The sequence below is a fragment of the Xenopus tropicalis genome, chromosome 5 (genome assembly GCF_000004195.4).
Source record: "Xenopus tropicalis strain Nigerian chromosome 5, UCB_Xtro_10.0, whole genome shotgun sequence".
Classification (NCBI taxonomy): Eukaryota; Metazoa; Chordata; class Amphibia; order Anura; family Pipidae; genus Xenopus; species Xenopus tropicalis.
The window spans coordinates 98,716,940-99,229,953 of record NC_030681.2 but is presented as its reverse complement, the minus strand read 5'-3'; the positions used below and the strand labels follow the sequence as shown (position 1 = coordinate 99,229,953).

General features: G+C 37.9%; 3 protein-coding genes across 8 annotated transcripts in view; 1 reads left to right on the top strand and 2 right to left on the bottom strand.

The window, feature by feature from the left end:
- The window catches only part of tdrp (testis development related protein), a 66,261-nt gene extending 30,720 nt beyond the window's left edge, over positions 1-35,541 (bottom strand). For 2 of the 3 annotated variants that reach the window (XM_012962978.3, XM_031901700.1), the window contains exons 1-3: positions 35,215-35,541; positions 23,406-23,509; positions 869-928 (exon numbers count right to left, since the gene is read on the bottom strand). In XM_012962978.3, the coding sequence (XP_012818432.1) occupies positions 869-928; positions 23,406-23,483 (138 nt within the window). In that variant the 5' untranslated portion in view covers positions 23,484-23,509; positions 35,215-35,541. Of the gene's footprint in view, positions 1-868; positions 929-23,405; positions 23,660-35,214 lie in introns of those variants that run through there. The other variant, NM_001016270.2, reaches the window with a different exon arrangement.
- A 13,484-nt stretch (positions 35,542-49,025) lies between these two features.
- Positions 49,026-301,393, bottom strand: dlgap2 (discs, large homolog-associated protein 2). Of its 3 annotated transcripts, XM_031902504.1 has the most exons (14): positions 300,937-301,393; positions 205,091-205,123; positions 184,135-184,290; positions 123,879-124,948; positions 117,366-117,574; positions 98,815-98,962; positions 93,405-93,464; positions 90,481-90,700; positions 79,323-79,675; positions 71,084-71,166; positions 70,238-70,650; positions 67,049-67,140; positions 54,626-54,778; positions 49,026-52,033 (listed from the first exon to the last, which is right to left on the bottom strand). In XM_031902504.1, exons 3-14 carry the CDS (start codon positions 184,169-184,171, stop codon positions 51,815-51,817), a joined length of 3,057 nt encoding a protein of 1,018 aa, XP_031758364.1. In that variant the 5' UTR covers positions 184,172-184,290; positions 205,091-205,123; positions 300,937-301,393; the 3' UTR covers positions 49,026-51,814. The 3 variants fall into 3 exon arrangements, with proteins under 3 accessions (XP_031758364.1, XP_031758365.1, XP_031758366.1); XM_031902505.1 differs by lacking the exon at positions 93,405-93,464; XM_031902506.1 differs by lacking the exon at positions 184,135-184,290.
- A 204,057-nt stretch (positions 301,394-505,450) lies between these two features.
- On the top strand, positions 505,451-509,523 carry cln8 (CLN8, transmembrane ER and ERGIC protein). Of its 2 annotated transcripts, none has more exons than XM_002935150.5 (3): positions 505,451-505,555; positions 507,152-507,789; positions 508,211-509,523. In XM_002935150.5, exons 2-3 carry the CDS (start codon positions 507,217-507,219, stop codon positions 508,532-508,534), a joined length of 897 nt encoding a protein of 298 aa, XP_002935196.1. In that variant the 5' UTR covers positions 505,451-505,555; positions 507,152-507,216; the 3' UTR covers positions 508,535-509,523. The 2 variants fall into 2 exon arrangements, with proteins under 2 accessions (XP_002935196.1, XP_004914543.1); XM_004914486.4 differs by lacking the exon at positions 505,451-505,555 and adding an exon at positions 505,566-505,780.
- The last annotated feature ends 3,491 nt before the right edge of the window (positions 509,524-513,014 follow it).

Here is a 513,014-nt window from a genome sequence, read left to right as displayed (position 1 = left end):
TGTATTCTGTATTTTGCACACGTCTTCGTACACTAGCAATGAGTGTGCACACCCATCGGAATGGGAACTGACAGAGAGCTAGTAACAGTGTGTGCCACAGCCCTAAGCTTAGCATATGGATGGAAAATTAAAAACCACTGTAATTTTAATGTTGAATTTTAGAGGATTATACTTCAAATTCAAGATAAATGATGGCACAAACATTCATGCCAAAACAGAATGACAGCTGCAATAGTTAAAGGGATGTGAAAGTTTAAAGGAGAAATATACTACAGGCTTGATAACACTACAGGGTTAAAAAGGTTCAGAGCGATTTAATTACTCTCAGGTAACCAATCCTGCTGGGACAAGGCCTCCTTGTGTATATTGAGATGGCTTTACCTCACAGTACCTTTCAAACTAAATAATAGATAGTAACCAGAGATCTGATCTCACAAAGATGGTGGTAATGCTCTTCTACTTTGTCTACTCACTATACCGAAGGCTTCAGAAGGTATTAAACACATTTTATTTATTAAAGAGTGAGACTCTACCTGGAATTCTGGGAAAAATGGTACACATGTACCAGCTAATGTTTGGACCTAGTGTGTGAAAGTAACAGGCACTACAGATTAGAAGCTCCAATACGGTTGGGACTCATGTGGTGAATATGTAGGTGCTATATAAAGGCTAACCAACAAAAAAAACTAAAAATAAAGCTACACACGATAATATAATCTGGATTCCATACAGCATTATCTACTAAATCTGTTAAGTAAACAGCTGGTCTTTTTGTAACTGCAATTTAATTTGAGATCTGTTGCTTAGGAATGAGTTACCACGCAGGAAGTATAACTATGTCACAGAACAAAAGTGGCAACAATCATACCTTTGTAGCAAGCTGAGACACAGGGGACTGCACTTCTTCTTGAAGCAGTTGGTCTTTGATCTGGGAGTGGAGATAACAAATGACTGAATTAGGTAAAACACTGTTTTGACAAAAAAAAAAAGAAAGTATGTTCTTTTTCCAGATATTTGAAGGACATTGCATGCATAATGTTGGCCACCAACTGCCATGTTCTATATACACAAACACCCAACCTGCACAACGCTGGAATGGCCCACGGGCTGAGTGCTTAGATCACTAGGCTGATGTTCCTTTGAAGTTCAGAACTAAACCTTAATAAAGCTATGAAACCTGTTCCCTGTTGTGTTCAGTGGTAGGTACAGGTATCGGACCCCTTATCCAGAAACCCATTAGCCAGAAAGTTCCTGAATTGCGGAAAGGCCATCTCCCATAGACTCCATTATTAGCAAATAATTAAAATGTTTTAAAATGATTTCCTTTTTCTCTGCAATAATAAAACAGTACCTTGTACTTGATCCCAACTAAGATATAATTAATTCTTAGTGGAGCCAAAACAATCCTATTGGGTTTAATTACAGTTAAACTAATTTTTTAGCAGACTTAAGGTAGGAGATCTGAATTACAGAAAGACCCCTTCTCCAGAAAACCCCAGGTCCCGAGCGTTCTGGATACCAGGTCCCATACCTGTACCTGGAACAAGACATGGCCAGAAACCCAGTGTTCCAGTTAATGAACTAAAGGTTACAATTCATTTTTTTTTTCCAATTCAGCTCGCATTAGAGAATTACAAACAAACAACAGATACATCACTGAACATTATTTTTCATTACAGAAACATTTTGTGTATGCAGAGAAACCTACAGCAGCTCACTGCAATAGTGCATAGCTGATCAGCCATGGTTAACACCAAAGGAATGTTAAATGTTTTAAAAATGTTGCTGGCTTACTGGGCATGAAGAAAGATTAATAAGACTTCCAAGAACACAAGCTGAAGAGGAAAACACAATGGCCCTCTTTAAAAATTATAGTTTTAGAATAAAATGGCATGAATTATTTTACACTGCACAGGAAGACAAAAAACAAAAATATGTTCTTTTGTACAGTGTAGAGGTATGAGATCCATTTTATGGAACGGGCAGAAAGGTCATCTTCCATAGACTCCATTTTAATCAAACAATTCAACGTTTTAAAACATATTCCCCTTTTCTCTTTATTAATGACATAGCACCTTGTACTAACTAAGCCTAACTAAAATAGAATTAATTCTAATAGATGGCAAACCATCCTACTTAATGTTTAAACATTTTGGATAACAGGCCCAATAGCTCTAGTTTGTTTCCCTAAAGCTGACCATACATGTACCAATAAAACTGTATGAAACAAGGTTACTTTTTAATAATAACAACATGTACCTGTTAGGTGTAGTGTAAGTAATGTTTTGCTGCACATTAATATTTGTTTAGTGTCATCCATTGCTTGCCCTTGCAAGTCTGTTTAGTTGTGTTACAAAAATGCCAACCTTCTGGGAAACCAAACTTATGCCCTTTCTCTGCTGCCACGGATCAGTATAATTACATGTGTGTAAAAGTCTCACTTGGCAGAAGTGTTGCAAAATGAAACATGTGAGAGCCACCTGAGCACCAAGCAGCTTAGCAGCCTGCACTGTGTAAGAGTGAGGCAGCTTACACTTGCTGTGTGGTTACAGAAACAAAGGCATACTCCTATGTTCATTGATTTTCTAATGGCTTTTACAAGAAGTTTGAGTCACTGCAGTAGATGCTTAAAATATAAATAGTTTAGGTATCACCATTGCCAGAGTCCCGTTTTGCGATTTCGTACTGACCCTTCAGCTAGCCTACACCAGCTACTGAATCGCTGCAATACTCTGCTTGCTCCGCAGGTTGCCCATGTGGCCTTTGTAGCTAGAACTAAGTTAACTCTGAAGAATGGACATAATTTGGAGGTACATAACAGATAAGCCAAAAAGAAAGCTAAATTCTTTAACAGGTCTAAACAGGACTGTACCATTGTATCTAAAGTTATATTAGAACTATATCTACTGCAAACTAATTAACACACTTTCTTGAGGATCAAAAGAAGAAAGAAATGGAAATCTGTCCCTGTGGGGAAAACACTGCTCAAGACAGTAGCTAAATACTATATACACACTGATTAAAAGGAAGTTTAAATGGACCCTGCCTGACACTGCAGGATACTGACATGTCTCGGCTGCTTCCAATACATCTTCAGCAAGTCGCAGCATTTCCTCCCTGCAAGTGCAGTCTGTAGGAAGGGTAGATCAAAGCCACGGAGCTTAAGATGTGTTTTACCGGATAAATAGGGAACTGCTTCACTTCTCTCTAACAGCAATGAACGATTTATCCAGGTGCAAAGGTTTTGCTGCCAAATGACACTCAAAATTATGTGTTGAAATCTGAACATTCACAGATGTTATGGATCTATTTGTGATCACAATAATATAGATTTCTGCAATATAATTATAAAAATTTGAGTTTGGCATTAGTGCAGAACTGTCGCAACAGAGGACTGCACCCAAGATATGCCACTTGAATAGCAAAGTATACAATCAGTAAATATAAAAATACTGACTTAAGAAATATGCCCAGCATACTGCTATACAAGCAGAGAATACTAAGGGATAGATATATACTGCTTTCAACAACAATTAAATAGAACTTATTTAATTATTTCAAAATTTAACGTAGCACACGTAGCTGGAGACCTGACAGTGTCACTCAAATACAAAGCAGAATTCACCCATAGGTTCTATGTTTGCAGTTTACACTTTACTCTGTGCTGTAAGGCCAGATCAGAGGACCCTGCCATGTCAAGAGTTACATCAATAACCCTGAAGGTGTCATTAGGTTTTATCAGCTGTTCAGACCAAAAAACAGGTAACAACTCAATGTTTTGTCTTTGCTACTTTTCTGCTACATAGACAAATCTCCTGGCAGGGCATTAGCCCAAGGGAAGATATTTAGTTATTATTCATGCTTCTAGATCATGTGTACATAGCCTTTGCATTGGAGATGCTTTTCCTATTTTTCTACACGCTATAGCACTTTGATGGAAGTATTATTTATACTGAGAAACACCCTAGAGGTTGGAGCTTTGTTTTGCTTCCTCAGTTCAGCTGATGTCAGATCTTCCAGTAACCCTTTAAGTAAAAAGGGACCAAAGGTTCATTAGAATGCCAAAATGTAGTACCTATGGCACATTTTATTTACAATGGCAAGGAAAATGTAAATCACTGCCAGTGCTGCACTGCCATGTTTTGTAAGCTCCCAGCAGTCCCTTGAGTCTGTCGGAAGATAACACATTCCCAGTACAGTAAAATATTTAATTTCTGTTATACTGCATGGCACTGGCAGAACTATACCCTGGGAGGGCATTGAGCAAACAGAGGCTTAAGGTTTTAAAGCCTAATGATTTACACTTTCCTTGTCGTTCAAAAGGGCTATGTGTTAAAATGTACAAATTTGCCTAGGCTTAGTAACTCAGAGCAACCAATCAGATGTTTCTGTTTTTTTAAACAGGTAACTGGGAATTTTTATCTGCCGATTTCTGTGTGTTATATACCAGTTGCAACACAATATTGGGGCTAATTTATAAACAGTGGGCAAATCAGCACCTGTGTAGTAACCCATGGCAACCAATCAAATGTTTGCTTTCATTGTTCAACTCGCAGATTTCTAAAAAGAAGTGAGGCAGTAACTGGTTGCTATGGGTTACTGCCCATGTGCAGATTTGCACACTGTTTGTAAATGACCAACATCTGTACATTCAGAACCCATGAATAAATATTTATTTGAGGTATAATTCTATTTTTTATAAGTAGCGGTTTTATGCTGTGTTTAGAAACCTATGAATCACATCTGACCCATTTATCGCCACATAAGTTTTCATACCATTGTTTTCTTAACAGCTTATCTGTTCTGCAAATATGGGCCCTGCAGCCCTAATGGAACTTAAATGGCTGTCTCTGTGGCTACACAGGAACTTATTTATACATATTACAGTGCTAATAAAACACCTACTGTACTGCAGAATAAATAACCCTACTATTATGGGTGCAACTGACCTGAAACCTGCAGGGGCCTGGGTGGCCCAGAGCTTGAAATTGCCTGAATAGGCTGATGTGTGGGGTCCATGTGCTTCCAGTTTAGACACTGATACGTAGTGTGAATAGCTCATTAATTAAAGCAGAACTTACTACAGACAGCTATTTATGGAATGTCATTATTTATGGTAATCCTGCAGTCTTCAAAACCTAGAGCAATGTATTTTCACAGAGAAAATACATAATCACAGTGAAAACTCTTTTCACAGAAAAGCTTATTTTTACCATTTTACTTATGATTTAGAGGGGGAGTATAGACTCGATTTCATGAGTTCAAGAATACCTTTTGCCTATTGTTAAACAGGGATACTGATGCTGCTCCATTGTTTGGATCTTGTAAAGTAGATAATTATCTTACCAGTGCACAGATAAACCAGTATGCATTGGGATTATCTGTGTACTGGTAATCTAGTCTATCTTGCAAGGACAAGAATGGAGTAGCTTCAATTTTACTGTCCAGCGCAAGAAATATCAAAAACCAAGGTTTGTTGAAACTAAAATAATTGTCAAAAACTATGTTTGGTACAAGTCCTATTCATTGCACTCATGCTGAATATACAGCCTCTTTAAGTTTGCCCTAATGTATTTCAACTTTATTTTCCATATCTACAGAAATCTATATTAATATTATATACCTGTAACTGTGCTCTGTAATCTGGCTAATTTGGCTCATTTACTTACAGTGGGAAAATTAGCTCTGAACACAGAAGGCAACCAATCATATTTTAACTTTCATCATTCTTCCTGCAGGTAGCTAAATAACTAAGTGTTATGGGTTACTGCCCATTTGCAAATTTACTAATATTTACCATCAGCAAGTGAGTTGTTATGTCAAACATAACCTCTCTCAATGCCAGGTTCACTGTGTTTACTGGCTGATGGAATGGGGTCATCAAAAACAAAAAGAACCTTCTGTCACATGCTGAGCAAGGTACTGTGGGTCTAAACCCAAAAAATGAATTGAGGTTAACACAATCAGGGAGCATCTCTGAGCACTTTTGCAATTTAAATTTACTTTCTCGTTTTAACAGTTTCTGAGATTTTAGCATTTCCAGACTGCAAATACCAGGCTTTTGGCTCAATTGGAAGACAGCAACACTAGGGTTAACTGAATACTGTAGTAGGCCTTCAAAACCTGTTGAGTTGCATAGCAGTTAAAAACTGTAAATATCTCAGACACCCAATGGTAAATATAGAGAAAGTAGACACCACATCCCTGTAGGTTAGGGCAGGTCTGCTTTCTCTATAAGGGGTGGGAGTTACAGGTGACCAACCTGTGATTTTAGGTAACTTGGGGTGCCCAGAAAAAAAAGAGATGACAATAACTACAAATAGTTAATAATAATTACTTTACCCAACGCTGTATTAAGGTAATGCTCTACTGCGCTTGCGCCAATTATGGATGTTACAGGTATCTGGGCTCCGCCAGCAGACTTAGCTGGGAAGTATATGGTGGTGGTTAGGGAGGATTTTTGAGTGCAAATTCTATTTACTATATAGACACCCTTGAGCTGCCCCCCTAAAGCTGGCACCTTTGGCACCAATATGGTAACAGATCAGTAAGAAATGAAAATTTTTATGACCAATTATCTTTCTTTTCACTTTAGAACCTTACCCTTAAAGAAACAGTAACACCAAAAAATGAAAGAGCTTTCAAGTAATAAAAATATAATGCACTGTTGCCCTGCACTGGTAAAACTGGTGTGTTTGCTACAGTAACACTACTATAATTTATATAATAAGCTGCTGTGTAGCCACGGGGGCAGCCATTAAAGCTGGAAAAAAAGGAGAAAAGGCACAGGTTATATAGCAGATAACAGATAAGTTCTGTAGAATACTATAGTGTTTTATCTGTTATCTACTATGTGCCTGTGCCTTTTCTCCTTTGAATGGCTGCCTCCATGGCTACATAGCAGCTTATTTATATAAATTATAGTAGACTTTCTGAAGTAAACACACAACTTTTACCAGTGCAGGGCAGCAGCACATTATATTTTAGTTACTTTTATACACTTTCATTTTTTAGTGTTACTGTTCCTTTAACCTTAATGCCCTTAAGTTCCTGCAGGCATTACTACCTTTGAAATTAAGCAAAATCCCCTTTGGTTACAGAAAAGCAAGCATGACCACAACAACACAGCCCAGTAAATAAATATTAGCACATACAGCTCCTTGCAGGCAACATTTCCCTACTAGATACAGCTCACAGTCTGAAAAGAAATATAATCGGTCATGGAAATATCCTTTTTTTTCTGACTTACCGTAAGTAGTGAAAGCTATTCACATAAATTTAACAGTTTGCTATGTGCCATCTGTAACCCCATAGTGTGTCCCCAAAATTGGTGTTAGATTCCCTTAGGTTAAGAAAAAAAAAAAAACAACATGACCAGAACAACCCAGCACAGTAAATAAATATTAGCACATACACAATCTTAAAGCGATGGAAAACACACATAACACGTTACATAATAAATAGTAAGTCAAAAACAGAGGGATTAGATTTCTGCCTCCTAACCATATTTATGGACGCCAAAAAGCATGTGCATTGCCTGCCTTACAGCTAATTTGTTTTTGTCCTGCAAATATAATTAAACTTTCTGTTGTTTCATAACAGCAGGGTCCCATTTTATGGAATATTTTACATGGGCAGAAACACGGTAGCCCACCTCTTATATTAATGAATAAATATCTAAAGATGAATTAGTCTCTAATTCAGAATAACAGTTATGATTTACTAAAACAATGACCAATGTGAAAGTAAGTCCAACTTACAAACTATTTTCCATTAACATGGTTTTCACGTTCAAGAGAGAAAGAATATAATGTATAAACCAACATGACATGCCAGCATCTATAAGAGACTGCCTCATACTAGGTGCTCCAATTGTGAGGCCTTTACCCCACCATTTGGTGTAGCAGTCATTTGATCCAATCACATAGCATGTTTTTGCCCAGAGCACCCAACTGCAGTTTGGAGAAAATTGGTTAATATGATCCAAAAGGGGCACCTCCTCCCATCCCCCCTCCTGGACTATCCAATCACATCACTAAAATCAACAAACTGGATCAGATCAGTTTAGAGGTCCACATGCATGAATCACACATAAATATACTGTGTTAAATTAGGGTTTATAAAAAGCAATTAAATGGGACACATTTAATCAGTATGACAGCCCTAAATATCTGGCTCTAAGGGGAAATTGGCTAACAATTCTCCTAATATGACATGGCACCAGAGAGACAGTATATTATAAAATAGGAAAACCTATATTAAAATTTTTAAATAAGAACAATAGGCAGAATTTCAACACAAGTCCTATTGAATGTGCTTATTTTTAGCAAAGGCGTTTTTAGGTGTATACTGCCCCTTAAAGTTGTCAGACCCCCTGGAACCTTCTATCAGACAACCAAAGTTCTTCCATCAGTAGTGATGAATTTTACCTGTAGCTCTGCCTTGACAATAGACAATACAATAATAAACACCCCCAACCATGTCCTACTTTATGCTTCCATAGTAAATTATTCAGCTATACCCTCTAGGTAAATAATGTATTAAGGGAGTAGGTGTAACATTTAAGGGATTCTGTCATGATCTTTATGGTGTACCTTGTACTTCTAAATAACATTGTTTACATAGCAAATAATTCACTCTACCATTTAAACTGTTATTCTTGAACCAACAAATGTATTTTTTTAGTTATAATATTGGTGTGTAGGCTCCATCTCAGTGCATTGTGCCTCAGTCTGAGCTTTCAGAAGGGGCCAGATCTACACCACAAAAACTGCATTTAGGTAACCTATTGTTTCTTCTGCTCAGTGTAACTGGAGGAGTCCCAAGTTGGACTTGCTATTCTGATGTCTAGCACTTTTAACAATACAGGTGTCAGGGAGCTGCTGTCTTGTTACCTTTCCATTGCTCTGCTTATTGGCTGCTGGGGGGAAAGGGAGGGGGTGATATCACTCCAACTTGCAGCTCAGCAGTAAAGTGTGACTGAAGTTCATCAGAGCACAGGTCACATGGCTGTGGCATTCTGGGAAATGAAGAATATGGCTAGCCCCATGTGAAATTTTGAAATTAAAATACAAAAAAAATCTGTTTGCACTTTTAAAAACCATATTTAAATGCAGGATTCCACTGGAGAAGCTCTATTAACTAATTTGAAAAAAATATGCTTTCCTATGACAGTATTCCTTTAAGGGTGATGTCAGCTCATGAGACATTGGTAACATAACACCCAAAGTAAACATAAACAATAAATCTGCCTTAAACCTTTAACTGCCAATGACATACGGTACGTCGTTGCAGTAAAAGGCTTTATCTGCCAACGACGTGTGGTGTACGTTGTTTGGCAGATAAGGTTACTCTCTGCAGAAGCGGCATGTGCCACTTGGTAGTTTGGAGTAGACAGACAGTTGTGCCTATTCTGGATTCCCCAGAATCTGTTCTTTCCAGAAATGTTTAATTTTCTGGGATAAACTTTCTGTTAGAGGAATTTTTGGCCTTGAAATCTAAAGTTTGCAAGCTTTCTGGAGAAGTGCTTTGGAAATTTGGTAGTGTACTGCCTATACCTATACAAGTGAGAAATCTCCATAAAACTATATATATTTGGTATTGGCACGTTCAGGAGACATGGGACTTTCCAAATCAGTTGTATATTCGTGCATAAAATAATCTTTGTTTCTGGTATGTGTGTTTATATTATGGAAAATATAATTTTTTTTAATTTTGTAGACATTTAGAAGCCTATATCTTGCTACAGAATTGGAATTACACCAAAATTCGATTATATTTTGAAAGCTTAGGTTGTCCTGAAAAAAAACCGATATATAGTTTTCCTGGGTAAACTAAAAGTCCCCCCTAGGAAAGGCCCCTAAAGTGAAACAGTGCAAAATGTTCAAAAACTGTCTGGCAGTAGAAGTTCCACTTTGACCAAAACAGCTGGCAGTGAAAGGGTTAAAGACATTATTTCATTGATTTTTATTATCTGACCTCCACTGGAGTAACTGAAGGTGTACAATAGTTGTAGTCAATTTAATTAAAAGAAAATGAATGCCCAAAACACAAGCAGGATCAAATCTAATAATCCTACACAGAAATAAAGGTGATAATCTTTAAACAAGCCAGAGTAATTTAAATTTACATTTGTAAATAAAGGTCAGAATAAATAACTGGAGGAACATATGAGATTATACACATTGTAAATTAGATTCAGACAACCCTGCATATAAATGCATGCTCTGTTAGGCAATGTCATGTGATACCGTCCTTCTTAAATGAAATATCCTGTTTATTTTAATTTTGTATACAAATCCAGTAAAATATTAGGACATAGATAATTTAGATTTGATCAGTATTGCCATTTAACCTTTGTACAATCAGACTCTTTAGATTCAGATCAAGATTCTTTCACAAAAAACGGCCAAACTTAAAATGTGTAACCAATACCCTGTTACTGGCAATAAGCAGAAAAAGAAAAGCACTTGGGAGGTCAGGCTGCAGGTGGTTTCCCCAAGCACACATTCCTTAGATGACCCACGGTCAACACAGACTTCAAACACAGTACGACACAATGAGGTATAGCGAGTGTAAGCCTATTTATGATATCAGTGATGATGTCAGGGTGATACACATTTTCCACCCTCCTAAGGACAACGGTAGTGTGAATATCACATAATGTACATAGTATAAGACAGTCTATACTGGGTGACATGGGTTATGGAAACATTTCTGGTCCATTAAAATAGAAAAAAGGGTATTTAGAATAATAGGTTCTAAAAAAACTGCTTCTCATGTCAATTTAAATTTGTGTGTTTTCCATATGACTATGTAAGGATGCCGAGGCTGTACTGGATATGTATGTTACAAAGAATATTAGGGTAAGGGCACACGGTGCGTATATGTGCTTCACTCTGCCCTACATTTTTCAGTCAGGCTAAGAGAAGTGGATCTGCTTGCTTACACTGCACTGCGTGCCTGCACCATAGACTGCCGTAATCGCCCAAATGCGGGCTGAAAGGGTGTAGCGGATCAGATGTTGGCCCGAAAAACTCAACAGCAGATGTTTTTCAGGCCAACCTCTGATCTGCTCTGTGTGCCCAGACTCAGGCAGTTACGGTAGTTTTTAGTGCACCGTAGGCAAACAGATCCACTTTTCTTAGCCTGATGGAACAATGTTGGGCAGATAGAAGCCGTTAGAGATAACTTTGGGGATAAGTGACTGGTAAATAATCAAAATATTGACATTAACCGCTAATAACATGGTAATTTTAATATGGAATTTTATTGTTCTATATCTTGATTCCACAGTACCCTGGGGATGCATAGTTATAAAAAGAAAATGGAACCAGCCATTAAGCCCTAACTCATCTCTGTAGAGCCTGCACTGACCCACTGTAAAAAAACTTTTCCTGACTTGAACCTACAATGACATTAAAGGAGGACATCAGAGGTCAGGGGTGCAAAATTATCTTTCGGGTCAACTTTCTCTCTAGTAGCTGCTCCTGAAAGGATTAATAGAGCAATGTATGGAGTCTTTTTAAGGCACAGGTAATAGTTAAAAGTAGTCATTGTACAGTAGAATATAGACCACATATGCTTATGAGAGATTTTCCTTGTTAAATATTGTGCACTTTGTGTGTGGGCATAATTTAAATTATATATAATGCTGATTCAGTACATATGTACATAGTACATATGAATTTCAAGTTCTGTTATTGAGAAACATAGCATCTATAAATGGTTCAGATTGGCAAATTAAATGTGAAAACAAATAAACTGGGTTCATAAATTGTAATCAGCAACAACAGCTCAGAAAGGTGTACCATAATAGCTACTTCTAAGTCTTCAATGTTTCAATATCAATTTACACACATACCGCTTGAGATGATTGTATAGAATATTGTTTCCTCTCAGAAAAAAATAGCAGTGTCTTAAACACCTGCTTCCCAGCTATATTTACCTTATAATTTGCAACTATCATTTACAATCACCCAGTAAATAAATAGAGAACATTATGAACACCATTAACCTTTAGATAATGACGTTTTTTGGATGCTTTATGTTCAACATTACGGACATCACATTCTGAATATTTCACTAAATTATTGTCCTAAAATGCTGTATGTAACTAAGATACTCTCTTGTAAAAAGCAAGGACGTTTATGTGAACTACGTGATCTCTTGAACTGTGAAATTTTGAAACTATGAATACAGTATACATACACTTTTCTTAGCTTCCCAGAGCAGCATATAAACCAAATAAATTGAGTAGATTGGGTATAATAATCTTCTTGCTTATACATTACAGGCACATAAGGGTTATTTGACAGACTATAATCGGAATGCAGTTAAAAGGCCTTTGTTTGTGTAGTCACCTCTTTTTTTAAATGGTGTGTAAAAAGAGGTGCTGTTGACAGGCTGACCACTACGCAGAGACAGCAGGTTTCCCATACCTCCCAACGGGAAGCCAATAGGATGTTGCGACCATTAGCGATAAGCAGGTCACACATTATTCCATCCAAATACGACTCTAATCCACCAATACCCAAACCACAGCCAACCCAGCCTGAAGTCTCATCTACTTTATGACCCACACAAGACCCAAATCCTGCGTATTTTCTGCAGGCAGAGAGAAGCTGATGCACTCCCCTTTACTCCGTCATGTCTCTGCACTGTCAAGTACAGCACTGGTCTGTGCGCAGACACACTGGGGGGAATTCACAAAAGTGGAGATAGCCCTTTTTTGGAGTAAAAGTGGTGGAAAACACTTTCTCCAGATTCACAAACAGAAACCGCCACTTTTCTGTTTTTGGTGAAAGAAAGACCGTTTACAGACACTTTTGTGAATTTGGTGTTTAAACGACATTTATACGACGTTTTAACGTCATTTTTTCCCGACATTTTCAAAATGGAGTAGAGCTCAGTGTAAATCTGTCAGACCAATTCTAAGCTCTGCTGTTTTTTTTGTTTTTGTTTCACCCAGTCTCCACTTTACACTAAGGTAGGGGCCCCATTAGGGGATCATTAATATATTAATGGGGATTAGCAGCCTATTGTTAAGGGACAAGTTTCTGTCTAACCCTAGAACAATAGGTGCAAAAAGCCTCATTACCATTTTATAAACAAGTAAAACACTGATTAAAAAAATTTATATATAAAAAGTTTTCACCTCACATTTGCATTGTTATGCTAGTTTTAGCTTAATCAATGAGGCAATAATAACATTTTGTGTGAATATATTGTAAACATTTTAATTAAAAGGAAAAGTAAAGTCTCCCAGGCAAATTTTTAGTTTTAGCAGCAGTGCTCCCTCTTTAATTACTTCACTGACATTTGCCCCAACTTATCTGTGCCCCCATAGCATTTCTAGAACTACAGAGCTGCATGACAGCATTCGCCCCCACCTGTTCCCAGCAGCCATCTTGGGGATCAGCAAACAGCACATACACACTGGCACCCAAACTGGGATATTGGTGTACAGGGTTGGACTGGCCCAACAGGGCACTGGATAAAAACCCAGGGGGCCCTAGTCCTGTTGGACCTCTATTCACCGGGCATGTTGGTGTGTGGGTCGGATTGCTGCTAACCAGTAATGAGTAGGGGCTAGAGAATAAGGTATTTAGACCCTTAAATCTTGTTACAGAAGTGGAATTACACAGAAATATAGAAAACATTAGAAAGCCCAGCTTGTCCTGAAAAAAATGATGTATAGTTTCCCTGGGCAAAATTACCCCTCAGGAAATGTCCCCAAAGTGAAATGACAAATGGCATATGAAATGCAAAACCCTGCTGGTAAAATCCTTACCCCAAGGCTCATGTAGATGTGGGACTGGGTTTGATGGCACCGACAGATTTACTAAGAGCTAAAGGCAAATTCATAAAAAAAATGTCAGGAAAATGACAAAATCTGAAAACTGTCTGTTTAAAAGACAAATTCACAAAAGTGGAGATAGAGGTTTGTGAATTAGGTGGAAAATCCGACGAATCTATCTCCACTTTTATTTTTTCTCAATATCATCACTTTTGTGAATTCCCCCCATTGAGTAGATATCGGCAAGCAGATATGCAGTTTTGTGCCTGTGCTCAGGCCAACTGTTCTTATCAGTGCAGCATACCTCCCAACATCTTGAAAATGGAAAGAGGGACAAAAAGGGATGCACCAAAATTTTTGGACCACGCCCATTTTTTTTGCAACCACACCCCCTAAATACCACTTCCATCCATTTGCCTAAATTTGTCAGGTTATTTAAAGTTTGAACACATTTCTGGGGGTTTGGGGTCCTGTTTTATGTGTTGTTACAGTTTTGTTAAAAAAGCTGAAATTGCCCTTTAAGCTGCAAGTCTCAGTTCCCCCAAGAGACCTGTTTAGCTTATTAGTTACAATTGTATCTCAGTGCAGGGGGGGCTTATTAACTTTCTGGGCTCTCTGCAAAAAGATATTTAAATTTGTCTCTTTTTTTTAGCATTCAGTGCAGGAGATCAAAGGGAAAAAAGGGACTTTTCAGTAAGAATCCAGGACTGCGAGGGTTGAGCCGTCAAAAGAGGGACTGTCCCGCGAAAATCGGGACAGTTGGGAGCTATGAGTGCAGAGACACGGCGGAGTGGAGAATACTGCATCAGCTTCTCTCCACCAGTGGAGAAAATGCAAGCAGAGATAAGCAGTAGCTACGTCTCGTGTCCTACTGTGTAGCCTCGTCTCAGAATAAGACAACAACGCAAGCAGGCAGATTTGCCATTTTATAATAGCTGTGATAATCCGACTTATTCCTATATTATCCTGCTTATCATCTGCATCATCCTTATTAGAGGACTTGCTGTCTTATACATGGCAGGTTTACAAAGCAACAAGTATATGAATTTTCATGTTAAAAGATGCCTCCTTTGAGAGTTGCTCAATAAACTGCTCAATAAATCCAAGCAAGCATTCTACCATTTTCATGATAAATTGACTATTGGATGGCATGGTTTCCCTGGACCTTGGATCTTAGTGGATTTGATTTTAAATAGAATTCTTGAAACAACATGTATGGCAGTTCCAACTAAAAATATATAAAAATATTTAGATAAGATTTCCTATGCAGAAACATGTAGACCTATATGACCTATATTAATGACCTATATTAATAGGGGTTTGTTAATTTACAAAGGAGAGCAGATTATGTGGGTGCTGGTGGAATAACAAAAATAAGCAGCAGCCTAGAACAAGATTGATCCAAATTAATTTTTAAGTGGCACTAGAAAATTGAAATTAAATTCATTGCACACTATATACAAATATGAAATAATAAATAAACATTAATAATAAACATTATTTGCTCTGTGAGACTACAATTTTATTGGTACTGTTACTATTTATAAATTATCTTTCTGTCCAGGCTCTTTCCTATTAATCTTCAAGCCATCCAAACCACTGTATGGTTTCTAGGGTACAATAGATCCTAGCAACCAGATAAGAACAATACTACTTTGCTTGCAGCTGTTCTCCTGACAGCACCATGCTATTCAAATTTTGTTCAATCGTTTTAAAAAAATATTCAAAGATGCTTTGACCCCCTGATATCAGAGGAGGACTGCATTTACAACTCAACACTAGAGTACAGACTGACACACTAGTTGGCAGATAGATGCAGGTCATGTTAGCACTACAGAAAAGATAACAGCAATTGCTTCTTTAAAATAAATAGCTCCGAGTGCCCTTGAGATCTGTAAACTGATATGAATAGACGGAACATATAACAATCTGATACGTATGCATTCCCCTGCACTAGACACATTTTGGAAAATAATTTATGGTGAACCCTGTTGTTTCTCACGATAATATCGTATTGGCGATCCGAAAGTCACAAAATTTTGTACTGACCATTGGAAACAGCGGCATAGCCTTTCCGAATTTTTCGCGCGGGCACACGAAAAAGTTGCGCGAGCGTGAAAAAAACGGCGAGTATACACTCGGAGAGTTCGGGTCTTAGTGAATCTCCCCCTTAGTTTGCATAAACTATTTTTTTTTCTACTTTGCAAACACTACATTGCTATTAATTGAACATGTTTTGAGGGATACTGAACTATCAATATAGGACCTTTATTATCACTTATCAGCAAAAGACTTCCTGTTTAACAATGACCCAAGGAAGATATGTATAGATCAAAGCTCTGTTGTCAGCTTGAAAAGAGTCCTCATGTTAACAGGTATGCAGAACAGTGACAGCGACACAACTTGTTCTGTCATCACGTCCCAACAAGGGCACTGAAGATAGGTTATCATCACTTTAGTTGAAAATTAAAGAAACAAGACAGGTGGCTTCGGTTACACCCCTGTGTAACTCCACTGACTTCCAAAATGGTAGGTCTGTCCCTGGTTTTGTCTTTTTGGCATATTAGGGCTCTGGCACATGGGGAGATTAGTCGCCCGCGGCAAAACTCCCTGTTCGCGGGCGACTAATCTCCCCGAGTTGCCTTCCCCTGCCATCCCACCGGCGAAAATGTAAGTCGCCGGTGGGATGGCACACGCGGCGGCACGATTTCACGCAAATCGCCGAAAAAGCCTCGCGAGGCAACTTCGGCGATATGCGCCTGATTGCGCCGCCGCGTGTGCCATCCCACCGGCGACTTACATTTTCGCCAGTGGGATGGCAGGGGAAGGCAACTCGGGGAGATTAGTCGCCCGTGAACAGGGAGTTTTGTCACAGGCGACTAATCTCCCCGTGTGCCAGAGCCCTTAACCTTTTAGATACAGAAAAACTGATACTGCCTTGTGTCGTGTGACACTCTCACTCTGATTTTACAGACCATAACACTATCTAAAAAGATATGGTCAACACATCTTAACACATGCTCTCTCGTCTTAAACCTTTCTATCTTGCTGCTCCTTACCTCTGGAACTCTATCCCTGAATCCCTCCTTTTTTAATAAAAAGCTCAGCTGTTACCTTCTGGAGCACTAAAACATTATTTTGCCTAGTCCTGCACTTAAGGGCAAATGCCCATACCTGGCGCATTCTTACCTTCCAATTTTTGTCTGTATGTTACCCAACCACTTAGATTGTAAGCTCTACGGGGCAGGGACCTCCTTCCTACTGTGTCTCATACCACGTGGAACTTATTCCCTGTGCATTTATATATATTTATTGTATTTATTTATTATAAAACTTGTCCTCCCTGTGTGTAATTTTGTATTTTGTAAGGTTGTACAGCGCTGCGTACCCTTGTGGCACTTTATAAATAAAATTATACATACATACATTCATACATACTGTACATACATGTGCGCCCCTCAGGTGACCGGATCAACTCATTATTCGATTAAATCAGACAAATTTGGCAGCTTAACTGCCCATGTATGGGGTCCTACCAGACCGATATCTGGCCTAAAATTGGCAGGTTTAATTTTCTTGTCCCATCTGGGACTGCATTGGCTCACTAATGAGTCCTCACTTTGATGGCTCCTATTCCCATCATTGTAATACAATATCATCCACCTTGCCGGTCAAGGCCTGGGACAACCCATCTCTTCAGCACATCTTTTATTAACATTTATTAACATTTATTTATAAAGCGCCAACATATTCCGCAGCGCTGTACAATAAGTGGGTTTCATACATTGGACATACAGAGTAACATATAAAGCAATCAATAACCGATACACGAGGTGAAGAGGGCCCTGCCCAAAAGAGCTTACAATCTATGTAATGGTTGTTGTATGTCAAACTCACTATGTGCAAGGAGTTTGTATGTTTTTCCTGTGCTTGTGTGGGTTTTCTGTAGGTTGCTCATGAGCCACTGGTTGGGGATCTCTGGTCTAGAATATAGACACCAGATAGGTGCTCCTTTTGCATGGGGTACTTTTTTTCACACTGCTAACAGCAGTGTAATAAATGTGGTATTGTGTAGCTGCTTCTGTGACAGATTTCAGAGCATTCCTGTATGTAGGAGAGGTACTATATTTCTTAATGTTAAGGCTTTTACATACATTTATCTTTACCAATAAAAGAAAAATGTTCTGGCTTGACACCAACAGGGAACCAACACAGACTTTGCCAACATAGGTAGGATGTTAATAAGTCTACTCTAAAGACTGCACAAAAACCAGGCTACTGTCACGTTTGCATCAAAAAATTGTATGTAAATTAAGTGCTGCTGTGTATATTTCCCATATGCTATTTTTTGTTCATATTTATAAACTGTTTGTAAAGTATGCCGGCATACCTTACGGTGGACACATAGAACATTCCCTCCCTGCATGCTGGCATTAATATATAACTGGGTGCTGCTTTATTGCTTCACTGTCAGAAAAGCCACCAATTAATAGGATACCAGTAAGGAAACATAATAAAAAGTAGCAGATCCTTATTTTAATACAAAATGTGTGTGCTTTGCCAACTCCTAGGGACATCCTGTAGAGGTTTATTTTATCCGGTTATAATACCAATTTTCTCCTAGACAGCAAAACAGCAGAACTTAATAGCAATCTATTCTTAGATACTATTTGCATTTGTACATGAAAAGATAAGCTTTATGCTTGCCTAAACTGTGGTAATCTTTAACATGCAGACCATATGCCATATGAAGATTTTCTTTACAATTTTGCTCAGTTTAAAAGTATTAGCCATATTGCCAGCCAATATGGGAATATGCTAATAAAGCGCCAGGACATACACAATACTAACAGATCACACTGCCCTTTAAAAGGAAAGGTCAAATCACTGGGGAATGTCAGACACACTTGGCACCCCCCAGTGATTTGTGCTAACAGGAGCACCAGCCTGTGGTACATTAGGCACCCCCAATGGTTTTAACTTTCCTTCTTCTTTAAAAAGTAGGATATTTCTGAAAAACCTCCAAACTACAACAGAAAATTTTTTTGAGGTCCAGTATTTATTCAGGCCCCCTTTGTTCATTAAAAATACAGGTACAGGATCCCTTATAGAGAAACCAGATATTCACAAACCTCTGAATTACAGGAGTGCCATCTCCCATAGATTACATTTTAAGCAAATAGTTCAAAAATATTTTGTAATTTCCTTTTTCTCTGTAATAATAAAACAGTACCTTGCACTTGATCCCAACTAAGCTGCATGAATCTATATTGGTGGCAAAACAACCCTTTTGGGTTTATTTAATGTTTAAAAGTTTCTTTTAGTAGAATGAAGGTATGGTGATCCAAATTACAGAAAAATGTCCTTGTTCATGTTCTAGAGGACACTGAAAAGCAGCACAATCAACGCAGCTAGTTCATTGATAGTTCTGTCCATGTGCGGGCTTCGACTCGCAGAAATTACAAATCTTGTTAGGAGACTCCTAAAGGCATTGTTTTTGGTCATCTGAATAAAGAAGTTGGACATTGGAATTTAACCTTGAAGGCATAATATTTATTAGCATCTTTAGCGGTGTAGCTATATATTAACTTTCTGTACTGTGATTGGGGGCATACAGATTACTATGGTAGGCTTTAGCCTAAAGGGTACTTAATTACACTTCATTTCTCAGATAGATTTAAAATAAACTGAAAACATGAATTTAGAAAATTAATAAACAAATAGCAATGATCATTACAGCATAAACAGCCTGGCCATAATGTGTGTGCGTATATATAATCAATACATTTCCCTTACTGAGTGTCAATATAATGGCACTTTAATTTCCATGCTATTTACCTATGGTGTATAAATTTAGAGAACACGTAAGTTACAAGTGTTATACACTGAACTAAAAACAATAACCTTTTTTTCATTTGAGTGCCAAAAATGTCATAATGAAGCCAAGGGTGCAGATTATATATTTCATTAAACTAAAAGCCTTTTGAAAAGAAAGCAGGCCGGGATGCAACAGCTGTTGTAACCAGGAAAGCCGATACCAGCTGGTAACCTGCGTTTGCTTTCAGAGATCACCTTCATCCTTAGGTAGGGAAAATGTAAGAACTATATCAAACTGATCTTAGCATGCATTAATAATATTATATTAATTATGACAAATGATGTTTTAATATGGCATAATAAGCACTCTTACATAAAAGCACAAAGTTAAATATCATGTGCTTTATATAGGTCACAGAACAACAAGGTATCTATTTATCCCTAGATTTATTCATGAATAATATTATTTTAATACATTAGAAGTATGACAGGAATCTTTGAATTCACCAGTGTTTTAATGCTGTACTGTTTATTTTATAATCATATTTATTTTTGTTTTAGTTTTTTATGCAACATGGCTAGCAGTTAGCATTATAACACCTTGTTGGACATGAGTTCAATGAATAGGGCTTATGTCGAATATACTTTTTGTGTCAAATCTACTTCATGTTTGGTCCTTGCAAGGTAGACAATTACATTATCAGTGCACAGATAATCCCTTGCACAATGGACTTCTGCTAACAGAACAGTTTCAACAAAGGGTAAAGGGAGGGGGGTGTATACACCAGTAAACAATGTATCTGCCTCGCAAGGAGGCACAAACATGGAGTATCTTTATTCCCCAATGCTTGCCATGTTTAGCTCACAACAAAGACCATAGACTTTTTCATTATTGTACAATACACAAAAAGTATGTCAGAACAAGTTTTATTCTTTTAACTCATATTAAAGAAGAGGGTATACTGTAGTGACACACAGGTCAAGGGGGTTCAAGCTGACCAACTGCCCCTAAAGGCAGGTTGTGGGGGAGGGGGCTGAATTTTTCACTACAACAACAACAACATGTCAGAAAATAAATTTTTAGCACTATCTTTTATATCTTTAACTATGACTCCAGTCAACTGAGTGAAGTGACTGTAAAGTGGAATAGCTTAGTTGTGAACTAGTTGACAACACACAAACTTACAGAAAGGGACCACTCATTGCCGAGGCATATAAAAGGCTTATGTAATAAAAGACACTAAGTTTGCCCAAGTGCAATAACCCATAGCAACCAATCAGCAGGTAGAATTGAGTGGTCATTTGTTTAAAAGAAAACATTTTATTGGTTGCTATGGGTTACTACTCCTGGGCAAACTTAATGCATGATATTACATATGGGGGCTAGTCCAGCAAAATTGCATGCCCTTAGCCTGGATCTTTTCAGTAAGTGTTCCAGCTATATTTGGAAACAGCATCACCAAAAAAAACTAACAACATGGGGCTTATACATGGACAAGCAGCTACATGCAAGCTCTACTTCATCATGTGCCATGCCAAGTGGTGTAAAAGATACCATCACTGGAGTGCGGACAAGTGGGAACATTTCTCTGAATTAATAAATCCTGCTTTACCATCTGGTTGTTTGGCCAGTGTGTTTTGTAGGTGTCAGGGGCAAATGACCTGCCTGAATACATAATATCAATGGTTGTGTTAAGCTGGGGAGGAATAATGGACAATGGAGGCTTTTAAAAGACAAGGAAAGCCACTTGGGGGTGCCAAAATTTTAGGCACCCCCAAGTGACTTTAATCGCTTACCTTGTACCCCGGGCTGGTGCCCCTGTTAGGAGAAAACAGCACCAGCCCGGGGTACCTGTAGCGATGCGCTTCCTCCTTCCTGCTTCGTTTAGCTGCGACTATACGATAGGTGCATGCGCAGTAGAGTGAAAAGCCGACTTCTCTGTTAAAGTTCGGCTTTTCACTCTACTGCGCATGCGCGTGCACGGAGGCAGGAATCGCTGCAGCTACTCCGGGCTGGTGCTGTTCTCTCTGAACCGGGGCACCAGGTAGGCGATTTAAGTCACTTGGGGGTGCCTAACATTTTGGCACCCCCAAGTGACTTTGCCTTTCCATGTCCTTTAATGGCTATATCTATGTAGATACCTTAATGGAACACAGTCAAACATCACTGACAGTTCTGTGCTACCTACTTTAAACTATCACAAAGCAAAAAGTAATAGTCATACAGATTAGGTTGGACTGGAGCGGAAGATGTTGATTGACCTACATGAGAGCCCTGACCATCCCAAATGAACTGGAACACCAACTGTAAGGGCTCTGGCACACAGGGAGATTAGTCGCCCGCGACAAATCTCCCTTGTCACAGGCGACTAATCTCCCCGAACTACCATCCCACTGGCGAAAATGTAAGTCGCCTGTGGGATGGCACACGCTGCACAGGCGATTTCGGCAAATCGCCGAAGTTGCCTCGCCAACTTCACAATTGCTTTTGTGGCTCAATGGAAGCAAATCACCCCAACAATTCATTAGGGGGAAAGACTTTCCAGAAGAGGAGCAGCACTTTATATCTGTACCCATGGATTCAGGATAAGATTAGACAGGCAGGCATTCAGACACCACTGGCCACATAGTATTTTATGCTGTTCCTGCAATATGCGCAGAAGTCTAAAACTTTTCAGTATGATACATTTAACAGCTATTAATTATGTGTACTTGCTCAGTTGTCCTTTGCTAAATTTATTGCAGTACCCGTCATTCTTGGAAACACAAAGTGTCACTGTTCCCAAACACTGGTCTCAGAACAGACAGTTTAGGAACAGAGGACAGGATCTAGTGTACAATGTCGGATCCATTAATAATAGAACTTGCCTATGATAATAGTCTGCAGCATTGCAGAGTGGGGGAGATCACTAGATTTCTAACCTGTCACCTAGTTTTTTTAACATCCAGACAGGATAATCCTAAGGATGAAGCTTGTGATCTTATTACACACAAAGTGCCTTTTATCAGGATTTAAAGGGATTTTACAACAGGAATTAAAGGAGAGAAAAACAAAACAAAGAAAAGAAAAAGAAGGTTTATTTACTCTGCAAAGTAAACTGTAGCAAAACAACGGAGCCAAGTGGAATAGTTCCCATGTGTGCGTTGAGACTACATAAAAGATAACACTTTAGCTTCCAGAAACAGATAAGTGACACATGAAAACCAGAAATCTTATCGCTGCACCCCAGGCATCAAAGTTACATACATGTGGTGGTTATAGCGCTCACACTACGTGAAATATTTACATAATACACAGTGACATAACATTTAATAAAATAAAAAGAGGGCTTATTTGCAAACTCTTTACCTGCCATATAAATCTAATCAACTAGTGACCTTCAATAGGCACTGCATTAACAACTTCAATAGCGAGTTGCAGTTCAGCACTCAGTAGAAGGCTGCAGGCTTATATAGTTGCTAATTTTTTTTTTTTTGTATTTATCTCTTTATGCTGCCCCTGCAACCTGTCACTAATGTTATTATATGGTTGCTAAGGACACTAACTCAAGCCTTTACAAAAATGTTAAAATCCCATTTCAATAAACCTTTTCGGTTATGCCTTATTTTGTCATTCCTTCTATAATATAAACTAAATTCAAACATATTTAACATAATAAAGTAGAAAATAACAACAGCACATACTTTACCCTGTTATACTTATTAAGACTAGTTGCACCATGAACCCTGTTGCTACCTGACCATGGCAAGGTGTACAGTAAATAGTGCAGTATATAGAGAGCTGACTTACCTGGGGATCTGGCTGAGCCTGCATTTCTTCATCAGGTGAATCCTCTATAAGAACTTTGCTCTTGTTGAGTTTCCACATTGCAGCAGAGGCACAGTTCCCACTGTCTGTGTGCAGATGAGAGGGTAATTAATGGATGTGGAGGTGCAGGGACACGATTGACTGTTTGCTGCTTAGAGTTAAAGTTTATCACACAGGCACAACAGGCTGCTCAATGACTCCATCCTGGAAACAGATCTCCCAGCTCCTACTCCACTCCTGCTACAACTAATCATTGTGGGGAGGAGGGGAGGGAGCAAGGAGAGGAGGAGGAGGGGAAGCTCCAGGCAGAGGAGGGAGATGGGGGCAATCTGAGGGGAGGTGAACATACAGGGGAGGGACGTAGTTATTTAAAAAAGAGGAGAACCAGGTAATAGAATGTCAAAAAGTGATGGAAGTGATAGAGAAGTCTGTAATAGGTGTAGATTGAAAACGGAGTCCCTAGCCCGTGATCTTTAGCCTAAGGTTCTCAGTCTGTCCTGGACTACAACTCCCATCATCCCTGCGGGGAAAGATTCGGTGGGCAGCACGGTGAACACTAACACAGGGTACAGAATATAAGCGATACATTGAGCGTGCAAGCGGACAGCAGCGATTGGCTATTTACAGAATGACGTCACGCGTGCATCAATTGGGAAAGAGGCGCGGAAAAGGGCAGGGGGCGGGGCTGAAGATGAATGAGAGAAAGAGAGAGAGAGAAAAGTTTGGGAGTTGCTAGAGCTGTTCATTGCAAATGTTCTGGGATAATGGCGACTGCAGGAAGCAGCAGAATGGCACAAGATAGATCGTGACAATATGGGTGTTATGTGAACAAAAGTAGCTATACTGTACATAGAGTAGACTGGCGGAGAGCACCCTGTTCTGCAGTCAAGGCAACAGCTTTCTGACAGTGTCGGGATATGGAATAACAGCTGAGAGAGTGATTAGTTGGGACTGATGTGGGACTTTCCTGTGTATCCAAACTAATTTCACAGGGAATACCGCTTAATTGGCTTTAGGACAAGCTTAAGGTGCCAATGTATTTCCATGTATGTATGTATATCTTTATTTATAAAGCGCTACTTATGTACGCAGTGCTGTACAGTAGAATACATTAATACAAACGGGGTTAATAAGATAATAATAGATAAATACAAAGTATTACAATAAATACAAGATAAATACAGTTGCAATAAGTTAAGAGTCAAAGACACAAGGAGGATGGAGGTCCCTGCCCCGTAGAGCTTACAATCTATATGGGAGGGTATTAAATCTATTGTCAACTACCCTCTATAGCATATACAGTATATCAGTGCCTGCAGTTTAAATGTATTTTTCTGTGGACAGTTTTGGGGGTAATGCTGCAATCATACATTTAAATTGCAGGCGCAGATAAAATGCTCAAGTGCCGAAGGTCCTTTGATGCAAAGCCAACCTCTGGTTTATGGCACACAGAAATTCAAGCACCCCTCGCCTTTTTGCCCTACTGCTATGGAGCAGTTTGTAACTAAAATTCTACTTGAAGCATTCAAAAAATACAAGGGGAAAAAAGCTAGGCCTATTAGAGATGTTTTGGGGTAAATAAGGTATTGAAATAATTTTGTGTTACTGTTCTTTTAAGGATTCTGATCTGAATCTTGTCTGAATTCCAAACTGAATTCTGGATTTGGTGTATCCCTAGTCAAAACCCTTTTAGAACCACCACAGTTTTATAACAATGAACCCCGGAACACATCAAGCTAATTTACACAAATTGCATGTGTGCTGTTGCTAATATCAATTACTGTCTATTACAAATTAAATAAATGAAAGAAAAAATCTGATTGGTTGCTTTTGGCAATAGCCCTTGTGCAATTTACAATCTTATGTTCATAAATTAACCCTCTTGTTTGGAAAAGATCATCACCTCTGCAGAGTTCCTTTGAAATGTAGCAGTCATAATAATTTGGCTTCTGAGCAATAAATTCTGTTTACTACAAAGATAAAAGGGTTAAAGGAGACATTCTTCGTCAAATGAGCTTTTATGGGGAAATCTATTAAAAATCATTAAAGGGGGTAGTTCACCTTAAGGCTGCCTTTTAAATGGTGTTATTTTTGTATTTTGTATTAAAGTTTTTTTATTATTTGCCTTCCTCTTCTGCCTCTTCCCATTTTTCAACTCAAAATTCAGCCTGGATGATGTGGGTCACTGACCAAAAATCCTTGACAATATCTAAAATTGCAAACTAAAAGTTAATTTTAAGGTAAACTGCCCCTTTAACAGGAAAAATATGCACATTTCGAACAATTATTCCTTTGTCCAAGGAATTTTCCTTTGAACGTATTTAGTTCAAGTTCTAAGAACCTGTAGTGCCTCATCTGTCAGCAGAAAGAAGATTGCTAGTTTCTTTAGTTTGTTCCAGCGCAGTGTATGTGCCACCAGCAAGCAGGTCCTAAAAAAATTGTGCAATGAAATAATCTAATGAAGAATTACTTTTTTTTATAAGTTTGCAACTTTTTTGTGTACATTGCATTCCCTGGTTAGTGTGCTGTAGACAGCAGTTTTGTCCCTGATTAACTGGATGGCAGTTGTTCAGATGTCAGTTGGGCACTTGATACTAATTTATTAACTGTTTTCTTTTTTTAATTATTTAACATTTTGGGCAGGTGACCTATCAGGGAGCTAGGGTTACTGAACCTTGCAAACAGGCAGTTGCTTGAATGATGGACGACAGGATGAAAAGTAAAACATCTCAATTTGAATCTGCTTTATGGTTCCTTGGGTTACTCACCTTAAAAACTGTCTAAATAAAAGCTTAGATTGCTTAGGGGCCTATTTATTATGCTGTGTAAAATAAAATTTGCTGAAAAAATTGTATAATAAGATGTATAAAATAAATGGAGAAGTTTGCCTTCCAAACACCAGATTTTACTCTGATTGTTATTTTACAAAAGTTCCAGCAAAAAAAAAATCCCTTAAAAAAATGATGTGGATTTTATGCCATTTTTTACACAGCGAAACCTGGTGATGTGTGGCAAATTTTGTTGCCATTTTTAACAGCATAATAAATCTGCCCCCTTGTGTACAAGACTGTGAATGTTAATATCTTGGTGAATTTCTCAATTTAAAAGCTTTCGAACATAGAAGTATAAACTACACCTGATACAATATATAACTGTCTGCTATAACACTTCACACAAGTGTCTAAGGGTAATGACCACGGAGAGATTAGTCACCTGTGATAGATTTTTGCTACCGCAGGCGACTTATCTCTCCGAAATGCCTTCCACCAGTGAACCGCAAGAGCATAATGAATAATGCAATATGTAAAGAAAAAAAACAGCTGCAGCACATTTATTCATTTGTCTCAAACTTTATCCCCCTTTGGTGAATATACCCCAAAATATCCACTCTGTTGTTAGATTATCATCCATTTAGGCTGATGGCAGACAAGGCGTAGGGCAGAAATTTTCGACAAGCGGAAAAGCGCTTGCTGAAAAAGCGCTTTTCCGCTTGCCGAAAATATCCACCCTACATCTCATCTGCCATGAGCCTTATTCCTATTTTTTACTAAGATCAGAGAATGTCTGTCTTTCTAATGGACACTGGATTCTCCTTTAAAATAAAATCAATCCCTAAGGTGAATAAATATGTAATGATTATTACCGTAACTAATCCTGCATCTGTGCAGCAAAGGTAGCATGATTCAGCTGGGGATACAACTTATTGTATTCAAATTTGGGTGCAGGCAAGGGTCACAAAGAATGTATATTTCTCATATGGAAGTTACTACTAAAATCAAGTTTCCTGCAAGTTATTTATTTATGCATTACTTAGCTGTAACACTGGTATTGGTAATGACGCCTTGGGGCCTCCAGATGATACCCAACCAGTGTAGTGCAACTGAATATTCTGCAAATACCAAAGATTTATGATGTTTAAGCTTTCAGACAAAACATAACATAAGTTTTCATATACAGTACATTTAACTAATTTAGAAACATTTCTGCAAACTAACTTCACTTATATGTGTGAAGGATTAAAACATTTCCTACCAATAATTGGTTTATAGCTGCTTTTTTCAATAAAGGTGGGGTAGCATAACACAATTCCTACAAGTACAAGTACAAGTTTATTAGTAATGTAACACTGTTCAGTCGAATAACTGGCAGAGGAGTAGTGTAAATCAGCTTCTACAACTAATTGGTTTATAAATAGAGTGATGCAGTCCATTTAGATAAATAATGGAACAGTGCAAAACAAATCATACATGTAGCTGATTTAGAAGCAGGAATCTAAAGCAGTTCATACAAATACATTATGACTAGAATAGAACAGTTTATACAGAGAGTATAATAGAAGTAACAGTTCAATATAAAGGCATGGCGCCTATTTGAAGGAAACAGTTAAACAGTGCCAGACATTTTGAGAGGAAAAAGAAAACATTCCCACATTGATAGGTAGTGGACTTATAACACAATTTCATGGGTTGGAATTGAGCCCTTGAATACTTTGTGGCAACAGTTGGGGGAGGGCCTTTTTTGTTTAAGCATGGTAATGCCACCGTCAACCCAGCAAGGTCCATACAGATGTGGTTTGGTGAGGTATAAATGAATGAACTTTCCTGACAATCAATCTTGTTGAACACCTGTGATATAAGTACATCAGGCCTATTCACACACTATGCTGTTAGGCTGAATATTTCAACATACTGGAAATGCTTCCCAGTACATCAGTGATCCCCAACTAGTGGCTTGTGAGCAACATGTTGCTCACCAACCCAGTGGATGTTGCTCCCAGTGGCCTCAAAGCAGGTGCTTATTTTTGAATTTCTGGCGTGAAGGCAAGCTTTAGTTGCATAAAAACCATGTGTACTGCCAAACAGTGCCTCCTGTTGTCTGCCAATCCACATAGAGGCTACTAGTAGCTAAACACAACCCATATTTGGTACCCCCAGGAACCTTTTGCATCTTTGAGTTGCTCTCCAACTCTTTTCACATTTGAATGCAGCTCACAGGTTAAAAAGGTTAGGGACCCCTGCAGTACATGTTCCCAGTAAATTGAACATTGGGTGGATGATTAATTCAGTGAATTTCAGTAAATTCAGTTGGTTGGCCTAATAAGTAGAACACCTTCCACTTGCACAATTAAATATTAAAAAATGGAATTAGGCAAAATACTATGCCTAATATGTTTAATATTATTTATAATAATGTATTTAAACAGGGCATTCTTACTCTGCACTAGTGATGAGCGAATCTGTTCCGTTTCGCTTTGCTGAAAAATTTGCGAATCTTTTAAAAGATCCGTGAAACGGTAAAAAATTTGCGAAACGGCGAAAATGTTGTTCGGCAAAAAACATTGTCGCCCGCAACTATTCTTTTGTCGCCCGTGGCTATTATTTTATTGCATGGCTATTATTTTGTCAGGCGGCCATTATTTTGTCGCCCGCGGCTATTACTTTGTTGCACAGCTATTCTTTTTTTGCCCGCGGCTATTATTTCGTCGCACGGCTATTCTTTTGACGCTTGCGACAATTTTTGGACATGCGGCAAATTTTTTCATCTGTTTCGTGAAACAATCCGCCAATGGCGAAACGCAGAAATTCACCGCAAATCCATGCCTGGGGAAACATTTTGCCCATCACTGCTCTGCACTTCTAAAAACTTTTTTGCTTTTGCTTTAGAAGCTGTAATAGGTTTTATACATGTATATATCAGCTGATTCTTTTTTTAAAATAAACTGCCATGCAGGATTGTATGGCACACTGCTTTGCATAGCAGATAAGCGATCATTTATGTAGACTATAGTGGTTCTCATTCTTAAACTAAGATAAGATAACCCCTAACATTTTTAGATTTTAAACTCTAGTAAACAGTGCCCTATGACCTTATTTTTATTCTCTAACCTATTTTTTAATTAAATTAGTGTAAGATCCCTGTTTGTTATAAATTAATGTAAAGAGCGGTGTGACTTGCTGGCACTATATGAATGAATGACAATGGTGATGATGAAGCAGAGGTCAAAAGTCATTCATAGCTTGTTTTTTTTCACACACAAATTGAATGATAACAAAATAGAACTGCCCATGCCATTAAATATTTTTTTAGGCAATTGCTGGTCAGCCAGATACAATCTATAAATGTACATTACAGTATTTGTCATATGTTGATAACGCTCTGTGTCTTGTAGCTATAGTAACCCCATGTGTAATGTAATAATTGTACCACTCTAGATAATTGTACCACTCTGTGAGTAAAATACGGCACCTTTGAATTATTATGAGGCCCCGAGCTGTGAGTTAGGGGTCTAGACATACACAAATAAACAAATTCAGTTAAAAAAATGTATCGTGGCCTGAAACCAAAAGTCTGCCCTGCTGTCTTTGTTGAAATTGTACCTCCTTTCATGCGTAAAGTATACAGTACCATCAGACAAAAGAATCAATTCCCAATTTCCTTCCTGGCTTTTATCTCCCAGCCTCATCTGTTTTATCTAAAGCACAGGATAACACCCCTTCCCTTCTATGGGAGGAGAGAGGCACAGTGAGCTGAATAAATCTTCACGCTTATTGCCTATGGCTCTCAGGAAACAGTGTGTGTTTAAAACTTGTAGCCTAAAATAACCAATTGGCAATTTGCTTAAGAAAACTTGTCATGAACAGGATTGCAGGACAATGGAAGCCTTGAGACTCAATTGATCCACAGTCTGCCTCCACTTCCTACTAAAAGAGAATAATGTGGTCACAAAGTGTTTGACTATTGTAAATAGGCAGTTTTAAAGGATGTGGATAAGGAAGAGGTCGGTAAGCACACTCATATTGATATTTTAGCTGTTAGAAGCTAGAGAATATATGATTTTATTTCTTTAATATCTTATGTCTCATATTAACCAGTTTTGTAGGGTTAACACAATAAACCGTTTTCTCTGGGATGATAGTTTAACTGTTTCTGGATCCATCAAACACATACACACATCCAACCTGTTCCGTCTGATACACTTTGGGTTCTAATTTCATGTAATTGGAATAAATGATCAGAGACATTGCAATAACCCTGTGTAAGCTATAAGGGAATTTAAGTGTAAGTATACACTGAGATATAAATAAGGGAAAGAACCAAGACAGAGGATGTTTGTGGGCCAGTAAAACTATGTGCTGTGTACTGTCTCTTCCATATCCTGTGCTGCTTGGCTCTTTAGTGTAAAGGTACAACTTCTAACAGTTGTCTCCATAAAATGTGTGAATTTAGACAAATCCTGGAGAAAGCACGCAGACCCCCCAGGTCATAGACTTTGGTAATATCTGGGAAGTCTAGCCCACTTAAAGAGTCAGAAGAAAATATATGCTTTTAAAGGAAATAAATATATATATATATATATATATATATATATATATACACAGTTAAAAAATGTATAGCTCTCAATATATCATATACTCAAATATAAAGAGCAATTTAGCAGTAACCCAAGTTTCATTTAGTAACTGAAATGTTGGGTTACCACTGCATAAATTGATGCTTATATTTTACCACGCCCTTGTTGCTAGCTATACTTTTGAATATTTTGATTATTTAAAGGGGCGGTTCACCTTCATGTTAACTTTTAGTATATCATATAATGGCCTATTATTAACAACTTGGTCTTCATTTTTTATAGTTTTTGAATTATTTGCCTTCCTCTTTTGACTCCCTAAAAAATCTTCCTCTGTGAGGCTATAATTTTATTGGTATTGTTACATTGTATAACGTCTTTTATATAATGTAACAATCTGTGTAATGTCTGTATTTCTGTTTAGACCCTCTTCTATTCACTTCCCCCGTCTCTCTCTCTTTCAAACCACTGCTTGTTTGCTAGGTTAAATTGGACCCTAGCAACCAGACAGCTGTCTAAATTCCAATCTGGAGAGCTGCTGAACAAAAAACTAAATAATTAAAAAAACAAATAATAATAAATGAAGGCCACTTGCAAATTGTCTCAGAATAGCACTCTCTACATCATACTTACAATTAATTTAAAGGTGAACAATCCCTTTCAGCACCCAGACATTTATTTTTAAAGTGTAGAATACACCATTTGGATTTCCGGGGAATCTCACAGAATTGTGAGTGCAAATGGCACTGTATTTTCTGTTTGACCTTAGTTTGCTAAAACATTGGTTGGTGCCATCTCAGGGGTAATGTGCCTGGTTTGTGAAGATTGCAAGTTTACTTTAAGGTTAAATGTACAGACTTGTATTTGCTTTGCTTCTTTAAAAGGACATTTATTTCTGTTTGACTGAATGTAAATAAAGCACAGACCAGTTTGAAGATTACCTTGTGCCCCTGTTTCTTATTTGTGAAAAGTGTGCTGCTTAATTTATCCTAAGGCCAAGAGCACACAATGTGGATGATGCTGGATTTTGTACACAGGTGGAGAAAAGTGGATCCGCCCCCATTTGCTCCTTTGTGTGGCTTCACTGACAGGCACAGCATCAAAAAATGTATTTCATAGTTAGCATGCTGGCACAATAGTGGACCATTAAGACCAAAAGCAGTGTACTTACAAAGTGTGTTTATTTGAAGAAAAGGCGTCTTAACAAGGGCTGTCTGTGTTGAGATGTTTTTTCTTTGAACTTTTGTGTCTCTGCAAGTTGTCCAGAAGGAACACTGAAATGGTCCTGCACTGGCAGGTAATTTACATTAAGCCATTTTCTTTTAGAATGTAGGCATCACTCAGAATTGTTTAATACACAATACTAACTTTGGCACAGAAAAATAAATTTCTGAGAAATAGTTTTGTGGTTGCAAAATTCATTGGCAAAATTCAAATGGCATTTCGTTAGTACAAAATGTTTTTTTGACTTGTTCATGAGTAACCTCTTATCATTCTGATCAATATCCATGCATGAGCCCAAAATAAATCAGCCTGAAGTCAGAGACCAGTTTTTGATCCGACAATTCACCAACTAAAACCTGTGATGATTGTGTGGAAGTTAATGTCAGATGTTCCTTCCCTGGAGGATCCTTCTTTTGCTTAGAAACCTTAGAGCTTTCTGACTTTTGATGCTGTTTTTTGTGTGAGTTTTCTCACTCTGATCTTTTCAGTTCAGAGTTTTTAGTAAATGTAAAACATTCATGGAAACAAGTTAATTCAAATTTTCAAATTTGAAAAAATGAGAAATGTTAGAGTCTTAGTAAATCTGCCCCTCAGTGGGTGTATATATATGTACACCGGGGTTCAGTGGGAGGGGTTGAGCTTGGTCATAACCCCTGACTTGCCTATCACCACAAAAACCTCCTACTGTTAAGCTGGCCATACATGTTCACATTTTAGTCTTCTTCTGCCAAACATTTGAATATCGGTCGTACGTTTAAATGCAACGATCTGGAACTAACATTCAGAAGGAAATGTCATACGAAAGTGCCTTCCATTGTAGGCCCCCCAAGGATATCGAACAATACCCAATACATACGCAGATTTTATCGTTATCTGACCAAAATTTTTCAACCTGGCTAAAATTATTTGGATGATAATTCGAAGTCCACACACTGTTTGAAAATCGTACAAAAGTAGGTTTTGTACGATTTTATTAGTACATGTAGGGCCGGCTTTAGCCTCACTCACAGAGTGGCTATTTTAAAGAATAAATATTACCGCAATATTAAGACCCACCTTTCCAAGGAAGTGTCAATTCTGATAGCAACTAAGTTCAAATTTGACATCAAGCAGTCTTCATGACATCATCAGTCAAGGCCTGATGGGGCCCAATGTACTCCTGAGCTGCCAAGCAGGTATTGAGTTTGCTTTTCAAATAGATACATTGTCTATCACAGGTATAGGACCCATTATCCAGAATGCTTGGGACCAAGGGTATTCTGGATAAGGGGTCTTTCCGTACCTCTCCATACCTTAAGTCTACTAAAAAAATCAATAAAACATGAATTAAACCCAATAGGATTGTTTTGCCTCCAATCAGGATTATTTATATCTTAGTTTGGATCACTTACAGGTACTGTTTTATTATTACAGAGAATAAGGAAATCAGTTTTAAAATTCTGAATTATTTGATTAAAATGGAGTCTATGGGAGAAGGGCTTTCCGTAATTCGGAGCTTTCTCGATAATGGGTTTCTGGATAAGGGATCCCATACCTGTATTTAGAAAAAGTCTATGCTATGCCGAGCAAATATTACTTTTAGACACTTGAAGAAAAAAAATCCTTGTTCATAAGTTTAACATTGGTATTTTAAATATTATAATATCACTACCTTAATATCAGTTAGCTCCTCTCATGGATAACACAACAAACCATCATGCTCACTGTTATTTTTGAGTTTACATTTTGAATGCTTTTATGCTCTGATTGGCTTCAGGCTGGCTCTATCCACTAGTCATACAATGCAAAAAAACAATTACAAAAGGTATCTACACCCAAGTAAGATGCACCAGACATTCTTTTAACATTACAGACACATTAATTGACTATAGCTCTAGATTAGCTGAAGCAAAAATTCCAGTATGTAGCACGATAAAGTATGAATGTAACCTAATTACCTAATGACTCTAACTCAATAAACTGTATATATGTCTCTGAACTTTACAAACTCTCATCCCCTCCTCAGGAAAGATACCAGTGCAAACATATATTATATAACGTAGATCAGTATTGTGAGCTGCTGTACTATACTGTACCTATGAAACTAAACCTGGGAAACTCTTAAGCTGGCCATACACGTTTTTAAAATATCTTTTTTTTATCGTAGGACCAAGCTTATCCTGAAACGATCATTAGAAAGTAGAATTTGCTGAAAGTGACTATTTTGAGTGATATGGTCTAGTTAAATCAAGGAAAACTACCTGCTTGGTCCTGCAGAGTTTCATTGTTAATGACGAAAATTTTCAAACCTGCCCAATCAATTTTCTGACCAATGTCAGACAAAAGACTGCTAGATGTATGATCGTTTGGTGCTCACTAACCATATGATAATTTGACTGTTTTATTTCAAATTGGTCTGAAATTGTTCATTAAGTAGAGGAAAAATTGTTATGTGTATGACCAACTTTATTGTACCATTTATGTAGAATACTGCATGGAGTGCTGTTTACTCAGTGTCTCTATAAAAATAAACATTGCCTGCACAAGGCCCATATCCTTAAGAAGTGTCTGAATTCCAGGTGTGCACAGGTTTATTGTTTTAACAGCCCACGGGCTATACGTGTATACTGTCTGGTTGACTGATAGGTTGTCTGTCTGGTGACTGATAGAAATTTACAACAGGGAATTTGCAAAATATCAACAAGTGGCAGAAAAGCTGGTTCTCTGCAAGATTCTCAAAAACATCATTTTTAGAGTCTAACCTTATCACACTTTGAAAAATATGCCCCTATTTTCGAATACCTTGGTAGAAAACAGTTGTTTGTTGCAGTTTCACTCACTTCATCTCCACAGTACATCAGTGCTGCAGTTTCTCTAGCAGTCAGAAGGGGAACAGTACCTTGTGTGATGGAACCTGTTTAATGACCTGGAGAGGTCATGTCTGCTACAGACTGATGTTCACCTACTCACCATTATAGATAATGGGACTTCATTAAGAACTATAAAGAAGTTGATTTCTTGCCTATAAAATAAGTACCATTATGACTGTTGTGACTTTTCCCTTGTGTTGAATTTCAGTCATTAAAAAGGTCATTCAAGAATATTAAAATAATAACACAAGAAGGGGATGTCTTGAATTTATCTTTTGAAGTTAAATGGCAGTGATTTTCAGCATTCATAGTAGAAACATAAACCTTGTGAAATGTGTTTGTTGTAGCAAAATGAGAAATAAGGACTTACTTTAATTCAGATGCAGCCTTTTTTCTTCTTAGCAAATGCTGCACCTTTATCCTGGGATGTGAAATCCGCGGTGCAGCCCTTCCAGTCTCAGGCATGTACAGTACAAGGAAGGAAATACATGCTGATTCCCATAGTATTCCTCCCCCTTCCCCAGATTCAGGAGGGAGGCATGTTTCAGAGATAGACCGCAGTAGTGATAATAATTAATTCATACCATGAAAAGCACTGTACTGTATGTATGGAGACAATCGGTTGTGTGGCTGTATCAGCTCAGCTCCTCCTTCGGCTACAGTCCAGACTGCAATATCATGCTTTACAGGTCTGTGCAAGTGTGGATCTGCAGAGGCCTGTTCCACGGAGCAGCTCCTAGAAAGGAGGTTAGATACAATCTGATAACCGCTTCCTCTCAGCCCAAGTACAAAGACAAACAGAACACTGAACTGTAGTCTGCTCTGCCCTGAAAAGCTGCACAGATGTTTGAATGATTTTGTTACACTATAGAAAGCATGGCCTGCGGCCTTTCAGTTGCAAGATACAACTCCCAGAATCCTCGGCCAGGCAATTGAAATTGCTGTTCTAGAGAGAGAATGCAATGCCAGCTGTCATTTTGTCATAACTTAATAACATTTGGAAAAAAAAATTATTGTTTCAAAAGTGCAAACCGAAACCAAGACTATAATAACATTATTTTCAGTTTATAATCATTATACATTTTTTATACAGAAAGCTCTTAGATGAACTAATTTCCATTTTGTCAAATTTAAATATATAATTCTTTATTTGTGGTTGGTTTGCTTTTTCTCTGTAATAATTGGACAAAAGGAATCATTAAGGTTAAAGGGATTCTGTCATGGGAAAATATTTTTTTTTCTTCAAAACACATCATTTAATAGAGCTCCTCCGAAAGAATCCTGCATTGAAATCCATTTTTCAAAAGAGAAAACAGATTTATGTTTGAAATTTGAGGTGGGGATAAACATATTCTTACTTTCCCAGGTGCCCACAACCATGTGCTCTGATAAACTTCAGTCACTCTTTATTGCTGCGCTGCAAGTTGAAGTGATATCACTCCCTCCCTTCTCCCCAGCAGCTGATCAGCAAGGTAGGAAGATAGCAGCTACCCGACACCTGTATTGCTAAAGAGACTCCCATGCCACTAGTTGTAGATATCAGAATAGCACTCAATTGTAAAGATGTAAGTCTGAAAGCATTTCTATTGCGTAGTGCTGGCTCCTTCTGAAAGCTCAGAATTGGGCACTATTAGTTGTGAACATTAAACCCAGGCTGGTTGGTGCAAAGTGTAGGGCACAGGCAGGCATCAAGTACAGGGCTCCCTAGAGCAGTGATCCCCAACTAGTGATTCATGAGCAACATGTTGCTTCCCAACCCCTTGGATGTTGCTCCCAGTGGCCTCAAAGAAGGTGCTTATTTTTGAATTCCTGACTTGGAGGCAAGTTTTGGTTGCATAAAAAACAGTTGTACTGCCAAACTGAGCCTCATTTAGGCTGCCAGTCCACATAGGAGCTACCAAATAGCCAATCAGAGCCTTTATTTGGCACCCTCATGAACATTTCTCATGCTCGTGTGGCTCCCCAACTCATTTTACATTTGAGTGTGGTAAAAAAGGTCATACTTACATATACCTTACTATTTTTCATTCATGCATGCTGAAATGGTCCTTTCAGATATTGGGCAATACATTTCTAGTTGCAAAGCAAAAAAGGGCTTTTACCAGAATGTAGGGCAGTACATGAGTACAAGGGAACAAGCAAAAATAGTGACTTTGACGGTGTTCATGTTATACAGTTTAGTGTAATATTGTTTAAAGGTGTCCACTATTTTGCTGGTGTGTAATACTTTTCTTGATTATTGTAGTTCTCGTAGCACACTTCTGGAAAGGAACTCTTTATGTATTAGTTTTGTCAGTTGACTAAACGTAACTTTGACAGATACTGGGATGCTGTACTACGCTGCATTGAAGAATTTCCCTACTAGCTGATGTTCGGATGATATTAAGAGGGCTCATGTGTATGCGTACGTTAAGCCTTTTATGAAACTTGTTCCATCTAGTATGAGGGGTGCTTGTTTTGTAAAATTAGAGAGGCCACATAGAAGATTGTAATCAGCTGCTGTAAAAGAAAACAAAACAAGCAAACCAATTGTCCAGTTTCCTGGTCAGAGCATGTAAATGGTAAACAGGATGCAGAATTACAGTTTCAATTCTTGAAATTTGAACAAAAGCTGCTTTAGATGTAAAGTGGCTTATTTATCATGGTCCAAACTGGAGCCCTCCATATCTTTCTTTTTCAGCCTACTCGATGATTGGCACTAAAAGGGGGTTGGAATATGCCAAGAAGTGTCTGTCTCCCTCTGTCCCCTTTAAAAATACCCAAGAACTCTGTGGCACCCTGGACATTTTCTTGCCCATGGGAAATTGTGCTTCCCATGTATGGCAACGTGCTTGTAATGGCTCATTTGGCAGAATGGGAATTGCTATGGGTAAAAAATTGTAATTACATTACATTACATTAACATTTATTTATAAAGCGCCAACATATTCCGCAGCGCTGTACAATAAGTGGGTTACATACATTGGACATACAGAGTAACATATAAAGCAATCAGTAACCGATACAAGAGGTGAAGAGGGCCCTGCCCAAAAGAGCTTACAATCTACAAGGAGAAAGGGCATGACCAGAGTTGTGAGAGGTGTGGCACAGGGTATTGCTAAACTAGATTAGGGTAAGCTTCTCTGAATAAATGTGTTTTTAGAGATCTCTTGAAGGCAGAGAGATTGGGAGAAAGTCTGACAGTTTGTGGGAGCGAATTCCAGAGAAGGGGGGCAGCCCTTGCAAAGTCTTGAATGCGAGCATGTGAGGAGGGAATAAGAGAGGAGTTGAGGAGCAGGTCAGTAGAGGAGCGTAACAAGCGGGTTGGATGGTACCTAGAGATGAGTTCAGAGATGTAGGGTGGGCAGAGTTATGGACTGCTTTAAATGTGAGGGTCATTAGTTTGAATTTTATCCTGGATGGTAGGGGACGCCAGTGCAGGGATTGGCAGAGTGGCATGGCAGAGGAGGAGCGGTTGGAGAGGTGTATGACAGTCTTTGGAGGGGAAGGCCAATTAATAGGGAGTTACAGTAGTCCAGGCGAGATATTATAAGAGAGTGAATAAGAATTTTGGCAGCATCTTGGGTGATAAATGATCGGATTTTGGAGATATTTCTTAGGTGAAAGTGACATGATTTGATAAGTGATTGGATATGAGGAGTGAAGGACAGGGCAGAATCAAGGATAAACCCGAGGCACCGGGCCTGGGAAGATGGGGTGATGGTAGAATTGTTAACCGTTATAGATACCTCGGGAACAATGTGGGCGTTGGATGGGGGAAAGAGAACCAGTTCAGTTTTAGAGAGGTTTAATTTAAGGTAACGTTGGGACATCCAAGTGGAGATAGCAGACAGGCAGGAAGAGACGCGAGTTAGAAGCTCTGGGTTGAGATCAGGAGAGGAAAGATGGATCTGAGTATCGTCAGCATAGAGGTGGTACTGAAAGCCAAAAGAACTGATTAGTTTGCCAAGTGAGGAGGTATAGAGAGAAAATAGTAAGGGGCCCAGGACAGAGCCTTGGGGAACCCCGACAGAAAGAGGCAGGGGAGAAGATGATTCCCCATTGTAAGAGACACTGAAGGATCGACCTGAGAGATAAGATGAAAACCAGGATAAGGCAGTGTCACGAAGGCCAAGAGAGCGGAGAGTCTGGAGGAGAAGAGGGTGATCCACAGTGTCAAAAGCAGCAGAGAGATCGAGAAGTATTAGTAGCGAGTAGTGTTTTTTGGCTTTAGCCGAAAGGAGGTAATTTGTTAGGCGTAAGTTTGTTAGTTGTAATTGCATATTCATGTGGAAATGTAGATCAAGGCATTTTTGCAGGATTACGTAATTCATGTTTTAACTTTAGCGATTCCTATTTAGTTAAGTTGTTGTTTTTTGGATTCTTTGTCACACACAAGATGCACACAAGATGGAGGACAAAGTGTCCTGTGTGCCATGATCAGCTTGTATACATAGGTTTCAAGACCGGGCAAAATGCTTGCATTCTGCATTATTTATTTTCTGCAGCGATAACCTGCCTCAGGGGTCCTAGCTGCCTGAGGTGGCCAAGTTGATGGCGCTCTGCTTGCTCCCCCCACGCTTACCTGTTTCGCGTCAGAGGGGGCGAGGGCGGTGCGCATCGCTAGTGCAGAGACTGCTCTGTAATGATGACGCGAATCTATCCCGTTTCACTTTGCCGAAAAAATTAGCGAAACGACAGGAAAACCTATTTTGAAGTGACCGTGACTTTTTTGACATGCAACAAAATTTTCCGCTGTGTGAAACAATTTGACAATTGCGAAATGCGGAAATTCACTGTGAGAAAATTCACTCATCACTATATATATATATATTGTAAGCGATGCAACGGAAAAGGTCATTATTTGGTGTATTTCCACTAGTGATTAAGGTGGGATACAAATGGCCCAAGGTAAAATACCTGGTTTTACAGCAGGTAATGCTGTGTTGGAGTAAATCTCCCGTTAAGGTTTTGATTTGGCCAGCTGTAGAGAGCTGCCTGATTAGGCTGCAGGTGAGCAGCCAATTTACACAGGGAGTTGGAATTGAACCTTGACTGAGTGAAGGTCACTCTCAGAGCAGGGCACAGAGCAGGAGGGCTGCCTGTGTTAGGAACTCCCAGAGGAGCTGGGGGTGCCACCTGCCGCTGCATGGAGCAGAGGGAGTTCTGACCAAACGGATGAGTGCTGAGAGGGCTCAGCAAGGCTTACTGTGAAGCCTGAGTGTTCCAGAGTGTGGAACCAACCCTGGAAGGTGAGAACCCTGAAGGAGGGACATATCATAACTCTGAACTGTTTATGAACTTATGTCTTTATGTTTCTGTTGGGAAGAACTGGCCCTAAATAAACCTGAGTTTTGCCTGAAGACTTGGTGTCCCTGTCTCTATGCTCCAGATCCTCTGCATGCCTGCCTGCCTACCATTGCTAATTCCCCCAAAATTGCGTGTACAGATATAACAGGAGCAGAAATATAATAGTCAGCTGCCCGGGTGCAGGTCAAAAAAATGTGTATAGAGAGAGAGTACTGCACTCGCTAGGACTTTGTGTAAAAAACAAAAGTTTTATTGAAAGAATTAAAACTAATAGTGGTGAATGCTTTGCTTTATGACATAATTTTGGCGCCTTTCTGAACATATGAGCCTATATACAGTAAATGCTTTGTATTCGCTGTGTGTTATCCTTCATAAGGTCCCCCAGTGGGACTGAAAAAAAAATCCAATGATTAGTAAATGGCCCATAGTATATTAATAATATTAAGTCCAAGAAGACCTTATATTATTACTTACTTATTATTAAGGTTTTATTGAAACTATTTTATGAAAATGATACAGATTAGAACAAAAAAATGGCCTGATAATTTATTGCTCAAAAAAAATTCTCAGCTTGCCTCATGGCAGAAGCAGGACTGGGTACAGGATACAGAGGCAGAAGAAAAACTCATTCAATATTACCTCCAATTTTCCTTAGAGTGAAAACAATCCTTCCTGCCTTGAGAAAGGCAGCCGAAGCATTGTCTTTCACTTTTAGGTCTTATTCTTCTATTCAAGAAGTTATTTTTATCAATGTTCTAATCTCAGGAAGCTTCTAAATTCTCATTGTTCTTATCATACACCCCTCCTTCCCTCCCTCATCATCTAATGATCTAAAGAGCTAATGATCTAATGGTCCAACTCTTTCTTCTCATTGCATAATTCCTCCTCATTTAAAGCCTATTTCCCATATCTTCTCACCCGATAACATTTATTCTTAATCTTGTTGAATCTTTTTATCTGATTTGATTGGCTCTTCCGTTTTCTTATTATTATGAGATGACAGTTCAAAGGAATCATAGGACTGTGAAAGTCTTTCTTCAGATTAGAAGTTAATTGTTTTACTTACTGGGTTTTCTTCTTTTCTCCAGTGAAGCTTCTAAATTCTCTTAGTAAGTAGTTAAACTACTTACTGATATGTATCACCATTTTTCTCCACCAAAAAAATAAAAATAAATATTACTTACAATACAAGGACTCCTATCACCAAGATTACAGTAAGGAAAGCACCAATAACCACAAAAGTGTTCCCTTTCCCACCGCTATTTGTCACCTGAATTAAGAAGCACCAGTGGGCATAAAGTGAAGCAGAGCCCTGCAATAGGCAGGCAGTAAGGACAGGGGGCCTTGTGCACTGCACCCTGTACCTCGCACCAGATTTCTAATACACCACAAGCTGCAGAACAGCTATACCCCAAACACAAGTGCACTTTCATTAGGGGCATAAGTAAATAAGCCCTTTTATCTCTTACATAAGATTTTTTAACTAAGGGAAGTGTGTGAAGGAACATGCAGTAGGCTGCAGAGAATTAGAAGTATATGGAGTAGGAGGGCTATCTAATGTAACTAATAATAGACCAGCAATGGCTAAAGTCTATTTAATATGGATTTCTGTATTTCAAGTTTGTTTAGCTATTCTTATGTCTTTGTTCTATTGCGTTTAACCTTTTACTGTTAATATGTTGTTGCCAATGTGTTGTTACAGGCTTGATAAGATTTTATGATGACAGTAAATGTTCAGACACTAGGGATCCACTAATTGATGCACAGGTAAGAAAGCTGCAGGAACCAAATGGATTTATTGAATGTTCCAGGATATTCTTTCCTAGTAAGCCTTTACATTCCAGAGTAACATTCAGAAGGAATCCACCCTTTAGAGATTCTGTATTTCATCTAAATGAAGCAAAAGTATAACCCTCATTATGTGGGACTTTGTGGTAAGCATTTGACACACAAATGATCATTGGATATTCTTTGGCAGGTGTATAGGATCCACAGACAAACATTATCAGGCGATGCAACCACATGCAAAAACAGCTGTATTTCCCAGTCTGTCATATGTTAACACCCAGCTCAATGTAACTCAACGTATTGTAAGACAAATCTTACAATTTAATGTAATAATAACACCAGGAAACATGTTAGCAAAGGCATATGGGAATAAAAGTAGTTGCCTTATCTCAGTGCAAGATCCAATTTGTTAGGCATGCCCCAAGGCATCATGGCTGGTAGATGGTCTTTGACCTGACATCTTATACATTTAAGGGGATGGCACACGTGGCCATTTGTCACCCCCAGGAAATTTGTGCTACCCTTGGGTGACAAATCATCCAATATACCTTAATACCTAGAACAATGAATATCACTGCAGGTAAAAAACATCAGTCAGGTAATCACGTAAAACTTCCTGAAAGGTCTTTTTTAATGTCTAAAAGATTTAGTCATTGATGGTGATGGGTCATGCTTTACTGATTGGCTTCTGGTATACATCACCTACAGCCTCTGAGCTACTGCACCTGTGTAACTGAGTTTGTTGATGCCCCACCATTAAGTCATGTTTACTGTGCCAAATATAAGTCTTGAGAAACTTTACTTAGTTTGAAGCACTGGATCCAGGGCTTCAGTGGGGAAACATTTTCATCAGTATTGGTACCCACAGTAGAGAAATGGTGGATGCATAATTGGATTAGTGGCACTTAGGGGCCGATTCACTAAAGGTCAATAAAACGAGCGCTATTTATAGCATGCATTAAAAATGTTATCGCTTCTTATTTTTTGCGACTTAATGCTCGATTCACTAAAAGGACAGGCTTCATAATTAAGACGCGATGTTCTTTGCTTTATTTAACTCGCAATGAGCGTTTTATATTAGCGCACGATTTTATGCACAATTTTTACGCACGTAATCATTACTCCATTCGGAAAACAACTGTTCTGAAAATGACCATTTCCCTGCAAACTGGAGGATGCATCACTCTAGGGCAATCACATACTTGAATAAATCCCACTGCAAAGTCCTTATTGTGTTGCCAAAAGCTCACAAACCATAATTTTCTTTAAGTACCGCCTGCCCCAAGTAGATGTTAATCTTCGCACAGACAAATGCGATATTTAGCACGTTTAATGCTTCATATGTGTTTGTGAATCATGCGTTAGTACAAAGTGTATTATTTCTATGCAATGCGAGGTAAATATTGCATGTGACTTAATTATCGCCTGCTATTTAATGCAAAAAAGCATGCGATAAGCATTATCGACCTTTAGTATATCGGCCCCTTAATATTTATCAGAACAATTTGTATGGTTATTGGAGCTTTACATATATTTGGACTTACCGTTGTTGTGTAAGAGCACAATTGCATCCATGGTGATGCATATTGCATACACGCAAGGGCAATGCTGCTAAGGGTTCATAGTATAGGTCGTGGGTCCCCAACTTTTTTTTACATGTGAGCCACATTCAAATGTAAAAAGATCTGAGGAGCAACACAAGCAGGAAAAAAGTTCCTGGGGTGCCAAATAAGGACTGTGATTGACTATTTGGAAGCTCAGTGTAGACTGGCAATATACAGGAGGCCCTGTTTGTAAGTAAATCTGTTTTTTTATGCAATTAAAACTTGCCTTTATCCAGGAATTCAAAAAAGAAGCACCTCCATTAATACCACTGGCAGCAACATCCAAGGGGTTGGTGAGCAACATGCTGCTCACGCGCCACTGGTTGGGGATCACTGGTATAGGTACTAGATTTGGAACACGGTAGGGATCCTGAAACTATAGGCCTGTAATTAGTAGAAAAGTTGTAAGGGGTAATAAGGGATAAGAAATAAATTACACATCATAATACTGTGAGTGTATGCCAGCCTGGTAAGGCCTCAGCTTGAATATACAGTGCAGCTTTGGGCTCAAGTCATTAGGAAGGATATCAATGAGCTGGATATAATGCAGATATGTGCAACTATATTGGTATGGTTGGGTTGTTTTCTCAGGACAAAAGGCATTTGCGAGGGGACATACTCTTTACAAATACATTAGAGGGCATTATTGAGAGTAGGGGATCTTGCAAGGGCAAGATTCATATTTGAGGAGATAACACTTCTAATAGAGATGAATAGAGTTCATCTGATAAACAATGAGATACGTTTTTCTCATTGACTTGCATATGACTCTTAGGCAAAATTTGGAATTGAATGAAAAGATAAGCTTTTTTCATCAAATTGAATCTGACCCATAACATGAAAGAAAACCAGGTGTTTATCTGACCAGATGCTATTTAAAGAAAATGACGGAGACTAAAATTTACAGTCCACCAGTAGCCCAAAAACATATGAGAATGTTAGGGGCTTCTATATTTATACCACTAACACCATTGGTGGTAAAATATTCTAATAGCACAACATAAAGACACAATTATTAATATGTCAAGATTGTGAACTAAAAGGATGTGTTTTTACAGTGACATGGTAAGGAAAACCCCTGTCCTCCTAGAAGGCCCGACAACAAAAGAGGTTTTGACAATGTCAGTGATGGGCTTCCCAAGAGGGGAACTATTTTTTAATTTTTTATTATCATAAACATTCCACAGAGAATTACAGGGCATTTTTCAGAGACATTAATGGCAACTGAACTGTGTTAGTTTAAAGGGGATTTTATTTGTGTTGAATGTGTGAAACCATTTCACCCCAGCCCACATGTCTATATCTAATGAAATGTAAAGTATTTTAATAAAAACAGTTCAAAAACTCTAATGTTCGATATTTATTTAGTTAAAAAAATCCAAAAACTCGTATGTATTTTCCATTTTTTCAATTAGGGTTAAGCTTGTAAACTCACAAGGTATAGTATATGAGTTCGTTTCCACGATATTATTCAATCGAGTTTATTCATATTGGAATTTTTTTAACAAATAAGCAAACATTCGAGTTTTTTGAGTTTTTCGAGTTGATTCGTGTTACGAGAAAACTCTTAAATTCACAAACTCAAAAACTGACAACTAAGCCCAATGGTATCTGTGTACATTTATTTTATGCATGTCTTTTACCTTAGAAAAATAATTACCTCTTAATATTGGTGTGAATTGAAAAATATCGGGAAGACTTGTATTTCTTTGTAGTTGTGGTTCAACCAGAATCTTTTTATGGACCCAAAGCTTGGGGAACATGATCTGTTTGCACATATCTAAGGGCCATGACAGACGGGGAGATCTCCCCAAAATGCCATCCCACCGGCTAGAATGTAAATCGTCAGTGGGATGGCATACGCAGCGCCAAAATCGCCTAAGTTTCCTCTCATGGTAACTTCGGAACTTTGGCAATTTCTCCAAATTTGCCTTGAGAGGAAACTTCGGTGATTATAATCTCGCCGTCTGCCACGGCCCTAAAATGGCATATAGGTTGGGACCCCTGGATACACCTGGGCCAGGCAGACAGCTACTGCTGGGTCTGCTCTCTCTCTCTTGCTGCATCCATTTGCTTTTCTTATTGGTTTTTCCAAAGCAGTCTCAGAAGGGAGCTATTCCATAGCTGGATAGAATGAACACACATGTCTTAGAAACATCATTTTATTGTTTTTTACCTATTAATATATACAATACATAGATAAACATGGCTTTTTTCTGCTCTTATTGATAGAATGTTAGCGGTTTAAATAGTTGTATATATTGCACTTAAAAATGTAATTCTTTACCGAAAACATTTTACCACTAGCAGTAGACATTTGTATACATTACTGTATATATAGTCTTCCATTGGAGCAAAGGAAAAACAAACCATGAATTATATAGGTCCAAATAAATATGATATTTTTCATACTATATTAAATACAATATTATTGATTCAGTAGTATTTGCTTTTGTTACAGGCCCTGTTTCAGATAGAAGTGGCTGGTTTCTTCATGATGCAGTAAAAAAAAAAAAGATCATACCAAAATTTTAAGGTAAAGTTAAATTATTTATGGGTATTGATGTTTTAAAAATAATGTTTTCTTATTTCGTTTTGGGTAACCAGCGTGGTTCCAAACCCATCCCTTTAGCAACTTCTTATATATTGTCACTGTTATCCATTGCCCTGTATAAAGTAGAACAGTTTGGCTATAGAACCTCCAGTTATGCTACATTTGAGGCTTCTGTAAGCATTTTGATTTTGAGAATTTATGAAGCAGCTCTTTATGGTCCAATCAAAACACATTATCAAGCCCTAAGCCATGAAGATGCTTTGCTATAAAAATGAGAAAGCAGCTTGTGGTATATATAAACCCAACAATCCATCATTAAACGCTATTAATTCTTATTAGCACTTGAATAAGTAGCCAGCAGAAATGACTCTGCAAGTCCTGTATCGCCTCAGTTGTCAATGAGAAGTGTGCTGACATAAATGGAAAACCTGTTGAGCTCATTTTTAAATTCTATTACCATTCACTGAAAATTCTGAATAAACAAAAGAAAAGTTGTCATGGGATATCAAATAAATTTTACAGCATATAAATGTGTACAAATATACCTCAGTTTTTTTTTTAATTGCATCTTGCCCCAGGATTTTACATATACATGCAACTGGCATATGATTTGGCACTATTATTTGACAAAAAGCAGATATAAAAATAAGAAAAAGGTTGATACATTCCTGCTTCCAATCTTCTCCTTCTTTAAACTGCATGATAGACAGTTCATTCCTCCTAGAGAAGGTTTGTCCAGTCTAGAGAGCTCCAGTACAATGCTTCATAGCCTTCCTTTAACAGGGCCACAGACTGGGCATCCCTTTTATACTATACTTTATAATGAAGCAGTTCTATTGCCACCAAGAAAGGCCAGTATATATATATATATATATATATATTTACTGGTAAGATTGTGGTGAAAAGGTAATTGCAAATAAGCTAACAATGTAATCTATATATATATACTTGTATCTTCTTTCTCTTTACATACTGTATGTAGAATATACTAGGGATATATTTTTTCATCTTAGACCTATACATTCATCCTGTTGAGGTTTAGCTTTCCATTACATGTTAAGGCGGCATTGGCAAAACATATTTTGATATGATTTTTTTTTTTTTTTTACAGTTTGCAATGTCTTCAGTCTATATAGCAAACTTACAGCTATTCAGCTTGAGAAGAAAAGAAATTGGAGGTTTAACATGCTTTTATCTCTGGTTACGTAATACAAATCTCATGCGTACTTGTATATTTGATTTCCGCAGGAACTTTTTAGCATAAGAAACATGGTGGCTAATATAGCAACCCTCATTAATAGTTTCATTTAACTGTTTCTGTGGTTTGCTGATAAACACATGTAGTGCTCACTGACACAAAAACTAAAAGTGCTAGTGAAAAAAAGTAAATATATTGTTGTTCATGACAAAAAAAGGCAGATGTTTGTTTGGACCAGTCTACCTCTCAGTGTCTCAGCACTCAGTATATTTAATCTGTACATTCCTTATACTGAGAACCATAGACAGATAGTGGTAGGTTGAGTTTAAACAAACAGGTACACTAAAAGTGATATGTAAATAAATAGCAGCTACTTTATAAAAGCTCTTGGGATCAGTAATCTCTGTTTTCTCTCACTCTGGGATGCACCTTCATTGTCACAAGGTACATTTTTTCATCATACTTTTTTTTAGGTTGCCATCTATGGAGAGTTTTCCTGCTAATCACAAAGCAGCCCTTATTGCCATAATGCTCCAGTCAGCAATATACAGGAATATACACCAGTACTTAAAGGAACAGTAACACCAAAAAATGAAAGTGTATAAAAGTAATAACAATATAATATACTGTTGCCCTGCATTGCTGCAACTGGTGTGTTTGCCTCAGAAAGACTACTATAGTTTGTATAAGTTAGCTGCTGTGTAGCCATGGGGGCAGCCATTCAAAGGAGAAAAGGCACAGGTTACTTAGCAGATAACAGATAAATCCCCATTATATGGGGCTTATATACTAGTTATCTGCTATGTAACCTGTGCCTTTTCTCCTTTTTTCCAGCTTGAATGGCTGCCCCCATGGCTACACAGCAGCTTATTTATATAGTAGCTTTTCTGTAGCAAAAACACCAGTTTCTTTGCAGAGCAACAGCACATTATATTTTAATTACTTTAAAACACTTTAATTTTTTGATTTTACTGTTCCTTTAAATGTCTTTAGTCGTCTCACTGCAGAAAGCTGGTACAAGTATGGGATTTCTTATTTGGAAACCTGTTATTCAGAAAAGACAAATAATTCTAATTTTAAAAAAATATTTCCTTTTTCAGTACCTTGTACTTGATCTCAACTAATCTGTATGGATCCATATTGGTGGCAAAACAATCCTATTGGGTGTATTTAATGGCGATCCAAATTATGGAAAGATTTCTTATCTGTGGGCCCCAGGTCCCAAGCATTTTCAGAAAATAGATCCTATACTTGTAGTTTGACTGAACCATCAGACCAACATTCTGTCAAAATTACCCTTGGTGGTGCCCACAAAATGAACATAGCTTGGCATTACAAGGTTAAATGATGGGTGAAAAAAATGCATGACTCCCTCGCTTTACTAATGAGCCTAAAGAAGAACAAATAATTTAGTAATAAATATTACTATTACCTCTTCTTTTGACCAACATGATTCTTTCACGGTTAACTTTAAAAGATTGCCACATTCCTTAAGTTAGTAACACAGTTGTATTCTTTGCTATAGTCTCTGACATTATTGGATCTGACCAAAACTATACAGCATTTAAGGTATACCCAGGCACACAAGTATAATGAATATACAGGTATGGGACCAGTTATCCAGAATGTTCAGGACCTGGGGTTTTCAGCATAAGGGATCTTTAAATCTACTAAAAAATAATTTAAACATTAATTAAACCCAACAGGATTGTTTGCCTATAAGGATGCATTATATCTTAGTTGGGATCAAGTATAAGGTTCTGTTTTATTATAACAGAGAAAAAGGAAACGTTTTTTTTAAAATTTGAATTATTTTATTAAATTGAAGTCTATATGAGCTGCCCTTACTGTAATTTACAGCTTTCTAGATAATGGGTTTTCAGATAACAGATCCCATACCAGTATAATGAAGGAAAGCAAGTCAAGCCACAAAGTGGCTTGATATATCTTGATAGATTTGAACAGATCCAAAGACCTGATAGACTGCAGCAGTAAGTTCAGACCTTTTTGGTTTAAGCACCTCTTTCAGGCCCAACATTTTGTCAGGGCTCCCTTAGCTTATAACAAGCTTACAGATAAATGAAAACATATAATTTGGCCATAAGTGTACCTCCTAAATATCACTCATAAGGAGCCTACTGATTGCCCCCAGCCACTGCTCTGGGCCCCTCGGGGGTGGGGGAGTTTGGTTTAGATACACAGGGTGAAAACGACTGGCTTACAGGGTAGAGTAATGCAGTAGTTGTGTAAAAGTAAATAGATTATTTTGCATTTGATTAATTTGGTTGTGTACACTTTTCTGTTCATGGAATTACCTTCCTTTGTAATTCACCTGCATATTTAGTAATAGCATGGAAGCACTTGATCAAACTACACTGTTTAGATATGATTTCTCATGACAAATACCATCAGATACTCAAGTGTCCAGAAAATAACATTATTTTTTTAAGGCTAGTGCTGCCTAGGTGACTACATTTCCTGACATGGCCTGATGTAGCATGTGAGGATGTATGCAGTGTATGCAGCAGCGGAGTTACGCAGCGTTTGGGTAGTTAGGACCAAGCTGGGCATGTGGCATGAAGCAAGCCCCAGTACTTTTTACTGCTAAAAAAACCCCCAGATAGGTCCAGTTGTGGAATACCCTGCAAATTCCTTTGCTGCATTCTCATATTATCAAATTAACATAGCATATGCCTTGTCTTGGCCACCTATAGTGAAAGCTTATACTTCATTTTTTTCTGGCAAAATGTGCGATTGGGAAAATGCTGCCTGATTCCCCGGCAAGTGTCTACTTGGTTTTATAAAAGCCGAAATAAAGCTGCCAGTTTGATCACAGCTGTTAGATATGTTAGATATGTATTTGACACCAGAAACAAGTAGCTTAATGCCTTAGTAACCAGGCTGGGCTATACCATAAGCTAAAGTTGCTTCAAGGCATTGACATAACAAAGAGTTTGGTGCTTAAACGGGGTAGGCATGCTCATATTGTATAAGGTCCCAAATCTGTTGGATGGTTCCTAAAACTTTACAGGAAAGCATGGCCTAAATTCTGAGGGATTCTGAGGGTCAGTAACCCTTTATAGAAATTCCAGTTTTTTAAGAAATAGATAGAAATTCCTATGTCTATTTTCCCTGATACCAGAACTAGGTTACAGCTTGGATATATGAGCCCTTTCTGTTAATTAGTTATAAAGACAGTGGGAAGTTCTATGACAAAGAAATAAAAGGAAAAAAAAAAAAGCTCTAGAAATTCTGAAGTAAAACTGAAATGTCTATAATAATAATAATGCTGAGGTTCAGTGGTTCCTCTTTATATTTTGCATACAGTTCATGAAAAACACCATAAAATATGCTACGTTTCATAGATTTCATGAGTGCATGTTTTGCTCTCTTGTCACATTAAATGAGAATGGGAGAAACAAGCTTTAGCTGACACTTCCAGGAAAAATGAAGTGAGGAAAATAAATACAGATGTAAAGCACATTTCACCATTACTGTACCTTAAAAGAACCATATATTACCCACTGATAGTTAAGATTTTTTTTAAAATGGTTACTACGTCACAACTGGTATAACAGCAAACATTTTTTTTCCAAGGATGCCCTAGCAACATAATAAATATAGCTTTGTGGGTTAAATAGCATACACTGCACATATTTAAGTTGTATATCTATTAAAAGAATTCATCAAACAAAATGTAAACCAAAAGGAATGAGCCATATGTCTAAGAAAAAAGATCATTTAAGGCATTCACTTTCTTTTCTTGTCCCCACCCTTCCCCTCGAGTGCTCTTGCACTGATAATGAGCAGCTAATTTGAGACACTGTTGATTGCAGAGGTGCATCTAGCCAGGTTCCATACACAATGCCACCACATGGAATTGGAATGAAATCTTCTGTGGAACCAAAAGCTTTGGGAGTTTAGTAATATGGCAGATGTTTGTTCAGACCCAGGGTCTTGAGATGAAATTGTGATTAGGATTTAGCAGTGCTAGGGAGCAGCAGCATAGGTATATATCTCCATTGATGCAACTTAAAGGAACCGGAGGTCAACAAGTAAAATATCCTTTCTTTCCTGCACGTCACATTAGTAGCACCTTCTACTTGGAATAACTAATGCCTCTGGTGAGGGGCTGAGATGTACCCATTAGTCTTTTGTTTGTTTAATCATCGTTCCTAATTATCAAGTGATTTATAAAAATAGAAATAAGCAAGAATTTTAAGCTTGGTTCCATCTTGAGAGGTTTTTCTTGTTGTCCTTGAGAACATGTTGGAGAAACTAGGTCAGATCAAGCCCTATGCATGTAGTTGGTTGTATGTCTGGCATGAGATACAAAATAAGTTTTGCAATGAGTTTTGCAAATTCTGAAGAAATTAAAAAAAAAAAAACTTAAAAGCATTCCACTGCGCTTATGGCACAAAGAACACAACAACGAGGGCATATTTAGTAGAGAGATAGGGGCTCAAATTATAAGGTGTGTTACAAACTGTACAAGCATGTCTTTATCTATTAAAAAAAAATGAAAATGTTGCAGTACTTAAAGCCTTGTTTGGGCTTCGGGTATATAGATTTCAATGCTGTCTGCTCGCTCACTTGTTGAATTTTGCCGGAATGACGCTGCTCTTTTGGCAGCCATTAACCTTCTTCTTGCTTCTTGTCTTTGTCGGTCAGGTAGATCAAGAGATTTTTCTCTAGTGATGGGGAATTTTCCTCTGGTGGGTTTCTTTGGTATAGGAAGTGGGAGCTTTTTGTCATCCTGAATAACAAAATGTAACAACATAAATTAAATGGAGAACCTTAGAAAATAGCTTCTTGTCATATAATTGGCCACTTAAAAATTTGGTTTGTCAGATAATATGTGACCATGTAAAGAAAGGGTTAATGTACATTAATATTAAAGTTCCTTATAGGGATCTTTATTTAGGCAAGTGACATGTGTTTAATATAATTAAAAAATTCTAATTAAAAAATCTGGGGATAGCTTCTATAAAAAGCTAAGAACTTAGGGTTCCCTTAAAAGCATGTAACTCCAAAGGCAGTATTATCTTTATATTTCACAGTACTATACATAAGGATACATAACAACTGGCACAAAAACAAAATGAGTAACTCTGTATGTGAGGGATAAGAGGTATAAAACTATTTAGCTGTATGGGGAAATTGATCTTAGAGAAATATGAAAGGAAATGTAAAGCTTCTAGACAAACTGGCCAGGGTGCTCTGTTATGCATTTTTGCAATTTACATTAGTTATAGAGCAACATCAGAAGAGTTTCCTCTTCACCTTCTGACATTTTCTCAAAACAGTCACACAGTTAGTAGAACTGACAGCAAGTAATGCTGCAATTTCAATTTCACTATATCAGCAGTGTAATCATTTCTAATATTGTGTAGAAAAAAAACCAATGTAAGTTACAAAAGTGTTAGAAGACCAATGTTACATTCATTTGTTTACAGGGGTTAGATTTACTTTAAGTTCATGAGGAGATAAGGGAATTTTAAAGGGACAGTAACACCAAAAAAATGAAAGTGTATAAAAGTAATTACTATATAATGTAATGCTGCCCTGCACTGGTACAACTGGTGTGTTTTCCTTAGAAAGACAACTATAGTTTATATAAGTAAAGCTTCTGTGTAGCCACGGGGGCAGCCATTTACAGGAGAAAAGGCACAGGTTACTTAGCAGATAACAGATAAAACCCCATTATATTCTACAAAGCTTATCTGTTATCTGCGATGTGCCTGTGCCTTTTCTCCTTTTTCCCAGTTTCAATGGCTGCCCCCGTGTTGACATAGCAGCTTATTTATATAAACTATAGTAGCGTTTCTGTTGCAAACTTACCAGTTTTACCAGCGCAGGGCAACAGTAAATTATATTTTAATTACTTGAAAACACTTTCATTTTTTGGTGTTACTGTTCCTTTAAGATGTGAAGTGTGAATCTTGATATGTTTATTAGGAAATGATGGCTTTTGTGCAGGGGCAATGTCAGTTGTAGCACTTTGTTGCCTGCAGAAGATCATGTCCCCCACAGGTGAGAAAGCACTGAGATTGTCTTTTAATTCAGATGAATGGGGTTCGGTGCATTTAAAATCCTTCACATGTTGTAATGTAGGCCAGTTTGATTAGTGGGCAAACTGGGAGAGAGAGGTTAATGGTAAGGGAGAATTTGATCTATGCAAGGTAAAACAATGTCTAATGTTATTAGGGCAGGGACTGATGGAATATGTTACACTGCAAATAAAGGATAATAATGCTGTATGGTTGTGAATTCCACAGGTAGTGGTAGTGCTCTGGCCAAGTCCTGTATGTTGAGCATGGAAGTAGGTACTAGTAAAGAGTAAAGTTCTAAAGGTGGCTATACATAGGGTGACAGGGCACTGTATTTGGAGAACACCATGAGGCTGAGATTCAGATAACCAGAATTGTTACAGGTATGGGATCCGTTATCCAGAAACCAATTATACAGAAAGCTCCGAATTACGGAAAGCCCCTCTCCCATAGACTCCATTATAATCAAATAATTCAAAATGTTTAAATTGATTTCCTTTTTCTCTGTAATAATAAAACAGTACCTTGTATTTGATCCCAACTTAGATATAATTAATCCTTATTGGATGCAAAACAATCCTATTAGGTTTATTAAGTTTTACTGATTTTTTTAGTAGATTTAAGATATGGAGATCCAAAATACAGAAAGACCCCTTATCCGGGAATACCCTTGGTCCCGAGCATTCTGGATAAAGGGTCCTATACCTGTATCTATAAATAGAAAGGCTTTTTTGTTGTGCATCATTCAGAGTTCTTATTTCTACTGCTGACACACTCCATTGACTTCTCTAGCAGCAGTGTAGTAAATGTCGATGAGTCTTTAAAAAAATGGGTAATTGTTGCTACATCATTTCTGCAATAATGAATAGCTTGTCTGACATAAACACTCGAGACTTTCTATAGGAAAAAAAAAAATATATATATACAGTTATATAGTTATGGGACCTGTTATCTTGCATGTTCCAGACCTGGGGATTTCCAGATAATGGATGTTTCCATAATTTGAATGTCCACAGTTTAATTCTACTAAAAAATAATTTAAACAGTAAATTAACTCGACAGGATTGTTTTGTCTCCAATCAGAATTATTATATCTTAGTTGGGATCACATCCTTGTAACAAAAATTAATTATTTGATTAAAATGGAGCTTGTGGGAGATGGCCTTTGCATAATTTGGAGCTTTCTAGATAACGGTTTCCAGATAAGCGACCCCATACCTGTACATAGAAGCGGTCATAAGTTGAAAGGGCAAGTTTTGAACTTGTCAGTTGAGGGCAGGCATTTAGTCAGTACCTACCTTCTTTTCAGGAGAATCAACTGCTTTCCATTCATTGGCTTTTAACTGATGCAGTTTATCAAACTTCATGCTTACATCTTCTATGGAGAGCTGCAACAGGTCCCAGAATCCTGCTAGATCTTGGGAGGTTGGTCTGGGCATGGCACTTGGGTCCTAAATTAGTCCCAAAAAACAGACAGGATATTTCAGTTTAGAAAGTACAATGCACATGTGTTTCTGTTACATTTACATTTCTTTTAAATTTCATTTTAAATTACAGTTTCAAGGATTAAAATAGCAAAAATCTTACATATGATTTTCTTTTTGGTGAATTAGCAGTTAACATTAAGTAAATATATTGGGGGACTTAGACAGCGTAATGGTTATGTATTTTATGTAATTCTAAAAAACCACTAGGTGGCAACATTTCCTTTATTTTCCAAAGCAGATGAATCTTAGACTATTATTCTCTGCAAATTACAGAATTCATGTCATCATTTTCAATAATATTTAATGCCAAATCTACTCTACAAAACACTATACCACTATATACATTACACTATAAAGCTGCACACTATAACATTCATGAAAAATAAAGTGTTAAGAAGAGAGTGTCTCCTATAGGGATTACAGCCAGGCCCCAATGCCTGTAACATGTTATGCAGAGACATCACAGAATGATTTGTCAGCTTGAATGAGCCACTGATTGATTTAACAGTGTTCAAACAATAATAAAACTAAGTTGTGACATACAGTATTACTTGCCCTAGAGGGGTGAGTGGGTTAACCTTGCACTATAAACAGTGATAAAAATCTGTCAGTTCTTAGTGAGTGTGTTAATGGCATATGCAGTTCCCGGCAGACTCCAGCCCAAGCGTACGTTTGCACTGCTATTTTCAAGAGTGTATAATGCTATAATAAACTACCATTTCTGCTTCTAAACCTTGGAAGTGACATGCAGTAAGCAGCTCACCAGTTCTGTAGGAATCAATCAAAATGGCATTTGTTTATGAGTTCCTGAGTTTAAGAATGACAATCGTTTAGGCAGTGCAGTATGTTACTATTCCTAATTGCATGTGCATAGTTATTGGTACTTGCACTTGCTCCTACCCAACAGTTACAGGAGGTGCAATGAGCTCACTAAGCCTTATAATTCTGTCATTTAATTTCCATTTGAATTACAGCTTTGTTCCATGGAGTGGCACTTTTTTACTTATGGTGCCAAACTTGGCTGTATCTTAACATCATGCATTTTAATTTTAGTGTCTGTATATCTATACTTGCTCAGTATGCAGTCTCCCATCTGGCTTGTAGTTCTCTAATGCTGCAAATCCCTGCATTGGCTTCCTAACCAGGTAGTTCTGATGTTATGTTCCTATCCATGACAAGACCACAATAAACCACGCATCTTGAGAATTATGGACCCTGAACAGTGAAGACTCTGTGTTCAAAAGGTCCTACTTATCATGCTATGTAAAATGACTTACACTGAGAAAAATAACATAAAAGCGGTGTAAAAGTGTCTATATAAAAGCGTGTATTTGATTTCTGCCATTGATTTATACCACTTCATATCTTGCCTAAGCCATTAAATTCAATGGGAAATATCTAAATGGCAAGTAAGTTTCAGTGGAAGTTGCTGTGTGTGTTGATGGACAAACACCATTTTTTACATATACAAATAAGGTAACTAAAGGTTACTAAAGGTAACTAAAAAGGTACAAAGCAATTATTTACAAGCCTTTATAAGCCTTTATAAAGCCTTTGTATAAGTCAGAGTGAGTATAGCCCCCTTCCAAGGGTTGGGCACTCACACAGATGTAATAATTCTAAAAAAAATTAGGGGAGATTCATAAACATTTGAGTTTGATTTTTTTGCACAAAAAAAAAATGAAATCCGAATTATGGTTCAAATATTCAAATGTCTGGTATTTATAATGTGCAAAAGACCCCAAAAACGTGAATGTAAAAATCTGCCATCTAAAAGCTTGTGAGTTTCTATAGAATCAATGGGAGTTGTCCTAGGCAAAGTCAAGCTATATTTTCAATCTGAGCTAATTTGAGTTTTTGAGTTTTATTTAAGTTTGTAAATTTGAAAAACTGAGGGATTCGAGTTTACCACATTAATACATAAGGGAGCATTTGATATGCAAACAAACTCGAATTCACAAACTCAAAAACTGATAAATAAGCCCTTTAGTATCTATAATGATAGTGTTGTACACTGAAACATAATTTTGTCTATCAATAGATAAATTGTGTTGCTGCTTAGTATATGCTATTATTGAAGTGCATTTTATTGTTACACAATTTTTATACATCTTTCACAAAAAATGGGGTGACTCCTTTTTCTACCTTCTATTGAGTGAACTCAATGGCACTGCTAAGCTAAGGTACAGTCTTTCCAGTTCAGATGAAACTACAATTAATCCTCAGAGGATGATGAAGATCAGGCTTGCTTTCCTTATGGGTCAACCACAGCTCCTTATTACACATGCACAAAAGAAGCCATTTCTCAGATAGAGCCAAATGTAAAGATGACAAAAGCCTTAAGAATTAGGGGCAGATTTACTAATCCACAAATCCTAATCCCAAAAGGGAAAAAATCGTATTGTAAAAGAAAATTTTGCGATGGCAATGAAAAAGTCGATGGCAATGAAAAAGTCGCGGAAAATATACGAAAAAGTCGCGGCGGCGACGAAAAAATCGTGGGACATACGAAAAAGTCGCAAAAATACCGATCATTACAAAAAAACACATTTAGGCGCCTTCGGACCATTTGTGGATTAGTAAATCTCCCCCTTAGTGTGGTATTAGCCTAAAATGTCCCGACTGCACTGTGGGAAAAAGGTTTTTGGGTCAGTTGGAATCAAGATATATGTTTTTGACCAAAGCTCAAAGCAATGTAAAGTATAGTTGCTTTTCAAAGAGGGGACTGGCAATCTTGTTTAATAGAATCTGAACTTCCAATAGTAAATATCAATGTTTTTTTTTACACAGACATATTTAAATCCACACATTAAAAGTAAAACATTATCTAGTGGAACTTAAAGTCCTTCTGCTTCTCAGAGAACCTGTTCACCACCCACTATGAAAAGCGCAGGGACTTCAACAATGCAGTCCATAACTGCACAATGGAACAAGGTTGGGGGGGGGGGTAGTTGATTGACTCTCTGGGCTTAAGGAGGTGGTGGGAAATGGTTCCTGAGCCAGATTCATAGACACATATTTGAGCATTTGAAGGTAACTCTTCTGCAGACTAATAAAAGTGCCTTACCATGGACAAATTATCAGAAAAGTGGTTGAATGTTTTGATTTAGGGCTTGTTCTGAATATACTTTTTGCTTATTGCTTTACTCACAAAAAATCTTGAACTAAACAAGTTAAACAGCGAAATTTCAGATATTCCATATTTGATCCTTTCAGGGTAGATAATTAGACTACCAGAGCTCAGATAATCCCCCCCTGCAAAATGGACTTCTGTCTACTGGTAACTTAATCATCTACCTCCCAAGGAGTAGGTTCACTTACCTGTTTAGCTTTTTGTAAAAATAGGTCCTTCACATGTATAGCCGTACTTAGCAGCAACGCTTTTATGCTCTTGGTACAAAAAGCTAAATCACTTTTGCTATTGCTATTTGATTTGTAAACGTGTTAGTTAATAGGCCATTGAAGTTTTTGGTCCCAGACCATTCAGACTGTTTCTGGTTCCCATCCCAGATGGGGTTTTTGTGATGTTCATATAAATATTATACAAATACCACAAATTACCCCAATTAAAAGTAGCAAGAGTCAATGTGTCCAGCGTGTCATTATAGGGATATAAATCTTTGGCCACATGAATGGCATTCTATCCCTTCCTGACTAGTATTCAAATACAGACACCTACCATCATGGTTAAATATAACTATCCTTGAATGTATTGCTAGCCATTTCTAACACATGTACACCACCCACATTACGTGCCAAAGCCAAAATTAAGTTGGTCAGTTCAAACTCATTGACTTACTACATCTAAAATAGTACTATCCCACGAGATGCCTGACATGTGTTTCACTCTTCAATCACAGCTTTGTCCAATAATGAGCCTACCCCAGAAATGTAACCTCTCTGTAACCTAAAGAAATGAAATATAAGGGTTTGTCTGTTCCCTGACCTGTAACAGTCAGCTAACAAAATCTAACAGTGAAAGACCAACCCACACAACTTTACTAACCAAGATCTCCTCACTAGTACAATAACAGCAATGTACAAACCTGTATCCTACCGGTAGCTACAAAGGGTTTTCACTAATGTTATTGCTTCTTTTCTTTATAGTCTAAATCAAAACTGTCCAACTGGAGGCCCACATTTTTATAGTCCCCAGTTTGCTCAAAGACTCTGTATGAAATCATCATTTTAATTTAATCTGGCCCTCGACTATGATATATAAGAAGTAACCAACCCACCACATAAATTAGATACCACTGTTCTAAATGAACCCTTTATTCTCCCACTGACCATATAGATGGATAGAAAGAATGACTATTGTGTGTTGCCTGTCATTTCAAACAATGTACCGTGGCAATCCCACAAGTGTCTGTCTTTCAACTTAATTTCCACTTTCCTGCTCAGCTAGAGAGGAAATATTATTGAATAATAATATTTCATTTGGTGTTATATAACAATTATTCCTGTGGGAAACACATACTTTTTTATCAGGATACTCATGCTGTAAAGCTAATAAAGGTAGAAGACACTGTTTTTGTAAATCCACAGCAGCTTGAGAAAAGTGTGAAGTTTCCAAGCAACGACAAATTATAAGAACAACTCCGCAGCATACTTTGTAAGGATTACGCAATTTAACCATCTGCTGATAATGTCAATAAAATACATGCAGGAGACAAGGAAATGAATTTCAATAGATTTAAAATGTTTAGTGCCAGTATAAATCTGCTAAGGAAGCTTAGCGGTTCCAATTAACATAGATGGACCTATAATAATGAAATATAAAAGACAGAATGGTTCATCTTGCAGTAGCCATTAAGGGAATGCTGCTAAAATAGAGGGATTTGAATAAAATGGAAATTTTAGGTATTTTTAACAGATCGAAATCTCCATCCGCACCATATGGAGGTAGAAATGGAATACAAATAAAGGCTACTAATTACATAAAACATTTGTTCTAAGAAGTAATTAAAGTAACCACAAACTGGTCAGGGGCCTTTTTATTTAAGAAACAGAATGTTTCCCCATGTTTAATAAATTCCTTTTTGCAAGAGACGTCTTTACCAAGGCTGACTTCTTACATGCTTTGAAGCATGAGTTTTGTTGCTTTGCATTCAAACTGTAAAATGCCTCAGAGAATGCCACATTTACTTAAATTCACTGCCACAGTTAAAGGAGAAAGAAAGGTAAAAACGAAGTAAGCTTTATCAGAAAGGTCTATGTAAATACAGCCATAAGCACTCACAGAAACGCTGCACTGACTTCTCTGTCAAAAGGTTTCTTGTGTCTGTAATTCATGTGCCACAGACACGCAGCTCTCTGCTCTCTCCTCTCTCCTGCTCCCCCCTCCCTCAAGAATGCTAAGAACTCCCCCCCTTAGGAATGTGGATCTGAGCCAATCAGCAGGAAGCTGACTCATAGGGGCACATTTACTAACCCACGAACGGGTCGAAATGAGTCCGATTGCGTTTTTTTTCGTAATGATCGGTATTTTGCGATTTTTTCGGCGTCTTTACGAATTTTTCGTTACCAATACGATTTTTGCGTAAAAACGCGAGTTTTTCGTAGCCATTACGAAAGTTGCGTAAAATCTGGCGATTTTTCGTAGCGTTAAAACTTGCGCAAAAAGTTGCGCTTTTTTCGTAGCGTTAAAACTTACGCGAAACTTCGCACCTTTTAAGTTTTAACGCTACGAAAAAGGCGCAACTTTTCGCGTAAGTTGTAACGCTACGGAAAAATCGGGCGATTTTACGCAACTTTCGTAATGGCTACGAAAAACTCGCGTTTTTACGCAAAAATCGTATTGGTAACGAAAAATTCGTAAAGACGCCGAAAAAATCGCGAAAAAGTCGCAAAATGTTCGTTTTCAAGTCGGAACTTTTCCAATTCGGGTCGGATTCGTGGGTTAGTAAATCAGCCCCATAGTCTTACTAACTGAGCATGTTCACTTGGTCTCGGTGCAGGAGTGAGGCATTATGGGAACTTTCTTTAGACAGCTCAGCGTTTTTTTTCCTGTTTGGCTTCTGATCATCTGAACAGGTGATATATGGGGAGACTTATAGGCACTATTGAGACAACTGAAGGTATGCCTGCAGCTTGAGATTAACTCTTTATTAGCCTTTCCTTCTCCTTTAAACATATATGTCTCTGTGTTTCAATCTCCCTATAGTGGTTATTTAAATATGTTGGCAGCAAATGATGTAGATCAGTGCTGTCCAACTTCTACGGTGCCGAGGGCCGGAATTTCTCTAGCATACATGGTGGAGGGCCGCTAATGGAAGCCAGTTTTGACCACTCCCCCTTTTGAAACCACACCCACTTCAAACCACACCTATTTTATCACAATGGTGGTAGCACAGCAAAATCCCAAATGCTTGGTCCTTACTGTGGGGATATCAACCATCATTCATATGTGAAAGAATTATGTCATATTAAGATATACCCTTAAATTCCATATGCCTCCTCCTCCCCTGTGGATAGCAGAGCAACCCCCAGTACATAATTACACACCTTAGGGACCATTTAATGGCTATTTCCAACTGCTAACAAACCCCTGCCAGGTTCACCTCCCACAGGCAGCATAGGGCAAGCAGAGTATGGCACACACAGTACTAAAACACATTATTCAGTGAGAAAACACAACCATTTATTGGCTAAGAATTTAAATACAAATTACAAAATTCAAAAAATAAACCATACTATACCAAATGGTAATGTACATCCCATGCTATATGGCACCCTCTCTCCTTCCTAACACGTTAATTCTGAGCCAATAAATGGTTGTGTTTTCTCACTGAATAATGTGTTTTAGTATTGTATGGCATTTCAGGACCTTTCAGTGAGATACATCTTAGGTTTTCTTTCTCAATCTTACTAATTGATATTGATTATGGCACACACAGGCAGCACTCTGCCTGTCCTATGCTGTCTGTGTGTGCCATACTCTGCCTGTCCTACCCTGCCTGTGTGTGCCATACTCTGCCTTCCCTATGCTGCCTCTGTGTGCCCTACCCTGCCTGTGGGTGCCATACTCTGCCTGCCCTACCCTGTCTGTGTGTGCCATACTCTGCCTGTCCTACCCTGCCTGTGTGTGCCATACTCTGCCTTCCCTATGCTGCCTCTGTGTGCCATACTCTGCCTGCCCTACCCTGCCTGTGGGTGCCATACTCTGCCTGCCCTACCCTGACTGTGTGTGCCATACTCTGCCTGCCTTACCCTTCCTGTGTGTGTTATACCCTCCCTGACCTATGCTGCCTGTGTGTGCCATACTCTACCTGCCCTATGCTGGCTGTATGTGCCATACTCTGCCTCAGTACCTATGTCTGAGGTGTGAAGAAGTGAACAATGTGAGTGATTACAGTCTGAGCCTGAGGTGTGAACACTGCAGGGGGTGAACAATGCAGGTATTAAAAGGTGTGAACAACACAGGGGATTACATATTTAAACAATACAGAGGGATTACAGCCTGAATCTGAGGTGAGAACCATGCAGGGGGCCAGTTAATCTCAGTACTGATACCATTTAAAGCTTACACAAAGGTAAGCCATCAAAGCAGCCAGACAGGTGGGGGGCCACACAGAGGGGGGTCGCGGGCCGCCAGTTGGACAGCATTGATGTAGATGATCTAGGGGTTCATGTATACAAATGCTGTGCAAGTGGTTATGTCTGACTTGCTTTACTTTTTCTTTCAACTCAGCAAAATATAGTTTTCTGTTTGCTGGGATGATAACTACTAAAGCCACTTTTGCACATCTATTCAGTTGTGTTGCACTGTGTTTGGGCCAGATTTGCCTTTGTGTATTGGAGTGTCACATCATAGGATCACATGTTGATGGAATAATAATACTGTGTTATGATTATCTACAGTACAAAAATTGATGTTATTATAGACTTTTGTAGATATGCTGTTCCGCCTTAGTCACCTCATGAAATACAATATCACAAAAAGAAACCACTTTGACAACTATGGTACAACTATGCTATTTTCATTATTTAGCTACAAAATGATCAGTGTTTTCTATTTTTGTGTAATAACATTTTACTCCTCTGAGATGTGAACATTTGAGATATTTTGTAGATAAACAATTTGGTTTTATAGAAAAACTATCTTCAAGGTATTGACACAGTAAGAGTAAGACAAATGACTCAGAAAAAGGTGTGAGAACAGATATAAATTCTAAAGATACATTGGTGTCCACAGGAGAGCAATATGTTCCAAGGATAGTGAGGCAAAAAGAACAAGTACAGTAAAGAAAATGAAACCAAGACTGAGTGATAAAGACAATATTGTGATCTTAGAAATATAAAAAAATAAAGAAATATATAAACCACCTCAGACTGGGTAAGAACAGAAATCACAAGTGGCGGTACAAATATGGCAAATAATAGGGGAATGATCAAAATACAAGACTGAAATTAAAGGAAAGACAAGCTTGTCATCACTGCTAGGGCCGTTTTCTTATTTCCAAACCTACACCTTACTCTTCACTGTTGTGTGCAGCACAATTGAGAACAGATCATATAAAGAGGCTTTAACAATACACAGTGATGCAGAAGGAGAAGGGTGTGTGTAGGAGCTTTCAGTCACAAAGACAATCTCAGAGAAACCCATTAACCTGTTAATGATCATTCACAGAATCCAGGAGCAGCAGATGTTCCATTAATCTGTGGGGAGTTTTACAAAGAAATGATGTGCTGCCTGGAACACAATAGCTGGAATACAGAACTGTGAGAAAGGGCGATATTTCCAAAGATCTGAACATTGTAAACATGGGAAATTTTCAAGCAGCCCGTAGATAGGGGGACCACTGAATTTGTACTTTCAAATAGTCACTGGGTATCAACTGCACTATTTTCATAGTTCAGACCTAATTCATAGTTGATACTTCTTTACTTGCCATTCCTATCAAATCATAGATGATGAGGAAACAATAGCTTAGGTACAGGAAAAGGTACCATGCCTCTCTGGTATTGTATGTGTATACACATATAAACACATAACTTGAATGAGCATCAGGGCTGTTATGTAGTCATAGAACTTCTGTCTATGGTGTACAACCAGCCGCCATATCGTTTTAATTTATATTGTTGCTACAACATAAATTACATTTTCAGCAGTGCAACCCCAGAAGTGTTTGCAGATATGCCAGGGTACATGAAATAAACATTAAATTAGTATATCTATAAGTATATCTGCATTCAGTAAAGGTTCCCTTTGGTGGCCTCTGGTACACAGACTACCAAGTACTACAGTCCTGGGACCCAATATAACAGTACCATCTGCATCTCCGTCGTGACAGCCACCCAAATATAAGAATGGGGTTCATTAGTTGCAGTTATTTTAACAGTGCTTAGATTCACGGAAGGAGAGGGTTATTCTTCCCCTTTACAGAGCGCTGGTAAGGCCCCATCTAGAATATGCTGTTCAGTTTTGGTCTCCAGTGCCCAAACGGGACATTATTACACTGGAGAAGAGGCGCTTAAGAGGTGACATGATAACTATGTATAAATATATAAGGGGATCATATAATAACCTCTCTAATGCTTTATTTACCAATAGGTCCTTCCAACGGACACGAGGGCACCCGCTTCGTTTAGAAGAAATGAGGTTCCATTTAAATATTCAGAAAGGATTTTATACTGTGCGAGCTGTGAAGTTGTGGAATTCCCTCCCCGAATCAGTTGTACTGGCTGATACATTATATAGCTTTAAGAAGGGGTTGGATGGATTCTTAGCAAGTGAGGGAATACAGGGTTATGGGAGATAGCTCTTAGTACAAGTGAGGGAATACAGGGTTATGGGAGATAGCTCTCAGTACAAGTGAGGGAATACAGGGTTATGGGAGATAGCTCTTAGTACAAGTGAGGGAATACAGGGTTATGGGAGATAGCTCTCAGTACAAGTGAGGGAATACAGGGTTATGGGAGATAGCTCTCAGTACAAGTGAGGGAATACAGGGTTATGGGAGATAGCTCTTAGTACAAGTGAGGGAATACAGGGTTATGGGAGATAGCTCTCAGTACAAGTGAGGGAATACAGGGTTATGGGAGATAGCTCTCAGTACAAGTGAGGGAATACAGGGTTATGGGAGATAGCTCTCAGTACAAGTGAGGGAATACAGGGTTATGGGAGATAGCTCTCAGTACAAGTGAGGGAATACAGGATTATGGGAGATAGCTCTCAGTACAAGTTGATCCAGGGACTGGTCCGATTGCCATCTTGGAGTCAGGAAGGAATTTTTTCCCCTCTGTGGCAAATAAGAGAGGCTTCAGATGGGGTTTTTTGCCTTCCTCTGGATCAACTAGTAGTTAGGCAGGTTATATATAGGCATTATTGTTGAACGTGATGGAAGTATGTCTTTTTTCAACCTAACTTACTATGTTACTATGTTACATAAAAAGGGCCAGGACATTTCCAAAGCATATCCAGCTCATGTAAAATGTATTAATAATGTGGTAATTGCATTGTACATATTCTCCATCTAACCACATACTTTTATATGCTTTCTTAATAATTAGCTCATAGTCAAATCTACTGGGTTTAATATAACTCTACCATAGGGGATGGACAAACAACATTAATCTAATTGATGGGATGTCCATATGAGATGCGGCCTTGTGACTTTCAGGTTGGGTCAGATAGGATGTGGGAGGAAAATGTGGTCCTGGTAATTCCAGTTGAGCCAATGACTTTGATACAATGAAATTAAATAATGCCCTAATGCTCTAATGTTTCCCCTTTGGTCCCTCACAATGAGATATATTAGGGAGCTTCCGTCTAAAAATCAGCCATCCTTAATGGGCATTACACCTGGAGAGAGAACCTAGGAGATCATGTTCTACAGAGAGTTCATACGTGTCTATTTGTTGACTACATATTACAGTAAGGCTAATACTGGTCACACATAGTTTGGATTCTCTGATTTATCAGGACAACCTGTAAGTAGTGGCAACGGCGAACTGAGTCACTGGTGGGCTGGTTTCTCGTTTTGCCTTTATCAGTCAGTCAAGCACTGTTTTTTGGACCTGTATATGCACAGGTTATTGTAAATTTGCTAAATTATCCATATTATACTTAAATCATGCATTTGTGTAAGTGGGAGACCTTAGGCCAAACTACGATGACCTTTTTCCTTTAACCATAAACCATAAAAATCATGAATTCATTAATGAGATAAAAGTTCAATAACAAACATTAAAAACATTAAAAAATTATTATATATAGATAAGGTGTATGTTGGCATAACCTTTGGCAATGCAGCTTACTTATCAGTTTCTCAATTTGTACAAGTGTCATAAACATATATATATATATATATATACAGTGCCATTCTCTGTAGGTGGAATAAGGAATAAAGTAATCAATCCACTTAAAGCTACCCAATCTTTTGCTTTTTTGTACCCCCTCTAAATTTGTACAGTCTCTAGGGCAGCGGTCCCCAACCTTTTATACTTGTGAGCAACATTCAAATGGAAAAAGTGTTGGGGAGCAACATGCTGGTTGGGGATCACTGCTCTAGGGTATAACTTCTATATCTATAGAGTGTGCTTTCCCAGTATTCCTTTTTCTTTTTATTGACATGCGCCAAACCTCTGGTCTCTGCATTCTCCCCTTAGAAGAAAATCACTTTAGATATACTTGCATCGGGTAATCTGTCACTTGCACTAGTCCAGCCAGATCCTTTAATTTCCCGAGCATGCCATCCTGCCACACTCAATATACCAATTTTACATTGACTCAAACTGATTTTCTACGCATTTCAGGACTTCCAGTACCATCATCAGGAGTATTTAGTTAAAACATACATCAAACTAAATTTGATTTTGATAATCCCTATATTTGACCTTATCTGTATTGGTCAATCCGTGCTTATCTATAAATCACTAAAATGTGTACATTTATATGACTGTCCAAATATCTATACATTCAAGTCCCTAAGTCCCCCTACTATAACACTGATACATTCAAAATGCCTCTATTCTACTGATATGTGATTGACCATATTTAGCTCTAAGATGCTCACCAAACCTTGCTCTCACAGTTCTACCTATATAAACCAGGTTTCATAAGTATAAAAACAGACATATACTTGTAACCCCCGATTTTATGTTTCTAGACGTTATGTTTTCCCAGGTTTTACCTTTTTTTGGTTCCCTGGAAAATGTATAAATGGATTTAAATTTAGAGGGATCTCCAGAATAATATTATTTGCATTAGGGAAAATAATGGAGACTTACCATATTCTGCTGACAAAGCCAGTAAAATTGTTGAAACTTCTGAGACATCAGAAGCTGTGCACTTCCAACTGCACTCCTGATTTTACCTAGATCTGAGAAGAACCATTCAAGATTAGGATCAAGCTCAGGAAAATGTTTGCATCAAAGAAAATGTTTAATGGCAATATGAATTAGTCTATATGGAACTGGAAACAAAGTGACTAATTTACAAATGCAAATGAGAATGCAAAAAAAGCTTGCAAGGTACTTGTATTTTTACACTTTCCTCGGTAGCTGGTTGTTTGCTTCTACTTTTCTGATTAATATGTCCAGGGTGCACTGATGCAAGGGTTTCCTTTGGGTGTTTCACCTTCACAAACAAATGACTTGTCCCTAATGAATTACACCCTACCATACTTTAAGGTGCAGGTAGCATCAGCTACCCTGAAATGCTGCAATTTGCACCCTTATGGACACATAAACGTTAACTAAAACGCTAATTTGCACCTGTGTTCTAGAATCCTGAATGAAATGCTACATCTGCACTTGTACACTGGTAAATGAACCCTAATATGTACAGATAAGGGATCCGTATTTTGAAACCGTTTGCCAGAAAGCTCAATTCCCATAGAGTTCATTTTATGATTTTTTTTAATTATTACCTTTTTCTCTGTAATAATAAATCAGTGCCATGTATTTGATGGTAACTACACTGCATGAATCCATATTGGTGGCAAAACAATCCTGCTGGGTTTACTGATTTTTAGCAGGTATGGTGATCAAAATTGCAGAAAAATCTGGAAAATTCCCTAGTCCCAGCACTTGGATAATACTGTATATCCAAATACCTGTATTATGTGTAATATTTAACCATTTATATTTGGTCCTATATATTGGGCTTCATGTATCTATTTTAAGGTATCTATTTTAAATGACAACCATAATGTAAGGTTACCAGAATAGGTAAAGGAATTGGGGCACATTGATTGATTGCATATATTTAAATAGAATTAGTTTGCACCAGTGCAGCCCATCAACTTGCTTTTTGAAATTGTCTGGAAACCTTGCCTGACTGGTAATCATGTTACCACCACCATGGTACCTTTGCTCAATCATATCTATCATCTGCTTTATTATCTTTGTATGTTGTTATACCCCTAAGGCAATGGCCCATGAGACATTTTGTCGCCAGCATTAAATCCACGCTATGAAACCCCCCTAGTTTTCTTCCCACTAGCAGTAATAAGAGTGGATGGTGGGAAAACATACATGTCCATTCTGCTTTTCAAAGTAGCCTTACCACTTCACAATCTGTATGTTTTCCCACTGGCAATTCCAGTGGGAAAGAAAATAGGGACATTTTATTGCTCACAGTTGCACAGATTTACCGCAGGCAACAAAGCAACCCATGTGCCATTGCCCTTATAGTTTTATAAGAGATATATAGAGAGTACACTACACATTTTAATAAAACATTTTGACAACCTCCTGTTATCTAGAACATTAGGCTTCCTCTGAGACATTTGGCAGCTGTAATGCTTTATGAAATGCTTATATCTTTGTGATGGAAGTGCTTTAATTGTTAATGTTCCCATGCAAGCCATGGAGGAGTTGAGCCACAGACAACTTTAATAACATTGTACACAAATATCTAACAACAAAGCATTTTTAATATGCTTTTCTCATTTTCTTTCATTTATAATATGTATTATAATGGGCACAGTTTGCCATGATCCACTTCACACAGGATTTATCTCTATGTACAATACGACTTAATTAAAACCTGCATTGTGTCATCAAGTTAGAAATCTAAATCTTTTACTCAAATGTTGAGATATGAATCCTTTAAGTGTCAATTCTCTCATTGGATTAATCAGCAGGAGCCTATCATAAATTCTCCATGCAATTACAAACCTAAGCTGTTCTCTGTGCTTTTTGTATAAGATGTTATTAAGCTAGTGTAGTTTGTGTACATTTACAAGCGTGCCAGATGTAAGCTATCAGCAGGGTGTGCTTATCGAGAGAAAACACAATAAGATCCATGATATTGACTCAATACAGTGCAATATATGCAACTTCATATTAATCCAATATTCTCCACAAAACTAATCCGTTAATCTTATGCAGTCTGTTTTTGAAATTTTAACTTCCAGTTTGAGCTTTAGTATTTTGAGTAGCAAGAAACAGAAGAGTATAATTCACAAATAAATTTGGAGTCAATATATAACAGGTAGTTTCAGTAACTTTTACCAATGTTTGTTCTTGCTAATGAGATAAAGTTCTTACTGATGCCAAAAATAGAGGAAAAACAAACAATAAAATATGTAATTTATAAAGTAGTTTTCTTCTATGGGAGTGGGTCCAATTTGACAGTATTGTTTGTGCAAACAGGTGCTCGCACATTAACTTAACCTTATTTCTAAATATGACTCACTGAGAAATACATGAATTTACAATAGATTTTTGCCCTTTCATGATCTTGACCTTAAGAATATACTGTAGGTCTATACAATCTATAATTGACACTGTTTTATGTTATGGGCCCCAGGAATGAAACTTGATTGAAGATGGATTACTAATTAACTTCTTTTGACTTATCTACATAGCTGATTAGTGTGCTATATTGTCAGATATGATCAGTTACATGTATAGCCATGTGATTAGTGTCCCAAAAGAGCAGTAAGATGGAATTTCTACTATTGGTGTAGACACGCAAGAAAATGCACTGGTCAATCAGATAATTTGTCCAAATAGACAAACTGCAAGCTGATCTCATTTTAGGATGGTCCATTAAAACTGCAACCCAAGGTGGCCGTAGGTTAGGCAGTAATGTCAAGACTGGTCAGACAGCATAACCATATTTCTGTTTGTATGACCTCTTAATTAAAATGCTTGCATTACCCATATGTCTGGTCCCATTGTTCTTCATGAAGCCAACATAAAATGATTACTTAAAAATAACCCTCAGATGTTAAGGACTACTGGAATTGGAGGGGTTGGTTATAGGCTTTTTGACAGGGAAAAAGTAGGTAAGCTCCAAAGCACGTAATGGTGAGATCAAGTAAGTGCTCCTACACCTAAATTAATAAACAGTGTATAACAAAAGAATACTTAGTAGAAAGAACTTAGAAATAAAAAAAAAAAAAGACAAAATTGCATGGATTGCACTAGGAGAAGAAACATAACAATGTTATTCTAATGCTTTCTTACTTTCCTCTGTGAGGTCATTCTCCTCTGCTTCTCTCTCCATATCCTTACACCATTCTTCCATTCTTTTAGTTTCTGCATGAAGCAGCTTCATGAACCATGTACCATCTTGTCTACTAGGGGATATTCTACCAGAATCCACTGCCTCATGAGAAGGCTCAAGCCATGGGTCTGGTGGTGGTAGATTTGATGTGTCTGGCATCCTATAATCTTCTCTATAGCTAAACAATCCCTGAGTCCGTACTGTTCTTACTGCACCATACTGGGTTGGAGTACTAGGTTCAGAATGTCTCTGAAATGAAGATCCAAACTGTAAGCCTTTGTCCTCCATTGTGACATGTCCTGGGAATCCCTCTAACTCAAGGTCGGCTTGCACAGCTGCAGTCACACTGTTTGACCGTTTAAAACGTCCTTGCCTAAACAAAATAAAGCAAAAACTGTGAAGCCATCTTACATAACTTGCAAAGAATCCATTCACATGAACAGAAATTGGGAATTCCAGAATGGTCTTAGATACAGCTGCAGCAAATATTTTTCAATGATTTATTCTCTTTAATGTACAGTAATCTGTACAAGAGCCAGTATGAGAATTGTATTGAAGAGGCTTTTATTTATACATCTATTAGACCAGCAGCATGTAAATACAGCATAAAGGAAAGGCATTGATGCCTCCACATTTAGAAAAAATAATTATTTTAATAAAATCAGATGCAATACTTCTTTTAAAGCAGAGACAAGAGTTCTTCTTACAACAAATCCATTAAAATTTACCGCTAAACATATTCATGCAATGGGATTGTGTTCTCCTAAAATGAAATGCTCCAAGTTTTCATGAGACAGAGACTTTACCTTTTCTCATCTTCCACCTGCACTCCCACAGAATGATATTCCCGATGTCCTTTGCTCTCAGAGTCAGAGTCTGCTGCTTCCACCTGATGAAAAGATAAACCAATATACTTTTTTAAAGAATTACCTTTTATGAATCAGTGAGTTTGTTTCAGCACTATATATAGAATCTTTAGGAGTCTGCCACTACCTACCCAATATAATAGCTGATTTACTAACTTAGGTGCTAAATTGCACCAGTGCAGTTACCCATAGTAAATGCAGCAGGTCAAATACACCATGTTAGTAAGGGGCCAGAATGTGAACAAGGGAGCTGCTTGTTAGAAAGCAGTTTACTGAGACTTTGCTTCTGGGACTACATTATTAACTTAGTTCTAATTAAAGTAAAGATGTCCAGTAAACTTTTTTGTTATTGGATAAAGAAAATTAACATAAAATTGGCAGTGCACTCTCTTATTTAAAATGAGTTCAATTAACAGGGCTTGTGCTGAACATGCATTTTTGCTATTGTTCTTATCATGAAAAATATATATTCTTATTGTTTCTTGAGCCAAATAGGGAAATTGAAACTACTCAATTTTTGGTCCTTGTAATTTAGATTGCCAGAAAGCAACCCCCTCCAATTACTCTATGGTAGTGAGTGGAGGGGGTTGGAGTGTTTTGGTTTACAGATAAGCAGAAGTCTATTATGGAGGGCGATTTACCCATGCTCTGAACCTCAAGAATCAAACATGTAACTGAAGAAGTGGGATTTTTAAAGCAATGATAAAATTGTTTGACAAAAACAAAAAAGCTGTTTAATCACAGATGCAATGAATGATGTGTGCCAGTAGGTTATGATTCAAAGCTGAGAACAAGTCCCATAACCCCAAAGAAGTTGTCTAAAATCAGCATTTTTATAAGTTTTCAGATACAATACATTCAAACAACAAAGTCAAACTTTGTAAACACTGTTTAAATGTATTGGGCATTTTAATATCCTGGGGTTAAGTGTCCTACAATTTCAACTTTTTTTCTGAGAAATTACAACTTTTTGCACAAGTTCAATATGTGTTTTAATCCAGCTCATTTGCAGTAAGCAATTTGTTGCTGTATTTATCATAGACTTTTATCTCCAGCTGGAATGTGGTATTAAGCTTTATTCAGCATTTCCTAAAGTAGATTTAATTAAAAATGATCAATTTTCTGTTTTTTTTTTTTTTGTAACTTGAATTTTTTATTGAAAAGGCATTTCATAATTTCTTATGCTGATATCATGCAAACAACAATTCTTTGAATACCTACAATTAAGGCACTTTGTGAGACCCTATAGCGACAGTGCGAAAGAACTTTCATATACCACCTTCGAACGACTTGCAAAAGCTGGCCTACCACAAAAAGGCTTAATATCTAAAATATACCAACTACTATCTGGCAAAAGGACAAATCAGAAATCCTCTACATGTAAAACACTGGCATATTGTTATTTTCATGCAACATGGAGCTTCTCTACTAAGTTAAATAGAAGAAAAGGTATTATATTGCTATAATGACATATGATAGCCCTCATGGTGCACACCGTCACCTCAACACCGTCAACTGTAATATTCTCTGCTCTTGATATTTAGATGGCACCATTTTGCATTTCAGTTTTCCTAGAAGCTGTAAATATATCTAATGTGCATACACAGGCGCTGGGCTGGAACTGTGACATGTAAACAAAAGTCTTGTGATGTCGGCCAAACTAAAGTTTATTAGTGGCAGTGGGGAAGGAAAAACTAACTATGATGATAGCACCAAATTTCCAATCAAGCATTAGGTGCAAGAATTTTGTATGTTCTCCCTATGTCTGCATGGGTTTCCTCTGGGCATTCCAGTTTCCTCCCAAACTCCAAAAACATACAGGAAGGTTAACTGGCTTCTGACTAAATCGATCATAGTGTGTGAATGTGATAAGGTCATTAGACTGTAAGCTCCTCTGGAGGCAGGGACTGATGTGAATGATGTATAATCTATGTAAAATGCTGTAGAAATGTGTCAGTGCTATATAAACAACAGAATATAAATTAAAAAACCCTAAAAGCAAAACAATACTGGGAGTTGTATATGAGCAATAGGTGAAATGTTGACCATGAGCCTTACTTTATGTTCACACTACAATGTTTAATTTTTCCTCTGGGTATGATATGTTGTCTTTGTCTTACTGTAGAAAATGCAGTTTTTAGGTCAAGAAACTAAATATTTTAGAAATGAGCAATTTCACTTTTCAAAAATACATCAAGCAAATGGTTATTAATGAAGTATCAAAATGATGCATTTGGAATTCTAAGAAAGCTACTGACCTAATAAAAGCATTATTTATGTTGCAGCTACTCCAGTTCATTTAACCTCAAGGAGTTTAATTATAAAGATTAATTACTCATGGTTCACAGAGTATTCCGAGGATGGATTCGATCTACTGAAGCAGCAAATTACTTAACTTTTTCCTTTGATAAATCATACTTTTTATTTAAAGCTATCACACATGCAGAAAATTAACAAGGATTTAATATTCAAGCAATTTTTAATACAATACTGGGAAAAATCTGTTATAGAATTATGGATTTTTTGTAATTTACATAGATAGTAACAGCCAAGACCGCTATATCTTGGGGAGTCAGCTGCCTATTTAATATGCTTTTTATAGACTTTGCCATAAGGAGTTTAGTTTCTGCAACTTGAAAAGTGAAAACAAATCACTATGTTATTTTTACTTTGTGTAGTCATGCACAAGTCCTTGCCAAGGGTAGATTACAATCTAATGGATCATACACCATTGACACTAGGGTCAATTTTGTCTGAAGCCAGTAACCTAGGAGTATGTACATATGTAAGTACAGAGTTCACAATACTTTAAATATCTAAAGAATCATAAATGCCTAGAAGATAACATCTATAAAATGCTTATATTAAAGGAGAAAGAAAGGTAAAAACTAAGTAAGCTTTATCAGAAAGGTCCATGTAAATACAGCCATAAGCACTCACAGAAACGCTGCACTGAGTCCTCTATCAGAAGAAACACAGGATTTCTTGTCTCCTTTTTTGTAAACATGTTCTTAGGGTATCTGGCTTCCTCTCTCAGAAAGATCCACAGTCTGCACAGCTCTCTCCTCCCTCTCTCCTCCTGTTCCCCCTCCCATAAGAATTCGTAAAACTCACTCCCCCCTCCCTTAGGAATGTGCCATCTAAGCTAGAGCTATACAGAAGGAAGCTACGGAGACCAAGCTAAAATGTAAGCTGCAATCTTAAACAAATGAAGGGAGGTTCTACGGCTGTTTAGTCAAGTGTGGTAAAGCTTTCTGCCGAATAAATATAGAGTTCTACGTGGCACTAATGTGGCAAATCTATTGGCAGTAAAATCTCAAAATGACTCTCCTTTAAAAACTGCTATTTAGGAAAACAGAACATTTATGATATGGGATTTCTTTCTAGAAACTGATATCTAGAAAACTTTGAATTACAGCAAGGCTATCGCCCAATTTAAGCAAAAAAAATGAAACTTTTGAAATTATTGAATTTTTTTAATAATAATATAGTACAATGTACTGTTTATAACCAAGCTGCATAAATCTACAAATTTAATAAATGGTCTCATGTTTTATACTTATCTAGTAACTGTTAGGAACCAATCATAAGTTATCATTTACTGGTCAGCTATTTGGAAAAAAAACATTTAATTGGTTGCTGTTGGCCAATGACTAAACATATAGTAATCCAAAATTATATAAAAGCCTTAACCAGAAATTTCTCGGTCCCAAGCCATCTGCATAATAGATGTACACCAGTATTTTGTAATCGAGAAAATATTTTGATGAATATACATCCATTATACAACATTCTGTTCTCTTTATTTACTTCCTTTTGTATTTTTTCTTATTTAGCTACTTAACTCCTCTTTATTCTCTAACACCCATACATCTTAATTCCCCTCCCTTTATTTTCTCTACTTCCCAGTTATCATTCATTATTTTATATATTGTTTGTTCTTTCCCTTCCCATATGATCCCTATGTCCTATTACCTGCCAAACCACAACTCACTTGTTCAACATTTTCTCTGTGCCCTTGCTTCTTAAAGAAGCCCAAAAAGTAACCTGTAGCCCAAATGTTGGGGCAGTATTGCACACTGAGCAAAGCTTCAACCCTGAAATTGCCACCTACCTAATTTATACTCCGGGCCCTGTCCCTTTATATGGATGCACAGCTGCAAAGTAGTTTGGCTCTCCCAATATTCTGTCTGACATTGACCCTTATTCTGGCCAGAGCAACTAAATAAATCAAATAACATACATTTCTTAAAAACAGATTATTTTGTTATTTAGCCTGATGCTTACATTTTCTGAAGATTTTGTTAATATTTTGTACATTGCATAAAACATTTTTATTTTTTCAGATGGACATGTTCCTAACCTTCCTCTCCACAGAACTGTAACAAGGGAAATGTGAAGGAAGTGGAATATTTTTTATGCAAATACAAACACTTAATAGTTATAGTTGTACCCAATGGGCATAAAACATGCATAGAATTTTTTTGGGGGAAATAAATTATAATTACCCATTTTGATATGTCACTGATTTTAAAGGAAGGCTATTATTATGAAAATGTAAAGCAGGCCTGTCACTCTCATACTATTTCTCACCAGAGCTATCTTGCGTTACTGTAACCTTTTATTTTTTAATACTGTATTTCTTCAGACGTGCTGAACAGTTATAATTTGCTTACTGACATTACAGATGATATTATTAACATAACTTAATGAGAACAGGTAGCACTGCATACAAATGGATTTCTAAGCTTATTTATTCTTTTCCTACCTACAATGGGTCTATCAGGGCCTGTGCACACTGGAAGATTACTGGTACTCTAGCAGGCCAGTCTGACCCTAGAGTTTGTTTATAGTGCTGTGTGGAAAAAATGTATTTTGAATTGCACTTAAGAACTTTTTTCTTATAAACTTTCACTGAAATAGTTGGCAATCTATGAACATGTAAAAGAAGAAATGAGTAGAGCACATGACTGTATACTAGAACACAATGTAGGAACACTTTGCTCTACCTTACACGCTGGCAGCCCTAATGTAGAAGAAATGTGCTCATCACTATCAGAGATGGATTTAAAAAGTGGATTAATACATTAATGATGCAGTTCTGTGATTATATCTCATTTTTAATGTAATAATACTGCAAAAGAAAAAAAAAGATCTTGCAGATGAAATCTGGGAATGTGCGATAAGCAATGTTCCCTCTAGGTTGTGCGCTTGTGGGCAACAAATTGTGGTGTGCAAACCACCTAACCTGGGCGCAAAAAAATGTGCACACATAGCCAAGAAGGAACATTGTCCGTAAGGTTTAGAAATGCCTCTGTATAATAATAAGTACTAGCATCTTCTTTATTAATGTTATTTAATTAATTAATGTAATGTTTTCCTTTTAACTTTTCTATATAACTTGAGTTATGCAAGCCAGAGCTGCAGCTATATATATATATATATATATATATATTTGTCTCTAATTAATTAATTCACTGCTGTAAAAAATCTATGTCAGCCAAAGGAACCAACGCAATAAAAGGTGTTATTGTAAAATAAGTCATTCAAAGCAAATGTAGCAGTCTAGAAAGATAGAGATACAATAGATCAGGGATCCCTAACCTTTTTTTTTTAACCTGTGAGCCACACTCAAATGTAAAAAGAGTTGAGGGTGCCAAATAAGGGCTGTGATTGGCTATTTGGTAGCTCCTATGTGGACTGGCAGCCTACATGAGACTCTGTTTAGCAGTACAACTGGTTTTTATGCTTTCAAAACTTGCCCAAAAGCCAGGAATTTAAAAATAAGCACCTGCTTTGAGGCCACTGGGAGCAACATCTAAGGGGTTGGGGAGCAACAAGTTGCTCCAGAGCTACTGGTTGGGGATCACTGCAATAGATGTGTCCTCACAGATGTAGAAGAAACGATTGAAAAATTAGTCCACTAACAGTTATATTAGGACATGTTTATTATATTTTCTGATGTCCAGAGACCATAATTATGATATAAATAGTGGTAGAAGTCAGTCTTGTAAGTTGAACCCCCTATTATTTACTAAAACATATTTGCTGGTTGTGGAATTGTTCAGTCTAGTGCCATTAAGCAAACAGCTTTCTCCCTCTATGTACCTTTTTACTGTAATTTTGTATATTCTTATTGCTCATTATATTTTCTCAATTTAAAGACATAATGAGGTTCTAGTAAGAATGCTGCTTATGAGAGTAGTTATAAGGCAATAATTTAGGAGTAGCCATGTTAAAAATATTTCAGATAATATGTTTTTTAATTTTAAATTAAAATCAATGCTATGGTAAACAGCATTTTTTTATGAGGGCTGTCTGGGTCAAAACTCCCTGCCCATTTTTCCAAATTAGGGAAACTGTGCAGGACTCTCTTAGATTGAGATCCCCATGTCATAACCCCGCTCCCGACATTATTGACCACGCCTCCGACATCACTCTCCCTGCCCTTATGATGGTCGCTATCCCACCCCCACCTATGTTTCCCCTAGTCAGAAGGTGGCAACCCTAGCTAAATTTGGTTTAGATTCATTACATTAGCAATTCAAAAACATTTCCAAACAAAAAAAATCAAACTTTGTAAACACTATTTAAATGTATTGGGCTTTTTAATATCCTGGGGTTAAGTGTCCTACAATTTCAACTTTTTTTCTGAGAAATGACAACATTTTCCACAAGTTCAATATGTGTTTTAATCCAGCTCATTTGCAGTAAGCAATTTGTGGCTGTATTTATCATAGACTTTTATCTCCAGCTGGAATGTGGTATTAAGCTTTATTCAGCATTTCCTAAAGTAGATTTAATTAAAAATGATCAATTTTCTAACTGCAGATGTAGCATACCTACTGCAGCTAGCCATCTAGCATGCAATACAGAACAATGCTAAAGCAGCAGCTATCAAAATGTAGTTAAAGCTGTAAAAAATGTAATAAAATAAACTGAACTGAAATTATGTTTAAGTTAATTGATAATGTAACCACCTAATCATGTTGTAACTGAGTTCCAGTTTCTTCAGTTCAAGAGTCCTACATTGTCACTGCTCTTCCTAAATGAGACATTGTATTACATTACCCTCCTTATCACCTTCCAAAGCTCTACCGGCAGTCTGCTAATCCTCACAAAACCAAAAGGCTCATTGGGAAAGGCAAAAATCCATAATTGCACTTACAGCCAGAACAGACAGAAAACAAAGTACAATATCAATTGCATGGATTCACATGTGAAAATAACTTTGTTTTTAATAAAGTTATATTAACAAGTAGACTCTATTTGAAATTATTTATATAGAAATTGGTGTTCTCACCAGAATAAGTGAGAGGCCCAGCTAACCTTATGTCTAATGTTATAAGATCGGTATAGCAAAAGGGTCCCTGTAGGTGGCAAAGCTTGAACATCATATAATAAATTATTTGTATAGCTGGGAAATAAGAAACATTTACAGATAAACCCCATATGTGCATAATGCCAATCTAATTTTCAAATGGTTCCTGTTTTGTTTTTAGGTCCTCCATACATGTTTCCTGCACTCCCTGGGTCTTGGACTGATAAAATGTAATTGCTGCAATGTGTCTTTGGTATTCTACTGCAGAAGAACCCACCCTCACCAAAATGTCTTCAAGGTGTGTCCAATACTATGAGTTGCCCATAGACAAAACATGCTTCTAATAGAGACCCTACCATGTGGGGAGGTTCAGCTAACTGGCAGCTAACTGACACTTGTAAAAGAGTATGTGGTTATGGTATGTACGTGCTTGCATCAATAGATTCCTACCTCCTTCATGTGAAAATGTTGATTAGATTTATATAGAAATTAGTATGTATTCTTTTGTATCCACCTAGTAGCACCAACTAGATCTACTCTTAAAAAATGAGGAAACCTTATAGGTTGTGGAGCACTAATAATATTTCTCACCTCCGCTGGAACTGTACCCATAAAGTACAGAAATATGAGCTCTGTATTGCACATCATATCAAGTAGCCCTCTGTTTAGTTTATAGCCTTGGGTGAGTTACCCTCATTGATGATGGCAGCACAATGCTTTTTTCTATATTGCTTTTGGCAATATAGAACTAGAACAATGCCTACTTGAAAGCTCAAATTACCCATAAAGTATATCAAAGAAGTAAACTAGTCCAATCTTTTAATCAGATATTCATGGAGAACATGTAAAGAACATTACCTGAATTCCTATTGAGGATCGCCTCTTCTTAAGGAAGTCATCTGATTTTGTTACTAGAACAGCTTTATCGCTGGTGCTTTTTACAGAGCTGCTCTTAATCTCTGAGACATGGCGATGTGCTGCAGCAGATTCCAGGGCAAGATTCATGGCCTTGTTGCTGTCAAGGCTGTCTGTGGAATTGTAAAGTCCCCTCCCATCATGAGGCCATGGTGATATCCTTTGAGTCCGGCTGTCATGATAGGCATCTTGGGTAGACTCTGTGCTGCTTTGTGCTGTCACTGAGATAAGTGGTTTTGAGGTGGTGCGTGGTGGGACTGGTGGAGGTGTTTTTTTGTAATTCGCATATGTAGCAGCTGTAAGATAAGAAAGATGTGCAGTATTTAATAAAAAATAGTTTCTGGAATGCAATATTTGCATAGTTGGCAACACGGATGACCAGTCACAAGGGGAGGAAAGTTCTCACATATCTTCTCAAAGCACCGCCCTCCAGGTGCAGCTAAAATTTGAAAGTAGAGAAATTTGAAAGCAGGAACTCTGAAGAAATAATAAAGTATCTTCTTTAAATTTTGGGTATTCACATTGTTTGCATTGTGAGAAATCCCAGAAGATTCAGATTCTCTGAATCCTCTTGTTAAAAGACTTCATTCTGTAATGTCTGGGTTTTCTCACTTGTCTAACATGTCTGCTTTGCGTTTTTGTATCTTTTGTTGCACCGAAGAAAACTGTGGTTTTGTGATATATCAATATTGTACATATTGTTTTTACTGCTCATTGTAATTTTTGACAATATAAAGATAGTTGTGCAATATAATATAGGTTGGAGGAGACTGGCCTTATCTTTTGCACCCTTGACAAATAATATATATTGTATATTGTAATAAAATGCAGTCCCATTGTAATTCGACCATGGCCAATCCATATGTGTCCTCATTTTGCACTTTATTACTATGTGGACTGGTCTCTTGCCTACACCACTATTGTCGCAGTTCTCTTTTCTGTAATCATCACCATTTTTTTCTTGTTTGTTTTCAGTCATTTTTATAGCATTTTTACTTTACGGTTATACGCTTGGCCATCACTTGCCATTTACAAGTTATATTTATTGCAGTCATACGCTAGTCAAAAGTATATAAGACTGGTTCAACAATGTAACCAACACACTGTTCCTTACTGTAGTGGTGATTCAACAATAAAAGTATCATAAGAAGTGAAAAAGTGGATAGAAAATATCACCAAATATCACAATATACAATCACCAATAACAATAACTTATAGGAATGAAATAATAATAGTGCTGAATGGAAAGACTCTTAAACCTAAGTTGTGGCTCTGGTAAAAGAAGGATTCATTTTTTTTTGAGTCATATCAAGCTTTAACCTCTAAAAACATGCTTTAGCTATCATTTCTTTTGGCACTGTCAGAATCAGTAAGTGGGATGCTGTAGGGCAGGGGTGGGCAAACTACGGCCCGCGGGCCACATCCGGCCCCTTTGCCTTTTTAATCCGGCCCGCCGACGACGCCAAGTCTCATCACGCGAGACTTGGGGGCTGATTTACTAACCCACGAATCCGACCCGAATTGGAAAAGTTCCGACTTGAAAACGAACATTTTGCGACTTTTTCGTATTTGTTGCGATTTTTTCGGCTTCTTTACGAATTTTTCGTTACCAATACGATTTTTGCGTAAAAACGCGAGTTTTTCGCAGCCATTACGAAAGTTGCGTAAAAAGTTGCGCTTTTTTCGTAGCGTTAAAACTTACGCGAAAAGTTGCGCCTTTTTCGTAGCGTTAAAACTTAAAAGGTGCAAAGTTTAGCGTAAGTTTTAACGCTACGAAAAAAGCGCAACTTTTTGCGCAAGTTTTAACGCTACGAAAAATAGCAAGATTTTACGCAACTTTCGTAATGGCTACGAAAAACTCGCGTTTTTACGCAAAAATCGTATTGGTAACGAAAAATTCGTAAAGAAGCCGAAAAAATCGCAGAAAATACGAAAAAAAACGCAAAATACCGATCATTACGAAAAAAACGCAATCGGACTCATTTCGACCCGTTCGTGGGTTAGTAAATGTGCCCCCTAGTGTCATTGGCGTGCCGGAATTAAAGAGAGAAGGGGGCCCGCCCTGGCCCGGTCCGGCCCGGGGGTGAGTAAATGTGGCCCGTGAGCCAAAAAGTTTGCCCACCCCTGCTGTAGGGACATCTTTAATAAATGAAGTAGGGCTTCCTCAATGATAATGTTTATTACAGAATTTATTAAACAGTACACCCTAATCCACAGGCAATGTACACTGACATATTGTCATCAAATGTGGTCCATTGTTCCAGGGAGCCCAAACACCCTAAATTGGTTGGATTAGTTCTAGAAGCCCCTTTTGCCTTTCAGCTAGATACTAAGTACCATTTAACCAGTAACATATAAGAGGTGATTTAACCAAATATGTTAATGGAGCAACAGACAAGTTTTCATTCCTCTTAGTCAGTTCTCTACTAGATGGATGTTAAATTATGTTCCCCTCGTTTCTTTTGTAATTAAACAAGTGATTGGAAGAGAATAGGCTCTGAAACATTAGCTCTTGCAGACAGCAGGCCTCAAAAGAGGGCGTGCCTGATAAATTTGTTAATCCCCATTTTAATGAATTTCTATAGAGATTAATTTAATCAAACCTAAAGATTTTACTGTCCAGAATCTGATATTGATCATTATGGCCCAGCTAATTGTATTATTATGAAACAACTAATGATGCATGTGCCACCAAGTAGAGCGTTCATGTTCCATACCGTGAGGACAATTTGTTTTTTCTATGTACAGGTGCCACCAAATCAAGTTTTTAATATTAGAAGTCTTTTCTGTTTTTTTTTTTTGAGAAGTCAAAATTCTTCCCTATAAATTAGACAATTTTAGATGCAGCAATAAATGTACAGTTTACACTGCTTTATTTAGAAATATTTAGACATATTTCCCCTGTGCTCTGTCTCAGGTCAATTCTGATGTTACATAATTGTCTTTGACCAATTCTCATGTTGCATAATAATCCTGAAGGTTTGGAACAGGCCGAGCCACAGTTGCCTTTGCTAGTGTAAGTAGTAATATTCACAGTATTTTTAAGGGAATTCAAATAGTGCTTATAAAAATGTGTGCAGAACACTGAAAATAATACAATGTTCAGGCAACATGTAATGTTTCATTCTTTAGTAATGCCTTGTATGAATTTGTACATAAATTCTCGGAGGTTCAGTAAGCAGCCCTGTACATATAAGGGTGTATAGGCTCCGGCACAGCAAGCAGCCATGGTTGTGAAAACATTCATTTCAAGATTACACATATACTACAGTGTGAGATTAACATGAATCATCAATGGCATTATCCATTTGTAGAAACACAGTTACTATAATCTAAATAATGTTCATTAGTTGGTTATGACATGCTAGAATTTCAAGTAAGCTTTAAAATATATCTGTCAGCAATTTGTTTAAGTGATCAATTACTGCAGGAAAAGAGGCTAAATGTAAAATATGGAGAGTGGGTGTCTTAAAAGGTAATAAGATTTTGATAATCGTGGAAATGCTGAAAGATTTAGCATAATACGGTAAATAAAGTTGCAAACTTGTTCTAAATGAATTACAGTAATGATGTATCCTTGTGTATTTGCCAGGATCAGTCTGACTAAAATGACATATTAACCATGTAAATTAGTAATTGCTATACAGATGGTGCAATCTTTATTAGTAGAGCCATTACAGTGAGTTATGATTTTGATGTGGCACATCCATGGACAATACTCCTAATGGGTGCACACTGCTGCTGTTGCATAAATGCATAAATGCAATCAGCATAAAACCTAAGGCAGGGATGACCAACAAACTAAAATTGTTCTAAGTGTAAACAGTTATATAGTACAATTATTCACTGAAACAGGTCTATATTTATCCACATTTAGGAATATTTTTACTAAATATATGTATGAGTCTACTCTTCAAGGTTACCTCAGACCCAGAAATAATGAACCGGATGATTCTCCAACCTCAGGAACGAAGGCTATGAATCCATAAAGACCTTGCTAAAGTCAAAGCACAATATATATATATATATATATAAAGAATGGCTACTCTATAAGGTCTGGAAATGGGTATCCGAAATCCAGTGGCATTAAATGTACTGGTGTGGTGGAATTCACTTAAATGGCAGACAAGGTAATACCTTTTTCAAAGGAGTAGACAGTAACAACCAAAGTACCCAGTATTTTTTATTCACATCAGGGTTTTCTTGACAAAGCTAAACTTATTAAAGATCATTTACCCTGCGCTGGAACAGACTGGTTCAGGATCAATTGAACTAAGCTGTCCTTCACTCTTAACTACATGAACATGCTCTCCACACTGCCTTCCTACTTTCCGCTTCCTTGGCCCCAGCCACTCCCCTTTTCCCAGGTGGTGGCTCATTAAACCCATCAACTGCTCTGGCTCCCTGATTGGCCACAGCCTCTGTTACTCTCCTCATGTGATTGAGTTTTCCATCTGTTAATGGTGTAACTCTACTTTGGAGACAGCCTTCTTGTTCTCAGGACACTTACCACTATCCCCATCACACATGCTTGTTAACCATTACTTTGACAAGGCCTGCAGAGTCACTATTTTCAGTCGATCATGACGCAGGTGGCCACAGTGGTTAGGGAAGGGATGGACTGCGCCTGCTGACTCTGCACCTTCCTTCAGATTTTTATGCAGTAATTTTTATACAGTGTCTGGATCCCAGATAAAGCGCTGCCTGCATGAGCACTAGAAGTTTGTTTCTTTTATTAAATGACCAAACTCAGGTAAAGTATGTCATTATGAACTTTCTTGGATTCTTATTTTTTTTTTGTTTTTCTTGTACCTTTTAAGTAGAAAAGTGCAATTTATTCAAAAGGTATTTGTTTGCAAGTTCAAAAATAAATGAAGAATGTCCTCGGTTGTTTTATTCTCACTGAATTGGGAATCTGATATGTATTTTATTAGAAGCAGTATTCATGCTAAAATAGCTTGTGTTTGTATGTTGTAGTTTTTATACCAATATCCCTGTCTGTCTCTTTTTATCTATCTGGCATTCTTTTCCTCCAGAGCTTCTCTTACTCAAGCCTCTGGTCAGGGTTACCCCAGTGCCTCTTTGCTCTCCTGAACAGGACTTTTCCCTGCTGGTAGAATTTGCCCGGGAATTTGCTGCCTGTCTCTCTTTAGCTATCTGGCATTATTTTCCCTGCTGGTGGAATTTGCCCGAAGCCAACAAAACCCCTAACTGGTCCTAGTCTATCTCTATTGCTTTGCCCCTAACGGATGAAGTATCTTTAGGGAACTAATCCCACTTTCTCCTAGATGGAGTGACCACTGCCTATACTCCCTATTCCTGACTGCCTCATACATCAAATGTATGTTATTAAAGTTGCTAACCATGCCTGTCTCTCTGACTAGGTACAACTCACCCTCCTGCAGGTAATGTTGCTTCCTGCAATGCCTTTTGAGTCTGGACCCTGTGTCTGCTGTGCAGTAGTCTTTTATACCTTCTGCACTATGCTTTCTCCTGGTGGTTGTTGTCCTACATTACATTTCTATCCTCATTATATAGTTGACCTTACTGCCATTTAGTAGCTAGCTTCCCACATTATAAAAAATCAAAAATATTCCCTTCAGCTGTTAATTAAAACAAGTGCAGAAATATATGCTCATTAGTTATTTAGCACATCCTACCCAGTAACAAGGATCATTCGTAACTGTATTGAGGCAGTAACTGTCCCTTCCATTCCTACTTGTTTCCTGCTATTTGGAGAAAACATTTTTCATTGATTTTGGTGTGACCAATGATTCCTTTCTTCAAACCTTTAGTAAGGCAGTAAATGGCACCACTTCCCTGTGGCTGTGAGATGAAGAACCCCTTCCTCCTGTTTAGCATTTCCATGAGAAACCTGAAATGTTTACTTTAACAAAAACCACTAAAATAAAAGATAACAGGGTTTTTGGAGTTTTGTTTACTGCATGGGGTAGCTTATATTTTGTGAATTGTCAGTGTGCCTGCTGTAATTGGCTACAAAATGTAATGCATGCCACAAATACGTGCCCTCAATTGTGCAAACACGTTGACCAAAGTAACAAACCAGACTTTAGGCTCATTTCCTACTTGGAAGCAGACAAAAAAAAAGTACTAGTACTAATGCAATAGAAGTTAGAATTTAGATGTACATAGATAAAAATAGTTTTTCATGTGGCTTTTATCACATAAAACTGTGGGCACATTCTTTTGTGTTTAGTACTCCACAAGTAGTTTATATTTCTAAAAATAAAAATAAATGGAAAAAACAAGCAGAAAGAAGGGTCCAGATATTGTCAGCTGGGTGGTACGCCAGTAGTCAGTCTGTAGTTAGCATTTTGACCAATCGTTTGTTGTAGATTGAAATCTCATATTTTAAAAACAAGTTTTCAGTGCAAATAAACAGACTTATATATGAAGTGGTGCCAAAGCAGCGTTAATACAAACGCAGTCAGTATAACTAGTATCACATCAGTCCCTGTTTCGTTCCTGCTTGAGCCTGCCCAGTCTAGTTACTGACTGAAGGAATGAAGTCAGCATTTAGGACAGGCATAACACAAGCATTTTAGGGTGTTTTGCAGACTTGAGTTGGCTGGACTATTGAGAGCTGCAAGGCACATATATAAATGAGGCTATACGGGGAGTGAATTCAGAGCTGGTAGATGTGATTACTCTACTGCTCTATCAAAATGCTTTTAAAACTTCTATAACTGCCATAAATCCAAAAGTATCTAATCATGCTGTAGTGTACAGTATAATTTTGTATTGTCAGACTTATCAGGCTTAGCCTGATAATATAGTTTACAATCTGGGAATGGGAATGAATGGCCATGAGAAGGTTTATGAACTAACTTTTGTTTCTGCAGAAAAGAATCCCTTGTCAGTTTTGTGATGCTATATATGTAGAGTTGCCCTAGTCCATGTCTAAGGCCTCCTCCATAATTATGTGTTCTAGTCTCAGTGCACTGTGCCCTTTACAATCTTGGCACATATGGGCCAATGTATACTTCATTATTATATTTGTACCCGTACATTAACCAACTTCGATTGTAAGCTCTACAGGATGGGGCCTCTTTTCTCCAGTGCCCCTTAAAACTAACTTTTAGTATAGCGTAGAGAGTGAGATAATTTGCAATTAGCTTCTCGTTGAAAGAGTCAGAAGAAGAAGGGAATTAATTAAAAAAATATACAAAATAAAATAATGAAGACCAATTGAAGTGGCTAAGAAGAAGCAATTCTATAACATACTAAAAGTTAACTTATGGGTGAAGACACATGGAGCTACTAGTAGCAGTTAATTGTCGTGGCTATTAAAAAAGACAATGCTGATCATTTACAGATAATTGTCTCTACATGTGTTTTAGCAGAAGCAATTCTCAGTATTGTCTATGGCAGGGTATTTTCTGGTGTTTAGTAGCTGTAACAAGCTGCTACTATGTAGCTCCGTGTGTTTTCACCCTAAAGGTGAAATACCCCTTTAACACATCATACATAGCATTTGTAATTGTATGTTTAAATTTAATATTTCTTCCCCATCTACACTGTGATGCATTTAAAGCTTTGCAGATTGTGTGTCTTTAATAAGCAACCTCATTATGGAATCTGTTATCTGGAAACCTGTTAACCATAAATTTCCGAATTACGGGAAGGCCATCTCCCATAGACTCCATTATAAGCAAATAATTCTAATTTTTAAAAATGATGTCCTTTTTCTTTGTAATAATAAAACTATACCATGTACTTGATCCTAACTAAGATATAATTAATCCTTATTGGAAGCAAAACAATCCTATTGGGTTTATTTCATGTTTAAATAATCTTTTAGTAGACTTAAGGTATGGAGATCCAAATTATGGAAAGATCCCTTATCCAGAAAACCACAGGTCCCGAGCATTCTGGATAATAGGTCCCATACCTGTAACAGAAATAAGCATTGGCAAAAGGATTATGCAACCTTGGTACTGAGCTTCTCAGGGTGGGTCTAGGTACATACATTGACTGAAAGATGCATGTATTATTCTTATCCAGAAATGCATATGAAAATGCGTTATCATTTATGGATGTGTCAGTGAGGTTATTTATGTTATGCTTGTTAGTTACACAGAGCTCTTTAAGTATACGTCATATAGCTAGAATTTATAGAAAACCCACTTGCCCTTTCAATTTGTGGTCAAATTATAATTCATCTTTATACAATTGTATTTTATCTCCTAGTGGGACTATACAATAGGAGTCATTTAAAACTGCAAGGACATTTCCTTCAGTTATTTGTGAGAAATTCCATTAGTTAAAGGTATTTACATCAAAATGCACTCCTTGAACTTGCATAGAGTTGTACTTGGCGCTTCTGCCTTCCTTCTGCTTCCTGTTACAAATTTTGCACAGTTTTGCACAGTTTGCTACCATACTTCCAGTGTTCCTACAGTTGCCCTGTGTCGATCTCCATAGCACAATTGTGACAAAGAAATAGGATGCACACACCACTTAATGCCGAATAAATCCATTCAAAAATATACAAGTATTTTATACAATAGATACTAATAGATACAACTATTTACTATACACTGTATGTACATTCAGTATATGGGCAATAGTATTCACACACACTCAAGTTGTTTTTTATTTATGTAAAAATATTCCATTAATTGTCTGCTTGTATACGCATTCTCTGAGTCATTTCCTTGGAAGATTGCAAGCATTGTCATTTCTTTTAATAGACCAGAAGCAGCGTGAGTCACTATTCTCTGCAGAATAGAGCCAATGTTCTTAGTGTACTTGTATAAACTAAGAGGTTTATGTATCGTTTTTTTAAAAGAGGTTCCCTACAGAATGGCAGGTTTATAGGTCAGTTCTCTTGTTGCTTGCCAGCTGTGGGTACCAGCTCTTATTGTGAAGTTATTGGTTCTGGTGTTTATTTGAGCTTTGTCAGTGAGTGCCTTACATTATTGTACTCTGTATACTTCTGCCAGCTTACAAACCATTTGGTATGCACTGTTTATGGATATGTAGCATTCTGCATGTTTTTATTTCCTATTAGTGTACTGTTCCTTTTAAGATGTTATTGATGATTTCCATAGGATTATCTGGGTGACCAGATCATCCAATGGAATCCAGTCTTGAATCCATATTGGTGGCAAAACAATTCTATTGGGTTTATGGAATGTAGCACTATTTGCGAACTTAAGGTTGGGTGATTACCCCAGGTACCCAGCATTCCGGATACTAAATACTATACCTCTACTTTAATACTGTCTAGCATATGCATTGCATGCATATTGTACTATTCTTGGAAGTAAACATTATGGTTGTTCACCTTTAAATTAAAAAGGTGGAATTTCAGCAGCTTTATGGTTCAATTTAACCTAGCAACTGGGCGGTGGTTTGAAAGAGAGACAGAAATATGAACAGAGGTGGGCCTAATTAGAAATATAAGTAATAAAACATAACAATGACAATAAAGTGCAGCCTCACAGAATGCAAACAATTTGAAAGCTGGAAAGAGTCAAAAGAGGAAGGCTAATAATTAAAAAAAAAAATTAAAAATGACAACCAACTGAAAAGTTGCTAAGAATAGGCTATTCTATAACATAACAAGTGTTAACCAGAAGCGAAACACTTTTTATTTTTATGAACACTTGATCATTTTTTATTGATGTAGAGGTGCCTCAAAATAGTTAGCTGAGATGCTATGTAAATTATTAATTTCGTTGAGACTTCTTCAATGTATAAAAATTCAAAGTTTGCACCAAGACATGAAAACCATAGCAACCAATCAGATGTTTGCTGTTCTGTGATCAGTAAATGTTACCAGGTGATTGGTTATTATAGGTTACCAGACCTGGTGCAAAATTTGTGACTTTTAATACATTAAAGATCACATATGTATTTAGTCCTGCTAAGCATAGGTTTAGCCCTAACTTGTGAGGGCTTAGATTTAGGATAAGTAAGTCAAACAAAACCTGCAAAAGAGTAATTTAATCTAACAAAAGAGTTAAATGGTCAGCCCACTTTGGTCTGTAAAGGTCAACACAGCTTTGTGTAAAACGTCAATAATGGTGAAGGTTTGTTAAATAAAATGAGGCAGTATTACAAGAAGTAAATGCTCAAGAGGGTCTAATGAAGCTGAGATACAAATGTCAAAGTTGTAGTGATCTTGAAAAATATCTATGGAAGGTAAGAGGATGCTCTGATGAACATAATGACCCAGTAAGTATGTAGACTTTAATCAAGACAGTGCCAAATACATTACTTGTTAGAAGTTATATTCAATGCACACTTTAATTGGAGAAGTTAAATGATGTTAAAAGAACAGTAACACCAAAAAATGAAAGTAATTAAAATATAATGTACTGTACTGGAAAAGGTTGTGTGTTCACTTGAGAAACACTACTATAGTTTATATGTTTAAGCTGCTGTGTAGATATGGGGGCAGCCATCCAAGCCAGAAAAAATGAGAAAATGCAGTTACATAGCAGATAACAAATAAATTCTGTAAAACACCATTGTATTCTACAAAGCATATCTGATATGTAACCTGTGCCTTTTCCCATTTTTCCATCTTATGACAGCAATATATATCTAGCTTATAAGTATCCAATAGTTGCCCCCAGTTAACTTCCTACAGCCACGTGTACATGCAGTTCCTGTTCTTATACAGCTAGGGAGCCACCTGCTCATATGGAGTAACATTTTTATTTTATTCAGTAGCACATATCAAAAGATGTCCCTCTAGATTAATTTAAACCATTTTTTCTGGGGTACTATGCATTTAAAGAAGGGGGAATATAATACTAGGAGATGAGGCTGACACAATATGTCTACTTTAAGGATTCCAACCTGTAAGATAGGCCAAAGTAGGCCCCACTGACACTTGAGATGTGAGGTAGCTGTTCAATAGAGCCTCTGAGCCAACTACATATACATTATATGCTCCTTTTCAAAGAATATGATTCCACTTTACCATAATAGTAACTCATATTTATATATGGTACTATTATGATAAATATTATAATTACAGTTTGGTAACTTTACAGAGTAATTTGTAGCTGGCTATATGGCATAATTTGAAATGGATAACAACATAAACAGTATCTTTTTTTTTTACCTGTTGTTGACCTAGTAGATGAGGTGACATTGGAAGTAGTGATAGCAGGGATACAGTCATCATCCTGGGAATAACCAGCCTGTATAGCTCTTAAGTAACTGTGGCTCCTTGTTCGAAAGCATCCTGGGAGGTCCAAAGCATCTACTGCATGTGAATCCATTTCACTGAAAACTGACTCATTTACCGACTCGTATTGCCCATTTATTTCTGTCTCAGCCATCTGAAAAGAGAGGAAACTCTGCATTGGTATTATATACCTGGGCAAAATGATTCAGGATTACTACCACAACAGCAAGAACAGCTCAAAGGAACAGAGTGAAAAAATGTTGTAGAATGAAGTACAAGAGGATGATGGGAAAAGGTGATGATTGCAGCATCATGAGACTCTTGTTTCAAACATTTGTAGATTTGCTGTTAAAACAATGGTAGATGACTGTTAGTAAAAGAGCAATGAGAAATGGCAAAAAAGGACTTTGGTTTGGTAAGTCATCAGTTATAAATGCAATTTTTGCTATTTCCCTGAATCCAAATGGTCAATATAATGCAAGAATATTTATTTGAATTATTTTCCCCTAATTTTGATAACATTTAAGGTTTTAAAATGTCATTTGATAATCTTTCAGGGTCAATATACACCCTTTTTCAACAAGAGGTAAATGAATAGGGCTTGTGCTGAACATACTTTTGCCTTTTGTTTTGATTAAAAAATATTTATAGTTTTCGTTTTTCCTGGCACTACACAAGAATTGGAAGCCAATTTTACTTTAGTACTACCTGTCACTTAGAAAACTAATTACCGGCCCATTGAGAAGCCCTTGATAATGAGCTGGTCAAAGGCCGCTGCATAGATTAAAGTGAGGCTTGTTCGTTAAAGTTACATTGGGAGCTCTGAACCAATTCTCCTGCTTATAAAAGAAGGGGACAGTATGTTTACTGAAAATTAGGCCAAATCCAAGAGCCTGGCAGAACAAAATCCGAAACCTATATTAAGCAAATAATTTGCTGAATGTGAGAAGCATGCGTGTCAGTCTGTGTGTGCCTTCAATTTTTGGCAGCGCAGAGGGTTTGGTATATGGCCTAATCTGTTAAGGAGGATTTGGGGATTCAGCCATATACAAAATTTGTGGCTTTGGTGCATCCCTAGTGAAAATAACCCAACTTATGAACTAGTGCTTTATAATGAAAAAAATAGGAAAATGTGGATTCTTTTAATTTAAAAACAATAGGCAGGCTGTAATTTCAACACAAGTCCTGCTCATTTTGTATACTTTCCCTTTAAATCTGCCTCATGTATGCTGCAGCAAGCACATACAGTTTAGTTTGCTACTCAGATACTCTATGGTGCCATTATAATAATATGAATAAACAATTCCTTCTTAAAAAGTCATTTTTTCAGTCATTATCTCCTTCTGTAATCCCTCTTTCTGCTTTCTGCATGACACCAAAGGTGAAAATTTTTTTAAGTTGTCAGTCTTAGGGCTACAAAAATTGCAGACTCACAGCATGTGTTATTTATTAATATTAATTGAGTTAGGTTGTGTCTCATGGGGGCAGAGTTATCAAAATGTGAGTTTAGAGCTTAATACATAAAAACTCACCCATGTTCTATTCATTCCTATGGGATTTTTAGAAGTGTGTTTATTAATGGGCGAAAGTTAGAGTTCACCATTTGATAAATATGCTTTTAAAATTTCCCTTGGGAATAAATAGAAAGTGGGTGAATTCTTATGTTTTGATCTCTAAACACACATTTTAATAAATCTGCCCCTGAAATTGATTAAATAAGCTGTGTGCTAAGGTTTTTTTTGACTACTGGCTATTACTAAAGAGATGTGACTGATCTTTATTTGGGAATGTTAACTGGGCTGACAATGCAGAGACGAGGCTTTATAACTAAGTGCACATACGCTTCAGTACAGAAAACCAATAGCAGTATCCTGACAGGGCCCTCAAGCAATATGAATGCTAGTTTAAAATCATTTTCTATATGAAAGTGTAATGTGCAACCAAGAGCATCACATTTAACAAATAATGAAAACACATGTATCTCATATGACTTTTAGATTCTATGGAAGAAGAAGGGAATTTAGACAAAGATTAACAGATCATATATATATTTTCAATGTTGATATCAAAGTTGAATGCATTTTTCCCTAAACAAGGCATTCCACTTCTTCATTCCATTAACAAGATGGCAGTTGTTATGTCATATCACTCCCAGAGAAGGAGAATTCTTATGTTGTGCATGTTCTTATGTTCTAGAACAAAACAAATTAAATATAGTGTAGGAAGTTCAGCTTTTGCACTTCATCTAGGAAGTATTTGGCTTGATTAATTGCACAGTCCAATCATTAATATCATTAGATGTTGCAACCTGAAGTTGACTATTCAAGTTTGTTTATACATATCAAAATAATTTTTGAAATACATTTGTGTGAGAAAATACTAGGCATTCATATGCCATAGTAACTATGCACTCAATGTAAATGACAGGAAAATGTAAAATGACATGAGAGTTTTCCTCACTACTGGATAGCCCATACACAGAATTCTGCCGGTGCAAATAACTTGCTCTGTAATTATTTTAGGTTTAAAAATTATTTCCACCTGGAGTCTATAAATTCCAGCTGTTTCGAATTTCCTTCATAAGCTGAATAATAAGAATTCCAAAATAATTGCTTATCACTCGTAAGGATAAAAATCAGCAAGAGGTGTTACTTGCACAACTTTAGAACTCCGGATCTGCAGTGTGTTTCTGTATGATGTGTATAATCATTGCAGTGCGGAACCTGCAATGAACCACACTGGTATCATACAGCTGTCACAAAGTGGAGTTTAGCAGTAAAAGTAAGGAAGTATGATGTTGTGTATCTGAAAACAGGTAAAGACTTCTCCTAGCCTGGGAATATACAGGGTACTGCCACCTTGATCTCAGGATATTCCTTTGAGGTAAAGCATTCTTGCAGACTTTCAATGAGGAAATCCTGCAAAAAAAAAAAGAAAAGAACAATCTCTTGTTAGATTTCACTGAGATCGCAATGGAATTACCATGTACAAACCCAATATGGAAATTCCAGGGTATCAGCAGATTAGCGTCACCTCTTCTGGAAATTTCACAAAAGGCAGAAACAATTTCACTTCATAGGAACATGGGTGTATGATTCACCCCAAATAATGAGGACATAGAAACAATGGGAATGATTCTGTTTTGTAAATACATGTACAGTTTAACATATTGTGCTTTTATGTACAGTCTAATAGATGATTAAATATACTGACTACTGACTATTTTTAATGGAAAAAATGGTTAATAAAGTAAACAATATGGCAGTCACATCAGTATGTCACTGTCCCTAAGTATTGATATGTATACAGGTATGGAACCTATTATCCAGAATGCTCAGTTCCTGGGTGTTTCCGAATAAAGGGTCTTTCTGCAATCCATACTTTATTGGATTGCAAAACAAAAATGATAAAAAAAAATGAATTATACATGAAATAAACCCAATAGGATTTTTTGTCACTAATAAGAATTAATTATATCTTAGTTGGGATCAAGTACAAGGTACTTTTTATTATTACAGAGAAAAAGGAAATATTTTGAATTATTTGATTAAAATGGAATCTGTTGGAGATAGCTTTCTTGTAATTTAGAGCTTCCTGGATAATGGTATTCCATATCTGTATTAGTATTCCTATTTCATAATCATTATGGATATTTGCAAATTCTTTTTTCTATTGCTTTAACAACCTAAAGTATTCAATATTGTAATAGCATACAGTTTTGAAACAATTTTTACAATGTTGTGTTATTTTATGTCATGTTAGTGGATTAGATTTTCTATAGTAAAATTCAGGTTACCTGTTTACTTTGAGCAAGCTAGGCTTTCTTATGCCTTTCATTCCCATGGTTTAATTGCCCCCCAGGTATCTCTAAGCAGCAGTATCAGCGTTGTAAATGCTAATGGGGCTATGGCTCAGATATTACAGTATATATATATATATATATATATATATATCCTTGCCATAAAGGAAAAGGCGACTTATTTTTTTTGCTCAATAGAGAACAGAAATACTTACAAGTATAAAAGGAAAAGGATTCTTCCATGCCAAATGACAGAAATGTTTTTCTCAGGTAAAATATATTCTGACTGACTAGACTAATGCTTTAACTTTAGTTTAGGGATCTTCAGATCCATAGGGATATTGCACTTGGACAATATAACTGTGACTGCCCTCCAGTCGTGAATAGTAGTGTATCCCATTGCTTTATAGCCAGCAACTGGGGATAAGTGATAACAACTGGAGTATACATTAGGACAACCTTAGTGCATTAGGAGTACCTCAGACCAGGTGTTAAAGAGGACCTATCACCATAAAAAAATAATTCCTTTCCCATTATACTAGTTAAAAGGGAGGGGGAATGTGAGGAGTGCAGTGACATCTAGGAAGTGCTGAATGAATACTGAAAGTAACTGGCTGCCTCACCTCTATGCCTGAGGCATTAAGGCAGGGCTTGCAATATATACATTTGAATACATTTATAACAGGTATGGGTATTTTAATAAAAAGCAATTTAGGCTTCATGTTTAATTTAAAAAGGAAATTATTTTATGTCTGGGTGAAGGGTCCCCTTTAAGACCAGAAACCTGGATAAGCTAATTGTTCACTGTGCTTAAAAAACAAAGATGGCTAAGTAAAGGTTTGAATTTACTATAGTTCCAGGATATTCCACCTGTTGTTACTGGCCTCTACAGAACCACAATTACCAATATCTCTCAACAGCCAAGAGCTGTAAGGCATTGGTGAAAAATGGTTAGAAGAAGTAGATAACAGATTGCTTTAGATTTTAAATATATATATATTGAATGGAATTCATTTCATGGTATTCATTTAGAGAGAAAAAAATCTAATAGAATTTTGTATATGCTCCAGAAAATCTAAATTCAATTTTCCAGTCTTGTGACTAAACCCTTTGAACTATAGCATGAGACTCAGAAGTATCAATTATGGTTATTATACTTTTAAAAAGAAGATCATGCAGTCTTCCCGATGGTACCACACAAAAGGAGTAAACCAACCAATGGAAGGAAAATATATATTCCCTGAGCTAAGAACTGGATACATTTGAATGGTGGCATTGCTGAGTAGCTTCTGTTTTAAACTTTACTGAATCGTTTTCATGACTTTGGAGGGAATCTCTGCAGAGAAATGGATAAAAGGAAATTGATGTATAGCTCGTTTGAACCAACGATTACTGTATATAAAGGCGCTGCTCCTGTAGCCTCAGAGACTAGAGAAACTGTGAGAGGGTAATCAATCATAACAGTCTTATAAAACTTCAGTACAATGTGCTTAAGAGTTACAGTGGAAGAAAGCCAACGGAGTGGAAAACATACTGAAATTAAGAAAGCAAAATCAGTAGAACAACTGTCATGTGTTAAATTATGTGTGCAAGAATATCTAAAGATGGCTTAGGGGACAATGGCATCTAAACTAAAGGTGACTTGAGATCTGATGGCAGGGAAAATTCAGTATTTGTACTGAAAACAATAGGTAGTATTCAATAAAATAATGCAAAATGTATTTCCATTTGTCAAAAATGTGATTTTCCTGTTTCATTTGTGTCTGTATTTTCTTTCTCTAAAATATATTTTCACGCCTAAAGCTTGGGCTTTAAGGTATTTTTACAACAGATACATAATAATAATATGGAATACAGAGTGTTTGACAACCCCTGTTATCCAACATAGGCTTTGAAGATGACTTTGCCAACCATTTACCATTCTAAATGTTATTTAATGAAAATCACTCTGGCTCTCTCTTGTGTGTTTGCCAGAGGTCTGTCTGTTACCACTCCTTTCTGGGCTTTTTTTATGCAGGTCATGGCACTCCAAGGTTTCTTCTAATTTCCTCATATTTACAATAGGAGGTACATAATTTATTAAAATACACAAGTTTTTGTAAGTCATCTGACACTAAGGGGCAGATTTACTAAGACTATTTTCGCCGAATTTTTCGTCACCCATGTGACTTTTTCGTACACTTGCGCGAAAAAATCTGAAAGGTTTTCCCACTGTTTACAATTGTTGGGTATGAAAATTTTGTGACTTTCAGATCGCCAATACGATATTATCGTGACTAATATGATTTTTTTCGTAGGCATTTTAATGATATTTGCGATCTTCAGAAATTTTCGTATCCAATCCGAATTTATCCCAATCGGGATTCGAAGTTGTGATTTCATGAATCTGCCCCTAAGTAACTGATGACATCACTACACACTGTCTGTTTATAAAAATATTATTTACAGGATACACATGGCTCTGTTTGTGTATTTTATTGGAAATAAGCACCCCCTGTTCTAAGGTATAAGGATATTATAAGTCGCAGAGTTCCATGACCATATAAAGACACAAGGATGAAAGCTTGATGAAAGGAGTGCTTTAATGCAGGTTATGGAACATGTATTTTTACACAAGTTTAATGCATCATGTGACAAATAACATCACTGTGCAACAATATATACACACAACATATTTATTTCATCAGAACAAATAACATTTTAGATGAGAAAACCAATTTTCCTTATCTGCTCCCCTTCCACTTACTCCTCCCTCCAAAAATCAACTTCTGATTGAGCTCCAGACTATGTTCATAATGGAAGGCCATTTAAAAAACTAAACCATAAAAATGGCTAGAAACGCCTTTTTATATTTTATATACTGAACGTGTACCACAAAGGTTCAGCATCTCTATAACCGTAATGATCCAGGCCTTTAAAAGTTGTCACAGGGGCTCCCCAGCTTGGATTTTTTTAGAAGTGTCAGTGACTAGCACATGCTCAGTGTGCTCTGAGCAGCTGTTGAGTATCTAAGATTAGGGGTCATCGCAAAGTATCAATAGCCCGGGATATACTCCTAGGCCAGCCACCTTAATTCAACCCCCCACCTCCCTCGCTTTTGATTCATGCAGCTTACTTACCATCAAGTACAAGCTATTGTTTTATTAGAAAAAGGAAATGATTTTTTTTTTTTTAAATTAGAATTATTTGCTTAAAATGGAGTCTATGGGAGATGGTCTCCCCGAAATTCAGAACTTTCTGGATAACGGGTTTCCGGATAAGAGATCCCATACCTGTATTAATGAAACTGTAAGGAAATGTTTCTAGGAACAAAGCTGTACAACTGTACAAAACTGTAATCAGCATATTGTATGTACAGAATACAAGAATATATTGCAAAAGGATTTTTGAAATAACTGTAAAATGAAATTAATTAGGTATAGGTATTGAACATTTTACAGCCAATACATTGTCATGAATATAGTTATACAGTTTTAGATTTAAAAATCATTTTCTGTATAGTAGTAACACCTAAACCTATTTTTACTAATTTGGCTAACCCCACAAAGTCCTGAACGGAATTAAAACTAATGAAATGCCAGTCTTTTTGGGGACTTACCAAACTAATCAGGTGTTATAGTTATAGATGCTACTGCTTCACTCTTACCTCCAGTTGTAAAGAATTGGACTGACTACGCAACGCTGACAAAATAATCTAAAGAAAATGGAAAGTCTGCCCAGCGACCACCCAAAGTGGGGGGTGGTGGGCCATGGCTGGCGGCCAGTGAGCTGGGAGCTTTCCTGGTTACTAGGCAACCCCCTGAACCTATCACCATCCCTCCTCTAGTACCTCATGTCAGAAGAAAGTGATTCCTGTCAGGGAAAAAGCTCTACAACTTAGAAAAGTCTCATACCCACCCACCCCTTTTTTCATGTGTTGATTCTGTTATTATTGTGATATGTTCTGTTTTATGTATCTCATGCCCAGGTTCTCTATTGTCACAGCTTTTATTTGGCGGATGGCAACATCTGACAGCGTAGTTTGGAGATACTTTTGGTGAGTTAAGCGGCTGGTCAGCAGCTTACGGCTGGGGCCAGCTGCAGGAGACTCCTGGTACAGCGGGGTTTAATTCGTGCCTGCCGGGCCCGCCGGCAGTTGGCATATTTTGTTAATGTTGTTTTTCATATATATTTTAGTAAAAGCTGTGGCCGCTAATTTATCCACACAAATGTTGTTGTGTCGTTATTACATACAGTATGTTTGAGTGGCCACAGTGGTGCTCCCAGCTCATCTTGCCTTTTGGCAGCCAAGTGCTTTACAGACATAAAAACTTCATAGCAAAAAGACAACAAATGCCTTGTTCTGCTCGCATAGATTATTTCTTGGTAATAATACTTGCATCTACTGTACTTAAAATAAAAATGGCATTAGGTGAATATCTGTACAACATAACATGGTGTAAATTTTAAGCAAAAGTAAGTGTTCTAACCTGACTGACACAGCTGGCCTGACTGAGTGTGCTGACAGCTCTCATATAACTCTGGTTTCGAGAACGAAATTTAGGAGAATTGTAATTCCCTGATGGGTCCAGGATATGGCCAGGAGGCATTTCACTTGCAGCTTGTAGGTAGCTCTGGCTACAAAAGAAATAAAAAGAGAGAAGCAACACGGTTGATGGATGCAGAGCAACAAATATAGATCACCCCTGATTTTTTACATTATCTATAAACCTTAGCAAGCAGTCATTTACACTACAAAAACCATTGCACATCAGATTTGCAAAGCAAGCATGCTAGCCATTATGTCCTGAGACTTGCAGGTAAATTGTATGTAATGTGCTTTGTGTAAGGCAAGGTGATTGCAGCATGAAGAACAAAAACCGGGCAGCTACATTTTAAATGCAAAAAATGCTTTTAATTCCAGTGCAAAAGAACAGCTCATTTTGTACTTTATACTGAGCTCATGCAAAATCCATTTACTAGTTTGCCTTTCAAGGATCATCAGTCATATTCATTCACAGGTTAATATAATGGTGCTCACAGTAGTTCTATATAGGGGTCATTTTTGTTGCACTTTGCACACTGCTCTTCTTGTATTAACGCAGGTCTCTGCACTCTGTTTTGAAGCACAGAGACACACTGCTTGCCCCCAGGAAGACAGGGAGATACATAGGGGGTCCCCTCATCTGCCCCCTGCCTTATGCATAATTTAAACACACAGGTTCACAGGGTGCAACAGGGCCCAATCTATGCCCCCCAATGCTGCTCTCAGCACCAAGCGCCAGATATTTAATCCTTAATAACTATGAGGGCTCATAGGAACTATGTTACTATGTTACAGGAACCAAAATTTGTATTTGTAATACAGCAGTTATCAGCCAGTATCAAGGTCGAGCAAAAATGCGAGCAAATTTTGCATCTTTTATTTAAGAAGAAACTTAAACTGAACAGTCGCAAAGTGTGAAAAAAAGGCAGCTCTATTTTTGATAAACAGAGACTAGGGAGTGATAGGCTGCTGTCTGAGAAAGCATAGCAATGGATTCACGAAAAGCCGCTGTAATTCCTATATTTAAAAAGGAATTGTGGTCTCAACCTGGCAATTATAGACCTGTGAAGATAAGATCTACTATTGGAAGTTATTTAAATGTTTCTTAAAGGATTACTAAAATATCCTTAAGAAAATCCTAAAATATCCCAAAGAATTGCTTTGTAAGTAGTATTCAATAGTGATGAGCTAATCTGTCCCATTTCACTTTGCCGAAAGTTTTGTGAAACAGCGAAAAATTTGCAATTTTTTGGTTGCGTGCCAAATTTTTTTGTGGCGAATTGTGTCGCCTCTTTCGGCTTCCATTAGCGTCCCTCCACTATGTATGCTATAGAAATTCTGACCCTCGGCACCACAGAAGTTGGACAGCACTGCAATAGATGAATCTTAGATGGAGAAGGATCTGTAAGTACTGGTGCATAGTAAGCATAATTGTAGCAACCCATGGCAATCAGCAACAGAAAAGGCAATCAAGAACAACTATATTTTTGCCCACAGGCAATATCCACCTATAAAATGCAGCTACATTTTGCCCACAGGCATGTCACAAAGAAGTGAAATGTTACATGCAGTATTTATACACAGGAGTACCGAAAACGCTTTTGTGAAGTCAGAGGTTTAGTGCATATAGCCTATGGAAGGTGTAATTTTAAACCAGATTATGAAGTCAATGATACAAGTAGTGAGTCTGATTAACATTGGCTTAGGAAAGTTCACTGTGACCATGGAGTTTAATTTTTTTTTTTTTGAAGAACAGAGAGCAGTTTAGAAACACTAAATTTGATTTGATTTTGTTTGGACTTGCACAACCTAATGTATAAACCCACCTGACTTCTACCACTGGATAACAAATGTTCAGCCCTGCACTATTCTTATAGTTCTTTAAAGCGACTGTCTTGAGCCACAGTTAATATTTGGTGTGGTACATGTGGTGAGATACAGTGTGAGCTAGCCTCGAGATCTGTTCCTAGTCTTTTTGATGTGCTTTGAGAATAAAGAACTATAGCTGAATAAAAGACTATTAAAAGATTCTCGTAAACCTGTGGAGCACTGAATCTGATCTTCAGTCTTCAAGAGAACAGCAATATTTCTGCCCAAAAATCCTTTTTATCTTATTCCAGAACAGCATAATCACAGTTTAGATTGCAGCATAAATAAGAGTAAAACAAAGTGAGCCATGTCAAGAGCAACAGTCTGTACAAGCTGAAAACATACATTATTCAGAAATCTATGTAAGACTTAGCTTCTTAATCCGATATATAAAACAAAAAGACACCCATAAAAATGTTTTAGATAAATTTTGCATGTGACTTATATTTATTGATAGGTATGAAGCCATACTCCATAGGATTTTACAGAGAAGCTTTTATAATTCATACTAGTCAGTAAAACTACAATCCATACCACAATCCTTACTTAACTTCCCTACCACAGACTTTTGGGTAAAATGTCCAAGATCTTAGTAAGATCTTAGTATTGTAACGAGTTGGACAATGTGCAGGTTCAGCCAGAAGGTGGCGCCAAGCCCCTTGCCATAGGCTATATAAGGTGGTTCTTTAGGCAGGCACTTTCTCTTTTGGCCCAAAAACACATTGATACCAACATGGCCAGACCAACTGGAAGACTGACTCTTTAAGGGCTAGCAAGTGGATAGTAGTGGGGTGTAAGTAAAAGGTAGGTAGGCTAGGGTTTATTTTACTTAAACCCAGTAAGATTTTTTGCTATCAGTAAGGAATAATTAAATCTTATTTGGGATCAAGTACAATATACTGTTATATTATTAAAGAAGAAAAAAAATGGTTTTTTAAATGTTATGGTAATTATTTTATTAAAATGAATTCTATGGGAGTCGGCCTTTCCATAATTTGGAGCTCTCTGGATAATGGGTTTCCATACCTGTATTATGACATGAGATGATCCTTGTCGTTTTTAGATTGCTGTTTACTGGAATTGCATAAGAAAAACATGGGAGGGAGAGAATGTGAATGAGGGGAAGTTGAAATGCAGCCTATATTGTGTAACTTCTACTTGTGTAAATGACTGTCAATCCTGCAGAATGTGACATTTTTTCGGTATGTGTATAGTTGTGAAATATGATATGAGAGATATAACTGATTGGGAGAGGTTTAGGGCTGGGACCCACTGGGTGTTCCGCCTGTCCAGTATGGTCCTGGTACCGCAATATAACTAACTTACTTTTGTAATAATATCTTACCAAATAAAATACTCCCAAGTAAGAAACCCTGCATTCCAACTGTATTTGACCACTTTTACAGCATATAATTAAATATTTTATTGTGAAAACACATAGCAGCTGTAAGGTCACAAAGACCCACTACTTGGACACACTGGTTTCTTTCACAGTCCCAAAATACTTTGTAGGATAATTGCCATTGTACAGGTGCCAGATTATAGAGATCTAATATTACAAGCTCCACTGGGACGAGACCTCTTGGGAATGACTAAACATTCTCTGAAAGTACCAAGTAAATTGTCCAGTTCTATAAACTAAAGGAAATCAGTAATAAATAGAACCTTTAAATCACGTGCTTTGCCACCTGTTATCCAAAAAGCTCAAACTTATTGGAAGGCCATAGCCCGTTGAATTATAAGCAAATAATTCTCATTTTTAAAAACATTTTTCTTTTCCTCTGTAATACTAAAACAGTACATTGTATTTGGGAATTAAGCTGCATAAATCCATATTGGTGGCAAAACAATCCTATTGGGTTTATTTCATATTTCTATGTTTTCTTGCTGTAACCAGCTGTAGGGATCCATAGGGTTAACTAGTCCCTATGGCTTTAAACCCTGCAGCTTCCTTGTTTTGTCCTGTAACTGGGCGAAGACCCATGTATTAGTTTTGAGTTGCATATGTGGGTTCATTGGTTAATAGGGAGACCACTCCCTGGGCACTCAGATATAGGGGCCCATTTACTTACTCACGAAGGGGCCGAATGCGTCCGATTGCGTTTTTTTCGTAATGATCGGTATTTTGCGATTTTTTCGGAAAATTATCGCGACTTTTTCGTTACCAATACGATTTTTGCGGAAAAACGCGAGTTTTTCGTAGCCATTCCGAAAGTTGCGATTTTTTCGTAGCGTTAAAACTTGCGCAAAAAGTTGCGATTTTTTCGTAGTGTTAAAACTTGCGCAAAACGTCGCGTCTTTTAAGTTTTAACGCTCCGAAAATAGTGCAACTTTTCGCGCAAGTTTTAACGCTACGAAAAAATCGCAACTTTCGGAATGGCTACGAAAAACTCGCGTTTTTTCGCGCAAATCGTATTGGTAACGAAAAAGTCGCCTGGAGCCTGGAGGCAAGAACTAGGCCCCAGTAAGCCATGTGCCCCAGAGTGTTGTCATCCACTCTGGTGAAGTCGGGGACAGCGACCCCGTGTCAGGACTGGCCTCTGGCGAGAGACTATATGTAAATAACCCCCAGAACTCCCTTTAAGGGCCAGACAGCCAAGTATGATAACCAAGGAAGTTTAATAAAGACCAAACAGAACAAAAGTAAAAGTAATGTACAAGCCTGAGATGAAGAAAACAGAGTCCGGCAATAGGCAAATCCGTAAGCAGGCAGAGGTCAGTCCAGGCAGAGTTCAAGCACATCCGTTTATCAGGCAGAGGTCAGTCCAGGCAGAGTTCAAGCAAATCAGGAGTCAGGCAGAAGCCAAACCAGGGAAACCAAACAGGGACCAGGCAGGGCACAGGCAGGGAACACGGAATCAGAAGTGGCAAGACCAGGCTCAGCAGGAACGCTGATCGAGCAACTGGGTGTTGCCCGGAGAGGGTTTATATAGGCGGGTAATTAGAAAAGCAGCCACACATGTGATTAACAATATATGTTGCGACATAAGGAAAACTGGTGGAAATGCAGAAGGCACATAAAGGCAACTGATCCCATGGAGCTCAAGGAGCCTCCTGTGGCTCACTAAGCAAGTCCAATGTTCGAATCCCCATAGTTCCTGACACCCCGTGAATAAGGACCAGTTAGATAGCAGGTTTTGTGGAGCACTTTCTAGGAAAGTGAGATAGTGAGGGAAGAGAGCACGAGCAGTTTGGCTCAGAGGAAAGTAGCTTTGGGAGTACCCTTCCAGACAGGCATTGTTGCCTTAGCGTAGGGCCACGGTTTAGACATAGGAGGCTGGTAGTGTGTGAACCCTGATCCAGAGTTGCCGTGGGGCCTGAGGGCTAGAGGTGTTCAACCTGAGGAGTGTGGTATCCACGCTGACTGTTCCAGAGAGTGAGCAACTGAACCGGTGGCACTGATCCTGCCCAGGCTCAAGAGGAGTTGGGAGGAGCGGGTGTACACCCTCTCTGTGCTGTCCTCAGAGAAATGCTATGCTAACTGATGTGTGTGAGTATATTGCATAACCTTGCAAATTGATTGTCTCTGACAATAAACCAGTGCTACTGTTCAACTGCAAGAACCATCTGGCACCCATTTGTTATTCTGCACTGCACACAGCTACAGTGGGTTGTAGTTGCACTACACCATAGCTCTGTTTGGTTACTTCCACATAGCGAAGGCCCATCCTGAAGGATTGAGTCGCGTGTACCCCATGCTCTAGACCTATCTAGTCGTGCTGTTGACTTGGTTACAGCCAAGAAAGGGTTACACAACCTTCAATATATCTGCACTCACCTTAGTCAGCTTAGTTGGGCTGAAGTGCAAACCAGTATTATCTGGAGAAAACCAAATCCCCACATAACAGGCTGGCAGTAATAATGGATTTGGAAGAAAAGCCATGCCAACAGGATACTGCTTTACTGGGGACTTTAGTTTCATATATTCCCTAATGTGTTCCTTCATCCTTTTCCATGATGCAGCCAAAATATTCTTATGCTGTCAAGGACTCACAGTTGCTACTACAAGAAAAGGCATTTTGATTTTCTTAGTGCTAAAAGTCACAAAAAAAAAAGTTGAGACTTTTTTGAGATTTACTATGCAACAATGCTGAATCTGAAAATGCCCCATCTAAAACTCAAAGTCAATGGCAGATGTCCCTTCCCTACCCTGAAAGATCCTTCTTTGCTTCAAATTGTTAAAGGTTTTCAGATTTTTGACGCTGATTTTTGTGCGATAATTTGAAAAAAGTCGAGGTTAACTTGTGACAAGTCAAAAAAGTTGCAGTTGTCACAACTTTTCTGCAATTTTTTTCCGTTCAGACTAAAAGAGTTTTAGTAAATCTGCCTCTAAATATATGAAAACTGCAAATAAAAATAAGGAAAATCATGAAATGCCTTTATAGTGATGACATGGTGGAACCTTCCTTTAGCTGCTTACCTTGATATTTCCACATAATGAGCATATTAAGCACCAAAAAAAAAATTCTACAAAGGCAACAAAATAAACAAATTAACTAGAAAAAAAATCAACAGTTTTCTATGGTATCTTCCATGTTGAGAAGTGACTACTTTTTGCCATAGTTTCACAGCTGTCACTTTGAATCAATAAAAATAACGTGGGCAGATCCTGTTAAATATGGAACTTCTGTAAATGAAAGGTCACATCTTTCAGTGATTACAGCAACACATGTACTCTTAATTAAAATTATTTTATGTTTTCTTTCATACAGATTAACATTTGTCAGCCATGTAAAATGTGTTAGTGGAGTTGCAGATTGTTGATAAGTGATTGTCAGTGGTACTAAATATAAATAAATAAGTGTTACAAATGTCATTGCTCCACTTGAAGCAATTTATATAAATGCCTACTTTATCCATGACTGCAGTGATAATGAACCATAATCAGTTTCTTATTCAGTAATAATTGATTGAGGAAAGGGAAGTACCAGCTCTTAGGCAGCTGCAAGATAAAGAACGAGAAATTGCTCTCTCTCCATAGTAGTTAAAAACCCATTTTTCATCAAATTCTAGAGCACAACGAAAAGACTTGTCAGAAGAGCAGAAATGCTTCATTAGACAATGCAGTTTCAGGGCATTTATCAACAAGCTAGAAATTCCAGAGATTCAAAAGTTTATTGTATTTTTGAGTTTTCAGTCAGTTCTAAATCAGAAATATGCATCAACAGCACTCTGGCTATTGCAGACCTTCCCCATCTCACATCTCCCTGCCTCATTTAATGGCTGTTGAGAGTTCCTGTTCTCTGCCATCTAGAATTCCAGTAATTCCTTCCTGCACTAAAGTGATCACAAAAACAGAATTTTAGCATTCTAAAATCATCAAAAGGCATGATTTGATTGTCTCTGAACTGATAGGTATAAAATGTTAGAATTAATATATTTAAACACTGCCTATACATTTCTTTCTAAAATTAAATACATTTTCTGTAAGTACCATCAATCTGCTTTAAATATATGTTTTTTTTTGTGTTCTAAAACCTTCATATTTCAATATATTTTCCAGCAATATGATCATTATATATATATATATTTTTTTTTTTGTCAATATAGTCTCTAATTAAAACTTGCCACAAGCTAATTCAGTACCACTAATACATTCACATAATAAAACCTCTCCCCCAGCTTCACAGTATTGGGCTCTTGTAAGGTACAACATTTTGTATTCTTGACTGATAAGCTAAGCTAACCTTGAATACAAAATGTCAATGTGTTATCCAGTATGGTTACTGAGCAGCATTTGCATTGAAATTGCAGTTTTATATCCAAAACACAGACGTGCTTTCTGTCTAAGCTTCAAGTACTAAAAATGGGAAGTGACAAACCCATCCTCACCTCTAGCCAATCATTTAGACGTGACTTTCCTATCATGCAGTGTTGTGGAATTCATAAAAAGTAATTTGGTTTATGTTTATTGTTTAAAATAACTCAAACCTAAAAAAAAATATAGCTGGAAATATTGTATTTTATATATTAAAGTAAAATATATATTAGTAAATATATCAGCCCAGAGGAACAGGAGCCCTATAACAGCATTGAAAAATGGCTTTAAAGATGTTCCAACTAGCCTCCCATCTTGGATCTGGTTGGAAATCATAAAATAGTAGCAGAAAGTGAAGTTACGTCTGTCTTAGAAACTAATTCTATAGGGCTGCAAATGAATTCTGATGCATAATGCATTGGAGCCTGTGCTACCATGTATCATGAATCTGAATTAATTACTAATCAGTCTCCCGTCATTAATTTTATTTTTATACATGCTGTGAATAGGCTTTATACTCAGGTAACTGACAGCAGCCATAAGTATGTGCTGTGAATGAGTAGAAGATGGGAGACTCTGGGGGTATATTTGAAGGTATGGGTCTTTATTGCTAAAAGGTGGCTTTGGATTTACAGAAGCCATAATTCAAGGTTTAGCTTTTATAGCCTAAGTCTTTGCAAAAGTTTTGTTTTCCCTTAAAAATAAAAAAAAATAAAAAATATATATATATTACACCGCTAGGTCCGCATTCCCATACGAAGTTTACTTTCACAGTTCATAAACTTGTGCTGCACATAGTTGAAGCTTGTATCCATTCCCAATGATTATGTGCACTCATGTCTCCTGCAACTTTCTTGCTTTCCCCTTGAAAGCAAGAAAGTTGCAGGAGACAGGAGTGCGCATAATCATTGGGAATGTATATATATATATATAAAATAGCACAATGTGTTATCATATCAGTGGTGCCCAAGGCCACAAGTAGCCTATCTTTGCTCATAAATGAAAATAATTCCCATTTTCCCTTATTGGTGCTTTATCAGTACAGTGATGCTTCATCCATTTATTACTTGGGCAATGCACATTACACACTGAATCTTAAATAATGAATAATTATTGCTGCTGAACAACAGTTTATATATCTGATTTGATGGAATAGATGGGAATTCTTATGGTGCTTATAATCCCATTAAAAACCGTACACGCATAAAACAGACATAATGCATGTTATTATACTACTGTAGTCTTTCCTGCCATTCAGAAGAAACAGAAGAAAATAGATTTTTAATAAGAACTTAATTATAAAGCGTTATAGTAAAAATGAAGATGCCTCTCTTTCATGAAAAGATGTGTTGATTTGACAACCATTGGTTAATTTGGGAAAGCCCCATTTATTTAGACAACTTGACTGCCCAGAATCTAATTTCCCAGAAGAGCACTAACAGAATGTACCCACCAGTCTTCCAACTGGAATTCAGGTTGTTTGCAGCCATGCACAGGGCTGGTGCCAGCAAGTTTGGTAAATCCTCGCCAAATAACTGATATTGCCTGCATGTACTCAGCTTTATTAGCTTACCATCTGTGACAGCCTAAAAGGTCCTGTCAACCGAGTGTCAGGGAAACTGGCCAGGAAAGGGAAGGACATCTACCATTGACTTCTACATGATCTCGGCAAGTTTTCGCTGGTAAATTGTCGGATTCAGATTTTTAGCCATTTTGACGCATAGTAAATCTCCAAAAGGTCGCAACTTTTTTTTTCCAGCGACTTTTAGCACTAAAAATTCCGATTTAGACAGGACAGTTAATAAAAACCTTCTTTTATTTTAATATTTAAACTCATGTAGAATTTATGACACCATAAGCCTTATTTTTACTTATTTGTTTCTATATACTATGCATGTCCCAAAACTCAAAGTTTGGCATTAAAAATATATCACACTAATCCTGCTTTTGTTTGTTCTTTCACCTACATGCAAAAGAAACATTTTTATTTTCTTCAGACTTAATTGCCACTGTAAAAAATTGTAGAACAACAAGGAGAAAATGGATTGCAAGAATTGAGTATGTGAACCTTGTGCAGATCTGCACAGCATTTTGAACTAGAGGATACAATTGAATTTGGAAGGAGAAAGTAATATAAACATAACCTTACAGAAAATGTGGCAGATACCATACATGCATCAACATCTGGTGCACTTCTGTAGTACCACAAAACCATACTCTAAATCTGGGAACACTGGTTTCACCCTATGTAGCATGGGTGATCATTTTTTCCTGGATGATCAACTTCCATATACATTTCTAATAGAGCATTTCGTTGCATACAACCTAGCTGCCAGGGTAGGTATAGGTAGAACTATGTCTCCTCCCTGGGAAAACTCTATGAGGTCCTCCTTGGACCCGGACTCCCAGCAATTCCAGGTACCTTGCCCCTCCTTTGGGGTAGCTGCTTACCAGGCAGTTGAGGATCCTCAGTATATGAACACCCAAGACACAGGTTAAAATGGTGAACTAGATGAACTTGTTTATTGTTGATACAGGCAGAACACTTCAGAGGATGTCACACAGATGGCTCAAGTCACACACTCTCTCTTTGGGCTACCCCCGGTACTCCCGCCGGATGCTTCCACCTAGGAACTCACCCCGGTCCACGCGTAGGGCCCCTTCACTGGGAACACTCCCAGGTGCTGACTTGGCTCCTCTTACTACACACTACAGGTCCTGAACTCCAGCCATGAATGCTGGGGGGTCTTAACCCCTCTCTGCCCGTTCTCTCTAGCCTGCCTGTCACTCCTAGAGTGACCTATTACAGTACCTCCTGTACTAGAACACTAGCCTGTTGTTCACCTCCTTACAGAGGGGGTCCCAGGCAGAAAGCCCTTCACAAAATTGGTGTCATCTCTTTTTATATTACAGCACACTGCCACCTAGTGGTTGCTGCTGAATAACAGGGAAACTCCCTTTTTACACATAAACATCTAGGACATCTTTTAGGCGTCCATATCCATAAGGCCACCCTCATGGTGCCTGTCTAAAGGGGAACTCATCCTGAAGGGGCCTAATTCTTTGGGGTCCCTACAGAAATTTAGCCATCATAGTTACATAGTTAAGTTGGGTTGAAAAGTGAACCTTAGCACACACATGAACCTATACTTACCTATCTATGCACTTATATACTGTGCATAAACTATATATCCCAATATCAATATTAATTGTAGATTGTAGTATCCCAGTAGCCTTGGATATTATGCCTGTTCAAGAAATCATCCAAGCCCCTCATTAACAGAATCACAACATCACTTTTAACCCCATCCTCATTGCCCTCAACGTAAAAACCCACCTGCTTTAAATGAAAGTTCTTCTAATATAAAGGGAGGCCTCTGGTGCGCTGATCGTTTTTTTTGGGGGGAAAAAAACACCCCCTATCTGCCTATAATCCCCTCTAACGTACTTGTACAGAGTAATCATATCCTCTCGCAAGCGCCTTTTTTTCCAGAGAGAACAACCCAACCTTGACAGTCTCACCTCATAGTTTAAATCTTCCATCCCCTTAAGGGCTCTGGCACACGGGGAGATTAGTCGCCCGCGGCAAAACTCACTGTTCGCGGGCGACTAATCTCCCCGAGTTGTCTACCCCTGCCATCCCACCGGCGAACATGTAAGTCGCCGGCGGGATGGCAGACGCGGCGGGGCGATTTCAGGAAATCGCCGAAAAAGACTTGCGAGTCTTTTTCGCCGATTTGCGCGAAATCGCGCCGCCGCGTCTGCCATCCCGCCGGCGACTTACATGTTCGCCGGTGGGATGGCAGGGGTAGGCAACTCGGGGAGATTAGTCGCCCGCGAACCGGGAGTTTTGCCGCGGGCGACTAATCTCCCCGTGTGCCAGAGCCCTAACCAGTTTAGTTGCACGTCTCTGCAGCTCATTAATATCCTTCTTAAGGACTGGAGCCCAAAACTGCACTGTAAACTTAAGTATACATAATCAGTTTCTTTTAGCTCAGGAACAGTGACAACAATACCTAAAATAAACCCCATTGCTTGCTGTGGCAATAACCCTATACTGCATGTTTAAGTGTTCGTAAGCTGGAAAATGCAACTGCCATGTTTCCAAGAGACAATCCCCTGCATTAGAACATGAACTAGCAATTTCCATAGAAGTCAATATGGGTAATTTTAGACAATTTGCCTTGCGCATTTGGGCTGCTAAAAAATCAAAGGTGCTTGAAATCATACCCATTGCCAATGCTCTTAAAGGAACAGTAACACCAAAAAATAAAAGAGCTTTAAAGTAATAAAAATATAATGCACTGTTGCCCTGCACTGGTAAAACTGGTGTGTTTGCTACAGTAACACTATAATTTATATAATAAGCTGCTGTGTAGCCACGGGGGCAGCCATTCAAGCTGGAGAAAAGGCACAGGTTACATAGCAGATAACAGATAAGTTCTGTAGAATACAATAGTGTTTTATCTGTTATCTGCTATGTGCCTGTGCCTTTTCTCCTTTGAATGGCTGCCCCCATGGCTACATAGCAGCTTATTTATATAAATTATAGTAGACTTTCAGAAGTAAACACACAACTTTTACCAGTGCAGGGCAGCAGCACATTATATTTTAGTTACTTTTATACACTTTCATTTTTAGGTGTTACTGTTTCTTTAATAAAACTAGTTGCTGCAAATGATTGCTAAAATAAGAAAATACTGTGATTCTCTCTGTGTCTGTGTTTTTTTTTAAAAGTATAAGAACGATGAAAACTAGTAAACAGGAACGAATAAAATACACCAACTGACATTAACTAAATTTGACCAGCAAACTTGCTTGTATAAACAAGAGCTAATAACCCTTAACCATGTCTTCCTGTCTGGAATTGCTCCTTCTTTACTGTCAGCTGTCATTTAAATAATTGGCGGGTGATAGGGATTTAGGATCTGGTATTTGCAGTCAGTTTTGTTGTTTAAAACAGGCCCAGGGCTACCAGGTCACTGCCACAACTCCTCCTTACATCTTTCTATTAGAGATCTAATTGAATTACACTTCTTCTCGGTCCTGTGCTTTTTTTTTTTACCTCAATGAAGTTACTAAGTTAATTCATTTAGTGCAATGTTACTAGATGTATTTACTGATGAACAGCAGCATTTGGCTACAATTACCTTCCAGTCACATGATTTTAATGCCTTTTAGTGCCTTTTCCCCATATTTTAGAGAGACTAATGTAATAAGATATCCCATTCCCTGTACTTTGCCATTCTCTGTTCAACTCTGCTGTAGTTTTCTTCATTGAATCCATCAGTATTTAATTAACTGCTTCCTTATCTGAACATCTAATATGAATACAAAACATTTAGGGATAATCAAGGATAATCACAGTAATGTATAATAATCAAGAATCCTACTTGAATCATTCAAAGTCTGCACCCAGCTGCACTTGGCTAAACTGAATAGCCTTGGGTATAGGGAAGGCTGTGCAGTGGGCGTGTGATGAATGAAAATCACATTATTTACTGGGAACCTTATTACACAAAATGCATCTTCTCTTCCTGGTGAGCAAGACATAAATGTTGTAAATGACAGGATCGGAACTAGGAATAGGGGTTCTGTAGCTTATCATCTGCCAGCTTGGCTCATAACTGCTTCATTCTGCTCCTTCCCCAACCCACTTGTCACTGCTCCTTCCCCGACCGGCTTGTCACTGCTTCTTCCCACAAACCACCATAGGAAGGAAGAGTGGGAGGGGTGATGAGCGGCCCAAGGCCCACCACTGGTAGATGATGACTTGTTACTGTGGGTGGGTTATCCTTTGCCTTTTAGTTCTGAGAAGAACCCCAAATAAGCCTATCCAATTTTAGCATTGAAATTAACATTAATTCACTGGAAGTTTTCTTTAAATCCTCATACTGTTTTGTCTTTTATTTTCTTATTTTATCATATATATTATTATCATATCTCTTATTTCTTATATTTAATTGAAAGAAACTGTATAGTATTAATAAACAGTTCTACTAGCAACAATTATGTGGGGATGGGAACGCCTGCTTTATTTTTGTATAAAAATCACACAGATCCTTTTCTGCCAGTGAACCACACAAACTCAACATTTATCTTTTGGATGTAGTAAAAACACCAATTTTATCTACAGTTCTAGAGTGGGTAAGCATTTAGGGAACAGTAATAATAACAACGTGGTCTCCTTTAAGGTTATGGTGGTTATATTTGGCATGGTAGTATGTTTGCTTGTCATAGCAACCAATCACCATGTAGAATGTAGGCAAACTTAAGACTTTTTATTATATTACACTAGGTTATAGAGACAAATGTATACGGCAGTAACTAAGACACTACGGACATAAGGTAGTAGTGGTCTTAAGTTTGCTAATTGCCTATTAACACATAGCGAACAATCAGCAGGTTTCATTTACTGGTCAACTGTTTGAAAACATCTCATTGGTTGGTAGATGTGAGATTTTTTTATTACATTACCCCATACACTTTGAATGTGCAAACCTTTGCAGTATAAGGGCATCTCTGCAAAATATTAACTGGGAAAGGATTTTCACAGGAAAAGGAGAAGGAAAACAGAATGTATTTGAAATGCTGCTTAACACAAATACCTTCAGTATATTCCCCTTGTGAGCAAGGAAAGTCATAGCAAAGCAAAGGTTAATGTTGAGGTTGGGAAGAAATCGTTGCATTTAAGGCATTCAAGTTAGCTGGGACAGCTGCTAATTTTATTAGGCATAAAAGGTCAATAAAACATGTAAAAAAAAGCTTTTTGACAAAAGAATGAAAAGGGCATTACAGCAAAGAATAAAATAGATAAGATCTGAAGTTATTGTTGAAATATGTAAATAGTGAAAAAATTAAGCAAGAACTTTAGGACCCTTAGAATCAGAGGGAGGTAAATTGTTTGATGAAAGCAGGGAAAACAGAAATACTGAACTGTTGTTTTTGTCAGTTTTCTTAATAGGGGAACCAACTAACAAAGGTTTAATTTTTAAGTAGAACCATTTCTATTAACTTATGATAGCTTGTTGACCCAGGAACAAGTTTAAAAGAAACTAGGACATGTGAAAGTAAACAAAGGTGCATTGGCACTGCTTAAACTCTCTTGGCTGAATCTTGCTAGCCAATGGAATCAAAGGCAAACAAAGCAGAACAGTATGTGCAGTTTTTGGCTCCAGTCCTTAATAAGGATATTAATGAGCTGGAGTGAGTGCTGAGAACTGCAACTAGACTGGTAAAAAAAAAATTAAACAAACCAAAAAGAAACACTTGCAGGGGGACATTATTACTCTTTACAAGTGCATTCCAATTAGTCTGCACCTCATACAGCCATGCACAAATCATTTATTGCTTTTGGTTTTGCATCCGACTGTCACAGAAATCTTGCACGGCTTAACCCTTACCATTAACGCAGTAAATATTGTATTCAAGTATATGTATATATGTTTTCAGTACATGAAGAGAGTTGCTTTAACACATTTCCTTTATTTTTTCCTTGTCCCCTGAAAAAATGTAAAATGGGGGTTCTATTGTATATATTGTCTTTCATACCTTACTCTCTTCCCCAAAGCCTTGGGTGCTGGTATTTATACAGTGCCCACCAAATATGCAGCCTTGAAAAAGCAATTCAAATGCTATTTAATGCATTAATACATAATATACAAGTTAAATGATTAATGCAATTGTGACTTGTCAGCTTGCTGTTTTAGATACACAAATATTTATTCTCTAAGCAAAGAGAAACAGCACTCTAGGTACCAATTAAATGAAAACGCTGTGTAAAGCATTGATTGATAATCAACAACAAATCCCCCATCCAACACTGCTAGTTTTATAAGCAGATGGGGCATTTGATTCAATGACCTAAAGATCAATAAATACTTCATACAATTTCTCATCTAATTGGTAACTGGAGTGCTGTTTACGCTCTACTTTTTTAGTCATTTTACTCACTTATCAGCTCATTTTTTCATTTCTCCATTATTTTCTGATATCTAAAGGAACGGCACAATAGAAAAGTAAATACTGTATAAATCAGTATTTCATTCTGTTAAAGTTCTGACAGCTTAGAGAAAAATGTAAACAGCTGAAAGGTCTCTGCTGTGCAGCTATGGTACGGCTAAGGCGCTTAATTGTAGCAGGAAGATCAATGTGACAAGACCTATATTCCCACCACAATGAAGACACATTCTTGATTTCAGCAGTCTACTAAATATATTGCTATTTTATTTAAAGGGGTGGGCACTTCTTATTGGCTTAATGCACAGAATGTCTTACCCCCATATGTAATAAAAGGAACTAAGTTTGCCCAGGAACAGTAACCCATAGCAACCAATATGATGGTCGCCTTTAAACAGGTGACCAGTAAATGCTTCCTGCTAATTGGTTGCTATGGGTTACTGCTCCTGGGCAAACTCTTTTATTACATATCCCCATTAATGTTATATATATTTTCATAATGGGGGAGTGCAGAGGACCCTGTGTCTTCTCTGTATAAATGTTGTGGTCACACCCTCATTGCAACTAAAAGTTTAATGTTAAGTGGTGAGCACATGCTTTATGGTCATTTCCATTAAATTTCAGCTGCTTCATTTACTTTGTAAGGGGCATGGTGGTGGTGACTGACTTTTTGGACATATATTCATATTGTTTGACTTGAGACCTGATTCATACAAAACAGTTAGCCTGCATTCTCCTAGAGACAAACAGCTGCTACTGGGAATTGCTGGTAGCCAGGTCTTTTACTAAGTTTTCAAATGTGTCTGTGTGTCTGGCCCCTAGTGGGCTACTGGAGAGTCAGTCGTCTGAAACTAACCCCATGGGTGCATTATAGTGTTTATAGGTATATGTCTAGTAAAAAAATCAATAACAAGGTAATGCAAAAATATATATTTTATTATATTTTTACAAAAAATCTGTGCTGCAGAACTTAATATCTTCTGTAAACCATTCAGAAATATAGTCGATTTTATAGTCAAACTATTTTTAATCTGAGCTTTTTTCTTGTCATGAAACACATCATTTACTATGACCTCAGAAGCAAGCATTGTGCCATAGGGAAGATGGTAAGTATGCTGGCTCGTTGCTGCCTATGCCTCCCTGGTTCTCCCTAACTAGAACGTCTGAATGACATAAAGGGGTGGGACTGTAATGTGCCACCCCACTCACAGCCTGAATACAGTAAAGGCACTAAAGCAGCACTGTATTCATGGGGCACACTTAGGAGTGGAGCACAGAGACCAGCAGCATTTCAGAAAAGTATAGAGCAGGGTGCAGATGTGCAAAATCATGGCAGCTTGTGGCGGTGCAGGAGCACTTAGACTGCTAAAATATGATGTTAATCTGTGCAAATAATTGTTCTTTGCTGGTACTCTTTACTTTTCAGATTACCAACAAAGATTTTTCTAGAGCACAGTGACATCATGGGAGTTCTGGATTCCAGAATTACTGATAGCATATCCAACCTCTTTACAGACCATAACAATATATTAATATCCCCTTCGTGTTCTATTAAATATCTGAGGAAGTAATCCTAGTAAGTTTACTGTTGTCATGAACGCCACCACAGACTTACGTGATGAGGCGGGCAACTGTAAGGGTTAACACATGAACTACACAGTTTCTCGCTAACTCATGCAATCAACCCCAAACAGCCCCAACCCACCTAAACTTAATAACTGCCACCACTGCGCACCCAAGTCTAGATGTTCTATTGCACACTGACGTTTCACAGAGGCAAATCACCCTAGACCTTCTAGCTAAGCACTCTAGCAGACACTCCAGCAGACAATGCAAGTTAGTCTACAGACAACACACAACTTCCCCGCAAGCAAACAAAGGGTTAAGCAGACACACTTTTAACTAGCAAGGGGTTAAAACACATTTAACATACACACTCTGCATAAGGCATAAAGGTTCATTTAGAGCACAAAGACAAACTTTTATTTTATATTTAATAATCCAAAGTGGACAGTGCATATATTATATAAAAACAGTTAAGGTTACAAAATGGCATACAAGAAATAGCAGCATATACCTCCCGAGCAGCTCGGTCCCCAAATGCATATATCTTCCCAGTTGTCTGGGCCATTGATATACAGGCTACAAGGTAGGTCATGCCCCCATCCAATGAGAAAGGTGAGGGCGGGTCACCATTAGGTAACTGGCTGTTCAGGTGACATTTTATTTTCCAGCTAGCTTACTAGCTTACATACTTATGGGTATTCACCAGAATTATGGAACCATGTGCATTATGTGGGAAATGGAATTCTCTTTTCACAGACACCAAACACACCAGGCTTAACACATATTATTCTGGTTTTATCAGAATATTGGATAATCCCAAAATGGATCATCATAACATGGGAGTGTTTGGAGTCTGTGGGGAGCTCTAGCTACAAGCTAATGACTGGGCACCATGATTTTTATCTTTAGTAAAATATATTTATTTTATGGGCCTAAAGAAATATTAGCTAAGAGAGATAGACCACTCCACTGTAACACAGGTATGATAATTTAGTTACCTCGTTGATTCATTTGGCCCTGTCACACCTCACAGTCCCCTAGCCAGACAGTCTGTCTTCAGTGTCTTTTAGGGGGTATTTGTGAATTACCCCCTACTGTGAAGAGTTTCCCTCAAATGTGGGCTCTAAACAGACTTTTTAAATTGACAACTTAACCCATTTTATGCAGGACCTTACTGCCCCAACATGACAACTGTGCTGGGAGATTATGTTACTTATCTTTGCATGATAAAACACTCAGCAGGGAAATTATGCATACATACAGTGGTTAAAGTGGGTAAGTATTAATAGTCTACATTTTAGGAATAATGAAGAATTTAACTAAATGGTGAGCAGAACACTTACTTCTGAACCTCCACATGGGATCTCTGTCCGACTGATTTTAACAAAGGCTCTGGCCTTGGTGAGATTTTAGGAGATGTTTTAGGGCTTGTATCAGAGTCTCCACTATCTTCCTCCATGGCTTTTATGTAACTTCCACTTCGCATTCTCCGACAGGGAATCTCTTCATCTTTGCTACCTGATGGGTACCCTCCCCATTCATCTTGAGGCACCTGGCAATAAAAGTGCAAAAGAAACACTGACAATATGCATCCAGTGAACAGGTTTCTATTCACTCCTTTAGAAAATTTGTGTAAAACATTTTAAAGATATTTTGCCACCACATTATTATAATAATGCTATTTGATTATTTACACAAGCCTTAATAGTGTTATTTTAATTTTCTGTCACAATAGAGGTTGTGATTTCATGTATTGAAATGGTTTCTAAGTTCAGTTTATTTTGCCTCCGTTAGAGAGAAACTCTGTGTGGGGGTCTGACTGCAGAACGCAGATCCAGTGCAGAAGTGCAGAATGCTCCCTTAACTGCACGTTGCGGGGTGGCTGTCTATATGCCTACCCCACAGTCCCATCATGAATACAGCAGTGACAAACACAGGCTGCTGCAGAGTTTTCGCCAAATTTTCTTGTCGTTTCCCAATTTTACAGTGAAGTGAAATGGGCCAGATTCGCTCATCATTATTGTTGGGGCGCACGCATATTGGAGGACATTGCAGACTTGTGAGACTTGCAGAAATTCAGGGGACTGCAGAAGAACCCTACACCCTAAATCCCACAAGGTTTAATCTTTCTAGCTGATTTTTTGGTAAAGTATTAGTTTCTCTTTATATATGAAAGCTTGTGATTAATATGGACAAAGTAAAAAAACATATTTTTTACTATTAACACTGAAATGAGTTTTCGCTCTACTGCATGTCAAAATGCACTTTGGTTAAAAAAGAGTGAAATTATAGCAATTTTATTTTTGTTGCTACTCTTGTTTTGCTTATCATTACCACACCTAGAGTTTAATGTTGTTGCTCTTACTGGCTCTTGCTAAGTCCCCGAGAACAGAGAGACACAGCTTGATTTACTTCCGTTAATGGTTATGTATTTTAGAACTAAACCTATTACCTGACTTGAATGTGGAAGGATGCACTTAAGAAATGTAAGTAATGTTGCAGTTGTAGCTCCTTACATAAACACTACAGTCCAAATCTTTGTAAAAAGTACAATAAATGAATGAACATTTTGGTAAAATAAATTTGCCTAGACTATTTATAATATTTATATTTTATATAAGCCTGCTGTGATGATAAGGAAAAAATGACTTTGGTATACCTATGTTTATGTCCAGGAGGGCAACAGCAGAAACCCATAATCAAATATTTCTGCACTTACCAATGTCTCTCTATCCAGGTATTACTGAGGTTAAGTCTGTTTTTAAACGTTATGTTTTAAAGCTATGTTTTGGTTTTCCCATCCCCCCCCTGGTTTTTTATTTAGTTTTCTCACATGGTTTGCATCCCTGTGATTTCTTTCACTTTTTATTTGCATTAAACTTTTCTGTAGCATTATTCCTTGCTTGCTTCTTGGGCTCATCCCCTCTTATTTTTTCCATATGTCGGTATATACTTTATTTTACCTTCCCCTCCACCGTTTCAACCTGAGTTTCATTTAAAGGGTAAATTAAAGGTACTTCCCTCCATTTATTTTTTCTGTAAATATTTAGAGATGAATGTAATATAGGCTGAAAAGAGACACATTTATAAGTTCAACTTTTTAATCTAAATGAAACCTGCCTAACTGCTCATTGGTCTAGAGCAGGGATCCCCAACCTTTTATACCCGTGAGCCACATTCAAATGTAAAAAGACTTGGGGAGCAACACAAGCATAAAACATGTTCCTGGGGTGCCAAATAAGGGCTGTTATTGGCTATTTGATAGACCCTGGTCGCTGCAGGAAGGTAACTTGGAGGGTATCTGTGCACCCAGTGGGCAACGCCTGAGGTTGGTAGCCTATGCGGATGATGTGACAGTGGTTATCTCAAAGCCTGAGGAGGTGGAGAGGGTATCCTGTTGCATCAGAAGTTACTCGGAGGCCTCAGGGTCTCTGGTCAATAGTGAAAAATCGGAAGCTTTGTGGAGACTGGAGGATGACCCCAGTTTTTCGTTAAGAGCCTTCCCCATTGCCCCCTCTCAAATTAAGATACTAGGGGTTAAATTTGGGAGGGAAGATAATGCCAGGCTAAATTGGGAAGAGAAATTGGATACTGGTTTGGCAAAAGTTCAGCGTTGGAAAGGGTGGAAGCTGACCTATAGGGAAAGAGTTAACCTTATTAAGACTTTTCAGATTCAATTGTTTCTGTATGTGGCCTGTGTGTTCCCTTTGCCAGAATCTTTCTATGCTCGAGTCTATAGCCTGTTCTTCCAGATATATGTCAGGGTATTAACGTCCTACTTTACTGTACCTTTGTCTATTAGGGACTGTACCAGTAAGGCCCTGGGGGAGGTACTGAAGTATCTGTGTAAGACTCCCTGCAAAGCTTTACGATAACGCCTGGCTGTCTCTGCAGGGCAAACTGTATGTAAGGGGAAATATGAAATATCTAAGCCATGTAATTAGGAAGTGTCAGGAGCACTTCTTGGTGGGTTGTGGTGTTTCCAATAGTTTGTATGAGGGGGTGCTTAGGGTGATGGGTATTTATAATGTATGCACTAACGATTATGCTGGCATTATCCATAAGAAACATCACTTTAACCGGGTGTTTATTATTTTTTCTGTTATGTGGTATCATCTGTGGTCTATGAGGTATATGAAATCTTTTGGGAAGGAGAACAATTCAATAGATCAGACAATATGGAAAATTTTAAGAGAGTTTATATTTATTAAAACAAATGATGCACGAAAGCAGAGTGAGAGTGAAAAGTAAATTTTGATTTTCCTTGGTCTTCAACCTTTTCTTTGTGAATAATGTATATATTGTAATATAGTTTTACTTTGATATGTTATGTTTTTGTTTTGCTTTGTAAATGTTTTTAATTTTAAATAAATAATAGACTGGCAGTCTACATAAAGTTCTGTTTGGCAGTACATCTGGTTTTTATGCAACCAAAACTTGCCTCAAAGTCATGAATTCAAAAATAAACACCTGCTTTGGGGGCACTGGGAGCAACATCCAAGGGGTTGGGGAGCAACATGTTGCTCACGAGCCACTGGTTGGGGATCACTGGTCTAGAGGAAGCTGAAAAACCCCATCCTTCCTGACTCCAAGGATTTGCCTAACACAATCCAATTTAGGGTGTAAGTAGCTTACATATTTCTACATCCAAAGGTGCATGACCTTACATTTATTGACATTGAATCTCATCTGCCACTTACCCAGAGTGCCAGTTTGTACAGATCCTGCTGCAAGAATGGAATTAATTGGGCTTGTAGTTTTGTGTCATCTGAAAACACTGATACATTACTTACAATACCAGCCCCTAAGTTCAATCACCACATAAATAAGGGGGGATTCCTGTATTTGGAAACCTGGGCAGGCAGTTTTGACCCAGACAGCCCCAGGCCGGGCCAGGGCAAAAACTGGACAGGTGGGAAACCAAGAACCCACTAAGAATCCTACTCCAAGGAGAGAATATGCCACTGACAACCACATTCGGTACACAATCCTTTAGCCAGTTTCCTATCCATTTACAAACCAACAGCTGTTTGTTTAGAAAGCAGTTGTTTACCTGGCACTGTATTAAAAGGTTCCTCCGATCCATAAGTACCATAACAGATGAAAGTGGACGTATTTCATCTGGCCCTGGTGCCTTGTTCAAATTAAGTAAAGAATTAAACAATATTTCTGTTGCAAGGCCGCTATGGCTCTTGGCTGCAAATATCTTATTATAAGATTTTGCCTTGCCTACAGATAACCATTATTTATTTTTGTGTACTGCTATACTATTTTATATAAATTGTAAAAGGATATAACCACTTTTTTCTATTTGGACAAGGGAATATATTTGACTGCATTTAATTTAACCTTAGCTGTCTACACAGGTATGATGAGTGATCCTCTAAATCACAAACCTGTGTTTTACTGGTTGGGGAGAAAAGAAAAGATACTGTAATCATGTGCTTTCATGGGTTTTTTAAATCATCCTTTCATCATATTCAAACAAATCATTAGGATGCAGAGCTATGATTTTAAACCAATCACACCTTTTCAAATCACAGCTTTAGAAGAAAGCAGAAAGGCCCACATGTACCAGAAAATATGCAAGCAGCAAGTAGCTGTAATTTTATCAGAATTAAATATTGAATTTATTTTCCAAATCTTCTCTCATTCGCTAAGCCTTATGCATGTTTTTCAGATAAAAACACCTTTCTTGATGTTTGTGTCCATTTAAAAAGATTCTGTCATGATTTTTATACTTTGTTTCTAAATTATGCCTGAGGTTGTGCTTTCAGAAGGAGCCAGCACAACACATTAGAACTGCTTTCAGCAGCTATTGTTTCTCCTACTCAATGGGGGGAATTCACAAAAGTGGAGCGAGCCCTTTTTTGGAGTAAAAGTGGTGGAAAAACTGGTGGAAAACACTTTATCCAGATTCACAAAGAGAAATCCGCTTAAATTCCGACTCAGCTGCCATTTTTCCGTTTTTGGTGAAAGAAAGACAGTTTACAGACACTTTTGTGAATTTGTCGTTTAAACAACATTTATACAACGTTTTAACAAAATTTTTTCCCAAAATTTTCAAAATGGAGTAAAGCTCAGTGTAACTCTGTCAGATCAATTCTAAGCTCTTCTGTTTTGTTTTGTTTCACCCAGTCTCCATTTCACACCTCTGGTAAGGGCCCAATTGGGGGATCATTAACATATTAATGGGGATTAGCAGACTATTGTTAGGGGATAAGTCTCTGTCTATAACAATAGGTGCAAAAAGCCTCATTAGCATTTTATAAACAAGTAAAACACTGATTAAAAAAAAGTTCAATATCTTATTTATAAAAAGTTTTTACCTCACATTTGCATGATTATGCTAGTTTTAGCTTAATGAATGAGGCAATAATAACATTTTGTGTGAATATATTGTAAACATGCTTATTTAAAGGAAAAGTAAAGCCTCCCAGGCAAATTTTTAGTTTAAGCAGCAGTGCCCCCTCTTTAATCACTTCACTGACATTAGCCCCAACTTATCTGTGCCCCCATAGCATGTCCAGAACTACAGAGCTGCTTGACAGCATTGGTCCCCACCTGTTCCTGGCAGCCATCTTGGTGATCAGCAAACAGCACATACACACTGGCACCCAAACTGGGATATTGGGGTACAGGGTTGCACTGGCCCCAACAGGGCACTAGATAAAGACCCAGTGGGCCCCAGTCCTGTTGGACCTCTTTTTACTGGGCCTGTTGGTGTGTGGGCCGGATTGCTGCTGACCAGTAATGAGTAGGAGCTGGAGAAGATGGTATTTAGATCCTTAAATCTTGTTACAGAAGTGGAATTACACAAAAATATAGAAAACATAAGAAAGCCCAGCTTGTCCTGAAAAAAATTTCCCTCAGGAAATGCCCTTAAAGTGAAATGGCAAATGAAATGCAAAATCCTGCTGGTAAAATCATTATTCCAAGGCTCGTGGGTTTGATGGCACTGACAGATTTACTAAGAGCTAAAGGCAAATTCATAAAAAAAATGCTGGGAAAACGACAAAATCTGAAAACTGTCTGTTTAAAAGACAAATTTTTCCTTCTTGGGTGCTATTTGTATGTCTACCACTGAATTTCTTTTGATCTCTGCTGTGATAAAATCTTCATTCCATTTAATGTATTTGGGACTAAAGTTCCCTCTGCTTCTCACTGTATTTAATGTATTTGTTGTACCACCACCCTTCATACCTTGCACATCATGCCTCCTCCTGCCTGCCTCTCAAACGCAGTGTGCAAAGAGAAAAAAAAAATGGCCGACTGCAGGGTTTTTTTTTGCACTTTGCAAGCTGCATTTGGGTTCACAAATGAGCCCTATAGTGTATATATGAAAAGTCCAGCTGTAAACAGTGCATAACAAAAGAACCATGGAGAGAAGGTGCAATCATAAGACACCCGCGTCTTCAGTGGCATTTGGCGATGCCCTTAGAGTTAATTAATGGTGTCTTATTCGAGGCTGAAACACCTTTAAATGTAAAAACAGGAATAACAAAGAAGGAGAGCAAAATAACTGCATATTTGCTACTTAATATATCTATTAGACAAAACTCAACATAGGAAAAATAAAAGAGGCGGTACAGTGGCCCTGTAAACAGAAAGGCAAGGGTATCTAGAAAAATCTATTTATTTGGAGAAATATTATTAAGGACAACAGGCACTGAATCTGTACCTACAGAACAATACACAATTAAAAAAATGCATTAGATATTCTGACTTGCCATTTATACATTTTCTAACCCTCTGTAACCCCATTTCTTAGTTTGTAAGCAATATAACCATAATCCCCTTTTTTAGTTTAGAAGCAAATAAATTTGGTTTGAAAATAGTTTGAGCCAGAACCTTACCTGAAGGTAATGACATGGTCGCAAGGAAGATTTGATTTCTTGATGAACTAGAGGCTTATCCAGGTTCAGTGATGATTTGCGATAAGCTTCTTTAGCTTGGCTTACAGTAAGTGTAGACCAGGAACTCCTTTTCATAAATTTACCTTCAGGTGTCATGGACAGCCCTTCACATGCGGAACATTTCATATCATTGTTACTTTTAGATGTTTTTAGGGAAAGATCTCCAAAGTGGCCCTGAAGATTTTCAGGATAACAATGAGATATGTGATCAGCATGATGCCTATTCATTACACTAGATGTTCGATAAGTACTATCACTGTCCAAATTATCATCAGAGCTCCACCAACCTGTCATCCCAGATTTATGCTTGCTATCAGGTTTTCGTTCCTTACTTTTACTCCTCTTGCTATGCTTTGAGTAGTGACTATGATGGTGATCATCTCGGCTGTCTCCTTTTGTACCATTGACATTTCCTTTTGATGAACCTTCCAAAGAGTGAGATTTTGTAAAAAGTTTCTGAACTGAATGAACAAGATGTCTTATCCTCCCTGGGCTTTCTGTTCGTTGTTCAGTAGCGGTGGATGTCTTTTGATATTGTAAGGTGTGAAATCCATCCCTATGTAGAGGAAGCTGCTTTTCAAATTGATCCAATAGATTAGCTGGAATTCTATTTATTTTACTGCTACTAGTATGTGTCACAGCACAGTCATCTCGGGTATCGAAGTGTGAACTATAGTGCATCCTGGGAAAAGTGCTACTTGACATATGATCACTCATCATCACAGGCATCATCATGCATTCTGAATGAATGGAGCTCCGTGGTGAGCAACGGTGATGGTCCATTTGACAGCTCTCTGTCGGGCTAAGGAGATATGATTGCCTAGGCTCTTGCCCATGATGGACATGGTCATGCACATGTTCACAATCCTCAGAAGCTAGACCACATGTATGTCCAGAGCATAGCTGGGATTGGTTACGACTACCAGATAATCCTTTCATGCTCCTAAGGGCGGGCGAATATTTTTCTTCATTGAACTGCTGGGAAGGTGACCATGAGTATTGCTGTTGATCTAAGGAACAAAATAATAATATTATATATATTTTAATATATGTTTGCAATAAATTATTGACAACATATTGAGGCGTGAAGCTATGTAACATTTATTTTCTGATTCATTAAGGGGCAGAAGTGGGAAATTAGAGCTCACTGCAGTAAAATTCACTCACTCTCTATTCATTCCTATGGGAATTTTAGAAGCATATTTATAAAATAGTAAAATCTAATTTTCATTAATTGATAAATACGCTTCTAAAACTCCCATAAGAATGGATAGAAACTGGGTGAATTTTACTGCGGTGAGATTCAATTTCACACTTTGATAAATGTGCCCTAATTTTAGTCTATACAATATCATACTTGCTTTCTGGAGCCTTGGTGTTTTTGAACCCATTTTGAAATTCTCTTTCTCTAGCCTTTTCTGTTTTATTTTTACAGTACAGTAGAATCCTCATTTTAAGTTTTTCAGGGGACCAGAAAAAAATGATGCAAAATCCAGGAAAATGTAAAATCAGGGAAGTTTATTGTGTGTTATATAGTAGTGGGACCACAAAACAATGGTGTCAACTGCAGGAAAACTTAAAAGCAGAGGATGTAAAATTGAGGTTTCACTGTATCTGTAAAATAGGAGATGTTTTTTTTTTATTTATTATTTTTATTATTCAAAAGTTTTTTTAAAGTCAAATTTGTAAAAATAACTGTGATTTTCAATGCAATCAAGTGTTTCCCATAAATTAACATGATGGAGAGTTTTTTGTTAATATGCTAAAGATTGAGTTTAATAACAATTTTGTGTTAAGCAAGTCACTGGGGCCTAGAAGCCGTTGGCACTCTTGGCCCATGGGTGGAACAGGTGTATGTTTACCTCAACATTCTCCAATATAAAACAATTTTACTTGAATTACTATTCAGTTATTATAATAATACACATCCATTTGCTATGTTTTCTCTGGCAGGAGGAAATGTTGCGCGACCCGCATGCCTACCCACCAGCAATTCACTTTTTTGCTGGTGGGAGGGCATTACAGAGAGCCATCTCGGGTAGCCGCGATTAACTGCAAGCCACTAATCTCCCTAAGGGCCATGGCCCTTAATCTACAGAATGTGATAAATCTCCTACGGATGACTAATCTCCTCCAAATGCTCACTTACTGGTAATAATGTAAAACACGAGAGGGAAAACATGTGCATCACTTCAGCTTCTTGAAGTTGCCTAAAGTTTTCTCGCAAGGAAACTTTGGGTGACTTTGGAAGTCGAAGTGACTCTTATGTTTCCCACTGCGATTTATATAATCACCAGTCGAAAGCCATTTGCAGGAGATTAGTTGCTTGCAGTAGAGGAGATTTATTATGGGCAACTTATTTCCTGGTCTGTCATAGCCCTGAGTGATGAGCAGCATTTGGGTTTTCAGACGCTGCTGAATATAAAAGTCACAATTTTTTTAAGCCATAGCTGGGAATAGTAGTTCAGTAACAGATGGAGAGCCTCATGCTGCTTATCTCAAATACAGAATAAAAAAATAAAGTGTACTGCAAATGTGTAATAATATACTGAAAATGAAAGATACTTAGGGGCACATTTACTAATCCACGAATCCGAATGGGAAAAATTCGGATTGGAAACGAACATTTTGCGACTTTTTCGTATTTTTTGTGATTTTTTCGTCGCCGTTATGACTTTTTCGTAAATTGTTGCGACTTTTTCGTAGCCGTTACGACTTGTGCGAATTGTTGCGACTTTTTCGTAGCCATTACGATTTGCTCGTATATTGTCGCGACTTTTCCGTATTGAGCGCTCGTAAACGGCGGGCAAACCTTTCAGACTTTGCATGATTTTGGAAGCCTCCCATAGGACTCAATGGCACTCTGCAGCTCCAACCTGGCCCAAGGAAAGTCTCCCATAGGGCTCAATGGCACTCTGCAGCTCCAACCTGGCCCAAGGAAAGTCTCCCATAGGGCTCAATGGCACTCTGCAGCTCCAACCCGGCCCAAGGAAAGTCTCCCATAGGGCTCAATGGCACTCTGCAGCTCCAACCCGGCCCAAGGAAAGTCTCCCATAGGGCTCAATGGCACTCTGCAGCTCCAACCTGGCCCAAGAAAAGTCACAATACTGAAGCTTGAATGAATCCGAAACTTTTGTACTCGGCACGAAGGCTACAAAAAAGTCACGACAATTTGCGCAAGTCATAACGCTACGAAAAAGTCGCAAAAATTTACGAAAAAATCGCAAAATACCGATCATTACGAAAAAAACGCATTCGACCGATTTTCGGATGTTCATGCATTAGTAAATGTGCCCCTTAGTATTTATATATTCACAATATTATAACCTTTTCAAAAAAATCTAATGCTATACCAGTAATCTTTTAAATAATTTGTTCTACATAATGTTCAAACCATATGACAAGAAAAATACATTTTTTTCATTTTATATTTCTTGAGTTAACCCGCAGGTTGATTTAAATATCCTGTGTCACAGAGTTCATGAGCAGTGCTGCTGAGGTATTTCATTGCTTAACATGACATTTTTACATGCTCTGCTGAAAACTCCAAAGTCGTGTTGTGATTATCTTTATTTCACATTCATCTTTTCTTTAGTCACAACCTTTTGACTGCAATAAAATGATACTGTTATTAAATATTAATGAAAGATAAGCATTTTCCTTCAACATATTTGTCACAGGCTATTACTTTATAAGCGACATTTGGACAGTGGTGAAATGTTACATGAGTTGCAGGGGGAAAATGACAAAACATGAAAGAGAGAGGGAAGGATGGGGCTAGAGAGGGAAAGTTGGAGAGAAAAATGGATTCAAAAGATGCAACTGGAAGAGAGAAAAAAAGATAACATGGGGATCAAAAGAATAAAGTAGAAAGAAGAAAATCCCTTCTGTAAATCTTTAAGCAAATTTGCTTCAGTTTGTTTGAATCTTTCAGAAAGATAATCTGATCATATGCATTTTTCATTTTCTTAATGATACCTAGTTTTTATTAAATTACATATATTTTAGGGGTTAATAAAGATATATTATAGGGGCCATGTCACTCTTTCAGCCATAACATTGTATCATATGGAATTATACACTTAGCCCCTTCCTATGCTAAATTTCAGTTTATGGATTCCAATAAATTCGAATTTTTGTCGCACTTATTAAGATTCCGCACTGTCAGGAAGAAATTCCTGGCATTCAGTTAAGGGTTTTAATGAATTTACATATTTATCAAAACCTTTAGGCATTTTTTTAAATGTGCTGATTTATTAGAGACCAACTCTGATAAAATCCTGAGTGATTGGTTAAGCCGTTTAAAAACAGCATGGCTATCATTTTAATGCAGTGTAGGTCTATGTACAGGGCATGTCACGGGGAAACCTCAGACAAGCCTTTCTATTTACTTCACAGAATTCCTATACAGGTATGGGACCTATTATCCAGAATACTTGGGACCTAGGACTTTCTAAATAAGGGCTTTTTCCGTCATTTGGATCTCTGTGCCTTAAGCCTGCTAAAAATAATGTTAACATTAATAAAACCTAATTGGGTTGTCTTACCTCTAATAAGAATTAATGATATCTTAGTTTGGATTAAGTACAGGATAATGTTTTATTATTAGAGAGAAAAAGGAAAACATTTTTAAAAATTAGAATTATTTGCTTATAATTGAGTCTATGGGAGATGGCCTTTCTGTAATTCGAAGCTTTCGGGATAATGGGTTTCCGGATAACAGATACCATATCTGTACTGGCACAAACTGGCATAAACAGTAGGTTAAAAACTTGGTATGTGTTTTGATGTCACCTGCCATTGGGCTCTCTAAAAGATGGCAACCAACTAACTGCACTGCATGATTAAACCCATTTAATGAAATATTTCAATTCATTTGGGGCCTAGAGCCCCTTTAAGTGCAAGAGTTAGCTTTTTTTTATACATACATAATAAATTGTCATGTTAAAAATGCCATTTTTTTCTGTCTCAGGTTCACTTCGGCTACATCTGTTGTTGCTGGAGCATTTCTTTAGTTACAGTAAAATTGACTAAGATTCATACTATAGGGAAGGGTGAGCCACAGAAGAACCAGACCCTGTGGTTGCAGGGGGGCCCATGAGTGTAAGGGGCCCAATAAGGCCCTAATTAATGGGCAATTCTGGTATATCTTGGAAGAATAGATCAACTTACCAATGTTTTGGGGCCCTAAATTGCATTTGCTGTGGGGCCCAGTAACATCTAGTTATACCACTAACTATAGAGTATCACCAGCGGATGCAGTTTCTCTTGACACTGACACACCCTTCCTATCATTTTCTTTTGTCTTATTTAACCTTTTAAAATAATAATTTAACATCTACTATATATAATTGATTGTGCCCTTTATGGTTATGATTTTTTTATGATTCACTTAGGCTTTCAATTACAGGATTCATTTATGTAGACTGTAAAATCTCAAACTCACAGAAAAAAAATCATAATTAAAACATAATAGAAGGCCCATTATATATTTTGCTTATTCTTGTTATGTTTTCTCATTAAAATATCCTCAAAGTAAACCATTTATACAATCTATAAACAGAATGTAATTGCAGCTACATTCATGTTCTGTATCCCTGGAAACCAAGTTGTGGTGTGAATGTGTGTAGCAATTCCCTTTACATTGACAGTATTACAGAACACTTAGAAAAAAAAACCCCTTGGAAATGAAGTGGGATTCTATATACAGTATACTCTGTAATAGGTTTGAATCCTACACATACAGAAGGGCTCATTACGTCCACAAGTGCTATGAGCAAAGTGCAATTTTGTGCGCAATCACCATCTTCATCTATTTTCCCCACAATGCAGTGTTCCCAGAATTTCAGCATCATTGCGGCACCAAGGGGGCGATGTGCCTGATGCTTTAAAATGAATGCATCTTTCCTTGGAAATCAAACTCATTTGCACAGAATTCAGTCTGGCATTATTTCTGGTATTCACTATGTGAGTGACGTCTATGCCCGATTCCTTGGCACAAGTGTGCTGCACCTATTGACCCTGGGCATGAAACGGTACTGGAGCTACTGCCTGGTCAGGAGGTGGCAGTAGCTCCAGGGTTCCCCTGAATCAATAGGCATAGCAGCGCCTGATTAATTAGGAAGGGCAGGAAGGACTGAGTGGCACCAAGTGCAACTATACAGAAGTGCAAAGAGCACATTTTGATGCAAGTAATAAAAGGTTTCAATGTGCAACTCACTATGGGAAAAACTGCAGAACACTAATGCATGGCAGATATATATTGATAATCTTAAAGCTTACTTTTATTTATAGCTTAATAAGCCAGCAAATGATAACACTTAAAGAGACAAGATATAGTCCCACAGAAACCAAATAAATTGTGCATATATTGAAAATGTGCATCTACTTTCCACTCTGTGTTCTGTTTCCTGAATGACCCCTCTTGCTTTACATCCCAGCACTGCTACTATTTTAATAGGTTAGACAGCTTTCCTTATACCACTTTTGGAATTCAAAATTCTAGCACTTCAAGAAGCCCAAATAGCACCTCACCAGCCCAGTAAATAGTGACTGTCCATGGCATCTTACAGCAGCGCCTCTGGCATTTGCCAGAACCCACAGTTTGCCAGTCCGAGCTTGGTCCCCTTTATCCCATTCCTTTACATCCATATGCCACTGACTTCAACACCAGATTCCAGGGAACCAGGAACTAAACCTCCTTCATCAGTCAAACTTTTAAAATAAATTTCAATTGTACATTTTTTCAGATACACCAGCACCACAAACAATGTAGTGAAATGGCTAAATCTGTACTGAACCTTATAAACAGCTAACAGCCATATTACATAACATTCTATATACAGTGAATAAAAACAAGACATTACTGACATTGCACTTCATGTGCCATCATTTCAGTCTTCTTAGATTTATACTGGATTACTCTAGAGCTATATTAATAACCTTAAATAAGAAACTGACTTTGTTCAACACCAGCTTTTTATAAAGGATTTTTGTTTCCCTGGTAACTGTTTTGTATGAATGATATCCTTTTATTCCACAATGGATCATTCTTACCAAGTATTAGAATTATTATTATATCTAATGCATGTTGTTAAAGCAACACTTTTATAACAAAACTGTTTTTATCATATCTAATTGGCTACCACTGAGTAAGCTGCTTTAATATTTCAAGTTTTTTTTTTAAGTTAAGGCCTTGCACTTAATAGTGGTAGAATTTTAACATGCCCCTTGCAATTACAAGTTAGGTCATTAGCAGCCAGGGGGTTTCAGGTTGGCTTTCCCCCTATATTAGCTTAACATGGCACAGAATACAGTAGATACATGCAAGTTCAGTTCAGTTCAATGGGTATGCATTATTTGTGTCCTATTAAAATAGTTTTATTAGTTGTGGACCCAACTCCCTTTAATTCACAAGCAATTGTTGTCTCCCAGTTTGTACTAAAGAAAGATGCAAGTACAGTGCATTTACCATCTGCTAATGTTCCACTTGCTAGCCACTTGCAGAACTGCAAACATCTCATTTATTTTTTTGACTAATTTGATTATTATTTAGGCTCTGGGGAATGTGCCTCTGGACTTTCCAGAACTGCATTAAATGGGTTTTGATGGCAATTTTATTTTTCAGGATAACTGAAGTTATTTTGAACAGCTGGGGGGACACAACTGCATACTCGTTCCAAACACTTAACAGCATATAAAAACAATATAACCTGCATGTCTGCATTTGTATTAAAATGAACCCGTACAATTCAGGTATTAGTATTCTTTCAGTCGGTAGCTCATAAAAATGAATTGCACCGGGTCATTTCAAATGCATGTAGTTTTCATAAATATTAGTGCACATTAAAACTACTTAAAGGAACAGTAACACTAAAAAACAAAAATGTTTTAAAATAATTAAAATATAATGTACTGTTGCCCTGCACTGGTAAAAGTTGTGTGTTTTCTTCAGAAAGACTACTGTAGTTAATAGAAATACACTGCTGTGTAGCCATGGGGGCAGCCATTTAAATTGAAAAAAGGAGAAAAGGCACAGGTTACATAAGAAGATAACAGATAACTGTGTAGAATACAATGAGAATCTATGCTACTTATCTGTTATCTGCTTAGTAACCTGTGCCTTTTCTCCTTTTTTCAATTTAAATGGCTGCCCCCATGGCTACACAGCAGTGTATTTATATAAACTGTAGTAGTGTTTATGAAGCAAACACACAACTTTTACCAGTGCAGGGCAATAGTACATAATATATTAATTATTTTTATACACTTTCATTTTTTGGTGTTACTGTTCCTTTAAATCAAGAATATATTGCACTCTTACAGACCTGAAGAAATGACTTCTCTACATAAAGAGAATATAACTTGCACATAGTAAATTTAGTTGATCAGAAACAAAAAACAAACTCTGATGATAACTGTGGCCTCGGACGCCCAAGCTGTCATAGAAAAATACAGTAAAAGAACAACCGGAAGACGTACTTGGAGTAGACTTAGAAAGTAGAGAATTTTTTGTTCACTCTTTGGTTAAATTCCTAGCTTGAGACATGATAGGCTGCCCAGCATGGTACCAGTAGCGCCAAGTTTTCTTTATGGGAGTTATAAAATTAAATAGTACTTTTATCCTGCCCTGAAGCTGTGCTGAACCAACTACCCAGCAAATGCCTCCTGGAGAGCACTGCTTATCTCTTGGGTTTCTAGAATGCTTGCTTGCTTGCTTTACCAAGTAATTCTTGTGAAATGCAGCATCACAAGAGCAAACTTATCTTACTAAGCATTGGAAGTGATATAACAGTGCCTTTTTATTAGAAATATCCCAGAAAAAATGGTCTGCACAAGCATGCAGTAATCAATACCTACCGTTACTGAAAAAATGAAAACGCATGGAAACAATCCACAGACACCAGCTATTTATAAATGTTTTTTTCCTTGGGAGAATAATGAGCGCTCAAGACTTCTAGCCATCAGCCTTCTAGCCAAGCTTAACTTAATGGAGATAGGTACAAGACTGACTAATGACTGTAGTAACACTATGAATGCTAGACCTAATGGCAAGAAGTGATGCTGTGCTAAACTAATCTCTGCTGAACCACAGTACCTATATGTTAGCAAGACCACAAATCCCTAGCCTGCAACCAAGCGGTTTTTTAAGGGTTTTTAAAGTCTGTTTTTAGGGCCATGATTAATTATGGAGTTTTTAATTAGTGCTACTTGCATGTGCGGCACTGCACGTTTTTACAGCCTGTTGGGCTAAAGTATGCACCCTGTACATTTCCTTTTATAGGGGTTGTAACTAATGAATACACATGATACATCCAGAAATCAAGCTCATGCTAAAAAAACAAGAGACAGGATAAACTGGAAAACCACCTCAAACTGTGTGCTTAGAAGTGGGTTACATTCAGTCGCTATTTGAAACAAATATCTGACAATGTTAAAGCAATAAAGAGTTTAAACATAAAATAGAGGACATAAACTATATTAAGGAATATATAGGACAAACACTGTATACATATTAAAAAGCCCAAAGTTAACGTTCAAAGAAGTGGCAGGTTACCAGAGGTAGCTAAACTGTGCCCCCGGCAACTTAAAGGGGGCTCTTTTACTGCTGAGAGCATAATTGCACTCTTTGCGATATCAAATGTTCCTTTTTCTTTCTGCCTTGTTAGAGCTCAGAAAAGCCAAGTGTGGGGTAAAGAGGCAATGGCATTTGGAAAAATGTCTATGGGAGGCACAGGGTACAAAATTATATTTTCGATAAATGAATGGCCAGAAAGAATGTAAAGATCATTTTTAAAGAATGAAGTGGACAAACTTGATTGTTTATTTGCTATGAGCATCCATGTGTCTGTGCTCTATATCCCAGGCAGAGGAAAAGAAGCAAAACAATTTAGTGCTCTGCCATTAATATCAAGCAATGACCTTAAGAAACCTGACAAAAGAATCCCTCTTAATTGTGCACTCTTGTGGTATAGCTTGGTGTGATATAAAATGCCATTTTAACAAGGATCTATGAAAACGATGCGGATAGCGCACAGTATCCTGACATAAGACACGTCTTAGAAGCCAGACCTTTCTGTAAAAGGTCATTTATGTTGCACATTGTATCCCAGAATTTGAACGATAGCAGATTGCTTTCACAGTAACACATGAATTGACAGTAGAGATCATTTGATCTACCTTGTCTGCCAATTTCTACTGCTCGGTATAGATTTCTAATCTGTAGAAATTCTTTTAGATAAACCTCCCAGTCCAGCTATACTTCTTATACAAATGGGTTTGCTAAGCATCTAATGTCAGGCCATTTTTGAAATTGGCAGATAGGTTAAAGTAAATATATTTTTCAGAAGGGCAAAAGCCGTTTTAGTTTTGAAAATGAATCCGTTTACTGTACATTTAACGTATGTTGGGACAGCCAATCTATTTGTTTTATTGAAATACATTTGTGATGCAATAGGCAACATGTAACATGATAACACCGTGTTATTACTAAAAGTAACTTAACGAGGCATTTGCATTCTTTATCATTTGCATATGATACAAAGTTATGATACTTATACTTATCTATGAACAAATGATCATTTAAAGTGGATGTAACCCCCCAAAAATGTAACATTAGAAAAGGTATTTTTTACCATTTTCAAGAAATGTATGTAAATCTTTGTTTATATAGTGCTACTTATGTACGCAGCGCTGTGCAGCAGAACAATGCATTGATACAACAAACAGGTGGTTATTACAATAAGACATAAGTATGAAATGAAATACAAATAAATACAAGGTATGGTTGTAATAAGTTAAGAATCAAAGAGAAAAGAGGTTGGAGGTTATGGAGGTTGCCCAGCTATAGCAACCAGTTAGTGATTAGCTTTTTTTTTAACCAGCTGAGCACTGAAAGCAATCATGTGATTGGTTTTCTTGTCAGGCCTACAAATTATCTTTCACCCTCCACCACACAGCCTTTGCTAAAAATTAATATAATAAATAGAACTTTACATTTAGTTAGAAATTACATTTAGCCTATTGTTAATATTTTAAAAAAATCTACTTTTTTTCCCTTTTGTTTGTCATTATAAAGCACTAATTTATAAGTTGGGTTATTTTAACTGCCCTTATCCCCTTCCTTCCTTTTTAAACAGAACAATTTGTTTAGCGCTCCCTATCTAACTTTAAACAAACAAACCCGCTCCCTCTTCTCTAAGGGCTCTGGCACACGGGGGGATTAGTCGCCTGCGACAAATCCCCCTGTTCGTGGGCGATTAATCTCCCCGAAATGCAATCCCACCAGTAAAAATGTAAATTGCCTTGAGAAATGCCATCCCACCGGCGATTTACATTTTTGCCAGTGGGATGGCATTTCGGGAAGATTAGTCGCCCACGAACAGGGAGATTTGTCGCAGCGACTAATCTCCCCGTGTGCCAGAGCCCTATGCAGCAACTTTGAGTAGCTTATTATCAGGGCCTTTTCAATTGACTGATAATTAGTTTTATCTCCTTTAAAGCTCGTAGGAAGTGACAGTACTAAAGTAAAGCTGGCTTCATATTCTTGTTTAGCGCCAGAAATAACAGAAACCATAGATATTTCCTAATTAAAAGCTTAGCCAAAAATATGCTTAGCACAAGCCCTATTCCTTGAACTTATGTTGAAAAGGGGTGTATACTGTTAGTGTTAACAATGCACATATTTCCAGCTTTGTCTTCCTTATAACTTTTGTTCTACCCCGGTTTGCCCTCTGTGTGCCAAGGCCCTTCCTCCCTGTGCCTTCCTTCCTCTGCTGTTCATCTCCTTCCTCCATCCTATCACCCTACCTTCATCATTTACTGTAACACTAACTCTAATTTGACATTTTAAGGTTAGGGTTTAAGACTGAGGGAATGAATGCAGGAGGGCTGACTGTGTATGAAAGAGGAAGGATGGAGTAGGTCTGAGCACGAAGGTGAGACTCCTGAGCAAATAACTCCGAGGTAGCACAACTGATCATAGTTTTTACATAAATTCACATACATTTGTTCTGACAAGTGACATAGTTAAAGATTGTCTAACATTAGCATGGTTACGCTACTTATTTCAAATTTGCATTATCAGGATAATTTTACCCTGCAGCCTAAATGATTTACTAAACAATATGATCTCAGTTGCTTGTTAGTTACAGTATATAGAATCTGACTGTTAGTTATGTGGAAGACACAGTGTCCATAACAATATTTCACTAATCCTGCTTTTCCATCCCAATGATTCTGTATAGTTCAGCAACATTTTGGGAGGCTCCTTATATTTGCATCCATCCATACAGGATTCCCTGCAGTTTCCCTATACCCACTACTATTGGGGAACCACTGATGAGTGAAATTTTTAGCCAGCATGGTTTTGCAGTGAAATTCCACATTTCAACATTTTCAGTATAGATATGTTCTGAAATCTCATATGTATTATTTCAGGATTCCCTGCAGCTGTCTTCATAAGTAAGCATGACAGGTACATGCTGCATTTAATTATAATCGTATTCCTGCTAATATTGTATTCATTCAGTCATACTTGGGCTTGTTAATGCACAGGGCATCTCCTGTATTACCCCTTGATTGTGAATAGAAATTGTGGGAGTAGGGGAGAACAAAACCACATGACTCTTAATAGCTGATTACGGTTTTGAGAAGTTTTCAGCACAGCGATACAGTGCTAGTTCCCTCATTACTAATAATTACTTAAGCTGGCCATACACGCACCGATAATATCGTACGAAACCTCGTGCGTGTATGGCATGTCGGCAAGTCGACCGATATCGCAGGAGGCTGCTGAAATCAGTCGACTCGCCGATCGGCCAGGTTAGAAAATTTTGATCGGGCGCCATAGAAGGCGCCTGACCAAAATCTGCCGTCAGGGCTGAATCGGCAGAAGGAGGTAGAAATCCTATTGTTTCTACCTCCTTATCTGCTGTTTCAGCCCTGAACGGTGTGTGGCGGATCTGACGATGTTTCGTGCGACCGATGGTCGCACGAAACATCGTCAGATCGCCACGTGTGGCCACCTTTAGTTTAGGACTGAACCAACCGATAATACTAGTAGGTAGGTCATACACAGTTCACAGAAAGACCAGCTCCATGTTATTTTTGCCTGTTATGGCACATTTTCTTCCCTTCAGATTTAGGACCTAGGTGTTTGCAAAGGAAAACTACATTTACTATAGTGCTGTACACCCTGAAGTTCTGCCTGTGGCATCTTGGCTTACATGACGCAGGTGGGAGCGAGGGAATTGTTTTCATATTCCATGCACACCATGTTCCCTTTTTGAATTAATAAAAATGACAGAAGCATAAATCTGATTTAGTGGCATTATGCTAACTATAGGCGATTAATGAAATTCATAACCCATGCTGAATTCTGCCAAGTCTGGCTCACAGTTAAATGCACAACCTGAAGCCTCAATGCAGAGTATAGACACTCCGGAGAAAGGGCCACGTGTGCCAAGTACCATAATGCACCAAGCACTAGGGGAATTTATAGATCAGCAAAGTTTTTACCTATGTTTTGGGCTCCAGTCCTTAAAAGGATATTAATGAGCTGGAGAGAGTGCAGAGACGTGCAACTAAGCTGGCAAAGGGGATGGAAGATTTAAGCTATGAGGTTAGACTGTCGAGGTTGGGGTTGTTTTCTCTGGAAATAAGGCGCTTGCGAGGGGACATGATTACTCTGTACAAGTACATTAGAGGGGACAATAGACAGGTGTGGGTTGTTGTTTTTTCCCATAAAAATGATCAGCGCACCAGAGGTCACCCCTTTAGATTAGTGGAGCAGGACTTTCACCTGAAGCAGGGTAAGTGGTTTTTCAAGGTGAGGTTGGGGAATGCCCTTCCTAGTGATGTGGTAATGGCAGATTCTGTTAATGCCTATAAGAGGCGCCTGGATGAGTTCTTGAACAATCATAGTATCCAAGGCTATTGTGATACTAATATCTACAGTTAGTATTGATGTTGGTATATAGGGTTTATGTATGTGAGTGTATAGATTGGTAAGTATAGGTTTGTGTGTGCTGGGTTTACTTGGAAGGGTTGAACTTGATGGACTCTGGACTTTTTTCAACCCTATGTAACTATATTTTCAATTTTACATAAAGAAATATGGAAATCATGGAAAAGCATGGAATAAAGATCAAAACCTAGTGAAGTGTATTATTAAATGAGGATCAAAGCTTAGTGATTTGTAGCAGCTTCATCATAGCACCCTATAATTCATATTAAAAAAAATACAGTCATATTGATTGTCTAGCATAGTCACTGAATTGACTTCAATCGAAGGTGAGTAAGAAAATCAAAGTAAAATAGGATTTCATCTCCCCCAGCTTAGATAAACTGCTTTATGCAAATGGGGGTTCCTGATTTCTGGGGGATGTATAACTAAACAATGTACTGCTATTTTGTTATTGTAAAATGTATTTTTTATGCCTTTGCAGGATGAGCTATGTAGCAGAATTTTCAGCTGTCTGGGTGTTAGAATGTTTCTGTAGGGACTTTATCTCTAGGAATAGTCTCTGCTGGGTTACACTGTAGAATGCAAAGAGAGGTCAGGGACAGCAGAACATTGGGTGACAAGTGTACACAAGGGATTTTTCTTCATTCCTTTAATGGGATATTTACCTTAAAATGACCTTTTATTACAGGGACAGCGACACTGCAATGACTGACGATTGTAATCTGTCTTCACTATTTCTGGTAGCTTTTATTTGAATTGACATTTTGTGCAGCACTTCTCCACTTTAGAATTTAAATGGTACCCTAGTTGCTAGGCACCCACTTACTTTAGAATCAGAGACCAACAGGAGAGGGCCCACATAAGGATGCAAATGATAAAATAACAATCCAGCCACAAAATAAATCTGATTTTGTGGTGACATTGTCAGACTCAGGATGGAAAGGCAAATATTAAAAAAAACACAGAAAAAGGCAGCCAGTTTCCACTGAGGATATTAACATAATAAGTTAAAAAATAATAAAAAAGGGATTATGTGTATGTGAATTGTAAAGCTAATGCCACACAGGAAGATTAGTAGCTGTAACTTACAGCTAACTGTTTTGTAGCTTTCCAGGAGCCTTTGGTTGCCAGCTTTGTTTAGCAATAATGTAATAAAGTAAGGAGGTTTTAGCCCAGTCTTAGCAAATTTTAACTTTGTCTTCATCTTTTTATCATATATTGGGCCAGATTCAATCTGATGAGAAAATCTCCTAATTATATTACATTTTCCCATAGAGCCAGGCGCAATTCAATTAGAAAAACTTATCTCACTGTTCATCACATGAACTTTCTATTAAAGTCTATGGGAGTTTTTACATGACCATAAAATAACCTTTTCACAATTATTTGAATCTGGTTTATAGTGGCCTTTCATGGTAAAAGCTTCAAGACAAATGTGAGAACGCTTCTTAGTTTTACTAAGCTGCTCTCAAGAATACTGTATAATTGTTTTAGTCAGCACTAAAGAAGAAGATTTATATAAAGTGACATTTTGGGGCTGGTTTATCAACGTTCAAATTCAAATTTTTGCTGCAATTTAAATTTTTTTGCCCTAAAACTCATGAATTCAAAAAAGGGCTTCCAAAACTTGATTTGATATTTATTAAGTGCCAATTATTGAAAAAACTCAAATATTCACGTAGAAGTCAATGGGACGTGTCATAAGTAAAATGTAAGCATTTAAGTTTGTAGACCCATTGAAAAATGATGAGTAGAACACAAATTTGGTGCATTCCAATGTTCTTTTCACAGTTTTATTTGATCTTGTTTTTCAGAGTTGCAGCTCACCTTGAGCCCTAAAACACACAAACACACTTGTTTCATCCTCTGGTGGTCTAAGCTTCATTACTACAAGCTTCAAAGCTTCAAAATAAGGGATTCTCAAAAATGTTTAAATATTACTATAAAGATAGGCTTTCCCCCAAGTTACATTATTCACTTTGTAATTAAGATTTTGTTCTTTAAGAAATGTCCAGCTGTCCACTGTGGCTATTAAGTGTACAGCTGAATATTGTATAATTAGGCCAGTGAACTGATATCATCTGTGGTGTGTTCAGTCATCTGTACAGTGTAGGGATGCATTGTATCCACAATAATTTGACTGCATACCAAACTGAATCAGAACTCTAATTTGCTAGTTAAAATTAAAAAAAGACATTCCATCATCTATGAACACAAAAACCTCATTCTATTGTCCAGAGAATAACAGCCATTAAAACAACCCAATCTTATGCTAGAAAAATGACACTGAGTGAAACAAAACTAATTTGTTTGACAAGCCTGCGCTCCCAGTCAGACTTTTCAGTTTGGACGGTGCAGTTCAAAGAAAAGAGTAATGTGTTTAATAAAGGAATAAAGAAATGACAGCAAACTAATTGCTACATCAAATACATTTCATTCAAGCCCTGTTGTAATCTATAAATGCATGTCTCTGGATCAGACATAATGTTTGCAACTTTACCTTACTAAAAAAAAAAGTATACATATGAACTGAAAATGAGCCCCACTCAACCCTTACTGTACATAGAAGACTGGAGAACAGTTTATCTGTATGTGTAGGCGATGGTTGTATTAAATAAACACTTACACATTGCCTGTAGTGGTCCAAATGTTGGACAGGTCTTTCTGGCCACTAGGTTGACCTTGACAAAACAAAACCAATTTCCAGAGGGCCACACATGAATGGAACATGAAATATATTCACACTCATATGCTTTAATCATTGGAGATGCTTCACGCAAATTATCTTTGTGTTTTCAAACCTTTTAAAATTAGTAAATCAGCTTCCAAAGCTGCATATTTGGTGTGTGTGTGTGTGTGTGTGTGTGTGTGTGTGTGTGGGGGGGGGGGGGGGGGGGGGTGGGGAAGGGGTTACAATTGATGAACTAGTTGTATTAATCATCTGAAAAAGTTAATGATCATCAACAAATCTGGATTTGTTTCCTTTATATATTAGTAATAAAAGATTGCTTTCTAATTATTCTAAATGTGGCATTAGAAAGCACTCTATAACAACAATGTTTTCAGAAACCTGTAAACCTTTTTTAATGTTAACATACAGTGGTGTGAAAAACTATTTGCCCCCTTCCTGATTTCTTATTCTTTTGCATGTTTGTCACACTTAAATGTTTCTGCTCATCAAAAACCGTTAACTATTAGTGAAAGATAACATAATTGAACACAAAATGCAGTTTTTAAATGAAGGTTTACGTTATTAAGGGAGAAAAAAAACTCCAAATCTACATGGCCCTGTGTGAAAAAGTGATTGCCCCCCTTGTTAAAAAATAACTTAACTGTGGTTTATCAATTTCAATTTTCAATTTCAATATCAATTTCTGTAGTCACCCCCAGGCCTGATTACTGCCACACCTGTTTCAATCAAGAAATCACTTAAATAGGAGCTACCTGACACAGAGAAGTAGACCAAAAGCACCTCAAAAGCTAGACATCATGCCAAGATCCAAAGAAATTCAGGAACAAATGAGAACAAAAGTAATTGAGATCTATCAGTCTGGTAAAGGCTATAAAGCCATTTCTAAAGCTTTGGGACTCCAGCGAACCACAGTGAGAGCCATTATCCACAAATGGCAAAAACATGGAACAGTGGTGAACCTTCCCAGGAGTGGCCGGCCGACCAAAATTACCCCAAGAGCGCAGAGACAACTCATCCGAGAGGCCACAAAAGACCCCAGGACAACATCTAAAGAACTGCAGGCCTCACTTGACTCAATTAAGGTCAGTGTTCACGACTCCACCATAAGAAAGAGACTGGGCAAAAACGGCCTGCATGGCAGATTTCCAAGGCGCAAACCCCTTTTAAGCAAAAAGAACATTATGGCTCGTCTCAATTTTGCTAAAAAACGTCTCAATGATTGCCAAGCCTTTTGAGAAAATACCTTGTGGACCGACGAGACAAAAGTTGAACTTTTTGGAAGGTGCGTGTCCTGTTACATCTGGCATAAAAGTAACACAGCATTTCAGAAAAAGAACATCATACCAACAGTAAAATATGGTGGTGGTAGTGTGATGGTCTGGGGTTGTTTTGCTGCTTCAGGACCTGGAAGGCTTGCTGTGATAGATGGAACCATGAATTCTACTGTCTACCAAAAAATCCTGAAGGAGAATGTCCGGCCATCTGTTCGTCAACTCAAGCTGAAGCGATCTTGGGTGCTGCAGCAGGACAATGACCCAAAACACACCAGCAAATCCACCTCTGAATGGCTGAAGAAAAACAAAATGAAGACTTTGGAGTGGCCTAGTCAAAGTCCTGACCTGAATCCTATTGAGATGTTGTGGCATGACCTTAAAAAGGCGGTTCATGCTAGAAAACCCTCAAATAAAGCTGAATTACAACAATTCTGCAAAGATGAGTGGGCCAAAATTCCTCCAGAGCGCTGTAAAGGACTCGTTGCAAGTTATCGCAAACGCTTGATTGCAGTTATTGCTGCTAAGGGTGGCCCAACCAGTTATTAGGTTCAGGGGGCAATTACTTTTTCACACAGGGCCATGTAGGTTTGGATTTTTTTTCTCCCTAAATAATAAAAACCCTCATTTAAAAACTGCATTTTGTGTTTACTTGTGTTATCTTTGACTAATAGTTAAATGTGTTTGATGATCAGAAACATTTTGTGTGACAAACATGCAAAAGAATAAGAAATCAGGAAGGGGGCAAATAGTTTTTCACACCACTGTAGATCAGCAAATAAGTTTGCACACTCTTTTTATATAGGATGATGCAGGAGAACACTAAGCAGATAAGTCACAGGCTTATATATGTTTCTGGAGCCAAGTCATCTGATCTTTGCCATTATCACTTTGAGCAGCAAATTAGACATCCCACTGTATATTGGTTCATTAAAAGCTATCATGAGCATCTAGAGAAGGACAAATAGTTTAGAAGATAATGACTATATATACTATTTTTCTAAAAATGTATAGATAGATATAGATTTCAGAGCATTGGCTACTTTGTCATGCTTACAATACAGCAAACACCCATTTTCCTGTGCATTTCAAAATAGTAATGTGCTAGTTTGTCAGGCCAAGAACTATGATAAATCGCTTAATGTAAAATCTATTGTTGTTGACAACAAAGGCCAAGCACATAAAAGATCATAAATAGACCCCAGTGCAAGGGCAAAGGCATGCATTGTGGATGAAATATGATGGCATTATAACAACTTATATTTGTCATGCTTAGTTGCAAAGGGTAAAGTTGCATCAAAGACTTACACATATACACATAAGCTCTTAACCATATATGTGTGATTTTGTCTTTTCTTTTCATTGCTCAAAACATGAATCCTGCAAATAACATTTCTTGGTGAAAGATTTTTTAATACATCCCTTTATCCCCAGTGCAATCGAGACTGCAAAAAGGAATTAAGAATTATTTCTGAAAAAAGAGCAATACTGTAAATACCACTGTATTTTTCTTGCAGTGGGATAGTTACATAGTTAAATTGGGATGAAAAATACTAGTCCATCAATTTCAACCACTCCAAATGAGTACACATAATTATACAGTCCCATCTATACACATTTACATATATAAACTATATATACCGACATCAATACTAACTGTAGATATTAGTATTACATTAGCCATGGATACTATGCTTGTTCAAGAACTCATCCAAGCCCATCTTAAAGGTATTAATTACACCATCACCTGCAAGGGAATTCCACAACCTGACTGCCAATCTACACTGTTCTAATCTGTACCTCTAATCTAAAGGGGTCGCCTCTTGTGTGCTAAATCATTTTTATGGATAAAAGAAAAGGACAGACAGACACTGCTTCTAGTAGCAATTATATATACAAATAAGTAAAAAAAACATTTTTGTAATGAATGTATATTGCAGGTTGCTTATAATTATGTTATGCAAAAGATTCTCAAAATGGCGAAAAATGTTGCGTGTCAAAAACTTTTTCGCATTTTTATTATTTCTACCAAAACGCATAACCTTGCATTTATTAACATTGAACCCTATTTTCCATTTTGCTGCCTAGTTTTCCAGTTTAGTCACAGCACTCTGCAAAGTGGCAGCATCCTGCATGGAGAAGTTTTGTTTCTCTTCCTCATGTCTTTTTTCTTCAGAATTCCGGGGCCGATGCATGCGCAGTTGAGCGAAAAGCTCAATTTTTGTTAAAGTTGGCTTTTCTCTCTACTGCGCATGAATGAAGGCTGAAGTAGGGAGAAGGCTCGCTTTGTCACATAAACCCAGGCTGGGCAGTTTTTCCCTACCAGGAGCATCGGCCAGGGGGTTTCAGGTAAGAGATTACAATCACTGGGGGGTGCCTAACATTTAGGTACTCCCCAGTGATTATAAATTCAAATAACCCTTTAAGGGTTACTTGACAATAAATAAAAGAATGATATAAGAGGGAACTGAATATCCAGTGGCTTATGCTGATGATAGTTGTAGCTTGGCAAAAACCAACTGAGTATATTTCTCGCCACTTGTACAGAGAAACACTCCTTTTTGGGTGAAAATTACAACTGGGCAGTAACCTATAGTAACCAGTCAGTAATGAGGTTTGCTCACCATCTGCTACTTTAGGTTTACACTATGGCCCTAGCACGATCAGTATAAAATTGGAGAGTGTGTATTAAAAATACGACCAGTGAAATACTCAAACTCTTTGGACTATTTAGTTACAGCTGGATTCATTTATATTAGGCTCTATATTTAAAGAGAATAACATTTAAGTGCACTGCCAGTAACAGGGTGAATTAAACTGCCTAGTTTAATTAGGGTTATCTAGGACTGGGAATTGTTTTTTCCTACCTAAGACTGATAGGGAGAAGTTGTATAGAGGAGGAAAATGCTTGTTGTTTGAAGCCTTTGGATTATAGTACAGAGCAGCTGTGGCACTGAGGATAGTGCAGAATTGCTGCCAAACTAATACACATGGACTGTTGTACAGCTAAGAAATACATATTTGTGTGAGCCAATACAAAAAGGTAGTTGTGGGAGTTGTTTAGGTCTACTGGCTGCTAATAAAGAAGGGTATTTGGGGGAAAGGCAGGATATATAATATCAGGAGACACTATTATAGGGGCTGTAGGTTTAATCTTGTTGCTAGTCTGGTAGGGGGCTGAGGGTTTAAATAATGGCATGTGCCCAACAGAGGAACCTCTATGGGGCAGAAGGAGATGGAGGAGAGCAATAGCATAGTCCAGTCCACATTTTAAATTATTTACCTAAGCCTTAATAACCCAGAGCATAACTGATGTGGCGTATGAAAGCAGGTGCCATTGATTTTGTGCCTGGCAGAACTGCTTTAGGTCAGAAGAGAGAATTAGCTATACAAACAATCCACAGTTTATTAAACTGCCAGTTTATAATAGCAATATATTTGATTTATGGCGCTAGCTAATCAAACACAATTTTGCTTGATACCCATAATTGCACAGTCCCCCAACAGCTATACTTCCAAGCAAAGATGCTCATCAACCCCAAAGCAATAATTTACATTCTAATGCTAGTGTAATCAGATGGAAATAACAGCCAGTAAAGACGGATACATCTTAGAAGAAACTGGCGTAGTGTCCTTTTATTAAGTAATTACGCACTGATAAGGTCACTCGTTGTAAAATGAAATGCAACATTATATTTTCCATGTTGCTTTGAAAAGCACATTATGCCATAAAGTGTTTTTAGTATAGTTTTGTGGTGCTACTTGGCATATGGCATGCACCAAGGGCTTAATATTTTATTAGGACATGCAAAACACTTGTAATAGGTTTTTTGTAAATCAGTATTCTTAACAGCTGCCAATATTAAATGAATGCTAAGGAATGCTAAAAGTTCTAAATGGGATAAAATAAGGTAATTTAACACTTACAGAAATAATTGGTGACATTTATACCTATTTTAACATTATATAAACTGAGCAAGAGGAGTAAGTGAAGGTAATTGCAGACAAGATCATATTTTCATGCTGGATTGTTGCTGCCGTATGTGATGTGACCTTTTCAACATTTTATAGAAAGTAAAAGGACATATTAAGTCTTCTCGGCTTTCATTCATTGAATGGCTTATTCTATTCAGTAGATCTTCATACTCCTAAATGACTTTCTGTAACAGTCTGAATCCCAGAGGCAGCTCTCTGTGCTTAGCTGTGGGCCCCATGCTAGGGGACCCAGTAGGACGTCTATATGTGATGTTGGCATAGACACAAAGAATGCTCAGTAATTTAATATGTGCAACATAAATTATGTTGCCACATTCCATAAAGCTGATAGTCCTCGCTTCTTCAACTACTAGTACATCCATCCATCCATAAGAAAGCGCATCAGATGGCAAAATGTACAACTTGGACAGACAACCTACAACACAACTGGACTGAAAAGTAGTCATAACTGCCTACATCCAGAGGTGAAATACATCCCCAGTCATTAGATAGTACAGTGAAAATAGTAAAAACTGCCTAACCAAAAGTATGGGAAGATTTTGACCAGGAGTGTTATTTACTGGCTGTAGGTGTAGGTGTCTAGTTTCCCTAGTTTTTTTAAAAAAAAAAAATAGAGGTGACCTTGTGCTAAGTCTCTTTAAACCCAGTTTTGCTGGAGGGTGAGGTTCATTCTGAAAGAGCCTGAGGTGGAGGCAGGCCTCAGTAGGAGAAGTCTGTGCACAAGAAAATCTGTAATAGCTCATTCTAGCAAAGGGATATAGGATCAGGGTAGTTAACTGAGCAGCCAGAAGCTCCAATGAAGAGACCAGAAGGGTTAGTGCCCTGGGTGTCACCTGCCAATATAAGGAATATAAGGACCCAATCGGTTAAGCTCTGAGCACTATCACCACAGAGGTTGAGTTAAATTCCAGTAAATAGCGTATTAACTATTTGTTGCAAAATTCAATGTCACCCAAGTCAACATAAGATCAGTTTTATGAAGTCAGTGTGAAGTATGTATGAAGTATCTGTGTATGAAGTCAGTGTGGTTAACCCTTCCTCCCCCAATACAGCAAAGCCCCACATAAAAAGAAGAGTTTCAATGAGTTGTATCTTCCAAGTCTACTGCCAAGTCTAGGTAACCCATCTGAAGGTAATATTCAATGGGGGGTACCCCATAGCTATGCTTGTGTAGCAGATGACAGAAGCAATGGGAGTGAGAAGAACAGAAAAGTTTGAAAACACTTACTAAAAGCAAAGCATAAAAAAAATTGGATAAATATGTACCAAGAAAAAGCATTAAACAGTCCCTTTTTACCATATTTTCCCAAACAGCATGCCATGATTACCACTATAAAGTACGATTTTTTTATGACAGTGTCCCTTAACAAAGCCCAGAACAACCTACCGGCCAATAGCGTCTCCCTGTTGATATTTGGTATAACATAATGATAAACAGGAGAAATCTTTCCAAAATGTCAGTTTCTTTTTGAACGCATTTATATGCATGTTATATAGACTTAATTATAGTTTGGGAATTCAGCATCCATGGTAACTTGGTTTGTGTGGGTTGATAAACCTGACTACCGTTAACAGACTGCTTTCTAAATTTAACTGCTCTTTACATCTTTTTAACTAAGAATAATAAAGTTCATGCGTAAAATTTGATGCAAATTTTTATTGTTGTTTATTAGGAATTCTAAAAACAATAAACTACAGAATTATTATTACGGTCTCGAATATCCTTAAACCACATTTACATGTTTAAGAACATTAAGAATTCTGGTTTTAAATCTGGAGATGTTTGTTTTCAATTCATAACATGCACAAAAAATGTGGGGATTTAGAGACGTAAATGAGGAGGAAAGTGTTCACAAACAGGTCTGTTTTGTATATTTCACCAGTGAATGTACTGTATATGGCACAGTTCCACTTCATTTCCAGAGGGACTGTATAAACTCTTGCAAGGATTGCACAGTTGTGCTTGGTGGTGCTTTTTATGGCCACTTACAAATGATGATGAGGACAGAGGACTCTAACTCCACTGCAGCATTAGGAAAACTCTCAGAGGTACATGGCAGCCAGTGCAGCCTCACACTATTTGTTGATTATTATTATTACTGTAAGGAAATACGTAAAGCACCTTGAAATGCTCCATATAGTTTTTATTTAGTATTTTTCTAGTACCAGGTATGATATGTTATCTGGGAACTCGTTTGTACTTGATCACAACTTAAATATAGTTAATCCTTATTGGAGGCAAAACAATTATATTGGGTTTATTTATTGTTTCAGTTTCTTTTATTAGATCCAAATTATTAGGACCCCTTATTCAAAAAAACCCAGGTCCTGAGCATTCTGGATAACAGGTCCCATACCTGCACTTGTATTTGGATTTACTTTATTTGTATTACATAGTATGTACACTATGTTAGTATAAATAATGATGGAAAGACACAATTTTCCATGATAAACTAATTTATGTTCACCAAATATAGTGCTGAAATAATGTAAAGCATGTTTAGTACAGAACATACACTTGAAACACAGATGCTCTTATGTTAAAAGCTGTTTTTTAACATACAAACTTTTTCCATGATGATGATGATGTTCATGTACAGTCTGTTGTTGAATACAGTTTTAGGTGCTTCATCGGTGAAGGGTGCTTACAGGGGTTTTCTTGGCATTTTGCTTCTGCAGATGGAAGCCTTTACCTGATTCCTATTCTTACCACTTCTGCACTTGCACTGGGGCACTATCACTAGTGTAGAGGACACAATTGCACTCTCCTATACTAACAGAGCATTATTTCTCCTTAGAAAAAAGTAGCCTGCTCTTAAAGTTACAGGTCCAACTAGTAAAATGCAGTCTGAGCCTAGGTTTTTACAATGCCTCATAGCATAAATACCCCTTGAACTGGGTGTTGCACTTCAACAACTAAAGTGCTGCAGGATGATGCATATTTTTCTCACATTTGAAAATGGAAATGAAAGCTCGCATTTGACTTGGTTCTCAGAAAAATCTTCTGTGCAGGATTCAGTTGAATAAAAAAAATGATGGGTTTAGTGCTACCTTAGTGGACCAATAGCCTCATTTTTTACCCTCTATAATATATAATGCAGGGATCACAGAAAGTTTCCTATAGTTGTGAGCTGATATTGAACATAAATTGCAAACCTTCTTTAAAACTGCTGCTTGCAACGTTTATTCATTATAACAATCTACTCCATCAATGACAGCTTGGGAAGAAATGTTTGCAGGAACAAAACTGTTCCCTCAGCATCCTGAAAAGAACAAACCATGTCAGTATATCTTAAATTCTATGCTATAGTGGATATGATACAGGTATGGGACCCAATATCCAGAATGCTCGGGACCTGTGGTTTTCCGGATAAGGGGTCTTTCCGTAATTCGGATCTCCTACCTAAAGTCTGCTAAAAACATTATTTAAACAGTAATTAAACCCAATAGGATTGTTTTGCCTCCTATAAGGATTAATTATATCTTAGTTGGGATCAAGTACAAGTTACTGTTTTAATCATTTTTAAAAATGTGAATTATTTGATTAAAATGGAGTCTATGGGAGATGGCCTTTCCGTAATTCGGAACTTTCTGGATAATGGGTTTCCGGATAAGGGGTCCGATACCTGTACTGTACAAGCAAATCCAATGTTACAGCAGCTTAATTTTCTATCCTACTGTTATGGGGGAATGTAATAAAATTTGTAAATGGAAAAAACTGAGTACAAATAAAAACAAAAAATTCGCATTTCACAATTTTATATTTTTCATTAGACTGTTACTGCATTATGAATTTCAATTGAGCATAGCGAGCGCTTAAGATCGCTTTCTTTACATCAATAAAAGGCGTCATGACCGGGCTTGGGTTTTACCAATCCTATGTGTGCCATAAGTTTAAAGGGTTCTCTCTCCTATTGCAGTGCACTGTATTCCTACAACATCCTATTCCCTGTATTTCTCTGGAATCCCTCTGGTGACTTTGCTAAGAAACCATACATCAGTTAAGTATTAGGGTTCATTTACCATTACAGCCACAGTTACAGTACACAACAATGGAAGCAGTCATTCCTTTTACTGACACCATTCATTACTGTACTGGGTCTAAAGACCTTTCTTGTACTTTCCTAGAGTTGTGCCTGCTGAATAGGAGAAGCCTGACGCTCCAAATACCTTCAAGATAAATCCATTGTTCCCACTGCACAGCGCAATGGCATCATCCTCAAAGCTGGAATAGTGGGGAAATGCTCACTATGGATAAAACACCTAGCACATTGCTTTCCAAATTACACTTAAGGTCTACCAGCAAATGGCAAAGAGGGGTTTCTGGGGGCCCTACAAACCCACATTGCAGAACCTAACAAATGGCAATATTTTTACTTTTATTTGTATTTTAACTCTTCTAACATTCTACCGGATTAGAATGGAGCTTAGAGTGTTCTTTTTGTTTTTTTTGGTGGAGGGATCACAGAATTTCCTGGCATTATTGGTGGTTCCTGGCATAATAGTGTTCTGATACCACCTGTGGCTAAACACAAGGCCAGCTCATAGACGGGCAAGTGGAGCCTACTTTCATGCAGTCATTATCTACAAGGCTAACACTGACAAAGGGTATACATGATATATAATATACTGGTTTGATTCTAGCAAGGGTACTATTTGCAAACAATTTGTATGTTCTCCTCGCTGCCTGGGCTTCCTCTGACTACTCTGGTTTTCTCCCACACTCCAAAATCCAAATGACCGTCCATAAAGCTGACCATAATATGTAAACGTAATTGAGACCTTAGATTGTAAACTGAACTTGAGTGGGCAGAGTATTTAGTAACTTGCATACAAAAAAGCTTAATGTTATGCAGCTGTATAAGATTGTATGTCTCAGGCCCTTGTAATTTCTTCCACCACTCATGCATATGTAACATACTACTGGGACCCAGGGCATTATTTTTTCCTTCTGCTGAAGAAATTCGAGGCCAGTCTAGCATCAATGGAATAGTGTTATATACACTTGATCCTAATGTGCTGTTATGCCAAATGTGTGCCTGGTCTAGGGAATAAGGCTTTGCTTACTTTGGAAGAAAGCCTGTGTGTGGTTGGCATGATAAGAAGTGCTCTAAGGAGTTGTGCATTGCTTTTCCTTAAAAAAAACTCCTCATTCTTGCTTTTCTCATCTGCAGGAGTTATTCAGGGACCAGAGACATCCAGTTTTATCAAGATATATATGATGGCAGATACCTCTGCTAATTTATGAAACTCCTTCAGGAGATGACCCTATGTTGAGGAGAATCACTGGATATTCCAGGAACCAACATCAATGGGAAATAAGCCAAATGAACAAATTTATATATATAACATTTTGTAATTACAGCCAAATAATAATACCCTAATGAAATATGACTGAGCCAACAAATCACAGGACTCATTAAAGCTGTCTGTGAGTTTTGTTGGCGCTGTAGAAAAATAAAACGTAGTTTTAATAGATACCCTTTGCCACAACCCAAAGTTCCAACTTTCAGTGTAACCGTAATCTCTGCTCATATCCTTCCTCAATATAAAATGAATTACCACCCAATTTCTTTGGGTGACCAAAAGGTAGAGAATTACTTGAAAACATGAAAAGCAGAAAAATCCTGTAACGCTGATGAGGTCAAAGTATATCCACAGGGGTTGAGATAAGTAAAGGAGTACAGCCTGGTATCATGGGTTTCTGAGTGTCCAAGAAGGGGTCCCAGTTCCACAGTGGTCCTTGCACCCCAGGGTTCTAGTTACTTTATTGCACACTGTTTGGAGTAGCAGGAATGGGAAAACACCAAGATTTAAAGCAAATAAAACCAGTGACTGAGCTGGCAGCAAGGGTCATGAAACACGCAGCAATGGTTGAGCTGGCAATGAACAAGGCAGAGGTCTGCTAAACAGGAAAAAAGGTCTACAGTATTTACCTAATCTGCACCAGTTTAATCTAAGGTGTTTTCTGCATTAGTTCAAGGGGCAATAGAGTAATCTCTCTTCCTTACTTGACTCCTCAGGTATCTTGCTGGCAATTATATTCTCAAAAGAAGATAGAGAAACAGGATACTATTCAAACGTATCCAGATTTTCTACAATGTCTTTACATATCTCCAACCAAGTTATGTCTTTAAAAGCTTCAATATTAAATTAATTATAAACAATTTTACTGATCATTTCATTTACATATTGCTATGTTACTGCTTTCCTGGAGAACAGTGCAGACTCTGGAGCTGCCGTCTGAGGCAGCCCTGATTCCGCCCCCCCCCCCCATTGCTCTATGCACTAGAAGAGCCACATTTCCTCTTGCTGTCTTAGTTCTCACCTTGCCTCGTGGTAGGGGTGGCCCTGTTGAAGAAGCCACAAGAATTAGGGAACCAAAGAATTATGGCCTGAAGCAAGGTTTTAAGGATTTTTCTTGATACAAAAATACAAAGAATGTCTAGATCAAGGCTGTGTAATGAAGAATTCCTTCAACTTAAATCAAATCTTAATCTGACCTGTTTATAAAACCAAAAAGTTTGCAGACACATTAATAACTAGGCACCAAATAATTATATAGCAGGGCTGTCACTTGTAAGGATTGTACCTTGACAGAGAAGTCTAGTTGCCTTAAATTCTATAATTTACCTAAGTGAGGTGAATTTACCCAAGTGAGATGAAAATACTAGGTTATACAAGGCTGAAAAATACAGTTAATGAAAACCAAGTTTGTTTGAAATATTGCAATAACAAACAAAACAGACATGCTTTCTTGAACAGAGTATATTCATTCCTGTACACAATTGCAGCTCAATGGCATATGTTGCAAATATTAATAAATAGTCGTCATTGACATGGTTACAAATGCTGGAATGCTAAAAGTCACAAAAACCCTTAGGATCCATGCAGGGAGCACTTGCACCTGTGTTTTTGGTCCACACAAGTGATAGTATAATTCACATGAACATGTCATTATCAATAGTAATACAGGACTGCACTATAACACAGGCTTCCCTTATTTTGTGAGGAGGTCCCTTTCCAAGTCAGTGTATTAAACAACAGGCCGTCTGCAAAACAACTATTGCCAGGAATTATTTTTATTAAAACCCCCTCACAAATGAACCCCTTAAGCCAACTGTACTAAATGGTTAAACCAAATACTATGGGTACATTTTAAGAAAAAACTAAAATCCACAGTTGGAACAGCCATCAAATCTCAGCTCTGGCCATTGTATTCTTCCCAGCAGATAGTTCTTCAGTTCTAACCCCCAAATGATATGCAACCATGCATATTAAACCTGTGTATGGCTATGTGTTGTTGGCTTGGTGCCGGGGTCATTTTCAGTCTATGTGCAGAAGTTTAGTTAAAGATTATTAAAATTGTTTCTTCTTAAAATTGTTTTGTCTTTTGTTTCTTTTATTTTAGTTGTATTAATTCATATACTTCTTTGTCCTTATCACTTATTTTCAGCAACCATGTTTTCCAAAGGCATTGCCCAATATTGCCCATCTGCAGCTTTCCCCCAGAGCACCAATTCAATGATAACAACTAACCTTTGATTCACAACAGTGCACATAAGTTTAATGACTGAAAGCTGCTTTAATTTCAGTCCCTCTCATCTCACCTCCCCGTGGGGCCTATAGTGAGAAAGAGAGGGTTTTGCATAGAATATCTAATTCAGATATACCGCAAACAGCTTGGATTATGATTCTCATCAGGTACAGCATTGCCAGAAATAGAACAGCAGTATCTTGAGCTACTGAAGAATAATTCTCTCACACTTTTTCAAGACTAAAACACATGACTTAAACAATCTTATACGCTTTAGGGCCTTTAGCACTTTTTTTCTGAGCTGAGAGGTTTTTAAACATGAATTATTCAGATACTCTGTATTACATAAATCCAAAATAATTTAAATCTGTTTGTAGCTCCTTCTCTCTGTGATCAGTGTTCCCCATATGGTTTCCCTGCTTGCCTAACTAGTCCTCTGCAAAGCATTACACTAACTTTCATCCCTGGGGAGGCCACTACATACAATATGAGAGTGAATGAAAACCTATATATTTGTGTATGCTGTGTGGCACAAATACCCTAGGCAACCAGTTATTTAGCAACCTGAGCTGGGAAGCAAACAGAAGTGCTATCATCTGGGGAATAAATATAAACCATAGAAAGTACGAGAATCTTCAGCCATACTATAGAGTATTTTAGTTACACAGACTTAGCTGGTCAACCTTTAGCTTCTCACTCTGCTACAGTGAGATTTGGGTTAAGGGCTTTTTTGTTGCCTTAAATATTCCTGAATGTCAGTTTGGATCTGTTTTTTTTTGGAATTTATATGTCATCCTAAATATTGTTATAGATATAAAGCAGGATGACTGGAACAGCATTTTCTTTCATTTATAGGAACCTCACTAAGATGTAAGAGGGGCTGTGAGCCTCGAGGAGCTCAAATCCCCCCGAGGCCTAATTATTAGCAAACAATATTACTCAAAGAGGTCTGGCAGGAGCTTTTACATAAAATATTACAGTACCATCCAGATAATACAGTATTATAGAACACTAACAAGACACTCTAATACAAGAACATAGGTTGTTTGTTGGTGGTCACTAGGGTGATCTTCACCTGAGGAAGGGAGACAGGAGCCCCCAATACATAGTGCATGACACACACTGTTTGAACTGTATAATTTACATCACATTACATTATGTATAGCCTGGTATTTATATGTAGTAAGCCAGCCCATGGATTTCATGTTTCATGCATTCAGTTTGCTCTTTCCAGGGCCTTTCTCTGCTGCTGATTTATGACCATCAATAAAAAGAAAATGAAGACTAATATGTCATATCAGTCTACTGGCAGAAACAGAAATCCTATACTATAGGTTCTGTATTTAACAGGCATGCATTTCTGAAATGACAGTTATTGAAAGGCTGGTTTAAGCATTATTATAATTAAATTACTAATTTGTTTCTTGAGGGGGGGAAAGCTGTTATTAAACCCATTTAACCTTTATTTTGACAGTTCCTGTACCAGACCTTGTTTAAGAAATCAGTCAAATTAATTTGATCCAAAGGAATGTCTCTTGTTTTTTGATTGATTTTATGTGAAAAAAAGATATATTATCTGTCTATTATCCCCTCAAATTAACTTGTAAATAGTAATCATGTCCCCTTGCAGTCGCCTTTTCTCCAGAGAAAACAACCCCAACCTTGACAGTCTCCCCTCATAGTTGAAATCTTCCATCCCCTTTACCAGTTTAGTAGCACGCCTTTGCACTCTCTCCAGCTCATTAATATCCTTCTTAAAGACTGGAGCCCAAAACTGCACTGCATACTCAAGGTGAGGCCTTACCAGGGATCTATAAAGTTGCAGATTTTTTCCCATGCCAAAATTATTTCCATCTCTCAAATGAACACCCTTTTTAATGCAAGACAGCGCTTTATTTGTTTTGGTAGCTACTGAATGACACTGTCTAGAGTTACACAGCTTGTTATCCACAAAGCTCCTCAAAACCTTCTCAGTCAAGGAGGCCCCCTAACACACTACCATTTGGGGTAATCTTCTTCTCAGCCATTGTCTTCCAGTGCCACAACATCCTCTGCTTTACCGCATTACAAAAATTGTCAAATAATTTTGTACCACACATATGCTCACTGAGATGATGTCATGGAGACGGTGCATTTTTGGAAGAAGAGGATTGGAGTGTAAAGCAAACAACTACTTGGCAGTCTTTCTTGTCCTTTCAATTCACAAAGGTTATGTCTAAGTGCCTTAAGTTATAGCACTTTCAAAAGGAATTTGTACTAGAAGTAGTGCTTGAAAAAAATGTTTTGCCTGTTGCCATTTATCATGTTATTTTGAAAGCAGTTTTCCTTCTGACATTTTGCGCATTCAGTTCTTGGTGATTCAGCTGAACAGCAGTATCTTATGAGACTGTCATACCTGAGTTCTTGAGATAATTTACTCATACAAAACACCATTTAAAATATTGGCATTCTGGCTTTCTGCTTGAAACTGGAATTCTAAGAAATCCTAAAAATGTAGTTTTAAGGACATTACTCACTGATGGATGATAAACATAGGTAATATGAAAAGATTTGCATAATTTGATGGCCATAGAGGTCATATTTATTAACTGTTACATTTCCCACTTCACAGGTTTGTTGTTTATAATTTGTTTTTGTGAAAATGTATACATTTTGGGGAGGGGGTTAGGGTTATAGTTATGCAGTCTGTCCTTGTTTCAGCCTAGTTATAAAGAAATTTGCAAAACATTTGAACCACTCTAAAAAGTGTTATTAACCATTGTATTTTGCATGAAACTGTCAAAGTCCATCAAGATAGAACTGAATTGATGCCTGAACTGATAATCAGATAATAAATTAATCTTTCACTGCTAATTTTATCTAGTATTCATATATAAAAAAGATTATAACAATAAATTCCTCACCATCCCACAACTAGGGAATTTAAGACCTAAATAGGGCATATTCATAAATGTCAATCAGATGCAAAACATCAACACTATTCACAAAAGTACTTTTGTCCCTACATGGGAGAGTGCTAATGTGGACAAGCAAAGGGAACCCAGGAATTATCAGCAGTCTGATCCTTGAATGATGAACCTCCCAGACAAGCAAGGTATTTCATGCAAAGAAAAAGAAACCATAAAGGGTAATAATGTCACACTATTAGGGGCCGATTTACTAATCCACGAACGGATCGAAAGCATCCAAATGCGTTTTTTTCGTAATGATCGATATTTTGCAGTTTTTTTCGTCACCGTCGCGACTTTTTCGTAGCCGTTACGACTTGCGCGAATTGTCGCGTCTTTTTCGTAGCTGTCGTGAAAAAATCAGAAAAGTTTGCCCGCCGTTTACTAGCTCTCAATACGAAAAAGTCGCGACAATTTGCGCAAGTCGTAACGGCTACGAAAAAGTCACAACAATTAGCGCAAGTCGTAACGGCTACAAAAACCGCAAAAATACGAAAAAGTCTCAAAATGTTCGTTTCCAATCCGATTTTTTTCCCATTCGGATTCGTGGATTAGCCCCTTAGTGTTGAGTGAATCTGTACTGCAACATTTTTTGTCACCTGCGTCTTTTTTTTGCTACGACTGCGCCCAATTTGATGCAATCGCAGCTTTTTTGGACGTGCAACAAATTTTTTGCCTACAATTTTTTGTGGCAGTTTCATGAAACAATTCGCCATTGGTGCAATGACGGAAAATCACTGCAAATTCGTGCCTGGCAAAAACGTTCACTCATCACTACACACTATGAAACAAAGATTCCATAAAATTAAAACTGCACAGTTTATCATCATTAAATAGTAGCTGGGAACAGAAAATAAGAAGCAGCACAATATTCTAAAATAAAACATGTTTGCAAAGAGTGTTTGATAAAATAAAAAAGTGCACATCTATTTTTTGAGTAATCTTGTTCCTTTCAGAATACAAACAAATGATAATTTTACATCCCTATAACACCAGACATGAGTTTTTTTGAGATTTACTATGTGACAAAATGGCTAAAAATCCGAATCTGAGCTAAAACTTTCTGAGATTATGTAGAAGTCAATGTCAGATGCCCATTTGCTCTCCCTGGAGGATCCTTCTTTGCTACAAAACTTTAGAGGTTTTTGGATTTTGGACACTGTTTTTTTGTGCAACAATTAAAAAAAGTAGAGGTTTCGAAACAACAGGTAAAAAAATTTGGAGTTTCGCGACATTTCTGGAAATTTTTCAGTTCAGACTTTTTAGTAAGGGGCAGATTTATCAAAATGTGAGATTAAAACTCCCTACAGAAAAACTCACTGATGTTTTATTCGTTCCTATGGGATTTTTTTAAGTGTATTTATCAAATGGTGAGTTCTAACTTTCACTTTGATAAATACACTTCTTAAAATCTCATAGCAATGAATAGAACATGGGTGAGTTTTCATGTATTAAGCGCTAAATTCACATTTTGATAAATCAGCCCCTAAATGTCATACATTTGTGGAAATAAGTTTATTCACATTTTTAAAAAGAAAATGTTAGTTTTAGTAAATCTGCCCCATAATTAACAGCAGTTTGAAATACCAAAACACTGTATTAGAGAGCAGAACTTTTCTGCCCCCAATGTTATACTTACCCCTGTATACACTGTCAGTATTGGAAGTAGCTCTTCATCCCCAGCACAAGCAAACTGCTAACAGTAGTCAGTCTGTCAAGCAGGGTACTGGTCTTTACTAGTGATGACCAAAACTGCCCCATTTTGCTTTGCTACAAAATTTTGCAAAACTTAAGCAGACATTTTGCCAAATGCACTGGAGTCAGTGGACATTTTTTCTGAAGGTTCTTCTCAAGACAAATGCTTTAGAGTCAATGAGCATTTTTCATACACGAAAAAAATGCTATATTTTTGTTGACAAAACAAAAGGTACAGTGAAATTCTATTGCAGATTCACAGCCATGTTGCCAATCACATAAATGCCAATTTCACTGCAAATCTGTAACAGGTGAAAAACTTTGCTCATCCCTAGTCTTCACTTGCTTTTTGTGGCAATGGAACTTTCTGCTGTAATAAAAAAATACAAACAGGGAACCTACTCACTACAGAAATGTGATTAGAGGCGCAGACAGGGAAGAGACAAAAAAGGTTGCCAGACAGGCAATAGGTCAGGGCAAGCCGCAAATTAAAAGGTCAAACAGAGATCAAAACCAGGAACTACTGCTACAGTAAGTAATAGGTATGGGCAGGAACTGAGACAGAAACCAGCTTAGGAAAGTGCAGTAACAGACCTTATATAACAAAAAGGCAGCAAAAACCAAGATGAACATCTAGAAATGACTCTAAGCACAAGGAAGGCAGAACATTCACATCCCTGGGTCCTAATGTAAGTGCACATACACTTAGATGGGTACTTAGGAATCAGAAAATAGCAGGTTATACCAGCACACATTACATGGACATAGATATCATAGACATTCATAAACATATAGTAGCAGTGAACCCCCGGCAAATGTAATGGCAGTCACCCTCCAGGAAGCACTCCTACTGATGCACATACAGTATACTGAAACAAGAATGAAAATGGCACACAGCACATATACTGATGGAACAGTAGTAGCAGTACCCCTCAATAGATATACTGAAACAGCGGTTGCAAAGATCTCCACCCCAACTAATGATTTGCGCTTCAAGTATTTAATTTTCTTTAATTACTGTACAGTATTTAGCTTTTGTATTGTAATACTAATGTAATCTTTAAGGTACTGGTGGCAAAGATCTAATTGGTGGGACCCTCAGCACATTTTGCCAGTATTGTGTCCACCCTTCTACACACACATAAGCAATAGTACAAGGTATTGTCTGAAATTTAATGAAACTGTAGCATTATCTTTCCAGACCTCTCCACCATCACCATGTTCTTATGTTTGTAGTGGTGAAAACAGCACATTAATCTTGATACTGTTTTATAAAAATAAATAAATAAAATAATGTGTGGCATGCATGAGAAGTCAACAAGTTTCTTGGGTGATAATGTTCCACTCTGGAGATTTTTGAAACCTTGGTTCATGTTCATATTAATAAACAGTAAAAAAATTATTGCAGTAAAAATGAATGAACAAGCAGTGTGTACTTTTCGATGAAAGTCTATTTCTTTACTGATTTTTCTTCAAGTGATTAACCACTGCTTTGCTATCAAACAACCATGCATTTTTCTTTTTTTTGGCCTGCCGGCCCACTCCGACATTATTCAAGTTCACCTGAAATGTATGATTTTTACCTAAAACTTGCACAATGTTTCCAGAGCTGTTGGTTATAAAAGCTGCTTTATACTTACATTTCCTGTTGCATTGTGCTTAGTACAGGGGCACCTAAAATAGTATTATTTCAACTCTGTGCATGTTACATAGCAGACTCTGAAGTTGTTCTTCTTTTGGGAACAACAGGTTGCCTATGGGAAAACCATAAGTGTTTATCTTTGTCCATCAATGCATAAAAACCTCCCTCTACAACACATAATTTTTAGGAAAAAGAAAGAAAGAGTACATGACCCAATCCATCATAGATCCTCTAGTCTCTCTGAGAATCTTCTGCATTTCTAATACATTAGGTTTAAGGTTATTCTTAGCTACTATAAGCCTTCTATTCATTTTCAGCTCGCAGCCTGTCAGCCAGAACCAGTGTTCTCGCATTAGCTTGATGTTAAAGATGACCTTCACTTCTACTTGTCTATATTTAGTCATTGCTCCATTTATTTCATTCTGCATAGGTGACAGTTTTATACCTGCAAACATAGCTTTGGATTATTGCATGATGATGATATTTTTAGTCAAAGAGGTGTAACATTATACAGGAGCTCTTGTAAATTGCACAAGATGCTTAAATGCAATTCCTGCTGAGCACTCATTCAACTGAGAATATATGGGGGGATTCATCAGAAAAAAAAATATTTTTTTTTATAGATATATGCACAAAGAAGAATATAAACTTCCATATCACAATGTTATATTATTCATTAAACAATTATTACATTGTGAATTTTAATTGCATGTAGTATATCCTGCTTAAAAGTGGGGTGTATTTAATAAAACATTTTATTACATACATTGTGCCCTGGTGAAAAATATTGCAATTTTTTTGCCACTGGTGGGTTCATATATTTTTGTGGGTTTGACCCAAGTATAGCTTAATGCACAGAGTGCAGAGGACCTCTTGTATTTGTCAGTATGAATTTTATGATCACAGCACCCCTGCCTAATGGTTTAACATTTTAATGGTGAGTGCAACTTTTCCTTTTTGCTATACTGTATATGTGTATACTGTATGTGTATGCCAAGTCATTTGAAAGGGAAAATGAGTAAAGTACATATTGATTAATCTGAATATTTATCTATCTGCAACATATACTGGTCAGTTGAATTACAACATTTTTTGTTGCATGTCTATGAGTTACTGGTGCATTTGTGCAGCCTCCAAAGTGTAAATCATGGGATCTACTCATTATGTATTATTAGCATCAATCCAATCATGTGCTTAAAATGCATCTTCGTTATTATTTATTCAAGGGGTGAAGATTCTTTGTAAAATCGCCTAAAAATGATGTTTTGTTATTGTCCATTTATCCTGTGGTAAATATGCTGTATCCCTTTATGTGACTTCTGCTGCAACTTTTCACTTCTGTCTAAATTCATCCTTTATATTTTAGATAATATTCTCTCATAATTGGGCAGATTATTAAAATTGTAAAATTAGAAAATTCCACCACTCTCTATTCATTTCTACGGGATTTTTAGTGAAATGAGTGAAAGTTCACCATTTTATAAATACACATCTAAAAGTCACATAGGAATGAACAGGGATTGGTCGCATTTTATTGCGGTGAGCTCTAACTTCACTGCCCCATGGTATCTGTGCTATCATGCTATATGATCATTTCTATAAATCTCTTTCCAAGACCATTTTCTTGCCTGTAAATTATAGATTTATTGTGGTGACTGTCCACCTCTAGAAAGGCTAGAGAAAGCTGAAATCCTAACAGCTGTTAAACCATTATGCACAGGCATTTCAGTCACAGTTTCCTAGACAAGAAAACCACTTAGATCAACCAAGCAATATAATAGCACAGAAGGATAATTAAAGACAAGCATTTTTTTTTAAAATAGTGAGAGATATACCATTGAGAAAAAAAAATAAAACTCATCTATATTGCTTTTCATGCTTCCAAATAGTCTCCTATATGTCAGAAAGATATTTTTTACAGTACATTGATCTTAGAAGTGGCTTCAGGTTCCCCCAGGGTACTTATATCTTTGTGAACCTACAGCCAACTGTAGTGGTTGATATAGTGCAAAGGACATCAGATCTAGGGGCCCATTCATGAAACCACAATTTTTTTTCATTAAAAAATCATATTTTTTCTAATTTTTAGAACTTTTCGTAATGACCACCCTAATATCATTAAAATAGTACGGCTTTTTCAGAGTTTTCGTTAACTTCTATGAAAAAGTCGTATTTTTCTCAAAGACTATGACCATTTTGGAATTCATTGAAGCTTTGGTATCATGTCTTTTGGCCAGGTTTGAGCTGCAGAGTGCCATTGAGTCCTATGGAAGGCTTCCAAAATCATGCACTGATGTTTCAAAGCCAGAAAGGTTTTCACATCGTTTATGATCATTCGGATCTGAAAATTTTGTGACTTTCGGATCTCAACCACAATATTTTCGTATGACCAATAAATTAATTTTTGTGCAATTTTCGAACATCAGAAATTATTGTGCTTTTAACAGCGAAAATTTGTGGTTTAAAGAATGGGCTCCCTAGTGTCCATGCAGCTTATGTTTGCTCTCAGCAATCATCTATGGTTTCCATATTCCCTGCTGAACACAAACACATGGAATGAGTCATGTTGGACATGACATTCTTCCTCACTATTCAAAAAGTATAAGAAATGGTAAAAACCCTGCATAACTATTGTATGCAGGTGTATGTATTCAGAATTGCTTTCCGATTGACTCCTGTGAGTTGTAAAGTCTTGCATTTGATAAGTAAAAAGGCTCCTATGTAATGTATGGTAAAGTGAATCCCCATGACTGCTCTGGTCAGTTTGTCAACCATATGCATGCGTGTCAGGAAAATAATTGCAGTGTCTACTGAATTAGCCCGGTAGACCCCAAAGAATAACACTTTTGTTGCCCTTTAATATGAATATTGTTAATATTAAGTTAAATGGGACATTTTAACAGCTTCTACCATATCTTCCAGTTGGTGTTTTAGGTTTATATTATAATGTAGAAGAATGATTCTAACTACTTATCTCAACATATACTACAAGGTAAATCTTGGAACGTAAAGCAACATAGTCCTGCTCTCAATTTTGGCTTGGTTTGGCCCTAAGTTTGGGCACAAAACATGCACACAACATCAAGGCTGCATCCTATACCAGAAATGAATAGTTAACCACATTACCTTTACTCAAGAGACCGGCATTAAGGGGCAGATTTATAAAAATGTGAGTTTAGAGCTTAATACATAAAAACTCACCCACGTTCTATTTATTCCTATGGCATTTTAATAAGTGTATTTACCATACAAACCCCTTTAAAACCTCAGTGTGAGCAAAATTTATGTAACTGACAGAGCAACTGGTCATTTCAAAGATCCAGAAATATTGTACTCAGATAAGCCTTTCAGCATTAGACCTGTGCTTGATACTATTACAGGGCTGGGTGCATTTTGATATCCATCTGTTTTCAGGATTTTTGAAAGCAATATGAATCTACTGATTTCAACAGCTTTTAATATCCTGCCTCCCTAGAGTTTTCTAATATCAAATATGTAATGTTTTGCCTTTATGCTTCCCATATGCAGACACCAAGCTTGTGATGAATTGAACTTTTTCTCAGCAAGCCAATTTACTTCTGAGTTTCTGCAGTCTTTTGGCTTGCTAAACTCACCCTCTTAGAATGAAAATGCTCGCGAGCAAGCCCACCCTCTAGGGTCTCCTGACAATATCCAATTGTCACTGGGAATTATTTTGAAAGAAATGTTTGTCTGTAAATGTTAATTGTTCGGTCATTCATTTTTTTCTCTGTGGTGATTATTATTATTATTGTTAATAATAATAATAATAATAATAATAAGACCGATTAGCGGAAAATATTAATTGGTAAAAGGCATAATATAAAGCTGTGTGGAAAAATGATCTTGTAAAACACCCACCATCACATTGAAAAACACCTAGCACCACCACATTAATATCATGTAAAATGCCCTGTAAACTAATAGTTTTATGTGTGGATGAGTGCTTGAATTATCTGTGCATTTGGCTTATTGAATTTGTAATAGAATCCCACAGACAGGAAGCCATAGGGGCCTCTTGGTGTAAGTCCTGTTCCTATTGTACAATGCTGCATTGCATGTTAGCGGCAGGCAGGCATATGTCGCAGGATGGACCATTAAAGGTCTGAGTTTTATCAGACAGTTTTGTGAATGACCAAAAGAGTTGGTAATTACAAAAATAAATAAGTAAACAAAGTCAGAAGTAAGCACCAAATGAGCAGTGTTGTAAATATTCTACCCTGCTGCAGGACCGCAAATGATCTTCTGGCATTTGCAGTGATGTCCTTAGCATTATCTATCAGCTTTCACAAATGGCTTTGCTAAATGTCAGAAAAACAGGGCTCGGTATACTTCAGCCTGTAAACAGCTTGAACTGCATTCTGACAAAGAAACAAGAATGAAAGGATCCGGCTGCCATTCTTTAACATATGAATGGCACAGCTGTAGCTGTAAAAATAGTAAGCATGGGTAGGCACTTCATTCACAGTGACAAATAGGAAAAGATTTATAAGAGTTTTATTTTCAAATGAGCAGAAAAAAAGGTTCCTGCATAAATATATTAATATTGCCGGGTATGTTGCAATACCTTGGATACATATGTACATATGTAATTATTCTTTTATTACAAATACAGTTGAGTACATAGATCTTTTTAAAGAACTAAGTAAAAGCTTCTGTCTGCTAGAGGTATAAATGCCATTTGGGAAGATTGGCTTATACTGTGTATAAAGGTGGCCACACACGTGACGATTTGCGATCTTTAAAGATCGTTAAATCTTTAAAGATTGTTAAAGATCGTTAAATCCGCCACTAACGTTCAGGGCTGAAACGGCAGATAAGGAGGTAGAAACAATAGGATTTCTACCTCCTTCTGCCGATTCACCGCTGAAGACAGATTTTGCTCAGGTGCCTTCTATGGCGCCCGATCAAAATCTTTTAACCTGGCCGATCGGCGAGTCGACCGATATCAGCAGCCTCCTGCGATATCGGTCGACTCACCGACTTGCCATACACATAACGAATAACGTACCAAACGAGGTTTTGTACGATATTATCGGTGCGTGTATGGCCAGCTTTATAGAAAACAAACTGTATATGAGTACTGAAACAATTAACCTATGTAACTTACATTAAGGTTATTAGGAAAAGGGAGTTTTGGATTTGCAAAGGTCTTCCTTTTGGAAAAAAGGGGAGATTTAACAAAAGGAGTGATTAAGGTCACTTATATTACTACCAATGGCAAAAAATCAGCTTAAAGGAAAGTCTAAATCACTGGGGGTGAGCATCCCCTAGTGATTGTAATAGCTTACTGTGCCTGATACCCCAGGCCAGTGCTCCTGTTAGCAGAAGTTCTTCTGTGCTATCTTTCTTGCTTTTCTTTTCACTGAGGCGCGGGTGTGCATATGTGCACTAGAGTGAAAGAGCCGGCCTTTCATTTCTAAGTTTGGCTTTCACTCTACCGCGCATGCCCCTGCCCAAACCAGAAGGAAAAGAGGGTTGACGACTCAGAAGAAGGATCTTCCACAGAAATACCCTGGGCTGTTTTTAGGGAAAAGGAGCCTGAGCCTAGGGTATCAGTTTAAGGAAAACTATACCCCCAGAATGAATACTTAACCAACAGACAGTTTCTATTATGTGAAGTGCCCTATTAAAGAATCTGACCAAACTGGAATATATATATCAGTAAATATTGCCCTTTTACATCCTTTTCCTTGACCATTTAGTGATGGGCTGCGTGCTCCCTCATCACATGACCAGAAATAATGCAGCTCTAACTGTAACAAGAAGTAGTGCGGAAGCAAAAGGCAGAACTCTGCCCATTAATTGGCTGATGGGGCCTAGCATGTATGTGTGCCTTGGCTTGTTTGTGTGCACTGTGAATCCTATAATCCCAGGAGGCGGCCCTTAATTCTTAAAATGGCAATTTTTTTATGTAGGAGTACCCAAAAGCACATAGTACTAAAAAGTATATTTTTATGAAAATGTTTATTTGGATGAAGCGGGGTTTTACATATGAGCTTGTTTATGCAATATATTTTATAAACTATACCCCAATACATTGTTTGGGGTATAGTTTTCCTTTTAGTGATTCTAATCACTGGGTGGTGCCTCACAATGATTTTAATTTTTCTTCTCATTTAAGGCCAATGATACATTATACATTTTAACACCAGCACAGGAGGATAGGTGTGGACAACAACACATCTGTAAATACCTTTGCATTAATTTCAGTGGCATCCCCAGTGGTATAACATTTAAATCACTTAAGGTGGTGCAAAGGTACTTACAAATGTTTTGGTTCCCGATGCCGGAAGAGAATAAACATGGGTTACGTACCATGTGCCATTGCCCTAAGGTCTGCAGGAGAGTAGCAAGTGAAATCTTCCTTCTTTGGAATCAATAAGGGCAAAACTAATATATATGTTTATAACTTACATTAAAGATATTGCACTATATTTTTTATAGATGTTCTAAATGTATGACCTCTAAGCTTCATGAGTTACAGATCTCTAGGGAGTTTTCATAAATAAAACTAAAGCAAATACACTCCCATGTCTGGGAAAGGTTGTTGAGGAGGCTACTTCATCAGGATTACTGTAACTATTCCCACTGATAGCAGTACATTTAGGGGCATATTAAGTATAATGTATAATCCACAATCAGATTTGAACAGTCACCTACAAGTTGGAAAACAAAAGCGAAGATCAGATTGGATGCTATGGGCAGTATCACCGGTGATGTTGGCTTACACACAAGTCACTTACACACAAGTTTAGTTCTAAAGGGACTGAGGGGAGGTTAGCAGTGATGAGCGAATCTGTCCCATTTCACATCATCAAAAAATGTGCGAAACTTCAGAAAAATTTGTGAAATGATAAAAAGTTCACAAACCACAACAGTTTTTGATGCGCAACTTTTTTTGATGCAACCACATATTTTGAGAGGCAAAATTTTGTGCCCATTTCACAAAAACACTGCACTGCAAATCCATGCCTGGTGAAAAAATTCTATCTATGGAGGAATTTAGGGATGGCATGCCGAATGTTTTTTTTTTAATATATTTTAAAAAATAACTTTGAATCCAGTTGGTGTTTGTTACTAAGGATAACTGCACTGTGTTTATTTCTTTATCAAAAAACATTTTTCCTGTAATCTAAGGGTGCTTTTTAGATGTATAAATCCAGTGGTTTTATCTACGGCCTATACAATATACAATATATACAATATGACGTCATCCTCTGAAGACACTTGAGCTGTTTTGTTCAGGTTACCCTGGATATGAATAAGGTTGGTTTTCAGTAATTGAGTTTGAGTGCAGTCAGTCAGTAAATCAGATATGATTTAATTGGTCAATGTTTGTTTGTTTGTTTTTTGAATTGAAATGCTTCCATCAAGCCCATGGCAAACTGCCTAATAAAGGAAAGAAACCCACAAGGCTTTATGTTGTAAGTGCCCTTACAATAGGATATAAACAGCTGAGGTTATGTTATTTGCTTGCTTGGAATTGCACACAGAGGGGGCTGAATTACATACATCTGTTTCTATTAATTGCAACATGCAACTAAGTACTTTACAGCCCAATGCTATGATTGTTCTTTAGTGATTGTGTCAAAATATCTTAGGTGTAAAACTATATTATTTTAAAAAATTGTCCTTTTCCTTTCCTATAAATTATATATTTGCAATGAGTAAATAAACTATTTAATAGTTCCTATGTGTATTTCATTTATATGAGATGGGGTTGACCCCTAGATCCCAGTATAAAAGGCTACCTACCTACAGACATTGTCTGTCCCCAGCAGCAGTGAGCGTGCAGAAAGCTACAGTCCCCAGGGTTGTAAATAACCCTTATAGTGTAAGCCTAAAATCATTTTGTGTTTCAAGCTGATTTGGGACATTTTTTTGCTTGTTTCAGGGAGTCTGTTTCTAAGAACTTCTTGGCAAAAAGCATCCTGGCTTTATTGCTGGGTTTATAGATACAGTATGCATTGAAATTAGCTGATAAGATCATCTAATTAATTAAAAATGCCAGAACTGCTGGCTACAGGAGATGTAAGAGTTAATTAACAACAGGAGTGCAAACTGCAGATAAACTGCCTAATTTGCTATTGTGGAGTTTTTACTCACAATGCCCCTCTCTTTCCCAGCATTGCATTAATGATGCTGCATTTGTCACTAAAATGGCACAGCAGCATCTCAAAAGACTTTAAAATGATACATTTTAAAAACCTGGCATTTAACTGGCATGATGAGGTTGGAATAAAAGAATAAGATCATCTCACTTCACCTTATTACTTTTGGCACGTTGTAGACAATGACATTCTGAGACATTTTATAGCTGATCTTCATTTTTATGGCTTTTTAATTATTTAATGCTTTTTCCCTTTTCTAGAGTTCTTGAGTATGAGATTAAAAGAAATACTATTACTTTTTATAAAGTGCTGTAAGTTGCATCCTTCACTGGACATATACAGTCCAAAAACCATATACAGGTATAGGACCCGTTGTCCAGAATGCTTGGGACCCAGAGTATTCTGGATAAAGGGTCTTTCCATAATTTGAATCTCCATACCTTAAGTCTACCCCAATAGCATTGTTTTGCATCCAATAAGGATTATTTATATCTTGTGATCAATTACAAGGTACTGTTTTATTACTACAAAGAAAAACGAAATCAGTTTTAAAATTCTGAATAATTTGATTTAAATGGAGTATTTTCCGTAATTCGGAGCTTTCTGGATAATGGGTTTCCGGATAAGGGGTCCAATACCGGTACATATTAAAAAAAACTCTTATTCTGATTACAAAACTGTGTTGTTAACAGCATGTGTTAAACAGTAAAGTGTTACACAGCTATTTGCTAGATGCATATGTTTTAACATTAGAAAAAATGATGAATAGGAGCTGGCTTGAAAAGAAAGATAAGTAATAATAGCAGGAGAAATATCTAACCTCGCGGCTGGCAGCCCATGGACCCTAGAGACCATTTTGAGTCTCACTGCAGAGGGAAGTAGAACAGCAAATAATATTGTAAGACCTTGAAAAATAAACATTAAACATTAAATAACAAATGAAAAAGTTTGCTTTTATCCAGCACATCAACTAAAGATTTTTATTGAACTTAAAGTAGAAGTAGAAAGTAAAAGACATAGGGGAACATTTACTACAATTTGTTTTTTTTTCTGGGCTTGAAAGTCGTATAAACTCAACATGATATAAATTTGAATTAAGCTCGATCATTGCTGTATTTATAAAATGTCTTAATAATGCTTGAAATTTCGAGTATACATTTGAAACTCCAAATTATTTGAGTTGAAAGTATTGTTAAAACTCAAAAAATTCGAGTTTAAATGGACCTTCGTTTCCATGAATCCTCTTTATTTTTCCCAAACAGGAATTGCTCCAGCAGCCATTTAAGGAGCATTGGTGCTCATTCTTGAAAAACAATAATGTGTCTGAATTTCACTTGAAACTGGGTGAAATAGAACACAATGATGGGGGATTAACTTCCCCTTGAAGCTGGGTGAAACGAAAACAATGAGGGAATTAACTCCTCACTGAAAGTTTAAGGACAGGCACTCACTGACTATTCTATGCTTCTACTATTCTAAGGGGCACATTTACTAATCCACGAACGGTCCGAATGCGTTTTTTCGTAATGATCAGTATTTTTTCTACTTTTTTGCTGCAACAACTTTTTCGTATTTTCTGCGACTTTTTCGTCGCCGTCGCGACTTTTTCGTATATTTTCAGCGACTTTTTCGTTGCCGTCACGAAAGAAGCGGATTGGCTTGTCCGCCGTTTACAATCGTTCAATACGAAAAAATCGCGACGACAAAATAGTCGCGAAAAATACAAAAAAGTCACAAAATTTTAGTTTCCAATCCGAATTTTTGTCATTCAGGATTCGAATACGTGCTTTGGTAAATCTGCCCCTACGCCTCCATGGTACTATTCCATTCTTAATGGTACTCGACAGATCAAACCTGTCAAATTTTTTTTGACAAAAAAAATTAACTAAACATAATCACGATTTATGGGAAAAACTCAAATTTTTCAGGGAACAATAATGAAAAAATCAACTTCTGGCGAAAACCCATTCGTACATCCCGAAATTATTTACGTAAGTAAGAAAAACTCCAACTTTGGGCCTGATTCACTAAAGGGCGATAAAAATTATCGCACGCTTTTTAGCGTTAAAAAACGCAAAATAATTTGCGCACGATTCACCATAGTATTATCGCGTGCGAAAAATCGCCATTTTCGCATGGGTTATTTCTCGCACTAGTTTTACCGTTTTGCGTTAATTTCCGCGCTGAAAAGAATACGATCGCATGATTCACTATAAGTTTTGCGCGCTAAATATCGCATTCGGCTATGCGAAAATTAACACCCACTACAGGCAGGCGAAAAATTATACAAAAGTACAGTAAATGATTTTTTGCAATAAAATATGGACTTACAGTGTTATTTATTCAAGTATGTGTTTCCCCTAGAGTGACGCAGCCGCCAGTTTGCAGCGAAATGTTCATTTTTAATACAGTAATTTTCTGCAAGTATTGGCGTGTATGGCTAACATGGCGTGCGTTCATTTGCGCGACTATTTCTATTTGGCTACAAGTGATGAAATGTTTTGCCAGGCATGGATTTGCAGCGAATTTTTGGACGTGCGTTGAATTTTTTTCGCGGCGGATTTTTTCATGCGTTTCTCAAAACAATCCGCCTATGGCAAAACGCATGAAAAAATTTGCCACGCAAAAATTCACCGAACATCCAAAAATTGACACAAGTGTCAAAAAATAATAGTCACGGGCAACAATTTTTTTGCCCGCACAACATTTTTGCCGTTTTGTGGATCTTTCGAAAGATTTGCTAATTTTTCACTAAAGATAACCAGAACACATTTGCTCATCACTAGTGGCTACTATTTATAAGCATCTACTATTTATATGATACCATTTATATGCTACCATTTATATGCTACCATTTATATGTGGCTAATATTTATATACACCATTTATATGCGGCGACAATTTTTATACACTATTTCTATGCTACCATTCATATGCGGCGATTATTCGCGTAATTTAGCGCATGTACCGGCAAATACCGCATTGAAATAGTCTTTCGCGAGTTAAATAACGCATGCAATATCTCGCGTAAAAAAGCGCAAGTATGCTTATAGTGAATCGTGCGAAAAATCGCCAAAATTAAGCCGCGGTAAAAAATTTAGCGCACAATAAAAATAGCGCACATTTTATCGCCCTTTAGTGAATCAGGCCCTTTATCTCAAAATTGCTGAGTAAATGTGTCCAATAAAGTAGGACTGTATCAAATTCATTATTCAGTTTGGTATTTCACTGAATCTTGGCACTCCTAACCAAATCTACACTCTTACAGTCATGTGACCAGCGAATAATTCAAACCAACCATATTTTTCCATATGATAAAGTGTTTATTTGATAAAAGCAGGAATTTTACCATGAATTATGTGATACACACGGCTTGCTGAGGTCTTGTTACTTTGTTGAATTTCTTGAAATAGCTTACTATCTGTGCCCAATGCTTATGGAGTGCTGAGAAGGCAAGCAGTTTAGTAAGTCTTTTACATATTTTATTACTTTTGTGTGCAGACTGATTGATCTAGACACCCACTCACGGAGCACAGCTTAAAGGAACAGTAACTCCAAAAAATGAAAGAGCTTTAAAGTAATAAAAATATAATGCACTATTGCCCTGCACTGGTAAAACTGGTGTGTTTGCTACAGTAACACTACTATAATTTATATAATAAGCTGCTGTGTAGCCACGGGGGCAGCCATTCAAGCTGGAAAAAAGGAGAAAAGGCACAGGTTACGTAGCAGATAACAGATAAGTTCTGTAGAATACAATAGTGTTTTATCTGTTATCTGCTATGTGCCTGTGCCTTTTCTCCTTTGAATGGCTGCCCCCATGGCTACACAGCAGCTTATTTATATAAATTATAGTAGACTATCTGAAGTAAACACACAACTTTTACCAGTGCAGGGCAGCAGCACATTATATTTTAGTTACTTTGATACACTTTCATTTTTTGGTGTTACTGTTCCTTAATTTTATGCAGAAGAATTCAGGCTTTTAAATTAAAAACCTGCTCAGGCACACATAAAAGCTAAACAATATTTGTCTGTGCAAGAGCATTTGGTTGGTATAGAATTCTATATTTAAATATCAGATGAAACATCCTGGAATGCAAAGGGCCTCAATTACCAATTACAGGGCATGGTGCAAACATACAAAAACCATGGCTATTTGCATCTGTTTCGTGCATGTTTGCTCCCTGTCCTGCTACTCTACATGAATACAGCTCTGCTGAACACTACCAACACTGTTTGTTCTAATAAATACTGGCAACATTTAATAGTCTAATGTAGTCTACTTTGCACTTATGGGCTGTCTCATCTTGAGCCACTAACTCTACCAGTATGGATATGCACTTTGAAAGGAAAGCAGAGCACCCTTAGAAAGCCTATACAAATGCGGAAGAATGTACAAACTACATGCAGATAGTGCCTTGTGAAAAGTGAAGTTCATGCCCCTGTGCCACATATCTAGTTGGTATGGGAGCAAATCCAGTAGCTGTTACCTCATTCTACCTTTGCCTCTTTCCTTTTACACTCTTCTCTTGTCCAATTAAGACTAATATACGCCAAGCAAAAATTCACTGAAATGCTCTGTCCCCAGACATTTTTAATGGTGGTGCAGGTACAGGCAGTTTTTGCCCTGTATGCATTTGTTTTTGTGAGACTATAGTCTGATGTGCAAAAGGAAAGTCCTTCAAAGTTGTATTAAACAAACATATCTAGTATAAATAAATTTAAAGCAACTGGACTTGTTTAGTAATCATTGAAGACATTTCACTACTCATCCGAGCAGCTTCTTCAGTTCAACTGACTGGTATGGGAAGTCCTCAGCATATATACTCTTCCACTAATCCAATCACAATGGCACTATGTTACTCTTCAGAAAGGTGACATCTGAAACTCACAGAGGTGTGAATGCTGTGGGGTTACTTTGAAAGGATTACCAAAGATTATTGTCCCTTGTCTTTTAGGTGTATTTCTACACCTAAAAGACAAGGGACACTCCTTTAAAATTAGCAACGTCCAAATTTTGGACAAAGAAGACCGCTGGTTTGAAAGAGGTGTAAAAGAGGCCATTCATGTCAAAGTGGAGAAACCATCCCTTAACAGAGGCGGGGGACTTCAACACCATCTGTCTGCTACATACAATGCTGTTCTAACATCTGTACCCCGGCAGTTTCAGAACTCTTCACACATCCATTCATGCAACTCTAACAAGTAACACCTGTTTGAAGAGTTGCATGATACTTTGGTAATCCTTTCAAAGTAACTCCACAGCATTCACACCTCTGTGAGTTTCAGATGTCACCTTTCTGAAGAGTTACAAAGTGCCATTGTGATTGGATTAGTGGAAGAGTATATATGCTGAGGACTTCCCATACCAGTCAGTTGAACTGAAGAAGCTGCTCGGATGAGTAGTGAAACGTCTTCAATGATTACTTAGCAAGTCCAGTTGCTTTAAATTTATTTATACTAGATATACCATGACCTGGATGAATGAAAATCTTTATAGACATATTAAAAAAAAATTTATGTTCTGATATTAAAGGACATTTAGGCCAATGTCGCACCAGGTAAAGGCGTATTGAGTTCCATTGTTAGTGATATCTGTTTGTAAAGGGAAGTTCTAGTCAATTATTCTAGGCACATTCCTGCCCCAGGCTATCTAGATTCAAGTTTGCACTGACAAAATCAGCCTAAATATTTCAGTGTTATATTAACATTAGGGTCACGGCACATGAGATATTTTTCACACAATTTTATATGTTTGAATAGCAATTTCTGACCAAGTGCACCTACAATTTCGTAGGCTGGATATCTCTGATTTATATAATTTGTCACCCTCTTAGAAGAGGGCACATCTGTAACATATACTCTGTAAATACCGCTGTACTTCTCTGCATATTTTACCCTCAGGCCCTTATATTGATAGAGCTAGAGTAAATTCCATATCTGCTCTTCTGGCCCTGAATATATCTACAGAAAAATAAAAAAAACAGAACAAACCAAGCAACCAAGCTTGTTATTTATTGTCAAATTCACCTAAATCTTGAATAAAAAATACTGAAGTTGCCATTTAAGAGGCACTGAGGGCTGGAAAGGAAAGATGCAAAATCAATATAATTATGAAATCAATATTTAAATACCATCTCATACAGGTTTTCAGTGAGCCAACTTTAAATTATGAACAGCGCATACAATTTAAATATCAAGCTTTCAGTGCCCTTTGAGGCACTTAAGAACCCCTGCCATATTTATTCATTTTATTAAGGAGCTAGCCAGGTATTACTTTACCAAGGGAAATGAGAATAAAGTAAAAAGCCAAATAGGAGCTTAAGCTGCAACGTTAATACTTGCAAAAAATCACAAATTTCGTTATTGTTAATATTAACAGGAAATCTATATCAGACACATTTTTAAAATATTATTATTATTATTATTATTATTTCTATTCCCCTATGTCTCTATTTCCCCCTCCCCCATCAGATCATCAAATTAAATTAAACAATTAGAGCTTGAGGAACTTTATTAGTAGTTTTGGTTACATTTAGACCCAAGCTGGCATTGATAATGGGCAATCAGCCCTGGCTCACAGTTGATGTCCATTTCAGCTTACAGCTCTTCAGTTGGCCTGAGGACAGGGCTCTGTGCAGTACACTCAGGTTCTTTTACTTCCATCTTAAAGAACTCACTAGCACATGACAGAGCCTTCACCATACTTTTGCCACCCAGGAGGAACTACAGTCAAGAATGTCATTATACACTGTAAAGTTATGGTTTGCTTTGCTTTGAACAAGAGGCCCCAGAACAAACCATGAAAATAGAAATAGTCCATTCCTCCTTTTTTCATGAATTGGGCAGATAGTGCTCTCCATTACACCAATTAAGACAATGCTTGGTATTTCACAAGGGTATTGTGGACTTGAGTGGGTGGCTGCTCACCCATGGAAATTCCAAATTTTAGGCTCTTGTGCTATTGTTCTTTCCAGAAAATCATTAAGCACTACTAACAATAGCACTTAGCTTTCATTTTCTGAGAAGCTGTGTGGCTACCTACTTGGATGCCCAAGACATTTCGACATCACAATCACTTCTCTTACTGTTGACTAGAAATCCTGAACAGGACAGGGCAGATAATGGAGCTGGCTTGTTGGAAAGCTAGCAGGCTATAATGGTGTCATTTGAAACATTGGTCTTTTTAGGACAAAGGATTCTGTTGCCAGTAATTGTTACTGGCAATTACATGGCTTTATTATATATATATATATATATATATATATATATATTATATATATACACCTGTTTCTGCTATGGGTGTGATTAATAGCTTTTCACCACATAGTGTATTTTTAGAATGCTACTTGTGTCCATTGTGATTTACATATCCTAAAATACATTAATAACACAGGCAGAGCAATAACTCTTCAAACAAACACATATACAAATACAATATGTTTCAAAAGTTCAGATACATAGAAGGAACCTTCCCCACAGAGCTTGCACTCATACATACATAGTATGATAATTTTTTGACTTATTTATTTAGGGAAATGTAGTGTATAATTGACACAAATATTAATTGGGCAGTTAAAAGCAAAATTGGTAGTAAGTCATCTTTATTCAAGCAGGCAGCTTCAGTCATACATAAGCAGTCAATGCAGAACAGTAAAGGACTGGCATCTAGTGGGAATCATTTTTGATCAGCAACACTCAGTTGTCAGTATAGTTCAATACTCTACTGCAGGACCCACAGTTACCACCTTGACTGATTTAAACCATAAACTATAGAGACTGACAACACCAAACAATGCTTTAAAAAGTCTTTAATTAATGACTTACATGTAAGCTACATTGAAGGAGACATGTAACATATTTCATTATAAGTTTCTTGTACTGGCAGTGTCCTAACCATTTGGGCAAGTTCAGGGTTTTTATGGCATTTCCCATTCATTTTAGTATCCAAAAATGAGATAATAAAAAAGTTAAACTTGCCATAATTGACTATTTAGTTAAAGCAAAGCGTCCTTGTTAAAAACAAAAAAAAAGATCTGCTAGTAAATCCTTATGGCCGTTGGCACAATTTAGTTATTGTGAGAAATTGTTAAAATAGGACCATCAAGCTTCCGATACCTGTTACATAGGCTTAAAATAAGAAATTATAATATGCATGTGAAAATAATGGGCAGCACATACAAAGCAATCTTAAAACTTGATCTCCAGCACCCAGCATTTGCACAGTAACACCACTAGGTTACATAGCGCTAATATTTGGCAGAAGATTTTTAGATCTAATTCAAATCATATGTCTAGATATGCTTCCTTCAGCAGTGAAAGTAGAGTAATTTGTATGTATGTATGTATGTATGTATGGGCCATTTCTTTGTATTCATAAAAAGGGAACTTTATATACATAGGGCCTTTTCTTGAATATTTTGCCTGTGACAAAGTTTCTAGATTATAAATAAAGAAACCTAAGGCATTTCACCATATACTGTATATGGCTGTAGAATGACTTAATAGAGCACTAGAAGTATTGACACTGATAGTGATTCATTTATCTTCATGAGTTTATAGAAAGCATCTTGTGCTTAATGGTCAGTTAAATTAGAGGTTATCAGTAAATCTATTATATCATAAAATCAATACATAATTGTTTATCATATGGTCACACAGACCCAGCCATGCGACTACTAGGATAACTCAATATTTTCAAGTCAATATATATTTTCAAGTATATATATATGTGTATATGTACATGTGTTTGTGCATTTTAAATTAATATAAATATATATATAATTGCTTCAAAAAGAAGAAATAATGCATGCCATGTTATTAAATATGAGGATATTAGAAGTCACTTAAGAGTACCAAGTCCTTTATAGGCTAAAGTTACCACATTACTTGAAGAATCAGGATCATTTCTAAAGGAGAAAAAAAGGTACAATCAATGGGGGGGGGGGAGAGTTGTCAAAATGATTGTCCAGAATCAGCAGTTAGAACACTCACGGCCTGTTAAAGGAACAGTAACACCAAAAAATGAAAGTGTATAAAAGTAATTACAATATAATGCACTGCTGACCTGCATTGCTACAACAGGTGTGTTTGCCTCAGAAAGACTACTATAGTTTATATAAGTAAGCTGCCGTGTAGCCATGGGGGCAGCCATTCAAAGGAGAAAAGGCACAGGTTACTTAGCATATAACAGATAAATCCCCATTATATGGGGCTTATCTACTAGTTATCTGCTATGTAACCTGTGCATTTTCTCCTTTTTTCCAGCTTGAATGGCTGCCCCCATGGCTATACAGCAGCTTATTTATATAGTAGCTTTTCTGTAGCAAAAACACCAGTTTTTTGCAGAGCAACAGCACATTATATTTTAATTACTTTAAAACACTTTAAATTTTTTAATGTTACTGTTCCTTTAAGGATGAGATGTTTATTTAATTGCACCATGAAACTACGCTGATTGCATCCCTTATTTTATATCTAAAAATGCAAAATACACAAGTACACCTGTTTAGGCCTGTCAGGGTTGATTGATGTGTATGGAAAGTGGAAAAACATATATATAAATATATATATAGAGAGGTTATTTGTCATGATTTAATCACATACCTGTAAATAGTATGGACGCACCTGGGGGAGTACTACAATTAAGATATTTCCTATCATTAAAAACATCCCAACATTTCAATTGACATCAGCTTCAATTCACTAGCCTATTCTTTGCTTTGAATTTGCAAATATGTGAGAAAAGTGACTAATGCTGTAAAAGGAAAATGGTCTTAAAGGAACTTACAAAACATTTAGTGCTCATTCAAAAAAAACCCTTAGTGCTCATTCAAAAAACCCTTGCATCCTGGGCATGTCTGCGCTCTGCACTTTTAGAGTGAAGAGTGCAGTCTTGGAAAGCACCAGACAGCCCTGTCCCTAGTGTCTGCCTTAGTGCACAATTACACACAGCTTACCCATTTTTTCACAATTTACACCCTGCCCAGGCGTGATAAATGACCCCTCTGGAGCTAGACCTGACAGTACTAAATCTTGCCCTTTTATGTTTGTAATACAAATGCTGTATATTATAATTATAGCATAACTGCTGGTGAAAGATGTAAAATGGAATGGGCTGACAGGTATCAGTTGAAACAGTTGAAAGTAAAGAGAGTTTAGCTCTCTTCTACTTTATATTTAAGGTTAGTGTCATGTTAGTAAATACACATATATGTTTAGATCCTATAAGAAAAAATATGCTTTTACCAGGGTGCAGTGCTAAATAACATTAATGGCAACAACACAGTTGGGAAAATAATAAGATTACCATCACTATATTATACTGTATGTTTGTATGTTGCATAGATCATTATTTATATGCCACTAACTTCTGTACAAACAAAATTATAGAAGTAAAGAAGAACATAAAAAGGAATATAAAAGCGCAATAATTGCTCAAAATGCAGCAGGTATAGAAAGGTCCTTGCACTTACAATCAATATAAATAGATGAATGTGCTTGTATAAAGCAATATGCATAAACAGGAGACCAACAAATTCTATCTCACTATAGGTAACTAGACCTTTGCACCTAACCAAAGGGTTAGTGCATTAAGTGCAGCTGGTAACATACAGGAAATAATGGGAAATTTATAAAGGGTTTGCAGAATCATAGCAAGCCAAGATAATACTTTTAGCTAATGAAATGTTTACAGAAGGGAGGCAATAGAGGGGTAATAAATAGATTTCTTTCTGCAATTGACAAATTATAGTTGAGCCAGTTCCTGAACTAAGCAGAACAGTTAGTTAATTAAAACTAGTAACCATGTACATTGTAAATTGATAACAAGTCATCCACTCCTCTTTTTAAATATATGTTATGTTTACTAAAGCGAACTCCCCTGATAGCTAATTCAAAAATCACTGCTTTTTTATGAATTGGTTGTTCAATGTGTATGTGACGTACAGACACATACAAAAACATTGTGGTTATTCCCAGTGATTAACCACCAACTGCATTTGCAGAAGCACAGAGTGTACCTACAGCAATTCCAAACCTGTCAAGTGTTATTGATCTTGGATGAGTTTCCTAAACTCATAATTAACCCTGTGAATGCCATGAATATGGCCCCAAATATACCAATATTGTAATAACCATGGGCAGTCTTTGATGTTCACTCCCTAATTCGTAGGGTGTGTTCATAAATCAGTGGGGCAAACTTCTTGCTAAAACACGCAGGGAACTGGTGTAGTCATTAATGAATTAGCTTTTTACCAGCATCAGCAGAACCTAAGGTCTAAACAACACTGGAGATTTCCATACGATTTTGTGGGTCAGACTTTGGGGCCGATTCAGTAAAGGTTGTTAACACTTAACACATAGTTTTATGCATTAAAAAGTGTTTGTTAATTAAGTAACGATTCATCAAAGTAATTTTGCATGCGTTACTACTCATATCACATGCGCAAAAATCTCAATTGTAACAAAGCATTATGTCCATCGCATTGCGATAAATATCTAATAGAAATAATACTAACGCATAATTCACAAATATATGAAATATTGCAATAATTTGTGCTAATATTAACACCTACTAGGAGTGGGCGTTACACAAAAAAAATTGTGGTTCGTGAGTTCAAGCAGTTTGCAGTCCGATTTTTGTTGGATTGTGTCTATATCCAACAGTCAATGTATTTCAATGAAAAGAAAACGTCTTTTAGACACCATCAGATTTTATCGCAGCATGCAGTGTTCCCTTCCGACAGGCATGTTGTGTTGGACAACAAAGCTTCCATGTAGTTTGCACATCAGATTTTTCTATCAGTCCCATTATGTGTTGACCCCTGCAACTACATTCAACTAGTAGGATGTATTCTGTTGATCCAACACCATCTGACAAAATCTCCCATGTCGTTTAGCTCTAATAGTGACAATACATAGATCCCTTTGGGTTCAGCTCTCACATAACGTTTAAGTGGGCACAAAGAAAAATACTATCAAATTAAAGGTCTACACATAACACTTGTTAATGATATCCACAGCCATCTGTTCAGATAACATATGCGCTACAACATTGCACCTGAAATAGAATGTAGTATTTCATTTTAAAATGCATGGTGGTACAAAAGATTATTATTATGTCCTACCATGGGGTGTAGCTATATTATTTCTGTGCCATCAAGGTATGTGGCCCCTTGAGCAATGTTATAGGGGGTTAGAACTTGACCACCCTGCAATTAAGTTGGTGAAACTTAGGACTGAATTATACTGAAATCTATATTTATTATTTTGTACATATACTGGTCTCTGTTTGTTTAGGTCCTTCTTTTCTAAGGTTTCCAAATTAGTCTATATGAATTCATGATTATGGGTGATGGATTTGGCAAAAATATGTTAAATGCTGATTAAATGAAAAGCAATGTTGCACTCTGCTACTCTATATTTAATACATGTCAGTACATGTATAACCCTAGCAACTTAAAGGAATACTGTCATGGGGAGCATGTTTTTTCAAAACACATCAGTTAAAAGAGTTTCATTTTTTAAAAGAGCAAACAAATTTTCTTATATTTAATTTTATAATTTCACATGGGCTAGCCATATTCTTCATTTCCTAGAGTGCCACAGCCATGTGACTTGTGCTCTGCTAAACTTTAGTCATTGTTTACTGCTGAGCTGCAAGTTGGAGTGATATCACCCCCCTCCCTTTCCCCTCCACCAGCCTCCACCCCCACCAGCAAAAAAACAGCTCCCAGTAGATATCAAAATAGCACTCAATAGTAAGAGATCCAAGTCTGGCTCATGACTCCTTTAGTTACATGGGAGTAGAAGAAACAATAGGTTATCTGCAAGCAGTTCTTATGTGTAGCACTGGCTCCTTCTAAAAGCTCAGAATCAGGCACAATGCACTGAGATGGCTGCCTATACACCAATATTACAACTAAAAACAAATTTGTTGGTTTAAGAACAAAATTTTAAATGGTAGAGTGAATTATTTGCTATGTTAACAGTGTAATTTAGAAATAAAAAGCATGAAAATCATGACAGAATTTCTTTAATAATAATAATAATCTAAAGAGAAGCTGAATACAGCACTAAACATCAGAAAAATAACAAATGATAAAGACCAAGTTCCTTTATATGTTGGTGTATTTAATCATAATCACAGAATGCTATACATTAACTTTGATATCACTCCCATATGATAATAAATACTGCACCCTATGGTTTACTGTAAATTATACAAAACATTTTATGTGCGTCTGTTCTCTTTTTAATGACAGTTCAAGCAGTTCAAACATACACTGTTCCTATAATGAGCATTTGAAATATACACAATTATATACTTGTTTTGTGCTGTAAACATACGTTGTTTTCGTAGTTAAAAAGAATGCTTGCATTTTATAGGATCTGCTGAGGCATAACAACTCAAGTAAATATTTAAGTATTAATAAATGAACAGAAAGTTTTGCACAGAAAAATCTATCACTTTAGCAACAGCTTTCCTAAGGATTTTTCATTTTCCAATTCTGGCAAGTAGTGGGTTAGAATTAAGTTAAGCAGATTTAAGAAGCTTAGTACTGCAGGATAAGTCACTTCTTGAGGAAATGTAAAGCTTAAGTGGTAAATTATAAATACAGTATGGGTAGTAAATAAACTACAAATATTTGTAAATAATTATAGGTACAGTATTTTGTTTTTTGTGTTTGTCCAAAACAAGGATTATTGATTTAAGTATTTAAGTATTTGCTTTAAAGGAAAAGGAAAGTCATTTTGGCATTTTACTGCCAATAGATTTGCCACATTAGTGCCACCTAGAACAATATATTTATTCTGCAGAAAGCTTTACTATACCGGAGTAAAACAGCCCTAGAAGCTTGTTTATTCTGCAGAAAGCATTACTATACCTGAGTAAACAGTAGGGATGCACCGAATCCCGGATTCGGTTCGGGATTCGGGCCGAATCCAGCCTTTTTTTGATGGATTCGGTTTCGGCCGAATCCACGGTCCTGGCGAACCGAATCTGAATCCTAATTAGCATAAATAGCATATGCTAATTAGCATTCAGAAAGGGTTTGGGATTCGGCAGAATCCATCAGGGTGGGTTCGGCAGCACCCAAAAAAGTGAGTTGGGTGCATCCCTAGTAAACAGCCCTAGAAGCTTTCTCTGTTTGTTTAAGATTGCAGCTGCCATTTTAGCTTGGTCTTTGTAGCTTCTGATAAAGCTTACTTAGTTTTTACCTTTTCTTCTCCTTTAGAGCTGTGACAGACAGGGAGATTAGTCGCCATGTGGCAAATCTCCCTTGTCGCGGGTGACTAATCTCCACGAAATGCCATCCCACCGGCTAGAATATAAATCGCCGGTGGGATGGCATATGCGGCGCTGAAATCACTGATGTTTCGCCGCGTATGCCATCCCACCGGCAGTGTAAAACTTATGTGAATATAGGGTTGTCACCTGTTCGGTTTTGAACTGGACAGCCAGTTTCGCTAGGGCTGTCCGGGTAAAAACTACCTGCCCGGCTTTCCCAGTTGGGAAAACTGGGCAGGGTCCTCTATTTCATAGCCCCGTTGCCATTACTTCACAATTCGCCTCCCTGCCTGGAGCTCCCGGGCAGGCGAGATGCCAACCCTATGTGTATACTTGTTTTAAATGATTGCTTACACCCTGTCCTGTATACTCTTTCTCCAGTGGGGTCATTTTGCTTCCTTTGTGGCAGGAGATGCAGGCCGCATGGGGCACTGCCTTTGGTAAGGACAGGGACGGCCTGAACATCCTGACAATTCACTCTGCTCCTCGCACTGGATTTTTAATCTGGCACTAGGAGCAGAATGCAGCACTCCTTGGGAGAAGATGCTTGTTCGATGAGCACTAAGGGTCACACTCTTGTAAATGACCCTTATATATGGCCCAAAAATGATGTTAGGTCCCTGGGGGGCTCCGACTGATGCACAGGTACTATATGCACTTTTGGGATGTAGGAAGCACTAGATTTTGTAGATTTTGGTTCTAACACTGTATGTATTAAATCTCTCTAAATAATTAATAAAAGTTTGCCCAGGAGCTGTTACCCATAGCAAACAATAAGATTTGATTCTATTATTACATATCTCCATTACTGTTTGAATGAATATAAAACTAAATATTTACTGCATTATAGAACAAGTAGGGGCAGATTAGATCAAAATTTGAGTTTGTGAAAAAAAAGTGCATAAAAAAAAATAAATGCAACAAAACTCATTCAACTTTTTGAATGCTAGCTTATTTAAGAAAAAAATGCAACAAAATATCCCTGCGCATGTTTTGTCTCAGGAAAAAAGTCACATGATGGCAAAAATCACATTTTTCCAAATGTTTTAATAACTGGGAAAATAAATAAATACATAAAGTTGTTAGAGACAATTCTTATTGACTTCTGTTGATCCCTGCTAGCTTTTTCTTGGCAAGTTTTTTATGGTGTCTTTTCAAGGATTTTTTCTTTAATAATTACTGACTATTCGTAGTTAAGAATATTCTTGAGCATAGTCGCATTCACCGTTTAAACAGATAGTGTTTTTTCTTGAATCCTGTAAACATCACATATAACATTATAATAAACATGTTTAAAGAAAATCCATGTGGTTTGTATTCTGAGGCAAAATGCAGAAACTGGAAAGAAGCTAATGGTTGAATTTTTTTAAAATAAAAATTTAAATTGCCCAATAATTGGAGATATTGTATTTTTCATGCTTTCAAGTTTCCTGTTGGCTCATGGTATCTCAGCCACGATGAGTTATTCCGAAATGTTTGCATTATTTCTCCCAAGTCTCAGGGATTTTATGCCATTTTATCTTAGTAGAGCAAATGTATAGTAGTCTCCACTCACTTGAAGAAATACTAATTTGCAAATAGATAAGGCTACCTATGCAGAATCATTTCTATAGAAAATAAAGGAAACTTTATCTTTTTTTTTTGTTTTTACTTTTTCCAGTGTAAAACCAGGAACAATATCTGTTCATTGGAGTTCCACACATAATAGTTGACAACTTCCCACTATAACATGTCAGGAGATTTAATAACCCTCAGAATATAGTACAGTACAGATTCTAGACCATTCCTTACAAAGAGACCAGCGGTATGTCTCTGTGTAAATGTTCATTATTAAAACACACATTACAACACATTACAAATAATATTTGCACGTGTTAATTCTGCTTTTACTTCGTAGAGGACCCTTTACTTCTAAGATATTGTATTCCCTGAAAGTGTTATCTTGCTTCAGATTTAGCTTATGTTCATTTAGTAAAATCATTTATGATCATGTGACCTACAGTTGCAATGATTGTACTGACCTTCGGTCTTCTTCCGCCAAGACAGTTTTCTATCCATTTCAGTTTATTTCCCTCAATGCCATATTTGTTAATATTCCTGTGTTGTACAATGGCAATTGCCTTTTGGAAGTCCAGATAAAGTCCACTGCCTCCCTCCCATCTGATCTCTATGATGCGCTGTCGAAGAATTAAATTATATTTGTTAGAGGATGTTTTTCTAAACAATTTGCTACAAAATTTACTCACTATAGAGTAATCCTTGGCTCCTAAAGAACATTTATTTTCTGTGAATTTTTAAGATGACTTTACCCCTACTTCTTAAAAGAGATGCTCTGCATTTTTAGTTCAGGGAGTCAAGTTTAAAATGCAGCCAGTGCAGAAGGAGCACTCCTGCATTTATACATTTAACACACATTATCACCATTGGCTGAACACAGCCAACCAAAACCCAAAATGATTGGGCTCATTTCCTCTCATCTTTCGTTCAGTCAGAGTAAGAAGAGTCCTTGTACTTGGGTCAAGTTCATGTACATTGAACAGTGTATGAAATGTATGCAGTGGATATATATAAAAATATAAAAGTGCCAGGATGATGGTACAAACTGTTTAAGAACCTTACAGTTAAAATCTACAGACACAAGTCACCATGTTTCTTACCCACAGTGACACGATTTTCCCAGAATTTCAGAGTAATGGTAGGTTCCTGCTAATTTGCCTGCACTGCAACTTATGCTTGATTTACCAGTAAAAATAAAAAATTCACAAACCATCATAAAAGTGGCAGAGCAAGGTTTTCAATGAGTATAGGGAGCACGTATGGGTGTATCTTTGTTAATATGTACATTTTTAAAGAACAGCCCCTGGTTTTGTGCTTTGCACTTTGATTGCATTTGTAAATGAGCCTTAAAGAGTGCTGTAACTTTATCCCAGACTAAACAGTAATATATGAACAGAGTTGGGCTTTGGTGGTCCCAGCACTCCTTGCTCTATTCCTATGTGCGGGTGTGTTGAGCCCTTGCCATTGCCATTGTACAGATGCATTAGCCCATTCCTATTAAAGCTTGTTGATACCCATCTAAACAACTGGCGATAGTGTATGCAGACCAACGGAAAACCAAGTCCAAGAGCAAAAAGCTGTGCTATAGTCATAAGAATTAATCTTAAGGCTAAGTGTAAAGCCTAGTTCACTTTAAAGAATATATTTAAAGGGATGAATAATAATACTGTATATATTCTGTATAAATTTAAACAATATCTGCTCTAAGTCACACTGAGGAGCTATGTGAAATTTTGAAACCTGCAATATTAGTATAACCTAGCCCTTTCCACTAGAATAGATAAAGGTCTAATCCACATATCCCTCTCTGAAGTCCCCAGTATACATTGTCTTGCAAATTAACCTGCTCACTCTTAAATCCACAATAAATATATCTCATAGGTTTATGTATTATAAATTATTATTATATTATGTGGAAACATAAGCAATTTGCAGGTTAGGGATGTTATGTATGTAGATCTGAATGGTTATATTTTTTATAATGGTTTTGCAATTGTAAATTTAACCTTGTTCTATTACCTTATTAGCTTGTTTGCCCAAGGGACCAACCTTAACCCTCCACAAATGCTGTGCTTTCCTCAGCTCCTGTCTCTAGCTATTTCTATAATTGTTATCCCCTTTCCATTGCCTTGATTAATGCTTGTTTCCATCATTACTAAAATAAATCCAATGTGCTTACATTAATATCTCACTTTAATGAGGGACATATTTTGTCACACTTGAAAAAAGAAAGTGTATTATTTGCTGCCCACAAAATGGGTAGAAATTTAAAATGGCCATTTTCTACCAAAGAGCAAAATATATGCTAAAAATAAGCAGTGCATTGCTGTAACCATTAATGAATTTACACAAACCCGGAAGCAAGTAACTCAAAACCTTGACTATTTTGATTGGCCAACTTATAATAAGAAAGATATTCTGCCTTGTATTACTACACATATTTACAATTTGGGCATTTGCCAGCAACAGAGCCTAATAATGACAGTACATACTGTATATCCCTTTAGTTCAGCTCTCACTCAACAGAACATTTGTTAAGTAGTCCCAAAGGAAAATACGCTAAGATGGAAAGTCTACACACAACACTTAATAAACTTGTTAATGATATCCACAGCCATCTGTTCACCTTACTGTTGCCCAGATAACATATGCGCTACAAGATTGCACCTGAAGCAGAATGTAATATTTCATAGTGAAATGCATAGTGGTACAATAGATGACAAGGTATACATGCAGAAGATGAAGATGAGCAGTATTTTGACAAATCAACAAGGATAACAAAACAAGGCCCGTGAATTGTGGAAAGTTTCCTTTCTAAATATTGTAGAAGGTAATGTGAAAGGGAAAGTGGACAATTAGATAGATAGACAGTATGTTGGCTGTAACAGGTCCTGGGGGTACAATGGATAATGTTTAATTTAATCCTGCCAATATCATATTACCTTTCTCATCCTCCAAAAGTATATTTATAATGATTTAATTATGATTTCCATAATTCCTTACTGTTTTCACTTGGGTTTGCCCCCATTATGTAGAGTTTGTAGTAAGCCAATAAATCATTTTTAAAAATAAATCTAATCCCCATATGTAATAAAAGGCACTAAGTTTGCCCAGTAGCAGTAGCCTATAGTAACCAATAAGATGTTTGCTTTTAAAGAGGTAATCAGAAAATTCTACCTAATGATTGGTTGCTATGGATTACTGCTCCTCTGCAAAGTGTCTAAAAAAAATAACTGACTTGAATAAACTTGTACAGAACTTACTGTATGGACCTTTCTTTCTAATGATTTGTAGAGAGTTTAACCCTGTAGATAATCCAGTAGAAATCTGCAAACATCTTTTTACTATATTTTTTGCGTATTTTGTTTAATCCCATTTAGAGGAGACATCTATCTGCTTCTACTAACCTTAGAAAATTGATTATGTTGGTGCAAAACTATAAAGCAGGAGGTGTGGAAGGCACATGTGGCCCTACAAGAGATGTCTGTGGGCCCCAAGCATCTTAAGGATTATTATTATTTATTGCTACTGACAAAAAGTATCGATTTATGCAGATCCTATATCTCAACAAGTTCTGATTCATAAAATGCCCAATCACCTTACCACATGATCTAGTGACGTACACTGCAGTGTCTCTGAAAACTATTACAAACTAGAACAGTAGCTTTAGTACCACATGCTTCTACATGCTTATACAGTTATAGGGGACTCACAGCTGGAGACTGGAGGGTCTAAAAGAGTTTGGTGGCTAGCTTGACATCTTCCTGTAACTTTTCCAGCACTCAGAGGCCTAAAGTTGGCTTAAAACAGAGAGATAAGATTGTTGGAAAGCTAAAACATTTGGGAGCTTTTTCTCTATATAGGGAAATTAGAGGGATTAGAGATCTCCAAGGATTTTACAGCACACCCTTTTATTACACGTGAGGGCATCCGTGATGACTTTCTTGGAGTTACACTATCGACTGGATAATAACCGCAGCCAAAAGCGCCTAACATAAATGCAGCGTATCCCATTTGCTTAATGATGGAATGAGGACACAGGAGTAGGCTTTAATGAAGCATCTAACACAGCAGAAAAGGCTCTTCTGCAATTAAAGTGTTCATCTGCAAATGCAGAACTGCATTGCCAATCTCTGAGCTGTCTGAATGAATCAGGAGATAAAATGCTACAGGTTGGTACACAGACTAAGAACAATTTTACCTAACATGGGTGGATAAATGTTTTTTAATAAGTGAGTGAAAAAACATATTTAGCCACAAGGTGACAGATACACCAACCATTCCTCTTTAACTGATGTAGGTTTGGTGGTGAAAGTTGCATGTTCACAGCCTCACTGTAATTACAGAAATTAGGATTCCAAGGAAGGGAGAGCGAAAATATACTTAACAGATGTATTATTTTCTTTTAGAAATGTTTCATCAATATTGAAAAACTAGAAGAGTATTTAGTAGTGCATTTAGCAGCTAGGCTGGAAGAAATGCTAATTTGAAAAAACGTTACATACATTACACAGTGGTACCATTAGAAATTCATACAACTTGCAGTCCCATGAAGATACATCCCTTTCATATGACACCAGTAGCTGCTTCCTGTGGAGAATTACTTCCTTTCATAAATCACAAATGTAATCTTTTAGCTACACACAGTTATTTCTCCAATTTGTACAAACTCCTGGGGTGCCAACAATCACTGGAAGTCCCAAAGTGATTTGTTGTCTAAGAATAACGAAAGCAGTAGAGTTTCACTAATTGATGCTCAAATTAAAAATACTTTATACCAAGGCACTGAACAAAGCCAAACTTTGCAGAGAATAAACAGATAATGCTAACTGGCAAAACAACAGAACACAGCTAATCATAATGCACTGGGCTTGCAACATACCTTTCATACCATGTGACACTATATATATATATGAATTCCTGCAGCTATTACTATTTGGATTGTTATATTCCAGGGGCTCATTTTCAGCACAGTGCAATGGCTAGCACTGCTGCCTTGAAAAGCTAGGGCCATATATTTACTAGGTCTAGGTCTGCAAGGGGTTGGTATGGAACCTACAAGAATATGTAAGGGCTGTTTACTAAGATAATACAAGCTTGCGATCATTTTCATTGGTTTTATAACACATGTAACACATGCTCTACAGGGAGTAGAAGGAAGTTGCTACTGTCTGAAGCCAGTCTGGGTAAGAACTTTTCCAATACATGGTAAGTTAGCACCCAGTTTCCTAAAATCAGTAATATAGTAGATGCTAATATATATATATATATATATATATATATATATATATTCAGATTTATGGTATGCGAAATATCTTTGTCATTACTAGAAAATTAATGTGCATAATGTTTCATAATATGCTGACCTAAAATCTGCAACACAAATCCTCTATTTTATTTTATTTTTATATGTTTAGCATCTAACTAAATGTACTTTTTTTAATAAGAATTTCTAATGCAAGTCACCATCTGTGATCTTATTGCAGCAGTAAAAATATGCTTAGCTTTAAGCCCGGGAACCTTAAAGCTTTATAGCAGATGAACTTTTCATTTTCCCCTAGATCTTTACTAAGGTTGTCAGAGTTGATCAAGCAACTGCCAGCATATTGCAGGTCTCCTGAGATATGGGTAATTCTTATTCATCATTACAGGGCCAAATAACTAAAGCAATGTGAGTGCTCCCAGGTACCTCTGTCAAATGTCTTACTTGCTTAGATAAGATTTGTATCTGTTAGCATAACCAAGGTTGTACAGTCTAAGGCTATGACACATACAGAAGAGAAATTTGTTTCATTAATACTCCTAGTTTTGCAAAATACCCACATGACTTCTTCCAACTGTGGGCAAAGTAATGCATTCATATTCTGTGCACATACAGATTAATATTTAAAAAAATAATCGAACAGGTCATCTACCCTTTTCATCTTAAAAGCCACGTACTTTGAACTTCAAAGTGGAGAGACCAAACTGAAAACTTTTTACTCATGCAATATAATTTACAGCTACTAACCATGGAGCTTCAAGGGAAATAAGAATTTAAATAATATATTCATTGAAAAATGTAGATTTTACTTTTCTTGTAAATCGTACGAATAATAACTGAAATATTATGGTTTGAGTTCTACTCTTCATCACTGCTACTCCTGAGGGGGATTACCTAGCTTAGAAAAACAAAAGAAAATTAAATAGACAAAATATAAGGCAAATCATCTTATCTTGCTATGAGGTTTTGTGTATGGAAAGCTAAACACAAGACCATTGTGATTCTTTGTACTTTTAGAACTTTAAAGCTCATACACGTTGGCACAAAGCTTAATGCACAGTGATTAGAATGTAACAGACTAGAGTACCCTAGAGTATGAAGGGTTATTTTCTTTCCAGATTGCTTTGTGTTGAACCAGTGGCCCGGGTCTCTGAGGAGACAGCTGTGAAGAAAAGTTCTAACTGAGCCATATTGAGTTTTCTGAGTAGGACAGAACAACTGTTTGATGCTAGTAGCTCCGGTAGAATACATGAATATAATTTAATGATATCACTGAATGGCAACACATGTAGAAGAACACACAGAACCTGGGTGCAGTCAATCAGTATATGTATTCCAATTCTGCAAAGGAGATCAGTGCTCACAGGGCTTTGGATTTCAAATGTGTATTTTGGACACAAACAATTTGGCTGGATTTACAGCCTTTGTCAAAGTGAAATACAAATACATACAATGCCCTAAAAACACTTATGGGTGAGAAAAGAGTTACATCATAATAACATCACTCAGACCCAAATGTAAACAAACAATGTGACATAAAATAAAAACATAATAAATGTAATACAAACATAAAATTATATCAATAGTCAATACTGTGCTGTGAAAAAAAAGCAAACCATAATATTTAAAACACATATTATTGCTGCTGCTTTCAGAGTTATAGTAATTGCTAAATCATATATTTTCACATTTGTACAACAGTTCTTATAAAGTCAAAAAGGAATACCACAGTATGCAGAAATATATGATTTAGTAATGTTGCTGTTTATACTATAGCTATGACATGCCCTGATTGAAAGCTTGGATCTAGTTGATGACCAGATTTTTTCACCAGGCATGGATTCGCAGCAAATTTCCGCATTTCCCCATTGGTGAATAATTTTGCAAAACTTCTGCGAAATTTGACACGAAAATATTGTTGTGCGTCAAAATAGGTGCAGCCAAAATAGGCACAGTTGGGTAAAAATGGGTGCGGGCGTGCCAAAAATAGGAGTTGTTGTGTCAAAAAAGTCACATAACAAACGCATTTCGTGTCATTTCGCGAATTTTCCTGCGAGTATCCAAGGCTATTGTGATACTAATATCTACAGTCAGTATTAATGTTTGTACATATAGTTTATGTATGTGAGTGTATAGATTGGTAAGTATAGGTTGTGTGTGCTGGGTTTACTTGGAAGGGTTGAACTTGATGGACTCTGGTCATTTTTCAACCCTATGTAACTATTACTACTTGGATCCAGTTTTGTGATTGTTTTACATTTATTTCATTATGTTCTCATTCCTCAAGTTAATTCCCTTTTTTAGCCACTTTTTGGGGGTTATTTCATAAAACTCACTTATTTTTGTACCAAATGAAACACAGAGAAATTACACCACTCTAGACTAGTCTAAATTCTGTATCTTCAGTTGGAGATATAGTGCTCAAGTGCAGGAAAGTCTCAGGCCACTATACTGTGAAATCTATAAGGAACTAAAATAAAGACCAGGATAATTATAATGTAGAAAACTTTTCCCAAGGCAAATACACCAAGATAAGATGCTAGAAAATTCTGATGAACATGTAAACTAACTTAGGTAAAACAAAACTATGACACAACTAAAAGTCTGTGGTTGTGGTACTCACAGGATACTTTCTCTCCTGGAGACTTTTCCTTAGGACACAAACTTCAGATTAAATAGAGGATCGCTTATTGTGAAACCAATAAACCAGAAAGCTCCGAATTATAAGAAAGCCATCTCCCATAAACTCCAGTATAATCAAATAATTAAAAATGTTAAAAAAATGATTTCCTTTTTCTTTGTAGTAATAAACCTTGTACTTGATCATCATTACTAAGATGTAATAAGTTATATAATAAGTCCTTATTGGAGGCAAAACAATCCTACTGGGTTTATTTAATGTTTAAACAATATTTTAGTGAACTTAAAGTATGGTGATTCAAATTATGGAAAGACCTCTTATCCAAAAAGTCCCAAAGAGTTTTTTTTTATAAATGTATGCTTTCTATACATGTGAAAATATAAACAATGTAATGTAAATTAGGCTACTTTGTTTATATTCATAAATCAACACCACATATAACTAAATTTTGAATGTAAAAGGCTGGATCTTATTAAAAAAAACAAAAAAAAACAATTATTCTCATCATTTTCAGTGGGTCTACAAATTCAATTCCCATTGATTTCTACATGAGCTTGCAAGCTTCTAGGTGCTTTTAGTTTTACATTCGAGTAAAACTATTTTTACATTTTTGGACAATATTGAACATTTGAGCTTTGGAAACAATAATTCAGATTTGAAAAGTGAAATATCAGTGGGATGTTTTGAACGAAAGCAACAATATTGGTACAGGTATCGGAACCCTTATTTGGAAACCCGTTATCCAGAAAGCTCAGAATTATGGAAAGCTCATCTCCCATAGACTCCACTTTAATCAAATAATTCATTTTAAAACTGATTTCCTTTTTCTCTGTAGTAATAAAACAGTAACTTGTAATTGATCCCAACTAAGAAAAATTAATCCTTATTGGATGCAAAACAATCCTATTGGGGTTAATTAATGTTATATTGATTCTCTAGTAGACTTAAGGTATGGAGATCCAAATTACAGAAAGACCCCTTATCCGGAATACCCTTGGTCCCGAGAATTCTGGATAACGGGTCCTATACCTGTACATTGCTATGTTTAGAAATAGTTTCCTTTAGCAGAACTAATGACCTGTTCATGGACAACAGTTTTATTGTAAAACAGCACATTAGACACAATTTCCTCCTGTAGCAATATGACAGTAAACATGATTGAAAATGTAGGGTTGCAGGTCTATTGGCTTGACATGTTTCAGTTTTTCTTCAAAATGTGGCTAGAATAAGTGTGCATTTAATGAGCTCAGACAGGAGCCAGATTCAGGGTGACATCCAATTCTCATTCAGACAGGCAAGGCAATCAGTGTCATACCAACTCTGCTAATTTACATATAAAAGTTTAGTGTCAAAATAACCCAACAAGCCTCATGGCAAAGCTTTTTAAAAACCACTGGGTAATGAGATTTTTCCCTTGCATTCTTGCTACACTGCTTCCTGGTAGACAACAACTTGTTAATAATTACCCACTGCATTTATCTTCCAGTCACTCAGTAAATTCTAAGAACACTGTTTCCTTTCTGTTTCATGGTTAATTTGGATTCAGATATTTAAATGTGTGTTAATACAATGCTAACAAATTCATGATTGATGATTAAAATCGTACAGTTTATAATGGATTTAATGACTCCAGGATGTATGATCTGTTGTTGTTGTTTTTTCGGCTTTTGGATTATCTTAATATGCTATAAAAATGAAAGTACAGAAATGGTGATGGAAATAACAGAGCCCAACCTTGGACTTTCAGGAAAAGGTTGCAGTGTCAGGGAGGGCAGCACTTAATTATGCAGTTTTTTACTGCATCATTATTATTTTTTCTATTAAAATCTGTTGTTCCCAGCTAGAATAAATATGCTTGTCCATGACCTGGGTTTTTTGAAAAGAATACTCTCGAAATAAAAGTGACCTTTTTCCTTATAATGCCATTTAATGTTCCAGCCAAGTTTTAATATTGCTGTGCAGTATCATAAATTGTAAATAAGCTTGATCCTATATTGTTTTGTAAATCATTGCTCTGTTCTGTATATTAAAATCCCTGCCACATCCTAATACATTACAGTATGTTCTTGACAAAATATAAATACAGAGTAACCCATCGGTTATTTTGTCATCTTTGTCAATTAATAATTTTGCATTTATTTGTGCTTTAACGTGGAGGAAAAGTGTAGTAAATTGTTTTGATGCTAAATAGGAAAACATTTAACTGGTTGAGCAATACCTTAGAGCAAATTAAAATGTGTCTATCTAATACTGAGGTTCCTATACTTTGGGGCTAGTTTTTTAAGAAGCAGTTGATAGAAAGGCCCCACCTGAAAAGTCTCTGTTTTAGTCCATGGATACTTGGACTAAGGTCGGAAGGTGGGATCTATTGAAAGACTAGTAATGGCCAGATTTGGGTTTTTAAATATGTTGTTTTGGGAGCTGGAGGCTCCTGGGTGTCCAAACAGCAATGCACTTGTTGGGTATGTACAATAAGTACTTATTAACAAATCCTAATTTCCACCACCATTATTACATAGTAAAATACTAATAAATCAGAAAGTATGCTTGGGTATTATGAATGTCCAGTGCATTCAAGAACTTCTTTGTAAGCTCTCCAATGTTAGTGTTGCACTTGGTATCATTGATAAGTTCCCTTTTGTCTTCTTATCGAGATGTGCATTCAAAATATAATACATAGAGGGATCATGACATGACATTTACGTCACTTTTTAATTAATGTTGCTATATCAATTTAAGGATAGATTAGGGTGATACATCAATATACTGGGGACCTTTGCAATATCTCTATTATTCTAAAAATGAGATGTGTGTTTTTTTTTTTTTTTTTAAATAACCCTTCTGATATAGAATATCTAGTGCAAAATGTCCTTTGGTCATTGATGTGAAAATCACTACTTTTCTTACAGCTTTGATAAATTCCATTGTACCTACATACATCTGATAAAAGCGCCAATCTGTCCATTTTACAGCTATATTAAAAGCTCTATCAATCTTCCAAATAGAATAAGATCTCTTAGACAATATGTCAGCAGAGCTTGCCAGACTGTGCAAGAAACACCTCATCAGAAAACAATTCCTGCACAATCTGATGAACTGGCCAACTGGAATGGTTTTAAAAGTCTGAAAATGATGACAGCTTTTAGCTGTATGAAAATAATTACTTAAAAAAATAATAGTGTTTAAGTTGGATTCTGACACACAAATAACAAATCTTCAGTGAAATAAAAGGAAATGATAATATTAGAAATGAAGTTATATTCCAAGGACAGAAACTTAGGACCACTCAACCAGGTTTTCATCTGACAGGTCAAGCTTGGCACCACTCACATTACTATCACTCACATTACTATTAAAAAAGTTGCTTCGGTGTTTAAAGACACTTCCACATTGACATTTAAAGAAACGTTGCTACTTTCAGTTGCCCAAATGTATGATTTTTTGACACAATATTCTGGAACTGAGGGGAAAAAAACAGAAATTTAAATACTGATAAATCTGCCCCAAAGTTTCTCAACTCAGCTAAGTAAAGATTATTTTGATTCATACAGGTATTTTTTTTTCCTATAAGGGATATTTTTGTAATTTGAATCACAAAAATAATTTATTAAAAAATGTAAACATTAAATAAGCCCAATAGGATTGTTTCAATAAGGACTAATTATATCTTAGTAGGAATCAAGTACAAGGTACTGTTTTTACAGAAAAAGAGATAATTGAATTAGTTGATTAAAATGGAGTCTGTGGGGGATGGCCTTATCCTAATTCAGAGCTTTCTGGATAATGGGTTTCTGGATTACTGATCCCATACTTGTGCTAAGTTAGAAGCAAACAACTATTACAGTTATAATCCTCCTGAACTGAACTACTGAACTGATGCAAACTGATGACTGCATAAATCTTAATGTAGCCTTACAATACACATACATTTATATAAAAGTATTTTAGGAACACAAATAGGGCCCGATTCACTAAAGTCCGAAATAAGGAGTGCTATTTATAGCATGCGTTAAAAATCTTATCACTTCTTACTTTTCACTCGATTCACTAAAAGGACACTTGTCATAATTAAGAAGCGATGTTCTTGGCGTTATTTATCTTGCGACGACATATTTTCAAGCAATATATTACGCAGCGCAAAACATATTACGCAGCATGCAATATTTTACGCAGAGCGCAATATATTACCCACGTAACCATTACTTTCTGAAGACTACCGTTCTGAAAATTTTGCGCTCTGCGTAAAATATCGCGTGCTGCGTAATATGTTGTGCGCTGCATAATATATTGCTTGAAAATATGTTGACGCAAGATAAATAACGCCAAGAACATCGCTTCTTAATTATGACAAGTGTCCTTTTAGTGAATCGAGCGAAAAATAAGAAGTGATAAGATTTTTAACGCATGCTATAAATAGCACTCCTTATTTCGGACTTTAGTGAATCGGGCCCATACTGTTCCTAAATGTTATCAAGTATGTTATAATTTAAATCTTTTCATTTATTAAATGCTTGATTAAATATGATAAGTATGGTAATAATTTAGACCTTCAAGCGAATCCTACAAAATGCTTTTTCATGTGACATGTTTTATGCCATGACATAAAATTAGAAACAAAAATGGCTGTGATGATAAGTATTAAAGTATTCAAGCTACCATTTGCAGCAATAGTCTTTTGTACCAACTTTACACAGTGTTTTTGACCAAATTTGCTCCATATAGTTCAGGTTAGTTGGATGACATTTGTGCACTTGTGTTTTTATACAGTACCTGTTCCATGGATTTTAGTTGGATCCAACTCAATGCAGCAAATTCTGAGCCACTCAACTGTTGTGTTGACCTTGTATTTGAGGTCATTGTCCTACTGAAATATCTTTTCTCAAAGACTGAGTTTTTAGCAGCCTGAAACAGGTTCTCTCATGATACTTCCCTATATTTTGCAGTACGCATTCCTTCTATTTCAACAAGACGCTTAATCCTTAATCATGAACAGCAATCCCTGCATCAAATCTTCCAGAAAGAATGGACCTAAACCACCCTTGAGCACTGTGCAAAGTTGGAGCATGGAGGCTGAACAACATATTTCACTTGTATCTAACACCAAGCAATTCAGTTTTAGTGCTTTAAAAAAAAATAATTTCCCTGCATGATTTGTTATTCAGAAAAACAAGAGAACTGGGTAAATCAATATATGGTTTTGCTAGGCACTGTATATTTGAGAGAACCCAGTCAAAACTCCAGGTTCCATTAACTTTGGCATTAGTATAAAACGTATGTTGATTTAATAACTTGCTGTTGCTTTAGCAAATTAAATCCTGTATTTATTTTATTTATTGTTTAATGAAATAAGATGCCAAAGGGGTATTGGTTTAACTCAGTGATCCCTTGGATGTTGCTCCCAGTGGTCCCAAAGCAGGCGCTTATTTTTGAAATCTTGGCTTGGAGACAAGTTTTTGTTGGAAAAAAACCATGTGTACTGACAAACCGAGCCTCCTACAGGCTGCCAGTCAATGTAGAGCCAATAACAGCCCTTATTTGCCACACCCAGGAACATTTTTATGCATGTATTGCTCGCCAATTCTTTTTACATTTAAATTTGGCTCGCAGGTAGAAAGGGTTGTGGACTGGTTTTACTTATAAAGCTATTGCAAAGGAAAATGTATTAACTGCATTTTTTTATAATTTTTCTATGTTATGATTAAATGAATTAATGCAAAATAATACACGTTTTCCCAAAATTCTTACTATTTACTCAGTCAGTGATAGTCACTTTGATACACAGTAAACTGTGTGACTTTGTACACACCAGTAAATGTAAGGGATAATAAATATAACTGTGTTAGCCAATGTGTGTGTGTGATTGGCATAAACAGGGTGCATAGCGGCTTAGTTGTTTGTGAATCATTTGCAAGTAGACAGTTGCGACAAGTTTGCTTGGATGTCAGTAATGATATCTCTGAAGCTCTTCCTCTGGCCCACACATTGCCTGTCTCATCAGAGAGTGATGGGCTATAATGTCCTAACTTCTTTAGTTGTTAGAAATAGGTTGCCCTGTACAATTATGATGAGCTATTTAAAGGCAGGAAGGGATGATTGTTTCATTTATGTGCCTGTGGCTTGGATCACAAAATATATTGTTGGTATAAACACATATCATTTATTAGTAATCTGTACAGTGGAATTACTTTATTTAGAAGACGTATTAATTCGGAACTAATGATTTCTCTTTCATACCAAAGTCAGGTTCAAGCATAATGACGCATTTTACATTTGTTGTCTGCACTTAGGGGCATACTTATTAAAATGTGAGCTTAATGAATAATAACCCACGTTCTATTCATTCCTATGGGATTTCTAGATGTGTATTGGGTAAAAGTTAAAACTCACCATTTGATAAATACACTTCTTAAATGAACAGAATACAGGTGAGTTTTTATTTATTAAGATCTAAACTCACATTTTTTACAAATCTGCCCCTAAATCTCTTTCGGCATTGGCAACAAAACATTCACAATCAAAATACTTTTTTTCACTGGTTTCAGTGTGAATCGGCAGTGGTAAAACATTTAAATTGTATGTAGGGACCCATAGGGTTAAGCTCCCTATGGCTTTAAAACCCTACCTCTTCACATCTTTACTGTTATTGGGCAAAGCATTTGTACTCAGGTTTCAGTTATGTAATTATCCCTTATTGGTTAGTCAGGTTGTTTACACCCCTTGCAGACTCATATAGTGTCTGGCAAGGAGGTGTGACTTCCTCTTTGGCTGCCTCTGTCTCTCAGTGCAAAGGTCCACTGAGCCTGGGAGCAGACCTTAGGCCCCAGAAGCCATTATACCCCAGAGGACATCATCCCCTCTGGAGAAGTCGGGGACAGGGCCCCGTGAATGAGGTTTAGCAAGCACAGAAGGTCTGTCATAGCACTTTCTAGGAAAGTGACATAGTGAGCTCTAGTAAGCAATGGCAGTCTTAATAGCCCCAAGAAAGGAGAGTTTAGTTCTAGGAGTATTTCTCCTATCTGGCAAGTTGCCTCAGTGTAGGGCCACAGAGTAGGGATAGTGACAGGCATAGAATCAACCCTGATCCCTACTCACCCAGAGGACTAGAGGTTATCAACCTGAAGAAGCAGTTACACGCCTGAAACTTTACTGGAAACAATTCACACTGACACCAATGGAAGGATAATTTTGCCCCTTTGGTTTCCTGCGCTGGAGGAGATTACGGGAAGAGGTGCGGCCACTATACCATTACCTTAATACTTCATAAAATCAAGCTTTTTCCCCTGCTCACTGAAACATATCAATCAAATTCTTGACATCTCCTTTCTATTTATACTTTTTCATCAAAGCACATGCATCAGAAGCTATCCTACCACAAGACAAGTTTCTGCATTCATACTTTCATAGTCCTTGCTGGGAACAATTGATAAAGTCACATTATATACTGCAACATCAGCCGATGTGTCACAAATCTCATATCCTTCTCTGTCTCTGACTTGCATATCGAAAGATGTACAAGTTAAGCAACGAGTAGGAGGTGGGTGCCTATGAACCTCCCTCCCACCTTTCTAAATAGAGCATTGCTAAATGCAGGCAGCACAGTATTCATGGTGGCTGCCACAGGTGTTTGTGTTCCAAAGCATAGGCCTATATAAATTCGAAGAATGTACCATATATATATATATATATATTGGGCCCATTTTTTGCACACCAGAACACATAATTGTCAGAAATGACCTTTTCGATGTAGAGTAGCAAGTTCCATACATATAATAACCTGCAGTATTGTGAATTAACTTGGCTGTAGTTAAGTGAAAGATCCACTGTATGCACAATAAATCACATCTGTAAGGGAAATCATCTGCTGGTTCTAATGTAATACAGATCTTTCTGCACAGTAAGGACAATCCACAGCACAGTTGGAACTACTCTGTACATTACGCTCTGCAGGGCACTTACATAATCCCAGGAACTGTAACAAGACAGCTTTCATGCTAATATACTGAGTACATCATTAATGACAGATTTCTTTTGTAATCCTGCTGTGGATTGCATCTTCACTTATCTTTTGTATTTTTTATACTAAAATTTTAGTTCCCATCCCTTTTTTAAACGATGTGTAATAAAACATTATTTTGATAACTGGGTACAACAATGCTGAAAAGGAATATGAAATCCAAATACCTTGACATTCAGAGTTATCTGAACTAGAAAGTAAAGAGATATTTTCAAATCAAGAAAGCATTTTTGTATCATTTAGAGCCTTTTAAATATCCAATAAACTGACTGGCTTTAGACAGACATCAAGATACCTTCCATTTAATCTTTAAATACATGTTTATGCATTCAGTATCACACAAACCATCTTGAAAAGAATGTAAATAACTGCACACGGCCATGTAAAATCTTGTATGGAAAGTGTACCCTTGTACATATCTCCTATAAGGAGTAATTGAGTTAGAATAGCCATAGACAGAATACTAACAAAGCATCTATATTTAGTTGACAGGCTATGCTGCTGCTATGGGGTATGAAGGTTAAGTACAGTAGTTGGAAATGCACAATAAATCTTAAGCAATGAAAAGAATCCATGCAACATTAAGGCCAACCACACAGCTTTAGCTCCCAACATCCGTAAGGTACAGCTTGTGGGTTTTTATGATTTATCACTTGAATTTATTGTGCGTTAGGAAATGCCTTCAAGAATAGCTTGGGGTTACACACTGAATTTGATGGGAAGAAAATGAGAATTCTTCAGTAAGTCAAGTGATAGAAAGATTTGTATTCAAACAATGTTTTGTTGATTTGTGCAAAAAAAAAAAATGTCAAAAACACATGACATGAGTAACGTTGGAACTTGACCCGCCCTTCTCCCAACCAACAACCCCCTTTTACCTCTTTACTTACCATCCCCAATAAACACACAGACACCAATTCTTGGGATAAAAATGGCCGCAGAAAATTTATTAACAACAAGTGAAGTTTTAATTTAAAACATAACATAAATAACAAATGTGAAACAACATCTCAAACATAACACAAATGTTTGTATAACAAACAAATCAACTTTTAAATAGCCAAACACTGTAACAATCCAATAACTGCGCAGCGCAACTGGCGCTGCCAGCTGCCCTTCTGGCCCGGAACCAACTACCCAACAAAACTCACCTCCTAATCCACTTTCTTACCCCTGAGGTTCCAAGCATGCCAGCCCCACTTAACTATAAAACTCCCCTCCTAACCCAACCATTGCTTTTCCCCAACTTAATCACCCCGCCAACGACACTCTGCTACCTCCACCTCTATAGGTAGGGAGGGTGGGCGTTTTACTCTGCTGACTAAAATGAAGTGAGAAGCGGGAACAGTTACCAGCATTTTATACCCCTTACGAACTAACCAATCACCTGCAACTGGGAGTGGCTAAGTCTGTCCAACGTGTCTGTCATGCCCCTGCTTCCCTACGTTTTACTACGGGTCATTGGGCTACTGGAGCAAAATAGCTAAATAGAAATGTAGTAAATGCAAAACTTCCGTCGGAAATTCGCAGAAGAAAAATTTGTCGCACATCAACAAAAAGTCGTGATTGCATAAAAATAGGCGCGGTCACGTCAAAAAAGTTGCGCAACAAATGTGTTTCGCAGATTTTTTGCCATTTCGAGAATTTTCCTGTTGTTCGCAAATTTTTGCTCATCACTATAAATTGGCCCTTCGGTGTCAGTCCTGAGAAACTGAACTTTTTGCATTCAGAAAAATTCATATTCTGCCGCAAAAAAAGTTTGCCAAAAAACAAGGCAAATAAAACCCTATTTAGCATTTTGGCTAATGGCACATGTTGTGCTTTCTTTGTTGGAAAAAGACCAATATTCACCTATCATTGTGCAGATGAGGGTGGCTTCAGGCAGAAAACACAGCGAAATGTGGATCCTGTCAATGCTCACAAATACGGGGCATAAGGGGCTAAATTTGCACCATTTTTCCAGTGACAGAGAAAAATCAACATATGCCATTAGCCTTAAACATTTCATCAAGTTACTAAATTACCAAAGTGTATCTGCAGTCATGATAATGTCAGCATCTCTTAACAAAAATGTGGTGCTTTGGTTGTCTAGTGCAGTAAAATCAAATAAAACAAGGTATGTCATTTGATAAAGATTTGAAACGCTATTGCAAAAAAAAAAAAAAAAAAAAAGATGAAATTATATAATTACAGAACTAAATCCTTTACTGAATGCAAGCAATGTGTGCCATTCATAGAACATGGCTTACCTCTGAGAGAGAGTGCAGTCTTATAAAATGCACCTTCAGAAGAAAAGGGTACCTCATAAAGCTTGTTAAAAGCTATTGCTGAATTGGTTAAAGGTATATATCAGTTATGCCACTGTCTTGTGTGGTACTGTGATTCTGAAAAAGCAATTGCAAAGTAAACTGGAAATACAATAGGGATGTCAAGCCTGCAACCTCCCAGCTATTAATGAAGTTCAACAGCCTATGATAGTTAAAAGATCTATACTAAGAACTGCTGCTTTCTAAATGCTGGAGAGCCACAAAGCACACAACCTTGTGATTCATAGCAAAACACATTGCTAATATTCACTTTCAAAAATGTATTTTGACAATGTTATGTATTTTGTGTATATATATATATATACAAATGTTGGCTACAACTGATGAAATGGCCAACCATGTGGGAGTGTTATGGTGATGTGACCAGTAAGTGTTGTGTAGTGCAGTGCTTAGTGCTAAACATCATCTACACACAGATAGATAGATAGATAGATAGATAGATAGATAGATAGATAGATAGATAGACAGATACTCCCTGAAGATTATTTTACTGTTATTATGTGCAAAGTATATTATTAATACCTTCAGTCTCAAAAACTTAAATTTCCACTGTGTTTAGAACATTTTAACAGACCATCTGGAGAGTCAGATGCTAGTTGCATAATTTGCAACTGCCTTTATTTATAAAAATATAGTAATGAAGGCTCTGCCAATTAGTAAAACACAGTAGAAAGAAAAAAAGAGGTCAATCATTGCAACTTTAAGTGTGAGGGGATGAAAACAGCATTGTTATGTTTGCATAATATTATAGGACTTCTAATACACATTCCCTAAAAAGAACATTGGCTACACATTAATTACTGTGCCACACTACTACATTTACACTCAAGTAGATTGTATTATTTTGATGATAGTGACCCTTATCTTATTTCAGAACTAGCTATGGTTACAAATATTTATTGACTTGAAAGCAGAGATGCGACTGTGCTCAGCTTTTATACCTTATTGCTAACTGGCTTCGGCTTACTAAATTTGTAGTAAGCAACGTATATTCTTCACAATGGCTGTAAAGCAATGCAAGTACAACTGTAAGACTAATATAAGATCATAGCAACAAATAAACAGAACTACCACTTTGTCTTTCATAAGCCTCTTTCTCTGTTACTAGCCCACTCAGAGGCTGGAAGTATTGTTGCTTTTGTGAAGTCGCAGGAACAATTTCTCAGAGAGAGAGAGAGAGAGAGATTTATTATTTTGTATCATTAAATGAAAATGATACCTTCAGATTAGAAAATATTGCCCTTTTACATCTTTCATCTTGAACAACCATTTTGTGATGGTCTGTGTGCTTCCCCCAGAGATCACCTGACAGGAAATAATGCAGCTCTAATTAACAGGAAGTAGTATGGGAGTAAAAGAGAGAACTTTGTCCAATTGGCTGAAGTAACCTAACATATATTTGTGCCCTTGGCAGCCCTTAGTACTTAAAATGGCAATTTTCTATTTAGAATAACCTGATGGCACATACTACTAAATTAAGTATATTTTTATGAACACAGTTTGTTTAGATGAAGCAAGGTTTTCATGGGCTGTTTTATGCAATTTATTTTTATAGAGACCTAAATTGTTCAAGGGTATTGTTTTCCTTTAAGGATTAATGGTTGACATAATAAAATTGCTACTGCTATTCTCTGAAAATGGCTACTGTATGTGGAAATTTGCCTGTACAGGTATGGAACCTTTTATCCAGAATGTTTGGGGCATTTGGATAAGGCGTCTTTCCATCGATAAATCTAGTAAAAAATCAGTTAAATTAACAAATAATAAAAAAAACAGAATTGTTTTGAACCAATCAGGAATAATTATATCTTAGTTGGGAACAAGTACAAGGTGCTACTTTATTACTACAGAGAAATAGGTAATGTGTTCAAAACTTTTGAATTAATAAAAAGTGCAATCTTTGGGAGATGACCTTTCAGTAATTTGGAGCTTTCTGGGTAACAGGTTTCTGGATAACAGATCCCATGCCTGTACAGTATCTTCAAAAATCAGTTAGGATTAAATCACAAATGTGGCTTTGGATCAAATATTTTCTCAATGTTATCTCAAATATCATCCCAAATATAATCTCAAATATCATCTCAAATATTATCTCAATATTATCTCAAATATGATCTTTGTCTCCAAATGTTAGCAGCATACCCCTGCTGCCATAGTGGACTGGAATATAGCTTTGTTAACTATAGAAGGAGCAAACGCTGTCACAACATTCATTTCAATACAAAAAGGAGCGATAATGTTCTATTTAAATGGGATGTGGTGAGACATTTTTGAGCCATTAAAGCCAAATGGTTTGATACTTAGATTGTAAGCTCTACGGGGCAGGGACATCTTCCTACTGTGTCTCATAACACAAGGCACATATACATATATATTTATTGTACTTATTTATTATATCACTTGTCCTCCCTGTGTGTAATTTTGTATTTTGTAAGATTGTACAGCGCTGCGTACCCTTGTGGCGCTTTATAAATAAAGTTATACATACATACATACATACTGCATTATGCAACAGCAGTTGTTCAGTTAATGGTGGGCAAACTGCAAGCCCATTTTATTCTTTGCCTATATTTGCAGGTCACACCAGCAAGCATTTGATTACAGTAAACATGCTGACTAACCTCATACAATGCTTATAGTAGGAAGAAGCGTACTAGAATAAATGGTTACATTTTGCCAGAAAACACAATTTATCAGTATAGATTTCTATAAAAGCTTTACATTTCTTTTTTACCTTGTCCAAATGATGAAGATTTTAACACAACACTTCAAAACCAATGTTAGGGCTACTTTAAACTTATGTTAAAGTAACAACACCTTGTTATTTTATGTGCACTTTAACAGAACACTTAGGTCAGTAAAGAAAACACAATAAACAAACTCGCCACACCTCAGGCTACCATAAAGCAAATGAGATTCAGTTTGTTTATTCAGTAGTATTGGTTTAAAGACATACTGCAGCCTAAAGCTTGTACTGTGCCCACTCGATTTAATTCAATTGAAATTTCAAGAACTGCAACATTAAATAAGTCTGGCATTTTGTTGTTGGCTTCAATTAAATCAGCAGGTTCAATCTACTTTAAAAACAAACAAAATCTACCCACAACGCATTTACAAACATATTTGTGTTTGAATTCTACGGTATATCTAAGTCACGAAATAATATCACACTCACCTTCTGGTTCACCACACAACGTGCATTGAGACTCTAAAAAGACAAAAAAAGAAGTCAATATATTACCAAAATCCATTTAGAAATAAGGTTTATGTTTTGTTTATGTTTAAATGTATAGCAGTTTTTTCCACTCTCTCCAACAGGTCAATAAGATGTAATGTAAGCAATGCTTTTGTGTACAAAACCAGCTAAGAATATCAGAAATGAAACCAGTTTGGTTATGAAAAGAATACCCTATCTGCCCTATATTATTCTATCTGCCAATGTGTGATGCAATGTTCTACAAGGTATAATACCAGATTAATAGTAAAAATCCCCATGCTCAGTAGGTTGGGTTAAAAGTGGACAAGAGTAAGGTGTACCCACAAAACTGCACTATTAAAATTCAAACCTCTACATAGTTAAGATCTGCATTTATTTGCACCAGGAACCTTATTCCCCTCTATGACACAATCCTTACTTATTAAGTAATATTAGCCAGTCCTTCACACACTCCTTTACTCACAATACTTTTTCTTATACTGTATGTGTCAGCTCCAGCATCCCCTTCTACACTTTCCAAGCTCCTTGCCCACCAGCTCCCTCATCTCCTCCTTCCCATTCTTCATTCTACTTCATAAATATCTGCCAGCCTCTTTGTACATTCTGTTACAACCTCCATGTGCCATAGCAAATGTCCTCTGTCCTCCACACTTACACTAGAGCAAACTGCACACCTAGGAAAGTATAATAAATCTACATGTGTGATTTCAGCTTCAATCCTCAGATTCTGTATTAAGAAATGTTGGAGATTTATAGAGTTCTAGAATAGAATTAGAATATGAATCACTAATTCATAACTCATTTCCATTCTGAAATAATTTCTGGTGCACAAAGGGGCAGATTTACCAAAATGTGAGTTTAGAGCTTAATACATAAAATCTCATCCACGTTCTATTCATTCCTATGGGATTTTTAGAAATGTATTTGTCAAATGGTGAGTTCTAATTTTCACCCATTGATAAATACACTTATTAAAATCCTATAGGAATTAATAGAATGTGGGTGAGTTTTTATGTATTAAGCTCTAAACTTACATTTTGATAAATGTGCTTCAGAATGTCATTATATCTCCAGACACCAATAATGGTAACTAGCAGATGAAAGACTGTTAAAATAAGATGCAATAATAAAAAACAAAAAAGAAAATGAAAGCAATGGCAGTTGAAGCCAAGGCTAATCCGAGGTAATCATGTTGTTATCAATCAGCCAAATGATATTTAGGTAGGAATATAATTACAGATGCAAAATTTGCAGATGTGAGTTTTTACAGGTTCTCATGTCAATCAAATCACATTTTTCTTACAACACCCACACACAACATTATATTAGAGAAACACAAGTCTTAGATATGTTCATTTGGCATGGTATATATGAATCTGTTGGCTTTCTGTTTTTCATTAACATTCTATATCAAGAACAGCTAAGAATAACTTGCAAAACTGCTAAAAAATTCACGAAACGGTGAAACATAGCTACTGCACATTTTCTTTTGATGTGTGCAGCTTATTGCAGGCGCAACTTTTTTGACATGACCATGACTTTTTTTTATGCAACTGCAATTTATTTGATGTGACCGCAACTTTCTGGAAGCAACTGCAATTTATTTGATGCAACCACAACTTTTTTCATCACCCGCCAATTTTTGTTGCACCAAATTTTTATAGCCCATTTTGCAAATAAAATTTGTCAGTGGCGAAAAAGCAGAGTTTTGCAGCAAATCCATGCCTGACGAAAAATGTTGCTCATCACTAGTATCTAAAAGGTGTTCATAAGCCGGTCAGAGTGATTTGTTCATCACACTTCCAATCGAAGTCAACATAAAATAATAGGGTTTATTTAATCCCTATAATAGGATACACATAGGGGCACACTCATCAAAGTACGAGTTCAAATCCCAAAATGGGAAAAATTCGGATTAGATACAATAATTTCTGATGATCGCAAATATCACGAAAATGCTTACGGAAAAATCGGAATAGTCAGGATTATATCGTATTGGCAATCCGAAAGTCACTAAATTTTCGTCTCAAATGATCGTAAACGTCGGGAAAACCTTTCTGACTTTAATCCTTCTGTGCATGATTTTGGAAGCCTCCCATAGGACTCAATGGCACTCTGCAGTTCCAACCTGGCCCAAGGAAAGTCACAATACTGAAGCTTGAATGAATCCGAAACTTTCATACTCGGCACGGCAATGCGATTTTGCGGCATAATTTTTGACGTACAGTACAGTTGCCCAAATTAGCGGTGAAAATATGCAAGGTACGAAAAAGTCAGATTTGGACCGATCGTACTTAAATAAATCTGCCCATAGGGTGCAGGTGTGTGATAAAAATAAAAGATTTGAAAACATTCAAGGTAAGATTTTTTTTTTGGCTCAAATTGTGTAAAAACATTATGATGTGATCTTGAATTATAATGAAACAGACCACAACTGTAGTTTCTAGCAGGTATTTGCCTGTTTTCCACAAAAAAATATATGCTTTAATTGAATTTAACATAGGTGAACATACAAGGTCAAATTTCTGAAACCAGAACAGGCTGGTTCACTGGCAGCCTGAATATATATATATCTTGCTATCTCTTGGTATTTCAGCCTAAGGGCTCTGGCACACGGGGGAGATTAGTCGCCCGCGATTAACTCCCTGTTCGCGGGTGACTAATCTCCCCGAGTTGCCTACCCCTGCCATCCCACCGGCGAACATGTAAGTCGCCGGCGGGATGGCAGACGCGGCGGGGCGATTTGCGGAAATCGCCGAAAAAGCCTTGCGAGTCTTTTTCGGCGATTTGTGCGAAATCGCGCCGCCGCGTCTGCCATCCCGACGGCGACTTACATGTTCGCCGGTGGGATGGCAGGGGTAGGTAACTCGGGGAGATTAGTCGCCCGCGAACAGGGAGTTAATCGCGGGCGACTAATCTCCCCCGTGTGCCAGAGCCCTAAGTGAACACAGCCCCTGTTAATCTGCACATTAGCTCTGTCTCATACAGCATTGTGAGAGAGACATAACTTCCCTCTAGGGTTTATATATAGAAAAGTTTTAAGTAGTCCATCTCCAATAGAATAGAGGCCATTTCTAGTGATGGGTGAATTTTTTTGGCAGGCATGGATTTGCAGCGAATTTCTGCATTTCGGCATTAGCTTCCGTGAAAATTTGTGTAAATATTCGCTGTGTGTCCAAAAAAGTTGCAGTTGCATCAAATTGGGCGCAGTCACATCAAATTGATGGCAACGAACCTGCATAAATTCTAGTGGTAAAACAATCCTATTGTTTTTGGGAGGGTTGTCTGGGAGAAAACTGCCTTCCTGGTTTCCCCAATTTGGAAAAAAAGGGCAGGACTCTCTGCAATTTAAGTGCCAATCAGCCAATCCCCATAGACTTGTCTTTAGTTTTCAATGGTACATATTCTTGCTTGACTCTTCCTCCTAATTGAACCAGTTGCAAATGATGAAGGAAATGGTTACTCAGCATCAGTTTACTAATTGGTTAAATGATTCCAAAATGATACTGCAGGCAGTAGCCCAAATGGATATGCTCCATTGACTGATGATCATATTATTTAAAAAAAATATGAGAAGAAAAATGTCCTATTCATATAATAAATAAGCAAAAAAACAAACAGTTTCCCCAATGGCTTTTGTGAAAATACAAATATTAAGAAAAATGCTGAGAACTGACTGACTGCTTTAAGCTGAAGATTCTTCCAGCTGCCAAAGCAACAATTTTAATCAGATTAAAGGGAAATGATGGTTAAAGCAAATTTCCATAACTGGAAATATGAAATGCGTGATGTGTGTCTGTCAAGAGACCAGGAGTAACTTACTTTTTTGCACAACAAGGCTAAGTTCAAAGAAAATCGGTTTCCCTAAGAAAATCTGCTACTGAGGGTAACAGCAAATGCATATGTGGAATGCAAGGGGTGGCAAATATATTAAACTTAAGAACAAAATTAACATTCAGAAATATAAAAAGAAGAATTTTGACAAAAAGAAGAATATTTGTAAATTTGCTAATTTGAATTCCACATAGGGCATGCTAAGACCTACTAGGAGGTGGTCTATTAGAAATTGCAATTATTTTGTTTCTGTTAACTTTTTTCTACAGGAATGGGATCTCTTATCTGTTAGTGAATTAGAAAAGTCACCAGCACAGCTACACTTCAAAATATATTCGCTTGGTGCCCAGTATGGAGGGTTGGTACCCTCCTGCAAATCCAATATGGAAAAATTACTGGCACGGCTGAGCTTTTGCAAGCGGCAGAACCCTGCTAGTTATTGTGTAAACTGCAACATTCCAGGGGCATGCCACTTCATCAGGTCCCTTTGTTTTTTATCTGGTAAACTACAAACTAAGAAATGGTAGTAACCTAAACTTAGAAATGGCTCAATTAATTTAACCTAAATGTCTCAAATGTCAGGAAATCAAGTAAATAAAACGTACCAAATACAAAAGAGAGATCCGGGTGTATAAACCCCGGATCTGTCTCACAGTTGATCTAGGTCAAATTCCCAACACCATCATATCAGCTCTCACAATGTGAAATCCTAAATACCAAAGAACTCACCGTTGTTCAGAAGTGGTTCAGGTGCTCAGAGCCCCGAACCTGTAGCTGGGGAAGGCGAAATCACGCATATGCAAAAGGGCTCCAAATGCACCGGACACCGCGGCTTGCTTAAAACTCGATTTTTATTACTCCATTTAAAAACAATACGCCTGACGCGTTTCATGTAAATATACACTTTATCATAGGCAAGATCATAGGCCTATGATTAAGTGTATATTTACACGAAATGCGTCAGGCATATTGTTTTTGAATGGAGTAATAAAAATCGAGTTTTAAGCAAGCCGCTGTGTCCGGTGCATTTGGAGCCCTTTTGCATATGTGCAATTTTTTATCTGGTAGCCCAATATCCAAAAAGCTCAGAATTACAGGAAGGTAGTCAAAGCACCCAATATCCAAAAAGATTCAAATCATGGGAAGGCCATCTCTTATAGTCTCCATTTTCAGCTAATATTTACATTTTTAAATTATTTCCTTTTTTTATTAATAATACTTAATGGATAACTAAACCCTACAACTGAATGTGTTTAGAAAAAACATATTTTACATACTAAACTTATTGCGCCAGCCTAACGGCTCAACATTTCCATAGTAGTAATGATTCAGGCCTTCAAAGTCATCACAGGAGCTCCCCAACTTGGATTTTGTTTGAAGCATCAGTGTCCCATTGCGCCATTATGATTGAAATATTGGAAGATTTTATTTTCTGAGGACTTTCTGTACCAGTTAGTTGAACTGAGGAAACTGCTCAGATAAGTAGTGAAACACCTTCAATGATTCCAGTTGCTTTAGATTTACTTCTACTAGATATCTGCCAATTTATATTCATGTTTTAAATGTATAACACAATCTGTGAAAGTTGTTGAACGACAGCTTACAGAATTCACAGCTAGCATTGGTACAGTTGCCTGTAGATATACAGAGCTGTTTAAAGCATCAGTATGACTGACTGGATACAATCCCAGGGGGCCTCTCAACTCAGAAATGTGAATACTTACAATGTGGACATTAATTCATCATAATAAATGATTATTGAGTGGTGTTGCTGATTTTCTTTTCATAAATAAAAGATGAAGTAAAGTCAGCATATTGATTTTGGCATGGCAGTTTGACGTTAATAATAGATACAATGGCTGATGTCCAAAACTCTAGAGGGTTACCAAAATGCCCCTTAATTTTCAAGTGAAAATCAATATATATATGATATAAAAGATTTCTTTACAGGTAAAATTCCAACCCGTGTGCCATTAGCTTAAAGCTAATGGCGCAGGGATTGGTCACTTTGCAGGTGTATATGCACTGCCTTCTGTTTCCTGAATGTGTGTGAGCTGACAGGCACAGGGTAAATGCATATTATAGCATTTCCAAATTATTTTTACTTTATTTGCATTAAACCACTGTAAAAAAGTGATGAAACTGTGTATGTGCCAGTTTTCCTGTACATGTAGGGGACTGAAGGATTAGTTGCCCATTATTCAGGTAATCCCCTAAATTTTAAAAATCTAAGTGGCCCTACTTTACAGTTGGGGGGCTTATTCCTTATCCTGGGTTAGAATATTTTTCTGGCAGCTCAGCATCTAGCGAGTAGATGTCATTCTTTTTTTGTTCTTTAAAAGGGGAAGGCTACATGTGCTTGGCCTCCTTGGATCCCAATTGTTAGAGGAGGTGGATGGTACTTAGAGCCTGGGCGAGGGAGGTGAAGATAGTGTGAGGATACTTTTATAATAGCTCACTCCAAGAGTGAAATATAGGATCAGATGAGCTAACAAACAGCCTTAAAATCTTCTGAGGAGAATTAGAAGGATTAGCAGTCCTAGGTGTATCACTTGTAGAGCAGGGGCACAAGGGTACTGGGGACAACTGTAGCTTACCTTGGTTCCACTTAGAGGGCCTTTACTTGGGACTGTGAAAAATTGTCGCCCATGTCAAAAAAATTGTTGTGTGCATCAAAACAATGATGCACGTCAAAAAAAATTGTCACATAGATCATTTTTTTTCATTTTTTGACAAGCAACATTTTCACCGCTTCACGAGTTTTTTGCCGTTTCGTAAATCTGGGACAGATCTCATCCCTCCTGGACACTTCTCAATTGACTCAATCCTCACATTAATTGACTCCTGGTGGGTAAATGCTTCTGGGAAGCATTGTATGTGAATAAATGCAGAATAACTGTACTGTATCTATCTGTGACAGCAAGTGATTATTCCTCATTCCTGTAAATAGTTTTGCTGATTTCAAGCAACAGCATTCTGTACTGTATCCTGTTCCCTTATTAGCTTTTAGAGGTTTTTTGTTTGTGCTCACAATAGCTTTGAAACAGACTCTCCTGAATGGTGCATGCAGGAAACTATGTTTTTCCTCCCTAGAGACCCATTTTATATTAATGTTCTGTAAAGGAATGCAAATCAGAGTATAGTTTAGCTTAGATTGCTTGAAGGTTACAGACCTCTTTTACCCTTTACAGAACAAAAACAAAAGTTTGTTACTATCAAGATGCCAAATGCACCACTGTATGTATGGCTATGAGTAAAACGGTTGTTTTTTGCAGAGTAAATCAGTGATTGTGCCAAATTTGTTTTGTGCCAATGTGTCATGTATGCCTATCAGTTTGAATTGGGAGTGCAAGGAAGCCATACTTACAGCTGACACTTTACCAGGCATAAAGTACATCTATTTCTGCATCCACAACAAATTTTTGCCCCACTGAAATAATACACAATCAAGGGCCTTAAAGGAGAAAGAAAGGTAAAAACTAAGTAGGCTTTATCAGAAAGGGCTATGTAAATACAGCCATTAGCACTCGCAGAAACGCTGCACTGACTTCTCTGAAAAAAGATTAGTTGTGTCCATAATTCCTGTGCCAGAGACACGCAGCTTTCTGTTCTCTGCTCTCTTCTTCTCCCCCCCCCCTCAAGAATGCTAAGAACTCACTCCCCCCCCTTAGGAATGTGGATCTGAGCCAATCAGCAGGAAGCTGACTCATAGTCTAACTAACTGGGCATGTTCACTTGGTCTGCATGTCTGTGCAGGAGTGAGGCATTATGGGAACTTTCTTTACACAGCTCAGCGTTTTTTCTTCCTGTTTGGCTTCTGATCATCTGAACAGGTGAAATATGGGGAGACTTAAGGGCACTATTGAGACTACTGAAGGTATGCCTGCAGCTTGAGATTAACTCTTTACTAGCCTTTCCTTCTCCTTTTAAATATATTGCAATATTCCTCCTATAACATGCCTATTCTGATGCAGGTGCAATTGACAACTAGAAAATTGTGTTAGCAAACCAAACAGGCTGGTACTGTTGAGCCAGGTCAATAAGTCTATAGCATCTGCCTACATTTGGCTTCTCTTCCTCCAAGTACTTCCACATTACAAAAGATCACAGTTATCTTTTTCTTCTTTAGCTGTGTTTTTATTATTTAAAAAGACAAGCATGTAAATCCCTATAGATAAAAAAGCAACCCAATAGGGTGATGGATAGCAAACTGGTAGCAAATAAAGTATGGAATTCTCCAGCAGATCTAGTCATTTCCACGCAGGCTGGAAAAGCTTATTGTTTATTAAAGTGTCGTGGGCAGTACGCACTTGTTATATCCCCCATTTTATTATCCCCTTCCAACTTTCAGGAATTAGCAGCCTATACACTTATTTATTATCCAATAAATCTACCCTTTTAATAGAATGAAATAGGCCCCATTAAAAAGTTACAATTTACCAAAATGATGAAGTACAGACAGACAGGCTCTGTAAGTCACGTGGCGAAGGATATAATGCCAATAAGGTTTTTAATGGGACAGGGTACATGTAGCAGCACAAGTGGAATTATTTGCAGAAATGCTGAGGCACAGTCTATTGAAAAATACCCAAGGAACATGGAAAGCAAAATTATATAATGTAATTAAAAAAAAAAGATGCAAAGTTCATCTAATAACCACAGAGCATGTGGAAAGCAAATCAAACCAAAGTAACATAATGAGGGAAAAACAGCACACTGAATGACCCCAGCGCACACAGCAAACTAGATGAAAGCCAGTAAAGTAATGAAGCTGAAGTACAGCACATCTAATAACCAAAAACACAAGTCTCTTTCACTCTGCAAAGAAATAAAAAGCTTGCTAGAAGCAGGTTGCAGGTTATATACGCTTTAATTTGAGGAGATTTTACATTTAAAAGTGATAATGTAAAAGGACCACAGTCTAAGTCAGAGGGCCAAGCACACTGAACGATATTCACAATCAGCAGCTTATACAATGCTCATTTACACAATATTACACAATAGCTTTCCCGGAGATCCCAGTAAGCACTCATCCTTACCAGCAATGTGCAGAAAACACATACAGTAAAAGGCCACATGGTGTACATAAATTAGCAGGCAGTCATCAGTAAGAAGGTTGCACATACATCAGTGTTCCCATGGTGAGAGAGCACACCAACAAGATGGTGAGTGCATGTTACGCTTAAGCAGAGCCCAGCCAAGGCATACAGTAACTACATAACATGAATATTCTTCCTCTGTGTTGCAATCAGCTATACATTATTCTGTGGATAACTGAATATGAAGTGGTGGGGCCAATTGGGCAGCAAATTCTTCTACCAAATGTACCCATGCTCCGATTGTGACACATTGCCACTCATGTGTAGGGATGTCAGGGTGTTAGTCAGACATAAGCTTTTGCAAACACCCCAGCATGTCCAGTGACACTGATCACACATATATACACACAAATAGCATAGAAAATGTTTATATTCTTTGGCCAGACATTGCTATACTAAGGAGCAGGTTAAAAGATAAATGCAATAAAATAGGTTCATTCCCTTAAAAGTAAAATAAAATATTGGCTTTATAATTATTAACAGTTCCATATTTACTCAGCCTTATACAGTGAGCTACACATTCTATGTTAATATATGATAAGAACAAACAGGAATATATGTTAACATATTAATGAAACAATAATGTTCTGCACACTATTAAAGCCACAGAACATTTGTGTGTTACCTTTTCCCCTGACCAGTATTGGAGTATTGCTGACGGCTGAATTTTCATGGAATTGGGATGACTTGTGAATTTCCTGCTGCTATCCAAGGCACTGACTACATAAGGCTGATACTCAGATGTTCAACAGAGTAGCTACATTATTAAGTCACAGGGAAAAAAAGGGCTGGGGGAGAGCTGTTTAGCTCTATAAATCACTTAATGGCTGTCAGCCAATAGGAATCTATTATTGACATATGTTAAATGACATCTGAAAATGAAGGGTTTGCTAGAGTGCTTTGTTTTGTTATCCAGTTAGTAGAAAAAATGGTGCTTTTGCAAATAGCTGGCTACAAAAAAGGGTATATTTTACTTCTTAAGACATTTTTATTTGCCTGGAATGAGATAGATGAGAATAAACTTCTGGTACTTGATTATACACAAACTACTTGACATGACAGGTTAACGTATGCAGTGACCTCCTATATACGCTTCAAATACTTGATATTAAAATACACACACACACACACTCCCAGGAATTTTTAGAAGAAGATATCAAATAATATGAAAACAATTTATTGGTTTATTTAATCCAGTGTTTCAGTTCCTAACTAGAACTTTTCCCAGGGACATTTTTTCATATTATTTGATATCTTCTTGTGAAACTTCCTGCGAGTACTGACATCCAGGGTCAGACTGGGGCTGTGCTGGGCCCACTGACTCTGCTGCCTCAGAGGCCCCCGCATTCATACCTCCCCCTCGGGGGCCTCCACAACCCATCTGACCCCCCCCCCAAGCGTGTGTACCTTCAGTGTGTCGGGGGAGGGAGACCACCGGCTCAGGTCAGCACCTTGGGGGGATCGAGTCTGTGCCGACCTTGCTGTCATCTGACTATTCTTACTATGAAATCACACAAGCAGATGTTTTCCAACATTCTCCATGCACCTTTGTATATATGTTTGCAAGTGCATGTGTTAATGCAGTAGTTAATGCAGGGTGAGGTTGGATGGCCGGATTGCCTATGGTGCAGGGCAGGCTTGGCTCTACATTGCCTAGAGCTACTGCCACCTTGCTTAAAGTAAGCAGTAGCTCCAGGATTTTTCCAGCCAGTGTCCATACATATAACAGACAATTTTTTTTTTTGACAGCAAGTACAGGCTTAGAACATTTTCAGCTCAAATGTGTCCCAGTTGTGCGCACTTTGATACAGTGGACGCAATTAGGGATATGCCACATGAGGCTGATTCTCAGTAAGTGGAAAATAACTTGTTGAGAATCAGCCCCTCTGCTGTACAAATCTTTAAGTTGTGCCTGCACTTGGAAGCATTAATATGGGCTAAAAAACATGAGACTGCACTGCATCTAATTTTTTAAAACAGAGGGCTCGGCTTGGCGAGAATCAGCCCTCTGTGGCATAGCCCTTACCCCTTGCAACTGCAATTATGCCGGAATTGTCAGAAAGGATTCTGTATTGTTGTTAAAAAACAAGGCAACCTGCAATGGCATGTTGCACACAGCACTTGCATAAGTAAATGACCCTTACTGAATCTATATCTCCCTTTTCCCCTTCAGGCAAGAATCCAATTTCCTCAATCCCAATGCATTACTGTAGTAAACAGAGCAAAGATTGTTTCTGTAGTCAAGTAAGCAGAGAAGAGAATAGCAAAGCATAGAAAGATACTTCTTAATAGCAATTGAAAGGGTGGAGATCTCCACCAAAAATTGTTTTTGACATGGTGAAATGTAATTTACAGCAAATTTCTAATACATACACATTCAATATTTTTAATGGTCTTACTTTTGGTAAATGCAATTAAAAACTGCATTTCTATATCCCTTTATTTTTTTCTGTAGCTCATTAAGTTTGTTTATCAGCTGGCTTCTGCTATACTTTTCCAGCAGTCGGCAGCACAGAAAATAAAAACAAAATATGGAGCATAGAAAATAAAAAAAATGCTTTTACTACAACATATTCTCATGACAGTTCACTTGTTTATTAATTTGTGAATCACATTGTCATCTATGATTGAAAAGCTGGCCATACACAGTAATGGCCAAACAGTCAGGGCCCAATTTTGCCACCAATTTGAAGGCCATATTGGGCTGATCCAAAGATGCAAAGATTATTTTTTTCCTTATTTAAATATGAAAGAGAATTTGATACTCCAATTAGTTTCTTTAAAAGATTGGGTGCTGGAATTTTGGAGGAGAGGGGGATAATAAATCCAAAAAAAAAGGAAAAAAATTGCAGAAATTATAATTTTGAATTTCCCAATGTAATATTCTTGGCATGTATTACATTTTGATCTTTTTTTCAACGTAGTGCATAAGTACTGCATAAGTGACCCAAAATTACCCAGAAGTTGATAAATACTTTTTGGATACACAAAACGTATATTGAATTGTTCGCAATACTTGTTTCCCACTGCATATATTTGTTTCTTTTAGCAACTTTTATTACATTGCCCCATAATTGTAAAGTAGTGGGTGATTAGTATATGCCTATTTTGATGCACTATAATAATGTATAGAATAGGGCATTATGTCTGATAGACTGTGTGTTCAGACATATGCATCAGTAATAATAAATGAGTAAAATAATCATATTCCAAGACTAGATTCCATTAGATGATATTACACTTCGAAGATATCAGATCAGTAAAGTCATTCATTCTCTTACATGGCAGACACTAACTGTATATTACTGTATGTGAAAGAAGATGTAGAACATTTGCTACTGCCAAATTGCAATCTACAATATTGCAGATCCTTGGCCTTTGGATAAACGCAGGCCAAAATCCACCTCTACACTCCAAAAAGCTTATTGATGTGCCTGCATCCAGAGCTATTGCGATCGCCCACTGGGTCCCCCCCCAAAAAATCTTCAAAAGGGGCCTGGCATTAGAGATGTAGTGAACTGTTCACCGGCGAACTAATTCGCACGAAAATATGGTGTTCGCAAGTTCGCGAACTTTTAGCGATGTTCGCAATTTTGGGTTCGCCTTAGCTGGAGCCAAATTTTGACCTCTCACCCCAGAGCCAGCAGATACATGACAGCCAATCAGGCAGCTCTCCCTCCTGGACCACCCCCGGACCACTCCCTTCCATATATAAACCGAAGCCCAGCAGCCATTTTACATTCTGCCTGTGTGTGCTTGATGAGTTAGCATAGGGAGAGAGCTGTGCAGGGGTTTGAGGGACAGTTTAGGTAGCTTTGCTGACTAGTAATCTACTTTATACTGCTCTGTATGTAGCTGCTGTGGGCAGCTGTCCTGCTGATCTCATCTGCTGTAACCCAATAGTCCTTGTAAGGACTGCTTTTATTTTCTGATTACTGTTACTCTTCTTTTCATTGTGTACTGCAGCTCCGTCTGTGTTTGTTGGAGACAGGTGTGCTGCTCATAGTAGTGCACTAAGCACCAACCTCACATTCACATCATTTTTTTTTTATTTGTGTTTTTTTACTTTGCTACTGTAATTTACAGTGCTATTAGTCTAGCTGTGTTGGGGACTGGTGTGCTGCTCCTAATTGTTCACCCCCAGCACCAACCAGAGATCACTTTTTTTTTATTATTAATTTTTTTTTTTTTGCTGTTATTCATAGTAGTGCACCAAACACGTTACACATAGTAGTGACATTGCATTGCAATAAAATCACCTGAGCGATGTTTCCGTACCCAGTACTGCGGCGTTTTGTCTTTGCGTGTGAACCGGCTGTAACCTTTACACGACTTGATTGGCATGTAGACGCCGGACGTTTTAAAGCAGTTTATTACACAAGTTTAGAAATTTAGTGTGATTTCTGCCCTTTACAGCACAAAACGCAACGCTGTGTCAACAACGTATTTTTCAGAGAAATTTTTGCCCTTGATCCCCCTCCTGCATGCTACTGTCCAGGTCGTGGCACCCTTTAAAAAACTTTAAAATCAGTTTTCTGGCCAGAAATGGCTTTTCTAGGTTTTAAAGTTCGCCTTCTCATTGAAGTCTATGGGGTTCGCAAAGTTTGCAAAAGTTCGCACTTTTTGGCGGAAGTTCGTGAACGGGTTCGCGAACTTTTTTTGTGAGGTTCGCTACATCTCTACCTGGCATACACAGCATGCCCTACCCCGGCTATCTACTTGTGTCCTTTGCTCCCTGCCTCCCCGTGCCGCAGTAGGTAGGAGTGCAGCTAGGGATAGGGAATTTCTAGCAGCTGAGGAAGACCCCACGGGGTCTTGGTGGTGCCCAGGGAACAGAGGGGTCTGACCAAGGGGGTCTGCTTCCTCTACAGTTATGCCAATAGAGCCAGAGAAAATGCCTGCAATAGTAGAAATAGTAGGAAGTAGGAATATCTGTTATATTCTTAACAGGCTGCAATTTTTGGTACTGGTGGCAGATGAAGTTTTATAATCCCCACTCTGAAATTAGCTTTGAACAATGTTATTTGGTGCATATGTAAATTGTAGTCATAATGTACATTTCTCATGCTCCAGAATGCTTGGGATCTGGGGTTTTCCAGATAAGGGATGTTTTCATTATTTGGATTACTTCAACTTTCAACATCAAATAAACCCACTAAGGTTGTTTTGCCACCATGGGGGTTTATGTAGCGTACTTACCATCAAGTACAAGGTACTGTTTTATTATTACAGAGATAAAGGAAATCATTAGAATTATTTGTTTATAATGAAGTCTATGGGAGATGGCCTTCCCGTAATTCAGAGTTTTCTGAATAACGGGTTTCCACATCAGGTATCCCATACCTATACTACTTCATTTCACAGTTTTTCACATGTTCACATATGAAATAATATTTTGAAAAAAAACAAAAACAAATGCAACCTCTAAACCATTACAGTAACAGAATATATGAGACATTGGCATGGTATTTTAGCAGCCTTGGGAACGTACGTTTTAGCTTTATTTGCTGCCTACTTATTTTTGACAAATGATTCTTTCAAATGCCACTATATATCATTTCATAAAAGAGCAGCTTCATTTAAAAGATAACTCTAGCTATTGCTGATGTACCAGCATGCTCCTCATTTCTCGGTATTTTCTTCCAAGGGGTTTGCTTGAGGAATGTTTATTCAACAAATGATCATTAGGGAATACGATTTGACCTGCAGCAAAGGAAGGCATCTGCACTTGTAATGATCCGTATACCTCCAGCATCTGACGCACACTGGAATATGGCAAAGAGCAATGCACAACAGTATCACTGTAACTACAGTTGCCAAAGTGATTTAAATGTACAAGCTGAAATACAAAACATATTTTTACATAATTTCTTCTTAAAGGAGAAGGAAAGGCATTTTGGCATTTTAATGCCAATAGATTCACCACATTAGTGCCACCTAGAACTCTATATTTAATCTGTAGAAAGCTTTACCATACCTGAATGAACAGCCCTAAAAGCCCCAGGAATGAAGGATTTTTCTGAGAGAGGAAGTCAGATACCCTAAGAACAAAGGAAGACAAGAAATCCTGTGTTTCTTTTGATAGAGGACTCAGTGCAGCTTTTCTGTGAGTGCTTATGGCTGTATTTACATAGATCTTTCTGATCAAGCTTACTTAATTTTTACCTTTCCTTCTCCTTAAAAACAGCAGCTAAATGCAAGCTACATTCATAAGGTAATGCATGTCATAGCATTAAAAACCTTACTGTAATTGTACTGTAAAAAATACTGTAAGCTTTTTTGACATTTACATTTGCATAGTGCTTTAAAGCCTACTAAATCATGTAAACATAGAAAGCACTTGTCCCAAAGGTTTTAAGACTTCATCTCCTCATATTCTCAACCATTGAAAGCAACATGGACCTCTTCCACATGCAGCGGTGGCCATGACAAATGTGACAAATGTGATTTCTAATACACACAGGGCCAATTCGGTGAGAAAAAGGCTTAATTTGAATTTGCGATGCAATTCAATTCAGAAAAATGTATCTCAAAGTTTATCACGTGAAAACTCAGAATTGAAATTGAATTAGAGAGAAGTGTTTTCTCTTTGAATTGAATCACATCCATCACGTGATAAACCATGAGATTACTTCTTCTAACTGAACTGAATCTGGCCCATAGTATCATAAGACCTCTTAATTAAGCTTCCATGATAGGAAGTGCTCATGGCTACAGATTCTGATAACAATAAAGGAGCCCTGATAGGCATCTTGATTTATGCTGCTCAAGTTGTATTCTTTAGATGAGGTTTAAATTGCATAGTCAGTGGTTTCTTATTAATGAATATTCAGTCATCACTTTTGCTGCCTCATTAAAAGCTCCAGTTTATAGATTACATTGCTTGCCTGTTTTTACCCACACAGAAGCAGATAATTTCTAGCACAAAGATCTAGAGTGCGATACTAAATTACCTGAATTAGCAATAACAATCAGTTGTAAGGGTTTTAAATTCTCTAATCTTTGTTTAATCGGCCCTAATAACCTGAAATTAGCAAAAGCAGAAAGGAATTATTTCTGGCCTAAGGTAAACAGCACAATCACCAATTACGTGGGAATGCATTGGAAAGGTGAGCTATTTAAGGTAAGTAAATTTCAGATTTTTTAGGGTAACCTTGCATTAGCATTAAAACATTACTTACATCAAATTGTTTTGAATTTAATTATGTGCAGTCAAATAGAAGCAAAAAATTGGGTCACTTTCAGCATTACTCTATATACATTTAATCATGCTTAGGGATGCTACTTATGTCGCACGACCCACTGAAATATAAATATTATAAGAAATAATGTACCTCCTACTAAAATCTGATAATATGAGGCCCTCTCAGCATTCCCTGACCTGTAAACACGCACAAGGGCTAAGGCCTAATGCCTTTATATGGTCATGGAATTCCCCAATAATGTATAGTATATATATAATAATAATAATATATAACATAGTATATTTATATTTTAAAATCTGCAATATATTTAGCTGGTTTTCTTAACTCATAAAACACTGGATTGTTGAGCGGTAATTACTCTTAAACACGTATCTAATTTATTTCAACAATCACCACAATGTGGGACATTTTTCCTTCACCCAACATTTTCTCCAGAGAAAAATAAAAGACCAAATCCAAGACTTTTAATATGTTAGAATCTGACCAGATATAGTGATGCTAAGCACAATGATACTGAGAATAGTGAGAATGGAATCCACCTTGTAAGGAATTCATTTTATATTTAATAAATTAAACACCCCTTGTAGCTAATTCGAGAATGAACAAACCCCTGTGATTGGTTGCTGTGGGGCATACAGGGAATAATGAACTTCTCTGAGGTTAATTCATTCTTACATTTTAAACTACCTTAATCTTTGTAGGACTCATAGGACTTTTACGAAGTCTTGATTTTGCCTTGCTTTATAAAATAAAAAGGAAAAACCAAATGGTTTTTCAAAGTTACTCAGCGCTTCCTGGTGGTTGAACGTGTAAGAGAGATCTTCAATGTTGTGTAGATAAACGGTGATCTGCTGCTCCATCTTAGAACAAACCCCCCTTAGGATGGGCCTCAAAAGCGTGCACAATGGTAATCGTGGAAGCGCATGTAAAATAAAACAAATAGAACGCAATCTAGTGAAGTACATTAAAATACCAACAGCGCCAAACGTGCAAAGTGGCAAAATATTTTATTGTATATCAGTGTATACACAATCTGTCAATTCAAATGCTCACCAGATGTATGTATTATAAAGCCCATAGAAACCCAGATCAAATATTGATTGCAGTCATTGCCCAATATTCAATGGGTTAAATAGAAGAGAACATGGATAGTGTAATACAGTTTATTAAGACAAAAAACCCTACACAATGCAGGCTACTCAGGAGTAATGGAGGCAGTAACAATAGCTTAACACGTTTTGTGTACTACTATTTTATAAAATAGTATTTTTGAAAATAATTTTATGCATTTTATGAACATTCCTTAGGTAGCTGTAAGGCTACCTACCCGCAGCGAGTCCCGGGACCTAAGGCGCGGCAGGGATCCGTGGAACGCACGCGGCATCGTGCGTTCCAACACGCAACAGCGCCGCGTCTGACGCATTCACGTAGGCGCCGCGCGCTTTGACGCACGCAATGAGCGTGCGACTTGACGCCTGCGTGTCGCGGGACACTTTAAATAGGCCTAGAAACAAGCAATCAGTGCTTGGTTATCGCTTTCAGTGTGCCTAGCGTATTCCTACTTCTGAATTTCTGTGATTTGACCCTACGCCTGTTATCTCGTCTGTGAACCCTGCTGCCTGCCCTCGACCCGGACCCGTTTGACTACTCTGCTGCCTAATCCTTGGTACTTCATTGTTCGGCCTTCCAGCCTCTCTCCACTGCTGCGCTTCCTGTCTCATCTTCAGGTTAAGCCTCCAGCCTAGTGCGAGGTGCTTGTGGGTGACATTGCTCATCGGACCAGATTGGCTTGACAGTATAACCAAGCCATGGATCCAGAGGAAGATGTATCTCCTCTTACCGCCCTCACGCAACAGATTGCAGCCCTTGCTCATGCTGTGAGAGAACTCCGAGCGGACTACAATGAAGTACAAGAACAGCTACAGGCTATTCAGTATCCTGCTCCGCCTCCTGCTCCCGTGTCCGCACCTCCACCTCTGATGGGTGCCACAGCCAGTCCACTTGCTCCTGAGCCCAAGATCCCGCTCCCAGACAAGTTTTCTGGAGATCGCAGCACTTTTAGAACTTTTGTAAATGCCTGTAAACTTTTGTTTATGCTCCAACCGCAGACCTACTCTACTGAACAAGTTAAAGTGGGTGTGGTCATGTCTCTGTTGCGGGGACAACCTCAATCGTGGGCTTTTCGGTTGATGGAGCAACAAAGTCCATGCCTCATAACAGTGGACGCTTTCTTTCAAGCCATGGCCGTGCTGTATGACGACCCCCATCGTGTAACTACAGCTGAAGCTGCCTTAAGGAACCTCCGACAAGGTGTCCGTCCTGTGGAAGATTTTACAATGAACTTTCGAAAATTTGCTGCAGATACTGACTGGAACCAAGCGGCTCTCAAACATCAATTCCGCCTTGGTCTCTCCGCTACCCTAAAGGACGAACTGGCAAGGGTAGGAGTGCCTGACTCCTTGGAAGAACTCATCCAGTTATCCATCCAGATCGACCAACGCCTTAGAGAAAGAAGGCTGGAGAAAGCTACCCCTTTCCCATCATCCTGGGTATTGCCTAAGGCTTCTCCTCCGATTCGGGTTGATTCCGAGGTCACCTCGTCTCCAGACCCGGAACCCATGCAGTTAGGTTCACTACGACCTTCTCTGTCCCCCGAGGAGCGTATCCGGCGTAGGAGGCTAAACCTTTGCCTTTACTGTGGGCTATCTGGTCATCTAATCAGCACCTGTACAACTCGTCCATCTCCTCCTCGTAAGGTCCCTTCCCTGAGTACCGCTGCACCTCAGCTACATTTTTCTCCGTTGCTCACTTTCTCTCTCTCTCTACAGTGGGAAGACAAGGTCCTGGTACTTCCGGCCATCCTTGACTCCGGAGCTAGCGGTTGTTTTTTGGACTCTAAGGTTGCGGACTGCCACAAGATCCCCTTACTGACCAAGTCACTTCCTCTCCTCATCAGAGTTGCTGATGGTTCCCCAATTAGTTCCGGTCCCATCCTAAAGGAGTCCATTCCTTTACGTGTGTGTATGAATAAAATCCACTTTGAGATGTTAAAATTTGATGTGGTGGCTTCTCCTCTGTCGCCTATTATTATCGGCTTACCTTGGCTGCGCAAACACAACCCTGTAGTGGAGTGGGAAAAAGGCAAGATTACATTCTCTTCTCAGTTTTGTCATGACAATTGCCTTCTTTCAGGTCACCAAGAATTGTGTTGCATCTCCTCTGAGAAACTATCTGAAAAATTTCCCGGTTTACCCTCCGAGTACTACGAATTCCTTGACGTTTTCGACAAAAGAAAGGCTGATTCTTTGCCTCCGCATCGGAAATATGACTGCCCTATTGACCTTCTGCCAGGATCCCAAATACCGTTTGGGCGTATCTACCCACTAGCAGAGCCGGAGTTAAAGGTGCTTCGCGATTATTTGGAAGAGAACCTAACCAAAGGTTTTATTCGTCCCTCAACTTCCCCAGCTGGAGCAGGGATCTTCTTTGTGGAAAAAAAAGATCACACTCTAAGACCCTGCATTGACTACCGGAATCTTAATGCCATAACAATCAAGAACAGGTACCCTTTACCATTAATTCCAGAACTTTTTCAAAGACTCCGGGAGGCGACAATTTTCTCAAAGCTTGACCTTAGAGGGGCCTACAACTTGGTCAGAATAAGAGAGGGAGATGAATGGAAAACTGCGTTCCGTACCAGATATGGACATTTTGAATACTTGGTCATGCCTTTCGGCCTCTGTAACGCACCTGCGACTTTCCAACACTTCGTCAATGACGTTTTCAGAGATTATTTGGACATTTTCGTTATTATTTACTTAGACGACATCTTAATTTTTTACAAATCCTTGGCTGAACATCGACTCCATATGAAGAAAATATTTTCACGACTTCGTTCACACCAGCTATTTGTTAAATTTGAAAAATGTGATTTCGATAAAACTTCTGTTGAATTTCTGGGTTTTATTATTTCTGCCAATGGAGTTCAAATGGACCAAAGTAAGGTCTCAGCCATCTTGAACTGGCCAGTTCCTGCCTCTAGAAAAGAGGTCCAACGCTTCATTGGTTTCGCAAATTTTTACAGGAAATTTATTAAAGGTTTTTCACAGATCATTCTTCCCATTACTCAGCTAACCAGTTTGAATTCCAAATTTGTTTGGACTTCCCAAGCTCAAACAGCTTTTGAGACTTTAAAAACTATTTTTACCACCGCACCTATCCTTCAGCATCCTGACCCCACGAAACCTTTTATTTTGGAAGTGGATGCCTCTGAATCCGCAGTTGGAGCTGTACTTTCCCAAAGGATTCCCCCTTCTGGTGCTCTCCATCCGGTGGCCTATTTTTCTCGGAAAATGAATAAATCTGAACAAAATTATGACGTGGCAGATAGGGAACTCCTAGCCATCAAACTCGCTTTAGAAGAATGGCGGTACCTTTTGGAAGGAGGTCTTAACCCTATCCTGATTTATACAGACCACAAAAACCTGGAATACCTACGTGTTGCCAAGAGACTTAGGCCTCGTCAGGCTCGCTGGGCGCTTTTCTTTATGCGATTTAACTTCCACCTAACCTATCGCCCTGGCTCTAAGAATGTCAAGGCGGACGCCCTATCCAGGATTCACTCTTCTCAGGAAACCACTCCGACTCGACCTGAGACTGTCCTTTTACCACAAAATTTTTTGTCCATCCAATGCTCCTTGATGGACCAAATTAAACAAGCCTCAGTTTCCATTTCTCCTGGTTGGAACTTAACTCCCAAGGATGGACTTTTCTTTTTCAAAGATAAGATCTTTGTGCCTGAAAGCTTACGCCTGGAGGTCCTTCGTACCATTCATGACTCTAAGTTGGCTGGTCACCCTGGTATCAAAAAGACTATCATATTGGCCAAAAGACTTTTTTGGTGGCCAAAACTGACTACTGACTGTATTGACTATACCAGGTCCTGTGATGTCTGTGCGAGGTCCAAAGACTCCCGTACCAAACCTTTAGGCTCGCTTCTTCCACTTCCAGTCCCCGCTAGACCATGGGGTTCCATCTCTATGGATTTCATTTCGGACCTGCCACCGTCCTCTGGACAAACTACCATTTTTGTTGTGGTGGATCGACTAACCAAGATGGCTCATTTCATACCTCTTCCCAAGCTTCCTTCTGCCGCTTATAAAAGAGATTGTTAGATTACATGGGGTGCCTGATGACGTTGTTTCAGATAGAGGAACCCAATTTACGTCCCAGTTCTGGAGATCGTTATGCCGAGCGTTACAAATTAAGGTGTCTCTCTCCTCTGCCTTTCATCCTCAATCTAACGGGCAGACTGAGAGGACCAATCAGACTCTAGAACAATATCTAAGATGCTTTACCTCTTACCGCCAAGATGATTGGGCTTCCTTATTACCCCTCGCAGAATTTGCCTATAATAACAATTTTCATCACTCCATTCAACAATCTCCTTTTTTTGCCAACTACGGACTGCACCCTGCTATTTTTCCTTCCTCTCTCGGTGAGATTACTGTTCCTGCTGTGAAGGATCGTCTGTTGTTTTTAAAGGAGAATTATAAGTTCCTTCAAGGGTCTATTAAGAAAGCTCAGCAAAACTTCAAGACGTATGCTGATAGAAAGAGACGCAAGGACCCCGAATTCAAGGTGGGTGACAAGGTATGGCTTTCCTCGGCGAACCTTAAACTGTCTTGCCCTACACGAAAGCTGGGGCATCGTTTCCTTGGTCCTTTCGAGATTATCAAGCAGGTGAACCCTGTGGCATTCCAGTTAAGACTCCCTGACTCTTGGCGTGTTCATTCAGTTTTCCATTCCGCCTTATTAAAACCTGTGACTGTTAACTCTTTTGTTGGGCGAGTTCCCATTCCACCTTCACCCATCCAGGTGGATGGTCAAGAGGAATTTGAAGTCGAGAACATCCTTGACTATAGGCTAAGAGGGAAGCAACACCAGTATTTAGTTAAATGGAAGGGTTACGGTCCAGAAGAAAATTCTTGGGAACCTGCTTGTAACATTCATGCGCCTAAACTATTGCAGGAGTTTCACCGGAAAAATGTTCCTAAGACTAGGGTTCGCGTCCGGAGGCCGCTCCTAGGAGGGGGGCCATGTAAGGCTACCTACCCGCAGCGAGTCCCGGGACCTAAGGCGCGGCGGGGATCCGTGGAACGCACGCGGCATCGTGCGTTCCAACACGCAACAGCGCCGCGTCTGACGCATTCACGTAGGCGCCGCGCGCTTTGACGCACGCAATGAGCATGCGTAATGACGCCATGACGTCGCGCTATCTCGCGGGACACTTTAAATAGGCCTAGAAACAAGCAATCAGTGCTTGGTTATCGCTTTCAGTGTGCCTAGCGTATTCCTACTTCTGAATTTCTGTGATTTGACCCTACGCCTGTTATCTCGTCTGTGAACCCTGCTGCCTGCCCTCGACCCGGACCCGTTTGACTACTCTGCTGCCTAATCCTTGGTACTTCATTGTTCGGCCTTCCAGCCTCTCTCCACTGCTGCGCTTCCTGTCTCATCTTCAGGTTAAGCCTCCAGCCTAGTGCGAGGTGCTTGTGGGTGACATTGCTCATCGGACCAGATTGGCTTGACAGTAGCTCTCTATGGGTCACTAGATGTGGAAAACAATTTATTACATTATGGGTTATTACTGGGTGCTCTGTTTTTTTTCCAATCTCATCCCACATTCTAAACTAATAGACTACCAGCTATAATAACTGGCTCTAGCTGGGTATGAGTGGATTGAAAATTCTATACATAAGAAATTGAAAAGAATCCAGTCTTTATCACCTAGGCTCTCCTGTCTTGCTCGCTCACACATCCTTAAAAAAAATAGTGGGCTCTTTAATATATGCAGTTGCCTTTTAAGGATACATTAGGTAGGGGACAACATAACCCATGAGGGCCCGTGCATATATTCTGAAAGCTTGGGGAGGTTTGTGTCCCCCACCTTAGGGCAGTGGTACACAGGGAGATTAGTCGACCATGATGAATCTTCTCTATTGCGGGCGACTAATCTCCCCGAAATGCCATGCCACCTGCAAGAATGTAAATCGCCAGTGGGATGGCATAGGTGTCACTTCGGTTTCCAGAAGTAGCCTGAAGTTGCCTCTCAGGAAAACTTTGGGCGACTTTGGAAAAAATACAAACTGTTGAAGGAACTTCAAGCACATTTAAAACCAAGGTGCCTGATGCGTTTTCTGCGCGTGCGCACTTAATCATAGGCACAGAACAGTCACAAAAAGGTTTAAATAGTGAAATAACAATGATGGGCAGAACAAAACCACACCCCCACCAATCTAAAAATGGGAAAGATAAACCGCATAAAAGTTTCCTAAGCAAACTCCTTTAAAAAAATAATAAATATGCTTTATTGTTTTTACTTATTATTTTATAAATCAAAAAGAGAATACCAAAAGAAAAGTAAATAAATAAAGTAAATAAACCAAAACTAGAAGCTGCAGGACTAAACATAACAGCTAATATCAAATATAGAGTTAAGGCCAGCAGGTTAACATGTGTCAAAAATAAATATCCATTTTACTTCCAGACGTAAGAGTCTGGCAAGCCTGTCTGGGCCCCTGTCATCGGGCAAACCCTATCTATTACCTGAATCTGTAGGAAAGATACATTGGTCAAAGTGTCTGGCTACCGGACTGTTACTATTACTTGAAACAATATGTCGGATGTGTTGATGCATCCTATTTTTCAGGGAACGAGTCGTGCAGCTAACATACTGGACGTTACAGTTTAAACAAGTTAGAAGGTATACAACATACTGTATATTACAATTAGCATAAAAGTGCATATCATATAAAAGTGCATATCAAACGACCTCCCGGTCACTGAACTCCGAAAACTAGTGGACCGTTTCACATAAGCACAGATCACACAGTTACAGTACGTGCTCCACAGCTATAGGTCCCTTTAGTAGTTAACCAAGTACTCTTCACTGGTTGCGATCTCCATAAAGTGGGGGAGAGAGTTTTGCCCAAATTGGGGGCTTTCCATGCCACAAATCTTTGGATAAAAATATGCCATTACATTTTTGCTGGTGGGATGGCATTTCAGGAGATTAGTCGTCCGCGGAAGTGAAGATTTATCACAGGCGACTAATCGCCCTGTGTGCCACTGTCCTTTCTCATATTATGCACAAAAATGCACATGAAACTCACACACTCCCAAAAATTATATATATACAGACTATGCATCAATTATACTGGTTATCTTCTATATATTGTCCTTGACATGTTTGTTTTGCATATCATTATTCTACCCCAGGAGTCCCCAACCTTTCTTACTTGTGAGCCACAGTCAAATGTAAAAAGACTTGGAGAGCAACACAAGCATCATAAAAGTTAATTGAGGTGCCAAATAAGGGCTAAGATTGGCTATTAGGCAGCCTCTATGCACACTGTCAGCTTACAGGAGGCTTTATTTGGTAGTAAATCTTGTTTTTATTCAACCAAATCTTGTCACCAAGTCAGAAATTCAAAAATAACTACCTGGTTTAGGGGCACTGAGAGTAACATCCAAGGGTTTGGTGAGCAACATGTTGCACCTGAGCCACTGGTTGCAGAACACTATAAAGATACCTTAAACGATCACCTTGAGACAATTCAGATTAACAGTGGCATGGACTGTGGGACATGTACTGATGTGAATGGTGAACAGTTTCTTTAAAGTTCAGCCTAACATCAGTACTGTAGAAACACACAAAGCAACTTAGCAGCAGCTACTGTACTTGTCACGGCTACTAAACCCCAGAAAATACCCTACCCTAGACAATACTGAGAATTGTCTCCGCTAAAACACACAGAGACAATTATTAGTAAATGATCAGCATTGTCTAATTTAGTATCCGTGACAAGTAGCTGCTACTAGTAGCTCTGTGTGTCTTCATCCTAACAATACTGCAGTTGACAGAAGTCTAATTAAGAAACATGTTATATAGTTGTTGATTATGTGGAGTTGGTAAAAGGATTGAAGGCTAGTTCCATATTCCTTTAAATAAATTATGAACTAAATTTCCACTAAACTGCAATCTACCTTTATGAGTGCTATGGCGGCTCTGTGAGCCAAACATACTAATTAGAAAATTTAGTTGAATAACTTCAAAAGTATAGGTCTTTATAGTGATAAATAGGGTAAAATACAAGTGCAGCATGTTTCAGTTTATGTAGACAACATACAGCAAAGTTAGCTGATGATGCTCCTAATACTGTTTGGTTAGGGGAACACGGTGGCTCAGAAGTTACAGCTTCTGCTTCAGGAAGTTGGATAAAGATGCATTTCTGTGTATTTTTCACAATCCAAAAATATCTTGTGTGGTAAGTGCCATTTGATATAATTAAACCCTGTGTGTGTTTGTGTATGAGTGCCCCTGTTAGGGAAATCAGACAGTAAGCTCCACAGGTTCTTATCTTGATATATTCTCAGCAATTTGCTAAGAAATACGTCAGTGCTAAAAAAAGAACTGTAATTAATTGTTTAATGCCCATGCCAAATATTTGTACTTAGATAGAAAATGGCTTATACTACAGAAAAAAGAGAGGTGAGAAGTGGGAGCTTTGCCAGCTTGGCCAGTAATACAAGAGGAACACCACAGAGTTCTGCCCTTTACTTTCCTCTATTTAATTGATTCATTGATTACTTTAAAGCTGGCAGTGAAAATAGTCTCTCTATGTTTGCTGACAAAACAAAAAATAATATTTCTGTTTCACCGAGGACCTGAGTAAAATGGAGAACTTGGCAACTAATGGTGGAGAAAGTTCAACAGTGATAAATGCAAAGTGGTAGATGTATTATAAAATTGTCTGCTTTCCTTATTATCACATTTGTGAATAAGGTACCATAAATAGGATTATTATCCGAATCATTGATGAGGAAGATAACTTTGCTTCTTTAAAATAATTGGTAATGTGTATATAGCCTTGAGTGTATTGTTTCATTTCCATGCAATACAATAATTAATATGACTCTATTGGCAGATGCTGTGATAGGACATCCATTACTTTGGCGCTAATAGTTCTTCTGTGCCTCCATATACAGCACAATAATCTATAGCAGTTCGAGCTCCTGCTCATGCACAGCATGGTTACTATATATATTGCATAAATGTAGGTGAAGTTACCAGAAGAAGTGTGCGACTCAGTGTAAAATAAAACATGAACTATACAAGTAACATTATAGGGAAGACCTATACCTTGATAATGGGTAGGTGGTAAGCCTGAAACGTTGCATAATTGTGGCACAAAATCATGGTGTGCTACTAGATTACTGGATCAGATTTACTATATTATATATGAGACCTACACCTGATACAGGTATGGGACCTGTTACCATGAATGTTTGGGACCTGGGTTTTTTGGATAAGTGATCTTTCCGTACTTTGGATTTCCGTAGTTCCAAATCAATAAATAAACCCAATAGGACTGTTTTGCCTCCAATAAGGGTTAATTATATCATAGTTGGGATCAAGTACAAGGTACAGTTTTATTATTACAAAGAAAAATTAAAACATTTTAAAAATGTTTAATATTATTGATCAAATTTGGGTTTATGGAGATGACCTTCCCATAATTCAGATGGATAATGGGTTTCCAAATAACTGATCCCATACCTGTACTCTTGCAAAACTAACTAAAATGAGGTAACAACGACTATGAAAATTTTCATTCATCCAGGTCATGGTATATCTAGTATAAATAAATCTAAAGCAACTGGACTTGTTAAGTATTTATTGAAGACGTTTCACTACTCATCCAAGCTGCTTCTTCAGTTCAACTGACTGGTATGGGAAGTCCTCAGCAAATGAACACTTCCACTAATCCAATTTCAATGGCACATTGTAAAGCTGGCCATACATGGGCAGATCCGCTCGCTTGGCGATGTCGTTAAGCGAGCGGATCTTCACCCGATATCCCCACCTACGGGTGGGCGATATCAGGGAGGCATGTAGTCGAATTTGATCGTTTGGCCCTGGGGCCAAACGATCGAATTCTACACACAGCAATGGGGCAGTTGGTTCGGGGACCGCATCAACGAGCCGATGCGGTCCCCGATCCGACTGGATTTTCTAACCTGGCCAATCGATATCTGCCCTTTACTCTTTCTGACCTTTACTCTTCAGAGAGGTGACACCTGAAACTCACAGAGGCGAGAATGCTGTGGAGTTACTTTGACAGAATTACCAAAAGTATCATGCAACTCATAGAGACAGGTGTTACTTCTTAGAGTTGCATGAATGGATGTGTGAAGAGTTCTGAACCTGCCAGGGTACAGATGTTAAATCAGTATTGTATGAAGCAGACATATGGTGCTGAAGACCCCCGCCTCTGTTTAGGGATGGTTTCTCCACTTTAACATGAATAGCCTCTAGTTATAATGTGCCATTGTGAGTGAATTAGTGGAAGAATTCATTTGCTGAGGACTTCCCATACCAGTCAGTTGAACTGAAGAAGCTGCTCGGATGAGTAGTGAAAAGTCTTCAACGATTACTTTACAAGTCCAGTTGCTTAAGATTTATTTATACTAGATATACAAGGTAACAATAAAGACAGATGAAACTGATAGTCAACCATTAATGATTTGCTGCATCTCTTTTTCATCTTGGTATCGTACAGTAATTTTATAGTAGAAAATGCATGAAGTATCGCTGATGAGGAGGATGTAAAAAAAATTGCAGAGATGGGACCCAGACATAACTACCTTTTTTCACAGTATTGGAGTTCACAACTGCTATTTCTCCATAGCTGCATTTTATACTGAAACCAGTCTTGAAATAAACAAGCACTAAAATTACTATTTGCTTGTCTGTGTTTAGACCACAGAAATAAACTCAGCCCAAGAAAAAAAGCAAAAATAAAAACACATCATTATGCAATATGGATTTAAACTATATCAATAAAGGGACATAAGTACTGCTATTCCCTCAGAGATGCATAATGATTTATTTTTTAAGGGATGATTTTCCCCTGTGGCTGAACAATAAAATTTTACCTTAAGGGGATATTGGTTAGGCTTGGACGATAAAACCCATCTTTATACGTTATACCTTGATAATCTTGTTAGATTTATGATCTCTTTAAGTACTACGTTCTATTAGCTGATCATGAACTCTGGACACAGAGAATACGTTCAGGGTTTTCAGATGATATTCACGTTTTCTCAACTGTTGGAAATGGAGACAAGGCACTATTTTATTTATTCACCCTTCATGGATGGCTTGCTTTCTCACTTAAAAGAACATTTATCAGTACGCTATCTCTTAGGGCCATTCCTATCAATAGCTTCCGCACTTGGTATCTGCTGTCTTTGCTTTTGTACTGTCTTGGTTCGTTTATAGATCATTTTTCCCTCCTGAAAGCGCTGTAGCATTTTGGCTAAGTGCTGTGATGTGAAACCTGTAGCTTTATATCTTTAAACACATTATAATCGCTATCACCTCTAAAATATTAAACAGCACCTATGAATGCACATTAAAGGAAGATAAGGGCTAATAATATAAACCTAAAATTGTATTCATAAGGAAAGGAATACAGTAAATGGGAAGCACGGGGATGACCGTGTGACTTGTGTTCTGATAAACTTCAGCAGAACAATGGGAAGGGAGCAAGATAGCAGCTCCCAGTAGGTATCAGAATAGCACTCAATAGTAAGAAATCCAAGTCCAGCTTGGGACTCCTTGGGACATGGGAGTAGGAGAAACAATAGGTTACCTGAAAGCAGATCTAATGTGTAGCGCTGGCTCTTTCTGAAAAGCTCAGACTCAGGCACAATTTAAAAAAATACATTTGTTGGTTCAAGAATACATATTTAAATGGTAAACTGAATTATTTGCTATATAAACAGTATAATTTAGAAATATAAAGTACACCATAAAAATCACGACAGAATCTTTTTAAGTCACTAACAGTGCATTTATCACAGCTATGACAAACTAAACCTAGTATTATATTTACATTAAGAAACATACAAAAGTTGCCCTGCTATATTTGTACTTTTTGTGATATATCTATCTGCACACAAATTCCTGCCACCATTTAGTACCAAAGAAATGGCATGTAATAAAGCTGTAGGAATCCCACCAGAAGATTAGTATAGGTTTCATTCTATAGCATATAACCATAGCTATAACGCATATATTCAACTAAAACTGCAATTAACTTTTTGATAAATCATTAAAAAATAGAATTTATATCATATGGTACCTAGATCCTTATTATGGATAACAGGAATTCACCTCAGTCCGAACACACAACAGCCCCCCCTTTTTATTGGAGATGAAATATTATTGATCCTTAAAAACAAATCAGGTCCTCAGCATTGAAGTTGCCTTCACTGGAAGCAAGTTTAAGTTTGAATTTTTGACTCAAGCTGAATCCAGTCCCAGAGGGTTTGGATTCTGGACTTTTCCAGCTCATTAGCACAGAAAAAGTTTATATTTATGGATCTGATTTATAGTGTAGAAAATCTCAGGAAGAGTAATGTTTTTATATTCATAAGATACTGTACAGCTTATTTACTTTCTCATTCATACCCCCAGAATGAATAAGTAGTCAACATATTTTGTTTATGTCATAGTAAGTGGTTTCTTGCAAAACTAAAATATATTTATATAAGTAAATATTGCCCTTTTACATCCTTTCCCTTGAGCCACCATTTAGTGATGGGCTGTGTGCTCCCTCAGAGATCACCTGACAGGAAATAATGCAGCTCTGACTGTAACAGGAAGAAGTGTAGCAGTAAAACACAGAACATTGCTCATTCATTTTTTTAAATTTAGGATTACCCAATGGCACAAATTACAAAATATTTTTTATTAAAATGGTTTATTTGGATGAAGCAGGGTTTACATATGATCTGTTTTATGTGATATATTTTTATAAAAACCTACATTGTTCAAGGGTTTTCCTTTAAAGTGCATTCCTCTTTTTAAAGGTAGAGGGAATTTGTATGCAATACTGTATATGCCAGATGAATATTTTGGTCATACTCTATATATGTCTAATGTTCACAACAAATGTGACTGCTTCCGAGACAGATTCCAGGTCATTGATTGGACTTTGAGCCATGAGAAACCCCTTTAGGCATTTTATAACAAAAATAGCATCAATTATAATATTAGTGTCATTGGAGTCACAATACTTCTACTATCCCTGAGGGATTTTTTGCAAAAGATTATTTCATATTTTGAATGATCAGATCCTCTGTGACTATGGCACTAGTATATAGGGATTTTCCTATATAGGACATTTCAAACATACAATGACTTCACGTAACACAAAAATAATTTATACAATGTTAAAATGTTCACAGCATAAGTTACTGAGCAGGATCTACTAAATGACATATTGTAGATATAGCAAATCCCAGTCAAAGAGCAGAAAGTGGATGATAACTAAAGCAATGAATTCTGGTTGTGTGGGTCACATGGGAATAATTACTGAGCTGAGGGTTTCAGAGCTGAAATATCTAACAAAATGACATAACGAGGGTAATGACAAAATAGTAAGTGAAGTAGTAAAGAGTTGGGTCAGGACTCTGCATAAGTAACAATAAATAAAAGGGAGCCTGATTTATTGATTTATCATCGTTTATTTTTTCGAGAAGCTCCATTTCACAAATCATTATCTATGTTAATGCCAATTTGTAATAACTTGGAAAATGATTTCTGTTGATTTAGTAATTCCCACATAGACACTGTGTTTATTTTAACATAATGCTTATTCTTTTTCAGGAACTTACCAAATTGATAAGGTGTTTTAGTTCAGTACTACTTCTGAGCACTGATGACCAAAATCAATCTAAATTGATTTTGGTTGTTCACAGCTTCCACATCAATTCTGATTCAAAAAGACAAACATTTTAATAACTATAAGCTTTAAACTACTGGGAAACCATAAAGATTCCCCCTGTTAGCATCTGCCCCCTGCATCCTGCTAGCCTCCATAGAGTTAAGTGACTGATGCAAGAAGCATCTTCAGACCCTCCTCTGCTCAGTTCTCACACTGCTTGTTAAATTACTAGATTAAACAAGATGATAAAGAGTAACAAAACTGAGCAGAAAAGTATCTGGAGATTCTTCCTGCATCATGAGTCCCTTAACCCTCTCTTTGCTGGGAGCAATACTGTTGCAAACCACAATATTAAGTTTAAAATGGCTAATGTACTGAAAATATACAGAACTAAAAAAAATTAAATATGCAAATTGCAAAAGTCTTAAGGAGTTAATTTACCCTTCAATTGAGTTTAATCAGTTCTCCAATTAAATATTGCACAAATGGCTTTGACCTCTAAACTCCATGCAATGTAAAAAGTTAGTACTGTGTTCAGGCAAAACATCATTTTCACTGTTCAATTATTATACTGTATATGAGTTGACCCTTACAAAATAATCACATAAAAATGGGTCAAGGTCCTGAGATTTAAATTAAATATGCCCAAATTTATTTTAGCAGTGAACTAAGGTGCATTCTCCCTATAAGCACAGTAAGTCTCTAAAACTAAGGGGCAATTTAGATAATTCAAAGCCAAGCTGTTTTGTTGTAGCTGCAGGGAAACTTGCATACAAGGCATGATTATTGTAAAGCTCTGCACATTTTGCTGGCCCCATGTCAAGAAAGAATGATTATCATGTTTATTCCTTTGAGATATGGCCTAATAAGGAGGTATAGCTAGAACCAAGAAACATGTATGTGAAATATATATAAAGATCATTTATAACTGCAACCACTGTTGCAATTGTGCAAAGATGGGCACAGTCATTGTGTTTTGACACCATTCATTAAATGTACTTGCACCAAAGATACTCCTTGGATTTCCCTGTAGTTGCTCTTAGTGCCAGTGTTTCTGTCCTGTCTCCTGTTCTCATTTTGTGCAAGTGCAGGGGGTACAATGGAGTGCAGGGGTACAATGGAGCTACTGCCAACTTCAATCTGTCAGTAATTCCAAGATTCCCACTGTGGGCTGTGGCAGCAGACTTTCACCCAAAGAATCAGACACAGGCATGAAATTTTGGAAAAAAAAAGCTGCATTATGGATAAAACACACAAATTGTTTGAAATTGCTCTTTGCACACTGAATTTTTATTTGTAAGTGAACCTTCATGGCTTTTTCATAAGCATAAAACATAAATATGCTGATCCTTATTCTTTCCCATCTCAGCCTTAGCGTACAGTAAATTTTGCAGTTAGTAGTTAAGTCATTTAGATGAGGGATTTATTTGGAGGGGTTAATATCAAATTAGATGAAAAGAAATAGGTTCTGGCGCCATCATTTATCAAGATACATTGGTTTCTGTCTCATCAGCCCTGAGTGCCATTGCTTCATTTCATCTACACAACAGATCAGCTTCCTGTCATTTGCCAGACACACACATTGTATCTGCAAGAGCCTCTGGCTGATTAAGTGCAGAATCATTGAATTGTTACCACATATGAACCCTTGTTAATTTAATTCTAAATATTACATTTGTTTTCTATGTTAATTATGTGAGTGTTGTTAGGCAAAATCAATATTTGTTAAAGCTTTACATAGCCGAATAGGAAATGTTTTTATTATTGTAAAGATGTTAGCAAGCAAATCATGAAGAAGAGTGCAGATTCCATGTTTTCCTTTCAAGAGCAGCTTAAAACACACAAATGCTTAAGCTAATACCTTATACACAGGGCTGCTGTACCTGTCTGGGGGTAGATAAAACCCCAGCAGTCAGAAATCCATGCCTCCACTGAAGGCTATTTATCCTTCCTGTAAATGTATGTTTTTTGTAAAAGTTATATTAAAAAAATGTAATGCTGTTAGAAAACTGTAACCCTAACTGTAGTTTATTATTATTGCTATTTGCTTTTAAATGGGCGACATCTAAAAGTTCAATATATTTAAGAGTCACTGTTATGGCAGCAGAGAGTACATATTTGACCTTTGGTGCATGTCTTTTATTAATACCTTTCACTGCAATAAGTTGGTTCTTCTAAGGATCACCTTAAATGACAGACCACAGACTGAAGAGGGGCTCTTAAATCTAACTGAATCATTGTTTGATAAAGGACACATGCTTAGTTAGTGACTGGCTTTTAAGATCTTTAATGAAATTGAACAAGCAATTTGGGCATAAGGGCAGAAAGCACAGCAAAGCAAGAGAACAGCTACTGTCATAAGAAGATCTTTTTAGAGAGCACTGATGTCAGGGCCGGCTCGGCTCCTGTCGGGTTTGTAGTCAGGACCAAGGAAAAAGGATTAACGAGTCTCAAAGTAAATTTCCAGGCACAGGTCAGTTTAGGCAGCAAGCAGCCACTGGAGTAACAAGAAAGTAATTTAAAGCGCACCCAGGAAGTTGGCAACAAAATACTTGATTTGGGAAATGAACCCGGGCCCTATGCATCTATATAGGTTGAATTTTTGCACAATGGCGATGACATCACACAACAGCATTACTATCACTATGTGGCGTGCCAAAGCAGTGACATTGTGGCCATGGGCAATGCCATCTTTAATTTTAACATGAAGTGAAGAGCTCAGCAGTTTCTCTTGTTAAGAGATGTGCACCCTTCCACTCTGCATAGGTTTCTCGGAGGAAGTGGAACAGGATGAGGAGCAGGGCTCTGTTTTTGAAGTCACAGTTCCAGGATAGGATTGAGTCTCTTGCCACACTCTTTTTAAGCTTTTTCACTCCAATGCTGAGAGCAATCACATCAGCTTTTAAGGAAGATCTCTAGAGACAAGGGGATCGTTTAACTTGTGAGACAATTACTGCCAATAGGCAGCCACATACTGTATGCCTCATAGTTCCAGGTAGTCTCTACAGTTCTGAATTCAATGGTGTACTGGCTAGCACTGCAGTTTCCTTGATGGATCTGCATGAGATGTGAAGAGGTAGCACTACCAACCAGGGGCATCAAAGACAGTTCGGACGGTCTGGAGCAAGGCTTTGTCATTGTTGATGAAGGGAGATTTTTTTTCCCAGAGAGGAGATACTCATTCCAGCATTTTGCCCTCCAGCATGGAGATGACATATCCCACCTTAGCACATTCGGAAGCATAATGAGATGGCTGCTAATCCCTGTTTCCTGTAGTGTGGAGGTAGCGGAATGCAGGGTTCCTTGTCTGTTAGTGTGAGGGGTGGAGGAACTGCTGCAGCCAGGAGACTTCCAGACACCAGAGAAGCAGAGGTGGGAGAGAGTAAGGCCTCCAGGACTTGCCCTATGCGAGCCAACTGAGCTTCATTAGCCTCCATACGCGTTGCCATGTTGCGTAAGGCTTTTTCAAGATTAGAGGGTGCTTCCTCAGTAGGGTCCATGGTCCGAATACAGTCATGGTCTGTTGGACTTGTCAGGACCAAGGAGGAAGCTAAAGTTCAGTAAAACAAATAGTCCAAAAATTAGTATCAGAAGGGTTAGTGAGTCTCCATGTCGATTTCCAGGCACAGGTCGGTTCAGGCAGCAAACAGTGAAGTCAGGATCAGGCAAAACGGTCAGAAACTGGAATAACAGTGCAAGAAAGTAATTTAGAGAACACCCGGGAAGCTGCAAGCAAAGTCCTATATTTAGAAATGAATCAGGGTCCTCAGTGTCTATTTATTTTGAATTTTCGCACCAAGCCCAATGACATTAGGCGCCTTACTACACAGCGGGCTGACGCAGTGACACTGTGACCATGGCCCCACCATCCTTAGAGCGCTAACTGGAGTGCTCCTGACAAGAGCTGGAGGATAGTTTATATACCTAATTATATCAGTATATCACCACTACAGAGTTCTATCATAAAACTGTTTTGGAACGCTGTGTTTATTCTTTTCTCAAATAAAAGTCCAGTAGTTCTATATACAGTGCTTCTAATATACAACATAAATATTTGCAGAAAGCTCAGAGATCTGGCATTGTGAGTATCTCACTGTGAGCAGAGCTGACTCTCACCTGGGATGCCAGTCCATAAAAATACAGTATAAAATGAATCTTAAGTAGGAAAATAAAACTATAAGCCATATCCCATATCTTTTTCTCTTTTGTATTCTCAAAACTAATGTAACAACAAATTTGCTTCCCTTCTATTCAGCAAATATAAAAATAATAGCTCTGTTGTCAGTCCATACATAAAATGCTACTAATAAAAGAGCGTATTGATAATACAATCTTTTTACATCTGGTTTCAAAGGAACAGGCAGTTTTTTTCACCTTAATATCTACCAACCACATACTAATGTTGGAATGTGGTTACTATGGTTGTTATGGTAACAGTTCTGCTATTTTTTATATAATATGCAGAGTTGAATACTATTGTGTGTGCTTAGGGGGAAACAGCGAGGACTTGATATAGTAAATATCTAAGCTAGGAACAAGGTTAGAAAATATACTCAGCTATCGTTATGCAAAAAGAGATTGGGGTGCATGTGAATATTATTCATCCTGTTTTTATATAAATGGCTTCGTACTATATTACTCTATTTTCCAGCAGTGCTGATATAATCCATTTCATTAGTGACATACATACCTCTGTGTCAGTAGTAGATCTTTTCCCTAATGGATACCTTATCTAGGGCAACTTGCTGTACCCCCTAGAAACTATTACTGGTGTATCTGAGTACTTAGCCTTATACTACACACTGTGCATATCTATCCAAAGCTCAGTCCCATCATGTAGATATGTGTGTATGGAAATCCATATCATCTTAGCTGCTTAACTATATTTACCACTTGACAACAATGCACAAGTTATGCACTGACTCACACAGGTCCATATTTTCCTGGTATTCCTGCTTTTCATGTCACCTTTCCTGATATCCATATTTAATCATTTGTTTCTGCTTTTAAAGCTTCATAATTATTTTTCATCTGATTTCTTTTCATGGAATACATTGTCTGTTGGCTGCTATGGATACCAAACAGCTTCCAGCACTTTGCTCCTCACCAATACCTCTCTCTATGTGAGTAATAAGATACCCACTGAGTATTTTCTATTATAGTCATAAAAAATATGTACATGAATTATGTATTTCTTTCATATTTTTCATTAATACAGTGTTTGGATTACGTTGCTCTGGTTGTGACACTGTTTTAGGTAAAAAAGGACAGAAATATTAAATACCTAACTGAAATATTCTGTTTGCAGATATATTAAGTCCCCTCCTTTAGCTACCTTTTGCAAAAATACCAGCTTAAAACTATTCTGGACTATGTACTGCAGTAAGGTCACTATCGGCATACCTGGGAAACTCCTTAATGGAGTTTACATTTCTCCCAGGTTCCTAACAGAATAGTTTGGGAACTGCTAGTTTAGTACTGGTGTTTTATGAGACACCTCATGGTGAATATCTTTAAGGTAGTTCAAGACACAGTGGGGTGAGCACCAAATTAGGGAAATGACACAGGAGAGCTGTCTGTGTGAGTTGAGTAGGAGACCTTGAAATATTACAAGGTTGGGATTTTGTTTTAATACACTCTTTTTGAGAGATAATTAGTAAGCTTAAGGTGACCCTACACAAAGCCACCAGCATATAGTTGTCAATGGACAAAATCGGCAACTTATTGGCCCGTGTATGATGCCCTCCGATGCTGCTACCTGACTATATTTGTCTAAAATCATATTGGGGCAAGGACTGCATAGGCTCATTAATGCAGGCCTTGTCCCCATGGCCTGTATCCCATCACTGTGATTCAGTTTCTTGGCCAGAAAGCCAAAAGATTGGGTCAAGCCCTTATTGCCCTCCTCAACCACCTTTACTCCTTGTTAGTCACTGGGTTAGTTATCTTGTGTTGTTTTTCTTTTACATTAAATAAACTGCCTGAAAGTCATTTCATTTTCTGTGTTGTGACTGTGCCATGGGTTTGTAGGTTTGTAGTGTGACTGTGCCATTAGTATTGACTTGCTGCTTGCATTTATGCAGTACAGGTATTTTTTTTTTATCAGACAACACATTTCTAGGGTAATGGTCAGTGATGATACATATTTCATCACATCCTCTGGGTGAGTTAAAACATCATGTAATACTGCAAGATAATTAAAAATCATCTATTATTATCAACAGAAATGTCAAATAAATGAATATTTTTGATGCTAAACAGTGAGTATATGGCCAATGATAGTTGTGCCTTTACAGATGTAAATTGAGGCACAGGTATAATCTCAGTAGGGTGTGTGTGCCAATATTACCTGACCTAAGTGCTTAAGAGCCAGTAAGGCAGAGGGACTCAATACCTCTAAATAAGGCCTTTTCATAATGCTAATATGTTTATTAGTCTTTTCTGAGTTATATTTTCTTTGTTTGGTTTTACACATTGGTGAGTGGAACAATAAATATAATATTTCTTGTAGTACAATTGTTTGTTCCTTTAATTTAAAGTGAGATCAGGTATAAAAAATGCATTTCCTTGACCATGAAACAGTAAGGCATTCTGTTACATCTGTTCATGGTTAAAGTAATTTTAGCTAATTTAATACATCCTCTGAATATGTTAATTCCCATAATTACTTTATTAATAAGATTGTTCAGATGTCCAAGCTTGTACAGGCTGTACACTGATTACATAAGAACTTTGATCCTCTACCTAGTGGCATGAAATTGTAATTTTTAGTAATCAATTCAGTGCGGTCCTAAATGTTTAATTAGAAATGTTTCTGTGAGATGCCATAGATAATAGCATTAATGGAACACTGCAGAGCTATGTTAGGCACACTAGAAAGGTCAACAGAACAACAGTTTGTGTACTCAGTTTCTTTGCTATTTAGGCATCCCAAGTTACATAGTTACACAGTTAATTTTACTTAAAAAAGGTAAAAGTCTATCATGTTCAACCCTTCCAAATGACCCCAAGTTATGTATTTGCATAAGCTGTTTTGTGTTTTATAAAGTCAAATGCTTTTGAAGAATGTTAGAATATTGCTCCCTTGGGAAATAGTGGGAGGAGACTGGGAAGCTTGTCTATGCCATAGGTCAAAAAAGAAACCATAAACACAAATTCTACAGTGAGGAAACTTTGTTTCTTTAGAGCCAGCATTGTAGAGTTTACAATGTATGACACTTAAGATGCACACTCACAGCTCTCATGGAATGGTGCATAAAGTCTGTCTTATTAGAAAGGTGGTACAGGTGTGGGATCCATTATCCGGAAACCCGTTATCCAGAAAGCTCCGAATTACAGAAAGCCCATCTCCCATAGACTCCGTTTTAATCAAATAATTTAGAATTTTAAAATTGATTTCCTTTTTATCTGTAGTAATAACAGTACCTTGTAACTGATCCCAACTAAGATATAATTAATCCTTATTGGATGCAAAACAATCCTATTGGGTTTAATTAATGTTTTATTGATTTTTTTTAGTAGGCTTAAGGTATGCAGATCCAAATTATGGAAAGAACCCTTATTCAGAATACCCTTGGTCCTGATCATTCTGGATAACGGGTCCCATACCTGTATATAGATAGAGTGGTATATAAATTTGCTGAAATTTAAAGATTCTTTGGTATTACCAAAGTATTTTGTTTACAGCCGTGCCAAAAAAATTGGCAGTACAAGCTAATAATATATGGTCTACCTTATCCTGCCACTTTATTGACAGACTGCTAGGAAAAATTTCATAATGACATGGCTGCCTTCTAGTTGCTAATAACACCCACAGTGTGCCGTTTCTGCAGCCATTGTTTTCAGATTTGCTGTTGTCATTGTAACTAGCATCGTTAAATTTTTTGAAAGAAATGACAATAGTACACTTATTACTCTGACTACAAGAACCCTTAAAGGGCCTTTCCTGACCTCTTTATGAGCTTTTAGCATAAACATCCCAGTAATAATAATGAATAGCCATTTCACAATTGCCTGCTGTGTGCACTTACAGTGGGTGTTCCTGTCTTTTAACTTTATTCTGTCAGCAGCAATAATAGCACACAAAGCAGGTAGTGATTGAGACTAATGTTGAAATGCTTTGTTTAGCATATTTTTCAGGGGTAATAAGTGAGATAGCTCCGACAGTAATTGTGCATTGGAGGATGAAAGAAAGAACCATATTGTTTAATTGTGTTTTGTGTTCAAGAAAATATCACCTTTGGGACTTCTTCAAAACCTTTAATCACAACTTTTGGGAGATCAATAGTGATGATTCTAAATAAAATGCACATCTATATTCAAGCAGAGATCAGCATATTCTCTGGTCTTTTTAAAATAACTTTACTATGACAAATATATATTGTGTGTCAGTGTTTCTTATCTCCTCATCATTTTTTTCAGCACATGGAAGTGAAAAAATAAACTAAGATTTATCTATTTTGGGGGCTTCTACAGAACCTTGGCCTAAATTTTTAACATAATCTGCTTAAATTTAAAACTGACTAATTTGTCAGGATATAAAACCCAATACAATTTGTATGCAACTTCATACAAACAAGCTGTGATGTGATGTTCTGGGTGACTAGATCAGACTAATGTTGCAGAATTTTGATGACAAATACAGTACTATTCATCAAAATACTGTAACATTGGTGTGATCATTGTATCAATATGTCTGCCACAGGATTACATGCTAGTAAAATTATACAAATAATCAAACCAACTTTGAAAGTTGGCAGTATTATTACCACACATCCACAGTTCAGCATCAACTTTTTTATTATACCACCTCCTCAAGGAAAGTAAAGTGTGTAAATCACTCTAAGTTGGTGTTTGGTGCAAACTTTTTAAAGGCTGGAGAACATTTACTGACAGTACTGCAGAGTTACTCTACTAATATAAGCTAAAATTGGCCTTATACAGAACCACTTTCATATTGTCTCTGAGCTCCGTGACTGGGATGGGTGGGGTATTTCTATGTAATTTTCAGACTTAGTAAATCCAGTTTGCTCAAGGTGCATTGAAGCAACAATACTGGTTCCTTAAATTAAACAAAGGAGGAGTAAACAAACTGGGACATTTATTGGCAAACATAGTCAAATCACAAAATCAAATACCTATAAACAACAATTAAAATTAACAAACGGATGGGCCACAGACACCATTAACATAAACAAAACAATGACTGAACATTTTAGAACTTTTAGAACAAAGAGTCAGATGACCCAGCAGATGGGTTACACTTCCTTCAGGAAGCAAAACTCCAAAAACGAACAATTCAAGACAGAGAAATCCTTGACTCCCCCATAATAGAGAAGGAAATTAAAGACAAAACTTAAAATCAGGGAAAACCCCGGGACTCGACGGTTTCAATGCAGAATTTTTCAAACTGTTTTCAATAGACAAAACACTACTAGGTCACCCTCTTTGGCACACATCGAATGACCCAAGAATCATTTTTTCTATTGAAACCCGATAGAAACCCCACAGAACCATCATCATACAGACCCATATCCTTACTGAATCAGGACTTGAAAATCCTCCTAACAAAGACAATGGCAGATAGACTTCAAAAAATCCTCCCGAGAATACTCACTGAAAACCAGGTAGGATTCCTCAAAACTAGACACCCTGTCAAAGCTCTCCGAAAAATTATAGCATCATTATACCAATGCAATCTAGAAAAAAGACAACACGGCATGCTTTTAAGCCTTGACGCAGATAAAGCATTTGACAGAATCTCACATATACACCTCCGCAGACTCCAACATTTCAGCATCCGCATGCTCAACCTCTTGAAAGCATTATACACCTCTCCGATGGCACAACTTACAGTTAATGGGCTTAACTCTAAACATTTTCAAATTCAAAGAGGAAGAAGGCAGGGCTGCCCCCTTTCCCCCCTCCTCTTTAACATGGCCATAGATCCCCATAGATCATCCTACTACACCCACAATATGCAGGTATTCAAATGGGACAGACATCCCAAAAACTTGTAGCATTTGCAGACGACATCATGCTATTCATCAACAATCCCGCTCAAGATTATTTTATTGCAAATAATAGACAGATTCGGAACCATTGCAGGTTTCTGAATCAATTTAGAAAAATCTGAAGCATTACTTCTGAAACATACCCTTAAAACAGATTGGTCTAAAAAACTTTCCCTTTTCAAAAAGCAAAACAACACATAAAATTTTTAGGTATTACCATTCCGAAACAACACACAGAAATATACAAACTAAACCTGAGACATAAAATAGACTAATTGCAACAAGAACTCTTAAAGGACATGTAAACCCCACACACAAAAATTTAATCAGTGAACAGCCTCTTTGAAATCTTTCAATACCTGCCACACTGGTTGTCCAGAGGTTAATAGTGAGGCTGCAGTGTCCCCTTTATCACTTAAATTTCCTTCTCCTCTAACCCACTCAGCCCCCTCCCTCGGGAATTTGCTTTGGCTGTTGGCTTGTGGGCATGCTCAGTTGTTCTAAGCTCAGATTACCAAACACGCCCCCCAGTCTAGCAGCCAGTGAAGAGATAGCATTGCTGGTTCCCATAGAAACTCAGCTCCAGCTGTCTGCTTCAATTTTTTTCTCCTGAGCTCAGCTTTATCATTACAGTGCTCAAACAATGCAGAACTTTTATCAGAGACAGTTCTGCCTGTGTGAACCTGTATTCTTGATAAAATGTATGCTGAATAAGGGTCTATGTGTGTGTGTGTGTGTGTATGCTGTTTGCAGATTTAAATGTATCCAATTATGTATCAGAGGAAAAATGGCACCGGGTGAAAGCTGCTATTTGCTATTTGCTGGCAAGCAGAGGGGATATATGTAGTACAAATGATGCCATTTGGGTGGGGGAGATGCGCCCAACTGATATACATTGTAGGTAAATGTGGGCTTTACATGTCCTTTAATTTGGGAAAAATTAAATCTCACCTCTTTGGCCTTATACGCTTACTAAAATGATATTTTTCCCCAAACTATTACATGTTATCCAGATACTACCATATCAGATAAGACATAAAGATCTCATAGGAATAAACCATATATTCCGATCCTTTATCTGGAATAAAAAACGTTTTAGAATAAGTTTTATAAAATTACAAATCTAAACAGGAAGGTGGGCTTAACCTTTCCAATATTAAAGAATATAATGAAGCGGCCCTCACCAGATATATAAGGAATGGGCTATGGCACAGAGACCTATACACCACAAACAAACTGGACCACCTCCCAGCCACTGGACTGTCTTTAAATCACCTCCCACATACGCCTTTCACTGATATCCCACATACAATGCGAGAAAATCCCTTATTCATACATTCATATAAAGTATGGAAGACACTCCAAATAGAATTCAAACTACCCACTCAATATATCAAACATAGAATGGCAACACATCCAATAGGCATAAATTACCCCACATTACATCAATGGGAAAAACAAGGCCTCTATAACATTAAAAACCCATTAGGGCCGAATCTATCAATCTTCCCAGAAGAAACACTGACATCCAAATACCCTTTCACACCACAAAATCTCTTACAAATCTTACACTTTACGTCAAGCACACTAAAGCGCCTCTCGGAAACAGACAAGACTAACCTTCTCAACCTCCTGTGGAAAGATAATACATCATTAAAATCCACGTCTCAGCCTGGATGAGTTTTTGAACAAGAAGAATATCCAAGGCTATTGTGATACTAATATCTACAGTTAGTATTACTGGTTGTATATATATAGTTTATGTATGTGAGTGTATAGATTGGTTAGTATAGGTTGTGTGCTGGGTTTACTCGGATGGGTTGAACTTGATGGACAATGGTCTTTTTTCAACCCTATGTAACTATGTAACTATGTAACTATGTAACTATGTAACTATACCACATGTTACGAATCTCGATTTATAAGGGGAGCGAGGATAAAACTTTATCAAAATGGACAAATATGCCTCCACAAACACAGGATATATGCAAACTCCACAACCATTCAATGCAACTCCTCACTTCAAGCAAATATCAAGAAATGGCACTTCTACACAGATCTTACCTGACCCCACTTAAACACCATAAAATGGGTAACCTCGCCACTAGTAACTGTCTACACTGTAATAGCCCTGATGCAGACTTAGAACATTGTCTTTGGACATGTCCTTTGGACAAGAGTCCTCGCAGAGTAGCTTGCTGCAGCTGCACATAAAACAATCTTACACCTTTGGCTGACCCTGGAACAACCAACAATAGAACTGACTAAGCGAAATTTGCACCACATTTTCTATATGGATTGGCTAGAGACAATGACACATAGAGAACAAAACACTACCAAATCCTTCACACACTGGACAAACTATATAACATCCCTCCCTGATCACACAAAATATCTAACAATACACTCCCTACAGAATACTACATGGTACAACACGGAAATCATAAGAAACAATCGACCACTAATAGAAATACAGAATTACATACAAACACTACCATGTGATAAGGGATCACAACAAACGGAGCCTCCCACGAGTCACAGAACAGCTAGGATGCTATCAACAAGAGTGAACGTCTCCTAAATGCAAAAACAGACTGGGCTTGAAGGTTTTATTGGTTTATTATTCATTATTTTGTCAATTAATTTATATACAGATGATAAAACTGAAAAGTCCACATTTAAATTGTATATAATTTTAAACAAATTTTCATGATGACTATACATATACCTCTGTTAACTATACAGGGAAAAAAACTCAATATGTGAACTAACTCTATATGTAAAAGCTAAATAAAAACATTTTTGAAAAAAAACAAAGGAGGAGTACAGAATTAGACTGGATGACATGGTGTAACTAGAGGGCCTTGGTAACCATATATGCCAGTCAGAATAAACAGGCTAAGTCTAGGAGGGAGAAGCAGAGTAGACTGCAATTAGATGAGTTATGCTGAGCCCAGCCAGGAGGTACTATAGCTGTGACTGACACCCATGTGCTGTGTGTGGATAGCTTAGATGCAAAGAGTTTCATGGCAGGCAATTCAAACTTGTGCATTTGACTACATGTTAATGCAATGCAGTAAAGTTAGGAAAATACATAGATGTTGGGATATGATTTTCATGACCCTGGAAAATAGCAGGGCAAATACGTTGGTATTGTCAGTGGTCAAACAATCACACACAAGGGATGTCTCTCTTCACCTGGTATTCCTAATTTCTTATGCAGACTCTGTCATTGGCTGTCTGAGAATTATGGGAACTGCTTTTCAGAAGAAGGTTTGAGGTAAGCTGTGTGTGAGCTAGGCTCAGGAGATGCGATAAGTGCAGCAAGGCTAATGGAACATACATTGCTGAACTTGCTAGGAACCATTAACAATTTGCTACATGCATCTATGCACGGCCTCATGAAAGCACCATTTAAGGGAATGACAGGAGTGCCCTTTATATCCCCTGCTGCTGTGTGTATGCATAAGGACAACATGCTATATCTATAAATGATTTAATATCTGCAAGCGGAGCATGAGTTTTCATTCAGTGCTCAATTGAATGAAAAATTATATTTTACAGTACAGTGCATACATTTTGAATACATGTGCATATCCCTGTTTGGTGTGTTAGAACATTTCTACCTCATATTTAGAAGGTGCATATTTATAGAAATAAGAGACATATTTTTATACCATTTTAAGTATTGGTCAGCTTATAAGTAAATAGAACCTTGTGATCAGCACAAAGAATGAGATGTACAGTTGCACTGTGCCTGGAAAGTATTCAGTAACCCTAAACCAAGAAACAAAATGTAAATAAAAAAATGTAAATATACATGGTACACATTTATATGGACCATCAGTCATGCTGTGGGATCTATGCTGTAAGTTTCATGGAGCCAGTATCTTCAGAAAAGGAGCACCTGTAACTATGCTTGATACAGATCATACCATTACTGTACCTTTAGGCTCACATAAGATGCATTATTGCAATGGTCAGTTTGGTCATTGGATGTAGTATGGAGCAGACAGTATTTTGGAAAGGGAATTGCACTAAGGCTTTAGTTTAGGGGATGATTTGTCATCCACTAAACCCTTTAAAGCAGTATTCATTGCAATATCTAGCTTTCTAGATATTAAACTGGCATTCATCTCTCTGGGAATTGTGATCCAGAACTGCAGGATGGTAGGGATGTAAATGTACTTGAGGGCCACACAGAACCTACCAATACAACAATCCCATGACCACTGGAATAAGAGGGTAACAAATATTTTATGTGCCACAAATCAACTCTTAATTTAAAATTTTTGTCATGATAAAGGGGAATCCAGTCCAGTTTTGGTAAACTGGTGCCTTATTACCAACAAACATACTGTATATATATTTTACTTTCCAACAACCTTGCCTTGTAAGGTTGTGCTATATCTTTCCATTCTGATATGCTTCAATGTTGTAACCAATAACTTCTTTGACCTCACCTGAATGCTTGGGCAAAGGCCCTTAAATCACTTAGGGGCCCATACATTAAACCACGTTTTTTTGGTGGTTAAAATCACGATTGGAAAAAATTCGGAGTAACCACAATAATTTCTAATGTTCAAAAATGAAAATTCTTTTGTCAGTCGTACAAAAATATTGTGGTTGCGTTCCGAAATTCACAAAATTTTTGGATCTGAACATTCGTAAACGGTGTGAAAACCTTTCTGGCAATGTATGATTTTGTAAGCCTTCCATAGGACTCAATGGCACTCTACAGATCCAACCTGGCCAAAAGATAGTCACAATACCAAAGCTTGAATGAATTTCGAAATGGTCATAGTCTTTTTGCGAAAAATACAACTTTTTCGTGGAACGAAAACCACGAAAAATTTGTGGAGTTTTAACAAAATTATCGTGCACATTACGAATAGTTCTATAAATTATAATAAATATGAGTTTTTCTCAAAAAAAAAAATCGTGGTTTAATGAATGGGCCCCTTAGTCCTTTATCATCTCTATATTTTTTCCTTTTTGGGTTCATGCATTCTTCTATAATAAGGGCTCATACAGGCATGTCACCCTGTGTTCCCCTGTGGTGGAGTTCTCCTGTGCTCCACCCTTTAAAAAAGGATAGGTTGCTTCTTGTCCTGTGCATCCTGCGGTGGACTGTAGGAAAACTTCACCACAGGGAAACGCATGCCGAAACACCCATGTGTACAAGCTCTAAAGCAGAGCGTCCATAACAGTATCTGAAAATACAGCTTATACCAATCCGTCTGCTCTATTTCAGCAGCTAACAATGCACTTCTTAATGCTTTTCTGCATGTAGTTATACAGTGTATTTACTTGCCAAATGATCCTCTCTAGTCTAAACTATTATTGGAAATTCTTTTTTTTAAATAAAAAACAATCTTTTGAAAAAACATGAAAGCATGTACCTGTGACACATTTCCCTGATGCCTGCGCTTTCTTGCCTGTGCTTTTATACTTAAACAGTTTAATGAAAATGGGTAAATATGGCATTAAGCATTCATTTCTGTGAAGGTGAAAGCACATTAATATGAATGATTACAATACAATCCTTAAAGTAATTTTATTTCAATGCTTAAGTTAATATCTCTCTCCATTAGAAATCTATCCAGCTTTATTTTCTTTTAAAAGCATTTGAGGTAATATTTTGCCTAAAGGTGAAAAAATCTATGAAATTGTTTAATGTTTATGTAATACTTTTTATTGTGTTGTTTTCTTATGATTCACACAGCTTCCTAACTCTCTTTAAGATATGCTGTATCAGAACATGAAAGAAACAGAGCATGAATTTTCATGTATTTTTGCGCATCATGTACTTTAGATACAAGTTTAGATACAAGCTTGATAGCATAACATTAGGAGACCTTTCTCCTCTCAGTAAGCTAATGTAGGGACCCATAGGGTTAAATTGCCCCTATGGCTTTGCTACTTCCTTATTTCTTCTGTTACTGGGCAAAGACTCATGCATCTAGTTCACCCTTTACCTATTGCCTTATTGGTTATTTGTGTTGACCACACCTCTTGCACTCTCATATATTGTTTAGCAGGAGGGTGTGTCTTCCTCTTTGGCTGCCTCTGTGTCTCAGGTGAAGGTCCACTGAGCCTGGGATCAACAAGGCCCCAGTAAAGCCATACTTTGAGTCTGTCTTTGAGTAGAGTCGTCATCTTATACTCTAGTGAAGTCGGGGACAGGGACCCCGTGAACGAGGACCAGTTACTCTTGTAGAGCATTTTCTAGGAAAGTGCGATAGAGAGGGAAGGAAGCAAGAGCAGTTTCGGCTCCACCAAGGAAAGTAGCTGGAAGTACCCTTCCATACAGGCACTGTTGCCTCAGAATATGGCCACGGTTAAGACATAGGAGACAGGCAGTACCTAAACCCTGATCCACAGTCGGCTGTAGGACTCTTAAAGCTAGGGGTATTCAACCTGAGGATTGAGGTATCTATCCTGACTGCTTCCAAAGGGGTACCAAGCTGACCAGGTGCATTAACCCTGCCATGACTCTAAAAGGAGGTGGGATAAACCTGTGTGCATCCTCTCTTTGCTGTCCTCAGAGTGTACTATCATATACCATCTGCATTGTGAGTATTTGAGCTAACCCTGCATTGCTACATGTCTCTTGTTCTATTGTTTAACTACAAGAACCTTCTGGCATCCATGTTTGCTAAACTGCACTGCACAGAGCTACAGTGAGTTGTAGCTATACTACACCCCAGCTCCGCAGGTCACTTACACCTAGCGAAGGCCCATCCTGTCTAAGAGAGTCGCATGTACCCTATGCTCTTACCCTATACTAGCCTGGGTTTTGACTATTTTATAGCCAAATAGGGGTTACACTAACTTGACATCTTAGATACACACTGCTGTGTACAGGTGTGCAATTTTTTATCCACAAACCCATTATCCAGGAAGCTCTGAATTACAGGAGAGCCTTCTCCCATAGACTCCTATTTTATTAAAGGAACAGTAACACCAAAAAATAAAAGAGCTTTAAAGTAATAGAAATATAATGCACTGTTGCCCTGCACTGGTAAAATTGGTGTGTTTGCTACAGTAACCCTACTATAATTTATATAATAAGCTGCTGTGTTGCCACGGGGGCAGCCATTCAAGCTGGAAAAAAGGAGAAAAGGCACAGGTTACATAGCAGATAACAGATAAGTTCTGTAGAATACAATAGTGTTTAATCTGTTATCTGCTATGTGCCTGTGCCTTTTCCCCATTGAATGACTGCCCCCATGGCTACACAGTAGCTTATTTATATAAATTATAGCAGACTTTCTGAAGTAAACACACAACTTTTACCAGTGCAGGGCAGCAGCACATTATATTTTAATTAGTTTTATACACTTTCATTTTTTGGTGTTACTGTTCCTTTAAATAATTGAAATGTTAAAAAATGATTTCCTCTTTCTCTGTAATAATAAAACAGTTCCTTACACTTGATCCTAATTAAGATAGTATTAATACTTACTGTAGGCAAAACAATCTTATTGGGTTTAAATAACGTTAAAATTATATTAAGTATAGTGATCCGAATTACCGAAATACCCCAGAAAAACCCTGGGTCCCAAGCATTCTGTGTAACAGGTTTCATACCTGTATTTTTTGCTTTCTAAACATAAATATGTGTATTAGGCATTGTCAAAAACATCCTACCACCAGGTATTTCCAGTTTACAAGTTAATATTAGGCTAATGCCACACCATCCGTATGGCGTTTATTTCCGGCAAGCCGAAAAACGCTTGCCGAAAATATGGGCCATACGCGCCTATCTGTGCCTGCACCCAAATGAATATAATACCCTCAGGTGCAGGCACATGTAGCCGACATCCACCGAAAATATGATGTCTCAGGTTTTTTGGCGGATATCGGCTACATGTGCCTGCACCCAAGCGTATTCCATTCATTTGGGTGGAGGCACAAGGTAGGTTAAATTTACAGTAGCGGGTGTATTCTTGCCAAGCGTTTTTTGGCTTGCCGAGAATACACCGTGTGGCATGAGCCTTAGCCATGCTCCTAATCAGTCCAGCCACACCTTTGATTCTCCTTAACCCTTTCCCTCTCTCTGAAGGCCACATTGTTTCCTTTCAACTTACATTAGATGATAAAAAACATATTTCAAAAAGTATTTGTCAAAGTTACTGATTCTAAATACCAGCACCAGGATGAATTACCCTTATCCCGCGGAGGAGAGTATGAATGTCATTTACCATCATTAAGCTTGCAGACCAGACATGGCCTGACTGTACCCTAATTGGGATATATAATATTTGCTTCCCACAGACACACACTGGAATCAAATCATGACACTCTATGATTTTTTTTTTGTTAATCATAGTTAATGTGAAGACAGATCAATTCAACTTCAAGAGGAATTAGAAGAGGTCTGTCTTAATTAAAGGAAATTCACCAGTGCTCATTTACAAATGACAATTAGAAATGATCACATATTAATAACTGGCCAAACAGGGAACCAACTTTATGACTATACACTTGATGAATGATATCCTTTATGGAGCTAAAATGTTACCTATCAGGAGCATCTTTAAAGCTACAGTTTGCATCCATATTATTTCCAGCATGACCAAATCCTATGTTAAGGTTAACGCAATCAGTCATCATCATACTAAAATCAGTTGTGCTTTGCCTTTTCTGCCTATCATATTTTTCTGGCAGCAAATCAGAATTAATGATAAAAAGCAATGTATATCTGGGTTCCCTGTAATTTTCACTCCAAAACACATCTGTGAACCCTTTAACCGACTGAGTTTGAATGCATTAGACATTTTCACACTTTTCTGTGGCAAGAGTGCCACATGACACCTTCCATGCATAACAAATGAATATGATTAACACAATTGTTTTGTTCTTTTGTGTTGAAAGCACCTTTTTTTAACATCCAATCCTTGCAGGATACCTGCAGAATGTAACTAGACATGGGAAATTGCACAGCTCAGTAAAATACAACTGTATGAAATACATACAAATAAAATATACAATTTCCCTATCTACTGAGAGGAGCAGTAATTTTTCAATTTCAACCATTTGTGATTGAAATATTAAAAACTACAATTTTGATGCAGTATATATACACACACATATATATATATATATATTGATGCATTGTCTTTTAGAAATAAGGATATTTAACTGAAAGAGAAACAAATTAATATTCATAATTAATGATTCTGTGCAGAAATGTGAAGTGATGAAGCCAAATACATGCTTGAAACAAACAAATGATGGTTTCCACGGTAACATCAATCACCTGCACTAGATGAAAGCCTGAAAATGTTTGTGTCTCATTTTATATTGCATATTAATAGACTCACTATGATGTGCCAGAGAATTAGAGTCTGTGAAGCAAATCATTAAAACATTCCTAAAAGTAGTAGGTCAAATCATTTAGAGGCAACTGTGAATAGCATAGGACAAAATTAAAGTGTCACTAGAGTAATATAGGTACATTACTTAAGGCTATAACATTTAGTGGTTGGTAACAAGACTGCTTGCTTGTTGTACATTGGGGTATTGAATCCACAGTGAAATGTAAATGATTTAGTCCTTTACACATTGCATGAAAGTCATTACACTTTAGTAATATAATTTATTTTCCAGAACGGCAGATATAGTGCTTCTGTATTAGAGCACAGTGTGATATAGATGATAGGACACAGGTAAATTTCTTACATCACAATCTACACAAATATACAACATCAGTTTCTTCCATGTTCTCCTTCCAGCACCCACATCTCTCTCCATGCACCCTTTCTTTTCTCCTTACCATTGTTTATTCTGTTATTATTGTTTATAATGCCCTTTCTCTTCTTCTCAACCCTTCATTCTATATCTGCTCCTCTAGTTCACTTACCCCATCATTCTTTCTCAATTCATTACAGGATCTCTCTACATCTTCTTTCTCTCATTCCCCATCCCCTTTCCCTGTCCAGTATTATTACCTTCTTATATTTCCAATACAAATATCTATATTACTTGTTATCTTGTCCTCCCTCTATATTATTTCCTCCTTCACTCTCACACCTTCTCCCACACAGAGGGGGATGCACAATATTCATGGCTATTACGCATTTTCTATGCCTTTGTTACTGCTTTGCCTTCCCATTTCTAGTTGGAACGTACAATACAGCTGCAGAACCAATGTGGCAGAAAGCAGCTCTCCTCCAAGCCTCCAGTTGCCACAGTGCTTTACATTCTTCCATGATCCCTGGTCTTAGATCTCTTTGTAGAACCTGGAGGCTTGGCTAGATGGAAAACTGAATACCCACACAATATTTTAACTTGGAAAGAGCAGTCAGGGAAAGCAGAAGAGGGAATAAAAACTTACAGTTAGAATCTGTTTTCTGTACCAATTACATTTACAAACAACTTTAAAGTCATTTAACATTTTTAATTAACGTATAATGGAAAGTTACTTGCCATTAACATTATTCCATTCTCTTGGTGGACATCTAATTTTTATGGCAAGCAGCTCCAACTTCTTTCTTTTCAGTTTTTTTGTGTCTTTACAGATATTGAGTACCACCTCCTGCTTAAGGTGGGTTGAAATATGTTTCAGTAGATTCCTATAATTGCCTAGTGCAACCCTGCAAATCCCATACATAAAGATTCTAGTGTGTTTGCAATCTTTTTTAGAAACCATGGAAAACATTTTAGTGCTTCCAACAATAACTATTTCCACACTGCATTATTATAGTTGTACGTTTTTCCTAGATATTTTCTTGCCATAAGGAAACACTGATGAAATATGAACCCATGGGGAGTATTTACAATTAATTATCCACTAAAACAAACAAGGGAAAACATACAGAAGTCAAATGTTACTTTGCGCTGCTATAGCAGAAATTATTGATTTGCAGTATTGAACCAGAAGAATAGCAGTAGGCTGAAGTTGGTGATATATTTACAAAAAAGAGCATAGCAGATGTATGATTGATTTAAAGCTAGTTTCCAAATATGCTGTGTATGAAATGCCCTTATTTAGATACTATAAAAGGCATCACCAGTTGGAATCCGTGTGTTATAATGCATCATGCCTATTATTATCATTAACCAGTTCCTGCTATAAAACTACGTGCATTTCATAAATCCAACAATTACCTTTATATGTATGGTCATTTAACAATTATAGTTGCTTTATAAGAAGCTTCAGGAAACAATCAGAACATGGGGTGCCAGTATTCAAGGCTCAGAAAAGCTGTGGTTTGTACTTGAATCTTTGGGAAATTAATAAACTAATTTACCTTATTTATTGACCAACTTCAAACTGAGCATTTGCCACCAATTTTCTTTTGTCTCTTCAGGGTCAAAAGAAGAAAAGTTGACCTCAACTCCATGTAAAGGATACTCCTCCATTCCATCTCTAGCCATGCTACAAGAACAGTATTTAGCAGGCAAGTCACTGTAATTTAACATAATTGCCTCTTAGGATTTCCAGTTATTGGATTAAACAGGCTAGAAAATAACATTTTCTGACTGATATATTTGGATGCAAGTCTACGTAATGCTTTATAATGGCTGACTGACATACTGCTGGAGTTGATGCAAGGATCTATAAAATTTCTATGACAGAGTGTCAAAAAAATATAAATTGAAAGGAATTTGCTGAATCTGTGCCTAGTGAAAAACCACTGTAGCCCTGAAAGAAGTGTGTATCAGCATTACAACACAGGGGAGATTGTGCAATTACCATACTTTGCCACAGGTTATTCACTTTTGTAGTAATAAGAATGATTGTACCTCCCCCTAAAGTGGTTAATATTTGTAATTTACACAGTAACTAGTTATTTGGGGGATTTTTTTAAAAATGACATTTGTGAGTATTTTACAAAGTTGCATCAGGCTAAGAAAGAAAAAAGGATTTTACAGATTTCCAGTTTGGTTGATGCTACAGCAATTGTTGGGGTGAACAATGGAGCATAATTAAATACCATGCAATGTTACCAACATTAAGAAGAGAAGGTTAAATATATTAGGTTGATTATAACATAAATCCATCAGCCTAAGACTGCATTATTAAGGGTAAAAATGTGCCAGATTTTTCAAGGTCACCATATAAATATCAATTAAACGAAGCACCATTAAACACAGGTCCAGCAACATTTCATCTAACAATACCTATGCAAGAACCGTGTAGAATGAAATTGATTTCTACACCACACGATACTTAAGTTATTATGATCTATATTACTTAAAAGAAATTCAGGATGTACCCACTTCCTGAGAATGAGAAGAGTTGGCCTAAAGCATACAAAGTTTAAAGGGAAGCTGTACCCTTGATCACAGTAGGTCTCTATAAAAAAAGAAGGGGGAAAAAAATATATATATAAATATAAACTATTTTTCATAAAAATATATTTTTCTAGTAGTATATGCCATTGGATAATTCTAAATCTAACAGAATTGCCATTTTAAGTACTAAGGGAACACATACATGTTAGGTCACATCAGCCATTTAATAGACACAGTTCTGCCTTTTACTCCCACACTTCTCCTGTTACAGTTGCATTATTTCCGACCACCCGGTCGGCTTGGCCCACCCCTGATCTCTGGGGGAGCACAGTGGCAATTACAAAATGGTGGCTCAAGGTAAAATATCTAAAAGGCCAATATTAACAGATATTTGCCAATAATAAAAAGAATTCTTAATGGGTAATTTATTATGATATCAATTATCTGTTGGTTAAGTATTCATTCTGAAGGTATAGTTTTTTTGAGACACAATCTCTAAGTATAATATCCAAGATCAGTAGTTAAAGATAATTTAGGAAGGATCTAGGCACCCTTTCTCACTGTTCAGACTTCTGTGAATTCTCTCAGTGGTACATATCTACTTTACTTACTATCTGTTGTCCCTTTCTAAGCCCGATTAGACCCAACCTTTCATTTATATCTACTCAATCTCAAAATCTTCCAAACTTGTGTCTCTCCTGACTGCCACTTCTACAACAACTATTTCCTGTGTCCTCTTAATATTTATGTATCAGTTAACATTTTACCGTCATCTTGGTAGCCCATCAAGGCGTGATTTCCATTATTTGTAGACTAATCATTTTTTGGTTACCATTAAACCCCTAAATTTCCCTACCCCGCAGTCTTAGAATTATAATATACATGCTTTGTCCAGTCTTAGAAATGTTGTTCTTTACTTTTTCAGTAGCCTTGAATAACATTGTGGGCACAACAATACTCCTCTCAAATGACTGCAAATTCAAGCCTTTTATTCCATCATTGTGCCTTGTATTTATTTATGAATAATACTGCCGTGCCTATTCAATACCACAATCTCCATTCTCTATTCTCTTTCACATTTCTCAGCAAATATATAAATGCTAATAAGAAAGAATAAGTATTTTAACTTACAAATCACCCCCCACTTCAATCCATAGTATGCCACTATGGCCAGAAGTGGATAAACAAAGACTTATCATTCTACTTATACATAAAGCAAAATGTAATTTTAATGAGTACTATATATATTATTTTACTGAAGCTAGACTAAGAAATTTGTTGTGTGGATACACAAGTTAGATACCTCCTTTGTGGCTAGTGGATTGCCAGGCTGAGCTGAAGGAGAATCCAGAGGAGACTGCAGTGATATTTAGGCATATAAAAGTGAATTACAGTTTAATCTTGCATTAGAGCTTTATGAAGTCTATTACCACTGTGTCTTTCAGAAAACAGGGAGATCACAGCCTGAAGTAGTAATTGTCTACTAAGAGGACAATGAACAAAAAGTCTGCAAATATCAAACACCCCAAAACACAAGTGTCTGAATATTTGTCAGTGATGTAAAAAAATGCTCTGAAAATCTCTAAAATACATTTTGATTTCATAAATTTCATTAAGAGTTCTTATATCAACCCCTATCTTAATTCAGAGGGATTGTATATGGTTTCCTTGCATTTTAATAAAAGTAAAAGGTGACATTATTAAAAAGGTAAGAGAACAGCAGTTTATCAGAATTTCTTCACTTAACAGAGGTGAATGTGAGCCCCTTACCTTTGCTGTGTAAAGGATATTTAAGGGTATATACTAAGAGGATTGATATTTGAAAGTAATATGAGGCAGCTTTTTCTAAAATCCAAATGAAATAAAATCTCTTATCAATTGTGAAATTTTGATCATTTGCTTCAGAGAGGAAAGCTTATCACTATTAGAGGGTGATGTTGGCTCAGGCAGTACTTTCTTGCAAAAAATGGCATTAACTTGTAGAATAATAGTCTTATTCTGCATCTTTTGATCCCTGGTAAGACCTCATTCTGAGTATGTAGTGCAATATTGTGCCCCAGCCTTAAGAAGGCTATTAATGAAATGGAAAAAGTGAAGCAACCTGCGACTAAACTGGTAAAAGGGATGTAACAACTAAATGGTAATGTGGTGGGGCAGCCCCTTTAAATGAGAAGGATTTGGGTGAAGTTGTGGCTAACAAACTGTGTAACTCTAGACAATGTCAGTCAATGGCGAATGAAGCAAATAAAATGCATAAAAATAATTTAAGTATGCAGTACAATTTTGGGCTCCAGTCCTTAAGAAGGATATTAATGAGCTGGAGAGAGTGCAGAGACGTGCAACTAAACTGGTAAAAGAAATGTAACTAATGAGGGTAAACTATCAAGACTAGTGTTTTCTCTAGAGAAAATGCACTTGGCAGGGGACATGATTACTCTTTAAAGGATATTATAGAATTATAGACAGACAACAGGAAACTTTTTTCACAGAAAAGATAAAAGAACCAGAGGTCACTCCATTAGAATTGAGGAGCTGAACTTTCATTTGACACAGCAAATATTGTTCCTTATGGTGAACCTGCATCTTGGCAAGTTTTAGGTGTCAACATTTCTAATATTTAAGATTTTGTTTTAATAATTTAAGAAACTGAAGGATCAAGGAATATCATATATAGAATAAATCAGCCTCTACTATCTCAGTAAATGAACCAATTCAGAAATTATCAAATCAGCATAGAAAAGTCAAGACATTCACCTTGCAGTTCTTGAGTACAAATAATTCTATTTGACTTGTGACTATGGCTTCTAATGCCAGATGTCACAGGGATGATAGTATGCAATGTAGTTTCCTAGCAGTCAATCACTATGAGCTTAGTGAATTGTATGTTAACTGCACTATACAAGTAAGATGTACAAACAACTTGTACTATACTACTACTTGTACTATAAACTATTACCATATAAGTAAAGAAAGGGTCAGCTGTTTTCTTTGGTTTTCGTGAACCAATAGTTTCTGTATAAAAAATGACTCATCCACCAAACAATTGATTTATTAATTAATAAAAGTAGCACTGAGTACCGGTGGAATTTTCAGTGAGCAAAATATAATATCTGCTGAAAGACATTAATGAGTAAATTCAATTTCGTTGTTAAAGAATAAGACACCTGTCCCTTTCTTACAAAACTGAATTAAATGAGAACAATAGGGGACCCTTAGGATGTCAAGGAGTTTTACTGTCATCTTCTGCTAAATGCTAAAATGAGAGTTCATGTTTCTTTATGTAATTGCCATTAAATGAATCAATATTCTTTTTCTGAAGCTGTCATACCTTGTTCTGGTAAAAGACCATATCATTTTACTTTGTTGTAACGGGTACTGTGTACAAGTCTACTGAGAACAGTAGCAGCGTTCATGTTCAGGTTTAACAATTACTTTTATTTGACTAATCTGTAATTCATTGAAAATGTTTTCTGGATTATTTTTTTGCTTGATTGCATACAGCCAAACCTATTCAAAGCAGGATAAGTTTTTAAACATCGACATAAATAAAAAATTCTTCTTGCAAATGTGCTGTGGTACAGCTGGTTGTTCCATAATCCTGTGTGGCACTACAGTGACTGGTTAATATAAGCAGTGTAAATATTACATGCCAAAACATGGTCTAAAATTTGGTCTACAATATGTGACTTCTTTATAAAATACTGCTGTGGTCTTTATGCAGGAATCACCACCTTATTTTGCAATCCAAGAAAGGATTTAATACAAAGAGCTAAGACTAATGCCGCACGTAGCGCATGTAGCGTATTTTCAGCAAGCCGAAAACCACTAAGGGGCATATTTATTATGCTGTGTAAAACTAATTCATCAAAAAAATGGCATAAAAGGCTGTGTAAAATAAATGGAAAAGATCGCTGTCCGAACGCCGGATTTTACACTGTTATTTTCCGTAAGTTCCGATGGGGAAAGGTTGTGTCTGCTTAAATAATGACACAATCATAAAAGCTAGCAGCTATACAGTTACAGACCACTTTTGCTCTTGCCTCCAAAAAAATCCATACTACCTAGTATAAATATTGGTGTCTTCCCTGGCAAAAAAGGTGTAAGGGACAAAAATAACATAAAACTGTATCTGACTGATTAAACCTCAGTTTTGAAAATGGCTCCTGAACTGTGTCACCAAATATTTACAGTAAATGTGGTTGCACTTGCCTCTGATAAGTAATGAAGATTTTAAAATAACCGAATAAATGTTTTCTTCAGTCACTTGCAAAACTAGAATTTTGCTTTGAAATATCAGGAATGAAGATCTTGAAATATATAAAACCTCTTTTAGGAATCCCCTGTCAAAGTGCCAAGAGAATAATAATAGGAGACTTAATAAGAGACTTAAACAGAACTTTTATTTTCCAAGCAGATTTGCCAATGAATCGCAGATGCCTAATTGCTTTAGCCAATTTACACCAACAAAAACATTTCTAAGATATATAGAACAGACAACTCCTGCTGCTGAAGGGGAAGCATCACCACTAGCAGCATGGCCAGTTTATATATATGTTTTTTATCTCATTATATGAACTGAAGTTTATTAGAGTGCTGCACTGAATTCGACTGAATGGCCAACAGTACAGCAGATATAAGTCATAGTAGGGATGTACGATATGGTCAGTTTTTTGTCAGGCAGAATATGATTCTCATTCTTTGAAGCCATGCACAGCAGTACAAAAAGGAGCTTGACTCTACCTAATGATTAGACCCTGATACAAGCATCAGGTAGCTTTGTTCTCCATCTTTTTTCATCAATGCCTTTATTGCTTTTACATAGGTTACATCTGGGCTCAAGTATCAACTATGGTTACAGGTAGAAACATGGTTGTATCCTCAATTTATATTTCCTCCCCAGAAAAGGTCATAAATAAAACTAATGTAATGCTATATCTTGTCTTTAGATAGACTTAATGTGAAAAGGGAGGTAAGGAGTCAAACCTCAACCAACATTTTTGTTGGTCTCTTTGCCAAAGCCAAGGGGATTGCCAACACCCTGGCTATATGAGGTCCTGTCCATGTCAAAATTAAGTTGCAAGCAGTGGAGGAAGTGCAGGCACTCTCCATCTTCATCTGCTTATCTGTGATCTGATTGGCTGATGCGTTTCAGCCAAATAGATCAATGGCTGAATATATCAATGAATAGCAGAAATGGCAAGAGAAGGGGTGCGCAGGGTAGGAAGCATAAAGAGAAATTATACAGAACTACCTTTGCAGGTAGCTATTTTGAAAAAGATATATTTTCTTTATGAAAGCAAATTGCAAATATGATATGACTGTATCTAACCCCTTGAAAGCCCAGATTACAACAACACTCTCCTGTTTAACAATTTATTTTTCTATGCTGGAACAATGCCTTTCAGGAAAAATAATTGTCCAAATCGTTTCTCTCTACATACTTTTTTTGTATCAGCAAAACAACAAATTAGCTGAACAAATTCTTATAAACCGACACGGGTATTTGGTTTTCATTCACACTTTCCTGACTGTCGGAAAAATATGCCCAACATTCCGGTAAGCATTGCTTAATAGAAAAACAGATAAAATTTGCTGAGAATCCTTCTGCATTCCCCAGCTGCTTTCTTATTAAATCTCCTATATCTTTCCACCTGTATATACAGTAAGTTACAGGCCCTATTCAGGGAATCTCTGATCAACCATACAACTTTGAAATAATAAATAATAATTTAAAAATGACACAAGCATTTTGCATAATAAATGCCACACCTGTAACATAGAGGGATCTCTACTATCACCTTTTGATAAATATGCTAAAATAATTAAAGAAGAAACAAACAATAACAAAGACAATCTTGTGCAATGGCAAGCTCCATTTTCACTCTTTGATACATATTACACTTAAGGGCCGTGGCAGACGGGCAACTAATGTCCCCGAAATGCCATCCCACCGGCGAGAATGTAAATCGGCGGTGGGATGGCATACGCGGCACTAAAATCGCTGGTTTCCTCTCAAGACAACTTCGGCGATTTCGGCAAATCACCGCGCCTCGTATGCCATCCCACCTGCGGTTTACATTCTAGCAGGTGGGAAGGCATTTCGGGGAGATACATTATGCGTGTCGGCAAAAAAATTTGGAACGAGAAAAAAAAAATGATGCATGGCAAAAAATTGTCACGTGTGGCACAATTTTTATGCATTTTTTCACTATTTCACAAATTCTGTCGCCGTTCTGCAGCAACAGATTTACTCATCAATACTGTTCAGCAATACATTTTCCATTAAAAATAAGCTAAGTCAGGGGCCAGGAACCTTTTTGGCTGAGAGAGCCATAAACACCACATATTTTAAAATGTAATTCTATGAGAGCCATACAATATGTTTGGCCGCGGATGCTGTGGGGCAAGGTAGGGTGGGTCCCAAGGATGCTGAATTCGATGCAGAGGACGGTGTGGCCTGTGCTCGGCGGATAGAAGACGTGTTCTAAGGCTTAGAACACGTCTTCTATCCACCAAGCGCAGGGGCAAGGTAGGGTGGGTCCCAAGGATGCTGGATATGGATGCGATGAAGAGGAGGGCGTGGCCTGTGCTCGGCGGATAGAAGACGTGTTTTAAGGCTTAGAACACCTCTTCTATCCGCCGAGCACAGGGGCAAGGTAGGGCAGGGCCGGAACTAGGGGTAGGCAGAAGAGGCAGCTGCCTAGGGCGCAACGATTGGGGGGCGTCAGGCAGGAGCCTTTCTTGCCTACCCCTAGTAGCAACCCTCTGTTTTCATTGTCCCGCTGCTTGTCATTATGCTCTGGGGACAATGAACTATTGCTTCGCATCGCACCCCCTCCCCTGAACTGTGCATGCACTCCAAAACACACGGGGGGGGTGTTGCGATGTGATGCACAAATATGCTTCATTTCCATTTCAGAAAATAGGGGTTTTTTTGTACTATAAAAGAAATCGGGTGCAAAAACTCTAAAAAATCTTAAAAAAGGTCTAAATGTACAGTTCTGGTAAATGTGTTTTTTTGTGATTATACCAGGCCTAGGGACAAATTATGACAAAAACACATTGAAAACGGAAGCTAGAAAAATTGGATTTTGAATATTTTTTCCTATAGTGAATACAATCTCATAATCAAACTTGACAAGGGAATTTCTGCTGCAGAGATGCAACTCTCCTGTTCATTACAAAATAGATTACATGTAACGCTTAGAAAAATCTCTATTGACATTTTAGTAACCTTGTAAAAATTGCCTATCATGTCGAGGGCGGCTTTGAAATGCTGCAGCAAGTGAAAAGGCTACATTTTAGTTAAAAAAACTGTGCATAAAGAAGGTCTTTTAAATTCTGTTTAATAAAAATTTACTAACCCAACAAACATGTAGACTTTATATCTATATTTAACACCTCCTTGTATTTCTATTGTCCAGAGTTTTATATCTTTCTGTCTATATCTTTCTGTCTATACTATAAGATAAATCTTCACTACTGCGGGCAACTAATCTCCCCGACATGCCATCTCACCAGAAAGAATGTAAATCGCCGGTAGGATGCGTCGAAATCAAGGGAATTTATATAAATGCATTCTTCCCTTTGTATCTATAACTGGCTGGTACTCTTTTTAAACCCTGAAGTTGACCATAGTAAGGTTGGCCCTGATGCTGGGTAATCAGGTGTTCATCCAACAAGTGTTCTGTTGGGTTGAGATCATGGCTTTGAGAAGCACAGTCAAGCTTCCCATTCCACTGTCAGCAAACTAATCCCAAAACACCTCATTTGTGCATGGGGCATTATGGTGAAACAGCTTTCCCTAAACGGTTGCCACAAAGAAATTAGTACAATTGTCAGAAATGTCAGTGTATAATGTAGCACCGACGTTTGTTTTTACTGGAACGAGAGTTCTAGCCAAAAATATACAAAAAACAGAATAATTTCTCGTCCACCAAACTTTACAGCCTGCATTATATATTCAGGCATCCGCCAAACTCAGTTTTGTCCCTCAGACTGACAGATGGTTTAGTGCGAGAACACATTTCCTTTGCTCCAGAGTCACTGAGCTCTACAATACAAGACATTTATCTGCCAATATATGTTGCTGGAGATTGCTTGGCTGTGTTCTTAATTATGCACCTGTTTCAGCAATGGCTTTAGCTTACATTATTATATTAATTAAAAGGAATGTCTGGATAGTTTGTCCATATAATATATGTGACTGTTTTTTTCAGAAAAACAGTTTACCTGTTTTTGGTTTAAACACTTGTTGGCCAGTGGAAGAAAAAACGCTTAAAAATGATGCCGATTTTATGCTGTTTTTTACAGCCTGGCGATTGTGGCAAATAAAAAAATACACTTTAGCAGTGTACACTTAACAGTAAGGGGGGCATTTACTAACATTCATTTTTTTCACGATTCTTATATTTTTGTGCTCACAACTTTTCTGAGATTTTTTATATGACAAACAATTTTGAATCCAAAAATACAGAAAAAGCATGTCAAAATCATGTAGAGATCAATGGCAATACATATTCATATTAAATATCAAATTGGTCCTTGATATTAAAGAGCTATAATTATATGATAAAACATTGATCATCAATAAGAGAATTAAAGTTACAAGTATGTGAGTGTTAAATCTGAATGTAATTATATTTGGTGCCATTTTACTCCCCCCCCCCCAAAAAAAAGAAAGCCAAACCCCTAAAATGAATCCTTAAAACTTTCAATGTGCTTTAATAAATGCTGCCAATAGCTCTTACACTTGTATAACTAATACCAGTGATTTTGTGCTTAAACATTTATAACGTTGGACAATTATTTCTATATTATTTTAACTCACTTTAGTAAACAGATGCCTGAATCTGTTAGCAACAGGACATACATTTGACTCAGCGCCAAGTCCAGGCTTTCACTGACTGCCTCACATATTCTGCTGATGGACAGAAACTGTTCAGCATGTTATAGCATTCCGTGAACACTAATGCTAAGTACCATTCTGCCTTTTTCAGATTATCTGAACAGCAGCATACCTATATAAATGTGTTTAGTATCAGTAATAAAGCAAAGTACAGGTTTGCAGAATTCCAGCAGTTCCCGGTACTGTTGACTCCTTGACTCCCTTCTTTTGCATGAGAATGAACAGCATCTTGTGGTTCAAAAAAAAAAAAGAGCAACATTTGGAATAGGGTTGCAACGCTAAGCTGGTGAGCATAACAAGTATACTTGCAGCATTTTATTTTGAATGGATTGTATTATCAAAACAATTCCCTTTATAAAATATTTTTAAAAATGTTTAAATTTCAAGCAGCATTAATTAGTAGAATACATATTTTATTGAATTCAATTTTTAAGACCTGCTGCAATGGCTTATTCTTTGCTAAGCTTTCTTACTGTATCTCAATCACAATTAATCATGTTACGGGCCTGAAATCCTGCAGCTATGTCAACAATAGGTTTCAGATGGGAACCATGACTAATATGACAAAATGTTCTCCTATGAAGTGACAGCAGCAGCCATAAATCATGTTAAACCTGCTACAGGTATGGGATCTGATGCCTGGGACCTGGGGTTTTCTGGATAAGGGATCTTTCTGTAATTTGGATCTCCATACCTTAAGTCTACTACAAAATAATTTAAACATTAATTAAACTCCAAAAAGGATTTATTACTTATGTTAGCTGGGATCAAGTACTGTTTTACTATTACATAGAAAAGGAAATCAAAGTTAGTATCATTTGTTTACAATGGAGTCTATGGGAGATGGCCATCCTGTAATTCAGAGCCATCTGGGTAAAGGGTTTCCAGATAACAGATCCCATACCTGTATTTTGTGACAAAAAGGAGAGAATACTTTAGGCTACAAACCCCTTAGCAAACACAAAAATAACCTTGACAACATTAAATTAAACATTTATAGTAAAATGAAGTAAACACAGATGTTATCTTTCCAGTTAGTAAGTAGTTTGTAATATGGCAATTAACAAAACAAATAAGACATTTCTTTGCACAGGATGAAAGTTTGAAGAAGATGTTAGCAAGAGCAATATCACACTATTATCCGTCTGGTATACAGTAGATTCAGGGGCATATTTATTAAGCTGTGTAAAATGAATTTGCTGAACAAACGGCGTAAAAAAACTGTGTAAAATAAACAGAGAAGATCGCAGTCCAAACGCCAGATTTTACACCGTTATTTTATGTTATTTTTAAGTTCCAGCGGAAAAAAATACGCTAAAAAAATTATGCCGATTTTATGCTGTTTTTTACACATCGAAGCCTGGCGATTGTGGCAAATAAAAAAATACACTTTAGCAGTGTACACTTAACAGTAAGGGGGGCATTTACTAACATTCATTTTTTTTCACGATTCTTATATTTTTGTGCTCACAACTTTTCTGAGATTTTTTATATGACAACAATTTTAAATCCAAAAATACAGCAAAAGCATGTCGAAATCATGTAGAGATCAATGGCAGATGTCCCTTTTACAATTGCAAGATCTTTCTTTGCTTTGAATATTAGAGAGTGTTGTGATTTCTGGCACTGGCTTTTGTGCGACAATACAAAAAAGTTGAAAAAAAAGTCAAAATGTTTTCAAGACTTTTTACCTCCACACATGCTTTTTCATTTTTTTCATATTTTCTGACATTTGTGGAGTTTATTCATAGTTTCAAAAAAAATAAGAGTGAGAAAATTTTGAGTTTTAGGAAATCTGCCTATGAGAGCTGAGAACTAAAGTGAAATGGAAAGATCTAACAATGGAACAAGCAGAAACTGAAATAAATGACCTTGCCAATGAGATGGTGACAGGCTACTTACTGAGAACACTATAGTGCAGTGTTTTTCAACCTTTTTTGGGCAAAGGCACACTTGTTTCATGAAAAAAATCACGAGGCACACCACCATTAGAAAATGTTAAAAAATTTAACTCTGTGCCCAGCAGCAGTGCCCCCCTAGTACATTGGTGCCAAGAGCAGTGCCCCCCTAGTACATTGGTGCCAAGAGCAGTGCCCCCCTAGTACATTGGTGCCAAGAGCAGTGCCCCCCTAGTACATTGGTGCCAAGAGCAGTGCCCCCCTAGTACATTGGTGCCCTGCCTACGGCACACCAGGCAACATCTCGCGGCACACTAGTGTGCCGCGGAACAGTGGTTGAAAAACGCTGCTATAGTGTATATATTGTAATTTGTGAGGAAGAATGTAAAGATTAAAAGCAGCAGTGGAGCTACTACTGCAATTTAATAAAGCACTGAAATATAATTTATAAGCAGAAAAAGGATTAGAGTGTCAGGTTGATCAAGGACACCTTAAAGCAGGAATAACAAAGAACTTTAACTCTCATTTTACAAAAGATAGATGCCAAGGATGAGGCGATGGCACAGCTATCTTTAATAAGGCTGATGGAGCATGTGAGACTAATATCTCATACCAAAAGAAATGCCTACAAATATGACAAACATGTAGTTGCTTAGGATATGTTTATAGGCACCTAGGGTTTTTTTTGTAAGTCTTTACAGCACTGTTACTGAATAAAGGCTGCGAGGCAAATGAATAATGAAAAAGGCACATTTATACTAAAGTTTTGTACAGGTATTCTTCATCTTATTTTTGGTTTGATTGATGCACAAGCCTTTTTTGGCTCACATAACATGTAATAAGCATCTTTAAATATAAAAAAGGATATATTTTTTTTATTTTTGTATATTGAAAAAAAAATTCTTGCTCTTTCCAACGTTCCGATATTAATAAAAAATGTTAAGTGATTTTGGAGGTATGCTCCATGCTATTTACCTATTATTGTTATTATCAATAGCATATGCTAATTAGGATTTGAAGGGTTAAATGTTGAAAATTTTAAAGTGGAAATTTTTTTTTAACCCTTCCATATCCTAATTAGCATATGCTGATTAGAATTTGGTTTGGTATTTGGCTGAACCCCTTACAATGGATTCGGGTGTTCGGACGAACCTGAAAAACTGGGTTTGGTGCATCCCTAATACATATTCAGTTGTTTATTTAATCAAATAGATAAAAACCCTGATAACTTCTTTTGAAAATTAATTATAAAGAATAGGGTATAGTACTGGGCTTCCTAAAAATAAATTGTCCTTAGTTTTGTCATGTGCTTCATATTAAAGACAAATCTTGAGGCACGTCCATACTGCAGGAATGTCATTTTGATATGCCTACCCCTACAGTGCTGTATACATCTGTATCCCACATTGCCATAGAGATAGCTGATTATAGCCATAATTATAAAGCTTTCCAACCAGTGAAATTAAGATAGAGGTCAGAGTTTTAAAAGATTGCAAATAAAAGGCATTGCTGGACAGACTCTCAAGTACAAGGCGTATTTGCTATATTACATTTACAATCTGAGTTTTGATGCCTTTGATGCCCTAATAAGAGTCTCTTGATTTACTTATTGGGAATAATTTCTGCATGCACTTGAAGGGTGAGGGTGGTGGAACCCCAGAGGCAAGTTAGAATAGAAGAGGCAAATTGAGAGGTATAGCTTTTCTGTCTGTGAGAAGCACCACAGTATCTCCATGACTTTATATTATAAGTCTGATTTTATGAGGGGGTTATTACTTTCCCTTTAAAATAATTATAACTGCAAAATAATACTAAGTATTATAATAACAAGCACTGTTCATAATGAATCTTAATGAGACTATTGTGCCAAAGTCAAAACAATATACAAGAGATAATGACACAGCAGTCCTCATTAAAGTGAATTATAAATAAACTGAAAAGGGCTCAGGATGGTTTTATATCATTAAACAAGCAGTCCTGACTAAATCTGTGATAAACACCATACGTAGATGATCTGCTTTTTTTTTTACAGGCAAATTTCTTTAGAGCAAAAGAATACCTGTGATATCATCTTTTATTTACTGTCTATTTCTTTGGTAGCCTGAAGGTTTATTTCCCTCAGATCAAAATATGTTCACCTGATGTATACACAAGATTTCCCTAGAAATTGCTATTACAATAAATATATTCTTAGCTCCTCAGAGCTCCTCCAAGCCTTATAATTTTCCACAAAAATTTATAAAAGTGTGAATATATCCACTACTGCAATTGATGGTCATTTTTACAAAAGCAAAATGAAGCCTTTTACACAGTTGGAATAGCTTAAGGATATGGAATACATAGGTGTAGTTTGATGGGAAAATAATTAAACAGAAAGCCAACTTATAACTTGCTAGATGCAAGGATGATTATTGCTATAAGGTTGGCTTCTGGCAATGGCTGACCCTTGATGAAACACACTATCCACTTAGACTGAAATGCAGATCAATGCTCTAGATCAGTGCCAGACTTTTTCAGTTCAAGCCCTGCTTAAAATGGGGCCCTGGCCAAAGGTTGGACCTTTAGGTTCAGCCCTTAGTCAGGGAGCCCCATAAGCTCATGAATCAACAAAGATACATTGGTGTTCCAGTCATTCAGGTATAGTATTAAGAATTTTTATGAGAGCAAATACTCAAAACCGCAACCAGGGACAAATTTCACCCTACTTTACTTCAGCCCCAGATTTGTGGAGAGGCCACAAATGCCTGGGCCTAGGGCAGCACAAATTTAGGGGGCGGCATGCCGCCCAGTCGCAACTAAACCTTGCTCACATACGGATCAATGGGGACAGGACGCACAGAAAACTGTGGAAATTCGCTGCAAATCCATGCCTGCCGATAAAATTTGCTCATCACTAGGCGCCATCATTAGAAATCCGGTAACTTTCAGGCTGAGCCCAGCTGCAACTGCTTCAAGCCCCACGGGTGAGATGCACAGTTAAGGAACTACTGTTATAGGAAAAAACTTATCTGTGAAATCACATGACACACACACTATGCCACAGCACACCATGGCACAAGAGTAACAGCATTTATTATAAAAAAAAGGTGTAATAATGTTGTAGTGAACCATATAGTGGCATGATGACATATAATTAGCCATCTGAGTCCAATTTGTAGATTAAGCTTGTTCCATATGTAAATCCTTAACACTACGAGGCCGATTTACCAGCAAAGGTGCTTAAATGCACAAGTACATTTATCAGTGGCAACCAATCAGCAAGTAGTTTTCAGCAGTCTGCTACAAGTTAGAAAATGAAAGCAAAGACTTGCAAAGACTTATTTGGTTAGTACAGAAGTTATCACCTAAATTACCCCTTACAAATTGTTACACTGTGACAAATTATCGCTGGGGTTAGAAAAACTCATATTGCAGCTTTACACAATTACCCTCTGGAAAAGCATCAGAATAACAGTTGCTCTTTGCCTCCATCAATATAATCAAGCCATTAACTATATAAGATTAGCCTTTACTTGCAGTGGAGGGCAGCTGTGAGAAATAATTTCTCTATGGAGTATTCTATAGATATGTTATGAAACACTGCAGCTTTTACTCCGACACACACAAACTGGGGATCATGTAGTTGTGATGTGGTTTGGTATTAAAGTCAAATGAAATAAATACATATGTATGGGGTGATGAGGTGGGACAAAAAAAATTGACTCATAGAAGGGGCACATGTTTGGCAATAGTGGGGCATTGTAGTCAGATTCTGGTAGCAAAAGGCTGGTTTGAATGGCCAATGAATAAACATTTTAACAATAAATAGATCTAAATCTTTACTATCATATAAAAGCACACACATGGATTTTTTAAAAAATTGACCTAGGGCCCTTCCCTGATTATTAATTAACAAAGTGAAAAATGTGAAAAAAATCAAATGCAGCAAATTTCGTCATTTTCAATGGGTCTCAAACAATCCCTTAAACTTAGCTGAGATAATTCCCATTGACTTCTACATGAACTCGCAAGCTTTTAGATACCAGTTTTTTAGTATCAATTGAAAATTCAACTCTAAATGGAATTTTCAAATCAATAGAAAATTCAAATCATGATAAAAATTTTAATTCAAACATTGATAAATCATCCCCTTAATGTAAGATAAGGAAAACAGAAAGGTAAACCTACTTTTTGCAAATAATTTACTAGATATGTTTTCCATTCCAAACCACTTATATTATTTAATAGTTTTAATAATCTGATGTCCCTAATTCTCAGATCATAATTAATGATGAGCGAATCTGTCCCGTTTTGCTTTGCCAAACAATTTGTGAAACTATGGAAAAATTTGTGAAATGCAGGTGTTGCACATCTTTTTTTGATGCATGCAACTTTGACGTGCGTGGCTTTTTTGACAAGAAATTTTGAGAAATTTTGCAGATGTTTGCCAATGGTAAAATTCACAGTGAACCCATGTCTAGCGAAAAAATTTGCTCATCGCTAATCGTAATACTAAAAGGAAGAACAAGAATTAATACCTGCCAAATGTGCAATTGAAACAGCAATTCTGCTCAGAGTGGCAGGTCTCCCAGAAAGGGGAGGGGTTATGTTAGATCAGGGAATAGGCTGAAAGAACTGAGGGTATACTATATTCTTATGTACAATAAAACTCTTTTTTATCCTCCTCCCAACTGAGCTCTGAGGTGTCTTCTTCTGTCCTCTTAATGCTAAGTTATCGGTACAGTATATTTTTTTTATTTTTGTCAGGTTTACAATATGCCATATTCATCTATCTGCAGTGGTATTAGCCCAGTGTGGCCTGAATATATGAGTGCTGGCAGGAATACACGTGTAATATTTCTGACAACTGGAAGCATATACTCTAATTCACTCGCTATTTCCATTACCTTGTGTACAGCTATACATTGTATTAATATATTAGCATAGAAAATAAGCCATACGGCTCTCAGAAAGTGGCACAGTATCAAGTACAGACTTAAATTACCGCAATAGGTTGCTTGATCTTTATTCAAGCCATTTCACGAGATTTGTAGCTTCAAAGTTCACCTTTAACTGTTAAATTAATAAATAGGACTATTCTAAGCAACTTCTCATCTAGTCTTCAATTTTATGGTTTTTATTAGACTCTTTCCATCCTGCAGTCGAAAATGCTGATCCCAGGGAACATTAAATAGATTGCTTATGAGACTTCTACTATTCCTGTTCCATTGTGACTACCAAACTACTACTTGCTTTCTAGCATTATTAAAGGACAAGGAAAGGTTATTCACTGGGGGAGATGCCAGTTTGTTAGACACCCCCCAGTGATTATGATCACTAACCTCTTCACTTAAACATACTGGACCGGGCTACTATTCTGCCCTGCCACTGCCTCTTTTCCAGGGATCCCTTATGGCCACCCTGGGTTGTGAAAAAGGCAAGATATTAAGCTCTCTTGGGCAGGGCCCCTTCACCTCTTGTATCGGTAACTGATTGCTTTATATGTTACTCTGTATGTCCAATGTATGTAACCCACTTATTGTACAGCGCTGCGGAATATATTGGCGCTTTATAAATAAATGTTAATGTAATGTAATATTACACTGAGAATTCTTAAATAATTCTCTGCTACACATGTGCACAACCTAGGGCAGTCTCAAGTGATCACCACTACAAGATATAATAACACCCCCCCCCAGTGATTAACCCTTTCCTTGTCCTTAAGGCCCAAGTTATGCTTGTCCTTTAAATTAGTATAAACATGCACCACCCCATGCCCATACAAGAGTATGCAATAAAAATATATTTAGTCAGAAAGGGTCATTTATTGTACTATTTATTCACTCAGCACTTGCATCCAAGGCATATCTAACTGGATTAAAAATGGTGTGCAAGAGAACAGCAGCTCAGGTCTTCATTGTGGAGCCAATAGAACTGCATCCACTTCTGCACATATATACATTTATGTAGTAAAAATGATTATTAATTGAAAACACAGCATTTAGCAAGTTTTACAAAAATATGTGAGAAAGTCAAGATTCCATAATCAAGTAGTTGTGTGCTTTAACTATTTAACAAAAATATCTAAATAAAGGTAATGAGACATAACACAAAAATATCACATCTGACAGCAGAGGAGTGTAATAATTAACCACAAACTCACAACAACGCCTAAGGGATCACTGGAGTAACCTCTTTCTGTGATATGTTGGAGAAGGCTAGAAATGCAAGTGAAGATCATTGGGGTAGCCATGGAAACAAGATATATTGGAGGATGTAATACATTGTCAGTGGGCTTTAAAGTTCAAAATCAGCAGAAAACAGGAAAAGTACCAGAGGGAATTTTAACCAGGAAAACAGAATTAATTATTCATCTTTAAGTACATCTGAATCATTCAGTTTTAGTGTAGAGAGCTGCAACTTTTTATACACCAGGGATTTATTTACAACAATCAACACTATCATCTTAAGCCTATCACTCTTAAGGTGTAAGAGTTTAAATTATACATTAATTAGCTGTTGCAAATAGTTGCATTAAACTAAAGGCTACTAAAACTGAGCATGTCCTAAGTAAGGGAACACATTCATGAGCTTATCACATAAAGCTGTAAAATAAAGGGAGAGACAAAACAAAAATCTGGGGAAGCATATTTCCGAAGAGAAGGATGGCCTGAACAATAGAGTCCAATCAGAGGGCATTTCTTTTCAGAAAGAAGAATTGGTATTTTGGGAAATCCTTTCTGCAGATGTCTGGGGACTATAAAATATAAAAACATATAGCTAAAAGCTGTAGGGACCCCGAGATTTGGGCCCCTTTACCTGGGTTCCCCCTTAGACAGGCATACCAGTGGGTGGCCTTGTGGGATATGAATACCTAAGAGTGGTCCTAATTGTGGTGTACTATAATTATTCTTTCCAGGTTAAAAGAGAGTTTCCTCTGCAATTCAGCAGTATATAATAACAAGTTGTCTAATTCCAGGCAGTGTCATTCTGTGGCTACTAAAGCAAATAAAGTGCTGTCTTGTATAAAAAAGGGCATTGACTCAAGGGATGAAAACATAATTTTGCCTCTTTATAGGTCCCTGGTAAGACCCCACCTTGAGTATGTGGTGCAGTTTTGGGCTCCAGTCCTTATGAAGGATATTAATGAGCTGGAGAGAGTGCAGACGGGAAGATTTAAGCTATGAGGTTAGACTGTCGAGGTTGGGGTTGTTTTCTCTGGAAAAGAGGCGCTTGCGAGGGGACATGATTACTCTGTACAAGTACATTAGAGGGCATTATAGGCAGATGGGGGATGTTCTTTTTTCCAATAAAAACGATCAGCGCACCAGAGGCCACCCCTTTAGATTAGAGGAACGAAGCTTCCATTTGAAGAAGTGTAAGTGGTTTTTCACAGTGAGGGCAGTGAGGTTGGGGAATGCCCTTCCTAGAGATGTGGTAATGGCGGATTCTGTTAGTGCCTTTAAGAGGGGCCTGGATAAGTTTTTGAACAAGCAGAATATCCAAAGCTATTGTGATACTAATATCTACTAATATCTCCCCCATGATTGGTAAGAGTGGGTAAGAATGGGGCTGACAGCCTCTGCCACGTTAGGTGATTCAGCTAGAATAATACTCTAGGGTCATATTCTGGCTACAGTAGAAAAACTACCTTGCATGTGCACCTGAATCGGATGCAATTGCGCTGAAAATGTTCACAGTTGAGATGGACTTCCACACATGATTCTTTAGGTCCACTGCGAGTACTGATGCAAGCCGCAAAGGGAACAAAGGAATTACCACCAGCATAAAGGTGTTTGTAGCTCCAGGGTTCTCCTGCGTCAGTAGGTGTACTGCAATATGGTTCTGAACTGGAGACACCAGTGCAAAGTGCTACTATACCGATTTATACTATAAATCATCCTTGACATTTCAGATTTCTATATGATGTTGAAAATCTGTTTTGAGTAATAACAAGGGATAATGTACTGAACACATTTTTGTTTCGTGCATCCCTTGCCATTTATCTTAGCACATTCTGATAGAATATGTATTCATGATTTGCAATATAGTATACATAGTTTCACTAAATACAAATATACTACAAAATAAGTTGACTAAAGATTTGGATGAATGCATCTTATGGGAAACTTTAAGAACTTGTACTTGGACAGACAATATTATAAACAATAAGCTTTGAGAGATATGAAGGATGAGAGAATTTACCAGTGCCTCAAGGAAGACCACAAAGAGCAATTTGTTAAAGAAATATTGAGTAAGACAATAATAAGGAATATTACAAATGAACATTATAATGTTTTGATGAATCAGCTAAAGTACCAATATTTTATTGTTCGCCTAAGGTATCCAAAAGTACTTAGAATTATCAGTCTTCTATCTCAGTAGATTATTTTCTTCAGTCACTAGATGAAATATTACCTTCTTATTTATACACTATACTTAGAAAATAGTGTCATATAGCAAAAACAAGACAACATGGTTTGCCAGATAAAAAAACTATACATTTTTAAGAACAGCAATAAAAGTCCTTGCCAAATGACACATTTATCAAAGCTGGCTGATGTGGCAATAGGTCCAAATATGTTAAATGTTGTGGAACACATTTTCTTTGGAGCATTAGTGCTCAGAGCAGGTTAGCAGCAACCTTGACCACTAATCGCCATCTTAATCATTAAGCACCATTGCAAACAATATGCAAGGAATAACATTTTGGACAGTTATTTTCTGATCTGAAACCAAAAGTTTCAGCACTGAAGATACATTTTCATGAACTGGTACCTTTCAGAAACAAAATAACAACTAATGATAAATCAAGCCCTAGATTATAATTCACATAATCCATGGAGATTTTAAAAACCAAGCGTGCTGCTATGTGAATGAAATGTGTTCAGAGCCAGTTTTCCTTCATCAATGAATTTCAGTTGTGTACAAGGAATACTGAATTTATTTATAAAGCATCCCAAAATGTAGCTGTTTTAGCAATGAGTTATAGTGCTGTTTAGAAGCGGATTTATAGAAAAATGAATCTAATGCAAGAACTTCATATTGTGCTTCATAAAAATGATTTGCCACGTTGAAATATTTCTGATACTATAGCAACTCTTAAAAGATAAATCCCTCATTTTAAAGCCACCTTAACTGGGTTTATTGATTATCGCTGATTGTATCCTCTACAGAGCAATTCTCAGGGGGAAACCTAGTGCATAGCTGTACTGTTACCTACCAATCCTGCTGCCCTGATCAGCAATACTTAGCAGTACAGGTATGGAACTTGTTATCCAGAATGCTCGGGACCCTGAAGTTTCCAGATAAGGGGTCTTTATCCCTTATCCCTCTGCAAAGTGGCAACATCCTGCATGAAACTTATATTTTTGCACAATTTAGTGTCATTAGCAAAAATACAAACAGTACTCTCTATGCCCACCTCCAGGTCGTTAATAAACAAGTTAAAAAGCAATGGACCAAGGACTGACCCCTGCCGTACTCCACTAACCACACTGGTCCAATTAGAAAATGTTCCATTTACCACCACTCTTTGTAATCTATCCTTCAGCCAGTTCTCTATCTAATTACAAATATTATATTTCAAGCCAATATAACTTAATATTATCATTAACTTTCTGTGAGGTACTGTATCAAACACTTTAGCAAAGTCCAAGTAGATGACATCAACTGCCATTCCAGCATCAAGGTTCCTGCTCACCTCCTCATAAAAGGCGACTAAATTAGTCTGGCAAGATCTGTTACGCATAAAACCATGCTGGCACAAACTTATAGTATTGTGAACTGCAATGTATTCAAGTACCCTATCCCTTATTACCCCTTCCAAAAGCTTTCTTACCACAGACTGACAGGTCTATAGTTTTCAAGCTGAGAACGGGAACCCTTTTGAATAGCTGCACCACATTAGCAATTCGCCAGTCTCTCAGCACCATGCCAGGCCTCAATGAATCCTGAAAAATTAGATGAAGAGGTTCGGCAATCACTCGCTCAGCTCATTTAATACCCTGGGAAGAATACCATCCTTTGTTTACCTTTACAAGTCTCTTTTGAATTTCCTCCCGAGTGACCCATGTGTCAGTAGTTAAATTACTAGAACTGGGTATATTTAAAAGGGAAGCCTCCATTATCTGGCTCCTCAGATATATAGACAGATGAAAAATAAGAGTTAAGAATTTCTGCTTTTTCCCTGTTTTCATCAACCATTTGACCCCCCTGAGATAATAAGGGTCCCACCCCTTCTTGCTTCATTATCTTACTATTTACATATTTAAAAAAAAAAATTGGATTCCTATTACTCCGATCTGCAATATCCCTTTCCATCTCTATTTTATCTTGTCTGATAGCTTTTTGTCGCAGGCTTCCTTGTACCTGATGAAAGTTTCAGCTAATTTGAAAGTTTTAAAAGAACGTTTTTTTATTACCAACCTCAACACAAACTCTATTACCAAACCATAACGGTTTTGCTTTGTGATGTCTTTACTTGCTTACAAGGGGAATTTAGCTGTCTCTGCAACATTATTTCAAAAGAGACCATGTTGTGATCACTATTCCCTAAATGCTCACCCACACAAATGTTAGAGATGAGTTCAGTATTATTAGTTATTGCCAGGTCCAAAAGAGAATCATGTGTAGTAGGTAGTGATGAGCAAATCAGAAAACTGAGAAAAAATTAGCGAAATGTAAAAAAATTAAAATGCAGGGTACCACTCAATGGTGAAATGCAGAATTTTGCTGCAAATCCATGCCTTCCAGAAAAATTCCTCACTACTAGTAGATTCTTGAACTGCCTGAAATAAAAAGTTATTTAGCATATTTACAAACCTACTAGCTTTTCTGACTTTGCCATCCCATTACTCCAGTCAATGTCCGGATAACTAAAGTCACCCATGATAATAACTTTGAAGTCTCCTTCATTTGTATAGTAGCTGGGCCTCATCCTCCTCAGGGTAATTTATAGCACTATTAACACTAATGATAATTTTCTTTGTAACCATTTAAATTCACAGCTCAGTCGCATGTTTCATCCCACCAAGTCTCAGTGATACCAATTATATCATAATTTTCAGTACATGAAATAGACTTCCTCCATGGCCCATAATTCCTGGTGTAAATGATCAAGAAAAAGGTGGAGGTAGTATATGGCTTGATGTACTCCACCCAGTTACTCAGGATGAATTGAATGATATCAATACATATAAAATTCTAGGTAAGGAATTACTTAAAGGAAAAGTAACACAAAAAATTTTTAAGTAAAAAATCTATTCTACCCTGCCCCAATAATTGCCCTATCCTGCAAACCATTTAGTATTTTGAATGCTTTATTAGAAAATACCTGTTAAAGCTTGGTTCCGGTCATTTGAAAAAATGTGATTCGGCGATGCAGGGGAAGCATCAGGGGAAGCATTCACTATGCGACGATCGATTGATCGATCCTAGCCTTCCCTCTGTATAAGAAGGAGTCAGGCTAGGATCGATCAATCGATCGCCGCATAGTGGATGCTTCCCCTGCATTGCCGTATCACCCTATTTCAAATGACCGGAAGCCAAGTTTTAACAGGTATTTTCTAATAAAGCATTCAAAATAATAAATGGTGTGCAGGATAGGGAAATTATTGGGGCAGGGTAGAATAGATTTTTTACTTAGAATTTTTTAGTGTTACTTTTCCTTTAAACCCTTTCTCAAGAATTTCCAACGATGTATCAAACAGTCTGGTGGCAGTGTTCTAAAGTTTGACAATTACAAGAAAATAAAATAATGTAATACATAAATGCATGGAATATAATTTCAAGATCACCTTTTTGAGTAACCATATTCATGCAGCAGAGAAAAGGTTTAAATAAAAAATGAATTTATCTATTGAAATTCATTAATTTGAATCACAGATGTATGAACTGTATATACATCTTTAACTAAACAAATCCTGCACTGAGTTACAGAGTATCTCTACAGTATCTCCTATAAAACATCACATAGTTTCTCCATACTGGCAGTGCACTGTAATGGCTTTTACAGCTTCTTATGCCTCATCTTTAGTAAAACAGGCCCCGCAGCTTCTTTCTCTAGAAATACCTCCATATTCATGGGAGTGGTAGATCCAGGGTTTCATTGTGTCAGCAGGCACACTTTTGCACAATTTTTTATTTGAAACCAATGGTGCTCAGCACAAAGATACTAAAGTGTAAGGATAAGCAACAATCGTGTTCTTTATCCCAGCCACACGTGTATTTGTGAAATTAGCTCTTTTATCTTTATTTGGTGCTTGAACTGAAAGTTACTGGTCCTAGAAACTAGAATTTGTAGAATGCAACAGGAGTAGAAATATGTACATAATGACAGGCATGACTATAGCACAAACTCAAGCAAAGGATGTTTGAGAATATTCAGTTCCACATGAAATACACACAAAAACATTTTAGTCTCAAAGAGAATTAACATTTATGCAGAGATTTGATTTTTATGATGCATACAGCACCATGGCAACAGGAGACAGGAAAAAGAAGTGAAGTTATAACGCAGTTGCTTGACATTATTACATTATTTCTATACCATAAAGAGTGCTTTCATTTTTCTACCTAGATGATTTGCCAGTCTTAAGACTTGAAAAATAAGTAAGTTATAAATATATACAAATCACATTGGTTCATACATGCTCATCTGTGTGTGTAAGATGAGTCAGTTTCTTACAAGTCGGAAGAGGTAGAAACGAAGTCCTCTTGTTTCCTGGCAACAAGTGTATCTGTTATTTTATAGTTCTATGCAAATAGATCCTTGAGGAAAAAATAAAGGCCCCTATTTTGATACATGGTAATTTATGTGCTCTTACTCAGATAATTACTTTTTCAATGATTAGTACATCAATGTTACTCATGTTTACATTTATGCATTTCTCTATAGTTAGGAAACATCAGCTTGCAAAAAAGTCACAAAGGTCAGTATGTACAATATTGTCCCTCGAGAGCAGACCTGTGTAATGACAAAACTGATTTTTACTTGGTTAGACTTATTATATATTTATTGATATAGATTGATATAGACTTATTATATATATATATTGATGCTGCCTAATAGATAAAATGGCTTATTATTGCATCAATCATACAGTATCAGTGTAATTCTTCTTTTACTGTGCAGGGATGACAACAATGTGCAACAATTTATAAATACTCTTTCCTGTCTCATAATGCATTGGGTTTCTCCTGACATCCACCAGCTGGCATAACATTTGGAGAGGAATACTGAGTGTTAATGTAATATCAATACAGTGCACAGAGAATGGTCTTTAGACATCATGCAGCAAAGAAGATTGAACATGCATAATTTTCCAAATAATCTGTGCATAATTACACATAATCAGTATACTTTCAACATCATCTGTAACGACCCAGATAGTATATAGTGCAGGCGTTGGGGACTGTATTTTCAGAGAAAGCATACAGTACAGGCCATGAATCTTTCAACAGTACTTGTATTCTCTCAACCAACTGCTGGAATATAGTATAGGTAGGTGATCTGTTATCCAGAATGCTTGGGACCTGGGGTTTTCCAAATAAGGGATCTTTCCATAATTCGGATCTCTCGAAGTCTACTTAAAAATAATTTAAACATAAATTAAACCCAATAGGATTGTTTTGACTCCAATAAGGATTCGTTATATCTTAGTTGGCATCAAGTACAGGGAAATTGCAGAGAAAAAGGGAATGCTTTTTAAAAATGTGAATTATTTTTTTTTAAATTGAGCCTATGGGAGATGGCCTTTCCGAACTTTCTAGATAACAGGCTTCAAGATGATGGAATAATGGAACATTTCTTATCCCAACTAGCCACCATATATTACATCAGATGATTTGTTACGGGCAGATACTACTTTTTTATACAAACCCTCAAATATGCATACAAGGAAAGGTGCTAGTACAGGTATGGGATCCAGTATCTGAAAAACCATTGTAGGGACCCATAGGGTTAAGCTCCCTATGGTGTTATCCCCTATCTTTTCCTTATCTGTGCTGTTATAGAGAGCCCTCTACACTCAGATTACAGTTATTAGGCTACCCCCTATAGGTTTAGCCAGGTTGACCACTCCCCTTGGCAGACTATATAGTGTCTTGCACAAGGAAGTGTCTTCCTCTTTGGCTGCTGTTGTCCTAAGGCTGCATGTCATCGAGCCTGAGGCAATTAGGCCCCAGTAAGGAGAACCTGCCATTTGTAAGTCGGGGACAGGGCCCCGTGAATGAGATAAAGCCAGCACAGTCAGACATATGTAATAGCACCCTCTAGGAGTGGTGAGCATAGTCAGCTTATTTAGTAAGGGCAGTACTGGCCCCATCAAAGGAGACTGTAAGGGTTTAGTCTAACCCAGGCTTTGTATGCCTTGCTGTAGGGACCACAGTTAAGACGCAGGATTCAGGCAGTTCCTTACCCTGAACCATAGTTGGCTGGAAGGGATCCGTTCCAGTAAAGGGCATCCATTCCTAGCATACAGCTAATACTCTGCATATCCTCCAAGTGGGCTATACTGTTTCCTTAAGTGTCACATCTGCTGCTGTTCTCTGTGACCAAGTTCTATACTGCTGTGACTGTGAGTATATACCCTGCTGCACTATTCCATATGTGCCTTTGTCCAATGAATAAAGTATTATCCAGTTAACTGCAAGAGCTCCTGGCGTCCTATCACTTATTATATTGCACAACACCAGTGTGGGTTGTAGTTCAGCAACACCATCTAGCCCCTGACATAGCTCCCATATAGCGGAGGCCCATTCCTGGGAAAGGGGGTTGCTGTAACACGTGCTCTAATTGTCCAACTAGCCTGGTATAATACCCCTATTAAGCCAAACAAGTGTTACACCATTATCCAGATAGCTCTGTATTATGAGAAGGCCATCTCCCATATGCTCCATTATATTTATATAATTCAATCTATTTATACCCTTCCCCCTTTATTTATTTATTTTTTTAAAACTTTATGAAAACATACATAATAATTTCACTCAGTGGGGATTGGTTAAAATCAGCAAGATAATGAAATAAGGCATACATATAAATATAAGAGGACAATAAGTGCCTATCTTTACCCACCATCAGCAAGATATAATAAAATAAAGCATACACATAGATATAAGAGGACAATAAGTATCAATATGCCTATCTTTACAGAATATGTATATATCAAGATTTGTTAGTCAAATATTTATAATGATAACCTATGGTGCCGGTGACCTTAGACCATCTCAGCAATGTAAAAAGTATATCACTTAGTATAAAAATACAAAAAGAGAGAATATCATGCCATAAACATATGTAACTCGATTTATCCTCATATCAATTAAAATAGTCAATATAAAACTAATCGAAATCTATCTACCTTAAAAACCAACAGTGAAACTAAGTCCTTAACTAGACTGATAAGGGAAACCTGCATGCAATCAGAAAGCAGCCAAATCTATTTCTACATTGAGACCCAATGGATGCAAAGTGTTAAGTTTAAAAATCCAGAAGGTTTCCCTTTGTCTAAGTTTAATAAAACGGTCGCCCCCTCTAATACTCGATGTTATTTGTTCAAGGCCAACGAAGATCAGACCTTTTGGGTCACTATTATGTGCATGCTTAAAATGTCTAGGGACCCGATGATTAGTTTTTCCAGCCCTGATGTTCCGTACATGTTCAGAAATTCTAGTCCCTACCGATCTAATAGTCCTACCAACATAAAACTTGTTACAGGGACAGACTAATAAGTATACAACATATATAGAGCGGCAATTAATAAAGTCTTTAGTTTTTGGTATGCCCTCTATATTAAGTTTTTTTGGTGCAACAAATGAGCATGTTCCACAACGTTTTTTGCCGCATCTGTATGTACCACTGAGACCGAATGGATTAAGATGTTTTTTATGCTCATGTCGGCCCCGGACCCTTGAGGGTGCTAGTATATTATTCAGAATTTGAGACTTTTTAAAGTTGGGTTTTATGTACAATCCAATCATGCAATAGAAATAGTCAAGCATTGGTTCAGTAATAGTAGGAGAAGGCATAATGAACATCGCAGAAGATGGGTTGGCAATGCTATCTATTATGAATAACGCTTAAAACATAAAAATATATAAGAGAAAAAACTGTCCGTTGTCGTGATTGCTTATAGCTATTGGATTGAATTAAGGTAACCGGGAAAGGTAAGGGGGGGAGAAGGGTACCAGACAGGAGAAGCGTCAGGTGTAGAGTAGGAGAGTATTAGTCATGGGTCCACATCTTGTATTGGCTTCCATTATAAGGGCCTATAGAATCTATATATTGCCATTTATTATTCTTATTGCCTTTGAGTCGGCCAGCAGAGCAAACACTCCATTAATTATTGGTTTTGATGATTTGTTGAGTTTGATATTTTCGTTTCCAGGAAAGCTCACCAGGGTATCCAAGTAGCCCAATGGGATTGTTCGGCTTTATATGAGTCCGTATGTGTTTCCTCAAATTTGCAGATGTCCTCCATTTCTTGGATCCATTCCGCAATGGTAGGCAAAGTTGTGGATTTCCATTTGCGGGGGATTAACAGTTTGGATTTTGCATATTGAGTGAGAGTTTTTTTGTATGATGAGATGGATTGGGCATTGAAATGCAGGAGAACTGTAGCCGGGTTTTTATCTATTTCCAGTTGGAGTTTATCGTTGCATATTTGGAGTATTGCAGTCCAGAATTCTTGTATTGCAGGGCAGGTCCAGAATATATGTAGTAAGCTGCCTGACGTCAGTCCGCACCGCCAGCAGATGTCCAATGTTCCTGGGAACATTTTGCTCAGTTTCGTTGGTGTGTTGTACCATCTTGTGATAATTTTGTAGTTGTTTTCCATTATTCTGCAACTCCTTTGTCCAGTAAATGATTTTAGTATGATTCCTTCTAGTTCTGAAAATTGTTTATTTAGGTCTTTTTCCCATTTTGTGAAGTGTGGCAACTTTGGAGCAAAGGAGGTCGTTTGAGGAAGTCGTTAGAGGAAATGCTGCGGGAGGGAGGTAGTTTTTGGCGGTATATATTTTCAAAGCTTGTATAAATTTGATCATCCGTGATGCCTTTGAAGATAGATGATATAAAACTTAAAATTTGTTGGTATTTGAAATGTTCCGAGCTTGGCAAAGCGAGTGTCCTCTGCATTTGTTCCCATCTGGGTAAAGAGGCTTTAGGGCATAGGTGGAAGACTTGTAATATTGTGTCCTGGTTCCAATTGGTAAAATAGTCTTTTTGTAGCCCGGGTCGGAAAGCGGGGTTATTTGTCAGCGGGAAGATTTTTTATTGTGCATAAGTTGATTCCTATCAGTATTGGTTGCTGAAACTCTGGCCTCCTCTAGCCAAGACCTCTTGTAGCCTTTCTCTATAAACCTATTCTCTAAGGTGGTGCATTCACGTGTAAAATCAACTAAGCTAGAACAGTGTCTTTTGGCCCTTAAAAATTGACCTTTTGGAATATTTTTAATGACTTGGACATGGTGACTACTGGATGCATGCAAAAGCCCATTACGGTCTGTTGATTTACGATATAACATTGTTTGAATTGTGGTACCGTTTCTAAAGAGAGTAAGATCTAAAAAATTTATAAACATGGGATTAATCTCCACAGTAAAACGGAGGTTAAATACATTTGTATTGATGTGTGTAATGAAGGTATCTATAAGGTCCAGGGGGCCATTCCAAATAAAAAGGAGATCATCTATGAATCTGGTGTATAGTATAATATGATCCCTAAAGATGGGCGAGCCCCAAATAAAATAATCCTCCCACGCAATTCCATGCGCTTCCATCAACACGATTACACACATCTGAGACCCATCTAAAAAGGGAGGGTTGTTCTTATGAGGAGGCAGCACATGATCACACAGTTTCTACTATATTGAAGATTTGGTTTCAAAGAACTCCACCAAGAAGCGCTGAGTATTTGGGGGACCACCCCATTAACTGTCACCCCGTATCTGTATTGCTAACTACATATATATTGGCAACAAGATCACTGACTCCTCACTCCAATCAGCATACTGATAAACATTATCTATAGTCTTAGGCAAATATCAGACGTGGCGTATGGAGTATATTTTTGGCAAAGTCTTGAGTTTTTTGGCAAATAATGGCTACATGTGCCTGCACCCGAGCGTATCTCATTCATTCGGGTGCAGGCACAGGTAGGAGGCGTATGGTGGTATTTCCGGCAATCGTTTTCCTGCTTGCCGAAAATATATGCCATACGCCATGTCTGACATCAGCCTTAAGTATAATTTATTTGATTCACCACCCTCTTTGGAATAGACAATCAGTTTGAGGGATTCCAAAGAATGCCTAATACTACAGATTGTGATTTATTGGACATTATATTTAAGTTAATGTTCCATCTTATGTACAAGTATTTTCTTTGGTACTGTACCATCACCCGAGATTTACTGCATATCTATAGCAACTGAGAGAATTACCAGTATCCTGGTTTGATGGCCAAGGCATTAGCTTCTGAACTATATGACCTGCTATGAATTAATGAGTGTTTCTTGGGGTGAATCTTTCTCAAACCCCTTTTAGAGAGCTGCATCCAAAATAAATACACACTTTGTATGCTCTTTCTCCCAGGAATATAATTTAAGCAGTTTTAAATCCATCCACTAATTTACATGTTACCACCCTCATCATTATGTTGACTGACATATCACTAATAATGCTCAGGGTACCCTATACTCTAAATTCAGCAGAGGGAATCAAAGTAATCATACATATTTTAGGGGTCATTTAAGACCCCAGGAGGCACAAGTACAAGAGCTGTATTAGGCAGTATATGTGCTATTAAACCAGCAGTTCTGGATGCATAGTTGGCCACAGCAACATTAAAAAGTGATTTGCATGTCTTGGCCCATGTTTCTTAAGTGAGAGTTAAAACCTCTCATGGTTGTGGTTTATGGACAGCGTATAGCATGAAGCATGTGAATATCCTTAGTTTTCAGAAGGCTTTACGCAGTATATGCTAGGTGAGCAACAGTACTTATTTCTTAATAGTGTTGCTTAATAGTAAATGCTGCCTATACAAAAACGTACAGTATGCTATTTATTCTAGGGAGTGTGCTATATCGGCCAGCAAGATGTTCTACTTTAAGAAGCCTGAGATATCTTTTATATACAGCGATAGATTATTGCAATGCTGTGCGACTTGCAGGCCTATTAATTACTATACAGTAGAAGTCATTTACAACCTAAAAATCGCATTTATTAAAAGTACATGAAAGTACCAGCACCTCCGAAAGAGGCAGAACCACCAGGTTTTCCACAGCGACCTGCATCAATCACTGCTGCACAGTTTCACCCAAATGATTCGGCACACATGTTACTCTTATGCCAAAAATTATGAAATTATAATTTTGAAATCAAGCTAAACAGAATATTTCAGCACAATTTTGTCTGATTCACATCTAAGGGAAAGTGCTTCAGTTTTAAAACACTAGCTGCAATTGCATCAGTTGCATCTCCCACTGCTAACCACAATTATACTGGGATCATGGAAGAAAATGCAGCATTGCTGGTTTGGAAATTTCTACTTTCATACTATGGTGCAGAGGCAAATAACCCTTAAGGGCGAAGACACATAGGGCGATTAGTCGGCGCGTCTTTTAGCTAAGCAAGTCGCTGCGACTAATCGTGGCGACTTTTCGCCATAAAGGATTATGAGCATTGCTGCGACAATTTGCGCAACTTTTCGGAAAAGTCACAGAAGTCACGGCAACTAATCGCCCCGTGTGTCTTCGCTCCAAGGCTAATAAACCTTCCTAGCATGACCTAGGGCTACTCTACTGCCTTTATTAGTGATATATTAGTGATTAGTGATTTTTGGTTAATTAACCTACAAATCAACATTAATAAGTGTACACTGAAGCCTGCATTCCTAACATCCAATCATAAGCGCCACAGGAATTAAACAGAATACTTTCCTTTTCTTTCATTTTACTTAATTTGACCTATTTGTATTCATCTAAATATATTTTCCCAGAACATTCGAATTGCATTTTCTTAAGAGTCCAAAAGTGAAGTGATGAGTGCCAGGACAAGGTGTCTGCAAAGCTATAAATCCAGTCTGCAATAGTCTGCATCTACTGTTAGAGCTTAAACTAAGCCAGAAGCATTAAGTCAAGGTTGTATGAAACCTCCCATAGTTCCTAGGTGCAGATTACATTTCTGAATTTTCTAACACGTGAGAAAACATTACAGGGGTCATTTAAGACCCTGGAGAGCACAAGTGTAAGAGCATTAAGGTGCACCACATGAATATTGCTCAGTAAAGGAGGCTTTTACCTTGCATCTATGAATGACACGTAAGTTAGGGGCAGAAAAGGAGGATGCCAATGTGAGGCCATTTGCACAGTGCCCCATGCATTTGTCAAAGTAAAAAAAAAAATGGCTAATTGCACCCTTTTTTGCACTTTGCACACTGAATGGGGCATTGTAAATGGGCCCTTACATGTCTTATGAACCAACATAATAGGAACCATTTAAAGGGGATGTTCACCTTGAAATGAACTTTTAGTACAATGGCAACATTGATATTCTGAGACAATTTGCGATTGGTCTTCATTTTTTATTATTTGTAGTTTTCAGTTTATTTTTGTAGTTTATTTAGCGTTTAGTTTGGAATTTCAGCAGCTATTGGGTCGCTAGGGTCTTGTTTACCTTAGCAACTAGGCAGTGGTGTGAATGAGAGACTGGAATATGAATAGAAGTGGGATTTAATAAAAAGATGAGGAATAAAAAGTAAAAATAAAAAGAGAAAAAGTATTTTGGCTGCGGGGGGTCAGTGACCCCCATGTGACAGCTGAAAAGATGTAGACATATAATTCAAAAATTATAAAAAATAAATAATGAAGACCAATTGCAAAGTTGCTAGGATCAGCACATTCTATAACATACTAAACGTTATCTTAAAGGTGAACCGTCCCTTTAAAGGCAAACACAAAGCATAAAAATACCCTCAGAAATGCGTGCATTTAAGCTATTTTAAGCTTATCACATCCATATACAGTATGTTAGTATGTTAGTGCATTGCAGCAAAACACTGGTTGCTTCTGCTTGTCTCAGTAACATACAACATGCAAAGCAAAGGGTGCATGGACACAATGGAGAAGTGGAATTAACCTGCCTTTAGAAGGGAAGGGTTTTTTCATGGCTCCTTATACATGTTGCAGCTACACACACAGCCGACTTAATGAAGCCAAGATTATATTAAGTTAAAATTTTGGGGGAAATATTGCATTGTGGGTAAAAAAACATTGTAGACAGGGTGCAAAGTGCAAAAAATTGGTGCAGTCCTCCATATTTTTGTACTTTTTGCCCTGCTTTAGCCTACATGAACTGCTGAAGGACTTTGCTTTTAATTTATAAGGGGCTCTCTGCATGAGTGGCATGCTCTTTCACATCTATTGGAATTTGCCTCCTTTTGGCCTTAGTAAATAAGACCTCATTTGCACGAGTAACTCTTTTAACCTCTGGGTACAGTAGGTACTATGTTGTTAGCAGGGGAAGCAAGATGCTCCCAATAATGTATGTTTCAAGGTCCAAAGTTACTTTACAGGAAAAAAAGTGTTGTCCTGAATTTAGCTTTCATCATATCACAGCTGAACTAACCATACCTCTGGCAGTAAAACAGTTAAAAGACAAGTTTCAGTATTAACAGTGTCCTAAGTGCATTTTGGCAAATGCACCATAGATATTACTGGATTAGGGTATTCATTTTAATCACGTGTTATCTATTGTTTAAGTAGTGTACACCTATTGAAAAGTAATTTCATTACACCATACTGTGTAAGATTTTACTGCCCCCATGTGAGATTTTACTAACTGTAACAATAAATCAGTTCAGTATCCCTGTCTATGCTAATTGTTATTATTATTGATATTATTATTATTATTTATATAGGGCCATCATTTCACGCAGTGCTACAGAGTGAAGAATAACATATACAAGACCAAATGATTAAAGGAGAACTATACCCCAAACAATGTAGGTCTCTATAAAAATATATTGTATAAACAAGCTCATATGTAAAACCCTACTACATCTAAATAAATCATTTTCATAAAAATATACTTTTTACTAGTATGGGTACTCCTAAATAGAAAATTACCATTTTAAGGATTAAGGACCTCCTCCTGGAATCATAGAATTCCAGGATCAGACTGGGCCGCCAGGACACCGGGAAAAATCCCTGTGGGCACCGGCCCTAGTGGGCCCCGGCGGCCCAGTCCGACCTTTGCCGGCACTCCCCCTACTGACTGTTCCTCCCCTGACGTGTTCAATTTATACGCCCTATAAATACCTTGTTAGGTTTTTATTTGCTTTTTCCTTTACAGTATGTCCCATTGCTCTGTCAAGCACAGATATAATTTTGTTTGACCCCAAATCATTCTATGTAAGTTAAGATCCAGCGGCATGAAAAAAAAAGAATGTAATTGTATGGAAATCTGAATGGAAACAATCCTGACATTCAATATAATGCCTTATCCAACCTAAAGGTAGGCAAATAAATATAAAAAGGTGGAAAAATCCTGAAGTTGCATTAGATCACAGCAGGAAAATGCTGAAAATTATGTCTTTTGCTATGCAGAAAATTTCCTCTAAAGCGTCACTAGTGCCAAGCTGTCAATCCACTTCCGGCTGGCTGATTTCCCAGGCTGTGCAGGAGAGCCAACCAATCCCCATCTGTTGAGCGGGCATCCAGCATCCTGCGACCCTTACAAGGAACTGCAATTTTTATTCCATAGTCTGAAGACAGAGCTGTTACTGGCTACCTGTAGCTAATCTGCTTCTGGGCAAGAAAAATTAGCACATCCCCACTAGTCATTTGTAGCATAGACAAGGTGTAACTGTTAAAGGTAACAATTGCTTTTAAGCTCAAAAGTAAATCTGGTGTCATATATTATTTATAATTGCCTACAAGATAAGAGTGATTTATAAAAACACTACAGGGTTCATTGCAGGATTCAGTCATTGCTAGTATTGACACTATTCATTAAAGCTACTTCCACCTAAACATGCTCCCAGCATTTGTGAACTAAGGATGAATTATGTACAAGTATACCTACTGACACAAGGAAACCCTGAAACCCTCGCCATCACAAACGGGTTCCCACTGATTGCTGCATCAACAAGAGCAGTAGACATAAATCCAAGTAAAATCCATCATGTATCAACTGCATTTAGATATTTCTTTCCAAAGCCCCAGTAAAATACAAATATAAGCTCAATGTAATAACAGTTGCAAAGTCATGTAGGGTCATGTATCCCAGATCATCCAATAGAAGTAGCATAAACTCATCACTGGTTTGAGTGCAAACACCTGATTGGCTGTTAGGTGTTACTAGACACTTTTATCAAATTACCCTCTGGTATAACCAATAACTGTTTAAACAATAGCTCTCTGTCACAGTCTATTTGACAAAACCACTTTTCTGCGAGCCAAATGTGACAGCTGCGACTACCATGATAGATGCTAATACTAACCATGGCCTGATGTTCGAACAGTTTCTGCAAATGCCAAAATACATGACTCTGTTCTTCTTATGTATAATCTGTATCTGCATTTGCAATTTCTAAAGCAAGCAGCACAAATATACTTTAGCAGGATCCAGGTTACATTAATGACTGTTCAGGCATCTGACTTTTTAAACACCTCTGGCTTTTAATTAACAGCATATTCTAATTTGGTGTTTCCCTTGCAGACGTTCAGCTAGGGGTTCCTGTTACAACAAAGTGTACATTGGTAGCTTTTCACAAGGGATGATTGGTCCCTATTGCTATTGCTCTGCAGACATGCATGTCAGATTCCCTTGTAAACAGAGAGAACATCTGCAAGGTGCAAGATGAATAATGTAGGACAGTGCTGTCCAACTTCTGTTGTACCGAGGGCCGGAATTTTTCCGACCTACGTGGTGGAAGGCCGATAATGGAAGCCAGTTTTGACCACTCCCCTTTTTGAAACCGCACCCACTTGAAACCACACCCATGTTATCACATGACCGTACCCATATTAATGGTTGTAGTACAGCAAAAACCTGCCATACTCTGCCTGCCCTACCCTGCCTGTGTGTGCCATACTCTGCCTTCCCTACCCTGCCTTTGTGTGCCATACTCTGCCTTCCCTACCCTGCCTGTATGTGCCATACTCTGCCTTCCCTACCCTGTCTGTCTGTGCCATACTTGGCTGGTTTGTGCCATACTTGGCCTGTGTGTGCCATACTCTGCCTGTGTGTGCCATACTCTGCCTTCCCTACCCTGCCTGTGTGTGCCATACTCTGCTTGCCCTATGATGCCTGTGTGTATGGCACACACAGACAGCCTACAGTGACACAGTGCTGGCACGGCTCCTACAGTCTGCACAATAACTATATATTAAAAAACTTTTTAATTGAAGTACCACCTCAGTATATGTTCTTTTTGTAGTGTGCAGGGATTATTTGTGGGTTTCTACTGCTCCTGAGGTGTGAACAGGGGAACAATATGGGGGATTACAGCCTGAGCCTGAGGTGTGAACACTGCAGGGGGTGAACAATGCAGAGATTAAAAGGTGTGAACAACACAGGGAATTACATATTTAAACAATACAGCCTGATTACAGCCTGAATCTGAGGTGAGAACCATGCAGGGGGGGCCATTTAATCTCAGTACTGATACCATTTAAAGCTTACACAAGAGTAAGCCATCAAAGCAGCCAGACAGGTGGGGGCCACACAGAGGGGGGTCGCGGGCCGCCAGTTGGACAGCACTGATGTAGGAAAACAGTCTATGTGCTAACCACATAAATCTCAGTGGAAGACATTATCCACCTTCTACATATGGGAGTCCCATTCACAAGTACTAGGCGTTTTTTCTCTTTTATTGCCAGATCATCAGTCTATAAACCATGAATCTAAAGTAGGTTTTAAAGCTGGAGGCTACAGCAAACCTAGTATAATGGATTTAATCTTGGCGGGAAGAGTACTTGCCTCTTCCAGACAAACTGCTGTGCTATTCCCTTCTAGCATCCAATAACCACAGGAAGAGAGGTAAATAAATTGGAGAACTGATGTGTCAGTTGATGTTGCTATGGCTATAATTGCAAATACATTTTTGGAAGGATTTTCGGTTCTTATAATGTTGCCACTTGACAACTCCAAAATGACTCTTCTGTATCAGCTACTAGTGGAAATGTTTGTTTTGGCTTTGATACAACCATGCAGTTTGGCTGAAGAGCTAATTTTACATGGGTTCATTATGTGCAAAAACAGTATCATAGTTAATCTCTGCAACAGAACCACAAAGAAAATCAGCGGAAGTACAGAGTAAAATTCACTGCATTACACAGCTGCTTACATTATAGTATTTGCTTGCCTTCTCAATTTTCAGACAAAACATGGCCTAATTATTTTCATTTTTAACACAAGATATCGAGGCACCAGGCCAAGTTAGTGGGTACATTGTTTGCAAATCCACAGATAAATATATGGACTCCCTATTGGTTGTTACACATAGCTCACAATATTGCTGTCTATACAGAATAACTTATGTGTTATAATTTCCAAATGTCCTAATATTGAGTTCAATTAGGAAAATGCCTCTTTCCCATAAAATCTCTCTTTATAAGTGTATAAGACTTTCAAGCTTTTTTAAGCACTCTTATTCACTATTGTACAATGACCTCTCACCTGGCAGTACAAAGTGATCTCAACCATACATGACTGAATGGAAGACTAATTTACAGACACCTACATTGGGGCATACAATAAGGGACATGGCCTAAGTATGTATACCCAAAGCTAAAAACATATACAAGCTGATTTTAGATGGTACTATACCCCAGACATAGTAACATAGTAAGGTTGAAAAAGACACAGGTCCATCAAGTTCAACCTTAATGCCTATATATAACCTGCCTAACTGCTAGTTGATCTTGAGGAAGGCAAAAAAAACCCATCTGAAGCCTCTCTAATTTGCCACAGAGGATTGGCTGATTGGATTCCTTATCCTTTGGCACCCGCTCCCTTATGGAGAGAGTGCCAACATTCTCCAGTCTTGGCGGGCCCAATGAATGGTCAGGAGATTCATCGAAATTGTTGCAAACACATTATTAGCGTTATTTAAATGCAGAATTAGGGCTGATACCATAACCTTCATCTTAGTGCTGCCAATTTATGCAACCAAAAACTATGGTTCCAGCATCCAAGCCACCCACATTCTAACAGCTGTAAAGTCCCTTAGAACTGTAAATTGAAAGAAGGCCTCCAGAGGGTTCCCTTGCAGCAACAGCCATACTTGCTCAAAATTTGTAACAGGAGGCAGGACAAAGGCAGCAGCATCAAATGCAACAAGGAACTCTGGATTTTTTTCACACAACAATGCAGCAAACTTTGTAGAAATGGACTTGTTGGTTGTAAGACTTGCACATTTGCAAGAGAAGATGTGACTGGGCAAAATTGATTTTGGTATTACTGGACATAGTTTAAGAGGAAAATGAGGTCCATCATACATAACTAACTGGGACAGGGATCTATACACTTGTGAGTTACTTCCTGTCCTCCTTTTTACTATCCTTCATATATATTCATTGTAACTGTTTCTCTATCACTTTAGCACTCACATATTGAAATTTTGGAATGACTAGGTTATGGCCAGCAATCTGCTGGAAGACTACATCTGAGTGAAGTGGCCACACTCGTGTGAATAGATCCAGTAATAATATTGCATTGTTTTTCTTGTTAATAACAACTGAAATATTCAGCTTCATTTCTTGTATAATTAACTAACATAAGATGCAAGAATGTATCATTTTAATGTTTACATGACCAATGGCATTCTCTGTGTTTTTATTTTTGTGAAATTACACAATGAAAACATAAATCTGACTCCCAGACTTTTGGGTCCTTTGAGAAAAACATGATATTAGCTAATCTACGTCAACTTTTTCATAGTTCTTGCAAATAATACAACATTTATAAGGTCTTTTTAGTGGCTTTCCTTTTATAAAAATCAGTTGGTCCATCTTTCCTGCATTTCAAATTGGACTGTTCCTAAGAGACTAAGAGGTGCTTACACTAGGTAAATATTTCCAGCCTGTCCCAAAAAATATCTATTTATAACTACAATGGGTTTTGCAAATCAGCACTTCACAAAAGTAGTTATTCTCACTTCAGGGAGCAGCTGTGACCTGTATAAATAAAGCAGGTCTACAAACAGGGTTACAGTATGTCACATAAGGAGACCAAAAGTGCAAGTGCTACTTGTAACAGTGTAGGAACAGGATTCATTGTTTGCTAAGGGGGCAGACTACTTGCTCAACAGAAAACAACCTATTGCTATTTAGCTGCTATTAGCAGAGATGCTGAGGGAACCAGCTTTGGTAATAGACATTTAATTTGCATCCCTCTGTTTCACAACTGTATTCACTTTCACATACCTGTATTTATTCTAGCAAACAGGTAGTGGTTTAAACAAGAGATGGGAATATGAATAGTTATATATGAATAGTTAATAAATAAGTAATAAAAAATTACAATAATAATAAAATTGTAGCCTCACAGAGCAATACTTTTTGGCTGCCGGGGTCGGTGACCCCCATTTGAAAGCTGGAAAGAGGCAGAAGAGAAAGGCAAATTTCTCAAGAACTATAAAAAATTTAATCAGGAAGACCAATTGCAAAGTTGTTAGGAATAGGCCATTCTATAACATACTAAACATTAACTTAAAAATGAACCTCCCCTTTATATGTGTTTAAGTTAGTTTTCTAGAGAGAGAGGCAGTGGGTACTGACATCCCAGGCACATTATATACAGTGAGATGCAGTCTGTATTTACAAAACCAGCATATTATATGCCATGAGAAGCAGTGGGTACGGACAGCAGATATTCTGGCCCTGGCACTATAACACTGGCACCACTACACAACATTGGCCCCACTGTAACTAGAAATGAACAAAACAATGACAAAAATAAAAAAACAAAATAGTAAGTGCAAAAAACAACAAATATATAAAAGCACAATGAGCTTTTTCAGGGGGAAAGAGTTAACTTACCATTCATATGTTAGGGTAGGGGATAGGGATATTATAAGTGTCAGATCAGGCAAAACAACTATTTAATTTCAACTAGTGATTTAGCCTTTAGAACTGTATAGTACCTGTGTATAGCACCTGTGTACAGTACCTGGGTATAGCACTTGTGTATAGCACCTGTGGGAGTGGGATGAAATCTGCAGCAAAAGTTGAGAGTTGATTCTCAGGTAAAGTTTACAGTCTGCAGATTCTTCTTTTCAGTCTTCATTTCTGCACTGCCTTTAGTTTGCAAAATCCCCCGATCCCTGTGCGCATCTGTGCTTTGATTGGTCAATTTTATGCTCTGATTGGAGAATCCACAAGAAGAAAGATCCAGTCGGAGCACAGCATAATCAGCTTGCAGGTACAGAAGGTTTCCAGGGCAGTGCAGAAACGGAGTGAGGTTTTTTTTTTTTGTTTTTTTTTTTTAAGGTGCCAAGCAGGTTTGGGGAGGCTTAGCCTCCCCTAGCCTTATTGAAAATCCACCTATGACAGAGCCATGGGTTTGATATCCCTTGTATTGTATTAAGACTTTGCAGAAATAAGAAATAGATGAACAGAAAAACACAAATTACATTTTAAAACCCTATTAACATTTTAAGACAGCCTGCAATGGAGAGGAATGATTTTGCATACATGACACATCTTAATAAAACTGTGAATCAACAGTGAATCCTTGCCTCGTCTGTTTTGCTTACCAATTTTATTTATGTCACTGAATATCACCAGTATACTCCTACTACATCCTTGTTCGTAACAGAATGCCAAGGTCTTCTCCAGTTCCCACAAAGATTAAGTGACAACAACTGACAATGAAACTGTAGAGGAAAGGCTATATACAACATACTTCAACATACAATAAGCTCCATCTTTCTACCAGAGGAAGAAGGCATCTAACTTGTTCACATCAATTTGCCATTTAAAATGTGTATGTTTAACCATGCCCTGTTATATAGCTGAATTATTACGGCAGTGTAGACTAAATGAGGAATATGGGGCATAGTCCATCTAAACAACTTCATTGTATTTAATGTTTATGTTTGTTTATTTTTTTTCTGTTCAATGCAACTCAAGATTTACAGCTAAAAATAAAGGCATCTCTTTGTCATAACTGTTTCCCTTATATCAAAAACTGTGAAAGGTAGTAGTAATTGCTATACCCTGAAGCATTCATTTTATTTTCAATAGAGTTAAAGCCCTAGATCAGTCAGCAGTGAATCATTGTGACACCTCTTACTGTGTTAATATTACAGCCCTCTGAGCTCCTGTAAGGATACTCTTAAATAAAATGAGCATTGCTATTGGCCTTGAGTAGTGAGTTCTTTGGCTATAGAGCACTGAATTGTATATTCGTGCTTATAGAAGTTTGCCATCTGTCATATAGACCAAAAGAAACGGCCTGGAGTTGTGAATACCAAATTATACTGAATGAGTAGAGATTTTGCTGACATGGAAAGCCAGTTGCTAAACATGAATTGACTCTCTGTATGTGCACAGCATTTGCGTTTTTTCTGCTTTGTCAGACAACTTGCTTCACACGTCCTGTGGTGACAGGGCCTACTAAAAAAAATCATTATTATTCAGAGTGCTCCATGGTAAAGGGATTGCACAGTAAAGCGAAAGAAATAGCTAATTGCGATCAATTATATCAATCGAAAGCTTTTGAAGGAAAAAAAAAGGAAAGAAGCTCACAGATCTCAGATCATTAATAAAAAAAACCTCACACAGTCCATTAGCTATGCATAACTACCAAGCAAGGTCAGTAAGAGAGCAGTCTGCAGGTGGCAAAGCAATTGCTTTATGCATATGTTATTTTTACTGTTTTTCCAGCTTTTTTTTTATAGCATATACATGGTATATTCATTGAGTATTTACTGATTCTTATAAATAAAACATAGCTATGTCAAGATTTTACTAGATTGAAACTTATACATAATTGATAGCTGCAAAACAGCTGCAGGTCCATAAACTGTAAGACTTGAGACTGCTTCGACCACAATTCCCAGCATCCTCTGACAGCCACTGTCTGGCTAAGGATACTTGCAACTGTCATAAACAAATAAACAATCCATTGTGTCTCTCTCTTCTTTTTGTAAAGAATTAACAGATTGAAGATATAAACATACCTTGAAGTATGTTTAACATAAGCCCCAAAATATTAACTATTCTGATTTGATCTTAAAATATTGAAATGTGAAAATATTCTGTGAAATGAAAGCTTTATATTTTACAATAGGATTAAAGGTTACAGAATTAAGTATGTTGCTGTAGAACTTGTTGCTTGATACTGTAAAAGTAAGTATAGGTATGGGACCTGTTATTCAGAATATTCGAGACCTGGGGTTTTACTGGATAAGGGGCTTTTCCATAATCTGGATCTCCATATACAAAGTCTACTAAAAAATCATTTAAACAATAGATAAACCCAATAAAATTGTTTTGCCTCCAATAAGGATTAATTATATCTTAGATGGGATCAAGTACAAAGTGCTGTTTTATTATTACAGAGAAAAAGGAAATATGTTTTTAAATTTTGAATTATTTGATTAAAATAGAGTCTATGGGCGATTGAGTTCCTGTAATTCAGAGCTTTCTGGGTAACGGGTTTCTGGATAACTGATTCCATACATGTACCCTTATAGACAACTTAACTTGACACTTGGAATGGTTGGGAACCTTGTGTATAGTGGAAGTGTGAAAAAGTTGGTTCTTAAAATCAAGGCATATGGCAGATTTGACTTCAGGTTCAAGTTTCAGGCTTATGTAGGAAACTTCAGTATTTCTTTTTCTTAATATTGTGGTTTTTTTTAATTCAAAAACAACATTTATTTTAAAATATCCAATGCTAAGTGTCCCCTTTTTTAAGCGTTTTCTTTTGCACAGTTAAATCCACCCTACTGCTGTTTTTTCCTGCAGAAATAACCAACCATGACTTGATTTCAGAGTTTCCCAAAGGCTGGGCTAAGCTCCAGTGAGATTCTGTCACACAGGCACCTTCTCCGACCCCAGTAAGGACTGTGATATTATGAAATCCTGTCTGGCAGAAAGGCACTCAGAACTACAAGATGTTGCCTTTACTCCTTGCTGGATTCTGGACAGCAATCATGTTGTTAGTGACAGATCTACAGATGTTTGATTTGCATAACAATCTTTTTTCGCCGTGTCTCCACACAAGACATGAAAGTTGCTCCCTCTATTCAGAGCTTCATTTAGTAGGGGTTAATGGATGGCACAGCGCACTTCACCGGTCTCCGAGAAGCATGTAGCCAGCCTATTGCTGTTCTTTCTGCATGTAATAAAGCCCTCTTTCTGCTGCTGTAAATCCCTAAATAAGCTGATTCTCAGGCACAAGCTGCAGGCAGGCACATTTTTGTTGTTCCGGTAGAATATATGAGAAAGCTTTAAGAGCACGCTTAACATGAATTGCAAATGCCAATATGAAAAGGCTCAGCACTGATCCCACTGCATGTGTTCTGCCTTTAATTTCCCATCCAGCCCAATACAGCAGCACGATACAGCCTGAATTATAGCAATGCTATCCTACTTGCAAGGTGCCACTGTACTATGCCTAAGAGCCGTAGTTACCATATGCTGTCAAGGTAGTTGACTTACAGAGAAGGGAGGCAAACGGAACAAAGTGCAGAGAATTAAAATGTACAATAGGCAAACTAACAGAAGCCAAATGAACACATTCGCAGGACTAAGAAATGATCACAAACACAAGCTTTGAAAGTAAGAAATGAGTCATCTTTGTCTTACCTTAAAAGGCTAACGTATTGCTAGCGGCATCCAAAAACATGATTTGGCCACTCAGTGAGCAGGAATATGCACATTCTCACACCAAAATCACAAGGATCGTATAACAGCATGAAGGCCAGAGATTTCAAATTATGTATCCAAGGTGCTGGTAATTCCCAGCTGTGCTTAGCCTGCTATGGAGCACTGCAAAACAAGTATACTGCAGCAGTGTGGCAAGCATAGCATTGCAATACATGTCCTATATATTCAAGCAGAACAGAAAACATGGACGTGGAGCTTTACTTCTTGTGGATGTGGGGCTTGTGTTATAACAGCAGAAGCACTGTCTTCCCTTGCAACAGACTTGCAAAATAGGATTTATGCATTCATTATAGGATGATGTTATTCCCCAGGATAGCAGTTACACAGAACAGGTGCCTTTGCCTCCTGTTTTCCAGATAAACGCTTGTAATTTCATTTTAGAAATGATCCACATTGAGACAGGAGAACCTATTGTGATGATATCATTTGCCTGAGTAGCCATAAATGGGCAATTTCCTTTAGAACGTCACTGCCACTGACGACACAGATCTTTATAATAGAGTGGGCTGGGTGCCTGATGGGGTCCCATCAATCTGAAGCAGCTTCTGCTGCTGCTGCGATATCCCTAATCCTGAATGAATGCTTCCAAGACTACAAAAGCAATAGAGAAACTGCAGGGTCTCATACCTAATGCCACCCCCCTCACCATTTCCTTTTCTGTGGTCATGTTCCCAGTTTAAACTGTGATACAGCACTGTATTTATAATTTTATAACAACATTTTACTATGAAAGACAGAAGCACATCTAACAGAAAATTTTCCTTTTTCCTTGGGAACAAAAAAACTTAGATATCAACTATAAACTTTATAGGAGGAAACAATGTCACATTTGCATCCTGAAATGGCACCAAAGCAAATATGTGAAGTTTAATAGTATATTGATCTGTCATTTGCTTATTTGATGCAAAAACTATGTCAAAATTAATACATTTTCTGAATGACCAACTCGGTTTACTTTGTAAGAGAACATCTTTAAATCCTGTACTGATATAATTGCTGAGCTGGGCAGATATTGCAAAACAAGATATATTACTGCAACTTTCTTTTGGACCGACAAGAATTAAAAATATTGATGTTTGTAATTTCACAGGGGACAATGTCAGAGACCTTTGCCCTTCAGGCTGACAGAGCAGGCAGTCATTTCAGCACATTTCCAGTGACACTGAAAGAGACCAGTTTTATTGGTGTTTGAAAATGTGCAATGGGGGAGGCTTCATTTTAAAGAGGAATGCTTCTATATTAAAATGTTTCATTATTATGTTATCCGAAACAGCAGTCAGTTTTAAAGCTCAAGAAATGCTTGTTAGGAGTCTGCAGCCATGTAGAAAACCCATGATAAAAACAGACCTCTTTTCAGAAATGTAATTAATATAGGAATTAAAGGTTAGAAAATGATAACAAATAGCAAACAGGTCAGTGCATTTGCCAACTTGTTTGTTTAGCTCACCACATATATTCCTACAGCTACCCAAATAAGCATACATACCATAGTGATATCACCATATGATCAGTAATTGTTTAATAACATCTGATTACAAGGCAATACTACTTACTACTATTCTTTATATTTATAATGCTGGCATATTCAACAGAATACAAAAACTAAAAATGTATGGGAAAGGGGACCCAGCCAATTACTTGCTCTTGGTTTTAGGCAAAGTACCTCTTCTGTGGGCTGGTACAAATGGCAGTGACAAAAAAAGTACCCCTCCTGTGCCACGCTATCCTGTATGTGATTTAAGGTTGCACAAATAAATTAAGTTAAAGGATTTGTTATAGCGTTTTGATAGATGAAAACAGAACACTACATGCACACATCATGTCAAATAATGAAATGATAACAGAACTCCAACTAGTCAACCCCCAGACATGGCTTGTATCATACAAAGTAGTTTATTATAGAACATACAGCACCAGCTCAGTCTTACACATTAGTGATGTGTGGGCCGGCATTATACCCACTGGTCAGGCAGGTTTGGGCCAACCTCAGCCCTCTCTCCCCGCCCATGACCTTACACTGCCAGCTTATGGCTTCTGGTTTTATATAAGTGTGCGCCCACCCCTCTCCCTTCCTCTTTTCTGACGTCATCAGCAGGGCAGGAGAAGCTGGGTTGGGTAGAGTTCAGATTGGGAGCGGGCAGGTTAGGGTTGGATGTGGGTCAAGGGTGCGGGCAAGCCTGGTCGGGGGGGGGGGTTACTGTTCAGAATTCCTGTCTAATGATTTTCTGGTTTTTCCATTTTCTAAAGTGAAGCTTTAGGACAGTTCACCCATACACCCCTTGCACTGTTCCTTCCTAAATCCTCAAGACTTGTGTTATAGTAGTACAATGTGAGAGAAATTGATAACCATTACATGCAGATACATATGTAGACTCCCTATAATATTACTGTATGATGTATACTTCATTATAGACATGGCTGGTTTGAGTGATGACTATTTGGAATGCCTTCCTGATGATTTTCTGGTTTGTCCACTCACTTTATTTAAGGATCAGGGTGGTGCACCTGTACTCCTCTTGTAATATGGAGAGTCTGTTTTACTATGATATATGTCCTTTAGTTATGCTTATTGTACATCCCCAAATCCTTAAATCTTGTCTTATGGCAGGACAATGTCAGAGGACTGGACAGCCAGATACATAGGCAGTATTAATGGATAACAATTATACAAATAAATACTGCAGTTAAAAACAGTTGAGAGCAGGGTCAGACACTGGAAATAAAATGGTGGGCCCTGGTCCAGAACTGCTTCCCACCAGCCCAAGCCTGTTTCCCTTCAGGATCTGCAGGTGCTCCCCAGATTACTGCTGCTTGCAGTGAGGAGGGAGGATATATTAGGTGCCAGGAGGGGGGCAAGCTGGCTAACATGGGCAGGAGTGGTGGTAGTGGGCCCTTGAGGTGGTTGCCTGGTGGGCTCAGGACACACCAGTCCTACACTGGTTGAGAGCCATGTTTGATAGTTCATGTCTGATGAAAATATATTGAATTATGGTATATATTGCCACATTTTAATGCTACCTATCTGTTAGATGGGACATATAAAATAATTACTTTACAGACAAACAGAAATTAATATAAAATAAAATTGCATTTTTAAAAAGTCAGGTAGCAAATGAGAAGAACTGTTATGACACATTTTCAAGAGAAGCAACCAGTTTAGCATTTATATGCCTCCCCTATATTAGAGAAGAATGCAGGGAAGTGGTGTGACTGTCACAGTCAATTACTACAGCTGCAAATTCTATGACTGCTGAAACTGAAGCAAGCTGTCCTTTTTCTGCTAAACATACTGAAAAGGCTGGATCTCAATTGCAATCAAAGCTTACATTGTCTGTGCCCTTCATAACAGAACAAGAAAGGTTAAACATATAATAACTGCATGGTTTAGTACTAAACACTAGACGGAGAATATTTCCATCCACATATTGTACTTAAACTTGAAGGGTACTAAAGTCCCACACTATAAGCTAGCACATATGTTAAAGGGCGCCTATCACCCTTATAATGTTTCCCCACCAGAGGTGCAGACTAATAAAGACTGCACTCCAGTTTGGGGAAAAAATAGTTTGCAGCCATCTTGGTTCGTGATCATGTGGATAATAAGCGATCTCGCCACTCAGTTACTATGTGCATGCGCCTTACGTAGGAGTGGCAAATGTAAATCACTCACTAATTATGTGTGTGCCCCAACATGGCTGCCTGCACCAGGGGCTCCCTCCCAGTGTGGGTAGCCCGGCTCTGGCAGTGTCAGTTTTTTTGTTTTTTTTTAAATATTGTTTTCCCTGGATTGTGGACTCAATTAGCCCGCACCTCTGGTGGGGGAAACAATATAGGGGTGCTAGGTGCCCTTTAAGCTCAGTACGAGAACAGAGGACCAGCAGCCCTTTGGCATATAATCACCATCTGTAGCCAGTCACTGTATTTTATATGAAATTATTTTTTCTTGGCCAAACCCTCTTCTCTAAAATAGTGTAGATAGTGGATCATGATACTAAACTACACAAGTGCAGCTGTCAAATATTAAGTTATTTGTGCAGTCTATTACAAGTTATAAAATTAAAACAAAGACTTATTTGGTTGCTATTGGCAAGTTCACTTTTGCAATTTAACACCTATGTTTGGAGGTCATCCCCCCTGAGTTCATATATGGGGAACATTGTGGCTGCCATGACCTGGTATAAATATGTGTCAGCCTAAGGGTCAGATTTAATCATTTTTGATGTTGAGGTTCACCCAAATCACGGCAATAAGAATGACAATGACAACTTTTTGCCAAGCTGTTTTTTTTTTTTTTAAATTAAATCTCGCCAAGTTTAAGCAATTTAGCTTTTATTGCAGAATTACCTTATCTGACCTCAAGTGAAAGCTACATTAGGGCCAATACACTGGGCATCTCGCCCAGCATTCCCCTGCTGTGGCATTCTCCTGCATTTCACCGCTGGAGAGCACAGGACAAAATGCAGCCCAAGTGCATATAAGTGCTGATCGGAGACGGAATGCAATACTCCTTGCTACAGGGATCTCATTGTGTTCCTTACACCAGGGCTGGGTGCATTTGCCCCCCTCCCCCTACAGTAGTAATGCCAGTAGTTTCAGGGTTCCACTACTGACTTGAACCAAACAAATCAGTTACTATAAACATTGTGTGCTGGTAGTAATGCCATCCCAACACAAGTAGAGAGGAAATTGTGCATATGAACACAAAAGCAAAATGTTCCTACTATACTGAGCTAACAGTAGGGGCAATTCCTTATTCCCCCTAATGCAGACAGTGCTCTATCCAAGGGGGTCTGTGTATTGGCAGTAACTTGAGGACTAAGGTGTTGCAAGTAGTTAGAAAGTGTAAAAGAATATGTAAGGAAGGAAGATATGTGAATAGACTAACAGACAATAGGAGGGGTAAAGAAAAAGTCTACACTAAGGGGCCCATTTACTTACTCACGAACGGGCCGAATGCGTCCGAGTTGCGTTTTTTTCGTAATGATCGGTATTTTGCGATTTTTTCGGAAAATTATCGCGACTTTTTCGTTACCAATACGATTTTTGCGGAAAAACGCGAGTTTTTCGTAGCCATTCCAAAAGTTGCGATTTTTTCGTAGTGTTAAAACTTGCGCAAAATGTTGCGCCTTTTAAGTTTTAACGCTACGAAAAAAGCGCAACTTTTCGCGCAAGTTTTAACGCTACGAAAAAATCGCAACTTTCGGAATGGCTACGAAAAACTCGCGTTTTTTCGCGCAAATCGTATTGGTAACTAAAAAGTTGCGATAATTTCCGAAAAGTCGTAAAGGCGCCGAAAAAATCGCAAAAAATACGAAAAAGTCGCAAAATGTTCGTTTTCCAATCGGAATTTTTCCAATTCGGTCGGAATTCGTGTCTTAGTAAATCAGCCCCTCAGTGTGCATGCAAGCAATACAAATGTAATAAGCTTTGCCATTAGCATATACATTCTAATGCTATATTTTAGGGGTATATTTATCATGCTGTATAAAAAGGGAAGGGAAGCATTACCGGTGATGTGACCCAGGGCAACCAACCAGCAATTAGATTTCAACAGTTAGAAAACCAAAGCAAAGCATCTGATTGGCTGCTATGAGCAACATCACCAGTGATGTTTTACTCCAATTTTTACACAGCATGATAAATATACCCCTTCAAGAGTATGGTTGCGGCAGTAGGTTTACACCACACAACTCATACATAAATAAATTTTAGAGAATCAAGAAAATTTTATTCTTCTTCTTTTTCCATATACACACTGGGGGCCCTATTTATGAGCCTTTAGGCTTGAGCAATCATTATTGAAACTTGTGTGAGTTTCAGGTCCGATTATCTTATCATTTTTGCTTTTTTCTCCCTGAGCCTCCTTTTGTATAAAATAACAAGTTTAGCAGCTTTTACCAAAAACTGACACATATTAAAGGCATAGTGAAACTTTTATCAGAAAAAGTAGTTTTCCCTCACTGGAAACCTTTTTCATTGCTACCTGAGTCAAGTTTCTCATCTTGTCTTAGCCTGTCAGAAATTTGGCCATCCTTCCCCCCAAAAGAATGCTAACTGGGGTCTGCGGGGAAGCAGAGGGTCAATATCCAGAAGTAAGATTCTTATTAGAGAGCATAAATAAAGTGACATTTAACTACCCATTTAAATTTTATTATGGGCTGATCCATTTAGGTTTAGCCATAGAAAATGTATAGTTTTCTGTATTTAACTTGCAGATTAGAAGGTTTTATAATGCAGACAGTAGTCATCGGGGGCCATGTGTCAGCCAAGAAAGTTGTATGCGCTATTTATATTTTGGGGTCTCTACATGAAACATTTCCAGGTATTCCTATGCCCATTTGATATTGAATATAATACAGAAATATAAAGACCCGCAACATCCACATTTTTGATATTTTGCGTTTGTACCCAAGCATAACTGGAATATAAGATGCTCAAAATGAAAGGTTTAAATTAACCTTTATTAACATAACAAATAGTAACTATAGTACATTTGGAATTCAAGTAGAAAGATATATTTACCTATTTTAAATTCATGAAAATGTATTCTTTACAATAATATGTTTTTTTTTATCAGGGTCTTTTATGATACATAAAATCCATGCATTTGTTTGCGGGGGCAAAGTGTCAGCCATAAAAATGAAAGTGTGCACTATTTTGAGGTCTCTATGTGAATATGTAATTTTATGCATCTTGTTCATTACATTTTTAAGAAGACACACAACATTAATATTTGTGATTTTTTTGTCTTTGTAAACTAGAACATATAGCACCAGACATACTGTAAAATGAATATTTTGAGTTTATTGTAAAAACAGGGATAAATGTTTACAGAACTTAAGCAAAAATTCAAATTCTTATTTTATAAATAAATGGTCTAGTGTTAAACTCTTTTTTTATCTATAAAGGAGATCTATAATATAGAGTCTGTAGAAAATTATATTTTTCAGAATACTATAGGAACCCCACCTAGACCCCAAGACCTAGATCATCCATACGATAGAACAATCTTGGTTTATTGTAATACTCCCATCACCTGTTACGTCTAGTCAAACACATTTTCAGTATTCTATATTTTCAGCTGCCGTTTGATCTAGTTTAACTTAACTTATTAAGAACTATGCTGAGATACTTGGGACCTTCCAGAATATGATCTTTAGTCAGTGTGGTTGGTAAAGATATTAGAGAGTTTCCTCTTGTAGAAGAGTTTGGATTCATATGATGGGAGGTGGAGGCACTGAAGTATTGGGTGCTTTTTGAGGAGATGTCTGTTGACTGTAATTTACCTTGGAAATGTATTTATATCTATAAATATTTAAATGTATTATGCCCAATGTGCAATAATAAGATACACCGAATAAATCTTACTTTAAATCTTATGTTAATATCATTCTGTGTTAGGCACAAGGCTAATATAGAAACGGAGGGGGGTTTGAATCTCTATTAGTGCAACCACTGTTGTTGACATATAAATACTAGGCTTGGTTCTTCTCAATGTCATAAGCCCTAATTCTTAGGACTGGGTGGGCCTAAAAATCCAACTTATTTTGATGGGGCATAAGGAAAGGGGGTCATACTACATCAAGACATAAACCCAAGGCAGATTATAATGATAGATTCCCCTAACATCATCTTCTTTTCTATTTCTTGTGTTTACCACTTTTTCTTACACAGGAAGGGTTTTGTGGTTGATACTGAAGTTTAGTTTAGGTCTGCCTCATTCCATATTTATATATTGCACAATGTTGTTAATTACTGTGTGCTCTCTTTTTTTATCATATTTTACATCTACCCATGGTGTGCCATTTCACTAAAGTATGTCTATACAACCATGATATAATAAACGTGTCACTGTACACTAAGGGGAGATTTATTAAGACACAAACGCTCGGAGCGTTTGTCTGATAGCAAAACTGACAATTTAATCACAGTTAGAGGGGTTTTAACTTTATCATGCATTTTGTAAAAGTTAAATGAAAGTGGGCTGTCCTATTTGAAACATTATATTTATAAGTGATTAATCAAGTTCTTGGCAAAACAACATTCCTAGAACTAAATATCTAAACAAACCCACACAACTTCCTTTTGTGTAACATTTCGGTCTTGTTCTCTTTTAGCCCATATTTCTTTTATTATTTTTTTTTTTCCCTTTACTGCGTGCCCTTAAGCCATTTTATTCTGAGTCCACCATTCTCAATGGCCATTGATAAAGCATGTACTCGTTACAGTTTCTTTTAGTTAGAATGCTGACTGCATCTAACATTGTTATCACAAACAAGTAGCAATCTTTCACAAGGGATTTCAAAACCATCCACATGAACTCATTCTAAATCCCTTGCTGGCAAAAGTGTTATTGCAACATCATTCTGCCGCACAAAAATTATATATAACAAAAATTATTTTCCAGTTATACAAAAATCCAGCCAGAAAGCTTTAGCTGCAGATAATGTTTATTTCACTGGAATTTTGTGTATTCAATTAATGTTTCCAGATTTGCTTAACTTTATTATTTTCATTGCTTCCATTTTGCTGAATCGTTCTACCTCATGTGTTTCTGAAAAAAACATTACATGCAATAGTAGTAACAAAAGACAATCGACAAATGCAGGAAGCTTTTGTCAGGCAGAATGTAGAACATGGAATTGTACTTCTGGGAAAATATAAAATGTGAATTGGAAGTATGAGAGCATAGCTAGGCTATTCATTTAGCTTGGTAGCTGGAAAGGGAAAATCAAGTAACTCTATACACAAAACAGTTTAAAGCAAATTTACTCAGAATATATTTAAGGACATGTAAATCCTACATCTTCGCAAACTGAATAATTTGTACTGCATATATCTCCTCTAGGGATGTAGCGAACCTCAAAAAAAAAGTTCGCGAACCTGTTCGCGAACTTCCGCCGAAAATTGTGAATATTCACGAACTTTGCGAACCCCATAGACTTCAATGGGAAGGCGAACTTTAAAACCTAGAAAACCCATTTCTGCCCAGAAAACTGATTTTAAAGTTGTTTAAAGGGTGCCACGACCTGGACAGTGGCATGCAGGAGGGGGATCAAGGGCAAAAACCTCTGAAAAATTGACACACGCCGTTTTTCGAAATGATCGGTAATTTTGCGACTTTTTCGTATTTTCCGGTGCTTTCGTAAAGTTATCGTAAGTTTTGCGACTTTTTCGGAGCTTTCGTAACGTTATCGTAAGTTTTGCGACTTTTTCGGATCATTCGTAACGTTATCGTAAGTTTTGCGACTTTTTGGGAGCATTCGTACCGTTATCGTAAGTTTTGTGACTTTTTCGGAGCATTCGTACCGTTATCGTAAGTTTTGCGACTTTTTCGGAGCATTCGTACCGTTATCGTAAGTTTCGCGACTTTTTCGGAGCATTCGTACCGTTATCGTAAGTTTTGCGACTTTTTCGGAGCATTCATACCGTTATCGTAAGTTTTGCGATTTTTTCGGTGCCGGCGAACCCAAATTGCGAACATCACGAAAAGTTCGCGAATTTGCGGACTTGCGAACACCCGATGTTCGCGCGAATTAGTTCGCCGGCGAACAGTTCGCTACATCTCTAATCTCCTCCAGTCGCAAGCACCATCATATTTTCCTAAAATAAATATTAGCTTTCACCTAGCGCCCATTTACCTCTGGCATAATCAATGAGCTTTACATCTGCAAACAGCATATATGTGCTGTTAAGTTCATGCAATCAAGAATGCAGGCTTACACAGGCAGAACTTACTGTGAACTTACTGTGATAAAAAGTCCTGCTTGGACTGAGCCAAAATGGACTTTACTCTTTTAGGAGATACTTTGTTCATGTATATTCTGTGACCATTAAATATCATTTCAGTGTTTTTGCAAAAGCATACCTGTACGGCTTAATTTTCTGTGACATCAGTACGCACGGGCGCAACCTTATAAAAGCGAGGATGTAGCAGAGAGCCGCGGCACATAGAGGAAGACGCAGTTTGCCGTATAAGACGCACCAACTTTCCCCCCCCAGTTGTGGGGAAGAAAAAGTGCGTCTTATACGGTGAAAAATACGGTAGTTTATAAAAGTTTTTATTTCTAAAAACTGATTTAGAAAATAGAATAAAACTAGGTTTTTGTAGGTTTTGTAGTCCTGTATGAAATTGTAAAAAAATCACAATTTACAGCTGAAAGCAAAAGGTTCATTTGCCAACAGGGGTTGGGTGAGCAGCATGGTGCAGATCATTTTTGATATAACTTTCTATTACAATCTTGCCAGATAAACAGAGGAACACACATAACAAGCATGTTTCAATTTTCATGGTTCATAAATATTACAGTAGGCAATTTATGCTTTTTTCACCTCTAACTCCGCTATAACTCATTTCTGCATTGGCTAATAATACTGTTCCTTTTGAAAATAAGAAAAGAAAATAGACATGATTTTATAGAATCACAGCTTAAAACCTGGAAATACTCCAAGGCAACTGAATAATGAGAATGAAAATTAGAATATCTCTTTGTTTAAATTATCTAGTTCCAGAGACAGGCTAAATAATTGGCATAAGTCCATCACATTCACCTTTTTACACAACATTGTGCACAGTGATGGGGAGTTCTGTATGACTATCTAACATTGTGACCAATGCATAAATGCTGCAGTCCTGACAAAGTCCCCTTATGTCTAAAGGGAAAATGAAGAATATGGCTAGCCCCATGTGAAAGTTCAAAATTAAATATAAAAAATTTGTTTGCGTTTTTGAAAAACAGACTTCAGTGCTGGAGAAGCTCTTTTTACTGATGCATTCTGAAAAAACATGTTTTCCATGACAGCAAAAAGAGGCATCCATATTTGGAAAGGTTCCATACACCTGTATGGTAACATAGAGGGTATATGATATATAAAGTGAGATAGAATCAGTCTGAATTCTGTCTTATATTGAAAAATGTTGCGGAATAAATATGATCTTTGTGTGTGCCAGCTTTTTATGGGAAAGTGCTTAAATTATGCAGGACGTGAGTTGTCTTTTTAGGAATTTGATTTCTGATGGGGGATGAAAAAAATGATTTATTGGACCTTGGAATGCACAGAATACAGAGATCTGGGAGAAGAGCTTGATCGGTTTTACTCCTTCAGTATTCGCACGTTTTGGTGTGAACTAGGGACAATTATATTGCAAAATAATATGTTTATGTTTGAGCAGTGTTGAGAATAAGGTTGCTAACCTTGTTATGATGAAACGCTGTGTCCCACAGAGTGTAACAATTGAAAGAAAAATTGAAGTAATGGAATCTAAATGTCAAAAATAAATGAACCTAAACAAATGCAGGTAAAACACAATTATAAAAATAATTATCAGAATGTTCCTTCATAGACAAAAGACAATTGCCAATTGGTGTACCTAAAGAACAGCAATAGTAAGATACATAATGATTACAATGGTGTCAAAAGTCCATGATCATTTCATAAGTATTTTCACAGTCTTTTCTTAAATTCCTCACTCTCTTTTGTTATCAGGTCGTAATCAGTAATCAGAGTATTGGTCAGTACTCGTTTCCTTTGACACTTCTTTTAAAACCCCTTATTTTCCAGCTGACTCAAATGTGCGCTTATTTGTTTAAACACTCGAATTTCAGAAACTGGATTGCATAAAAATGTGAAAAACTCAAATGCAGCACATTTCCAATTAGTCTACAAACATTCAGAAAAATATTTAGAAAAACTTGAATTGAAAAACACGCTTCAATTCTGCTAGGACAGCTGTTAGTTGTGGACTAAACGCTGAAGCAGCTTCTTCAGGTACAGCACTGCTAAAGGTTTATTTTGATTTAATGACAAGCTTGGTTTTTAAGGTAAGAGGCAATTCTGAGGGAAAATAAGCTGAAAGATTTGGTATGTCGTTGCTTTTCTTTGCTGAATAAATGGAGTCCCTTGGGTAAGGCAGTAAGCAATACATTTCAGGGATTATATTATAAGTTGCTGTCCTAAGGCAGGCTCTGTTTTCCCTTACTGTGGTTATCCAGCAATGGAATCAAATCAGAAAGAGATGAGTAGGTAAAACCTGTCTCTCAAAGTTGCCTATTGAAAGTAAAGGCATTAAACATGGTTTCTTCCAATGAAGGCACAAACTAAATATATGAGAGATGTTTAATTTGTTATTGAGTCTTGATTTTTTCCCTCTGTAACATCATACATTATGATAATGATATAGTAGGGTTATTTGCTTTTGTATTAAAAACCTAATGAATTTCACAGTGAAATGCAATTTTATAGAATAAGTCAAATTTTTCTCACTGTCCTTCATCATTTTCTTTCAAAGGCATTCCTCTTCAAAATACATATTATTTATATGAGCATATCAGTTCTAAGATGAAATACAGGCATATTTTGCATTTATTTTTATATCCACATTTTCATCACATGGCTCTATAAAATTATCTGCAGGGTTGGGTTGCCAAGGGCTGAAGGATATATATTGGTTCAGGGCATGGAAGAAGGGCCATAGGGTAAGTGGTAGTGGTCTTTGTTGACACATGATCATCATAATAAAGGAACACCAAGGGGGCATTTGCTAATGCTCAATTTTTTCGGTTTGGTTTTTTTGTCGAAAACTTTTGTGAAAAAATTAGATTTTTTTTTTTTTGTGATTTGTTAGGCAGCAAAACTGCGACAATTCTGAATGCAAAAATACACCAGCTAAAACTTGTCCAGATTGTGTAGAAGTCAATCATTTGCCTATTTTCAAGCTATAGGAGAATTTAACCCTATAGGTCCATGCATTTACAAAGCCTGGTGTCATCATAGTGGTATGGTGTGATTTCTGCTGCCATTAGTCTTTTATCTGGTACAGGTATGGGATCCCTTATCCTGAAACCCATTATCCAGAAAGTTCCGAATTATGGAAGTGCCATCTCCCATAGACTGAATTTTAAACAAATGATTCTAATTTTTAGAAATAATTTCCTTTTTCTCCATAATAATAAAACAGTAACTTGTACTTGATCCCAACTAACATATAATTAATCCTTATTGGAGGCTAAACAATGCTATTGGGTTTATTTAATGTTTAAATTATTTTTTAGTAAACTTAGATGGAAAGGAAATGGAAAGATCCCTTATCCGGAAGACCCCAGGTCCTGAGCATTCTGAATAACAGATCCCATACCTGTATACCAATATAATAAATGTAGTATTATAAAGTATTTGTCTTGCTTTACTTGCTATATATTAGTAATTATTGCAGAATTATGCATGACATTGGCTTTACTGATGCACATTAGTCACAGCAAATTTTCCTATGGTGTGCCATGTCCACTGTGAGCTATAAATTAAGTTATTCTTGATTTACTATAAGTCAAATGCCTCCCCAAAAACATTCACATTAAGGGGCTGACCCACGAACGGGTCGAAATGAGTCCGATTGCGTTTTTTTCGTAATGATCGGTATTTTTTCGCATGTTTTGCGATTTTTTCGGATTCTTTACGAATTTTTCGTTACCAATACGATTTTTGCGTAAAAACGCGAGTTTTTCGTATCCATTACGAAAGTTGCGCATTTTTTGTAGCGTTAAAACTTACGCGAAAAGTTGCGCATTTTTTTTCGCGTAAGTTTTAACGCTACGAAAAATGCGCAACTTTTTACGCAACTTTCGTAATGGATACGAAAAACTCGCGTTTTTACGCAAAAATCGTATTGGTAACGAAAAATTCGTAAAGAATCCGAAAAAATCGCAAAACATACGAAAAAATCGCAAAATGTTCGTTTTCAAGTCGGAACTTTTCCAATTCGGGTCGGATTCGTGGGTTAGTAAATCAGCCCCTTAGAGTCCCTTTCTACATGACATAGCTGTATGCTTGCAGGATGTTTTTTTAAGAACACAGTCTGAAATAACAGAGAAAAATAGAAACCCTAGAAGAATATGAGGTGTGATAAAGCCATAAGCATACATGCAAGGAAGATTAAGGATTGGTAGACTGAATTTTATTCTTTGCATACTAATATGTTCAAGAAATGGGAAATAGTAAATGAGGCATGCAGCTCTTAGCTTGGTCAGTCTGTTTTAAATTGTACCCAGGGAGCATTGCAGCATGCTGCAGGCTGACGGTGAAGTCAATGTAAACACTGCCCAGAAAGTAAGTGATACCTCAGATACGGTGTATAAGACCTGATCCATAGACCTTGGGTTTTTAGTCAATTAATGCCTTTGAGTTAAAATGATCTAATCTAAGAGTTTCCAGGGCAGCTAACAAGCATTCATATTTCAGTGTTTTCCTTATATATGTTTTATTCATTTGCTGCATCTAGCGTTAAGAGTCTCTCTGGAGTGTACGGTGTCAATTTAGCAATCTATGTTCTATGGGCAGCATAATACGTGGTTACGCCATTATGTAGACACAGGGTAAGGACATCCCTCATGAAGAAGTGTAAATGACTAGTGATGAGCGAATCTGTCCCGTTTCACTTCGCCAATAAATTCGCAAATCTTTCAAAAGAACGGCGAAAATGTTGCGTTGGTAAAAAATTTCTATTCTATTGACGCCTGCGACTATTCTTGCGACTATTCTTGCGACAATTTGGACATGCGACTATTTTTTCTTACGCCTGCGACTAATCTTGTGACTATTCTTGCGACAATTTGGACAGGCGACAATTCTTTTGACGCCCACGACTATTCTTGCGACAATTTTCGGACGCGCGACAAATTTTTTTTAACCGTTTCGCAAAAACAATCCGCCAATGGCGAAATGCGGAAATTCGCTGTGAATCCATGTCTGGCAAAACATTTCGCCCATCACTATAAATGACCAAATATCATTGCCCATATTATTGCTGGATAATTGCAAAACTGTCATTCTGTCTACCTAAATGTTATCAGTCTACTAGAAGAGGTCACCTATGATAAGTGCAATAGATGTAATGTTCTTCAATAAACAATGTACACTAAGTGGAATCAATCAGATATTACAGCTATATGACACTACCATTGCTTTTGTACACCCTTAGGTCATTTTGATAAGAGGTATCATGTTGCAATATGAAACAAGAGCCAATTCACAGCTACTAAGTGAAAGTTAATAATCCTGTTGTGTTCTTAAAGCTCTGCACTTGGGTTGTGATTCAAACATTTCTTAAAGGACAAGAAAAGCCAAAATGTTAGGCACCCCCAAGTGACTTAGATCGCTTACCTTGTACCCTGGGCTGGTGCCCCTGTTAGGAGAAAACAGCACCAGCCTGGGGTACCTGTAGTGAGCGCTTCCTCCTTCCTATTTCTTCTCCCGGCGAAATCCGTCGGCTGGCGCATGCGCAGTAGAGTAAAGAGCCGACTTTCTTGTTTAAGTTCGGCTTTTCACTCTACTGCGCATGTGCGTGCAAGCGAATAGGAAGTAGGAAGCGCTCGCTGCTACCCCAGGCTGTGCTGTTCTCTCCGTACAGGGGCACCAGCCCGGGGTAAAAGGTAAGCGATCTAAGTCACTTGGGGTGCCTAACATTTTGGCACCCCCATGTGACTTAGCCTTTCCTTCTCCTTTAAAGGAAAGGTCATAAATACTTTGGTTTGGTGAATTTCTTATAGATAAACTATACGCACATAGGCAAAAGGACAATATGACCTTTACTAATCAAAATATTTTCTCTATTGAATATTTGATAGAGACAGTATAAACAAATAAGCTGTTTCCACAAAACTGGAATTCATTTCTGTGTTTACAGAGTAAAGTATGAGGATGCCTTTTGCTTCTTTCCGATCAGGTCTGATGCCATATGAGCATTGACAGATATTTTTCAAAATTTTTGCTGCTCCTTCTACAGACTAAACTCCCATAATATAATATATTGACCACTTTTCATGGTCAAAGACACCATGCATACCTACTAGTGGTAAATCTAAAGCAAATGTACTTACTGAGTAATCCTGAAAACATTTCGCCACTCAGCTCACGAGGCAACTTTGGGTGACACATATGTTTTTCTACTAACGATTTCCATTTTTACCAGTAGCAAAGTATTCATAGAAAAAAGTTAAGGCTGGTCTGTAGGGGGCAGGGTGGTACATTACATAGACACACACGAGGCACCCTGGAGGATTAACCAATGGGGTTTCATTTTCCATATAAATGGGTGTGCAATATATTTGTGTATGTATAATATGTGTGTCAATATACACATATAACACAAACTCCACAAATAACAGAAGTAATGGCTGTTACTGCATTCAGGCCTAGTGTTTGAAAAAAAAATGATTTGAAGAGCCCTCTGGGAACCTACATATACAGGAAACAGAAAATATTTCTTTTGTTTAACCACAAATAGCAAAAGCTTTACAGAAGCTGCTCTAATCTCACTTAAAGAAGCTCACAGAAAAGAAGCTAGAAATGATGGAAAATAAACATTTGAACAGGATTTGTTTAAAACCTTTTTGCTGTCACTTGCCCCATCTTTTATTACTTTGAAGCAGAGTAGAAATGAAACAAAATGTATCTTAGCAAGAAGGAATTTAATTCCTATGGCTTATGCCGGTGGTTCCCTGCAATTTGCAGTCAGATCTCAAGGGTACAGGGGTGGTGCATGTCTATAACATAGACATTGTATGCTATTATATGTTTTGCATGTGCTTAATGGTTTTTATTTATTTAGAAATATTTTTCATATATCTACGCAAACAATACTAATAAAAAGATAACGAATGCTATACAATAATCATGTCTATGTGTGCATCTCTAATCCCTAAGGCTAATGTTTCTTTCACCTGGCTCTTCAGCTAATTTTGTTTTCTTATATTACCTATACATTCAGCATTAATTAGCGATTCCCAAATATACTCTCCTCCTGTCTGTGGGGGTGAGGCGGGTGAAGATAAAATTAGGAGTTTTGCACATCCTGCTCACTGCTACCATCGTTATTCCCCTGCCGCTGACTCAGCCACTATTTTCTCTCTCTTCTGTTTCACTTATTATCCTGACACAAATTGCTGATTTTGGAAACAGCCAAATGCAAACTTTTCAGTTCTACCAGGACTGTAAACCCAATTGTCTCACTAGAAGGCAGCTTTCAAATCATAGCTCTGCAGAACCTTACCCATACAGCTTTCTGCACCTTGCCATTTGCCATTTAGTCTCCCATCTGCCCACCATCTACAGTTCAGTGCAACTTCCAACCTGAGAAAAATTATTCTTGTCAATAATTGGTAAGCATTCTGCACTCAGCATAGGACAGGAAGAAGGCCAGTGGGTAGAAGCACGCTCTAACTTGTAAATGGTACTAGAAGCAGGTAATATATTTGCTTGTGGAAGTTGGATAAGGTGGGATTCTACTGGAGAAGGTTACAGACATGGTAGCTATGGGACTAGTAAGGTGTTTTGCATGAGGAAAAGCTGAGTGAGTTTGAGGATTATAGGCTGTACCTACCTCTGTTAAAGTGTGTTGAGCATTGCTGCCTTCTATCTACTGCTGATCTAAAATATCACACAGTAACCAGGTTCGTACATTATTTAAAAACTGACATGCAGCCTGAAGCCCTCTAGATTTTACTGTGCTAAAATTTGCCATTATCGACAGTTTGGCTGTGAGCCAGTCCCAGAATGAAATGGCACACTAAATGGTACACAATCTTAAGGCCCTCAAGCTGTTGTTGAATTACTGTACAGTTTTCGATATTGACAGACATCACCAGCTTTATTACAATTTACACAGTCTTAGGGGAGAAACCAACTGTAAGGCCTAACCCAGGACATTGTGTTGTATTCAAGGAAAAGAGAAGCTGCCAGATTTACAATCATAATGTAAATATAATTATGGCCAATGGTCCAAACCTAGGTAGGAAAACATATTGTTTATTGCAGAATCCAAATGTGGGTGTTCAAACACCCAGCCTTACTGCTCACAAACACGATGCATCAATCCCCAATGGTTCACTGCCTGACCAATGGTACAGTATATTACAAGTAAGAGGAGAGCACCTTCACACAGATTCACTGCTTTAGCATATATTTATTTAAACCTAGCATTGAATCTTCGTGAAGGTGCTCTCCTCTTACTTTGTAGTATTATTTATTGCATGTGTGTATATGTATCTATGCACATGTTCAAGCTTATTAAAGGAATCCTAAAATAATTTGAATTCCACGGACACATACTGTATGTTTGTGTGTCACAGCCACTTCAACATCCAGATACACTTCCCTTTCATGGTAAAAGACAGCCTGCTGGCCAAATGTATATCAGGGAAAGTGAAAAGCAGCCCAACTTTCAATACTAGTTTAGGTGGCTTTACCTACAAAAGCCACCCCAGGATATTTGCTCCAGGGAGAGGTAAGTCTGCATGTGTACATGTATCCCTTTAAAGCAAAGGTTTTTTATATTTTGTCAGTTTAAACTCCCCTTTGTAAACCAACAAATGGTTAGGGTCCCTTACCTCATGCTGAATCAGTAATCCAGGCATAAAAAAACATTTACCCCAGCTCACACCTTGTCTGCCGCACAGGCTGAGCTTCAAGCAGTATCCAGGAGAGCAAATTTCTATAGAAACCTTAGCTTTTTCCAACCTTGAATTCCTTATTCATTAAAGCGCATAAATCTAATTAATTGCTAAATGTCAGGTACCAAGAGCAGAAAATGGTGCAAAAGAGACAATGTACATGTCATACTAATCTTAAAGTCAGACTTAATAGGTGATTAGGGGATATACTTACATAGTTACATAGGGCTGAAAAAAGACCATCAAGTTCAACCCTTCCAAGTAAACCCAGCACACAACCTATACTTACCTATCTATACACTCACATACATAACTATATATACAAACATTAATACTAACTGTAAATATTATTATCACAATAGCCTTGGATATTATGCTTGTTCAAGAACTCATCCAGGCCCCTCTTATAGGCATTAACAGAATCTGCCTTTACCACATCTCTAGGAGGGGCATTCCCCAACCTCACTGCCCTCACCGTGAAAAACCACCTACGCTGCTTCAAATGAACGTTCTGTTCCTCTAATCTATAGGGGAGGCCTCTGGTGAGCTGATTATTTTTATGAGAAAAAGAACACCCCTATCTGCCTATAATCCCCTCTAATATATTTTTACAGAATAATCATGTCCCCTCGCAAGCGCCTTTTTTCTAGATACTAATTGTATCTAGAATTTTATTTACGGTCAGTTTTTAATAAAAGGATGAAAATAAACAAATATAACAATGTATATGTATGTGTGTAATTATACAACTCTGCGGACGCGTTGATGCAAAATAAATTGCTTTTATAGGTTTATGCATTTTATTACATGTACTTTGCGCTTGCAGAAATGGTAAACTGTTAAGTCATTAAATGTGCTGAAAACATATACTAACCATGTGTAAAGGGAGTTTTGTCATGCACAAGAAAACTGCTTACTTTTTTCAGTAACTATGTTTATTACTTTCCGCTATAACATTATTGACTTGGGCTAATATTCATGAATGCTTATTGATATAACACGTGGCCAGCTCCATCTAGAGGAGAAACATTAGAAAATAATGCAGTACAAAGTGCCTAAGCTGAAAACATCCTAGTTCGTGTCTGCTTCAGTACTTTAATTATCTAACAAAAATCATGGAGGAAAGTAATAAAATAATAAACAAGATAAATAACTAAGAACATAATGTTTCTTTAGAACCTGATTCAATCCCTAAATACTGAACTGTATAATTTTTTCAGTAAGAGGATTTTTTTCACATACATTCTACAAAAAGCATTTTAAAATGTCCAATCTTTTTTACACCGTTGTATTATTATTATTATTAACATTTATTTATAAAGCGCCAACATATTCCACAGAGCTGTACAATAAGTTCATTTTGCAATAATTACCTGAATTGCTCAAATATTATTTATATTAAGAGTTATATTACATTAAGAAAATACAACATGTCTATCATAGCATTCTTGTTCAGTCAAGAAAAAAAATGCAATTAGAACTAGACCCAGAAACACAAAATGATTATGTTTTATGCAATTAGGTGCGTATTACATAACTATACATGTAAGTGTGTGTGTGTGTATATGTGTTATTATAAACACACACATACTCATACAGGTATGGGACCTGTTATCCAGAATGCTCAGGACCTAGGGCAGGGGTCTCTGACCTTTTTTCTCTGAGCCACATTCAAATGTAAAAAGAGTTGTGGAGCAACACAAGCATGAAAAAGTTCCTGGGGTGGCTAATAGGGGGCATGATTAGCTGTTTAGTAGCCCCTATATTGATTGGCAGGCTACAGTAGGCTCTGTTTGCCAGTACAACTGGTTTTTATGCAACCAAAACTTGCCCCCAAGCCAGAAATTCAAAAATAAGCACCTGCTTTGAGGCCCCTGGAAGCAACATCTAAGGGGTTGGTAAGCAACTTGTTGCTCTGGAGCCACTAATTGGGGATCACTAGGGTTTCCCAGATGAGGCATATTGCCATAATTTAGAGCACCATTCTTTAAGTCGACTACAAAATCATTTAAACATTAATTAAATCCAATAATATTGTTTTGCCTCCAATAAGGGATCACATAAGTGAATTATTAGAATGGAGTCTATGAGAGAATGCTGTAATTTGGAGCTTTCTGGATAACGGGTTTCCACATAATGGATAATGGAAGATAATGAATTTCTTTCCAAATACAGTAGGTAGGGTTGACACCTCTCCTGCCCAGGAACTCTGGGCAGGCAGGCGGGGCGTGACATCACAAGAGAAGGGCATGATGTCACTGGGGTGGGCCGCATCATCAAGGCGGTGGGGCTATGACACGGCGATCGGTCAATTTTAGAGAACCCTGCCAAATTGGAAAAACTGGAAAGTAAGCATACTAACAGGAAATTTTATACATTTATTTCACTGATTTGAGTGTGACTTGGGCCACACAGGCCACTACCAGGATTTGTGTTTGTGTGATTGTTGTGCACAACTTCTTTTGCCAACCTCCTTACCTTTTATATTAAGACACTTTACAAAACTTCATTATTATGCCTCCATATCTTTGCACCACCAAGTAAATAATAAAAATGTAAAAAGGTCTTGAGTAAAGTACTTAAGTAAGTAATGTTTCTTTTCACAGTTTTAATATATGCCCCTACAGATGGAGATGGCCTAAAGGGAAATTGTAAACATTAAAAAAAGATCCATCCATCTGTAGTGAATAATTAATAAATCTGTTTATTTTGTATTTTTTTTTAATAACAAGCAATTTATGTGTGTTTTTTTTTTTTTTGCAGCTTCAGCCAACATACTCATTCTACATGACACTGACAGATTTGACCTTTTGGCTAATTTCAGCCTAAACCAGCAAATTGCAAAGCACTACTGACAAACATCATGGTTGAGTCGTTTGTAGGTGTAAAAAGCATTAGACTGAGGAAGAACAACAAGAAACCATTTATATATCAAAAAATGTAATAAAATCTAAAATCTATTTGTCAAAAAGATTTAAGCATCTAAATGTTAGTGTTTTTTTTTATAATAGAGAAAGTTTCTCTTCAACTGAAGAATCTGTTGCACATGGTTCATATTCAAATGAAGGGTGTGTGCACAATATGCACCAATAAATTTTGCACCGTCACTTTATTGCCGCTGTTATGCAATAGGCCAAGTGATTGGTGCTGCAAGATTGACATCTATATGCAGTCTTTATTTATGTAGCTCTAAAAACCTTATAAACCTTGGGTGCTGCTCAGAAGCATAAAAATAAAATAAAAAAATATCTTCTGCCTGACTAGAAACAGTGGTGTAACCAGAGCAGATTTTAAAACTATTCACCCCTAGACTGGTGCAGGTAGTGTGCCCCATCACTCCCACCTCCCTCACTGCTGCGGTTACTGCCCTCCCATTGCCCACCGCTTCATGACTGTGATCCAACCGCACTAACTCCCTGCCTGCCATGCATATCAATACTGCTGAGAGCATCATCAACACACCCACTGCTCAGCCCGGTGCTCAGTATGGAGTAAAACAATTCCAGGCACTGAAAAGAATAACGTTGTATAGAAGTGTAATTTACTATTGCAACAACAATAATTGCCTTGAATGCAAAATGCATTAGGCATCTTCAGTTTACAGAAGGCTGATTGAGAATTATATTATTAACTCATTAATGCCTTAATTAGCCATTACAGATATACATAGAGGTTGAATCACATAATATAAATGAACATGTAATATGAATATTTTCTGTGACATCAATGCAGGGTACAATTTATCTAAATGGGAGATAACGTATAAATCCTTTGCTATTCTAAGAAAAGTGGGAGGCAAAGACAGTTGTAGCGCAGCATCGGATGCAAACGTATATTTTAGAGCCTTGCAAACCTGTCACTTTTAGTGATGGTTCCTTTATAATGAAGTGCTTCAGGAGGAAATATAGAATCATTACATTTAATACATGAGTATGATGTTAATATTTCTTTCCACCAGTAAGACATTTATAATGGGACTGATAGAAATGAATACATTTCATTTCAAAGAAATCAGTGTTCACATAATTATAGCTGTAATATAATAGTTCAGGTCAATGGGAGATTTCTGATCATACAGTAGTTTTGTAGAGCCAACAGTGTTTACAAGTAGATTAAGTACGATATCCAAGGATTCACAAATTTGCAGTGGGCTGGGTACAAACAATAATTTACCTGCATGAACTCCACAGTTAAATACTCAATTTTAAAATGAAATTTCAAGGTGCTGTAGTAATACCGTATATACCAGTGTTCAGCTTGAAAATAAGCATTCTGCTTATTTTAATGAAAAATAGTAAGTGGAAGTACCTGCAAAGCGCTGCTTGCATGAATAGGGGTGCCAACTGCATTATTTCCTGTGTAGTGGTACACACCAGTGTCGTACTGGGGTGCCGGGGGCCCACCAGAAAACCATAGACTGTGGGTCCAGTCCCCGAACAATGTTGCAATTTCACTTGCATTATTTATTCTCTTAATCACTTCCCCATACATATAATTATTTATTGTTCCCTCTATTTATTTTCTTTGTTCTCATGTAGAAATGAGGAATGACGTGGTATAGGCATACAAAGAAAACAGCTGGGTGAGCATGAGGGACCACTTACACCTGGGCCCACTGGGAGTTTTCCTGGTATCCTGGTGAGCCAGTCCAATACTAATAGACACAGTGCAGGAAACAACAAAGATGTGTAATATTTTAGGTGTATATGTAGGTGCAACATGCAAAGCGAGTCCTGGAAGTAACACCTCTATAAGGTCAGTGAAAATTTCAGGAAACCCTTTCATCTGTGCCACTTGTACTTAGTTTGTTGCACCTTATACATCAAGGCAGGTAAACCTTGACATGGGAAGGTTGCAATCACGGTCCTCCTTTCTCCTAACCCACACCCCTATTTACCCCCCCACAAAACCAAACACAGACCTGCAATTTTCTGGGTGGAAAGGACACAGCTTATTATTTTATTGATAACATAACAAATTTTAAATTGTCCTCTCCTTCAAGCTGCCACGAGGTAATGGATGCCTTCTTCCGGTTTCACTTATTTATATGGCCTCATTCTCTCCTCCGACCTGCTCCTTTGTTACTACAACTCCCATCGTCCTATACATCAGCTTCCTTTTGGGTCCCTATTCACCCCCCTTGTCATGGCCTCTCTCCGCTCCACCTGTTCCAGGCTCGCTATTCCGGGCTACTGGAAATTTGGTGCAAGCTGCAAGTATAAATGCAAGTACCTTAGTTAACGGCATTTGAATGGATGTCATTTTAAACCCAAGTTTATACTTAGTATTGCACCTTGTATAGTCTCAGTAGTTATAATAATTTATAACACAAACTGCAGTAATATACAACACACACTGCATTTTCCTAGTTCCCAACTGTAGTAGTAATAAATACTTACATTAATTTATTCATATGATATATCCAATGGGCACAATGCACGAAACGCAGACAATTGAATCTGAACCATACACCCATGACCCCAGTGCTTCAAAATAGGTATCTATTACATAATTCACTCTATACCCAAGTCCAGCGTAAATGTATTACACACTGCACATTACCCAAACAACCCTCCCTGTTCCTAATAGTGCAGTACATACAAGCCAAATGTGCTCAAAAGCATATTATATAAGTCCATCTTTGACCCACCTGATTATTATAGTATTATACAGAAAAACTTCCCATTTAATATTTTTCAGGGGACCAGAAAATGGTGCAAAATTCAGGGAAAATGGGAGATGCATTACACATTATATATTGGTGGGACCAAAAAAAAAAAAACTGGATAAAATGAAGGAAAAACTTAAAATCAAGGTATGTAAAATTGAGGTGTCACTGTATCTCTAACTAATTTTCCAAATAGGCAGTACATAGTAACTGAATATAAAATGAAATCAAATTTAAACCAAGAAACATCAATTTCTATTTAGAAGAATGGGAAATATTGTTTTACATTAATATTTGTATGTATGTCTATTTTTATGTATGAAATGCTACTTATGTATACTCTGTTTGGCTATAGTATTAGCCCTTGTTAACATAAGTTATTGTTATATTTTATGATACCATATATTCATGAGTGACTTTAGGGAGGGGGGGGTATAGTGTCAAATAATTTGACAGCTTCACATGCATTTGTTTACTTTGCAAATTACTTTTGTGTATTAGTTCATCAGAATCAAAATCAAATTCATTGCATGCATTCATAATATAAATACTACATAGATAAAATTCTTTAGTTGCATTCAGATTTTGCAGATTGTGTACTGTGTTTGCTGAGTTTACTTTTATTTTCTGCTACTGTAGGCACTTAGGGTACACAGAACACTCATTTATCTCAGTATTGGCTGTTTTGTCAATTTAGTACAAACTATATGTTAAATTCACCAAGTCAATCAAGTTCTACATAATAATGTTGGTTTCTGCACAGCGCATCATTTTTTTATTATCAAATAGAAGTTAAATGTTCTTATTTAATATCATAAAAAGTAGGGACACACCGAATCCACTATTTTGGTACTTGTCCAAGCCCCGAATTCTTTGTGAAAGATTTGGCTGAATACAGAACCGAATCCTAAATTGAATGTGCAAATCAAATCAACAGAGAGTTAAAAAGGACCACGCGTGCAGCACAAAAATGTTCAACTTCCGTGTTTATGTAACAAAAAGTCACATGATTTTTTAAGGATTTGAATTCAGTTCCGCTGAATCCAAATTCTGTTGAAAAAGAACCGAATTCTGGATTCGGTCGGTGCATCCCTATAAAAAAGTAAACCATTTGACATTCATATGCATCCATATTTTCTATGCCGTGTTAGATACTATTGCTGGGCCAGACCACATAGTGCCATGTTAAGCTTTCCCCAATGAAATGATGTCTTATGAGTAGTGATGAGCGAATCTGTCCCGTTTTACTATGTGCAGGCAACATTTTTTTGACACGGGCGACTATTTGTCGCGCTGCTAATTTTTCTATAGTGAATGTTGTCGCTCCTTTCACAAAAAAATCCACAAATGGCAAAACACAGAAATTTGCAGTGAATCCGTGGCTGGTGAATTATTTCTCCCATCACTACTTATGAGTAATGATGACCCTGATGACCATGTGGTCAGGGAAGAACAGAAAAAGTGTGGTATCTTTCAAGAGCCAGCAACTCAACTGACACACATTTCATTTCTTTCTTTGAAGCAACTCAAACACCGTAAAATCACATTCTACTCGTTACATTCAGTGATACTGCAAAATTTTGTAAGTCTGTTAAAACGCACATTTTCATATACAGTAGCTTAAATATTGAAAATAGATCTCTCACTGACATATAAAGAAACTCACCAGTTTTTTTGCTGCTGATACATTTGGAATATTTGACTGGAAAACTTGACTTTGGAAAAAGTTGAGATTGCATCATGAATGTTGATGAATCTGCCCAATAAAGTACAAATATATTTTTACAAATGTTTTTAGGTTTTTATGTTATTGGCCATTTTTTTTAAATATAAGCAATATGTGGTTTTATGGTCCATCGTTCAATTGACTATGCACTTTCTACAGTGTCTGTAAGAACATAAGGATAAAAGAAAGCTAAACAGGCTAGGTGCTGAAATGTAACAGTGTACTTTTAAGTTAATGGATAGAATGGAGGATATGAAATAATGAAATTGAATGACGTTGGTGTGTGTATAGCGTTAAGTTAAAAAAGCATAAAGGATGCATATAACAAAAAAATTGTAAAGTGAGAAATTAATTGCAAGGATATTGGAAAGGGGACATTTTCTGTGATAATAATAAGAGTAAGGTTAAAAAAATAAAGCTGGTAGTAGGGTTACAAAACAAAAATGGAGGAGGGAAAAATATAAATGAAAGCAGGCTGAGGAGAAAGATAAGCAAAAGCAAGTTTACGAAACTGCATAATCATTACACACAAAAATCTTGTATTTCCAGGCACTGCCGAATAAACGTTGCAGTAAAAAGTTGTACTTCTGGAGCATTAGTCGTTGTGTCGTTATTCTGCTATTCTGCTACTGAAGGAAATTCTGCACTGATTTCCTTCTTTTTGAAGCTATAGGAGTCCTGTGCCTCTGCTATATGGGAGAGCAGGTACACTATAATTTGGCGTCCCTCCACCGAGGGTCGGGACAGACTAGACTGTAATATGTCTACATGAGTACTTCTCTGTTCCGCAGTCTTACACAGAGGAAATAGAGATGTAGCGAACCTCACAAAAAAAGTTCGCAAACCCGTTTGCGAACTTCTGCCATAAAGTGCGAACTTTTGCGAACTTTGCGAACCCCATAGACTTCAATGAGAAGGCGAATTTTAAAAGGTCAAAATTTGGCTCCAGCTAAGGCGAACCCAAAATTGCAAACATCGCTAAAAGTTCGCGAACTTGCGAACTTGCGAACTTGCGAACACCCGATTTTCGTGCGAATTAGTTCGCTGGCGAACAGTTCGCTACATCTCTAAGAGGAAAGTCTGTACACAATCCCACATAGGGATTTCAACCCTTACTAAAACTCCTCGGTGGAGCTCAGGCTGCTCAGTACTAGCTAACCTACTCCTATCTATCAGACTTGATATGTGTGATCTGTAACAAGGGACATCCTATTTCTGTCTCTCCTCTCCTAGTATCTTATCTTGTCCCACCTGTCTGTCCAAATGGGTTTTACAAATATAAGAGCCCTGAGCACGTGTGCTTCAGCTTATATACTTTAAAAACAGTGACACCCTCTGGCCAGTATCTGTACTACCAGGAGCATACTTTAATACAGGAACAAGGATTTATATCCCTTTTATACTAAGGACCCTCATAGCAGTCTAAAATTTAGGGGATTGCCTGAGCTAAAGGGTAAGTATTTTATTACCCCTACATAAGCAAAAAACACCCAAAAGTCTAGAATTTTCACAGTACATAGTAGTCCTTTTCATGTCAATCATATGATTCATTTGACTGCTGCAGACAGTTAAAGATAACATAAATCAGTTTGTTCAGTAAGGGAGAACTGAACTTAAAGAGATACTATTACAAAAAATAAAAATGTAATATAATATTCATCTCACTAAAATAAAACATTTTCTAAATATAATGAATTAAAAAATCTGCTGTTTCTGAAATGATGAATTTACTCTTTACCATACCCTCTCAGCAATCTGTCTCTCTTCATTCTATCTTTTTGCAGGAGTTGGAGTCAGATTTTGATTGACAGTTAGGTCTAATGCATCTTTTGGGGGGCTTTCTTTGCCTTGCAGATGAAGTAGAACTCACTCTTTAAAAATAACCAGAAATATTCTCTCTACATACAGTATTTGTACCAGTCAGTTATTTCGTTAGATTTCGCTTGTGCTGGAGTTGGCTATTTGAGTTAGCGCTAACATATTGGCTAGAAAAGAGAGCCCCTTCTATGAGATGCGTTAGAATTACCTGCCAACCCAAATCTAACCACAACTTCTGCATAAAAAGAGAATGAAGAGAAAAAGGTTGCTGAAAAGAAGATAGTGAATAATAAATCAAATATATAACAAAAGGGACATTTCTAATTGATTATATATAGAAAGTTTATTCCAATGACATGACGCTATATTACGTTTTCATTTTTGCAATAGTTTCCGTTTAATTGACAGATTACACAGTTTGTATATAATGTTAAATTACATTCTATGGGTTAACTTTAAAAAAAATCACCATGTTTTTGGAAGAAGAAACACAAAAAGCACACAGTCAATATAGAAATGCTTCCTGAGAACATGAGCACTAAATTATGTAAATTCATTCTGAAAAAGATTTCAATTGTGAAACCCATAAAATAACAGCAATGGTAAAATAAGATGTAGGAGTCTTCCATAGGAATGCTTTTTGTAACAAGGTACAAGTCTGAAATGAAATGAAGACACATCAGTAAATCATATTAAATATATAAGGCAGACACCATTTACTGCAGATGGATAGATAGAAGTCAGACAAAATCTGAACATTTTAATCTTCCATCTTCAAGTCAAGCTTCCCACAGGCAAATTTCACTATACAGTAGATATAAAAATATTACTGGCACGCATCAAGCAGCAGTTACATTTTGACAACTTAAAAGAAACAGAGATGATGCCTTGTACATCTGTCTGCCCCCTGTATTCCTGTATTATAGTTGTGACTGTGCATTTTTTTATTTTTCCAGGTGTAACAGTATCGCTCCTCAGTTATGAAAATGTGGAAGTTAGAAATGAGAAATTCCAAAGACCAGGTCTCCCTGTTTGTTGCTCAATCTGCCCTATTTGCAATTGTTTGGAATAACTAAAGATAAAACTTAAATCATGGCTAAGATAATGCTTGATGGAAGAATAGGGAAAGAGGAAGAGCATATGGGTGAAGACACACTGAGCTACTAGTAGCAGCTATTTTTCTTTGCTACTAAACTCCAGACAATACCCTGACAAGGGGACTCCTCAATTGCCCTTCGCCTTCAGCCATCCCTCTGAACCCCATTGTTACATACATTAATAAAACACCAGGAGCCGGAAATGGGTAAAAAGAGGCCACAGCATTTATTTACATTTTATCAAATAAATAGGACCTTGCCAGCCTCACCCCAAGGCAATATTCAAAGCCAGAATTCCATAAGAGATCGCTAATATGCTCTGCTGTTCCTTACTGAAGACTTGAGATCAGCACTATGTCATTATATCCACCACTGAGTATTAGGCTGCCTCTACCTACAGAGAGGATGGCCCCAAACTCTGCTACCAGCAGGAGCTGCATCTCCCACCATGAGAGAGGTTCAGCAGCCCTGCTGCCGGTCCTGAATCTGCAGTGCCTCGATGATAGGAAATCCAAGCAAGCTGTCACCTAGCACAAGCAGTAGTAGCGTCTGTATAATCAACTCCCCGTGCAGTCAAAGGAGAGAAGCTCCTTTCTCCTCCCTCTTCTAAAATTTCCTGTGCAGTACTCTGGCAAGGTCCTACCGCTGCTGTGACAGATACAACTTAAAATACATTAACATATATCAACTGTTTTGATCCAGAGGAAGGCAAAAAACCCAGCCTGTGCCAATTATGCCTCAAGAGGGAAAAAATTCCTTCCTGACCCCACCTGGAAATCGGAAAATTCCCTGGATCAAGGATTTGACTTTCATTTAACATAAATAATACCATGCAGACTCTCACATTCATACTGTATAGTGTTACCGAAACCACAATATAACAGTGCATATAGGAAAACATTCACATTCTGTTATTAACAGATAATATGAGAGCATAAATACGAAAATATCCTGGCATTTTACAAAATATGCAAAAATGAGGTGAGGGTGGGTGGGATGTTTCTACCTGTTCAGAAGATAGGAAGTGAACTCCTTCTCTTGTGACATCACATCCCTATCCTTCTCCACCCCCAGCCCAGCTTTCCCCCTCCTTAACTTATTGCTTCTCACCCAATCACAGCTGCATCTGATTTTTCCAATCTTTAAACATAAACCAGTGTAATCTGGCTGCTGGTCATTCGGATACCTTGTCATGCAGCCCCTGCGTTTATAGCTTCAGGGCTTTCCTTTCCATAGACAACACTAAGAACTGCCTCTGCTAAAACATATGTAAAGATAATTATCAGTAAATAGTCAGCATCTTCTATTTAAGTAACCACGACAAGTAGCTGCTACTAGTAGCTCTGTGTGTCTTCACCCTAAAAGCATACAAATAGTTATTGCTCAGTTCTTCTCTAGCTCTAACAATGCTAACAAAAAAAATAATTAAGAAACATGGGGTGAAAACAAAACTGCTATTGTAAAGAAACTGGGATTAAAAAAAAATAGCCCCTTCCATATATCATAGAACTGTATTTTCAAAAACAAAATGTACAATATTTAATTAACTAAATAAATATATAACATGATTTAAAAAAAAATAAATGTAACATACAAGTCTGCATTTGGCAGCTGAATTATCTAAACAGGTAAAAGCACTTCAGTAAATCGGAATGTTGGAGAGAAGTGAAAAAAAAACTATAGTCACCTTAGCAACCATGAGTGGGTACTGTGATATTTTTGAGATATTAAGTACATCTTAGAGATATTCAGATGTGGTTAAAAAAAAAGAGCTCAGTAATTTGAATTTTATTTTTGACACATTGCAGGCTGGTTGCCAGTGAAATTTTGCAAGTATATTTCTTTGAATTATAAGAAATATTTACAGAGCATTTACTAGGTTCTAATTCACTTAGGGGGAGATTTACTAATCCACGAATCCGAATCCCGAAAGGGAAAAATTCGGATTGGAAACAAAAATTTTGCCGTCTTTTCGTCGCGACTTTTTCATATTTGTCGCAACTATTTTGTCGCCGTCGTGATTTTTTCATATTGAGCGACTGTAAACGGTGGAAAAACCAATCCAATTTTTTCGCTACAGTGACGAAAAAGTCACGGAAAATATACGAAAAAGTCGCGACAACGACGAAAAAGTCGAAAAAATACAGATCATTATGAAAAAAACGCATTCAGACGCCTTCGGACTAGTGGATTAGTAAATCTCCCCCTAAGTGTCTGATCTTTAATAATTGTGGCTTTTAAAATGGCAAATAATTAACCCAAATCAAATAAATTCGAACCTATAAATAATGATTGATCATCCTGGAAATCTTTCATTGGAAACTATATTGATAAATATCTATATTAACTGAATCAACAGGAAACCATTTTCAGAAAAATAAAATAAAATATTGGCCATATCCTTTTATGAGATTTGTCATTTCAGACTAGTCCCTGAAGGCTTTGCCAATGATAAGTATCAGTTTTGATACTAAATTAAATTGGCCCACCCAATGGAAACAAACCAATATTCAGCTGGACCAGTTTTGGTTTTTTTTTAATTATTTCTGAACATCTCTTTTCTATCACTCACACCATACAGTTACAGCAACTGACCAGCAGTCAGTAATTATTTATACTGTCTAAATAAAATAGAAAAATAACTGTAAATTGCAAAAAGGCTTAAAAAAATCACCCTGCACAATTTTACATTTTTTAAGGTTTACTTATCCTTTAAGATAATAACACGATTTGGAAAGTGACTATATAAGAAACACAAACTATTTGCCACCAGTGATTACATTTTAAGAAAAATTAGAATTCTTTTTGGTTTCCTGGAGAAGAAATAGTAGATGAGCTATTCCTGTACATATGAAGGGTAAATATGCTGCTTGCGTTTCTTTTATGAAACCTGTGTCTATGGTAACATTGTGAAAACCATGTGCTGTTTCATTCATCTGACAGCAGAACCAACAGGAGCAAAACTGAACCCCTTAGCAACCATGAACAGAGTACTTGTGAGCAGAGTAATGGTTGTGCTCTGCACCTTGGACCAGATCAGAAATCCAGTGCAAAGTAAATAATACAGCCCTGTTAGACACATGGCATCCTTGTACTTAAATACTAAAATACACGTATGGGATCTGGTATCCAGAGACCGGTTATCCATAAAGCTTCAAATATCCGCAAGGCCATCTCCCACAGACTCCATATTAATCAAATATTTGACAATTACCTCCTTTTTCTCTGTTACAAAAAAACAAAATTAATCCTTACTGGAAACAAAACAATCCTATTGAGTTTAAGTGCAAATCTGTCCCATTTCACTTCGCTATAAAATTTGCGAAACGGCAAGAAAATTTGCCGTGTCGCCCACGGTTTTTTTTTTGCCGCCTGCATCTTTTTTGGTCGTCCGCGTCTTTTTTTCTGGTCGCCCGCACTTTTTTGACTCGGCCCGCTCAAATTTTGCCACGCCCGCGACCAATTTGATGCGTGACAGAAAAAATTTACGTGCCGCAAATTTTTCCGCGGCAAATTTTCACAGAAGTTTCACAAAACAATTCGCTAATCGCGAAATGCGGAAATTCGCTGCGAATCATACATGCCGAAAAATTTGCTCATCACTAAGTTTTTGCTATGATCTAAATGACAGAAAGACCGCTTATATAGAAAACCACAGGCCCCAAGCATTTTGGATGACAGGTCAAATGCCTGTATTTAATTCCTAAACTGAGTAACATATTTTACAGTTAAATTGGGTTGAAAAAACAGAAGGCCAAGCCATTCAAATGAACCCCAGTGCACATTATGTGGCAGTGCAGCCTAGAATTTTTTAAAAGTATGTAGCTTTAAAGTACATTTTATGGGATGCAAAGATCTGGCTGGCTGCAATAGGATTAATCTTCCCCTTCAGCCAAGTAAGTAAGTGCCAGGTAGGTGTTTTACCCTGTAAAAAGCCTTTCCCAGTTAATATATTGCAGAGATGCCCTTATACTGGCAAAGTTTGTATGTCTAAAATGTACCCTCATATGTAATAAAAGGCTCTAAGTTTTCCCAGGTGCAGTAAGCCATAGCAACTAATAAAATGTTTGCTTCTAAATGGCTGACCCATAAATGCTGCCCGCTGATTGGTTGGTATGGGTTACTGATCTTGGGAAAATGTTGTGCCTTTTATTACATAACCCCTCTAGTGTTTTAATCCAAATGCAAATTGGTAATGTTCACCTATAACAACTGCTTGTTGTAGCGTCGGGTGCTGGCAGCTGAGCCCACTGCTCGCGTTCGTATGCGGATATCGGCTACATGTGCCTGCACCCAAGCGTATTCCATTCATTCGGGTGCAGGCACAGGTAGGAGGCGTATGGCGGTATTTTCAGCAAGCGTTTTTCAGCTTGCTGAAAATAAATGCCATACGCCTGGTCTGACATCAGCCTAACTGCAAATAAAAGGGCTTCTTTACAAATGCAAGCCCTATATGCAAAGAGAACAATTGCATGCAAACTTAAATGTGCATTGACAGTAAGAGAAAAGTAATTGCATCCTTACATCTTAACAGCTTCCGCTGAGTGCCAATGCACCCACTCAGCCTGCATGCAATTGCCTGCATGAATGAAAGGAAACCCTGGAAATACTGCCAGCCTTGACCTGCCAGTAACTGAAGGGTTCTCATTGCTGCTTGTGTTTATAGATGGAACAGAATAGCACATTCATTAATGGTTCTATCGATGGTGTGTGCACTGAAATGACTCAAGTCATGCCATGTCCACTACCAAAGCTGTGTGTGACAACATGCCTGCAATTTACTGCAAATGGATGATAAATTGCATCCTTACTGGTACAACATGCTTCAGTTAGCAGGCACCCACAATGATGCTGGAATTGTAGGGAAAAACACTACAATGTGAGTAAAACATGATGCTTTGCATCTGAACAGTAATTTGGACTTTGCACACTGCAATGTGTTAATAAATAATTGTTGTTTATTTGACATGGTAAGAATGAAAAATACATGATTAAACTGATGCCTAGCCTATTTTTACTGAAATCATTATATGCCAAAATATATTAGTTATAGCCTTAGCAATTGCAGTGCTTTATGCTTAAACCACGTTGCCACGTTGCAAAGTTCTATAACCTAGTGGAGTGCTTTAAAGCATATGACTGAAAGGCATGATTAAGTAAAATGCTATCATTATTATGATTAGTATTTACTATAAAAGCCTACAATCACTAGCCAGAACCTGTTCTACAATGTGTAGCACTATGATGTAGGCATTCATAAGAAACTGAGGCTTATCTGGCTAAATTACAACGTACCAACTCATGCTATTTTAAATGTTTCAAAGCTGGTAAAAATTTAAAAACAGTGCCAAAGGGAAACAACATGACTGCTGTGTGAAAACTGGTAAAATATATAAACTTTTTTGTAAGAATCCCTTACTATGGTTAAGTAATCATTCTGGGGGTATAGTTTTCCTTTAATAAATAACAGATATTTGAGTTTTTGAACCATAAATAGAATTTAGCAAGTTTTAGCGCTAAAAAAAATTTGAATCGAGAAAAAAATTCAAATGTGTTAAGTAAACATTATACTTCATGTTTATTGAAGGTGGAGGAATATTTTAATGATAGTGGATAATATATATATATATATATACAGTATATATATATATATATATATATATATATATAAAGCAAGAGAATGAGCTGCACACACCAGGACTTGGCAAAAATATAATAAGTTTATTTAAGAAAAGAGATCCAAAAGAGGATCTCTTTTCTTAAATAAACTTATTATATTTTTGCCAAGTCCTGGTGTGTGCAGCTCATTCTCTCGCTTTATATTTTTTTGCTAGCACCCTGGGCATTTGAATCTCAATAGGGTGTGCTCCGTTTGTTCTTGTTATATATATATATATATATATATATATATATACATATATATATATATAAAATATGTGTTTTTTACATGGATGTTTTAAATGGATAAAAAGTGTTTTTGGGCCATTTATGTCAAATAAAATTGATATAAAACCAAATCCCATTTACAAAAAATGTAAAAAAAAAATGCAGATTCTATTTCCAGTGTCTATTTCCAGTATTATGCAGGTGCTTGATATATTAATAACTGAAGTGGAAAGCCATGCTTCTTTGTAAGTTCCAAAGTGAACGATACATAATCGGATATAGTATTCACACATTTGTTGGCAAAGACTGTAAAATAGACTCTGTATTTTTCTCAAACTTTTTCAGCCATCTGCTGCTACGTTCTCTTATATACTTTGTGTTGTGGTAACTCAGACTGATGGCCTAATTTTATCATCTGCTGTACAGTTAGAGAGCACGGTGTTTATCAAACTGAACCCCAGAGAAATGCCTTAGGGTTTTTTTGCTGTGAATGATGTGTTGAAAAAAAAGTAAAAAAAACAGACAAAAGCAATATTTGTTTCCAAAAAACAAAAAAGCACAAAGCTTGGATGCGTAATCATTATGCATTCACTTAATGAGAATCTACCACAAATCAGTAATGATTTAATGAATTATCCTTGTTATTTGCCAAGTGCATAGAGTGTATTTCTCAAAACTCCAAGACTGACAAGGTTATTCAATGGGTAGGATGTATTCCCAAATCTCAAATTAATTGGCCAGGTGCTTGTCAATATATAGGACAGCAAGCAAGCCTACAATTATATTGAAGGAGACCTGTCATTAAACATTACACAATTTCTTTTTTATGAAAACATTCATACTGGTAATGTATTTAAAAATCTGAGTTGTCAATTATATATTACCTGAACCTTTATACCTCAGGCATAGAGGTGGGGCAATCAATTACTTTCACTTTCCATTCAGAACTTCCTAGATCCTCACATCCCCCTCCATCCTAATGGTCTGTAATTGTGTAGCCTGTGCATAGGCATTAGGTCCCCAATTCTGGCTCATATTCAAGATTTTGGGGGTTATACAAAACTTCCTTTAATACCAGTGCCCACAAAATGGCACCTGCTTGCTTGCTGTAATTGTGAATTCCAAGACTGCCGCAAACAAAATTTAAGTAATTTATATTGTGTAAGTAAGTAAGTTTATTTTGCTCAACTACCATCATAGAAAAGGATTTGGGATTATTTCTTAGGGTGACAGTTCCCTTTTAAAGGGATTCTGTCATGGGAAAAACATGTTTGTTTTTTTTTTAATTCATCAATTAATATTGCTGCTTCAGCAGAACTCTGCACCAAAATCTGTTTTTGTAAAAGAGTAAACAGATTTTTTTTATATTTAATTTTGAAATTTGCCATGGGGCTAGATATATTCTTAATTTCCCAGGTGCCCTCAGCCATGTGACTTGTGCTGTGATACTTTAGTCACTTTTTACTGCTGAGCTGCAACCCCCCTCCCTTTCCCCCCCAGCAAAACATTCCCATTCTGTTATTAATAGATGATATGAGAGCATAAAAAAGAGAATATCCTGGCATTTTACAAAATATGCAAAAAAGAGGGGAGGGTGAGTGGGATGTTTCTACCTGTTCAGAAGATAGGAAGTGGACTGCTTCTCTTGTGACATCACATCCTCATCCTTCCCCACCCCCAGCCCAGCTTTCCCCCTCCTTAACTTATTGCTTCTCACCTAATCACAGCTGCATCTGATTTTGCCAATCTCTAAACATAAACCAGTGTAATCTGTGCTGGTCATTCGGATCCCTTGTCATGCAGCCCCTGCGCTTATAGCTTCAGGGCTTCCTTTCCCACTGCTTTGTGCCACTATAATTTTTTAAATTGCTAATATTAAAAGGGTTGACGATTTTATTAAATGTAAAGTTTCCAGCGAGGTAGAATAAATATTCTGTGTCCCATATTGCAATATTTAGGTCTAACTGTTTTAGACTAGAAAGGAAGCTTTAAAGCATACAAGGAGAAAAATTAAGTGAATTAATCCTGTTTTGTGATCAGGAAATAGAAAATATTACATAAAAGCTAAATTCACATTGCCAAGAGGAATCACTAGCCTTAATTTAAGGGGCCATTATACAATTAAATGCACAGTATTTTTTTCAGTGTGATATGTAAAGTTTGTATCTATTTAAATTTTAGCATAAGGCATAATTTATATTATTGTTTACTATAAAAGATGTTACATGTTGTGACTAGGTAGAACATGCAGTAAAAACTCTGCTCCTTAGGCTCCAGATATCACTGAAACCAACCCCCCCCCCCCCCCCCGCTTAGAATTTAATTACTCCAAAAATAAAATGAAAATACCTAGGAATTCACAAGATTTTGCCATGACATTACTTTTAACATGTTCTCTAGTAACTACAGTGCCATGAAAATTGGAAATGATTCAGCCTGCTTTAATAAACTGTGCGCAATGTGAAAGTACAATGTAGGGTACACAGAATCAAGGAAGCCCTGGTAAAAGCATGTTGTACCTCTACACACAACTGTCTTTGACACTGGTTAATTGCATGCTATTGGTACAGTGTGCACACTACTTGCACTTAATTTACTAACAGGCATGCTAATTAATCAATAATTGTGGATGCATTGATAAACTGCATGCATCTTATGGGAAAAAAATTCTGTAGGGGATGCATTGTGGGTAAAAGATTGTAGTTTGTATACCATGCATTATTTAAATACAGAGATCCTGTAATGTTTATGAAATTATGTGTAACATCAAGTAATTTGCTTTGATTGGTAATGTTTTTGTGGCTGATCATTTACACATTTCTAATAAGGCTGCATGTATAAAACACTCTTTAGTGCTGCATAATGTCAGAAGTGCTATATAAGCATAAAGGTATATGTAATCAAAACGAAATATATATAATTCTACCTTAAATAATATGTAGGCAATAACTATTCTGTAATTTAGCCTTTTAGACACTGGAGGGAGATGCACACTCAGTTTGAATTTCAAATTTCTACTATTGATATATGGCCACAGAAGGCTAATGAGAGTGCTATGATTATAAATCAGAATGATTTTGGTAATTCTTCCTGAAAAGAATAGTGTGTAAAATATATTATCTGATATTCTGTTTTCTGTTTAACAAAACATATTTGTTTTAGCACAATGGAACTCAACCTTTCTTCAAACTACTGTAGGGCACAGCACTCACAGCAGCTATTACTGTATGATAACAAGCACATATGCACCAGTGTACAAAGATCAGCTTCCCACTGAGTAATAATGCTTCTATTGAAAAAAAATACATGAACTGTTAATTTACCAGGTTTAAACATGAGAAGTGTTTAGATGTCAGGCAGCCACTAAAATGGATTACGTAAAACTTTGAATGTTGAAGCGTTTACATGAAACTGAAAATTTTGAATGGTAGATAATAACTACAGATAATAAATAAATAGTAAATAACTAAAGCTAAATGTCTTTATCATGCCTGGTATGACTGTGTATAACCCAAGTTGTTTGCCTCTGGGGTAATTATTTAGCATAGGAGGGACCATAATAACCCAATGCTCACAAACAGCTCTTAGGCTGATGCCACACGAGGCGTAGGGCTGAAATTCTCGGCAAGCGGAAAAACGCTTGGTGAAAATTCAGCCCTACGCCCGCTACTTGTGCCTGCACCCGAATGGCGAGACTTTGCATTCTCTCACGTTTTCATGCGTATTTCGGCTACATGTGCCTGCACCCGAGCGTATTCCATTCATTCGGGTGCAGGCACAAGTAGCAGGCGTAGGGCTGAATTTTCACCAAGCGTTTTTCCGCTTGCCGAGAATTTCAGCCCTACGCCTCATGTGGCATCAGCCTTATAATACCAACAGACAAAAGTGATGCATAGGTATTGGTTGTTTGATGGCTATTAAAATTTCCCATTGTCAAATGCAACCAATCACCATGCAGCTCACATGACTGAGAATGGCTGGGGAATAGAAGGGGTTCTTGTTAACTAACCATTTCAACCCCAAAATCTTAACCATTTGTGGCAATAAAAAAGACAACACCAAAGATTTTGTTGGATAATAATGGCCATAGCATCTTTATTTTTGCCAATACATTAGACCACCATGAATCTTGTGTTTTTCACCTTCCTTTAATACTTATCTATGACTTATTTTTGCCTGTCAGCCACAGTACAGCAACTTAGTGGTAATCACCCTTTGGACACCAGGGGACCCCATGTTCCATCTGGCACAGTGCACATCAATCCACCCATCCAGGACCCATAATAGTTCACTTCACTGTTTCCCAGAACCACCAGTTGCTGCGACTTTTGAACTACCATAATATGGTCATTTCCCCACAGCCCCTGTTAACCTTAGTGTTTTTTCCTCCCCAATGATCCCCAAACTGGTAGAAAAACGAGGTACCCCCCTACCACTTCTACTGCTAATATGTAGACCCCGCCAGTGACATCACTCCCTCATTAGCTGACCCAACTTGCCCAGCTAATGTTCTAGCCTGGCCTCCAGTCATGCTGGCCTGCCACTTATACAAGAGGTTCCGGAGTTCTTTTCCTTCTGATAGTACGTGCTGTCATTTATAAATTCAGCCTGAAATAAGAAGTGATTTTGGGAGAACTGTAAGGCTGATTAAATTAACTGTAAAGTGGTAAAACAAAGAACTTGTTTTATAATAAAAAATGTTAGTGTTTAAGGTTGAAGCATAACTAGTCTGACAAATAGGTAGCAGTGGAGTTTGGGTTAAAAGAGAATAAAAGTTGTTAAAAAAATGTAAGGCTGAATAAAGGAGTCAGGAACAGGAAGCCAGGTGGTCATTTTGGAAATGTGAGTGGTAGGAAAAGAAGTCTGGCTGAGTGGGAAAGATTAGGTAACGTGACCTGAGATTACTGTGCAAATAAAGCCGTCACTTGTTTAGTTATTGGATCACTTGAAAAAAGGCTGTATGTAGTAACACAGGCAAAGTGTAGCCCCACTGAGTAATTCATAACAACAGATCCAATAACTAAGAAGTTAATAGGGGAAAAAAAGCAAAGCTTTTAAGAATTATGTCAGAGGGGACAGTAGCTGCGTTTAATGAATATAAACACTACAACAAGTGTTGTAAAACAGCAATCCGGAAGGCCAAGATAGAAAATGAGGAGCGTATTGCGGCAGAGGCCAAAAATAACCCCAAAATGTTTTTTAAGTATATTAATAGTAGAAGGATGCAGGTTAAGGGGGTGTGGCCCCATTGAGTTATAGTAACAATATGGTTACAGCGGATACAGAAAAGGCAGATGTGCTAAACCAGTTCTTTTCTTCTGTGTATACAGTAGAAGAGCCAGAGGGCCAAGTCCCACCCAATAGCTGCACTGTTGCCTCATCTCCAACTTGCAGTGGTTGACACAGGATATGGTGCTTAAAGGGTTACACAAGATAAATGTGAACAAGGCACCTGGGCCAGATGGAATACACCCCCCCGGTGAGAGAGCTAGGGTCAGATTTACAGTGGCCTTTGTTTCTGATATTCTCAGACTCCCTTTCTTCAGGTATGGTACCTATGGATTGGAAGAAGGCTAATGTAATTCCTTTATTTGAAAAGGGAGTAATGTATCAGTGTTTGCAGATGACACAAAACTCCGCAGACTAGCAGCAGGATTTTTACCAACTGGCAATCTGGCCGGCTAAGTGGCAGATGAGATTTAATGTGGATAAATGTAAGGTCATGCACCTGGGATGTAAAAATATGCAAGCCCCGTATACCCTTAATGGGACTGCACTAGGCAAATCCCTAATGGAGAAGGACCTTGGAGTCCTTGTAGATAATAAACTTGGCTGTAGCAAGCAATGCCAGGCAGCAGCTGCAAGGGCAAACAAGGTTTTGAGCTGTATTAAAAGGGGTATAGATTCACGGGAGGAGGGGGTTATTCTTCCCCTTTACAGAGCACTGGTAAGGCCCCATCTAGAATATGCTGTTCAGTTTTGGTCTCCAGTGCTCAAACGGGACATTATTGAGTTAGAGAGGGTCCAGAGAAGGGCAACTAAGCTGGTAAAGGGTATGGAAAGTCTCAGTTATGAAGAAAGACTGGCCAAGTTGGGTTTGTTTACACTGGTGAAGAGGCGCTTAAGAGGTGACATAATAACTTTGTATAAATATATACACCTCTCTAATAACCTCTCTAATGTTTTATTTACCAGTAGGTCCTTCCAACAGACACGAGGGCACCCACTCCATTTAGAAGAAAGGAGGTTCTGTTTAAATATTTGGAAAGGATTTTTTACTGTGACAGCTGTGAAATTGTGGAATTCCCTCCCCAAATCAGTCGTACTGGCTGATACATTACATATAGTTACATAGTTACATAGGGTTGGAAAAAGACCAGAGTCCATCAAGTTCAACCCATCCAAGTAAACCCAGCACACAACCTATACTTACCAATCTATACACTCACATACATAAACTATAAATACAACCACTAATACTAACTGTAGATATTAGTATCACAATAGCCTTGGATATTCTGATTGATCAAGAACTCATCCAGGCCCCTCTTAAAGTCATTAACAGAATCTGCCATTACCACATCACTAGGAAGGGCATTCCACAACCTCACTGCCCTCACGGTGAAAAACCACCTACGCTGCTTCAAATGGAAGCTCCGTTCCTCTAATCTAAAGGGGGGGGCCACTGGTGCGTTGATCGTTTTTATGGGAAAAAAGAACACCCGCTATCTGCCTATAATCCCCTCTAATGTACTTGTACAGAGTAATCATGTCCCCTCGCAAGCGCCTTTTTTCCAGAGAAAACAACCCCAACCTCGACAGTCAAACCTCATAGTTTAACCCTTCCATCCCCTTAACCAGTTTAGTTGCACGTCTCTGCACTCTCTCCAGCTCATTAATATTCTTCTTAAGGACTGGAGCCCAAAACTACACTGCATACTCAAGGTGAGGCCTTACCAGAGACCTATAAAGAGGCAAAATTATGTTTTCATCCCTTGAGTCAATGCCCGTTTTTATACAAGACAGCACTTTATTTGCTTTAGTAGCCACAGAATGACACTGCCTGGCATTAGACAACTTGTTATCTACAAAAACCCCTAGATCCTTCTCCATTAAGGAAACCCCCAACACACTACCATTCAGTAGATAGTTTGCGTTTATATTATTTCTACCAAAGTGCATAACTTTGCACTTATCAACATTGAACCTCATTTTCCAGTTTGCTGCCCAGTTTTCCAATTTTGTCAAATCACTCTGCAAAGCGGCAGCATCCTGCATGGAACTTATAGTTTTGCACAATTTTGTGTTGTCAGCAAAAATAGAAACAGTACTCTCTATGCCCACCTCCAGGTCATTAATAAACGTTAAAAGTTAAAAAGCAAAAAAAGTTTAAAAGTTAAAAAGCAAACGACCAAGGACTGACCCCTGCGGTACTCCACTAACAACACTGGTCCAATTAGAAAATGTTCCATTTACCACCACTCCCTGTAATCTATCCTTCAGCCAGTTCTCTATCCAATTACAAATATTATGTTCTAGGCTAATATCCCTCAATTATTAACTTCAATTTTAGAGCAGGATAGAGCTCTGGATACACCTCAAGGTTATTTCATCGTTAGCTAAGTTTCATAGTTACTGTTGAAGTGAAAAACTTTAGTTTTGTTGGCTGCATCTCTGTGTTCAGTGTTGTGCGTAGACACTTCTTATCTTGTTTTTGTATTGTGCCATATTGGGGTAAAGTAATTTTGCTAATGATCTAATTAACCATAGTTAGACTATAATGATCTAAATAACCAATCAGCAGGTAGCATTTTATAGTCATCCGTTTAAATGGAAATATCCTACTGGTAGCTATTGGTTACTGTGCCCGGGCAAATTTAGTGCCTCTTATTACATATGGTGGGTTTTTTAATAAAACAATGTTAGTATTCTCAGTGCTGAGGTATGCTATCAAAATTATTTGGTGCTAGTTAATAGTGAAAAGTAAATTAACATTATTCCACAGACAGTCTTTCAGCTTATTCAGTAAATCAGACCTCAAGCTGATCAAACAAATATTTATTCAATATGGTCACACACCTGAATGGGCAAATTATACTGCACAATAGGGATGTAGCGAACCTCAAAAAAAAAGTTCGCGAACCTGTTCGCGAACTTCCGCCGAAAATTGCGAATATTCGCGAACTTTGCGAACCCCATAGACTTCAATGGGAAGGCGAACTTTAAAACCTAGAAAAGCCATTTCTGGCCAGAAAACTGATTTTAAAGTTGTTTAAAGGGTGCCACGACCTGGACAGTGGCATGCAGGAGGGGGATCAAGCAAAAATTTCTCTGAAAAATTGACCCACGCTGTTTTTCGAAATGATCGGTAATTTTGCGACTTTTTCGTAATTTCCGGCACTTTCGTAAAGTTATCGTAAGTTTTGCGACTTTTTCGGAGCATTCGTAACGTTATCGTAAGTTTTGCGACTTTTTTGGAGCATTCGTAACGTTATCGTAAGTTTTGCGACTTTTTCGGAGCATTCATAACGTTATCGTAAGTTTTGCGACTTTTTCGGAGCATTCGTAACGTTATCGTAAGTTTTGCGACTTTTTCGGAGCAGTCGTACCGTTATCGTAAGTTTTGCGACTTTTTCGGAGCATTCGTAACGTTATCGTAAGTTTTGCGACTTTTTCGGAGCATTCGTAACGTTATCGTAAGTTTTGCGACTTTTTCAGAGCATTCGTAACGTTATCGTAAGTTTTGCGATTTTTTCGGTGCCGGCGAACCCAAATTGCGAACATCACGAAAAGTTCGCGAATTTGCGGACTTGCGAACACCCGATGTTCGAGCGAATTAGTTCGCCGGCGAACAGTTCGCTACATCTCTACTGCACAAACAACAGCAACAAACATATATAACTGACTAAAACCAAGGGGACAGTTAATGGAAACCTTCATTTACATGTTGCTGCATATATGTACAAATCTGCCCTTGAATCATTTTTTTTAAATTATGTTGTAAAAAGCCTTAGCCACAGCAGTACCAATCCAGCTGAGAATGTATAGACACCATTTTTTGAGTGTTAAATCCTGCTACAAGATGGCAAAGGCACTTGGCTGCTGTATAATAATGTGTATGTAATATGTATACTATGTTTTATGAGTATAGGAACAGGTTATCAAATTCTCTAATTTTCAGCGTAAAAATGTATGCTCTTTTCACAGTCCCTTATATCTTGAAAATTCAAAGTCAAAAAGTAACGTGGAATTATACTATAGATAGAGCAAAAATAATTAAAGAAAATACGTACATTGGGCCAGATAAAATTAGATGAATTAGAATAGTGTATCACCTAATTCCTTTCCAAAGTTTCCCATAGAGCCAGATGTAATTCAATTCAGAAAAACTTATCTCACTATTAATCACATGAAAACTCTATTAAAGTCTATGGGAAGAACTGGAACTGAATTAGGAGAAAGGTTTTTTCTCCCCTAATTGAATCCCATCATGGGATTAGATATGGCCCATTATGTTAACTTCTTTCAACACTAACTTAGCTAGCTGCTAATAGACAAACTACTTATCCAAGTAGCCAACCCCCCCATCCACTTTATATAATCACCGGTAGGCAGTAATAAAAAAGAAAAAATAGAGGTAATGAAGAGAAGAAGGTGGCAATGTAAGAACAGAAGCTTGCTCCGAGGACAGGGTAGCCGTTACAGTAGCAGCATTGAGACACCAGGTGCCTTTTAGCACCTCACTTTTCCCACCTCATCTCCCTACCAGTACCCCATTTTTTTAACCATTAAGCTTACAAGACAATATTTACAATGTTTACCACTACTACATTTGCCCTCCCACGGCAGAAAACCATTCAGCACACCTTTATTCAGCTTTTCAACAACCTTTCTCCTTATCCATTAGCACTACCCTTCTTTTTCATCAACTTTTTGTTTTCACCCCCTAGCATTTTGGTCTATCCCTTTTCCTTTCTAAGTCACTAAACTTTCAAGTCACTATTTTCCCTCATTACCCCTAGCATACCTTGTTTGTCAATTTATGATAGCATAAAAGTGTCATGTCATGCACAACCTTCTACAGGTATCACTTTTTATCCCTTGGCAGGAGCTGAACCCGGGAACTCATAGAATGTAAGCAATTTAACCATGCCCCTTAGGACTAAGTTATGGTTTAGGCATCCTGGAAAAGAGACGCTTCATGTTTGGTACATGTGGCATAACAGTTAAGTGCCTTGCTTTGCTAATATTTGGGGCTGAGTTTCAATTTTACATTTACATACTTTTTTGACTGGTACTATAGTGCATTATTACATTTCTTTACAGTTCAAATTTCAACTCCAACATCCATCTTAGGAAAGGTCTGACCTACGGACTTACTGTTAAAGGGACTTTTTGACTGGCAACATTGCAGATTCTTACATTTGTTTAAATGTCAAATCCAACCTTCATGTCAATTCCAACCTGTGTTTCATATGCATGATCCTCACATCAGTGGAGGTTGCTTAACAAAGATCAGTTGCTGAGTTCAAATCCTGCATTTTCTCTCAAGAATAAAATGATAATGCTAGCCTTTTTTGGCTGATTGCAAATCCTTAAATTTCTGACTCTGTGCTGCATTTAGTCTGGGGTCCACACTGTTATTCACCTGACTCGTATAACAATATGCTTTCACTCAAACAGGGAACTTTGATATTCCCTTAGATACCTTATGAATTCTAGGGGTAGAAGCGCCATAGCATTACAAGGTCATTGGGCCTCACACTTCATGGGAGCTGATTGCTCTTTGCTGTGGCGCAGCGGATAAGTCCCCTGCCTTTCCTGACTGTTAAGACTTAACTGTTGTTTAGCCCAGCATACTCTAATGTTGTCCTGGCAAAAGCATCATAATATTTTCTTCTCAGATTCTAATCAACAATATTTTTTTCTAATTTCCCAACTGAAAAAAACTGCAGTGCTTTTTAATATTTACCATGGATGATTTAGTAAACTTCTTCCGATATTAAATCTTCTTCACACCAAACAACATTACTTATTTAAAAAGGCTTTAGACTGTTTGGCCTGATTTGTTAGTAACACTATGTCATCCATGGCAGGAAAATGAGAAACATATTAGACTCTAATACCACAAATTAAATGACTGTACTTCTATTCAAAAGCGTTCATGTGTGAAATTTACTTTTCCAGTTGCAAACCCACAATGCTTGGGTCAGTTTTTGTGTAATGTGTTTAAACTTCATTCATTATTTCTCAATGAAAGGACAAGAGTAATCTTTCAAGAAAGGAAAAGCTTATTTAAAGGCCTGTATCTAGCTGTAATGTTATACTTATTTAAAAATTGCTTAGGATCTCTTCTTTAGCACAGCAGTTTTTATTGAGAAAATAGTTCTAACTTATTATTGTTAGATCTGGTTGCAAAATCAGAGGCAAAACAGAGATCAGCAGGTTCTAAAGAGATTCTGCAATAATTAATCATCTGGACAGCACATTTGTTACATTTACATTAAAATTAGATACCTGTGTATTCTAGAATAAAGAGAGCATGCACCATAAGCGGGTAACACGTTATGAAAGTACCGTATATCTAAGATCCTCGTTGCAATTGGGTTCCATGCGGGTTCCTTATAGACCAAATTAAATACTTTCACATTTAACTGACTCTGTTCTGATTGTATGAACAGAATTAATAGTCTAGTACCTAAACAGACTCTATATCTAATTTAAAATCAGAGTATGGCACACAGGCAGCATAGGGCAGGCAGAGTATGGCACACAGCAGCATAGGGCAGGCAGAGTATGACACACACAGACAGGTTAGGGCAGAGCAAGGCACACACAGGCATCATAGGGGAGGCAGGAGTACTGCCTATGTGTGCCATACTCTGCCTGCCCTACCTTGCCTGTATGTGCCATACTCTGCTTGCCCTATACTGCCTGTGTGTGCCATACTCTGCCTGCCCTATGTCCCCTGTGTGTGCCATACTCTGCCTGCCCTATGCTGCCTGTATGTGCCATACTCTGCCTGCCCTATGCTGCCTGTGTGTGCCATACTCTGCCTGCCTATTCTGCCTGCGTGTATGGCACACACAGGCAGTACATACAATGACACAAGTTGGACAGCCTTGGTCTAGTGCTTTAAAATCACAGCTTTAAATGTTGTTCCTGGATTTGGTGCATCCCTAATTAACAGTAATTAAGTAAAGTAAATAATTAGCATGTTAATGGCAGACACAATGTTTAGACTGCAATATAATTTACATAAAGTGCGCAAACACGCAGATAAATTAGTGAACTTCTTTATATTATATTTATATGATGACATTAGAGACACTGAGTAGTTCTATGGACATATAATGGTACAAAGCTACAGGTTTATTGCTGTTATAAAGGTCATAAATCTGCATATTTAAAATAAGAACTATTGGTACCGCACCCTTTTTGCCATAAAATTTGTGATGAGAGATACAGGTTTGTACATACTGGGTTTATGTAATAAAAAGCACTAAGTTTTGCCAGGAGCAGTAACTCATAGCAACCAATCAGCAGGGAGCATTTACTGGTCACCAGTTTAAAAGCAAACATCTTATTGGTTGCTATGGGTTACTGCTCCTGGGCAGTTTTAGTGCCTTTTATTACATATGGGATTAAGTGTTTTAAGTTAGTTTTGATTTGAGTTATTTATAACTAATGATTGGCAACTGGCCCAAGGCAGAAAAAAGTTGCTCCTGGTAAATTTAAGCAATGTGGCCCCCACAGGCATCGCATGAGCCACCCCAAGGGCTGTTCAGGGGCCAGAAAAGCCCCTGCCTTAAGCTCCTCTTTTCTCTGTCTGTACAGCTGTTTCTGACCTCAATTCAACTCTTCTGTTACAGCTCAGGGTTAGCGAGCTACATGTTATGGAACCCATATTCCAAAATCCCTCAGGTGGTGAGAATATGCTGGGAAATATGCTGTAATTCTGCCAAAGCTGAATCTTCAGATGCTGCATATTCCAGATCTTGTAATAGCCCTCCCTGAGATACTTACAGTGTACATTCAAATTTGCCCCCAGCACAGAAATTCTCTATTTCCTCCCACATACGTATTTATTAACCATTTCCCTGCTGGTAAAAGGAGAAGGCAAGCTGTTTGCTTGGCATGGTAATGAGAAGCCTAGTTTTCCCAGCTGTCACACAGCCCATCTTGCTAAATCTGATGAGAGCTGTCCATCTAACAGTATTTTTTGGCACTATCTTGGAAATGCCATTCACTTTAAACATTACAGTTTGTAAGCTACAGAATGTGGAATCTTTTTTTCACTACTGCAGATAAAGGAGTGAGCAATGAGAGACAGAGAAACTCTGGTTGCCATGGGGATTGTAAAAAATATCACCACTCTTCACCCACTCCATAACGAATATTCATATCATTCACTTACTTAACCCACTGATATTCCACAGCATATAAAAATACCAGAGAAGCACAATGAACTACAATGTGGATGACACATTAACATACTACTGGAACAGCATGAAGTCAAAAAGAGTATTCAGGGACAAATTAGATGCCATTAAAACAGGTATAATCATAGGAACTGAATATTCTGGACCTTTTAATCTTTCTTTGGGGTTCAGTGAGCTTAAGGTATACCAGATATGACTAGCTGCCAAGTGATCTAGACATGTTTAACAAGGAATTCAACAAGGAAAGCCACACAGAGAGCCACTACAGACTGCCTTGATATCTGAAATTAACTTAACAACTTAGAAGATATAATGATATACTGCATATGAACACAGCCATCTGTTCCAGCAACATTCCTAGAGAGATTTAATACCAGAAATATTTAACAGATTTAAAACAGCTATTACTGCTTGCATGTGCAGTCCTCCCAAAGGTAGTCTCTTCCTTTAACCCTCCCACTGACTGTCGTAATTCTATTCATGTATCTTCATTCCTGCCCCGTTCTACATACTCCAGCCTTTTCATTCAACTCTTTGGCTGTCATTTACAGACAACCTTCAGCCACCTCCTCTGCTACTCTCCTGTCTGACCCTGCCTTTCTTTCTTCCTCTGTATCGATGACGCTGCAATCAACCTAGGTGATTTTACCTGGCATATTGATGCTTCACAACTTTGACACTCTCGTTTTCTGTCTAACCTTCTCCTCTGAACTCCAGAAGTGGAGAGACACACCAGCTCATAAGGATGGGCACTTCTTGATTTAGAAAAAAAAAAAAAAAAAATTCTGCTGGACTTTTTCACAAACAATAGAATTGGTGGGGCGGGGTTTCATTACTGCTTTGTCTTTTCACTGTGTGGTTATCCTGCTGAAGGGAGGGAGTGCCCCCCGAAACATTGATTTTTTTTGTGGTACATTGGCATAATAAATGGAGTAAGCTCCCCAGCTGAATTTTGTTTGAGTGCAGTCTCTATTTTTGCTTTGTTCTATACACTTCTTGATTTAGTCTTTAGCAAAAATCTGTCTCTCTCTGATTTAAACAGTGACCCCTTTCCCCCTTCTGATCATCATTTAGTTACATTTATTGTCTCACATTCACTTTCCCCACCTCCTCCTTCCGTCACTGTCCTAAATTGGAATACACGTGACATAGATCTCCCAGCCTTAGCTCACTTTTTCAGGTCCAGTCTCTCCTCCTTTAGGGTTATGTCTGATCCTGATACCCTGGTTAGTGAGTATTACATTTTCTTTCCTCCTCCACTGGCTCACTTGTACCCTTACAGGTTAAGACTGCAAAACATATGTGGAGGCAGGTTAACTATTGTATCAAAATGTAACAGTGTAAAGAGATTTGTAAGGAAGGAACTGGGCTATTTTATCGCACATGCCACCAGACATATGTTTTGGATTTGAGTAAAACATATTTAATAAATTGCTAATTATAATATTGTTTGTCTAATGCTTATGTTGGTTAATATAAAAATCATTTTGCAGTAAATAGTGAAAAGTTTTAATTAAGTCTTGTGAATTTCATTTATAGCATCACATGCAGAGTATAGAATTGACTTATTTTAATCTGTAAACCTTACTGGTGAACTAAAGTGCTTAATAGTTTAATTAATATTAAAATATATAACATAAATATTGAAAATGGATGTGTGGGTTAGTTGTGGAAAAGCACTAACCCAAATTTATTTTAAATGTTGAAAATGGCAAAACTTATGCTTTAAAGAAAATGTTTTCTTATCTGTATTTCCTGCAAATCCATTCAAACTTGTTTCCCCCATGATGTTCTTTCTATCCCCTTAAAGGAACAGTAACACCAAAAAATGAAAGAGCTTTAAAGTAATAAAAATGTAATGCACTGTTGCCCTGCACTGGTAAAACTGGTGTGTTTGCTACAGTAACACTACTATAACTTATATAATAAGCTGCTGTGTAGCCACGGGGGCAGCCATTCAAGCTGGAAAAAAGGAGAAAAGGCACAGGTTACATAGCAGATAACAGATAAGCTCTGTAGAATACAATAGTGTTTTATCTGTTATCTGCTATGTGCCTGTGCCTTTTCTCCTTTGAATGGCTGCCTCCATGGCTACACAGCAGCTTATTTATATAAATTATAGTAGACTTTCTGAAGTAACCACACAACTTTTACTAGTGCAGGGCAGCAGCACATTATATTTTAGTTACTTTTATACACTTTAATTTTTTGGTGTTACTGTTCCTTTAAGCCTATACTTTAGTAACAAGTCGTTAATACTGATGAGCGAATCTGTGCAAAACGCATTTGTCGCTAGAGATGTAGCGAACTGTTCGCCGGAGAACTAATTCGCACGAAAATCGGGTGTTCGCAAGTTCGCAAGTTCGCGAACTTTTAGCGATGTTCGCAATTTTGGGTTTGCCTTAGCTGGAGCCAAATTTTGACCTCTCACCCCAGAGCCAGCAGATACATGGCAGCCAATCAGGCAGCTCTCCCTCCTGGACCACCCCCAGACCACTCCCTTCCATATATAAACCGAAGCCCAGCAGCCATTACATTCTGCCTGTGTGTGCTTGATGAGTTAGCATAGGGAGAGAGCTGTGCAGGGGTTTGAGGGACAGTTTAGGTAGCTTTGCTGACTAGTAATCTACTTTCTACTGCTCTGTATGTAGCTGCTGTGGGCAGCTGTCCTGCTGATCTCATCTGCTGTAACCCAATAGTCCTTGTAAGGACTGCTTTTATTTTCTGATTACTGTTACTCTTCTTTTCATTGTGTACTGCAGCTCTGTCTGTGTGTGTTGGAGACAGACATAGTAGTGCACCAGCACCAACCACACATTCAAATAATTTTTTTTTATTGGCATGTAGATGCCGGACGTTTTAAAGCAGTTTATTACACAAGTTTAGAAATGTAGAATGATTTGTGCCCTTTACAGCACAAAACGCAACGCTGTGTCAACAACGTATTTTTCAGAGAAATTTTTGCCCTTGATCCCCCTCCTGCATGCCACTGTCCAGGTTGTGGCACCCTTTAAACAACTTTAAAATCAGTTTTCTGGCCAGAAATGGCTTTTCTAGGTTTTAAAGTTCTCCTTCCCATTGAAGTCTATGGGGTTCGCAAAGTTCGCAAAAGTTCGCACTTTTTGGCGGAAGTTCGCGAACGGGTTCGCGAACTTTTTTTGTGAGGTTCGCTACATCTCTATTTGTCGCGTGATTTTTTTTGTCGTCACATCTATTTTTTGTCTCCTGCAATTTTTTAACTCGACCGCACCTTTTTTTACGTGACCCAATTTGAAGCGCGACAAAAAAAATTCTGTGTGACAAATTTTTCCAATGCTAATTTTCACAGAAGTTTCGTAAAACAATTCTCCAATGGCGAAATGGGGAATCCATGTCTGCCGGAAAAATTTGCTCATCACTAGTTGTTAATCTCTTTAGGTCAATATATGTATGAAGGCTTATGAGTACGAGTGAGTTCTGTTTTTCTTTACGATATATGTTAACAAGATGGGAATTTTTTAGTACATTGCTTGCGATATATGATATTTGTCTAGGTGTTTGATGGTATATACTCTTTCATTCACTAGGCATGACAGAAAGGGTAAACAGTGTTTGCCTCTGTGCTACTGTTTATGTTAAACAGCAGTCCCGGCAGTAGAAGCTGTCATGTCATTTTTTCAATTATTTTTATTAACCCCAGTATCAGGGAGAAGGGCTGTCTGACTGACAACGTGGATTAAGAATTTGAGATTAAAGTTACAGAAAAAGTCTAGAAATAAAAAATACAACTGAACACATTTGTTAAAAGTGGTAATTGCTTTATTCCTGAAACGAATTTAACATGTATGCATCCAAGATTTCAATTCTAGTTAAGATGCCTGAGTAAGTGAAATGTCATTATCAGTCGTCTTCCCCTTCATTTTAGATTTGATGCTTCTGAAGGTTCCTATTCTTCATTGTTTCACATTTTCAATAGATATGCAAATGCATCACTGTCTGCACTCAGAAGCACTGGGAAAAATAAATGATATCTACTGATTAGTTTATCAATGTGCAAAAAAATAGAACAATGCAGAAAACTATTGTGTGCAATATATTTTATCTAATGTCACACAGCTGAAGAATTTAGTACCCTGCACTCTATCTAATATTTGCTAAAATAACTGTTTCAACTACCTAACATATACAGGTATGGGACCTGTTATCCAGAATGCTTGAGACCCGGTGTATTCCAGATAAGGGATCTTTCTGTAAGTTGGGTCTCCATAACTTAAGGCTGCTAAAAATCATTTAAATATTCAATAAACCCAATAGGCTTGTTTTGCCTCCAATAAGGATTAATTATATCTTAGTTGGGATCAAGTAAAAGGTACTGTTTAATAATTACAGAGAAAAAGGAAATCATTTTAAAAAATTAGAATTATTTGCTTATAATGGAGTCTATGGGAGATGGCCTTTCTGGAATTCGGAACTTTCTGGATAACGGGTTTCCCTACCTGTATATAGTTAGTAGCATATAAAGTGCTGCTAAACTTTGTCTTCCAAACAGTGGCACCATTATTCATTTTATACTTTCACAAAACCTAATGTATCTCCACTAGAATGAGGAAGAATTATTCGAGATTTAGAATACTAAACATACTTACATTAATAAACATACTAAAATTAATGCTACAGGAGGAATTAATGCTAAAGGGGGAATTTTTGAACACAGTAATAACATGCATAGTAACCTATTCTAGGCTGATTGATTAGCACCAAATGTGCAATAAGGACCACCTGTAAATTACAAAAATAAATCTTAAATAAGTTTTGGACTATGGTGTCTTGGTCTCACCACAAAATAAAAATAAGACGCCAAGGGCGCATCACTCTTTAGCAAAACTAATGTATATGTATGTTTTTATTTATATAGCACTACATACACAGCACTGTACAGCAAAATAATAAATTAACAGAATAAACAGGGGTCAATACAATAATAAATACTAATAAATACAAAGTACAGTTACATCTAGTGCTAAGTGTAAATAAGACAAAAAGGAGGTTGCATCATAGAGCTTACATTCTAAGTGGATAAGTAACTTACAGATACAAACAAAAGAATATTAAGCGTTGCAGAATATAGTGGTTGTTACTGCATTATAAGTGCCAGAACTGGAGTAAATGTTATCAAAGTGCTCTAAGAGGTGGTCTTTGAAGAGGGAAAGATTGTATTCAAAGGATATCAGGGATGGCATTTCAAATGTAAGGAGCAGGAAGACAGAAAGATTCAAGGTGGAAAACAGCAGTAGTAATAATAGGGGGTGCAACCAAGTGCCTGCTCTGAGAGGAATGGTGGAGTCAGCAAGGAACACATTGAGAGAAAACAAAAGAAATGAGGTGAAGAGGAATAAAGGGCTTTGAAGGTTATAAGTAGGAGCTTATTTAAGCCAAGATAAGGCTTTTAGCAGGGGAGGGGTTTGTACTCTTTTGGGTGAGAGGAGAATTCTAGCAGCAGAATTTAATACAGACCATAGTGGGAGAACACAAGAGTATGGGAGGTGAGAGAGTAATAGGTTACAGTAGTCTATAAAATGATGTTGACTTTAGGCCCTAATTTGTGAGCAATTCCAATATATCTTGGTAGAAAAGGTCAACTTGCCTATGGTTTGGGGCTGTAAATTGAATTTGCTGTGGGACTCTAGTTATGCTACTATAGCCTTCACTAAGTACATATTTTCACACTTGTTTCTAGAAAAATCTGTTTTGTTCCAAGACTTCCAAATTCAAGAAATCCAAGATTTTATCTGAACAGTTTTATTGCACGTCTCTTAACACTTTCCCCATATTTTTTAGGAAAACACTTCCAGATTTAACTTAATAACAGTTTATATGTGTGCTTATATGTTACCCAGTGTTTTCCCATAACTTTTACTTTAAAATAATCCAAATTCCTAGTTTTTAAAAAGAGTTTTGGCATCATGACGACACTCGTGCCATTAGGCTATTTGCATGTGTATATTATTGCCCCAAGTCATTTTTGTGTGCATTTCATTTATGAGGCAGATTTTCTGTCAAAAAATTGTGGGATATATACAGTATATATAATTTTTTTTTATAAATACTACAATAGAAAGAGTAGGCAAGTGGCAAAACACACAGCAGAAAACCAGCCAGTTTAAAACTACAAGCCTCACTTCCTAGTTTCGCTTCACTTCACGTGATCACCACTTCATGTCCATCTTCTCCAGCAGAGAAATCCTGATTTAAGATTACAAAAGAGGGAGTGCTCCAAGGGCAGTAATAACAAAAAACTATTTATTTAGTTTTAAAAACACAATGTTACAAAAGAGCACACTCTTAAATTCACATCCACTGTTGCCAAAATTTGCCACATTAGTGCCACCTAGAACAATATATTTATTCTGCAGAAAGTATTACCATACCTGGGTAAACAGCTCTAGAAGCTTTCTCCATTTGCCTAAGATAGCGGCTGTCATTTTAAGTATCTTCCTGCTGCAGCTCTAGCTGTTATAGCTCAGATTACACATTCCAAGGGAGGGGGGAGGGAGTTCTTAGCATTCTTGTGGGGGTGGGGGGCAGGAGAGGGGAGAGAGGAGAGAACTGTGCAGACTCTGGCACAGGGAATAAAGGATTTTTCTAAGAGAGGAAGTCACCCGAACAACATGTTTCCAAAAAAGTGACAAGAAATCCTGCATTTCTTTTGATAGAGGACTCTTAGTGCAGCACAGCTTTTCTGTGAGTGCTTATGACTGTATTTACATAGACCTTTCTGATAAAGCTTACTTAGTTTTTACCTTTCCTTCTCCTTTAATAGTGGCACAGTCCCCTGATTTTTAGTACTAGATATCGAATAAAAGGTTTCTAGGCCCACAAACATATCATTGTATCCTTCTCCACATTGACTTGTCAGGAGATTTAAAAGAATAGAACACTGTGGCACTGTTGCAAGAAACATCACATGAGTGTATGTGGCACACCCGTAGGTGTTGTCTTTGGTAACATTAAGAGTGTATGGGCTGCATGCAATACACATAAAATACTGAAGGACAACTCCAGCAACAATACAGTACCTTTGGTTCTTTTCACTCAATAAGGTACCTATTGGACCACTGGGGAAACACCATCACCTGGACTGTCTGCCAAGTAACGCTTCAGCAAAGGAATGCGGCAACAGCAATTTCTTCATTCAAATAAACGGCTTTCTTTATCCCAGGCATATATCTTCTGGTGATAAAGTTGACTGAGAACACATCAACAAAATCAAGGCTCAATTAAGACACTTCACAGCCTTAACTCACATTCATGATCACTCCCCTCTAGGAATAGTATAGTCTGCCTGGTCTATTCAGTCTCCCAGTTTAGCTGGACTCCCGGTGGTATCTTGCTCCATGGCAAATCTCTGCCCCTGAGCTCACCCACTGATGTCCCTAAACCGGTGGCTTAACTACCAAGGGGTACTAACTTGATTATCCTTCATGTAGGAGCCTTTAGCTGCTTGACTAACTTCTCCTAACTTGCCTTTCAGTCATAGCGATTACTGCCCTAACTCTATCTTTTCCTAACTGGGCTTGGCACCTGCCAGGCCAGATTCTGTACCCACCTCCCTGCAAGGTGGGATCCAGGAATAAGGGCCAGAGAACATACCACACCATCTGATGGACAATTTGAAAACATTTGTAAACTTCACAAATGCAGTTGATTCTAGCAACCAAGTCAGTAACTCCCAATTCATTTTGAGATCTTTCAATGACACTTTTCTTTATCATTTTTAAATTGATTTATTCCAAAATAACAAATTCAAGAACATTCACCAATCATTCACAAATATTTTCCATACTGAAATATTAAAAAGGTATATAGAGATGCTGTAAGATAGCAGTTGCCTGTTTAACAACTAAATATTAACTTTAGATATAGAGTTATATAAAAAAAAAGGATAGATTATCATTTATATCCTGCAGGTATTAACAGCCAGATGGATACAAGACTGACCTAGCATAAAAATAAGCACTTAACTATACTGGCTGATCATTGAGTGTTTATTAAACAGATCAGAATAAAGGCAACCTAACTGATGTACATGATATTGCAATTGCCAAGTAAGAGTTTCCACTACCAGGTAAAGCAATACTAAACCGTGTTGAGACACCAGATTATTGAATTCATTCCTAATTATATACCTTTAGCTATAATGCAGGTAGAAGACTAAAATGTATAGTCAAAGGGATAGAAATTATTTTATACTGAAAAAATCAATATAATAGGTATATGCACTCATTCAGGAACTCTTTGAAAGGCCTGTCAGTATTCGTGAAATAAAGCAAATGGGAGAATAATAAAGTCAATTATGGATGCAACACAGAAGTACAGCTACTGTAAATATTTCATTCAGCGTCTTGCAATAGTTGGCTTAATAAGGAAGCTCATGCAACCAGGCACATCCACTGTGGCTTTCACTCTGCAATCCTAGCAAACAGGGTGTTTCTCAAAGGCTTTGGTGATTTAAAGCACACATGTTTCAGATTTAGAATCATTTTGTTTTCTTTAAAATAAATTTTAAACAAAAAATGAAGGGGAGAATACAACAGTTATCACTGGATGCTCTTGGAGATAAATGATTGCATAATACGAACACTATGCATTGGAATGCAAGCTATTCCACATGCCAAAAGTAAAGTGTGGCAGGATACTTACTTGCAGCTGTCTTGAAATTAATTTTATAATTTCTTGCAGGGGCATGATTGACTGCAAATAATTTCTCTGTCTAGCCAGCAACCCTTACACAAGATATGATATCATGATAAAATCATTAGTTAATAGGTTTAAGTCAGATGAATACTCCTCTCTTACACTCCTTGTAACAAAAGTCACATCATATGTTGTTTATTAACAGGTGACCGGTAAATTCTACTTACTGATTGGTTGCCAATCCCAAAACTAGATATGACTTTTATTACATTGCCCCATTACTGCCTTCAGGCTAAAAAAAAGACAAGAAATATGGTTTGTGTCATATTTAATGCTGGTGAAAATGTTAAACATTTATGAAATGCAGTACCTTTGTGGCAGGGGTCTTGGATATGAGCTCAAATTAAACTCAGAGTGAAACTCTCACAAGGCTTACGCCAATAACAGTGGTTCTCTAAATAACTCAATAATATTATGTAGTGATGGTTCACTGTGAAAAAACACCCACAGACACCAATGTAAAAAAAAATGACGTAATAAAAAAAAATGTCACACAGTAAAAAAAAAATTATCAACCATTGACTTCAATGCCTTTGGCAAAGTGAAATGGGACAGTGCTGCTGGATAGGGAACACAGTCCCTGACATAGAGGGAATTACTAAACTGCCAAAATAAATAAAATACTGAAATGCCAACATGTTTGGTAAATGCAAATAACACAATAATATTTGCCCTTTGTGAAAAGCAAAAGTTGGGTTGTTTTAAGTTAACACCATTATCAATTACATCCTTAGATTTTATTATAATTTGTAATACATCTTTCATACACCATTTACAAAATCGAAACCAAGAATGTGCACGGGTAAGAGCGAATAAAACAGATGGGGACACATAATCGAGAGTCTCAAGCAATTTGTCTCTTGAGTTTCTAGAGCAGAAATATTATATAATAGGAAAATCATCTCTATGGAAAGGATGCAAGAACATTACAAGTTAAGGGAATAATTTTCGAATATGATAGCTTTTACCAGCTGATATCATGATATCATTGTATGGCTGTAGTTGCCGTTTCATTGAACTGGAAGAAAAACAAAATTTAACATCAGAAATGTACTAATTTTTCATCCAGTTTCCCTTTTCAGTGTTTTATTCTGTTTATGCATTACATCCTCAAAACCCCTTTTTATCTGGCCTGTGCCTTTTTGAAATCCTTTATTTTTCTGAGTAAGCAGTCCGGATGAAGAAAGAAGCTGAGTTCCAAGAGTTTTATACTCAGTGTCCAAAGAAGAAAGCTCAAGGTTGTATTCAGCCAAAAGTCGGGACAGGCAGCAATCAATCATAGTCAGAATCAAAGCAGGAAGTCACAAAACCAGAATAACAAGTCAGAACAGCATATTAGCCACACCAAGGAACTTCATGAAGATGACCTATATGTGGGCATTGAACCTGGGTCTTTAGTGTCTATTTATTATCATTTTTTGAGCCAGGCATGATGTTATGATGTTGCACACCTGCGCACTGGCATCACTGCACCGGCACAGATGGCACACATGGGCGCAGGAATATTAGTTGCCAATCTACTGGACTTTTATTCAAAACCATCTTCAAATTGGAAGTAATTGCAAGTAAAATGGGAAGTGTTTGTGGTCATTGTACAATTACATTATTTTTTTATTTCATTCACAGTTAACTTTAAATATTTCTTTTAAAAGGAACTGCTAAAAAGAATTAACACAATTGTTCAGGTGTATCTGTAAGGCATACAGTAGATGTACTGTACAGACAAAGGTGTTAGAAGTCATTTTTATTTCAATCACAATTCACTACCTGGTGGGCACAATCTATGCAGTGTAGCTATAAGGAGTAGTGCACTAACAAATGTGACAGCACTCAAGTAGTAATACAATACATTACTACGTGACACTGGCCAGGGCCATACTATCAACCTGTAGACTGTGGCAAATGCATGGTGTAAGATGCCATAGACAGTCACTATTTATTCAGTCTATAGGGAGGCTGTTTGAAACTTCAGGGCCTATTTTAATTCTCTATCCAGACCTGTCACAAGGGGATAATAGGAAGTATAACAGCCAAAAAGCTTTTTTTTGCTTGAATCTGAGTTTTTTTTAATTTTGAAAAATGTATATGTAGCATTGGACTGGGTACCTAGTGACCCACCGGGATTATTGCTGCCTACCCCTAAATTAAACCAAGCAAACTCACCCTTTCCAAAGCCACCCAGAGTGGACAGGGTTATATAAGAGATTGTGGTTAGAGGTTTTGGGCTGGACTGTCCCGCAAAGACTGTGGTTTTCCCAGTAACCTTGTGGGCCAATCCAATGCTGTCAAGACACAAAAAATGCAAAGTTCAAACCAAGGACAAGCAGTTTTTTCTTATACATTATTGTGCCTTTACAGCCATGAACGTAGCTACAGCTCCATATTTTTAAAAGCTTGTAAGACCAATTCAGTCTAACTGAAGAAAGGGTCTTGAATCTATAACCATTGCCAAAGATCTGTGGCTGCCATAAAATTTAAACTAAGCATGCTCACATGCATAAAATCATGCATCAGAAAAGACAAAGTAAAGAGCTGGTCAAAGACCTCGACTACGTAGTAATTTCCATAACATTTATTGGTAAAAGGTAGACTTGATATTCCTCTCTCTCTCTTACACACAAATATTCAAAGCCTTTATAACACATGAGCAAATGTAGCTGGATAGAGACAGATTTTAGAGTTTGCTTTGGGAACCCTGTCTGTTGAATATAAATAGCGCAGTTTATCCCCAAGGAATAAAATGCCACCTCTTTAAGTCAGTTATGGATAGCAAACACACACATGTTCACGTTACAAATTAGGCACTATTTCTAAATAAATATTCATACCATGGAGTATGACCTACATTGTTTAACACAGAGTAGAGTTATATCTCTGCACAATAAATATATAAGATTTATTTGAAAAAACACACACAAGCAGGGGGTGTGACAATGTTGCTGCCGATGGCATGTATAGTGTATCACTGTGCACATACACCGGGGGGGGGGGGGGGGGGGGGGGGCCAGCTGTGGTTGCCTAGGGTGCCCGGCCGGCTTGGCCCACCTCTGGCCTTCACAAGGCAAATAAAGAAAATGAATCCAGAACCAGAACTGCTTTTTGCAAATAGCACCCAAACATTGTTGAAAGTTGCTAGTCAGAAAAGGCAGATCTAGAGAATGGTGAAGCATCACTAAGGGATCATTTATCAGCTTTCATATTTTCTTCCGCCATGCATGTATATAAATCTGTGATCAGATATTGATCTTTCTCATGAAATAGTTTTTGATTGCCACACACAATAATTAAAAGAAAGGGCAAATCCTCAATAACTTCGTATATTATATATGTACACTAGTTAAATAACACCCTTTTTATGTAGCAACATTGTCTCTGCAGTCATTCGGCCATTATTTAAAAAAAAAATAAAAAAATGAAAATGTTATTAATGCTCTAATGGGTTTGCTCTAACCTGAGCTCTAACCCATCTCTTTAAGAATGTAGGCTCGTGTTTATCTGGAGTTTTTACTCTATGTTCTTTTTCCCCCCTTTGACACTTACAGCCTTATATTCTATGTGTGTTGTATGTGATATGTGTTGTAGTGATAACCTGCAGGACATTGGGCTTGTACATGGTGTAGGGTTGGTGTCTAAAGTAGACTCTACCAAGACAATATACTTGAACAGCTTGAAAAACATTACCCTTTTGTAGTCTCCTCATCCCCACTTCTTCTTCCATCATATCACAGGGGGTGGGGGTTTGGGGCAGATAAATGGCTACATATTGTAAATTTTCCAAGGGTAGATTGTAAAAAGAGATAAACATCAGGTTGGGGGCTGGGGCTCAATTTTATTAATGAGCTCTTCTCTGTTATGAAATAACTGTAAAAATGTGATTTAGTCTAGTAACTAATAGCAACAACTCCCATTTGCTATGTAACTATAAAATACAATGGAAAATAATAACTTCTTGCAAATATATAAATATATCTAAAACTTATATTTTCTCAGTATATAATTGAAAATTTGCAGTAAGGTTTTCTATCTATTTTGGAAAAAGCCAGCATGAATATGCAACATCTTATCTGACTCGACTGTAAAAAAAAATGCAGACTGAAGCCATTGAAAAAAAGTGCTAGGGAGTAAATCATTATTTTTAATTGAAAGCAAAGAAAAGCAAAGTAAAGCAGAAGATAGTGGATGAAACTGGAAATATGCCATTGAAGCCACCTGTAACAAGAAATCTAAACATGTCAATCTTTTTAATGAGGCGGTTGAAGTCTCAAGTTCATGTTTTTGGCAAAACATCTTTTAAGACTTTTCATGATCATGATGTCTATAAAAAACAGAATAATAGTAATAATATATTTTAGAATTCACTATTATGGTACATTTACATATAGTCTTTATACATGGCAGGAAATCCTTTAGCAAATGCATTATGGTTTATTTTACCTGCTGCTAAAACAGGTGCATGAATTGCCAGAAAAAGCAGATGGTGTCGTGCTGCTGTTTCACTGGGCTCTTTCAGTAAGTTGCTTCTTTGTAACAGGCAGGAAAATAAAAATGTTTCTTTAGGGAGATCAAATCCTCTATTTGTTGCTGAAAACCCCTGATAAAGGCAGCAATGTTGTGAAACATGTTCACTACATAAAGTATATTTACTTGCTTAGTTGCAAGATTATTATTTTGTTTTTATCCTTACTATCTCCCCCTCTTTGCCTGTCTGTATAGATTACCCTCTTTACTCCCCTAATAACCATCTGTGTTTCAGGTTTACAGAAAAGGTGAGCTTATAATACCAGGTGTACAGATACTTGTAGCCTGTTAGCAGTGCAACATACCTGTCATTGTGCAGGGTTTGACACGCTATACACGTCATGATGCATGCACAACTCACATCTTGATGCCCTTATTAGTTATTTTCCACTTCCCTTGGGACTCAATGAACTGGAGAATAGCGAAGGGAAGCAGGGCATGGAGACATTAGGAAGGCAGACCCACCCCCCGGCGTTAGTGTAAGATGGGTGGGGGCACAATTGGAAAAAGGGGTCAGGACCAGAATACAAGAGGAGGACCCAAAAGCACACTCACTTCCTTTCAGCTGTGTAGGACACAGCAGCATCCTTCCCACCCTCCCTATTTATATATAAATAAGAAAAGAGAGAGGTTTGGAAGTCGCAGTGCTGGGGTGGCTCGAGTCTGAGCCTTTGGGGTAAGCAAAATGTTCAGCTGGTAAGGAAAAAGGGTAGAGGGGTAGGCCTGGGCTTCTTGGTGGAGGTGCTTAACCTTGGATAGGGACTTGGACGGTAGGCTGGACAGGCTCCAGGCCTGGGCTAAGAATTGGTCAGTAAGGAGCATTGGTACCATTGGTTAATGCTGTTTAATGTTCATAATGCAAAACAGTGATGTTACAATAAGTTACGATGTTATGTACATGTGTTATGTTAAATTCAATGTTAATGAACACTCCAGCCTTTTCTTCCCAATCTGTGTACGGTATTGTTGTTGGTAGGATGGGGAAAAAAGGGGGGTACTGCTAGCTTTACTGCAGTCATCATGCCCCCTTTACCAACTTTAGGTGAGTTTAAGGGCCTGGGCACACAGAGGGTTTGGTCCACTTCTCTCAGCCTGCATTTTTTCTTCAGGCAGATCCGCTACTGTTTGCAGCTGTGTACCTGCACTGAAAAGCACAGCTTCTGCTTGAGTGCAGGTACATGGAGTGAAGCTTGAAAATGCCTTTTGCATCTTTTGGGCTGATCTCAACTCCATGCACCTACAGTCAGGCAGAAGCTGTACATTTCAGTGCAGGTACACAGAACTGCATAATGAAGTGGATCCTGTGGGTCTCTCCTTCTACGCTTGGTCCCTCCTGGTAAGTCGTGACACAGGGAGTTTAACTGGAAACGGTAATTTGGTCAACTACTTTCTTCTCACCCCACATTTCTTTCTAGGAAAAGAGGAGGCAGGGTCAAGTGTTCAATTTCCCTATTCTGCATTTAGTGTAAGAAATGATAAATTATAGATATTTTTAATAAAAACATAAAAACAAGTAGCATGCATTTGCAACACAAGCCCTATTTGAGGCCTTATTTTAAATACAGGCATTACTAAAAATAAAAGACATTTTTGTTATTTAGCAAAACCAAAATCTTTTTGTAAAAGAAGGAGAAGAGGTTCAGCCAGCCTGACTAGGAGGTGCCTGCTGGATTCACTGGCTGCTTTATTTGGGGGTTTTTGTTTGTTTCTTTTAAATTGTTCATTATGCAAGGTTTTTAATAAAAGCAGCAGGGGACATTAAAAAATGACCTTTCTCAGTATGCATATACACTTTACAAGAAACAGTGTAATGCTCGTTTTCATCTTTCAAATACTGCCCGTATTGCCTTCATATACAGTATACTGTAAAAATGTCAAATATTAGGCCTAATTCTTACCCTCCGAACACTGTATTCCTTTTTTTCTAATTAGTCCAGAAATAATTACTTTAGTGTGCACTTTGCATAGTTCTTGCCATTTTTCTTCCACATCTATATAGGAAATCTATATGGTTACGAGGGAACTTATGTTAAACATTATGTGAAAAATATACAATGGAACACATAGATATTAAGGACAAATGTAATTTTGCTGCTAAGAAGCACAAGGGTTCCAATAAATACTGAATTAATCCCTCAAAATGTAGAATCACTTTCCAGCAAAGAAACAAGTGGGCTTATGTTGACTTCATTCCATTTTGCAAATTCTCGCCATCTTGCAAATATTTGGGGGAGTGGACACAAGCAGCAGCTTTCTTCCCTGTACAAAATTTGATATCACATTATTTTAGTAATATGTGCCATTGGGTAATCCTAAATAGGAGCCTTTTACTCCAACACATCTTCCTGTTACAGTTAGAGCTATATTATTATTATTATATGTAAAGACAGAGTCAAAACCTGGGTCATTTACATTCAGGTACTTGGTATTGATTAAATCAACATAAAGAGAAAAATAACATTAAACAGTTTAACCTAATGCATTTCCTGAGGTAATAATGCCCAAATTACCAGGTCTGGATAGGTAGCACATAACCACCCTGGCCTCAGTGAAAAAAACACAAGTAAGAGCGCAAGTAACTTGTCTGTGATCACATGGTAGCAATATGGCATTATTCTCCAAACCGCCAGTTAAATGAAAAATATACAAGATTATTCACTTTTTTCCTTGTGCCTAAGGCATGAAATCTCTATTGAAGGCTCTTAGGCAGGTGATGGCTGTGTATGCATAAAAGTGAATGTGTTTCTCACTTGTCAGCACAATGTAAGAGATATATTATACAAATGTATCTTTAGCACCTTATGAGTAAGTGGAAAAAAACTATTCAGGAAGATTGTATTAAGTTCTGTATAAAAATTGTATACATGTTCGAGTGTGCTAAAATATTTTCAGTGTTTAACATCTAGAGCATTTCTCAAAAACCTCTGTGCCTTCAACTCCCAGTATTCCCTAAAATTTTCAGTAGGTCGTAGCACTGGGAGGAACATAAGTATTACATCTCTTCAGGCTTCAGGTATCCATGGTTACCTTTAGGCCATTTACCACTGATAAGAATAACTATAGTACATTTTGATAAAGCTCCCTGTTAGCATTCTGGAGGATCCCTGAAGTGTTTCTCATTCTGTGTAGTACATAAGTGTGATAATATAAGGGCTGTTGCCACACTAAAGGCCATTAGCTATTTCTAGTCATTAAAGTACTCTGTGAATATTCTTCCCTTTGGATCTTTCTATCAATGAAGAGATAAATCAACACTTATGGCTAAGCTAGCCATACACAAACCAAAGCTGTCTGCTACTCCTAAGTCAGCAGCTCAATATGATAGTCTGCCTCACTAATATCTGGTTGGGGATCACTAAGATATTTATAAGGACTCTAAACATCTTGTTGGGGAGAAGACAACAAGCCAAACAGCCAAATCGGGCAAAGATCTAGTTATCAGGTGATCTTTTTGTGTATGGTCACCTTTGGCTGCAAACCTTTGAGCATATACATAAGGCTCATTGTGCAAACACAGAGGTACAGCAGCCTTATGACACTGAAGATCACTGAAGCTGTCCCAAGCGCTTCCTATATATTTTTTTTTTTTGTTTGCTTTATGGTCTATCCCTGTAGAGGAATGGTATGCATAGTCAGGGTAGTATAAATTCACTCGGTTTTTCAGTAACACAGGACTGGGATAAAAAATAGACCTTGGTATTCCAAGTACACAGAGGCCCAACAGCATCTTCCATCACAATAAATAGTGCCTGTCTATGGTATCTTACAGCAAACCACAGATTGCTAGTCAGGGCCTGCATTAACAGGAACCATTGCAAAACATGTCACAGCAGATTCAGTATTTGACATTCAAGAGTCAATAGCAGCAACATATACAACAGCTGTTACATTCTATGGTTTCCAGCAACAGATTTTAAGGTGGGGTCTCTGAAGTGGACATCTATAAAACTTACATGCTGCATGGCAGGTTAGTATTTCAGCTTATAATTACATAGGAGCAAACAGCTGGAATGATCTCTACTGAGCAGCCCAACATGTACATTTATAGAAAGTTGACCATAAAAATTTTAACTTGGGTCATTTAGAAACACTAAAGGCCCCTTTATAAATAAGGGGCAAATATGTCCATGGGCAGTAACCCATAGCAACCAATCAGTGACTGGCTTTTTCAGATACCTGCAGGTTGAACAATAAAACTACACATTTGATTGGTTGCCATGGGTTACTGCCCAGGTGCAAAATTGCCCAGTGTTTATAAATAAGCCCCTGCATCTTTTAGAGCAAAAATGACATGAATTTAGCTCCTTTTATAAACTGTAGTCATGGTCAAAGTGGTTATCTAGTCATGTTTTAATAAAAGTGAACATTTATTCATCCTGTGGCTTAGGAATTGATGAAAATGTGAACTGGTAAATCCTAAAGGATTTCCAGCAGTTTGTATTTTATTATATTTATTAACACTTTACTGACAGTCAGGAACATTTATCTTAGCAGATTAATGTGTCAATGAGGATGTGTTGGCTGCTTTGTGTAGTCAAATGCCATGCTGTTCTATGGTGTGTTACACCGCACTAAAAATTAACACGCACTGCATTAAAATGAATGCTATTCAAGTTAATAGGGGAATTAACAAAGCAGAAAAACTCTCTCCCATTCTGAAATGAATCATTCTGACAGGTCTGTATTCTTTTTTTTAGCAAGCAGTAAATGTTGTTAGGCTCAGTAAGAAATACCAGTCTTTAATAAATCATCACCTTAGTGTTCCCTTTATCCTTTTAAAACTGAACGGCAATAAAATAAGATGACTAAGTTATTACTTTAAAGAATAAACTTCTGTTACCAACCAGCACTCACAATGGCTGCACAGAGATTATTTTCCCTTTAACCAGGCAAGCTTGTTCTGAAATCACTGCTACCATGCAGAATGCATTTTAGGCTGTATCGCTATGTGAGTTAGCCACATGATGCCGTTTTAGCAGTGTTAACTGACTGAATCCCACATTCTGGGTCTGTACTGGGTGCCAAAGCTTATCACACAAAACCAGTACAGGTATAAGATCTGTTTTTGCTGTGTTTAGCACTGATGCCCAGACTTCACATAGAAAGATATGCTTTTTCAAATTGAAATCTGACCAGATCATGTCTTTGACTAAAAACACTTTAAAAATGCAACAAGTAATAAAAACCCTCTGCCAATGACGGAGAATATCTGGCAAATTAATGTGATTGATGCCAGGAGCAATACAAATTGTATAGCTGGGCACTGATTTCCCTCTGTGTGAAACAGAGAATGAATCTAAGCACTGGGCAAATTATTTTCCTCTTATATATAACAAGTAATTTTCTTTTGTTCCCCAGTCTCATCAGAGAGTGTCTTGATGGATTTTATGATTTTAAGTACATTTCATTATCTTTATGGCTTAATTTTTTACTTTCATGAGACTTTTTGAGTAAGAGCAACTGGCTGAAGGCAATATAATGGGAGCACAAAGGATTATATCTGTGTATACATTTACATATATTTCCTCTTGCAAGGTTATGGTGCCCTAGCTCAGCTCTCCAGCACGTATCACACAAGCATCCTAATAAAATGCAGAGTCAGCAGGAATGAAGTACAGTAGATGCAGTGGATTCACTTGCTGTTAAACAAGGAAATGTAACAAGAGCATTCAGACAATACAGAGGCAATTGAAGAGCAGCTTAAACCTGGACACCGCTCACCTTCTCTTCTAGGTGGTCTCTGTATTTGACTAGTATTTTTACAGGGATGGTAGCTGTCTGCCCACCGCTCGCTACCATACAGAAGACCTCACAGCCTTGGGGCCCTATTTCCCCTGGAAAACGAACATAATGTTCACTTAATTCTGGTAAGACACTTGTGCTAATGAGAAAAACTGAATGTGACTTGTCATAGGCGAATCTGTCCTGTATAGCTTCGCCAAAAAGTTTGTGAATATTTACGAAATGCATTGAAGTCAATGGAAGACAATTTTTTTACCACGTTACTTTTTCTTTACAGTGCATTTTTTTTTACAGCCATTGAAGTCTATGGGTGTTTTTTGTATTGAAACCTGGCAGAAAATTGTGCTTATCTTAAATGTAACACAAAATTACCACTTTTTCTGGTTCATGTCCACAACCATTGAAAGATGTCACAAGGAGTTTCCATCCCTGTTCTGCATGTTTATTAACATTTTGTTTGTTTTATTATCTGTCTTTTTTTATCTGTCTTTTTTTTAAAAAAACATTTTGGAATTTCAGTACAGTGTTTCTACATTCTTGTTAGTGCCTTTAGAAAATCAGTAGACTGTGAGAAAATAATTCCATAATCAATGACCCAAATAAAGACTTATGTCCAGGAACTACGTGTATATGCTACCCATTCTGATATACCTGTAATTTATGACATAGAAAAAGCACAATGAACTGGAAAGGGAAGTTTGAGAACAAACTTCATGTTGGGTTGAAAAACGTGAACCCAACTTTTTCTAACCTTGGACCACAGTTATATTGTAAAAACCACTGTGCAAAGTTTGGGGCCCCTGGTTTTAATAGTGTCTGAATGAATTTAAATTTCCCCACTGAAAGTCAACAAGTGACATCTGATTGGTGGTTTGTGGCTCCACCCCCTTTTTCTAACCTGGAACTGCAGTTACCCAGTGACTAAACAAATTTTAGGCACCCTAGGATTAATAGTTAAAGAAAGGCAGCGGTTTGAATTTAAATCAGCAAAAGTCAATAGGCAAATTGTGATTGGTGGTTGGTGGGTGTGCCCACTTTTTCTAACCTTGAGTTGAAGTCACCCAGTGACAAACAGTGGCCACCCTGGCATAAATAGTGTGAGAATCACAGCATTTTAAATTTAAACCAATAAAATTCAAAGGATGAAATCTGATTGGCTGTTAGTGGCCAAAACCACTTTCCCTATTTTTGAACTGCAGTCCCCCAGTGACCAACTTTGCAAAAAAAAAAAAAACTTTGCATGAAAATTGTGAGACTGACAGCATTTTACACATCACCATTGAAAGTAAATGTGAATTGGCTGATGGTGGCTCTGCCCACTTTTTTTTTCTAACTTTGAATGGCAAATACCCAGTGATTAACTCTGGAACGTTTATCAACCCTGCAATTAATACTTAAATAATGGCATCAGTTTAAATATAAACCAATTAAATTTAATGGGTGGAAATGGATTGGCTGTTGTTTCAACCCTGAATATGTAGTCAGCCAGTGACTGACTGTGCAAAGTTTGGGAACCCTGACATTAATAGTGTGAGAAACGTAGCATTTTAAATTTAAACCAAAAAAAGTCAATAGGTGAAGACTGATTGACTGTTGGTGGCTCCGCCCACTTTTCAAAACTAAAACTGCAGTCACCTATTGACCAACTCTGAAAAGTTTGGGGACCCTGGTGTTAATTCTGTGAGAATGGCAGCAGGTTGAATTTTCCCATTGAAAGTCAATAAAGACTGGCTGTTGGTGGCTCTGCCCACTTTTTCTAACCTTGAACCACAGTTACATAGTGCCTAACTCTGCAAAGTTTGGGGACCCTGGTGTTATTACTGTGAGAATGGCAGCAGGTTGGATTTCTGCCAAGTCAATAGGTAAAATCTGATTGGCTGTTCACAGCTCCGCCCACTTTTGGGCATCCAACAATCATCATATTTTCATTCAGGCTGACCCCATGACTATGTGATTCAAGTTTGGGGAGCCTCAAAGCTGTAAGAGTGGCAGCAGTTTCAATTTCCCCATAAAAGTCAATGGGTGAAATTTGATTGGCTGTTGTTGGCCCCTCCCACTTTGGGGGCCATCCAACAAATGTCGCTGTTTCATTCAGGGTGACCTCATAATGTTATTGAAGTTTGGGGGGTGTAGCTTTAAAGCTGTAAGTGTGGCAGCAGTTTGAAATTCTTCCCTGTCAAAGTCAATTGGAAAATTGATGCAGAGGAACCCTGGAGCTACTGCCACCTCCAGACCAGACAGTAGCTCCAGAATTCCTCCAGCACCATGCATCAATAGGCACAGCACACTTGCATATAAAGAATCGGGCAACACTTCAACTGAGCATCAAAAAAAGGCATCCAGACTTCCAGCCTGCTGTTTATCTCTAGTCACTGGCCTGTATACAGTATATGAAGTTCCTTCAATGGCACAATGACAGGCCACAATTATATCAGACACAACACCCCCTTGCGACCACAATAAAGCTGAAATTTGGGGGAAAACACTGCATTATGTTGAACAAATTTTGCTCACTGCACTTGGGGACATAAATGAGTATGTCTGGAGTCAGTAACAGCCTTCTACAGCTTTACAACTAAACAACAATATGCTGTGAGTCTGCAGGAAAATGACCCCACCACCTCTAAAGCAACTTCCTCATAGGTCTATTCTGTGTAGCACCAAGAACCAGAACAGTGTGCTTTGCTTGGGGCTTCCTTGGTTATAATCCAACCTGCAGTATTTGTTGCTGTAACTCCCCGGGATGCTGAAGTTTGCATATTGAGCTGTTCACATACACACGTTTAATTGTTGCACCTTCTTTCAGCAACCTACTAAGAGTTTGCCTTATTTTTGAATTTGGTCTCATTTATACCCTCCACAGATAACAGCAAGGTTTCCATAATATATTTTAACAGGCAATAAATACTTTTCCAAGCATAAGAAGGCTATAAATGTAAGAAACACGATTGAGTTTTTCCTTATCCCTGCAGCAGTCAAACTGGCAGCCACTTCTCATTGCAGTCTGAGGCACACCACATAGGCAATGAGGGAGTATGATAGGAAATTTCCGGTGCCTATGTACTCTTTATGGTTTGCTTTATGGAGCTTGTGTCACACTAAAGCAGTCAAAATCTGACAAAATGTCAAGGCATTTCAATTAATGATTTCTAGTGATGAGTGAATCTGTCCCATTTTGCTTTGCCTAAAACTGCAGAAAAATTCCTAAAACTGCAATAGGCGACAAATTTTATGCACGCACAACTTTTTTTTTACTCCAAATTAAAGTCGATGGGGTTTTTTTTTTCTCACTCCAAATGCGTTAAAGCCAATGGGCATTTTTTGTATCAGCGACTGTTTGGCAACTTTTTTTTTTAGCCTAATTTTTGTTGCAGTTTCACAAAAAAATTAGCTGATGGCGAAATGCGGAATTTTGCTGCGAATTCATGCCTGACGAAAAATTTCCTGATTTCCACTGGTATTCCAAAGGTAAAAATGGGGAGGGATTCTCATTACAGTAGCATGACAGCAAGTCTGAATACCAAACTACACTGTAAGTGCAATTTTACATCTATCTTTTAAAACAAATAGGTAGCACACTATGAGAAGGCCATCTTTTCATTACGTTTTCTGTGCCCGATGTGGAGGGATTTGCTCAGTGAGAATTTGTATGGTGCTACATGTACCCATGTATCCACCCTTAATTATGATTAAAGGCTGATATGCTCAAAATACACAAGGCTTATATGTAAAAACCCTGTATGTTTAATTAAGAATTAATGAACTTTTTTCTGAGTTACCGCTCACCTTTCTTTTTTGTGGCATATGCCTATTATAGGCACCACTACCTTTAGTTTACCCATATACACTCACCTTTAAGAAAAAATAACAGACAATATTTAAAATAGATTTAACAACCGCTACAGCCGCTATTATTTTATAATAGCAATGGTTCCCCTATTAATACCTTCTGCTGCCTGGTGTATTTTTATAGCTATGACAACTCCTCCCATGCTCCCATGGCCCTAGATGAATCATTCTTATATTTTGTGCAAAATGACACCCAAAAGTAATTGATTAAAAGAATATATTCATGATTAAACATTTATCACTTATAGCTTGATAAGAAAAAAATGCTGAATATGACATACTGTAAGAGCATTAATGGCATATTAATAGATTTTCTGAAATGAGCCTGGAAATGCAGAAATTATGGAAATTGCCATTTGTCATGCCCTGTCAGTATGTATATGTTCAGTACAGCATTTCAGCATTAAAAGATGGCACTGCTCTTGCTTCCAAGGCTCTAAACACTTGGTATTAGCTGCTTAGCCAGCAGAACTTCCAGTTGCAGAAGGATTTCTCTGTTCCAAGGCACAAGGTGTCTAAGCTCACAGAACAGCTGGCGCTGATTCTCTTTTATTGTAAAACATTATTAATGCATTACTTTTTAATGCAAATCGTAACGTTTAAAATGTAAGCACTGGCCCTTGTACATTTCGAGACAGAATGATCAATGGGGTAGAGAACAGGTGAACGTATCACTGCACGGCAATGCACACATTCATACGTTAATGCAATTCACTTGATTATTTCCAGCCTGCTCTTTTTAGTTGTTACTGAACTGTTGCATGTGTTGGAGATGCTCATGCTAACATAGGTGCTAAATTGCCCCAGTTCCCCATTGGAACCAATAATATAGTTGCTTTTGTTTTGTAAATGGCAGTAAATCAAAATAATTGCTGATTATTATTATTAATAATATTAACAACAACACATATTTATAAAAGTCAATGGGGCTCATTTATCAACACTAGGCAATTTTGCCCGTGGGTAGTAACCCATAGCAACCAATCAGGGATTGTCTTTTTTCAGCCCGCTGCAGGTAGAACAATGAAAGCAACAATTTGATTGGTTGCCATGGGTTACTGCCCAGAGGCAAATTTGCCCAGTGTTGATAAATGAGCCCTAATATGTTCTGCAGTGTTGTATAATAAATGATATATACATTAAGCATATTGATACTGTATGTATTGTATATCAGTGTATGCTGATAGGTTGTTATGAGTTACTACTGCAGTTTAGCAACTGTGTTATTGTCAAATCACTTGCAACTCCTAACCTTGGCTGTAGTTTACCAGTGCCACGTAATAGTGAGATTGGGCTGGGTCTGTGAGTAAGTAATGAAGCTGATACTCACTCATAAATCTTAAAGGAGAAGGAAAGGATAAGTCACTTGGGGGTGCCAAAATGTTTGGCACCCCCAAGTGACTTTAATCGCTTACCTTGTACCCCGGGCTGGTGCCCCTGTTAGGAGAAAACCGCACCAGTCCGGGGTACCTGTAGCGAGTACTTCCTTCTTCCGCATCTTTTCTGCAGTGAAATCCCTGGGCCGGCGCATGCACATTAGAGTGAAAAGCCGACTTTGTTGTTAAAGTTAGGCTTTTCACTCTAATGCGCATGGGCAGCGCGCCAACGCGGAAGAAGGAAGCGTTGCATCTATCCCGGGCTGGTGCTGTTCTCTTTTAACAGGGGCACCAGCCCGGGATATAAGGTAAGTGATTTAAGTCACTTGTAGGTGCATAACATTTTGGCACCCCCAAGTGACTTAAGATTTCCTTCTCCTTTAATGAAGGAGTTTTATGGTAACTGGAAGAGGAGAACTCCTTAAAAAGACTTTCTAAAGCCCTTTTAATGGCTCACCATTAATGAATGTGAGCCCAGGTGTATTAAAGGTGTTGAAAAATAACGTAATGGTAGGCTCACCCACTGACTTAATATATGGTCCGGGCCCTCCACCTCCAACACACAACTTCAAAAGACTCCTGGCTCACTCACTCACTCATGTCTCAGCTCACAGACATTTAGGGGCACATTTACTAACCCACGAACTGGTCGAAATGAGTCCGATTGCGTTTTTTTCGTATTGATCGGTATTTTGCGATTTTTTCGTATTTTTTGCGATTTTTTCAGCTTCTTTACGAATTTTTCGTTACCAATACGATTTTTGCGTAAAAATGCGAGTTTTTCGTAGCCATTACGAAAGTTGCGTAAAATCTGGCGATTTTTCGTAGCGTTAAAACTTGCGCAAAAAGTTGCGCTTTTTTCGTAGCGTTAAAACTTACGCGAAACTTTGCACCATTTAAGTTTTAACGCTACGAAAAAGGCGCAACTTTTCGCGTAAGTTTTAACGCTACGCAAAAAGCGCAACTTTTTATGCAACTTTCGTAATGGCTACGAAAAACTCGCGTTTTTACGCAAAAATCGTATTGGTAACGAAAAATTCGTAAAGAAGCCGAAAAAATCGCAACAAATACGAAAAAGTCGCAAAATGTTCGTTTTCAAGTCGGAACTTTTCCAATTCGGGTCGGATTCGTGGGTTTGTAAATCAGCCCCTTATAGTCTTTTTTAATGCAACTTTCCATTTAGCTGACTAGATGGCAAAGATGTATGTGGTTTGTCATAGTTTCAGCCTGTACATGCCTTCAGCCCTGTAGCACAGGCCAATTTTCACATTTTTCCCTTTACGTAAATGAGCCTTACATTTCTTACTTTGATCTGATTTTTTTTTAACTTACTTTTCATTAGTTTTTACAATACATGTAAACCATAATAATTACACAGTTTACTTTATCAATATCTTCAAAGAGAAAAGTAAAACATCGTAACTTAAAAATAAAAATTTCAAACGGTAGCTCCCAAACCAAAAAAAAAACCTCAGATACATCACACATAACTATAGAGCAGTGCTCTCCAACTTCTGTGGTACCGAGGGACGGAATTTTTCCGACCTATGAGGTGGAGGGCCGATAATGGATGCCAGTTTTGACTACTCCCATTTTTTAAACCGCACCCACTTGAAACCACACCTGTGTTATCACATGACCATACCCATATTAATGGTTGTAGTACAGTAAAAACCTGCTATACTCTGCCTTCCCTACCCTGCCTGTGTGTGCCATACTCTGCCTTCCCTATCCTGCCTGTGTGTGCCATACTCTGCCTTCCCTATCCTGCCTGTGTGCCATACTTTGACTGTGTGTGCCATTCTTGGCTGGTTTATGCCATACTTGGCCTGTGTGTGCCATACTCTGCCTGCCCTACCCTGCCTGTGTGTGCCATACTCTGCCTGCCCTACCCGGCCTGTGTGTACCATACTCTGCCTGTCCTACCCTGCCTGTGTGTACCATAATCTGCCTGCCCTATGCTGCCTGTGTGTACCATACTCTGCCTGCCCTACCCTGCCTGTGTGTACCATACTCTGCCTGCCCTACCCTGACTGTGTGTGCCATACTCTGCCTGCCCTACCCGGCCTGTGTGTACCATACTCTGCCTGTCCTACCCTGCCTGTGTGTACCATACTCTGCCTGTTCTACCCTGCCTGTGTGTACCATACTCTGCCTGCCCTACCCTGACTGTGTGTGCCATACTCTGCCTGCCCTACCCTGCCTGTGTGTACCATACTCTGCCTGTCCTACCCTGCCTGTGTGTACCATACTCTGCCTGCCCTATGCTGCTTGTGTCTACCATACTCTGCCTGCCCTACCCTGCCTGTGTGTATGGCACACACAGGCAGCCTACAGTGACACAATGCTGGCACTGCTCCTACAGTCTGCACAATAACTATACATTAAAAAACTTTTTAATTGCAGTACCACCTCACTATATGTTCTTTTTGTAGTGTACAGGGATTATTTGTGGGTTTCTACTGCTCCTGTGAACAGGGGAACAATATGGGTGATTACAGCCTGAGCCTGAGGTGTGAACACTGCAGGGGGTGAACAATGCAGAGATTAAAAGGTGTGAACAACACAGGGGATTACATGTTTAAACAATACAGGGGGATTACAGCCTGAATCTGAGGTGAGAACCATGCAGGGGGGGGCAGTTAATCACAGTACTGATACCATTTAAAGCTTACACTAGAGTAAGCCATCAAAGCAGCCAGACAGGTGGGGGGCCACACAGAGGGGGGTCGTGGGCCGCATGTGGCCCGCTGGCCGCCAGTTGGACAGCACTGCTATAGAGTATCGACACCAGAAATGTTCTTCCATATTTTTTGAGCTGTTTTGGAATTGCCATTTCATATTCTATATTACTGCTAATTTCTCTCAGTTGGGAAATGTTTGGAACCTCCTGTTTTTTCCAATTTCTAGAAATTTAAAGTCTGACTGTATTTGATAATTGAAAAATGACTATTTCCATTACTATTTTGTTAGGATTTTTTTTATCTGATTTTTGAACGTTAACAAATAGACTAGAGCAGAGTATTTTAAACTGTGTACAAACCAGATTAGTCATTCAGGTCATGTTTAGTGCCCTGCACATTCTGCATATCTTGAAGCAGATGATTTATACAGTATCCCATTATCATGCTGTGCACCTTTACATTTGCATTTTGGCCAACAGAACTGATGTCCAGCACAACTAACCCACAGAATGCACCAAGTAAATGTCTTTGAATCTTCACTGCATTTGTGTTTGCTTCTTGGATATTACTTCTTCCCCACTATGAAAAATTGCAGACACAAATACTTGTGACCTATCTATAGATAAGGGATCTTTCCATAATTTGAATTACAGAAAGTAGTCTGGCAAACATCATTTAAATATAAAATAAACCCAACAGGATTGTTTTGCCACCAATACGGATTCATGCAGCTTAGTAAGGATCAAGTACATGTTACTGATCTATTGTTTTATTATTACAGAGAAAAGAAAAATAAATTGTAAAAATTAGAATGAATTTGCTTAAAATGGGCTCTATGGCAGATGGTCTTTCTGTGATTAGCTTTCTGGATAATGGGTTTCCATACAAAGAATCCTATCCTTGTATTAAAAAAAAGTGTGCATATTTTGGGAGAAAATAATTTACATTTTATTATTTGCATGGGGAGGTATAATTGTTAAATGTTTAAGATTTTAAAAAAGAAAAACAATTCCATGGTAATATTAAAATATCAGGTAACTTTTCCTGTCCAACAATTATTAAAAGCTCAACCAAGTAAAATAAGGGTATGTAATGTAGAAGACATTTATGCCTTATATGAGTCTGTAAAATGACTATTAGTATCATCACTAAATAAAGAAAGAGAATGCACTGAGCTCTCCTTTTTGTCTCATCTCATGGAAATAATTTACCAAGCTGGCACTAAGGCAAACATGCACAGAAATAGCAATGCCCTCCTATATATTGGCATTTGAAATAAGGTTACAGTAAAACAATGTATTTTAGCAATACATTATAGCTTGGGCAGCTTTGCTATATGCTGCGCATGTTCCTGCGTGAACGTCCTCACGCAGTGTATAGCAAGAAACACTGAAGACTTCCTCGGACTGTAGCTACTCTTTTAGATATGCTCAGTTTTTAAGGATGTTTGTAAGTGCAATACAATTTATTTATTAAAGGTTTTTAATGCTTACTGCACATGGCACATTTTTGTTACCCCTAGAAGGGAAAGAAGAATGTGAAACAATCTGCAGATGGGAAAAAAAATTATATGACAAGCCTTAAACTTTAAGACATCTGTGAGTATATTGGGACACCACAAGTCCAGCATGTAGAACAGAATGGGTCCATTTGCCTTATAGACTTGATTTCTATCTTTATTTATACACCTAAAATACATTAATGTGATAAGTGTGTGGCACTTAAGTGTGATATTGGGTTCTTAACCTGGATTTAGGATCTGTGTTTCTGACACAGTGTGTGAATGTGTGGCACAGGGGGAAACCAATTTATAAGAATTGCTGCACTATATTTTATTATTTTTGATTTTTCATCTTGGTTTTCCCACATGTTCTCTCTTTGGGCTTGACAGTGACACTGATTTTGAAAAATGTGCCACATCTGCCAGAGGTCATTACAGCTGGTTTGGGTTGCAGCACATTTCAGTTGTAGTCTCCGCCTCACCTGACAGCTAAAGGAAGAAGGGTCTTTATATCATGTACTGTGTGTTTATAAATGAGGGTGTATAAATTGTAAGTACTTACAAACTATCAATCAGTGATTTAAATAACCAGACAAGATTAAAGGGATAATTACATATTAACAGTAATATTCTAAGACAAATTGGTTTTATTTTTTGTGGTTTAAAAATTATATCACTATTTGCGCTGTATCTCTGTTTTTAAATTTCTACATCTATCTGATTACCATGATTCCACTTACCCTAGCAACCAGGTAGCGGTTGGTAAGTCTGAATGGAAGACAAATAGGAGAGCGTGCCTACAGAAAGTTAAGCTGTAAAAAAAACAATAAATAACATAATAACAATAAATGAAATAATAAAATGTCAGAACAGGAAGGCAAATCATTTAAAAAAAATATAAATTATAAATTAAAAAAATAGTGATTGAGTGAAAATATGTTAAGAATATTCCAATTTGAAACATAATAAAAGTTAATGTAAAGGTGAATAGAAGGTTAATAGGAGGCTAAGATGTACTGTTTTTTTGCTGGGTGTAATAAGAACTACAATGAGCATGAGTTTTAACATGGCAACATAGCCCACCATGGATCCAGTAAGCATTAATGTGGAGTGATAGAAACAACATCAGCTCTGTGGAGCTAACTGTAACCTTATGTACTAAAAGGCACAAATTTGCCCAGGTGCAGTAACCCATTGCAACCAATAAGATGTTTAAGATGAACCAATAAGAACCAGTAAGATGTTGACTAATAAATGCTTCTTGTTGGTTGTTTTTTATAGACGATTACCAAACATCGCTCCTTTCTGTTTCTTTCATGTTACACTGGAACATAAGCACTCACACATATTAGGCAGGAAGCTAAGAAATAGCTACAACTGTTTTCCATTAAGCAACAAAAGACTGCTGTGGATCTGCAATAGTTATGAACTGCACTAATGTCCTACTACTACTTCTCATATAGAACTGGGTGAGCATCAATGAACTCAAGAGAAAAGACCAGAGCATAACAGAATGCAAACAATGGGGGTGCAGAAGGTGCATGGCCACCAATGGAAAAGAAAAGGGGATAGATGGAGAGAGAAGAATGAAGAATATATAAGCAAAGAGGGTAAAAGCAGGAGAAAAAAAAGAGCAATAAGACAAGAACATTGGTGAACATTAAATGGGATGTCTGTCTTGCTAAGTGGTAGGACTAGGCAGAATACTCAGTGGGTTAGGGTTACAGACAGAGGGGCCTGGTAGAAAGCAGAACAGGGTCCAGAAATGGAGCGGTGTCCATTAGTCCAGTTCATGCCTCCTGATCACCAAAGTCCCGAGCACTGTTCTAGAACTGTTGTGGTAGGAATGGGGCCAAAGGTTGTGTGTGTGGGGAGGGCACAGGTCTGATATATGCCATTGTATATATGTATATGTAGGACCTTGATAAATATTGGAAGTTCTGCCAATGGGGTATCTTGAAGGGGGATCTTGATAAATGGCAGAAATTCCCCTGTTCTGGTCAGCCCTCAAATATACTTTTCAAATGACATAGGCAGATTTTAATGAAGGCTTGGGGATATTTTCCTGAGCTTTCCCGCTATACTATGTTATACACTGTACAAGATTCTAATCAATAATTTGTATGTTTACATCAGCATAGCCATGCTTTGTGTTGTGAGGGAGGGGGTTCAAGAGTAAAACAGTAATACTCTATGAAAATATTTCAACTTTAAGGGCAATGACACGCTATGCTAATTGTCATGGCTAAACAGTGTATCTGAAGTTTCTACTTATTTGGACCTTGTGTGGTTCAAAATTAGCATAATTAGATTACCAGTGCACAGAAAACCCCCCTTGCACAATGAACATCCATTATAGATCATCTAATTATCTGATTTGCAAGGACCAAACATGGAGTAGCTTTAATTTCAACAGTCTACCGTATTTAACTCAAACAACAGGCAAAAAGTATGTTCAGCACAAGCCTTATTCATTGAATGGTCTGGTCTTGGAACCAGAGGCATGGGTAGAAGTAGTGTACAGAGCAGGAAGATGCGGGTACAGGTTGGGTGCGGGTCCTACAATGGCAACATTTTAGGGTTGGGTGTGGGTAAAGGTTTTGCTTGACCTGCACATCACTAGCAACAATGTCAGGCGGCGGCACTGAATGCTGTCATATAATGACAATATGCACAACTGAACTGTGAGTCTCATGACAATAAGTAGTATGTACGAAAAGGTCTTGATATTCTGGTAATACAGTTTACTGAAAATTTACCATGCTTTTGTGCAAAGGCACTATTTGCATACTAAGCAATAATTCTAGCCACTTACTCATAAAGAAAGTGTAAAGTCAGCTGAGTGTGTTTATTCATTCAGTGCTTACAGGAAACCCTCCTGTAAGTTCATTGTGATTTTATTATAAGTACATTTAATTTAATGGCTGCTCTTCAGCAGCATCTATACTGTTACTTGGCAACCTGAGTGATCTAAGTGGAAAGGGGCTGTGCATGGATAAAGAGAGAGAGAATACAAGATTGTGTGTAGAAATTCCTTTTGCCTTTCTCAGTTTTAATATTTTTTTTATTATAAGACAGGTAAAATGAATTAATCTATCTATATATATATATATATATATATATATATATATATGTAGCCCACTTTAGAGAATGTGCTGCTACCTGCTGAGATCTTGTGGCGCTTACAGGGATCCTGAGCCCCGCTTACTATGGGGAACAGATGTTGCTGTACTATTTGGCGTGCCTCCACCCAGGATAGGGATAGCTTGAACTATAACTCCCCTCCTGAGAACTTGATATTGTACTTCTGCTTTGGGGACTCCCAACACTCCTGGCACCTTGCCCCCTCCCTGGGGTAGTTGCTTACCCGGCAGTGTGGATCCTCCAGATAGTAAGACAATGCACTCTGGTATTATGCCGAACCAAGTGATTTCTTTATTTGCAGAATGACTGACAGATAGGCTTTGCAGGAGTTACAGAACACGTCAGGGAACACTCTTTTCCTTAGGGGACCCTCTCTCCTGGGATACCGTCAATACTCCAGCCAGATGACCCTCTTTTGGGATTCCCTCCGGTACTTCACGCCAGAAGCCCCTCTCTAGGGCACTTCCCGGTACTCCCGCCAAGCGGACACCCCCTTGAGACCTCACCCCGGAATATCACCCGGCTATCCCCCGGATTAGGCAAATCACCTATTACTACCACTTGGTTCCCTGACTCCAGCAATCAGTGCTGGGAGATCTTAATCTCATTAAATCTCCTGTAGGGGCCAAGCTGCCCAGCTAAATAGCCTATCTACCACTCCTAGAGCGGTCTATAACCTTTAGCTCACTAACTACTCCTGGCCTGTAGCTGGCCTCTTGCCAGAGGGGTCCCAGGCAGGAAGACCTGGCTGCACAAGGCTGCACAGCCTTATATACTGTGTGCACCACCCTGTGGCCATAACCCTGAACTGCAGGGATACTCCCTTTCTTAACACAAAAACAACTAGGACCACCCTTAGGTGTCCAATTCCCTAAGGCCACCCTCTAGTGCCTGTCAAAGGAGAACCCATCCTAGGGGCCCAATCTTGGAGATCCCTACATTCTCCCCCTTGACGAAAAATGTCACCTCCTGGCTGACATACCATATACCAACATTATACCTTTAACATCCACTTCAACAGCCCCTCCCAGGGTCTGCACAGGTACATTGGGTGACCTAGGAGAAAAAGTTAAGCACAATAAACATTTCCCACAGTCTTTGTGTAAGTCCCCAAAAAGAGTCGCTGTCCCTTTAAGAAACTTCACACATACTCAAAAAACTGAAAAGATCAAAGTCTCCACCTCTCCTTGAGGGAGTCCATGTCCCAAGGCAATCAGTGCCCTGGGATACCTCCAACCAACAGGTTGGGCACTTGAATCAGTCCTCAGCTTGACTGACGGACCCTCCTGGGTCAACTTTGGGCCTGGCATCCTCCATGGCCAACACAAAAGAATTCCCCTCTGGGAATTTAAACAGGAGCAGTCCTTGCCTCCCAACCAGCCGGTTGGCTGTGGTGCAGGTAACCCTCACCCACCCCCACAGTCCCTTCTTGGGAAAGCACAAGTCCCTCCTGAGGGGTACACCAAAACGGTAGGTGCTACTTCCCCTTTAAACTCAGTCCCCTCCAGGGATTAAGCATGCCCCTTGGGCCCTCACACCATGTAGGTGAATCTCACCTTGACATCCTCATATGATGCATAGTACTTGGGGTGAGGCTTTTCCACTCTGTCTCCATTTGGCAGGGTGACTTCTGTGCTGCAGTACCTGGGCTCAGGATTCTTTCTGTCGCAGCTGTGCATAGTGTGGCGCAAGATAGTGCACCCCCACAACCACTCTTTCTCCAGGGCCCTAACAAACCGCCAGGCTGCCATCCTTTTTGCTTGGGCAGGCTCCAAAATCTGCGTACACTCTTTTACACAATACTTCTCTGTGGCTGACTCACGCTGCTCTAAGATGGCCACTGTGATGTCACACTCTCACTCGTGGCTCACAACGCTCTGCGCTGTTCCCAAGATGGCCGCGGTGATGTCACCGGCCGTAGTCACGCCCACTCACTTGGCGCACTTTCTTTGCTGCTTGGTTGGTCGCACGCTCAAATGGGCGGCAACGACACTTAGTATGGCACACCTCTCTCCTCCAGGCGCGTGATCTAGCGCCTCTTCCTGGCTCTGTTTTGGCGCCACCACCCTGCAATCCAGTTGGCCCAGAGCCTCTCCTGCTCTATTTGGCACCAAATATCCCTTGTGGACACGGATCAGGGGGGCCCAAAATTTAACCCAGATGGAGGGCAGGCTTCCACACTCACACTAGGCCTCACCACAGTTATTGGCCCTTCCTTCTTTACTGTTTCAGATCTCAGCAGTGCCTCCAAATGTAGCCCACTTTAGAGAATGTGCTGCTACCTGCTGAGATCTTGTGGCGCTTACAGGGATCCTGAGCCCCGCTTACTATGGGGAACAGATGTTGCTGTACTATTTGGCGTGCCTCCACCCAGGATAGGGATAGCTTGAACTATAACTCCCCTCCTGAGAACTTGATATTGTACTTCTGCTTTGGGGACTCCCAACACTCCTGGCACCTTGCCCCCTCCCTGGGGTAGTTGCTTACCCGGCAGTGTGGATCCTCCAGATATTAAGACAATGCACTCTGGTATTATGCCGAACCAAGTGATTTCTTTATTTGCAGAATGACTGACAGATAGGCTTTGCAGGAGTTACAGAACACGTCAGGGAACACTCTTTTCCTTAGGGGACCCTCTCTCCTGGGATACCGTCAATACTCCAGCCAGATGACCCTCTTTTGGGATTCCCTCCGGTACTTCACGCCAGAAGCCCCTCTCTAGGGCACTTCCCGGTACTCCCGCCAAGCGGACACCCCCTTGAGACCTCACCCCGGAATATCACCCGGCTATCCCCCGGATTAGGCAAATCACCTATTACTACCACTTGGTTCCCTGACTCCAGCAATCAGTGCTGGGAGATCTTAATCTCATTAAATCTCCTGTAGGGGCCAAGCTGCCCAGCTAAATAGCCTATCTACCACTCCTAGAGCGGTCTATAACCTTTAGCTCACTAACTACTCCTGGCCTGTAGCTGGCCTCTTGCCAGAGGGGTCCCAGGCAGGAAGACCTGGCTGCACAAGGCTGCACAGCCTTATATACTGTGTGCACCACCCTGTGGCCATAACCCTGAACTGCAGGGATACTCCCTTTCTTAACACAAAAACAACTAGGACCACCCTTAGGTGTCCAATTCCCTAAGGCCACCCTCTAGTGCCTGTCAAAGGAGAACCCATCCTAGGGGCCCAATCTTGGAGATCCCTACATATATATATATATAAAATCACATTCAGAAAAGACAGATAAAGAAATGCCATCTCTCATGCACACTGATTAAAGAGCACAGAAACCCTACTTACTGAGGATAGCTGAAATGTTAGGATATACAAAAAAAGTGAAATTATGTGTTATGCCATATAATGAAAAATCATTGCTGTAGAGGAGGATCTGTTCTTCCTTTTTATTGATGACCGTGGATTTGTATTATTAAATTCTTTACAAATACAGTTATGGGACCTGTAATCCAGAATGCTCGGGACCTGGGGTTTTCTGAATAAGGGATCTTTCTGTAATTTTGATCTCCATACTTTAAAGGACATGTAAACCCAAATTTTTCTATGTATGTAAGTTGGGCACAACTTCCCTACCCACACTGCATTATTTGTACTGCATATTACTAATATTATTATTATTATTATTAACATTTATTTATAAAGTGCCAATATATTCCGCAGTGCTGTATACATCCCCTCCATTCGTCAACACCATCACATTTTCTTAGAATAAGTAGCAGCTTTCACCCAGCGGCCGTTTTTCCTCTGACCTCATCAGACATTTACATCTGCAAATGGCACATGTGTGCTGTAAATTTCATGCAATGAAGAATACAGGCTCAAACAGGCAGAACTTACTTTGATAAAAAAAAGTCCTGCTTGGACTGAGCATAGTAATGGTTAAGCTGAGCTCAGCTCAGGAGAGGAGGTTAAGAAAAAAACATTTGTCTCCAGCAGTGTACAGCTAGAGCAGAGTTTCTATGGAAACTAGCAATGCCTTTATTGGCTACTAAACTAGAGGGCATCAAAGTTCCCTTCTAAGCTGTGCGCTTGTGCGCGCACACACATTTTGAGGCTAGTAACTTGGGGTACCCACAAATAATTTGGAGTGAAAATATCAATTTGGGTACTCTGACACTGTGCGCACAAGAGTAGAATGTGTGCACAAAATAATTTTTTTGCACACATAGCTGAAGGATTTAGGGGGAACGTTGGAGGACATGTTTAATAACCCGAGTTGAGAAGAACTGAGCATGCCCAGTAGTCAAAAGCCAAAGTAAATTCCTACGGAAGGGGGCCAAGTGAGTTAGAGTTGGAGAAGGAATCCTAATTGATTAAGGGGATGCTGCAGCCTTATGGAATGGCAGGTGTTTAAAGGTTTCAAAGAGGCTTTTTTGTGGGGGGGTTTACATGTCCTTTAAGTCTAGTAAAAAAATAATTTAAATGTTTAGGAAACCCAATAGAATTGTTTTGCCACCAATATGAAATCATGCAGCTTAGTTGGTATCAAGTACAAGGTGTTGTTTTATTATTACAGAGAAAACGAAAATAATTAGAATTATTGCTTAAAATTGAGTCTATGGAACTTCCCATATTTCAGAGCTCTCTGGATAATGGGTTACCAGATAACAGATTCCATACCTGTACAGCAGTGATCCCCAACCAGTGGCTTGTGAGCAACATGTTGCTCACTAGCCCCTTGGATGTTGCTCTCAGTGCCCCGAAACCAGGTAGTTATTTTTGAATTCCTGACTTGGGGGCAAGTTTTGGTTGAATAAAAACAAGATTTACTACCAAATAAAGCTTCCTGTAAGCTGATAGGGTGCATAGAGGCTGACTAATAGCCAATCTTAGCCCTTATTCGGCACCTCCATGAACTTTTATGGTGCTTGTGTTGCTCCCCAAGTCTTTTTACATTTGACTGTGGCTCACAAGTAAGAAAGGTTGGGGATCCCTGCTGTACAGGATAAGGGTCATGAAATTAGTTGGGGTTAAATTCATATTAAATAAAGAAGCCTATGGTTGGATAAAAATAAAAAGCTGTCTTGTTGGTGAACTGTTTGAATTAGGGATGCACTGAATCGAGGAATTGGTTCGGGAATCTACGCTCCAGGCCGAACCGAATCCAAATCCTCAAAGTCACATGACTTTTTGTTAAATAAACATGGAAGTTGGACATTTTTTGCAGAGCAGTGAGCGTTGTTCTCTTTAACCCTTCCTTATCCTGATTTACATATGCAAAGTAAGACTCAGTTTGGTATTTGGAGAGTCTTTCATGAAGGATTCGGGGTTTGGCCGAATCCAAAAATAGTGGATTCAGTGCATCCCTAGTTTGAATTATATGTAATTAAAAAAACAAGCCAATGCTAATTTATACCAAACAGAAGCTTTTGAGAGAAGATTTCTTCTTCAAATTACACTGAGAGCATACAGCAGCCTAACCCCAGCAGGTAATTACTGAAGAAACTAGGTCATAGCATGCCAGAGAAATTCTACAGCTCTCCAGATTCTCTAAATCCACAAGCAAGTTAGCAGTGATGTATCATAATCGCGCAGTAAGTACTTCAAACATGTCTGCAGATAACGGGAATTCAGAATATAAATTCTGCTCTTATGCATGATGTTACCTCTGACCTATCTTTATCCCTTCATGCAGATGGATACATGCCTTATTCACAGTATAATCATTCAAAGCACAATGCATTATCTAGCAGAGCTGCTTTATTCTTGGCAATGACCAAACAAAAACAGGTCCAGACAATAAGTGCAATACCGAACGCAGACAAAAAGAGGGAAATTCATTTATATTCTGTATATGTAACCCTCTGCGGAGTTATAAATGGTTATTTATAGCATCATTATTAATAATAGTACTGAGATGGAATCCAAGTTAAATAACCCAGATCTGCCTCAAACTGTTATGTATATACACACAGTGTAAGCAAAGCAGTTCTGGGACACCATTTATTTCAGATTTACTTTCTCTAAAGATACAGGGCTCATGTTAAAGTGGTGGGGCTCACATACACAAATACTTACTAGGGTTTTTCAGCCTGCGGCCTTTCAGATGCTGTTCAACTAAAAATAGTTATTATTGCACAATGTAATTATATGGCATTTGCATGTGACCTAAAACCAGCAGAGATGGGGCTTTTGTGCTCCGAAATGTTGCATGTTCGCAAATAAACTTGCAAGGGCTTGCCCTGCTTACAATTGCTTTTGAGTGCCAGTGCCTACCTAGACTATTTGGGAGGGTGCCAATCCCTCCAGCATTTATGCACCAAGCTTGGCAATATTGGGGTGACAGGGTGTGCTGGTAAGATTTTTCCTTTTTTGCTAAAACCAGCAGAGCAAACCAACCACTAATAAGACATACTCTCTCTACATGAAAATATATTGTAAAAAGTCAGGATTATATAGAATTACCACATATTGGTATTGGTTATGCTACGCAGGGAATCTTACTAATCCATATACTTGTTTTTCATGTAAACCAGACTTGTCAAACTGGACCTCATTGAAGCCTCAAATTAAATGTCGCCAAATAAATAGTGTCTTCATATTGTCTTAAAAAGTATAGAATACTTTTAAAAAAAATATAATTATTTTTTAAAACATCCTTAAAGGGGTTGTTCACCTTTAAGTTAGCTTTTAGTATGTTATAAAATAGGCAATTCTAAGCAGCTTTTCAATTGCTCTCCATTATTTGAATTATGTGCCTTTTTCTTCTGATTCGTTGCAATTTTCAAATGGGGGCCACTGACCCCAGAAGCCAAAAAACTATTGCTATTACTTTGAATTACTTGTTTTTCTATTGTTTTTCTTTCAATACATTCTCCCATTCAAACCATTACCTGGTTGCTTAGTAAATTTAAACAATAGCAACCAGATATCTGCTAAAATGCCAACTGGACAGATGCTGAACAAAAAGCATTTTCAAGTTGCCTCAGAATAGCACTCTATAAAAGCACTCTAAAACTACATAAACTTGTAATATAAAGATATATTTTGTGATCTGCTATATCCAGTATACAGATGCTCCTGTTAGGAAAAAACCGTACCAGCCTGGGTAACTGCAGTGAGTGTTTACTCTTCCTTCTTTCTTCTGTCTACTGAATCCTGGGGCCTACGCAGTAGAGTGCAAAAGCGTCTTTTTAGTTAAAGTTCGGATTTTACTCTACTGCGCATGCACAAGTGGTGCGAAGACAGAAGAAGAAGGAAGAGGAAACGCTCGCTCGCTGGTACCGTGGGGGCTGGTGCAGTTTTCTTCTAACAGGAGCACCAGGATGGGGTAAAAGGTAAGCGATTAAAGTCACTGGGAGGGTACCCCCTAGTAAATGTCTCCTTTATGGTAGAAGGAAAGTTACAATCCCTAACAACTGTTACCCCCAGTGGTTGTTATCACTTACTTGATACCCCCAGGCTGGTGCTCATGTTAGCCTAAACTGCACTGGGTTCATGCAACCAAGCAATCTTCCTTCTTTCGTCTTATCTTTGGAATCCCAGGGGCGGGGTATGCGCAGTAGAATGAAAAAGCAAACTTTCTTACATTCAACTTTTCACTCTGCTACACATGCAGAAGCTGTGCAAAGTCAGAAGAAAAAAGAGGATCACTTAATAGCAGGTACCCTGGGCCAGTGAGGTTTTTCTGGTAACAGGAGCACCAGCCCTGGGGCATTAAGTAAATGAGTGCAATCACTGGGGGGTGCCTAACATTTTTGCACCCCTAGCGATCAAGACTTTTCTTCTCCTTTAATAGTTTTGTCCTGTCTTCCATCTAGGTATGTAAATGTGAATTTAGGTACCTGTAAGCGTTCTGAAATGCTGAAATAACATTTTCAGTATTCACAATCTATATCTGACTGAGCCCTGGTTGTATATCAGTCAGAGACTTTGTATTTTTGGCCCCATGCATGCGTCAGTAACCAACATGGTCAGGGCTGCTAATTTACAGCCATCCCACTGACATTTTTAGCCTTATTTTGTATTGATTTTCTCTATTTTAATAAGATGTGCTCCTAGTTCCATGGGACACATACAGCCATAAAAGAGACAACAAAAATCAATAACAATGATAGATAGATAAATAGATAGATAGGTATAATACAGAATTTTTTTTTTAAATTAAAGATACATTAATGTTTTCAATGCCCATGTATTTTAGCTTGATTACTTATATGTGGCTATAAAGGAAAATATGGAGCATATATAGACCTATTAGCTCTATATAAACATGACAAATTGAACATCCATCCAGTTGACACATAGAAGTTATTTTAATGCAGAGAAACATGTCCCAACCACCATTAAAAGCCATGTTCCCCCTTTATTCCCACTTGTTCACCATTCATAATTTAACATAGAGCCCACTGATTTTACATGGCTACAACTATATTTCCAGCCTACTCACAACTAGTGAAATTCACTGCAAATTTCTGGGTTTGACATTGGTGAACACATCATATCCTGCTGCCAAACATAAGGTACAAGAGCTCATTACTCCCTTATGGATGGCTCTCCCCCATATGCCTGGAGAGATGTGACAACAGGATCAAGAATTTACAACAGAAACATGTTAATGGTTTTTACTTTGTAAAACTGTTTATAAATACTGTTTTATAGCCAGCTTTAATGCATTTCTTTTTAAAAATAAATGCAAAATAGTGTAGCGCCACATTTGGCATTTCACTGGGCACTCATAACATGTTATAGGTATCTCTAGCCCCAAAAAATGATCTGTGTCATAATTCTAAATATTTCTATACTCCTATGATCCTCCACTAGGTATATATGATTCTCGCCCACAGTGCGTAAGTCACTCTTGGAATTAAATAAATACTTACTCAAATCGAGCCTGCCCCCGAAGTTCCCCCTGGGCCTGAGCCTGTGAATCATTCAGATTCACAAAATATATTAACCAGACAGCTTTATTAGAGGTATGCATTAATGCAGAATATTACAATACAGAGTATTAAATAATAGCTCATACATCCTGAAAGCTCGTGAGGACATGAGGGAAACAAATTCAAATACAAAAATGATGCCATTTAACCATTTCTTCCTACTTGGCGCTGATCCCATGGCAGCCAATCATTAGCCTTGTTTTAGCATAACTGTGTCTCTCTGTCCATCTTTAGGGAAGGCTTAAGTGTTTCAGCACAATACCCCAAAAAGGTATCTCTTTGGTAAAAGAAATCTACATGAGCGCAGATTCCTAAATGGTACTTGTGCAGTTGGTGTTTCTGAGACTATTTTGAATATTCTAAACTTTGCACTAGGGATACTTGTGACAGGAGACAACAGATGCATTCCTTGTTCTATGTAAATAAGTAAATAGAATGACCTTTGGTCTTCATGTCTAAAATCATCCTACTATTGCAGTTGTTCTGTACTTGTATCCTGTTCTAAATCTTTGTTCTTTGATAATAACTAAAATATAAGTGTTTATAGCATAAACCTAAAACACCAATGTCTACAGCCTGTGGCTTGGCTGGTTACATAAAGGGATGCTATCACCAAAATATAAAGTAGTAACTTGAAATACATTTTAGTAGCAGTCCAGTTTTATGGCACAAGTTCTAGACATACTTTGAGAATTTAGAGCAACTGCCTGACAATATAAGGCAGGATCAATTATTCTTTACTTGAGAGATTAGTTTGCATTATAGTGTCACTGCTTAGAGATACCAATCTGCAATACATAAATATAATACATTGATACGTCTAATGTCACAGAAACACAAAGGTGGGGTAATGACTGTATTCCTGAAGGAAGGCCCTCTGCATCTGCACATAGCGACATTGTGATGTACAGATATATACATATATCACGTAGCAGCGCTGGGCCAAGCTGGCCAGGTACCCTAGGCAATCAGGCCAGCCAGCCCACACCCCATTCCACCATTCCAAACCCCCTGGCACGCTAAAGAATGGGGGAGGGAAGTGATGTGGGGTGTGATGGAGACTGTGATGGTGTCTGGCACCCTCCTGACTGTTGTGCCCAAGGCATGTGCCTTTTCTGCCTACCCTTAGTTCCAGCCCCGTCACGTGGTGATGTTTGACATCAATTGCCAATAACACTCCAGATTAGAAAAAGTTTTAAGAATGCTGAAAGTATCCACACCATTACAATGTAAGTAAACTAACATAGGAGTAACACAAACCTTCCTGAAATTTTAGCTATCTTTTCTGTCCTCGCGGATGTAAATTCCATAATTGTATAAAAAAACATTTTTAGATAAGACATTAAAAGGTGACTATAAACACTGGTTTCAAACATAAATCTCCTTGGGCTGCTATTAAACTGACTATTGATTTCTGGCAGAGTCAGTTGTTCGAAACAACCGACTTCATTTTTCTTCACAACCATTTTAAGATATGTGCAATAATGTGCAATGCTCCAATAAAGCAGATATTATAAGGTAATAAATAAGAAGTGAGGCTCACAAACTCCTAGCCTAAATCATCAGGGGAAATTTAAAAAATGCTATTGTAATACAGTTTTGCCAGATACACTTGTATTTTATAAATGTAATTTTCAGTAAAATCTCTCAGAAAGTAATATTACATGATTCAAGCTGACCTGTTAATAGAAAAAAAAACTTTTCACTGAAAATAAAATTCAGTGTAAGCTCTCATAAAGACCAATTAATATCTGTACTTTACATGCCAGTGAGTTAATCTAAATGTGTACAGATACAAAGTGCACTCACTAGTCCAGTTATAAGTATTATTTTGTATTGTCAACTTATTATGACTATAATACTTCAAATAATTATGTTTAATTACTTTTTAGATTGTGCAAAATTGTGCAAAGTTCCATGAAGGATGCTGCCACTTTGCAGAGCGATTTGATTAAATTGGAAAACTGGCCTCCTGCCTGGCAAATTAACTTTAATACTGATAAATGCAAGGTTATAAACATTGGTAAGAACAACATAAATGCAAGTTATACACTATATGGTAGTGTGTTGAGGGCCTCCTTAATTGAGATGGATCTAGGGATTTTTGTGGATGGCAAAAACTCTAGGCATAGTCATTCTGTGGCTACTAAACCAAAAAAGTCTTGTATAAAAAAGCATAATTTTAACTCTTTATAGGTTCTTGGCAAGGCTTCACCTTGATGTGCAGTGCAGTTTGGGCTCCAGTCCGTAAGAAGGATATTAACGAGCTGGAGAGAGTGCAGAAGCATGCCAAGGTTGGGTTGTTTCCTCTAAAGAAAAGGCACTTGCGAGGGGACGTGATTACTCTTTACAAAGGACCTTATAGACAGAAAACATCAAAGTACAAGTGGCTGAACTTAGGAAGGAGATCAGAAAAACAAGTAAGTAAGCAAGGTTAAAGGAACAGTAACACCAAAAAATGAAAGCATATAAAAGTAATTGCAATATAATGTACTGTTGCCCTGCATTGCTGCAACTGATGTGTTTGCCTCAGAAAGACTACTATAGTTTATATAAGTAAGCTGCTGTGTAGCCATGGGGGCAGCCATTCAAGCTGGAAAAAAGGAGAAAAGGTACAGGTTACATAGCAGATAACAGATAAACCCTCATTATATGGGGCTTATCTACTAGTTATCTGCTGTGTAACCTGTGCCTTTTCTCCTTTTTTCCAGCTTGAATGGCTGCCCCCATGGCTACACAGCAGCTTATTTATATAGTAGCTTTTCTGTAGCAAAAACACCAGTTTTTTTGCAGAGCAAGAGCACATTACATTTTAATTACTTTAAAACACTTTAATTTTTTGATGTTACTGTTCCTTTAATAAAAAACAGGAAAGCAAGTGAACAGTGATGGGGGAAATGTTTCGCAAGGCATAGATCTGTGGTGAATTTCCGCGTTTCGCCATTGGTGGATTTTTTTGTGAAACAGATGAAAAAATGTGCCCAAAAATGGACGCCCATGTCAAAAGAATTGTCGAACATGACAAGAATTGTCGCATATGACAAGAATTGTCGCGGGTGGCAAAATAATTGTTTCACATCACAAGAATTGTTCCAGGCAGCAAAAGAATTACCGCACATCACAAGAATTGTCGCGGGTGTCAAAAGAATTGTCGTGGGCGACAATTGAAAAATTTGCGAATTTTTCAGCAAAGCAAAATGTGACAAATTCGCTCATCACTACAAGTAAACAATTTGCAAATCAATGCTTGCATTTGGATTATTTTTAAAATTACTTTTCCCTTTTCCCCAAACAAATAGCCAATCACAGCCCATTTTTGGAATGCCAGGAACTATTTTTTATGCTTGTGTTGGTTTCCAGATCTTTTTACATTTGAATGTGGCTCAGGGGTAAAAAAAAGATTGGGGACCTCTGCTGTAACCCAAAATAACATTTTTATACAGATGCTCTAAGAGGTGAGTGAGGCCTGTACTTTGCCATTATAGCACGAGATGAATCGGTGCAAAAAGGATCTCAGTATTTATCTATTTATTTATCTATAAATGTATAAATGGTTCCATTTTATCTTGGCTACCTACTTAACTGACATAGCAATTCAAGTCACCTACAGAAGTTCAACTGCTGCCAAGCTCACTGACATTGTGTTGTACTGGGATTGCTGATGGCTGAAAAGGAGTGGGGCCCTGCCATGCCCACCCCTGCACTGCAACTCTCAGACCACTCCCCCTGCGTTGATCACCAATTTTTGCCTCTCTTCCACTGTCACTCACCCGTCCCCTTCATCATCCACAACTAAGAGCAGGGCCTGTGTTAGAAGCAGAAGAGGCACCCAGGACCCCAACCAATCAACCAAGAACCAACATCATACTGTATGAAGACAATAGCAGAGAAGATCTGTTGCCTTAAAAGAGCCTCTGTTTTGAATACTGCCTGAAAACCACAGGTGTTAATCCAACACTACTGGGTATAATTTCACACTACCACTAATATGCTGCACTGTAGTCTATTTTTTCTGAAGGTAACTACACAAAGAATGAAAGAACTGGTTTATCTCTTAAGGTGTTCTGAAATTTGATCAGTATAATTATGTTTCTTTTGCTTTAAATGCTTTTACAGGACAAATAACCACCAATCATCATTTAAAATGAGTAATTAACCAGATTAAACTACATCATTGCTTAGAAGCTATATTGAACTCTTGGATAACTACTACATATGTAATTGTATATTAATAACACCTTATACTAGGTTTGAGTTTTGGCATACATCTACATAACATTTTTTACAGTTTAATGAGCTGTAAATAAAACACAGCATATTTAGCAGTATTAACCTGTATTATTCAAAAGAATTCTTTAACACAGCAAAAACGCATGAATGCTACAGCCATATTCATAGCTAAAAATAGCAGAACAACTCAGAAACAGCTAACATCAGTGGTGGCTTTGGGCATAAACAAATGATGTGATTCCTCAGGCCCCGAGGCACTTCCAGAACTTTCTCGCATTCTTGTTTTTATGCAATAACCTGAGTTACTCAAAGGAGAAATTGACACCAATGCTTAACATAAGCCAAAGCAATAGTTCTTGTATTGGAAATCAATTCTATCTGTACTTTTAACCAGACGAAAACAAAAACCTCTACATAATCCATTAGGGATTTCGGTAAATACAGATGTACATACTGTAAAATGCTAAGTAGGCTAATAGGATTAAACATTGACCCTTATACCTTATTTTTCTTTCTGTGCACAACATTTATAGGCTGTGGTTTAATGGGGCCCCTTAGTCTTTGTAAATGTTTTTGCCAACCAAAAACTAAAAGCCACCCCTGGACAAATAGTAGAAAAGAGTAGTAACTCTGTACATACTCGGGGCATACTAATGTAATTTGTCTGGCAATGGCTATGGGTTAGCTGGGCAGACAATATTAATCAACACTTTAGTACAAACACATATTAATACATCAAAAGCATGGTTCATACAGTTTCACAGTCAATAAGGGTTTGCATTTTTTAGTAAGATTATTGAATATAACATTAAATAGGCATATATATATTTTATTTTTAATAACAAAAAGCAATTACTTACCTGTGTTTCTGTCTGGTAAAATGCAGCAGTGTTTCTGAAGAATCCCAGGCAAAACCTGTGTTAAAAAAGCAGAATACAGAATAAACTTTCATATTACATGTGTTCATTTATAGTCATTTTATTACAAATATTTATGAAATAAATATATAAAATATCAGTTTAGCTCACTGCTATTTAGCTCAAGAGTGTCTTGAGGCTTGTCAGTCAGAAGTTGAATGCTTGACTCACAAGAAGAATCTGGAAGCACGGTTTCGGCTTATACCAGATGACGAATCAGGATCAGAGTTTACAGCTTGCTTATCACAGTGCTGCCACTTCCTTAATGGTGCTTTTAATTCTTTCCCTATGTATTATTTATGTATGGCCCTTGCCACCTTGCCTTCCATGCACAAACCTATAACTGGTTGCAAGACTACCTTTTTAATCCTGTTCATGCTGGAAAAGCAATCAGGCCAGAAAGGGTAAAACCACCATAGTAGCACTCGCCCCCTACAGGAAGTAGTATCCTTCTCCATATGAGAAAGTGTAGTGGTATTTTACAGCAATAGATTTTACTAACCTGTTGAGTTTATGTTAGTGATTTATAATTATTATTGTTGTTATAAAAACAAAAATCAATTTACAAAACCAAAGGTGTCACTATTACTTTATGACAAAACAAGGGGCAGATCAGTTTTAAAAGAGGCAGAGAAAGTGAAGCAGGAAATAAAAACAGAAGATATGAATGACTGAAAACTATAGGCCTGTTAGTCTGACATCAGTAGTAGGAAAGCTTCTGGAAGGGGTAATAAGGGATAGGATAGTTGAATACATTGCAGTTCACAATACTATTAGTTTGTGCCAGCATGGTTTTATGCGTAACAGATCTTGCCAGACTAATTTAGTTGCCTTTTATGAGGAGGTGAGCAGGAACCTTGATGCTGGAATGGCAGTTGATGTCATCTACTTAGATTTTGCTAAAGCGTTTGATACAGTACCTCACAGAAGGTTAATGATCAAATTGAGGAATATTGGCCTAGAACATAATATTTGTAATTGGATAGAAAACTGGCTGAAGGATAGAGTACAAAGAGTGGTGGTAAATGGAACATTTTCTAATTGGGCCAGTGTGGTTAGTGGAGTACCGCAGGGGTCAGTCCTTGGTCCTTTGCTTTTTAACTTGTTTATTAATGACCTGGAGGTGGGCATAGAGAGTACTGTTTCTATTTTTGCTGATGACACTAAATTGTGCAAAACTATAAGTTCCATGCAGGATGCTGCCGCTTTGCAGAGCGATTTGACAAAATTGGAAAACTGGGCAGCAAACTGGAAAATGAGGTTCAATGTTGACAAGTGCAAAGTTATGCACTTTGGTAGGAATAATATAAACGCAAACTATCTACTGAATGGTAGTGTGTTGGGGGCATCCTTAATGGAGAAGGATCTAGGGGTTTTTGTAGATCACAAGTTGTCTAATTCCAGGCAGTGTCATTCTGTGGCTACTACAGCAAATAAAGTGCTGTCTTGTATAAAAAAGGGCATTGACTCAAGGGATGAGAACATATTTTTGCCGCTTTATAGGTCCCTGGTAAGGCCTCACCTTGAGTATGCAGTGCAGTTTTGGGCTCCAGTCCTTAAGAAGGATATTAATGAGCTGGAGAGAGTGCAGAGACGTGCAACTAAACTGGTAAAGGGGATGGAAGATTTAAGCTATGAGGTTAGACTGTCGAGGTTGGGGTTGTTTTCTCTGGAAAAGAGGCGCTTGCGAGGGGACATGATTACTCTGTACAAGTACATTAGAGGGGATTATAGGCAGTTGGGGGATGTTCTTTTTTCCCATAAAAACAATCAGCGCACCAGAGGTCACCCCTATAGATTAGAGGAACAGAGCTTCCATTTGAAGCAGCGTAGGTGGTTTTTCACGGTGAGGGCAGTGAGGCTGTGGAATGCCCTTCCTAGTGATGTGGTAATGGCAGACTCTGTTAATGCCTTTAAGAGGGGCCTGGATGAGTTTTTGAACAAGCAGAATATCCAAGGCTATTGTGATACTAATATCTACAGTTAGTATTACTGGTTGTATATATATAGTTTATGTATGTGAGTGTATAGATTGGTTAGTATAGGTTGTGTGCTGGGTTTACTCGGATGGGTTGAACTTGATGGACAATGGTCTTTTTTCAACCCTATGTAACTATGTAACTATGTAATATGTAACAAAACAGTCCCTCTACTCAAGAGGAAATCAAAAGTCAAAGAAATCTTAAAAAAGCAATGCCAAGAAAAGGCATAATTACAGCAAGAATGATATGAAAGATATTGAATTTATCAGCTAACTTTACATATTCATTGTGAACATCTGGGAAGCAAAGGAAATGACAGATCATTTTTCTTTGCCCAATTCATAAAATTCATGATCAAGCAAAACTTACTGTGACATAAACCAACTCAGTATATAAAAGATTTCAACAAATTGTGCTCATGAGGGTTACACCATACATGAAATATACCTTAGGGGATTATTACTGTAGTCAGGACTAATCTAGCATAGTTTTCTTGGTGAGGCAGATCTTAGAAAAGTGTTAATAAAATAACATTATATTATTCATATAATAATAATAAACATCAACATGTTATTGATGTTAAACAATTATGACAGCATTAAAGGGAAAGAGGAAAGGAAAACAGAAAGATTGGGTTGGAATTGTTCAAGAGGCCAAAACCCTTTATGGTTTGTATAATCAAGTAATGCAATATAGAAGAGAACAAACTCTAAAGAAACAGGAACAACCATGGTCTCCAAAGATAATATCTGACAAGGCCTGAATATTGAAAAAAACGCAGAAAATGTTAATTGGGGCAAAGGATTTCATAAATGATTAACAATTTTGTAGGGAAGAGCAGAAAACAAACCACTGGTGCAGTACCTTCAATAAAGTAAATTCAAGTGGAAATGTGACAATATTATTGCTTCATGCTCAAATCTTTCCCATGCAAACTCGTGTATGTGTAGGTAAAATATCACACTCTGGCTGAATCACCTACTCACCAGATGCATATATAGCCAGACCAACTGCAGAGCCATGAGCATGCAGAGTATACAGTAGCACCAGAGATTTAGAAGTGGGTATCTACATAGGATACACAGAAGGTCCCTGATGAAATATTGAAGTTTGGCCTGGCTATATGTGCATCCAGTGGCACTTTAATCTACTTTATTGAAGGTACTGCAATAGTGGTTTGTTTTCTGCACTTCTCTACAAAATTGTTGGCTTTACTTGGAGGATCTGGCTGAGTGGATCAACTTTGATAGCTGCAATCAAGTTACTATACCACAACATAGCACTGAATGAACTTTCTTTTGACCTTTCATGAATGACTGCCTATTTAACAGATTAGGGGTCAAAACCAACATGTATACTGTATTGCCATGTGAATGCATCAAATGCTTTAAACAATCATTCAATTCTAAACATAATTTGAAAAAGCTGGCATGTGTTAATATTTGTTAGTAACCTAAAATAACCTTTTGGCCAGGACCTAGAGACTTAGACATAATAAACGCTCCCCTCAAGTAATTGAGCAGTTGTCATTTGGCAGCCCCCATTAGGAAACTGAGGCAGCAAAACTTTAATAGTGAACCACACAGTCTTCCAACACAATTGGCAAAGTGCACATAAATTAGTGTGGCATTGTTACAGCTCATTATATCACCAAAAAGAATGCAGTTAAGAGAGAAGCAGGCATACATTGAAATTAAACTGCTATCACTGATTACTCAAGCAGCAAGTTGTGGGCTTTAAAATTGATGAAGGGCACTTGTAGCCCAAGACATATTGCTTGAATGAAGTTTAAAAGAGAACTACAGCTTAACAAAGAAGTAGGATAGAAATTCTGAACATGTTTTGGCCTTCTGTACCAGCCCATGACAAACACAGCCCTTTAGCAGGAAAGATCTGTCCCTACAAATATGCCCCTGTAGCTCCCCATCTTCTTTTCTGCGGCTTCCCTACACATGTTCTGTGCTGCTGTCAGCTTAGGGACCCACTTTATGCTGTATATATAGAAATCACATACAAAGCTGTCTAGTAACTTATTCAAAGTCACATTACAAGGCAGCTTTAAAACCAGTGAAATTAGAAATAGAATTTAATAATCAGGTCTGTAGCATCAGCTTATATGACAGATAAAGAAATAATCTTATTTTCTGCTTGATAATTAGCAACAACCCCTAAGCTCAGCTTCCCAACAGCTTCTCAAAACATACTGAGCATGGGAGTGTCACAGACATTTCTAACAAAATGTCTGTGAATGTCTGGATCATTACCTTTATTGAGTTGCTGAACTTTTATGCCATTGCAGTACATTCAGTAAATAAAATATAGCATTTTGTTTTTAGGGTTTAGCTCTCCTTTATTTCTGTGTTTATATATGTTGCTCTCTTACCCCTTTTTATTTAGTCAAATAAGAAATCTAACCCTAAGATAATGAAACCTTAAGTGTTCACCTATTTGAATCACCTGCTACTGTGTATCTGTAAGTACTGTTTCCTTATTCTGGCAGTCACCTGTAATACATATCTGTTTTAACACAACCAATAATTACACTAATGCATAAATGTGCTGTATTTTCTTTCCATCTTTTCACAGAGGATGCAGTTTCTTATTTGCAAAGCTACAAGTGAACAGTACTGAATTAATGTATGGGAGTTTGAACTCCATGGTAACCAAGAATAGCCCCGCTGTGCAATACAACGCAGTTCAGCATACAACATACAATCTCCTAACTTCTTTTCACCAAAGTGCTTATAGGAAACTGCTAACCTTATTTTCAGATTAATGTACTGTGTATTTATTTTATATATTTGTATTTTTATTGTCTTCTTCATCATTGTGATTTAAAAAAACACCAACTGTAATCTTATAGAGATGATGCATTTAATTTTGCTGTTCAAGGAGAAATAGCTAGGTATTGAAAAATGAATGCTCTGTTATGGATAATGTATGTGCTGTATGAACAAAATAAGCTGCAATGAAAACAATATATTCTCTGTTACTGCAAATTACCATGTATAAGAAATAAGATTTGGAGCCATTTTCCTGCCATGAAGCAAGGTGAAAACTGTGCCTCAGGCGGCAGTGAGTGGTCAGTTAGCAAGCATGGCAAAAAGGCGCCTCTGGTAACTTTTAGAGCCCAATTTTTGTTTTTTAAAATGTAAATTCAGCTGTTCTCTGCACTAGCAATTAAGCCCCCCTGATATACGGCGAAAGGGTAAGAATGAAGGGGGTGGGGGCCGTGGAATCAGGCCTGCTTTTTCAGCCCCAGAAATGCCCCTGTACACATGAGAAGTAATTTATCAAATCCCCTTAGGGCCGGGCCTAGGGGACAACAGTAGGGGGCACACTAGGCTGGTACCTCTGTCTGCCCACACCGACACAGTCCTGCTCATGATCCTCTTTTAGCATACCCTCACCAGATGCTTGAGAATTCGGCCCCTGTTCCAATGCCACTGTGTGCCGATGCGCCAGCGGCGCCTGCCCAAACGAGGTCAGCTGGGATGCCTAGGGCTTCTGACCGGCTTGGCCCAGGACTGAATCCCCTGCTGTAAAGGTTACAGCCCTAAGGGCTCACAATTGTGGCCATAAGTGCCCATTTATAAAACTCTTGCTGCAAGAATTTTCTTTTTCTGAATCCAGCTCAAGGTGCAAGGCACTACTTTCAGCAGGAGCTCAATAGAGCACTATAGAACTACGTGCCTACTGGACCTCCCTAGCCTGGAAGTCTGAATGGCATGCACATTAGGGGAAGGGATAGGTGAGGCCTACTTGCTTTCCCCAGCTGCCTCTCATGAACACAGTAAACACAGGCAATGCTGTATTCATTAGATAGGTGCATCTCTTTGCACTTTATTTTTTGTGCCTGTTTTTTGCACTTTATTTCCTGCCCTGCTCATTTTAAATGAGCCTTACAGTATTTTCTATCTACATTTTATCATTTGTAAAAGCAGTTTTATCCAATAATGCCTCTTATATATTTCCTATAGCCTGGTGAAATGATATAACTCTGTTAAGTAACACACGTATAATAAAGAGAAAGGAAATAACTCCTTAATTAGCAACAAAAGTGGCTAGTTCTACCTTCCTGTCTGATCCAAAAGGGCAAACTGTATATCAAAAATATGGGATACACTGAATCCCAAGTGTTCAGGTAAACCAAATCAGAATTGTGTTGTGGTAAAACATCAGTGTGCATGCTTAAATAAAGCAAACATAGGGACAAATAACTCTAGGATGCTTTTTGTGCAAGGAAAAACTTGTCATGTACTGGAATATGTCAGTGAAGCTTTAAAGTGAGGTTGGTGAAAGGCTGACAAGACATAATTATACAGGAAGAGTTACAGTGTGTGTTTCTAAGGGAAACAGTATGTGTGAATGTGTCCTTACCTCTCCTGCTAAATATACATTACTAAGGGATGTACCATGATACTGGGTGCTAATGCTCTATAAGTTGCTTATTTACAAACACATTGATATGATACATTGCATGAGGGTATGGTTGGAGGACACTTGCGATCACAGTATTCTGATTTCACAACCAAAAAAAAAATGTGCAACATTACCCCGAAAGCTGTCTGAAGGAAAAGAAACATAAATTGAAATTGATGACTCTGATGAAAAGCTTCAATTTTTGAGTAAATGTTTGGAAATTTTGTTTCTTGAATCAACAAATTTTGATACCCTTTATGAACCCTATTAGTTTCCTTAGCTTTTCCATTCTGAATATTTGTTCTTTTATAGTAACATAGTAACATAGTAAGTTGGGTTGAAAAAAGACGTTCAGCCATAATGCCTATATATAACCTGCCTATCTACTAGTTGATCCAGAGGAAGGCAAAAACCCCATCTGAAGCCTCTCTAATTTGCCGCAGAGGGGAAAAAATTCCTTCCTGACTCCAAGATGGCAATCGGACCAGTCCCTGGATCAACTTGTACTAAGAGCTATCTCCCATAACCCTGTATTCCCTCACTTGTACTGAGAGCTATCTCCCATAACCCTGTATTCCCTCACTTGTACTGAGAGCTATCTCCCATACCCCTGTATTCCCTCACTTGCTAAGAATCCATCCAGCCCCTTCTTAAAGTTATATAATGTATCAGCCAGTACAACTGATTCGGGGAGGGAATTCTACAACTTCACAGCTCTCACTGTAAAAAATCCTTTCCGAATATTTAAACGGAACCTCCCTTCTTCTAAACGGAGTGGGTGCCCTCGTGTCCGTTGGAAGGACCTATTGGTAAATAAAACATTAGAAAGGTTATTATATGATCCCCTTATATATTTAAACATAGTTATCATGTCTCCTCTTAAGCGCCTCTTCTCCAGTGTAAACAGACCCAACTTGGCCAGTCTTTCTTCATAACTGAGACTTTCCATACCCTTTACCAGCTTAGTTGCCCTTCTCTGGACCCTCTCTAACTCAATAATGTCCCGTTTGAGCACTGGAGACCAAAACTGAACAGCATATTCTAGATGGGGCCTTACCAGCGCTCTGTAAAGGGGAAGAATAACCCCCTCCTCCCGTGAATCTATACCCCTTTTAATACAGCTCAAAACCTTGTTTGCCCTTGCAGCTGCTGCCTGGCATTGCTTGCTACAGCCAAGTTTATTATCAACAAGGACTCCAAGGTCCTTCTCCATTATGGATTTGCCTAGTGCAGTCCCATTAAGGGTATAAGTGGCTGAATATTCTTACATCCCAGGTGCATGACCTTACATTTATCCACATTAAATCTCATCTGCCACTTAGCCACCCAGATTGCCAGTTGGTCAAGATCCTGCTGCCACATTATATAAGAGTAGGGTTCATTTTCAAAGCAATGTGCAAATATTGCACAGTCTATCACGTTTTTACTCATTAATGTGTGTGTTCGAACTGTAATTTTCGGCCTGTGTAGGTGCAGCACACCCTGGGAGCCAAAGAAGTAACCTTCCTTAAAGGATAACTAAAGCCTAAATAAAGAAGTAGGGCAGAAATGTTATACATTATATTTTGGTCTTCTGTACCAGTCCAAGGCAACCACAGCCCTTTAGCAGGGAAGATCTGTGCCTTCAGAGATGCCCCCAGTAGCTCCCCATATTCTTTTCTGCTGATTTACTGCACAAGATCTGTGCTGCTGTCAGTTACTGAACTTAGGGATGGACTCACAATATACTGTATGTATGGAATATAAAATGACAGGCCAGCCTAATTTTCTGCTTGATAATTTGCCATGACCCCTAAGTTTAGCTTCTCAACAGCTGTTTAGAGCACACAGAGCATGGGCAGTGCCACCGACACTCCTAACAGTATGCAAGATAGTGACCTCCTGTGACAACTTTAAAGTACAGGATCATTACTATTATAGAGATGCTGGACCTCTAGGCTGATGCAATATATTTAGTATATAAAAACTGGCATTTCTATCCTTATTCATTTTTAGGGTTTATTTCTCCTTTAATAGATGTAAGTTCCAGGTCTTCCTCTCATCTATTAACCCTGTACTTTGTAGTTTTCAGATAAGTAGCAGTAATTACATTTAGATACAGGAAGAAGAATACAGGCACATGTACTAATGCAAGTACCTCTGTGAATAGTATTTTAATGGATGCAATTTTGATCTTTTTGCTGTACCTTTTTTTAAAAAGGTGCTGACCCGGGGCATATTAATAAAAGTGTATAATTACACTGTCACTTTAACACCCTGGTACTCTGTAAGAAAACAATCTATTTTAACAAACTGTGTAATTAAATTGTGTAGTTCTGTGGAAAATGGAAAATCCAGCATAATAAAAGGAGTTAAAATGTTAAATGTTGCATAAAAACCATCAATGCTGGAAAAACCTACTCTGTTCTCCCAGCTTCTCATACTCATGAGTTTGCTATAAAACTAGACCCATTTATTTTAATGGATTATGCCAGGTCTAAATTGGCCTAAAGTAATGCTGTTACTGTCAGTCAGCTGTACACCTATATATACAGTATAATCAAGCCTTAGAAAGCACTCACAGCAATACATGCACAAGGCTTTATTCACTATGTTTGTATTTATGCATTGCAATCCACTGGGGATTATCAAATGGATGCATATGTTTATATGTGCAAATTAACACTGAAGTATAGGGCCTGAAGATTTCTGTAACTGGGAAGTATGGGGTTAATTCTAAATTTTTAAGATAGCTAATACCAAAATTTTGGATTAACACACACAATACACACATCAAATTACAAAATGGGCACTGTTTGTAATACGAAACAAAAATATAATTGGCTGATGGATAATATCCCATGCATAGGCCAACTACAGCATAGGTCCAATGGAGATCCTCTGTTACCCTGGTACTCTAGTCAATCTAGTAGAACTCTTTTAATAATGAAAATGCACAGCATGTACCACCGAAAGAGCTTGTGGAACAATCTGAGTGCAAGTTACCAATGTAGATAGTTATTATCCGAGTTTAGTAATTTGTACAAAAGTTGCCATTTTTTCTTTGTCAATATATGACTGAATCACATCAGTCCTGTCACATCGATACAAGCAGCATCTAAAACATCCTTAGCAGTACCAGGCAGTGATGTGTGTAGATGCTACATGGTAAGGGGTGACCACACCCCTAAATACCACTGCCATTTTACAAATCATGGCAGGTTATGTAAAGTTTTAACATATTTATGGAGGTTTTGGGGTCTTGCTTTATTTGTTATTACAGTTTTGATAATGAAGGTGAAATTGCCTTTTAAAGAAATACTGTCATGGTAAAACATGTTTTTTTTTTTTTTTTAAAACACATCAGTTAATAGAACTTCTCCAGCAGAATCCTACATTGAAATTTGTTTTTCAAAAATGCAAACAGATTTTTTATATTTCATTTTGAAATTTAACATGGGGCTAGTCATATTCTTCATTTACCAGGGTGCCACAGCCATGTGACCTGTGCTCTGATAAACTTCAGTCACACTTTACTGCTGCGATGCAAGTTTGAGTGATATCAACCCCAGAACAGTGAGAAGGTAGCAAGAAAGTCCAGCTTGTGACTCCTCCAGTTACATGGGAATAGGAGAGACAATAGGTTACCTGAAAGCAGTTCTACTGAGCAGCGCTGGTTTCTTCTGAAAGCTCAGATTCAGGCACAATGTACTGAGATGGCTGCCTACACCAATATTACAACTGAAAAAAAAATTTTGTTGGTTCAAGAATAAAATGTTAAATGGTAGAGTGAATTATTTGCTATGTAAACAGTGTAATTTAGAAATAAAAAATATACCATAAAAATCATGACAGTATCCCTTTAAAGGAAAAGGAAAGGCAAAGTCACTTGGGGGTGCAAAAATGTTAGGCACCCCCAAGTAACTAATAAGATAAACAGGTCTCTTGGGGGAACTGAGACTCGCATCTTAAAGGCCAAGGAAAGGCTAAGTCACTTGGGGGTGCCAAAATGTTAGGCACCCCCAAGTGACTTTAATCGCTTACCTTTTCCCCCAGGTGGCCCTGTTGGGAGAGAACAGCACCAGCCTGGGGCAGCTGCAGCGCTTCCTCCTTCCTGCTTCACTCGCGTGCGCAGTAGAGTGAAAAAGTCGAACTTTAACAGAGAAGTCGGCTTTTCTTTCTACTTCGCATGCGCCGGTCCTGGGAATTTGCCGGCAAAACGAAGCCTGAAGGAGGAAGCGCTCGCTACAGGTACCCCAGGCTGGGGCACCAGCCCGGGGTACAAGGTAAGCAATTAAAGTCACTTGGGGGTGCCTAACATTTTGGCACCCCCAAGTGACCTAGCCTTTCCTTGGCCTTTAACATGCGAGTCTCAGTTCCCCCAAGAGACCTGTTTATCTTATTAGTTACAATTGTATCAGGTGCAGGTGTTGAGTATTCTAGGCTACTTATCTACTTAAGTTTGAGAAACTTTGTATCAGTTTTGGTGTTCAGTGCAGGAGATCAAAGAGAAATGAGGAACTTTTCAATAAGAACCTGGGACTGTGGGCTGAATTGTTAAAACTGGGACCGTCCTGTGAAAATTAGGACAGTTGGGAGGTATAGTATATGTGTGTCTGAACACCCTATACTTGTGTGTGCTCCACCTTACACCAATGCACCAAATAAAGAGCAATCATCAAACTGGTGCAGTGATAGTATGAAAGACTGATACAGGCAAAGGCATATTTGTGTATTGCCTTTAGATAAACACAATTCTGCCCCCATTTTAAGGCCTGTTTCTGTGTCTATTGATTGTAAATGAGCCCTAATATCTGATATAATTTGCAAGATGGAGCACTGAAAATTGCCCATCCTGTAATTTATAATGATACCAGGGCCGGATCTAGGGGTAGGCAGCACCGGATTTCTTATCCAGGAGCCCCGAAGTCACCCCAATCATCGACCCCACTATTATTTGTGCCTGGAAGTAATGCACCCACTTAGATTGTAATGATTATGAGGCAGGGACATGTTCCCTCTTGTGTCTCTAGGGCACAAATTGCATTCCTTAGGACTCATATAACCGGCACAAGCTGCTTCTAAGCTGCCCATCTTGTAGATGCCACACTGTCAGCCAAGCTGGTTTCTGAAAGACAATGCCAATGTGACTTTAGTGTGCACAATATGCCGATGTTCTCAACCAAATATTCACATTCTGCAGGTGTCTAACACTTTGGCTAGAATAGTAGATTACACATCATCTGGTACATTATATAGTTTACCCAGTCTAGTGGTTCAAAAAAAGGCAAATTTGTTATCTGACATTTTACTAAGCTAAGACACATTTCTTTAAACTAAAGACAACATTGCATTCTTTATTTTGGGTTTTGTACACTGACTGTATGAAATGTCAACTCTGATGAATTTCAGACAAAAATGAAAATTAACTGTTGTATTGTAAATTTATTTAGATGCAAGTATGATACATTTTGTTGTAATAACTTTGCATTTACAAACATTCACTTCTTTTTTCACCAAGCATAATTATGCCATTGCTAAACTTCCAAAATACACCACTTTATCAAAAGTGAAACCATAATTTTCAGTCATTTCTCTTTATCCATATGGCAAAACACCATTATAAAGATACAGCAGCCACTTTCACATCTCATTATCTTTGTCATATCTTTCATGCCAATATCTCGCATACAGTGCAATTTTGGATTCTTATTTATAAACTATCTTAGCTATTTTTAAATAGTTTCCCACTGGCTGATACAGCAGTGTCTGTCTCTGTAACATTTTAGACATTTTAACAATATGCTGGCATAATTACATGTAACATTTTTGCCAGTGATATACTGGCTCAGTGTGCTTACAATGGCAATTATGATATTTAGTAAATACAGTACACAATGGTGCCTCAAAAATGCAACTTGTGTACGGGCACAAGCTTTGGTGGATCTTGGTAAATATGTCCCTGGAAGTCATGGGATAATAGATTTTTTGAATTACAGTAACAGAAGCTTATACACCATTTTATGCAGAGACGCAACTTACTTCTAGGTTTAGTCTAAGTGTGAATCTGGGATTTCACAGATAGATCCAAACTGACTTCTTCAAGAATTATTGGCCAACCTCATTGATCGACTGTATCTGCTTTGCAGATTTAGTGCCGATTTAATTTGCAAAGTGCAGTTCATAAAGGTGGGCGAGATGGGGGCACAAGAGGGCTGTATACTTTTTTGTACATTCAGTATGCTGAAGATTGAGTTGTATAATGGGTTAAAAGTTGGTGGAGAACTGAAGACAGAAAGATTACATAACCTTTCATAGTTATTAAGGGAAAGACATCTTAGTCATGTGTGACAAGTGACAAATTAAATATAATATGACAGAAAATGTGGAGTGTGGTCAATTTAGCTTGCTAAATTCAAACTTAACTTTTCCCTCTAATTAAAAAATGAGAAAGTCTAATCCGAAAGCCTGATAGCACATAAGCTCTTGTCTGTCAGGTTTAAGCACTCTATCAACTGCATTTCGGAACTCTGGAACAAATGAACCTGTACATAGTTTGTCATTCCCTTTGACATGTTGTGACTAGTTATTCATAAAGGAAAATGTAGCATGATAACAAGCAAAAAGAACACAAGCAGCAAGTGGAAGGCAAGAAGTAGAGCGGGTGGCTGTGGCTGCTGATAATCAGGATTTCAGACAAGAGATTGCCTTATTGCTGCCTGCCTTGTAGGTGAACAAATTTGGGAACCTGGTGGTTGGACAATATGAAAGACTAGATTCCTAATAAAATAAGGTTTGCGTATAACAAGAAGTTTTCAACCTATTCTGCTAGCAAGGGGGTTGTTGGCCTCATTGTGCAACTCAAAAATCAAGGCTATAACAAGCAATCCCTGAAGGTTTGGACAATTCAAAATAATGATTTTGAATGATCGATCAAAGTGGCTTTTCAAATTAATAGAGAAGTTAGATCAATTTGTTTTTTTTTTTTTAATTCAAAGTGAATGTCAGGGAAACCTGCAGGATTCCCAGATCTTTGATAAATCCATCATTTATTTCTTCTATTCTTGTCCTGCTGAAGGAGGACTGTGTTTGTGTGCAAATAAGTGCTGAAAGAAATACATCCTGTTAAAAAGGGGCCAACAGGAATATGCTTCTAATTCACTTAAGTGCACCATGCCCTTTATTGATGAGATGGGTTTAGATATGTATGGCATAGTGTCCATTCTGCTAGTAAGGATGATAAAGACAGAAGTGAAATTGGACATGTGCCATGCCACAAACTTTGCTGCTTTATGATACTGTTAGCATATAATGCTACGTATATATGTATATATGATATAATAATGATATAATGATATATTGCTGCCACCATTTTTTGCGTCAAGCTCAAGATGATCATCAGGGGAGTTGGGGGACAGGTTGCAGCTTCCCACCTTATGGGAACGACTTGAGCCAAGTATTAGTTATAGAGGAGCAATACTCTAAAACTTTTAACTATTCATGGACTGAACTATGTTTTTGTTACACATGATCCTTGAGATTTTTTCACTCTGAAAGCAAGTTTTTGTCAAGTTTTTGAATAAATGTTGTTATGCCTGAAATCTATCTGAGCATACATTAAAGGAAACCCCCTTGTATCTATCCTACAGTGTAGGCACCGCACAAGTGTTGCTCTGTTTTTCTTTAATAACAAACTCTAAATTTTCCTACCATGTGCTGTATATAAATTGGGCACATCTCCCCCATCCACACCGCATCATTTGTACTGCATATATCCCTCTGTTTGCCAGCACCATCACATTTCCCAAAACAAATAGAGCTTTCACCTGGCGGCCATTTTCCCTCTGACATCACCAGTGATATTTACATCTGCAAACAGCACATGTGCGCTGTAAAGTTCATGTAATAAGGAATGCAGGCTTACACAGGCAGAACTTTGATAAAATGTCCTGCTTGGATTCAGCACTGTAATGGTTAAGCTGAGCTCAGGAGAGGCGATAAGGAGACAAAAACATGTTTCTCCAGCAGAGTGAACAGCTAGAGCAGAGTTTCTATGGAGAGTTTCTACCAGTATAGCAATCTCTTCATTGGCTGCTGGACTGGAGTTGAGAAGAGCTGTGCATGCCCAGCAGCCAACATCCAAACCAAATTGCCGAGGGAGGGGGCTCAGTAAGTTAGAGGAGGAGAAGGAATCTTAAATGATTAAGTGGATGCTGCAGTCTAGATTAGACATAGAAGGTTAAGAAAAATGTAACAAGTGTAGACGTTTCCAAATAAAAGTAGAGACATACGTTTCTTAATAGCAGTATTATTTGGTAGCAGAAGTCTACAAATAGCTTCATTGAACACAATATAATTAAGCTAATTCCTACGTCTGAAGCATATGCAAAAAAAATAGCCACTTGCTATAAGCCACAGCTTAAGGAGCTGTATGGGCAACAAAGCAGAAAAATTCACTGCTTACTTACTGGCCATTTTATTAATACTTAAGTGCAACCATAACATACTGCACTATAGATTTTGAGACAGAAAAAAAAAAAACATGTAAAGATTTGCTGACTTTGATTTTTCTACTTCCAGTTCTCTGGTTTTTCTGATTAAGTAATCATTGATGCATAGTAATGTGGTGCAACAAGGTAGAGCAAGGCTCAAGGTACAGCAGCAGCTTCAAATGCTCAGTTTGTAAATCTGAGAGAGTCAGAACCCCACACCAATTCATTGGCAGAAGTGATAGTTTCCCCCAAGTTGCTACATTTAAAAGCATGTAAAGGGCACTGCAATAAATGATTAATAAAGAGATACCTACAAAGGAATAAAACAGTTACTCCTCACCGGGTTGGCACTTTTTTAAAATGTTCTTACCAACCCGATGGGGTGGTGGCAAAAGGGTGCAATCTGTGATGTAAAGGGGGCAGGGCAAGTGTGGGCTGCTAGCAAAAGGGGCGGAGCTATGACCCAACAGATAGTGAAAAGCAGATTAAGGAGGGATAAAGAAAGAGAAAATATTAGGGTGGATTGGCAGTTTACATGGATGGACCAGGGGTATTTAAGGGTATTACTAGTTTGCCAGCAACTACATTGCAGGAAAATTCTATTTTGCAGTACAGAGAATGTTTAAAAACTTGGGTAATATCTTTACTATTAGTGTGGAATACATATGTAAATGTAACAAGGCTTATTTAAAAGGGCAAGTGCAATGTGAAAAGGGCAAAAACCTAGATGCCAATCAGCACGTTGATTAAACCACAGTGCAGTATCCAAGCACTACTGTAGATGCACCCTAAATGGTGAGTGCCACAACCTGATTTATCAGTGGTGATGATTTGATAAACTGTGTGCAGTTGCAGTGTGTGTTTTGCTTATAGAACAATGGCGTCAGTTCTGATGGTATTTGTTTTGGATCCTGGAAATAACACCAACTCATTATGTCTTAAACTTTACATCTAAATGGCAGGACTGACTATATTGAAGAGGTACCTCTTTAGTATTTCTGCCAACAATTAAAACCCACCACTAGGCCTCCCATTTACATGAATGTGAAATGAGAAAAAATTATTTTTAGCCAGAAAAACTTAGCAAGTTTGTTCAACTAAAAAACACTGTTGCTATGGCTATGGCTGTTGTAGGCTAACCTACAATGCCAGAGTACATAGCAGGTGTGCCTTACAGCCTTACAGACCTATGACAATTTTTCAGAGTTAGGTTGGCCAGTATAACTTTCTACATACAGTTTAGTCATTTTCCATTGAGTTAAAGTTGGAAACATTTTTCGGAAGTTGATTTTATTAATGTAATGTAGTAACGCCTTAAATGAAACACCTAAAATATTGCAGCCAAAAGTTCAAAACAACTGCTGGAATAAGGACCACAAAAATCCTTAGCTGGCACTCTCTCACTTTACCAAGTTTGGCTAGATAAAATCAATTTCTTCTTCTAACTATTGGAGTAAGTTACCAGCAGAAATAAAATCAGTAATTTATAAAAAGGTTAAAAACCTTAATAAAAAACAGTTCTCCTTCAATGGTTCAGGTTCGGTTATTTAACAAGCATTTCATTAAGGACCTCTAGTTTTTACGTATCAGCCATCCAATGTGATATTTCATGAATAAAGCAGTAAATACAAGAAAGATTTTTTAAATAAATGTTACTAAATTATACCAGTTCTCTTACCAGTCTTTAAGAGGATCCCTTAGGCTAATATCACATATGGGGTTTTCTCTGCTGGCCTTAATGGTAGCTACTTTGCACTACACGTGGGAAAGTTTTCAGCCTAAATAAACATTTAAGTGTACATTTTATGCTAAAATCTGATGTGCATTGTATCAAGTAGTTGTAGTCTGCACTGAAAGATTCTGAATAGGCACAAAATAGGCATGTGCCCTTTACTGATAGCAATTCCCTACAATCTAAAGCCATACACAGAGCACCAAAGAGTCTGTTTTGCCCATTCATCTCATGGAAACAAGTTAGGTGTTAAGGGTATGCACTTTGTCCACCATGTATCTGTACTGATTTCTGCTGTTTTTAACTTGGAAGAATAAATGTGAATCTTTTAAAAGAATATGGATTTGGACTGAATTAGTCACTTTCGCTTTAAAATTGCAATGCTTGCTGGGATTGATACAGAGGAAATCCCTTGTGACTAGCATCTGATTATCTGTACTTGCCACTGGTTGATGATGTGAGCCCTTTAATTTTTTCTACTCCATACTTTTTGTTTGTGCTCCAGATTTTCAAATGTCCAAGTTATGGGACCCTTAGTATCAAAGAGAGGTAAACTGGTTGGTAAAGTGAAAGCAGAGAAAAAAACAGATATCTTGTACTGTTATTTTTCTTTTTACAGACTTGGAGTTTGGTGGTACCGAGGGCCAGAATTTTTCCGACCTACATGGTGGAGGGCCGATAATGAAAGCCAGTTTTGACCACTCCCCTTTTTGAAACTTTACCCACTTGAAACCACACCCGTGTTATCACATGACCATACCCATATTAATGGTTGTAGTACAGCAAAAACCTACCATACTCTGCCTTCCCTACCCTGCCTGTGTGTGCCATACTCTGCCTTCCCTACCCTGCCTGTGTGTGCCATACTCTGCCTTCCCTACCCTGCCTGTGTGTGCCATACTCTGCCTTCCCTACCCTGCCTGTGTGTGCCATACTCTGCCTTCCCTACCCTGCCTGTGTGTGCCATACTCTGCCTTCCCTACCCTGCCTGTGTGTGCCATACTCTGCCTTCCCTACCCTGCCTGTGTGTGCCATACTCTGCCTTCCCTACCCTGCCTGTGTGTACCATACTCTGCCTTCCCTACCCTGCCTGTGTGTACCATACTCTGCCTTCCCTACCCTGCCTGTGTGTGCCATACTCTGCCTTCCCTACCCTGCCTGTGTGTACCATACTCTGCCTTCCCTACCCTGTCTGTGTGTGCCATACTCTGCCTTCCCTACCCTGCCTGTGTGTACCATACTCTGCCTTCCCTACCCTGCCTGTGTGTGCCATACTCTGCCTTCCCTACCCTGCCTGTGTGTGCCATACTCTGCCTGCCCTACCCTGCCTGTGTGTACCATACTCTGCCTGCCCTACCCTGCCTGTGTATACCATACTCTGCCTGCCCTACCGTGCCTGTGTGTACCATACTCTGCCTGCCCTACCCTGCCTGTGTGTGTCATACTCTGCCTGCCCTACCCTGCCTGTGTGTGCCATACTCTGCCTGCCCTACCCTGCCTGTGTGTGCCATACTCTGCCTGCCCTACCCTGCCTGTGTGTGCCATACTCTGCCTGCCCTACCCTGCCTATGTATGCCATACTCTGCCTGCCCTATCCTGCCTGTGTGTGCCATACTCTGCCTGCCCTACCCTGCCTGTGTGTGCCATACTCTGCCTGTCCTATGCTGCCTGTGTGTATGGCACACACAGGCAGCCTACAATGACACACTGCTGGCACTGCTCCTACAGTCTGCACAATAACTATGTATTAAAAAACTTTTTAATTGCAGTGCCACCTCAGTATATGTTCTTTTTGGAGTGTGCAAGGATTATTTGTGGGTTTCTACTGCTCCTACAGTCTGTCTGAGGTGTGAACAGGTGAACAATGTGAGTGATTACAATCTGAGCCTGAGGTGTGAACACAGCAGGGGGTGAACAATGCAGAGATTAAAAGGTGTGAACAACACAGGGGATTACATTTTTAAACAATACAGAGGGTTTACAGCCTGAATCTGAGGTGTGAACCATGCAGTTAATCACAGTACTGATACCATTTAAAGCTTACACAAGAGTAAGCCATCAAAGCAGCCAGACAGGTGGGGGGCCACACAGAGGGGGGTCACGGGCCGCCAGTTGGACAGCACTGATCTAACTATTGATGGCTGGCTAACTTGACTGGAACATAATACTTGGATCCAATGTACCTGGATAGAAAGCTAGCTAAAGGATAAATTAGAAAGAGCGGTGGGACTAATTGGACCAATGTTAATAGTGAAGAACTGCAGGGGTCTGTCCTTGGACCTTTGCTTTTTCATTTGTTTATTAATGACCATGAGGTAGACATTGTATGTTCTGTCGCTAATTTGCTTATGATAAGAAATTGTGAACAACATACACTTTTCATGCAGGATGTTGCCACTTTGACTAAATTACAGGACTCAGCAGCAAACTGGCAAATGGGGTTCAATGTTAATAAATACAAATTTATGCACTTTAGAAATAACAGTTAAACTGTACACTAAATGGTAGTGTGCTGATATGGATCTGGATATGTTTGTGGATAACACCTGTGTAACACTAGGCAATGTCACAAAAGCAGATAAAGTGCTGCCTTGCATAAAAAAGTGCAATAACTTGAGGGATAAAAACATCACACAATTTTAAGAGCCAGTCAAAAGGATATTAATGAACTGGAAACCGTGCAGAAACATGCATCCAGACTGGTAAAACAAATGGAAGAATTGAACTATAAGGAAAGATTATCAAGGCTGGCGTTGGAGCAACTAAACTGTTTGAAGCAGCAAAAATGGTTCTGCACAGTGAGGGAAGTGAGGTTGTGGAACACTCTACAGGGTGATGTGAGAGCAGATTCTATTAATGTCTTAATGAGTGGCTTGGATGACTTCAAAACTACAGTGATCTGAACATCCACAGTTACTTGTAGTAAAGGTATGTGTATATATGTTTGCATATATGAAAATGTATTATTAGGCATGTATAGGTTTGTGTGCACACACACATATATATAACACTGTAGATTGGTCATTTGGAGGAGCTGACCTTGATAGACTATTGTCTTTTTTAGCCTAAATTAACTGTGTTACTAAGTAACTATGCTAGAATTCTAGGTGAAAAGCTGCACTGTGGCAAAAAAATTAGAGAACTGTAATGATTGTTTGCACTTTGCACTGCTTAGTAGATGTCCCCAGTGACTTCAAACTCTTTAAATGATTCTGACATGAATCAGTTTGTTTTCTTGCCTTATTTCAAGACAGTAAAGAGACTGTAACAAACATATTTAGAAAGCAGATTGCAATGGAAATGCTTGAAAACTGAATGTTCAATGACCTACATTATTTGCTATATTAAAGCAAAACATTGCCAGTGTATTATGGAAGTCAGTGCATTTTTTTTTATACTCTTTCAGTTTATATTTGTCAGAGAGGTGAGAAATGTGTCTGCAGTGTTCTACTATTTAGTATCACCTTTATTTTCTACAGAACTTTCTAAGCAAAACCTGCAAGTATTTATATCTATTCATCTCAGAAATACAGCAGAAGGGGAATTTTTCAGATGTGTGAGTATACTGCAGGCCAAGAGCAGGCAAAAGCCATGTGGGCAATCTGTTGGTGTAATGATGATATGGGCCTAGTTATAACCGATTCAGAACCCCACTATGCATGTGTTAATGTGTTAGTGCTATTATATTGATAGTCAATGGAAGAAAACAGGAATTTGTCCATCAAGAGAAAATCCCTGGATCCATAATAGAAATAAAAAATGCTACCCAACTTATTTAGGGATGCTGTAAAATGCTGTAATACACATTACCCCTGTAAATTGTTTTCAGTATGTTGGCTGCTGTACACTTTTCTACAACAGCAGCATTAGCCCTTTCTTTTGGCTCAGCTCATTCCTTGTGGCAACCAGAGAATTGGTGCTAGATGTAAGGCTGTTTCAGCACAATCTTTTTGTGTATGGCTAGAAATCAGGCCATAAATGAATATAAAATAACAACCTGCTATGCCTAGAATTACATAATTTTCCTGCTCTTACATTGAAGAATTATTTCCAGAATAATTTATATTATCCTCTCAAATTGTAGACCTATTTTATTATCATTTTTCCAGGTACAAGTGTACTTTTAGTTTTAATGCCTGTAATACTAAATACAAATATCTACTGTATCTGCCAGTAGGGCCAGTAGAACTCCCTAATAGTGGGAAATACACAACCATTCCCACCTAGACAGTTTAGGATTACCTGGATATCCTCATTTGCTCTGGGAATATTAGTGGGAAAGACATTCAAAGGTGTTATATTACTAGCCACATATATTTATACAAATATTCATTGCCACAACTAGGATCCATCATCTCCTCGTAAATGAGACATCCTTTTCTGGATTCTCTCTAGTTCCATTATGATTACTATGTGTATTGGATACCAGAACTACACTGCATATCTTTATAAGGGTTCACATTTTGAAGAGGCAGAATTATGCTCTTTTCCCATGAACCGTTTAAGCCTTTCAGAACAATGGCCTTTATCTTCTTTCTCTGTGCAGCAATAGGTGCAAAATGGCAATGCCATTCATGGAGGTCTTGTGCCTAGCACCTACAAAAGATGAAAGTCTTGCATAGTTTGAGCCTAGCAGCACACACAATTTTGCTGACATTCTGCAGAAAAAAAATCACTGGGTGCAAAACACAGGGCAAACAGTCTCACTCTGTCAGATATTACTTAGTTCGCAAGCCTGTATTTAAACCTGTAAAGCATAACCTTCACATTTATCTAAATGGAACCTCATTTTACACATGAATTCCTTGTTTGTCCACCAGGTCAAATCCAAGACTGTCTGTGAAAGCAGAGCCTCTGTTAGCTTATGATAACTGTTTAACACCCTCAAAAAGTCAGAAAATGAAGAATGTAACTTCAGGACTTGGCTAAGGGATAAGCCACCCCCTTATTTTGTGTATGTTTCCATTTGGGGTAAAATAATTGGGGACACTTTTTTATTAATACTCTATGCTCCTTCTCCATAGAGTAGCGTAAAATAAGTTCTGCTGTAAATTGAAGTCTGGTCTGGTCAACAGCACATGGTTAAGGCTGACAGCTCAAACCAACAAATTTATTTTAATCCTTAACATATTCCTAACATTTATTGACTAAAGAAAATATGAGCTTACTGCATTTGTTTTTCTCTTAATGCTTGCACTTGACTATATTATGTCTTGCTGAGAGAGATTAGTAAAATGATTGTGTAACTGTTCAATTGGGATACGGCCTTTTTCACAGCAATAAAACATTATACTAATTACTTTACAATGGAAACCACAGTTGCTTAGTCATTGTGAATCTGTAAAGCATATTAGCATTCATTTGATTTATATTATAGTCATTGCAGGGAGATTTTATCATTTAATTCTTAAATATGTTAATGGTTTATATACAGAGAACTAATTATACATTCTTGAAAAAAAGTCCATTGCTGTTACACTTGCAATATAAAGTATAAGTGGTAAGTTTCTATCATACACAGCCTAAAGCCTAAGATGCCTTGATTTCCTTTTTTAACCTGTATGGCATTCCTCCACTGCAAAACCAGAAAGACTGAGTGCTCTTTGCCTTTAGTTGATAACAGCATTTATGTGAGAATATTGTATTTACAGAGTCCTACAAGTGTCATCGTCTGTTGAAGATAGTTGCAGGAACACCACCCTCCCCTGCCATGTTTGGTATTGATAGGCAACCACATGGAAACATAGCTTGATTAAGATGGATTCGGTGCATCCCTACTTGAAGGTAATGGCCAGAGTACAAACCTGCAAAGGCTGTGCCTAAGCAACTTCAGATATAGTATATAGTATAGTCTTCCCAAATAACATTTTGATATTTTGTGAAGTAGATCTGATATTTGGTGAAGCAGATCAGTATAAAGTGAATATTTAACTTACAATGTTACAAAGTTTTGATCCAGCTTTTATTCCATATTATAAGGCTCATTTATATACACAAAATAGTGTGTTCTTAGATGCTATTCACAAGCTGTTCCCAACAATAAGGGGCACCTTTATCAAAATGCATGTTTGGAACTTACTACATATAAACTCTCCCCTCTCTGTTTATTCCTATGGAATTTTTAGAAGTGTGTTTATCAATGGGTGAAAGTTAGAGCTCTTCATTTGATAAATACACTTCTAAAAATCCCATAGGAATGACTAGAAAGTGGTTGAAGTTTTTATGTATTAAGTGATAAGCTCACATTTTGATAAATCAGTCCCTTAGTGTAAGTGCCAAAGCACTAGTTCAGGATTCAATGATGAATTTGCACACAAGTGCAAAGTAAAGGATGCACATTCATCATGTTTTTTCCCCAGGGTAAAAAAAAATTGCATCAATTTGAATGTTACACTGCCATAAAAAATGGAACTTTATTGCATTAATGTGAAAGCAGAGAGCGCTGCATATAAAAGATCTATTTCTTAATTTATCTAAAAACAATAGAAGTAGATTCTGGTCTAGCTTTTGTGTACCCTGTGTTAACCAAATGTACCAGTGTAGTAATACCAACCAAACAAACATATGTCTGGCTTACATTCTAATCACACATAAAGGATCCAGCTGGATATTAGGGGGTGAGCTCACCAAATCAAGTAGGGGAACCACAGAACAAGCCTTTCACATTTTGTACCTAAAAGGGCCTATAATATAAATGAAATCCCTCTATGGATGAAATGTGTAAGGCTTGTCCTTTTTTGAGTATGTTTTACTTTAAATAAACATTTTTAACTGCATCACTTTGGTTCTGATGGCCCAGTTTTTTGCCAGCCTATCTAATTAAGAAGACAAATAAGCTTTTGTTTATCAAAGATAAGGGCTGATTGGTTGCTATGGGATCCATCAAATTTAATTTGAAAGAAAAAGAAACAACCTTTGTCAGCTGTGGCAGGGCTTCGCTGATTACTTGTGTATTATAATCATCCAAAAAAATCTAATAAAAATAAAACATTTTAAGCTGTTAAAAATAGATTTTTTATGCCTTTCTCCAAAAGATCTTCACAGACAATGTGATGGCAGAGCATGGAAAGCAAAGCAAGCTGCTTAGCAAAATCGATGAAACAGTACCTGAGTAGTCCCCATTACGCCTGAGCCTGATACTGGATGCTGACATTCGCAGGCACCAATGAAGGGAGACGTGTGACTACAATCCAGCTTCAGGTGATGACAGTCCCTAAGATGAGTAGTGGACAGAAATGGCAAAATAAAATACAAATGTACAGTTTCTGCTGTCAAAAACTATGGTCTATAAACACATCTAACAATGCATACATGAAGCAAAGAAGCAAAACACATAACAAAGACCTACATACAGTGGTACAATATTTTACATTTAAACATTCTCTGTTAAAAAGCAGTTTAAATTCCACATTTAGGGGCTAATGTACAAAGAAAAAGTCTTATGCATTCTTAAACCCAATAACCCATGGCAACCAATTAGATGTTTACTTTTAAATTGCCCCTTTGGACAAGAAATGCTGCAGCTTATACACAGGACTGCACTCTATATATATTTTGGTGGCGCATATTCTCTCAAGACAATGACAAAGTGATCCTTTGTATCAGGATGCCTTTCCTTTGCATGTATTCTATGGGATCCAAGAAGCTATGAAACATGAGAAGGCCTCCATTCTAAGCAAATAATTCTAATTTGTAAAAACGATTTCCTACTTCTCTCAGTACCTTGTGCTTGATGGTAACTAAGCTGCATGTATCAATGTTGCTGGCAAAAAATCCAATTGGGTTTATTTAATGTTTCAATAAAGAAACCTAAGAGCTTTGGCTTATAGGTTTATCAATAGTTACCAAATAATTTTACATTTTATCAAAAAAAACATCCAGATTTTTGTTTCCAAATTGAATTCATGTGAGAGATTCCAGTACAGACATATCATAGAGATGGTTTGTGTGATGAAGTGACCCTACACTATCACACCCTGCCTTCAAGTCTATGATTTTATACCTCAACAGCTAGCCTTTCAGAAGATTCTAGGTACCTACACTGTGCAGCCTTATTCTGTATACAGCAGATCTTAAAACCTTTTTGGTATAATAAGAAATTAACATTAGTAGAATCAATCACCCAATAAAATTATTATTATAATAAGTAATTAACTTGTGCTAAGCAAGACATAGTTGAAAGTACAAAAAATTAATCATTACCCCGTTCAGGTTAGCTGGAAAAAAGCACTAATGACATTTAGTTACATAGTTAAGTTACGGTAGGTAGAAAAAAGTTCAACCCCGCCCAAACAAACCCCAGTGCTCATATACAGGGCTGCCATCAGAAATCACGGGGTCCATCACAAGAAAATTTTCTGGGCCCCCCTCCACCCACGTCCTGCCCCTCAATGGCCCCTCCCATTAGTAAAAAGGACACACAGACATTGGTAGCCAGGGCCCCCTAAAACAGTGGTAGCCAGCATCTCCCCAGCATCCTCCAGTTAACCCCCCTCCCTTGTCCTCCAGTTCCTCCCCCTCAGCATCCTCCAGCTCCCACCTGCCCAAGCATCCTCCGGCTCCCCCCCTGCTCCCACCAACATCCTTCAGCTCCCCCCCAGTGGCTTCCTGCGGTTCCCGCCTCTTGATATGTGCCCAAGCGACTTCCTTCAGCTCCCTCCCCACCAGCGACTGCCTCCAGCCCCCCCCAGAAACTTCCTCCAGCTCCCCCCAACAGCTACTTCCTCCATCTCCCCCCCTACAGCTACTTCCTCCAGCTCCCCCCCAACAGCGACTTCCTCCAGCTCCCCCCCCAACAGCGGCTTCCTCCAGCCCCCCCCACAACATCAGCTTCCTACAGCCCCCCCAGCTACTTCCTCTAGCTCCCCCCCCAACAGGTACTTCCTCCAGCTCACCCCCACACCCAGCGACTCTCTCCAGCTCCCTCCCAGCGGCTTCCTCCAGCTCCCCCACAGCGACTTCGTCCAGCCCCCGCCCCACACCCAGCGACTCCCTCCAGCTCCCATTCGGCTTCCTCCAGCTCACCTTCCTCTTCTGCGTCCTCGCGATCTGTGCCCGGCCCTCCGCTGATCTGCACCTTTCATATGGTTGCGCCCCGTGCGTATGGACGCACGGGGCGCAACCAATCAAATTTCCCACTGGCCACCAATGACAGCCAGGGCCCGGAGTTCTTTAAAGGGGGCCCGAGCTAAAAAAAAAAATGTCACGGCCGGGCCCCCTTTAAAGCGAGGATATCGTCCGGGCCCGGCACAACAGTACCCTCTGTGCCCCCCTGATGGCGGCCCTGCTCATATATACACCCACTCTTACCAACCTATCTATATACTCACATATATAGCTATATATACTAATATCAATAATAATTGTAGATTTTAGTTTTACAATAGCCTTGGATATTATGCTTGTCTAAGAAATCATCCAAGCCCCTCTTAAAGGCATTAATAGAATCTGCCATCACAACGTTTTCAACTTTTGAGTTAATGCCCTTTTTATGCAAGACAGTATTTATTTATTTATTTTGCTGTAGTAGTTTAACATACTAGTTAGCTGGAACCAGAAAGTAGGGCTGCTGGCAATAGCCTGCTCTTCCATAAAGCAAGAAACCCCAACTAGTCCCATTCTTCATGTGCAAACACGCGGCAATGTTTAAGTGCGCACAGGCATGGCTGTGGCTAAAGGACCCGAGCTTCACCCGCCGGCCAGCTTGAACAGAGGTAGCAGAATAGCCACACTAGCAGTGCGCTTTACAAATAGCCATAGAATGACTCTGCCTTTTTTACAAAAATTCCCAAATCCTTATGGATTAAGGGTCCACCAAAACACTACCATTTAGTGTATAACTTGCATTAATATAATTTCTCCATAACCTTGCATTTATCAACACTGAATCTCATTTTCCAGTTTGCTTCCCAGTTCTACATTTTAGTCAAATCGCTCTGCAAAGTGGCAGCATCCTGCATGGAACTTACAAAATTACAGTTTTGCACAATTTAGTATCATCAGCAAAAACAGTACTCCAGGTCATTAATAATTGAATGAAGAAGCAAAGGACCAAGGACAGACCCCTGCGGTACTCCACTAACAACACTGGCCCAATTAGAAAATACTCCAGTTACCACCACTCATTGTAATATCTCGTTTTGCCAGTTCTCTAGTACAAATGTGATGTTCCTGTACAATATTCCTTAACTTAACCATCAACCTTCTGTGCGGTACCTTATTAAATGCTTTAGCAAAGTGTAAGTAGATCACATCCACTGCCATCCCAGACAGGAACGCTGCTACCATGAGGCGAGTTGAGAAAGCTGCTTCTGATAATATGAAGACTTACAATTCTGATTAAAATCAGAACTTGGCTCTTTTAGTGCAGAGAGCGCTATTGTCCCCCCTCTTGCCCAATGTGAAATAGCTAAGCGTGGGGGAATGGGGGGCGGTGTCGACTTGGCCTCCTTAGGCTGGCCCTGAGCACTGGAACACTGCTAATCCCAGAGACAAGGTTCCTGCTTTCCATCTCATAAAAGGCAATTAAATTGGTCTTGCCCCTTTTTTAAAATTGATTCTGTTTCAGTTGAAGCGTCAGAAAAGACAGCTAAGATAGAGTTTTGCTCATCCATTTAATGGGAAGATGTTGTGTCATGCACACCTCTAAAAATAGAAGGAATCTGCCTTAAAGCTACTTTTTGTATTAATTTACCTTGCTATCACCAGACAGCTGTTTTGCTTCATGTTGGCTTCTTTCCTAGACTGTGTAGGAGAGCAGGAAGTTCTCCACTCTTTGTACTGCGTCATGGCAGCCAATAAGCAGCATCTAGGTGGACCTGCAGTTATCTTTTTCCTGTGTGAAGAGAGACCTCCAATTGGCTACCAAAGTTTTACAGTTAGGATAAGCCAACCAATAATTAGTAATACAGACACGGACCAGAAAAGATCTATGAGAAGCTCCATTTAAGGTGTAATTAAAGTTAATAATCCATTTTAGCCAAAATTAAGTGCTACATTTATATGCCTGACACTTCATTTCTGCGGTACAAATATAAGCATCCTAAGGGAAGAAATCATATACAATTCATAATATAGATATTACATTTACAGAATGAGTGAACTGCTGAATTGTCTTTTTAGACAGTTAAGTTCTACATCTTTTTGAACCTCAAGTGCCCTGCAATCTTGTTTAATATCAATTTTACCCACTACCAGGCACAGAATGGGGAATGTGGGGTTCAAGTGTATGAAGCATCGGTTAGTAAGGTTCATGGTTTCCAGGACCATGGCTAACAGTCCTTGCAGTCACCAGATTCAAATAGTATAGGACTAATCAAACTAATGTGTTTTCTGTAGTGACGTTAACTTGTAGTTACAGAGCTGCACCAAAATAAATTTAATGTGCCTATTGTTTGTTTTTTTTCGATAATATGGTGCTTTTATCTCTGAAATAATGCAGCTCAGTTTAACCTTTAGCAGCTGTTTTTATTTCATTTAATTAAAGAAAATTAAAAAAAACAAAAGTGTCCTTGAAATAAGTTGCTGTTGTTCAGAGGGTGATTAATATTGCTCAGCTACTAAATAGCTAGTAATTCCATAGGTAATTAAAATCTTGCTTTCCTCTTCTAGGAGCAGTGAATAAGTGAAGTTAATTTAATGTATAATACTTTTATCTGTAATGAAATTCATGTTATTAGGCAGCATAAAATGAAGCCAAAATAAACATAAATATGGTCATGAAAAAAGGCTGAATTAAGAACTGTGCTGTTTGTAGAATGTGAGTTTGTGGGATTTGTAAAAGATGCAGCGGTTACGGCAAATGAGAGAACTAATAGTCAACCTGATTCCAGTTTCCCATGTTTGTATCCTAGTTCTACTGCTTATTGCAATAAAAAAAAGTGCCTTTTGACATGTATTGGCCTAGGAGTTTAGCATAAATTTTGGATTTATCTAAATAAGGGATCCCACACAAAAGATTACATTAAATGCAAAACCCAATTTTTAAATATCTTAAAAATCTTAATGTAATGATTTGTAAAAAATAATCGTTGCCTTCCATTATCCAGAGAAGGTATATGATCATTACAGGTAGGTTTATTAAAATTAGAGATAATTTAAGATTGTTTTTTTCTAGCAAAGCAGCAAAAGACACAAATATACTTGAATGTGACCCCAATACAATTTATTTAAAAAAAAATCAACAAGGAAAAGCTGCTGAATTTCTGTAGAAGTCAATGTATATCTGAAGATATTAAGCAGTTGCTTAATATATTCAGACACACATTGACTTCTACAGTTTATTAACACTGTTGAGATTTTCAGAATGATTGAAAATGAATGGAAGAATTTGATTTTTGTTTGTGACTTTTTTTCCCTACAACAAAACATCATTCTATATGATTTTTTTCTTAAAGTGATACTGACACCAAAAAATTTCTTTTAAAAATATGAACCTACTTCCAAACCTAGCTATAGGTCATGCGTTTTTCCTAAAAGTCCTGTTTCTCTACATAAGTCTTACTAAAGATCCTGAACCCGACTGTCTGGCAGCCCGACTGTAGCTTCTCAGTCATAAACTGGGAGGATTCAGCTTGCCGTTTGCTTAAAAAGTGCTCCCCCTCCCTCCCTCGCATTGTGGACTAAATAGCAGGCAGACTTGCTCTTTCCATTACCTGCCTGCTTCAAAGGGCTGCCCCCCCCCCCTTTCTGCTCTTCGCACAAAGAATTTAAAGGAACAGTAACACCAAAAAATGAAAGAGCTTTAAAGTAATCAAAATACAACGCACTGTTGCCCTGCACTGGTAAAACTGGTGTGTTTGCTACAGTAACACTACTATAATTTATATAATAAGCTGCTGTGTAGCCATGGGGGCAGCCATTCAAGCTGGAAAAAAGGAGAAAAGGCACAGGTTACATAGCAGATAAAAGATAAGTTCTGTAGAATACAATAGTGTTTTATGTGTTATCTGCTATGTGCCTGTGCCTTTTCTCCTTTGAATGGCTGCCTCCATGGCTACATAGCAGCTTATTTATATAAATTATAGTAGACTTTCTGAAGTAAACACACAACTTTTACCAGTGCAGGGGAGCAGCACATTATATTTTAGTTACTTTTATACACTTTCATTTTTGGTGTTACTGTTCCTTTAAATAGCTTTCCTGTGCCTGCCTGCTTCTAAGGGCTCTCCCTCCCCCCTCCCCATTACACATAGACAACGGAGCTGAGCTTGTCACACACTGGCTGAAAGCAGAAGGGGCATTGCACGTTTGTGATTGGGCATATTTTTTCACTTGGGAGGCATTGAAATTAAAACCTGGAAGAGGGGTCTGTAATTCGTGCTACCATAATTATGAAGCGAAAAAACTTTGCAGATTTAGTTTATAAGGAATTTTAAGCTGATACAAATTAAAACACAACAGCAGGTATAAAAATATTTTTAATTGGCTGTCAGTATCACTTTAAATATGTAGGGGGGTGCACAGTTAGGGTGCTCAAGTTATCGTAGTTCCCCAGTATAGGGTTAAAAAAGTGTTAGTAATAATTATAGGTAATTTGTTATTCTGTAATTAGGCCACTAGCTGGCAGTAAGGGTTGGATTATGGTTTAATGGGTGCAGTATAGTTTCAGCCACTAGGAGCATTAGAGTTCCAAAGGTATAAAAGAAGGAATCCTGCCCAAGGTCAGGGTCTGGGGGATTTTGCAGCCTTCAGGAGGAACATCAAGCTGGAGTGGGGACATGGTTCAGGAGTTCTTTGTAGAGGTAGGATTAGATAAAGAGGATAGCTGAAGTAAAGCGTACGCTAGGTGAACGGGTCAGGCAGGCCAGTAAGTACAGGTAGCTCAAGCCCCATCAAGGAGTTAGCTTGGCTTACAGCTGCGACTGTACCGCAATGAGGGTTACAGTGATAGGACCAGGGCTTCTGATAAGAGGCTTCTAGACAGAGAGGTGCCACAGGAAAATTCTTGTCTAGCAGAAGGGCAGCAGGGTGTCTGGGGTACATCAGACTGCCGGTAGACAGGTAGGGAAGACAGTTACCATTGGGTGACATGCTGCAGGAGAAGACTAGCCTTTAGAAGAGATTGTGACAGCTGGGGAAACCTGGGTGTCTGTATGTATGCATAATTCTGACTTCTGCCTGACTGCACGGGAGAACATAAAAAACCCCTTGTTGTGTGAATGTTGGTGTTTTCAAAACTTACTGCACGTTTTAAGCAAATACATCTAAACTCTTAAAAAGGTTTCCTTTTCCTCAGTAATAATAAATCAGCTTGTTCATGATCTTAACTAAGCTGCATGAATCCATACTGGTGACAAAAACAATGCTGCTGACTTTATTTAATGTTTAAATTTTTTTTAGCAATCTTCATGTAAGGAAATCCATATTACAAAAAAAATCCTTATCTTAAAAACCTCAGGTCCCAAGCATTTCAGATACTAGATCCATACTTGTATTACTATATAGGCTCTATGTTTTCATTGCTAAAGCAATGGACTGTTGCAATGGAAATCCAAATGCATTTAACCACTTTAAAGCAGTATGAATTTTCCTGAGATGTTTTCATGTATCTAATTTTGCAAGACACCATACCAACAATACACAGTCAGATCCTACCAAAACAAATGTTCTTCTTCCACCTAAATTTCTCTTGCACGGTAGGCAGCTCTTTATAAGCCAACAACAATGAAAAAATAGATTGTAAAAGAACTAAAATAAAATTCTAACAGACTTGTTGTTTGTTAACTCAAAATATTGTTCTAATATAAAGTCAAATGAAAGAATGTAAATGTGTTTGCACTGCTGGTATTCTATAGACAGACAGGTATCTTTTCTGTTGTAAACTATAATCCTTTAGCAGAGTAAATAATTCCCCAGTATGTAACAAGCTATCTTTGTGTGAAAACAGAAACGGAATTTGTACATTGAAAACAGCTCAGTACACCTTGTGAATAACAAAAGGAAAAATAAAACATACATTCATTCCTTACCCAGATAAGAATAACAGATTTTTCTACATATATATTTCCCTTACGTCCCAAACAGCAGCACAAAGAGATATTTGTCGTTCCTGACATGTAAGAAAAGTGAGAAGAAAGAGTTACCCCACCCATAAATAGAAGTTACCCAGGCCTGAATGCAGTGTTTTTTGTGTTATGTGGTATCATATTAATACTTTCTTTCTTTCTTTTTTCCCTTAGGTATTTGAGCAGGTCCCTAGGGGGTTTGAAGACTGCAGGCTGTGTACCCATGGAGTATATCAGTTTGAGACTGTAGATAGTCTTTTAGGTAAAAACACTGCCATGATCTCAGTGCAGCCAAGGGTTGCCCAGTTTCAAGATGGCGGCGATGATCTCTGACACGCAACTAAGAGTTGACGCGATTGGTCTGAAACAGATTCCTGTGTTGGATATGCACTGATACAAGGAGAAAGGAAAGGGTAACCTCGCACTAGAGTACTGGGTGCGCAGTATGTGTGTAATATAATTACAAAATAAGTATGAAGACACAAAATTGATGGCACACCAAACACTAAATATAAAAACAGCCTTTATTTAATCGCATTAAAAATCCATTGATTAAAAAATAGAAAAAAGAAATGAAAAATTTAAGAATTAAAATAAATAGAAAGCAATCTAGATACCTATCAATTTGAACACAGTCAGAAACAGACCAAATTAATGTTCTATCTGTGGCTGATGTATCTTATAATGGTGACTAAGTTAGCGAAAAGTAACAGACTCTTACAAGTAGCAACTTGAGCAGACTGCAATCACATCGCTATCTCTAAAAATGAGTCAAAATGTATCACTCGCTTAGACTTGAGTTCAATGCTAACGGCCGTGTAGTAATGTTACACCATCGTTCGCCACATTTCTAGGTATCTTGATTGCTTTCTATTTATTTTATTATTTATTTTATTATTTATTTATTTTATTATTTATTTTTCATTTCTTTTTTCTATTTTTTAATACGATTAAATAAAGGATATGGACAGATGACATCAGTGATAGAGGCAGTCCTGTGGGCAAGGTTCCACATGAGACCATTACAGTTGGAGATTCTTCTGAGATGGGATCGGAAGGTTTCGTCATTGGATATGAAAGTTTGTCTCAGCCAGGAGACAAGATTCAAATTAAGTTGGTGGCTTCAAGAGAACAACCTTTCGCAGGGGTTATCCTTCCAACAAGAGAGCTGGCTAGTTCTGACCACAGATGCCTCCCAGTGGGACTGGGGAGCCCATTTGAACTAATTGGTGTCACAAGGTTCTTGGGATCCAGTAGAGAGTTCCATGTCATCAAACTTCAGAGAGTTGAGAGCAGTTTACAAGGCCATTCTAGATTTCCAATATTTGTTCAAGGGAAGGAACCTGAAAGTTCTTTCAGACAACTCAACAACAGTAACCTGCTTGAAAAAACAGGGAGGAACCGGAGTTCCCATATTGAATCAAGAGGTCTTCAGAATTTTGAGCTGGGCAAAAGTCATAACCCTTGACTGAGGGCAGTCCACATAAAAGGAGAAGACAATGTTCTGGCGGATCAGTTGAGCAGGAATATGTTTATTACTGGGGAGTGGTACCTGGATCAAAGCATTTTTCTGAAGATAACAGAACACTGGGGGATTCCAGAGATAGATCTTATGGCCACCAGGAGGAATTGCAAAGTGAGGAAATTCTGTTCCCTAAACAGATGCAATGTTGATTAGGTGGCAGTTTCAACTTTTTTCCCCAGATACCAATGATTCCCAGGGTATTGCAGAAGATCCGTGTGGAGCAGGTGCAGACTGTCACAATAGCTCTCTTCTGGCCTTGGAGGAGTTGTTTTTCCCTATTAATGACAATGTCCAGAGGACAGTATTGGATTCTCCCTCACTTTCCAGCTCTATTGACCAAAGTTTGCCAAATCTTTCCAGACTACAAATGATAGCTTGGAGACTGACAGGCCCGTTCTAGAGTTACAAGGACTTTCTCCTGAGGTGGTTACTGACTGGTGCAAGAAACATCAGGTCCCTCATATCCAGCCTTGGTCTCTGTGTTGTTAAAATTCCTTCAGGAAAGATTTGACAATGGATTAGCAGCTAATACTATCAAGGCACAGATATCAGCTCTGTCAGTCCTTCTGAACAAGTCTCTCTACTCTTCTACTCTCGTTAAAAGATTTATCTAAATCTTTGTCCTTCAAGACCCTCTATTTAGTAGCCCCCTCCTAACCGTAAACAGGACCAAAAAGAACTGCAAAACCTTTACTCTCCTACAATCAGATGAGTAATTGGTGCATACTGATTCTGTCACTTTTTACGTTACTGGAATTATGTTACTCAGTGTCAAACTAAAGGAAGTGTCTCTCGAGGCCACAAAGGCCCGGGCGGCAGAAATTTAGGGGCGGCATGCCGCCCCTAAAGCAACAAAGTGTTGACATTTTGCTCCCCTACAGAGCAATGGGGACTTCTTGCATTGGCGCGGCACGGGGGGAGGTGGGGTGCGAATGGGGGGTGGCCTAGGGGCACCCGGATTTGAAATCCGGCGCTGTTAAGGACCACCCTTTTCCCTGGCACAAAAAGTATTCCACTTACATCAATGTGATGAAACATTACAAGTTGTTCTGCACTAGGAATTATTACCTGGAAAATTGTACAGTGTATTGTTTCTGTGATAACTGAAGGTTTAGGAAAACCCACAGGGCTCCCCTGGATGTAAATAGAAAGCCTAAATGAGTTCACATCATCAACAGACTTTGTGCCATAGCCCAATGGATAGCAATAAACACAAATCAGCTTCAAATACAAATATAAAGAGAAAGACAGGGCAAAGGCATTCTGTGAGCTTGACACAAAACTGCAAAACAATTAAATTAAACTCTATTGTGAAATACTGAGACCCAAGTCTGTGAAGGGCAGAGTAATATGATTCATCGCATCTCTGAGAAACAGAGCCAGTAATTAAGGCAAAACAACAAGACAGCTTTGTCAGTAACAATGTTGGAATATGAGTGTGCTAAAGAATAGGCAATTTTGAAATTAGCTTGGATCAGACATCAAATATGGGGTAGATGCCAAATGGAGGTGCAAAGGCAGGGGGAGAAATTCATCATAAATCTTATCCCAAACTATGTTGCAGCTAGCTTTGAATTACTGCCGGCTGTACATGCAGATTGCTGGTAACAGCTCAATCATTTTAGCCACACATCTGTTATAAACATTGGTGCTTTCTTCTACAATTTTGTTTCAGAGTTTAAAAGTAAATGCAGCTAATAATTTGCTTTCGAAGGTCAATATTTATGTATAGTTCTTCCGTGTTCTTTTCCAGTATCAGCTGGTGGGAATTTTCAACACAAACATCTGAGCAGTGCAATTCAACAGATTTCTGAAATGCTATTCTCTGACCTTTAAATTGAGATAATGAACAATTTCTGTGTGCAGTTCTGCCAGAACACACAGGCAGCAGGAAAAAAGTGTGTTTGTGTTCATTATGTGGTCAGTCCATAGCGAGAATAATATCACTGAGAAACATATAGCACAGTGGAAAAAAATACATTAAAAAAAGTCAAGAGCTAAATAAAGGACATATTAGCAATGATGGAAGTTGCCGACTGATAAGGCTGATTTGCCACAATAAAAGAGTTATTTAACTACAACATCAAAAAGATCACTGCTGTCCAATTGTTGCAAAAAAAACCCAAAAAACTTGGAACAACATTCTTGCGATGGAAAAGGCACCCTGTTTACCTCCAAATCAATGACTCCAACATTGGTTACACCATTGGTGTTTTGCACTGGTGCTTATGCTTGTAAATGAGACTAAATTTCGTTAGATGTTTCTTTACATTTATTGTACCACCACTTTTGAAAAACATGATGATTCTCAATATGTAATTAAAGGGGACCTGTCACCCTAAGAAATAATGCCAAATGTATTCCTATTGTTGTTTTTCAAGCAAAATAAACTTCACTTACTCTATATAAATAATAAATATTGTTTCCTTTAATCTTGAAACTACATAATTACAGCAAGCAGGCAGGCACCAATTTGTGGGCACTGTTATTAAGGCAAGTTTTGTATCACCCCAAAATCTAGTGTATGTACTAGAATGGGGGACCAGATGCCCAGGCCCATGCACAGGCTCACAATTAGACGGCGAGGGGGGAGGGGGAAAGTGACATCTTGGAAAGTGCTGAATTGAAAGTTTAAATAATTGTCTGCCCAGGCAGGGAAGGCAAAATATGATTGACAGCTGGGATTTTTAAATGCCTTAATAATGGGTATGGATGTGTTAATAAAAAAGGTTCAATACGAAAAGGACACAGCTTTTTATGTCTGGGTGACAGGTCCCGTTTAAATGCACATTTCATATTATAAATGGAACAGATGACAGAGAGAGGGACACTATACCAGCTATAATGACCTCACATGCAAAAATTGTGCTTAGTGCAGGGGGATATCTATGGTGTCGTAGCTTTATATCTCTCATTGTGGGTTATAAGAAGCCAAGCCCTAAAAGTAAAGTGCCATTTATGGCCCTGTTTTCATAGACTATCACAGTGATGCCATGCCACAGTACCTTTTACTGCTAGCCTTCTTGCTAGAGAAAAATAAATATTCCTAATAAATGGAAATTACCTATTTGTTTCAGGAATAACTGGTTCTTTGCGATGTCACTTGTACCACAACCATTTGATGAATCATAAGACCTAGGGGCCCATTTACTTACTCACGAACGGGCCGAATGCGTCCGATTGCGTTTTTTTCGTAATGATCGGTATTTGGGATTTTTTCGGAAAATTATCGCGACTTTTTCGTTACCAATACGATTTTTGCGGAAAAACGCGAGTTTTTCGTAGCCATTCCGAAAGTCGCGATTTTTTCGTAGCGTTAAAACTTGCGCAAAAAGTTTCGATTTTTTTCGTAGTGTTAAAACTTGCGCAAAACGTTGCGCCTTTTAAGTTTTAACACTACGGAAAAAGCGCAACTTTTCGCGCAAGTTTTAACGCTACGAAAAAATTGCAACTTTCGGAATGGCTACGAAAAACTCGCGTTTTTTTGCGCAAATCGTATTGGTAACGAAAAAGTCGCGATAATTTCCGAAAAGTCGTAAAGGCGCCGAAAAAATCGCAAAAAATACGAAAAAGTCGCAAAATGTTCGTTTTCCAATCGGAATTTTTCCAATTCGGATTCGAATTCGTGGGTTAGTAAATCAGCCCCCTAGTGTAACACCTACTTTAAAGCATGAAGACACAATAAGTCACCAGTTCAAGTAACCAGATTTCTACTAAATGTCTCGGTTATATAATAGGTATGTATATACCTTCAATTGATCTTTCTTTGCAGTAATCACCAGGAATGGACTTTTTTGGGGACTTATGTAATCAACATATGGACTATAAATTGGATTAATCTATTGCATATTCACGAGGAATGGATTTTTGTTGGGTTTTTTTGTGTGTTCATTTTGGGATAATGAAACTTAGGAGCTAGCGCCCTTTAGGAAGAACTTGTGCGGTGGGATTTTTGTTTATTTGACATAATAAGTCAGAGGTTTCCTGACCTGTATACAAGCACTTGGCCTGTAGCCTTGAGCCTTGATATGTAGACATGGAACTCCGTTGTGACTTTTAATGTTATATATATATTATTTTCAGTTGGGGTACAGCATTCCATATAAACACAACAGAAGGGCCAGTAGGGTTAAATAAGTAGTTTGTAGTCAGCCTTCCAGTGGAATAATAAGAAAAAAAGGGGTAAAATGCACAGCACCCCGAAAGTAATATTACAACTGCACCATGAATTAGCAAAAACTGATTTTAGAGTTAAATTACCCAAGTAGTACAATGCACTTTTTCTTAGTAGCACTGAAATACTACTCTAGGCTGTATGAGTATTTTTCATTGGCTTATTAAATGGTCATTTTATAAAAATCATTCTTGACATTATCAGTTTACTGTACTGAGAATTCTCTTGGGTCCATTACAGCTTACACTGACTGATGTACTTACGGGTTATCTCCAGTATTTATTAGCTTCTCTGTGTGTCTGGGAAACTGTATGTCTGCAGCCCTCCAAGATTAGACTAGTTTTCTCTTTATATGAGTCTTGCAAGTTTCTGACTTTCATAACTTGTCATGACCCTAGGGAAGTATATAGCAACTGTGAGATACAGAAGCCTTGGCTTTATGTTTTTACACATATTTTTTTTAATATTAACTGAACAATTAAACTGATTTATGCCAGACCTGTTTCATTATTTCTTAAAATTTTAATTGTTGCATTTTTACTGATTTATTAAGTTATCATAATATTTATAAAGTCTGGAGTACTATCAGAGTGCTACCCCCTTGGAGTGGATGGTACATTTGCCACCTTTCATAGAAAAAAAATATGTTTTTTCCCATTTTTATTGCCTTTCCTCTTTTAATAACACATATCATCATTATTACTAGGAGGTTCTCAGGGGGTGTAAGGGAGCTGCAGTTCAATAAATGGCAGAGGGCTTTAAGTTGGACATCCCTGATGCATATCATTTAACCCATCAGATAATTTTCAGGCCCCCTCTTTTGCTGCAGGTTGTTTCCCGCACTATTTTCCCATTTAAAAATAGAATTAAAATGAATACAAATAAATACACAGTAAGAAAAAGTGTGTTGATTCAACACATTTTTCCTTGCCTTGAGGTAATCAGACATGTAGGGTATAGGTGCTTATAGGCTTGTAGGAAGAAACTATCTTTGAGTTACTCCCCATCTTGAAGCTCAAAAGGAAGCAGAGAAATTAGTAATTAAGACTTTGCCATTTTCCCAGGGCAACCCCTTTGTTAAGAAATTTGCTATGCTGAGACAAAGAAGAAAAAACGTGTGCCTATTTGTAAATATCAAACAAGTTACACCCAAGTCATTATTGGCATTGTATGACCTTTAATTGTGTGTGACCTTCAATTTTGTGTGATTTCACCAATTCCATTGGAGCCCTGGAAGGTTTTGTGTGCTTACTTTGATGTTTTGAAACCAATAAATATTAATTATATCTTAGTTGGGACCAAGTACAAGGTACTGTTTTATTATTACAGAGAAAAAGGAAATAATTTTTAAAAATTAGAATTATTTGCTTATAATGGAGTCTATGGGAGATGGCCTTCCTTTTCTGGATAATCGGTTTCCATATAATGGATCTCATACATTTATAGTATTTATTATCCAAAATGTTTGGGACCTGGAGCATACCTTAAGTCTACTAAAAAATGGGCTCTATGGAGATGGGCTTCCCATAATTCGGAGCTTTCTGGATAATGGGTTTTAAGATTAGGCATCTCATTCCTGTACTCCTATGGATTTCTCTTTTTACTTTGTACATATATATATATTTTAAGCTAAATGTAGGCCTGATACATTTTTGCTGCTATTTTCAGTGATTTTGCTGTGTAAGGCATAAAGACACCATTAGCCCTGACAAGCAGGGGGCATTGCTATACACAGAAGTGCCTTCTGCCAATCAGGTCTGAGCACCATTCATAATCAGTGCACAGGAGAAAGCCCTAACCCCCACTGAGCCAGACATAATTTAAAAAGAAGAAAAAGTAAGGTCTTTGATAATCTAAACGAGAATTCTAAATGGGGGTGGTTTACCTTTGAACTACTGTATATATTTTATACCATGTGTTCATTTTCCTTTGCAAAAAAATGTTACAATTAGTGCAAGAAATTCACACAAAATAAAAAATGCATCACAGTCTTAACCACAAAAAAACATTAGAAGGGTTGTCTCACTTTGACTTAATTTTAGTATGATGCAAAGAGTAATTTTCAGATAATCTGCAATTGGTCTCCATTTTTTATTATTTGTGTTCTTTTAATTTTAATTTTTTATCCAGCAGCTCTCCAGTTTGGCATTTCACGCGTTATCTAGTTAATATGGTTCAAATTACCTTAGCAACCAGGGAGTGGTATGAATGATAGACTGATATATGAATAAGAGAGGACTTGAAAAATAAGTAATAAAAAGTATTAAACTATTACATTGTAGCATTACGGAGCAATCATTTTTTGGCTGCCAAAAACAAAAACAAATAATGAAGACCAATTGAAAAGTTGATTAGAATTGGCCATTCTATAACATACTAAAAGTTAACTTAAAGGTAAACCACCCATTTAACTATATTGTGTCGACATCAGCAACAAGGCAAACGAGTTTGTGTATTGTTCTATGAGATCAATGTAAGCAATATCAAACATTCTACTTTTATAGAACCCTAGCATCTCAAGAAGGGGGTGGGACTATAAATGATAATACAGAGAATAATGCCACAGGAACATAGGGACCAAAGAAAGAAAAACATTTGAAGAAACTACTGAATCCTGAGACCTAATAAATAAGAGGCAGCTATATGACAGTAAGTCTATATTTCTTTATTTCCACACAAGCTTCTATATTTAACAGTTGGGGAATGAAGCACCAGTATGACAAGGACACTGTGCCAGCAAAAATAATGCTTTCAGGAGATGGAGAGGTATCCCACTGAGCAATCGGAAGACATCAGCCAAACGTTGGCAGTTAATATCTTTAAACGCTAAGCTACATGCCACTATTTATTTTGAAATGCTGAATCCATATGTAAAAATAATCTCACACTTATGCACATATTTAAAACTGTCATTCAAATAGTATAAACAATTGCGACACGGAACTATCCATTAGATTTAAAGTGTTTCTTGGGAATAAAAGCTCCATTGGTTATTCTGAGAGAAATCCAATAAATCAAAAGTGCTGTGAATGTATATACTATCATGCCATAGCCAACATTCTACTACTGATTTCTGGCATCATTGGAACAGTAAATTACTGTATATATGTATATATCTTTATATATGTGAATGAAAACAGTAACACTGACTGTAAAAGGCATCTGCGTGACTGACAGCAACTTGTTGTTTGCGGTTGATCAAATGCACAGTTTAATAAAAATCCAATAGAGTATGTTTCCTTGGGGACTACATGATAAAAACGGCATGAATTGTTTAGCTATAGTGGTACAGTCCAGATATAAAATAACTGTGTATAGGTTTTCAATGTGTTAAGAATGATCTAAATTATATTAACTAATCAAAATAAAGGCAAAATGTGGCCTGAATATTGTTTTACTCTTACAAGTTAGAGGACAGATAAGTAGAGGGGGAACACCTACAGTGTACTCCTCCCTTTGCCTACCTCTCATGAATAAAGCACTATCACATACAGGCAGCATTGTATTCATGTGAAAAACACAGGACTTTGGGCTGTTTTTTGCACCCTGCTGTACACTTTATAAATGAGTTTCTTATTCCAATGATCAGAGCTACTGACAAAGTATAATCAATGTATCTGTATGGCTTATTTATATTTACTACACTGCTTCCTGAAATTGCTGTGCCTGCTTTGCAAATGTAAAAAAAAATGTGCTTTATCAGCAACAGTGAAAATAACAAAAATACCCTTAGCTAAGTCATTTAAAGCAGTGAACCTGTATAATGTTAAAATATATTCAATCTAATCCTTGAATGTAGATGCCTTAAAACTTTTGGGTTCCCCCGTTCCTATCTGCAGTCCAATATTTCATCAAACCATGCCCCTTCATGTCTAACAGATTACTTTATATTTAAAGACAAGATTATGACAGTTTTCAGCATAACCCAGACATCACAAACAGATTCAACCTTAACTTTAACCTTAATTGTCCTTTATTTTGGCCTACCTTCTAATGCTTTTGGACCCCAAAGGTGGTCAATGTGAAAGTGCTGCTCTAATGTGACATAAAATAATACAACCCTATTAAACATATGTAAATTAGTAACAGGTGTTGTATTAAAAGGGCAGAAATTATGTGATAAGATTAACTCTTTAGTTAACAATACTTGCATTTAGAAACGTTTGAGAGCAACTCATTCCTCATTGTATTATATATTAATACACTTCTAAAGCAATTACAAATCCCTATAAACACAACAGTTGCTTTGGAAGCATTACAAGCAGTGAAACAATTTAAGAAATACAGCGTATCCACTGCATAGGCGTACTCAGCACCCTGCCTGCACATTACAGAATGTTGGACAGCAGCCAGTGCCAGCATACTGCTTAGAACTGAATTATGCAGACAAGAATGAATAATCTGAGTTATACCAAATGGAAATAGTCGTTTAAATAATAGTTTAATATTTACACTGACATGGGTTCAAAATATATTTTCTTCACAAAACCCATTAACTGTGTTAAATACAAATATTGATAGAACTATTTAATTTACAAAACGTATATATTTAATGCAATAACATGAGCGTCTTGCATTTTCTATTGCTTTCCTGCTTTATTTTCTGCAAACTAACACCATCTCCATTCCAAAACATATCTGCCAAACATGATTGCACAAAGCAATAAATACGACATACTCACATATCTATACAGCTATTCCCACTTTTACAGGATTATTGTATTCTGAACATAAAAAATAAAATATTGGGGCAATTTTCATAACTTTTTGCTACAGCTGGTCCCCATGAACCATGATTGGTTCTTTATTCACAGTTTGTAGACTATAAATATTGAGACTGACCCATTCTTTGGAGACCTTTGCTGTCGTCTTCTGCAGTAATATGCTCCACTACATAAACATCAAACAGTACATCCAAATGAATCAAATGTAGTTGTACTGGATTTTCTGGCTAAAGAAAGACATTTAAGACCTTTGGAATGATTTTATCTATCAGTATCATTCACAAAATATGAGATCAGTGTGCATAATATTATATGCACTCGATCTGCAGTGAGAAAAGGAAATGTTACTACTGTTTTACCTCTGCCCACCTCCCACAAAATGAACATCTGTCAGTGCTGCCTCCCCCTCAGATTTGTATTGTCTGTCTTGGGACGTTTAAATCCTCCCTCGGGCTGCGGCACCTGCAAAGAGGGGGTGGGTTTATTTTGGGGTGAATGACAGTTAAGGGAACTCAGCAGCACCCAGTGAATGTGACTCACTGACACTGTTTTGTATCCCTTCCAAATCCTTCTGGTTGAGTCACCCTGGTGTGAATGGCTCGGCGCACTGTATGTATGTACTGTAGGCACGATCTGTGTTCAGCACCACGGACAGCGCCTGTCAGCGCAGCGCAGCCTTGGGATACAAATCGCAACAGCGCCATTGCACACATTGCACACATCCCAAAACTTTGAAAAAAGACCCAATAAGAAGTTGGCCACCTAACACAACAATGTCATGTTCCACCGATGCATGGGCTGCTAACTGTCCTGGGAATCACTAGGTTGAACAGCACCACCAATATATCGCACAGTGATATAAATCTTGGCATTGTATCACAATGCTCTGAAAGGTTAAAATACCAGAAAGGTCCCTCGTTGAAGCCATAGTAAATTGGCATATCGTCTGCTTTTACTGCTTTTGAGCAACGCATATAGCACACTATCGCAGATGATGGTTACAGATCAAATCAAATTGTGTGCTGTAACATTGTGTTACCATTGCAATAAACTATATCCTTATAGTTTTTGAATACTAATATAGTAACCACCCTTTTCGGTATTGCTGTAAAAATCCGTTAGCTTGGACCCTTTGCTGTAAGATGACAGGCATACAGTAAACACGTTCGATCCAGGCCAGTCCTTGCCATATAGCAGTACCTTAAAATTCGTCTGTATCGCCTCTTGAGCACAATAACACTGCTATATATTATCACACTGCAATAGACTGCCTTCTAAACTCCTTATACTCCCGCTGCATGAGGGTCTGAACTCTTTATACTTCCCACAGTTGCATTAGACAGCCATCTGAGCACTTCATACTGCATAGGGCTACATGAAACTGACATCTGAATTCTTTTCACTTCTCAAGGCTCCATTCGACTGCCACCTGAACTCTTTATACTCCCAATGGCAACATTCGACTGCCACCTGAACTCTTTATACTCCCAATGGCAACATTCGACTGCCACCTGAACTCTTTAAACTCCCCATGGCAACATTCGACTGCCACCTGAACTCTTTATACTCCCCATGGCTGCATTCGATTGCCACCTGAACTCTTTATACTCCCCATGACTGCATTCGACTGCCACCTGAACTCTTTATACTCCCCATGGCAACATTCGACTGCCACCTGAACTCTTTATACTCCCCATGACTGCATTCGACTGCCACCTGAACTCTTTATACTCCCCATGGCAACATTCAACTGCCACCTGAACTCTTTATACTCCCCATAACAGCATTCGACTGCCACCTGAACTGTTCTTCCCGCAGCAGCATTAGGAATTAGACTGTCCCCAGAACTCTCTATCTTCCCCACAGCTGCATTAGACTGCCGACCAAACTCTCTATACTCTAGTAAAGCTTTCTACGAACACTCATTAGGAGGGTTGTTATATAATGACTCTTACACCAACAGCTCAACGTAAAGGAAATCATGAATTAAACCTATACGTTAAGCATTGATCTTATACAAGTCCGTGTTAATAAATGGAAAATGGATTTTATCTTACCTTCCACAGGAATGACATTCTAAAGCATTATTAAATTACTTGGTTCCATCTAACATGAAGAAAATAGAGGTCTGGAGTTAGTAGCTGTTATTTCATCCTTCGCTGATAATTCTCTCCTATACGTTTTAATTATGTTATTGCAGTTTGCTTATTTCACATATCCGTGGCGGCTTCCACTAGCTGCTGTCAGAAGCCACTTACTAAACAGCGAGGAATGCCTTGAAAAATCAGTCACTGTCTGCGCATGCGCCTGATCAGAGTTTGCGCCTTGAAGTTCGTGACGGTGAAAAGGCGCCATTGAGAAGAGGTCACTTAATCCGAGTATCTAGCGTTTATCGGCGGATTAAAGCGGCGCTTATTTACTAGTGTCTGTTTGGAGTGGAGTCAGGAAAGGAGTGAATCTTAATGAAGAATAATCAGGCTGTTTTTGTTTGTGGCAATAGTCTAGTTACATCCTTAGCTAGGCTAAATGCCAACCGAGGATACATTTAAAGGGTCCCATGGAAGTTTTATTTTTATATATTTTATAGATAGAGCAGATCACCATTTCAATGTTTTTTTATTGCTTATTTTGTATGTTTTTTTTTAATTATTAGGCTTTTTTGTGTTTCCTTTTTGTAGCCTGCAGCTAAAAATACTATCTTGAAGTTATTTCTTGCTTTATTATACTCATTACTTTATTATACTTTTTCTGCCAGTTTTATTAATAGGTTAGAGTACTTCTATAGTATATGGGAATTCCACATTTTTTAATTCATTTGATTGTGAAGCAAAGGTAACCCGTAACCATTGGGTCAGATAAAATGAGATTACCCTCTTGGTGGGGTCCATGTCTTATAGAGTTGGTTATGTTAGAAAGGATATGTGGGAGATCTTGGCTGAGTGGGGAGAAGGGTGTTTTTATTTAAAATACTTTTTATTTACAGAAAATGTAACAATGCAGAAGACATTAACAACAGACAGTGCTCTCAGAGCCAATTTATTTCATAGTCTAGTTTAGCAATGTTCATAATCCACAGTAATATTGCAGAAGCCATAGTATACTCCATAGTAGTCCTAGTAGTAAGTGTCCTGGCTCACAGGATCCTCAGAGACTTCCTTAACCTCCAGCCTCTATATCTGCTCTTAAAGAGACAGCTTTATCTGGCTCTACCAGTCAATAAACACACTGCCACAGACTGGTTCTATAGGAAAGATTAACTCCTGCAGTAATTCACTGCAAAATTTATATTGGGGACTGGACAACACAACATCTTTCCAGCCAGGCCCTTTATCAGGTTGATCACCAATGCTGGATCCATAACCACTGATATAATGTCAGGTTTATAGTACAGATCATGTTTTCTTCAAAATGTGTGTACCCTTATTAGTTTTTGGGGCTAAGAGTGTATTAAGTGTTTAAGTCCTGAAGTCAGCAACCAATGTGGTAGTTTAGTCTCAGCCATGTTGTAGATTGTCACAGGTGGGTGCATGGGAAATAATTATGGTTGCCATCAAAGGTTGATGGCGGTAGTACTACTTAGGTAAGAGCTGCCTGTTTAGGAGTAGGAAAGGTGGTACAAGCAGTGAATGATGGAGACATATTAGTACTCTGATATCAATGCCCCCCATTCTACAAATTATTACACCTGTGCCCATTAAGCCCCCATAGCATCAGCTCTAATGTATTCCTTTTTCTAAACATCACTGCCTTAGTTCCATTCCACTTGCCATTTTAACAGAGCTCTCATGCCAAAGCATTCATCTTAACTATGTACTCCCTGTGTTTTCTTCTCGGGTCTTGCTAATTAGGCAGGGCTGTAACTATAATTAAACACTGTAACTGGGTGGCCCAGGCAGTATAGGGGCACTAATGAGTAACTGATATTTCCAAAGATTTTTTTTTAAAAAAATAATCTTTCTTTATTAGTTTTGCATGCAAGGGGAAGGGGGGTAAGCATTTCAAATACAATGACAATATCTTTCATATCTTACAGGGTTATATCAAGTCATTTCTTATTACCGCTCGTGAACTCAATTACCTCTTGTTATTGTAGATAGTTAAGTTTCTCTCTTTCAACAACCAACTTGTGTTCCAGGTTAGTATATTAACTTATTAAATTCTAGCCACGGTGTCCACGTAGCCCGATATAGTGGTACCTTTTTGTGTAATAGCGAGTTATTACTTCTAGTTTTCTTGTTTCTTCAACTAAGTATATCCACTCTATATATCTATATATGATGTGGGTTTTATATTTTCCCAGGCCCTGGGGAGATATTTCCAAAGTTTAATGGAGGTTTAAAACATCCTGTTGGGAAATTCAGAACCCATCAGTTACTCCACTGATGGCTTGTAAAATTAAAGTCTATAATCATAAAGCTAATATGAGACTATGCTGCCAACAACCCCCCCCCCCCACTACAATATTTTCACCATCTTGCCACCCACTATTTTCCCTAATCACCAAAGCTTTTACCAGAACCCCACTATTTTCCCTCATCACTCCCTGACCTTTTACTAGCATCTCACTATTTTCCCTCATCACTCCCAAACTTCAATTGGCACCAATATTTTCCTTTATCATCCCTAACCCAGTACCCCACTATTTTCACCAGGTACCCAACTATTTTCAGCCCTGTTCAACTTTTTAATCAGAGGAAAATGTATGTACATGGAAAATATAATTTCATCCTTAATGCTCTTATTTGTAGAAAGTCTAAATGGATGGAGCAAATGTGTCAGGGCCAGCTGGACACAAAAAGTGGCATGGTCCTGCTATTCACAGAAAGTATACCATTCATCAGATTTGGAATGGACAAAATATAGCATTGTATTCATTTTAATATTCCATCCATAAACACAATGAACCATCAAGCTAGAAAGCATTACCATTTATAGATTTGATGAAATGTATAGCATTCCTTCATCTTACAGCGGCTCATCAGCTAATTGCTAGAGCAAACATAAGGAGAAAGGGGAATCATGCCCAGTTCTCATTTTTCATGGTGAAGTACCATTATCTAAGACTGGAATGGTGCCACTCATCAGACCTGGAATATCCTGCTGTGTTTTTTCTTTGATTCATTAATAGCCATTATGGCATGGATATGTTCTAATTTTACCGTTCACAGAAGAAAAACGCACTAAGCTAAATCTTTTCCATAAGAAAAAAATTGAGCAGCAATATCACATTTTGGGGAAAACAGGAAAGCAGGAAATGAATGACCTATGACTGTGTTTTCAGGGAGAGAGAGCGAGTTACTTACAGTTTTGTACTTTTTGCTGGCAACTCCTTATAGGAACAGTAACATCAAAAAATCTAAATGTTTAAAAGTAATTAAAATATGATATACTGTTGCCATGCGCTGGTAAAAGTTGTGTGTTTGCCTCAGTTTATATAAACAAAGCTGCTGTGTAGCCATGGGGGCAGCCATTCATGCTGGAATAAAGGAGAAAAGGCACAGGTTACATAGCAGATAACAGATAATCTCAGTTGAATTCAGTGAAAATCTACAAAGCTTATCTGTTATCTACTATGTAACCTGTGCCTTTTCTCCTTTATTTCAGCTTGAATGGCTGCCCCATGGCTACACAGCAGCTTTGTTTATATAAATTATAGTAGGGTTTCTGAAGCAAACACACAACTTTTGCCAGTGCAGGGCAATGATAAATAATATATTAATTATTTTGATACGCTTTCATTTTTTGGTGGTACTGCCATTTATATACAACAGTGCTGTCCAACTTCTGTGGTACCAAAGGCTGGACTTTTTTTGGCCTATGTGGTGGAGGGCCTATAATGAAAGCCCATTTTGGCCACTCCCATTTTAAATCACACCCATATTAACACAAACATTTTTAAGACCATATCCACATTAATGGTGGCAGTACACAAAAAAGACAAATGGTTACTGCAGGGATATCACCTATCAGTCATATGTGAAAAAAGTTAATTAAGTCATATTTAGAAATACCCTTAAATCCATATGCCTCCTACTCCCCTGTGGATAGCACAGCAACCCCCATCATTTAATTATACACCTTAGGGACTATATAATGACTATTTCCAAATGCTAACAAACTCTCAGAACAAAACTCCACCAGCTTCACCTCCCACAGGCAGAGTATGGCACACACAGGTAGCATAGGGCAGGCAGAGTATGGCACACACAGACAGCATAGGCCAGGCAGAGTATGGCACACACAGGCAGCATAGGGCAGACAGAGTATGGCACACACAGGCAGCATAGGACAGGCAGAGTATGGCACACACAGGCAGCATAGGGCAGAGTATGACACACACAGGAAGGATAGGGCAGGCAGAGTATGGCACACACAGGCAACATAGAACAGACAGAGCAGTGTTTTTCATTGGGTGAAAGTATAGCAGCTAAGGGGTTACATAGTTAAGTTGCATTGAAAAAAGACCAGTGTCCATCAAGTTTAACCCTTCCAAGTGAACCCTATCTTTACACTCACATATATACCAACATCAATCCTAATTGCAGATTTTAGTACAATAGCCTTGGGTACTATGCTTGTTCAAGAAATGATCCAAGCCCCTCTTAAAAGCATTAACAGAAACAAGTCCATCACCCATTGTCAGTAATTTGTACCTCTAACCTGCCCCAATGAAATGCATAGAATTGTTACCTGAAGTCCTTTGATATTTGTCCAAAGCATTGGAGCAGGGAGCATGGTAGAAGTAAGGGCCACTGCAGAACATGGTTGGGGCAGGCATGACAGAGATGCACCCGGAACCCTTCAGATCCAGGTTGGCATCTCTGCAGTTTAGCAAGCAAAGATGTGAGAATGGGCAAGAAAGTCCAAGAAGGGGGTAAGGCCACTGATCATCAAGGAAGCCTGATATAACACATATTAATAACCTACCCGACAGAGAATATGATTAACAAAATTAAAGTAATCTACAATTTAATAAGATGAAGTAGAAAAATAAATATAATAAGCTAATATGTAAATTACATTAACCAGAACTGAATAGCAATTTCAAAAAATAGAAGTCTGTCAAATGAATATTTTTTATCATGTGTAATTGCTATGTCTAGGATTTACAGGGGAGAGCCCAACAGTATAAAAACGTCTTTATCAGTAGTTATAGGTAGTAAAAATACAGTGCTATATAGTTAAACAGTATATACACTGCTCAAAAAGAAAAAAATAATCTAGTAAAGTAGATCATAGATGGTGCAGCTTGCATAAACCCTCAGTCGGGTGAAAATGCCAAATTTAATAGTTCAAAGGAAAACAGACCATCAATAATTATCAAGTTAGTGGAGTAAAATTCAAGTAATTATTTATTGGGACAAAAGAGAAAGCAGCCTAACACGTTTCGTGTCTATGAGTAAGTGCCCTACAAAGCATGAAACACGTTAGGCTGCTCTCTGTTTTGTCCAAATAAATGATTATTTGAATTTTACTCCACTATCTCTGTCAAACCTAATGCTAATTTGCATTGGAAACACTGAAATTCTGCATCTTAATTTTACACTTTGTGCATTGCACTGCATTTGTACATAAGGTCCAAGAACTGAGTAAAGTAAAACAGGATGGAAGATGAGAGGGAAATTTCCATGACATACAAAGAAGAACAAATAGCTGTAGCCATTGACATTTAAAAGGTTGTATGTCTCTGAAATACATAAACAATAAAGATTGTATTGATTTAATTTTGAATTTTAGTTAAATTACTTAGAGCATTGCAGGGCTTCCACATGGCTCAGAATATGAATTGCATTTGACAAATAATGTGCATTAAACTGTGCCTGCTGTAAACAACAGGCAAATTCTGTATTTTACACATCTATCATATTCTCTTCAGAACTGAGAATATAGCTCTTAGATCAGATGTGACAGATTCATTACAAAACAAGAGATTCTACCAGCAATCTCACTTTCTCTGCCTTTTGAGAGACACACACAACATTTTGACCAGGAGGTTGCTGAAGCTGATCTCTTACGGTAAGTAGATTTCAGTCTCCTTTAGGCAAAAAGCAGGAACCAAATTTCCCAAGATTTATAGGCCAATACAAACCTTTGACAGACAAAGAAAGTCCACTGACAGCAAGTGAAGCCAGGATGGAGCAGGGCTGCCAGTATTAAAACTAATGTTGATAGGTAAGTCTATAACTGTTAACGCTAATACCAGATACTTAGTGGAGCATGGTGGCACAAATTACCCAAATATTCTTATACAAATTACTAAAGAGCATTGTTTCTCTTTGTGCCAGTATTTCTTCTAAAATTTGTAACAAAGTAAAATCTAAGAGTCATATTAATCCCTCTTTTTTTATATGTTTCATTTGTTCACATCTGGAGGGACTTACTTGTAATATAGAATTTTTGAAGACACCAATTACCTTTATACCCAAACCCCATAAAGACCACATTGATAGCTCTTATTATAGATCAATATATATTAGGAACATCCTTATAAAAATCTAATCAAAAATACTAGCTGAAAGTTTAAACAGTTGACTTCTGGATCTGATCAATATGGATCAAACAGGATATATTCCTAGGCATCCGTCAATATTAGGCAAATCCTCCTATTAACCCAAATACAACATTCTCCTGGCCAACAAGGGATGCTGCTATATATTCATAAAGCTTTTGATTCAATCTCATGGGAGTACTTGTACTTTATATTACAGAGACTGGGCCTTAAACTCAATTTCTGACAATATTGCAATCACTTCACAGCTGACTCCACTTCCACTAAAAGATGCTGCCCCTGTTTCCCATTGTATTCACCCCAGTGATTGAACCCTTAGCTAAACTTATATGACAGTGCAATAACATTTCTGCAATACAAGTTTGTCACTATATATGCAGAAATTGTCCAACTGGGGTAGAAAATTATGGAGAGGTGGGGACGGGTCAAAGATAAAAATATTGGGTTGCTGGTAGATTACGTAAGTTGTGTGCTGGGAAAACAGTGGAGTGTAATGTGAAGAGGGAAATAATGGGGCTGCAGAAGGGGGTTTGCAAATAATGGGGTACTGGAAGGTTGAGGTGTTGTGCAAATACTGGTATGATGGAAGGTCAGGGGTTAATGAATGCTATAATAGGGCTGCCCTCATTTTTGCTTTATTATTCCCTAACCTTTGACTAATACCCACATCCTCACCCACTAGCAACCCACTTCCACATGTTTTCTTCTCTTACGCTTTTCAACTAGCACCCCACTATTTTGGCCCCTTTATTTTTCTTCATCAATTTCTTAACTTCCACCCAAGATCCTTACGAACTTTCAACTAGAACCCCACTACCACCAATAACTCTTTTTACCAACACCTTACTACTTACCCCTCCTTTTTTCCATCATCCTTCCATAACCTTCTACCTGACATTCTTACCCCTTTTCGGCTAGCACCCACTTTCTCACACCTTTTTAACTAGCATATCACTATTTCCACATAATTTTCTATTTTTGCCCCCATTTCCAACCCCTTAACACCACACTATTTTTAACCCACCTCACTTTCTAATCCCCTATACTTTTTCATCAGTGCCCTACTATTTTCAACCCTTGCCCCTCCCATTACCTATAACATTTCTGCCCCCCCATTTGGGTCTCCCAAGCCCATTTGGGGTTCACATTACTTTGCATTATGGTGACTTCATATTCTAACCCACTGTACCCATCATCATTCCTCTTCTTGTTTATAGAGGCCCTAAGTTTCACATACTCTGGAAGGAACTGACCTAGTAATTAGGTGACGTGCAACTTAACTACTGAGTGACATGGCCACAAACCTTGAATGTTGCTATCATGTGGTGTAGTCGGGTACCAACATCACTTTCTAGTGGAAACTAAACCCAGGACCTGACACATTTCTGGCACGCAACTTTTTGCCTGCTCCACAGCACAAAGGGAGACTGCCATGCTTGCCAAGAAGCCAATGACTAGATACTTGCAAGCAGAGTCTACAGTTCAAATTCTTTGATGTGTTGCTCTCACAAAGTATAAGCTTGTGCAGTCTTTAGAATAAACTTATAAAATGTATCTAGGCACTAAGCAATAATAGGGTGCACCAAATGTGACACAATTTATATACACACTCTGCAGGGTACTGACTAGTTAAAACCTAACTTTTAATGTTACTGATTAAAATACTTGAATTAAAATCATTAGTCAGCATTAACCTCTCAGTACAGGGGAGCTGAGATACACCATGTATCAAACCGGAGTTGCCATATTCAGAAAGCAGAAAGCTCTTTGCAGGCACTCATATTATAACCTCTGTACCTTGATGACCCATGGAAGCACAAGCATGCCTTAAAGGGATTCTGTCATGATTTTTATGTTGTAGTTTATATTAATAAATTAATAAACAAATCCATTCTACCATTTAAAATTGTATTTTTGAACCAATAAATGTATGATTTTAGTTGTAATATTGTTTTGTATTAGCCTTCTTAGTGCATTCTGCCTGATCCAGTGCCGTAAAGGGTGGTTCACCTGTAAGTTAACTTTTAGTATTTTATAAATTGCCTTATTCATAGCAACTCTTCAGTTGCCTTTCATTATTTATCTCTGTGTTGCCTAGTTACTAGGGTATTTATCGTAGTGTTGCCTAGTTACTAGGGTAAATAACACCCTAGCAACCAAATAGCTGTGAAATACCAAAATGGAGAGCTAAATAGCTAACACAAAAATTAAAAAAATAAGACCACTTGCAGATTGTCTCAGATTATCAATATCTACATTATACTAAAACTTAATTTAAAAGGTAAACTACTCCTTTAAATAGACTCATTTTGAGAAATTCCCCTAAAGGTCAACCTTAAGTGTTGGTGCCACCTGCTGGCTGAACTAAATATTACCTTAGCAATTTACATTTAAAATAAATCTGAAGTTTGTCTCTTTATATTTTTGTAAACAAATCTGAATAATGGGAAGTAAGAAAGTCCAGAAAGGTGATCTAATTTAGCTACTCTGCTCTGCTGCTGTGATCTGTTGGTCACCATGTCTAAAGGTGCCCATACACGTTAGGATCCGCCCATTTGGCAATCCAAACGATCCTAGGGCCAAATGATTGAATTAAATCGACAGGTATAGAAGCCATCATCTGAGGACTGCATCAATGAGCTGATGCGCTCCCTGATCAGATGGGAAGAATCAAACCTGCCTAATTGACACCCGGCCGATTTTCGGGCAGATATCAGTCGGGGAGGCCCATTGGGGATGCCCATACACGGGCAGATGAGTTGCCGAATTGGAAGGACTCGAGTCAGCAGCCTTTTGCTTGTAATTATTTGTGTGTGGTGAAGCAAGGAAATGAAGGGGAGCTGAGAAGAAATAATATGGAATTGCTGAAGTGTGACTTGGATTTTATCTTTGCTTTTTTCCGTGATATCTGCACAAGCTTATAACACCAGTTTTGTTATCTGCAGTCTTAATCAGTTGAGTATAAATTAGAGTTAAGAGATCACTTGAACATTCACGGACATGCCTATTAAATGATTGTTGCACGGCTGAACTGATGGCATTTAAGTTAAATGGATTTTTTTTAACGTGTCCCTGAATTTTTACTTGATCTTCCCCTAATATGGATGCTGTAGCATTTGAGTTCTACCAGAAGGAATCCGATTTCCTTGGTGCTGCCTAAGCACACATTGGATAGTCATCATTAAAAGACAGCTAAAACTCTAAATTATGATAGGTTATTAGGAACCATATTGCTATTCTACTGCTTAACATGGTTATCTATGTTAACATGTGCCTTTTTGGCCTATTCACCTTATACTACCCTCATGACCACAAAATAGCTTGTTTAGATAAATTGTTATGGGTAATAAAGCATACATATATGTGCGGGGTGACAGTATACTGTATATAAATACACTTTCATTTTTTAAACTATAAAACCTTTCTGCTTTGCTATTATCTAGAAGCTTTTAGACAAGCTTTTATTGAAATGGTCTTGTTTTCATTTTTACGTGTATGTTTGTTTTTCATATAGTCAGGCCAGATCGGATGCACAGATTCCACTGTGTCCATTAATGTTATCCTTGAAATTCTGAGCCTGGCGAGTTTCCTCCATCAGATGTACCGCTCTTACATCATATTAAGTCCCTCTTGCTTCTAAAGGATATTGAAAGATTAAAAGATGCTTTGGACCACTTCAAAGAGCATTCCTCTCTGTCTGCTGGCATGCATTTTTCATTCAGTTTATAATTCAGAGCAGGTGTAGAACTGTTGTTATCAGTTATTGCCAGGGGAGAGGCTGCATGTAAAGCTCGGGGATGCAAACTGCCAAGTAATATGGGGGATGGATGTTTTTATAGTGTATGATAAACAGCTGGGCCTGGGATTTTTAGGATTTATTATGTTTATGCATGGGATAAAATATGCTTGAGCATTCGGATAGTATATCCATAATACTATAACAAAGAATAAATGATGAAAGATTCCTTTTTTAGTTCATGTGTGCCTTCCTTGCAGGGATTGATTGTAGAGGGATTATACCCAAACCAGCAAGCTATAAGGAAATTTCGACTGAGTCCGAAATGCATTTGGGTAAAGGTTCTGGGTAAGATCCACGTGTGGCTATGAGCCAGTGACGTTACACAAAGGGTCTAGGTAAGTGCTACAGGACCATTTACCTACAGCAAGCAATCAGTAGGTAGCATTTACTAGTCAACTCTTTAAAAGCACTGTTACTGCATGGATTACTACACCAGGGCAAACATTGTGCCTTTTATTATTTAGGGAGACAGAGAGCAAGTAGTGAGGGGGACAGAGAGAGGTAGGTGTTCACAACAGTAGTAACATTCCATAGGATTTGGCCACCCAGCCTGCACATTGCCTAATTGAGCCTGGTTGGACATCCCTGTTATCCAGAATGCTCTGGAACTGGGGTTTTCCAGATAAGTGGTCATTCCGTAATTTGGATCTCCATATCTTAGGTCTGCTAAAGAATCATTTAAACATTAAATAAACCCAATAGGATTGCTTTGCTTCCAATAAGGATTAATTACAAGCTAGTGTTTTATTATCACAGTGATAAAAGAAATTGTTTATAGAAATTTTAATAATTTGATTATAATGGAGTTTGCAGAAGAGGGCCTTCCCTTAATTTGGATTCACTAAAGGTCGATAAAACGAGTGCTATTTATAGCATGCGTTGAAAATTTTATCACTTCTTATTTTTTGCGACTTAACGCTCTGCATTATTTTCCACCGCGCGTGATAAATTTCGCTGCGTGCTATAAATAGCACACGATATTACGCACGTAACCATTACTTTCTGAAAATTACCATTTCCCTGAAAACTGAAGGATGCATCACTCTAGGACAATCACATACTTGAAAAAATCCGACTGCAAACTCCATGTTGTATTGCCAAACGCTCACGACCGCTATGTTGTTTAAGTTCCGCCTACAGTAGGTGTTAATATTCGCACAGATTAAAGCGATATTTTGTGCATTTAACGCTTCATATGTGTTTGTGAATCATGCGGTAGTACAATTTCTATTCGTTAATTAACGCAATGTGATAGAAATAACTCTTTGCGATAGTGCATTTTTTTGCGCATGCGCTATGCGTCTTAACGCATGCGGAATAACGTTGAAGAATCAGTACTTATTTATCGCATGCTTTTTAATGCAAAAAAGCACGCAATAAACGTTATCAACCTTTAGTGAATCCGCCCCTAGATGTCTTATCTTAGAAATCTTAGAAACCGTACATTATTTCAAAATATGCAAAATATTGTAAAATGTTATTATGACAGCTATAGGATTAGCACTCTTATGTATAGGACATTATAAAGGTATTGTCATTACTTATGTGTTATATAACTGATAAAATCCATTTATTGTATGTTAGTTTTTTATTTTTCACATTCTCTGTCTTTCTCTGCCAAACTATTTTAACTTCTACTTGTCGTTTAGTAGATGGATATAGACATATCCATATTGCTCCAACTGTAGCATCTGTACTATCCTCCAACTATATTGTTAGAATTTGCCAGGCTGGGCCTTCGTACACAGAGGCATTTGTGTGCCTGTTTTATTTCTTCCATTTCACAGAACACATGAGTAAATGGAGCCCATTTTTCTCCCATTTTTTACCCTCGGCCCTTTTACCCTTTTACCCTCATGCACCATTCCCCTTGCGACTACATGCATAAAAAAGCCACAGGAATGTGCAAAAATTGCAGTATGTAATATTTGCAAGTCATTTTCTGAAATAATGCTAATGAGTGAACGTATAGGAACAACCACATAGAGGGGTTTAGCAGCTGGAGAGGGATGCTTTGAAGGACCAGTAGTGGTATGCTCTAGTACTCTCTGTTGATTTAAACCTATTCCTTTTAGAAGATTAAAACAAGAAAGCCTGCAGCCAAGAGATGTGGGAAAAGAACCAGTTTGAAAGTACAGAATGTTCAGTGCTGGACGTGCATTGGACATTTTGGCATCTCCCCAAAACACAGCGTAAAGCTTTTTATAAAGACGAAAATTTAAGGACATGTCTTGTTAATGCATCTCCTCTGAAACACTGCATTGCTCTTGTCAGCCAACAAAACACTGGGACTTAGGCATTGTCTCTGAGCAAGGCACAATGTTATCAGCTTCTGGCATGCAGACCTACGGATTGATCTGCCGTTAAATGCAGGATAAATGGAGCTATTCGGCTCTCACCTAACAGTTGGTTTTAAAGGCAGTGGTTTCCTTAGATTAATTTTATTGCGTTGGAATGTCTAGGAGCTAATATAGCCACTGCTGTGTAACTGCTTAAGTCAGATGTAATGAGCAATATAATTGCTTCATTAACATTTTCTTGCAATTAGTTACTTAATGCTTGTTATAAAAGATCTATGTGCAGTAGACCGGCTTTCTGAAAAATGTGTGTACATAAGGATCTCATTTACTATAATGTTAACTAAATGGTAGTGTTTATGTCAGAGGGTACATCATTTGGTAATTACACCTACTGTATGGTCAGCTTTCCAAGGGTTTGGGATTGTGCTACGGATGCAGCCATTCCAAGATTCAGTCAAAGCCTCTTATTCATAGATTACAACACTGTTTTATATGGTCACCTAAAAATTGTAAAATGGGGGGGTCCTACTGTATTAACCCTAAACATGCCAGTAAGAAAATGGCCAATGAGCACTTCATTAACTCCATTAATTCCAGACATGTCAGTAAGTTCAATGCAAAAATGGACAAACTGTAAGCATTACTTCACCTACACATGCACAGGCAGAATACCAATACCAAAGTTTTCTTCTTTCCCAGTGCTCGCACACTGCTTGTCTCACTCTGCGGGAACTATCGTGAAAATTAAATTTTTCAGATGGACAGATATAATGAAAATAATAATATTCTCCAATATATTTGTTTACCAAAAATGCTTACTTTTTAAAATAAAAGTAATAAGATTACAGACTATTAGAAGCCTTTCTCATAGAGTCAGTTCAAGTGATTGCTGAATGGGAGTGGCAACATCTTGCTGTGATGTCACAAAACCAGTAGCAATGTCCCGCCCTCCCCTATGCTGAAGGCAAAGCATCCTTCCAACACCTCAAAGATTCCACTTTGCAGCATCTTATTTTCCACAAATCACTAGGTACCAAGATAAACTACCCTAAATTTGAATGTGAGGGGTCCACTGAACAGTTTGATGCCCAATATGTATAGGTTTACCTAAGTATGTTGCATGTAGGGGCCCCAAAGTGAACATATCCCCATATGATTATTATTATTAACATTTATTTATATGATCTATCATTTCTGTGATTTCAGCTCCTGCAAAATCAACACATTTACATCATTTTATGTGGGATGAAGCAACAAAACAGTACACTTATCCCAGAAAGCCATATATTTTTGGAAAGTACACATTCCCCTGAATTCAAAATGGGTACCTGTGTCTTTCTACTCCAAAGTACCAAGCCGCAAAGCTTTCCTAAGTTTACCGATTTTTATGACATTTCCAGAAATCACCTCAAAACTTCTTAGCATCTTATTTTCTACAGGTCATTAGGAAGCTATATAAAACACCAGAGGGGTACTGCACACGGTACCCCTGTACAAAGCAGGCAAGGAGGAAGGCTGATGCCAGTGGAGGGGCTGATTCTTGGTCTTCGTTCAGAAAATTCAGCCCTGCGTGGCACTAGCCTTAGTGTAACACATGGCCAACCCTGTACCATACCAAACAGTAACTAATATGGGTTTTCAGAGCCCTATCAATTACTTGACCTCATTTAATTCTGCCTTGGTAGGTCCCCTCAGGGTTCAGAGTACGAATTACAATCAGAAACACAGACTTTGGAAAAAACATTTAAAAATTTGAAGTTTATTTTTTTAGGCAGATCTTACACAATAAAGGTTATTTTTCCCATGTGAGGTTGCATAGATTCACGGACAGACCCACACAGATATACCCACACACGTACATATTCACAGACACACACAGATATACACACACACATATGCACACACACCCAGAGACATATACCACCCCCCTCCCAAAAGGCACCTGTAAAGGCAGCAACTTTAGCTCTGTCCCTTCTCTGAAATCATCACAGAAAACTCCTGCTCTCTCCTGACCCCGTCCCTCCCAAAAGCATGTGCATTACAAACCAGCATTGGTATCTCAGTGCCTGCAAAGGCTCCTCTCTCCATTCGGGGACAGATTCCTGCAAAACTCCTGCCTCTACTTCAACTTCCCCCACATGCTTTTAGCTGAGCAGTGAGACTCGCTGATGTCCCAGTTTGAATGTCCTGCATGTAATACTCACCAGCCACTGACTTACTTCTTACAAACCTGGAAAGCGCTGAAGGGACTGGGGAGCCAAGCTAAATAGGATTCCCTCCAGCTAACAAGGAGTTAATGAGGTCAGCCTACTGGGCGGGAAAGAAAGCAGCTTGTACTCACCCCCTCCCCTTCTGCTTGCCAGCTTTTCTCTGCAGGGGTCACACAGCAGGCACGGAGCTGCATCTCCCTCCCCCCCTCCCTGTTTAAGAGCAAATAGCTACACCCATTGGTCGGTAAAATCTGTCAATTGCATGTTTTAAATATTTTTATTTGCAGGCTCTCCTTAATAAAAAAAAAAAATAAAAAAAGTTTTTCAAAAATAAAAATGTATTTTGTATAATTTACATTTCGGTTTGTCACAGCAAATGGCGGGGGACAGTCCTTGGCCATTTAATTTCTGGTGGTGTTTGATGGTTTTCACATGCCCACTGCTTTGCAGTGGCCGGCATTCGTTATAAACAGTTATAAAAAAATGTTGTTGCAATGTTTGGTAAAGTTCGTATTACATGGCAAGGACTGTTTTTCTATTTTCTGAAATAAAGCTGTGGCCGAACTCCACCCACAAAAAAAAAAAAGCCCTGGTGTCATTGTGTTTTCTTGGTTAGGCATTGCAGGCAAAAGGGGTCAATTTTGGTGGGGAGGGAATAAGTCTCCACAGTCTTTCTAGGGAGAGGGCACTGCAAAAGGAGAGAGCAGGAGTTTTGCATGAATCTGTAGATCTGTCAAACGGAGCCTCTGAAGCCACTGAACTACCATAGTTCCATAGCTCCAGATTGACAGCACTGGCGGCCAATGAGAGAAAGGCATACCTGTCAGTTAGATAAACCCGACCCTGACTTCATAGCTGGCTAGGAGCAGGGTTGAGAGAAGCAGCTGCCAGAGGGAGCACTGTGATAGCTGATATATATTAAAAACTGTATAAAATTTTTAATACATTATATTTAGAGACTTTGATAACTTCATGTGATGATTCATTTTAATGCTTATTAATTTCACGATAGTTCCCCTATAGTGGAACACATGGCCATCTTGGATTAGAGAGCTGGCTATGAAGAAACAAGGATAAGCAATGTAATTCCTTTACATCAGTACCGGGCCAAGCTGGGCAGATTGGCCCACTTTCCCCTCCTCCATGGGCTTGCAGTGGGCGCGCACGTATACGCAAGTGAGTGAACTTATAAATGTACACGGGGGTTGCTGGGGCTGCTGGAGGGGGGGGGGGTGATGTGTTGCGCCCTAGGCAGGTGTCCTAGTTCCAACGCTGCTTTACTTTGCTTGCAGAAACTTTCTGCTTTTGTTTAAGGTTTCCTTAACCATGATGCAACTTATTTCTGCTAACAAGAACAAACTGTAAATGGTACTTGACCTATAATGCTTTTTATTGCTTTCACTTTAACCAGAAAGAAAAGAACATCTCAAGAAGAGAAAGAAAAGAATGGAGTTAGAGAATAACTCCAAATCAGAGGAATTCACAATGGTATCTCTTTATGTCCAGCTCTTCTGCAAACTGTCCCAATCCTGAAGTAATATTTATTAGCAAGTAAGTTCAGTTTATTAAAATGTAAAATGAATACAAGTGGCAGCTCGCAAGAGTTAATTTCCAAAATATCGTTACCCCTCTCATAGCTCAGGTAGTAGAAAACTGAATTTGTTTTAAATTAAGAAATGACCCGCAGAACTTCTAATTCTAAATTGTTTCTTTTGCTCCTACCCTAGATGCTTTGAAATACATTGCTCAATGCCACATTGAACTAGGTCACTCTATTTTAAAGAAAGAGTGCTAGCTAAACAAGACAACTTATAATGGATTGTTATTTACAACTTAGATTCATATCCTTTGCATGTTATGGCTGACTTTTATGTATTAGATAGAAACATATTTGACTATTGCTCCTTTTTTTATATTGGAAAATGATGCAAAATTAAATTACACGTCAGTAGGATGGAATTAGATGGACATCTAAATGGCAACCTTACTAGCTAACTTCCATATTAATCACTTTAAGGGAATTCACCCAAATATGTATTTGTAAAATAAAATGGCACAGTAGTCAATTTATTTTACACTCACCCTGAAACTTATGTTGGGAATAAAATTGTCCAACATGAAAAGGAAGGGCTACCTTTTGGCCATCCCCACTGCCTTTTGGCCACTGCTTCCCAAGACCAGATCTGTGGAAAAAATTGGTCTATTCCAGTGTGTTTTTCAAAATGTGGCTTGCACAGGTGTGGTCTAGCATTCCAATCATGCTTAAAGTACATAAATCAACTGTAATAATTTGCTTTCCCTTCAAATGGGATACTATTGCTCACTCTGGCATTTCTTTAACATTCAAGCAGAACAACTAAAGGAAGAACATCCTGGCTTTATTGAAAAGGAACAAGAGCAGACCTCTACATGGCCATGCTAAGGCATATCTCTGGTGGAATATAGGCACACAGTTTAAATTCTGGTTTGTCTCTTTGTCTGATAAAACATGTTTAGACAAAGTGAAGATAGTTCCATTGGCTACCAAAATGTACCCTGTTTGGCAATGTTTCTTCTCTCCAGTCTGTCTTAAATATCAATTCTAGGTTTTTCTAACTTTTACACTGAGCAACATCTGATGTGACCTAAACATGTCATTCTCTACCTCCTAACTTCCTTTCATAATAAATGTAGAAATGTAACATTTAGTGCCTATAACAATATACAGTGCAATATCCCTATATTTCTGCCTTCATCTACCATCCTCTTATTAGGCTTCCTTCAATTGGGTAAAACCTGGATTCTCAGAAACATATGTATAACAACATTGTGTTTTGAATGGCCCAAAACAAACTGCTCTTATGGTCAGGACCTATGTGCTCCTGTTTTCTGTGACCCATGCCTTGTTATTAGTTGTGTGATATGTGCAGTATTATTGCAATAAACAATTTAACTGACATTGGGGTTTCATTATGCTGAACATAGGTGTAGATTTTCTCTTGATACTCTAAAACTGTTAGATAATAAGCTTGTTTAGATAGATACTAAGCCCTGTGGATCAACCATAGACAACAGAAAAATTACTTATCTTCTGTCATTAGACAAATCTAATAAACCCAATAGAAACTTGAAGAATGACTGGAACACTGCATTAAATTGTGCTCCACCGAAAGAACTTACAAAGTGTTTCAAGGGAAAAAAGGTCTTTTTTAAATGAACAAGACCTTAAAATATTCACAATGAACTGGCAAAGCAGATGCACACTTCTCTTCTTACTAAAGAAAGGTCCTTGTAGCTGGTGTCGCACTCTTTCCCTCAGACCCTGGACCAAAACTTTCACTCAAAGAACAGCTGTTGGTAATAGAGCCAGTGGTCATAGCTTTTTTCTTCTTTCTTTCTTCTAAACTAAAGTCCTGCAACAAACATTATAAGCAATGAACAATAAATAAATAGTGCAACAGCAATTTTCTCTTATCGTCTAGTAGGAGCACCAAAGTTTGCAGTCCCTTTCCTTACATGTAGTCCTTGGGGTGTAGCATTAGGTCTAATAAGTATTGCTTTCCAGCCAGCCTGGTCTGAGGTGTTTTCTCTAACCTTATCTTAAACGTCTCCATGCTAGGCCTTTCAAAATACAAGGCTCTGCCATTAACGTAGGTCTACTGATGTTACTTCCTGACTACTATAGAATCCATTATTATCTGGGAGCCTTAACTGTAAAAAAAGAGGGACTTTGCTCATTCCTGTGCCTTATAATTCTTACAATCCAGGCATGCTCCTGTCTTTTACCATTGCAATCTGCTCCTCCATTGTGTTGCTCTACCTCTACCCAGTAAACCTTAAGAAAATAAATATTATTTTTTTTCTGTTACTGTAGTCACCTTTCAAGCATTGTCAGATAGATAGCCTATAGGTCCAGCTGTGCTTTTATATTACTTACTTTCCTTACTGAAACATCAGTATATCTGCAGAGAATTTCTATGCTCTTGCTCACCTTTCTCCTAGCTGCTTGGTTTGCTACTGTCGAATTCCCTTTAATGCTCTCTACTATTTTTACCTTCACTGAAGTTAGCATAAAAAACAGACAGTTCTGCAAAACAACAGACACTGACATATTTCCATTATGTAACTGTGACATTTTATTCCGTATATCACTTGTATTTTGGTCTGCAGAACTTGTAACTTATCGTGTTTTGACATATTCTGAGTATTGTAATGATACACTTACTCCAGCTCTCTCAGATTCATGCCCCTAGAGCAGCCATCATGTTATAACACTATCAGTATTCCAAGATTTTTCTCTTAGAATACTTGGTTCTCCCAGGGGTCAGCTAACACATAGTAAAGTTAAATCTTAAGATTCTTAGCATTAATTCCAACCACCCATTTCTCTGTTGCAGTTGTATTTTCCCAAAACTGTGGTACCATATTGCAACTGAAAACAGTGATACAGTTTATTTTACATTGCAACTTTATTTTGTTGGGCCTGCCTATATAAATGCATGCAGAAAGTTATAGATCATAAATATATTGCAATACTAAATTTTAGAAAAAAAGTTAATCACTGTAGTGTATATATTACCCACTAAAACCTGTACAGACAGAAAGTTTAAAGGGAAACTATACCCACAAACTATATAAGTCACTATAAAAAATATATTGCTTAAAAAACCTTGCTTCATCTAAATAGACCAGTTTCAAAAAAATGTACTTTTTTAGTAGTATGTGCCTTGGATAAGGGCCGCCTTCTGGGATCATACGATTCACAGTGCACACAAACAAGCCATGGCAGACATACATGCCAGGCCTCATCAGCCAATTAATTAACAGTAGTCCCGGATTTGTGGCGAGGGCACAAATTTAGGAGCGACATGGCGCCCCGCCACTCCGTACTTTTGAAGTTTTGCTCCCACACTGCTCCGTATGTGAGTTTAAATGTCCGTGTATACGCAAGCTTGCGTTGGGGGGGGGGTTGCGACCTCGGGCACCCGCATAAGAAATCCGGCGCTGACAGATTTCTGCCTCCCACACTAGTTCCTGTTACATTTAGAGCTGCATTATTTCCTGTCAGGGGATCTTTTAGGGAGCACACAGACCATCACAAAATGGTGGCTTAAGGGAATAGATGTAAAAGGACAGTACTTACCGAAACGTCGATCTAAATAAAATAAGTATCTTTTTTTTTATCAAATTTTTTGGTGTGCATCAGCATTTCTTACATATATATATATATATATATATATATATATATATATATATATATTCCAGTTTAATAAGATTCTCTAATAGGCCACTTAAAGAGAAGGAAGGAAAGTTACAATTACTGGGGGGGTGTCAAATGTTAGGAACAACCCAGTGATTGTAATTACTTACCTGTAAGTAGAAAAATTCACCGGCCCGGGGTATCAGTTATGTGATTACAATCACTGAGGGGTGCCAAAATGTTAATGTCTCCTGAATTTCTCCTGTTGGTTAAGTATTCATTCCGGGGGAACAGTCTGCCTTTAAGGTACATTTAACTCAAATTTAATAATGCAATGTCCATAAAGAAACAGTAACACCAAAAAATTTAAGTGTTTTAAAGGAGAAGGAACGTAATTTTGGCATTTTACTGCCAATAGATTAGCCTCATTATTGCAAGTTAGAATGCTATATTTATTCGTAATTAAGCTTTACCTGAGTAAACAGTCGTAGAAGTTCACTCTGTTTAAGATAGCAGCTGACTGCTGTTCACTAGAAGTTCACTCTGTTTGTTTAAGATAGCAGCTGACTGACATTTTAGCTTGGTCTCAGTAGCCTCCGTGCATAGATCACACATTTGAATGAGAGGGAGAGTGAATTCTTAAGAATTCTTTTGGGAGGGGGGAGCAGGAGAGAGCTGTGCAAACTCCAGGCCCTGGGAATGAAACATTTTTCTGAGAGAGGAAGTCTGATACCGAAGTACATGTTAACACAAAAGAAAACAATAAATCCTGTGTTACTTTTGATAGAGGACTCTGTGAGTGCTTATGGCTGTATTTAGACCTTTTTGCTAAAGCTTACTTAGTTTTCGCCTTCTCTTCTCCTTTAATGTAATTAAACAGAAACACTTCAGAAACACTACTATAGTATACATAAATAAGCTGCTGTGTTGCCATGGATGCAGCTATTCAAGCTGGAAGAAATGAGAAAAGACACAAGTTACATAGCAGATAAGCTCTGTAAAACATTATTATATTCTAAAGAGCTTATCTGTTATCTGCTATGTAACCTGTGTCTTTTTTCTACTTTTCCAGCTTGAATGGCTGCCCCCACCTAAGGAGTTTTACTAAAATTGAAATTTTAAAGGGGAATTAGGAGAATTAGCACCCCCTCCACCCCCTCAACTGCCCCTCTACAAGCCCTCCCTGCAGCATCTATTCTTTTCAGATGTCTCCCTGTGTCCTGATCTGCCATAAATTTGCAGAGTTGAGGCAGTAGAGTTCAAATGGGCCATCCTCCTACGTCTTCTGATTCTCTTCTTTTATAGCCAACATGGATCTTAAAGGAGCATGCACAGCTGAATCCATGCCCTGAATCAGCTTCAACTACCCATGCCCCACAAGATCCAAATAGACAACTGAGGATCAGAAGACAGACAAAAGATGGCGCCATTAAATTTAGCATGCAGCTCTGAAGATTAATTGCAGGTTAGCACATAAGGAAACTTCTGAACAGAATAGCTCTTGCAGGGGGGAACTTGGAGGGGGGCAGTGGAGGGGGATGGAATTATATGTAATTTACATTTGCATTTACATTTACAAGTTTCCAAAACTTGAATGTTTTTGAGAGCTGGCAGACTCGTTGAAAATGATGAGTAGAATGCAATAGTGCTCCATTGGAGGTTTTTTTCATGTTTTATGTAATCAAGTTTTCAGGATGCACATTTATCAATACATAAGTTCACATTCGAGTTAGGTGACTGTGTGTGTCTTTTCAAATTAAAAAAAATGGAAAATTCACAAATTTGAACTTCAATAAATGGGTCACTGTATGTCATGGAAACTCTGGTTTTAGGATTTTATGGAATTCCATAGAGGTCAACCAGGGGTTCACTTACTTATCAAGGTGAACTGTGTAAGGTAAAAACTCCATGAGCATAAAATAACTGAAAGTATGCTCTCCTGGAAAAGTAGCAGATATGTTCAATTTCTTAATGTGTAAAGTGTATTTTCAATAAATTGAAAGAAAAGAAAAAACAAAAAAAAAATGCTTGGCAGTATTGTCTGTGTCTCAGATTAAAACCTCTGTTAGCATTATTTGTAGGATGTTAGTCTGTGCACTAATAAACAAGAGCAAGGTTGCCAAGCCAGTGCAAACACTCTAACTCATTTGCTCACCATGTATAGTAGTGGGGTCGCTGGGTGATGGAACTCTCAAAACAAAATTCAACCCGATAAAATCTGCTTCCTATCATTAAGCATAAGGTACTTAAATAGACACAATGCAGTACTGTCTTACCAAACATCAAGAAATGATAGCATGCTGATAGCCCTTTGGCTGCAGTTCAGCTGCTCCGCAGGCTCTCGCCTTCACTTTGATCACACAGACTGATGCAAAATGAAGACATTGGAAAAGCTCACTGACAGGCTTAACATATAGTGCAGGAGTATGAAAATAATGAGCTTTTTAGTCTCTGTGTTGTTCAGTCTGTATAGGCCTGTTGGCTATTAGAGTGCAATCAAAAATTAAATTGATCTAATTAGAAAGGTTTTGGTGCCTTCCATTTGAAGCTATTTATGTTATAGACTATAGCGTAATACAATTCTGCAGCTAATGAAAACTGTGTTGTTAGGTTTGTTCGAGTTATGATGTCCATGTTTTTGTTTTTTTCAGCAATGTTATAATGTACATGTAATGTACACTTATCAGATGAAAACGAAGACCTAAAAAAGGATGATGGAAATTACAGCCATGGGACAAATAAGGTACTTGATAAAGTAAAATGTTCATTTTATGAAGTGGGACCTCATAAAGCTAAATAAAGCAATATTGTATTCTTGGGCTTTTTCTGTACTCTGTACTAGAACTTGAAGCTTGGAACAAATTTAGAAACACACAGATATATATATAGGTAGAAAAAAGAACAACCAGTTGGATCATCCAATCTCTTATATATAATCTGGCTTTCCTATTGTGATCACATGTGCAGACAATAAAGTACTGGTCTGGTTGTGGGATCTCATCGAGTATTTCAGATGTAGCAGAGCAAAGGAAAGCACATTCTTAAAATGAGCTTGGGAAAAGTAAAGATTGGTGATAAAAACGCAAAAAGCACCATGTTTGGAGTACACCTTACAAGTATTGTTTTTTGTGACTTACAATACTGGGAAGTGCAGAGTTGTGGGAAATAATAATTAAGAAATGAAGTTCATACACTGCACAAACCAGCTAGTAGTATATCACTGTGTCACTAATGTCTGTGCTAGATTCATATTAACCAGGAATAATGGTTTCTAAATGAGAGATAAAAAAAAACATACATTAATAATAAGGCTCGCAGCCCAAGGCTGTTTTGCTGTTTCCTTTTGCTCCTCTTTTAACTGAGCCACACCATTTCAAAAAAGTAATCTCAAGGAGCTGTTTGGCTCTGTGTCCACAATAGCGGAGGTCAACACTGAATTTATGTGTGCAGCATGGCTAAACAGCCACTCAGTTCAATAAAAGCATTCCTTCCAAGGGATGCTGCACCAGAAGAGCCCAAAGGAATGCAGGCAATGTACAATTTGGAAAGAAACTCTAAAATATACTTTCTTATAAAATATACTTATTGTATCTTTTTATTATTTCCTTTGCTTCTTTGCTATGGAAAGTGGTTCTAAAATATCATGGGCAATATTGCTCTAGGCATAATATTTTAAGTGTCCTGCCAGCACCTAATCCATTCTTATTGATAACATGTGACAGCTTATGCAATTTGGTTCAGCATATGCTTTATATATTAGTGAGATACTGAGACACAAAGGGCTTAAGCGCAGGGTAGGTGAAGGTCAGCAGTACTAGAAACGCTTTCCAGTCGCCACTTTCATTATGTTCTGTGTTAGCTCATTAGATTTTGCCATTCTGAGGTTCGGCTGATTAATCAATATTTTCCACATCTACAAAATACCCACAGCTTGGCTAAGACATTTCAGTGATCATGGTTCTGCATTTCAGAAGGATAACTCCAGGATATATCAGATTATTGCAGGTATGTACCTACCTTTTAATTGGAGAAAACTTTTCATTCTTTTAGGGAGCAGTTTAGGACACTTGCCATGCACCTTTCCTTTTAATCATTCCATTTATGCATTTTCTTGGCAGAGAGGAAGCCATTCTCAATTTTACAAATTGTTGTAATGAAGACAATTTATTGCAGCATGATAACAAGACACAGAATGAATTCTGTCAGATGGGGACAATTCAGGCATCCAAAGGCAATGACTCATTCTAGCAGCAGAAATAATATGTTCAACTCTGTAAATTCCCAAAGCCTGCAGGTTCATCAAGTAGGGGCAGCCTTTTTTTCAGTATAAGGCTGGTTAAAGAAAATGCTTTACATTAATTTACAGCAGCCAGTTATTCACTGGAATAGATTGTTTATGACATTAAAGACATTAAGACATTTGGTATCCACCTATAATATTTGTTTTTACATTTAAAACGGACTTGTGTTGCTAAAGAAACATTTCATGCTGGATTTATGAAATGTCTGGCTTGTCCCATAGTCAGCTATTGCTATTTCAAACTAGAATGTAAAACTTTGGCATCTTAAAGCTTTCAAGTTTATATAGAAGTCACTGGGAGTTGTCCAAGACAAAGTCAACTCATATTTTCAATTTGAGTTTTTTTTCTATATTGTAAACCCACAAATTCAAGGTAGTCACATTTTTTTTTTTAATTCAATTAAGTTTTTCTGATTAATGAATAAGTAGGCATACATGGTGGCATACATGGTTTTTTGAATGGTTTATTCGAAATAGAAAAAAAACTCTATAATTCATAAATTCGAAAAGTTAATAAATAAGCCCATATATGTATTTGTTTATCAGATTATGTATTTACTGGGCAATTAACAATTAAGTGCCTGCAGAAAATAATATGCAGGTATGGGAAACCCTTTATCCAGAAAGCCCTGAATTACAGGAAACAATCTCCCATAGAGTTTATTACAAGCAAATAATTCTCATTTTTAATAATGATTTTATTTTTTCTCTGTAATAATAAAACAGTACCTTGCACTTCAACCTAACTAAATATAATTAATCCTTATTGGAGGCAAGCAATCCTATTGGGTTTAATTAATATTTTCATGATTTTTAGCAGACTTAACGTATGGAGATCCAAATTACGGAAAGATCCCTTATATGGAAAATCCCAGGTCCCAAGCATTCTGGATATAATATCCAATACCTGTCCTTAAAATAAGCAACAATGTAATAAGGTGACCAGAATTTGTGTGCATATGTTGCTAACAGGACAGATGTGTTACAATTTCAGCTTGTCAAAATTTCATATTCATATACTGTTATAGTATACGGTAATTGAAAAAAAACCAGGCTAAAGAATAGAAGAGTTCCTGGTCTCCTAGATCTTATAATCTTATGCTCAGAAAAAAATGAAAATAAGTTGGAGAGAAGGGGTCATTATTTATTTAGAAGTCTTGGCTAAAAAGAATCCAGGGTGTGTCATACATCATAGAAGAGGCAGATGTTGATTTGGTTTATGGTTTATAGAAATGACAATAAGTTCTGCCAATGTATAACTTTTCCATTGTAACTTCCAAACAACATCTCAGCTGTATAGAATAACCACAAACACAATGGGCCTGATTCACTAAAGGGCGATAAAACGTGCGCTATTTTTATTGTGCGCTAAAATTTTTACCGCGTCTTAATTTTGGCGATTTTTCGCACGATTCACTATAAGCATACTCGCGCTTTTTTACGCGCGATATTGCATGCGTTATTTAACTTGCGAAGACTATTTCAATGCGGTATTTGCTGGTACATGTGCTAAATTACGCCCGCGAATAGTCGCCGCATATGAATGGTAGCTTAGAAATAGTGTATAAAAATTGTCGCCGCATATAAATGGTGTATATAAATATTAGCCACATATAAATGGTAGCATATAAATGGTAGCATATAAATAGTAGATGCTTATAAATAGTAGCCACTAGTGATGAGCAAATGTGTTCTGGTTATCTTTAGTGAAAAATTAGCAAATCTTTCGAAAGATCCACGAAACGGCAAAAATGTTGTGTGGGCAAAAAAATTGTTGCTGTGACTATTATTTTTTGACGCTTGTATCAATTTTTGTATGTGCGGTGAATTTTTGCATGGCGAATTTTTTCATGCGTTTTGCCATTGGCGGATTGTTTTGCAAAACGCATGAAAAAATCCGCCACGAAAAAATTCAACGCACGTCCAAAAATTTGCTGCGAATCCATGCCTGGCGAAACATCTCATCACTTGTAGCCAAATATAAATAGTCGCGCCAATGAACGCACGCCATGTTAGCCATACACGCCAATACTTGCAGAAAATTACTGTATTAAAAATGAACATTTCGCTGCAAACTGGCGGCTGCGTCACTCTAGGGGAAACACATACTTGAATAAATAACACTGTAAGTCCATATTTTATTGCAAAAAATCATTTACTGTACTTTTGTATAATTTTTCGCCTGCCTGTAGTAGGTGTTAATTTTCGCATAGCCGAATGCGATATTTAGCGCGCAAAAGTTATAGTGAATCATGCGATCGTATTCTTTTCAGCGCAGAAATTAACGCATGCGGTAAAACTAGTGCGAGAAAATGGCGATTTTTTGCACGCGATAATACTATGGTGATTCGCACGCAATTTATTTTGCGTTTTTTAACGCAAAAAAGCATGCGATAATTTTTATCGCCCTTTAGTGAATCAGGCCCAATGTATTATACTGCCCTTCTCTGTAAAACACAGAAATACCTGTATAAAAATACAGTACAGGTGGTTTTATCAAAAGTTAAAAAAAGAATTCCTTTTCCTGCATTGTCTCATAATTTCCCTGTGTTTATCATTCTTTCCTTTTATTTTTTTTCATATAAAAAATATTTGTTTGGGTTGGAGGACTTGCCCAGAAGGCACCATTTTTTAAATGTCAGATTGTTTTTCCATTTTATTTCTTGAGATTTTTTAATGTTTTTTTTTGTTTGTTTTGTTTTTTCCTGAAGTTCTGAAAACTTTTCAAGGCATTTCTTCTGACAGACAAACTTTTCACCACTCTGTCTGATTTATTAAAGCATTCCCCACTTTTAATTCTAGCCAGTCAACTCAGGTGAATAGTCATGGAATGTTCCCCACGTTATGTATCACAGTTCAAGTATATGGAAAGTTCATAAGTTCATGAAATTCTTTCCTGTATTTTTCATGCAAAACATGCAAAAGTTTGGGTCTCACTGCCGACATGGACCCTGCTCGAGCATGCACAGTTGAAGCTGATTTCCTGATTGCCCCAACTGGGCATGCTCAAGCAGAGTCGGAGTCCGTGAAATGTGTGCTGAATAAGGGTCTGCGTGTGTATGCTGTTTGCAGATTTAAATGTAACTGATTATGTATCAGAGAAAAAATGGCCACCGGGTGAAAGCTGCTATTTGCTTTAGGAAAATGTGATGGTGCTGGCAAGCGGAGGGGATATATGCAGTACAAATGATGCCATTTGGGTGGGGGAGATGTGTCCAACTAAAATGGTAAAGGTATTAAACTATTAAAAATGTGTAAATAGTGATTTTTATTTTTTACTTTTGATCTGGAATTTGGCACTGCATTCCAAGATATAATATGTTTTTTCTCATAGATCCAAGCTGCAGGCAAGGTACCCATCACTGAAAACGGCAGAATAATGGAACGTTCAGCCATTTTGCTAGGAATGAGTGGGATCTGGATTTCCAGCTACAGCCTATGCCAGATGATTAAATGGAACTAATCAATTGTAAATAAGATATAGATGTCAAAAGCCAACTGCAATGTAAAAAAGTGATTAACATTGTATTTGACATGTCATTTGTTCGCTTACAACAGTAAAGGTAATAACGTGCTCTAAAAGTATATTATCAGTCCATTTTCAAACTGACATGCATGTTGCTTCCCATGTTGTCTCTTTTTATAAAAAGGTCTACCTCTGTAACATATACAGGGGCATAAACCTACTTGTACAATGTATTAATACAGGTTTGGGACCTGTAATTCAAAATGCTGGGGATCTGGGGATTTCTGGATAAGGAATCTATTTGTTATTTGGATCACCATACTTTAAGCCTACTAAAAAGTAATTTAAACCCAATAGGATTGTTTTGCCACCAATATAGATTCATGCAGCCTAGTTACATTGAAGTACAAGGTACTGTTTTATTATTACAGAGAAAAAGGGAAATATTTTTTAAAAAATAGAATTATTTGCATAAAATAAGCTCTATGGAAGATGGTCTTCCCAGGATTCAGAGCTTTCTGGATAATGGGTTTCCAGGTAACAGACCCGTATATATCCATTACATTAAAGAGGTTTTAAACTCAAATATCAAATCAATGCAAACTGAATTCTAAGCAACTTGCCAATATATGTTAGTCTGTGTTCATGTCTATTCTGTGCATTGGTGGTTGTGATACATGCACGTGAAAAATACTGCAGTAGTCGGCTCTTCTTCTAGCAAAACTCAATTTCCCACAGTACCCTACGCACTTCTTTGATGTTAATCATGAAATATGCAAGACACTGTGGGAAGTGGAGTCCAGCATGTCTGGAGGGGAGAATCCAGCATGACTCCACTGGGGGAATCTTCTTCCTCTTCTGTCCTCTGGTCTTTGGGCACCAGCAAGCGCATGTGCAGTAGATTGAAAAAGGCAACCTTTTGTGCATGTGCCTTTGGGAAGATGGAAAAAGAAGAAGATGGTGGTACGGAGCTTCTTCAGATAAACCCTGGGCTAGTGCAGTTTTTAGTTAACATAAGCACCAGCCCAGGGCATCAGGTGAGTGATTATAATCACAGGGGGATGCCTAACATTTTGGTACCCCCAGTGATTTAGCCTTTCTCTCCTTTAACCCTTTTACTGCCAATGACGTATGGCGTATGTTGTTGCAGTAAAAGGCTTTATCTGCCAACAATGTGCGCCGTACGTTGTTTGGCAGATAAAGATACTCTCTGCAGAAGCGGCATGTGCAGTTTTTTTTTTTTTTTCATTTTGCACACTTATATACACTAATATACACACTTATACAACTGTCAAACAACTTTTGCACATGTACACACATATATATACAAACTCTTTTTATTTTTTTTACCACTTTGTTTTAAGTTTCTTTTGCCTAAAAACTGTTTATTTTGACAGCGCAACTATTGGATCAGATATTCTGACCACTAATTACACTGTTGTGTGACTTATTTTGTTGTTTCACTAATTTGCACAATTTTTGTGGTTTAATTGCATTTTTATCCCTGTATTAGTGTTCCTGATCTGTTTTTAGCATAGCTTTGCCATGTGTAACTTTGGTGTACAAAAATAACTTTACCTATTTTGAATTCATCAGAATGTGTACTTAACAAAATATATGGCTTTCTGGGGGTCTCTATATAGTTAGGGGGGGTTACAGCAAAATGTTCAAAAACTGTCTGGCAGCAGAAGTTCCGCTTTGACCAAAATGGCTGGCAGTGAAAGGGTTAATAGCAATTCTATTTACAAATAACTATAAAACTACTGTGCATATGTTATTAATATATACTGGGAAGTTATATAGAAATAAATTAGCCTTTACCACCCTTAAAAAGTAAATATTCTTGCATATGATGCTTTACTCAGTTAAGCATGTTTTCTTTGAGATGTACTGAAGGTTATAAGTGGAAATAATATTGGCAATGGGAACAATTTTCACTTTATGAGTATTAGTGCTAATGTAGGATGGGTTTAGTAAAACACAAACAACTCGTGAATCACTGGTAAAAAAAGCTTGTAAGGCTTTTAGCTGATGTCTATATTCATTGTATGTAATAACATTTCTTATCAGAAACGTTGTCATTTTGTTTCCAAGTGCCTGCAATTAAATTGTAGATCGTAGTTTATCATATACACAAATTATGCAAAAGTATCTACCCTAAATGGGGACTAAATTAAATTTAAAAGAAAAGAAAGAATTATGTACAGACTATTGACAAGCTTATGTTAGGTTTCCTATTATATCAATTTGCTTGAATGCACCTCCTGTTGGCTACTGTAGTAGACATACATGCACAGAGTTGGTCAGACAGTTTGGCAAACTGAGCGCCAGTGCATCTGTGGGCCCTCCAATAAGTAGTTGAGACAGACATCCTGCCTGCCTTATTAGTTCCTTCTTGCCCAGCAAATATACTTTTTTTTTGCTTAGGGCACATATGCACCCCTACACTCGAAAATTCTGTTTTTAAACTGGTACACCTTCACTTTTCATTAAGTGCTAAACTCCCGGCTGCTTGGAATCAGCTGTATGATCTTGGGCTGCAGAGATTTTTCATTTTATAGAAGTGTACATGTTCAAAAGGGAATTCCCAGGATGCCTGTTATATCTGCAATTGCACAATTTCAGCAGTAGAGGGGTTAACACTCTGAGTGCTGGAGCACTTTGATCTTGTTACGCCATGCTGTGCAGTATAGATCAAAGTGCAACCAGAAAACAAATATGGATATATTTTAGTCTGTAGGTTTAACATATTCTTTAACCAATTCTTAAGCATTTTCACTGTAACCAGTTTCGGACTGGCCCACCAGGACACCAGGAATACTCCCGGTGGGCCCAGGTGTCAGTGGGTCCTGTTGCTTTTAACTATTTGCCAATTGCATGGTTATTTCCTATTTCTGTATGGGAAATAGAGATGGAAAGATAGAGAAAAAAAGAGACTTGGATAATAAAGAGGCTGAGGAAAAAGAGAGGAGGATTAATAGTTTAGAAAGTGGGCTTATGGTCCAAGGATTTCTGGTGGGCCCCTGGCATCTCAGTTCGACAATGCTTATAAAAAGCCAACAGTCTTTGGCATATACACCAATTCATTAATGTAGAAAGGGAAAAATATCTATGACAATATTAGAACTGCTGGGAGTCCACTGGGGATTCCCCTGGTTTGAATCTTATTAAATATGCCCCTAAATATTAACCTGCCTCAATAAAAGAATGGCATCATGAAGTCCTTCATCATCATTACTGGTAATATGGAAGAAGGATGCGGTTTCAGCAGAAGGCTGTTTTATCATGAAGGCTTTGTTTGAGAAAAATGGAGATGGCAATACTGAGGGTTGGCATGCCAGAGGGAAATATAGAGAATGTTCCTGGGAATCAAAAAAACAATTTAACATTAAGATTAGTTACATGTGAAACGGAATAGTTTGCCATTACGGTTACAGCCCCTTATGAAATAAAAAGTACACCATAAAAATCATGACAGAATCCCTTTAAACTTCACTCTCCAGTCCATCCAGTCCCTGTGTGGCTCTACAGGCCTTCATGAGAAAACAAGCAGGACAGAGAACTGTGTAAGGCAAAGAAGCTGCAGGCATTTAGGTGATTATGGGAGAGACTTTTGTGTGCTGGTGAGGCTATGAAAGAATGTTGCCCTGGGTTTTACAGGCATATGTAAGATTATTTTACAGTTTCCATATGTGCTTTTTTCCAGTTTTTATTTCAAATAAAAAAACATACAGTTCAGGGACTGCAAGTACATGGAACATTTGAACTTAAAGGGTTATTATGAAAATGATAAGTGGTTGTTCAATTTTCCTGATCCAAACAAAACAAACAATGTTTCAGAAAAGGAACATTGGGTACAGTCCTTCTTAATAGCTAAGGGAGAGAGAGAGGAAAAAAAGCAGACGTAAATTGCAGGTGTAAAGGAGCAAGTTCTCATCCATTGGAATTAATCTTGGGGCTCTGTCCTTTGGTTATAAAACAATAGCCTCCTATTATCCCCCATGGGCTTTAGGCAATGGGTATGTTATTTCAGTTAAGATGCCCATACAGTACATGGAAAGATTTTTCACTGATATTCCCACCTTGAGGACCAAACAAAGTCCAAATGATCTCCGATATGCCCACATTGAGGGTCAATTGATCAGATCACATTGAAAGGATACATGGTACAGGGCTGCATCTGCATTCCCTTGTGCTCCTAATCCTAATTTTAAATCATATGCAGGGAAGCAGTTTAAAACAGATGAAATAAGCAGAGCAATAGCTTAATTTTCCGAGGCCAGAAGTTCACAATGTGGTGTGTTTTCTTCTTTAATAATTATTTGTTGTAATTATGTTGTATTGGGCCTCTTGATTTGTGAAGGTGACCCTGCTTCTGGGACACTCATTAACATTTTAATCCTCAAAAATTAGTAGTAACTAAGGGGCATTACTCTTAATGAATGTATTTTTTTAATATTTTGGAAAACTTTAATATAATATGTATAGCCAAAAGAAATCTAGTCACGTCCCCCATATTCAGTGTTATAATGTACCATTGATATCCGCACACAGAGGAAGCATAAATGACAGAATGGGAACATTTTGATGAAAAAATGCAAATTAATTTAATTCACAGCAAAGCGTTTCTTTTGTTTAATCTTCCTGTTTATGACTACTGTATAATGCAGTCTTGGCTAGTAATCTGGCCTACATCAATCCACAGAATGAAATTAAAATAATTACCTACAAACAATGCTTCACTGTGATGTAATATAATAAAATATATAAAATATGCAGGCTTTCAAGAAGGAAATCACTTTCCTGTCCATCTTGGGAAGGCAAGCCTTACAGAAAGTAGCAGTGTTTCAGTTAATCAGTATCACAGTCTCCTGGGGTTCCCCATTTCAAGGATTTGAAATTCTATTAAGGCTCTGAATGTGTTGATTAGATAATCAGACCTGAAGGATTACGGGAGCTTTGGATACAAAAAAATGAAAGTTTTTAATTACATCATATTAATGCTATCTCTGTAGCATCCTGAAACTTTATTTTATTACATTCTCTGGTTTCCTGCTTAGGTTCTACTAAAGGGTAAAGAATGGACCCCGGTTCCTTACCAGTAGGGCAATGCTCGGTCAACAAAGATGTGCTGTGGTGTATAATGCCTCAAACAGATCAATAAAAAAACACATTTCTATTGCCATTTGATTGGAGGGGGTTTATGTTTTTGATTCTAACTGGAACCATCTGTGCATTCCTAAAACATATAGTTAGTTTCTGTGCTCTCTTACTTAAATGTAGTATGGCAATGTTACTTTTTTGTAAAGGTTCTCTAACATATTTATTTTCCTTATTTATGTGTAAGTGATATATGCATTTTCCATTGCCTTTCTATAGGCTTACATAGTGTTAGATGTCATTATAGTTTTAGTAAATAGTTGTATTTTAGCCAGTTAGCCAATATAAGCCAATATTATCTGCCCAATCCCCTTTTTCCTTTTTTATCCTTGTTTTTGATTAAAAGAAATCAAAATAACAACTAAACCTCAAAACCTTTCATTTGTTAACAGATCATTGAACTTTGGCATTTGGGAACCTATAAATATATATTTTACACATTGTAATGTTTTTAGACAAGCTATGAAAAAAACAATGTGAATCAAAATATAATTAAATATACTAAAAGGCAGAAAGTGATAGGGGTAAAATGACCAGAAGCAGTAATAGACCTAGCTACACTAACATAACCATTTGTGTTGTTTTTCTACCAGTGATTTCTGCATCATATAGCATCACATTAGTAACTGTGTTGTAAACTTACAATCTCGCATTTACCCTAATTCTGTTAGAAAAACTAATAAGTTAACTTAAAAAGTAAAGAATACAGGTGAAACAGCAAAAGTTATGACAAAACATGAGACAGAATCTGTGTGACCCATTTTGATTGGATATTTGGGGAGTAATCACAAGCTCATTGGCACTGACACAAATAGAAATAGAATAACACACAACTCTATTTATGTCAGCAGCACTTAAAAGAAGCAACTTTACCTATTTAGTGTACTTATGGCTGCAAATAGATGTACTGAATGCTTATAGCTCCTGAACCAAAGTTTGAACTTTAGACAACCATTTGACTGATTTTTTTAGCAATTAAAACTAAATTAAATTTGAAAGACTGTTGGTATCAAAAATAAACTACAATTTAAATGTATTCTTTGTGTGTAGCCTTTCTGTTCTTCTGGCCGTATGGCTGCTTAGCTAGGATAATGAATCACACACAAAAGAAATTGGAATTGTTTTAAGTGACTGCTCACTTCGTGTAGATTGATGGTATGTTCCCCCTGCTTCTAAATAAACACTTAAGGAACATCTCTCCATAGTTCAATAAATCAGCCTTCATTTATCTCTGCTTCATTGTGCAAGACAGGGCTTCAGACACCAAATAAGGTCCACTGAATGCTACAAGTACTGGCAACTTTTTATTTCACTTGTGACCAAAACGCTACCATGTCTGTATTACTGTGTGCACTGATGGAGTTTATTATTTAGTGTGAATATCACAGGGAAATCAAGTCACCCAGGCAGATAATAGACATGCTTGTATATTGCAAAATGAAATAAAGATATGGGTTATGTTATCTGTAACATGTTATCAAAAAAGCTGCAGAATAGAGGAATTCTATTTTCTGCAGAGTCCTATGTAAAAGTACAATTCTTACATTTTGACTGAATTTTTTTTTACTGCAATACTAAGGCGCCCATTTACTAATGCTGTTTCACAAACCATGTTTTTTGAAGCATATTTTTAAATGTATAATTTATTAAAGGAGAAAGAAAGGTAAAAACTAAGTACTGTATACACTCGAGTATAAGCCAATCTGAATATAAGCCGAGGTACCTAATTTTACCTAAGAAAACTGGAAAAACTTATTGACTCGAGTATAAGCCTAGGGTGGGAAATGCAGCCGCTACTGCTAAGTTTCAATAATCAAATTATTTAATAAAAGGACACTCACAAGTGCTTACATGACTACCATATTAATAAACACAAGGTATGGGCTGGAAAATGAGGCGCATCCAACATAAGATAACCACATGCAAGGTTGTACAGGTTAATATCTCAATTAATTTTACATAGATATTGAAATTGTGATGTGTAAATTGATGTTATTTAATTCTTATATAGTTCTGTATACTTTTTGGGGTGAGTGATGTAGAATCACAAGTTTAAGAAAGATAAGATCATGTGTACTAGGAAACAGTAAATATTTCTGACTCTTATCTCATCCATTACCATGTACATTGTTTTATGTGGAAAAAAACATCTTTGATGCTTGTGTCCCCCTAATACAAAGGTTGTCAAAACTTTTTTTGATTCAAACTTCCCTTGGAGGAGCACTGCCGGATTACTTGTCCTACCGGCGCATCTGTCGCCCGAGCATGCACGCATGTAGCGCCGTGCACGCAAATTTAATTGCTACATTTTTTTAATCCTATAATTTTTTCTTTTTAGGAAAAAAATGCATGAGCCCAAGGAAAAAACTAACACTGCTCTATGTTGCCATCTTACCTTTCCCAGGTATCCCTGGCCCAAATTTAAGCTTACATATTTACAGTAGCATAAAATCCTAGTTCTGCCAAGTAAAGTCTGGGAGAGGTAAGCGCTATGGTGCTTTGTTAGTTTTTCCCCAGGCCAATGCAGAAAATGATGGGCTGCACTCTGCACCATGTCCCAGATAATCCAGCATAAGATACAGAGTTCTGCACTTTCAAATGCAAGGGAACCCTGTAACATCCAACTTGGGGCTCCCTAGCACCTTGCTTCCCCCTAGTTTGTTTGTCATTCACCTGTTCAAGGTGAAGCACACACACCACATTTCGAGCTGCTCTCTCCTGCTCACCCCTCCCTCAAGAATGCTAAGAACTCACTCCCCCCCCTTAGGAATGTGGATCTGAGCCAATCAGCAGAAAGCTGACTCATAGGGGCAGATTTACTAATCCACGAATTCGAATCACGAATGGGAAAAATTCGGATTGGAAATGAAAATTTCTGAAGATCCCAAATATCCCGAAAATGCTTACGAAAAAATCGTATTACTCACGATAATATCGTATTGGCATTTTCGTACTGACCATTGTAAACAGTGGCAGAGCCTTTCCAAATTTTTCGCGCAGGCACTAGGAAAAATCGTGCGAAAAAGTCGTGCAGGCGCGAAAAAATCTGCAAGAATACGCTTGGAGCGTTCGTGTCTTAGTGAATCTCCCCCACATTCTTACTAACTGAGCATGTTCACTTGGTCTGGGTGTCTGTGCAGGAGTGAGGCATTATGGGAACTTTCTTTAGACAGCTCAGCGTTTTTTCTTCCTGTTTGGCTTCTGATCATCTGAACAGGAGAAATATGAGGAGACTTAAGGGCACTATTGAGACAACTGAAGGTATGCCTGCAGCTTGAGATTAACTCTTTATTAGCCTTTCCTTCTCCTTTAAAGGAGAATGCAAGTCAAAATTTAAAAAGCATACTGCCCAATAGTCCTCCTTTTGTTTAGTAAAAACACCACACTTTTGGCTCACCTAATCAAATATTTACTCAGTCACACTTACTTCACATTTTCTAGAACAGGCAGCCATCTCTAAAAAGGTATTCTCCCTTCCTTTCCCTCCTTGCTTCATACTGCACATGTGTTTCATTCCCTCCCCCCCTCCCCTCTGCCAGATCCGCTTCTGATTGGCTTGTGGGCATGTGTAGCTCAGAACAGGAGACAGGATCAAGTTACACACATGCTCAGAGAATAGGAAGGCTGCCGCTGGCAGCCTACAGGAAGGGAAGAGAGATTTCAGTGATGTCACTGTAGTCTTCACACTGCTGTAGGCTGCCAGCACCATATCTCAGAGAAGCAAGCAGGGATCTGGGAATTTAGATATGCAGTAAGTACTTAAAAAGAATGCCTTTAGACTTACTTTTAATTTATATTAACCTTTCATTGTCCTTTAAGTGTAAAAACCATGAAAAACACTATGGGGAACATTCAGATTTTTTTTCATGATTCAGATTTTTTTGCACTAAAACTTTAATTTTTTGTTAAAAAAAACATGATTTTTTTCTTGATTTAGAGACTTTTTTAAAGTCTCATTAGTTTTAGTTGCCTTAGGGCAGGTCTTTGGAGTTTTTAGGGATCAGGAACTTTATTGCTATTAAACACTTGGTCGGGGTCCCCTCTTAGCTCATACCAAGGTCACAAGCTTATGACAAAATGTCACTAACATATATTATCCCACTGTTTCAAGGAAAAGAAATGCAGTAAATAATCATACATACCTCCTCCTTCACAGCTATGAGATTCACTGCGTTAGAGCATGGTGCTCTGGGTCCCAAGTATACTGGATAGCAGATCCCAGACCTGCCATAATATCTAAAAAAGTCAGAATTCATACCCAAATACATATAAATATAGAATGAAAGGACATCAGCAGTATGCATACCTGTGTTATTCTCATCCCCAATATAGCAGCCTATATTGTATTGCACATTATAGTGCTTTAGTGTTCCCCCGTGGCCAGGTGTTTTTATTCCACGTTATGCTGATTTGCCAAATGGGATGCTGCATCAATGAAGTCAACAGACAATTTAATTTTACCCTGACGAGTAGTGTAGCAGTTCCCACTCATGTTATTATGAATGGTATTTATATAGCTCTATTGTTTTCAGGCCTGATTGTTGTGGCAAGGCCACAAAGGCCCAGGTTTAGGGTGGGGTGGCACAAATGTAGGGGCAGCATGCTGCCCAGCTGTACTTCAGCTTTGCTTACATCCGTAGCACGGGGGTCTAGGCGTGCTGGGGATTTCTGCTTGTTCTGTCTCTGGTGCTCCGTGTGCGAGCTAAAAGGATGCGCTTGTGTACTGTCCTGGGGAGGGGGAGGAGGGACAGGGGGCGCTCTCTTGGCATCCAGTTTTGACATTTGGCTCTGATTGTTTCCACAGCACTTTACAGAGTAAGGCAATACAAATACAAGACATAACAGTTTACATTTCACCAGCATAGATACATAGTTTAAACTGCATATTGTTAGAATTTTACTAACCAAATATATCACTGTGTAATGATAGCAAATAAGGAGCCCTGGGACTGATTGAGAAAACCCTATTACATGAAGTAGATTCCTGGCAACACTGGTCTTTTCTGATAGGCTTTTAGGGCCTGGAACTTTCTGCTGTGGGATAGATAAGGAACCTCAACGTTGCTGAAATCATTCCAATTGTGAAGCACAGACAGGAATTAGGCAGAGGCATCCCTAAACAACAGGTAAAAGTCAGGGCAGGCACCAAGAAGCATAGTCAGGAACTGGCACAAAGATCAAATCAGGAAGCAAACACAGCATCAAGGCTTAGGCACGGAACTGTAACACAGGGACCACTTGGGTAAAGCATTGGGGATTGAAAAAGCATTTTATTTACAAATTTTCATGCCAAACATGGCGTCACAGCACAGTGATAAACCTCATGGTGCATGCACATCCAGACACACACCAGCGCCAAGACACACAATACCACATGTGCGTACACAGATGATCTTGGGAACCATACACAGAGAGTTAGCAAGGTGTGTGTCCTGCATGTGTCGCAACCAATAGATGGGCTATAAGCTTCCCTTGCCATTCCATGTATGAATGTTATTATACTGTATTGCAGACAAAAGTCATCCATGACATCAGATATCACACATTGCGTGACCAGAGTTGCCCAAAACATTCTGAATATAACTAGGTTTTCCAGTAAAACCTATTAAAGACATGTTAATAGGACTTAATTTAGTGGGTGAAGCTATTATATATATAACAAATCAACACCTAGAACCTGACCACTACCATATTTAGAACAATAACAACAGTGGTTATATTATGAAATTACCAGTTGCATGGTGACTGAAGAGCATTATACCACATACAATTGTAGCCTACAATATATCAAATATTATTTATAAAAAGACTTCTGTGCAGGAATGGGATTCAAAATAGTCCTAGTCATTTCAAGTACACAGAGGCCGAAACACCTACCACCACCCAATAAACAGTGACTTTTTACAGCCCATTTGCCAGAATCCATAGATGAAGGAATATGGAATAAGTAAATCTAACACAAGCATAAAAGGGAGTGCTCCAAAGGCCAATTCAAAATGCAGAACCACATAAGAAACTATAAATTGCACTTACATGAAAAAACAGATACAAGGTTGCATATAAAAGGCTTTCCACTTCAAAATGGTCCAGTGCTATTAACAGGGTGACATTTTTATTTGGGAGGCTACCAAAAGAAGCCTTCTTATTGGGAAAGCAACCCACAGTGTGAACCCTGAAACAACTGCCAGGGTGGTGGAACTAATGTTTTTTAAACTTTCTAAGTATCATTAGGCACACTTGCACTCCATTCCTCAGAAGAGGCAGGATGGATGTAAGGATAAAAGTACCTTTTGTGCTCTCCATTTCATTACATTCATAAATGGCCCAGTCTTATCTCACATTAAAATTTTATCTCCATCCACAAATTGAACCAGGAGATAAGTATTTGTTGATTTAAATTGAACCCAACATGGAAAAGAGTCACCTTTATTTTTTGTGTCTTTTGATTGGTCATTAATATAGTTTTCTTTTTAACCTCTGTATATAATGGAAGGTAATAATTTATTGAAATAACTGTAAGACTAATGACACAATGAGCATATGTAGTACCACAGGCATTTAGGGTTATGACATATAGAGCTACTAGTAGCTGCTACTTTTTCATGGCTACTAGACTCCAGAAAATACCCTGCCATAGACAATACTGAGAATTGCCTCTGCTAAAACACACATAGTGACAATTATCAGTAAATGATCAGCATTGTCTATTTTTGTAGCCGTGATAAGTAGCTGCTACTAGTAGCTCTGTGTGTCTTTACTCTTCGACAATGCTTTCTGACAAATCCTTTCTGAACCTGATAAAACCTCCTTTCGTCTAATAGGAATGGATGACTTTATGTTTGTTGGGGGGACCTACTGGTGAACATATTTTTTTGTCACCTTATACATGTAATTATACCCTCCAAAGTGCCTCTTCTCCAGCATAACCACCCCCACCTTAGCCACCATTTTCTCATAATGGAGATTTAAGCTTCTCTGTTTCATTATTATCCTTTTTAAAGATTACAGACCCAAACTGCACTGCATATTCTAGCTGGGGCCTTTACCAGTGCTTTGTAAAGCAATTCCTTCTGTGAATCAATACCCCTGCTGACCTTCCCTCTTTTTGACTTGCCGGTTACAGCTAACTTTTATATTCACAAGTACCACTAGATTCTTCTTCATCAAAGCTTAATCCCATTAAGGGTATAATTAGCCTGAATATTTTTTTACCCCAAATGCACATACTGCAGTGACCTCCACAGAATATCTAATATGAGAAAAATAATAGGCTATAGGATCCCTGAAAGAAATTAATTCCACAACATTGAATATGTATTAAATATATACCTGCTATTTACACACCTTTTCTAACACTGATTGTCATTTTTTATAACTCAAATTAAGATCCAGTCAAGTTTAAAAAAAATAAAAACTTAGCTGAGCTGGAAAATAGAATTCATAAAGGTCATTTTAACTATTGATCTGAACGTGTAACCAAGTCTCCATATGGGGCTTTCTTTTTCTAAGAGATAGTGGTATACTCTTTAAAGAAGGCATTCTTTTGTTGTGCTGTCAAATTTTATGAATTGGCTCAACGTCTTTTGTGCACAAGTATCTTCAGTTGTGCCTTTGATTGCTGAACTTAGGTGAGAGCATTTGAAAGCTGTCTGATGGCAGTTTGATGAAAGCGCTCAGTACAATATGAACTTCATTGTTCACTGGGAGTCAGTAAATCACAGTAGGTCAGATGAAAAGATGAACTAAAAGTGTTTTTTCACAAGTTTTTTTTTTTTGTTACCATGGGTAAGAAATATATTTTTTAATGATACAGCCAATTTAATGTGCAAATTCAGGACCTGATTTATTAACTATGTTACCAATGCACAGTGCTTGTAAATGAGTAAATGAGTTAGATTTAACAATGTATTTTCCACACTGGAACAATTAGTTTTATCTTGGCATGTGATTTGCATAAGGGATTAACCACTCAGATAGGTGTTAATAGGTATGATTCTTAATAAATTAATGTGTTCTCTGCTCATTGCAGTCAAACATATTGAATGAACTGGCACATCTTTTAGCTTTGATAAATGTGTCCGTGTCCGTGTCCGTTTGTTAACGCTTCCTTGTTAGGATGTTTTTAAACCTTAAAATAAATTGACAGCAATCCTTTTGTATTCCCTAGTTAAATGACTTATGTCCTTTCCATTTCCTGAAAGATCCTTCTTTTGCCTCAAAACTTTGGAGGTTTCTGATTTTTGACACTGTTTTTTCGTGCAGCAATTTGTTATAGTTTTAGTAAATCTGCCCCCTAACATTGGTTTTGACTTTAATGTTTGCTTATTTGAATATAAAAAAAACTTGATCAGATTTAACTGTAAAAAAAAACTTAAATGCAATAACTTTGGGTCTACTAACTCTCAACACATTCTAAGAATTTAAAAAACTTGAATTGAAAAAGAAAAACTTGAATTTTGCCTAGGGCAACTCTCATTGACTTCTTAAATACCAATAGATAAAGTTTCAGCACTTTATTGTGATCTTCAAAATTAATCAAAGTTAAATCAACTGCAATATAGGGCAGTATTAATAAAATATGGGCTGGAATATCAAGCCATATACCAAATAGAGTGGCAGTGCAAACAAGTGACATGTGCAGTGACATGGAAAACCTCCTCCATCAATGTATCTAGTGAGCCAAACAGACAAACGAGATGTAAACAAATCTTGCAGTATATAAGAGCTCATATAAATCCCCCATATCACATCAGGTGTCTCAGACCCGCAGGGAATGAATCCAAAGCTCCAAAAAAGCAGCCATACATGGAATGGATATAAACCCTTAAATAGAGTGATAAAACTTTTATTAAAATATATGTAGATGCCAAACTTCCAAGAGTATACAGCATATCTAAAATGACTGTTTGCACTGACTTCTACATTGACTAGAAGCTTTTAGATGCCAAATATTTTCCACTCAAGTTAATCAAAATTTTTGCACTTAAATATTGAACATTTTAGTTTTGGACACCATAATAGTTTTAATTGTGGAAAAAATTAGATTCCAAACGTTGCTAATAAGCTCCTTATTAATGCTGTTTGACAGCTGAGCACTCCAAAACACAGACTATTGAATAAAACATAAGTAGCAACTCAGTAAACTTAGCCGCCAATTTGCTAAACTGTTAGCTAGAGAGCTAGCAATCTGCCATACTAAACTGCCTCTAAGAAACAGGAGAAAGAAAAGAAAACATTTCTAGACATAACACTTTAGTAAAACAGTAAACAATACAAATCAGAAAGTAAATAAAAAATGTTATATTTGTGAAGTACAATTTTAAAACAATATGTTTTATAAGCACAAACTAATGTTCATAAATGTAATTAAAGTCATTAGGTCTAGTGACCCATAACACAGTTACTATTTACACACATTTGAATAATTTCTAGACAATGATTAACAGATCATTTGGAACATTAGAGAGCCTTCTAAAAAACAACACAGGTTGCTTGCTGCACTGATTGCAAACATATTAAGGGTGATTTTCGAGCATGAAAGCAGTGCACAAAGTGTAAAAAATCAGGCAAATCTGCTATTTTTCCACTTTGCCACTGCCTTCCTGCTTTAAAAAATTGCCAGTTATCTGCATTCTGTTTTGGAACAGAGACATGTGCCCAAATGAATACAGCACTGTTCTATTCATTAGTGGGTGGGGGGGAAAACATGTGTCATTTAGTCACACAAGTTAAGGATCATCAGTGCTGCAATGGGACCCTGTTCTTGCCAATTTCCCTATGGTAGGCAATAAGGACAGGGCTGGCCTGTGCCAACCTATGCTGCTCTCTGCACCTCACACGATGTTTTATTTGGCACTATGTGCAGAGTGCAGCCAGACCTGGGGAAGAAGTGCTCTGTGCATAAGCTCTGTGCATAAGCATAAGCACTAAGGAAGAACATTGCTCTTTCAGGACTCACCCTGGGGCGGCCAAGTCATTGCTGCCCGCCTGTGTGTTTTTTTGTGGGGATGCATATCGGGATGGGTGCTTCATAGTTGCGCTCTCTGCACTAGGTGAGGCAAGATTTTTAAAACTGGAATTTTTACTCTTTAAATTACCAGGAGCAGCTTTTTGCAGCCCCTGGTAACTTGCGGTGCACTGCTGTCTGAGAGAAGTTTCTCAACTCGTCTCAGGGCAGCAGCACTGCCGAGGAAGCGCTCTTGCACTGCTTAGTGCTCTTCTTCCCTGGCTCTTTGTAAATGAACCCTATTGTATATAAGTTTAAGGCCCTAGATCAATGTTTTAGAATTGTCTCCAGTTTCTCATGCAACCTGGCAACCTTGTGCAAACATTGTAACCTTTAGGGTTACATTACAAGTCTGTGTGTTCTTTAGAAAATGATTACAGCTGGTTTTGAACTCAAAAGGGGTCATTAACCTTACTCTGTGGAGTACGTTCATGCCCCTTAATGCTCACTTAAGAAGTAATGTGTACTTGCACCCTGGGTTAAACTATGCTGTTCCTCATGCTTAATTGAAAATCCGGTGTGAAGAACAAACCACAGTGTCAGGTGGCATAATGCAGGACATAGTGTGCATCAGATTGCAGCATTTTTTTTGCACTTTGCATCCTGCATTATAAATTACAATGTAGCTAAGGCCTTCCTTTGTTATCTAGGGAAACACTAAGGGGCACATTTACGAATCTGAATACCGAATGGGAAAAAATCGGATTGGAAACGAAAATTTTGCGACTTTTTCGTCGCCGTCGTGTTTTTCCGTATTTTGCGCAATTTTTTGTCGCCGTCACGACTTTATCGTATTTTGCGCAACTTTTTCATTGCCGGCGCGATTTTTTCGTATTGAGAAATTGTAAACGGCGGAAAAACCAATCCGATTATTTCGCGACGGCGACGAAAAAGTCGCAACGATCCGCGAAAAAGTCGTGACGGCGTAGAAAAAGTTGCGTCAATTTGCGAAAAAGTCGCGACAATTTGTGAAAAAAAATCGCAAAAATACCGATCATTATGGAAAAAATGCATTCTGGCGCTTTTTCGGACGTTTGTGGATTAGTAAATGTGCCCCTAAATGTATTCTTCAAAATCAGCACCTTCCCTTTCCAAAGCAAACATCTTCCCTGTTATACTACATATATGAAGCACTAGTTGCAGTCTTCAAAAGATGGGCGCTAGAGGTTTGATTTTAACTCCAAAGAAATGTGTGCATTAGCAATATTCAAACAGGTACTTATTTTTGGTTATAAGGGAAACAACACAGGATTTAAACTCCGTACTCTAACTCTACATCTTTCTAAATTGGGTGCTGAAAGTGTGATTTGAACCATAATAAATGTAAGAATGGGTACCAGTCAAAAATGAGCAACTACACCCTCTAAGGACCCACGGAGCGGTTCAGTGTGTGTGCCACTGCTAAAATGCATATGATACTTACTGTGGTGGATTAATGACTAGTTGCAAGACAACTGCATCAGTGTAAACCTTACCTTAAAAATCCCTTAATACCATCAATTCAGCACATTTAGATTCATAAATCCTTTGAATGCATGACCATTTCACTGGTTAATGTAAACACAGAATTATGAGTCTGGAGAAATACTCAGCGCTCAGCGTATCCATTTACATTTATATGTTGTTGTTACAGCCTGAGACCACCTACATAATTAACAAACAAGTTACAGTGATCCCTTACTGAGCAATCATTCTTGCATTAATATAATATGCTACCACCACCTAGTGGTTTTTGTTAAATGAACACATTTATCTTATTAATACCAATTAGTATTATAATAATGTTACCATTTTTCTAAATTTAGCTGTGTCTGTAATATTGATGCACTGTTTTACACTGTTTACACAGTGTTTTGCACCGTTTTATTTTCTCATTTAACAGCTCATGCGTTTTAATAATATATATTATGTTCCACATATTCTGTAATTTGTATTTTTCTAAAAGCCTGTTCTGCATGATCACTACTACTTGTTATCTTTCTTATAAGCATTAGCTACGTGATATCTATTATCATTTTCTCTTTCTCTTAACCCACTGTTTTCCCTCTTTTCGTTCTTGATTTTTATTCCTATGTGTTTATTCGTCCATATCCTTTATGCCATCTCCTCTTTATATTTAAAATAATTATCAGAGACATATATATATATATATATATGTCTTTATATATTACACTTTGAAATAGGATGACTTACAGGCTCACTAGGGATTAGCATCCTCCATTGCTTATGGCTTACAAATTTCACCCATTTACTTTAATGGGAAAATTGAAACTGCTGCCAATCTTACAGCTTTGAGGCTAAACTCCCCAAACTTGAATCACATAGTCATGGGCTCAGCCTGAATGAAAATTGGATGATTATTGGATGCCCAAAAGTGGGCGGAGCTGTGAACAGCCAATCAGATTTTACCTATTGATTTAGCAGAAATTCAACCTGCTGCCGTTCTCACAGTGATAACACCGGGGTCCCCAAACTTTTTACACTTGGTCACTAGGGGACTGCAATTTTACTTTTGAGAAGTGGGCGAAGCCACCAACAGCCAATCAAATTTCACTTATTGGTTTTTATTGGTTTGATGCCAGAGTTCCAAAACTTTGCACAGTCAGTCACTGGGTGACTACGCATTCAAGTTTTTTTTTTTTTTGTTTAAATGCAAAGTGGGAGGGGCCGACAACAGCCAATCACATTTCACTTATTGGTTTTTATTGGTTTGATGCCAGAGTTCCAAAACTTTGCACAGTCAGTCATTGGGTGACTACGCATTCAAGTTTTTTTTTTTAAAAAATGCAAAGTGGGAGGGGCCAACAACAGCCAATCAAATTTCACCCATTGACTTTTATGGGGAAATTGAAACTGCTGCCAATCTTACAGCTTTGAGGCTACACTCCCCAAACTTGAATCACATAGTCATGGGCTCAGCCTGAATAAAAATATGATGATTGTTGGATGCCCAAAAGTGGGTGGAGCTGTGAACAGCCAATCAGATTTTACCTATTGACTTGGCAGAAATCCAACCTGCTGCTATTCTCACAGTAATAACACCGGGACCCCAAACTTTGCAGGGTTGGGTACCAGGTAACTGTGGTTCAAGGTAAGAAAAGATGGGTGGAGCCACCATCAGCCAATCAGAGTTTACCTATTGACTTTCAATGGGGAAATTCAACCTGCTGCCATTCTCACAGTATTAACACCAGGGTCCCCAAACTTTTCACTTGGTCACTAGGGGACTGCAGTTTTACTTTTGAAAAGTGGGCAGAGCCACCAACAGCCAATCAGATTTCACCTATTGATTTTTATTGATTTGTTGCCAGGGTTCCCAAACTTTGCATAGTCAGTCACTGGGTGACTACGCATTTAAAGTTTTTTGTATTTTTTTCAAGTGGGTTGAGCCACCACCACCAGCAGCCAATCAGATTTTACCTATTGACTTTTAATGGGAAAATTCAACCTGCTGCCATTCTCACAGAATTAACACCCGGGTCCCCAAACTTTTCACAATTGGTCACTAGGGGACTGCAGTTTTAGTTTTAAAAAAATGGGCGGGGCCACCAACAGCCAATCAGATTTCACCTATTGAATTTTATTGGTTAGGTGCCAGGGTTCCCAAACTTTGCACATTCAGTCACTGGGTGACTACATACTCAAAGTTAGAGAAAGTGGGCGGGGCCACCAAAAGCCAATCACATTTCTTTCATTGTTTTCAGTGGAGAAATTTTAACTGCTGCCATTCTCACATGTTTAATGTCAGGGTCCCCAAACTTTGCACAGTCAGTCACTGGGTGACTATGTTCCAAGTTTGGAAAAGTGGGCAGGGCCAACAACAGCCAATCAGATTTCACCTATAGACTTTAAATATTAATACTAAGGTCCCCAAACTTTGCAGAGCTAGTCACCAGGTAACTGCGGTTCAGAGTTGGAAAAAGTGGGCGGAGCCACCAACAGCCAACCCATTTCCACCCATTACATTTCATTGGTTTATATTTAACTGATGCCATTATTTAAGTATTAATTCCAGAGTTGTTAAACTTTCCAGAGTTACTCACTGGTTATTTGCCATTCAAAGTTAGAAAAAAGTGGGCGGAGACACCAACAGCCAGTCACATTTCACCTATTTACTTTCAATGGTAAAGTGTAAAATGCTGTCAGTCTCACAATTTTTATGCCTGAGAGCCCCAAACTTTGAACAGTTGGTCACTGGGGGACTGCAGTTCAAAAATAGGAAAAATGGGTTGGGCCACTAACAGCCAATCAGATTCCATCCATTTAATTTTATTCATTTAAATATAAAATGCTGTAATTCTCACACTATTTATGCCAGGGTGCCCACTTTTTGTCACTGAGTGACTTCCACTCAAGGTTAGAAAAAGTGGGCACACTCACCAACCACCAATCACAATTTACCTATTGACTTTTATTGGTTTAAATTTAAACTGCTGCCGTTCTGTAACTGTTAGTCCTAGGATCCCTAAACTTTGCAGAGTTAGTCACTGGGTAACTGCAGTTCCAGGTTAGAAAAAGGGGGTGGAGCCACCAATCAGATGTCACTCGTTGACTTTCAGTGGGGAAATTTAAATTGCTGCCATTCAGACACTATTAAAACCAGGGTCCCCAAACTTTTCTCAGTGGTTTTACTATATAACTGTGGTCCAAGGTTAGACAACATGGGCGGAGCCAACAACAGATCAGATTTCATTCAGTGACTTCACGCTTTTCAACCCAACATTAAGTTTGTTTTCTGTTGCTTGGGAATTTGGGCCGTCTGGGTTCCGGCATGGACGTTGAGCACACACTGACTGTCCGGTAAGTGCTACCGTGAAATTTGATATTGTGTTCATGGCAATATATTAGATTGCTAACAGATCTGGATAATTAGTATTGAAGTAAGTATTGAATTTAGGGGGGAAGATATTGCTCAAAAATTACTTTCAACGTTTTAAAGGAGAAAGAAAGGATGATTCAATGGGGGGTTCATGCCAGTGCTCCTGCTAGCAGAAACCTGCACCAGACACATGCAAGGGAGTGATCCTCCTCCTGGGGCCAATGCATGAGCAGAAGAGTAAAAAAGCTAGCTATTTTTGTTTGGCTTTTCACTCTACTGTGCATGTCCACCCAGTGCAAAGAAAGAAGCAGAAAGAGAGTTGCTCACTCACATATTGGGTAAGTGATAACGATCACTGGAGGGTGCCTAACATTTGGCTTCCCCAGTGATTCAACATTTCCTTGCTGATATCATATAAAAGTGCTAATTATCCGATTATTAATTATAGTGTTTCTTATGTGGCCATATTCAAACATGATCTTTGAAGAGATATTTACATCAATTTGGTTTATTTTTTCAGCATATGGACTATAGTCTTCCTATGCTTTTAATTTAGTGTAATTGAACAAAATATGTGTAAAAGTGCATTCAGATTCTCTGTAAAGTGGAGGTTTTTCAATTTCCACAATACATCACTTTGCAATGGGACAATGTGAGGGAGGGGTTGAAGCACTCTGTGAGCCTAAAGGTCCCCATACACGGTAAGATCCGCTCGCTTGGCGAGATCGCCAAGTGAGCGGATCTTCCCCCGATATCCCCAGGGCCAAGAGAACCAGATTATATAGGCGGCAATGGGGCAGTCAGTTCGGGGACTGCATCAACGAGCCGATGCGCCCCCCGATCCGACTGAATCTTTTAACCTGGCCGATCGATATCTGGCCAATTTCAGGCCAGATATCGGTCGGCCAGTCCGCTCGTTTCTGCCCCTACATGGGCAGATATGCTGCCGAGTCGGTCCAAGGGACCGATATCGGCAGCTTCTATCGGCCTGTGTATGGGGGCCTTTACAGCTAGAGGAGAATTGTCCCCTGGCAGAGAATCACAATTTCCAGTCAACCTTTGAAATCAAAATGGCCTGTGTAAAAAAAAATTACATTTATATTTATTTTTAGAAGTCCAGACAGCATTTATGCACCTTTTCTACATGAACCCAAACTGAACAAATTCATGAAGGAAAGAGGGTGTTTTTCCACTTTAAAAATGAGTAAAACTAAGTAGACTGCGTAAGCTTCTAAATATACTACATTCTATTATTTGATTGAGTTGGCAGCCCACTGAAATATAAATGAGTTGACAAATCTACGCTGAAGTATTAGTTGCATATTAATATTCAAAGTTTCAGATTTGCTAAAATTAATTTTACAATGTGATTTGTGAAGTATAAGATATTCAATATGGGATAGAATGAGTGGCACAATAATATATAATAATAGTCATCTGTGAATGCAGCTATTTTGTGTTCTCTGTTGCCTATGATTTTACATTTTATACATGGATTTGTTTGTGTTTGTTAATTATAACTACATAACCATTGTAGGGACCCATAGGTTTAAGCTCCCTATGGCTTTACCCCTACCTCTTCACAAGCTTTACTGTTATTGGGCAGAGCCCTTATACTCAGGTTCAGTTATGTAACTGTACCCCTTATAGGTTTACACAGGTTGACCACTCCCCCTGCAGACTGATATAGTGTCTTGCAAGGAGGAGTGTCTTCCTCTTTGGCTGCGGATGTCTCAGGCACCAGACCACTGAACCTGGAGGCACACAGCCCCAGTAATCTACCATCTAAAGTCAGGGACAGGGCCCCGTGAATGAGCATTAGCCAGCACAGTAAGAACTATTTCATAGCACTCTCTAGGAGAAGTGAGCACAGTCAGTCTAGCTACAAAGGGCAGCCATTAGCCCCAACAAAGGAGTTGTTAAGGGTTTAGCCTACCCCGGCTCTGTTTGCCTACTGAAGGGACCACAGTTAAGACGCAGGATTAAGGTAGTACTTTGCCCCTGAACCATAGTTGACTGAAGGGATTCGCTCCAGTAAAGGTTATTCATCTCGGGTTCTCAGCTAATACTCTGTATCTCTCCATGTTGGGCTATACTGTTCCTAAAGGTGATAAATGCTGTTTATCAATGTGATAACATCTATATCTATTGCTTGTGAGTATATACAACCCTGCATAACATCTGTGTCTTGGACCAATAAATCTGTATTATAGTTTACCATAAAGAATCCTCTGGCGTCCATTTCTATACTTTGCACCACACAACCTCAGCTAGTTGTAGTTCAACTACACCCTCGCTCCATAGTAAATCTCCCATTTAGCGGAGGCCCACTCCTAAGTATTAAGTGTCGCATGTAACACATGCTCTATACCAATTACTAGCCTGGGTTTTGCCATATCCTAGCCAAACAAGTGTTACACCAACTTAAATAACCAGCACAAATAAAATAGGGCATAAGGAGCATCACTGCCAAGTACCATTCTGTATCTATTTGTGGAGAGAGAACATTGATCACTCCCACTCTGGCTATTTTTGCTGTAGTATTTTCTTTAATGCCATAGCCCAATAGGGCTGCCCTGTCAAAGGCTTTCTCTGTATTGGTTGTGAGAATTTAAGATAAAATACACATTTAGAACACATATAAGTCTGTACCTGACAGAGAACTGGGTATCCTTATTGGGTTTTGGGATTGTAACAATATGGGATTCTTGTGCATGATGTGGTCAGCTAAAATCTCTTTATAGGGTAAGGCCACACAGGGCTGTTTCTTTGCTTATATTTGCAGTCTTTTCTGCCTGTATCTGGAGCCACTGTGTCACCTTTATGCAGAAATATGGAGCAGACTTAGGCACTGAAATTTGTGAGTATGATGTTTCTGTTTCAGGCTTAGAGATAAGGATGAGTTTATTAAACAGCAAGTTTAACTGTTACTGAGAATTAAGACTATCTGCTCTATCAGGTGGTCTGAAGAACCCTATAGGTTGGATATAACAGCATGTCCCATGTGTAATGTTGTTCCATCCATCCCTGTATGAATGTTAACTGTTCCTTTTAATATGCATTAGCAGCTTAGCACTGGGTGGAGTAATGAGAAAGGTTGGGACACAGGAAGTGGAAGCGAAGGGGAGGGGACACACTGTGTGGAGAGAGCAGCCATGAATAAACCGGAGTTCTACCCTGCTATCTAAGATCTCCATGTGGGTTTTCTAGTTCTGCTACACCCGTGTACCAGGTTATCACAACTGGCGACGAGGATTCATATCAGCTACAGGTATCACAGTAATACAACTCACAACCCACAGAACTGTCAGCAGTCCAGCACACAGCATGGCCAGTCTGCCTAACTTCCCCTGTTTTGATGTGCATCAGTCCCAAGCAAACCTAGGAACACTCTGGGATAAATGGCTTAAGCGCTTTGAAATATTTCTCCAAGCAATGAACATAACTGACAATGCCAGAAAGAAAGCCATGCTATTACATTATGCTGGGGAGCAGGTATATGATATCTTTATAACTCTGCCTGGCACAGGGGGTGACAGTGACTATGATGCATCCAAAACTGCCCTAACAAACTACTTTTCTCCACATAAAAATCCAGTTTTTGAGATTTTTAAGTTTAGACAGTCAAAACAGTTACCAAGTGAAAACAGTGATGAATATCATGTGAGACTAAGACATCTTGCCTCTACATGTGAATTTGCAGATGCAGACAAAGAAATTCGCATGCAGCTTATACAGGGGTGCACATCAGCCAAGCTGAGACGACAGGCACTCAGAGACCCCACCATGACTTTAGCTAAATTACTAGAGACTGCCCGAATTAATGATGCAGCAGAGAATCAAGCTAAAATGATTGAGCAAACTGATAGCATTCCAGATCAGTCATTCTCTTTAGCTAATATCACGCAAAAACCCCATCAAGCCTATAAACCAACTGCAACCTGCTATAACTGCGGTGGCCCATATCCACACCAGCAAAACTGTCCAGCAAAAGGGGTAATTTGCCATAACTGTGGAAAACACAATCATTTTGCAAAAGTATGCAGATCAGCTCCAAAATCACATCTACCTGTACCTGTTAAAACATCTCCCGGAAAGAGAGTAGTAAGCACAGTAGCACCAGCTGTAGCTGAAGACACAGGCAGCACATACTTGTTTGCAGTTACAGAAAAGGATTTGCCTCAGGACCAGGCCATTCCTAATCCACGGCAGATAATTCTAATAAATGGCAATCCTGTAGAAGCTCTTATTGATACAGGGGCATCTGTTAATGTTATCAGCCAAACCATTTACCAGAACTTTACAAACAAACCTGCAATACAGAGTACTGCACTGAAAATATTTCCTTATGGTTCATCACATGCTTTGCCTATATGTGGCAAATTTCAGTCAGAACTGACCTTTAAAGATAATTCAATTACTGACTCTTTCTATGTAGTGGAATGTGCTGCTGACACACTTCTTAGCTGCAGCAGTGCATTGGCCTTAGGACTTGTTACACTAGTAAGCAATATCAACGAATCCCACATTCCTGATATAGTGCATAAACATCCGCAACTCTTTCAAGGCATTGGCAAATTAAAAGGTCTGCAGGTAAAATTACACATTGATCAGTCAATATCACCTTCAGTTCAACCACACAGGCGCATCCCTTTTCATGTTCGCAAGCTAGTGGAGAAGGAATTACAGCAACTGCAAACATTTGACATTATTGAACGGGTTGAAGGCCCAACTCCCTGGGTCTCACCAATTGTTGTTGCACCTAAACCAAAACAACCTGGTAAAATCAGATTATGCATAGACATGCGACATGCAAACCGGGCCATTCAGAGAGAAAGGCATATTACACCTACTATTGATGACATCATCACAGATCTAAATGGTGCTAAATTATTTTCCAAGCTTGACCTTAACTCGGGATATCATCAACTGGAGCTGCATCCCGAATCCAGGTACATTACAACATTTAGCACACACATGGGACTTTGGAGATTTAAGAGACTAAATTTTGGCATTTCATCAGCTGCAGAAATTTTTCAAAATGTTATCAGGGAAACCCTGTCCGGGATACCTGGCGTCCTCAATGTAAGTGATGATATCCTCGTATATGGCACATCCCAACAAGAACATGATAAGCGACTGGAACAAGTATTTCAAAGATTACAAGACTACAACCTGACTCTCAATTCGTCAAAATGTCAGTACAATCAGAAATCTCTAACTTTCTTTGGCTACATTTTCTCCGAAAATGGAGTATCAGCTGACCCTCAGAAAGTAGACGCCATAAAATCAGCCTGTCAGCCCCAGAACACTTCTGAAGTCCGTAGTTTTCTTGGCCTTGTAACATATTGTGGCCGTTTCATACCGGACCTTGCCACGGTGTCAGAACCCCTGCGGCAGCTTACAAAAAAAGATGTTCCATGGTCATGGACCACTGAGCATCAAACGTCTTTTGATGCACTAAAGTCTAGTTTGACTAGTGACACAGTGATGTCTTATTTCGATCCCCTCAAATCTACAGAGCTTGTAGTAGATGCCAGTCCAGTGGGCCTGGGTGCAATTCTTACTCAAATTTCAAAAACTGGTCATGTGCACACCATTTCTTATGCAAGCAAGGCACTAACAGAGACAGAGCAACGTTATTCACAAACAGAAAGGGAAGCTCTTGCAGTTGTTTGGGGGTGTCTGCATTTTCACCTTTACCTGTTTGGGCGCAGTTTTACTGTGGTAAGTGACCACAAGCCACTTGTTCCAATCTTTAATAAACACTCATCCAAACCACCCCCACGAATCGAACGTTGGTTACTCAGACTACAAAACTACTATTTTCATCTGCGTTATGAAGCGGGAAGTGGTAACCCCGCTGACTACTTTTCTAGACATCCATGTCCGCAGGATACAAAAGACAACACCCCAGCAACCATCCTAGCAGAGGAACATGTGAACTTTGTAGTAGCACATGCTGTGCCCAAAGCAATGACAATTGTAGAAATTCAGCAAGCAGTAGATGCTGATCCTCACCTCCAGTTAGTTATTGAAACCGTTAGGTCCAAAAACTGGAGCTCTTTCAATGCTGAGGGCCGTCTACAATGGCCAGAAAAAACAGCATACCTACAAGCATTCTTTAATGCCCGACACTCCCTCTCCATATCTGACTCTAACTTACTTCTGCGTGACAATCGCCTTGTCATCCCTACTCAACTTCAGGACAGGGTAGTTGATCTTGCTCATGAGGCTCATCAAGGTATAGTGAAAACTAAGCAACTCCTAAGAGAGAAAGTGTGGTTTCCAGGAATTGATGCAAAAGTGGAGGCATGTATCCAGTCGTGTATACCCTGCCAGGCAACAACATCTAACTACAAGCGTGCACCTTTGCAAATGACACCCCTGCCTGACAGTCCATGGACAGCAGTTAGTGTTGACTTCTGCTCCTTGCCAGACAATTCTTACCTACTAGTTGTCATGGATGACTTTTCCAGATTTCCTGTGGTTGAAACTGTCTCAGCAACCTCTGCCAGAGCTGTTATACCCAAATTAGACAAGATCTTTTCTGCATATGGCATACCTGAAACTGTGAAGACTGACAATGGCCCCCCCTTCAGTAGTGCAGACTTTCAGTCTTTTGCGACTTACCTAGGCTTTACCCACAGGAAAATAACTCCTTACTGGCCTCAAGCCAATGGTGAGGTTGAACGGTTCATGCAGTGCATCAACAAAACTCTCAGGATTGCAACCATAGAACATAAGGACTTACAACAAGAATTATGCAAATACCTCAGACAGTACAGAGCAACACCTCACTCCTCGACTGGTACACCACCAGCAACTGCACTCTTTAACAGACCATTGCGTATCAAGCTCCCAAACCCCCCTATCTCTTTGCCCAGTACGCCTATTACACTTAATGATGCTGCCGCCAAAGAGAGGATGAAAAGATATGCTGATCAGAGTGGTCATCTTGGGAAAATGATAACAATGAAGGTTGGTGATTGGGTCCTGGTCAAGAGGATGAAACCTGCTAACAAATTATCCTCACCATATCATCCTGAACCGTATCAGGTTACCAAAGTCAAGGGTACAATGGTCACTGCTCATCGAAATGGCCAACAAGTAACCAGAAATATATCCCACTTCAAGAGACTTCAAGGTTATGATGGTGGAACAGACCAAGAGGATTATAGTGATGATGGACAGTTGGACACCAGTTCAACTCCAGACACCCCCGGAGATCTGTCAGCTGCAGTACCACCGCCAACTCAAGCACCAACAGTTCCAGAGAATTCACAGACTGGAATAGCACAACGCTATCCAAAGAGAGCAAATAGAAGACTGCCGGGCCATCTCAAAGATTTTATTTTTCAGTAAAGCATGAGGCATTCTGCCTCCCATACCTTTATGTACTCTGTTGCAGTTCACTTTGTTGTTTTGAAAGGTGGGGAGGGATGTAATGTTGTTCCATCCATCCCTGTATGAATGTTAACTGTTCCTTTTAATATGCATTAGCAGCTTAGCACTGGGTGGAGTAATGAGAAAGGTTGGGACACAGGAAGTGGAAGCGAAGGGGAGGGGACACACTGTGTGGAGAGAGCAGCCATGAATAAACCGGAGTTCTACCCTGCTATCTAAGATCTCCATGTGGGTTTTCTAGTTCTGCTACACCCGTGTACCAGGTTATCACACCATGTTACTGACCTATACTGTTTAGGACAGAAAATCCATAGATTATTTTTAATTAAAGCAGAATACATGTTCAGAACAAGCACTATTCATTAATGCTTGTTAAACATTATAGCAATTGCTCATTTTAGGACCCTTACTATAAAAAGCAGTAACATCTAAGATTGCAGGTGTGGTTGAATTACTAATTCAAATATTATATTTCTGAAATTTAATGCATTACCATCCAAAAGCAACACCCATAGACAGACAAATAAAATGTAGAGCCTATAGCCTATACAGTGTTATAGCTTAAGACCTGCACTGCAAACAAATTGATAAATAAATTGCCCCATGTGGACATACTTAAGAGTATCCATGCAACCCTTAACACATTCAGGACAGCCACCAATTAAACACACCCCCTATAAAAAAAACCTGGACACAAACACAGGGCACACCCGCCATGGACACTGAGTAACTCAATGAACTCTAAACATGTTCTGTGCCAGTCCACAACAATGCTAAAATTAGAAGAACAACAACCTAAAGTAATTTTCCTTTATAAGTGTAGCACTGACCTCCTGCTTTTATTTAGCCACTACTGTAAATTTGTATTTGCACAACACTGGTCCTGAGTACAACACCAACATACTGGCAAGCTGGCTACCATATTAGTTTTTCTACAAATAGGTATAGAAAACTGTGTTTGGGTATAGTATAGATCCTCCGCTCATTGACCGCCTGCAATCAGGCTTCCGCTCAACACACTCAACAGAAACTACACTCACCAAAGTAACCAATGATCTTTTTCCTGGCAAAGCAATATTGCATACTCATCCTTCTAGATCTCTCCGCAGCCTTTGACACAGTTGACCACCCACTACTCATAAACATTCTGTACTACTCTTTCTTGGTTTAAATCTTATCTATCTGACTGTTTCTTTAAATGTGCCTTCTGTAACTCTACTTCAACCTTATTGTTGGACTTCAGTACCACATTTATGCCAATGACAACCAACTCCAATGACTACCTGTCTACTCCTGACCTCTCTCCTTCTGTCCTTTCCCAAGTTACAGACTGCCTTTCTGCTATCTCATCCTTTGATGTTACAGCACCACCTGAGACTAAATCTCTCTAAAACAGAACTCATAATTTATTATTACATTTCCTCCAACATCTTCCTCTGTACCTCAGGTTTCAGTCACAGTTAATAACATGAACTTTCAATCAACCCCACCGGCAATGCTGCTTAGGAATGATCTTAGACTCCAATCTGTCTTTTACACTACACATCCAAACACTTGCAAAATCTTGTCATATTCACCTGTGCAACATTTGCCCTTACCAAGACTCATTCAATCTTTTATCATTTCCCGCTTTGACTACTGTAACTTAGCCGCTTTCACTATTGTAACTTACTCCTTTCAGGTTTTCCAATACATTGCCTTTCACAACTCCAATCTGTTCTAAATGCTGCTGCCAGACTCATTGATATATTTCACCACTCCACATCAGCCCCTCCTCTAAGCAAATCTATTCACTGGCTCCCAATCTCCTCTAGAATCAAATTCAGATTACTAACAATCACATTCAAGACCCTTAACAATGAAGCCCCTCCATATATCTCAACTCTAATCTTCAAATACACTGCTTCACTCAACCTTCACTCTGCTTCTGATCTTCATCTCTCTTCTCCTCTCATCACTTTATTCCATTCCTGACTGCAAGAATTCTCTTTGGTTTCTGTATGTCTCTGGAACTCTCTCTGTCTCACGCCATCACACTCTCCCTACCTTTCAAACTTTAAAATGCTTCCTAAAGACCTATCTAGGGAAGCATATTCAATGTATTGTCAGACATTTATGTATCATAATCACCAATCTGTATTCCTTTTGCTTCAAATGTACTCTCAACCCTTTAGATTGTAAGCTTTTGTGAGTAGGGACCTCTGATCCTATTCTTACTCTGTAAACCCTTGTTTAGAAAGATCCCTGTTCATTATAAATTAATGTAAAGTGCTGAATAGTTTGCTGGCACTATATTAGTAGATGATGATGATGATGGTGATGAATTAACTCTGTGACAAGCAGACAGATATACAATGTATAATCAAATGCATTTGGATAAATGTTCAACATGAACAAATACACTGCATGCAGAGTGAGAAAATATTAGCAAATTTTAACTGATCAGTTTTATTCATAGTGAACTAAATAGAAAGAGAAACTGAGTGCAGTAATCCAGGCCAGATTGGTGCAACATTTGCAACTCACCAGCAGATGGCATATTGTGCATACTGTATGTCAGTGTTTTTCAACCTTTTTTGGGCAAAGGCACACTTGTTTCATGAAAAAAATCACGAGGCACACCACCATTAGAAAATGTTAAAAAATTTAACTCTGTGCCCAGCAGCAGTGCCCCCCTAGTACATTGGTGCCCAGCAGCAGTGCCCCCCTAGTACATTGGTGCCAAGAGCAGTGCCCCCCTAGTACATTGGTGCCCAGCAGCAGTGCCCCCCTAGTACATTGGTGCCAAGAGCAGTGCCCCCCTAGTACATTGGTGCCCTGCCTACGGCACACCAGGCAACATCTCGCGGCACACTAGTGTGCCGCGGAACAGTGGTTGAAAAACGCTGCTGTATGTATTTAAAGTACATTTGCCAATAATTTAGGAGTTCTACATTCAGCCCCTTTATGCTTATACTTTTCTGCTAACAATACCTTGTAGGCATTGGACTATAACAGCCTTTTTTCTAGGTTAAAGCCTGGTCAACATTCTACTGTAAGAATACCTGGGCGGCGGGGACGCCCGCCTCTCCATACGCGCCGATGCGCGTCCCCTACTCCTCTGGCGCGCAAAGGTTCGCGCGCATCCTTTTAAAGTCCGGCACGCGCATGATGTCATCACGCTGGCGCCAAATTCAAATATTTAAAGGTCCCTCTAGGTATTTTCAGTGCCCAACTTCGGTTTCGCCTCCTGGTTCTTGTTTCTCTGCAGTTTGACTCTGATTCGTGTTTTGACCCTTGCCTGACCCTGACTTTGCTGATTTCCGCCTGTATTGACCCTTTGCCTGACCCTGACTTTGCTGATTTCCGCCTGTATTGACCCTTTGCCTGACCCTGACTTTGCTGACCGCCTGTATTGACCCTCTGCCTGACCCTGACTTTGCTGATTTCCGCCTGTATTGACCCTCTGCCTGACCCTGACTTTGCTGATTGCCGCCTGTATTGACCCTCTGCCTGTGTTTTGACTACGATTCCGGAATCTGACTTTGTACTTCGCTGCCCATTTGGTTTGACCTCGGCCTGATCACTTTGTCTCTTCTTCCCAAATTCTGCTAGGTTCCCTTGCCTGCTCAGAACATTTGCCCTGGTCCTCTCACAATAAGTCCTGGTGGCACCCGAGTAGCGGAGGGCTCCTCGCGAAGTAAAACTAGGCTGTTATAGGCAGAAGAGTGAGCTCAGACCAGGACCTCGGCTGTTGTTCTGAGTTTTGGGATACCGTGCGTGATATCTACTTTCACTTTTTTTCCAAACCCAGCCCTTTTATAAGTGATACCACTTATATAATAAGGGTGAACAAAGCAACAATTTTTTTTAATAATGTTGTTCCACCATAGGTCCTTGTTGAAGTATCTTTTTGTCTCAGTTTGCATTTAAAGTTGTTTTATTAAGGTAAATAAATAGTATCAAAATATGTGCCAAATGCATGCAGTTGGAAACATGGGTACCATTGATAAAGAATATTAATATTCTGTTAAATTGATGTTAAATAACATGGATAAAAAGTGTGATTTAAATTACCTGCCAGTGAAGTCTAATGTGTTTATTGCTAACTGAAACTGCATGATATTTGCAACTACTGTGGCCCAGTTACTGTGAAGGCAGTGTGACGTGGACCTCTGCTACATATTCCTCTTCTACATATTAAAAGGCCATAGTAATTGCTTATGTGTTGATGCTGTTGAAATTCCATGAGGGTAGGATTGATCTTAAGCACCGTTGTAAAAACTTAACAAAAAATAAATAACTAAAAGAAGTGCAAATTGATTTATCTGATTGGTCGCTATGGGTTATTAGATTTGGGCAAGATGTGTATATTTTATTACATTACCCATTTTAAGGGGTTATGTAATAAAAGGCACTAAGTTTGCCCAGGAACAGCAACCCATAACAACCAGCAGGTAAAATTTACTAGTCACCTCTTTGAATGCAAACATGTTATTGGTTGCTATGGGTTACTGCTATTGGGCAACCTTAGTGCCTTTAAAATGGGTAATGTAATACTTATAATATCAGGAATCCCCAACCTTTTTTTACCCGTGAGCCACACTCAAATGTAAAAAAAGTTGGGGAGCAACTAAGCATGAAAAATGTTCCTGGAGGTGCAAAATAAGGGCTGTGATTGGCTATTGGATAGCTCCTATGTGGACTGGCAGCCTAAATGAGGCTCTGTTTGGCAGTGCAACCGGTTTTTATGCAACCAAAGCTTTCCTCCAATCCAGGAATTCAAAAATAAGCACCTGCTTAGAGCAACACTGAGAGCAACATCCAAGGGATTGGGGAGCAACATGTTGCTCAAGAACCACTGGTTGGGGATCACTGCATTACATATAGGGGTAAGAGTTAAAACTCCCACATACTTTACTTTTTCTTCTATTCAGTTCTGATTTATGAGGTAGGAGGAAGGGGGGAATTGAACCTGCTCAGAAATAAGGAAAAATCATGAGTCAACCTCCCCACATTTGGGGTTGTTTGCTAGACCCACCAGTATCCCAGTTTTTTTTAATGATTCTGGATACAGGGACACCAGATAAGGCATCAAATGCTTGTATCTAACTTTAGAAATGCATCCTGCCACTACCATTCACCCAAACGTGTACCTTATATGTCAAGGGTAAATTAAATTAGAACAGCCTCAAGTAGGCATTCAAAACAAACTTTGACGGACTCAGCACTGACTGTGATCAGCAGCACAGTATTTATGAGGGGCAGGGGGAGGCACATAGACATTTTCCCTCCCACTCATACCCCATGACTGATGGGGAATACGAATACATCATATATATTCTAAAACACCCTTGCAGTAAACTATATGTAGGAGAGACAACTAGGATTGGTGAGCATAGAAGTGATGTGAGATTGGGTATAAGTACATCTCCAAAAGCAAAGCACTTCCTACAAGAGAAAAATGTAGTGAGTCTATTGAGGTTCGTGGTGATTGAACAGGCGTTGACACCAAACGATGGGGGTGACAGGGAGTTACAACAATGTGAGCTAAAGTAGATTTATAAATTAAATACCCTCTCTCCCAGTGGATTAAATGAGGATAGGGAACTGTCACTATTCTTTTGACGACCTTAACCTATGTGAGAAAGTGGTTTTTAGTTATGTGGTTGTGGTGATCCCTGATGGGGGCCCTGTGTGCATGTACAGTAGTTTTTTATAGGAAGATTTTATGTGTGTTTGTGTGAACTGATGTGTGCTATAAGTGTGCAAAATGGATCTGGGAGGCTTGGAGGGCAATTAGCTATTGTTAGGGGTCCCTCAGATTTCTGTGGAACACTATTTTGTGGCTGGTCTCTTCTGTGGTACCTACTGCCTTCCTTGTTCTTACCTAACTTGGCTCGGCCAGTTCTAACTCCCTGCAACATAGGACCCTTTCTCTCAGATGGGCCTTTGCTATACTGGTCAAGGAAGAGTTAACCACACTAACACTTTAAAACAGCTTGGGTGCCAGTGGTTCCTCAAATGAATAATAAACTCTTTATTTGCTGAATGTTACACAGTCTCTTCAGTTATACTGTTCAGATGGTACGTGTATCAATCACATCACAGTTGCTACAGAGACTTTCACCCCTTGGATGTTATTCTAATGGGCATAGTATTCACAATACCCCAGAGTACTCACTTATGGGAATATTGGTCCCTGGATCTAGCAGGTGCTCACAGCAATGCCACTCTCCTCTGTCAGTGTGTTTTAACACTGGAAATTATGTTCCCCAATAAAAATTAGAACTAATGAATAAATAGAAATGCAGTCTCATGCAACTACCAGTTTGTCAATCTCTGGCTGTATGAGGACAAACACTAATGTGAATAAGGTGTAAAGAATTTGTAGTTTTATGAAGTATAGTTTTGCAGGGAGCACCCAGTTCAATAATACATGTTTAGCACTTCACATATCTATAAAATGTGTCAAAAGAGGCAATATATAACCTGGAAACAGGTGCCAAAGGTCATTTGAATTAGACTTAAGGAATGCTTTTCCTTTTACTGATTAGGAAAAGAATAGCAAACTTACAGTGCCAGGAAATCTGTTTCTTATCTGCATGCTGAGTTTTATACTATTACAAGCAGAATATTCTCTGCAATTGCACTCTTTATATTAAAAGAAATGAACATCCTCTTGAAATAAAGCTGTCCTGGTAAAGTTTCAATGGAAGCGGAAGTTTTTACCTTGCCTCATCAATGGGCTCTATACCACAATCAAAACAAATAATGTGTATGGTGATAGCACATATTTTCCTTGGGGTGGCCATGCTAACTTAGTAGTATGGGGTCCCATGATAACTGATGGTGGCCCTGTAAAAATGTCAATAGGTTAAAAGCAGGAATATATTTATTTACATAAAATTAAACTTTAGAGATGCACCATATCCATAAGTTTTTAGATCATCTGTGAACTGTACAGAGTCTTTACATCTAATGACTTATTCAATCTGGGTAGCATTTCCTATATTGTATGGAACGTCTGGTTTACATGAACTAATCAGATTAAAAAAAATAGGATTATGGGTAAGAGTGAGTGAGGATTTTAACTGATCGTATACACTGTCTAGCATTTAAAATCTTGAAGAGAGGAATTGTAAAACAACTATACCACATTGGGTTCTAGCAAATACATTGTTTTTTTTAACTACTGACATCAATAATCATTATACAAGTGTGTGAAGCAGTGCAAACCCCTCCATACAGTAGCCATGGACATAGGCGGAGGGTGACTTTTTTGTTTGATGAGGCTAAAGATGGGCCATACATAGACTGACCTAAAGCTAATGTGACACTTAGTGGATTCGCTGCTGGTGTAAAGAACGAACCTCCCAACAACCTCTTGCAATTCCCACTGACTTCCAGGGATACTGCGAAATAGTGCAGGTGGGAGTGTTTTTTTTACCCTAAAATGCTTAGGATGTAAAAGTATTTATACATGCACTTCTGTGGGGGGTTCTCCATACATTTGTGTTTGTAATCAGTTAGCTTAAAGGGGTAGTTCACCTTTAAATTAACTTTTAATATGATGTAGACATTGATATTCTGAGACAATTTGCAATTGGTCCTCTTTTATTTTTAATGGGTTTTTAGTTATTTACCTTTTTGTTCAGCAGCTTTCCATTTGGTATTTCAGCAGCTATCTGGTTGCTAGGGTCTTATTTACCCTAGCAACCAGGTAGTGGCTTAAACAAGAGATGGGAATATGAATAGTTAAGGGGCCTGCATGGAAAAATAAGTAATACAAAATTACAATAATAATAAAAATATAGCCTCGCAGAGCAATACTTTTTGGCTGCCAGGGTCAGTGACCCCCATTTGATAGCTGGAAAGAGGCAGAAGAGAAAGGCAAATTATTCAAGGACTATAAAAAAATTAATTAGGAAGACCAATTGCAAAGTTGCTAGGAATAGGCCATTCTATAACATACTAAAAGTGAACTTAAATGTTAACTACCCCTTTAGATGTTTTTAAGTTAGTTTTATAGAAAGAGAGGCAGCGGGTACTGACATCCAAGACACATTATATATACAGTGAGACGCAGTCTGTATTTACAAAACCAGCACATTATATACAGTGAGAGGCAGTGGGTACTGATGGCAGATATTCAGGCCCTGGCACTATAACACTGGCACTGATATACAACATTGGCCCCACTGTAACTATTTAGAAATGAACAAAACAATGACAAAAGTAAAAAAAAAAAATAGTAAGTGCAAAAAACAACAACAAATATATAAAAGCACAATTAGCTTTTTCAGAGGGAAAGTGTTAACTTACCATCCATCTGTTAGGGTAGGTGATAGAGATATTATAGATGTCAGATGACAAAAATCAATTTAATTTCAGCTAGTGATTCAGGTTTTAGAACTGAGTTGGTGAGGTTCTTAGGTAAAGTTACAGCCTGCAGATTCTTTTTTTCATTCTTCATTTCTACACTGCCTTCAGTTTGTAATATCTCCCGAGCCCTGTCTGCATCTTTAAAAATGCTTTCTGGTTGTTGGATTTACTTATTCTGACAACCAAACAATGGATACTCTTTAACACTACATTTTTATTGTAACTACTATTTTATATGGCTTATCTTTCTATAGAGGCCCTTGCTTATACATGTTTTAATCATACCAACCATCTACAGGTATAGGATCTAATATGCAAAATGCTTGGGACCAATATGGATCCATGCAGATTAGGTACCATCAAGTGCAAGTTACTGATTCGTTATTGAAGAGAAAAGGGAAATGGTTTTTAAAAAGTAGGACAAATTGGACTCTCTGTGGGAGATGGCCCTCCCATAATTTGGAGCTTTCTATAAGGCAGGGGTCCTGAACCTTTCTTACTTGTGAGCCGCAGTCAAATGTAAAAAGACTTGGAGAGCAACACAAGCATCATAAAAGTACATGGAGGTGCCAAATAAGGGCTAAGATTGGCTATTAGGTAGCCTCTATGCACACTGTCAGCTTACAGGGGCTTTATTTGGTAGTAAATCTTGTTTTTATTCAACCAAACCTTGCCACTAAGTCAGGAATTCAAAAATAACTACCTGGTTTGGAGGCACTGAGAGAACATCCAAGGGGTTGGTGAGCAACCAACGGGCCACTGGTTGGGGATCACTGCTATAAGGGATCCCATACTGTACCTGGTAGCTAGGTAAGCAGTACTTTGACAACCACACAACCATAGAAATTCCAAACTTGTTGCTGAACAATAAGTTAAATTAAAGAAGACTTATGCCTTAGAATACCATCATCTACATGCTGAACATTAATTTAAATGTGAATTATCCATTAAAACACTTGAGATGTGTATTTAAATTGCCAGTTTTAAAATTGTACAATGCAACATATCCAAATGGGGTAGAGCATTTTAGGATTAAGGGGTCAGTGTGCCAAAGGCAAACGTGCAAAAATAAGAAACGCAGTGTTGTCACTGTTGTGTACTGTGCGTGACATCATATAAGGAAGTAAAAAAGCAACTTTAATGTTTATAGGGGTCACTGACCCCCTCAGCACAGGGCCTGTGTGGAAGAGAAGGATCAGCAGAGGGATGATTCTGAGAGAGGTGACTGTGCGGCAACTGCAGGAATATTTTATTAGTTGATTTCTTTTACAGGTATTGGACCCCTTATCCGGAAACCCATTATCCAGAAAGTTCCAAATTAGGGAAAGGTCATCTCCTGTAGACTCTATTGTAATCAAATAATTCATATTTTTAAAAATGGTTTCCTTTTTCTCTGTAATAATAAAACAGTACCTTGTATTTGATCTTAACTAAGATATAATTAATCCTTATTGGAGCCAAAACAATCCTATTGGGTTTAATTACTGTTTAAATATTTTGTTCTTAGTAGACTTAAGGTAGGTAATCCGAATTATGGAAAAACCGGGGTCCCGAGCATTCTGGATAACAGGTCCTATACCTGTACAGTTTTGTGTTACATTTTAGTAATGCATTAATACTTCATTGTGCTTGTCAGTGCATTGTGGCAGAATATAGACATCGTCTATTCAAGTGACATCCCCTATGCTGCCTCAGCATTTAACAAGTCTGCATTTTTAGATTTCTGACAAAACAAATTCCAACTGTCTCTCCAGCCCCACCAACCCTCTGCTGTATTATACAGTATCATCCTACAGGGGACAATACAGGAGACTATAGCATCACAACTTGATCAGTGGAGCCGATCTCCCTTGTGGCCCACAAGGTAGATGGCTACGCTGATCATTATTTCTTATACATTACTGACCCTGCTCTAGGGTTGTTCAGTGTCACGCTTTACAAACTAAGTATATGATGTTACAAGTTTACAATACATAGGGGCACATTTAATAACCCACGAATCCGAATTCCAATTGGAAAACTGACATTTTGCGACTTTTTCGTATTTTTTGCGATTTTTTCGGCGCCTTTACGACTTTTCGGAAATTGTCGCAATTTTTTCATTACCAATACGATTTGTGTGAAAAAACGCGAGTTTATCTTGTCGCGACTTTTTCGTATTGAGCGCTCGTAAGCGGCGGGCGAAACTTTCAGACTTAGCATGATTTTGGAAGCCTCCCATAGGACTCAATGGCACCCTGCAGCTCCAACCTGGCCCAAGGAAAGTCACGATACTGAAGCTTGAATGAATCCAAATCTTTCGTACTCGGCGCAAAGGCTACGAAAAAGTCGCGACTTTTCACGCAAGTAGTAACGCTACGAAAAAATCGCCAGATTTTGCGCAACATTCGGAATGGCAACGAAAAAGTCGCGACAATTTTCCGAAAAATCGCCAAATACCGATCATTACGAAAAAAACGCAATCAGACACATTCGGCCAGTTCGTGAGTAAGTAAATGTGCCCCATAGTCTAATGGAAAGGGTAGAAAACCTGTTTCCTAACACTAAGGGGCACATTTACTAACCCACGAACGGGCCGAATGCGTCAGATTGCGTTTTTTTCGTAATGATCTGTAATTTTGCGTTTTTTTCGGCGTCTTTACAATTTTTGTGTAAAAACGCGAGTTTTTCGGCGTCTTTACGATTTTTGCGTAAAAACGCGAGTTTTTCGTAGCCATTACGAAAGTTGCGCAAAGTCGCGATTTTTTCGTAGCATTAAAACTTGCGCGAAACGTCGCGCCTTTTAAGTTTTAACGCTACGAAAAAGGCGTGACTTTGCGCGCAAGTGTTAACGCTACGAAAAAATCGCGACTTTGCGCATCTTTCGTAATGGCTACGAAAAACTCGCGTTTTTACGCAAAAATCGTAAAGACGCCGAAAAACTCGTGTTTTTACGCAAAAATCGTAAAGACGCCGATAAACTCGCAAAAAATACGAAAAAGTCGCAAAATGTTCGTTTCCAATCGGAATTTTTCCAATTCGGATTCGAAATCGTGTCTTTGTAAATCAGCCCCTAATACTAACATTGACCCCATACACAATTATCTAACTCCTTATAGATAAATAGACTTTAAAAAAAATAATGTTTACAATCTTCCAGATACGCTTTTATTATCTGAATCCAATTTTGCTTTAAGTTGTGGAGAGCTCCCCCCCCCCTTGTCACTTGGTACAGCCCAAAACTGCTGAGAGAACAGGAAGTGTTTGCAGCTGGCTGTGAGATCATGTGCTCCGAGAGGAAAGCTCCCTCTGTGGGTTCCAGACTGACTCAACGAAGGTAAGGGGAATACAACAGCTTTTCAGATATTGGCTGAGGAGCAGGTTTTGCCGGTTTTCTTATTTTTTTTAATACATGGAGCCTGTCTCGCGTTGTATGGGTAACTGCCTGTGGGGAGGATGCCGGAGAGATGCAGTCTGACGACTGACCGGCTGCTGTTGCTAAAAACTAGTCACAGTACGTCGCAAGGGAACTGTAGTTAAGAGATGAATGGCCGCAGCATTGGTAAAGTGAAAAATGATCTAGTCATGTCTGCTCTGTAGAAGTTAATTGTGTAATTAAAGAATTCCAGCTAAACCAAAACTTAATATCACAATAATATTTTTTTTTCATGATCCATTTATTATTAATATGTTAATTTGCCTGTAAACTGCCAGGCCATTTTCTTCTCTGGCATTGTGCATAAGTGGTTGCTACAAGTATATCCTGTGTGTGACCCCCTTGGGGTGTATCAGCTGAAACTCAATTGTCACAGACCAATTCCTATGATGTGAAGTTGGCCTCAGTAGCATCCCAGTGCAGATCATGAGGGGTCCAGCCTTATGGCCAGTTACAATGAAATGATGTGTATTGTCATTGTGACTATAGGACAGTGAGTGTTATTACCATGTTTTCATCAAGACATGCATCTTTATTATTAGCTAAGGGGCCCAAATGTTAGACAACAAAGGCAAGTCAATTGCCTCTGCTTATTATTATTATTAACATTTATTTATAAAGCGCCAACATATTCCGCAGCGCTGTACAATAAGTGGGTTTCATACATTGGACATACAGAGTAACATATAAAGTAATCAATAACCGATACAAGAGGTGAAGAGGGCCCTGCCCAAAAGAGCTTACTTGCTTAGAAAAGCAAACTATTCTGGCAGTATAGTTGGTTGCATATGAAGTATGGAACTTTAAAAATATTTTAAATTGTACACAGAGCGGGGGGCTTTAACTTTACCAGTTTTGTGTCTTCTGGTTTATTATAGGGGGGACAATAAAAGGACAAGGAAAAGGTTTATCACTGGGGGCTGCCATGGTTTTATTTTGTGGATTCACCCACCACCCCACTGTAAATATAGTTGGTAACCTTAGACTCTGGCCAGGTGTCCCGCTTTGATTCGGATTCGGCCGAATCCATGTGCCTGGCTAAAGTAGATTGGAATCATGTAACTTTACGTCACATGTGGGTGCGGTTCACTTTAACCCTTCTGTACCCTAATTTGCATTTGGTTTGGTATTTAGCCAAATCTTTTGCAGAGGATTTGGGGTTCGGCCAAATCTCACAATAGTAGATTCGGTGCTTTCCTACTCCTAGCTAACTGTTGGGTCACATGAATAAATCTTATGCTGTTGTTCCCCTTTCATTTTCATAATATTTTACATGCAGAAAAGGAAGCTATCATGTGCCTTGTTGAAAGTCACAGGACAGAAAATGTTATTAGCAAGCTTATTTCAATGCTTTAAAATAAGAATGTACAGTTTACTTTGAATGCTTTTATACAGGTGTAAACTATGAATTAAAATCTTTATGCCAATATCCTTCAACTAAAAGGAAATATTAATAAAGAATTTAGGAATTTCAATGTTCTTCCCTCTTTGTTTCAGATAAATATGCTGCCTAGTGTTCCTGCAAAGCCATGATGCTCTAAGAAATACTTCTCTCACGAGTGATGCTCTGCCAGCCCTTGGCCAAAATGAGTATTATCAACAGTCCCCTGAATTCTGAGGGAACTCTTAGTTTGGAAATGGATTATTCATCATGGAATACCTGCTTAATACTTATTGGTGCCAGTTGTCTGGGATACATGTTTCTTTTTGTGTTATGCCATCTAGTGTCCATTCTTATATCGGCTACTTATTGTTCTCTATGTCCCAAAGAAAAAGTATTTTGGGATCTAGCAGCCACACGTGCAGTATTTGGTATACATTGCATTTATGCTGGGCTGAGAGCTTTACTAGTCGACCCAGTACTGACTGCTGACACAATCACTGGTCAGCAGAGTTGGTCCCAGTTAACTATACTAATAGCAGTTGGTTTTTTTCTGTTTGAAAATCTTGCTCTTCACCTTTCTAATTTTATATTTTGGACATGTGATATTTTACTAGCAGTTCATCACTTTTTTGCTTTTCTTGGCTTTTTGGGTGCTGTGCTATATAGCATTGGTGGACATTATTTGGCTATGCTGACATTGTTACTGGAAATGAGCACACCATTTACCTGCATTTCCTGGATGCTGCTTAAGGTAATCCTTCATTTACTACATTTTAGTTACTATTAGCCATTTACTAGGTAATTCACCTTAACTTTGTATAGCTATCTTGGTCCAGATTTCTTTATCTTTGGCAGACAGTTTGTGTGCTATTGGATAATTTTTTTTAAAATAAATACATATAACATTTTAAAGGGTTCAGACACTTTCAAGGACCACTAAAATATGTATAAGGCACATTCAAGGACTTCAGAACTTTCTTGAAGACTTACCGTATGTCTTATTGATTGCTGAATTTTTATAAAGTCCCTTTAATACATTTCACTTATATTTATTGGAAGTACCCATATAAGAGCAGCCCTTGGGTAAATAACTATTGTTTATTTGGGAGTGCATTGGTTTAAAGTAAACCTCCAAGATGTTTCTTCTAATTTTTTTTCTTTGTTCCTTCCAGGCTGGTTGTTCAGATACCTTATTTTGGAAAGTTAATCAATGGATAATGATTCATATGTTCCACTGCCGCATGGTCCTCACTTACCACCTGTGGTGGGTATGTTTGTACAACTGGGATCGTTTCAAAAACTCTCTTCCCTTTGTATATATAGCATTCTTTTTTACTGGACTGGCAATTCTAACAATAATATTAAACCCTTATTGGACTCATAAGAAGACACAACAACTCTTGACCCCAGTTGACTGGAACTTTAAGGGGACATCAGTGAAATCCAGTTCATTGAAAGCAAATGGAAGGATTAAACGTCACAAGAAGAAACAGTAAAAAAAAAAAATACCCAAAACAAAACTTTTTTTCATAGCTATTATATTGTTTTTCTCTTCACTCAGACCAAAAGTATTGATGTATGGAATAACCTTATTGTAAATATTCTTATCAACAGTATTACTGTTTTGAGGTAACCCTTTAAATTACCAATTAACTTGAAATCAAAGGTGACAGTTTTACTAAAAAATGCTTTGACACTGGTATGTACATGTTGATTCAGACAAAGTACATACATGTAAAGTAGGTCTATAATCACTGTGTAGGACCATCTTTTTATTTAACACAATGAAATCTTACTAAAGCTTAGAGTGAGAGTGTTAGTACCCTTCTCTATTTACCCTATTTACCATAGGGTGAAACTAGAGTTCACTATATCCACGGCTTTCCTGCAGTTTTGGTCATCTGTGCGTGTGGCTGACCAAATATGCTGGGAACCGCACTTTTAAATATCTTTAAAAGTCGGCAATTCAGAACTCTTTATGGGGGGGAAGCTATAGTGAATGGGGCTGGATGGGCATTGATAGTCACTAGATATTTGTCTATTGCCCCAGTCCAAGAAACTCCAGTTTTAAAGAGTTGCAGATCAGAATTCTATAGAATCTGTTATTCCTAATAAGTTACATTTACTTCAGTATGTTTTGGGCATTGCAGTATGAAATATTTATGTATACATAGAAAGTAGAGAAAAAGGGCTGACCAGAGATGAATACTAGTGTGCTATGTTCCTTAGCATTTTTAACTGGTGTTTAACAAGCCTCATTTATTTAATTTCACTACAACATATCCTTTCATATATTTGTGGCGTTCTTAGTTTGGGAAATAAAGCATTATTTCCCGCACCTCTTTGCTGGTTGGGAAAGTGCAGGAGAGCATCACCAAAAAAGCACAATACGCTATCATCCTCATGTAAAACTTAAGGTGGCCATACACGAGCAGATCCGCTCGCTTGGCGATGTCGCCAAGCGAGCGGATCTTCCCCCGATATCCCCACCTACGGGTGGGTGATATCGGGGAGCATTTAGGTAAAAAAAATAAATAATCCGATCGTTTGGCCCTGGGGCCAAATGATCGGATTATGTGGGCGGCAATGGGGCAGTCGGATCGGGGACCGCATCAACGAGCCGATGCGGTCCCCGATCCGACCAGATTTTCTAACCTGGGTGATCGAGATCTGGCCAATTTCAGGCCAGATATCGGTCGGCCAGGCCGCTCTGCTCTCCCCATACACGGGCCGATTAGCTGCCGAATCGGTCCAAGGGACCGATATCGGCAGCTATAGTCGGCCCGTGTATGGGGACCTTTAAACAACTTTTGTCCCATTTGTACAGTAAAGTATATTTGTACTTCTCTAATTATACTCTTATAATAGTTTCCCCTTATAGAATGTATAGTTACATTGAATGACTCTACTCACATATTTGTGTGTAATTATCTTTTAATTATTATTTTATCATGTATATTTATAATGTATATATTTTTTTGTTTAGAGAATGCCCCCTATTTACAATTAAGATGTTTACTTTCTCTTGAATGGACTGTTAAGTATGATGCTCAGTAGTTTGGGAGACCTGAAACAAATATTTTTACTTTGCACAGATTTTTACAGTACATCTTACGTCACCTTTATGTTTGTAAGGGTACTGCCTCATGGAGCTTCACAAAACTCATACGCATGCTTTTCTGTGCCAAAATCTGCATTGTGTGCCTGAACCCAGGATGATGCAAATTAGTGGAGGCCAGCGTATTGGCTGATTCTCATTCTGTAGTGTTACTTCCTCCATTCCCCTGTGGTGGCACGCATTAAAGATCAATTACAGGGGAACTCGGGAAGATGCTATTGTGTAACAGCCCTTATACACTACACTTATACATACAGCAGTATGTGTGGGTGTGTTTGTTTATGTATGTATAATAGCATTTCATTAAAAACAGTATGTCAGATGGAAACATGTTGCGTGTTTTGTGTGAGGTTATTACTCTGAAACAATCTAATTAGTTATGTGTAGCATGGTTGCAGTCTGGGTTGGTCACCAGCAGCAGGGCCGCTGCTGGCCAAATGGGTGCCCTAAGCAGAAATTTACTTTTGTGCCCCCTCCCCCAAATATTACGGAAGTAAAAATAAAATTGGCCAAATAGGCAGCCGTAACAGAGGTGAGGGCGCGCTGCGCGCATCATCACGTGTGCTTAGCCTACTCTGCGTTCACCGTAAAATGCAATATATACGTTTATATTTTTGTTTATTTGAATATGTATATTATTAATATTAATTTATTATTATAATATATAAAAACGATTTAATGAGCAGCTGGGATGATGCCCCCCTGGGAGTTGGTGCCCTATGCAGACTACTCTGCGTATAGGTTGCGGCGGCACTGACCAGCTGGCTGACTTGCGTACTACTAAAGGCTGTAGATGCCCCACAATTCAAGTACATGAAACATACTTTATGTGTTTGTCATTCTGAAGGGTCTAAATGTAGTTGGCATTGTGTCCAAGCACAGCAGCATCAACTGTAAAGATTGCTGCTAAAAAATAACTACACTCCGTAATGTTAACATTTTCTAGTTCCCATGGAAAAGAATACAGTTGTGTAACTGCAAATGCATTTTTTAATAATCTGTCATTCATTTCCTTAATGTTTTGTCGATGATGCCAGCAAAACCATTACTTTTGTTTTAAGAATAATGACTTAAACCACAACGTAATTGCAGTGTACAGGTATGGAATTGGAAACTTCAAAATGTAAACCACAGAGTTCATTTCAAGCATATTTAAATGATTTCCTTTTTCTCTCTAATAATAACACAGTACCTTGTACTTTTTTTATAGCTGTCTTTAGGTACAGTGATTGGAAGCATCTTCATCATCTTTATCAATGGGTGAAAGTTATAGTTAGCATTTTATAAATACGCTTCTAAAATCCTGTAGGGATTAATAGAATTTAGGTATTTGTTACAGTTTTATTGTGATGAGCTCTTATTTCACACTATGATGGATCTGCCCCTAAATGTATACAAATATATTAAAAATGAAAGGTTGAACATGAACATGTATTTTTTATGTTAACTATATATTGCCCCACAGACCTTTGAGCACAAGTTATTCTTTTTTGTACAGCACAGTAAGCATTTTACTATTTGTTATAAAAACTTGACCACCAGAGGGCATTGTTTTATTTTCTTTAGTTTTTGAATTAACTTCTGCTCACATTTTGATAAATCTGCCCCTAAATATATGATATATTTATTGAAAGGGTAATATAATTATATTAAAAATAAGCACACCCCATCGCAATTTGTAACATTTCAACATAAAGATATTTAATCTTCAGTTCAGCTGCACTGATAAAGGTGAAATACCAAATATCATACATTAGATTTTGTATATTCAAATTTAACAAAAAGTAAGTACAGCTCTACATTTATCACTAACTAAAGGTTTAAAGCTGATGTCCGACCGGGAGATTAGTCTCCTGTGGTTAAATATCAGGAACAGTGGTATAAAATACCTACACCGGAAACAAAACGAATCGCTGGTGGAAAGGCGTTGCTTCCGTTTATGAAGTCACAAAAAGTTGCATGTAACATGCTGCATTTAATTCTTACGTGCACCTGGGTGAGTAGAGCAGGATAGAAAGAATGGAATGCTTTTTTTTCTGTGCTCCCCTGTGGTGAAACGCAGGAGAATGCCAAAGCAGGTGAGCAAAGTAACAACGTTTCGTCATTATGAGTCTCAGACATGCAGATTTATAATAATTTAATAATAATAATTTAAGATTAGCGTTTACCACTGAAAATTGTACCCACTTTTTTGTTTATTCCTAGGGAATTTTTAGAAGAGTATTTATCAAATGCTAAATTCTACCCATTGAAATACACTTCTAAAAATCCCATAGGAATGAATAGAAAGTGGGGAGGTTTTTTTGTGGTGTGCTCTAATCTCACATTTTGATAAATCTGCCCCTTAGTTTGGTTTGCTTTGTGTTGTTGAATTGTGTGGTATCACCATGCCTAGATTGAAAGAGGTCTCTTGAAGTGCTTCAGGGTTCTTAAAAACAGGCGTTTTGCCCATGGGTGGATCTCTCCTGCGTTCCACTGCAGGGGATTGCTGGAAGAAATGCAGCCCATTCTTCTGGATATAACTGTACTTACTCAGGTGCATACATATTAAATTCCCATCCTACATGGCCAGTTAGAACTTAATTTAGATGCATTCTGCAGACTGAACTGATTGCTAATTAGCCATGCAAACTGTGGATTCAGTATGTGACCAGTATTAAAGGGATAAGGTGGCAACCCTAAGCATAATGCATCTCTGTATTTAAGGGCTCATCTTCACAGGTGTTTTGCCCTTCGTTGCAGCTCACCTTTGTTGTTTGGCAATATGCTGCACAACAAGATTAAATTAGGCTGCCAGGCAAAAAAACAGACATAAGTCCTTCACCATCCTAGGATAAAGTGAATGTTTTAAAAGGGAA

Bases quoted from the DNA above. Each gene is read 5' to 3' on its own strand.
- dlgap2 (XM_031902504.1), bottom strand. From the start codon at position 184,171: ATGGATAGAAAACTGTCTTGGCGGAAGAAGACCGAAG. The intron at 124,949-184,134 runs GTCAGTACAATC...TTTGTTCCTTAG, and splicing joins TTGGCGGAAGAAGACCGAAG to ATCAACAGCAATACTCATGG. The intron at 93,465-98,814 runs GTTAGAACACTT...TTTTTTTTGCAG, and splicing joins AGGCCAGCTGTGTCAGTCAG to GATTTCCTCATTGAAAGTCT.
- cln8 (XM_002935150.5), top strand. From the start codon at position 507,217: ATGCTCTGCCAGCCCTTGGCCAAAATGAGTATTATCAACAGTCCCCTG. The intron at 507,790-508,210 runs GTAATCCTTCAT...TGTTCCTTCCAG, and splicing joins TTTCCTGGATGCTGCTTAAG to GCTGGTTGTTCAGATACCTT.